The sequence below is a fragment of the Heloderma suspectum genome, chromosome 6 (genome assembly GCF_057233095.1).
Source record: "Heloderma suspectum isolate Gila_16-S chromosome 6, 16-S_ref, whole genome shotgun sequence".
Lineage (NCBI taxonomy): Eukaryota > Metazoa > Chordata > Lepidosauria > Squamata > Helodermatidae > Heloderma > Heloderma suspectum.
This window is the reverse complement of record NC_139463.1, coordinates 116,907,629-117,484,344: the sequence shown is the minus strand read 5'-3', so window position 1 is coordinate 117,484,344 and position 576,716 is coordinate 116,907,629. Positions and strand designations below refer to the sequence as shown.

The following is a 576,716-nucleotide window of genomic DNA, read 5'->3' as shown; positions in this document are numbered from 1 at the left end:
TGTTAAATTGAGCTTGGAAACACACTGTTAACCTGTGCAGCTGGCATGGTATAGGCATTAGGTGCTCGAATTGTCTCGCCCTTGCCAATACTCGGGTGGCCGCATCCTGCACCAGTTGAAGCTTCAGAACCACCTTCAATAAATAATACTGCATTGGCTTAAAGCTGTTTCCCCACCACCACCTACAGTGTATTCAATGCATACGAACATTTGGCTGGAAAGAGCTAATATAGAGTATTATCTTGAGCCCTGAACTCCCCTCCAGCCTATGCCTTGCAAAATGGGAATTCAGGAGGCTGGAGTTTATGGTTTGCAGACAAACAGCTTGTGTGCATCACAGAGTCACAGAAAAAGATGAGTTTGTGAACACATTTGTAGGATGGATGCCCCATGAGAGAGGTGGCATCTGAAGTGTCACTTGAGTTCCAAACATATTGGGTTGGAACATGGCTTAGGGAGCAATCCTATGGCCACTGGATGGCAGCTAGACGGTCCTATGATTATTCAGTTTCTGGGAACCAACCTGGGTGCTTCTGCTGCGAGGTCAGTTCCTGGAAAACTGCCATGTCACCTCCTCCCCCACTGCCTCATAGGCAGCGAGGATTGTTCCTGGGCTCCGTGTGAGGGTGAACAGCATGGAGCAGGCCAAGAGGGGGTGTTCCTGGGGGCAGGGAGGGGCAGGGAGTTCAGAAGCACCAGTATGATGCTTTCAATGCAGCTTCCGGCCACCCCACCCCCATTCCCAAGTCCTGTGGCTAGACAGCCAAAATCAGTCATCTAGACATGAATGCAGGGACAGTCAGCTTCCTATATCTTATCATGCCTCTAGTTTTGTGGTTTCGTTTACCCCTCTGTGTGGTCCAAATGTCATCCATCACTTTTTCTGTGACAATATGCCATTGGTAAAGCTCATACCAACTTTTGTAATAATTAATCATCTCTTTCAAAATGTTTCTTTTACCTTCTTCCCTTTCATATCTGTTTGTTATCTCAGCAGTTTTTCAAATTTTCTTCATAGGCGGATGAAGAGGAGGAGGAAAGTCCACTTCCAGCAACAACAATGGTGTTTGATTTGGTTGTTGTTGTTGTTGTTGTTCAGTCGTGTCCAACTCTTCGTGACCCCATGGACCATAGCACGCCAGGCCTTCCTGTCCTGTGCTCTCTCCCAGAGCGTGCTCAAGTTCATACTCATTGCATCAGTGATGCTATCTAGCCATCCCATCCTCTGCTGTCCCCTTCTCCTTTTGCCTTCAGTCTTTCCCAGCATCAGGGTCTTTTCCAGGGAGTTTTCTCTTCACATTAGGTGGCCAAAATATTTGAGTTTCAGCTTCAGTATCTGTCCTTCCAATGAGCACTCAGGGTTGATTTCCTTTAGGATGGACTGATTGGACCTCCTTGCAGTCCAGGGGACTCGTAAGAGTCTTCTCCAGCACCACAGTTCAAAAGCATCCATTCTTCGGTGCTCAGCCTTCCTTATAGTCCAGCTCTCACAGCAATACGTTTCTACTGGGAAAACCATCGCTTTGATTAGACAGACCTTTGTCGGCAAGGTGATGTCTCTGCTTCTTACTATGCTGTCTAGGTTTGCCATAGCTTTCCTCCCAAGAAGCAAGTGTCTTTTAATTTCATGGCTACAGTCACCGTTTGCAGTGATCTTGGAGCCCCCGCCCCCCAAAAAATCTGTCACTGCTTCCATTTCTTCCCTTCTATATGCCAGGAAGTGATGGGGCCAGATGCCATGATCTTCATTTTTTTAATGTTGAGTTTCAAACGAGCTTTTGCACTCTCTCCTCTTTCACCCTCAACAAGAGGCTCTTTAGATCCTCGTTGCTTTCTGCCATTAGGGTGGTATCACTTCCAAATTTGGAGGAATGTCCAAATTGTTGGCAGAATGTCCAGCACCATTGTTGTTGCTGGAAGTGGACCATCCTCCTCCTCTTCATCCGCCTATGAAGAATGCAATATCATAAAAATTCTTCATTATAAGGTATAAAAAATTAAGCAAAAGTAAAGAACATGGAGTCGTCTTTTTTAAAACTTGTTAAGAATGGCAAAATCTCTGTTTTCCACCAGAAGACGCTCAATAAAAAGGCTGACTATCAGAGAACTGTTAGCAAAAATGTGGAAAATTGCTGAGATAACAAACAAATATGAAAGGGAAGAACAAAAAAGAAATGTTTTGAAAAAAGATGGTTAATAATTTCAAAGAGTGGTATGATGTTGAAATTAACAGATACAAGTTTTAAGTTGTAATAATAATGTCTCATTTGATACTTGTCACTGTAACAGATTTTGCAAATGGCTTTGCAAAAAAAGGTGAAGACAAACGTAAAGACAAATGAGCACAAGGAAGATATGAAAAACGAATCCTAAAATGAACTCAGCATAAATTGTCTGGGGGGGGGGGTACACTCAGTAAATGCTGAGCATTATATCATTTTATCGGTTTGCATCAAGAAGAAGTATATGAAATACTAAATGGGACTTAATGCTAAAAAATAAAATAAAAGGGGTCAAAGCAAAATAAACAAGTACATCCACAAGATAAACATGAACAAGGCGAAACCTTCATGAAGGATTCAATAATAAAAACAGGTTTGCTCTCGGATTTGGTTAAATCATGTATGGCCTGAGCTGTGTGATCATGGCTAATATCTATGTAAGAACTGACAGACAGCTGACAGCTGACAGCTGACAGGCAGAAGGCAGAAGAATAGCCCCCCATTACGTGAACATAGGACTTCTCCACATGAGCGGTTAATTTCATGCTTGTGATTGGCCACTGATGGAGGTTTGCAGGTCCTTTACATGACGTTGTCATCCTCCAGGACATCTCCTTCGCTTTCCCCCAGTAATCTCGCTTTTAAAAAGTTCAGAGGTAATACACTATTTAAAATTATCGCGGGATATCATGGGATCTCTCCAGTGTGAAAAGTCAGCATTGCACTATAATGCAGCCACTAGATGGTGCTGTTTCCTTGAACCTTCAAGAGCATTGCCGAGAGGGGAAGTTTTCAATTAGAAATCATGTGGTCCTCGTTGGTCACCATCTAAAGGAACCTGTAGTGAATGCGGAGAGACTCCAGAGGATGTCTGGTGAGGATGCGGGTTTTTCCCTTAAGGTAGAGATGTCCATGTTATCCAATGGTGGGTTTCTGCTCCTGGAGTGAGGGGATGCGGATCCATTGTGGAGGAATACGGAACCATTTGTCAAGACGTAGACACTTCTGAAACATTTGAAGTCTAATAATCTCTCTCTGTCTCTCTGTCTCTCTCTCCCTCCCTCCCTCCCTCTCTCCCTCCCTCTCTCTCTCCCTCTCTCTCTCTCTCTTTCACCCTATCCTCATTTTGTCATTCTCCCTTCCCCATTCCATACTTTTGTGTGTATTCAAGACACAATCTACGCCACCAGTTTGAAATTTCTGAACTGAAATGTGAATCCAATCGCATGGCCACAGAAGTGTCTCCACTTCACTTTGGACCAATTCAGACCCCATCCCCTTTAAATTGGATCCGAATTCAAAGTGAGATTTGGATAGCCGAATCACTCATTTTTGATGTTTTCCCATTGACTTGCATGGGAAAACACAAACAGCCATAGCTTTTACAGGTTTCATGATATATACATGACATTTATCCTCAGCCACCCTGGAGAGGATCCCACCTGCCAAATTTCAGACTGTTTGGCCGAGTAGGGTTCCCCCACCCCCGCTAGGCACAGTTAAAATGTGCTGTTCTCAGAAACTCAAACCAAATTTGGAAGGGAAATAATCAGAAAAGTTAGGTTTTGAAGTGGAGGAGGTCACTATCCTTAATCTCTACTGTAGGTTTCTTTGAAGTGCAAACAAAACCTTTCCCCTAGTACTTTTCTATTCAGAATCACAGTCATGTCCTCCAGCTCTCAGTGGTCTTGTCTGACAGAGGCAGCAAGACACAGCAAGCAACCCTGCCAGGAGGACACAATCAAGTCGAACTATGGAAACCTCCACCTAGTGGACCCAAACTTTCCAACCCCATCTCCTCCATGGTGGCCTGTCTAAGCCTGTGGGAGTGAGAGATGGAGAGCTTGCAAGCATTCTGGCACTACCAGCTTCCTTCTTGGCCCTGCAGCCTGGCTGCTGGGATGTGGGGGCGTCTTCCCTGAGCAAGACCAATTGGTGCTGCCTCCATAAGTGCAGAAGCAGGCTACTGGTGCTGTCATGCCCTGGCTGTGTCCCCTGTTCAGAGTCGCAGGGCTGGGGTCCACTCCCCCCTCAAAGGGGTCCCACACGGTGCTGCCCTGACGTTTCTGTGAAGACCAAGACTGCCTGCCTTGAGTCTCAGGGGTCACCGCACGAGCAGGGGGAACCGTGGAAGAGGGACTGGGTGCAGGAGCCTCTGCCTGCTGCTCATCCTCCCCAACACCTGGGAGGATCTCACCCTCTTGACCTTCCACCAGGGTGAGGACATCAGACACCTCGGACGTCACATCCCTCAGCGAGCTCCTCGCAAGCACCACAGAAGGAGCTGGTGCTCCTTTGGCAACGGTGGTGCTGCTTCTGCCTCACACACTCCCCTCCAGGCTGCAACCGGCCTCTGCATTCTGCTGCCGTGCTCCACCAGGATGCCCTATCTGGACTGGGGGAGAGCCAGCTTGCCTACAATTGCTGGCACTCTCAGCAGCACCCCTCCCACCTCTGCCCCTGCCAACCACACCCCAAAGATGCCTCCTGTTGGGCTTACTTGCTTTGCCACACAGCACAGTATTACATAATTTAAAGAATAGCTGTTGATGCGTAGCTTTGCCCACTGTTTTTGGAAACGTGGACTGTGTCATGCTTTAAAACACACTGCTTGCTTGTCCACACAGCACAAGCACACACACACACACACACACACACACACACGAGCAAAAGAAAAGCAAACCCTACACTACAAGCAAGGGGGGGCCTAATTATAATCCTAACAGAAGAGAAAAGGGTTTTTAATTTGAATGGGATTTATTGGGGGGTTTTAGGGAAAAGAGATCAAACATGGGAAGGGAAGGAATAGAGGAGTTGAGAATGGGGTGGTGGTGGAGGGGAGTCAAGAACAAGTACAGGGTAGAGAGAGAGAGATAAGAGAGAGAGAGAGAGAGATTCTAAACAGAATCAAGGTAAGGGCAAAATCATGGTTGAGAGAGAATTGAAAAGGAGTGGGTGGGGGAGCTAAGGAACTGAAGTGAAATGTTCTGATTTGTAAAATGAACAAACAAGAATGAAAGGTAAAACCTACTATGGAATGGTAGGGTGGGGGGAGAGACACAGGGAGGACACTCAAAGTAAATACTAAATGTTTGGGTTTTAAAGAAACGGAATAGTTCAATTAAGACAAACACACACACGCATGCACACGCACACGCACACACACGCATACATCCCTCTAGCCAAATAACTTCAGACAGAGCCCTCTAACACCATCAGAATGATCTCTCTCAGACTTCCGATTGGAACCGATGTCGCTCTGGCAGCTTCCCACGGGTTCTCTGTGGGAGCTTTCTCAAACAGCTTTTTAAAAGGTTGAAAAACTTTTTCATCTCCCCCATGGAATTAAAAGGGGGGGCAAGGCAGCTCTGGATAACATCTTGGAGAAATGTATCCCCCAGGAGATAGTGGGGGGGTTGGATTCCAGGATTATCTCCCCAGAGATTTACCAACTCAAAAAGCTGTACTGAGACTCCTATTTCATAGGAGAAAACAGGGCTGACATGTTCCATAATAATATATGCTTTAAGAAATATCAACAACTTCTGAGGGATGATTTAAGAAATGTTAAAAATATCTGAGAACATCTGAGGACCTGCAAGATCTGTTTGAGAGAAACATGACTGTGCTGAGGAGAAGAAAAGAGCTGGCATCAAGTCCCCCTGCACACCTTGTGTAGGGATGGTGGAGAATTTCTCCCCGAAACTTCGGGGGGCCGAGCGCCAACATGTTCGCCCCCCCAAACAAGTTTCAGGGAGAAATTCTCTGCCCCCCCCCGCACCCCGCACCCCCCCCCCCAGGACGGGACTTACCTTTGCCGAATGTCCCTCCCGGCGGCGGGTCCGGCCGGCGGTTCGGCGGGTATTCATCCGGGGTGGGAGCGGCAGCCGGTCTTTCGACCGGCTGCCGCCGCCGCCATTCCAATCAAAGAAAAAAAAACAAAAACGCCCCCGTGATAGGCTACGTGACGATTAACGTAGCCTATCATGGCTAGATTTGCAAAGTCAGCTGTGATAGGCTACGTTAATCGTCACGTAGCCTATCACGGGTGACTTTAAAAAAAAAAGCGCGTACGGATAATGGCAGCCCCCATAGGGAGCCGCCATTCGCATTCCTTATTTGGTCGCTGTAGTCTACGTAAATCTTTACGTAGACTACAGCGACCAAATAAGGAACGCGAATGGCGGCTCCCTATGGGGGCCGCCATTTGCGTACGCGCTTTTTTTTTTAAAGTCACCCGTGATAGGCTACGTGATGATTAACGTAGCCTATCACGGCTGACTTTGCAGATTTAGCCGTGATAGGCTACATGAATCGTCACGTAGCCTATCACGGGGGCGTTTATTTTTTTAAAAAAAAACTTCTGAGTTTGCGGCCAGGCGAGGTGAGGTGCCTCCTCCCCGGCCTGAATTTCAGCCGGGTGAGGCGGGAAGCCTCCCCCCCGGCCTGAATTTCAGCCGGGCGAGGCGGGAAGCCTCCCCCCCGGCCTGAATTTCGCAGGGGGAGTAGCGAAGCGCCTCCCCCCACCGCAAAAAACTTCGAGGACAGGTAAGTGAGTTTCGTCCACCCCTACCCTTGTGTCAAAAGTTTCAAGAATAGAAGATATAGGGGAATTATTTACTCTGATAAAGACTTTATCTTCGCAATTTACAGAGCAAGCCAAAAGGTTGGATTTAATCCAAAATTCCATCACTGCCTTTCAAGGAGCTGTAGATTTAATTAATGTGTCATGGCAAAAAATGGAGATGAAAATTAATGAGCTAGAAGACTGAGTGGCAGGAAATGAAACTATGACATAATTTTTTTTAAAAAATGCCTCTGATAGAATTTCTCAACTGGACGCTTTCACGAGGAGATCCAATGTACGTATTATTGGGATTAAAAATCTGTCTAACGATGTCAAATTGTCTATTTTTGTGGATAAACTTTTGCATGAGATACTCCCTATCCCATCTGATTATTTACTTGATTTTGAGCAGGCATTTCATGTGCTAAATACTGAAGGGACTGACTACACGATCATAGTCCAATTTGCAAAAATCTCCACAAAGAATTATATCCTGCGTTTGGCAAGAGAGGGTGGAAGCCTTTCCTGGAAACAAGATAAAGTTATGTTATTTCCAGACTACATCAAAGTGGTGGTGAATAAAAGAAGGCAATTTATGAAAACAAAAAATATGGCAAAACAAATGAGCTGACAATATTGCTTAAAATATCCTTCTACACTTTGTATTGTGTCTGAAGGTCAGATGAAGAAGTTTTTAAATCATGAAATGGTGGAGGCATGGCTGAATGTAAAAATGCATGAGAATTGTTACAACCCCATGAACTGGAATCTTTAAACAAGCTTTGTTAACTGTTTGTGTTGAGTCTATATGATCCATGCTAGCTCAGAAGATAAATGATTATACATATATTCATTTACTCTCTTTCATCTTTTGTTGTTTCTTGATTTTCTTTATATTTTTATTTCAGAATAGATAATATATCTAGTATAAAATATATTACTGACTGTTGAAGGTTTATATTAAGTTTTATTAATATATAACACTATATATGATGATGATGATGATGATGATGATGATGAATATAGGCTTCTGGGAATGAATCGTAGACCTGCTTCTTTGATATAAGATTGATGATATGATATTGAAATGTAAGGTTGTTTATTAAACTGTAAGATTGTTAAGGTTATAGATACAGTTTTTAAAATAGAGTGGCATCGGAGGCTGGGGGGTATTGGAGTTTAAACTTAATTCTTTAAAGGGGAGGGAGAGGGGGAGGGAAGGGAAGGGAAGGGAAAAGAATCTTCTTTTTTTCTTCACTTCCTTTCCTCCTCCCTTTTCCTTTTTTCCTTTTTTTTTCTTTTTCCTTCTCTCTTTGTTATTGTGGTGTCCACATCAGAATATTGTATTGATGGGAAATTGTAGTATTGATCAGGTTGTTGGTAATTTTGGTATTGTTTATTTCATTTATAAAGATAAAATAAATAAAAATATATTCAAAAGAAAAGAAAAGAATGATCTCTCTCTCAATGAGTGAATGCAGCCGTACAGACTGGGGGGGGGGGGAGCTAAGCAACTAAAGTGAAAATTTGTTTTTCAAAACGAACAAAGAAGAAGAATGAAAGTTGGACTTCTGGTTGGAACCAACGTCACCCTCGCAGCATCCCACAGAGCCTCCGTGGGATGCTATCTCAAACAGCTTTTTAAAAGGTTAAAAACCTTTTCATCTCCCCCCTGGAATTAAAAGTGGGGGGCAAAGCAGCAACTGGATAACATATTGGAGAAAAGTACTCCCCATGAGGCAGTGGTGGGGGGAGGCTGGATTCCAAGATTATCTTCCCAGAGCTTAACCATCACAAAAAGCTGTTCAAAATCTCCTTTTTAATAGGAGAAAACAGGGCTGACATGTTACATTGTAATATACAGATTAAGAAATATCAACAACACATGAGGGATGGTTTAAGAAATATCAACAATATTTGAGGGCCTGCAAGATCTGTTTGAAGACAAACATGGCCACAGCGAGGAGAAGGAAGGGAATTGCATCACCGCCCACTTCTCCCATACCTCCTTTGCCAAAAGTTCCAAGAACAGAAGATATAGGGGAATTATTTACTTTGATAAAAACTTTATCTTCACAATTTGGGGAGCAAGCCAAGAGGTTGAATTTAATAGGGATGTCAGAGAATTCCGCAACGGATCTCGGTGAGGCCAAATGCCAGTGCATTCGGCCCCCCCAAATCCATCATGGAATGAAGCCCCCGCCCCCCCAACCCATGAAAGGTGCATGGGATGAAGTCCCCACTGCCCCCACCCCACGAAAGGCATGCGAAACGGAGCATTACCTGCTCCCGTCTGCGCTGCTTTGCGAATGGCGGCCGTCCTGCAGCCACCATTCACTTCCTCCTCTTCATAGCCATGATCAGAAACATTTTTCATTGTTTCTGAAGATCAGATGAAGAAGTCTCTAAATCATCAAATAGCGGAGGCATGGCTGAATGTAAAAATGTGTGAGATTTCTGTTCCAGACCCATGAATGGGACTCTTTAAACAAGCTTTGTTAACTGTTTATGTTTAGTCTTCATGATTCAGGCTAGGTCAGAAGATATCTGATTATACATATATTCGTTTACTTTCTTTCATTTTTCTTCTCTTTTTTAGTTTTTTTTTAAATTCTCATCTTACAAAATAGATATGATACGCTGTATTTAAATATATTGTTTGAGGGTGTATTGTGCACACTCATTTATATATCTACTACAAAATATATCACTGATTGTTGTAAGGTTGCTTTTAAGCTTTATTATATAACATTATAATTTCATCCTTTTTTAATCACTATTATTATTATTATCATCATCATCATCATCATTACTATAAGACTATTTAGTAAGATTTTTGGTTGGTTGAATTGTTAAGCTTTATTATTACTATTACATTTTAACTTAAGGGCAATATATGGTTACTGGGAATGAACTGTAGGCCTGCTTTCTTGAGACTTATGACATGATATTGAAATGTAAAGTTGATTATTAAATTATAATATTCTTAATGTTATAGGTATAGTTTTTTAAAATAGAATGGGATCTGAAACCCATGGGTATTGGAGTTTAAATTTAACTCTTTATAAATATTTTATTTTCTCTTTCTTTTTTCTTTTCTTTTCTTTTCCTTTCTTTTTCTTTTCGTTATTATTGCATCCTCATAATAATATTGCATTGTTGGGAAATTGTAGTTATTGATCAGTTTGTTGGTACTGATTATTTCATTTATAAAGACAAAATAAATAAAAAGTATTTTCAAAAAAAGAAGAAGAATGAAAGGTAAAAACCTGTTACAGAAGGGTGGGGCTGGGTGAAACAAAGAACAGGGAGGAAACTTAAACTCAGTACTAAATGTCTGGTTTCTGAAATAAGGAATCTACAGAGAGAGAGAGAGAGAGAGAGAGAATAATTGAATTTGGATTGGGAATAAAGAAAGATTTTATTTCAATCAATTTTAATTGTGCCTCTAATTTAAGCTGCCTTGAGCGCAATTTTTTTCACAGGAAGTCAGGGTACAAATCAAATAAATAAATCATACAAAATATCAAACATTTGGGAAATATAGAAATATTGAAATATTATGAGAATAGGAAACATTCAAGATCAAACTTGTGGGCAGGGAACCAAAATGGTTCCAGCTATGTTTGGATTACAAAACATCAGCCTCATGGAATGCAGATATAATCAGATAAACTCTGATGTTTGTAGATTTTTTCTCATGGTAGCATGAGCCTCTTCCGTCAGATGCACAAGAAGTTGTCTGTTCCTCAGGGAAGCAGAGCTGTTGTCCTTTGTGTCCTGAGCAAAGAGCTCATATACCCTGTGCTGGGTGCTTAGGTGCATCAGCACACCCCATTGCCTGTGAATGGTTGTTTCCATGTTCACTCCTGGTTCAAAGGGATGGAGAAAGATGTGCAATAACATTGCAAAGATTCTCAGTTGGTGAGCCAAGAAAGGAACGAATATTCAGAAAAGCATTCAGGATGTAGAATATGCTGGATTCTGGAAATAGACTAAGACTGCAACCCTGTGACACTTACTTGGGAGTAAGCCTCATTGCATATAATGGGACTTACTTCAGAGTAAACAGGCTTTTTACAGGCTTTCTGATTGGGCAGCACAAAACCTGCTTCAGGACAGATGATGCATTCAAGGGAATGTTCTTCAACGGCTATATACTCGGGAGGTTCTTAGGAGTTTGCTCCTCATCTGCAAAAATAAGACAATATACAAAGGACTGCAGGGGAGAACAAACAAACAAACATATGCATCTCCTCCCATCGGTGTTCATAAGTGGCAAGTATTTTCCTGAGACCTCACATTTGGGTGGTGAATAGAGGTGGTCTGTTACTGAAGCGGGGTGGGGGTGGGGGTTGGTCCTATTTCTTTCTTTTATTATTGTGTTATTTATTTTAAAAAAACAAAATGTTCTTAATTTATTTTTATTTTTAAATTTATTTGTTTTCATGCTGTGTTTTAGTTAAGCTTGTGTTTTTAATGTGTATTTTATTGTTAGCTGCCTTGAGCTCTATTTTTTGGCAGAAAGGTGGGATATAAATAACATAAGGGTGCAATCCTATGCATCTTTAGGCGGAGAAGAGTCATACAACTCCCTGCATCCCTCTCCCAGCATGGCTAGCTGAGGGATGCTGGGAGTTGTAGGGCTTGTTTTCCTATCTGAACATGCATAGGATTGCGCCCTAAATAAATAAGTGTTCAGTGGGACTTTGTATCCAATAAGTGTGTTTAGGATTGCAACCTGAATGTGTTGCATGTTATGCTTGGTAACAGATTGTGGAGTACAAAACAGCTGCATATTCACAGCATCATTCAGATTAGGTTAGCTGTGATGTGTTACATTTTGGACTATCTTTCAAGAGTTTTGGAAACTTCACTTGGTTACTGACGAAGGCCCTTCCAATAATGACCTTATTGCGCTGGTAGTAAAATATCTGTACCAGCTTCCCATTTGTACCAGCTTCCCGTTCTCTTTTACTATACCAGGCACTAGAGAGAATGGCATTCAATTCCCTGTGCATTTTGTCAGTGACACTGCAATGTTTGTTATTGTTGCTAATGTCAGTTCTGTAAGTTCTGTTGCTCTTATATTGGCTTTTTTCTTATATCGGTTATTTCTGAATTACGGAAAGAAATGGAAGCAATTCAGAAGCATAGGAAGCATCTTGAAGGAAACCAAAATAATGCCCATTGGAGATACCAATGGATGGAGAGATGGGCACACAGGTTTATGATCACGAAACGAAACCTCCATGTTTGAAGGCAGTGCACAGAATTTGGGGACAAACAATTGGCATCTGGTAGATCACCACTGCAGACAGAGTGCTGGTCTAGGTAGACCTTGGTCTGATTCAGCAAGTCAGTTATTAAATTTATTTGCAACCACCATATTCATTTAGCTGCAGGGAATCAATGTTGAATAACTCACACCCATCAAAACGCAGCCCTAATTGTCCATTTCTCTTCACTTTACATTTAGGAGCGCTCCAAAATGACAAATACCACCTTTGTGAGAGAATTCACACTCTTGGGCTTCACTGACAACCGTCGGCTTGAAATCTTCCTTTTTCTCTTACTGTTCAGTACATACCTTTTCACCATATTGGGAAACGTTGTGATTATTGTGATCACGCTAGTGAATCACCACCTCTCCACCCCAATGTATTTTTTCCTCCGACACATTGCACTTGTGGAAATTGGGTTTACCACTGTTGTCATTCCCAAAGCTTTAGCCAACATAGCAAGTGGCCATAAGACTATCTCTTTATCTGGTTGCTTCACACAGTCCTTTCTCTACTTTGTCCTGGGGACCACAGAATTCCTTCTGCTGGCAGTCATGTCTGTTGACAGATACATGGCCATCTGCAACCCTCTACACTACTCAACCATAATGAAAGTTCAAATCTGCTCCCTGCTGGTGCTTTGCTCTTGGATTGGGGGATTATTACTAATTACAGGTCCAGCAGTTGTGTTCTTCCAGCTACCGTTTTGTGGCCCAAACACCATCAATCATTTTTTCTGTGACAACAGACCACTGATCAAACTTGCGTGTGTTGACACAAGTCTGCTGGAACTCATCAATTTCCTCATTGCTACGCTCTCTCTCCTTGGGACCTTGGCCGTAAACATAGTGTCCTACGTCAACATTATTTCCACCATTTTGCACATCCCATCAACCACAGGGAGGAAGAAAACCTACTCCACCTGTACTTCTCATGGCCTTGTGGTCTCAATTGGTTATGGCAGTTGCATTTTCATGTACATAAGACCAAAAGGCACCAGCGAAGTAGACTTCAGCAAGGGGGTAGCTCTTCTTAATACCATGGTGGGTCCTCTTCTCATCCCATTCATATACTGTCTAAGAAACAAACAGGTCCAGGATGCTTTGAGACACACATTTGGACAATGTTTTGGTGGGTTTTGTAAGAACTCAAGATGATTGGGAAGAGGACTGAGATCCTTATAAGATGCTAGACCCCGTATGTGACCATGATCAAATTGCCATAAACCTCTGTCCAAGGGGTGGGTCAGAGAGGGTAGAATGTTCAGACAGAAGTGGCAGTTGGAGTTGACCATTTATGGTCCCTCTGTTCCCTCCACCAAGAACTGAGGGATAAGCCTGTTTTGTGAGTTGCTACATGAGGATCTCTATACAGATAGATACTTTCAGTTTATCTGGTGAGGATACTGATTTTTTGGTGTAATTATTTTGAGAGCTGAACCCTTTACAAACTCATGTTATCAAGGGGCAGCTGAAGTCCCACTAAGACCTTTCTGCTGCTTGCATTCAAATTGCACTTGTCTGAAACCCACAGTTATATTGTTAGCAACTCAGACCAAGCCATGGATTAAATCAGAGGTGTTGAACCTCAGCTCCACCAGCCAATCCAGTCTTCCTGGGGTTCAAATCTGGCCCTCTGGGGCTCTCCAGAAGGCCATGTCCCATTCCCCTAGCCCCACAGCCTTTTCTCCATCCACCAATCCTGTGGATGTCAAATTGGCTCCTGCTTGTTCAGTGTTGAGGGATTCTTTTCAATTTGTGCAGCCCGAGGATGTGGACAGGATTTGATACCATCGACCATGGCATTCTTCTGGGATGCTTCACTGGGATGGGACTGGGAGGTACCATTTTACAATAGCTCCATTCCTTCCTAGGGGGGCAAACTCAGAAGGTGGTGTTGGGGGATGCCTGTTGGACTCCGTGGCCATCAGCTTGTGGGATCCCTCAGGGTTCTGTTCTGTCCCCCATGCTATTTAATAACTACATGAAACCACTGGGAGAGGTTGTCCAGAGTTTTGGAGTTCGGTGCCATCAATATGCTGATGATGCCCAGCTCTACTTCTCCTTTCCACCAGATTCCAAGGAAGCGGTTTCTGTCCTTAACCAGTGTTTGGCATCAGTCATGGACTGGATGAGGGAGAACAAATTGAAACTTAATCCAGACAAGGCAGTAGGGATGAATGAAACTCACTGGAATCTGTGGCGGAATTCTCTGCCATCCCTACAAGGCAGAGGTGCTCCCGGTCAGTCGAAAGGCAGATCAGAGAACAGGGATTCAGCCTGTGTTGGATGGGGTTGCACTCCCCCTGAGGACTCAGGTTTGCAGTTTGGGGGTGCTCCTGGATTCAGCCCTAAGCCTGGATGCTCAGGTTTCAGTGGTGGCCAGGAGTGCTTTTGCACAGTTAAAACGAGTGCGTCAACTGCAACAATCTGAACCTGTTATTAAATACAAGAGGTGAAGTGGATATATATTGTATGCTGCCTTGGAAATGGCAATTAACTTTGAAGCTGAGAGATATACATTAGAAACAAGTGGGTTTGGAAACAAAATGTTGTGGTATGGAGTGGCCCTTTTTATGGCTGCCTGACTCCTAAGGATGTCAGAGGAATCTGTCCAGGGGTGAAGCTCGCTGAACTGTCATCAGCTCAGCCGCCTAGACTTTGAGTCATTTCCCTGTGAGCTGGCCCAACTCAATCTGTATTGAGTCAGGCCAGGTCACAGATTTCCCGTTGTTGTTGTTGTTGTTGTTGTTGTTGTTGTTGTTATTTGCATTAATAGTATGTGCACAAATTTTGTCTCAATTTGCACATCTCTATGTGATTTTTTTTAAAAAATGGAAGAAGTTCCCAAATTTTGGGAGAACACCCATGGCTTGGCCTGCAAATGTGATCCAAGTCAGGTGATCAGTGGGAGTCCATCAAGGTCTTATCTTGAGTACTGTGTCCAATTCTGGACACCACACTTTAAGAAGGATGGAGACAAACTGGAGACTGTTCAGAGGAGGCAACAAAGATGATCAGGGGACTGGAAACAAAGCCCTATGAGGAGAGACTGAGAGAACTAGGCATGTTTAGCCTTGAGAAGAGAAGGCTGAGGGGAGATATGATATCGCTCCTCAAGTACTTGAAAGGCTGTCACAGAGATGAAGGCCAGGATCTCTTCTCGATCATCCCAAAGTGCAGGACACAGAATAATGGGTCCAAGTTACAGGAAGCCAGATTCAGGCTGAACATCAAGAAAAACTTTCTGACTGTTAGAACAATACAACAATGGAACCAATTACCTTGGGAGATAGTGGGCTCTCCCACACTGGAGGTATTCAAGATGAAGCTGGACAGCCACTTGTCAGGGATGCTTTGACTTGGAATCCTGTATTGAGCAGGAGGTTGGACTCAGTGGTCTTAGGGGCTCCTTCCAACCCTACTATTCTATGATGCTATGATTTCTAAGTTCCAAAAGGGCCAGATTTCAAAGTGACGGACATCCTCCAGCATACTCCCTTCCATTACCGTTCCCCCACTTTTCCATCCCCCTCCCTCCAGCAGTCACCCAGCATATCATTGGCACATTGCATTCTCAGTCCTCATTTGGCTGTTTCAGTACATGCACAAACACACACACAGAGAAGTGTGTCAAAGATCTTTTTTAAGAGCATAAGAAGAGCCATGCTGGATCAGAGCAAGGGTCCATCTAGTCCAGCATTCTGTTTGCACACTGGCTAACCAGCTGTCAACCAGACAACTGCAAGCAGGGCATGAGCGCAACAGCACCCTCCAACCCATGTTCCCCAGCAACTGGTGTACATAAGCATACTGCCTCTGATACTGGGGGTAGCATATAGCCATCAGGACTATCAGCAATTCATAGCCTTCTCCTCCATGAATTGATCCAATCCCTTTTTAAAGCCATCCAAATTGGTGGCCATCAGTGTACTTCTGCAAAGCTTGGGGCTCCACAATGCTTACTGATAACTCCTTCTTGTGCATGCATAGTCCTGTTTTGGCCATGTAAGGACTGGCACTCAGATAACTGAGGCTGTGATTAGTAGATAGGATACATAAAAAAAAAAAAATGCATGAAAATCAATGGGATTTCTGTTACTGTGCAGTCAAAGTGGACTCAGTGAGGGGAGCAAGGCACTGGATCCAGCAACTCATCTAATGGTTTGACAGCTCATGCCAGCCAGAGCAGAACATGGAGAGGTGTTTGTGTGTGTGTCTGTTTTCCCAGCAGTGTGTGTTTTCTTTCAAAAATCCCTATACCTCAAAGAGACTACATTCTCCCTAACTTCTAATTTCTGTAGATCTTTTTCTTTCCACACCCTCTGTGGGCTCCATCAGGGATGGGCGAACAAGTGATGTTCAAGATTGCTAGGATTCTCCAGACATGATCCCGCGCCCGATTCCCATTCACTCCCACAAACTGAGCACCTATCGAATGGGCAATTTTTGCAAATCTCTCTGAATTTGTGCAAATATCCCAAAATTTGTGGAAATTTCCTCTATAGATTAAAGTGGAGATGATTCGCTCTAATGAGTAAATTTGCACAAATGAGGAAATTCGTGCAACTCAAACTGGGAATAGGGAATGAGATGAACATGAGCATGTGTTCATCAATATGCATATATTTTCAGCAGAGACATGCTTGCGCTCATGTTTGGGGTTTCGAAAGGGGCATGCTAGCATGTTTTGTAAGTAAGCCAAAATTCTCATACATCCTGGCTGGCAACTGTGTGAACAGAATCTGGAGGGACACCCCTATGAGGGAAGGTTACAACAGCTGGGATTGTTTAGCTTTGAGAACAGGCAAATAAGGGGAGACATGATATCATAGAGGTATACAACATTATGTGGAGAAAGTGGATAGGGAGACATTTTTCTCCCTCTCTTACCATACTAGCACCCAAGGGCCATCCCATGAAGTTAGTCGGTGGGAGATTTAGGACAGATAAAAGGAAGTCCTTCTTCACACAGCACATAATTAAACTACGGAATTTGCTACCACAAAATGTAATGATGGCCACCAATTTGGGTGGCTTTAAAAGGGGATTCGATAAATTCCTGGAGGAGAAGTCTATCCTTGTCTACTAGTCCTGATGGCTATGTGGTACCTCCAGTATCGGAGGCAGCGTGCCTATGTTCACAAATTGCTGGGGAACATGGGTGGAAGGGTGCTGTTGCACTCATGTCCTGTTCGTGGGTTTTCAGTGGGCAGCTGGTTGTCCACTCTGTGAACAGAACACTGGACTAGATCGACTGTTTGTCTTATCCAGCATGGCTCTTCTTATATTCTCACATTCTGATCTTATCCCTAGGCTCAGTTGCCATCAACATTCTGTAAGCTCACAAATTTTCTGTGTGGCAGTTTGTGTGTGTGTGTGTATTCACAAATCTCTCAGCTTTTCTTTTATTATTTACAAGGGGTTTGTTCTGATTCAAGTGTTTCTTTAATCTGATTCTTTATGTATTTAATTACCCCATGGAATTCAAGAAGGCATACATGGTTCATCCTCACATGCCCCCCACTTTTCCTCACAAAAGTCCTGTGAAGGAGGTTACACTGAGAGTGTGTGTGCAGTACAAGCTCATCTGCTGACGTGATGGCTGAGTGAACATTTTAAACCCCAAGTGTCTGGCTTCCACTAAATACCATTGCCATCCATTGTCACTAGGGATGTATGGACTATGTAAAATCTGCTCTGTCTGTGTTTCATGGATTGTCAGGTGCCTTTTGTTCTGTCATCTACTCACAGACGGATGCAAACATTTTTCCATCATGCGGAAAAATACACAAATAATTACATGAGACGTTTTGAAAGAATTTACATAATTTACCTTGGTATGTAACATCTAGCATATTCTCCCCCCCCCTCCATTCAACTTTTCCTCACTGGTATATTTTCCTATGAATACATATGCATATATTTTGGGATTTAAAAAAAAAAACCCTATCCTAAAGTCCATGGACTCCTCATGGCCTAAGGAAGTTGCTCTGCAGCAGATTCCACAGGTTGGATTTTTAGAAATATATGAGCTCATTTTAGTCTGTCTCAAATTTATCTAGCAACCTTAACTCTCCCACATCCAGATTATACCAAAGCCTGAAACACAGGGTGACATTACATAGCAAGAAGACAGGAGAGGGTAACATTAATATGCAAGGTATATGGATGAAGACATGGAAAAAAGGATGCCATCTAACTAATTCATTTGTTCAATCATCTCTCTGTGTGTATTCTGAGTACAGCTGATTAGAACGATCACTAAATGGTGGGGATGTGTGAAAAAGCAATGTCCATGTTCATCCAGATTCTTTGAATAATGGCTTTCTGCTCCTATCCCCATGATTTGCACTCACGGTTGTGATGTCCATTTGCACAAACAGGAAAGTTGTACAAAAGGAAAGTGATCGAACTTGAAACTTGCACAAAAACATCTCACATTTGCGCAAATTTCCAGAGTTAGATGAATTGCCCCCATAAAGAGAAGTGTGAAATTGTGCATTTTAAACTTGCACAATTGCAATTTTTTCTCATCAAAATTTGAACATTTTCCAGACCTGAGTGCTTGTTCAAGAATTTGAGGATATTTTTTGGAGAGTGCATTCTGCTCATGCTCGGGGTTTTGAACAGAGTATGCCTGCACGTTTTACGAGCAAAAATGAATTTTTCATACATCCCTAAGAAATGGGTAATGATAGCAAGACAGAACATACATTAAAGGGAGTAGGTGAGTGGAAGGATGACTATAAATGAGCAAAAGCATTGATCGAGACTTCCAGCTTGATAATAACATCAAAATTTTATCTCAAAAATTTAAGCACGATTCTGCAGCTGTTGAGCAAGTATTGCTTTACCTTGACCAAAAATCTCTTGCAAGATTCTTTTGACCAAATCATTTCTCAGGGTGTATACAAAGGGGCTCAAAAATGGGTTGATTATGCTATTAAGTAGTGCTGGGACTTTCCGGGCTCCCAAAGTGGATTTCTTTGATGGAATCACATACAGCAAGATGGAGACACTTGTGGCCATGAGGAACAAAGTGAGATGAGATGCACATGTGTTGAAGGCCTTCTTCCGCCCAGTGTCAGTGGGTATAGCCAATATGGCAGCAACTATGTAAGCATAGGAGATGAGAGTAAGGACCAAGGAGCAGAGAATAACCACTGATGACAGCACAAAAGTGATGATCTGGATCAAGCCTGTGTCTGTGCAGGATATCTTCAGCAGAGGCTCACTATCACAGAAGAAGTGGTTGATGACATTGGACTTGCAATAAGAGAACCTGGTGATGGTAATGGTTGGATAGAGGACAGAGGCAAACCCACCCAGCCAGCAAACCAACACCACTTGGACACAGAAACGGCCGTTCATGATGATGGGATAGTGTAATGGGTTGCATATAGCCACATATCGGTCATAGGACATGGATGTCAAGAGGAAGTACTCCACGGTACCCAAGAAGAAGTAGAAGTAGGCCTGGGCCATGCAACCAGCAAAGGAGATAGTCTTGACTCCAGAGAGGAGGCTCCTTAGAAAACTGGGAACAGTCACTGTGGAAAAAGCAAGGTCCAGTATGGAGAGGTTGCCAAGGAAGAAGTACATGGGTGTATGGAGGTGGCTGTCGGTGGAAGTGATGAACAGAATGGTCATGTTACCAAATAATGTCAAGGTGTACACCGCTGTGAGACCTGTTGCCAACAAAACCTCTGCTTCACGTCCAATCAGAAATCCCAAGAGGATGAAGTCTTCATATCTGGTGTGGTTTCCCATCTCTAATCTCACCAAAAACAAACAGAGAATTTATTCTCCAGAAAACTGGCATGCTTCAACACTATGATCCATGTCTCCCATTGTTTTGGAAACACACATTCTGACAATTGGAAACGAATATACTACCAATATTTTGATTTATTTTTGGAAACACACCTACGTATCTCAATCACCACAGTGTCATAAGGAAAGGGGGGGCGGAATTAAGGATGCAGGAAGCCATTCTGGAATTGCCAAAATGACACTCTAGAAAAGGATGGCCTGGCATTCTACCGTGTTCCTTTGGACTTTTGCGCAAAAGCATCTCCTGTGGTGTGTATTAAAACAAACCCTTACTTTAGTGCCACAGTGCTGAAAACAGTCATATGCAATGTCTTTCTTGTGTATCCTCCTCTACAACAACCTTGTATATTGGGATACATATTTAAAAGCAATGAGCTCTGAAGGGTCATTGTTGACTTCATGTGTTCTTGTCCAAAGTTGCTCTACCACCTGCCCAATGTGGTCAGGGGCAGTTTTGTCCCTGGTTCACTGGAGGGATTATTTTATTTTATTTATTTACTTGTTTCTTTATATTTATGAATCACTTCGATTAAAACAAATGTTGAAGTGATGTACAGAATAATACAGTGTATTATCATAACTAAATACTGTATATTATTACTGTGAACAGAATACAAGATTACTTACCTGGGAATGCTTGTTGGCAAACATCCCTAATTGTCAATTGTCTCATTCATAGTAGTAGGGAGTTCCACGGAGTGGGCACTATACTCAAGGCCCTATTCTGAGTCATCATGGACCAGACCTCTGAAATCTTGGGGCCAGGCAGCCTCTTAAGTATCCTGGTCCTGTGTTGTTTAGGGATGTGTAAGCAAGTACCAAAACTTTAAACCTGGCTCCAAAGTGAAGTTGTCTCAACATAGGTGCAATATACTGGTGATATATTGCATAGGTGCAATATACTGGTGCCACTCCTGTCACCAACCTGGCTGTGGTATGCTGCACTAACTGCAGCTTCCAGACCAGTTTCAAGGGCAGCCCCGTGTAGAGTGCACTGCAGTAATCCAACTTTGAGTGATGAAGCACAAAGTTCCAGGGCTGTGTGCTGGCTGGAAAGCAGCCACAGTTCACTCAACCAAAAGTGAGCCAGCATGGGCATGCCTTCTTACAGTGGCTACACTTCAACCTCAACCTCAGTTCAAGCTTCAAGGTAGCTTATCCACCTACCCATTTGTCAGGGAATGCAGGTCACCATTCGGGACAAGGAGGAATTTTAGGCACACCTCCATGAACAACTATGGGGTGGGTCTTTTTTCACCTACTCTACAATGCTGGAGAGCCACGAGGTACTTGCATGCAAAGCTAAAGCACTTCACTAATTACTTTGGTCAACACTGGAGGGTTTGTTGTAGGACAGCGGGCAGAAGATTAGCTTACATTAGCAAATACCCCAAAGCATCATGTTGTGAAGGGTTGCCTCTCGGACCAATGTCTCAGAGTTTAATGGATTGGGGAAAGTCTGGTGGTTCTTCCAAGGCCTGCTCAGAACATTGTTCAGGTATAGGATCAGTCAAGGGTGAAGACAAATTGATATCATTGATCTAATGCTGCAGGAGATAAGGTGTTGGATGTTCTGGTCATTCTATGATCCAGTGATTTGGTTTTCTCTATTCTGTTGAATCACTGATTGCACATGTAAATGATCCTGTATTGAATCCAGGCAAAGTAAGCAGCATTTAGATCCCATGGAAATCAGTGCAAGCAATTATGATTTAATTATGATTAAGTTAGTTCCCATTGAAATCAAAGGCTTCCAACCAATTATGTATTGATGTAAAACTGAAATTTAAAACACACACACTAATTGACATATTCAAGTTTGGGTTACCCCTCTAAATCTCAATGCTAGGTTCAATTATCAAAGTGTATCATGGATCAATGCCTTGTTGTGGCGAAGGTGCTTGTGTAACTCAGTGAAGCCATAAGCTATGCCATGGCGGACAAACCCAAGACAGACAGGTCATGGTGGAGAGTTCTGACAAAATGTGGTCCACTGGAGAAGAAAATGGCAACCCACTCCAGTATTCTTGCCAAGAAAACCCCATGGAACATATCACAAGGCTAAAAGAGATGACACTGGAAGATGAGCCCCTCAGGTCGGAAGGTGTCCAATATACTACTGGGGAAGAGCAGAGGGAATTTCCAAGTAGCGCCAGAAAGAGTGAAGCGGCTGGGCCAAAGCCGAAAGGACACTCGGCTGTGGATGTGTCTGGTGGTGAAAAGAAAATCCGATGCTGTAAAGAACAATATTGTTTAGGAACCTGGAATATCAGATCAATGAATCAAGGTAAGCTGGAGGTGGTCAAACATGAGATGGCAAGATTGAACATCGACATCTTGGGAATCAGCGACCTCAAATGGACAAGCATGGGCGAATGTAATTCAGGTGACCATCATATCTACTACTGTGGGCAAGAATCTGTTAGAAGAAATGGAGGAGCACTCATAGTCAATAAAAGGGTGGGGAAAGCAGTACTGGGGTACAATCTTAAAAACGATAGAATGAACTCAGTACAAATCCAAGGCAAACCATTCAACATCACAGTAATTCAAGTCTATGCCCCAACCACTGAGGCCAAAGAAGCTGAGGATGATCAGTTCTATGAAGACCTACAACACCTTCCAGAACTAACACCAAAAAAAGATGTCCTCTTCATCATAGGGGATTGGAAGGCTAAAGTAGGAAGTCAAGAAATCACCGGGATAACAGGCAGGCATGGCCTTGGTGTACAAAATGAAGCAGGACAAAGGCTAAGAGAGTTTTGCCAAGAGAACACGCTGATCATAGCAAACACTCTTTTCCAACAGCACAAGAGGCAACTCTACACATGGACATCACCAGATGGTCAATATCGAAATCAGATTGATTATGTCCTTTGCAGCCAAAGATGGAGAAGCTCTATACAGTCAGTCAAAACAAGACCTGGAGCTGACTGTGGCTCAGATCATGAGCTTCTTGTTGCAAAATTTCAGCTTAAATTGAAGAACGTAGGGAAAACCACTAAACCATTCAGGTATGACCTAAATCATATCCCTTATGAATATACAGTGGAGGTGAGGAATAGATTTAAGTGATTAGACTTGATAGACAGAATGCCTGAGGAACTATGGACGGAGGTCCGTAACATTGTTCAGGTCAGGAGGCAGCAACTCAATCCATCCCCAAGAAAAAGAAATGCAAGAAAGCAAAGTGGCTGTCTGATGAGGCTTTACAAGTAGCTGAGGAAAGAAGGGAAGCGAAAAGCAAAGGAGAAAGGGGAAGATATATTATTATTATTGTTATTATTATTAAATTTATTAATCGCCCATCTGGCTGGTCACCCAGCCACTCTGGGCGATGCACAACATACAATAAAACAGTTTAAAACAATAAAATTCTACAATAAAAACATTTCCTAAAATACCCTAACCCACCCCAAATGCCTGCCTGAACAACCACATTTTTAATGCACGATGGAAGCTCATTAAAGAGGGGGCATGGCGGAGTTCCCTAGGGAGGGAGTTCCACAGAGTGGGGGCCACCACAGAAAAGGCCCTCTCCCTCGTCCCCACCAGTCTAGCTGTCCTGGCTGATGGGACAGACAGAAGGCCATCCGAGGCTGATCTTGTTAAGCGGCCTGTCTGGTGCTGCTGGAGGTGCTCCTTAAGATAGGCTGGGCTGGGACCATATAGGGTTTTAAAGGTCAAAACCAACACCTTGAATTTGGCCCGGAAAACAACTGGTAACCAGTGCAACTCCTTCAGCACTGGAGTGATGTGATCTCGCCGGCGGCTGCCTTTAATCAGGCGAGCCGCCGCATTCTGTAACAGCTGCAGTTTCCGAACCGTCTTCAAGGGTAACCCCACGTAGAGCTCATTACAGTAGTCTAAACGAGAGGAGACCAGGGCATGTACTACCAATGGGAGCAGATGGTCAGGAAGGAAGGGGCGCAGCCGCCGTATCAGATGGAGTTGATACAGCGCTGTCCGGCTCACAGCTGACACCTGAGCCTCCATGGACAGCTGGGAGTCCAAAATGACCCCCAGGCTGCGGACCTGGTCTTTCAAGGGTAGCCGTACCCCATTCCACACCAGGTCAACATCCCCCAGCCTCCTCTTGTCTCCCACCAAAAGTACCTCGGTCTTGTCAGGGTTCAGCTTCAGCTTATTCCTCCCCATCCAGCCACTCACCGTCTCCAGACATTTGGACAGGGATTCTACGGCCAACCTTGGTGAAGATTTGAATGAGAGGTAGAGCTGCGTGTCATCCGCATATTGATGACACTGCACCCCAAACCTCCTGATGATAGCCCCCAGTGGCTTCACATAGATGTTAAATAGCATTGGGGAGAGGATGGAACCCTGTGGCACCCCACAAGCAAGTGGCCACGGGTCGGAAACCTCCTCTCCCAGTGCTACCCTCTGGTACCTGCTGGAGAGGAACGACCGGAACCACCGCAATATGGTGTCCCCAATGCCCAACCCCTCCAGGAGGTCCAGGAGGATACCGTGGTCAACGGTATCAAAAGCCGCTGAGAGGTCGAGGAGAACAAGGAAGGAGCATTCACTCCTATCCAGAGCCCTCCTCATATCATCTACCAAGGCGACCAAGGCCGTTTCTGTCCCATGCCCAGGCCTGAAGCCCGACTGAAATGGGTCTAGATAATCAGTTTCTTCCAAGTGTGCCTTCAACTGCACCGCCACCACCCGCTCAATCACCTTGCCCAAAAATGGCAGATTTGAGATTGGGCGAAAGTTGTTCAGAACTTGAGGATCCAAGGAGAGCTTCTTTAAGAGCAGTCTTATCACTGCCTCCTTGATGGCTGATGGCATCACTCCCTCCTCAAGGGAGGCGTTCACCACCGCCTTGATCCCCTCACCCAGTCTCTCTCTGCAGCCCATAACGAGCCAAGATGGGCAAGGATCAAGTAAGCAGGTGGTCGGCCGTACAGATGAAAGCACCTTGTCCACTTCATCAGGAGGAAGAAGCTGGAACCGATCCCACAAAACCGGTTTGCCACAGGCCGCCTCTTGCTCACTAACTGTATCCACAGCATGCAGAGTAACACACCTAATCTGATCAATTTTATCTGCAAAGTGCCTTGCCAAGGCCTCACAGGAGGCCTTAGAATGCTCCAGTGGTTCCAGAGCCACAGGACCGACCAGGCTCCGGACCACTTGGAACAGCCTCCTGGGACAGCACTCTGCAGACGCGATGGAGGCAGCATAATATTCCTTTTTTGCTGCCTTCACCGCCACGTGATAGGCTGAAGATACAGCTCTAGCCCGTGTCTGATCGTCTTTGGAGCGAGACTTCCGCCACCGGCGCTCTAGCCGTCTCACCTCCTGTTTCAGAGCTCGTAACCGTGGATTGAACCATGGTGCAGTCCAAGCCCCGTTCAGGGGGAGAGGGCGTTACGGAGCCACCGATCTAATGCCCCAGTGATTGCGGCATTCCAGCCACCCACCAGGGTCTCCACCGAGTGGCCGTTGGCGTGCCCCAGAGAATCCCTAAGCGCGTTCAGGAATCCATTTGGATCCGTAAGATGCCTGGGGCTGACCATTTTAATGGGTCCTCCACCCCTGCGGAGGGGTTGTGGAACCGAGAAGTCCAACATCACCTGATAGTGATCTGACCATGACAAGGGGGTGGTGGATATACCCCCGACTTCCAGATCACTCCTCACTTCTCCAGAAACAAACACAAGGTCTAGTGCATGACCGGCTACATGGGTGGGCCCAGTTAGAATATGGTGCAGCTCCCAGGAGGCCATGGTCTCCATGAAGTCCCGAGGTGCTCCTGTGAGGATGGCCTCCGAATGTACGTTGAAGTCCCCCAACACCAATAAGTTAGGGGACTGTACACGCACATCATAGACCACCTCAAGCACCTCGGCCAGGGAGTCAGTTGTGCAGCAGGGTGGACGGTACACGAGCAGAATCCCCAGACTGCCCTTCGGGCCCAACCTCCAGTACATGCACTCAGCAACCTTGGTCTCCCGGAGAGGGGGTCTGGTGAAGACCAAGGACTCTTGGTAGAGAACAGCCACTCCCCCTCCCCAATCCCCAGCCCTCGGCTGCTGTGCACACGAAAATCCGGCTGGACACATGGCTACAAGGGTTGGAGCAGCAGCCTTGGCCAGCCAGGTCTCCGTAATGCATGCCAGGTCTGCACCCTCATCCAGGATCATGTCATGGATGAGGGAGGTTTTCTGGGTAACAGACCTGGCATTGCAGAGCAGCAAACGAAGGCCAGAAGATGGGGTCACACCTGCCCCAGCCATCCTTTGGCTCTGGACAGGCCCAGAGCAGGGGACAGATACTACACATCTCTCCCTCATTCCCCTTACCTGGCATGGCCTGCCCCTAGCGCTCCGCCAGCACCTGCCGCCCAGCCTCGGTATCTTCTGGCCCCCAACACTCCCCCCACTGCCTCCACCAGGTGGACACATGCCCCCTCACTCCCGCCTATCAGGCAGGCTACTCACCCCTAAAAACACAACAAAATCCCCCAGAAAAACACACACACACACACAAACCAAAAAAACAATTAAAATCCCCTTAAAAATAATGCCAGGCTGGAGTCCACAGGGAAGGCCTGGTGGTGGTGGTGGCGGTGGTGGTGGCGGCGGCAGCAGCAGTGGCGGCGGCAGCAGCAGCGGCAGTGGCAGCAGCAGCAGCAGCAGCAGATGCGCCTCTTCCCCGGTGGTGGTGGTGGCTTCTTTTGCAGGCCCTGGCTCTCCAGGCCACCTCAGCCAGCCAGCTTATGTAGCCCCTCCAGGGAGGGGCAGGTGGAGCAGCACAGCTGGCTTGGTACCTGGGGGCCTGGTACTGCAGGGACTGGCAGTCTGCCAGGCAGAAGTCCACAGGGAAGGCCTGGTGGTGGTGGTGGTGGTGGTGGCGGCGACAGCAGCAGCAGGCACGCCTCTTCCCCGGTGGTGGTGGTGGCTTCTCCTGCAGGCCCTGGCTCTCCAACTGAACTGAATATATCCAACTGAATGCAGAGTTCCAGAGAATAGCAAGGAGAGACAAGAAGGCCTTCTTAAATGAACAATGCAAAGAAATCAAGGAAAACAATAGAATGGGAAAGACTAGAGATCTCTTCAAGAAAAACGGAGATATCAAAGGAACATTTTGTGCAAAGACGGGCATGATAAAGGACAAAGAAGGCAGGGACCTAAGAGAAGCAGATGAGATTAAGAAGAGATGGAAAGAATACACAGAAGAACTATACAGGAAAGATCTGTACCCTGATAGCCATGAGAGAGCGGTCACTGAACTTGAGCTGGACATCCAAGAGAGTGAAGTCACGTGGGCCTTAGGAAGCATTAGTAACAACAAAGCTAGTGGAGATGACAGTATTCCAGCTGAGCTATTTAAAATCCTAAAAGATGATGCTGTTAAAGTGCTGCACTCAATATGCCAACAAATTTGGAACACTCAACGGTGGCCACAAGACTGGAAAAGGTCAGTTTACATTCCAATTCCAAAGAAGGGCAATGCCAAAGAGTGTTCAAACTACCACACAATTGTGCTCATTTCACATGCCAGCAAGGTTATGCTCAAAATCCTACAAGCTAGGCTTCAGCAGTATGTGAACCAAGAACTACTGGAAGTACAAGCTGGGTTCCAAAGAGGCAGAGGAACTAGAGATCAAATCGCCAACATTCGCTGGATCATGGAGAAAGCAAGAGAATTCCAGAAAAAAAAAATCTATTTCTGCTTCATTGACTATGCTAAAGCCTTTGATTGTGTGGATCACAACAAACTCTGGCAAATTTTTAAAGAGATGGGAGTACCAGACCACCTTACCTGTCTCCTGAGAAACCTCTACGAGGATCAAGAAGCAACAGTAAGAACCAGACATGGAACAACCGATTGGTTCCAAATTGGGAAAGGAGTATGACAAGGCTGCATATTGTCGCCCTGCTTATTTAACTTATATGCAGAGTACATCATGAGAAATGCCGGGTTGGATGAATCACAGGTCGGAATTAAGATTGCTGGGAGAATTATCAACAACCTCAGATACACAGACGATACCACCCTAATGGCAGAAAGCGAAGAGGATCTCAAGAGCCTCTTGTTGAGGGTGAAAGCGGAGAGTGCAAAAGCTGGTCTGAAACTCAACATTAAAAAAACGAAGATCATGGCATCTGGCCCCATCACTTCCTGGCATATAGAAGGGGAAGAAATGGAAGCAGTGACAGATTTTACTTTCTTGGGCTCCAAGATCACCACAGACGGTGACTGTAGCCATGAAATTAAAAGATGCTTGCTCCTTGGGAGGAAAGCTATGGCAAACCTAGACAGCATAGTCAGAAGCAGAGACATCACCTTGCCGACAAAGGTCTGTCTAATCAAAGCGATGGTTTTCCCAGTAGCAATGTATGGCTGTGAGAGCTGGACTATAAGGAAGGCTGAGCGCCGAAGAATTGATGCTTTCGAACTGTGGTGCTGGAGAAGACTCTTACGAGTGCCCTGGACTGCAAGGAGGTCAAATCAGTCCATCCTAAAGGAAATCAACCCTGAGTGCTCATTGGAAGGACAGATACTGAAGATGAAGCTCAAATATTTTGGCCAACTCATGCGAAGAGAAAAGTCACTGGAAAAGACCCTGATGCTGGGAAGGATTGAAGGCAAAAGGAGAAGGGGACGGCAGAGGATGAGATGGCTAGATAGTATCACCGATGCAATGAATATGAACTTGAGCACACTCCGGGAGAGAGCGCAGGACAGGAAGGCCTGGCGTGCTATGATCCTTGGGGTCACGAAGAGTCGGACACGACTTAACAAGTGAACAACAAATCTTTAATAATCTTACCCCCATACACACTTTCTCTCACAGGTGAATTCTGAGAATAAATACCTGTATGCCACTGAAAATACGCATTTTTTCCCCACCTTTCAGACCAGTGAACATTGGTTATCATGTTTGGATGACTATCAGCATTTGCCTCTGTGTGTGTGTGTGTGTGTGTGTGTGTGTGAGAGAGAGAGAGAGAGAGAGAGAGAGAGAGTTTTATACATATGGCATTCACAGTGACGTCTTGTTCAGCTCCCTTCTGCAATTTAGGATCCACCATGAAGAACTCCAAACTGATGCAGCATAACAGGTTAAAACACCTTTTATGGATTTTATTGCATTAGCCCGAAGTGGATGAAAGGGAAACCTGCATGATCCAAGAAACAGTTTAGAAGCACCGTACAAATATTTCATGCAAGAAAGACTAAAATAAATATCCTGAATAAGAACATAAGAAGAGCCATACTGGATCAGACCAAGGGTCCATCTAGTCCAGCATTCTGTTCATACAGTGGCCAGCCAGCTGCCCATGGGAAACCCATAAGCAGAACATCAGTGCAAAAGCACCCTCCCACCCATGTTCCCCAGCAAGTGGTGTACATAGGCATACTGCCTCTGGTACTGGAGGTAGCATATAGACATCAGAACTAGTAGCCATCAATAGCCTTCTCCTCCATGTATTTGTCCAATCCTGTTTTAAAGCCATCCATATGGGTTGCCATCACTACATCTTCCGAAAGTGAATTTCATAGTTCAATGATGCCTTGTGTGAAGAAGTTCTTCCTTTTTATCTGTCCTAGATCTCCAACCAATCAGTTTCATGGGGTGACCCCGTGTTCTAGAATTATGAGAGTAGGAGAAAAATGTCTCCCTATCCACATTCTCCACACCATGCATAATTTTGTACACCTCAGTCATCTCTCCCCTACTTGCCTTTTTTCTTAGCTAAACCATCCCAGATTTTGTAACCTTTCCTCACCACAGTGGAGTTGCTCCAGTCCCTTGATCATTTTAGTTGTCCTTTTCTGCACTTTTACCAACTCTACAATATCCTTTTTTAGGTGTGGTGCCCAGAACTATTCTAAGTGTGGTCGCACTATAGATTTGTATAAGGTGCATATGAACCTGGCAGTTTTATTTTCAGTTTCTTTCCTGATTATGCCTAACATGGAGTTTGCATTTTTCACAGCAGCAACACACGGGGATGACATCTTCATTAAGCTGTCATCCACAACCACAAGATATCTTTTCTTGATCAGCCACCGTTAGCTCAGATCCCATCAGCAATCAGCTTATACTTGAAGTTGGAATTTTTGTCCCAACATGCATCACTTTGCACTTGCTCACACTGAATTAGGGATGTGAGAACCCACCCCAGTTCAGGTTCTCCAGGCGCCCACTGAAATGTCCTGCCCACATGCCCCTCCACACACACACACATGCACTCAGGCTGCCCACTCACTTAGCAAGTTGTCTGGACTCACCATGATCCTGTCCAGTGAGCGCCCGCCATTTTCCCACCTTTGTTTTCTGCATTAAAAAAAGGACGTTTAAAAATGTGCATATTTAAATAGATGCAGTTTGGGGCCAGGAAAGCTTAATATGTGCAATATTAGAGGCATTATACTTCTAATATTGCACATATTAAGCATTCCTGCCCCCAAACTGCGCATATTTAAATATGCACATTTTTTAAACTTCCTTTTTTCCACAGAAAATAAAGGCGGGAAAATGGCAGGTGCTCACAGGACAGGATCATCATGAGTCTCAGAGTCTGGGATCTCACAAGTGTGGGGGGGAAGTGAGGACTGTGTCTCGGTGAGTGCAGTCCAGGGGTTGCAGGCGGAGGGGGCCCGACAGACTCCCGGGCCCAGTCGGGTACCAGCAACATCCCTACATTGAACCACATTTTCCATACAAAATAGAAGTGTTGGGGTGGGGAGCTCTGCAAACTCGCTTGAACCAGCAAGACCAGATGCTTAGAGATACTTACTTCAGCATCTAACAGAGATCAAACCATGTTTCTTTTGGTCCTCTCTCCGAGCGCGTCCAGAATTGCTGTTCTTCTGTGCTGTGTTCTTCTAGTGATGAGTGAACATCCATCTGCTTTTTGTTGTTATTGTTTCTCTGCAGAGTCCTAAGTCTGCTTACTCAGAAGCAAGTGCTACTTAGCTCAAAAAGACTTGTTCCCTAGTAAGCGTGTCTGGGAATTCAATTTACATTTCACACTTCCCACTGAAAATGTCAAGTGACAGGGACTGTACATTCTGGGTATTGTCCACAAGCCTGAGGAAGGACAAGGCCAACCTGCAGCTCATTATAGTACGTCAAGTACAAAAATGGTGTCCTGGTGTGATCATGAGAGTGTCAGTGTCCTCTGTTCCCCTGCTTGTCGATGTTTTAAAAATGAATTTTAGAATGCACAAAAATGAGCATTCTCTTCAATCAGAGCTCCTAGTGTGTTCTTTCCACTGGAAGAGATGTGTACAAAGGCTGGCTGTGTGGAGCTGATGGATGGAAAATGTGGAGGAGAAAGGGAGAGAGAAGGGAACATGAGAGAGAAGGACCAAGTTACTGAAAGACAGCAAAGAATGAAAGGGGTGGGACAGAACAGAGATGTGTTTTCCAAAGGTCTTTAAAAGAAAAAAAAATGGGGGATGGTCCATCACAGATTGAACAGCATCCAATAATCAGTCTGTTCAGCTCTATGAAAGAAAGAAAGAAAGAAAGAAAGAAAGAAAGAAAGAAAGATCAAGCTCCTGAAGATAATTGCTAATAATTGTGTTAAAATGAAACAGTGCTTGTTTGGGTTTTTTAATCCATTGAGTTCACTTCCAGAAGATGGCTCCATACATCTTCTCCAGGGATCGAATTAGAGGAATCATCCAGCAGGGTGAGATTTATTTATTTATTTACTAGTCAGAAAACTAGGGAATTGCCTTTTCATATTATCCTACAATACGATTGTTGCACTCACCACCCTCGATATGCAGCCCAGCTGAGCTTTTTAGGGTCATCCAGGGGTCTATTATATGCTGGCCCTAAGGACACTGTGGACCTGCCTGAGGTCCACTGTAATATACTGGCTAGGCACTTCCAGGATAAAATTTCTTGCATCCACCAGAACTTATATCCCAGAGTTACAGCAGGTGATACCTTATACCAGTGAGCTGGATATCCGTCTCACTGGTATAAGGTAGCTTCCTATGTTTGTTTGTTTTTTTAGTGAATATGCTTTTTAGCAAATATGCATGTATTACGATCTTCATGTCAAGGCTCGTGTGTACACTATTCCTGCACTATGTCTCTCTGCCTATATATGTCGAAAATTCTGAACGCACACTATTGCCTACATCAGGGATGAACACGTTTGATCCCTGCCATCTTTAAGTAAAGCAGGAAAGTCCTGCCTGAATCCTGGAGAGCTGCTGCCAGTCATTGTCAACAATACTGGGCTGGATGTGCCTGATCTTGTCTGATCTCGGAAGGTAAGCAGGGTCAGCCCTGGGTAGGGATGTCAGAGAATTCTGCCTAGGGATGGCGAAGAATTCTGCCACAGATTCCAGTGAGGCTGGATTCTGTAGAATCCGCCCCCCCTGGAATCCGTGGCAGAACAGCCTCCTGCCCCCCGTCCCCCCGCAGAATCCCCTGGGACGGCACTTACCTGCGGCGGATGTGGCGGATTCGGCGGTGGCAGCGGTGGCAGCGGTGGCGGCAGCGGTTCCAGCAGCGGATGCGGCGGCAGCGGCTGGCCAGCTGTGGCTGGGCTGCTGCGGCTGCCATTGCCATCCCTCCAGGCTGCCGTGATAGGCTACGTAAGAATTTATGTAGCCTATCACGGCTACCCCGCCCAAAAAAACCCAGTGTACACAAATGGCAGCAGATACGGCGGCCGCCATTTGCGTTCCCTATTTTTCGCCATTCTAGACTACGTAAATATTTACGTAGGCAATTATGGCGAAAAAAGGGAACCGCAAATAGTGCCCACTATGCTATTTGCGGTTCCCTTTTTTTTTCGCCATAATTGCATACGTAAATATTTACATAGGCTAGAACAGCAAAACACTGGGAATGCAAATGGCAGCAGCCATAGTCGCCACCATTTGCGTACGCCATTTTTTTTTGGGGGGTAGCCATGATAGGCTACGTAAATTCTTACGTAGCCTATCACGGCAGCCTGGAAGGATGCAAATGGCGGCCGCTACAGCAGCCGCCATTTGTGTCCACAGCAGCCCATCCGCGGCTAGAAGTCCGGCTGCGGACGGACCTAGCCGGCTGCTCTGCGGAGCTGCCGCAGAGCAGAGCCGGCTGGGCAGGATTCCGGGGTGGGAGGACCAGATCGCCTCCCCCCCAGTCAAGGATTCTGGGGGGAGGGACAGAGCGCCTCCCCACCCCAGCAGATGCCCCGACCGGAACAGGTAAGTGATTCGTACATCCCTAATTCTGCCACGGATCTCAGTGAGGCCGAATGCCAAGGCATTCGGCCCCCCGAAATCCATGGCGGAATGAAGCCCCCCCACCCCACGAAAGATGCTTGAAATGGGACACCTACCTGCTGCCGTTCACGCTGCTTTGCGAATGGTGGCCGCCGGCCTCCATTCGTTTCTTCATTATAGCCGTGATAGGCTACGTAAATACTTATGTAGCCTATCACGGCTAATGCAGGGACACCATTTGTGGCCCTGCGGAAGCCGTGACAGGCTGCGTAAGTATTTACGTAGCCTATCACGGCAAAAGAGAGGGGCGCAAATGGTGTAGTGGATGCCATTTGCACCCATCTCTTTTGCCGTAACAGGCTATGTAAATATTTACGTAGCCTATCACAGCCAAAAGAAAAGGGAACACAAATGGTGGCTGCCATAGCCGCCGCCATTTGTGTTTGCTGGTTTGTTTGTTTTTTGCTGTGATAGGCTACGTAAATATTTATGTAGCCTATTACGGCAAAATACAGGGACACAAATGGTGGTGGCTACGGCAGCTGCCATTTACATCCCTGTTGAGGCTGCAGAGCGGCCGGATGTCTGGCTGTGGGTGGCCCCGGCCAGCTGCTCCACGGAATCGCCGTGGAGTGGAGCCAGGCGGAAAGAATTTCTGGGGGAGGGAGAGAGTGCCTCCCCCCCACTGGGAATGTCACCCTTCAAACAGGTAGGTGACTTCTGTACATCCCTACTTAGTACTTGGATGGGAGACCGCCTGAGAATTAGGCATCCTGCACTGAGCAGGGGGTTGGACTCAATGGTCTTGTAGGCCCCTTCCAACCCTATGGTTCTATGTCTATAACACATGGTCTGACAAAACGTTGCAGTATGGAGTGATCCTTTCCATGGCTTCCTGACTCCCAGCCATCCTTCAGTATACTCCCTTCCATTACCCTTCCCCCCAGTTTCCCATTACCCTCTCTCCACCAGTCAGCCAGCATTAGGGATGTACAAAAGTGACTTACCTTTCGCAGATTATGTTGATGGTGTGGGGGGAGGCACTCCGTCCCTCCCCACGGAATCCTGGCCGTCCGGCTGTGCTCCGCAGGGATTCTGCGGAGCCGCCAGCCGGCTCCGCCAGCAGCCGGACATCCGGCTGCTGGCTAGCAGGGACACAAATGGCAACGGCCGTAGTCACCGCCATTTGTATCCCTGTAGTCAGCCATGATAGGCTATGTAAATCTTTACATAGCCTATCACGTCTGACTTAAAAAAAACAAACAAACGTGCGTACGCAAATGGCGGCGGCTACGGAGCGGACGCTATTTGCGTTCCCCTTATTTTTGCCGTCTTAGTCTATGTAAATATTTATGTAGACTAAGACGGGCCAAAATAAAGAACGCAAATGGCGGTGGCCGTAGCCGCCGCCATTTGCGTATGCGCGTGTGTTTTTTTTAAAGTCAGATGTGATAGGCTACGTAAAGATTTATGTAGCCTATCATGTTTTTTTTTAATCTAGCCGTGATAGGCTACATAAATCTTTACGTAGCCTATCACGTCTTTTTTTTTTTTACACAGGAAATGGCGGCAGCGGCAGCCAGTCGGAAGACCGGCCGCCGCAGCTGCCGCCGCCAAAACAACACTGGAGCCACCACCGGAGCCGCTGCCACCCGGAATATCCGCCCCAGGTAAGTCTCATCCTGGGGGGATCCGCGGGGGGGCGAGGGGGCAGGCCATTCCGCCACAGATTTCGGGGGGCCGAATGCGCTGGCATTCAGCCTCCCCGAGATCCGTGGCGGAATTCTCTGCCATCCCTAGCCAGCATACCATTGCCACTGAGCATGCTCTGTCATCATTGGCGTGTTTCAGTTCTCTCTCTCTCATATACACACACGGGGGGGGGGGGATTTTCTCAAAGACATTTTTTGTACTTATGCAAAGTTTGGGCTTCCATCATACCTACTGGAACCTCCCTCTTGTGCATGGATGGTCCTGTTTTGGCCCTCAGATAACTTGTGACTGCTATTACTACATATGACAAATAGATAAATGTATCAAAATGAATGGGACTTCCATTACCATGCAATCAAAGTAGACTCACTGCAGAGAGCAAGGCAGTGAGTGAATCCAGCCACCCATCTAAAGGCTTGCCAACTCATGCCAGCCAGGGCAGGCCATGGGGAGGTGTGTGTGTGTGTGTGTGTATGTGTGTGTGTGTCCCCAGCTATGCAGGCTTGCTTGCTTGCTTTCATAAATCCCTGTGCCTGAAAGGGGCTACATTCTTCCTGACTTCTAGTTTCTGTAGACCTTCTTTCTTTCTTTATACGCTCTCTGTAGGCCAATTGCCATCAACATTCTGTACACTCAAAAATGCTCTGCAAGTCAAGGCTTATGTATGTATGTATGTATGTGTATACATACACACACACACACACACACACAGAAATCTCTGTACTTTTTATTTCTGATTTATTTATTTATATTTCTACTCTGCCTTTTTATTGATTGATTCATTTGATGTGATTTGTTCTCCAGCTTTCCACCAAGAAAATGGCACTCAGGAAGGCACCCTTCGTTGAAAAAATCACAGGGTGGTGTACACAACCCATTCAAACAACAATCAAAACAAAATGCAACGATAAAAACAGGAAACAATCTAATTAACTAACTATTAAAATTCAGCAAATGCCCAAGTTAAAAAAAAAATGTTTAGAAAGGCACTGAAACACCATCAAGGATGGCACCTGTTGCAGTGGGCAGAGAATTCCAAAGCGGGGATGACCATAACAGAAAAGATGCCCCCCATTTGCTGTCAGATGTATATGTGGGGGGGCACAACCAAGAAGCCCCGCTCTGTAGATCTCAGTGAATGGGCAGGCTGATATGCGAGAAGGTGCTAGGTACTTTCATGTGGAAGCTACTCTAATTTGGGGGTGACCCTGTTTCACTTCCAAATTGATAGACACTCAGCTCCCTGAGTTTGCTGTTAGGGGGAATTCCTCACCATTAGCCATGCTAGCAGGTGCTTATGGGAGCTGAAGTAGAAAAAATATCTGGAGATTTACCTTCTGCCCAACCTTGGTGAAGACAATACTGAGCTAGTTAGACCAGTGGTCAAACTTTGCATAAGGCAGCTTCCTAAGACATCATCTTTCACATCAGGGCATGTTCATCACTCACAAATCACTGTTTTGCATTGGCAGGTCAGAAGATTCAAAGACATACCACCAGGTCCTCTTCTTCTTTATGGGGTCATTTCTTATACAGACAGCTTGGGTCTTCTAGTCTTGTTCATAGAAGCATACCTTGTTTCTTCTGTGCTGTATTTGTATCTCAAAGTATCTGGATTGGCCAGTATGTGATCTGCTGAAATTCTACCACAGCAATGCTGTATGACTGGAGAGCTTTAGATGATGGGTCACTGTTTCAACAAATAAAGCTGACAACTATAAATGTCAAGGTAGATTAGGGATTATGGCAGTGGAGAGACTTACCTTGGGAAGTGCTAGACCCAAGGTAATACTGTCTTTGGGGAATTCAAAGTCAACAGTTCAAGGAAGAAAGAAAGAAAGAAAGAAAGAAAGAAAGAAAGAAAGAAAGAAGAATCCAACCATGTTACAAGCATGAGCACTAACTACATTGTGTTAACGTATAGCAGCACAGAAAGGAGTATGGCAGAGTTGTATACTCTCACCCTACCTATTCAACCTGTATGCAGAACACATCATGCAACATGCTGGGCTTGATGAAGCCAAGGCTGGAGTTAAAATCGCTGGAAGAAACACTAACAATCTCAGATATGCAGATGATACCACTTCAATGGCTGAAAGCGAGGAGGAGCTGAGGAACCTCATGACAAAGGTGAAAGAATAAAGTGCAGAAGCTGAGTTGCAGTTAAACCTCAAAAAAACCAAGATTATGGCAACCTGCTTGATTGATAACTGGCAAATAGAGGGAGAAAACGTGGAGGCAGTGACAGACTTTGTATTTCTAGGTGCAAAGATTACTGCATATGCTGACTGCAGCCAGGAAATCAGAAGACGTTTACTTCTTGGGAGGAGAGCAATGACAAATCTTAATAAAATAATTAAGAGCAGAGACATCATGCTGACAACAAAGGTCCGCATAGGGATGTACGAAACGACTTACCTGTTTTGTTTTGTACATCCGCGGTGGGGGGGAGGCGCTCCATCCCTTCCCCCGAAATCCTCGATGGCCAGCTCCACTCCACGGCGACTCTGTGGACCCACCGGCCAGGGCAGCCCACAGCAACATCTGGCTGCTGCTGGGCTGCGCAGTGACACAAATGGCAGCCACCGTAGCTGCCGCCATTTGTGTCCCTTTTTTTTTTTTGCCATGATAGGCTATGTAAATATTTAGGTAGCCTATCATGGCAAAAAAAAAAGGGGGGGAATGCAAATGGCAGTTATGGCGGCCGCCATTTGTGTTCCCTTTTTTAGCTGTGATGGGCTATGTAAATTGGCACAAATGGCATCCCTACGTTAGCTATGATAGGCTACGTAAGTATTTATGTAGCCTATCATGGCTAAAATGATGAAGCGAATGGCGGCCGCAGATGTGGCTGCCATTCGCAGAGCAGCACGAATGGCAGCAGGTGAGTGCTCCGTTTCGAGCGCCTTTCGCGGGGGGGGCAGGGGGCTTTGTTCTGCCATGGGTTTTGGTGGGCCGAATTCACTGGCATTCGGCCTCACTGAGATCCGTGGCAGAATTCTCCCCCATCCCTAGGTCTGCATAGTTAAAGCAATGGTATTTAGAGATGCACGAAAGTCACTTACCTGGTCTCACAGCTTGCTTCGCGGTGGGGGGGAGGTGCTTCGCTGCTCCCCCCGAAGTTCAGGCCGGGGGGGGAGGCTTCCCTCCTCGCCCGGCCGAAATTCAGGCCGGGGAGAAGCTCTCCGTCTCCCCGGCCGCGAACTTCAAAAGAAAAAAAAAACGCCCCTGTGATAGGCTACATAACGATTAACTTAGCCTATCACGGCTAGATCTGCAAAGTCAGCCATGATAGGCTGCGTTAATCGTCACGTAGCCTATCACGGGTGACTTTGAAAAAAAAAAGCGCGTACGCAAATGGCGGCCCCCATAGGGAGCCGCCATTCGCGTTCCTTATTTAGTCCCTGTAGTCTACGTAAAGATTTACGTAGATTACGGTGAAAATAAGGGCAACGCTATTTGCGTTGTCCTTATTTTCGCCGTAGTCTACGTAAATCTTTACGTAGACTACAGCGACCAAATAAGGAACACGAATGGCGGCTCCCTATGGGGGCTGCCATTAGCCGTACGTGCTTTTTTTTTTTTTTTAAAGTCACCCGTGATAGGCTACGTGACGATTAACGTAGCCTATCACGGCTGACTTTGCAAATCTAGCCGTGATAGGCTACGTTAATCATTACGTAGCCTATCACAGGGGCGTTGTTTTTTTTTTACTTTTCTTGTAATGGCGACGGCGGCAGCCGGTCAAAAGACCGGCTGCTGCCCCCGCCCCTGACGAAGACCTGCCAAACCGCTGCCGGGACCCGCCACCAGGAGGGACATTCGTGAAAGGTAAGTCCCATCCCAGGGGGGGCGGGGGGCGGTGGGGTGGAGAATTTCTCCCCGAACAACCTTCGGAGGACCGAATGCGTTGGCACTCGGCCCAACGAAGTTTCGGGGAGAAATTCTCCCCCATCCCTAAATTGGTATTCCCCGTAGTAACCTATGGCTGCAAGAGCTGGACCATAAGGAAGGCTGAGCGAAGGAAGATAGATGCTTTTGAACTGTGGTGCTGGAGGAAAATTCTGAGAGTGCCTTGGACTGCAAGAAGATCAAACCAGTCCATACTCCAGGAAATAAAGCCAGACTGCTCACCTGAGGGAAGGATATTAAAGGCAAAACTGAAGTACTTTGGCCAAATCATGAGAAGACAGGACACCCTGGAGAAGATGCTGATGCTAGGGAAAGTGGAAGGCAAAAGGAAGAGGGGCTGACCAAGGGCAAGATAGATGGATAATATCCTGTAGGTGGCGGACTTGACCTTGGGGGAGCTGGGGGTGTTGATGGCTGACAGGAAGCTCTGGCGTGGGCTGGTCCATGAAGTCATGAAGAGGCGGAAGCAACTGAACGAATAAACAACAAACATAGCAGCATAAGTAATACAATGGGGAAAAGCAGTGTCTTGCTGCCAAAAATTCAGCAACATGGCAGAAAAAATGGGTGTGTGTTTTTCTTTTAAAAAATTGGGCCTTTTTCCCATCACCGCTGAATTTCAGTGGCAAACACTGGCTTTTCCTGTAGTGCTAATTATGCTGAATGAGCAATGGTTTCCACTAGCACCACAATGTCATTCTGGGACCAAGTTAGTTACTACCAAAAGGAAGGAAGGAAGGACGGAAGGAAGGAAGGAAGGAAGGAAGGAAGGAAGGAAGGAAGGAAGGAAGGAGGAGCAGGTGGAGGAGGACAACAAATTTCTGGAGCAATTGTTGCTGGTGGAGGTGACTCAAAGTACATTCTATACCCTTGGGGGAACAGGTGGTTGTCCTGATTCAAGTGTATTTCTTTATGTATTTCATTCCTCCAAGGAAATCAAGAAGGCATAAATGGTTCTTCCCTAATCCCCACTTTTCCTCACAAAAGTCTTGTGAAGTAGGTTAGGCCAAGAGTGTGTGAGTAGCACAAGCTCACCTGTAGGGATGTACGAAACCCACTTACCTTTTCACGGAATCTTTCTCGGTGGGGGGGGATGGAGGGGGAGGTGATCTGGGCCTCCCCCCAGAATCTTCGATGGCCGGCTCCGCTCCGCAGCCAGGCCACGGAGCAGCCAGCCAGGGCCGTCCGCAGCCAGATTTCCAGCCACGGACGGGCTGCTGCAGATGCAAATGGCAGCCACCGTAGCAGCCGCCCTTTGTGTCCAGCAAGGCAGCCGTGATAGGCTACATAAGAATTTATGTAGCCTATCATGTCTCGGTAAAAAAAAAGCGTACGCAAATGGCGGTGGCTACAGCGGCCGCCATTTGCGTTCCCTATTTTTCGCCAATTTTTCTTACGTAAATATTTATGTAAGATAAAACGGCGAAAAAAGGGGGAACACAAATAACGTAGTGGGCGCTATTTGCATTCCTTTTTTATTCGCCATTTTAGCCTACAGAAATATTTACATAGGCTAGAATGGCGAAAAATAGTCTACGTAATAGTCTAAGTAATAGTCTACGTAAATATTTACGTAGACTAAAACAACGAAAAATAAGGAACACAAATGGCGGCTGCCATAGCCGCCGCCATTTGCGTATGCCATTGTTTTTTTTTACCCAGACGTGATAGGCTACATAAGTCTTTACGTAGCCTATCACGTCTGGGTAAAAAAAAAAAAGACCAGATTGCAAATGGCGGCCGTGGCAGCCGGTCGAAAGACCAGTCGCAGCCGCCGCCGCCTCTGAAGCCGCCGCTGGAGCCACCGTCATCCGGAACATCTGCCCCAGGTAAGTCTCATCCCAGGGGGGATCCGCAGGGGGGTGGGGGGGCAGGCTGTTACACCACGGATTTCGGGGGGCCGAATGCCAGTGCATTCGGCCTCACTAAAATCCGTGGCGGAATTCCCCGCCATCCCTACTCACCTGGTCAGGTGATGGCTGAGGCTGAGTGAAGATTTAGATCCCCAAATGTCTTCCTATGCCTACTTGGACTCTCTGTCCACTCCACAACACTGTCTCCCAATAAATAACATTATTATTAGGGATGGCAGAGAATTCCGCCATGGATCTCAGGGAGGCCGAATGCCAGTGCATTCGGTCCCCCGAAATCGGTGGTGGAATGGCCTGCCACCCCCAGCCCCCCAGGATGAGACTTACCTGGAGTGGATCTTCTGGGCGGCGGCAGCTCTGGCAGCGGCTCCGGTGGCAGCTCCGGCAGTGGTTCGGCGGCGGCAGCAGTGGCCGGTCTTCCAACCGGCTGCCGCCTCCACCATTTCCAGTTTCAAAAAAAAAAGATGTGATAGGCTACGTAAAGATTTACATAGCCTATCACAGCTAGGTTTTTTTTAAAAAAAAAACGTGATAGGCAACGTAAATGTTTATGTAGCCTATCACGTCTGTCTTTAAAAAAAAAACACCATGCATACGCAAATGGCGGCGGCTATGGCCGCCGCCATTTGCGTTCCTTATTTTGGCACATCTTAGTCTACGTCAACATTTACATAGACTAAGACGGCGAAAATAAGGGGGAATGCAAATAGCGTCTGCTACGCTATTTGCCTTCCCCTTATTTTCGCTGTCTTAGTCTACGTAAATCTTGACGTAGACTATGACGTGCCAGAATAAGGAATGCAAATGGCGGCGGCCGTGGCCGCCACCATTTGCGTACGCGCGTTGTTGTTTTTGTTTTTAAAGTCAGACATGATGTGATAGGCTACATAAACATTTATGTAGCCTATCACGGCTGACTGCAGGGACGCAAACGGCGGCAGCTATGGCAGCTGCCATTTGAGTTCCTGCTAGCCAGTGGCCGGATGTCCAGCTGCTGGCGGAGCCGGCCAGGGGCTCCACAGAATCCCTGTGGAGTGGAGCCGGCCGGCCAGGATTCCGGGGGGAGGGACGGAACGCCTCCCCCCCCCCACCATCAACATAATCCGTGAACAGGTAAGTGACTTTCGTACATCCCTAATTATACATTTTCCCTCTCCCACACTATACTGAAGGCTGAAGCATGGTATCTTTTACATACCAAGATGATAACAGAGAGTAACAATAGTATGCAAGGTAAATTGATCAAGACATGGAAAAAGGCATGTTGTGTTATTCATTTGTTCAGTCATTTCTCAGTGTGTATTCTGATCATGGCTGATTAGATATATCAATAAATGTTAGGGATATGTGAACAACCAATATTCATGTTAATCCAGATTCTCTGAACATCGGATTGCTACTCTTCTCTCCTGGATTTCCACTCACAGTTGCCATCTCCATTTTGTGCAAATGGGGAAAATTCACAAAATGAAGGAGATGGAATGTGAAAGTTGTACAAACCCCCTTCAAATTTTCACAAATTTTCCCCATAGACAAAACGTGAAATAGAGCATTTTTAGCCTTCTGTAATTGAAAACTTGTTTTTCATCAACATTTGCAAGGTTTTCAAATGTGAGTGCATGTTCAACAATTCGTGAATATTTTTGGAGAGTGTGCTCTCCACCTCTCATGCTCATGTTTGGGGTTTTGAACAAGGCATGCTCCCATGTTTTGCAAGCAGAAATGAATTTCTCGTACAACCCTCATAACTGGCTAATGAATGCAGGAGAGAACTTACATCAAAGGGAGAAAGTGAAAAGGAGGGATGACTGTATAACTGAGCATAAGGGTTGACAGAGACTCCCAGCTATGTATTAAAGTCTAACTCCCCCCCCAAAAAAAAAAATTAAGTACGATTCCGCAGCTGTTGAGCCATTATTGCTTTGCCTTGACCAAAAACCTCTTGCAAGATTCTTTTGACCAAATCATTTCTCAGGGTGTATACAAAGGGGCTCAAAAATGGGTTGACAATGCTACTGAGCAGTGCTGGGACTTTCCGGGCTCCCAAAGTGGATTTCTTCGATGGAATCACATACAGCAAGATGGAGACACTTGTGGCCATGAGGAACAAAGTGAGATGAGATGCACACGTGTTGAAGGCCTTCTTCCGCCCAGTGTCGGTGGGTATAGCCAATATGGCAGCGACTATGTAAGCATAGGAGATGAGAGTAAGGACCAAGGAGCACAGAATAACCACCGACGACAGCACAAAAGTGATGATCTGGATCAAGCCTGTGTCTGTGCAGGATATCTTCAGCAGAGGCTCACTATCACAGAAGAAGTGGTTGATGACATTGGACTTGCAATAAGAGAACCTGGTGATGGTAATGGTTGGATAGAGGACAGAGGCAAACCCACCCAGCCAGCAAACCAACACCACTTGGACACAGAAACGGCCGTTCATGATGATGGGATAGTGTAATGGGTTGCATATAGCCACATATCGGTCATAGGACATGGATGTCAAGAGGAAGTACTCCACGGTACCCAAGAAGAAGTAGAAGTAGGCCTGGGCCATGCAACCAGCAAAGGAGATAGTCTTGACTCCAGAGAGGAGGCTCCTTAGAAAACTGGGAACAGTCACTGTGGAAAAAGCAAGGTCCAGTATGGAGAGGTTGCCAAGGAAGAAGTACATGGGTGTATGGAGGCGGCTGTCAGTGGAAGTGATGAACAGAATGGTCATATTACCAAATAATGTCAAGGTGTACACAGCTGTGAGACCTGTTGCCAACAAAACCTCTGCTTCACGTCCAATCAGAAATCCCAAGAGGATGAAGTCTTCATATCTGGTGTGGTTTCCCATCTCTAATCTTGCCAGAAACAAACAGAGAATTTATCCTCTAGAAAATTTACATGCCTCAACATTAGGATCCATGTCTCCCATTGTTTTGGAAACACACATTTTGACACTTGGAACGTATTCTTTCCTCATACTCCAAAAACACAATACTACAGTGCAGAAATATACTTTCAGCTGTCAAAAACATGAATTGAAATAGATGCTGTCCCCGATGGCTTAAATCAGGGGTGGGCAACTTCTGGGGTCTGCGGGCACCATCCCCACCCCCAAGTCCCTTTCCTTTGTGCTGCACTTCACAGAGCACCAGATAAAAAACTGAAAGAGTCGGCATCAGCGGAGGAAAGCTGAATAAAATCAGTGGGGCTGTACTGGTAAAAATCTGTCAAGCTTCACCCCCCAAATGGAATCTTCAAACATCCCTAGTGGAGGCATGACATTCTCTGATCCAGATATTTGGATTTATTCTGTTGAATCACTCATTGCCCATGTAAAATGATGCTGTGTTGGGTCCAGACTAAGTAAAGTGCACTAAGATCTCATTGAAATCAGCGTGAGGAATTTCTCATGCTTAAATTAGTGCCCACTGAAATCAATGGGTTTCCAATGCAACCAGCTTGCTCTAGATTTCCCAAACCATTATGTATTTATGTAAAACTGAAATTTAAGAACACACTCACTAATTGACATACACAAGCTTTGGGTTTCCCCTCTAAACTTCAATGCTAGGCTCAATTATCATATTTTATCCTTGAAAATCATAATTGTCTCCCCCTCTCTCCCCTTCTCTGACACAGACACACACACAGACACACACACCACAAATTGATGTATGACTTTCAACTTTTGTTGATGTTAAAACAGCCCAAGGGGTTTGAAGAAGATTTGAAGAGTACAACTGGAAAGGGTGGGGGGGGGGTGACACATTTTCCAGACTTGATAAATATACTTTTGCTTTGTCCTGAAAACTATAGATCAGTGTTTTAGCCCAGTTCTGATGTTTGTGACTCCTCTACACAGAGCAGCCCTATACACACAACCACATGAAAGAAGGTATGTCCTACCCAGTACATCTACAGTTGCAGTGTGAGGAATTAGTCAAGCTTAAGTTATTTCCTTTGAAATCAATGGGTTTCCAGTGCAATCAGCTTACTCTAGATCTTCCAAAACATTATGTATTTACGTAAAACTGAAATTTAAGAACACACACACTAATTAACATATACAAGCTTTGGGTTGCCCCTCTAAACTTCAATGCTAGGCTCAATTATCATATGTTATCCTTGAAAATCATAATTCTCTCCCCATCTCACTCACCTCTCTCTCTCTCTCTCTCTCTCTCTCTCTCTCTCTGATATACACACAAACACACACAGCCACACACCACAAACTGATGTATGAGCTACAACTTCTGTTGATGTTAGAACAACCCAAGAGGTTTGAAGAGTACAAATAGGAAAGGGGGGCGGGGGACTGACACATTTTTCCAAACTTCATAAATATATTTTTGCTTAGCCCTGAAAACAATAGACCAATGCTTTAGCCCAGTTCTGATGTTTGTGACTCCTCTACACAGAGCAGCCCTATGCACACAACTGCATGAAAGAAGGCATGTCCTACCCAGTACATCTACAGTTGCAGGTAATGATGCCAGAGGTGGATTTGCAGTAACAAGGCAGCTGCAAATGAGCCATCTTCCTGACCCAAAGGTCCCCCACATTTGTGGACATGTATCAGAGCAGGTGATGCTTCCTAGATCCAGCTGCTTCATGGGAAGCTGTTACCCAGAATGCCTGAAATGGGGTGAATATTGACATTCACATGATGTGACTTCTGATAAGCCCACATGAAATACCCGAATGCCCCTCAAAAGACACATTTTCCCCTCCTTTCAGTCCAGTGAATGTTGACTTTTGTGTTTGGATGACAAACACCATTTGCCAGTGGTACATATTCGAGTTTTCAGATATTCACAATGACCTGCTGACCAGATCCCTTCTGTAATGTAGAATCCACCATGAAGAAGCCCAAACTAATGGTGCATAACAGGTTAAAGTGTCTTGTATGGATTTTATTGTGTTAGCACAAAGTGGACGATGGGGAACACCTGCTTGATTCAAGAGATGATTTCTTACAAATAGTTCAAGCAAGGAAGACCAACCATGTGCTACAAAACAGAAGTGTTGGGCAGGGAACTCTGCAAGCTTGCTTGAGCCAGCAAAACCAAATGTTTAGGGATACTTACTTTAGCATCTAACAGAGATCAAATCATGTTTCTTTTGGTCCTCTCTCCTTTAATGAGACCCTCCAGATGCTGTTCTTCTGTGCTGTGTTCTTTTAGTGCTGTGTTCTTTCCATCCACTGTTTTGTTTGTTTGAACTCCATGCCCCACTGAGTTCAAAAAGATTTATTCCCCAGTAAGTGTGTCCAGAACTTCAGTTTATGTTTCACACTTTTCAGTGACAATTTCAGGTGATAAGATACATGCTGGATATTGTCCACAATATCAGTCTCAGAAGCTTGAGGAAGGAGCAAGGCCAACCTGCAGTTCATTATAGTACCAGCCTTATCGGTCTCAGAAGCATACATCAAGTACAAAGATGGTGTCCTAGTAAAATCATGACAGTGTCAGTGTCCTCCATTTCCCTGCTTGCCAATGTGTTAAAAATGAATTTTAGGGAGCTTCAATCAGAGCTCCCAATGTGCTCTTTCTGTTGGAAGAGGTGTAAATGAAAAGTGGTTATATAGAGTCGACTGATGGAAAATGTGGAGGAGAAAGAGAAAGAAAAAAGGGAATGTGAGAGAGAAGGACCCAGTTATTGAAAGATAGCAAAGGGGGGGCAGAACAGAGATGTGTTTTCCAATGTTTTTAAAGGAAAGATGGGGTGGGGGTCCATCACAGATTGAACAGTATCCAATCATCAATCTGTTCAACTCTGTAGAAAAAAGTTCAAGCTTCTGTAGATTATTGTTAATACCTATGCTAAAAATAAGCTTTGCTTGTTTTGGTTTTTTTAATCAATTGAGTTGCCTTCCAGAAGATGACTCCATGCATCTTCTCCAGGGATCCAATTAGAAGAATCATCCAGCAGGCTGAGGTTACACCAGTTGCTGGGGAACATGGGTGGGAGGGTGCTGTTGCACTCATGCCTTGCTTGTGAGTTTCTGGTTGACAGCTGCTTGGCCACTGTGCGAACAGAACGCTGGACTAGATGGACCCTTGATCTGACCCAGCATGGCTCTTCTTATGTTCTTATGCTTACTAGTTAGAAAACCAGGGAATTGCATTTTATATTATCCTACAAGGTGATGGTTGCACTGTTCAGGAAAAAAGAAGGAGAAAAGAAAATGGAGAAATCCCAGGTGCCTATAGAAAAAAGTTTATTATGATTCTTTTATCTTGGCTCACTGCGTTTCGGACATATTGATTTCCTTCTCTGGGGGCTACAATAAAAATATATACATACATCATTTTAGACATGTTATAATACTCCAGAACATATAAAAACATCTCAAACACACCTAAAATAAATGATTACTATAAATTATATAAATTTTGCAACAAGAAGCTCATGATCTGAGCCACAGTCAGCTCCAGGCCTTGTTTTGACTGACTGTATAGAGCTTCTCCATCTTTGGCTGCAAAGAACATAATCAATCTGATTTCGATATTGACCATCTGGTGATGTCCATGTGTAGAGTCATCTCTTGTGCTGTTGGAAAAGAGTGTTTGCTATGATCAGCGTGTTCTCTTGCAAAACTCTATTAGCTTTTGTCCTGCTTCATTTTGTACACCAAGGCCATGCCTGCCTGTTATCCCGGTGATTTCTTGACTTCCTACTTTAGCATTCCAATCCCCTATGATGAAGAGGACATCTTTTTTTGGTGTTAGTTCTAGAAGGTGTTGTAGGTCTTCATAGAACCGATCAATCTCAGCTTCTTCGGCATCAGTGGTTGGGGCATAGACTTGAATTACTGTGATGTTGAATGGTTTGCCTTGGATTCGTACTGAGATCATTCTATCATTTTTAAGATTGTACCCCAGTACTGCTTTTCCCACCCTTTTGTTGACTATGAGTGCTACTCCATTTCTTCTAAGGGATTCTTGCCCACAATAGTAGATATGATGGTCACCTGAATTAAATTCGCCCATGCCTGTCCATTTTAGTTCGCTGATTCCCAAGATGTCGATGTTCAGTCTTGCCATCTCATGTTTGACCACCTCCAGCTTACCTTGATTCATTGATCTGACATTCCAGGTTCCTAAACAATATTGTTCTTTACAGCATCGGATTTTCTTTTCACCACCAGACACATCCACAGCTGAGTGTCCTTCCGGCTTTGGCCCAGCCGCTTCACTCTTTCTGGCGCTACTTGGAAATACCCTCTGCTCTTCCCCAGTAGTATATTGGACACCTTCCAACCTGAGGGTCTCATCTTCCAGCGTCATATCTTTTAGCCTTGTGATACATTCCATGGGGTTTTCTTGGCAAGAATACTGGAGTGGGTTGCCATTTCCTTCTCCAGTGGACCACATTTTGTCAGAACTCTCCGCCATGACCTGTCCATCTTGGGTGGCCCTGCACGGCATAGCTTATGGCTTCACTGAGTTATGCAAGCCCCTTCGCCACAACAAGGCAGTGATCCATGAAGGGGGGGAGAAACACTACCAAGCTTTAAAATCCGAAACATTTCTCTTCCGAGGAGCAGTTTATTATTAGATCCAAGCAGTTTTTCTATTACCCCAAAGGTGAGCCCCTCTGTGGACTGATGGACTTGTGAGAAACATTTGAATAGGGGCACACGCACACCTAATCTCCTGTTCCATATATTGCTGAGAGGTTTTTATATGTTCTGGAGTACCATAAAATGGCTAAGATGATGTATGTATAATTTTTTTTTTTATTGTAGCCCCCGAAGAAGGAAATCAATATTTCTGAAATGCATCAGGCTAATATAAAAGAACAATAATAAGCTTTTTTTCTATAGGCACCTGGGATTTCTCCATTTTCTTTTCTCCTTGTTCGTTTGTTTTTTCCCCTGCATATGTGCCTCCCCTCCAATTTTTATGCCTGGTTGCACTGATCACCCAACTCCCAGCACATTCACTCAAAATGACGTTCACTAAATTCAGCGGATCTGAAGGGCCATGGTAGAGCACATGCTTTGACCAGAGAAGTTCCCGGGTTCAGTCTCCTCTCCATCATCTCCTGCATGAGAGCTGCTGTCAATTGGTGTCAACAATACTGAGCTGGACGGACCAACAGTTTCACTCATATAAGGCGGCTTCCTATGTGAATTTACTTTTTAGCACATATGCATGTCTAACTGTCTTCCTGTCAGGAGTCACATCTACATTATTGCTGCACTGTGTTTCTCTGCACTGTGTTTCTCTGCCTTTGTCATCTGATAACAGATGACAAAGAGAAGGCAGAGGTGCTCAATTCCTACTTTGGCTCAGTCTTCTCCCAAAAGTGGGTCTATGACCCCCCTGGCAAAGGAAAAGTACAGGCTGAAGGGGCAGGATTGCAGCTTGAGATCGATAGGCATATGGTCAAGGAACACCGAATTACTTTGAATGAGTTCAAATCTCCAGGGCCAGATGAACTGCATCCTAGAGTAATAACAGAACTGACAGAAGAACTCTCAGAACCGCTGTCTATTCTCTTTGAGAAATCATGGAGGACGGGTGAAGTGCCAGATGACTGGAGGAAGACTAATGTTGTCCCTATCTTCAAAAAGGGTAAAAAGGAGGAACCTGGGAACTACAGACCAGTCAGTCTAACATCAACCCCTGGGAAAATTCTGGAGCAGATGATAAAGCAATCCATCTGGAAGCACCTTGAAAACAATGCAGTGATTACTCAAAGCCAACATGGCTTTGTCAAGAAGAAATCCTGCCAGATGACTCTGATCTCATTTTTTTATCAGGTCACCTCCCTTGTGCACTGTGGGAATGCTGTGGACATAAATATACCTCTGCTTCTGCAAAGCTCTTGACAAAGTGCCCCAGGATATCCTGATGAGCAAACCAGCTAAACATGGGCTAGATGAAACAGCTCTCAGGTGGATCCACAGGTGGCTACAGGATCGGACTCAAAGAGTGCTTATCAGTGGGATCTTCTCAAACTGGGGAGAGGTAATGAGTGGAGTACCGCAGGGCTCAGTCCTGGGCCCAGAGCTCTTCAACATTGTATTAATGACTTGGAGGAGGAGGTGCAGGGAATGCTGATCAAATTTGCAGATGACACAAAATTGGGCAGGAGAGCTAATACTTTGGAAGACAGAAACAAAATTCAAAGTGATCTGGATAGACTGGAGCGCTGGGCAGAAAACAACAGAATTACATTTAATAGGGATAAATGCCAAGTTCTGCACCTAGGAAAAAGAAACCAAATGCACAGTTACAAGATGGGGGATACGTGGCTCAACAACACTACAAGCGAGAAGGATCTTGGAATTGTTGTTGATCACAAGCTGAATATGAGTAGGGATGGCGGAGAATTTCTCCCCGAAACTTCGGGGGGCCAAGCGCCAACGTGTTCGGCCCCCTGAACAAGTTTCGGGGAGAAATTCTCCGCACCCCCCCGCCCCCTGCACCCCCCTGGGACGGGACTTACCTTTGCCGAATGTCCCTCCCGGCGGCGGGTCCGGCCGGCGGTTCGTCGGGTCTTCGTCAGGGGCGGGGGCGGCAGCCGATCTTTCGACCGGCTGCCGCTGCCGCCATTGCAATAAAAGAAAAAAAAACAAAACCGCCCCCGTGATAGGCTACGTGACGATTAACGTAGCCTATCATGCCTAGATTTGCAAAGTCAGCCATGATAGGCTACGTAAATTGTCACTTAGCCTATCACAGGTGACTTAAAAAAAAAAAAAGCGCGTACGGATAATGGCGGCCCCCATAGGGAGCTGCCATTCCCGTTCCTTATTTGGTCGCTGTAGTCTATGTAAATGTTTACGTAGACTACGGCGAAAATAAGGGCAACGCTATTTGCATTGTCCTTATTTTCGCCGTAGTCTACGTAAACATTTACGTAGACTACAGGGACCAAATAAGGAACGCGAATGGCGGCTCCCTATGGGGGCCGCCATTTGCGTACGCGCTTTTTTTTTTTAAGTCACCCGTGATAGGCTACGTGGCGATTTACGTAGCCTATCATGGCTGACTTTGCAGATCTAGCCGTGATAGGCTACGTTAATCGTCACGTAGCCTATCACGGGGGCGTTTTTTTTTTTTTAACTGTTTAGTTCGCAGCCGGGTGAGGCGAGGTGCCTCCTCCCCGGCCTGAATTTCGGCCGGGCGAGGCGGGAAGCCTCCCCCCCGGGCCTGAACTTCGCGGGGGGAGCAGCGAAGCACCTCCCCCCCACCATGGGAAATCTTCGAGGACAGGTAAGTGACTTTCGTCCACCCCTAAATATGAGCCAACAATGTGATGTGGCTACAAAAAAGGCAAATGCTATTTTGGGCTACATTAATAGAAGCATAGCTTCCAAATCCCCGGAAGTACTAGTTCCCCTCTACTCAGCACTGGTTAGGCCTCATCTGGAGTACAGTTCTGGGCACCACACTTTAAGAAGGATGCAGACAAACTGGAGAAGGTTCAGAGGAAGGCAATGAAGATGTTCAGGGGACTGGAAACAAAGCCCTATGAAGAGAGACTGAAAGAACTGGGCATGTTTAGCCTTGAGAAGAGAAGACTGAGGGGAGATATGATAGCACTCTTCAAGTACTTGAAAGGTTGTCACAGAGAAGAAGGCCAGGATCTCTTCTCGATCATCCCAGAGTGCAGGACACGGAATCATGGGCTCAAGTTACAGGAAGCCAGATTCCAGCTGAACAGCAGGAAAAACTTCCTGACTGTTAGAGCAATACGACAGTGGAACCCATTACCTAGGGAGGTAGCGGGCTCTCCCACATTGGAGGCATTCAAGACAAGGCTGGACAGCCATCTGTCAGAGATGCTCTGACTTGGATTCCTGCATTGAGCAGGGGGTTGGACTTGATGGCCTTGTAGGCCCCTTCCAACCCTACTATTCTATGATTCTATGATACAGATCTGAACTTCCGAACTTACCTTACTGTTGGATAGTAGGTACACCTCTGCATGCTTCCAGGCACTAGGGGGAGATAGAGAATGTGTTGTATCAACAGCTGCTTGTCTTGTTCTTCCCCCTTGTTGTCCTGTGACTTGATAGGTTCCTTTCTCCTACTCCCTCCCCTTCCTCTTCCTCCAACATGTGTTCTCTCCCAGAGGGAAGCAAATAACTCATACTCATGCACCCAGCTTTAGGGGCTGCCCATAGTTAAACAGTTTTAGATAGCCTGCTTTGATGATGTGTATAAAAGCGCTAATAAAGTGAGTTGATTCGAACTTATTTATTTTTTTATTTCTATACCACCCGATAGCTGAAGGTCTCTGGACGGTTCACAAAAATTAAAACCAAAAAGCACGCAGTAAAACATTCTAAAATATTAAAGCATTAAAACCACAATACAACAATACAACCAGAATAAAACCAGAACAATACCTAGCAGCGATGCAGAGATTTAAAATACAGATTTCAAACAGCAAAGCTAAAAGACTAGAATGCTAAAATGCTAAAATACCTGAGATAATAAAAAAGGTCTTCACCTGACACCGGAAGGAATACAATGTAGGTGCCAGGGAGCCCATTCCACGGCTGGGATGCCACAGCAGAAAAGGCCCTCCTCCTAGTAGCCACCCACCTCATTTCCTTTGGCAGGGGCTTATGGAGAAGGGCAGCTGAGGATGATCTTAAGGTCCAGGCAGGCACATATGGGAGGAAGCGGTCCTTCAGATAACCTGGCCCCAAGCCGTGAAGGGCTTTGAATGTTAATAACAGCACTTTGAATCGTGCCCGGAAATGGACTGGCAGCCAGTGCAACTGAAAAAGTATTGGCGTAATATGAGCTTGCTGGCCTGTTAACAATCTTGCTGCCCTATTTTGAACCAGCTGAATTTTCCGGACCATTTTCAAAGGCAGCCCCACATGAAATGCATTGCAGTAATCCAGACGAGAGGTTATCAGAGCATGGATAACTGTAGCTAGGCTATCTCTGTCCAGATAAGAGTGTAGTTGGTATACCAGCCGAAGCTGATAAAAAGTACTCCATGCCACTGAGTCCACCTGTGCCTCAAGTGACAGTTCTGGGTCCAAGAACACCCCCAAACTATGAACCTGATCCTTTAGGGGGAGTGCAACCCCCTCCAGAACAAGTTGAATATCACCTAGCCAGGCAGATGAACCACCCACTAACAATACCTCTGTCTTGCCTGGATTGAGTTTCAGTTTATTGCCCCTCGTCCAGTCCATTACTGTGCCCAGGCACTGATTCAGAACAGCCACTGCCTCACCTGGGTTTGATGAAGAAGAGAGGTAGAGCCGGGTGTTATCCGCATATTACTGGCACCTCAGCCCACACCTCCAGGTAACCTCCCCCAGCGGTTTCATGTAGATGTCAAACAGCATGGGGGATAAAATAGAGCCCTGTGGAACCCCATGGCACAATTGCCATGGCACAGAGCAATAATCCCCCAGCACCACCTTCTGGAATCGGCCATCCAAGTAGTAGCAGAACCACTGCAGTGCAGTGCCTCCGACTCCCAACCCAGACAACCTATCCAGAAGGATACCATGGTCGAAGGTATTGAAAGCCACTGAGAGGTCCAGGAGAATCAACAGGGTTGCACTCCCCCTGTCCCTCTCCCAGCAGAGGTCATCCCACAGGGCAACCAAGGCAGTTTCCTTTCCAAAACTAGGCCTGAAGCCCAACTGAAATGGATCTAGATAATCTGTTTCAGTGCCTGGAGCTGTCCTGAAACCACCTGCTCAAGCACCTTGTCCAGAACTTCTTCTATACTGGGTCTAGCCTGTGTTTTTTCAATCTAATACTAAATGCTGTGTTACCACATGTTCTTTATATAAAGCAACTCTGTTGTAAGTAGGAATGGGCAGACTTACCTCCATCTGCGCTCACCGAACCCTCACCGCCACCCACCCCCACTCACTGTCTGGTCCATTCATGCCTCTAATCTTGCGTAGAAGGCGGCTTTACAGTCGTCATGTCCGTAAAAGGCCTTTTACACAGATTAACGAGCCACCATTTTTATGCAAAATGGTGGCTTGCTAAGGGACCAGGCAGATGTGCAGTAGTCACCAGGTACTCATTGGTCCATCCAGGGGCTAATGTGGTGAGTGGGAGCAGCCAGCCAGAGGGGTCCATGGATCCCAGTCCGGCAGGCCAAGTGGGGTGGAGTCCATCAGACTCCACCCCTGTATCAGATGCCCACAACATCCCTTGTTGTAAATCACACCAGACTTTCCAACATCTACATTGGGGTGGACAGACTCCAAGTGTGCAGGCTCTACTTTGCTATTTACATGAACCCCAAGATCCACCAACTGGAGTCAGGTGAAAAATGTGGTGGAAGGGAGGGGAGATAATGTACTTAGAATTAAGGAGCTGGGTGCCCTTTTGTTTCCAGTACCAGAAATGTGAGGTAGGGGAGGGGGAGAGGGAGAGGAGTGTGTATAAGATCCTTCAGTGAGCTTGGCAAAGGTGGGGATTTCAACCTAGCCTTCCTCTATCTATGTCCACAAGACTATACTGGCACTCACCAAAAGAGAGAGCAATAACGACATTTGATGTCAAAATTCACAAAAACTTTAGACTTTGGAAAAATATTGCCATTCCAACACCAACATAATTCAAACATTATGTTGAAACCCAGTACAACGTCAGTAAATCTGCTGCCTGTTATCCCTGGGCAAGGGAGATATTTGCTCATGTCATCTTTATATCAATGAACGTTTTCATTATCTACATTCTGTCTCAAAACCCTCCCCTTCAATCTTAGAAAATCCCACAATGTCAATTGCAGCTGATCTCAAAACTGGACCTCTGCAAGAGCATGTAACCATTACATTGCAATGCTTAGGCAGCCTTAAGACAATAAAACCCATAATGAAGTGTGGCTGTGAGTGATGAAAATGTCCAGCACCCTTTTCATTCTTCTTATGTTGCAGAAAGCTCTACTGAAGGAGCCATAGCTCAGACGTAGCTCAGTGGCAGAGCACACGTTTTGTATGATGAAGGTCCCAGGTTCGATCCCCAGTATCTTGTGAACCGCCCAGAGAGCTTTGGCTGTTGGACAGTATAGAAATGTAATAAAAAAGAACATAAGAAGAGCCATGACGGATCGGACCAAGGGTCGATTTAGTCCAGCATTCTGTTCATACAGTGGCCAACCAGCTGTCCATCAGGAACTCACAAACAGGGCATGAGCACAACAGCACCCTCCCACCCATGTTCCCCAGCAACTGGTGTACATAGACTCACTCTTCTGGTACTGGAGGTAGCACATAGCCATCAGGACTAGTAGCCATTGATAGCCTTTTCCCCCAGGAAATTGTCCAACCCCCTCTTAAAGCCTTCCAAATTGGTGGCCATCACTACATCCTGTGGTAGCAAATTCCATCGTTTAACTGTGCGCTGCATGAAGCAGTCCGTCCTTTTATCTGTCCTGAATCTCCCACCAATCAGCTTCAGGGGGTGACCCCACTGGGTTCTACTATTATGAGAGAGGGAGAAAAACATCTCCCTATCCACATTCTCCACACCATGCATACTTATGCCCTCACCCGGCGCCACCTTGTCTGGCTAAAAGGGGGGGGGGCATTGCGGGCGGGTGGGGTGACATGACGCAGGGGCCTTTGATTGGTGCACCCCAGTGGCACCACCATGCAAGGAGGGGCAGGCTGAGTTGCCTTAAACTCAGCCCCCTTCTCAAACTCAGCTCTCTGGCTCAACGCAGCTAGAGAGAACTACAGCTCCGCCAGAAACGACGAAGGACACTGGCCTGCTGGAGACCGGTGTCGTCGTGCACGCTGAGGGCCCTGGCTCTTGAGGCTGCAGTGCGCCCGCCCCCCCTTTCTCCTCGGTTCACGACGAGGGACTCTGGCCTGCTGGAGAACGGCTTCGTCCTCGTTCCAGCCACCTGGACCCACGTGCTTCTGCGCGCCAAAATCTTTGCTTGGTGATATTGTTCGCCTCCCTCCCTCCTTCGCCGGCTCCTTTCCTCTCGCCCTCCCATCCGCTCGGTCTCCTCGTGTACTTGCTCTCCTGCCTGCTCGCCCGCCCGCCCGCTCGCTCAACCCGCCCGCTTGCCTGACGGGCCCGCTGGCCGCCGGGCCGGCTCACGGCCGTCTTCCGGCCTGTCTACCCAGCCACCAGCCTTGCCGGCCTCTTCCTCCTCGCCTTGTCAGCCTCCCTGAGGTGTGGCTCCCGGCGGGAGGCGTCGGCGGGCGGGTGAGCGCGGCGCCGGTGTTTGCCAGCGGCAGCGCTCCAAGCGGCGGTCTGCCTGCCCACCCCCACTGGTCAGCCGAGCCTGCCTGTTGGAGGGGCGCCTGGCTGCTGAGCCGAGTCGGGGCGTGTATATCACAGCCCGATTGGTCGCCTCCCATGGGCTTGGGACGTCTCCCCCTCCCACCCAAAAAATAAATAAATAAAATAAATAATAATAATAATAATAATAAAAAAAATAGGAAGAGCTGCGGCTCAGTGGTAGAGCACATGCTTGGCATGCGGAAGGCCCCAGGTTTAATCCCCATGGTCTCCAGGTAGGGCTAAGAAATAATCCTGCCTGAAACTTTGGAGATCTGCTGCTGCCAGTCAGTGTCAACAATTCTGTGCTAGATGGGCCCAGGGTCTGGCTCAGTATAAGGCAGCTTCCTATGTTGGTATGAAAAGAAAGCTTTCATTAAATAAATAATAATATTAATAATAATAATAATGAAAATTAATTAAATTACGATTATTAAATATTTAATTAATAAAATTGCGTAACAGCGGCGACTGCCTGTTTGGCGCCTCCCGTGACAGGGTGCCCTCGGCTGTGGGCGCCCACGCTCAAACGCAGCTCCATCACCTTTGGCCCCTGGCTGCGCCTCTTGAAAATCTGATTTTCTGTCTAAACGGTAGTGCAGCGCTCCCATCTTCATCCCCAGGCCTCTCTGTCTCGGTCTGGAAGTCATACCCGCAGATCTTAAGACTGTGGGGTGGCTGCCTATTGTCTGGGGTGCCCAGCGGCTTTATTAACTCTTTGATAGTGTCAAGGGCTCCTTAGAGGGCTCTTTCAGTCTAATCCAGTAGCCAAGTCCAGACACAGACAAAGGGATTCTTTTCAAAGCTTTATTCTTCCTTTGCAACTTAACTCTACAGGTAGCAACTAGATCTGAGCAGCAGCATCCCTATGCCCTAAGTTGGAACAGTTGGTCCCCATTTGAAAAGCACTTACTGGCAGACCCCTGAATATAAGGACTAGGGAGAATCCCTCCCCTTTTCCCTTGGATCCTCGGGGCGCAGCCGTTGCGTGCGCGCCTTCACTAAGTCTGCTATCTGTGCTCGGTCACTCCCTTGACTGCTAACTAAAACTAGGAATGTCGGGGGGAGGACACTCCGTCAGCTGTTGGTCCTGGGAAAGAGGAGCGCGCTCCTCTCCCAGGAGCGACTGCTCTTCCTCAGCATTAGAACTACTCTGGGATTCTATGGGCTCAGTGTCCACCCTGACAGATAGCTTGCTTAATTCACCTCCTGCATCATGCCTCCTAAGAAGGGCCAGGGTGGTAAGAAAGGGAATGGCAGGGCCCCGCCCCCCCCTCCCCAAAGTCCGCTGCCAAGGCCCGATTCTGACTCTGATGTGGACGCAGACCCGGTACTGGCATCAATTTTTTCTCGTTTGGAAGCTGCTGAGCGTTCCTCGGGGATCCCTCCTCCTCCCCTGGCCAGGCACAAAAAATCCTCAGTGGTCCAGCACAAGCGAACGTGACAGCAGACCCAACGCTCGTTGCTCCTTTCTATTTCAGATCGCCTGGACGCTATTGAGGCATCCACCTCCTCTTCATCGGCTCTTCCAGAAGGCTCACCACCTTCAGCGGAGCTCCTCCCTTCTGCTGCCTCATCTTCCCTGGGCGCACAAGCAACAACCTCGGTTTTTTCCAGCTGGGGATCAGAGTGTGCCCACGATTGGTACAGCTCGTCTCTGGGTTCAGGGCACCCGGACGCCATTGAGGCCTCCATCTCGACTTTGCAGGTTCACCATGGCAGCACCCCACCACTGTAGGCAGTCCACCTTCCTGTGGCATCTCCGTCAGCAGTGATCCAAGCAACATCCTCCTCCTTGGGGTTTCGCCCAGGCGACACAGCACACCTGAAGGCGGTCCGCCCTCATGAGGCATCTCCATCAGGAGCAATGCAAGTGGTATCGCCTCCCTTGCTCCCGGGGACCCAGACACGGCTGCCCTGGATATGGGTGAGATGACTGCACCTCACCCCAGTTGTTCAGACGGGTGACCCTTAGGGCTGTGGGGTTGCTGCCTTAGCTTACCTACCTGGGGGCGGCTGTCCCTCCCAATGTCATCTCCCTATATGACACTCGGGCTGCCTGCAGCTCCATCAGTCACACCCCAGTAACCCCAGCCACTTAATGCATCATCTTACAGGGTTTTTTTTTACTGGATTAATTAGGATCCCTCGCCTGCCCCCGCCCGTTTTGGACATCCATGTAAGGGGTATATCAGATTTCTATGCTAATCTGGCGAGTTGTATTGTCACCAGGGCTACTCCTTCTCGTAATGTCTTTCGCCCGAGGAGGTGTGCGAATGGCTTGTTTAGGCCTCTCGCAGGAGGGCTGCCATTGCCCTTCTCTGCATAAGGACCTGTTTGACCAGGACCTTTCACTCCAATTTTGACTCCTTCCCAGCTGGGGTCGGCAACAGATCTGGCAGTGGCCACATTCACCAGGTGGTCTCCCGCACTGGCCCTCAGCCTATGGCGGGTCCACTGCTTCAGCACTGCTATCTGTGCTGGGAGTAAAGCCCCAGTGGGCACATGCTCCCAGGACATGTGCAGTTTTCATCGTGAATGCTCCCTTGTAGCAGTCAGCACTCTTGCACCTCTTGTCCAATGCTCGGGGAGGGGAGGGTCCCCTTGGAAAAGCCGAGGCAGTAGGAAGCTCTGGATGGCCAATGCCTAGTAAGGTTGGCGCTGATACTCCGGCTTTAAGACACTACCCAACTGGGGTAACGCGTCTTAACTTGGAACACGGTTTATGCTAGGTTCTAGGGCCCCCTAACATTTTTTCTTTAGGTCAACATAGACCATCCCTACCTCGTAAGCAACATTTCTCCTCGCTAGGCGTCGACAGGTTCAGGAGAGGTTAACAATGCAGTACGGGCAGAAGGGTTTTAGCCCCCCCCTTTTTTCCACACCCCGTTAGCTATTCTAGGGATCTCCCTTCTCGAAATGGTGCCCAGGAAATCCTCTAGGGAGTTTATCCTGATTCGTAACCTCTCTGTCCTGAGGGCCAGTCAATTATCACGAGATCCCTGATCATCTCTGCTCAGTGTGTCACACCTCTTCGATGAGGCAGCTGTCTTTGTCTGGGATCCCAGCCACGGGTCCCTGATGGGCATGTGCTACATGGAGTCCAAAGATGGTGGTCATTGTTCTGACCTAACGCAAGTATTGCTTCCCCTTTTCTGTTACTTCGGTGCCTCTTAGCTCACAAAGGCTGAGGGCCTGTCTCCCACAGCAACATTCGGTGAAGCCAATCCGATACCCTTAGGTGTAGGGGTGCACGAAAGTCCCTTACCTGTCCTCGAAGCTTTTTGAGGTGGGGGGGAGGCGCTTCGCTGCTCCCCCCGCGAAGTTCAGGCCGGGGGGGGAGGCTTCCTGCCTCGCCCGGCCGAAATTCAGGCTGGGGGGGAGGCTTCCCACCTCGCCCGGCCGAAATTCAGGCCGGGGAGGAGGCACCTCGCCTCGCCTGGCCGTGAACTAAAAAGTTAAAAAAAAAAACGCCCCCGTGATAGGCTACGTGATGATTAACGTAGCCTATCACGGCTAGATATGCAAAGTCAGCTGTGATAGGCTACGTAAATCGTCACATAGCCTATCACGGGTGACTTTAAAAAAAAAGCGTGTACGCAAATGGCGGCCCCCATAGGGAGCCGCCATTTGCGTTCCTTATTTGGTCACTGTAGTCTACGTCAATCTTTACGTAGACTACGGCGAAAATAAGGGCAACGCTATTTGCGTTGCCCTTATTTTCGCCGTAGTCTACGTAAAGATTTACGTAGACTACAGCGACCAAATAAGGAACGTGAATGGCGGCTCCCTATGGGGGCCGCCATTATCCGTATGCGCTTTTTTGTTTGTTTGTTTAAAGTCACCCGTGATAGGCTACGTGACGATTTACGTAGCCTATCACGGCTGACTTTGCAAATCTAGCCATGATAGGCTACGTTAATCGTCACGTAGCCTATCACGGGGGCATTTTTTTTTTCTTTTATTGGAATGGCGGCGGCGGCAGCCGGTCGAAAGACCAGCTGCCGCTCCCGCCCCGGACGAAGACCCGCCGAACCGCCGGCCGGACCTGCTGCCGGGAGGGACATTCGTGAAAGGTAAGTCCCGTCCCGCGGGGGGTGGGGGGGTGCGGAGAATTTCTCCCCGAAACTTGTTCGGGGGCCCGAAAACATTGGCGCTCGGCCCCCCAAAGTTTCAGGGAGAAATTCTCCGCCAACCCTACTTAGGTGTTATTCTCACCTCCCTCAGGACAATTTTCAGGTCCGTTAGGCACAGCTCCAATTAGTGATACATCAGGCATGGCTTCAACTTAGTAGGACTTTAATGGCACCTCCTTTCGGAAGTGTGAGCCTCTCCTCAAAGCCGGACTGCGGACTCACATGGTTCCGCCCCTACCCCAAGGGGTTTCAGATTCTTAGGGCAGGTCCAATCGTGCAGTGGGTAAAGGCCTATAGCGTGGAGGCTGCTGCCCCCGCCAAGCACATTGAGGGATAACCTTATAGCCAAGTCAGTAACCCCCCCCCCTTCGCTATGACAACATGACCACGTTATTCATTCTCCGTCCTCCCAAAATTGGAGGGTCATGTCATGTGTCAGTGTGTTTGCGCTCCAGAGTCAGTATTACAACATCTGGTTCTGGGTCCACCATGTGCTGGGTTAGGCAAACCCAATTGTCGATGCCTTGTCATGAAATTAGGTCAACATCTTCCGGGCCTTAGCCCCGTGGGTGCTCCATTCCCAGATCCCATCCTTGCAGTACTATGGGAGATCGGGATACTGAAGCCAGGCATGCCAGCCTGCATTCCATGGCTCTCCGTACAGGAGCCGCCTGCGACAGAGCAGGGTGTGTGTGCCGCGCATTAGGCAAAACCTCAGCGATAGGATTCATGGCCCTTATTTATAGATCATTGGCCACAATTTCATGCCTCCGTAAGGAACAACAGACTATTTGGGACCATAAGTCGCAAGCTGGCCATTTAGCCTTCCAGCCCACAAAGGTGGGTTTCACTGACTCCATGTCTGAATTTAGGTTTCGGCGTGCAAGATAGTGTTGGGCACAGATGTTTGCCTGCATTAGTAAATTAACCACCCTCTCTCTCTGGATACCCCTTTCGGGCTCTGGGGGTAATGGCCCTCCATTTGAGCTTTCCAATAAGACGTTTCCCTGTTCCACGTAGCAGCCCTAACAGAATGCAGGGTTGGTCTGGGCTCACAAGGCCGACTTGTCCCGGAGGGCCTTGATTTGCTGCAAGGTACAGGTCTGGCCCAAAGTAATCCATTTACATATTTGGTGATCAAATTGATTGGCATGGCAAGGGCACGGCAGTGGCCCACAGCCAAACGCAAGTCAACGGATTATGCTCTGGCGGCACCTTATGGGTTTTATGGCATGCCACGGGTCTGAGGAGGGGCCTCCGTTTTTTATCACTTCAACGGTTTGCTGTTGACTTAAGGGCAATTGTGTAGTTTCCCTTAATGTGCTTATTCCTTAGACCAGCATACTCAATGTACGCCGGTACGGGTGCTCTTACATGGGCATGTTTTGATGTCTGGAGCTGCATAAAGAGCTTGTATGTCTTCTTCAGAATTCAGCTTCTGTCACCCTGTCACATTAAGATCCAGTGGCTCCATAGACATGGCATACGGTGGGAGTCCCCTCCTCACTCTGTCCCACCAAGTTTGTCAGTCTTCCTCCGCAGGTCCAGGTGCTGCACATTGGAGGGAATGACTTTGGCTGTAAGCCAGGCGAGGACCTGATGGAACAGGCCTTGGTTGAGATACAGGTGGTCCGGCATACCTGGCCGGAAGTAGCCTATTGCATCCCTCACTGCTCCCATGGATCAATGGGAAGGAATGGAACGACATTGCCAGTGGCAGGGCACATTGGAAAGTGCACAGAGAAATGGCTTATGGCCAGGTGAATGAGGTGATGCACCATCTGCCAGGGAATTCTGTGGACATGGAGGGAGCATTACAGGTAGGACGGTGTCCGCCTGTCTCATTTAGTGAATAACATATGTCTGTCTGATCTGCAAAGGGGCCTGCAGGAAGTTCTTCTGTGCAGGTGGGGGGAGTTTCACAAGCTCTAGGCTTGTGACTCCTGTGGTGGCTAGGACGGGCAAAACAGGAAAGTAGGGATGGTGTGCATGCAGAGGCACCTTATGGTGACAGGTGACGCCTGAGGGCCCCCCGAACGGGTTGTGCGGCTTGGCGGGGGGATAAGGGTTGCCTGGGAGACCAACCCTACTCACTCACCCAGGTGTTTTGCGGCACCAGGTTGGGGGTGACACTGGAAGGTCTACCTCCCCCAGAAGGGGCAGTCCGGAGGGATGGCGAGATCACCACCACCCCTCAGGCTGGGTATGTTTTCGCCCAAGAAGTGCCAGCTAGCTGCTGACACAGTTAGATGCCCGTCCTAGTTACCCCTTTGCAGCGATTTCAATCAATGTGGCCCAATTTTCAACCCAAGCTTGTTGTCTGCGTCTTCTTTAACCCATCTCCGCTCGCAAATGTACACCTCTATCATGTCTCCCTTTATCCTCCTTTTTCCCAAGCTCCAACTTGGAAACTCCAACCCTGGAGTTCACTCCAACCCTGAAAACCTGGAGTGCTGCTTCTAGTGAGTGTCAATAGTACTCTGGGCTAAATGGATCAATGTTCCTGTGTCCCTAAGTCATGATTAACTCAACGGGGGTTGGACGTGATGGTCTTATAGGCCCTTTCCAACCCTACTACTCTATGATTCTACGATTCCTTGATTCAGGTCCCATTGGTTTCAGTGAGTCTGCTTTAAGCATAGCTAAGTCTGGACACAACCAGAGTAGTCGAATGGATGGAATAAACATCACAGCATTTTACCACAATTGATATTGGAGTCTGCTTTGTTCTTCAAAACAGATCATCCTTTCCTTCATCAAGAACCAGTGAAAGGAATTTTCTGTGTGGATAAGCTATCTTAATTTAACATGCTGGTCCATATCCAAAGAGCCATGCAACACTTCCATGCTGATCAAGGGGGTGGGTGCCTGTTGAGCATCTATTTCAACAACAGCCCCTCCTTATATTGTATGCCAAAACCCTTTTGGTACTGAAGGGAGTTTCAAAAATCATTTTAGATATGGCATGTGGTCTGCTATTGATAGGGGAAAACCCAAAAACATCCAAAGTACCTCTTTAGATCCCAGCCTCTGGCTGAATCAAAGGGTGCCTTCCTGTTCACATAACTGTGTCTTTGAAACCCAAACAAGTGTGCATTTGCATTGATCTAAAAAGTTACATATTTGTACATTGGTGCTAATCTTTGCCCAGAACCAACACATTTCGTTTCCAGGTAGCCCTAACATTTATAATAATAGTACCCAGATCTGATGAACCACCTTCCTTGGAGCCTCTTTGACATTGTCGTTCTTCAGGGTGAAGAGGAATGGGTTTATGAAAGGGCAAACAATGGTGGTCAGTACAGCAGGCACCTTGTGAATGTCCAAAGTCTCTTTCTGGGATGAAGTTACATAGGTGAAGATGGAGACCCAGCAGGAGAGAGATATCAAGGTGAGATGTGTGGCACAGGTGTTGAAAGCTTTCATCTGACCAGTGGTAGTGGGAATGTGCAGGATCGTTGAGATGATGCATGCATACGAAATCAAAGTCATGATGGCTGAGCCAAGAATGACAAGAGAAGACAGCATGAAGTCCTTCAGCTCAATGAAATGGGTGCTACTGCACGAAAGCTCCAGCAAGGGTCCAGTGTCGCAGAAGAAATAGTTAATGATGTTGGAGTTGCCGTAGGTCAACTTGCTAATTTTGATGTGTGGACAGAGGACAGAGAGGAACCCACACAACCAAGAAGCCAACAATATTTTGATACACACCTGACCATTCATGATGGTGTGGTAATACAGAGGTTTACATATGGCAGCATAGTGGTCATAGGACATACATGTCAGAGAGAAAAACTCCACCGTGCCAAGTAAGAAATAGAAGTAGGATTGGGTCATGCAGGCTGAGAAGGAGATGGACTTGTCACCAGAAAGGAGATTCCACAGCAGCTGTGGACTGACAACTGTGGTGAACAGGATGTCTAATATGGAGATATTACCCTGAAAAAAGTACATAGGAGTGTGGAGCTGACCATCTAGTAACACAATGCAGAAGATGACCATGTTGCCAGCAAGTGTTGTGATATACATAGCCAGAAAGACCATGGTGAGAAGGATCCCTTCTTTGTACCCAATGGAGAAATCCAGCAGGATGAATTCAGTCACAGGTTGGTTGAGATTCTCCATGTTCTGCAACTTTTCTCCTACCACTTAGCAAGATTACCCAGGGAGAGTTGGATAGAGAGTGGTTTTAAGAATACCAAGCTGCATGGATTTTTTTATTTATTCATTCATTCATTCATTCATTCATTTATAATACTTACATATTGCTTAATATTTAAAAAAATCTCCCAAAACCCAAACCCAAACCAGGCACTGCTTTCTCTGGCCTGTAAAGAATTGCAACAGATCATACCATGCTCCATGTTACTGCTTTTTGTATTGTTATCATAAAATCTCCAAGCAGTTCACATATAAATATTAAAAATCAGACTTAAATCCAATATTAAAACACTATTTAAAACGACTTCAGTGGCAACAAAACCAATATGTTTATAATACACAATTAAAATGATTTTTAATGTTTGTATGTGAACTGCTTGGAGATTTTTTAATATTAAGCAGTATGTCAGTATTAGAAATAAATGAATCAATGAATGAATAAATAAATAAATACGCACTCACGCACAAATCATCTAGCACTACTCATTTCTGCAACTTCTGATTCCCACTGCCTTCTCGTCCTCTGAAACTCTTGCCACACAATTATCTCATTTAAAGTGCCATGAACGGAGTTGGCATCAAAGGTTGGCATGGTCAGGCACCTGCCATTTTGCCCAAACCAACCGGGGCGGGGGGGGGGGGCTGACAAGAGCTCCCTGAACCTGCTCCTTTTCTTTGCCACTGCAGCCACCTTGTTCACTCACCTCTTGCTCTGGCCCCAGCAACCGGGGCAGCGTGATGGAGAAGCAATAGATGCCACTACGTGCTAACTTCTGGGCTACCTGCCTGGCATGCAAGCAGGTAATAGCAATGATGGGGGAGAAGATCGGCAATAGCTGGTAACAATGCTGGTGAGGAATCTGACTCAATGAGGGGAGAGGGGCTCATGGAGGGCGTCTCACCCAACAGCCCTCGGCATCCTGTAGCTGGCACAGCCTGGGAGAAGTGAAGCATCTGTCTGGAAGGCAACCCAACCCCTTTTCTAACAGAAACCTGGAATGCCAAATCCTATTAGTTGCATCTACACACCACACACACCCCTCACACACACCCCATACACGCATGCACACACACACATCGCACACACATATCACACACACACATGGGTGTAAAATGGCACAACAGCAAAGTAGCAAGGAGTCTCTGGATCCACTGTGGATGCAGCCAGTCTTAAGGTATAATGTATAAGAAAGAAAGACTGACAATAGAATGTTCTAAATATATATTTTAAGCTAAATATATATTTTAAATGTTTCGACTCCCCCCCCCATCCGTAACTGTGTTATTTAGTCTAACAGCACAGCTACAGATGAGGGCGGAAGCTGAAATGTTTAGCTAAAAATATATTGTTAATACTCTGTTGTTCGTCTTTCTGCCTTACATATACATATACACACAGAGAGAGATAATTATTCTTATTTGCAAAAATGGATCTTTATACTCGCCCATCATGCACATATGGACCACATTTCCATTTCTCTCCTTATGGACTGGAGGGAAAATAAGGACCTGGATGACATGGGACATCATAGTTGAGGAATTTGAGACAGTGGACAGGAATGACATGTAGTTATTCATTTCGAATAGCAGTAAATATGTGGGCCAGAGTGATCACCAACATTCAGTGAGCATACGGCACAGAAAGAAGAAGATGGATTTGCAGCTCCCTGTCTTTTGCCAGCCCACAAGCACTGAGCATTGTGTGATTGCCATAAGTGGTATTATAACCTCCACATCATCATTTATAGGTCTGGACCTTGCATCGGCTTGGCGAACAGGGAGATGAACCCATGAACAAGCGTTATAGGCATGATCATTCAGATCATCGCTTCCTGCATCTGATAGGGATTGAACCAGAAATAATTACCATCTGGAGAGATGGCAGTATTAAGCAAAGTCTATTCATAACCATCTGGTATTCACACCTCTGAGAATTCCCCCCCCCAAAAAAAAAAACCTGAGGGACACAGAAATGAGCTGCACTTAACATCATTACTCAGGCTCCAGAGCAGGGGTGTTGAACCTCTTTCAGCCCAAGGGCAAAATTCAGTTTTAGAGAAGCTCTTGTCAGCTGCATGCTGTCAAGGGCTCCTTGGAGGCCTCTCTCAGTCTAATCCAGTAGCCAAGTCCAGACACAGACAAAGGGATTCCTTTCAAAGCTTTATTCTTTTACAACTTAACAACTCTACAGGTAGCAACTAGATCTGAGCAGCAGCATCCCTATGCCCTAAGTTGGAACAGTTGGTCCCCGTTTGAAAGGGAATTACTGGCAGACCCCTGAACTTAAGGACTAGGGAGAGTCCCTCCCCTTTTCCCTTGGATCCTCAGGGCGCAGCCGTTGTTTGCGCGCCAACCGGGCACTGCGCCTCCTTTCCGCGCCCTCCATCTGGCGCCGCTCTCTGCGTCTGCGTCGCGCATCCACCAAGTCTGCTATCTCTGCTCGGTCACTCCCTGGACTGCTTTCTAATCTAGGAATGCTGGTGGGAGGAATCTCCGTCAGCTGTTGGTCCTGGGAAAGAGGAGCGCGCTCCTCTCCCAGGAGCGACTGCTCTTCCTCAGAATCAGAACTACTCTGGGATTCTATGGGCTCAGTGTCCACCCTGACACATGCCAGAGGATCCAAGTCTCAACAACTCTAAACCCCACCACATATTGATGTCTGTAACAACAGAATGATAGGAAGTTCCTCCAACCCCCATCACTATCATCCCACCCTATGCAGAAAACACATTTGGCCACATTGAAGAAGTGGGGCCAGAGTCTAATTAGAACAGACTCATGGCTGCCATGGAGGCCATGAAGTCCTGACCCACTACTGACAAAATGGTCTCAGCATGTATGTCGAAGGCCCCCAGCAGAACAAGCCAAGGAGACTCCAGTCACTCCACCACCAACCCTGAGACCACCCCGGCTTGTGCAGGATGGGAGGCTGTTGTGCAGTGGGGGGAGTAGTTCACCAACGAAATCCCTATTCTGTCCCAAACACCTACCTTCAGATACCCACACACTCAAAACTGGAAGGCTGAAGGATGAGGCAGCTGAACAGGGAAATATAATCAGGTAGACCACTGTGACTCTGCCTCGTTTCTGCTGGAGATGCCATGGACTGAACAGGGAAACCTTCTGCTTGCCAAACATGCGCTCCTCAACTGAGTTATAGTGCATATGGCCAATGTTAGTTGTTGCAACAGAAACCATGAGTCTTGTGTTGTCTTAAAGACTAAGACATTTATTGTGGCCTAAATATTTCTGGTCTGCTGCCCACTTCATCAGATGAACATCTCAAGGAAGGCCTCCACTCCTACCAAGCTGCCTGTGCATTAAGGTCATCAGAAGAGGCTCTTCTCCATGTTCCATCTTGAGGGAAAATGTATTTTGTATGTATAAGGCCTTGCCTGTGGTGGCACCTTGACTTTGGAATGCCCTCCTGAGAGAAGTACACCTGGCATTGACACTGTATTCCTTTCAGTACCAGATTAAACCCTTCTTAATTGCTCTGGCATTTTAAATTATTGAATTTTCAGCTGGTTGAATAGTTTCATTCCTCTCAATTGTATTGTATTGATGTTTAATGTTATACATTGTTTTAACGTTGTATTGAAAGTTGTTTTTTTTTTAATTCTGTATACTGCCCTGAAATCCATTTTTGGATGATGGTGTTATTTTACACGTTCATTAAATAGTAAACCCATTAAATTCATTTTTGGATGATGGTGTTATTTAATGGTAAATCCATTAAATAAGTACATTAAATAAATTAATTAAATCCATTAAATAAATAAGGAAATAAGTAAATCCATTTGCAAATAAGTACATCCATAAGTAAATAAGCAAATCCATTAAAGAAATCCATTTACCAATGGTAAATCCATTTTTGGATGATGGTGTTATTTAATGGTAAATCCATTAAATAAGTACATTAAATAAATGAATTAAATCCATTAAATAAATAAGGAAATAAGTAAATCCATTTGCAAATAAGTACATCCATAAGTAAATAAGCAAATCCATTAAAAAAATCCATTTACCAATGGTAAATCCATTTTTGGATGATGGTGTTATTTAATGGTAAATACATTAAATCCATTTTTGGATGATGGTGTTATGTACACATTCTTAAAAGAAACAACCAAAGTGTATCTTCAGTTGGCAGAGAACAAGTAGTAGTGTGAAAAAATCCCTTTTTGAATTTGAATCCTTCCACTGTCGGGAAGATTGAGGCTGCAATCCTATCCCCACTTACCTGGGAGTAAGTTCCACAGAACTCGATGGGGTTTACTTTGGAGAAGACCTGAGCAGGATAGCACTCCAAGTGATCAACCAAAATTTCTTCCTTACCCACAATACATTAATCCACAGCTATATCCCATGGAAATAGCCAGCAGTGTTCATCATGACAGAAGGTTTCTCCAAGTACGGTGTCTTACAGCCAATGTTCACAACCACTTTGGGCAATGTAAAACTTAATGGTGATCCCTCCCAATAGTTTAAGGCATGGCAAAACGTTTCTACATGTGCTGGGTGTGTCAATGTTTGTGAACCTTTGAAAAGAACTTTGCATGAAAGACCTGGGACCTCTGATTCGTAATTACAGGCTCGGGAGGAAAATGGACATCAGGAATATGGTTTGGGTTGGTTTTATTTGTGCACCCAACTAGGGATGCTGGAGAAATTTGAGATGGCCTAAAACTTGTTTAGATTTCTAAGAATCTGACCTGTGGAATTTGCAGTGGACTGCCCCCTTGGGCCACACAGAGTCGGGTGGACCTTCTGACTTTTTGTTTGTTTGTTTTTACTCCCCCAAAATTTACACCAATTTATTCATAGGAAAATACACAACTTTCTGCTGAGACATGTGCTAACCTAGAAAATATATGCGGGGAAAAGTTGAACGGAGTGGAGGGGGGGCAATACATTAAATGTTACGTATAACATAAATTACTTTGGGCCAGGCACAGACGCTCTGCCCAACCTACCTCGCAGGGCTGTTGTTGTGAGGATAAAATGGAGGAGGAGGAATATGCAGGCTGCCTTGGGTTCCTTACGGAGGAAAAAAGGTGGGATATAAATGTAATAAAATTAAATAAATACATAACGTACATGGTTGTGGACCCTCTTATGGATTTTTTTTTTTTCTGCATAACAGAAAAAAATAGCATTTGTTCCAGCATCCTTTCACAGAGGGATTCAGGGTTTTTTTCCTGCATAACAGGAAAAAAACCTGAATCCATCTGTAAATGGATGCTGGAACAAATGACATTACACAAAACACACGTGGGACAGATTTCACAAAATCCGGACATCCCTCATCTGAACCCCACCACTAGGGATGTACGAACCCCCCACTGTCCAGTCCAGGGGGAGATCCATGGAGGGGCAATTCAGGCCACTCAGGGCCCTGTGGAATCCTTGAGTGCCCAGCCATGTCTGCCTGGGGTGATGGAGTGACTCTCCAGCTCCCTATAAGATGTGATACACTAATAGCAGCTGCTATTAGCCTATCGCATGGAAAATACAGCCCTAAATGGCGTATTGTGCACCATTTGCGGCCATAAAACACTGCCATTGACCTAAATTGCAGTGGTTTACAGCTATATTTAAGTCAAAGTCAGTGCTTTATTTATTTATTATTGTATTTATTTATTGCATTTATATCCCACCTTTTTTCCTCTCGCAAGGAACCCAAGGCAGCTTACATTATCCTCCTCCTCACTGTTTTATCCTCACAACAACAACCCTGTGAGGTAGGTTGGGCTGAGAGTCCAAAGTCACCCAGTGAGCTTTTATGGCCAAGTGGGGACTACAACCTGGATCTCCCTGCTCCCAGCCCAACACTCTCACCACTACACCATGCTGGCTCTTTACAGCCGCAAATGGCGTACAGGGCACCATTTACAACCGTAATTTTGCTGTGATAAGCAAATGGCACCCGCCAGTAGCATATCACATCTTAGAGGGAGCCGGAGAGCTTCCTCATGGGAACTTATCCAGTGCTGGAGGTAAATGCAGCTGCTCATTTGAGTCCACGGTGGAATTCTCCAGCATCCTTACTCACCACAAAGTGGGTAGCATCAAAGAAAGAGGGGTGGGGGGAAGACATATAAAGCCATCTAGAGAGATGGCACTGCTGGCTGGACACTGTCATGATTCATTTCTTTCTTTATTATTTACTTCTTCATTACTTTTTAATATTTATTTATTTATTTATTTATTTATTTATTTATTTATTTAAAACATTTGTGTCCTGCCCTATATCATTAAGATCTCAGGGCAGCATACAGATAAAAGCAATCTGAACAGTATAAAAAAATAAATACTTTAAACACCTAAAAACGTATCAAACTATTAAACAAGTTAATACCAATTAAAATCTAAAACAATAAAATAGCTAAAACAGTGTGCTACTTTGGGGAATGCATTTAGCCCTCAAAGGCTTTGGTTACAAGCCATGTTTTTACTTGGTGCCAAAATGAAACCATGTTTTTACTTGGCGGCGAAATGTCTGCACCACTCGGGCCTCCAAGGGGAGGGCATTTCACAACCGGGATGCCACACCAGAGAAGGCCCTCTCCCACGTCCCACCGTAGTGTATGTCTCTCACTGGTGGGATGCAGAGGAGGGCCCATCCAACAGATCAGAGTCCTCAGGCAGGCATATATAGGGAGATGCACTCCCTCAAATATTATACCACCCAATAATCAAAACTCTCTGGGCAGTTTCATGAGAGCAGTTAGATCAAGGCATGGTTTTAGCATGGATCACAACAGATTTCTTTTCTTGGATTTATACTTGCCATATACTATACCCACCATACTTGCACATCAGCAACTTGGTCAATAGTCCCAGTCTAGAGATTTGTAAACAGAGTATCAGTTCCTGGGACACATCCCCAGTTCTGCAGTGCTTTATTGAAAAGGAAAAACATTTTCCCATTGTTGTACCAGCTGATGCCTTTGCCGATCAGCAGGAGAGAAAGGGCATCGTATTGATTTGCTTGTTTGTTGGCTTGTTTGCTGGTTTGTTTAAATGTTGTATCTCACACTTCAGTATGGGGCTGATATCATAAATTGGACTGGTCCAGCCTTGCATTTAAGCACTCACCCGGTTGCCATAGGCGACAAGACATTGTACGCAGGCGAGTTCATGGAATGCCAGGCAAATGAGTGAGTACCTGCCTCGACCAAATTTCAAGGAACCCATTTCTTGTCACCCAAATCCTTTTCAGAGTAGCAGCCATAGGAAGCACCCTTGTACTGAATCTTGGTGGAAGACAATGCTGTGTTGCATCTGACCTCTGTGTCCAGTAAAGAAAACAAGTGGACTGTCAGAGGAGGAGAGCCTAGCATAGAAATCACCAGGCTGATGGTGGAAGGACAGAGCTCAATATCCATCCCCTGTCAGCCTGCAGTGGGGAAGTTCATACATTTTTGCAGTTCTACTGTGAAACTATCTTTTGTTTTTCTGATGAGGCATGAAGCACAAACTCTGGAAAACTGTTTAGGGATGGCACTTCAGCATCAAGTAGGGATGCTGGAGAATTCCGCCACAGACTCAGATGAGGCCGGATTCCAAAGAATCTGACCTTCAGAGTCTGCAGTGGAGCGACTGCGTTTATCTCTGGGTCTGGAGGAGTTCACATGGGGTGGCTCTCCAGCTCCCTATAAGATTTGTTGCACTAATGATGGCTGCTGTTAGCTTATTGCAGGAAAGTTGCGGCCGTAAATGGCATATTGTACACCACTTGCAGCCATAAAGCACTGACTTTGACCTAAATACAGCTGTAAACAGCTGCGATTTAGGTCAAAGTCAGTGCGTTATGGCTGCAAACGGCATACAATACGCCATTTATGGCTGTATCTTCCCTGCAATAGGCTAATGGCAGCCGCCATTAGCATATCGCTTATTGTAGGGAGCCGGAGAGCCGCTCCGCCAACTCCAGCAGATGCAGCTGAGCTCCAGAGGATTACGCAGGGCCCTGGGTGGCCCAGATTGCCCCTCCACAGACCTGACCAGACACTGGGGGGTTCGTGCGCCCTTAGCATCAAACTTCCTGAACACTCCCTTCATTTTCAGGAAGTCCAGACACAAAGAGCTGACGTACATAAGAATCCTCTTCTCTACAGCTATCTTCTTGACTTGCTGCTATACATGCGAACTGCCTCCATGGAAGACGTATTGTGTTCGAGTTGACGTCAGATAACAGATAAGGATGTACGAAAGTCACTTACCTTTTTGCGGAATTGATTCACGGTGGGGGGGAGGCGCTCCGTCCCTCCCCCCGGAATCCTCGACGGGGGGGAGGCCATCCGGTCCTCCCCCCCCGGAATACTGCCCGGCCAGCTCTGCTCCGCAGCAGCTCCACGGAGCAGCCGGCCAGGGCCGTCCGCAGCCGGACTTCCCACTTGGCATAGTCAATGGTCTGGAATGCTAGGAATGTTCCAAATTTCCAGGGGAGGGGGGACCAGGTTTGGAAGGCTGCTACAGAGGATTAGGATTGCCAGGTGACCAGGCAAAAAACAGATTCATCTCCTCTGTGCCTTTAATAGCAGTTCGTGGTGATCATTTTTTACCTATTGGAAAAGAGAGGAAACCATAGAGAAATTTTGGACAGGAGCTCCAAAATATTGTATGAAGCTATAGTAATATAATTGCTTTTTTGATCAGAAGTTTCATTTTATGACAATTGTGTGTTTTAAGGATTAGATGCTCGCTCTCTCTCTCTCTCTCTCTCAGTCTCTGCCCCCCGCCCCCGTGATCTTGGATGGTGGTTACATTTTTGTATATGAACATGTTGAACATGCTATTATTTCATGATATAGTATTTTTCAATTGCAAATGATCTAATTCAAAAATCTCTCTAGTTTGGTCGACAAATTGTTGGCCAACACCCACTTCTTTCCCCTTGTGTATATAGCTTAGCTGTATTTGATCAGGGGTGGTTATCTGTGTCTAATACAGGAAACATTCTATAAAAGAATAAATAAATTACAGCTGGGACCTGCAACACAGGAACACCATGTTCTGTTCAGAGTACCAGCCAGCCATGTCCTTTGTCAGTGCACACCATTCCAACACCGTCCCATTTTCCCTCCTCACCCTCTCAAACATACTCAGGACATCTCTACATTAAAGGAAAATCCGGGAGCCCTCATGGGCATTTTCTTCCATCTCTGTGGCGCAATGAGAATTGGCTCATTAAACCAAGAGAACCCGACCAAATGTCCTTTCTCACCAGCTCATATATCTTTCAATGAAACTAGCACCATCTAGTGGCTGAAAATGGCAGTGCACCCCATAGTATTGAAATGTTGTTGTTGTTCAGTCGCTCAGTCGTGTCCGACTCTCCGTGACCCCATGGACCAAAGCACGCCAGGCCTTCCTGTCCTGCGCTCTCTCCCGGAGTGTGCTCAAGTTCATATTCATTGCATCGGTGATGCTATCTAGCCATCTCATCCTCTGCCGTCCCCTTCTCCTTTTGCCTTCAGTCTTTCCCAGCATCAGGGTCTTTTCCAGGGAGTTTTCTCTTTGCATTTATGCTTTTTTGCTGGGGATAGTGCAGGAGGGGCCCTGGATGAAGACGGCATCATGTCTTTACACTGAGGCTGTCTTTCTTTACAGAAGGCATTATAGTGCACTCGTGACTGACCCGCAAAGTTCAGTGGGTGACCAGTCACAAGTTCACTATAATGCCTCCTGTAAAGACAGCCTCAGTGCTCTGTGGCCACTGGCCATGCTCACTGAGCTCTTTTGGGGTCCCTCCCTTAGCACCCCCCCTAAAGTTTTATATGTGTGTGTGTGTGTGTATACTTCTGACAACTTGGAGTTCCAACAAACCTCTTTTTTTGTGCACGGATGCTGCTGTTTTGGCTACATCTGGCACTCTGAGAATGAGTTCACTATTAGTATATAGAAGGAAAAGTGCAACGGAAACTCAATCCGCAGAGACCTGTGGGGAGGGGTGGGGCGAGGGGGTGGAGCTTCTCATGTCTTGGAAATGGACCTTGTCTCTCACTTCATCTGCAGATCAAGTTGAAGGCATAGTCACAAGGGTCTGTTTGAAACGTGGCAAACCATCTTCTCATGCTAAGCCCTGATGTTTGAAACAGGTTTGGGGGCTGAGCCAGGGCTCTCTAAGTCCTTCCCTGTTCTGAGCAGTCTCTGGATACTCTGTTCAGTTTGTGTGCCAACTAGCAGTGTTAAAAGAGCCTTACCATTTGTGTGTGTGTGTGTGTGTGTGTGTGTGTGTGTGTAGGAAGATAGACACACACCCACATCTCTTAAAAACACCACCTTGATGTCCTGACCCTATGTACAAATCTTTATCCCATTGAAAACAGCAGGTCCTTTAAATTCAACTGATGAGGTGACAGATTTCCAGCAGAGGGCACCATTAGTACACTACAGTGCAATCTACTCACATGTTGCTTACCATCTCAAACAAAATTTCTACTCACCTCTGTTAGATGCAAAAAGTAAGTGTGTGTGTGTGTGTGTGTGTGTGTGTGAGGGGGGGAGGAGACAGAGGGAGAGAGCAGATGACTATTTTCTGCACTATCAATGGATTTGGCCATTGTATCAGTGAGCACTTAAGGGCACAGTCCTATGGCCACTAAACAGCATCTAGGTGGCCATAGGATTTTTCAGTTTCTGGGAACCAAGCCCGGAGCCAGTGCTCCAAGCTCGGTTCCCAGAAATCCCACTCTCCGCCCTGTCCCCTGCCACTTCGTAGAAGGCGCAGGTCATCTCCTGCTCCATGTTCGGAAGAGCAGAGCAGAGCATCATTCGAGCGAAAAGGGGGCATTCCTGGGGGCTGGGAGGGGAAGGGACCATGGAAGCACTGTTACGATGCTTCCTATGTGCCATCCATCCTCCCCCACAATCGCTCCGAGGATCCCGGTTAGCCAGCCGTAAATGCAGGGCAGCCAGAGTGTGGAGGAGAAGATCCCCTCTGCGCTCCCCCCGCCCTGCATTGGATAGTCAGCCACCCCCAGACTCAGAGAGGTGGCAAACTATCCCCATGGGATTGCACCCTCCATGTATTAGATGTATGATATTTGTATGAATTTTTGTCTGGATAGGTGTGTGCAGTTTTTCTTTTTACTCATTCAGGTGTGCTATCTATGTCTGCACAGAGTCTATGTCTGTATGTTTCTGAGTATGTTATGTGAATACAATGAGTGGTTGTTTCCAGGTTTGATTTTCAGAGGAAGCAGATTGACCTGAATATTTATATTTTATTTTTAGGGGGTGGAGAGAGAGAGACAGAGACAGAGACAGAGAGATTGGTAATTCAAGTTGCAATGTTAAACACACATACCTGGCAGTAAATCCCATTAAACTCAGTGGGACGTATGTACATCTGAGTAGAAATGTATACACTGTTCATATTTGCACTGTTTTGTGAATTGAGTATTTGTACATGTTTTTTCTGTATATTGTCCTGTTGACAATACATGGTATTCATGGGTGAGACTGAATTATCTGTGTGTGTGTAAGTACTTACGTGTTGGACTTGGATTACACACCTCACAATACAACCAATCAATCATTGGAGAGCTCTATCACCATATTATAGCAAAAGGTTGGATTTTGTTGTTATGAAAATCAACATTTTACTCACCTTTGTCAGATACAAAGGGGCACATTTTGATCATCAGGCACACTGGGTCATTCTAGCCAGACCAAAATATTTCCAATCCTACTCAAGCCTTATCCTTCCACTCAAGGCTGTGATTACGACGCAAGGACTGTATTCTCCATCATAGATGATGAGCAAAGGTGCAAGGTGACGATGGGCCCAAAGAGAGGGCTGACAAACTCTGTGTGTGTGCGCACGCACGCTCATGTGTGAGTCAGAGAAAGAAAAGAGCAATGCACCTGCTTCTAAATACGTGGCTTCTGAGTGTTCCTTTGATTTCCGAAGAGTTTTTAATCAATAATCCCCCCGAGGGTAGAAATCTCAATAGACTTTCTATGGAGAAGTTGGTTGCTGAAGGCACATGAATGATGAAAAGCCAGTCTGCAAATCATGGCCATGAGCTATGGGCGAGAAGATTCTTAGCCTGAGAGGTTAACGTGATCCTCCATTGATTGGATCTGCAAGAGGTTCCTAAATTTAAGTATCGATGCTGCGTTACATAAAAATGTGTGTATCTGCCCCTTTCTCCAAGGAGCTCAGGGCAAGATACATGCTTCCAGGGCTGGTATCAAAGGCAGGCATGGTGGGGCACCTGCTAAAGACCCACATCCTAGCAGGGGCCCAGTGACAAGAATCCCCTGGACTTCCTCCTCCTCTTCAGCCTTGCAACCTGCTTGTTTGCCTGCCTCTCGCTCCAGCCCAGACACCCAGTGGTGGTGAGGAGGAGGAGCAGGAGATGCCATGCCCACGGCCTACTTGCGCCCTGGCTCTCTGCCTGTCAAGCAAGCAAGCAAGCGGGAGCCATGATGACAAAGAGGAGCAGCAAGAGCAACTGGTGAAAACGGTGATGAGAAGGTAGACTGACCGAGGGAGGGGGCCCATGGAGGGTGTCTTGCCCAAGGGCCCTCATAAACCTGAAACCTGGTTCTTTTCTTCTTAGCCCCCCGCCCACCATTAAATCCTCACAACGTCCCTGTGAGGTAGGCTGGGTTGAGAGATAGTGACTTATCAGCCAGTGAAGCTCTGGAGATTCTAACCCAGGTCTCTCCCAGACCTAAACCATCTACTGCATCAGCCTGGCTCTGAGTAAAAGCATAAAAGGCGGCCCTCCTTCTATAGTATGTCATAATTGGAAGACTCTGTCCTCTAAAACCCCATAGAACATACCAGATTCTCCCCCATTAAGGCAGCCTCCTAGAACAACGATGGAAGATTCCCATTCCAGAACATCATAGTTCCACTTCCAACCAAACAGAACTTTCAACCAAAATTTTCAACCAAACCTTTCAAACCAAACCAGACCTTTCAAGCAAACAGAAGTTTCAACCCTATTGGTCCATCTTATAGGATATTGTCTTGTGGTACATTGTGATTATATTATTATTATTATTATTATTATTATTATTATTATTATTATTATTTATAACTCACCTGTTTCCCAGTCCTGGGACACAGGACAGCTTACAAAAATTAAAATATATGCAATTAAAACATATGAAAATATACAAAAGTTAAATATAAACAACAATACGATTAAAATTATATTAAAACATTACAACAGCATTTTAGAACTTACCCCCAGGTTCTTGCTGGAACAAGAATGTTTTTAGCCTTCCTCCGGAAAGACATCAAGGAAGGAGCCTTCCTAGCCTTCCTGGGAAGGGTTTCCACAGCCATGGGGCAGCCACCGAGAAGGCCTTCTCCCAAGTTCCCTCAAAATGTGCCAGTGACAGTGGTGGGACTGAGAGAAGGGCCTCCCCAGAAGATCTCAGGACACGGGCAGGTTCATAAGGGAGGATATGGTCTTTCAGATCACCTGGACCAGAGCCGTATAGGGATTTATAGGTCATAGCCAGCACTTTGAATTGGGCCCGGAAAGAGACTAGAAACCAGTGAAGCTGTTTTAACAAGGGAGTTGTATGATCCCTGTAACCAGCCCCAGTCAACAGTCTGGCAGCAGCTCTTTGGACCAACTGCAATTTCCGAACACTCTTCATAGGCAGCCCCACGTAGAGCGTGTTGCAGTAATCCAAACAGGATGTAACTAAGGCATGCATCGCCGTGGCCAGATCAGACATCTTCAGGAACGGGCGCAGTTGGCATGCTCATTTTAACTGCAAAAGCACTCCTGGCCACCACTGAAACCTGAGCATCCAGGCTTAGGGCTGAATCCAGGATCACCCCCAAACTGCGAGCCTGAGTCCTCAGTGGGCGTGCAACCCCATCTAACACAGGCAGAATCCCTATTCCCTGCTCTGCCTTTCGACTGACCAGGAGCACCTCTGTCTTGTCTGGATTAAGTTTCAGTTTGTTCTTCCTCATCCAGTCCATGGACCATGACTGATGCCAAACACTGGTTAAGGACAGAAACCGCTTCCTTGGAATCTGGTGGAAAGGAGAAGTAGAGCTGGGTGTCATCAGCATATTGGTGACACCGAACTCCAAAACTCTGGACAGCCTCTCCCAGCGGTTTCATGTAGATATTAAATAGCATGGGGGGCAGAACGGAACCCTGAGGGTCCCCACAAGCTAACGGCCACGGATTCCAACAGGCATCCCCTAACACCACCTTCTGCATTCGACCCCCTAGGAAGGAATGGAGCCACTGTAAAACAGTACCCCCAAGTCCCATCCCAGGAAGGCATCCCAGAAGTATACCATGGTAGATGGTATCGAATGCCGCCAAGTGGTCCATCAAAACTAACAGGGACACACTCCCCCTATCCAGTTCCCGGCATAGGTCATCCACCAAGGCGACCAAAGCTGTCTCCATCCCATACCCAGGCCTGAAACCAGCTTGAAATGGATCACAATAATCCCTTTCGCCCAGGAACCCCTGGAGCTGGGAGGCCACCACACGCTCTAATACCTTGCCCAAAAATGGTACGTTAGAGACTAGATGATAGTTATCTAGTATGGTGGGATTCAGGGAAGGCTTCTTCAAAGAGGTCTCACAACCACCTCTTTTAAGCATAATGGAACAATACCTTGTTCCAACGAGGCATTAACCACTCCCATTGTCCACTCAGCCAGTCCTCCTCTGGCTTCTTGAATAAGCCAGGAGGGGCAAGGATCCAGCATACATGTGGTGGCTCTCACCACTCCAAGGATCCTGTCCAGATCCTCAGGCTGCACAAATTGATTAGTAGCCAGTAGATTTACACCGTGGGCTTGATCATTGTATCAGTCAGATAAATGGATCTGGGTTTTACTCCAGTTCATGAACATGAAGGTGCCCAAATCACTTTCAATTTAGCTCGGGGTTTCTTGTTGACCACATGGCTGTATCTATGGCTGGAATCCATCACCATAAGCCTCAATCTTAAACATACTCCCACCAGAAAGTGAGTTCCATCAAACACAGCTGGATTTGAGTACATAATTAGTCAGGATTTCACTAAATAATTGGACATGAGTAAATAGTTAGTAATGAGCTATAAGACATAGCCCTAATGTTCCCCAGGAAACTGCAAAACTGTACAATTAACCTTTGTGATGAACTTTTAAAAAAAAAGTTACAGAAACTGTCAGCCCAGAAGCCCAATGAAAAGCAAATGATACCCCCGTGTCAGAAAAATCCCTGGATAGTTGTTCTTCTCCTTAATTAGAAAGTAGACTTTCAATAACTCTTAATTCACCTTGGAAAAACAAGTGTTCATTAGAGGGTTTTTTTTTAAATCCCTCATGTCTGTATGATGCCCAGTTTTTTTCCCCTTTACTGATAAGTGAGTCCCATTTCTATTTTGTTTTCATCCCCTTATTGCTAACAAACTACTACCAAAGTAATATTAACTATTGTTGTTATTATACCATATTTGCTAAAAAGTCATCAAGGTACTGTTCAGCAATATAAAATGATAAAACATTAGAACAATAAAAACAAAAGCATCAAAACAGTAAAACTTTAAAGCATTAAAAGAACTGCACAATTTAAAAGCCTAAATTAAAAAGTTGTGTCTTCACAGCTTTTCTAAAGGCTAAGAGAATGGTGGAAGCTGGTGGCTCTGATTTCGGTGGAGCTATAAATCCATTCTTAGTTTCAGTCAGAACCAGCCAGAACTCTAAAGGAGCTAGACAAGGTGCTGAACCCTACTCCCAAAATAGGTTCAGCATCTTGGATAGATCATATAGGGTTCTGACAGGCTCTGGCTGAAACCTGGAGCAGATTCACTGCTCCACTGACATTGGAGTCACCACCGATTGCCCCCAAACTATGAGATGTGCTTCCTCAAGAATTACAACAGGCCTTTAGAAAGGGTGTGAAGTTGAATCTCTTCAATTTAGCCTTTTAACATGTGTAGTTGTAATGTTTTCACTGTTAATGATTTCACAGTTCTAAGGTTTCATGGTTTTAAATGGTTGTACATTGCTGTGATGGCTATTTAGCAGATAAAGCAGCATATACACGTTAACAGTAAATAAAGAATATTAACACATTTCTTCTTTTTGGCTCATGTGTATGTGACCACTCTACTGGCATCCAAATTGACAATCCTGATCTAGACGGACAATTGGATTGACTCAGTACAAGGCATTTTTTTCCTGCTCCTACACTCCAAAAGTAAGTTCTCCCTAAGCCTCATTTAATGGAGTTTGTGCCAAAGAACATCCTGGCTATACCTTGTGGGTCAGACCTGCCACTCAAAATCCACCAGCTGAAGAGTCCACCTCTGGGGGAGGAAAAACACCAAAGCCGAGTTTCACGGTGGCCCTAACCACGGCGTTAATAAGCAGACACCAGGACAAACCCCTTGAGATGCATCAGCCAGATGTTTCATTTTATTCTCCCCTTTGGAAGCCATGGTTGAGGCTGAGATGGGGCAAGGAGTGTCCCTCTGCCATGATCATGCCATCTGTCAGATATCGGAGTGGGGGAGGGGGTGGGGGCCCCATGGCCTGGTCCCTGGGAACCTCATACCATGTAGGGGGAGGCAGATCTTCTTCCGGCACCATGGAAGAGACAAGGCTTCCCATCAGGCGGTGGTACCGGTAGTTCTCTTCACGATTCCCTCCATCTCCAGCCACCCAGAGAGTCAAAGAGGTCAGAGGAGGGCAGGATTTCTGGGCAGCCCGGCGAAGCCTTGCGCCTCTCCGTCCCCAGGAGGAGAGCATCTCCTTTGGAATGGGCTCCAAGTCTTGGTAGAAGGTCCCTCTGGGGGCAAGTGCTAGTTCCCTGGGCTGGAAGAGAAAGTCAAGAGGTGTGTGTGTGTGGGGGGAGGGAATGCAATCCGGAATTCCATTTGCAAAGAGCAAACTGCACAGCGTTTGACTTTCCAGTTCCAATTTGGAATTGAGATTGGGGTGAGGAAAACAGGGAGGATTTGGACCAGTGCTCCAAGGGAGGTGGGATGGTATGGGATGCAATCCCATCTAAAGACATCCCATTGCCTCAGTTGCATCCCATTGCAACCAGTATGTTTTGCAGTGGCAGCTGGTGGCTCTAATCTTGGTGGAGCAGCAGGATCCATTCTGGGTTTCAGACAGAACCAGACAGAACTCTACAGGAGCAATCCAAGGTGCTGAACCCTAACCCCCAAAAGGGTTCAGCAACTTGGATCGCTCTTTTAGAGTTCTGGCTGGTTCTGACTGAAACCCAGAATGGAATCACAGCCCACCAAAATCACAGACACCAGCATCCACTGATGCCTTTGTATGCCAGTTGTTTGAGGAGTGCAAGTGTGTGTGGGAGGGTGTTGTTGCAATCACGTTCTGCTTCTGGGCTTCCCACAGGCATCTGGTTGGCCACTTTGGGAACAGAATGTTGGATTAGATGAGTCTTTGGTCTGATCCAGCAGGGCCCTTCTTTGGTCCTTATGTTCTTCCCAGTTTTTTTAATGGGTGTAAAACCATCCCAGGGTACTACGTAGAGCAGGGTTATACCAGTATTGCAAAAAGTCACTTGACCCAGTCCAGAGCTGTTTACAGAGGGAGAAGAAACAGGCATTGTGAGATAGGGCACTTGCAATGACAGCTCCCTCTTCCTCCAACAACCAAACCCTAAATGCAGAAGAACCTCGTTGGCCTTAGGCCTTGGAGGAAGAAGAAGCTGTCTATCCAAGTTTCTGCCTGCCTGCCTCTGCCACGCCTGCCTGTTGGTGCTGCCTCTCCCAGCTCTTCAAACAGCATTGGTTTGGGCAAGGCTAGAAGATGGAAGCAGGCCAAACAATTGGATGGCAGTTGTGGAAGGCTTAGAAGATACACCAGTAGGGGAGCTAAATAAGCACTTCATTGTCTCTGAAACAAGAACAGAAAACTCGTGACTCCCGCTGGATAAACTAAGTCCAGTGCCACCTAGTGATCAAACTGTATAATGACACTATCCACGCATTCATAAGGAGAATGTGTGGATATTTATTTATTTATTTTGAAGGTTATGTCACTCCTAATATTAGGACACATTCAGGAACAGTTTGGACTTCATTGAGAGTAACGCTCTTTCTTTCATGTTAATGACTGATAAGTGTGAATGTCAAAATGCATGCTTGTTACCAAATAGTTGGCATGGGTATAAAGTAGTGCTGTGCTGAAAATTTCTCCCACATTTTTTTCAACCATTCTCATCCAAATTGATAGAAGAGAAATTGCTTTTGAAAAGAAATTCAATGGTGAAGAAATTTCAGAGAAATTTTCCTGGATTGGGTTTGGGTTTCTTGGGTTTACCCTACTTAGAAGATGGCCGAGGAGTGAGCACCAATGTCCTGTTTTTCATTGTACAATCACCTCTCTGGCAGCCTGAAGCCTCCTCAGCTCCCTACACATGAGTTAAAGCCCAGTTTAAGGCCCCATGAGGTAATTCCTCCCATGGGGCTTTGTCAGATCAGGATGTGCAGGCAGCCCAGCTAACTGTGATTATGTACTCCACAAAGCACCACAAAAAATACATTGTAAAACATCCTGAATGAGGTAGAACAATGGAAGACTCTTCCATGGGGGAAGAAAACTTTCTCCCCCCATGAAGAATGTGGAAACTGGAGGACAGATTTAGGCACAGTACTACCCTCAACTCTTCCCTGGAACTAGGCACAACACTGCGTCCCCCTGCACTGCAGTGGATGCAAATTGGGGGGTGGCCTGCCAGGGCAGTTGATGCTGTTGCCAGCATGAAAACCCCCAAAACTCTTACAAAAAAGAAAGACGCTGTGCTACAAGTCCCGCCTGTGGGGAACCCTACCTGGGAGAAACTGTGGAGAATTTCTCCTCCCCCTGGAGAAATTTGGTGAAATTCTCTCCCAAATTTCACTGCCCACAAGTCAGGTGGAGAGTTCCAAGAGGCCATTTGCGCACAGCTCTAGTATAAAGATGGAGAATGGGCCACAGGCTAAACTAAGCCTAGCCTAATCTGAAATGAAACCATCCCACTTTCTCCCCGCCACCCACTTCGAGCACTGAAAATGTGGGCAGCGAGGATGGGGAATTTGCTGTTTTGACATGGAAAAAAAAAAAGGGAACGCAAATGGTGATAGGCTACATAAATCACAGCAAAAAAAGGGGGGGGAACGCAAATGGTGATAGGCTACATAAATATTTACCTAGCCTATCACAGCAAAAAAAAAAAAAGGAACGCAGATGGTGGCCGCTGTAGCCGCCATTTGCGTTCCTTTTTTTTTTTTTTGCCATGATAGGCTACATAAATATTTACGTAGCCTATCACCACCTCCGCAGGGATGCAAACGGCGTCCCTGCATTAGCCATGATAGGCTATGTACGTATTTACATAAGTTTTTGCGTAGCTTATCACGGCTAAAATGGTGAAGCGAATGGCGGCCGCAGATGTGGCCGCCATTTGCAGAGCAGCGCGAACGGCAGCAGGTGAGTGCTCCATTTTGCGCACCTTTTGCAGGGTGGGGGGGTGCGGGGCTTCATTCTGCCATGAGTTTTGGGGGGCTGAATGCAAGATCCGTGGCGGAATTCTCTGCCATCCCTAAGTAATCCTTTCAACAATCCTGTAAGGTAGTTCAGCATTATCAATGCCCATATTGCAGATGGAGGAACTGAGGCTTGTCCACATATACACACAACAGTTAGGGTTTCTAGGTCTCCTGTGGCTCAGACCCTGAAATACAGGGATTGGAGATTGGACGCTAAGAGCAAATTCCCATGGACACCTCTCAGGGTACCCACAAGGCTACTTACCCCCCTCCTGATTTTTATTTCATTAAAACAATGACCTTTTTAAAAAAAGTTGCTGCAAAGCAAAGTGCTACCCTTCAGAAACATCTTCATTTGGGTTCAAAAGAGTGGTTTCACATTTTGGAGCTTAGCTTCCCCCTCTGCCTTGCACTTAGGTTCTTGAGCAAGTTAGTAGTCACCAGTTTGCCTTCTGGGAAGTGAGTGTTTTGTGGCTGGCCATGCCCACTGTGGCAGCCATTTTGTGAGAGCACCCACTACACTCTCTCAAAATTCCAAATGTGCCCACTGCTGCAAAAACGTTGGGGCCCTCTAGTGCCTCACGCATGAAAGAAGGTGGAGATGGGGTGAAGCTCTGGGGCAAGAGGAAAATAGCTGGCAGCCTTGAATATGGATGCTTCGTTTTGAGAATTATACTTGTTTTCCTAGAGAAGAGGACTAAACCATGCAACCCGAGACACTGGCAACCCTAAAAAACATTGCCACACTTTGATACTCACTGCCCATTGGCCTCTCCGAAAGAACTTCATCAGACCTTGACCATGACTACCTTTGGCCGGCTCTTCTGACGTAAGCTCTTCATCCCCATCAGTTTCCAGCTTCCTTCCGGAGGCCCAGTTCCCCATTCCAGGGGGCTCACCCCCTCTTGTTGGGAGATGTCTTTCTCCCCCGTCCTGCTTCCTCTGTGCGGCTGTCTCCACTGGAGCTGAAGGGGTGGGTGGGATGGTGCTATTGTGACCTCAGGAGGTTGCTGCCAAGGAGACGTTGAGACCTGGAGCCTTCACCTCAACCAACTCAAGAGTCGTTCTCATAATTACGTAGCCTTACGGCTATTTATTTTACACCAAATGTTCACCCGCTTTGCCCCCATGATGTTCAGCGACATCATGAGAGGATCTCCCTGAATTCTCCTCTCCTCTGTTTCTTTGAAAGGAAACATGATGGACAGAGACATCATGGGAAGGAGTAGGCGGAACCCTACTCCAGCAATGTTTTGGTCACTCTTCACTTTAATTCTTCTCTGACTAAGAACAGGTAATAAAGATGGTTAAAGGGTTCAGTGACGCCTAATTTTCACTGGGGAAGTAAACCTGAGTCTGCGCTATACCCCACTTCAGAAAAGGGGTTCATATAACAAAATGTTCCTCCTTTCAAAATTTTTCCCACACAGAAAAGAGCCAGTGTGGTGTAGTGGCTAGAGTGTTGAACGGGGAGTTGGGAGATCTGGTCTCTAGTCCCCACTCAGCCATGGAAGCTCACTGGGTGACTTTGGGCCAGTCGCAGACTCTCAGTCTCAGCCCAGCCTACCTCACAGGGTTGTTGTGAGGATAAAATGGAGAGGAGGATTGTGTACACTGCCTTGGGTTCCTTATGGAGGAAAAAAGGCAGGTTATAAATGTAATAAATAAATAAATAAATAAATAAATAGGAAAGAGCCTTATCAGGAGAAGGCTTCTCCTGGCATTCCGTTTACTACAGGGGTGTTGAAACTCAGGCCCATAGTACAAATCTGGCCTGCCTGGAGCCTCAGTTTGGCCCTCTAGGGTGACCCAGAAGGCCATGTCCTCTTCCCCTAGCCCCATCTAGGGATGGCGGAGAATTCCGCACGGACTCCAGTGAGGCTGGATTCTAAAGAATCTGGCCCCCAGAGTCCGTGGCAGAACGGAGCACTCCCTTCCACGAAACTGTCCCCGGATGGACCCTACCTGCCATCGGCCAGTCCGGTCCGTCTGCTGCCGTCCGCTGCCCCGGTGTGCGGCCACAAATGGCGTCCGGCATAGCAGACGCCATTTGCGTCCCTGCTTTAGCCGTGATAGGCTACGTAAATCTTTACGTAGCCTATCACGGCAAAGAGCAGGGACGCAAATGGCGTCCGCTACGCCAGAGCTGTCTGAGGCTCCTGCTTACCAGCAAGTGTAGAGCCTGCTAACAAGCCTAGAGCCTTCAGTAGTGGGGGCCCGCTAACAGGACCGGAGCTTTCAGCAATGCGCAAAGGGGGATGAGGATGACGTTGCTGAGGCAGTGATCTTTGATATGAAAGCAGGTATATGGTGGGCAGTATGTCATGAGGAAAGTGTGCAGGTAGCCTTCTGCTCAATGGCTTACTGAGAAGCAAAAGAATTATTTTATTTATTATTTATTATTAAATTTGTTAATCGCCCATCTGGCTGGTCACCCAGCCATTCTGGGTGATGTACAGAATATAATAAAACAGTTTAAAACAATAAAATTGTACAATAAAAACATTTTATAAAATACCCTAACCCACCCCAAATGCCTGCCTGAACAACCACGTTTTTAATGCATGATGGAAGCTCATTAAAGAGGGGGCATGGCGGAGGTTCCTAGGGAGGGAGTTCCACAGAGTGGGGGCCACCACAGAAAAAGCCCTCTCCCTCATCCCCACCAGTCTAGCTGTCCTGGCTGATGGGACAGAGAGAAGGCCATCCGAGGCTGATCTTGTTAAGCGGCCTGTCTGGTGTTGCTGGAGGTGCTCCTTGAGATAGGCTGGGCTGGAACATATAGGGTTTTAAAGGTCAAAACCAACATCTTGAATATGGCCCGGAAAACAACTGGTAGTCAGTGCAGCTCCTTCAGGACTGGAGTGATGTGATCTCACCGGCAGCTGCCTTTAATCAGGCGAGCCGCTGCGTTCTGTACCAGCTGCAGCTTCCGAACCGTCTTCAGGGGTAACCCCATGTACAGCGCATTACAGTAGTCTAAACGAGAGGAGACCAGGGCATGTACTACCGATGCGAGCAGATGGTCGGGCTGTTAAATACGCTTTAAACAAATTAGGCTGGCTGTATTTATGTACTGGCTGTTCTGCAAGGATCTCCTGCTCCATTAAGGCCTCCTCAGTACAAAATGCCTGGCAAGGGGGGGGGGGGTTGCCTTTTTATTAAAACAAACCAGCGCTGCAGCGGAGTCTGGTGACTCTGATTTCGGTGGGGCCGTGATCCCATTCTGGGTTTCAGTCTGAACGAGCCAGAACTCTAAAGGAGCTGTCCAAGGTGCCGAACCATATCCCCCTAATAGCGTCAGCACATGGGATAGCTGTGGTTCTGACTGAAACCCACAATGGATTCACGACCCCACCAAAATCAGAGCCACCAGACTCCACTGCTGGCAATTAACTCATATTCTCCTGACACAACTCTTTAGCACTCAGATCTTTATTGTCCTCCAAAATGCACAATTTACTGCACCTCCCCTCAAACTCTCCCCAACCAGAGACCCCTCAGCACATCGTCAGGCTTTTCCAGCGGCGCTTGATGTCACGGGCCACTTGATCCAGCCACCACTCGGCATACATGACTTCCTGGAGCCAAAGCTGGAACTTCTCCCATTCGTACAAATTCTGAAAATCCTGGGATGTCAGCTCCAAAAGAGCGGTCTCCAGCCTATGGAGCGTTGCACCAGAAAGACGTAGGTTCCGATAGCGGAAATTCTCTTTCCAGCCCCTGACTTGCCCCTGCAGAGTTCATCACATGGAAGGGTCAGTTCTTCATTTCTGGCTACCTTCCCGATGGAGAGGAGCAGAAGCACCAGCAATGTCTACCAACTCAGGAGATGGCAACCCCACCATCAGGAGCTGGCTAAATTAAAGGCCTGTATACCTTTAAGCCAAGGGTGGGCAACTTGTGGCTCTCCACATGTTTTGGCCCCAAACCCCCATCAGTCGCAGCCTGCATAGTCAATGGAGAGGGATGATGGGAGTTGCAGGCCAAAACATCTGGAGAGCCACAACTGGCCCACCCCTGTTCTAAAGACTGTATGGTTAGGCTTCCTAATTGTTCTCAAAGTTAAGCAAAGTGTTCATTCATGATTAGTCTCATCTTTTCAGGAGGCAATGAAGCAGCTTCCCCCAACATGGTGCCCTCCACATATTTGGGGCATCAGTTGCCATCAGCCTCATCCAGCATGACCAATGGTTCGGGCCGATTGAAGATGTAGGCCAAAAACTCTGGAAGTTGCCACATCGATTGGGGAAAATGGCAATGGAGTCTCAGTCTTCAGCTTGGAAGTGGCACTTCAGGGCTGGCCCCAGCATTGAGGGGGCCGTCAGCAAAGTGCTATCTGGCGAATATGAGTGCCACAAGCTGAATATAAGCCAACAATGTGATGTGGCTGCAAAAAAGGCAAATGCTATTTTGGGCTGCAGTAATAGGAGTATGGCTTCCAAATCACGTGAAGTACTAGTTCCTCTCTACTCAGCACTGGTTAGGTCTCATCTTGAGTATTGTGTCCAGTTCTGAGCACCACACTTTAAGAAGGATGCGGACAAACTGGAGAGGGTTCAGAGGAGGGCAACAAAGATGATCAGGGGACTGGAAACAAAGCCCTGTGAGGAGAGACTAAAAGAACTGGGCATGTTTAACCTTGAGAAGAGAAGTCTAAGGGGAGATATGACAGTGCTCTCCAAGTACTTGAAAGGTTGTCACAGAGAGGAAGGCCAGGATCTCCTCTCGATCAACCCAGAGTGCAGGACACAGAATAATGGGCTCAAGTGACAGGAAGCCAGATTCCCGCTGAACATCAGGAAAAAACTTCCTGACTGTTAAAGCAATGTGACAATGAAACCGATTACCTAGGGAGGTGGTGGGCTCTCCCACACTGGAGACATTCAAGATGAGGCCATCTGTCAGGGATGCTCTGACTTGGATTCCTGCACTGAGCAGGGGGTTGGACTCGATGGTCTTGTAGGCCCCTCCCAACCCTACTACTCTACAATTCTATGGTGGGCTGCCCCTCTAGTAACTGTGGGCCTCCCTAGGGTATGTGGGAAGCCCTGGGGCGCTACCTTGGTGACACCAGCAGTTCCAGGTGGTGGCCATTTCCCTCGCCCAACAATATCCTGGAAGCTCAGTCTGGGGCATTGTCAAAAACAAAGATGGCAGCTGCTGGGAATTGGTAACATCATTTTTTTTAAAAAAAGGTCCAGGGAAGGCATCAGCGGTGGGCCTTGCTGGGCCCCTGACAGCAGCCTAGCGATTCCCAGTGTTGACACCAGCCCTGGGTGGCAGGTACATCTTGAACCTGACTACATTCAGGTCGTTGTGACAAGGGAATATCTCCAACCTTCTGGGGAGGATGTTTCATATGACTCAGTCGGCGGTCAGGAAGGCTGGGACTTGTAGTCCGAAGCCTCAGAGGGAGCCAGGTTGGGGAAAGGCAAATATAACTCATGCTTCAGTCCTGTAAAGGGGGGCAAATACGACTCTAGTTGGCTGATTTTGGTTTGGGTGCAAAATAACTCTTCAAAAAAAGAATTATCTCCAAAGCTCCAAGCTATGCAACTTCAACTGCATCTCCAGATTTGGCAACACTTCACTTAAGTTGTGCACATTTATGAAAACGGCTGGCAGGCACAGTTGGTTTTCTAGCCTCACCTTCCCTCCTTTTAGTCCCACCCATTGAGCACATGCACACACCTTTATCATCAGTTGGCACCTTTTAGTGTAGGGCTGGGTAACCTCTTTCAGCCTCAGGGGCAAATTTTGGAGACACCGTTTTGGGTCCACATTCCAGTGGTGGGCAGGGCTGAAGCCAAAGGGGGGGAAGGGGGGCAAATATACACAAAATGCCAGTACATAGAATCATAGAATAGTAGGGTTGGAAGGGGCCTACAAGGCCAATCGAGTCCAACCTCCAGTGATAGCTCAAAGCTTTTACTGCCAATAACTAAGCCTTAGGAGAGGCATTCCAACCTTTCAAAATGGCAGACACTAAACAACAGCTGGGAAACCATCGAATGATTGGTGGTTGGGGGAAAAGGGGTGGAGCCAGAGGAAGGGGCGTGGTCTGCAGGAGGGCCACATTTCGCCACCCGGGCCTGGGGTTCCCCACCCGTTTAAGTGTGTGTAAGCAGGGATGCACCAGACTGTTTTGATTTTGGTCTGGGAACCAAAAGAACTCTGTCTCTTGGGGTGAGGGGCATTTATCGTACTACTCTTCACCATGCCCTGTGCCAGTGAATCCCACAGATTATTCAACTTGGGAAGATATCATGGAGGATGGGTTTAAATCATGGAGGACGGGTGAAGTGCCAGATGATTGGAGGAGGGCTAATGTCCCTATCTTCAAAACGGGCAAAAAGGAGGAACCTGGGAACTACAGATCAGTCAGTCCGACATCAACCCCTGGGAAAATCCTGGAGCAGATGATAAAGCAATCCATCTGGAAGCACCTTGAAAACAATGCAGTGATTACTCGAAGCCAACATGGATTTGTCAAGAACAAATCCTGCAAGATGAATCTGATCTCGTTTTTTGATCAGGTCACCTCCCTTGTGGACTGTGGGAATGCTGTGGACATAATATACCTTGACTTCAGCAAAGCTTTTGAGAAAGTGCCCCATGATATCCTGCAAACTAGCTAAAAGTGGGCTAGATGAAACAACTCTCAGATGGTCTTGTAGGCTCCTTTGAACCCTACTATTCTATGGTTCTATGTCCCCTCAATACACATGAAATGTCACGCATCCCAGAATCCAGGCAGCTTCTCTCTCTCGCCTCGTCCCTCCCTCCATCCCTCTCTCCCTTCCTTCCCTCCTCTCTTTCTCCCCCCGCCCCCCCACACACTTACAACGCCACAGATTTTGGGCCAACAGCAGTCAAATAGCTCCAGCTGTTTCTCTTGTCTTCTTGGGTTGCAGGATGCGGCCTGGCTGAACCCGACTTGGGAAGGAACACTCCCCATCAGCCCCCGAAGGTGCTACTTGGGGCTGAGGCTCTGCAATGCCCTGCCTTGAGGAATGAAACTAACCAGCCCTGGGCTTGAAACAACATCAAGCAGGCCCTGGCCTGACCTCACAATGCAAAGATGAAATCATAGACCTGGAAGGAAAAAACACACACCACCCAATACTATCTAGCCACCCAATATCTATCCATCCTACAGGCTAAGGCCTACAAAAAGAGCTTTACAAAGAAAGCACAGCCATATCGATGCCCCACTTTTCAGCCCAGATAGTTCCCAAAAGTGGATCATACTTAAAATCATAAGAACATAAGAGCAGCCATGCTGGATCAGACCCAGGGTCTCTAGTCCAACCTTCTGTTCACACAATGGCCAACTAGCTGCCTACAGGAAACCCACTAGCAAGACATGAGGGCAACAGCACCCGCCCGCCCATATACCCTAGCAACTTTTACTGAAGGTAGCATAGAGCCATGAGGACTAGTAGCCATTGGCAGCCTTCTCCTCCATGAATTTGTCCAACCCCCTTTTAAAGCCATCCAAATGGTTGGCCATCATGACATTTTGTGGTAGCAAATTCCATAGTTAAACTCCACACTGTGAAGTAGTATTTCCTTTTATCTGTCCTGAAAATCCGCCAAAAGGTAGTTTATCATCTGGGAGAGCTGATTTGGGCAGCAAATCCTTTGCTATTCAATCATTATTGTATTTTTACTGCTGGGAGAGAGAGAGAGAGAGAGAGAGAGAGAGAGAGAGAGAGAGAGAGAGAGAGAGAGAAGCTTGTCGAATTTTTTTTTTTTGGCCTCAGATTCCACATTGACTTGGCCGACGCGTTGGTCGAACCTCGTCCATTTGTGCTGCTCACCTTTGTGACAAGGCCGGATTGATGTATTACGAATTCACTATTAATTTCAGAATCGATTGCGAGCTTCCAAGCATGCACAGTATAGTACACATTCCCCCACCTAGATTTCCAGTTGCCATACCACCTAGACTCCCCCCCCCCATTTATTTAGCTCCAATAGCTAAATAAATGCTATTACTGACGATAATACTGACGATTGGCGAGGGCAAGTAAACATCACATGACGCCATCATGCAGGCAGGCCGCATGAAAACAACCAGTCAGAAAGGGGCTTCATCATGTGGCGACGCATGAAGTCATGAGGAGATTCTGGACTACCACTCCCAAGGTGTATCTTGATATTGCGCATGCGCGGTAATTCATATATACAGAATGAGAGTATGCATTAAAGGAGATCTCACATGGATAGTTTTGCTACTTTTTCAGTAAATAATGAATTCACTCTGCGGAAGCTCGCCCTTCACCAGCTAAAGGCTGTGCTTCCACAGGATGGCCACTGGATGGCAGCATATGATCAAGAATGGGAAGGAATGTAGCAGGGCAAATAAGATAATCCAATAAAAGGGGGAACAGCAAGCAGAATACAGCTGCGGAAATGGGGAGGCCATTTCGGGTCACTCCAGAACATTCATCTTCCTCTAGAGATGGGCAAAATCATGGACTTGTAGGTCACACCCTGACACCTGATACGATTCTGTGTCTTAGCCTAGAAGAAAACATGGTTCTGGAGCCTACTGGGCCATCAAAAGCCACCAGAAGAAAAAAAAAAAAGAGGTCCAAAGCAATTGTGATTTATGGTGATTTCGTTGTTCTGAGGCATTTGAAATATTTCAATTTTCTGAGGCATATTGCAGGGTGTGTTGTTGTTCCTAACCCATTTTATTGTATGAGCCACCCTAATAACTTTAATTACAAAACAAAACAAACCTCAATCACAGAAAATGGCCCCATTTTGGAACATTAACTTTGTTTTCTTTATTAAACATACAAAATTTAGTACAAATTAAAGTAAATCCTATACAAAGCACCACAAGGGAATTAAGACAAGGCCCAAGCAGCCTCTCGCGTCCCATGTTAGAGAGGATGTTAACATGGCACCGCGGGGCAGATACACACATGTGCATCTGAAAGAAGGCCGCAGCACCCAACGCACCTGAGGACACGAGCAGAGTAGATCTTTTTATGCCTCCGTTAATCTCCCCACCACCGCCGCCTGCCCCCCCACCTCAGCCAAGGCCTCATGTAGAAGGGGAATAGCGGCTTCAAGGTGCCCAACAGACAATGAACATCTTAAATTAACCAAAAAACAAAAATGGTGGGGGGATGATAGTTAGTAAGGACTGTATGGTGTGTGTGTAGGGGGGGGGGAGAGAGAGATGTGGGAACATTCTACATGGGATAAATACTTTGACGCCATCAAAGCCTTCATCAACCGGGGCCTTCGTTGTCTATTTTGCCTCCACTAGATGGGGCCAGTGACAGCGCAGAGATTCCCAACTCTTTGCTCCGAAACAGCCCTCTGTCTCTAGGACGGTTCAGATTCTACTGAAATGTAACCGCCACCTACATTTTCCAAAGCTAAATAACAGGGCATTAACAAAATGGGCAGCAGTTAATTACAGCAGAATTAAGAGTGCGGGGCGTCTCTCTTTCCTTCTTTTTTTCAAAACACGCCATGCAATTCCCACCCCAGTGGCCAGTTCAGATATTGTGGGGGTCCGCTTTTATCATTGCAAGAGTGCAGAAATGGTTGTGGCCCAGGGCTGCAAGCACCTCTAATGCTGGCAGCCCTGTGTCTGACAGAGAACGTTGGGCTATCATCCTGGCCCACTTGGGGTCTAGGGTGGGGATGCTCATCTTTTAGAAGGGCACCTGATAATTGTAGGAATCCCCGATCCTCCATTGAGCCACTGCTGGCCTTCCTGTTTTCTTGACCTCAGGTGAAGCTGAAGGACATAATTCCCTTTTTGCTCCATCCCTGCTTCCCAAGCCCAGGGTCCAGTTACTGACTTGGGGTACCTGTCCCTGGCCTACAGAGAAAGACATCAGCAGCCATCTCGTATGACCTCCCATAGCATCACATGGCCATGCACGACGGCCAAGACGCTGTTGCTACATCCATACCATCTTCTGGCAATGCTCAGCTGTTGGTGAACGAATATGGCACATCCCACATCTCCTCAGTCAATGAATGTTAAGAGGGCACCGTTATATACTGGTGCCCTCTGAAGGAGCAGACCCCCCCCCCCCCGCAACCATATACCATTCCCCCTCAATCCATGACCTCTCCTTGACCGAGGTGAGCTTAAAGATGGCGTCCGCCAGAAGGAAAAGCCATTGCATCCCTTCCAGATTCACAAGCCAGGTGGCCTTGGCCAATTGGAGCAAACGCATCTCCTACAAGGAAGAGAACAACCTCTTCAACCAATTGTCCCAAGAGATAGGGATAGAGCAACATTATCTCAGTGTTATTATCATGAGGTCAGGGTAGCAATGGAGATCAAAAGTAGCTTTCCTGGCACAAAATACTTTGGATGGTGTTGCAGGAACACCATGGATGGAATAAAAAGGGGGTGTGAGTAGTAACAGTCAAGGAGACAAGGGGAAGACAGTCAAAGAGAGTAGTGCTGCTAGGGCAGGAGAGGCACTTCACTGAAGGAGGAACCAACTGTAGGAGGTAGCATGAAGCCAACCAGGAGCCACAGGAAATTCGGAGAAAATAACATGGTTAGAACGTAGATTAACCCAACGCAGGAGGGCCTGCAACCTTTAAGTAAAATGAAGATTTCAGGGGAAGTCAAGCGGGGGAGAGGGGGGATAAGACATCCTCCAAGACCAACTGGCATCCAACTCAAGAGGAGTTGAAGTTTCCGCTCCTTGGGGTGCAGGAAGGATGTGCGTGTCTTGTGCATGTCCCGACAACCAGGTCGGGGGGGCTGCAGGAAAGGAAGCTTCTTTCTTCATCCGGCTCATGCCCAGTCAGTCAACAGAGTCACAGATCCGTTCCACAGCGGCGTTAAAGGCATGGGGCTGGTCGGCGTAGACGTGGTGGGAGGCACCCGAAATAGCCTGCGAGGGGGGCAGGAAAAGAGACAAAGTCAGAAGCAAGCGTCAGGTTCAGCTATGAATGAAACTGGATCCGCTTAGTTCCAGACCAGATGGTGATTTAAGGAAGGAGCGCAGCTCAGAGGTAGAGCACGTGGCCTGCATGCATAGAGCCTCGGGACCAATCTTTGGAACCTCCAGGCAAGGATGTGGGAGAAATCCGAGGTGGACTAAAATGAGCTCAGATTTCTTCCTTACCAACCTGCCTGGTCACCGGAGGGCAAGTTCCTGGCGGTTCCACATGGACCTATGGCTCAGTTGGAACTCACCAGGAAGAGAGCCTTCAGTGTTGTGGCCCCCTTCCTGTGGAACTCCCTGCCTTTGGAGGTCAGGCAGGCGCCAACGGTGTGTTGGTTTTGGCACCTCCTGAAGACATTGTTATTTTGAGAGGCTTTCCCTGACTGAAGCCTCAGTTTTCCAGCTGCAGTTTATTATGTTCCGAATCTGTTCTTTTAAATTGTTTAAATTATGGAGTTTTATTCTTTTATCTCGTTGTTCACCGCTCCGAAATCTTTGATGTGGAGCGGTACATACTGTAAACAAACAAACAAACAAACATGCTGGTGCTTTTTGTATTTTTGGCCCTGTCCCTTTGCCTTTGGCCATGTCCAACACTGGGACGCGGCCCCCAAGAGCTTCTCCAAAATGGCATTTGGCCCTTGAAAGCAGTTCCCCACCCTGTTACAGAGCAGTGTTCTACATTCCTGTTACGAGCTCATCAGCAGGGCTGCTTCCGTGGACTGGCAATTTTCCCACCAGGAGATCCTTCTTGTCCCTTCCCCTCTAGAGCATCCTTCCCCAACCCTGGATCCTCAGATGTTGCGGGACTACCCCCCCATCATCCCTGACCCTGAGCCATGTTGCCTGGGGATAATGGGAGTTGCAGTCAAACACCATCTATGGACCCAAGTTCTAGCAAAAAATCCTCAGGGAGAACGTTAGCGCCATCTATCAGAACGTTCTCAACACAATCAGTATTTCTGGGAATTCCTGATATTGGAATAATTTGGGATGATTGATGATACAGAATAGAAGGAGAATCATCAGTCATACTTAATTCAGTCAGTGGCCTACAACTCCCATCAGCCTGAGCTAGCCTAGCCAATGGTGAGGAATTATGGGAGTTGTAGGCCAAAACATCTGGAGGGCCACAAGTTGCCATCCTGTGCTGTAGATGGAAGAGCCTGAAACCTTCCCTGTATCACCAGCATCGCGGATCCAGAAAAAAAAAATGCTGGTTTCCTCTCACTGCTACAGCTGTGATTATATTGAACTTTTGCAGGGGGGATTTTATTTGTAAATTGCTTTGGGAACCAAGGTTGGCTGAAAAGCACGGCACATATTTAATTAACAAAGAGACTCATCTTTAACCAGTTGATCAAGTCAGGTTTGGACTCTCTTTCCGGAAGAAGGGCAGCGCAGGTAAAGTAGGGGTTGCACCAGCCACTGGGACTAGCTCTGGCATCTGCCTCTGATCCAAATTCCTAGAGATGCTTTCCCCCAAAATGCTCTATGGAGATGTATCAAGATGTACCACATGTTAATTGCTCAATCTGCATTTATTGATTAGAAGTATCTTTATTTGGCCTTTCGACTGTAAGGTCTCCAAAAGGCGGCTTACCGATCAAGACGTTAAAACAGATTAATAAAAGCCCACAAAAGCCCACCATCGGCATATGTGTAGAGGAATTAACTAGATGCCTCTAAATGCTGAAGGAGTTGCACTGGTTACCAGTTGTTTTCCAGGCCAAATTCAAGGTGTTGGTTTTGACCTTTAAAACCCTATATGGTTCCGGCCCAGCCTATCTCAAGGAGTGCCTCCAGCAACACCAGACAGGCCACTCAACTAGATCAGCCTCAGATGGCCTTCTCTCTTCCCTATCAGCCAGGACAGCTAGGCTGGTGAGGACGAGGGAGAGGCCCTTCTCTGTGGTGGCCCCCACTCTGTGGAACTCCCTCCCTAGGGAACTCTGCCATGCCCCCTCTTTAATGAGCTTCCGCCACACACTGAAAACGTGGTTGTTCATGCAGGCATTTGGGGTGGGTTAGGGTAATTTTAGAAATACGATGTTTTAATGTGTAATGTTATTGTTTTAAACTGTTTGTACATTGCCCAGAGTGGCCGGCCAGATGAGCAATTAATACATTTAATAAATGAATGAAAAAATAATTTAAAAAAATGAGCGGAATGGGGGTGGAATGAAGTTTTAACTTGGTGCTTAAGTGTTAATATATTTTGCACCTGATAAATGATCTGGGGAGGCAGAGCTAAGGTGCCAGTGCAGATAAGGCCCTATATCCCTACGTAGACACTCACCTCACCTCTGAAAGTGCAGAAACACACGATTCATTCTGAAAGGCATGGAGAAGGACAAGGAGGTATGCAGAAAACCGAAGCTCTAACCCAGGGCTGCAGAACCTCTTGCAGCCTGAGGGCCAAATTCCATTTCAGAGAAGCTCTTGAGGGCTGCATTCCAGGGGTGGGCAGGGCCAAACACAAACAAGGCGTGGCCACCCCCCCCCCCCAATATTTTAGCTTAAAGCTCATACTGCCATTAACAAAGACTCAGGAGAGACATTCCAACCTTTTAGAAGGGGTGAGGGGGCGTGGTCATCGGGGGGAAACCTGGAGGGCTGGACTGGGATGGCCAGATGTTCTGCACCCTTGCTCTAACCCTTCCTTCTCCACCCCCACCACAGCCCTCCTTAGATCTTAACATTCACCAGCATTTTCCAAGCTGACCTCCAAAGCCATAAAAACTAGGAACTTGTTTTTTAAAAAAATGCTGAGAATTGTAGAGGGTTCAGTTCTGTACCAGATACTGAATTCCACACCTGAACATGCAAGGAAATGCTACAGGTACAAGCACACTCTGCTCTCTCTCTCTCTCTCTCTCTGTGTGCCAAAGCTCCTACCATGTCACAGACGTAGCACCCCGGTCGTAGGTGCTTGACCTTCTCCCCGGTGCTGGTATCAATCCAGGAATTGGTACCGTAGATGAGGGTGATGGGCAAGTCCCGCCGCACCAGGTGGATGCGTTCCAACATGGGACGCCGGGCCCAACCGAATGCCTCCGTCATGGCCTTGAACCCTGACTCGCCACTGGGGTCGAGTAGAGGAGAAGCAAACATGGTTAGCGGTTATGGGAAAAGGATAACCCCACTTTAACAAGCACCGCTTCTTAGGGATGGGAGCCTGTACGACTTCACCGAACATATCCAGCCCACATAAGATGTGTAGGACTAACGTGGGGAGGCGGAACATAGGTGTGCACAGAAACCCCACCTCCAATGTCTCCATGCACCCGTCTTCTGGTTCTGCTGTAACCTTCCCTTATAGGGGAGATGCTCCAGCCCCTTGATCGTTTTAGTTGCTCTTTTCTGAATTTATTTCCCCCCCCCCCCCCACGCTACAAGGAAGTGTTGTAATAAAGGGCGACTTCAATTACCCCCACATTGAATGGATCAATGCACGTTCCAGCCACGACAAAGAGGTTAAATTTCTCGATGCCCTAAACGATTGTGCCCTAGAACAGTTGGTCATGGAACCAACCAGAGGGGAGGCGACCTTGGATTTAATCCTAAGTGTGCCAACATTGTCATATTTTCAGCGCTAGGTTAAGGCTGACCTCTACTCCCAGGCATTTAATGGCATAAGATGCCAGCTGTCTGAACAGATGCTACTGACATTATTTTAGCTGTTGACGTTGTTCTTACATTTTGTATATTTAAAATTTCACACCGCATTTTATCCTGTGAATTGTTGCAAACTGCCCAATAGATTCAGCTATTGGGCAGTACAGAAATGAAAATGGATAGGATAGGATAGGATAGGATAGGATAGATAAACAAGCTTCTGACAGTGCTCACGGGTTCCCTGGCAGTCTCCCATCCAGCCCCAGAGCAGCTTAACTGCCATAAGGTTGCTGCATCATGCGCCTCCGGACTAGGCCCAGGGACCATTGCCAGGTCCGTTGGGCCCCACTGTAGCCTTCACACTAACTTGAGGGTGCTCTCGGGAAAAAGCTCTGTCTGCGCCACCTACGCCCCGCTGGGGAAGGATTTCATTGGTGGGCCAGCTGTGTCTGGGAGATCTTCCCCCCCACTGGCCGCACTAAGCTTCCAAGCAACCACAGGGTTCCATGGAAGAGTGTTGGGAAGCCACTGATCTGGAGCCTCTCTGGAGCCTCTCAGGGGTCTCTTCAGTGCCTCTTCAGTGTTTGGAAAGAGCCTCTTCAGTGATCGGAAGCCACTGATCTGGAGCCTCTCAGGGGTCAAGGGTTAGAAGCATCCTCACCTGGGAGTCTGGGCGTTGCAGTGGTAGATGTATTCAGAGATGGTATCGTCGTCGAAGAAATCGGCAAACTTCTGCTTAAAGTCTGGCCGGAAGCGCTGCACCAGCCCAGGACCTGGAGGAGAAGGAGGGAGACAGCCAGCAGGTTCACACCAAGCCTTTCCGTCGGCTTCCACACCACTTAGAAGAACTTTCCCAGTTCAAAGGGAAGAATAGCGTTAATTTTAAACAGCAATTATTTTTAAAAGTTACTGATCATCTTTTCCAGCTCCACCTTCCCCCCAAAACAACCCTTCACCCAAAGGGACTTCCAATGAGAACGGGTTCTTCTCCGCATTAGTCTTCAAATACAGCTCCGTCCATTTTACAGATGGAAAAATGGAGGCAGACTGCCGGCGTCTCATTGAATGACATTCCCACAAGTTTGGAAAACCCTCCCACGTGCAGTTCAGGAGGCAGAAAACGTGGTATCTTTCAAACGCCTCCTGAAAACGCACTTGTTCACCCAGGCTTTCCCTGGGCTTGTCATTAAAATAATCGTTCTGCTCCATCTTGGAGGCTAGACTCGATAGTCTTATAGTCCCCTTCCAACCCTACTATTCTATGATCTTACTGCTCCTTGTATTTTTATTTATTATTAAATTTATTAATCGCCCATCTGGCTGGTCACCCAGACACTCTGGGCGATGTACAACATACAATAAAACAGTTTAAAACAATAAAATTCTACAATAAAAACATTTTCTAAAATACCCTAACCCACCCCAAATGCCTGCCTGAACAACCACATTTTTAATGCACGACGGAAGCTCATTAAAGAGGGAGCATGACGGAGTTCCCTAAGGAGGGAGTTGCTTTTATCGTAACTGGAATCATTTCTAATGTTGTGTTTTTAATACTGTACTTTAAATGTGATTTTAATATTTATGTGATTTTAGTATTTATATGTGAACAGCTTAGGGATTTTATTATATTTAAATATAAAATAATTATCAAATATTAATAAATATAAATATTAATATTAATTTTTATTTGTGTATATAAATATCACAAATACATAAATAAGATAAGTACACCAACCGTGTGAGGTTTGGGACTAGGTCTCTTGGATTCACATCCGCTCTCTCATCCACGTACGTGAATCCTATCTATATTTACTCAGAATTAGAAAAAGCAAAGGTAGCCAAGCTGGCCTTAAGAAAAATTCCAAAATGCCTATTACAGTGATGCCTTTATGCAGACAACTTAAAGGTCACAAAAACTGTGCATGACCAAAAACGTTATGATCCATCCCATCTGGAGGGCATCACATGGGGGTGACTGGCACAATGGAGGTACTACCTTCAATGTGCATGGCCAAAAATGTGCATGACCAAAACTGTGCATGACAAAAAGGTGCATAACCAAAAATGTTATGATCCAATCCATCTGGAGTCATCACATGGGGATGACTGGCATGATGGAAGTACAACCTTCATATGAATTTTGGCATCTTGGAATTAGGTCTCTCTGATTTCCAACGGGCCTTCCACCCAAGCAAAGCAAAGACTCATCAGTGGTCAGCCAGCTGCTTGTGAGCTTGCTGGAAGCAGCTGGCTGACCGCTGTCGGAAGCAGAATGCTGGACTATACAGACTTTTGTTCTGAACCAGTAGGGCTCCATCTAAGAACATGGGAAGCTGCCTTACACTAGGTGAGACCTATTTGTCCATCCCATGTTGTGTCTGCCTACTCCAGCCTTCTCCAGCCAGGTGCCTTCCAGATGTTTTGGACTATGTGATGTCACATGTATATATGCTATGAATCTGTGTGTGTCTGTGCATTAATGTTATGACTCTGTATTTTTCTGGTAAACAGATCTAGAGTGTGAGTGACAAGAGGTCTGTGCATTTGCATATGTGAGATGATTGGCTGAGTGAGTGAGTGAGTGAATGTGTGTGTGTGTGTGTGAAATGGTGTGCGATATATAAACAGGGAGCAGTGCCTGTGGAGTTTAGACAGGGAACAGACAGAGAAGAGATAGGGAGGAGATAGATAGGGTTTTTGAGGAGATTGATAGTGGCTAGGACCTGTGTTTGGTGGGCTGGAGTGGTGATCGTATGTGTGTGTGTGTGTGTGTGTGTGTGTGTGTGTGTAACAGAGGATATAGAGAAGGTTTTAAAGTGACTTATTACTGTAACTCGATTATTTATGTGTACGAGGAGAGAAATGTAGTTATTTATTGTTTAATACTTTAATTCTGTAAATAATAAGTATGTTTCTGCTTTTCAAACTCCCACACGTACAGCTTGTGACTACCAAAGGGTATAAGTGATAAAGAGAATAATGTATGTCAGAATAACAAGCCAATGTATCCTCACTTCTTAAGAGGTAAAGGGGTCGGACAAAGGTCCTGGTGGCAGGGTTGCAGTGAGCGTGGTGGAAGGTGTTGCTGTTAGAAAGGTCTAATAGAAAAAGTGTTCACATGGGTAAATAGGCAGCGACACCACAGATTACAACTCCCAGCATTCCTGACCATTTGCCAGACTGTCTGGGCAGATGGGAGTTACAGTCTCAAACATCTGGAGGGCACCAGTTTGGAGAAGGCTGCTCTACTCCCGACTACAGTGGCTCTCCTAGGTCTCAGATAGAACTCCTTCTGCTGCTTGACCCTTTTAACAGGCTAAGAGACCGAGCCATGAATCTGGAAGTGCCTGGGTTGAATCGTGCCTCTGCCATGAACTCGACAGGTGGCCTTAGGCAAGCCACTCTCTCTCAGCCTCAGTCCGTGTCCTGCCCCCTACCCACCCCCGTCCATTTGAAATATGGTGGATCATACTGACCTACCTTTATGGACTGTTGCAAGAATTACAACTAGACAACACAACTCTCTGCAGCTGATGGAGGTGAAAACGTGCTATAGGGTTCATCATGGACACTGCCCAACTGGCTGTTCCAAGATGGAGGACATGCTACACTTTCTAATGGAATATCCTCTGTATGCAGAGCTGTGGAAGCCATACCTTGAGCTCTTAATAGCTGGGTTCAGTCACAAATCATCTCTAAGTACAACCTTATTACTACTGGTAACGTCCTATAGGACTGCCAAGTTTGCCAATGGGCTTGGAAGAAACAGAAATGATTGCCTGGCATAGAAGATTAAGCTTGCTAACATATTTTAATAAGTCAGTAAATACTGTCTGTAACTCAGTGAAGCCATAAGCTATGCCGTGCAGGGCCATCCAAGACGGACAGGTGATGGTGGAGAGTTCTGACAAAATGTGGTCCACTGGAGAAGGAAATGGCAACCCACTCCAGTATTCTTGCCAAGAAAACCCCATGGAACGTATCACAAGGCTAAAAGATATGACGCCGGAAGATGAGCCCCTCAGCTCGGAAGGTGTCCAATATACTACTGGGGAAGAGCAGAGGGTATTTCCAAGTAGTGCCAGAAAGAGTGAAGAGGCTGGGCCAAAGCCGAAAGGACACTCAGCTGTGGATGTGTCTGGTGGTGAAAAGAAAATCCGATGCTGTAAAGAACAATATTGTTTAGGAACCTGGGATGTCAGATCAATGAATCAAGGTAAGCTAGAGGTGGTCAAACATGAGATGGCAAGATTGAACATCGACATCTTGGGAATCAGCGAACTCAAATGGACAGGCATGGGCGAATTTAATTCAGGTGACCATCATATCTACTACTGTGGGCAAGAATCCCTTAGAAGAAATGGAGTAGCACTCATAGTCAACAAAAGAGTGGGAAAAGCAGTACTGGGGTACAATCTCAAAAACAGTAGAATGATCTCAGTACGAATCCAAGGCAAACCATTCAACATCACAGTAATTCAAGTCTATGCCCCAACCACTGAGGCCGAATAAGCTGAGGTTGATCGGTTCTATGAAGACCTACAACACCTTCTAGAACTAACACCAAAAAAAGATGTCCTCTTCATCATAGGGGATTGGAATGCTAAAGCAGGAAGTCAAGAAATCACCGGGATAACAGGCAATCATGGCCTTGGTGTACAAAATGAAGCAAGGACAAAGGCTAATAGAGTTTTGCCAAGAGAACACGCTGATCATAGCAAACATGCTTTTCCAACAGCACAAGAGGCGACTCTACACATGGACATCACCAGATGGTCAATATCGAAATCAGATTGATTATGTCCTTTGCAGCCAAAGATGGAGAAACTCTATACAGTCAGTAAAAACAAGACCTGGAGCTGACTGTGGCTCAGATCATGAGCTGCTTCTTGCAAAATTTTGGCTTTAATTGAAGAACGTAGGGAAAACCACTAAACCATTCAGGGTATGACCTAAATCATATCCCTTATCAATATACAGTGGAGGTGACAAATAGATTTAAGGGATTAGACCTGATAGACAGAGTGCCTGAGGAACTATGGACGGAGGTCCGTAACATTGTTCAAGAGGCAGCAACTCAAGCCATCCCAAAGAAAAAGAAATGCAAGAAAGCAAAGTGGCTGTCTGATGAGGCTTTATAAGTAGCTGAGGAAAGAAGGGAAGCGAAAAGCAAAGGAGAAAGGGAAGATATATCTAACTGAATGCAGAGTTCTAGAGAATAGCAAGGAGAGACAAGAAGGCCTTCTTAAATGAACAATGCAAAGAAATCGAGGAAAACAATAGAATGGGAAAGACTAGAGATCTTTACAAGAAAATCGGAGATATCAAGGGAACGTTTTGTGCAAAGATGGGCATGATAAAGGACAAAGAAGGCAGGGACCTAACAGAAGCAGATGAGATTAAGAAGAGGTGGAAAGTATACACAGAAGAACTATACAGGAAAGATCTGAATGTCCCTGATAGCCATGATAGTACAGTCACTGAACTTGAGCCAGACATCCTAGAGAGTGAAGTCAAGTGGGCCTTAGGAAGCATTAGTAACAACAAAGCTAGTGGAGATGACAGTATTCCAGCTGAGCTATTTAAAATCCTAAAAGATGATGCTGTTCAAGTGCTGCACTCAATATGCCAACAAATTTGGAACACTCAACAATGGCCGCAAGACTGGAAAAGGTCAGTTTACATTCCAATTCCAAAGAAGGGCAACGCCAAAGAGTGTTCAAACTACCACACAATTGCACTAATTTCACATGCCAGCAAGGCGATGCTCAAAATCCTACAAGCTAGGCTTCAGCAGCATGTGAACCGAGAACTACCGGAAGTACAAGCTGGGTTTCGAAGAGGCAGAGGAACTAGAGATCAAATCGCCAACATTCGCTGCATCATGGAGAAAGCAAGAGAATTCCAGAAAAACGTCTCTTTCTGCTTCATTGACTACGCTATAGCCTTTGACTGCGTGGATCACAACAAACTCTGGCAAATTCTTCAAGAGATGGGAGTACCAGACCACCTTACCTGGCTCCTGAGAAACCTGTACGAGGGTCAATGGAACAACCGACTGGTTCAAAATTGGGAAAGGATTACGACAAGGCTGCATATTGTCGCCCTGCTTATTTAATTTATATGCAGAGTACATCATGAGAAACGCCGGGTTGGATGAATCACGGGTCGGAATTAAGATTGCCGGGAGAATTATCAACAACCTCAGATATGCAGACGATACCACCCTAATGGCAGAAAGCGAAGAGGATCTAAAGAGCCTCTTGTTGAGGGTGAAAGAGGAGAGTGCAAAAGCTGGTTTGAAACTCAACATTAAAAAAACGAAGATCATGGCATCTGGCCCCATCACTTTCCAGCATACAGAAGGGGAAGAAATGGAAGCAGTGACAGATTTTACCTTCTTGGGCTCCAAGATCACCACAGACGGTGACTGTAGCCATGAAATTAAAAGACGCTTGCTCCTTGGGAGGAAAGCTATGGCACACCTAAACAGCATAGTAAGAAGCAGACACATCACCTTGCCGACAAAGGTTTGTATAATCAAAGCTATGGTTTTCCCAGTAGTAATGTATGGCTGTGAGAGCTGGACTATAAGGAAGGCTGAGCGCCGAAGAATTGATGCCTTCAAACTGTGGTGCTGGAGAAGACTCTTACAAGTCCCCTGGACTGCAAGGAGGTCCAATCAGTCCATCCTAAAGGAAATCAACCCTAAGTGCTCATTGGAAGGACAGATACTGAAGCTGAAGCTCAAATATTTTGGCCACCTAATGCAAAGAGAAAACTCACTGGAAAAGACCCTGATGCTGGGAAAGATGGAAGGCAAAAGGAGAAGGGGACAGCAGAGGATGAGATGGCTAGATAGCATCACCGATGCAATGAATATGAACTTGAGCATGTTCTGGGAGAGAGCGGAGGACAGGAAGGCCTGGCGTGCTATGGTCCATGGGGTCATGAAGAGTCGGACACGACTTAACGACTGAACAACAACAACAACAACAATACTGTCCGGACTTTGCAAAATGTTTCAATCGCCCCTAGGAAGTGTTTTAATTAGTTTTTCTATAATTACCATCCTTAATATTTCTTGTTATGGTGTTATTTTCTGTATAAGAGGGGTATTTTATTATGTATTTGTATACATATGACCTGATCGGTTAATAAGCAATAAACTGAGTGATGAACTATGAACTAGACAATGCATGTGAACTGCTTTGAACACTTTGACTCCAACTCCCATCACCTCGAGCCAGCATGGCAATGGTCAGAAATCCTGGGGGTTGTAGTACAAAATATTCAGAGGGCACCTGGTTGGGGAAGGCTGCACGACGCAAACGTTGCTGCTTGCGGGAAGCTGAATGAAACCCAGATGTTGATCGTCACTTGCCACCCATCCCCGGGCGATATCGCAACAGTTTGCAACAGCGCAGACAATAAGGATAACCAGTTCTACTGCTAACAATTGCCCGTCCCTGCATCTCCTTCTGCTTAGTCCCCAATACTCCCTGCTCTGTTTGAGCTTCTTGCCAACTTCACTTACCCCAGGGTCCGGCTGCTCGGAGCACAGCCAGAGGGTTGGACCGTCCCAGCACCGTCGCCACAGCCTTGACCCAGGTCGGAGGGGTACGGATCTGAGTCGGGTCGGACGGCCGTGTGGGGAAGCCCCAGGGGTCCACGAGGATCAGATGTTTCACCCTGGGTTAGGAGATGCATAACATGCAGACTAAGACAACAGCAGACCAGTCACAAATCCAGCTGCTAACCTAGCATTTTCCCTGATGTGCTAGTTTTCTAAATACGGGGATGCATTTGTTGGGGTGCATTCATAAACGAGATTTCCCCCATCTGTGTTCTCAAGTGGTACAAACCAGGAAAAGCGGTACCATGCAATCCTTATCTTGTAGAATCCCTCAGCCCATCCTCCCCATTGAGATCCAGTGAGGCTGGCCTCTCAGCGATACCATCTGTGTGTCGAGTTGAGGCCTAGTTGTTCGACTTGACCATTGTGGCTTATGGTTACGGGGGGGGGGGACGTTGCGGGGGGCGGGAAGGGCAGAGGTAACTCTCAAGAGACTCTGATCTCGTTTTAGCCTGCTCTCTCTCTCTTTTTCTGGTTTTTGTTTCATTACCACCCCAAGATTTCAGGGGAGCTTGCTATCTGTCTAAAGAAGAGATGCAGAACTTCAGGCTGGGAGGTCAAATTTGGCCCCCCTGGGGTCAAATCTGGCCCCCCTGGGGTCAAATCTGGCCCCCCTGGGGTCCCCAGATGACCATGGCTCCTTCTGCTGGCCCCACTCTCTTTCCCCCAACCACCAGCCATTGCTTGGTCCCCTGCCTTATGTGCTCCCCTCCCCTTTTAAAAGCTTGAAATGTCTCTCCTAAGGCCTAGTTATTGGCTGCAAGAGGTTTAAGCTACAATTACCTGGGTGGTTGTTTTTTTAAAGTGTTTTAGCTCCGCCCCTTTGGCCCCACCAACCACAGGAATGCGGCCCCCGAGAGCTTCTCTGAAACTGAATCCGGCCCTCGGGCGGAAACAGGTTCTGTACCCCTGGTCTAAATAAATAAATAAATCCTGCCAATCATGTAGCTCATTTCCAAAAGGGAACCCTTCAGGTCCCAGGCAGAGAGCTGAAGGCGGGAAGGCGTATAACAAGGCCATCTTTCACACAGAGAAGGGGCCACAGCTGCACTACCCTTCCTAGGTTTAGCGACACCGATGAATCCCTATGCAGTATCACATGCCTTCGTCCTCTCCCGTCGCAATCAACACGCGCTCCAGGAACCAAGGCTTCAGGCTAACGCTACTTCATTAGTTAACGACTAGCTACTTTACAAATGCAGATTCTAGGAAACTCTCGGACTGCACAGAACCAGCTAATACACACAACTACGAATATCAATAGAGGAGACCAATCAGAAGTTAAAGTTGCCAGCAGTCTGGGCAAGAACTTCTCGGCCAGACTCACTTCGCAGGGATGCCCCTCCCTTAGGGTGGCTCCCTCCTATGCTGGCTTCCACGAGTGGCCAACCTGGTGGATGGTCTGAGCGCTGCCCCTAACTTTTCCTGCTTTGCTCTGCGACGGACCCTAGCGTCCCTCAAGTCATGCCCCTTGCTCTCCTCCTCCTCCTCCGAATCGTGAGTTCTCATGGTGGAGGAAGGGGGGAGCCCTTCAGGCTGGACCACCTCCGTGTCCAGGTCTTGGGAAGAAAGTCTTGCAATATCTTGGCTCACTAGGGAGGGTGCCTCCCTCTCTTCTAGCTGTACCCATTCTAATTCTGAACCTGAGCTTCCAGACATCTTCACACACTTAGATTCATTGCTGACATGCAGAGACTCACCTCTCTGGGTACTGCAAGCTGTAGGAGGCTGCCAGGAAGCCCCCGAGGCTGTGGCCCAGCAAGATCATGCTGGGGATGCCCATCTCCCGGCGCCAGGCCTCAATGGAGCTCACAAACTCCTCCTCCGCCCCTTGGGCGTCGCGAGGGAAGGGGGGCCGGGAGCTGCGTCCAAAGCCGAGGAGGTCAAAGGCGTGGAGGGGGCGGCGGTTGCTCAGCGGATCCAGGTTGAGGATCCAGAGCCCAACACCCCCACCAAAGCCATGCACCATCACCAGGGGGGTACGTCCCTTGGCCCGCTCCGGAGACAGCGATACAGTCCAGATCTTGGCCTGGCTCGGGAGGGATATGTAGCGGGCCACAAATCGGTTCTGGAGGCCTGGGGGATGGAAAGAAAGGGGACATAAAGGAGAGGCCAATGGTCAGTACCCAGGATCAAAGCACCAGCAAGCCCAGGAAAATGCAATCAGGGTTGTATCACAGGCTGCAGGGTGTGGTGATGCACACTGGTGGGACTGGTTTTCCCAAGGGATTTGATGGAGGATAGATCGACCCAATGGGTTGATGGAGGATAGATCAACCCAATGGGTTGATGGAGGGCGCCAACATTTAATCAATAAACCCATTAGATCAAGGCTGTAGAACCTCTTTCAGCATGAGGGCCGAATACCATTTTGGAGAATCTCTCGGGGGCCGCATCCCAGTGGTGGGCGGGGCCAGAGGCAAAAGGGGCCAGGTCAAAAAGTCCCTGCATATTTTAGCTGAAAGCTCTTGCTGCCCAGTAACTGAGTTTCAGGAGGGGCATATCAGCCTTTTAGAATGGGGAAAAACATACAAAAGCTGGGACACCAGCGAACGATTGGTGGTTGGGGGAAAGGCATGGGGGGAAGAAGAAGGGGAAGTGGTCCAGATTTGGCCTGCGGGCCTGAGCTTCAACTCCATGCATTAAATGAATCATTTTTAAAAATATATTTGATTAGAAAGGAGCCCTCAGTTACTTGGGTAGGAACTATACTTATATAAGGGTGCAATTCTATAATCTGGGAGTAACTTCCATTGATCCCAATGGACCTTACCTCTAAGTAGACATGTACAGGACTGCTCTGTAAGTAATTATTATATATAGATATGATTATAAAAAATCATCTGTCTCACACACATGAAGGGAACGGCTTCCCTAAGAATGCTTTCATTCCCTCTCCAAAAAGTGTGTTTCGGTCGTGTGCAAATGTACGCAGACCGAAAATTGACCAATTGATTAAAATTCCTACGATCAATCAATTAAGATTCATAGGCCAGGTGACCGAGCGCACTGCGGCAAGCCAGATCCAGGCATCTTTGGTTGAAACAGATTTTCCGGATCCGTTTCCAGGAGTGGTTTTGGCACTGAAACTGCCTTTGCTGCCTTGTGGGGGTGACCTATGCTGGGAGAGAGACGTGCGTGTGTGCGTGTGAGAGACAGACAGAGTCAATTCCCCTGGGCTTCTCAGTGGCTGTCAGTGCCAAAGTTGTCTGTGTTGCAAGCGGGCAAGACGGCCTTATAGTGGTTCTGCTCATAGTGGTTCTTCCCAGTTTCAGAAGGTGGTGCTGGGAGATTTCTATTAAAGGTCCCGCAAGGTTCCATCTTGTCTGCTTGGAGTTCTCTCTCTCTCTCTCTCTTTATCTCTTTTTTTCAGTTTTTAAGGCTGTATCTGGCCATCGTTTCTGAACTAAAAGTGCTGGTTTTGACCCATAAAGCCCTACATGACTCAGGACCACAGTATCTGACAGAACGCCTCTCCCACCGAGAGGCATTCTGTGTGTGTGTGTGAACTGACCCGCACAGTACGCTCTGCATCTAAGGCCCTCCTCCGGAAGCCTCCTCCGAGGGAGGCTCGGAGGGTGGCAACAAGGGAGAGGGCCTTCTCAGTGGTGGCTCCCCATTTGCGGAATAATCTCCCTGACGAGGCACGCCAGGCGCCAATATTGTCATCTTTTCGGTGCCAGGTTAAAACTGCCCTCTTCTCTCAGGCATATAATGAGTCTCTTGATTGTCTGTCTGATTTTGTTTTAGATAGATGTTGTTTTTGTGTGTGTTATTTGTTCTATGTTATTATGTGAATGGTCTGATATTTTATATCATGTATTTTAATGTGGTTTTTTTATTTTATTTTTGTGAATTGCCCAGAGAGCCTTGGCTATGGGTTGTTCGTTATAGAAATATAATAAATGAAATGAAATTAACCCGGAGGAGGCAGTGCAAGTGTTTAACCAGTACAGGACTGGGTAAACAAACTGGAGCTCAACCCAGGTATTGTTGCTGGACAGCTCATCTATCAGGGATGGGGAAAGGATTACACTTCCCCTAAAGTACAGGTGTAAAATATCAGACCCATGGGCCAAATCTCTCCAGGGTTTCCTACATGGTCATGTCCCTTTCTGCAAGCTCCAGCTCCCCCCACCCCCACCCCACCCACATTTGGTGGTTTCCCAGGTTTTGTGCTGTTTTTAACCCATTCTAAAAAAAAACCTGACATGCCTCTGCTAAGACTTGGTTACTGGCAGTGACAGTTTTAAGCTAAAGCCTGCTGGTATTCTAGGGCCTGCCCCTTTTGTCTTTGGCATCTAAGGCCCTCCTCTGGAAGCCTCCTCCGAGGGAGGCTCGGAGGGTGGCAACAAGGGAGAGGGCCTTCTCGGTGGTGGCTCCCCATTTGCGGAATAATCTCCCTGACGAAGCCTGCCGGGCGCCAATATTGTCATCTTTTTGGCGCCAGGTTAAAACCCACCCACCACTAGACTACGGCCCCCAAGAGTTCCTCCCAGTCCCAAATGGAATTTGACCCTCAGATTTTGTAACACTGCCCTTGGGCAACTCACAAGCAAAGCAAACATGTAAACAAGTAAATATTACACATTTTCTTTGAGGGGACCACGATCCAGGTAGTTATTAGCAATGAGATCTGGGGAGGGAGGGAGGCTTCAAGTTCAGGGTCAGGGTGCCTCCAAAAATTATATCCTGAGCAAAGAACAGAACAGCTGTCTCCTTGATGTATTGGTGGTGAGCCTTCCTGGAGCGCCTGCCTGGACACTTTCAGAGAATGCTGGGCATAGGTGGTCATTTTCAGCCAGGATGGTCATTCTTTTTTATTCGAATGACTCAAGCAAGTAAGCCGAGGCACATGTTACAAAGCACATATGGAGTTGGGGGTAAAGAGAGAGGGTCACCAGACACTCTAATCTGGAAAAATTGCCTCTGATCACTAAAACAGCCTTCCCCAACTTGTTGCCCTCCAGAAGTTTTGGACTTCAACTCCCATCAGTCCTTGCCAGCATGGCCAATGATCAGGAATTCTGGGGGTTGTAGTTCAAAACATCAAAAGGGCACTTGGTTGGGGTAGACTCCCCTAAAACCAAAGGAAAACCTGCCCAAGAATTAAGGTCTCCATCTGAGGCAATGAGGCAGGTGGCAAGCAGGAAGAGGGCCTTTTCGGTGGTGGCACCCTGTTTGGGAAACACCTTCACCAAGGGGAAAAAAGACCCCTCCTCACAACAAAGTTTGGGATGTCAGATTAAGACTTTTTGGTTTGCCTGGGCATTTTAGTCACGTTACTGACCTGTGACTTGAAAGGTTTTAATCCTCCAATCCATCTATTTGTAATGTTGTCCCTGTGTCTTTTACTATTTAATCTGCTGTTTTTTGCTAGTCTTTAAAGGAGGGTTGTTAAAAGTGCTGTTTTTATTGTTCATTCAGTGTACTGGAAATTTTATACCGATTGAAAAGTGGATTATAAATACCTTAAATAAATAACAAAGACATAAATTAAAATGAAGGGAAAGAGCGCTCCCTGCTAACATTATGTCACAAACAATGCAGGGACGATGCTAGTTCTTTTATTCGGGGAGGGGATGAGGTTTGGCAAAATGACCTCTGGTGGGCCCTCTTCACTGTTGCTGGGCCCTAGCAAGCTTACCTGCCAGCTGAATGTGAAGCAGCACAGGTCGCCTGCGGCCCACACCTCTTCCATTCCCCAGAGTGCTCTGGAGCTCTGCTATAGCAGGAGCATTGTGGGAAATTAAAATGGCAGCTTGATCCAACGGCCTGACGCTGCTCAGTCTGCTGGGCCAGAAAATAATTAAATAAAGGGGGCCCAAAGCAGCCATCAGCAGTGGGCCCAGGGGCCCTGGCAGTTGCCCAAAGATGCCTGATGTTGACACCGGCCCTGAAACAGCAGTATTCCCTGATACCCAAAGGGAGGAGACCAAACTCTTCCAGTCTTCACCAGAGCTTACCTGAAGCATAAGCAAAACCTACATTATCATGGAAACATGGCAATTTCTTCCCTCAGCTTTTCTGGGGAGATTAGTTAGTGTCTCTTTCTCAGGAAAGGGGAAAGGGGCTGACCAACTCCTGCCTCCCCCACCCAAAAAACACCACCACCACTTACACTGCAGGATCCGAGCTTCCACATTCTTGAGGTGGGACATGGAAGTGGGTCGCCACGCAGGCAGCCAGCCACCTAGCCAGCCTTGGGACCTGGGGGAGGGAGGGGAGATTGTTGAGATGAGGGCAGGCCGAGGGGGAAATGAACAGAAGCGAGGGATGGAGAAGTGCAAAAAGGAACAGACAGAAGACATGGCGGCGATCGAGGATAGAAAGCTGCGTGCTGCGGCAACCTTTTGCAGTTCCAAAGTGTCCAGACATGGCAGAGCAGGAAAGAGGCCTCGAATAATGAGGGCCTCTGTTTCAAACGGGGGGAAGAGGCACCAGGTGGAGTTTAGCAGGAGAACCCCCAAGCAGTGCCGCCAGGCGGGCCGCCAGAAATGCCTTGGTGGGCTGCACATTTTGCACCCTTGAGGTAAACCCTTGAGACCCAGCGTGGTGCAGTGGCGAGAGTGTTGGACTGGGAGCCGGGAGATCCAGGTTCTGGTCCCCACTCGGCCACGGGAGCTGACTGGGTGACTTTGGGCCAGTCACAGACTCTCAGCCCAACCCACCTCACAGGGTTGTTGTTGTGAGGATGAAATGAAGAGGAGAAGGAGGATTATGTATGCTGCCTTGGGTTCCTTGCAAGAGGAAAAACGGTGGGATATAAATGCAATAAATAAATAAATAAATAAAATAAACAGTAGCATGTTCCTTATAGCTACAGTCAGAGCAGGGATTACCACGTTCTAAGGCCTCATGTCATATAAGTTTTCATAGAACCATAGAGTAGTAGGGTTGGAAGGGGCCTACAAGACCATCGATTCCTGTTTTGCAGCCAGGTAGAAGGCAACTTGCCCATGGAGACCTGCTGAGTGATGGACACCGATTATTATTACATTTACCTTTATATCCCACCTTTTTTCATACTGGAAGGAACCCAAGACTGCTTACATTATGCTCTTCCTCTCCACTTGATCCTCACAACACCCCTGCGAGGTAGGTTAGGCTGAGAGTCAGTGACTGGCCCAAAGTCACCCAATGATCTTCATGGCCAAGTGGGGCCTCGAACCTGGATTTCCAGAGTCCCAGTCCAACACTACCACCGATGACACTTCCACATTGTTCAGCAAAATGCAGAGACCTGTTCCTTGAAAGTGAGAGCTGCTGCAGAACGAGCAACTGTGGCTGAAAATCCTAAGCGGTCTTACCAAGGAAGGCTTTCTTCTGGGTAAACATGCTTAGGATTCCACCGCAAGGTTGCAATCCTAGGCACACATCCTTGGGAGTAAGTCCCATAAAGTTCTGGAGAAGTTACTTCCAAGAAAATATGCTCAGCAGTGGAATGGGAAATCACCAAGGAAAACCTTAGATCAGCCCTGAACTCACTGAGTGGCCTTTGGGCAATCACACTCTCACAGACCTCCCATTGCAGTCTAGGGCTAGTATACTATTTGCCTGTCCGGACCTTAAGATCATCCTCAGCGGCCCTTCTCCGTGAGCCCCTGCCGAAGGAAGTGAGCCAGGTGGCTACTAGGAGGCAGCCTTTTCTGCTGTGGCACCCCAGCTGTGGAATGAGCTCCCTAGTGAAGTTCACATGGCACCTACATTGTATTCCTTCCAGCACCAGGTGAAGATTTTTCTTTATTATTTTCCCAGGCATTTTAGCATGTTAGCTTTCCAGTCTTTTAGCTTTGCTGTTTGAAATCTGTATTTTAAATCTCTGCATTGCTGCTAGGTTTTATTCTGTTTGTATTATTGTGGTTTTAATGCTTTTATATTTTATATTGTTTTACTCTGTGCTTTTTGGTTTTAATTTTTGTGAACCACCCAGACAGCTTTGGCTTTTGGGCAGTATAGAAATAAATAAATACTGTTTTTGTTATTATTGTATTTCTAGCCCAGTCTTCCTCTAAGGAGCTCTGCATGGTGTGCACAGTTCTTCTGCTCCACATTCTACCCTCACAACAACCCTATGAGGTAGTTTCCAGCTGAGAGACATTGACTCTCCTGGGATCACCCAGTGAGATTTGAGGCCAAGCTGGGATTTGAACCAGGTCTGCCCAGTTCTAGTCCAACACTCTGTCTGTTACACCACAACAGCTTCGTCGGGTACTGAAGCCCCCATCCTTGGAAGCACTGGAAACTTGTCATCACCATCCCACCACCCTGCTCCTGAGTTTTCATCACATACAGCCAAGTACCCTTTTCAAGCCCATTTCTACAGCATGAGGTCTAGGAACTTGCTTCGTTTTTGTTAAGGAAAGGCAAGCCAGTGAACTTAATGGCTGAGTGGGAATCTGAACGCAGATTTACACAGTCTTAGCCTGACACTGTAAACTACTTTAGGGTTCCATCCTAACCCTAAAAATAATTTTAAATGAAATAGAATAAATACTACACAATACTGACTAAGCTCACAGGGGGGTTGTAAGGATAACTGAGATAAAGTATGACCTATACTTTGAACCCCTTGGACTTTGAAGTACTATATGAATGCTTAGCTGGCATCAAAATCCATTAAATGATCCCATTAGTGAAAGAATCCTCTGTAGTCAGGGGCATGCAACCAACCTGTAAATTCAGCCCTTATTCTTGGTGCCCTGCTGCCTTCCTCTCTTCCCAACAATTTGCAGTGGCACAGGGACAAAGTAAATACATGACCTGCACTGAGTGTTTTGCTGTTTCACACAATATGCGACAAGCTGCTCCCCGCCCGGAGGTACCCACCGTCAAAACCCTTACGGGAGCTCAGTTTGGAAAGAAACCGGGAGACCGAGGGCTCCCTCATTCCCAAAACGAAGCCATGGAAGTTGATCATTTTGTAACTTGCTCATCGCACATGCTAGCTCATCAGATGTGCCAGGGCAGATCATCAAAATAGCATTTCCCCCTTATGGGCATCGACAGTTGTTACATTGGAAAGATACCAAGCAAGGACAATGGCCTCCTTCCTCTGCCCTGTGAAAAGCAGTTCTTGGAAAACAAGGCTGTACTGTTACAAAACTGTGGCAGGGGCAGTCGGGCAAAGTGCTGAGTCACTCTTCTTCCTCTATTCTCTGCTGAATCACTCCTGACTCCCAATTCACCAGCTGCCTCAAATGTGGGACTACACACCTTTCAGGGGTTTGATTGTAGGACCACCTACAAGTTGGTGGTAAGGTGATAAGTTAACACCCATTCCAAAAGCCTTCCCTAATCTTCCTCCGACACACACTTCAAAAAAAGTCCTTTGACCCGGCTTCCTCCCTTCTAATAACATACAACTGCTAATATACCTGTGAATAAGGGCTACTTCTTTAGCGGCTAAATTCTGCTTCTCTTAGCCCAGGGACAGCTGCTCTCTTTTCAAACCAGTTCAAGAACCATCTGACCAAATACTATGACCACGAGACGTGTAAAATCATACCAACAGTGCCAGAACTTCTGAGCATATGCAGAGCATTTTCTCTTCACCGCTGAGTATTCCCAACCCACCAACACACAGGCGAGATGAGAAAAGCTGGATCTGTCATCAGTGTGGGCTTGAATCCCAGCACCTCTCGCTCTCGCTTCTAAATAAAACATTGCCTCTGGCATTACAAATCACGGCTTGTGTCTTTTTTCTTTTCTTTTTTTTACAGGAGGTGCAAAGAGGCCTGGCAACACCATCTCATGAGCTGCGGGCCTTGTTCTTTCGTCCCAGGCATGTGGGAAGAATGTTGTGGCTACTTGGTGGTGAAGAAAAGTCACTCTGTTTGTGCTCAGATACACTGTGGACTTCACACATTCTAGCCCATCAGCCCTAGCAGAGAAGACAGCTTGTAGGACACAGATCAGATGACAAATGTGTGAACTCCTCAGCCTTAATTTCCCCCACCCTCTTCCCTTCACATCCTCCTTGTCACTTTTCCCCAGTTTTACATAAGCTCTGTTAACCCAGCAGCCTGATTTTTTTCCAGCATCCCTCCCTTCAACATAAGATGTTCCTCTCTCTTGTCTTGCTCTCCCCCCCCCCCCCCGGCCCTCTCCTTTGTCTCCTTTTATAGGATCTGGGATTTTCCTACCCACTAGCCCCGACCTCTCCTCAGCATTTCCAGCAGGTTTAACCATAGCCATGCATGGATTCTGGGCTGCCTCTTGCTTCCCTCCCTCTTCCCAAACAGGCCTGTTTTTCTGCAACCTCCCCGCTTCTTCTCTTCTTAGCATCTCGCAAACACATCCTAACACCGGCCTCAGCAGAACCCAGAGGAAGATCCCCAATGGTTCTCCTTAGCTTGCCACGTCCAGTTATAGGGGAAAAGAAAATTATAAGAGCCCACACCAAAGCCCGGATGCATGTAGACCTTAAACATCCCAGCCCACCTGTAGGAGCAAGTTAAGTATCTAACTCCCTACAGCCACTCCATTTTTTTATATCTGTATCTCCCTCCCTCCCTTCCTTCCTTTCTCTGTTCACAGAAGAATCCCTATTCTGAATTTCATCACAATGACATCCAGAGTCACAACGCAGCTTCCCAAACACGGAAAATCGGCTCGGACTCACGACTGCTCGAGGTCTTCCTCCATTACTCGCCGAGAAAGACTACATCACAACAGCTGGTGAGGGAGGCGTGTGTAAGTTGCAGGGGGCGGAGCTTAGAACGCGGGGGCGGGGCGAGGCGGGCAAAAGGGGGCGTGGTTCACATTTTATGAATGGCGCAGGGGAGGAGCGTGGGGCTGGGAAAGCTCGGTTGGGCGACCTTCCTGCTGGGTTATATAAGGGGCCGGGCGGGAGGGAGGCTCCAAAAGAGAGCGCGATAGCCCCCCCTGGGCGTCCCTCCGCTTGCCGGGCTTGGTTAGGAGAGAGGGTGGCTGGGGGGGAAGAGGTGGCGGGGCGCCCTTGTCTCTGATGTGGGGGAAGCGTCATAAAGGTGGGGTGGGAGCCTGGCTGGGGGGGGGGGGTTAAGGGATTGAAGGCTATAAGGAGGGCTGGGGGACGGGGGAGGGAAAGTGGGTGCTCCAGAGTAGTAGCAGCAGGGGGACGAGGCAAAAGTGATGGGGCAGAAGGGGGCTTTAAAACGGGCGGGGGGTGGACGCGAATGCTTTCTGCTTGCGTGTCTCTTTATTGAATTAGGGTGCAATCCTACGCACGTTTAGACAGAAAACAAAAATCCTACAACTCCCAGCATTCCCCAGCCAGCAGCGCAATCCTGCGCACGTTTAGACAGAAAACAAAAATCCTACAACTCCCAGCATTCCCCAGCCAGCAGCGCAATCCTGCGCACGTTTAGACAGAAAACAAAAATCCTACAACTCCCAGCATTCCCCAGCCAGCAGCGCAATCCTGCGCACGTTTAGACGGAAAACAAAAATCCCACAACTCCCAGCATTCCCCAGCCAGCAGCGCAATCCTGCGCACGTTTAGACGGAAAACAAAAATCCCACAACTCCCAGCATTCCCCAGCCAGCAGCGCAATCCTGCGCACGTTTAGACGGAAAACAAAAATCCCACAACTCCCAGCATTCCCCAGCCACCAGCGCAATCCTGCGCACGTTTAGACGGAAAACAAAAATCCCACAACTCCCAGCATTCCCCAGCCACCAGCGCAATCCTGCGCACGTTTAGACGGAAAACAAAAATCCCACAACTCCCAGCATTCCCCAGCCACCAGCGCAATCCTGCGCACGTTTAGACGGAAAACAAAAATCCCACAACTCCCAGCATTCCCCAGCCACCAGCGCAATCCTGCGCACGTTTAGACGGAAAACAAAAATCCCACAACTCCCAGCATTCCCCAGCCACCAGCGCAATCCTGCGCACGTTTAGACGGAAAACAAAAATCCTACAACTCCCAGCATTCCCCAGCCAGCAGCGCAATCCTGCGCACGTTTAGACGGAAAACAAAAATCCTACAACTCCCAGCATTCCCCAGCCAGCAGCGCAATCCTGCGCACGTTTAGACAGAAAACAAAATCCTACAACTCCCAGCATTCCCCAGCCAGCAACGCTGGCTGGGGAATGCTGGGAGTTGTAGGATTTTGTTTTCTGTCTAAACACGCGTAGGATTGCGCCCCTAGATGTCTTTCTGCCCCAGCGCGAAGCACTCGAGGGGTCTTGCAACAGGCGAGCCGCGCATTGACAGTTCCTGCGCCGTGCATTAGTAAGTCCCCCCCACCCACCCACCCACCCCGCTCCGCTCCGCTCCCATGACACACGCTTTCAGGATAGTTGGCAGGGAGTGCTTCTGAGCATGTGCAGAGCACTTCGTTTTGCTTCACCAATGAGCGGCTACTCCCGCTTGCCGCGGATCTGGGGGGGATCCCAAGCCAAAGGAAGGGCCATCTCACGCGTCACCGATCACTGCCCAGAGCACCGTACCCCGGTCTTGGGTCAGGGCAGCTCAGGTTATGGGGCGGCAAGCGGGTGGCAGGAGCGGGGCTGAATGAAGGGACGGGAGGTTGTAGCGCCGTGCAGAGCGTCTTGCCCTCCATTTCCTCTTTTAAGCCAAAGCTCCGGCGATTGACTGGTTACCTGAAGGCTGGAAATAGGTCGCTCACATTGCGCATGCGCACGTATCCTTGTTGTTGTTGTTCAGTCGTTCAGTCGTGTCCGACTCTTCATGACCCCATGGACCAAGCGTCTTTTAAAATCTTAGTTTTTTTTAATGTTGAGTTTCAAACCGGCTTTTGCACTCTCCATTTTCACCCTGAACAAGAGGCTCTTTAGGTCGTCTTCGCTTTCTGCCATTAGGGTGGTATCGTCTGCGTATCTGAGGTTGTTGATAATTCTCCTGGCAATCTTATTTCCGAGCTGTGATTCATCCAACCCAGCGTATCTCATGATGTACTCTGCATATAAGTTAAATAAGCAGGGCAACAATATGCAGCCTTGTCATACTCCTTTCCCAATATTGAACCAATCGGTTGTTCCATGTCCGGTTCTAGCTGTTGCTTCTTGTCCCTCGTACAGGTTTCTCAGGAGCCAGGTAAGGTGGTCTGGTACTCCCATCTCTTGAAGAATTTGCCACAGTTTGTTGTGATCCACACAATCAAAGGCTTTAGCGTAGTCAATGAAGCAGAAATAGACGTTTTTCTGGAATTCTCTTGCTTTCTCCATGATGCAGCGAACGTTGGCAATTTGATCTCTAGTTCCTCTGCCTCTTCGAAACCCAACTTGTACTTCCTGTAGTTCTCGGTTCGCATACTGCTGAAGCCTAGCTTGTAGGATTTTGAGCATCACCTTGCTGGCATGTGAAATGAGCGCAATTGTGCGGTAGTTTGAACACTCTTTGGCGTTGCCCTTCTTTGGAATTGGAATGTAAACTGAACTTTTCCAGTCTTGCAGCCACTGTTGAGTGTTCCAAATTTGTTGACATATTGAATGCAGCACTTTAACAGCATCATCTTTTAGGATTTTAAATAGCTCGGCTGGAATACTGTCATCTCCGCTAGCTTTGTTATTACTAATGCTTCCTAAGGCCCGCTTGACTTCACGTATCCTTAGGTTATCATTATTCGGCAGCCCCCTTTAACTCCGGGTGGAAGGCTAGTTCAGCAGGCGCATGCACACTGATTCTTCGCCCCCTTTAAGTAGGCGGGTGCCGGGGCGCCAAGTAGTTATTCAAGTTCTTCCCTGTTTTTTTTTTTTTCTGCAATGTTTCTAGGTCCTTTATAATTATTTGTATCTATAAACTTTTCCCAGTAGTAATGTATGGCTGTGAGAGCTGGACTATAGGGAAGGCTGAGCGCCGAAGCATTGATGCTTTCGAACTGTGGTGCTGGACAAGACTCTTACAAGTCCCCTGGACTGCAAGGAGGTCAAATCAGTCAATCTTAAAGGAAACCAACCCTGAGTGCTCGTTGGAAGGACAGATACTGAAGCTGAAACTCAAATATTTTGGCCACCTCATGCAAAGAGAAAACTCCCTGGAAAAGTCCCTGATGCTGGGAAAGACTGAAGGCAAAAGGAGAAGGGGACGGCAGAGGATGAGATGGCTGGATAGCATCACCGATGCAATGAATATGGACTTGAGCACGCTCCGGGAGAGAGCGCAGGACAGGAAGGCCTGGTGTACTATGGTCCATGGGGTCACGAAGAGTCGGACACGACTGAACAACAACAATCTATAAACTGATGTAAAATGGAAAACTTTTTAAAAATAAACGTTTAGGAAATAAATAAATAAATAAATAATAGGGAATAAAACAACCCACCCCCTAAGGGCACAAGCCTACGCACGCTGGCGAAGGGAAGAAGCCCTACCACTCCCAGCATGCCCAAGCTTGCCCTGCCGCTGGCAGCATGCTGGGAGTCGTGGGACTCCTTTCCTGTCTTAACCATGCACGGGAATTGCGCGCCAACGGCGTGCGCCCACTGCGCATGCGGGTTCTAAAGACCATTTTTGCGATCCTCCTTTCAGAAGCGAAAAGAAACGCGCCGGCGCAAGGATGAGTGTACTACACATGCGCAGGATCTAGCCCGTACTAACCATGGGCCCCGCCTGGGGGCAAATCCGAGCGTACGCAGACGCGTCCCGCGCAGGCGCCGACGCGTCCCGCGCAGGCGCCAACGCGCCGCGCAGGCGCAGTCGGCGGCCCGCACTAAGCATGGCTCCGCGCGGCCCGGGCAGCCCCGAGCGCGCACGCGCCTGCCAGGAACACGGCTCTCTCCGCGCGTGCGCCGCCCCCTCAGGGGCGCGACCCGGGAAGCCCGCCGCCCGCTTCCGGCCACTCAGGCAGGCCGTCCGGAGCGCGATGTCGGGCGCCGCGTCTGGGTCGTCGTCCGGCTCCGGGGCGAGCTCGGTGGGCGCCGTGGTGCGGCGCTTCCTGGCCGAGTACAGCAGCGGGACGCCGAGCCGCCTGAAGGTGCTGGACGCCTACCTGCTCTACGTCATGCTGACGGGCGCGCTGCAGTTCGGCTACTGCCTCGGCGTCGGCACCTTCCCCTTCAACTCGTTCCTCTCGGGCTTCATCTCCGCCGTGGGCAGCTTCATCCTGGGCGGTGAGGGGCTCCTTGGCGCCGAGGGGAGCCGGGCGGGCGGGCGGGCGGCTGTGCGCACGCGCGCCGCGGCCCTGCCTTGGCGGAGGCCCTGCGTCGCCATGGCAACCGCGCCGCCAACGGCCGCTGGCGCCCCCTGTCAACGCCCGGGCCGGGTGCGCGCGGGCTGGGGCTCTGCGTCGCCGTGGCAACAGCGAGCCCGCTGGTTGGCGAGGAGGAGCAGGAGGAGGAGTCGGCAGCGGGCGCCGTGGCAACCTGGGGGCGTGGATAGAAGCCAGCCGTCGCCACAGCGACCGCGGGCTGCTCCCCGCCCACCCGCAGTGAGCCCCGCTCGGGTTTAGGCCTGGAGCATCCTCCCCCGTGACCTGGTGCCCTCCGGGGTGGCGGGGTGGACTACAGCGCCCAGCGTTCCTGGCTGTGGGGCATGCTGGGTCAGACTGATGGGACTGATTGATTTAACTATTCCATTTATATCCCGCCATATTCCCTCTTGAAGAAAACCGAGGCGGCGTACGTAATCCTCCTCCTCCTCACAATTTTATCCTCACAACAACAACAACCCTGTGAGGTAGGCTGGGCTGAGAGGCCGTGACTGGACCAAAGTCACCCAAGGAGCTTCCATGGCCGAGTGGGGACTAGAACCCGGATCTCCCGGCTCGCAGTCCAACGCTCTCGCCGCTACGCCATTTGAAGGCTAGCGCAACCAGAGGGTGCCAGGGGTGAGGCCGTGGTGGAAGGCTGGCCTGGAGCCTGTTCCCAGTGGCCCCTGGTAGGGGTGATAAAAGGAGAATGGAAGCAGATGCCTGTGCATATATGCTCTGGGATGTCTGTAGAGTGCCTTCTTCGTCTGGATTAAGCACGCTCAGCTGGGCTCCTGAAAGTAGGGACATACGAAAATCGCTTACGTGTTCGTGGATTATGCTGATGGTGGTGGGGGGGGGGAGGTGCTCCGTCCCTCCCCCCGGAATCCTGGACGGGGGGGAGGCGCTCTGTTCCTCCCCCCCCCCCCCGGAATCCTCCTTGGCTGGCTGTGCTCCGCGGTGGCTCTGCAGAGCAGCCGGCCAGGCCCAGCCAGGCCAGAGCCGTCCGCAGCTGGATTTCTGGCTGCGGAGGGGGGGGGGGGGACCGCTTACACAAATGGCGGCTACGGCTGCCACCATTGGTGTTCCTTATTTTGGGCCGTCTTAGTCTACGTAAATAATTACGTAGACTAAGATGGCGAAAATAAGGGGAACACAAATAGCGTAGTGGACGCTATTTGCGTTCCCCTTATTTTCGCCATCTTAGTCTACGTAATTATTTATGTAGACTAAGACGGCCCAAAATAAGGAACACAAATGGCAGCGGCCATAGCCGCCATTTGCATACATCTTTTTTTTTTTTTACCCAGTTGTTTTAGGCTACGTGAGTTTTACGTAGCCTAAAACGTCTGGGTTAAAAAACAAACAAACCTGCAAATGGCGGCGGCCGCTCAGGAGACCAGCCGGAGCCGCCGCCGCCTGGAAGATCCGCCCCAGGTAAGTCTCATCCCAGGGGGATCCGCGGGGGGGGGGGGGGGCGGCAGGCCTTTCCGCCACAGATTTCGGGGGTCCGAATGCACTGGCATTCGACCTCCCCGAGATCCGTGGCGGAATTCTCTGCCATCCCTACCTGAAAGTGACTTAAGGGCACCATCTTATGCATGTTTCGACAGAAAAAAGGCCCACAATTCCCAGCATGCCCCAGCCAGCTTTGTGAAGAGGGATTGGGGCAGTAGTGGGGGTGGGGGAGCAACTCAGGCACCAACTGATAATGCAAAATGCAGTTCTTACAAAGCCTGGCTGGAATGGAGCGAGTGCAGTGAGAGGAGCAGCCCAGTTACATTTGTCTTAAAGTACAGCTGATGGAATGGCCCTGTGCCCCATCTCCTTCCACTGCAGCTTGGTGGGCAGTGATGCCTGAGTTCTGAAGCTTCTTTTTTTACTGGTCAGTCACGTTCTTAAATAGCAGAGAGGTGCGCAAGAGCCAGAGCATCCTCTGGTGTTCCCCTGTGCCCTGGTGGTGCTTTATCCTTGTCTTTCTGTCCAGATGTTTCCTTTTTTTCTTTAAACAAATTATATCCTGTTTCTTAAGTTTCTCAGTAAATAAATTGGAAGACATGAGTGATTAATAAAAAACAACGCATCATAAACAAAAAGCAATCAAACAGTTAAAATGACAAACCCCTCAAACACTAGGTGAAATCAATTAAACATTAAAAACCTTGGCAAACCAAAGTATCTTAGTCCTGGTATTGAAGACGAGCAAATTGGGCACCTAGCAAGCAAGTCGGCTTAGGTGACTGTCTTTGCAGTCAGCGGGCAAAAGCTGTCACTTGCCTTGGTAGCCAGCCAGAATTGGTCCTTGCCACCAATTGTCTATTCTCCTTGATGGGAAGTGTATGTTGGGGGTAGGGGGTGTCTGTACTATATCCTATTGAGCTTTGGAGGTATACCAAGCTCTTCCTAGGCATGGTGGGCTGTGGCCTGTCCTGCTGAACCTTGGAGAAGTGCAGCACAATGTTGGAGAGATCACCCAACCCATCCTGTCTTGCTGCCTCCTTCTTTTGGATGCCAGTGCAAAGTTTGGAAGATTTCCTGCCCTTGTTCCACCTCAGGATAAGGGCAGGGGTTCTTGCCAGGATAGAGAATTCATTTGTTAGTAGCAAACTGGTAAATATATCTGTGGATCTCTGCCTGTAGCTTTTAAAATCGGAATATGGAGGTTATGGCCAGGCTTCAAAAACATGACTCCACTGTTCAGTGTGATGTGGTTTAACTGATACTGTGCCATAATACAAACCCTATAATGTATCTGTCCACTTTCCCTGCAATATGTATATGCAAAGCTGGTCTAAGATAATTGTTTTTAATTATACTTCTTCTCATTATACTCTGCTGGGAGGTTTTCCTTCAACAATCCATTACAGTGTGTGTATTTTCTCCCTCTCTAGTTTGCTTGAGGATCCAAATCAACCCACAGAACAAGGGTGAATTTCAGGGGATCTCACCAGAACGGGCCTTTGCCGACTTCCTCTTTGCCAGCACCATCCTGCATCTTGTTGTCATCAACTTTGTGGGCTGATAAAGAAGACTTGGAGGTATGTCTGCCTGGTCGGGATGGGGGGAATACAGTTTTTTGGGAAGAGGAGGCTTGTTAGAAGAAACCCTATTTGTTGCCACTCAAATGTTCCTTTCTTACTGAGGTGGTAGATTTCTCATGTAAAGCCGGGTTAGGACATCTAATCCTAGCACAGCATGAAAACTATTCATGTAGATAGATAGATGTTTCTTGAGAATGCTCTACTTCTTGGTTAGAATCATAGGATAGTAGGGTTGGAAGGGGCCTATAAGACCATTGAGTCCAACCCCCTGCTCAGTGCAGGAATCTAAGGTCTCTGTGGTTTGTTTCCTGTTTGGTCCCTGTTGCCATCATATGTTCACTGTGCCTTGGCTTCTCCCTGCTGACCTTCCTCATACAAATAAGGCCAGAGGGCGACTTTGTCTTCATGCAGCATTTGGAAGGGGAAGAGTCTAAGGTCACAATATGATTAGCATTCTCAAAGTAAAGCTCTGCATACTGAGTTGATGTTGGCAATCACTACTTGTTTGTGCAGTGTGGAATGCTAGACTTTTGATATATTTCAGGTTTATAGCAGGGGTGGGAAACTGTTGCTGTCCGTATCTTGTTAGACCCAAACTCTCTTTGGCCCCAGTCAGCGTGGCTAGTGGCCAAGGATGATATCAGGAGGGCCACAGATTGTCTGACCCTGGTTTATAGCATTAATTGGGAAGCCTCATAGTTTTCTGTTTTCTGTCCAAGGAGAAGATGTATAGCTGAGTTAGTAGCCTTGCTGTTTTGTCAACTACACAAATCTCCAACTGGACTTTTGGGAAGGCTGATCTTTGGCTTACGTTTGAGTTTAATGTCCAGTGTAACGTTGGTACAGCAAATGAACCTTCCATCTTTGGCCATCCACACACTGAAAAACAAACTTCATTTCTCTTCTTGTAGGTCCTGGACTTGGCTTGTTTGCTGAAGGCTCCCACCCCTCTGAACGGGTGCCGCACCACACATCATGGACTCTGATTTGTTCTCTGGGTGGGAAGAGTGATGGGGATTTAAAAGTTTCCTTAAAATGGCCATTGCCTTCCATTTATCTGACTCTCAATAAACCTCTTTTGTTACATTCTTTGGTATCTCATCTCTCAGTGGTAGGTGGAGAGGAGGGCCTGAGTTGGTGGGGTTTGGGCTGAGATCATCCTGTGTCTTTCAACCGATAAAGGAGATTCTGGAAAATCTGGGTGTTCTGTCTGGCAAAATAACTGTTTGGCATATGTCCTTGGAAGGACAGAATTGAATGGGCATGGGACTGACTTAACAGTCAGCAGTTACTTCATCAAACACGTGCATTTTGCCCTACAACTTCCATCTGCCTAATGCTATTGGGCAGGCTAAATGTTGGTCTCCATCCAGGACCCAGTTTCCTGACTTTTGAACCCGGCTGATTTAAATAAAGCTGAAGCGTCTGTAACCATGCACTTCTTTGAGGCATCCACAGCTTGGCATGCTTGTCCTCCTAATCTGCCACAACAGGATAATGATGCCTTTTAACCAGGATTATCAGAATAACAAGGTTTATCTGCCTATGGTCTGACAGGAAAGAGAGTGGTGATATGGCTGTGCATAGTTGCCTGGAGTCAGGTTCTTCTCGCCATAGCCAACCAAGCAAGTCCTTATTTATGTCAGACTAAACATGCGGTTCCAGTTGATTGGCTATTCATGTCATCAGGGACTCTTTATTCTTCAACAGCCTTATTCCCCTTTCTTTTCCAATGTTACTTGACAATTCTAGAGTTGATTGTCATTTGCTTTATTTTGCTGCCATCTCGTGCCTGCCCTTGTGAATTACATCATCAGACCTGTTTCTTTTTAACTACATTAACTGTGGGAGTAGAATTGCCGGAAGCCCTTACTTAAAGTGTATCAAGAGCTCCAGGAAACCAAATGGATGTTTCTTAATGCAAGACAGCACGGTTCCACTGTTCATAGCTTTTCACTTTTTCTTGGTATTGAAATCTGAATCCAGCAATCTTAAAATCCATGTTATAAGGCTAGGTACAGTGGCAAAGGAGGACATGTACAACCGCATTCAAATGCCAATTCCGCTATGAATTCTGAGCTACTTCAAACATTCAGCAGCCCATATAGAACGTTTTTTGCAGGAATGTACCACGTCACCTATGCACACAGGGGATTGCATATTAGAATGACCCCCACACCCATACACACCTTAACCCTCTGGCTCACCCCCCCCCCCCATGCTAGGTTTGCAGAACCAGGGAGATAATAACATATGAGGGACATCAAATACTTGATTCTGCCATCTGAAGATTTGAGATGGTGTAGCATTATGCCAGGTGTCTCCTATTGATAGGTTTGGCCAGCTACAATGAGGAGTGGGGTGCTTGATCATCTGTGTTCATCTAAAGGCAAGGACATTTAAAGATGGATTTTTTATACACACGTTGCCCTCCGGTGTGTGTAAGGGGAAAGATCAAAGGTGTACAGGAGTGATGGAGAACCTATGGCCCTTCTAATTATGTACTCCAGCTTGCATCAGTCCCAGGTAGCATGACCAATAGTTACAGCATTGAAGTCCAACATCTGGAGGGCCATACTGCTGCTGTACAGCCCTGTTATTCCAGAAAGGCCAACCAACCGTCTTAAGAATCATAACTTTCACTTAAAAAGCAAAGTTGGTTGCTGCCAAGATAAGCTTGAAAGTGTGTGGATTCTTGACTAGTGAAATCTCTGCAGGCCCAGACTACTCAATAGGATTTTTCAGCAGCCACCGGATATGGCTTCATGGACTTGTATAGCCCCCTGTCATTCCCCAGGGCTAGCAGATTTTTAGTGCGCAAAATATACTGAAGGAGTGATGATACTGTACAAACTTGCAAACGTGATGTGACAATGGCCAGTGGTATAGATGGCTCTAAAGGAAACTAGACAAACTGATGGGTGACAGATCTGTTGGTAGCCATGGTAGTTAAATGGTATCTATGACATTCAGAGGCAGTATAACTGGATATACCAGATGCTGGGGGCAAATATGGAAGAGCTGTTGCGTTCATGTTTGGGACCTTCCTGAGGGCATTGGGCTGGCCCCTGGGGAAACAGGATCCTGGACTAGATAGAGCTTCAGTTTGTCCCAGCAGAACTTTTCAAGTGTTAATTTGCAGAATGGTGCAGAGTTTGGGATATTGGTCCGAATGCAATCTTATCACTAAGGAAATGAGGAGCTTGCATTGCTAATGCTTGGTGCCTTCGAAAGGGCAAGAAGATCCCATGATGGCCCATAAAGCTTTCCACATTTTTCCCATGGGTGTGTGGACTCAGCCTAACAACCCCCCTTCCCCCAACAGTCTGCCATACACTATTAGGACATCTGCAACAAATATCTTTTGGTCCCCGGTGACCTGAGTGGACAAAACTAGCATATTTCAGACATGGGGGGGGGGATTAAAATGCGATTGCCCGACTATTCAAAGGGTGTGTGCAAGGTCTCTGTTTGCCCCTGTTCTCATTTCCAGCTTGCCCACAACTGAAGCAGTCACAAAGTTATTCTTGGTTCTTGCAGACCCTTTGATGGTGATATACTTAGCTGCCCCATCTCCCCCCCCCCCAATTGTTGCAGCTGCTGGTGGCTTTGCGGTCTCCATCTCAACTCGAGGCAGCACCTTGTACCTTTCCTTGTGGTGTAACGTTCTCTCCACCTCCCCGTTCTGCCACCTGAGCTCTGACACGTGCCGTCTCTTTGTAAACGCCCCACCTCTTTGAAAAACAACTCTGTTTTCTAGAGGAAGCGGTTTCTGCGGAAAGAGCTTCAAAAGTTGACCCAGATAAGATTGTGCGCTTGTGACGTCATGGAAGTGAGGTGGTTGGCTTTGACCTGCTTAGGGCTGACATATTTTCCACTTCCTGCCTTGTTTATTTTTCTTCCTGCCTTACCTAGTTTGGGGGTGTTCATGGGGGGAATGAGAAGATATTTTTGAGAATAAAATGTAAATAGCTTCCCGGTGGTGGTTGCAAACACCTGTTTGAAGGAGGTTAAAAATAATCTCTACACATTGAGGTTCTAAGAGATGGCGGGTAAAGTCTTCGTTTTTGATCTACAGTGGCTGGACTTCAAAGCCTTGCCCCAAAATTAGCTTTGCTCCTGTTACTCTCTGTCTTGCACCCTGATCCTAGCTACAGTTACTCCAAGCAAAGGCCTTTTCGCTTTAGAGAAGGCTCGTTTCCATGTAAGGGTCTTAGGCTGCAGTCCTGTACACACTTACATTGGAACAAGTCCTACTGAGGACCATGGGGTTTACTTCTGAGTAGGCATGCATAAGATTAAGGGTGACCATGTGTCCTGCTTTACAGATAACAGTCCTGTATTTGCAGTGGGGTCAGAGGGTAGTCTTCTATTTTGGGGATAGACAACATGTTCCCCTCCAGATGTTTTGGCCCACAACCCCCATCAGCCTTAGCCCCCATAGTCAATGGTGAGGGAACACAGGAGTTGTTGGCCAAAACATCTGGATAACTACAAGTTGCCCATCCCCGTGGTACTTGAAGCATCCTCTATTTGAAAGGCTGCCCTATCCAAGTCTTGTTTAAAGACAAAGAGAGGTAAGAAGGTCAGAGGCGTTGGAGTTGCCCCATCCATAGTTAGCACTTGGAGGTAGACACACAGGTCACCTGATCTCAGTCTTCCGTACTATGGTGAGATATACTGTATATCTGTTCACATGTTGATCATTATTTCTAAATTTGCATCTATACGTAAAAATCAGCAGACTTCATGGCCCTCTTTTGTCCTTTTTTTTTTGGCAATAAGCAAGTGACCTAATAGGACTGCACTATAAGGATAGTTGTGCAAGCCTTAAGACAGCCAATGCAAGAAAAGATGGTTACTGTGCTTTTAGCAGCAGGGTAGAAGAGAGTTTTTGACAGGATCATCTTCTCTCTCTCTCTCTGTCTTGCAACTGCCATGCCAAGCTGTTCCTACCACAATTCCCTCTATGAAAAGCATAGACTCCCTGACTCCTGTTGCATTTGGTCATTTTCCATCTATAAAATCGGTGAGTGGGGAGAGATCATAGCAGCCCACAGGGGTGCTTCTTGCTTAGAAATTGGTGAGATTTTTTATGAACCAACAACCAAAGAGGAGAGGAAAAATTATTTGACCTACGTGGACTCCAGACCCTACATTTTTAGGTGCCAGTGTCTAATAGGATAAAATGGAGAGAAGGAGGGCTATTTAAGCTGCTTTGGATTCCCTGCAAGATGAAGCAAGTGGGATATTGTCATTGTTGTTGCAATTACAATAATTATAATAATTTTAATATAATTATAATTAATAAGCATCCGGAGTTTTGCATCTCTGCCAATCTCCATTGCAGAGTTAGGACAGTACATGACCATAGAGTTGGGGAGGGGGCGACACAGCTTGTAGCCCCTCTTGTCTACCCCACTGCTCAGTTAAGAATGCCCAGAGCTTGAGCATTCCCAAAAGACAGCTACCAGCATCTGCCTGAAGACCTCCAGTGAAGGAGAACCCACCACAGGTTCCATTGTTGAACTGCTCTTCCCATCGAGAATTTTCTCCTAACTGTTTAACCAAAATCTACTCTTCTGTCATTTCAGCCCATTAGGCCTGCCCTCTGGGGAAGCAGAGAATAAGCCTTAGCTCTCTTGGATGTGACAGCCCTTCCGAGTGCTATCTTGTGCTCCCTCAGTCTTCTCTTCTACAGGGTGAACAAACCCAGTTTCTTCAGCCTTTCCTTGCAAGACTTTTTTTCTATACTGCTGGGCATGTCCGTTGCCCTCCTCTGACCCCGTCCCAATTTGTCAATATCCTTCTCCAAGTGTGGTGCCCAGAACTAGACACAGTACCCTGGATGAGTTCTTCTGACTAGTGCAGAATAAAGTAGAACTAATACTTCCTGTGGCTTGGAATGTCCTGTGATATCCATATTGACCAACAAGATCCTTTTATGAATTACATTTTCATACAGATATTGTTAATTAAATACCTGACTTGAAGACCACAATGACTGTTCAGTTTAAACTGGGTGATGGCAGAATATAGATCTACTGATTGATCTCTGGATGATTTTCAGTAGAACAGCAGGAGTTTCTCACTTCCAGTGTTTCAGCAGGTACAAACTGCAGGCATGGCTGCATCTCTCAGTGTTTGTCACCCGTAAAATTCAAGTGTGTATTGGCTGCCTTTGACCAGGTCTTTAGTCAGTGCTGTTGGCGTATGATAGGATCCCTGATGTGTAATAACTCAGTCGTAGATGCATACTGGGATATGCAGGTCATCCCATTGTATGGTTTGTGGGGTTCGCCTAGGAGGAGTCCCTGAGTGCTTTGGGTCAGTGGGCGCACTTGGAATTTTGATAGTGTTGTGGGTGCTCTCACAAAATGACTGCCATGGGGGAGGGTGCTTGCCCATTCATAAAATGGCTGTCATGGTGGGTGTGGCTAGACAAAACAGTCCTTTCCCTGTAGGCAACTGGTAAGACTAAAAGGAAAGTGACCTGCTCAAGCAAGGCAGAAGTGGGGTCTGAGCTCCAAAACACAAAACCACTCCTTTGAACCCAAATAAAGCTGGTACTGGAGGGCAGCACTTTGCTTTCCAGCATGCCATCCCCTCAGTTAAAAATAATAATAATTTAAAGCATTGTAAGAAATGAAATTAAAAGCAGGAGGGGCAGGGCACCAAGGGGGGTGACTGCAGGCATGTTGGGGTACATGGCACATTGGAGATGCCAGCATGGGGAATTGCCTTGGCTCCCCTCGCCCACCCCACCATTTTGTGTCTGGCTTAATCGCCCAGCCACTATTCTGCACCTGGTTCCAGTGGGTGGACCTTCTCCAGGTTCTAGCTCTTTTAAAAATAAAGTTTCTGGCATGCAGAGGTCTGACCACCTCTGTGCTAATCAATGTAATGTTCATGTAAGCATGTTGGGGCTCTCTGTAGAGCATTGAAGGTACATTTGTGAGGCCACTGGCTCTAATTTGTCACAAAGCAATATTCACCCACACATTTCTTCAACAGCATGGCGGGTGGGTGGGTTGAGTGGGGAATATTTTGAGGAAAGTATCCTTAGGATTGCAGTCTTGGTCTCCAATTGTATGTGCATTTACTTAGAATGGGGGCAGGCAACTCATAGGTGAAAACATCCCAGACATAGAACTAAGACCCACTGAATGCGGCGGGACGTAGGTCGGAGTAGGTGTGGAGACGATGGTCTCATTAGATGGCTCACCCGTCTTGAGGGAGGGCACATCACAAACTGAAGTTCTTAGTCATTTCATGTTGTGCTCAGCAAAGTTTCATTAGATCGTTTCTGGGAAGTGAAACCGTGAAGGCTTTTTTTTCCTCCCACTCAAGTCTCTTGGGGGATGGAAGGAGGGTGTGTGGGTTTGTCGGGTGGGTGGGGGTGGAATCAACAGTCTTGTTTGACTGTTTGACCCAACAGTCTTTCTGGAACCCATTTTTGCCCCCAGTGCCTAGGTCTCAAGGTTTGGAATGTGTGAAGTCCAAACAACAACAGTGCCTTGGGGCAAGCGCAAAGTGTCAATTTGAGAGAGCAGGTGTGGCAGCAAATGTTGCTGCTGGTGCAATTCTACCATTCACTCAACTGTTAAAGGCACCAGAGCCATCTCAAAACCCAGACTTGGCAATTTATCTGTGTTGCTGAGTGACTGCATTTGGCGATTAAGGAAAACAAAAAGAGTTTCTGGCTCAGAAATGTGTGGGAAATCCTGAGTGCCTTTTGTTAGAAATGATGTGCAGCTTTGCAGAGGCCTTTCCCCCTGCTTTTCCAGTCAGACTGGAATGCATTGGGTGCTGATGGAACAAAATAAGGGGTTTCCCCTTTCTGAATTGTCATTGCTGCATATCTTACTGGTCTCTTGCAGAACTGCTGCTCCTACCAGGGTTGTGATTTTACGTGCAAAAAATGGTTTATGTTGCAATCCTGTACACACATACCTGGGAGCAGGTCCCATTGAACTCAGTGGGGCTTAGTTCTGAGTAGACATGTGTAGGATGGTAAGTCTGATAATGCTACATTAAGAACATCAGAAGAGCCCTGCTGTATCAGACCAAGGATCCATTTAGTCCAGCATTCTGTTCGCACAGTGGCTGACCAGCTGCCCATGGGAAACCTGCAAGCAGGACATGAGTACAATAGCACCCACCAACCCATTCCCCAGGAAGTGGTGTACATAGGCGTACTGCCTCTGGTACTGGAGGGAGCACATAGCCATGAGGACTAGCAGCCACCAATAGCCTTCTCCTCCAGGAATTTGTCCAACCCCCTTTTAAAGCCTTCCAAATGGATGGCCATCACAACATCCTGTGGAAACGAATTCCATAGTTTAATTATGTACTGTGCCTGTGTAGGGATGTCAGAGAATTCCGCCACGGACTCCAGTGAGGCCGGATTCTAAAGAATCTAAAGATTCTTTAGAATCCGGCCCCCTGGAGTCCGTGGCAGAACGGAGCAATCCCCCCCGCCACCCTGCGGAATTCCCCCAGGACGGAGCCTACCTGGCGGCAGATGCGGTGGCGGATCCGGCTCGTCTTCCGGCCGCTGCCGGGCTGCTGCGGCCACAAATGGCGGCTGTCGTAGCGGCCGCCATTTGCGTGGCTGCCTTTTGCCATGCTGCTGCTATGCCATTTGCGCCCCTGCTCTTTGCTGTAATAGGCTAGGTAAGTATTTACGTAGCCTATCACGGCAAAAGGCAGCCACGCAAACGTAGCCTATCATGACTGCCTTTTGTCGTGATAGGCTACATAAATACTTACGTAGCCTATCACGTGGAGCGGAGCCGGCCGGGGAGAATTCCGGGGGGAGGGATGGAGCGCCTCCCCCCCACCGTGGATGCCCCAGAACGGAGCCAGGTAAGGGATTCGTACATCATTAATTGTGTGAAGAAGCCCTTCCTTTTCTCTCTCCTGAATCTCCCACCAATCATCTTCATGGGATGACCCCAGGGTCTAGTATTTTGAGAGAGGGAGAAAAATGTCTCCCTATCCACGTTCTCCACACCATGCATAATTCTGTACACCTCTAGTGTACAAAACCTGATAGACACAACTTCCCAGTTTTGAGTGGATTATCAGTCAATGGTCACTCTAGAACCTGGGGTCTTGACTAATTTGGCACTTCCAGCTTAAAACTTAATTCAGTTTAATATGGTTAGGGCACCATCCTATGCATGTTTAGACAGAAAAAAAGTCCTACAGCTCTCAACATTCCCCAGCCTGCCATCCTGGCTGGGCCGGGGGAATGCTGGGAGTTGTAGGACTTTTTTTCTGGCTAAACATGCCACCCTTAAACATTTAAACATATCAGACTTATACTGAGGTGTGTGTTTTGCTGTTTCACGTTTATATCCACTGAATGCCCCTCACTGTGTGCTCTTTTTACACAATGTAAGGGGTTTTTTTGTTTTGGCTACGAGACTTCATTCTCGCTTCTAGTCTAAACCCCGTCCCCTTCCTTTTTGTTGATTTTTCAAGAGAAAGCTACAGAATTCCTTGCTGCTTCCCACAAAGAACACCATCTTATCCATCAGCCAGATGGGGAGCAGGGGCAGGGAACTTCCTTTGTCCCCCCCTGCCAGAAAGAACAGGTATAAGAACTTGGTAACTCAGGACCGGTGCCCAAGTTTGCTTCTTTTTTTCTCTCCTCCCTCCCACTTCCTTTCCCCTTTATGACATATTTTTTTAGCTTGTAAGCATGAGGGCAGAGGCTGTTCTGTTGCTGAGTTTTGTAAGCCACTTTGCAAGCCTTTTTCAAGATAAAAAAATGCTTTGAATGCTGATAAAACACCAAATAACAGAGAAGGATTCAAACATATATATATATATTTAATATTCAGTATATAGTACAGGACGTTTTGGTAGATTATTTTCAGAAGATAGCATAGTACAATAGCATAACACAGGAAGCCGTTTTGTCAGCTTTTCCTGTCGGGGTTCCTGTGCAACAAAGCAGAAATTCAGAAGGCGAAGCTTTTCCCTGCCATAAAAGAAAAAGCTGGTAACCCTGGCTTGGACGGAATGCAGAAAGGATGTTGCAGAGTTCTCTCCAACCGAGTGCAGGTGTCCTCCTCCATATTTGCTTCCAGGTGAAGGGGGGGGCAGGTGTCTGTTTGGGGGTTTCTCACACACCAGAGATGCTCCCTGTTTTTCTCTCGTTTCTAAACTGGAAGAAGAGAGTGAGAGCTCTTGGTTATTATCTGTGTGGGAGAAATATGAACCATTTGCACACACACAAAAGCACAAATCAGTGCAGAAAGTTGCAAGCGCCCAAAGACCTGAACATACTGTAGTGAGCTTTGGAGTTAGTCTTAACAACCTTTCAGATAGGGATGTACAAATCCCTTACCTGGTTCCGGTCGAGGCATCTGCTAGCGGGGGGAGGCAATCCGGTCCTCCCCCCCGGAATCCTGCCCAGCCGGCTCCGCTCCGCAGCCAGTCTGCGGAGCCGCTGGCCAGGCTGATCTGCAGCGGGGCCTCCAGCTGCTGCTGGGCTGATGCGGATGCAAATGGCGTCCTGCGTAGGGGACGCCATTTGCATCCCTACAGTAGCCCGTGATAGGCTAGAGTTCAGGGATGGGGGTCTCTTTTTCTGTCAAGGGCTGCAGAAGTGAGGTGTGGGGGTAATCCTTTGGAGGCTGCATGCCAGCAATGGGTGGGGTTAGAGCTAAAAGTGGATGGGACCACCCCTTCTCTCTCCCCCCCCTTTCTGCCACCCCTTTTATTTCTCTCTCTCTGGCACCCCTTCTCTCTCTCTCTCTCTGGCACCCCTTTTCTTTCTCTCTCTCTCTGCCACCCTCCTGTCCCTTTCTGCCACCCTTTCTCTCCCCCCTTTACCCCCTCTGTCTCTTTCTACTGCTCCTTCTTTCTCTTGTCTTGTCTGACAACCCTTCAATCTCCTTTCTCCTCACCCAGCAGGCTGCTGCTGGGTGAAGGACAGCTCACTTCTGCCAGGGGTCCTAGCCATCTGCATGCAGAGGACTTTTGAAATTAGGCCAAGGACCACAGGTTGGCCACCCCTGCAGTCTTTGCTAATACTCTGGTATCAGTCCTCAGAGTGTGACGACCGGGAGAAATGGTTGTTCCACATGGGGAAATATTTCCAAAATACTTGGAAAGCACTGGGTTGGGGAAAGCTGTTCATGAATTTTCTAGAATGGATGGGACATTTTATGATACCTGAAGGTATTTCATTGTACAGTGGGCATTACACAAGAGAATGAGGAGGCACAGCTTCTGGGTTGTATCCAGTGTTAGTTCTGCTTAAAGTAGACCCACTGAAATGAATTGGACTGAGTTATTAAACTAACATTGGACACAACCTTCTGAAACCTACCTTCAAAGCAGGAATATCTTTGACAACTGGAGGCACTCATTGCCTCTGCAATGCAGTAAGCTTGTTGTAAATTCTGTTGAGCACCCGTGGTAGGAAAGCGATTCATGAACATTAAAAAATGCACAAAAGATAAGTCATAGACAATTTGTTTGTAAACCACATTTTCCACAACACATTGTGCTCAAAGAAGTTCACAGAACAACGCAAATACAACAACCGCAACATTAACTCGATTAGTTCATTTAAAATCTATCGACAGTTTTAAATTAAGAGGCCAGTGCAGGACAATTAGAAATTCAAAGGACAGCCCAGGACAATTTTTACTCGTATGTAGAGTACATCTATTTTTTAATTCCGTTTTCACCAAGACTCGGCATGGATCATCGCCACAAACCCGCTCTTAGTTCCAGCCTGCGTGCATCCACAGTGGAAAGACCTGGGCTGTGCCTAAATTGTCCAGACCATCACACACGTCACTACGCAAGTTGGTCCCCATCTAAAGAGCTCTGTGCTTACCTCAGCTTGACCACAGGCGGTAGGTGAACAGCAGGTTGAAGGCAACACTCTTGAAGAAAATAACTCTCAGTCCCAACACGGTGAGAGAGAGGAGATTCAGCTGTTCATCTGATAATAAAAAAAAAGAACAAGAAGAGGAGAGAGATAAATGTCACGGGATAATAGATTTCCATATACGCGCTACTGCCTTGGCTTTCTTATGGGCCTCATGGCTGACTTGAATAACCGGTGCTTTGTTGTTCACAAGCAGTGAGTTCTGCAGCCCCAGAATGGGGGGATGGTGAAACCCCGCTGCCTGAGGGTAGTGTCAGCTCCAGGTTTTTGAGTAAGACACCCTTGGTAGGCCCCCTCCCTCAGCGAATCTACCTTCTCGCCACCACTAGTTGTCATTGTCCCTCATCCTCTTTCTCATCACGGCTACCATTTGCTCCTCCATTGTCTGGGCCTGAGTGAGAGGCAAGTAAACAAATATCTTGCAGTAGTGAAGAGGAGGAGCAAATCCCAAGGGCTCTTGGTTGGGCACCTGCCAAGTTGTGGGCCCTTAGCGGGGTCCCGACCATGCCAACCCTTGACTCCGGCCCTGCCTGAAAGCACGGGAGCATGCCAATGCTTTCAGTTCAGGTTTCTGCACATGAGGGATGCTCAAGCACCACTTCCACAGAGCAGCATGCCCGCATCTCTCCTGGGTGGAGACTGGCCTAGTTGTACCGGTCGGGCCTAAGGCCCCATGGATCGGCTGCCCCGGTTGGGGAGGTTGCTGAGTTTCCCTGTGCGGCGGCGTCCCAGGACAGCGTGTGCCTCTGAAGTGCAGATCCGCTCCCCTTTTCCGCTTTACAAAACAGTGTCTACAGCAGATGTGGAACAGGGCTTCCTAGCACACCAGGCCCATGTGTTGCTTGAGGCTTGCCGACTTTTGAGTTCCAAAACCCTTGGAAGCTGAGTAGGGGTGGAGGGTGGTGGAGCCCAGCAAGCGCTGGCAAGGGTGGGTGGAGGACAGGGCTGGCCAAAGACCTTTTGCTGCCCGGGTTGAAGAACAAAATGCCCCCCCGCATCCATTCCATGTACAAAAGCCACTGGGCTGGCCGTTGAATCTTGCTTCAATAATGAAGGGAGGGCAGCATCCTGTACTGCACCTGAAGGCAGCAGACCAGCTTAGGAGGCACAGGGCAGGCCATGTGGCCCACAACTCTCCCCTCCAACATTCTGCTGCTGCCTCCCAGCATCTGCCGCCTGACTGAGGCAACTGCCTCACTCTGCCTAATGGTAGGGCTGGCCCGGAGGGGTTCAACAGAGAACTGGATGAGAGAGCAATCCCTGTTCTCTCCCACACCCATCACCTCCACCTTCTCTCGGTCTTTTCCTACTCTTCTTCCCTCTGCTCATCATTGGAACCTGTGTGGGCCGCTACTGAGGAATGCGCCCAAGTTCAATGATGTGGCGTATAATACTGCAGGGGTGAGAAGACCTCAGGCTTGTGGGATCTACTTAGTTGTGTTTTTTTTGTTTTGTTTTTACTAGAACTCCAAGATCCACTAACCAGAGCCAGGAGCCAAAGCCATACACTTCAATTAATAATAAAATAAAATAAAATACAAAGTTAGCAGATTTTGGAACTTGGAATTCAAGAGTTCTGAGCCTAGGAATGTGTCCTGAATGTCAGAACAGAACTGAGCTCATAGTCCTTCGGCACAAAATTTCACTCCTGCTCATCCCCCTTCCCCTGCCAAGCTTTCTTCATTTCAGCAGTATAATTTGCAGGGCCAGGGGTGGGGTGGGGGAGGAAGGAGTCATATTGCTATTGCTTTATGGTTAAACAACCAGGAGTCGGAAACCCCTGGTGATCTGCAAATCACCCAGAAATCTATCAGTAGATCCTGATTTACCTTTTGCCCACCCCTGCCTTAATGTGAAAGCCTGGGCGGCTACAGAGTTCAAGCATGCTCACTTAGGCCTGGTTTGCACATCGTAACAACCCATGATTTGTTAAGCCATGGGTTGTGAATGAAGTGGGCGTGAGCATGCGTATAGGATCCTGTCGAACTAAATGTCCCTGGGTTGTTGTGCGTGATGTCTGAATCTGGAATTGTGGTTACAGGCTTGTAACCCAAAGACAATTCCAGGGTCATTCATTATGGACACGAAGACAGGGATAGCATGTCCCTGGTAGGGATGTGCAAACTCACCTCTGCCCGGGTTCTCCAAACACCTGCTCAGCAGCACCTGCCCCTGCTTGCCAGTTCCCTGGACCATGCTCGAGCCCCTCCCATGCTCGGCGAGCAGCCCACACTCACCCCAGCGGCCTCATTGAGCTCTGCAGTCGCCATTAAAAAAAAAAAAAGGCAATCACAGAAATGTGCATGTTTTTGTATGCGCAAAAATGCGCATTTTGTGAATGTGCCTATTCTTATGTGCAAAATGCTCATTTTTGTGAAGGAACACATTTGTGTATGTACAAAAATGCTCTTTTTTGGAAAATGCACATTGTCGCGTACCGGCGAATACACGCATTTGCCAAAATGTACATTTTCACGTGTGCACAAATATGCACATTTTTGCAATTGCCATTTCATTTCTCAAAAATGGTGACCACAAAGCTCGACGGGAACACCAGGGTGAGTGCAGGCCATTTGCCGAGCACAGGCAGGGGGCGAGAAGGGCAGGGGCTCGGCGAGCGGGGCTTGGGGGTGCGGGCAGGGGCGGTTCCGCCAGATTCATGGACTGAATCGGGCACCTGTGAAAATCTTGCTGTCAGCTTTAGTCAAATTTTAGTCAAATTCTAACAACTAACCCAAAGGTTAAAAGAAGAAGAAACAAATCAGAGCAGAATGATTGGATGGGTGAGCCTACTCGCTCAGGGACAATGTTTAAGGCAACGTTAAGATTCATTTCTTTTTGTTCTCGCACATGTTGCTTCTTTTCTCCCTTTTGCACGTACCTGTCTCAAAAGCCGGAGCTGGACCTGTAGTCAGACCCGTAGTTGGACCCATAGTTGGAGCTGGATCCACACCCGGAGTTGTCTGCTGGTTTTTTGCGCAGTTGTCTGCACCAACTGTAAGGATAACGATAATGGTAAGAATTTGTGACACAGGAATTGTTACGTTAACTATTGGTTTTCTTTCCTTCCCCTCTTCTTTCCATGGACCAAAGAATAAAATAGATGCCAGAAGATGAGAATATGTATCTTGTCTCATTCTGGCATCTGTGTTATTTCCAGGACTCTGCATGCAGGGAGGAAAGCAACACTAGACTCAACACATAATCCACTTTATCCCTTTAAAGCAAAATCCAAACTTTAATAAATGAATTCTATTTATTCATTTATTCATGTATTCATGTGTATGTAATTTTCACATACACATCCTTGTTCCAGCAAACTTTGGGCATGTTCCAGCCAAAGCATCTAAGGTCCTTTTAAGCGCCATTAATTTCAATGGAAGAGAGAAGCATGGGCTTAAATCTCTCTCCAGTTGAAATGAATGGGACCTTAAGGCTTCAATCCTATACGTACTTATCTGGGAGTAAGTACAATTGAACTCAACGAGACTTACTTCTGGGTAGACATGAATAGGCCTGTGCTGTGTGAGCACTTAACTTTGACTGGATCATGCCTGTTGTAATTGGGAGACCTTCAAATTCTGTGTAGTTTCTAGAGCTTTCATCTAGAAAGCTGGAAAGTCTAGAGCTGGAAGCAAGTCTCTAAAGCTTGGTTATCATCACCACACTGTCTTATAAATGTCCTTCGGAAAATGTCATCTTGAAGGGTGATACTGAAATGTTTCAATGAAAAAATAAAGAATACAATGAGAAATAATAAACTAATATATTCATGCAAAAAGAAGTGTACTTTGCCCAGTCTTGAGGGCTTGAGACTAACTGTAGAGGAAAACCACCAGAAGACTATTGTATAGCGAGAAGATAGGGATGGTGTGCCACAGTTGTTCCTTCTATTCCCATGTCTCCTGGAAGACCTTAAAACTTAGGCCTCCTTAAGGCCTTTAGTGTGAAATTCGGTTTTCAAAGTTGGTTGCAGGTGGGGATGGCAGGCCTTGGAATGCGGGAGGATGACATAAACAGTGGGGCTAGATGGTACAGCCTTGGAATGTGAGAGGGTACCATCTGGCTACTGTCCATTCGTTTCAGCTAATCTTTTGAGTGGTACACCTGTGACATATATCATCATGTGGCATAACCACAACAGGTGTGATTAATTGAGGTGCTGTCCTAAGTGGCACGTAGCACTCAAGAGATTAAGGTATAAAAAAGCCCCACAGTTTTGCCCAGAGGAGCTTCGATGCCGACCTGACCGGGAAGGTGCTGCATATCGGCTATAGACTGGGGTCTCCTCGTTGTTGTCCCTGGGGCTCCCGACAACTGATTGAGGACAGCTTGCTTGGTATTGTATATTCTTCCTGATATCCTTTTGCCTGCTTTAAATAAAAGCCTTTGACTTCAACTCACTTGTGTGCTTATTGCTCCTGAATCGAAAAAAGAACCCTTGCCTATGGCAAGACATTACCCCATTCGGTGTAGGGGTGAACGAAAGTCACTTACCTTTTCTCGCAGCTTTTTCGCGGTGGGGGGGAGCGCTTCGCTGCTCCCCCCGCGAAGTTCAGGCTGGGGGGGGAGGCTTCCCGCCTCGCCCGGCCGAAATTCAGGCCGGGGGGGGAGGCTTCCCACCTCGCCCGGCCGAAATTCAGGCCGGGGAGGAGGCTTCCCGCCTCGCCCGGCCGCGAACACGAAAGTTAAAAAAAAAAAAAAAACTCCCCTGATAGGCTACGTGACGATTCACGTAGCCTATCACGGCTAAATCTGGAAAGTCAGCCGTGATAGGCTACGTGAATCGTCACGTAGCCTATCACGGGTGACTTAAAAAAAAAAAAAAAGCGCATACACGAATGGCGGCCCCCATAGGGAGCCGCCATTCGCGTTCCTTATTTAGTTGCTGTAGTCTACCTCAATGTTTACGTAGACTACGGCGAAAATAAGGGCAACGCAAATAGCGTTGCCCTTATTTTCGCCGTAGTCTATGTAAACATTGACGTAGACTACAGCGACCAAATAAGGAAGGGGAATGGCGGCTCCCTATGGGGGCCGCCATTATCCGTACACACTTTTTTTTTTTTTTTTTTAAAGTCACCCGTGATAGGCTACGTGACGATTCACGTAGCCTATCACGGCTGACTTTGCAAATCTTGCCGTGATAGGCTACGTGAATCGTCACGTAGCCTATCAGGGGACGTTTTGTTTTTTTTTCTTTCATTGCAATGGCGGGGGCGGCAGCCGGTCGAAAGACCGGCTGCCGCTCCTGCCCCGCTCGAACACCGGACGAACCGCCAGCCGGACCCGCCGCCGGGAGGGACATTCAGGGAAGGTAAGTCCCGTCCCGGGGGGGGGGCGGGGGGGACGGAGGATTTCTCCCCGAAACTTGTTCGGGGGGCCGAACACGTTGGCGCTCAGCCCCCCGAAGTTTCGGGGAGAAATTCTCCGCCATCCCTAATTCGGTGCCTCAGAATTTTCAATTCCCAGTGTGCCTCCTGCATTTTGAATAAGGCAATGCACTTCAGACAGTTGCATTGAACCAGTGCTCCCAACGATGTTGTCTGAACTTTCTTCCTCCAGGGAAGAAGAAGACTCTTCCCGTCAGGGTATTTAACCTAAAACCCATGGGCCAGATCTGGCCTGCCTATAATCCCACTTGGATCCTCTAGGGTTTCTCAGATGATCAAGCCCCCTTCCCCTGGCTCCACCCCCTTTCCTCCAACTGCCGATGATTTTTATAGTTTCCCAGTAGTTGCCCAGGTTTTTTTTACGTCTGTTTTGAAAGGTTGAAATGTCGCTCCTAAGGCTTGGTTCCTGGGAGTACAAGCTTTCAGCTAAACTATGCTGTTGCTTTAGCTTTTATCTTTGGCCCCATCCCCTTTTGACCTGTCCTCTGCTGGAATGTGGCCAAAATGCAGCCAAAAGCTTCTCCAAAATGGAATTTGGCCCTTGAGATGAAAGAGGTTCGACAGACTGTCGGCAATTTTTACATCGTCTGCTAAGGAAGATGCTTCCGTGCAACCCCTTGAGTATCATGGAGGATTCTGGGGCACGTTCTACAATACACACTCAGCAGTACTGGCCAGGCCTGTTGGTCCTCACTCCTCACTGCTCCCCACTGGAACTGAGACAATGACCTGAGGACACTCCTGAGAATCCCTGTGGCTACATATTGCTAGGGAAGATGCACAGTGACTGTCATGCCACAACTGGAGGAGTCATCCTCAGAGGAGGAGCTAAAGGCCCCAGAAGCCCTGGGGGGCCCAGACCAGGAACTACCACCAGGCCCACAGGACCCTGACCCCTCAGGGGAAGTGGCTGCAGGGCCATGCCTGTCAGGAGAAAGGGACTCTGCTTCTGAGGCAGAGGCTGAGCAACCCCCTGATCCCCGGAAGTGTTGTCGCCTCACGGGACAGGCTAGTAGGGCTCCTGCGTGAAGGAGTGCTTGCCTCCAGAAAAGGTCTCCTCAGGAGAAAAGGACTCCTCAGGAGGAGTAGGCTCTGGAAAGGGAGCTCTGATTGCTGCAGCTGAACTCTGGGTGGGGTTTGTCTGGCTTTGGCCTTAAAAGCCTTCCCTGGAAACCCAGCCAGTGGTGGAACAACTTGGTCCATCCAGCCTCTGCTGTGTACCTTGCCTCCTGAATCATGCCCTGTGACTGATGCTCTGTTTCCTGACCTTTTGGACTGCTCGTGATCCTGCTTCTGGACTGTGTAACGGACCTGACAGATTTACTGGGTTTGACCTCTTGCTTGTTATCTTTACTCCTGCTGCTGCCTGATTCTCGTTGCCTGCCTCCTGACGGCCTGTATTCTGACCTCTGCCTGGATTTTGCCCACTCCTGCCTTAGCTTAAACCTCCTTGGACTGAAACCTGTGTGCTTGACCATTTGCTTGCAGAGAGCCAAGACTGGATCTGGAGTGGGACAGCGACTGACAAGCTGTCTGGTACATAAAGTTCCCTGCCATTTCCAGTCTTCTTATTGAGGACCCCCGGTAGACTTCTGAGAAAACCCTGGTGCTTTTCCCCAAAACACACAGTTTGAAAACCACTGGGTTATGACAACATGTCATTGTTACATACTGCCTTTCCCCTAAGGGAAACATGAAGGGTAACCAGGTGTCCTATTTTACACAGGACAGTCCTTCATTTGGAAAAGAGAAAGCCCTCTTCGAAGTTGCCCATCAAGAGTTAGCACCCAGATGGGTCACCTAGTCTCAGTCTTCCACATGATGGTGAGATGTACTGCATTTCTATTTCAGTTATAGTTATTACCACTAAATTTGCATGTATACATATACATTAGCATATGCAAATGCAATGCAAATTGGTGCCCTCTTTTCTTCTTCTTCTGGCAATGCATTTCCTCTCTTTTTGGTGTTGCGTAAGTGGCCACCCCAGAAACATGCCTCCTATATACTCTGAAAAAAACCTTGTCATTGTCTCCAGCCCAGGGAGGAAGGATGGAGCTGGATTTCAGCTAATATTCCAGCTAGAGCGCAAATATATTCATCATCTATTTACCCTTTGTGTCCGCTGAAATGTTTTTCCCGTTATGTGAAGCAAAACAATGAACACTCTCGGTCGTGGAGGTCCATAGGACTGTCCCGTAGCTGGGTTGGTCATCCCCATTTTCTCTCACGATGACAATGGAGCTGTTGCTTTCTTCAAAAGTCCCTTCTTTGATGCTCACTGCGATGTTATCAGGAGAATAGTCAGTAAAGAGGCAGGCCGCTGTGACTTCTGTTTCCTCAGTGGCTGGCTTTAGTGGATAGACGGAAGGTTCAGCTGGAGGAAGATCTAAATGGGGAAGCAAAAGATCATCAGAAGTTATCAGCTGTGACCTGTAGCACCTGAAATTTACAGCTCCTGCCTAGAAGGTCAACATTACACCAATAACGGGCATGCATTTTTGTTTATATGTGTGTATGTGTTAATGTTGTTTCCCAGTGTCTCCTGCCAAGGTGGCCTGCATTTAGCACTATGCTCTAAATATCTGTAATGTTGGGTGTCTAAAGCACCTTTTATTCTTGTTGCAAAGGCGGCCAACCACTACCACGAGCAGGGATGGGTCTGTAGCAGTGCAGGCTGGTGGCTCTGATGTCAGTGGGGTGGTAAATCCACTCCGGCTTTCAATCAGAACCCAGTCAGAACTCAAAAGGAGTTCTACAGAGCACCTTGGATAGGTCTCCACTGGTCTGTAGTCATCCAGGAACATTATGCTGGTACCTGTGACTGTGATGTTCACCTATTTGGGAGGGAGAGACACAGACCAGTTTCAGTCTAGTTGAGAGATGAGACAGACTCTTCTCCCTGCCTGAAAGATGTGCAGCTCTTAGGCTGCCAATATACACAGCTGTAGTTGCAGGCACAAAGGCCTGGATCCAAATAACTATGCAATGAGTTCAACATGCCCAAGGGAGGCTTGGACTTGTATTGTTCAAAGAGCAGCTCTGCCATGCCGCAAACCTCTTTTGAAATGGAGGGGCGTTTCTTAAACAGTATGTAATGTGACATAAGGGCCTGGTGCTGAAACGGAAAAAAAGAGAAGTAACATGCACTGGGTATATCTTTGGACCCCATATCTAGCCTTCTTCTGAACATATGATTCCCCATTGACCTCTTTCAGCTCACAGTGAAAGCTCACACAGAACTATATAAAAATGCACTGCACCACCAAGGGATAGCATGGGCGCCTGATTCCATCCGGGAATCTGGTGGAACCCCCTGCCCATGCCCACACCCCCAAGCCCCACTCATCAACCCCTGCCCCCATGCGCCCCCGGCTCACACTCGGCAAGCAGCCCGCACTCACCCCGGTGGCCTCATTGAGCTCCACGGACACCGTTTTTTGAAAAACAAAATGGCAATTGGAGAAATGCGCATATTTGCATTCACGTGAAAATGTGCGTTTTGCCCCAATATGCATTTTCACACATACGCAAAATGCGCATTTGCAAAATGTGCATTTTCGCACGTATGCAAATATGCGCTTTTCACGGTTGACATTTTGTTTCTCAAAAAATGGCAACCGCGGAGCTTGATGATGTCACCAGGTGAGTGCAGGCTGCTCCCCGAGTGCTGGAGGGGCTCGAGCACGGTCCGGGAACCAGCGAGCAGGGGCTGGGCGGGCCAGATGGGGGTGGGCTGTCACATCCCTAACTGTGCCAGCTGCCATATAAAATTCAAAGAGAAAAATAAATTAACAAACTAAAACCAAGGCAATGTCAGCTTTCTTGCAGGAATGGGCAATGTGTGGTAGGCCAAAGCATCTGGACTGCAACTCCCAGCAGCCCTAGCCAGTGTAGCCAATGGTGAGGGATTGTGGGGGATGTAGGCTAAAACATGTGGAGGGCCACAAGTTGTCCTCCCCTATTTTATTAGTTCTGCAGCACTCATCTGGAGATACGTTTGCAACAAAAGTCTCTGTTGCTCCCTCACGTCCTTGCTCAGTGTAACCAGGAGTTTCACTCCAGCTCTGAAAAAACAGTTTCTCAGAAATGCCCGCAACATTCACACCTCGCTATGGGCCGTCACATGCCCCCGCTTTGCTATGAGTAAACAGCTCACAATATGAGCAGTCGCACTGCTACCTGCATTTCCTGCTCTTCGATATGGTTTAGTGAGTGGGCGAAGGGTTGTCAAAAACGTGATCAGGGAGAAAGCTGCAACAATTTTGTTCTCATATCATAAAGACTTAAAAGCTGGACCACATGTCTACCATCAGAACATAAGAAGAGCCCTGCTGGATCAGACCCAGGGTCCATCTAGTCGAACAAGTCTGTTCACACAGTGGCCAACCAGCTGTCAACCAGGCACTCACAAACAGGGCATGAGCTCAACAGCACCCTCCCACCCATGTTCCCCAGCGACTCATGTACATAGGCTCGCTGTCTCTGGTACCATGCAGAGGAAGAATCAAACTTTTGCACCAAAGCGATCCAAATTCACTGCCAAATGCTGAATTCTGTAACTTGTACATATTATGCAGTGTGTTCCAGACAGGGTCTTCCAACCTGACAGTACTAAAGTCTAGCAGATAGTATATACTGCTTGGTACTAGTTTGGCTAAGATGCAACATTGCGATCTCTGGGTAATGACCCTACATTAATAATAGACAAGTCAAATGACTGGATTCCCAACCTTTCCCCAGTGCTCCATGTTCTACTCCCAAATATCTAGGTCTCTCCTGAAGTGTGTGACCTCTCTAGACTTTGGATTGTCATTGCACGCAACCCAAGGCCTCATCAACAAGCTAGGCTCAAGATAAGAAAGGATAGGCTTCCTGAGTTTGCATTGAAATCAGTGGGACTAAGCAGTGTTTCCCAACACTGAGTCCTCAGAGGTTGTTAGTCTCCAACTCCTATCATCATCCCTGACCACTAGCCATGCTGGCTGGGGCTGGTGGGAGTTGTAGTCCAACAACATCTTGGGACCCAAGATCCCTAACCACTGGACTAAAGTGTGCTTAATTTACACAGGATTGTGCCCACTATTAGGCAATGCAAAGCGCATTATTTGGGGGAGGGGAAACCATGGTTGTGTTTGCATGACATTTCAAAGCAGTTAGATTTGTATTGGAATTCAGGAGCCATGACACAATTTCTTTACCATCCTGATCCCTGGATGTAGAAGGCATAGGACATAGTCATCACTGCCACAATCGTATCCTTCTGCCCCCACCCCTCCTAATCTATGTCACCCTGGATTCCTTGAAAGGTTATCCCATTTTATCTTCCCAACGATCATCTGAGGTAAGTTTAGGTCTTCTAGGTCAGAAAAGAGATTTCCAAATGTTCTAGACTTCAACTCCTAGCATTCCTGACTATTGGCCATGCTGGCAGGGGCTTCTGGGAGTTGAAGTCCCAAACATCTGGGGATCTTCCTTCTGCCCACCCATGATCTAGGAAACATCACAGCTGTGCATGGATGCAAATCCAAGTCTCCCCGTTCCATGGTTGTCCCTCTCTCCCCACTACTCCACGCTAGTTAAATCTCAAGTGGAGGGGAGGTGCATGAGATGGAAAGAAGATTAATTAAAAAAATACTAGGAAATAACAAACTTACTTGCAAACACAAAGAGCTTTGTTCCCCTTCCAAAGATCAAGTTCCTAGCCCCTTGTATTTCCACACACCAATATGCCCCATTGCCTCCTGGGTTTAACTTTTTAGAACTGTTACAGGGAATGGTGGACTTGAAAAGTATACCAAACCATAGGACTGGGACCCGAAGATCCCCATGTGTATGTCCAAGGACTTGTGGATTGCGCATGCGCATACAAAATGCCCTGTTTTTTGTTTTGTTTTTCCTTTTCAATTGCAGCCACCTGTGATGAATCATAGGCTGCTGTTGAGGGTCCTCCAACTTTCAAAAGTAATTTTGGGGTGGGGAAAGGGGGTTCAAGCCCTGGCAGCTGTGTGGTAGACCTATAGCACAGGCCCAGGCCCCTGCCCTTGTCTTTCTTAGATCCCAAGGATAATCCACATGTCACAGTCCTCCTTCCGCAAAGTTGTAATAAGTTGGGTTTAGGGATGTCCGTCGCTGGGAAAGCCGTTCCTTTTCTGGCTTGACGGAGTTCCACACTGTGTACGATTTGCTTTGCATCTGTGAGCCGAGCTGCTCCCTGAATCCAGGATTTTTTTGTACATTGGGGGGGGGGGTGCTGCGGCTTGTGCAAGTCGCTGAGCAATTTGTGCAAATTAAGCAAATTCAGCCTCCTTTGTGCAAATTCAGCTGTAATTTGCACAAATTGCTCAGAAAGGTGTGCACATTGCAGAACCTTCCAAAGCAAAATTGCAAAAAATTCCCAGAAAATCCACAAACTGGCCTGACTCTCTGCAAATTGAGTCAGGCCCTGCAGGGGGAGCTGAAACCAAGTCCGGGCGGGTAGGGGGTGAGCCTAGGAAAAACTCATCAAACTCCACCCCCCAGACAGATTTCTCCGACATTCCTAGTTGGATCTTTGATCTGCCTTCCACAAGAGGAAAGGCTGTACTAGTAGAAGATTCCTCTGCTAGTATGGAGGAGGGAGGGAAGGGGGACCCTCAAGCCACAGCTCACCCCATTCAGCAGGGTCTCTTGACTCCGTGTAGCATTTTCAGGGGGCTGGAGGGGCTGCCATGGGAAGGAGGAGGCAGGGAAGCCCACTTCCATCAGCATGGTTGATCCAGTGGAAATCTGGATCCAACCCTCTGAAACCTACTCACCTTGTCTCACAAGCAGCTCCGTCCCCTTACCAATTGTGAATCTGTTACCCATATCTCCATCCTTAACACTGCAGGAAAAGACTTTGCAAGAACTGGCTGAAACATACTGACACATCCCATAGGCAAAAGCCAAGGCCAGCATGCCATTAGCCACACCTAATCCCACTGATAATTAAAGGAGAATTTAGAATGCAATCCTATGCATGTTTAGACAGAAAAAAAGTCCTACAACTCCCAGTATTCCCCAGCCAGCATGGGCACAGTCCTATTGCATGTATAGGGTGCAGGCCTATTGCATGTTTAGACAGAAAAAAGTCCTACAACTCCCAGCATTCCCCAGCCAGCATGGGTGCAATCCTATTGTATGTTTAGGGTGCAGTCCTATTGCATGTTTAGACAGAAAAAAAGTCCCACAACTCCCAGCATTTCCAGCCAGCCATGCTGGATGGGGAATGCTGGGAGTTGTAGGACTTTGTTTCTGTCTAAACACGCATAGGATTGTGCCTTCAAGCTTGCACGATGACGCACTGCATGGCACTCCATGGCCATGATCCAGAACTGCATGTGCATGCTTGGAGCTCTTACACGAGCCAACTTTGGCTCACTCCGAAGAGCGCTTCAACCATTGGGAGGAATAGAAATGTAAGGAAGGAAGGAAGGAAAGAAGGAAGGAAGGATGGACGGACAAACCAAAACATCCCCATTCTCCTTCCCACACACCTGATTTTGCACACTGTGCTGCCTCTTCCACTGCAGCTCATGCGCACTGAAAAATAACTCGGGGGCACATGATTCCCGCGCATGCCATTTACTTCTTTTTATTTACCCGCTCTATATTATGGAACTATAACAGATAATGGGGCTGGATCTAGTCATGCTTCGAGTCGACCTATTGAAATCCATGGGAATCACTTAAATCCCATTGATTGCAATGGGTCTGCTCTAAGTATGCCCGAGCACCTGGCCATTTTCTGAAATTAACCTGCAGCACTTTAGAGCAGGGATGGGGAACGTGTGGACCTCCAGTGTTGGACTGCAATCCCATCATCCCTCACCATTTGCTATGCTGGTTCTGTCTGATGGGAGTTGCAGTCTAACAACATCTGGAATGCCACATGTTCCCCATCCTTGTTATATGGGATAATATCATCCACATAATGGGTTGGGTGGATGTAGATGTAGTCATACTTAGTGTACAGACACTGAAATCGATGAGACTTAGGTTAGCCATGACTAACTTAGGTCCCATTGACTTGAATGTGTCTAGTCCAAATGTGACTAAATCTGGATCTAACCCATTATCTCCATTTGTTTGGGGGCAGAGGGGGTGAGGAGGCTGAGAAAAGATTGGTTTGCAAAACTCTATCAATGGTTTGTAACAGAGGAGAGACCTGAACTAGAGACCACTGGCTCTCAGCATAATCTTTTAACTAGCACTTTTTTTTACTAGCTGTTTGAAGAAGTGTGTGTGTTGTGGGTGGGTGGGTGGGTGGATTTTGGAATATTCAGCATGATCTGATTACCAAACTGCCTGTTTTATTATTGTGTTTTCTGCACACTGCTAACAAGTATGGGAAAGAAGTCTGATTCCCCGCCCCCACCTCCAAATACACACATAGATCCATCTACATACAGCATCATGTCAGGTTTACTGTGAGAATATATTTCATGTGCACAGAATAGCCCATCCTGTGCATGTAGAGATGCCCTGATCTATACACTCACACTAAAATAAACACTGGGGCTCTACATCAAGCACGATGGAGTACACACTTCTTTTTTTCTCCCTACGCCAAGAAAAAACCTTTTTTTACCATGTACTAAAAAAAAGGACACGTCTGAAGAATGCCATGGATGACCTAATCAACAACTTAGGTTGATGGCACATATTGGGTTGGACTCAGATGCACTCATATTTAGAGCAGACCCATAGAAATCAATGGGTCTTACAATAGTCGTGACTAACTTCAGTCCCATTCATTTCAGTGGCTCCACTCTACATATGAGGAAATCTAGATCCAACCCATTACCCAGTGAATTATTCCTTATCCTGAAAACAGTGCGGTTGGCCTGATGTTTAACCATTTCAACAACAGTTAACCAAAACAGAACAGCAACAAAAGGCTGACATAGTAGTAAGAATATGTTCTATATTTGCCTTACCTGGTTTAATACTCAGTTGCATCCAACTGCCAAACAACAATTTGGTACCAACTCCTCCAAAACCCACACGGTGGCTTAGGTCATGACAAAAAACCCCAGGTGCATCCATTCTGATGTATTAGAGAAGCTACTCCATTGATCAATAGATATGCTTCCTTGAGTCAAATCTTTCTGACCATCTGATGTTTGCATTGCCTTATGCTGTTTTTATATGCCTTCTTGAGGAAAGTGATCTACAAGCAAGAATAAATAGCCCAGGATCCAAACAGCAAGGGGGGAATTGGGAATGAGATTTGTGAACAGCAGCCTCCCTAGCTATAAAGAAAACATTTATTTTTATGCAGTGAGGGCTATATGCAAAGGGAAACAAAACTGCTGTCCATGCCCTGAATGTGGCAAAATTAGCACTTTGGATCTCAGCTATTAGGTCAGATTCAAATTTAGTCATACTGAGAGTAGACCTATTGAAATCAATGGGACTTAAGCTAAGCCTGACTAGTCCCATTATTTTCAGTGGCCCTGCTCTAAGTATGACTAAATCTGGATCCAACCTGTTGTTGTTGTTGGGTTGTATCCGGATTAAGTCATACTTAGTGAAGACCCGTTGAAATCAATGAAACCTAAGTTAGCCAAGACTTTCCTAACTCTGCTCCCTAACTCATATGTATGGGGGAAAGTAAGTAGTCAAGAGGAAATAGTCCAAGATCCAAAGAAATGTAAAATCAGGCTCTAGACCTGTGATTTGATTGTTTCTTTATTTTCATTAGAGCTGTGCGCAAAGGACCTCTCAAAATTCTCCAGCCTATTAATGGGCAGAGAAATGGGGGGGGGGATTTCACTGAATTTCTCCTAGGGGAGGAGACATTCTCCAACAGTTGCTCACACACTAATAGGGCTCACCGTCGGCAGGGGATGTAGCACAGCTTCTTTCTTTTTTTCTGAGGTTTTTTTTTGGGGGGGGGCGTATTGCACTGCTTCTGTCAGTGGCAACAGCATCAACGGTGTTGAGGCTTCACCTCTTCTGAGGCAGAATTTTGAATTTCTTTTGGTGGTATTTTTGAGCCTGCCTAATCTCTGCGAGGTGGCCGAGGGTGCTGCGTTTGTTTCCTCTCTGTGTTACACATCTTTCCATTGCTCTGCAGCCTCCTCGGCCACCTGAACTGAAGAAAAACTAGCCCCATGGGAGGAATTGCCCCCCATGAGAGCCAGCATGGTGTAGTGGCGAGAGTGTTGGACTGGGAGCCAGGAGACCCAAGTTCTAGTCCCCGCTCGGCCATGGAAGCTCACTGGGTGACTTTGGGCCAGTCACAGACTCTCAGCCCAACCTACCTCACAGCGCTGTGGTTGTGACGATAAAAGGGAGAGCGTACTCTGTACGCCGCCTTGGGTTCCTTGCAAGAGGAAAAAGGCAGGATGTAAATAAATAAATGAATAAAATTATGGCTTTAACTGAAGCGCGGGAAGCCGAGGAGGCTACAGGCTGCCACAGAGATTATTGAACAATGACACTCACGCACACTCCTCAGCCACCTCACAAGCAAGGTCAGCCCAAGAACCCCAAACCCAACCCATGAGAATTTTCCCAAACATTTCTCCTCCTCTGAATTTCTTTTCAAAAGCAATTTCTTTTCCATCAAATAGAATGAGAACGGTCGAAAAACCTGTGGGAGAAATTTTTGGCATGGCACTCATTTTCATACAACAGACTGGTGGAGGCTGGTGGCTCTGATTTCAGTGCAGCTGTGAATCCCTTCTGGGTTTGAGCCAAACCAGAACTCTAAAGTTGCTATCCAAGGTGCTGAAGCTGTTTTGGGGACAGGGTTCAGAACAGTGGACAGCTTCTTTAGAAGTCACAGCCCACCGAAATCAGACCCACCAGCCTCCACTGCAATAGACCCCTACCTCCACCCATTTCAGGCTGACAGCCCACTTCTTCAGGAGAGGTTCAAAAGCAATTTGTGATAAGACAGTGGTGAGCAACTTTGGGGGGGATATGGGGGCCACGTTGGCCCCCTAGGATCCCACCATGGGCTGCAGTCCTGCTGCTGCCACCACACCACCAAATTCGGCAGGGGCGGAAAGAAATCGACAAATTTTGGCAACAAACCACTAAGGAGCAGAATGTATGTACAGCATAGTGTGTGAAGTCTGTTGTGAGAATGTGTTCCAGTACGTAGAATAGGCCATCCTGTTCATGTAGAGATGGCCTGATCTATATGCTCACAAAGCTTTGGTGTTGTACATCAAGCTTGGTGGTGTTACCTACACCAAAGTTTCCCCATGTGGCAAAAAAAAGACACATCTGAAGAACAGCACAGATGACCTGATAAACAACTTAGGCTGACTGGACATATTGAGTTGGATCCAGATTTACTTATAGGTAGAGCAGACCCATCAAAATCAGTGGGTCTTAAAATAATCAGGATAACTTAAGTCCCATTAATTTCAGTGGCTCTACTCTAAATACGAGTAAATCTAGATCCAACCCTTTACCCAGTGAGTTAGCCATTATCCTAAAAGCAATCAGGTTAGCCTGATATTTAACCATTTCAATAACTAAAACAAAACCAACAAGAAGAAAAGACTTAAATCGTAGCATTAAGAATATTTTCTATATTTGTCTTACTTGGTTTAACACTCAGTTGGGTCCCACCGCCAAACAACAATTTGGTTCTAACTCCTCCATAACCTACACAGTGTCTTAGGGCATGACAAAAAACCTAGTTTCATCCATAGGGATGTAATAGGGAAGCTTTGTGTTTAAAGATGAAGACACAAGATTGCATTCTCCACACACACACACACACACACACACCACTTACTTTGAGCCAATTGGGGTATGGAATGGACTAAATATGAGAGTGGTTGAATTTATAATCAGTTGGAATGTGCACAAGCCAAAAGCAGTTTGTGATAGTCAGTGATGGGCAACTTCAGTGGGTCCAGGGGCCACTTTCACTCTCCAGGACCCCCCACCTGCCTGACACCAGGCTACACCCTTCCTGCCACCAGCACAACACCAATCACAGTGGCAAAATAATAATAATAACAACAACAACAACAATGGTGATGATGGCAGTTTCCTGCCAATTTTCAACAGAAGATCACTACAGAGAGGTACAAAGGTCAAATTCAATGGCAAAGCACCAGATTTTTTGCCACTGTGAATTGCAGTGGTGGGACATGGGGGACATGCCATTCAACTAAAAAAAGGGGGGAAGATGAAAATCCAACTGGGTGAGCCAAAGTCTCTTAGGATGCCCAAAGGAGCTCTTTAGATCCTGGCCACCACTCCTTCTAATAGTGAACTCAGGGGTTGAGTGCTGATAGAAATTCAGCCAAAATAGGGCCACTGACAAACAAGAGGGAGGTTATCAGCAGGTTCTGGGGAATCCCAAGGTTTGCAGAAGTAGCTAAAGGAATGTTGAGTGTCAGCTGGAAAATAGAAATGGAATGGAATGGAGAAGGGCATGGCTGGCTGGAACCTTGAAAGGAGGTGAAGATGCATTGAGACATTTTGTTGTCGGTACTGTTTGTAAGTAAATAACATTGTTGTTTACTCAGGGTTCCACTGACAACCTTGTTCCTCTCCCAAGTATGAGCTTTCCACCTGCATAGTTCACGCTGTGCTACGGTCCCTCCTTACACAAAAAAAGAGACCTGATCTTCCACTGGATCCTACTCTTTGATAACTATATTAACTGATATCCAATATAAAAGGGAAGCGGGGTGGGGGAGATAAAGTCAACATCAGAATATGCTACATCAGAACAATAGTCCATCTGCCCCAGTGTTCTGTTTTCCATCGGTGGTCAACAAATAGGTCATGATGACATCCTCTGCCCCCTCTGGTTAAAGTCAGAGAGAGAGAGATCATATTCTTTGAAACTTTAGGTTGTATTTCTGGTTGTGGTGGTCAGAGGCAATCAGTAGAGGCCATTTATGCTAGTGTGGCTAGAGTTTTTGCTTATTGTTGTTGTTATCTAAGATCCAAAGAACTATGCGAGTAGGTGCAAATGCCCAAGAAGAATTAGGGCAGACATTTCTGAAATAGCAGCCTCTGGTGCCACAAAGAAAAACATTTTTGAAACTGAAGAGTTTCAAACTCTATGCTGTGATCAGGGACAACATGAGGGCTTCTATGCACACTGTGTGTCTAAATTTGCTGCAGATGATTACCACTACAGCATCAATGTTGCATCCATTAAGTACTGGAAAAGATGTGTTCCCTTTACTTGTTTTTGACATGCCAGTCATCTTCAGTGGAGTGACCAGAGTGTTTGTATGGTTGAAAATACATTTTTAGGGTGTTCTATGGTGGAAGAGAATGGGTTGGATCTAGGAATTTTATTTAGAGCAGACCCATTGAAATAATTGACTTCAGTAGGACTACTGTGACTAAGTATAGATCCAACCCACTGGTTGTAGAGCTGATTGGAAAGTAGGTGGGATGCCCTCTCCTTGGGGTGGGGGGTTTTAAGCAATGGACGTTTCAAAATCCAGTAGGACAACTATAGGTTGCCTCTGAGTAATCCATTTCTCTAGGTTGCTCTGAGAAAAAACAACAACATATTATTAAGTAAGAAAATGGATGCCTGAATAAATGGATGGATGGACCAGACATAGGCACAGAAATTTAAAAATGCTGTTGATTTCAAGCTAATGGGATAATCCTTCCACCTGATGCAATTGTCTAAACAACTCCATCTAGGTTTTAAGGGTCCCAAATGAAAAGTCATATGGAGCTCAATATAACCACCACATTAGAGACTTCTACCTAGCAGAGAACCATGGTATGGAATAAATATTTTAAATTATAACCAAGTTTTCTTAAACGTTGACAGAAACAGAAATGCTAACTTACCAGGGAGAACTATGTGTTTGGTCCCGCTTCCAATCATCAATTTACCCCATGAATCAAAGTCAGCACTGTGAGACACACCTCTACAAAATGGTGGCTCTGTGAGAATTGGTTGCATTCTACTGTCTCCTCTGTTGGTGTTACATGGGGGTATTATGTGTCCCACCTTACACAGGCCCATCTGAAGGCCCACCGGAGGACAGTCCTGTATTTTAAGGGGTTCTCTATTTGATGGGGCTGTCCAGTCAAAGTCCAATTTAAAGACAAAGAACCATAAGAAAGGAGAGCAGGGAAGGTCCTTGAAGTTGCCTATCCACAGTTAGCATTTGGACAGCAGACTGAGCAGGCAGTCAGGTCACCTGGTCGTAGTTTCTCCCACATGGTGAGATGATCCATTTAAATTATAGTAATTATTTGTAAATTTGCATCTATGCCTAACATTTAGCATATACGTATTCTGTGCTCTTTTGTGTCACTGTCCTCTTTTGGACAATGCATTTCCTCTTTCTTGACAATTTATTTATTTAGTTATTTATTTTATTGCATTTCTATCCCGCCTTTTTCCCTCTTGCAAGGAACCCAAGGTGGCTTACATTATCCTCCTCCTCCTCCATTTTATCCTCACAACAACAGCCCTGTGAGGTGAGTTGTGCTGAGAATCTGTGACTGGCCCAAAGCCACCCAGTGAGTTTCCATAGCCAAGTGGGGACTAGAACCTGGTTCTCCCAGCTCCCAGGCCAACACTCTCGCCACTACATCACACTGGCTCTCAATGCACAAGTCAAGCCACCATACGAGCATGTGCTTATGTTTTAGAATGAAGGATTTACCTTTGGGCTCTGTAAAAAGTATTTGTTCCAAAACAGAAGATTCTGAGTCTCTTGGGATAGACAAAATGTAACAAAACGATGGATAGGGATGGATCAATGGGAAATGCAGACAGAAAGAACCAGATAGGAAAAGGCATGCTAGCATATTCCATTCTACCCAGTTCTGTTCCTTTCTCTCATTCTTTGTCTGCCTGTCTTTATCTCTCATACAGTCACAAATATGCAGAGCTAAATGGAAATCACTTTCAAAATAATCACCTTGCCAATGCGATTGCAAGAACAGCCATATTGGATCAGATTTGGAACATATTGGAACAGACTCAGGTTTCCGAACACAGACAATGACCAGCCAAGTCCCTCATGGTAGTTTGTAAACAGGACGTGGTGTTGGTGAAGATAGCCATTTCCTGTTGCTAGTCTCCAGAGCCTACTAGCCAAAAGGTGTGATATAAAGGGCATATATACTACAGCTAGCCAGCCCAAAGTTCACCTCTCACAGGTCCTAAAGAATACACTCAGAGAGAGTTATCTGGAAGCAAATGAAATCATATACTGAAACTAGAGGCTCTCTCCCTACAGGTAAAGCAGGGTGGGCACATTGCCTACTGGGAGGCTAGCAGGAACATGATACTGTTTCAAAACAGGGTGTGTGCTTGCCACCTGCCTTGTTTTAAAGAGAAAAAATGGCACTGTTTTGGCCACCGCCATGGTAAATTCAGTGACAGTGGTGGTGGGTGGGTGGCAGGGCACAAAAACAGCTGGGGTCAGCCTGTGGGCTGCATTTCGTGTTGCCTACCCCTGAGGTAAAGCATGGATTGGATCATATAAGACTTCACAAATGGTGACTATACTATCAACCTACCAAAACCTTCTTAAACATGGGCACAGAGAACTATGACAATGTATAAGGGAGATCTACCAGTTTGGTCCCACTTCCAAATACGTCTTTGATCCATCCAGTGTTACCACTTAGAGACACACCTTTACAAAATGGTGGCCAGCTGGTAGTTCCCCAGCATACTTCTGCCTGCTCTGTGGTTCTTCTATGAAAAGTCCTCCTTTTCACATTGAACATCCTACTGCAGCTTATCTGCTTTTAAATTGTTTTTTGCTAGAATATCAGAGCACAACCCTAACAACACCCAAATGTTGATGGCTGGAGAGCATGTTGGTGTCCCTCCACTGTCCTCTGCTGTGGTGGAAGCTTTTGCTATGCCATTTCTTCCACTGGTAGTAGCAGGTGGAACAGCTTGAAATGGGGCATTTCATGGGCAGGGTAGGGGCCGGGAGGGGGGATTTAAAGTACATGGATTTGCCAGGCTGAAAAGCCTAATGAATACCCCTACCCCCCCGCCTGAGCACATGGATGGGCAAACAAGCAATGTTCAAGATCTCTAGGATTCTCCAAACATCGTCTCTGTCCTGGTCTTGTGCCCAGTTCCCATTCACATTAGTAATCCCTGCTCGCTTTGCATGAATGGGAAACTTGCACAAACGGAGCAGTAATCGAATGGGAGATTTGGGCAAATCTCCTAAGTGACACAAATTTCCTCCATGGGCTGGTTCAGTCTACTGAGGAACGTTGCACAAATGAGGGGATGTGCACAGATCTAACTGGGAATTGGAAATGAGATGGACGCGAGCACATGTTCGACAATTTGTGAATGTTTTCAGTGGACGCATCCTTGTGCTCACAGTTGGAGCTCTGAATGGGGCATGCTCACATGTTTTGTGAGCCAAAATGAACCTACCATAATACCTCTCTCTCTCTCTCTCTCACACACACACACACACACACACACACACACGTGCATGCGTGTCTTCTGTCCTAGCCAGCAAAAGTCAGCAGGGCTCAGACTGAGAGTGTATACACTGCTCCGCTCCACCCTGACCCCACTCAGGATTGCTCTAGCTTCCTTACCTTACACGTTTTGTAAAAAAGAAAAGAAAACATCTACCCTTTTAACCTGCTGATAGTGAGAGGTTGCAAAACATGAACTAATCTTCGTTCAGTGACGTTGCATTTTCAACCTAGAACATTTAAACATCCTCATTTCCCCAAATCAACGTCCTGTTCCTCTTGATCAGCCTTCTTTTCATCTGGTGTGCTCTGGATGTTTGGGACTACATCTCACACCGAGCCCAGCCAATGGTCAGGGATGATGTGAGTTGTAGTCCAAAACACCCAGAGGGCACCCAGTTGAGGAACATTGCCCTTAATGTATTAGCATTTTCCATCTATTTACTGGGGTTCACCAAGAGCCTTGTCCCTTTTCCAAAAAGGAGTTTGTCTCTTTGAGCAAGGTCCACACTATACTACACATCCTTCCAAAAAACAGGTGCAAAAATGCCTTTCCCAAATTTCTAGGCTTTGGGGCCCATCTTTGTTGCAGGTGAGGTAGGGATTGTCATCCACATTCATGATTTCAGGTAATGGACCAGCCAGAGGCACAGGTGTTCCATAGCATCTAACACTTAGAGGTATGATACAATAAACATATGTACAAACATCTAATTGTCCATCTCAAAGCACAGCCCTCTCAAGGCTCAGAAAATACACCTAAAAAAATGCATACGTGGAAGGAAATGGGGATGGAAATGAGAGGCTTCCACCCAACAGGTGAAGAATGTTCTTAACAGTGGGTTGGATCCAGACTTAGACATACTTAAAGTAGACATGTTGAAATCAATGGGACTTAAGTTAGTCATGATTGACATATGTCTGATTGATTTCAATGGTTGTACTCTTAAGTCTAGATCCAACTAAGTCTGGATCCAACTAAGACTAGATCCAACCCTACGTTATGGACTGAATGCAGGCATATAATGTTCAACCACAGTTAACTTAAACATGACAGCAGCTTACCAGGGAAAACTACCAGTTTGGGCCCACTTCCAAATGTAATTTTATCCCACCGTAAAACTGTGAGACGCACCTTTAGAGAATGGTGGCCTTCTGATGGTTCCAAAGTGTTATGCTGCCTACTCTATTGACCTTCTGTGAAAAATATATTCAATATAGCTTTTATTTAGGGATGGCAGAACCAGCAAGGCTCAAATTCCACCACAAAGCTCAGTTTCCCTCATTCCTATTCTTGAATGCGAGCTTTTGTTGTTATTTAAACAGGAATAGTACACATTTGGGTCACATTTTTTTTAAAATGTGCACCCAAATGCATACTTTCCCCTCCCCCCTTGACCAATGGATGAAAATGTGCATTTTCCACAAAATACATCTTTTTAACTTCATGAAACCTCCTTGCTCAGTTCAATTTTCTGTGCTTCCTGATGGATTATATACTCACTGGGTTTCACAAAGAGCTTTGTTCCTTTTCCAAACTGGAGGTTGTATCCTGCACCAGAAAGCACACCATGCTACACATCCTTTCAAAAACAGATGAATGCAACAAAAAAGGCCTTTCCCAAATTGCAGGACTTTGGGATAAAGCAGAGATTCTAATTCACAATAGTGTTTGTGAGTAGAGAACCTGGAGATGTCAGTTTTCTGGATGGGTCCAAACAGCCACAAAATGAGTTCTGCAGGACCTGGACTTCTATTTCTGGAACATAATCCCCCATGGGAGGGAGTTTGCAAACCTGTCTGTGATAAGGCATATGGGAATCTGCATATATATATATATATATATATATATATACATACACACACACACACACACACACACACACACTCTTGATAAAATAGTTAAGAGCAGAGACATCACACTGACAACAAAGGTCCACATAGTTCAAGCAATGGTATTCCCCGTAGTAACCTATGGCTGCTAGAGCTGGACCATAAGGAAGGCTGAGTGAAGGAAGACAGATGCATTTGAACTGTGGTGCTGGAGAAAAATTCTGAGAGTGCCTTGGACTGCAAGAAGATCAAACCAGTCCACACTCCGGGAAATAAAGCCAGACTGCTCACTTGAGGGAATGATATTAAAGGCAAAACTGAGGTACTTTGGCCACATAATGAGAAGACAGGATACCCTGGAGAAGATGCTGATGCTAGGGAAAGTGGAAGGCAAAAGGAAGAGGGGCCAACCAAGGGCAAGGTGGATGGATGATATTCTGGAGGTGACGGGCTCGACCTTGGGGGAGCTGGGGGTGGCGACGGTCGACAGGAAGCTCTGGCGTGGGCTGGTCCATGAAGTCACGAAGAGTTGGAAGCGACTGACCGAATAAACAACAACAACAACAGCAACACACACACACACACAAATCCATTGGTTATGTACAAGCCCTGGGTCTACCAAAGACAGCTCATTGAATATGGAGAAAAAACTACAAGGATGTGTTCCTGTGTATGTAGTGTCAGAAAATGTCTTAAGCAAAACCTCTTAAAATATTGATACTTCTACCATCACACTCTTAACATCACCATAACATGTTCTACCTCTTTATTAAATTCCATGCAAAACTCAACAGGTTTGCACCAGACTTAGTCATATTTACAGTAGACCCACTGAAATCAGTGGGCCTTAACTTAGTCATGACAAATTTAAATCCAATTGGTTTCAATGGCTCTACTCTAATTATTCCTAAGTCTGGATCCAACCCAAGGTTTATGGGAATTAGAAGTATCACCAGTGATGGAGAGTAGACAGATGTTTAATTCACCAGGGATAACTACCAGTTGGGCATCTGTTCCAATATAATTTGCCATGCTTGCCTAGTATCTACACCATTCCTGACCACCCTGTCCCACTGAAAACAAATGTATTCCCCAAATCCTTTGCAAATGCATTCCACACATCTCACCTGGCTTAATGTGGAGCCTGGTCCCACTCCCAAAGATGACTCTGAAGCCATCCACATTCACACTGTGTTTGCCATTGTGACAAAAATCACCAGGCAGGATGCTCAATTCACAGTGAGACCGATTCTGTCCCAATGTGGATAGCCCCATCACATTTTATCACTTACATTCTTAAATTTATGGGATTCCTTAGCCATATATTAAGATATTAGCCTAACTGTTTTCTGTCTCAGATCTCCTATCTCATCCTGGCTTTGTCTTCACTTCCATGCTTCAGTTACGTCTACCCCTTTCCTTGGTCTCTTCTGCAGTTTCCATCTCTGCATCTATCTTCCCATCCATCCCCCATGGAGTTTGGTTCCCCCCCAAAAAAAGTTTGGTCTTGTTCCAACTTTCAAGAACCTAAGTCCATTATCTGACACTCTGATTCTAGACATACTCATTAGGGAGATTGACATCAACAGTTTAACGATCAATGTTCAGAAATTAAGTGAAAGTGCATGTCAATTGGATGAGTTTCCAGACTTTCACCAAATCCATTCCTCACTTTCTAAACACAGAGGGTTGGATCCAGACTTAGTCATTCTTAGAGTGAACCCACTGAAATCAATGGAACTTAAATTCCATTGATTCCAGTGGGCCCACTCAAAGTATAACTGGATCCAATTCAGACATTCCAATGTGCACATGGTACTTTTCCTGTCCACAGGACACTCTTCTAATCATTCCAAGCACAGGGTCAATTTAGCACATTCCTTGAAAGAAAGAGGTCCTTATCTGAAAGAACTCCATCTTTGTATCACAGAGACATCTAGACTGATTTTAGATTGATTGGATGAGTGGAAGGTTTCCACAACTACACAGAAGAAATGGAAAATTATGCTTTCAGGCTATCGGGGTTTCTGGTATGATTCATCCATGCTAACATAAATTCCATCTAAAGAATTCATGTAACTTTTGTGCTATTTTAAAGCCAGTATAGTCAGAAAATTGCATTACAGACTCCCCAAACCAACAGAGGACTGTGTTATTGTGGAATAAACCAAGAAAAACAGTCCCCCCCCCCAAGTCAATTACATTATACTCTGGGTCATTTACATTTGTATACAGAAATATCAGCTTACCAGGGATAACTACAACTTTGGTGCCACTTCCAAAAGCTAGTTTCCATCCATCTCTGTTAGCACTGTGAAGCACACCTTTATAAAATGGTGGGTCTATGAGCATTTGGATCCATCATGCTGTCTACAGTAGTGGTATTTTGTGGGTGGACATATAAACATATAGTCCTGCAGGGCTTTTCCATAGGGCTTAATAAAAGGGAAGCAGGGCTTTGCCATAGGACTGAATAATAGATCATATTTAACCCCCCAAAATGCATTGATGGGAGAAGATAATACAGAATATTCCAAACAACTCAGTTCTTTCTTTCTCCCTCTGCCACTCTCTCTTTCACACACACACACACACAAACATGCAGATTCTTTTTCAAAATAATCAGCTTGCCAATGGGATTATAAAAACAGTCCTGTCGGATAAGACTAATGTCCCATCTAGCTCAGCATTCTGATTACAGGCAGAGACTGGCTAAGTCACTTGGTTCTGAAACAGGGCATGTTGCTAGTCCTCTGCATCTGACACCAAGAGACATGATAGACTGTCTGGGATACACACAGACATTTCACCCTCAAAAGTGGGGACGCTGTTGCATATTTCTAACTCCCTCATTCTCACAGCAGAGATCACTCCCACATTCCACATAGCCTTCTCTGCCTGCAGTATTTTAAACCAACCACATCAGTTTGAGTTTAAAAACAACAACAACAACAACAACAACAACAAACAAGTTGGCATGAAAATCTGTATTTAGTTTGGGTGCATTTCTTTTAAGACATATGTTTTTGCCTGAAGTTTTGTCTAATATAAGCATCTTTGCAAAGCAATTTCCCATAACAAAGTGCTTTTTTTTTTTTTTTTTACAAATATGCACATTTTTGCGTGCAATTTCCTGCAAATACATGCATTTTGGTACACTTTTTTTTTTTTTTTACTGGAGATCTCCAGTGCAAAATTCAGAGAAGTGAATGTTTTGAAAGGTAACTGAGTTTCATTTCATTTATAGGTTCAAATGTGTAAAATGAGTTTGCATTAAAACGTGACCTAAACTACTTTCTCATACATCTGTGCTCAGTTGGTGTTTGGACTGGAGGATGGAAAGGAAAGTGGTACTGGCATTTCCCTTTGATGTGCACATTAGAGCCAACATATCTGTTTTCCCCAGAAATTTAACGTCTAGAGAGCCAGATAAAGGTGTATGTGGGGGGGGGGATGGGACGGACGGTGAAAACTGAAGAACAGTTGTGCAAATATGTGCACACTTAGCAAAAATGTTAGAAGGCACTCCAAACAACTTTTTAAAAGGGAATTAGAGACCATGATTTACCAGAGGGACTAGGGAGAGCTGGAGTGTATGAAATGGAGCTATATACATCCACAGTACCAATCAATCATCCGAAACCACAGTTCTCTCAAGGCTAAAGGATGTATTTAGAGAGCACAATCTTATGCATGTTTAGGCAGAAAAAAGTCTGACAACTCCCAGCATGGCTGACTGCGGCATGCTGGAGTTGTAAGACTTTTTTTTCTGCCTAAACATGCATAGGATTGCACCTCTAGTGAGTTACCTGGAAAAGCATGTGGCCATAAACTGGAACTAAGGGCTCCCACACAATAGGTAAAAATCCTCTTAATTAGGTTATGGAGTGAATGAAGGCAACACAAAGATTTCTATCAAAATCTCTTTAAACATGGGCACATATACAAATGTTCACTTACCAAGGAGAACTACAAGCTTGGTCCCACTTCCAAATGTGATTTTACCCCATCCACTACCAGAGTTAACACTGTGTGGCACACCTTTACAAAATGGTGGCTGCTTCTAATAGTTCCCAGGCATGGCTTTGCCTCAACTATGGGTTCTTTGTGGAAAATACACCCGACATCGCTCACATTTGAACAACAAAACAGTACACTTCATTTAAAAATTATTCTCTCCAAATATCCCTTCCCATTTTGTTTACAACAACATTATTGATGACTAAGTAATGTGGTTAGAGAACAGGTGTGAGTGCACATAAGTGGGTGAAAGTGTTCCATCTTGCACCCAATCTCTTGTTGAAGTAGTTCTGTTGCACATATGGTTCTTTCTCTGCCTGCAACTCTTTCCCCCAATTCATTTCAACAGAGGGGTTAGTATGTTTGCACACCTTTGGAGCTCCCCCTTCTATTGAAATGGAAGAGTGATCTCCATACTCTAATGTATTTCATATTTATAGCACAGGGGCATATGGATGGTGTGTGTGTGTGTGTGTGTGTGTGTGTGTGAAATGGATGGGTGGACAGGAAGGAAAGTACTGAGAATGGGATTTGGACCTTATTTGCTACACCAAAGGCTTAGGGGCATTCCATTTCGTATTTGTCTTCCTTTCTTTCGACATCATACTCTCATGTTATATCGCAAACTGTTTCTGTAACTCTCCATCCACTCCAAAGATGGCTTCGGATTTGGCATGTGGGGTTCCTATTTGACAAATACACATCCAAAGCCATCTTAGACAAAGTGCTCCTAATTTGTTCCAATTGATCAAAATCCAGCTGAGTCCAACTGAAGACTCTCATAAGAACGTAAGAAGAGTCATGATGGATCAGACCAAGGTCCATCTAGTCCAGCCTCCTCTTCATGCAGTGGCCAACCAACTCCCTACAGGAAACCCACAAGCAGGACATGAGTGCAAAAGGACCCTCCCACCCATGTTCCCCAGCAACTGGTGTACATAGGCTCAGTGCCCCTGATACTGGAAGTAGCCTCTGATAACCTGCTCCTCCATGATTTGTCCTATCCCTTTTTCATGTCATCCAAATTGGTGGACATTACTACATCTTGTGGAAGCGAATTCCATATTTGCAGGAGTGTACTAGGAAAGAGCAGCCTCCTAGGTCATTTCAACCTTTTCACTCAGTTGTACTTTCAAATAAGACAAAATAAAATATCTTAATAAAAGATTAAGCTAGTAAGATAATGTGGAGGGACAGGAAGGATTCCCTTTCCCAAACAAGATTTGTTGCTAGTAACCATGGGGTCATCTACAGCTACCTTTAACTATTAGTCATGCTACTTTTTTTTTGCCCCATTTGACATTATCAGCAAGGAAAAGGCACTATGAAACTTATCAGGATTCACTTTCAGAATGGTTCCTTTACCAAAGACCAGCTGATACAGACTTGTAGACAAACAGTGATCAATAGTCCCACAAAAACCTTTAGAACTCTGTCACCCCCCACTACCTGATGTCTTGCAAAATTTGCCCTGGCTGCCAGAAAATTAAGAGCCAGGCATCATACTGCACCCTCTTAGAAACCTAGGAGGAAGGAATTGTACAAGGGGTACAAATGCTCTTAATTATGGAATGAATCAAGACAAAACAAAGACAGAGTTCAATCAAAATCTCCTTACACATGGCCATATATAGAAATGTCCACTTACCAGGGAGAACTACAAGTTTGGTCCCGCTTCCAAATGTGAGTTTACCATACCCAGAACCAGTATTAGCACTGTGAGACACCCCTTTACAAAATGGCGGCCTTCTGATAGTTCCCACGTATGCCATTGCCCCTTCCAGGGGTTCTCCATGCAACATACATCTGATGTAGCTTGTGTTTTCACAACAAAACTGTACACTTCCTTTTAAAACTATTCTCTCCAAATATCCCCAGCCATTTTTGTTTATCCCAATGATTGCTGACTGAGTAGTGTGTTTACAGTATAGGTACAAGTACACCTAAGTGTTCAATCTTCCACCAATCCGCTAACTTCTTGTGAAAGTAAATGTTCTATTGTGCACATGGTCCTTTCTCTGCCCACAACTCCATCTCTGATTCATTTCAATAGTGAATCCCCAAAACCTCTAGAACTCTTTCACCCTCACTACCTGACCCCTTGCAAATATCAGTTAATAATGACAAGCTGAAAATGAAATTCCACATACTCTCAGAATTTGGTGAATCTTTGTACCATACCTAGCACCCTGTTAGTGTTTATCTAAAAGTATACTAGTAGGAGCAGGAGTAGTTATAGCATCCTATACCATCTCTATGTTGTTATAGCTACATGCACAGTTATAGTAAATGGTATTTCTTTAATGGCCGTTAAATGCTCCAGGAAGATGCTTGCTTAAATGCTGGCTGGTGGCTGCTAGCTACCAAACACACATCTGTTAGTCAGGTCCAAGGAAATACTTGGAAGGAGAGAAGCCAGTTGTGTCCCAAGGTGATACTTTCTGGACTAGCACTGACTTGGTTGCTCCCCTAAACTCAGCAGGAATAGGATGAAGATGAGGTTTTGGGGGTTGCAAATGAGTGAGGAAGGTGGCCGGTGACCAGAACTATAACAGTTGCAGAATGGGAGGAATTAATGGTTGAAACTTACTTGGTGTCACAACCAGTCTAGTCCCACTTCCAAATGGTATCTTCCAGTTGCCAGTGGTAAACCCGCAGTGTTTCTTGCTTTGACAAAAATTGCCCAGGCAGGCACAAGGCGAACACAGAGTAAAAAGATGAACTTAGGAATACTGTAGGGCAGAGGTGGGGAACCTGCCACCCCAACGTTGGTGAACTACAAGTCCCATCATCCCTGATCTTTGGCCAAGCTGGCCCTGGCAGTGGGAGTTGAAGTCCGGCAACCTGTGGTAGGCAACACACTCCCCACAGTTAGTAAAGGGGTGAGTCAACTCTCAGATTTTTAAATATCCGTGCTAACAAATCCCTCCCAAACCTACACTCTGGGGAGAAAGCTTGCTTCGCTTCTTTTCACAAGCAGCCCACAGAATTTATTTATTTTTTTAGTATCAGAGTACATGTGTTCATTGGCTTACCTAGTGCCAGGATGTCGGTGTTATCAGTGACCACTGTGATTAACAATCACTGCTAATAATGTGATTGTCATTCTTCCATTTAATGCCCTTCTGACCACACAGCTTGCAATTCTCTGGGAGTAGTGGGGCATTTTTCTGTCTAAACATGCATAGGATTGCACCCTTAGTGAGTTATCGGGAAGATCATGTGCTCATAAACTGAAACTAGGGGCTCCTACCCAAGGGCTACAAATGCTCTTAATTATGGAATGAATGAAGACAAAACAAAGACAGAGTTCAACCAAAATCTCCATACACATGGCGATATATAGAAATGTCCACTTACCAGGGAGAACTACAAGTTTGGTCCCACTTCCAAATGTGAGTTTACCATACCCAGAACCAGTATTAGCACTGTGAGACACCCCTTTACAAAATGGCGGCCTTCTGATAGTTCCCACGTATGCCATTGCCCCTTCCAGGGGTTCTCCATGCAACATACATCTGATGTAGCTTGTGTTTTCACAACAAAACTGTACACTTCCTTTTAAAACTATTCTCTCCAAATATCCCCAGCCATTTTTGTTTACCCCAATAAGATTGCTGACTGAGTAGTGTGTTTAAAGTATAGGTACAAGTACACCTAAGTGGGTGAAAAAGAGTTCCATCTTCCACCAATCCACTAACTTCTTGTGAAAGTAAATGTTCTAATGTGCACATGGTCCTTTCTCTGCCCACAACTCTGTCCCCGATTCATTTCAATAGTGAATCACCAAAACCTCTAGAACTCTGTCACCCCTCACTACCTGACATGCATAGGATTGCACCCTTAGTGAGTTATCTGGAAAATCATGTGATCATAAACTGAAACTAGGGGCTCCCACCCAAGAGGTACAAATGTTCTTAATTAGGTTATAGAATGAATTAAGACAAAACGAAGACAGAGTTCAACCAAAATCTCCTTACACATGGCCATATATAGAATTGTCCACTTACCAGGGAGAACTACGAGTTTGGTCCCACTTCCAAATGTGAGTTTATCGAGCCCAGAACCAATATTAACACTATGAGACACCCCTTTACAAAATGGTGGCCCGCTGATAGTTCCCAGGTATGCCACTGCCCCATCTGTGGGTTCTCCATGCAAAATACATCTGATGTAGCTTGTGTTTTCACAACAAAACTGCACACTTCCTTTTAAAACTATTCTCTCCAAATATCCCCTTCCATTTTTGTTTACCCCAACATGATTGCTGACTGAGTAGTGTATTTACAGTATAGGCAGAAGTACAGTTAAGTGGGCAAAAGAGTTCCATCTTCCACCAATCCACCATGTTTGTGAAAGTGGAAGTTCTATTATGCACATGGTCCTTTCTCTGCCCACAACTCCATCTCCGATCCATTTCAATAGTGACTCACCAAAACCTCTTGAACTCTGTCACCCCTGACACCTGACATCTTGGAAAGATCAACTAATAAAGACGAGCTGAAAAGGATATCCCACATACTCTCAGAATTTGGTGAATCTTTGTACCACACCTAGCATGCGGTCAGTGTTCATCTAAAAGTACACCAGTAGGAGCAGGAGTAGTAATAGCATCCTATACCATCTCTATGTTGTTATAGCTTTGTGCACAGTTATAGTAAAAGGTATTTCTTTAATGGCCATTAATTGCTCCAGGAAAATGCTTGCTTAAATGCTGGCTGGTGGCTGCTAGCTACCAAACACACATCTATTAGTTGGGTCCAAGGAAATACTTGGAAGGAGAGAAGCCAGTGGTGTCCCAAGGTGACACTTTCTGGACTAGCACTGTCTTCCTGGTTGCTCCCCAAAACTCAGCAGGAATAGGATGAGGACGAGGTTTTGGGGGTTGCAAATGAGTGAGGAAGGTGGAGGGTAACCAGAACTATAACAGTTGAAGAATGGGAGGAATTTTGCTTGAAACTTACTTGGTGTCACAACAAGTCTTGTCCCACTTCCAAACGGTATCTTCCTGGCACCAGTAACAGCCCCACAGTGCTTCCTGCATTGACAAAAATCGCCCAGGCAGGAGAACACGGAGTAAAAAGTTCAACTTAGGGATAGTATAGGGAAGAGGTGGGGAACTTGTGCCCCTTCTGATGTTGCTGGACTAGGACTCCCATCATGCCAGATCGTTGGCCAAGCTTCCCCACCCCCCTCTCCAGGAGGAATTAACTTCTCCCCCTTTTCGTTTCACACACACCATCTTGAGCTTGTGGAACTGGTTCCACACTTTTATGGCTCTTGACCAGAGACAGATTCCTGAGAAGTGACTTATCTGGGGAAATTGAAAATGTTTCAAAAATAACTCAAGAAAAAGAACGTAAGAAGAGCCATCCTGGATCAGTCCAGCATTCTGTTTACATGGTGGCCAACCAGCTGCCCTTGAGAAATCCACAAGTAGGATATGAGTGCAACAGCACCCTCCCACCCATGTTCCCCAGCAACTGGTATACAGAGGCATGCTGCCTCTGATACTAGAGGCAATATAGTGCCATCATGACTAGTAGCCATGGAGAGCCTCATCCTCCATGAATGTGTCCCTTTAAGGCTATCAAAATCGGTGGCCATCACTACATCTTGTGGTAGGGAGTTCCATAGTTTAACTATGCACCGGGTGAAGAAGGACTCCTTTTATCTCTCCTGAGTCTCCTAGCAATCAGCTTCATGGGAAGATCCCAGGTCATAATATGATGACAAGAGTCACACAAATGGTACAAGAGGAAACCAGTCCTGCTTTCCTATCTTTTGAAACTAGCAAGGTTTCATTCCCCCACCCCCCAAGTAAAAATACTCACAACTTGTTATAATTGGAATGCTCCCTAGGATTTAGCACACGGCCTTCCCCAACCTGGAGCCTTGGATTGGCCATGCTGGCTGAGGAGGATGGGACTTGTAGTCAGACACATCTGGAGGCACCATTCTGGGGAACTGCTGTTCTAATACATAACTTCAGTCTAAGCTTCCCCAATCTTTTTCATGCAATGATGCTTTCAGATTAGGCAAATTCACAGGCAACAGACCTAACAACAGCTATTAGCCATATCTAAATTGAACCTCCATGTTCAGATACAGTATTTCCTTGACTGCAATTTGCTGTGTGTATATGGGGCGGGGGGGGGGATAGCAGGGTGTGGCAATGAGTTTTATGTCTTCCTTACGACATTCCAAAGGGCATCTGGCAGACTAGACAGACCCTTGCCTTAACCAGCAGAAGCAAGTCTCATGCTCTGGTTGTCAAGGTAAATAGGAGGAGGGGTGCAACATAGCCCCTTTCCTGAATTCAGTTGTTGCTAGGAAACCCACAGCTGTCATTGGGACATTGGCAGCTGACTTTAACTATTAATCACAATACACTTTTTGTTGCCCTATTTGACATTATTAGCAAGGAAAAGGAGCTGTGAAACATACTGGGATTCACCTTCAGAATGGTTCCTTTACCAAAGATCAGCTGAGATGCACCTGCAGACACACACTGATCCGAAGTCCCACAAAAACCCTTAGAACTCTGTCACCCCACACTACCTGACCTCTTGCCAATATCAGTTAATAAAAATGCTCTTAATGAGGTTATGGAATGAATCAAGGCAACACAAAGACAGAGTTCAACCAAAGTCTCCTTAAACATGGCCATATACAGAAACATCCACTTACCAGGGAGAACTACAAGTTTGGTCCCACTTCCAAATGTGAGTTTATTGAACGCAGAACCAGTATTAACACTTTGAGACAGCCCTTTACAAAATGGCGGCCTTCTGATAGTTCCCAGGTATGCCATTGCCCCATCTGTGGGTTCTCCATGCAACATACATCTGACGTAGCTCGTGTTTTCACAACAAAACTGTGAACTTCCTTTTAAAACTATTCCCTCCAAATATCCCCTTCCATTCCCAACATGATTGCTGACTGAGTAGTGTGTTTACAGTATAGGTACAAGTACACCTAAGTGGGTGAAAGAGTTCCCTCTTCCACCAATCCACTAACTTCTTGTGAAAGTGGAAGTTCTATTGTGCACAGGGTCCTTTCTCGGCCCACAACTCCATCTCCACTCCGATTCATTTCAATAGTGAATCACCAAAACCTCTAGAACTCTGTCACCCCTGACTACCTGACATCCTGGAAAGATCCGTTACTAAAGATGAGCTGAAAAAGAAATCCCACGTACTCTCAGAATTTGGCGAAGCTTTGTACGAAACATAGCAGCCTGTAAGTTTTTATTTAAAGGTATACCAGTAGGAGCAGGAGTAGTTATAGCATCCTATACCATAGTAAAAGGTGTTTAATGGCCATTAATTGCCATTAAGATGCTTGTTTAAATGCTGGACACTAGCTACATATTTGTATACGTAGCTACATATTTGTATATGTAGCTATAGTCTCCCACCTTTAGTAAAGAAGGTGATTCAACTCTCAGATTGTTATGTATCTGTACTATGAAATCCCTCCCGAATCTAAACTCTGGGGAGAAAGCTTACTTTGCTTCTTTTCACAAGCAGCCTACAGGATTTATTTTTAACACAATACATGTGAACTGGCTTACCTTGTGCCAGGGTGTTGGTGTTATCAGCGACCACTGTGGTCTAACTGACCACTGTTGCTAATGTGATTGTCACTTTCTGCATTTAATTTCCTTCTGACCACACTGCTTACAATCCTCTCCCCACCACCACCACATGCAGTGTTTAAATGCCTGAACACCTTCATAATATTATATTCCATGCATCTGATGAACTGGGCTACAGTCCACAAAAGCTTATGCCACGACAAATGTGTCACAACACTGTTTGCTGCTTTTCATCGGCATGTGTCCCCACAGAGATTTGAAGCCCCTTCAAACCTTTGGCATCTCTGCCTACATTATATCTCTAAAAACGCCTAGAGATATTTTAAATATGGACAGTGGTATATAAATATTTGAAAGAAATGAAATATTGGTTCTGAAGCAAGAGCTGAAATGCAATCCCAAAGATATTCTAGACTTTGCATAGTTCATTGCAACATACATTGGTTTGTTTTTAATTGGCATTGATGGCTACAAGAGGCTTGCTGAAATTCTGGCTGGTGGCTACTATTTATTGGCCACCACCTCATTTACTGAAGGAAATGCTTTGACTTGATTTCAATGTAGCTAATGGAGGAGAGAGGTCTGAGTGGGGCTCCAAAGGCATGCTGATGCTTTCGGGGAGCTGATGCTATTTTACAGATTTGCTGTGTTGCTCCCCTATGCCGAATTGGGATAGGATGAAGTAAGACCAATTCTTTGGGGGTGCAGGTATGGGGAGAAGGGAGGGTGCCCTGAATCATTACACTCATATAGTGGGAAGAATAAAGGGCTGAAACTTACTTGGCATCACAATCAGTCTAGTCCCACTTCCAAAGATAAAGTTGCCACTATACCCACAATGTTTATTGCCTTGGCAAAAATGGCCCAGTGCAGGCAGAGAACACTGGAAGTACGGAACTAAGGGCCAGGGGATGGTTATGGTTTTAGACTTCTAATATATCTGTGTTTTGAAATCCTTCCAAAACTCAGAAGAAGAAGAAAAAAAACCTCCCTTCACCTTTGTTGCTGAAAATATTTACACCCCGTCTTTCAGGGCAGCCCACCTTCCCAAGTACCTTACAAACTTGGGAGGGGGGTAAGCAACCTCCATAAGAGGATATTTTCCCCATACTGTTCTGTAGGAATTAACTTCTCCCTGTTTTTGTTCTCCCTCTCTCTCTCTACACACACACACGCACACACACTTGGGCCTGTGGAACTGGTTCCACACTTCTGTGGCTCTTGACCACAGGCAGATTCATGAGAAGTGAAGTGATTCATTTGAGGGAATCGAAAATGTTACAAAAATAACTTAAGAAGAACGCGAGCAATGCTGGATCACACCCAAGGTCTTTCCGGTCCAGCATTCTGTCCGTACAGCTTTCTGTGGGAAACCCACAAGTAGGATACAAGTGCAATAGCACCATCTTGCTCATGTTCCCCAGCAATTGGTATAAACAGTCATACTGCCCCTGAGAACCATCATGGCGAATATCCAGTGACATCCTTGTCCTCTACGGATTTGTCTAATCCGCTTTTAAAGCCATCCAAACTGGTAGCTATCACTATATCTTGTGGCAGGGAGTTCTATCGTTTACCGATGAGCTGTGTGACTTTCTTTATCTGTCCCGAATCCCCCACCGATCAGCTTCATGGGTCATAATTGGATGAGAAAAGTCATAGAAATGGTCTGAGGGGAAATCAGTGTGGCTTTCCTATCATTTGAAATGATCAAGCTTTCATTCTGCTCCGCCCTCCAATAAAAATGCTCACAATGTATTATAACTGGAATGCTCCCTAGGATTTCGTGCACCGCCTTCCCCACTCCCGAGCCCTGGATTGGCCATGCAGGCTGAGGATGATGGGACTTGTAGCCTGACACATCTGGAGGCCAAGGCACCATGTTGGGGAATTGCTGGTGTAATACATAAGGTCAGTCTGTTATACGAAGTTTCCCCAATCGTTTTCATGCAATGGTACTTTCAGACTGGGCGCATTAACAGGTGACAGTCCTGGCAACAGCCTTAACTAACCAAAGCAATTCTTATGTTCTTATTGTTGAGGTGAATAGAGGAGGGGTGAGAAATAGCCCCTTCCCTGAATTACATTTGTTGCTCAAGACCCCACAGAAGTCTTTGGGTCATCTACAGCTGCCTTCAACTATTAGTCACAATACTTTTTTTGGTGCCCTGTTTGACATTAGCAAGGGAAAAAAGGAACCTTGATCCTTACCTGGATTCACCTTCAGAACAGTTCCTTTACCAAAGATCAGTGTATCTGAACTTGTAAGCACACAGTGATCCAAAGTCCCACAAAAACCTCTAGGACTCTGTCATCCCTCACTACCCGACATCTTGCACAGCTCATTTAATAAGGAAGAGCTGAAATGAAATCCAGCAGAACCCAGTGAATCCTTGTACACTACCCAGCATGTTGCCAGGGTTTATTTAAAAGTATACTTGTAGGAGCAGGAGTGGTATTAGTAATAGGATGAGGAGGGGTAATAGCCTTCTCTACTAGAGCTATGTTGTTACAGCCTCATGAGTTCAGAAACCCACTGAAAGTTAGTGATGTTAATACAGAACTGGAGTTATATGCTCCAGATCGGTGCTGCTGCTAGGGGTGGTTCTTGGGGGCAAAATCTGGTGACCCACTCCCCCCCTATGAGCACCCAGAGAGCAGCAAGTTGAGAGGTGGTGTGGTGTGGTGTAGTGGCTAGAGTGTTGGACTAGGAGTCGGGAGACCTGGGTTCTAGTCTCCACTCAGCCATGAAGCTCACTGGGTGACTTTGGGCCAGTCACAGACTCTTAGCCCAACCTACCTCACAGGCTTGTTGTTGTGAGGATAAAATGGAGTGGAGGAGGATTATGTATGCCGCCTTGGGTTCCTTAAGGAGGAAAAAAGGTGGGATATAAATGTAATAGAAAGAAAGAAAGAAAGAAAGAAAGAAAGAAAGAAAGAAAGAAAGAAAGAGATGAGGGCATAAAGAAGGCAGCAAAAGCAAAGGCCATTTTATTCCTGAAGTCATGCTCGTGCTATGATTTCAGTGACTTTAAAATGTAAAACTGCACATGCTCAGAGTTTTACATTCAAAACTGCACATGCTCAGTAACTCCCTCCCCCCCTTTTCAGGGTAAGGTTGGCAAACAATGTTGTTGTTCTAACATATAAGGAATATAGAAGCAGTTGTGAAGCATGGAATGGTGTTGAGTAGGGTGGTGGTGGGGAGATGTTGGTTGTGTGCTGATGGTCATCTGAAGGTGGGGGGGGGAGGGTCCATGAGACTGTTATGTCCAGGGTCTAAAGTTTCCATAGTGCACAGTTATCACTAAAGATATTTCTTTAATGGCCATTAATGACCAGTTATCTCTAAAGGTGTTTCTTTAATGGCTAGCTACAGAACACACATATTTTGGGGTCCCACATACTGTTCAGATTCATTGAATGCTGCAGCTCCAAATGCCACCTCATATTCTGGAAAAAGGTTCTCCACACATTGTTGGGGAGAAGAATCCAGGGGTGGATCCAGACAAAATTAGTTGAACTTAGGTCCAACCAAGGGAATACATTCGTCATTAATTAAATTAAGCCTCATTGGTTTCAATGAGACCTAAGTTCAACTAACTTCAGTCTGGATCCAACTTTATGCATCTATTTATTTATTTTTAATTTAGATGTTAAGATCTTTTCAAATACATGCATACAAGTTCAGAACCTGAGAAGCTGAGTGAGATCCCACACACACACATACCAACACAGACAAAACAAGGTTATATCTGTTTGGCTAGAAACATACAATAGACAAAGGCAAAGGACTTTAAAAGACCCATTCATTTCTAATAAGCCCCTTTTTAAAAAATGAATGTTATTTTGAACTGAAAAGTTGAAGTTTCTAAGGCTACAATCTTAAGCGTGTTTACTCAGAAGTAAGTCTGATCGTGTTCAGTGGGGGCACACTCCCTGGTAAGTATGTCTCAGAGTTTACTCTAACAGCCCAATCCTATACAATCTTTCCTGAGAATAAGGACCATTGAAAATAGTGGCATTTATTTCTGAGTAGACATGCGTTCCATCTCAGACATAACAAAATAGGCAAGACTTACTGGGTGTGACAAGCAGTCTGGAAACCCCACCAAAGTTTAATTCACCTCCACCAACATTCACACCGTGATTTAGACTAGGTCAAAAAGTCAGACAGGGGTGCCAGGGTCCAGGTAAAATGGCGCCTGACAGTAAGGGCTGGATTCTGTGAATCCAGAACCAAATCCAGTAGACATGAGGAACTTTTGTAAATGTGGCCTCCCCCATTCACTACAATGGAGGGAGCAGATCCACAATGGGGTAGTGGCTTACTTGAAATGAATGGGGCAATGCAGAGTTCCTGTGCCCATTAAAAAATACTGGATGCCTGGGTAAGCAGAGAGAGAAATAGGGTGCTTCCAGAAGTGGTTTTTAGGGTACAATTGCCATGCCTCAAAATACATTTTTTCAGGGGGAACATATGATGTTGTCTTCCAGTGTACCCCTCCCATATTTTCCCACCATTTCTTTAATCTTTTTGCTTACCAGAAAAAAAAAAATGTTAAGGAGGAAAAAACACAATAGCTACACAATGGCTTTTGATTGGGAGTATGAGCTATCCATCTGAAAGCACTCATAGGTTAGCAGAAAAATATCAGAAAGAATTAATAAGGCAGGGGGAGTTTTGGTGATGGTGGTGAAACACTGTTTTCAGTCAAATAAAACGGACTTACAGGATTGGACTAGTAATCTTGTCCCAGCTCCAAATGTCAGCTTAATGTTTCCAGTGATCACACAGTGAACTTTACTTTAACATAAACCTATCTGATGCTCTGTGCATGAATCCCATTGCAAGCTCGGAAATATCTGGACTTCAGCTGCAGATTGTGTTCAGGTCCTCATTCAGTTCCCGGAGGTGCAAATTGGTTAAATTCTGGTCATATATGAACTAAACCAAATTTGCTCATACGTCCCTAGATGAAAGAGTCCCACCACACACAACAGTGGATGAGAGACCTGGAAACCATGATAGCTGCAATCTCTATTGAGCCTATCTAACACCCTGAGTGTCAATCTCTTTTTCCACACCTACAGAGAGTCTGAAATCTAGTGGCTGGTCATTTCGGGACTAGTGCCTGATGGGGAGAACTGGATAGCATCATGGGTTAGCTCAATGGGATAAAGATTATGTCAGCCCTGGTCATCTGTGAAGCTCTCTGGAAGGTCTTGGGTCCATCATGCTTTCTCAAGCTAATCTTATTCCAGTGTAGGAGTGTTATAAGGATAGCATGAGATATTAAAACACAATCTGTGACCAGAGACAGGCATTATGCCAGAGTCAGATTGAAGTGGGCAAGTTACCTACATCATTCTATCTGAACACCAGATTCTGAGGACATTGGGAAAACATACTTGTGAGCTCCAGGGGCATCCAGATGACGATTTCTGGAGACAAAATGGTTAGATGGACTTTTGGCCAGTTCCAGCATGGGGTTTTTTCTGGTTATACTTCTAATGGTAGGAAAGCTTACAGCCCCATAGGACAGGGATGAGAAATGTGGCCCTATAGAGTTTGTTGGACTGCAATGTCCATCGTCCCTCACCATTGGCTATGCCGGCTAGGGCTGATGAGAGTTGTAGTTCAATGACATCTGGAGGGCCACACATCTATGTATTTATAGCCAACCTTTCCCCACCCCTGACATAGAATGTATCTAGAAATATGCATGCTCTTTCTTTCTTTCTTTCTTTCTTTCTTTCTTTCTTTCTTTCTTTCATATTTACCGGGCTGTACGAATACTTGTGTTCCTTCCGCAAAAGTCACTTTGCTCATCCCAGTATTCACACAGTAAGATTGGCCATAGCAACAACCCAGTGGGTGCATCAAGCCTAAAGTTGGCAAGAATGTTCCCACTCAGCAAGAGTAACAGGTAGGTTGACTACGTGAAAAGGACACGCCAGCACAGGCCCTGTTGTTCCTGCCCACCAGCACATGGCATTCAGCAGCAAAGGGCCCCTGAACCTTGATGTTCCATATAGTGATCGTGAATAATAATGCTTGGGTTTGATCCATCCCTAGCCATCCTTAGAACAGACCCATGGAAATCAATGGGACTTCAGTTAGGCATCACTGACAAATCCCATTGATTTCAGTGGGTCTACTGCACAGGTGGGGAACCTCTTTCAGCCCAAGGGCCTAACTCAATGTTGGAGAAACTCTGGGGCCAAAATTACAAAAAACATGCCAGCATATTGCAGTTGGAAGGAGCAATCCTATGGGGATGGTTGGCCTATCCAATACAGGCTGAGCGGAGTGTGGAGGGGATCTTCTCCTCTGCGCTCCAGCCGCCCTGCACTCATGGCTAGATGGGCGATTTCAGCTGCCTAGCCACAGGACCTTGGAGCGGGGGGTGGGGGAGGCCGGACACCACACAGGAAACATTGTACCGGCACTTCCGCACTCCCTGCCCCTGGGAATGCCCCCTTTTGCCCTTCTCTGTGCTGCTCATACAAGTGTGGAGCCCGGGGACAATCCACGCCACCTACGAGGCAGCGGAGGAGGGGGGCCTGGAGGCAGTTTCCCAGGAACCAACCTCAGAATGAGGGCTCCAAGGTCAGTTCCCAGAAACTGAACAATCCTATGGCCTGTCTAGCAGCCATAGGATTGCGCCCTAACTAAGCCTTGGGAGAGCATTTCAACTTTTTAGAACAGGGGAAAAACTGTACAGAAGCCAGGAAAACACCCAACAATTAATGGTTGGGGGGAAAGAATGAGGCCAGAGGAAGAGGGCACGACCTTTGGGGAAATTCCAGAGGGCCATACTGGGACCTCAGGAGAGCCAGATTTCGCCCCTGATCCTGTAACTCCATTGTAAGTGTGACTAAGTCTGGAACTAATCCATTACGTCTAATAGCAACCGGCCCTTTTCTGTTAGAAAGTGTCAAGCTCTTATTTTCATCTTTCTCTGCCCAGACATTTTGGTACCTGATAGAAAGGGAAATTGAAATGGAGCCACCTCCAACCCTCCTCACAAATGGCTAAACCAATGAACTGGCAATTACACAAATTTGGGGAATAAACTACAATTAAACAAAAATTAAGCGAAATAGAAAACAGATGTTAAATGTGTACCATTAAGCAAATGGAACAAACTTACTGGGAAGGACAATCAATCTTTCTTGTCCCAGATCCAAATGTCACCTTGTTATCATAGTTAAGTTCACACACAATGTTTTTCACCTCAACGTAAACTCATGCAATGCTACATCCCTCCAGTAGGATGAGAGGAAAGGTTCTGGGATTGTCAGTCAAAAAGCTACATCAGTAGATATGTTTTATGGTAAAAACAAACATTCTTTGGTACACCGACCCACTTCTGTGCCCAGAAAAAATGAATTCTGCATTATCCACCAAGTTAAGCACATCTTTGCAAATTTGAGGACTAGGAACTCTCCTTTCTACACAGTTTCTACAAGCTGTGGTTCAAGAAACTCAACTCTATGGCCCAAATCCATTTCTGTGCTTCTGTAGAATCACAACACACACACACACATACACAGATTGAGGGAGGGAGGGAGGGAGGGAGGGAGGGAGAGAAATGAACATGAAGCTTTCTTTGCCTTACTAAAGGTAAATCACGATCCAGCCAATATCAAGGAGGTGTAAGGCTGCAATCCTATATACATTGACTTTTGAGTAAGTCTCATTGAACTTACACATCAGTGGGACATGCAGCACAATCAGTTGCAGGTTTACTCAGGGGTAAGTCTCCCTGACCGACACTTCGGTAAATCTGCAAAGAATTAAAACAAACATCCCATTGATTTTGGTGGAAGAAATGGAACCATGTTGTTCAGCTGACATCAGCTGGGCTTAAAAAAGTGCAAGATTCCAGACACAGCACACCACTCCTGTTTTGTTTTTTGTTTTTTTTGCAGGACCCAGTCTATATTTAAAAGTATAAGTGTAGCAGAAGCAGATTCCTAAGCCATTGTTGTGTTTATTGTTGCAACTGTGCAAAAAAAGTTTTCTCTAGGCTTTTCTATAGATGATAAATATATTACTTTAACATGCATTGATGGCTATACGATGCTTGCTTAAATGCTTGGTAGGGATGTTAGAGAAATCCACAACAGAAACTGACCCACAGATTCCACAGTGGACCAGCTTTTCCCAAGTAATATGTATTCCGCAGACTTGTGGACTGGTGTTTTCTTTAACTGGAATTTAGTCATAGAAAAATACATAAAATAATAATAAAAAAACACCAGCCCAAACTGCACTTTCCCCCCATAAGCTAAAGCATGAAAATGCATGGGGGGGGGGGATTTGTGCAAATGTGAATGTGTGCAAATTCAGGAAACTGGAAAAAATCTGATTCCACCAGTGAGTGGACAACTGAATGAAAGGCACCTGACAGTCTGTGAAATGGAGACAGAACAGGCTTTACAAAATTCATACATCCCTAAGGCTTGGATGTCACTACTAGCTACTGACCCAGCTCTTTATGGGGTGTGAAGAAAATAGTTTAAGGTTGCAATCCTATGCATGTTGAGAGAGAGAGAGAGAAATCCTACCATTCCCAGCAGCCCCCAGCCAGCCAGGAAGAAATAAGGATTGAAACTTACATGGTGTCACAACCAATCTAGTCCCACTTCCAAAGATTTGCTTCCTGCTGCCATCAGGCCCACAGCATTTCTTGCCTTAGCAAAAATTGTCCAGGGCACAAAGTGTGACTGAGTGAAGAGCAGAAGGCAAAACTAAGAGGAAAGTGGATGGTCATCCTTTTTTTTTTTTCATTTTGAATTAACCATGCAGTGAAACACCTTAAAGAGATGGCAAGGAGAAAAATCCTCTCACTTTGACCCTTAAGAGAACATTTCTCAGTTGGGAACTAAACTTCCCTTATAATGTCCCACCCTGCAGCCTGGTCCTAGCAGAGCAAAATCAAGCACAGAACATTTTGTATCGATTAACTCCATATATGCGCATGCACACACATACACGCACCCCATTTTTATCATCACCAATATCACCCCAGTTTTATCTTCACCACCCTAAGCTCTTGCTTGTTCAACACAAGTGTCTAGTCCTCATGCCTGAAAGTGTATGGGCTGTTCCTCTTGAAAAACTCCTATCTCTTGCACATGCTGCTCTGTACTTCTTGCACATGTGACACCTATTTCAAGTTCTGTTTTTGTTTAGAATCGATACAGTATTGTGACTGGTAAAACATGTTATGGCCTCCTTAAGACATAATTTGTGGAGGAAAGGAAGAACTCTAGGAAAGGAAGGGGAAAAGCAGACTTCATTTTAGTTAGTGTTGATGGCTGTGATATTAATTGAATGCACTCCAAACATTCAAATAGGGCTTAACATTCACTCTAATCCTAATCTGACCAAGGATGTGGTGAGGGGATGATTAACTACAACCTGTCTGTGGTTGAATTAAGCACAGGTAGATATATGATTGTAGCTGTTGGGCGGGCCGGAGGGGTGTTAAAGAGAAAAGTGCATTAAATTATTTGATTTCTGGAGAATGGATCTATCACCAGCTATTAGCCCCAGAGACATTTGGATGGTCACAGACGGAAACCAAATATTTGGCTAAATGGACCTTGGGTACATAAAAAGCTGTTTTGAAGTTCTAGAGGTATGAAAGCAAACAGCACTTGCATCACAAAATGCTTATGCTCTTTTTCAGATATTTACAATTACTTACTTGGCCTCACCACTAAGCGTGTTCCTTTCCCAAAAACCACTCTGTAGTCCCCAAGTGTTCACACAGTGCGATTGTCCAAAGCAAAAATCCAGCATTGGCAGCCCTCGCATGAAACTCAACAGATTCACCAGGAAGCTTGACAACGCTGTTAATAAAAAAGATGCAGAGCTGCCACAGCTGAAGATGTAGGCAGCAAGGTATGATAGGTGGAATGGATCATGAACCAAAGAGACTTGCTATTCATATTCACAAAGAGACTGGCGTCTACACTCTTACGTCTTCCCAGAAGGAGCATTTAGCACTAGGAGGAAAGAGCACACCTTTATTCAAGGGCCAAGGCAGACGGCATAGTTGGGGGGTGGGGGGTCCAAAGGTTTTAGGCCACAACCTCAATTTACCTGGGCTTCCCTCCTCCTGTATGCCCCATTTCTCCCCAATTTGGAATGCCTTATCCTTCTGTCTTTTTAATGTCCTGTATTGATGACTATGACACACACACACCTTGCAGAAATCCTTACACAGTTTCAAGTCCATCTATATCTATATCTATATCTATATCTATATCTATATCTACATCTACATCTATATCATCTCTCCACCCAGAAACATTCTAATGCCTGAGGCAGAAGATCCAAAAGGATTTCCCCATATCGGCAATAATATAATAATAAATTAAGGGTGCAGTCCTATTCATGTTTAGACAGAAAAAAAAGTCCTACAATTCCCAATGTGCTAGGAATTGTAGGACTTGTTCCTGTCTAAACATGCATAGCATTGCACTCTAAATGACTGAAAATCTGCTACCTTTGATGGTACCCTAGGTTAAGGATAAGAAAGACAAGGAATAGAAAATAAATTCCAGTTGTGGACAGATTTGAAGAACTGGGCAAAAGAAGAAGTAGACTTACTGGGTAGCACAAGCAATCTTGTTCCCAATCCAAATGTCAGCTTATCCCCATAGCTCACACAATGGTTTCCACCACAACATAAATCCAAGCGATGCTACATCCATTTGTTTTACAGACAAAGCTGTAATGAAACAGGGGCCCAGTTTTCAGAAAACATTTTGGTCTTTGCAAAAACGGATCCCCTTTCAGCACTCTTTGCTGCAGGGCCATGAACAGAGATGAAAAGGCCCACCTCCTTAAAATGGGAACTGACACTTAATTCCAAGTTTGCTGAGAGGAAAGGTTCTAGGGTCGTCAACCAAAGAAGTCACATCACCACGATACATCTCCCATGTTTAATTTGTATAGGATATAAAAAAGACAAAGTATTGGTGGGGGCACAGATCATGGGTGGGGGCAAGGAGATGGTATCTTGCACCTAGCACAATGTCAGGAATGAAGGGTTGAAACTTACTTGGCTTCACAACCAGCCTAGTCCCACTTCCAAAGGTGAACTTATTGTAGCCGGTGTTAGATCCACAGTGTTTTCTGCCTTGACAAGAATGTCCTCCCAGTTTCAGTGGTACCCATCTTTCTTTTTTCTTTCTTTTAAAAAGTCTCTAGTCCTCATGATTGAAATTAAGAGGGAAGTTCTGACTGGAAATCTCAAGTCACCTTTGTCCTTTTGCACCTATATAACACCTATTTGTTCTGTCTTTGAGTGTGCAATCCTGTGCAGGTCTTCTCAGAAATAAGTGCTACTGAGCTTGGTGTGGCTCGCTCCTGGATAAGTGGGCATAGGTTTGAAGTCTGATCAGATCTGAAGTGGCATTATGACTGTTAGGCTGAAATCTCATGCCCACCTATCTAGGAGTACGTCCCATTGAACTTGATTGGACTTACCTCTGGTTAGACACGCATAGGATTGCACTGTTAATTATTGGGAGAGTATTTGCATCTATATATAAATTGACTCCTGCAACTAGCCAAAGTCACAGTCAAAACATCTGTCTTTTATAAAATATGACAAGATTTTTTAAATATACTGATTACGGACATACACAGCAGGATTTGTCAAAGCCTTTCCTCAGACAATGGAAAGAAGACTAAATATAATTTGATATCGTGAAGAATTATAAGGAAAACCTCCAAGAAGATTATGGATTAAACCTATATCTTGGTTTGTAAAGTGAGGGGGGAAATATACATATATGTTAAATATCTTACACTCTGTCAATGATTAGATTTAAATTCAATGGATTTCTTTTAATCTTTTAATTTATTTTCATTTTATTTTTGTTGGTTTGTTTACTCTTATTTTGGGAAACTAATAAAATATATTTATAGTAATAATAATAATAATAATAATAATAATAATAATTTGTCTCCTGCAAAGTTCCTCCAAAACTTATTCCAGCTCTGCTGTGAATGGACCTAGTCTTCGGAATGTCAGAGTGAAACTGAATGCATTTCTGTTTTACAGACAAAGCTGTAATGAAACAGGGGCCCAGTTTTCAGAAAACATTTTGGTCTTTGCAAAAACGGATCCCCTTTCAGCACTCTTTGCTGCAGGGCCATGAACAGAGATGAAAAGGCCCACCTCCTTAAAATGGGAACTGACACTTAATTCCAAGCACCATAACCCCCCTCTCTTAGCAAGCACACTGCAATTTTGCACAGAGGGGATTCCCTCCTCCTGCCGCTTCCGAATACTGTTCCTTTGTGGGAGATTTCACACTCCCCGAATTGTCATCATTTGCTTAAAAACACAACAATGGAACCCTACAAAAATGTGGCACAGCTGTAACTAGAAAGGTGCAAAAGGGATGGCTCTGCTACTGAAAATGTGATTGCCTTGGGAACCACACCATTCCAAAGCCATATTTTCAGAATGAATGGATTTTGGAAAATGTGGTTGTTCGCAAGCCAACAAAACAGACTTACTGGGAATTGTATGCTGGGAATTGTAGGACTGTTTTTCTGTCTAAACATGCATAGCTTGTACCCTTAATCCCTTAATCCTTAGACTGAAACCAGTTTGGAGTTGGCCATTAATGCAAATTGAATGCCTGGCTAAATGGAGTATGTCTCTCTGAACCCAGAAAACTATGGTGGTGGTGGTGGTGGTTGTTACGTTCCAGAGATCAGGGGTTACTCTTAATAAAAGACCACAATTTTCTAGCCAATAAGGTAATAGGTTTGTATGGAACCTATTCCCATCTTCAGCTTGGATTTTTGGCTAGAAGCCCCATAACGGCTGTTGGGACATCTGCAGTGTCCTTGTCCTTAACTATTAGGGTGGAATTAGCAACTTCATGGATGACTTTTTAAGAGTAAATTGCAGGCATGGGTGGGTGTGATCCATATCCCTGTGGTCCTGATTAGGAATGGAGGCTCTGTGTCTGCTATTTGACTGGAAAGAAGCTCCCTTTAGAGCAAATGAGAGCTTTCCCCTCTAATGCGAATAGCAAACATCATGGCGGAGTCCTGATCCAGATTGGGATCAGGGGTGGGGTGGGGTACGTGGGACAGGGAGAGTTCACCTTTCCCTCCCCAGCTGTAATTCCCCTTGACAATTCCCCCCTGCCTGGCTATCAAGCTGAGTGAGAGTAGGGTGGGGACCTTCCATTGGCATCAATCGACACTCCTGACTCTTGTGGAATAGATCTGCAAGAATAGATTGTGGAATAGATCCATAATAGCCCTGAGAAATAGATCCAGGGTTGGGGATCCATGAACCTGCCTAGCAACCTCCCTGCCCACAGGAGAAATGTTTCTGTCCCCTGCTCTCCATTGGCCCCTGGGTATCATGTACTGGACAAGTTGTAGGTGCCCTTCTGGGATTTTCAACAGATTGAAAGACTCCCCAGCCATGCCAAATAATTGTGGAAACCAAAACAGATTTTTTGAGATTTGTTTTAGCCCTGCCTATCTAAAATTTGGGATTTTTCCGAATGACTTAAATTAAAAACAAAAACAGAATATGTCATCACCTACTAGGAATCACCATCAGTGTTGTCCCAGCTCCTAAGATAACTCTCCAGCTTAACCCAGAATTTGCACAGCGATCCACCCAATGACACAAACCAGAATGTCATTGACTTCCTTTCTGCTTGTAATATGCCTTTAGGGGAAAAGACATTTCTTCCCCTCCACTGAATGTTGATGGCAGTAAAAGCTGAACACACAGGCAAGACACTGTAACAGTCCTGTCATATGAGTTATTGCATGCCATAATAACGTGCAGTGTCTCTTCTGCGTACTTACGTGGCAGGACCGTCAGCCTTGTACCAGACCCAATGGTGAATTTGAAGTTGTTATTGCTCACAGCAATACAGCCCCTTACAAAAACCCATCAGCTCTAGGCATGACCTTTGCTTTGCCATAGTTTCTAGAGCAGCCCAACCTGGTGCTTTCCAGTTGTGCTGGAGCACAGCTACCATCATTCCCAGCCCTCAGGGCCATGCGGGGTGGCAAGAGTTGTAGCCCAACATATGCTGGGTGGGGATGATTGGAACTGTCTAACACACTGGGTGGGCATTAGGTCAGGGGAAGGCTGTCCTGGGGACCCAATTCGACTTCCATCCATTCAGTGTACATTCAGCACCAAAAATATCCATCCCAGTGATTCATAAGATGAGCCACTTGTCTTCTAGATAGTCATCTGGCCTACTCTTCCTCATCATCCTTGCACAATGCATAGTTGACAAGATGTGGTGCTAGCTAGTAGCTTAGGCTGCTCTATAAACATGATTAGAGGTGTTAATAGAAGAAAGATCTCTCTATCTTAGGTGATTCATCACACTCGCTTTCTGGAACCTCCATGGGCCAAGTCAGTATACTTCTAGGAACACACACACTGATAGGGATGAAGAATAGGGGAAAACAATATGTTCATGCTGTGCTTGTGAGATTCCATAAGAACATAAGAAGAGCCATGCTGAATCAGACCAAAGGTCCATCTAGTCCAGTGTTCTGTTCACACAGAAGACAACCAGCTGCCCACAGGAAACCAACAAGGAGGTCATGAGTGCAGCAGCACCCTCCCACTTCTGTTCCCAGCCTCTTATACTAGAAGTAGCATATAGCCATCAGGTCTATTAGCCATTGATAGCCTTCCCTTTCATGAATGTATTTAACCCTCTTTTTAAGACACCCAAGTTGGTGGCCATCACTGTATCTCATGGTAGTGAAGACATCTACCTGGCCATTGCTGCAGGAATGCTGGACTAGATGAACCTTAGGCTGCAATCTTATACACATTTCCCTGGAAGTAAGTCCCATTGAACACAATGGGGGTTACTTCTGAGTAGACCTTCAAAGGATGTCACTGTTATACTGTTCACTTAATTCCCATGAACAATGGTCTTATTGATTCTTATTGTTATTATATTGTCAACACAACAGGATAACAAGGTGAAAGAGAACTATTTCATTCTCAGGCTAGAAACTACACAGGGATCATTGGATCATCTGTGGTTGTCATTAAATATTTTTTCACATAACATTTTAAATCCCACTGGGATAGACTTAGTCCTACTTAGAGTAGGCCCATTGAAAACAACTGGACCTAAGTTAGCCATGACTAATTCAAGTCCTGTTGATTTCAGTGGGTCTAGTCAAAGTATGGCTAAGTCAGGATTCAACCCTATTTATATAATACACAAAGAAATAAGAGACTTACTAGGATTCACCTTCAGAATGGTTTCTTTACCAAAGAGAAATGTTCTTATATTTGTATACCCACGGTGATTTTTTTAAGCCCTTCAAAAACATTTGGAGGTCATTCCTGACTACCTGATATCTCTCAGTGATAAGATCTGAAATAAAATTCTAGATGTCTTCAGAATTCAGTGAGTATTGTAATTTAAACTCCAATCCCAGGCCTGGAAAATATGTTAAACATTCGTGTATCTAATTCTGAAATTTTGATTTTGGATTATTATTTCCCAGATATCCACATGAACATTCCGAATTTGAGAACCTGAATAAAAATGCCCAGTGTTGAACATTCTGCATTGGATCCAGACTAAGTTTATTGCACTTTCCCCCACTGAAATCAATGGCGAAAGTTATTCATGAGTCTTAAGTCCCATCGATGAGAACAAAATGCAACTAACTTAGTTTGGATCCAGCCAAATAAGTATGAGCTATATATTTTCCCCTCCCCAACCAATATTTTTTTCAGTTCTGCCCAAAACATTAGATGGACATTATCTAACAAGTTAAACACCATGTAGCACTAAGTGTCACTTCAGTACTTCGGTCTGAAAAGAGAAGAGGTTGGATCCACTTAGCCATACTTTAAGTAAACCCACTGAAATCAATGGAAATGAAAGTAGTCATGAGTAACTTATGACTGATTCATTTCAGTGGGTCTATTCAAAGTATGCCTAGAATCTAGATCCAACCCAAGGTAGGTTAGTGGCAAATTCATCCCAATCTCTCCAACCCCATAGCTTCTTTTCATGTCTAGGTCCTTCCATCTAAGAAAAATAATCAACATTTTCATCTCAGCCACAAACACAATACCTAACACTTACTGGGTGTGATGAAAAGTCTTGTGCCCCCACCCAAGATGGGCTTGTAAATGCCACCCACATTTCACACAGTGATTTAAACTAAGACAAAAACTCAGTCAGGCCTGCTAGAAACTGATAAATGAAACCTCTCCATAGAAGAATAACTTAGGCTTGACGATGTGAGAACCCATAATTCAGAACACAATCCAGTACTCATCTATACTTTTGCATACTTGCCCTATTCCATGTTGTCTTCTCCAACATGGTGCCCTCCGACTGAGCTGGAATACAGTGTCCATCATGCCAGCCAGAGGGTGCTGGGTTGGGGAAACCTGCCCTACTCATTTCAATGGAGGGAGCAGATCCACAAGGAAAGTATGAAGTCAGGCTGTACAGGCAGAAGTGGGAAGCTCTGTTTGGTCCTTGGAGTTACTAGACAGGTAACCCCCACCCCGCTCCCCAATTTATGGTTATTTCCCAAGGAGATGGGAAGATGAGCAGAGAAATATTTTCAACACAGCAGAAAAATATTGGGGGGGGGGATGAAAAGGAAGCCAACTTCAAGCCAACTTACAGGGTTGGATAAGCAACCTTGTCCCAGATCCAAATATGAGCTTGTCATTTCCATAGTTCACACAGTGGTTTTCACTTAAACTCATACACAGTGCAACCCCTCCCCTGTGACAAGTAATATCTGGAGTTATAACTTGTGCCGTCCTGGCACAAGAACAGCCTTTGTGGTTAAGGGCAATGGTTTCTCCTGCCCTAAGGGTGTCCAATTTTGTTTCAAAATTGGGAAAGGAGTACGACAAGGCTGCATATTGTCACCCTGCTTATTTAACTTATATGCAGAGTACATCATGAGAAACGCCGGGCTGGATGAATCACAGGTCGGAATTAAGATTGCTGGGAGAATTATCAACAACCTCCGATATGCAGATGATACCACCCTAATGGCAGAAAGCGAAGAGGATCTAAAGAGCCTCTTGTTGAGGGTGAAAGAGGGGAGTGCAAAAGCTGGTTTGAAACTCAACGTTAAAAAAACGAAGATCATGGCATCTGGCCCTATCACTTCCTGGCATATAGAAGGGGAAGAAATGGAAGCAGTGACAGATTTTACTTTCTTGGGCTCCAAGATCACCGCAGACGGTGACTGTAGCCATGCAATTAAAAGACGCTTGCTCCTTGGGAGGAAAGCTATGGCAAACCTAGACAGCATAGTCAGAAGCAGAGACATCACCTTGCCAACAAAGGTCCGTCTAATCAAAGCTATGGTTTTCCCAGTAGTAATGTATGGCTGTGAGAGCTGGACTATAAGGAAGGCTGAGCGCCGAAGAATTGATGCTTTCGAACTGTGGTGCTGGAGAAGACTCTTACGAGTCCCCTGGACTGCAAGGAGGTCCAATCAGTCCATCCTAAAGGAAATCAACCCTGACTGCTCGTTGGAAGGACAGATACTGAAGCTGAAGCTCCAATATTTTGGCCACCTAATGCGAAGAGAAAACTCCCTGGAAAAGACCCTGATGCTGGGAAAGATTGAAGGCAAAAGGAGAAGGGGACGGCAGAGGATGAGATGGCTAGATAGCATCACTGATGCAATGAATATGAACTTGAGCACGCTCCGGGAGAGAGCGCAGGACAGGAAGGCCTGGCGTGCTATGGTCCATGGGGTCACGAAGAGTCGGACACGACTGAACGACTGAACAACAACAACAACAAAGGGTGTCCTTTCCTCTCTTTTCTAGGATCCCACTTTAACAAAATACTGGAAAGGGAATCAAACATTATGGCAGAGTAGAAAGGTTGGTCATCTCCTGCTAGCATTTCCAAGAGGTTACTAATAATTAAACCTCCCAAATTATAGCTCAATTAATCTCTTATCCAGAGTAGTTTAGTTGAACTTCGTTCCCATTGAAATCAAAGAGGACTTACTTTGTCATGAATAACTTAAGTCTGATTTATTTCAATGGGACTTTGAGTCACAGACACTGCAATGCTGTACATGTCTCCTCAGAAGAAAGCCCTGCTGAGTTCGATCAGACTTACTGCTTGGCATGTGCGTGCAGCCTGAGTCAGGAAGGATCTGACCCTTAATCCTTGGACTGAAATGGAATCGGGACTATCTACAGGTTTAGTTTGGAAACCATGAAGGTTTACAGCAGCCTTCACCAACATGGTACCCTCCAGATATGCTGGACTTCAATTCCCATCATAGCCACACTGGCTAGGAATTATGGGAGCTGCAGTCCAAGACATCTGAAGGGCTCCAGGATGGGAAAGACTGGTTTATAGCATGGTCAGCAGGACTTTCTGGGTGAGGAGGAAGAGTTCAGAAAATGATTTAAGGCAGCCTTCCCTAATCTGACAACCCACCTGGCCTTCAACTCCCTGGGTTTCCAACCATTGGCCATGATGGCTAGGGCAGATGGGTGTTGAAATCCAAAACATCTGGAGGGAACCATGCTTGGGAGGGTGCTCTAAGTAGTTGGAAAGCCTTGGAACCCATCTGGTGGTAAACTTTCTTGGGATCAATGAAAAGTTTGGACATCTGTAAGTATTTGCACATCTAGGGAGATTTTGGTATCTAGAGGTTGCTCATATTCCTACCAGTGTCTGGGCTGATGGGACACAGTGGAGAGAACATCAGGCTGTGTGTATGAGGTCCAGGTTGCCACAGTCCTGTTCAGTTGTAAAGCTCTCTGCAGGATCTCAGTTGCATCTCTCTCTTCCCCCCTCTCTTTCTTGCCCCCCCCATCCTTATTTCATCCAGACTTCTTGTAAGGTGAAATCAAGAAGAAATATTTCAACCTGTTTCTGATATAATTAAGTGTTAGGATTGAGTGTGGCATTTGGGGGCAGGAAAGGAGCTCACATTACATATTTCCTGGGGAACGGTTCTTATCATTAGCTATTAGTTATGACAGGAAGGAATGAAAGCTCCATGTCCAGAGGCAGCTATGGAAGTTCCCCTGCTTGCTTTCATGCTGTTCTTGAGAATCCCAGAGACATCTGTCAAGTCACAGACAGAAACAGAAGGTTCAAACAGATCAGTGTTCCTCAATGTAGTCCTCTCCAGATGGTTTGGATCACATCTCCCAACATTCCTGGCCACTGATCATGATGGCTGGGGCTGATAGGAGATGACGTCCAAAACATTTGGATGGCAACAGTTTGGAGATGGATGGAAGAGATGGACCTTCACAGTCTGCTCAAGAAGGGTTATTCTTAAATTTCCCTTGACTGGAGACCATACCAAGCGCAAGGAATTTACAAATAAATGGTCACATTTCCCCATAGATTTTTAAATTACTCACTTGGCTTCACAACTAATCTTGTTCCTTTGCCAAAGGTGACTTTGTAGCTTCCACCTCCAGTATTCACACAGTAATACTGGCCATAACAAATACCCAACAGGTGAATCTAACCTGTACATGACATGTCTTCAACACTTCCTTTTCAGCAAGATTCACAAGATGGCTGACTATGCTGTAGGGCAGGGGTGGGCAATTTGCACCCCTCCAGATGTTTTCGCTTACAACTCCCATCGGCCCTAGCTAGCATAGCCAATGGTGAGGGCGATGGGAGTTGCAGGCCAAAACATCTGGCAGGTGACAAGTTGCCCACCCCTGCCCCAGAGAAATGACATAGCCAGAGCTTGAGCTAGCAGGATGTAACAGGGAACAAAACAAGAGAGAAACAGAGAATTAAACCACAGGCATCAGTTTGCAGACATTGTAGAGATCAAAAACAAAATCTCTAGCACATTCCTCCAGTATTTTAGGCAATCAAACACACTATTAACTAGCTTCCGAATAATTACATGTTTGAAATATGGGGAAAGCAGCAGCCCTGTATTCAAAGGGGCAAAAGAAGGTTTTATATTTTGAGGGAGAAACACTGAGAGTTGATTGACTTCTTGTCTTGGCTGGGATTTGTTCAATGAGAAGCAGTATGTAAGTACTGTCAATAATAACAGCAACAACATAAACTTGTGCAATGCCACCTAGGCTGAATTTAATGAGATGGAAGGTTTGGGGATTGTCAATCCAAAAGATACGTGGATGTGAGATATATATCAGCAAAGTAACTAGTTATTTGACAAAATAATGACAATTATGTGCCCAGAAAAAAAAGGACATCTGTGATAACTGCACTCTAAGGCTAGCGTTGCAAATTTGAAGACTAGAGGCAGTATGCCTATGTATACCAGCTGATGGGGAACATGGGTGGGAGGGTGCTGTTGCACTCATGTCCTGCTTTTGGGGTTCCTGTCAACAGCTGGTTGGCCACTGTGTGAACAGAATGCTGGACTAGATGGACCCTTGGTCTGATCCAGCAGGGCTCTTCCTATGTTATTATGTTCTTGAATCTTTAATGCAAATTTCTACAGGAAAGATTTTAGGATTGTTAACCAATAGGATGGGTTAGCGGCGCAACATAGTTTGAAGTACAAATGCATAAAACTCAAAGGTTTGAATCTAGACTTAGTCACAGGGAGCAGATGCTTTGGGATAAATAGGATGCATGTTAGTAATGACTATTCTAACTATGAATAAGTCTGGATCCAACCCAAAAGTCTTTGGCAAGTTAACACATAGGGTTGCATCCAGTCATATTTAGAGTAGACCCATTGGGATGAACAGGATGTAAGTTAGACATGACTAACTGAACCCACTGCGTTCAAGGGGACAGGTCAGTCATATTGTTACCAGTGTCTGAGCTGTTGGGAGACAGTGGAGAGAACATCAGGTTGTCTATCTGAGGTCCAGGTTGCCACAGCCTTGTTCATTAGTAAAACCCTCTGAAGGGTGTCAGGTACATCTCTCTTGCTCTCTCCCTCCCCTCTCCCTCATCCTAATTTAATCCAAGCTTGTTAAGGGTGCAATCCTATGCATGTTTAGAAAGAAAACAAATCCTATATCTCCCAGCATCCATCTAGCCAGTCATACTGGCTGGGGCATACTGGGAATTGTAGGATTTTTTTCCCTCTCTCCTTAAACATGCATAGGATTGCAACTGGAAACTGGGAGAAATACTGCACCCTGCATGTGGTCGAATTATGTGTTAAAATGTCACTGAGGGTTACATTTGGCGATGCAGGGAGGCTGCTTACATTATATAATTCCTGAAGAATGGTTTTAATAATTAGATATCAGTTTTAACAAGGAACGCAATGTCCATGTTCAGAGGCTGTTTTACTACCGGATGCTGTGGGCAAGCAGCAACCTTGGCTTCACGCTGTTCTTGTGAATGCCAAAAACATCTGGCAAGTCACAGACAGAAAGAGAAGGTTCAAAGAGATCAGTGTTCTCCAACCTGGTCCCAAACATATGGTTTGGATTACAACTCCCAGCACTCCTGGCCATTACCCATGATGGCTGGGGCTGATAAGAGTGGAAGTCCAAAACATCTAGAGGGCAGCAGTCTGGAGATGGATGGACCAGATGGACTCTCACAGTATGCTTGAGAAGGGTGATTCTTAAATTTCCCTTGACTGGAGAGCATACCAAGCACAGGGAACATATAAATAAATAGGAACGTTTCCCCAGAGATTTTTACATTACTTACTTGGTTTCACGATTAATCTTGTTCCCTTGCCAAAGATGACTTTGTCAGCTGCACTTCCAGTATTCACACAGTAATACTGGCCATAACAAAAACCCAGCAGGTGCATCTAAACCTTACATGACACAACTTGCACACTTCCCCTCTCAGCAAAATTCACCTGATGGCTGACCATGCTGGAGGGCAGGGCTGGGCAACTTGTGGCCCTCCAGATCTTTTGGACTAGAACTCCCATGAGCCTTAGCCAGCATACCAAAGGTGAGGAGTTGTCGGCCAAAGCTTCTGGATGGCAAGAAGTTGCCCATCCCTGCCGTAGTGAAAGGATGCAACCAGGGATTGAAGTTGCAGGATGTGACAGGGAACCAAACAAGAAGGACGCAGAGAATTCAACCACAGACATCAATTAGCAAACACCAGGGAGATCAAAACCCAAGTTTCTAACACATTGCTCCAAAATTTTAGGAATCAAAGACATTAGTAATTCTCTTCCTTATTATTATATTTGTTATTTGGGGAAGCAGCACCCCTCTATTCAAAGGAACAAAAGGAAGGGCAAAGATTGTATTAACTTCTTGTGTTAGCTGTTCTTCAGGATTTGTTCAATGAGACGCAGTATAGAAATATTGCTCATAATGACAACATAAACTCATGCAATGAGATGAAACACACTGTTAACTTGCTTCCTAATAATTACATGTTTGAAATGGGGGGAGAACAGTGCCCCTGTATTCAAAGGGACAAAATAAGGGTATACATTTTGCAGGAGAAGGATTGAGATTTTATTGACCTCTTCCCTTGCCTGGGAATTCATTGAGAAGTGGCATATATTACTAACAACAAGAACAACATAAACTCATGCAATACCACAAGAGGCTGAATGGAATGAGAGGAAAGGTTTTGGGATCGTCTGTCCAAAAGATACATGGATGTGGGATATATAACTGCTAGTTACTTGAGAAGGTAATGCCAATTATATGCTCAGAAAAAAAGGGCATCTATGTTACCTGCACTCTAGGGCTATCTTTGACAAATTAAAGACTAGAATCTTTTTCTACAAATTTCTATAGGAAAGTTTTTGGGATTGTCAATAATTGGATGCGTTAGCTCAGCATAGTTCAAAGTATAAACATATAAAACAAAAGTGTTGGATCTAGTCATATTTAGAGGAGACCCACTGGGATGACTAGGATATAAGTTAGACATGATCATCTTATCCCATTGATTTCAATGGTTCTGTACTAAGTATGAGTAAATCTGGATCCAACCAAAAATTCTTTGGCAGGGGAACAGGACCCCCGTGTCAGGAAGGGGGGAAATGAATTCTGCATCATTCAAACTTAGTAAAGACTACCCTTGAGAGCTAAAAAAAAAATCTTTTCTACAGTCTCTCTCTCTCTCTCTCTCTCTCCCTTGTAGACACACAGAATATACACTGAAGTGAATATGGGACTTTTTAAGACAGGACCCAATCCAGGCAATTTGAGCTAAATTGACTTTTAGTGGGAGAGGTTAAGCCTTAATTCAAGCATTTTTTAATGTAACCACTGGAGGAGATTGATCTGAGTAGGGTTTCAAGGGCATACTGATGTGTCTGGGAAACTGATAATACAGGAAGAACAAAAATTGGGGTGCAGGTTTCTGGTGCAGGGAAAAAGTATCTTGAACTGACCCACCTAGCGCAATAGAAGGAATGAAGGATTTTAAAAACTTACTTGGTATCACAATCAGTCTAGTCCCACTGCCAAAGGATGGCTTATTGTAGCCCTGGTTTGCCACAGTGTTTCCTGCCTTCACAAAAATTACCCAGTTCACAAAGAAGAACCCTGAGCGAGGGGTGGAACTAATTGGATATGATCCTCTCAGATTTTCAAGTACCCAAGCTGTGAAATCCCTTCCACAGAAGACAAAGATCCCTCAATTCTCTGCACATGCAACCTGGTCAGAGGCACCCCTTCAAAAGAGAACGGACTATTATCTCTACTTCTGTTTGGAATTAACCCCATTGATTTTTACACACATCCCTGGTCTCAGCAGGGCCATAAGAACAATTAAAAAGCCCTGTTGGATCAGATCAGTCCATCATCCTTTTTCCCACATGTGGAAAGCCCAGAAGCAGAACATTAAGCCAATGAACTGCTGGGCAACTAAACACAAATGCACACGTATGTCAAAATCAGCCATAAAACTTACTGGGATTCACTTGGATGATGGTTCCTTTACCAAAGATCACCCTTTGCATATTCAAATTCTCACACTGATTTGAAGCCCAACAAAAGCCTCAGGTTTTTTTGCCATCCCTGACTACCTTACATCCCAGACTTTTCTTAGTTTGCCATCCCTGACTACATTACGCCGAGTTCAGAAGGAAACGGAGAAATGAAATCCCATGTACATTTCATCTTGTTGATGCCAATGGTGTTGTATATTTTCAGCTGTAGTTGACTGTATGTTGTATTATTTTGCTTTGATGTATCATTTTTGCCTTGTTATTTTTATTTTGAACAACAATGTATTTGTTTTAAAATGATTGAAAATTTCATCTCAGCCACAAACAAAATAGAAGATGCTTTCTGGGTGTGAAGAGAAGCCTTAAGCTGCCACCAAAGATAACTTTGTAACCACCTCCAGCATTCACACATTGATTTAAACCAAGACAAAAACTCAATCGTGGTGCCAGAAAGCGATCAACGGAAACACTCATGGAGAAGAACAACTCAGGACTGGGTGAGAACCCATAATTCAGAACAATATCAAGTATTTGCCTCTCCTTTTGCATACTTGCTTTTTCCAGCTTTCTCCAACATGGTGCCCTCTGATTGAGATGGACTACCATGTCCATCATCCTAGCCAGAGGGTTCTGGGTTGGGAAAGCTTGCCCTATTCATTTCAACAAAGGGAGAAGATCCACAAGAGAAGTATGGGGGAAGGCAGGTTGTACATTTGGAAGTAGGGAGCTCTGTTTGGTCCTTGGAGTTACTAGACAGGTAAAACAAACAAACAAACAAACAAACCCACGCACAATTGATGATGGATTGCTCCGAAAGATGCAGAAGGGTGAGAAAAGAAGTATTTTCAACAGAGCAGAAAAATACCAGGGAACAATGAGAAAGGAAGCCAATTTCAAACCAACTCACAGGGTTGGATAAGCAATCTTGTCCCAGATCCAAATATGGGCTTGTTGTTTCCATAGTCCACACAGTGGTTTTCACTTTAGCATAAACCCATACACAGCACTACCCCTTTGACCATGCAGGTTTGTAGCAGCCTCCCCCAACCAGGTGCCTTCCAGATGTGGTGGACTGCAACTCCCATAATTCCCAGCCAGTCCAGCACATCTGGAGGGCACCAAGTTGGGGGAGGCTGGTTTATAGGATAGTCAGCATGCATTCTCTGGGTTCTGTTCTGAATGAGGAAGAGTTCGAAATACTTCAAGGCAGGCTTCCCCAACCTGGTGCCTGACCTCACCTGGAGCTCAGCTCCCAGGATGCCTGACCATTGGCCATGCTGGCTTGGGTTAATGGGTGCTGAAATCCAAAACATCTGCAGGGCACCATGCTTGGGGGGTGGGTGTTCTAAGTAGCTAGCAGGCCTTGGAACCCATCTGGTGACAGACTTAATGGGGAGTCAACTAATGGTTTGGACATCTGTAAGTATTTGCACATTTAGGCAGATTCTGATGTCTAGAGGTTGCTCATATTCCCGCCAGTTTCTGGGCTGATGGAAGACAGTGGATAGAATATCAGGTTGTCTATCTGAGGTCCAGGTTGCCACAGCCCTGTTCATCTCTCTGCAGAGTCTCAGGTGTATCTCTCTCCTTCCCTTCCCCCCAACACTCTTTCCCCTCCTCATCCTAATTTAATCCCAGTTCATTAATGGATGCACTCCTATGCACATTTGTCAGATTCTTTTTTCTCTTTAAACATGCATACAGTTGCAGCCCCCAAATTGGGAGAAATGTTGCAACCTTCCTGTAGGTGGAATTAAGTGTTAGAATATCTCTGAGTGTTACATTTGGGGGCAGCGGGGAGGGTGCTTACATTACATAATTCCTGAAGAACAGTTTTTCTAATAATTAGATATCATTTATGACAACAAGGAATGAAACCTCCTTGTTCAGAAGCCATTTATGCTTCAGGCAAGCAGCAACCTTGCCTTCATGCTGTTCTTGTGAATCCCAAAGACATCTGGCAAGTCACAGACAGAAAGATCAAATAGATCAGCGTTCTCCAACTTGGTCCTCAACCAAGGGATCAGTGTTCTCCTCCAACCTGGTCCCAAACATATGGTTTGGATTACAACTCCCAGCACTCCTAGCCATTACCCATGATGGCTAGGGCTCATAGGAACTGAAGTCCAAAACACCTGGAGGCAGCTGGTTGGAGATGGATGGAAGAAATGGACCTTCACAGTCTGCTCGAGAAGGGTTATTCCTAAATATCACTTGATTGGATAGCATACCAAGCACAGGGAACATATAAATAAATGGTCACGTTTCCTCATAGATTTTTAAATTACTTACTTGGCTTCACAACTAATCTTGTTCCTTTGCCAAAAGTGAGTTTGTAATCTCCACTTCCAGTATTCACACAGTAATACCGACCATAACAAAAACCAAGCAGGTGCATCCAACCTGTACATGACACATCTTGCCCACTTTCTTTCTCAGCAAGATTCACAAGATGTCTGACTATGCTGTAGTGTGTGGGGGGGGATGACTTGTGGCCCTCTAGATGTTTTGGCCTACAATTTCCATCAGCCCTAGCCAGAAATTGCCCATCCCTGCCATAGTGAAAGGATACCATCAGAGATTGAAGTGGCAGGATGTCACAGGGAACCAAACAGGAAAGAGGGAGAGAAGTAAACCACAGGGATCATTTAGCAAACATCAGGGCGATCAAAACTGAAGTCTCAAGCACACAGCTCCAACATTTTAGTACACATTGCTAACTCTCTTCCTAATAATCACATGTTTGTTACCTGGGGGAAACAGCACCCCTTTAGCATAAACTCATACACAGTGCTACTGTTTTGACCACCAAAGTGTGTAGCAGCATTCCCCAACCTCCAGATGTGGTGGACGGCAACCCCCATAATTCCCAACCAATCTGACACATCTGGAAGACACCCGATTGGGGAAAGGTGGTTTATAACGTGGCCAGCATGCACTCCCTGGGTTCTGTTCTGGATGAGGAAGAGTTCAAAATGCTTCAAGGCAGCCTTCCCCAACCTGGTGCCCAACCTGGAGCTCAGCTCCCAGGGTGCCCGACCATTGGCCATGCTGGCTTGGGTTGATGGGTGTCGAAATCCAAAACATCTGGAGGGCACCATGCTTGGGGGGGAGGCTGCTCTGAGTAGTTGGCAAGCCTTGGAACCCATCTGGTGGCAGACTTTATCGGGATCAACAAATAGTTTGGACTTGTGTAAGTATTTACAGATACATTGAGGGAGATTCTGATATCTAGAGGGTGCACATATTGTTACCAGTGTCTGGGCTGCTGGAGTGGAGAGAACATCAGGCTCTGCTTATGAGGTTCAGGTTGCCACGCAACCCTGTTCATTTGTAATGCTCTCAGGTCTCAGGTGCATCTCTCTCTCTTCCCCCTTTCCCCTCCTCAACTTAATTTAATACTGGCTTGGTGTAAGGTTAAGAATGCAATCTATGCATCTTTAGACGGGGGGGGGGAATCCTACAACTCCCATAATTCTGTCAGCCAGCCATACTGACTGGGACGTGGTTGGAACTGTTGGGCTTTTTTCTGTCTAACCATGCACAGAATTACACTCCAAACGTGGAAGGAATATTGCAACCTGTCTATGGTATGAAGCGTTAGAATATCCCTGGGTGTTGCATTTGGGTGGCAAAGGGGATGAGGGTGCTTCCATTACATAATTCCTGGATTATTCCTGGCAAAACTAATAGGATATGATCCTCTCAGACTTTCAAGTACCCAAGCTTGAAATCTCTTCCACATAGGACAAAAATCCCCTCAGCTCTCTTCACAGGCAACCTGGACAGAGGCACCCCTTCAAATGCAAAAGTATTATTATCTCTACTTTCTCTTGGAATTAAGACCCTTTGATTTTTACACACATGTTGAGACAGGGAAAAAAAACCCCGACAACTGCCAGCATCCTTCTAGCCAGCAATGCTGGCTGTGGCACGCTGGGAATTGTAGGACTTTTTTTCTGTTTAAACACACATAGGATTGCATCCCAAAACTGGGAGAAATGTTGCAACATGCCTGTGGTGGGATTTAGTGTTAGAATATCTCTGAGTGTTACATTTGGGGGCAGGTGCTTTCACTACATAATTCCTGGAGAACAGTTAGCCATGATGGCTGGGGCTGACAGGAGTTGAAGTCCAAAACACCTGGAGGGCCAAAGGTTGGAGAAGGCTGGATTAAATGAACCAGTTCATAGTCTGTTTGAGAAGGGTGATTCTTAAATTTCCCTTCACCAGAGAGCATACCAAGCACAGGGAACATATAAACAAATTGGCAGGTTTCTCCAAAGATTTTAAAATTACTTACTAGGCTTCACAACTAATCTTGTTCCTTTGCCTAAGGTGACTTTGCCAACTCCACTTCCAGTTTTCACACAGTAATACTGGCTATAACAAAAACCCAGCAGGTGCATCTAAACTTTACATGACATGCCTCACACACTTCCTTTCTCATCAAGATTCACAGGATGGAGGGCAGGGGTGGGCAACTTGTGGCCCTTTAGATGTTTTGGACTAGAACTCCCATCAGCCTTAGCCAGCACACCAAAGGTGAGGGCTGATGGGAGCTGTCGGCCAAAGCTTCTGGATGGCATGAAGTTGCCCACCCCTGCCATAGTGAAAGGATGCAACCAGGGATTGAAGTTGCAGGATGTGATGGGGAACCAAACAAGAAGGACACAGAGAATTCAACCTCACACATTGATTAGCAAACATTGTGGGGCTCAAAACCAAAGTCTCCAGCATTTTAGGCAATCAAACACATACAGTAGTTAATTTGCTTCCTAACAATTTCGTATTTGAAATGTGTGGAAAACAGGTCCCCTGCATTCGAAGGGGCAAAAGAACAGCATGATTTTTGAAGGGAAAGGATTGCGAGTTTACTGACTTCTTGCCTTAGCTGGGATTTCTTCAATGAGAAGCGGTATATAAGTCTTGCCAACAACAAACTCAAGCCACACCACAGAGGCCAAATTTAATGAGAGGTAAGGTTTGGGGATTGTCGGTCTGAAAGATCCATGGAAGTGAGATATATAACTGTGAAATAATTAGTTATTTGACAAATCAAAAACAACTATGTGCTCAGAAAAAAAGGGCATCTGTGTTACCTGCATTCTAAGGGTATCTTTGAAAATTTGAAGCCTGGAATCTTTTCTACAGGAAAGAATTTGGGATTTTCAACCAACAGGATGTGTTAGCTCAGCACAGTTCAAAGTACAAATGCATAAAACACAAAGGATTGGCTCCAGTCATATTAAGAGTAGACCCATTAGGATGAATAGGATTTAAGTTAGACATGACTAACTTATCGTATTGATTTCAATGGTACTGCTCTAAGTATGAGTAATTCTGGATCCAAATCAGAATTCTTTGGCAAGGGAGCAGATTTCCCATGTCCAGAAGGGGGGGGGGGAATGAATTCTGCATTGATTATCCAGACTTCTCTCTCCCTCTCCCTCTCTCTCTCAGATTTCAACAATATACACATATGTGAATATGAGACTGTCTTTGTAAAACAGGACTCAGTCCAGGCAATGTTAAGCACTTTTAAACTAAATTGGTTTTTAGTGGCAGAGGATTACACTTAATCAACCATTAAACCAATAGGATGTCAAAGTGTATAAGACCTCTAGACAGGGATCAACACATGCTCGTGGTTGTGTGTGGCACCTGTCAGTGTTCATCTATCTATCTATCTATCTATCTATCTATCTATCTATCTATCTATCTATCTATCTTCATCATCATCATCATCATCTATCTTTATTCTGCAGGGTTGTTTGCTTGAATGTTGACTGGTAGTTGCTACCTATTGGGCATCGCCCAGTGCTTGGAGGTCTGAAAGCAAGACTTCAACCTTTTTTTTTTTTTTAATAATGTAGCCAGATAAGGAGAATGGTCTGAGTGGGGCTTCAAGGACATACTGATGTGTCTGAGAAACTGATGATAATAAAGGAACATCAAAAATTAGGGTGCAGGTTTCTGGCACTGGGAAAGGTATCTTGAACTGATCCACTTCACACAATAGAAGGAATGAAGGATTAAAAGACTTACTTGGTGTCACCTTCAGTCTAGTCCCATTGTCAAAGGTTTTCTTATTGTAGCCCTGGGCTACCCACAGTGTTTCCTGGCTTGATGAAAATTCCCCAGGGTGCAAAGAGGAACCCTGAGTGAGAGATGGAACTAATACGATATGCTGCTCTCAAATTTTCAAGTACCCAGGCTTGAAATCCCTTCCACATAAGACAGTTCTCTTCAAAGGCAACCTGGACAGAGGCACCCCTTCAAAGGAGAAAATATTACTTTATCTTCTTTCTATTGGAATTAACCCCCTTTCAGTTTTTACACACATCCCTGATCTCAGCAGGGCCATAAGAACACTAAAAAAACAAAAAACCTGTTGGATCAGATCAGTCCATCGTCCTGTTTCCCATAGCGGCCAACCTGTGGGAAGCCCACAAACAGAACATGATTTCAATAAACTCTGGGACAACTAAAAACAAATTTATGTGTGTGTAAAAATCAGCATGAAACTTACTGGGATTCACCTGCAGGATGGTTCCTTTACCAAAGGTCAACTTTTCTGTGTACCTATTCCCACACTGATCTGAAGCCCTACAAAAATCCCTACTTTTGCCATCCCTCACTACCTTACATCCCAAACTACCTTAGTTTAGAATCATAGAATCATAGAATAGTAGGGTTGGAAGGGGCCTACAGGGCCATCGAGTCCAACCCCCTGCTCAATGCAGGAATCCAAGTCAAAGCATCCCTGACAGATGGCTGTCCAGTTTTCCATCCCTGACTACCTTACTCTTGAGTTCTGAAGCAAAAGGTGAAATGAAATCCCACATATATTGAATTTTGCTGATTTTGATTGTGTTGCATTTTTTATCTTTGAGGCTGTACTTGACTGTATGTTGTATGATTTTGCTCTTATGTATGATTTTTGCTTTGCTATTTATATTTTAAACATTTCAGCACCAAGGACAATGCATTTCCATTGTAATGGATTTTAGTACAGAGCCTAGTGTATTGTCATGCGAACCGAGAACTACAGGAAGTACAAGCTGGGTTTCGAAGAGGCAGAGGAACTAGAGATCAAATCGCCAACATTCGCTGCATCATGGAGAAAGCAAGAGAATTCCAGAAAAACGTCTATTTCTGCTTCATTGACTACGCTAAAGCCTTTGATTGTGTGGATCACAACAAACTGTGGCAAATTCTTAAAGTGATGGGAGTACCAGACCACCTTACCTGTCTCCTCAGAAACCTGTACGAGGGTCAAGAAGCAACAGTAAGAACCAGACATGGAACAACCGATTGGTTCAAAATTGGGAAAGGAGTACGACAAGGCTGCATATTGTCACCCTGCTTATTTAACTTATATGCAGAGTACATCATGAGAAATGCCGGGTTGGATGAATCAGAGGTCGGAATTAAGATTGCTGGGAGAATTATCAACAACCTCCGATATGCAGACGATACCACCCTAATGGCAGAAAGCGAAGAGGATCTCAAGAGCCTCTTGTTGAGGGTGAAAGAGGAGAGTGCAAAAGCTGGTTTGAAACTCAACATTAAAAAAACGAAGATCATGGCATCTGGCCCCATCACTTCCTGGCATATAGAAGGGGAAGAAATGGAAGCAGTGACAGATTTTACTTTCTTGGGCTCCAAGATCACTGCAGACGGTGACTGTAGCCATGAAATTAAAAGACGCTTGCTCCTTGGGAGGAAAGCTATGGCCAACCTAGACAGCATAGTAAGAAGCAGAGACAAATTAGACGGACCTTGGCGACAAAGGTCCGTCTAATCAAAGCTATGGTTTTCCCAGTAGTAATGTATGGCTGTGAGAGCTGGACTATAAGGAAGGCTGAGCGCCGAAGAATTGATGCTTTCGAACTGTGGTGCTGGAGAAGACTCTTACGAGTCCCCTGGACTGCAAGGAGGTCCAATCAGTCCATCCTAAAGGAAATCAACCCTGAGTGCTCATTGGAAGGACAGATAATGAAGCTGAAGCTCCAATATTTTGGCCACCTAATGTGAAGAGAAAACTCCCTGGAAAAGACCCTGATGCTGGGAAAGACTGAAGGCAAAAGGAGAAGGGGACGGCAGAGGATGAGATGGCTAGATAGCATCACGGATGCAATGAATATGAACTTGAGCACGCTCCGGGAGAGAGCGCAGGACAGGAAGGCCTGGCATGCTATGGTCCATGGGGTCACGAAGAGTCGGACACGACTGAACGACTGAACAACAACAACAACAACTAGTGTATTGTCAGCCTTTATCTTGAAGTACATGAGTAACAGCCAGAGTGTTAGCAGTTTTCTAAACTATCATTATGCGTATTGTTCTGGCCATGCATCTTTGGTATCGCTAAGTGCTAAATATTTTTCTTTTAAGTGCTTGCTGGTGGCTATTTGGTCCTGGGCACTATTTCACCTACTTGCAGAGTTTGAAGGGTATACCTTGACAATTTTGAATGAAACCAGCAAGGGAAAAATCTGAGTGGGGTGCTAAAGGCATGCTGAGGCTTTGGGGAAACTGATACTGCTTTACAAACTGGCACTATCTGCTTGGTTGCACCCCTGTGCTCAAACTGAATAAGATGAAGAGTGTGGAGGTTATCCTGATCTGCTATACTTAGCAGAATGAAAGGAATAAAAGACTGAAACTTACTTGGTGTCACAACCAGTGTAGTCCCTCTTCCAAAGGTTAGCTTGGTATAGCTACTCTGAGAACCACAGTGTTTCCTGCCTTGACAAAAATTGCCCATCGCTCAAGGAGAACACTGTGTGAAGCATCGATCTAAGGGGACAGGGGGAGGGTGATGCACTCAGGTTCTGAAGTTCTACTCAAGAGAAAGCTCTGTTTAGTTTTGTCCTCAAACAGCTCTCTCCATTGAGAAACCAACTCCCCTAATTGTTCTTCCCACACAGCCTCAGGAGGGCCAAATAAACCATGCGTCAAGGCAGTATACTTCTAGGAACAAATGTAACGATGGAGACAAATAATAGGGAGAACCAATCCCTTAATGCTGTGCTTGTGAGATTCCATAACAATATAAGAGCCATGCCGGATCAGACCAAGGGTCCCTCTAGTCCAGTGTTTGGTTCACACAGTGAACAACCAGCTGCCCACGAGAAACCCACAAAGAGGCTATGAGTAAAATAGCACCCTCTGGCTTGTGTTCCCCAGCAGTTGGTGTATGTATGTAGGCAATAGGCATACAGAATCTGGTACTGGAGCTAGCCTATAGCCATCAGGTCTAATAGCCATTGATAGCCTTCTCCTTCATGGATTTGTCTACCCATCTTTTAAAAGCCATCCAAGTTGGTGATCACCACTGTATTGTGTGGTAGCAAAGACATCTACCTGGCTGCTGCTACAAGACTGCTGGACTAGATGAGTCTTAGGCTGCAATCCTATGCAGAAGTCGGGCTAACTTCTGAGTAGACCCTTAAAGGCTGTTACTGCTACACTGTTCAAGTAAGCAGTTCCCATGAACAATGTTGTTATTATTGGTGTTATTATATTGTCAGCCTGACAGGATAATAAGGTGATAGGAACTATTTCATTCTCATGACAGAAACCACACAATGTTCATCTGCGGTTGCCATTAAATATTTGTCACATGACATTTTCAGTCCCATTGGGCTGGATCCAGACTTAGACCTAATTAGAGTAGCCCCCCTGAAAACAATGAGACCTAAGTTTTTTTGTTGTTTATTCGTTCAGTCGCTTCTGACTCTTCGTGACTTCATGGACCAGCCCATGCCAGAGCTTCCTGTCAGCCGTCGCCACCCCCAGCTCCCCCAAGGTCGATTCCGTCACCTCCAGAATATCATCCATCCATCTTGCCCTTGGTCGGCCCTCTTCCTTTTGCCTTCCGCTTGGTGCTTTCCCTAGCATCAGCATCTTCTCCAGGGTGTCCTGTCTTCTCATTATGTGGCCAAAGTACTTCAGTTTTGCCTTTAATATCCTTCCCTCAAGTGAGCAGTCTGGCTTTATTTCCTGGAGGATGGACTGGTTTGATCTTCTTGCAGTCCAAGGCACTCTCAGAATTTTCCTCCAGCAACAGTTCAAAAGCATCTATCTTCCTTCACTCAGCCTTCCTTATGGTCCAGCTCTCGCAGCCATAGGTTACTATTTATTTATTTATTTATTTATTTATTTATTTATTTATTTATTTCTATACCGCCAAACTATGCAGACCTTTGTTGTCAGTGTGATGTCTCTGCTCCTAAGTTAGCCATGACTAATTCAAGTCCAACTGATTGCAATGTGTCTAGATGAGGTATGGCTAAGTGTGGATTCATCCCTTTTACATAATACTCAAAGAAATAAGATACTTACTGGGATTCACCTTCAGAACAGTTCCTTTACCAAAGGGAAAGGTTCTTCTGTCTGTATACCCACAGTGATTTTAAGCCCTTCAAAAACATTTGGAAGTCATCCCTAACCACCTGATAACTCTCATGGATAAGATCAGAAACAAAATTCTAGATCCCTTCAGAATTCCACCGGAGTGTATCTTCAAACTCCAGCCCCAGGCCTGGAAAACATCCTTCCAAATGTTAAGCACTGATATACCTAATTCTGAAACTTAGATTTTGGATTATGTTTTCCCAGATAGCCTCATGAACATTCAGAATTTGAGAACCTTAATAAAAATGCCAAGTTGAGCATTGTGCATTGCATCCAGACTAAGTTTATTCGTATTGCACTTTTCCTCACTGAAGTCAATGGGGAAATTTATTCATGAGTTTTGTCTTAAGTCCCATTGATTTCAATGGGAACAAAATGCAACTAATTTAGTTTAGATCCAACCCAATATGTATGAGTGATATATTTCCCTTCCCAACCAAGAGTTCTTCAGTTCTGACCAAAATATTAGATGGACATCATCTAACAAAGTTAAACACCATGTAATGCTATGCCTCACTTCAGTAGTTCTGTCGGAAAAGCGAAGTGGTTGGATCCACTTACTCTTATTTATTTATTTATTTATTTAATTTATTAATCGCCCATCTGACTGGTCACCGAGCCACTCTGGGCAATGTACAACAATAAAAACAGTTCATACAATAAAATTCAACATTAAAAACATCACATTTCTAAAATTACCCTAGCCCACCCCAAATGCCTGCCTGAACAACCACGTTTTTAATGTGTGGCAGAAGCTCATTAAAGAGGGGGCATGGTGGAGTTCCCTAGGGAGGGAGTTCCACAGAGTGGGGGCCACCACAGAAAAGGCCCTCTCCCTTGTCCTCACCAGCCTAGCTGTCCTGGGACAGAGAGAAGGCCATCCGACGCTGATCTGGTTGAGCAGCCTATCTGGTGTTGCTGGAGGCAGTCCTTGAGATAGGCTGGGCCGGAACCATATAGGGTGTTAAAGGTCAAAACCAACACCTTGAATTTGGCCTGGAAAACAACTGGTAATCAGTGCAGCTCCTTCAGCACTGGAGTGATGTGATCTCACTGGTGGCTGCCTTTAATCAGGCAAGCCTCTGCATTCTGTACCAGCTGCAGCTTCTGAACCATCTTCAAGGGTAACCCCACGTAGAGCGCATTACAGTAGTCTAAACAAGAGGAGACCAAGGCATGTACTACCGATGGGAGCAGATGGTCGGGAAGGTAGGGGCACAGCCGCCGTATCAGATGGAGTTGGTACAGCGCTGTCCGGCTCACAGCTGACACCTGGGCCTCCATGGACAGCTGGGAGTCTAAGATGACCCCCAAGCTGCAGACCTTGTCTTTCAAGGGTAGCCGTATCTCATTCAACACCAGGTTAACATCCCCCAACCTCCTCTTGTCTCCCACCAAAAGTACCTCAGTCTTGTCAGGATTCAGCTTCAGCTTGTTTCTCCCCATCCAGCCACTCACCGTCTCCAGACATTTGGACAGGGATTCATACTTCAAGTAAACCCACTGAAATCAATGGATCTGAAATTAGTCATGATGATGCAATTAGTTCCATTGATCTCAGTGAGTCTACTCAATGCATGATCAGAATCTAGATCCAACCCAAGTTCAGTCAGCAGCAAATTCATCCCAATCTCTCCAACCCCGTAGATTCTTTTAATGTCTAGGTCCTTCCATGTAGGAAAGATGATTGAAAATTTCATCTCAGCCACAAACAAAATACCTGACACTTACCGGGTGTGATGAGAAGCCTTGAGCCACCACCGAAGATGAGTTTGTAACCACCACTACCATCATACACACAGTAATTTAGAGTAATGCAAAAACTCAGTCAGGGGTGCCAGAAAGTGATAAATGAAACCTCTCATGTAGAAGAACAACTCAGGACTGGGGATGAGAGAACCCATAATTCAGAACAAAATCCAGTACTTATCTATACTTCTGTATACATGCCCTCTTTCATCGTTCTTCAACATGGTGCTCTTCAATTGACCTGGACTACAATGTCTATCATCCTAGCCAGAGAGTGCTGTGTTGGGGAAGCTTTCCCTATTTATTTCAATGGAGGGAGCACATCCACAAGGAAGGTTTGGGGGAAGGCAGGCTGTACAGGTGGAAGTGGGGAGATCTGTATGGTCCTTGGAGTTACTAGACAGGCTAAAAAAAAATAAAATGCATAGCTCCAAATGAGATGGGAGGATGAGCAGGGAAATATTTTCAGCTGAGCAGAAAAAAATATGGGGGTGGTGGTGGGTGGGAATGAGAAATGAAGCAATCTTGAAGCCAACTTACAGGGCTGGATGAGCGATCTTGTCCCAGATCCAAATATCAGCTTGTCGTTTCCATAGTCCACACAGTGGTTTTCACTTTAGCATAAACCCATACACAGTGCTACCCCTGTGACAAGTCATATCTGGAGATATAGTTTGCACAAAAACAGCCTTTGTGGGTCACAACAATGGTCGCTTCTGCCCTGAGGGCAGGAGGGATCTCTCATTTCTAGGGTCCCACTCTCAACACTATGATGGAAAGGAAATTAAGCATGATGGCAGATAAGAAAGGTTGGTCATCTCCTTCTAGCATTTCCAAGGGACTACTGTTAATTTATCCTCCCAAATTACAGCTCAGTTAATCTCTTATCCAGAGTAGATAAGTTGAACTTAGTTCCCACTGAAATCAATGGGACGTAAATTGCCATGACTAACTTAAGTCACATCGATTTCAATGGGCCTAAGTTTGAGTCACACACATTGGTAGATGTCTACACAGAAGAAAGCACCACTGAGTTCAATGGGACTTTCTCCATGATGTGTGTGTATATATAATCACAGCCTTAGTCTGGAAGGATCGAACCTTTAACCCTTGGACTGAAGCACAAACTAGATAATCTCCAGGTTTACACAACCAAGACCATCTCCAGGTTTAGTCTGGAGGCCATCAAGCTTTTTAGCTGGCTGGGAATCATAGAAGTTGTTGTCCAGTCCAACACATCTGGAGGCCATCAGGTAGGTTGGAGAAGAAGACTGGTTTATAGCATGGTCAGCATGCACTCTCTGAGTCCTGCTCTGGATGAGGAAGAGTTCAAAATGCTCCAAGTCAGTCTTTCCCAGTCTGATGCCCTCCAGATATTTCGGACTTCAACTCCCAGGATTCCTGACCATTGGCCATGCTGGCTGGGGATGATAGGAGTTGATGTCCTGGAGGGGACCAGCTTGGGGGAGGCTGCTCTATGTAGTAGACAAGCCTTGGAACCCATCTGGTGGGAGACCTTATTGGTGATCAACTAATGGTCTGGGCATCTGTAAGTATCTGTACATCTAGGGAGATTCTGAAATCCAGAGGTTGCTCATATTGCTACAAGTTATGGCAGCAAGGAATGAAACCTCCATGTTCAGAGGCAGTTGGGGCAGTTTGACTGCCAGATCCTGGGGAAAAGCAATGACCTAACCTTCACGGTGTTCTTGCGAACCCCAAAGATAGGTGGGAAGTCACAGACAGAAGCAGAATGTTTGAACAGATCAGCTTTCCTCAACCTGGTGGCCTCCATATGTTTTGAGTTGCAACTCCTATAGTTCCTGACCAATGGTCATGCTGGCTGGGGCTTATGGGAGTTGAAGCCCAGAACATGTGGAGGGGACCAAGTTGTGGATGGCTGGAAAATGTGGACCTTCAATGTAGGGATGTTTGGATTTTGTTAGATCTGTTCTGTCCATGTTCTGCAGATTGTCAGATGTCTGTCATCCTGTCATCTGCTGATTGATGGAACCAGATTGGTTGATTGATTTGTACAAAATTTCATTCTACTTGTGCGAATTTGCATTAGCACTAATGCTTGCTTGCACCAACATACAAATCCCATCACCACTACTCCCCCCCCCATGAAAAACCAGTCCCCAAGTCCATGGAATCCACATGGCTCATAAAAAGATAGAGCGCTGCAGAACCTGCAGATCAGATTCATAGAAAACCGAACTCGTTTGAATCCATTGCAGATTTCTCTGACATCCCTATTTCACCATCTGCTTCAAAATGGCTATTCTTCAATTTCCCTTCCTTGGAGAGCATACCAAGCGCATATAAATACATACTCATGTGTTTTTCTGTATTTTAAATTACTTACTTGGCTTCACAACTAATCTTGTTCCTTTGCCAAAGGTGGGTTTGTCAAATCCACCTCCAGTATTCACACAGTAATACTGGCCATAACAAAAACCCAGCAGGTACATCTCTGAACATTGCAAGACATGTCTTGCACACTTCCTTTGCAGCAAAATTCACAAGGGGGCTGAGTATGCTGTAGCGCAGAGGTGGGCAACTTGTGGCCTTCCAGATGTTTTGGCCTCCAGCTCCCACCAGCCCTACCATGCATAGCCAATGGTGAGGGTGATGGGAGTCGTAGGCCAAAGGTTCTGGAGGGCCACAAGTTGCTCATCCCGGCTATAATGAAAAGATACAGCCAGGGATTGAGCTAGCAGGATGTAATGGAGAACCGGACAAGAAAAAGGCAGAAAATTAAACCACAGGCATCAATTAGCAAACATCGGGGAGATCCAAACCAAAGTATCTAGCACATAGCTCCAGCATTTTAGGAATCAAATACATTTGTAATTCTCTTCATAGTAATTACATATTTGTTATCTGGGGAAACAACACCCTTTTAATCAAAGGAGCAAAAGAGAGGGCATAGATTTTATTGACCTCTTGCCTTGGCTGTTCTTCAGGATTTAGAAGCAGAATATCATAAGAATAAGAAGCAGTATATAAATATTGCTAATAATGACAACATAAACATAAACTAATGCAATGCCATATAGGACAAGTTTAACGAGAGGAAAGATTTTGGGATTCTCAGTCCAAATGATACATTGATGTGAGATACACACACACACACACACACACACAAACACACCACATCACATCACATCTCTGTACAAACTCACTAGTTATTTATTTGGCAAAGTAATTACAATACTGTGCTGAGGAAAAGAAAATGGACAGGAAAGATTTTGGGATTGTCAACCAACAGGATGACTTAGTTGACTTAGTTCACCATAGTTCGAAGTACAAATGTATAAAACCCAAAGTGTTGGATCCAGACTTGGTCACACTTAGAGTAGACTCATTGGGATCAATAGAATGTAACATAGTAATGAATACTCTAATCTGGATGGAAGCCAAAATTCTTTCGCAAATTAACAGAACCCCTGTGCCTGGAAGGGGTAAAATGAATTCAGCATTATCAAAACTTTGTCTATCTTTCTAAGTTTGAAAGCTAGAAACACTCTCCCTCTCTCTCAGTATGAGAACAATGAAAATGAGACTCTCTTTGTAAGAAAGCAATCCAATGTCAAGCGCTTTTTAACTACATTGATTTTTAGTGGGAGAGGTTTATGTATGTACTTAATTCTTCCATTGACCAATGGGACATAAAAGTGCAAAAGACCTCTAGACCCAGACCCAAATATGTTGGTGTTTTTGTAGGGCACCTACAGGACTCTCAGCGTTAATTAAAAATAAATTAATAACAGCAAGATGCTTGTTTATGTTGGTGGATGGATCCTAGCTATTGGGCATACCCCAGTGCCTGGAGGTCTGACAGAAGATTTGGCTACCATTAATGTAGCCAGCTGAGGAGAATGGTCTGAATGGGGCTTCAAAGACATGCTGATGTGTTTGGGAAACTGATGCTGCTTTATAGAGTAGTCCTTCCTTCCCTCCTTGCCCCTTTATGCAGCTTGTATTTGATAAAGGAAAAGCCAAAATTTGGGGTGCAGGTTTGTGGTGCAGGGAAGGGTATCTTGAATGGTTCCTCCTAGTGCAATGGAAGGAATAAAGGATGGAAATAACTTACTTGGGGTCATGATCAGTCTAGTCTCACTGTCAAACATTGGCTTACTGTAGTCCTGGTTTGCCACAGTGTTTCCTGCCTTGACAATTGCCCTGAGCACAAAGGGGAACTCTGAATGAGGAGTGGACCTAGGGGGATGGGATGGTGAAGTACCCAAGCTGTGAAATTCCTTCCAGACAAGAAAAAAAATCCCATCACTTCTCTTCACATGCAACCTGGACAGGGGAACCTCTTCAAAACAGAATCATTTTCTCCACATTCTTCTGGAATTAAGCCCCTTCATTTTTTTTACACACACAGCTGCTCTCAGCAGGGCCATGAGAACACAAAAAGAACCTTGCTGGATGAGACCATGGTCCTATTTAATCCAACAGCCTATTTCCCAGAGTGGCCAACCAGATGCCAAGGTGAAGCCCCCAAGCAGGACACGAGGCTAATAAACTATGAGGACAATTTTGAATATCAAAGTGGGGTGCAAAGGGCATGCTGATCCTTTGGGGGAACTGATGTTGCTATACACCTGTGCTAAATGTGAATAACATGAAATGTGTGCCATGTGGAAGATTATTCTGAGCTGCTACACTTACCCAAAGAAGGGAATTAAAGGCTGAAACTTACTTGGTGTCACCATCAGTCTAGTCCCACTTCCAAAGGTTGGCTTGGTATAGCTATTCTGAGAACCACAGTGTTTCCTGCCTTGACAAAAATTTCCTATCGCTCAAGGAGAACACTGAGTGTGAAGCATCGATCTAAGGGGACAGGGGGAGGGTGATGCACTCAGGTTCTGAAGTTCTGCTCAAGAAAAAACTCTTTGCTTTTGTCCTCAAGCAGCTCTCTGTCCACTGACAATCCCACTTCCCTAATTGTTCTTTCCACCTGGCCTCAGAAGGGCCAAATAAACCATAGAATATGCAACTACTCTCTCTCTCTCTCTCTCTCTCTCTCTCACACACACACACACACACTTGAGTCCAATGTGCCCCCAGTTTTACTTGCGCCTGCCTCATCTTTCACTACTTTTAAGGTAAATTGCTCCCTCTAATAGCAAACTCAGGGGGTGAGTGCTGACAGAAACTGAGCCAAAATAGGGCCACTGAGTACCAAGACAGAGACATTTGCACGCTCAGAGGAACCCCAAGGTTTGCAGAAGTATAAATTGTTTAAAAAACAACAACACAACCCTAAGAGGACAAAGAAAACTCAAAACAGGCCAATGAGGATTGAGCATGCTAATTAGCTATGGAATGGAATACTGAGTGTTGGTTGGAAAACAAAAATCAAAAACAGGAGTGGAGGTGGGTCAAATGCCCTCTTTGGGCTTCTTACATGCTATAGTATCTTGGAGAAGGGCATGGCTGGCCAGCAGGAATCATGAACAGGAGTTCTCCTCCTAAGAGTTGAGGATACACTGCAACATTTTGTTGCAGGTTCCACTTGTCTTTTGTTAGTGTTAAGCAGTTGGCATAATATATATGTACTGGAATTTTTGTTCAAGCCAGTCTATTTCATCTCAGCTGAACAATGGAAATTGTCTCTAGAATTTGAGCTTGTTTTACCTTTCCTTAGGTAAAAAGAGGCAGTAGTAATCGTCATATATTTTTAATTTAGATATCTGTGACAGCTGGCTGTGGACCAGAGGAAGAGAAACTTCATCTTAAGCAGTCCTCTGGAGGGTTTCCAACAGGTTTCGATAAGGTCAGAGGTTAAACAGAGCAGCCAACCTTCCCCAGTTGTGTGGTTCTCTTTCTGCTGACAGCAGAAACTGCATATATATTTGAGATTTAGCCTTGGCAATCTAAATATTAAATCCCTATGTTTTTCCATAGCTCAGAGTTGAAAACAGATGCCATCACATACCAGAAGTCACCATCACTGTTGTCCCAGCCCCAAAGATGACTTTCCAGTTCATCCCAGCATTCACACAGTGATCTGCCCCATGTCGAAAACTTGAAAGCCAGTCACATCCTTTCTGCTTATCATATGGACGGCAAAAATGTCCCTTTTCCCACCCACATACAAAAACACCATTGGAACGAAAGCCAGAAAACACAGGCAAGGCAGTGTATTCGATCGCGTACCTTATTACAGGAAATTAAGTGTGGTGATGCGATTTCTGCACGCTTGCCTGGCATTGCAGTCGGACTTGTACCAGCCCCAAGGGTATATTTTGAGACTGTGACTGCTCATGACAATACAATCCCTTTCAAAACCCCATCAGCTCAAGATATTTAGTCCTACTGAAGGGAGACCTACTGAAATTAATTGGATTCTAGTTAGCCACGACTAACCAAAATTGCATTAATTTCAATGGGTACACTCGAAATATCACTACATCTGGATCCAGCCCATTTGCTAGTAAGCTCAAAGGGAATCCATTCAAAAATCCATGTATTCACCATCCCATCAACTCCACCATCACCTGTCCTCTGACCCATAGAATGAAAGGAAGGGGTGGTAGCTCAGTGGCAAGGCACAAACTTTGCATGCTGAGGGTCTCATTTTCAGTCCCTGGCATCTCTAGATAAGAATCGGAGAGACCCCTCTCTAAGACCTCACTATTGGATCAGGCCAGAGGCCTATCTCCTGCAGGATATTGTTCCGTAGTGGCCAACCTGATGCTCCAATGGGAACTCCACAAGCAAGATATGAGCATAAGAGCACCCCGCCGATCATGTGCCTCAGCAACAGGTGCACATACCGCCTCTTCTACTGGAGGTAATATCTACTCAGACCCTCAGGTCATCCTCAGAGGCTCTCGTCTGGATGCCCCACCAAAGGAAGTTTGGGTGGCTAAAAGAGAGAGGACCTTCTCAGTGGTGGCACCCCGCTTATGGAATAATCTCCCCAAAGAGGTTCACCTGGCACTTACGTTATTATCTTTCCAACGCCAAGCAAAGACCTTGCTTTTCGCTCAGGCATTTTATTTATTTTATTTATTTATTGCATTTGTATCCCGCCTTTTTTCCTCTTGCAAGGAACCCAAGGTGGCATTCATAATCCCCCTCCTCTCTGTTTGATCCTCACAACAACAACCCTGTGAGGTGGGTTGGGCTGAGAGTGTGTGACTGGCCCGGAGCCACCCAGTGAGCTTCTCTGGCTGAGTGGGGACTAGAACCTGGATCTCCCAGCTCCCAGTCCGTCACTCTCACCACTACACCACACTGGTCTTACACGGTCTTTTAGAGACCTAGTTCTAAGTTATTATGGCTGTTTTACCAATCCCTGTGCTGTTTGTCGTTTGGCATTCTATTCCATTTTATTCTTTTCAATATCTGCATTGCCTCTTATATTTTTAACTGCATTTTAAAATGGCATTTTAGTTTTTTAAACTGGTTGTAATTCTCCCAGAGAACACCAGTTATTGGGCGGATTAGAAACGTACTATATAAAATAAATAAATAAATAGCCAGCCATCATGTCTAGTAGCCATTCATAGCCTTATCCTCTACGAGTGGGAAGGAAGGAGGCGCATGCAAGGTAGTATGGCACAAGAAATGAAGGGCTGAAACTTACTTGGAGTAACAAGCAGCTTAGTGCCACTCCCAAAGGTTGGTTTACTGAAACTTGTGCCAGACCCATAGTGTTTCCTGCCCTCACAAAAACGTTCAAAGGCACAAGGGAAAGGGTGGCATGTTCAGATGTTTGAGCCCTTCGGCAAGCCTGATCAAGAGGAACAAAAGAGCTCATCCATACATGAGACTCACAGTTCCTCACATCTCCTCAGTGGGGATGAATCCCGCCTTATATGTGTCCTTCTCACCTGATGTTAATAGGACAATCAAGTATTCTGGGGCAATCACACACACACACACACACACACACACACACACAGCATTATCTTTCTCCAGTTCTAGTGGCTTCCATCTCACCACTAGTTAGAAGTAAGTTCTCATGGTTTTAAATGGGTGGGCTACTATAAATTTCTGGTATTGCTTGGACATCTGCACCTACTGAACCCCTCTCCCTGAAAGCCATAGGTTTTGCCCTGCTTCCTCTTCAGCTGAGGGAATACTAACAGACCACCAGGAAACACCTAGAGTGAGCATCTAGGTCCTTCCAGTCATCACCACCTCTATTCATAACACCCAAAACCACTGGCACCTACAATGTGTTTCAGGTTGGCCAATATAAAATGTAAATGTTTCAAGTTCTTGAGTGCCTCAGATTCAAGACAGATTTCATCACATACTGGGAATCACAGTCAAGGGGGAAGACAGGAACATGGCTTCCAAAGTGAAATCGCAGCTACACACGTAGTCCCAAAAAGTATCCTACTCCTTGGCTGATTCTCTGTAGTAGAGAAGCATTTACTTACTTACTTACTTACTTACTTACTTACTTACTTATTTATTGCATTTATATCCTGCCTTTTTTTCTCTTGCAAGGAACCCAAGGCGGCTTATATTATCCTCCTCCTCTCCGTTTGATCCTCACAACAACAACCCTGTAAAGTAGGTTGGGCTGAGAGTCTGTGACTGGCCCAAAGTCACCCAGTGAGCTTCCATGGCTTAGTGGGGACTAGAACCCGGATCTCCTGGCTCCCAGTCCTTCACTCTCACCACTACACTACACTGGATTCCATATACTTAATTGGCAAGACAACCAGTCTCTTACCAGACCCAAAGGTTAACAGCAGGGCATTGTAATTGCTCACAGCAGTGTAGTCCCTTGCAAAAAACAAAACCCACTTGCTCAAGGTGTTGCTAGAAACTTGGGGACAGCTAGTGGACCATCCATGCATCTAATATGCAGTCAACACCCAAAGCACTCATCTACCAATCCTTCCAGGAACCCACAGATCGAGCCATTTGTCCTCCCACCCACCCAACTAGCTATCTTCTCACCCTCAGTCCTTTTCTGGAATTTTGTTAGAATCACATCATGGAAGGACCAAGAGCTAGGATTTCATTTGTACTTGGGCTCAACCTATATTAAGCAGTGCCTCTGAGCATGCAAGTAGCATTCCTCACCATGGAGTCCCTACAAAGAGGCCATAGGCCTCTGATATTAGGGGTGGGAGAAGCTACCAAATCACCACTGTGTTCACCACCATGCATAATCACCACCACGCATAATTGTGTACACCTCTGTCACATCTCCCCTCTATCATGTCTCCTGCATGCAAAGCATGTGTTCTACCACTGAGCTATGTCCCTTCCCCTCCACAGAGCCTTTAGGCTGCAGCAATACCCTGCGCAAAATTGAGCGGTGCTTCTGCGGCGGGCATGAAAACTGCTGCATAGAACTGAGCAAATGCATGACTATGAAGAGAGAAAAGTCTGATAGCTGCTGTGGAAGGACTGGGCTCAGTCCTTATCATTTGTAAATGTGCTATATGTTATCCATCTATTTAAAAGGCTTGTCAAACAGGGAATTCCTGCACTTACACCAATTATCTGATTTGCAAGCACAAAAGAAAGGGACAGACACAGAGAGAGGTCTGAGAACTGTGGTAGAAGAACTGGACTTTCCACACACATAATGGTGGGTGTTTCCCTCCCGCCCAGTCTGTAATTTTAAATCTTATCCACAACTAGCATGAAGACAAGCATTATTTTCCCTCCTCTTTCCTCCCTCCGCTCCCACCCTCTTTTTGTAACATCTCGCCTGATGAAGAGATCTGGAGATCCTGAAAGCTTGCACATTTTGGTGATCTTTTTGTTGGCCTAATAAAAGTATTATACTATATCGAATTTGGAATTATTCCAGCGAGACTTACTTGGTATAACTTGCAGTTGTGTCCCACTTCCAAAGACCAGGTTAGCATTGTACCCAGTGTTAGCACAGTGAAATGGACTTTTACATAAACTGCCACTTTTACCTTCTGCTTGGCAGAATCAGTTGTGATCCTTTGCACTGAAGGATGGAGGGGGTTAGGATGACATTTTGTTGCCTGAAATAGGAAATCCCTATCTTCCCTCTGATTCACATGGGGACACAATCCAGTGGGATGTTCTCCTGAGCAAGCCAGGCCCATTGAAATGAATTACTCTGATCATGTGTAGCTCCCACTCATTTCAGGGAGACTTCTGCAGCAAAATCTCTTTGCACCAAGAGGCTCAGATCCAGCAGGGTAATGGAACCACTGCTAGGGATGTCAGAAAAATCCACAACGGAAGCAAATGAGTTCAGATTTTTGTGAAACTGACCTGAGGATTCCACAGTGGACCAGCTTTCCCCCTGTTGGGCAGATTCCATGGACTTGCGGACTGGTTTTCTTTATAACGTTCCCAAGTTTAGAAAAATATGCAAAACAAAACAAAACAAAAAAACCTTGCCACAAATGTGCATTTCCCCCATAGGCTAAAGCGTGAAAATGTGCATTTGGAGGGTATTTTTGAATTTTTACATGTGCAAATTTGCACAAATTCGGAAACAAACAAAAATCCAATTCGGTCAATGGGCAGACGACAGAACAAAAGGCGCTTGATGATCTGTGAAACATAGACAGGACAGATTTCACACAATCTGTACATCCCTATGGCTCACAGGGATGCAGCTCTGGCACTTTTTTAATTAGCAGGGATGCTGACATCACCTGCCCCCCCTCCTCAGAATTCCCTGTTCCCTCTGAGCTTAGCTGCAACATTCACAGTAGCTGGCAGGGTGTGTGTGAATTTTTCCAGCAAGAATATATTGTTCCTTGTTGTAATGTGAATTACTTCGATGTGGCTTGGTCTTGAATGGCCGATGAAGACCCAATCACTTTACAAAAGACCTGCTCCCAGCAGGTGCAAACTCCTAGAACGGAGTTGTTGATACGGATCAACACAGCTACCTGAGATTTTGGAGTCTTTGTGAGAGTGTGACTATGGGGACTGTCGTGATGCGCACCTGCACTTCAAAATTTATCACTAAACGACCCGCCGGATTTGTCCATCTCCCCTTCTGTGCCCAACATCTGCCACCTTAGTGCCATTGACTCCCCCTGCCCAAGGGTAGGGACAGCTCCAGGAAGCAAAGCAACAGTGCCAATAGGGACCAGAAAAAACAAACAAACAAAAACTAACAAACAAACAGCTGTAAGGCTGGAAACCAAAGTCAAACAAGAAACAGCTGCACCAATTGAATTCCCAATGCGTTTCGACATTTGGTCTTTATCAAGGGGAAAAAGTCTTGGAGATTCTTTTGGAGGATTCCCTCTCCCTTGCTTCTTTCACAGAAGACTCTTCCAAAGAAGAATCTTCTTTGGAAGAAGCAAGGGAGAGGGAATCCTCCAAAAGAATCTCTAAGAGTTTTTCCTTTGATACAGCTTCAGGAACCAGTGAATCTTCCTGAGTGATGGTATCCTGACCCATCAGGGCAGTCCAGTTTTTTCAGCCTTTTCCTCATGTCTTTACCAGGAAGAGCAGGATCAAGGCAGGGAGAATGGGAAAGGAAGTAAGACAATTCAACAGTCATCCTATCCCTATGGCAAAAACAGATGAACCTACCATCCAGGGCCGGTCCTACCATGAGGCAGAGCAAGGTGCCCACCTCAGGCAGCTGATTTGGGGTAACATGAAAGGGCAACAAATGGGTAATTATTTAATTTATTCCTGTTGTATTTTTTCTCCCAGGGAGAGGCGCTTGTGGGACTCTCTGCCACAGATGCCAGAATAAATTGAGCAGCCTTGGTTACTATGCAGCTTCATTTCTGCTGCATTCTGCCTCAGGTAGCAAAATGTCAGAAAATTCTGAGAAGTAAGATAGGATTTGGTGAACCTGGCTTTCACTCTCACTTCAAAACAGCCCCCCATTTAGTTCCCAACAGGAACTTTAGCTTATCAGTTATATGGCTAGGGGTAATGTCAGTTTTTCACTTCTTCAAAAGAACCAGGTTTTGTATTCTACTCCAACTTACTTAGATAAACTTGCAGTCTTGTCCCACCTCCAAAAATTATTTTGATGCTAGCTTGATGATTACACAGTGAAACAGATCTTTGCATAAACTGTCATTCTTGATTCACTCTCTTGGTATGAATGTCTGTGAGGGGGAGGAGTCTCAAGCCAACTGTCTCAATTTCTTTGCAGAAATTATAATCAATATTCTCCCTATGCAATTTTTAACAGCACTGCCAATTGGGGATGCTGTTGAGTTTGGAAGTGTGCCCAATTTTGAATCTGTACAAAAACATGGTTCCCAGTTTACTGTCCACACCTTTGTATTCTGTGGCCTTAGATCAAGTGAGAAGTTCATGCTCCATTCTATAACTACCATAGTCTCCAAGATCAACTGAAAAAAAACCCACTGGGCCTGTGCACAGAAGAAGCATTTATATAATACTGGGGTAAAATCATTCCCTCCATTTCTGATGTTCAGATGTAAGTGCTGTTGCTTACGTAGCCAAAACAGCACACACAGAGACACACACACATGGTATCAGCTGGCTTGGGGGAATTCCCACCCCTGGTTTGAGAAGTACAAAAATATTTTTTCAGGGGAAAGCTTGGTGGGGGGAACCTAAAAACAGCCCATGAGAGCTAAGAGTGACCATGAAATGCTGACTGGCTGTTGGAGAGGCGTTGTTATGGAAAACTGGGTGGAACGGGAAATATTTTCAAACATAACAGTCAGATACCAAGCGTTCTTGATCATAGTCCACATTTATAGGATTTCCTTTATTTTCTCCCATAGTGGAGTTCACAAGAGCTCTAACCTGAGCTTACTCAAGACTTTTCTGTCCGATGCATTTAATGGCTGGGATTAAATTAATTGAGTTGTGATTTTAATTCACCATGCTTTAGTTTACATTATTTTGAAAAATGTACCATCATCCACTCTGAGTCTCTGAGACCACGTAAGCACTTACAAGAAACAAGCCTTCTCCCCAAGACTGGGAGAGAGCTAAAACCTTTCCCAAGAAAAACCAATGGGGATCTATAGAGTTGGTGAAGTCTTAACTTCTATTTAGGACTCACACAAGTCATGATGAGCCACCTGCTAGAAAGAACTCAGTTGCTTCTGTTCTGACATACCTGGCTGGATGGTTAACCTGGTCTCTGTGACAAAGATCACCTTTTTGCCTATGTACACAGTAAGAAGATGCTTTACAAAAATGGCAGGGCAATGGTGGCTGGTCTTCATTCAACTCTTACTCTTCTCAAACGCACATCAATGAATTCCCCAACATGACATCATCAAGATGAACAGAACTACAGCTCCCATCATCGCCAGTTATCATGCTGGCTGGGGGTGGTGGGCGTTATAGTCCAACACATCCAGAGGGTGCCCCGGTTGGGGAAGGTTAGTGTAGGTGCATCTGCTTGCATTTATCCCATCTTAACTGCAGCATTCCCAGCCTTCTCAGTTCTTTCTGCTGTCTCACTTGCTGTCAAAAATTAGATTGTAAGCTCAGTGGGTACAGGGAACTTTCTTTTTCACTTATGCAGTTCTTCAACATACCATGTACACCACTGACAATCCCCTGGAAATAATTCTAAGGATGCTGACTAGAAAAAACTGGTTCTGTATTTACACAAACACTTGCCCAGCTGTGTCATAAATGTAGTAACGGATCCTTAAAAAAACAAGTTGTTCTCTATATTAGAAGTATGGAAAGTCTATATTCTGAAGAACTTCTCTTTAGAGACTTACTTGGATGGACTCTCAGTTCTGTTCCACTTCCAAATATGACTTTGTAATTGCCACCAGAGCTATCACAGTGAAACAGGCCTTGACATAAACTCACTTGAGATGCCCTTGACTTAACAAGAGGTGGAATTCAGTTTTGAGGGGGAAACGCTCAAGCAATCACTCCACCTTTGAATTTGCTTCCCCACCCCCTGATCTCTATTTCTCTCATTTCATTTCCCCCAGTAATTATCTCAGTTATGGATGCTGTGGATTGGATTGACAGTGTAATCCTAAATAGGGGGCAGTGGGTAGAGGGGAGAGAGAATTTTGATGGTGAAGGAATCTCCAGTTCCTATGTTCTGCCTTGGAGGTGTATGTGTGTGTGTGTATAGGGCTTCTCTTTTATTTCACAGTGGTTTTAAACACACACACACACCACACACATTCTTCCCCCTTCCATAGACACTAACAGAAGGAAAGATAACACCACACCAGCTCCACACTGCTGTAATTTGGTGCCTCAATCCATGGTCTTGTCATGGAAATGAGGAGCTTTTTGTCCTGTGGGTGCAAGTCTGCCACCAACATGCCCCTGGAACACCCCATTTTTTGTTTCTGCCACCGGTGGGAACACTGCCAGCACTCGTATAGTGGAGCCAGGGTTGAAGCACCAGGATTTTTTGATTAGCAGGGATGATGATGTCATCTGACAGCTCCCTCAGACTTCCCTGTTCCCTCTGAGCTTAGCTGAAATCCTCACAGAAGCTGGGGGGGGGGGAATGAATTTCCCCAGGAACAGTATTTTGCTCCCCATTGTAATGCAAAGTATTTTGGAGTGGCCTAGTCTTGAATGGGCAGTGAAGACCCATTAGCTTTACAAATGGCCTGCTCCTGGTGGAGATGAAAACTGCTAGAATGGGTTGGTTGGTATGGATCAACACACCTGCCTGCATTTTGGACTCCTCTTGAGGCAGTCTCATTTGGCAGTGATACGTCTACATCCACAGGGCCTGACTAAACGAAACGTTGAACATTTAAGGCTGGTGGAAATAGGTCTAGACCGCTGTGTTGAGGATCAATGTGCAACATTTCAGGGCTTTATACCATGGGTTGGGTCCAGTTTTAGTCATAGAATAGACCCATTGAAATCACATTAGACCAACATAAGACCTTCAATAGGTCAGCTTTAACTAAATCTTGACCTAACCCCCTTTCACAGAAGTTCCTACACACCAAGTACGCAAAACAAAATTTGTCTCAGCCCCTATACCGCTAAAAGCGGAATTCCCAAGTTTTTCCATAGCTCAGATTAACACACACACACATTATAACATGCCAGGAATCACCATCAGTGTTGTCCCAGTTCCAAAGGTAACTTTCCAGCCTGTTCCATGATTCACACAGCGATCCACCCCATGTCAAAAACCACAAAACCATTGGCAGCCTTTCTGTTTGTACTGTCTGAAAACATTTCAAAAAGCCCATTACCACCCTATGGACACATAGGAATTTAAATACACAGACATGGGGGAGGAGGGAGAGAGAGAGAGAGAGAGAGAGAGAGAGAGAGAAAGAGAGAGAGAGAGGGAGTTCATTGCAATGAATGTCAAAGCACACAGCCAACACACTGTATCTAATCTATCCCATCACATGAGTTATCAAATGTAATAATGTGCAATGTCTATTCTGCTGCATACTTACTAGGTAGCACTGTCAGCCTTGTACCAGACCCAAAGGTGAATGAGAAGCTGTTGCCGCTCACAGCAATACAGCCCCTTACAAAAACTCATCAGCTTTAAGCATTGCCATGGCCCTACAGCAGGGATGGGGAACCCATGGCTCACAGACCTAACACTGCCTGCAAGAGGACCCCATCCGGACTGCCAGCTTCCCCGCCTTACCTATGATCACTTATTGGGGATGAGATGGTTTCCCTGCTCCCCCACCTCTACCCTAGCAGCATAAAGACTTTTTAAAAGCCTCACTTGGTGCCAATGGGTGCTTCCAAAAGGCCTAGTTTCAGAGAAGGGGGGGCATTTGGGGAGGTGCTGGGGAGAGGGGGGGCTAACCCTTCCCCTACAGTACACCCCCTCCCAAAACTTGCCCCATCCCACTGCAATCAGGCTTTTCACACACACCCCCGCCATTAGTGCCAATAGAGGCTTTTAAAAAGCTTAAGTGTAGTATGGGGGGCTCCTGGGGAGGAGAGACTGACCCTCCCCTAACAACACTGTGACCCTCACTCTGATGCTGGGGAGAAACAAAGAGAAAATCAACCATTTCCTTCATGCTGTACTTCTGAGCTTGAAGAGGCATCTAGCTGGGTACTGTTGAAAGAAAACCAAACTAAATGGATCTTGGCCTCATCTAACAGGACAATTCTTGCACGTTCTTTTCTTCCATGCTCCTTCACCACCACATAACTCTCCCCTTCTCCACCCCACAGTAGATTGTTAATGCCTGAGCACTTTTAAAAAACCTGTGTCTTCATTTACTGAAGATAATTTAAAACAAACACCTTTGAAGAAAGCACACAACCCTCCCCAAAGACAACCCCCCTCCCATCCAAAACAGAGGATTAGGCAGATGTATTAGGACTGGGACCCTAAGTGGGCCAATTTTGGCACGAGGGCCTGAGATTCAATACCCTTGGTAGATGGATGATAATTAACTAGGAGTCTCAAGTCATACCTAGGCAGAGAGAAAGACAGAGTTTCCAAGAGGATAACATGAAGGTAGTTATCATAACATGATATGTTATCATGTTATGATATGTTATCATAACATGATAACATATTAGGGAGAAGGTAGGATAAAGGAAGACCAAGGATTTTTGGGTTGCGGATGCGGGAAGTATCCTACATTATTGTAACAGTGGGCTTGAAACTTACTTGGCTTGACAAGGAGGCGAGTGCCACTTCCAAAGATCACTTTATAGCTGCTGCCAGACCCACAGTGCTTCCTGCCTTTACAAAATGGATGAGACACTCGGAGAGCGTTGAACAAAGAATGGAACCAGGAAACAACAGGTGTAGTGGCAGGAGACTTGGAGAAGATAATGTGGGTGTCTTCGAACTCTGAAATCCTAGAAATGGCATGCGAATCAAGTGGCCATCAAAAACTTTAATGTACTGGGGATATAGCTAGTGATAAGAGTAGGATCAGCTCTAAAATGAGCAGGCATGAGCAGGCTCAACCACTCAGTGCTCTCCACTATGGTGAGATGTCTTGTTACTTGCATTTCTCTTTAAACAATAGTTATTATTTCTAAATTTGCAGCTATGTATATATATTTGCAGGGACCGCGGTGGCTTAGTGGTTAAGACGCTGAACTGCAGACTGGAAGGTCGGCAGGTCAGCAGTTCAAGACCCGAGTGCTGCGTGACGGAGTGAGCTCCCATCTTCAGTCCCAGCTCCTGCCAACCTAGCAGTTCAAAAGCAAGAAATTGCAAGTAGGTAAATAGGCACCGCCTCGGCGGGAAAGGTAACAGCGTTCCGTGCACCTCGGTGTTCAGTCATGCCGGCCACATGACCACGGAAGTGTCTTTGGACAGCGCTGGCTCTTCGGCTTAGAAACGGGGATGAGCACCGCACCCTAGAGTCGGACACGACTGGTTGGGGACACCTTTACCTTTACCTTTTTATATATATTTGCATATACATCCTCTCTCTTTTTGGGGTGATGTGTAAGCCCCCCTGCCCCCCAGAGCTTACTTGGATAAACTCTTAGTCTTGTTCCTCTTCCAACAATAAATTTGCCTGCATTTGCAACGTCACACAGCAAAACAGGCCTTTGCTCACACTGCCACTTGATACACTTTTAATACTGTAGGGGTGGAGCGTGTGGAATTTCAGCAAACTTCTTTAATTTATTTGCAAAACTGTCAGACAGTTAATATTCTCCTAGCCTGACTTTTTTTTAACAATACCCCAATTATGATTACTCCTCACCAGTTACTCTTTTAGCTACAGTCGATAATCCCCTGGTGAAGTGTTTTTTTTAAATATATATATATATATATATATATATATATATAAAATATGTGTGTGTGTGTGTGTGTGTGTGTGTGTATATATATATATACACACACACACACACACACACATATTATATATATATGTATATATATAAAATATGTGTGTGTGTGTGTGTGTGTGTGTGTGTATATATATATATATATATATATATATATTCTTACATTCTACGTATTTAAATAACACAAGAACCTCTTTCCCCACTTTTGGGGCCCTGTTTTCTTTGTTCTTGATGCTGTTGTGCAATTGTGGCCTCTAACATCAGCCAAAATGCTTGGTTAACACTTCTACCTTGTTATAGCAATAGTTGGAATTTATACAGCAAATGTTGAGTGTTCAGACAACAAGGTCACACAACAAATCATTTGGGAATCTGTTCCACCTTCTTCCACAGGTAAAAGTTCACCGCAGCTCTAGCCTGAGCAGACTTAAGGCCTTTTGGCCTAAGTCAAGGCCAGCCCAAAACATTTTGCTGCCTGGGGAAATTGTGCCCCTCCACTATTCTGCATACAGAAGCTGGTAGATGAATCTAACTTATACATTGGCAATGGGACAAGTTAATCCACTGCACCTGAGGACAACAAGGTAGGGGATGCAGTGCAGGCTGCAGAGTCCCCATAGCTCTGTTCTCCTACACCTCACTACTGCCCCCACCCCCAGGATCCGCCACCTGTGGTAGCTGCCTCACTTTGCCTAATGGCAGGGCCAGCCTTGGGCTCGGCATTTCACAACCGGGATCAAACAAACATTAAGGATATTATAAGTTACAGGTCATGAGCCAATGAGCTACTTCATGAGCAGCCATTAGCTGGGAGAATATTTTTCACTGGTTTTGAGAGTCCCGACTTCTCTGAGATTCAAAAGAGATTTGTTTTGTGACATAGGTCAGGGGCAATGTTTGAGAACACAGACCCATGCCCTCCTTGGTCATGGAGAATTGGTTGTGTGTTTTGCTGGAATTCAGTCAAGACGTTTTAGTTTACGCTGATATGAAAAAGAAAAGAAAATGTGTCCTTGACTTAACCACACAGCTAAGACAGTGGGGGATGTAAGGTCATATGTAGAAATAAGTGTCCTCATCTCTTTCCCTTTCTCCCCCCAACACAAATTAAATTGCTGAAGGCTATCTGGGGAAATTTAAACCCTTTCTGGGTCCCACATTGGCTAGGACAAGTCATAGAATCATAGAATAGTAGGGCTGGAAGGGGCCTACAAGGCCATCGAGTCCAACCCCCTGCTCAATGCAGGAATCCAAGTCAGAGCAACCCTGACAAATGGCTGTCCAGCCTCGTCTTGACGGCCTCCAGTGTGGGAGAGCCCACCACCTCCCCAGGTAATTGGTTCCACTGTCGTATTGCTCTTACAGTCAGGAAGTTTTTCCTGATGTTCAGCCGGAATCTGGCTTCCTGTAACTTGAGCCCATTATTCCGTGTCCTGCACTCTGGGATGATCAAGAAGAGATCCTGGCCTTCATATTGCCTAGATTCTGCTCCCCCCCCCAACATACCTGGTTGGATTGTTACCCTCGTCCCCTGTCCAAATATCAGCTTCCCATAATTGCTTGAGTCTCCACAGTGAAAAGATGCTTTACAGAAAACTGTATGAGGAGAACAACTGAATTCTAATGATCACTCCTAAGGTGCACATTGAGAACTGGAAAGGCTTTGGTTTAATAATGGGGATCAGACCTGTTGCTCAAGAACAGCCCTGTTCAAAGAGTGGGGAGGGAGACACTTTGGATATTGAAGGACAAATTGGTCCATTTTAGTTTCTCTTTTTTTCCAATCTTAAGTTTGGTTCACCTGGAAATGAGAAGAACTTAAAAAAGTAGCACCAGATCCAATTTAAAAAATTCTAGTATCCTTCCCTTAGAACCATGGAAAACCTGTCAACTTTTTAAAAGACTTACTTGGATTAATTCTCAGTCTTGTTCCACTTCCAAATATAAGCTTTTGATTTCCTCCATAACTTATCACAGTGAAACAGACCTTTACATAAAGCCATTACTTGAGATGAAATGGAAGTGTGTGTGTGCATGTGTGTGTGAGAGGGGGGATTAAAGCGGTCTGTCCTTTGTTGGCAGAAGTTGAATCTATATTGTTTTATCGTTGAATTATTATGTTTTACCTGACCTTCCCAGTTACGATGTGGATTTAGGGCCGTCTCTTTTGCATCCCTCATAACAACCTGAAATATCCTTAGAATCTGAATGCTTGTAAAAAAACCTTTCAAGACCACAGGACTACATTACAGAATTAAGGCCTTTTCTAGCATGCCCTTTACCAAAGTCTCTGGGCCCAAAAAGTTTGAAACAAAGTCAAAGAATTGGGGAACTATACAGATGTAACAGGAAATGTCATAAACCAATTCATTTCTGCTGAAAATTACACCTGGTTTTAGAAATGGGATCAATGCAGGTCTCGATTAGAAAAAACAGAAAAGAGCCATTTTTGCCCTTATCAGGGTTGAAACTATTATTGCTCAAGAATCCACCATTCTTAATTTGGATGGTCAGCGTGGCTGAGCCATGGCCCATGGTACTGGACTGTGGCTGTGGATCACAGCCATTTTCCTCTCTTAGGAACTCTTCTAGGGCTTCTCAACAGACTGAGATACGGCAGTCAAAGGATGAAGCAGCCGAGTCGCTAAGACAATCCATTTAATGGGTTTAAATTCCATAAAACAATAACACTGAATAAGGACACACACTTGCCCCCCCCTTATACCAAACCACACATTTGGTCCAACTGGTTCAGTAGCATCTGAGTCTACACCAGTTTTCTTCAGCCTGATGACCTCCAAATGTTTTGGACATCACACTATTGGACCCAGCAAGCAGGGCCAATGGTCAGGAATGCTGGGAGTTGTAGTCTGAAACATATGGAAGGCACCAGCTCTCCAGGGTTTCAGACAACAATTATATACTTATTCACATCTTTTTTCTTCTTGTAACATGTCTTTGGGAAGCTAGGAATCTCTCTCTCTCTCTCTCTCTCTCACACGCACGCACGCACGCACACACACACACACACACACACTTCATGGCCACAGGCAAGGGAAACATATCGATCTCACCAACTATCAAATATAGCCAGGTGTGACATTTATGCAGCCTACTTACTTGGCTTCACTATCAGCTTTGTACCAGACCCATAGATGAAGGTGTAGTTATAGCTCACAGCAATATACCCCCTTACAAAAACCCATCTTGCCATCTACACAGCCATTCAGCTATCCATCCCTTCAGCATCCAGTCATCACCAAAATCATCCAAGCCAGCTCTGATTTCTGCCTAGGGATGGGCAATTGAGTGATGTCTGCGATGGCCAGGATTCTCCGAACATCATCTTTCTGGTCATTTCATGCCCGGTTCCCCTTCATATTTGTGATCACTGGTCGCTCTGCATGAAAGAGAAACTTGCACAAATTGAGCAGTGGCTGAACGGGGCATTTGTGCACATTTCCACAAATTTGTAGAAATTTCTTCCATAGACTTAAGTGGGGCTGATTCAGTCTATGGAGGAAATTTGTGCAAATAAGGAAATTTGCCCAAATCAAACTAGGAATCTGGAATAAAATGAATGCAAGCATGCGTTCAACAATTTATGAATATTTTTGGCGGACCTGTTCTTGTGCTCATGTTTGGAGCTTCGAACAGGGCATGCTCAAATGCTTGCGAGCAAAAATGAAATTCTCATACATCCTTACTTCTGCCTATAATATCCTGAATTTGCAAAATCATTTTTTTTCCCCTGCCCTCTTACCAGGCCTCACTTCCAGTGCTGTTCCACCTCCAAATATCAACTTCCAGCTACCATCATTCACACAGCAGAAAACTCCTCTACAAAAACCTAATGCCACTTACAGCATAGGGGTGGGGATGGGGGTATTTGTGATTCCTTACAGGAAGCTCTGAAACTCCTAGTTTGTTATGCAGTTCATTCGTTTCTGCATTTGCAGCTATTTTCTGATTTACTTTAGGAAGGCTGCAGTCCCATATACTTACCACTGGGAATAGGTCATTGAACTCAATGGGATATAGTTACAAGTTGGCAGGGATGTATGGATTGTGTAAAATCCATTCTATCTCTGTTTTGCAGATTGTCAGATGCCTTTCGTTTCATCACTCCCATTCACAGGCGCCAAATTTTTAAAAATTTCCAAATTTGCGCAGATGCGAATTTCTGCAAATGCGTGATTTCGTGATTTCATATGTGAAAAAATGGCCAAATTCCCCCCCAAATGCACATTTTCATGCCTTAGCCTATGGTGGAAATGCATGTTTGGGGCCGGGGTTGTGGGGGGGTTTTTGCACATTTTTCTATGACGAAATTTGCCCCATATTTGGGAAAGTTGGAGAATCGGTCCACAAGTCCATGGAAACCATCAGACAGGGGAAAGCCAGTCCACTGTAGAATCCATGGCTTGGATTCATGAAATTCCAAACTCACTTGGTTCTGTTGCGGATTCCTCTGACATCCCAAGGCAGGCATAAGATTGCACTGAAAGCTTCCCATTGAACTGATGCTTACTTCTGAATAGTCACATATAGGATTACACTGTACAATTTTTGGGGAGGCACACAGGGGTTAGGGAGAGTGCAGAGACCACTTTGAGAAACTGGGGGCTCACCTTGGGATTGAGAAACCCATCTTGAGACTGGGAAAAACAGAAGAAACTGCACACTGCAGCTAAGCTCAGAGGGAACAAGGAAGTCTGGGGAAGGCAGGGGTGGTGGGTGGGGGGAGATGACACCATAATCCCCGCTAGTCAAAAATCTCTGGGGCTAATACCCTACAAGCTGTGACTCCACTCCCCTGGATTGCAGCCTCCCTCCCTCTCCCTTGCGTCTATAGACTTCCTAACTGTCAAAATGTTAGACTGTAAACTGTGCATGGGCAGAGGTCTTTCTCTCTCTCTTTTTATTGACTTACGCAGCTCAGCAAAGCATAAATACTAAACAATTATCATCATATTGTGGGATGAGGATATGGTGTAGTTTCCAGGGAGACTCGGGTCACAACATGTCTGAAACAGGGGTGAGCAAATTCAGGAGCTCTGGGGGCATTTTGCCCCCTGGACCTCCCCCCCACCAACATACCCCCTCCCCCCACCCAAACAAGCCAAATTTAACACTTTGGGTATTCCATAGCAGCTCTGAACACCATTTTGTTTGAAAAAAAGTAAAATATTTTTGGGTCCTCCTCAATTTCAGGGAGCTGTGGCAGCTACATGCTCCCACCCCTGTTCTAGACATGACCATTCCCCCGCCCCCTATATTAGAACCACAGAAAGTACGTATTCTGGAGAACTTTCATTTGTAAGACTTACTTGGGTGAACTCTCAGCTGGGTCCCACTTCCAAATACAGCTTTGTAATTGCCAATGTTACACCATGCAACAGATCTTTAAATAAACTCCTCACCCAAGATTCCCTTGGCTACATTGGAACTGAATATATTTTTGGAGGGAGTGGGGAAATTTTCAAGCAAACTCTCCTCATTCCAAGTTGCCTTGCACAATATTTGCATTAACATTCTTCTAATTTTAATACGTTAATGTATCACCAGTTATGGATGCTGTGGGTTTGGAACTTTAATTGTGTGTGTGTGGGGGGGGGATTGTCATCCACAAGGTACATCTCTAAAACAGGGGTGGAGAGAAAACAGATCTCCAGATGTTTTGGACATCAATTCTAAGCATTCCTGACCATTGTCTTGCCACTCATCACTCATCACATGCCCTGTTCCCCTTCGCCTTTGCGATCACTGGTCACTCTGCGCAAATGGGAACCTTGCACAAATCAAGCAACAGCTGAACAGGGGATTGGCGCACATTTCCCCAAATTTGCAGGATGTTCTTCCTTAGACTAAAATGGGCTGATTTGGTCTATGGAGGAGATTTGTGCTAATTAGGAAATTTGCCCAAATCAATCTAGGATTCGGGAATGAAATGAACATAAGCACGTGTTAGAGAATTCACAAATATTTTTGGCAGACATGTGTTCGCACTCATGTTTGGAGCTTCAAACAGGGCATGCTCAAATGCTTGCGAGCAAAAATGAAATTCTCATACATCCTTACTTCTGCCCATAATATCCTGAATTTGCAAAATCATTTTTTCCCCTGCCCTCTTACCAGGCCTCACTTCCAGCGCTGTTCCGCCTCCAAATATCAACTTCCTGCTTCCATCGTTCACACAGCAGAAAACTCGTCTACAAAAACCTAACGCCACTTACAGCATGGGGGTGGGGGTGGGGTGGGGGTGTTCTTGATTCCTTACAGAAAGCTCTGAAACTCCTAGTTTGTTATGCAGTTCATTCATTTCTGCAGTTCCAACTATTACCTGATTTACTTTAGGAAGGCTGGAGTCCTATACGCTTACCACTGGGAATAGGTCAGTGAACTCAATGGGATATCATTATAAGTAGCCAGGGATGTACAGATTGTGTGAAAACATTTCAGGTCTGTATTTTGCAGATTGTCAGGTGCCTTTCATTCTGTTTTCTGCCCATCCACGGATTCGATATTCTAATTTCTGAATTTGCGCAAATGCATGATCTTGTAATTTTGCACATGCAAAAATGCACGAACTCCCCCCAAATGTGTCTATTCACACCTTAGCCTATGGGGGAAATGCACATTTTTGGCTGGTTTTTTTTATTTGCATATTTGTCTACAATGAAATCTGTGTGAAATTTGGGGAAGTTAGAAAATCGGTCCACAAGTCCATGGAATCTGTCAGACAGGGAAAGCCAGTACACTGCAGAATCCATGGGTTGGATTCATGAAAATCCAAACTCACTTGTTTCGGTGGTGGATTTCTCCGACATCCCTTGTCAGGGATAAATTGCACTGAAAGCTTGCAATCCTATGGATACTTAAGTGGGTTTAAGAGCATTGAACTCAGTGGTGCTTACTTCTGAGTAGTCACATATAGGATTACACTGCAGACTTTCTTGGGGGGGCATAGAGGGGCTAAGGAGGTGCAGAGACCACTTTGAGAAACTGGGGGCTCACCTTCTGAAACTGTGGAATTAACAAATCCCATTGCCAATAAAAACTATTGCTTATCGAGGATGGTGTTAGGGATAAGGTTGAGGCTTGATTAATTCCAGAGACCGGGGTGGGTGGGTGTTAAGAGCAACTCACTTGGATAAACTTCCAGTCTTGTCCCATGTCCAAATATAACTTTCTCGATGTTTCTACACAGTGAAAAAGACCTATGCATAAACTGTTCTTTCAGACACTCTTGAAATGCATTGCTGAGCAGGGAGGAACTGTCTACGCAAGCTCTCTAAGATTGCAATCCTACTACAACAAGTCCCATTGAACTGAGAGGGACTTACCTCCAAGTATACATGAGTACAATTTTGCTACTAATCTCCAAGAATGCTCACCAATATTCTCCTCCTGTGATTTTCTGAAACAACAACCCCAGTAATGGATGCTCTTACATTTAGAGGGTAGTTGGACATTGAATTTGTTCAAAATTTGGTTCTCCACTACCAATTAACTACAACAGACAGCTCCCTCCCATTGTTTCTTCCTTCTCCATCTCTCATTGGGTCTCTTAGATCAAGCAAAAGTGCCAGGTAAACTCTACCCCCCTTTACATCCAAGCTGAAACATAACAAACTTTCATTTATATTGCATTTTTGGAGCATCCAAACCTCAAGGGCAGACAATAAAGCATTCTTGGCAGTTAATCCACAATCATGAAACTCCCTTCTTCTTCCCCAGAAGGAGGTTCGCCATAGCCCTAGCCTGAGATTTCATAAGTCACCTGTCAGGTCAGGCATTTAATGGATAGTGCTAAATTAGGGAGGTGGAACCTTGAGTCATTGGGCCTAGTGCACCTCATGGAGGTTCAGGATCTGGCTCCTGGAGCCTCCTTGGGTTTCCCCAGAGGATGGGGCCAACACATGAACCAAAACTCAGTTATCTTTTGAAATTCACACTCCAAATTTTGCGACCGAGTTCTCCAATAACAATAATAAAAATGCCCACAGAAATGTGGGGGGAGGGGAGAGATGTGCACATTCATGAAAAATAACATCAAAATGCATTATACTGGGGAAACCACTTCCCCAAAATGTGCATATTAGGAAAAAGTTTATGTATGCATTTTCATGCCAACTTAAAACAAATTATGAAACCCATCTTGAGACTGGGGGAAAACAGAAGAAATTGCACACTGCAGCTAAGCTCAAAGGGAACAGGGAAGTCTAGGGAAGGCAGGGGTGGTGGGTGGTGGGAGATCAGATGACACCATCATCCCTGCTAAACAAAAATATCTGGGGCTATGACCCTGCAAGCTGTGACTCCACTCCACTGGATTGCAGCCTACCTCGCTCTCCCTTGCGTCTATAGAGTTCCTCACTGTCAAAGTGTTAGACTGTAAACTGTGCATGGGCAGAAGTCTTTCTCTCTCTCTTTTTCTTGACTTACACAGCTCAGCAAAGCATAAATACTAAACAGTTATCATCATATTGTGGGATGAAGACATGGTGTAGTTTCCAGGGAGATTCGGATCACAACATGTCTGAAACAGGGGTGAGCAAATTCAGGAGCTCTGGGGGCATTTTGCCCCCTGGACCTTCCCCCCACCAACATACCCCGCTCCCCCCACCCAAACAAGCCAAATTTAACACTTTGGGTATTCCATAGCAGCTCTGAACACCATTTTGTTTGTGAAAAAAGTAAAATATTTTTGGATCCCCCTCAGTTTCAGGAAGCTGTGGCAGCTACATGTGCCCACCCCTGTTCTAGATGTGACCATCCTCCCCCCCCCCCCGTATATTAGAACCACAGAAAGAACATATTCTGGAGAACTTTGATTTGTGAGACTTACTTGGGCGAACTCTCAGCAGGGTCCCACTTCCAAATACAGCTTTGTAATTGCCAGTGTTACACCATGCAACAGATCTTTACATAAACTCCTCACCTGAGATTCCCTTGGCTACATTGGAACTGAGTATTTTTGGAGGGAGTGGGGAAATTCTCAAGCAAACTCTCCTCATTCCAAATTGCCTTGGGCAATATTTGGATGAATATTCTTCTAACTTTAATCTGATAATGGATGATCAGTTATAGATGCTGGAAGGTTGGAACTTTGATTGTATGTCTGTGTGCGTGTGTGTGTGTGTGGGGGGGATTGTCATCCACAAGGTACATCTCTAAAACTGGGGTGGTGGACAGAAAAGAGATCTCCAGATGTTTTGGACATCAATTCTCAGCATTCCTGACTATTGGTCATGCAGGCAGCAGCTTCTCAGAGTCAAAGTCCAAAACATCTGGAGATCTGCCTTCTGCCCACCCCTGCTCTAATATACAGGGCATGATCCAGCCAAAGTTGAAAACTCTTACGTCTCCTTTGTTTAAATGGCAGAGAGGTGTGCTGTCACTGTATACGTGTCTACTCCTTCAAATATGCATGTCTTTGGGGGGGGGGAATGTGGCAACATATCCCCAATAGTTCCATTATGATGTCCACTAAATACAGAGCCCCCAAAGTGTATCTTACACCTCTATGCAAATGTGATAAGGAGCAATAATGGATAATACTCTGCACCTGATATACTTACTCGGCAGTACAACCAGCTTTGTACCAGAGCCAAATGTTATCTTGGTGTTGCTATTGCTCACAGTGATATGGGCCCTTACAAAAATGCGTGCACATAAAACATGTCCAGTAACTTTGGGTCTAACTAGATGAGGACCTATTCATGCAGTTCGCAGTTGTATGAGTGGCTTTAAAAAGCAAATAGCAGTGACTACCTCACTGTCAAAATGTTAAACTGTAAACTCCATGTGGACAGAGGTCTTTCTCTCTTTTATTTTCTTTAGTTATGAAGCCCCATAAAGCATAAATACTAAACAGTTATCATATTGGGGGTGAACGCATAGTGTGATTTCCAGAGAGATTCAGGTCACAACATGTCTTTGTGGGCAACTTCAGCTGCCGGGGCGGGGGGCATTTCTGACCCCTGGAAACACAACACACACACACCATAGGCCCCACACCCCTCTCTGACAAAAAGCTAATTTTGACACTTTTGATGCTCCATAGCACATTTGGTCACCATTTTGTTTGCAAAAGAATAAAGTAAAATGTTTTGGGGTCCTCCTGAATTTCAGGGAGCTATGGAAGCTGCATGCAGCCCACCCCTGTTCTAGAAGTTACCAGATAAATTGTTCCCTATATTAGATCCACAGAAAATACATATTCTGGAGAACTTCTATTCATAAGACTTACTTGGGCGAACTATCAGCCAGGTCCCACTTCCAAATACAGCTTTGTAATCGCCGGTGTTACACCATGCAACAGATCTTTATATAAACTCCTCAGCCGAGATTCCCTTGGCTACATTGGAACTGAAAATTTTTGGAGGGAGTGGGGAAATTCTCAAGCAAACTCTCCTCATTTCAAATTGCCTGGCACATTATTTGGACTGATATTCTTCTAATTTTAATCTGTTAATAGATGACCAGTTATGGATGCTGTGGGTTTGGAGCTTTAATTGTGTGTGTGTGGGGGGGGGGGGATTGTCATCCACAAGGTACATCTCTAAAACAGGGGTGGACAGAAAACAGATCTCCAGACATTTGGGGCATCAACTTTCAGCATTCCTGGCCATTGGTCATGCTGGCAGAGGCTTCTCAGAGTTGAAGTCCAAAACATCTAGAGATCTGCCTTCTGCCCACCCCTGCTCTAATATATGGGGCATGACACTTAAGTCAACAGTACATCCCAAGTTAAGAAATTTTAAATTCAATAGCAGATAATAATGCACATGCTTAGGGATATACGGGAATTTTGTTTCTTCTTGCAAAACAGGCAAGCATGCCCTGTTCACAAGCCTGAATGTGAGCACGGGCAGGTGAACACATCTCCCCCAACTGTTCGAGAATTTACGAACATGTGCTTACATTCAATTTTGAACAATTTTCCCAATTCGATTTTCCATGAATGTCAAAAATGCACAATTCTTGTCAGTCACCCACGCTTTGGTCTGTGGGGCAAATTACACAAATTTGGGATTTTTTTGTGCAACATTCACTTTCAAGAGCTGTTCATTTTGTGCAATTTGCCCATTTGCACAAAACGAATATTGATTCCACACATAAACGCAAATCATGGATTGGTGAGCAGCCAGCTGATGTTTGGAGAAGCTTGGACAGCTCAAGCATCACTCATTCACCCATCCCTACACATGCTCAACACTTCTCTTAAAATGAACGTGGCCTAACTGTGCTTAACGCTTGGCTGGACTGTGCCCAGAAATAGTCTCTCTTATGTTTCATTTTAATGATTGTAACTGCTCTGGTCAGGGACCCTGCCCACCCTGTGTTCTGTACTTCTCATGGCACATTATTAGTGCTATTCACTATCAATTAGGAGCAGAACAGGGGTCTCTCCCACCCCCCAATAACTATGTGCAGGATCTTTGTGTCTTTTAATACATGAAATATTTGCCAAGAGGGAGAAAAATTAAACACATTATGAGGAAGAGGGTAGGATAAAGCTAGGACAAGAGTTTGGAGGAAGAGGGGTCATGAGGAGGTCCCCAATTTGTATGGATCACACAATACACAATTCAAGGACTGAAACGTACGTGGTGTGACAAGCAATCTGGTACCACTTCCAAAGGTTGGCTTATTGTAGCTACCAGGAGACCTGCAGTGTTTCCTGACCTAACAAAAACACATGAGGGTGCGGAGCACAGAGAAGCAGGGACATCAAGGCTCTGAGATGTTCAAGCCACAGTGACAACATCAAATTCACTTCAGCTTAAGGATGTTAAATTAAATCCATTATGGATTCAAATGTGTTTGGATTTCTGTGAACCCAACCTATGGTCCATTGCTTTCCAAATCATGTAGATTTCACAACCTGCAGACTGGTTTTACACTTGGGGGGGGGCGGGATTTGTGCTAATTCACATTCACATTAGAGCAAGTTGAACAAAACTCTGGCCAAAAACATTCTGATTCCATCAATCAGTGGATGACAGAACCTGACAATCTGCAAAACAGATGGAACAGATTTATCAAAATCCATACATCCCTACTTCATTTTTACTTAGATTAACACAGATCTGGCCTTTAGAACCAGGGCAGATACGTTTCTGTACTGCAAAGCTGTAGAGGGGGTCAATCGTAACACAGGGAGGACCCTAAAAGTATGATCACCGTGAGACCCCAACTACCTTAATTCAGCCTCTATCAAATCGATGGTGGCTCTGCATGGCTTTGAGAGACTGGAAAGCTCCACATTCATTTTGCCTAAGGCACAAGGCAGCCTCCCTAGAGATGGATGAGAATTTCAGTTTCACTTACAAAACATGCACGTATGCCCTGCTCAAAGCCCCGAGTGTGATTGCAAGCACACGTCCACCAAAACTGTTCACAAATGGCTGGAGATGTGGTCATGCTCAATTTGCACAACTTTCCCCAATTCAATTTTGCACACATTTACAAATGTGCGCAATTTTCCCTTGTAGACTGAATGGCCCCTGCTTTAGTCTATAGAGGAAAGTTGGGCAAATTTGGGCAAATTTCACATTTGATCATTGCTTGCCTTGTGCAATCAAAGTGCGCAAACTGAGTGAGCAGCCGTCACAAATGCAAACAGGCATTGGGCACATGGCAAGCAGCGAGACAATGTTGGGAGGTTCCTAGCAATCTCAAATATCATTCGCCCATCCCTATGCCTCTCCCAACCTGGTGTCCTCCTCATGGTTTGGACGTCACCTTCCATCCATCTCAGCCAGCATGGCTAATGGTCAGGAATTCTGGAAATTAGACAAAGAAATATCTGGAGAGTAGAAGGTTGGGAAACACTGACATAAGGGAATGTCTGAGAGGAGCTACCAGGACTTCTCCTTCATAAATCCCCTTCTTGGAGATACCAGAAAGCACTGGCACTTGCAACTTATTTCAGCTCTAAGGTTTAATGCTGCAAGTTCTCAGCTCAGATTCAAAACAGAAGCCCTCACCTACCAGGAGTGACTGTCAGTGTGGTCCCAGACCCAAAGGTGACTTTCCAGCCAGACGTAGAGTCACACAGTGACCCACCCAGTGACAAAAACTAGGCAAGGGTGTACATCTTCCTTTGAATATGCATGTCTTTGGGGGGAAATTCAGCCACACATCCCCAAAGAGTTCCATTACAATCACCACTAAACACAGAGCCCACAAAATGTATCTTACACCTCTACACAACTGTGATAAGGAGCAGTAATGGATCCTCTGCTCCTGATATACTTACTTGGCAGTACAACCAGCCTTGTACCAAAGCCAAACGTGAACTTGTAGTTGTTGCTATTGCTCACAGTGATACGGGCCCTTACAAAAATGCACCCACATAAAACATTTCCAGTAACTTTGGGTCTAGCTAGAAGCTATTCAATGCAGTTTACAATGGTGTGAATGGCTTCTAAAAAGTCAATAGCAGGAGGGGGTGTGAATGATTGAGATCAAGACTACAGCTGGTGGCAAAGGTTTAAAGCCCCCCTCCCCACAAAGCTTCTGATCCAGATTGGTTCTTCACAGCTGCTTTTTTTTACTTTTTAAAAGCCGTTCACGTGTGAATGGTGACTCGTCTTATCTAATTCGGGCCTTAGGGCATCCTTTTAAAGGCCCGTCAATTCATTAACTAGCCAACAACACCATAAGCATCCATCAACTCAGCCTTACAGTATCTCACAGCTTGAACGATTTGTCCTGCCACCCATTCACCCATCTGTCCAGTTCACAAACTTTGTAAGACGCACTTCCTGAAAACACTAACAGCTAGGGTTTCACATATCAACACTTTTTAGCATATGATGCAAGGGCAGATTAAAGTGTCCCTGAGCAGGTGCAGAGTGTTCTTCCTCATCAGTGAACAACTACAGAGAGTCCCCAGACATTAGGAAGAAAGGAGATTCCAAATCATTTGGAAAGGGGGGGAGGTGTTTCCAACGTCTTTCCCCCTACAGTAGGGGTGGAAGGGAACAGTTGGGCCTCCAAATGATGTTGGATTGCAGATCCCATCATCCATCACCATTGGCTCTGCTTAGGGGACAGATTGGAGTGGTAGTCCAACAACATGTGGAAGCCTGCAAAATACCCCCCCCCCGCAATTATGCAATGCTGATAACTAAGTCCACAGTTGCATATGGTGTGGTCATGGAATGAATCTTAAACTGATCTCTCTGAGTGCATAATTAGGGTGGCCACTGAGCCATTGCCAAAAACAGGACAAGAGCACACCAATTTGCATATCCTAATTTTCATAGGGATGTACAGATCGTGAAAAATCTGTCCGTCTGTGTTTCGTGGATTGTCAGGCGCCTTTGGCCCATCATTTGTCTATCGTCATTGGCTTTGAATTTGTGCTAATGCACATTTGTGCAAATTCACACTTGCAAAAATGTGAAAATTACCCCCAAATGCACATTTTCACACCTTAGCCTAGAGTGGAAATGCACATTTTTGGCTGTTTTTTAAAAATATTTTGCTTATTTTTCTATGATGAAATTTGCACAAAATTTGGCAAAGTTAGGAGAGTGGTCTGCAAGTCCATGGAATCTCCCTGAAAGGGGGAAAGCTAGTCCACTGTGGAATCCATGGGTCATCTTCATGAAAATCCAAGCTCATTTGGTTCCATTGAGGATTTCTCCAGCAACATCTTTAAATGTACATGTATAAATGCAAATGTAGAAACAATGGCTGTAATTTAAATAGAAATACAATTTCACAGTGGGGAAGACTGTGACCAGGTGATATGTGTGCCTGCCTGTTGAATCTGTTATCCAGGTGCTAGCACTGATGGACAACTCCAGGGCCCCTATTCTCCCTTCTTTGGGTTATTTATCTTTAAACTGGACATGGACAGGTGAGTCCTTCAAATGAGGATGGTCCTCTGACAGCCCTTTGAACAGAAGACTCTCATCTGTCTTCCATTTAATCAATAACCTTGACATTGGAATCAAGATCATTGGTTGGTTGGTTGCGATAGTACTCCCTGCATCAGTAAAACAACAATAGTACATGCCTCTACTTTCTTCCATCTATCCCTTGATCTCCTCCCAAAGGCATCCTACAGTCACCTAGGAAATGACCACTTGGCAACAAAATCCAACCTGAACCCATCCTAATAAATGCATCAGTAGAAAATCACTCACTGGGTTTAATGGAGAGTTTGGTTCCTTTTCCAAAAACAACTTTCCTGTCCCCTCCTGCATAATGCCCACAGTGGCTCAAGCCTTTGCAATATTTCTACACCAGAAGACACCCAAACCCACAGTCCTCCCTGCTGTGTAACTATTTTATTATTATTTTATTTTAATTTTAATTTTAATTTTTATTTTTATTATCATTTTATTTTATTTTATTTTATTTTATTTTATTATTTTATTATTTATTATTTATTATTTTATTATTTTATTATTATTTAATTTTATTATTGATGTACTTATTTATTTTCTACATTTCTGTACTGCCCAGTAACCAAAGCTCTCTGGACAGTTCACCAGTATTTAAAACCAAAATACACCATGATAAAACATGCATGTATTTTGAATGAATGAAACCTCTCTCCCCGAGCCCCATACAAGCTCCAATGGGTACAGGATACAGGAAGCTCCTGCTTCCCTATCCCTTTCAATGGAGGGGGTAGGGAGCAGGGGGTGGGGATACACAGTTCCAACACACATATCCATTGAATGCAGAAGCTCTTCTGACTGGAGTCTCCAGCCCAGAAGGAATCACCGAATCAGGCCGATTCCCTAGGTTAAACAATGCTAGGAATATCATGCTATTACAGCAGTCTTTCCCAACCTGGTGCCCTCCAAATGTTTTGGACTACAAGTCCCCTCATCCCCAGCCAGCGTGGACAGGCTGAGGAAGGATGTGTCATTTGTGTGTGCACGCATGCAAGCACACGCACGCACGCAAGGGGAAACTTTGTACAGGCTCCTACCTGCTTTTACAATGAGCTTTGTTCCAGGTCCAAAGATAACTTTGTCATTGTTAATGTTCATATTGCTCAACTGCATTACAAAAACCTCTAATGTAACCACCCTCCGCCGCCATCCCCCCCACACACATTATAAGGCAGGGGTGTTGGATCTTTTTCAGCCCAAGGGCCAATTGCCATTTCAGAGACGCTCTTAGGGGCCACATTCCAGTGGTGGGTGGAGCCTAAGGCAAAAGGGGGTGGAACCAAAGACAAACGGGGTGGGATCAAAGTACCAAAACTACCACCGTCTTTTATTTTTGAAGCTCTGACTGCCAATATCTAAGTCTTAACAGAGGGCTTTTAACCTTTGACAATAGGGGGAAATGTGCAAAAGATGTGCAAAACAAACAACAACCTATGACTGGTGGTTAGGGGAAAGGGGGAGGGTCCAGGGATGGGGCATGGCTTCTGGGGAATCCCGGGGGCTGGATTAAGACCACGGGACTGATCTGGCTCATGGGCCTGCAGTTCAACACCTCTGGCTTCATCTCCAAGCACGACGTCCAGCCTTAGTCCTATACCCCGACCAACATTTCCAAGGTCAAAATAGGGATGCACATTTGCCCCCCAGCTAGGGATGCTGGAGAAATTCTATTTAGTGCCCAGGATTTAGAGATGGTGAACAATTGCTTCCAAGATGTAGGTGGAAGAACAGGACAGAATGCGGCAGGAAGGCAGATTTAGGTTGACAAGTAAAAAATTAAAAACAAGGGGCTCAGCAATGGAAGAGATTCCTTGTGGAATCTCTGGTTGATGGTTTCCAGTGAAAGGAGATATGGTTACCCACTGGAAACAGGTTGAGATGAAATGTCCCAATTCGGGAGTATGTGTTGGGATAGACCTAGGGATGCTGGAGTAATTCAAGATAGACTAAAATAAGCTTGAAATTCTAAAAATCCAACCAGTGGGATCTGCTGCAGAGTGACCCCTGAGGCCATGTGGAGACCATGGACTTTCAGATGATCTCTTTCTTTTTTTTTTACTTTTCTGAAATTTATGGATAGTTATTCGTAGAAAAATACTCAAGTTTCTGCTGAGGAAAAGTTGAATGGCATGGGAGATAATACACTAAATGTTATGTACTAAGGTAAATTATGTAACTTCTTACAAAACCTCTTACGTAATTATTTACGTATGTTTTCACTAGGGATGGGGCAGAATTACGCCACGGACCCCAATGAGGCCAGATTCCAAGAATCTGGCCCCATTGGGGCCCGTGGCAGAACAGAGCACTCACTTCCGCCTCCCCCCAGAATCCATCTGGGTCAGAGATCTGTCTTGGCGTCGATCCTGCGGAGCTGGCCTCCTGCTCTGCATCGCTGGCAATACGGCCGGCAGCCATTGCCGTGCCGTATCGCTGTGCTAAGTCTCCAGACACAAATGGTGTAGTGGGCGCCATTTGTGGCCATAAAGCTGGTAGATTAGCCTAAATGCAGCCATTTATGGCTGCATTTAGGTTAATCCACCAGCTTTACAGCTGCAAATGGCGTCCACTACGCCATTTGTGTCCCTGTTTTATGATGTGATAGGCTACACAAATATTTGCATAGCCTATCAGATGAAAAAACAGGGATGCAAATGGTGTAGTGGACACCATTTGCATCCCTGTTCACTCCTCCCCCTGTGGGTGGATTCCCCCCTGGAACGACAGGTAGGGAATCCGCCCATCTCTAGTCTTCACATGATGAAAAAATATTAGCATCCATCTGTGAGCGGACAATGGACCAAAGGTGCCTGACAATCCATGAAACACAGACGGAGTGGATCTTCCATGGTCTGTACATCCCTACCCCCCATCTCATACTCATCCCATGGTTTCCTGCCTGACCACCACCGCCGCCACTCTTACAAGTTGTGGGAAATCTGTTGCGTCCATTTACTTAGAAAGTAATTCTACTAATAATTCAAGCAAAGGGTGGAAATGGGATCCATGTTTCCACAAATGCCAAACACCTGCCCAGAAGTCTTGTCAATGTAGTGCTTGAGCCACATTGATTGATTGATTTAATCAATCAATCAATCAATCAATGTCATTCCCTATTTAGAACCAGAGAAATGGTGCGTTCCAAGGAATTTCTTTTTATAAGACTTACTTGGATGAACAGTCAGTCGTGTTCCACTTCCAAAAGTAAATTTATCTCCTCCATAATTACACAGTGACATAGAGCTTTACACAAACACAAGACACCCTTGAGAAAAGTTCAAATGGATTATGGGTTTGTGTGTGCATGTGTGTGTGGGGAACTAACATCAATTCGTTTCCCCACAGTTGATTTTAAGCAGAACCATTTCATTCTCTGGTCTTCTAATTGTATTAACATATATAACATTCCCTAGATGTAGATGCTGTACATTTAGGGCTCTGGATTTGTGCTTTTTTTGTTTGTTTGTTTCAGATGTACCCATCACATCTGTAGCTACAAGGTGGAGATAGGTTAAAGCAAAATGTTGGCAAAAGGGTAGACTGAACTTCTCCAACTTGGTGCTCTCTAGAAGTATTTGATTGCAATTCCTATCATTCCCAGCTAGCCATGACAATGGGAGTCACAGTCCAACACATCTGGAGGCACAAAGTTTGGGGAGGCTGAGTTAAACATGGACTGAACATAGGCCAGGAGTTTGGAAGAGGGGTACAGATGAAGCCCAAACACTTTTTATGTCTCCTGCAGTGGAAGAAATAAAGGATTGGAACTTACTTGGTGTGACAAGGAGTTTAGTGCCACTTCCAAATTTCAATGCACCAGTAGTAGTAAACACACAGTGTTTTGTGCCTCAACAAAAATATACGAGGACACAAAGATAGGATGGTGGTGTTTTGAGATTTTCAAAGCACTTCTGCCACCTCCACATGCATTTTGCCAGAAGCAATAACTAGGTTAAAACCTCAATGCTGTGAAATGTATCACAGGGACTCAAGCTTTTGCTTGCAGGTAACTGTACCAGCTGAGCAACTTTATAAGAATGAACAACCATTCCCACCACCCCATTAGACTGAAGTTACACTTATTGTTCTCCTCACCTAAATTCAGTCTTTGACTAGTATGTTGACAGGCAGGCAGGCAGGCAGGCAGGCAGGCAGGCAGGCAGGCAGGCAGACAACCAGTTGTTTCAACCAAACAAAGCAAACTTACAAGGTAGGACAATCAATTTTGTTCCAGATGCAAATGTTAGCTTGGTTCCAGAGTTCACCCAGTGGTATTCACTTTAGCATAAACTTACACATCTAAGATCGGTTACATACAGCAACGAAGGAAGGAAGGAAGGAAGGAAGGAAGGAAGGAAGGAAGGAAAAAAGAAATTGTGGCAGTAATAGATATCTGGTCTAGTGGTAACCTCCAGATGTTTTAGACCACATATCCCATCCCATCTAACCACTGGGCATGCTAGCTAGTGCTGATGGGAGTTGTAGTCCAAAACATCTGGAGTGCACTGGGTTAGGGGAGGCTGTTTTAGTGGAACCCATCTCGACTTTTTTTTCTTTTTTCTTGTTTTCTTATTGCAATGAAAGCTACACATGCCAGCAAATGTAAAAATAGGAGCAATTGTGTATTATCTCTGTCCTATTTACTTACTTGGCAAGATTGCCAGTCTTGTACCAGACCCAAAGGTGATTGGGGTATTATAGTTCCTCACAGCAATGAGGCTCTTTACAAAAAAAAAACCCTGCTCAAGGCGTTTCCACCAGTAATTTGGACATCCATTCAAATTTTGTCCATCCAGTTAACACTCAATGCACCCATCTACTTACTCTTCCACTAATTCACAGACCAAGAAATTTGTCCTCCAATCTATCCAGATATCTGCTCATCCTTGGCTCTTTCCATGAACTTTGTAAGAATTAACTCACTGAGGGCACAATCCTATGCATGTTTAGATAGAAAGAAGACCTACAACCCCCAGCATTCCCCAACCAGACATACAGGCTGGGGAATGCTGGGAGTTGTAGGACTTCTCTCTCTCTCTCTCTCTCTAAACATGCATAGGACTGCACCTTGAACGACTTAGCCAGGATTTCAGTGGTGCCAGGACTCTAACCCTGAGCATGCAAGAATGGAAGACAGTGTCCTTGAGCACGTGTAGAGTGCATTTCTGTACAACCTAGCAACTAAAGGGACTAGGGAACAAGGAGCTTCTGAATACAGAGGCATGTTTTCAAATGTCTCTTTTGTTAGAAATTAATAAATGTTCACAGCTGCATCCAAACTCAGATATGCTGGTCAAGCATACCTTCCTGAATTAATCCCTCTGAGCATGAAACAGGTGGAAAAGTTTCTTCACAGCCAATTATATGACAATGGAACCAATTACCTAGGGAGGTAGTGGACTCTCCACACTGGAGGCATTCAGGATGAAGCTGGACAGGGATGCTTTGACTTAGATTCCTGCACTGAGCAGGGGGTTGGACTCAATGGTCTTATAGGCCCCTTCCAACCTTACTATTCTATGATTCTGTGATTCACTTCAAAGAAAAATAACAATAATGTTACCCCAAACTACCCATATCCACCAGTTCCTTAACCTCCTCCTGTAATGATATCTCAAACCCTCTACAGAAAATACCGCATTATGAATCTGACCAAATCCATCCTAATTAATACATCTCAGTTAAAACAATGACAACAACAATAATCATTGGGTTTTACAGAGAGTGTGGTTCCTTTTCCCAGAATGAGTTTTCAAGTCTTTCAGCCCCACAGCCCCTTTATGAGCTGAAAGACAGCCAAACTCAGAGTCTTTGCAGCTGTGGCCACTGAAGGATTCTGACGTTCTAAGCACTAAGGAGGGATGAAAATGACTACTTCTATGGCAATCAGCTGATAATACTGTCATTTAGATGGTTTCTCTCATAAATTGTCACAGCCAGATTCCTTCTTGGTACTGCTTGATAGATGGGAGAGATTTGCTGTGTTAAAAAATTAATAGACCTGATTGTGCTGGGATTGGGGGCTGGATTGGATAACCTCCTGGTATACCTTCCAACTCAGTGGTTCTTAGGTGTAAGGTTCGGGTCTGCTGAACCAGTAGGACAACAGAAAATTATCTTAATGGCCCTGCAAGTATCTCTAATGTTAGGCAAATTATAGACTGATTTGCCAATGGTGTGATGGTAACATTTTGAAATGCGGAAGCGTACCAGGACACGGACACACACACACACACACACACACACTTAAAAAATGTGTGTCGCATTCTAGGCTCTTACCTGCCCTTACAATGAGCTTTGTTCCAGATCCAAAAATGAATGTGTCTATGCTACGACGACCCACAGCAGTACATCTCATTACAAAAAACAACGACACCAAAAATGCCCTATAATGATTTGGATTCATGCTCAAAATCCAGCCTAGTCCTACCTTGTCTGGAAGAACGGTTTGAGCATTATACCTTTTGTGCAGGTGTGTGCATGTTTGGGTGTGCATTTCAGCACACATGTGTTCCATTCACATATACCTGGATTCACTTTCAGGCTTGTCCCTCCTCCAAATGCAAATGTGTAGCCCTCAGTAAATGGCACAGTGAAATGTTGCTTTACAAGAACCCCAGATGGTTTTGTACCTTGAGAAATTTGTATAAATTTGAAATACCTCACTTTGGTATTTGTATGAGCAGCACGATCAACAGAATTATTTCAATTAAGCGTAATTAAAATAATCATTCTAAGAATGATTATAACCTGATTAAATCCAAGCCTTTTGCCTTTAAAAAGGCCCATCAACTGGGCTGAAAGTAGGTCTAACAGCATGGGGGGGCAGGGGGCAATAAAAATAAAATATAGTTTAATTTTTTATGAATATATGAATTTTTATGCATTTTTTATTGGAGAACATTGTAAAAGTGTAAGAACTGAATATATATATATATATATATATATATATATATATATATAGTATATAGTAAGCAGTATATAAATTTCTAGACCAATTATCTAGACCCATTTCAGTTGGGCTTCAGGCTCTGGCATGGGACAGAATCGGCCTTGGTCGCCTTGCTGGATGATATGAGGAGGGCTCTGGATAGGGGTGAATGCTCCTTCCTTGTTCTCCTCAACCTTTCAGCGGCTTTTGATACTGTTGACCACGGTATCCTCCTGGACCACCTGGGAGGTTGGGCATTGGGGACACTGTATTGTGGTGGTTCCAGTCCTTCCTCTCTGTACCAGAGGGTAGCACTGGGAGAGGAGGTTTCGGACAAGTGGCCACTCACTTGTGGGGAGCCACAGGGTTCCATCCTCTCCCCAATGCTATTTAACATCTATGTGAAGCTGCTGGGGGCTATCATCAGGAGGTTGGGGGTGTGGTGTCATCAATATGCAGATGACACGCAGCTCTACCTCTCATTCAAATCTTCACCAAGGTTGGCTGTAGAATCCCTGTCCAAATGTCTGGAGATGGTGAGTGTCTGGATGGGGAGGAATAAGCTGAAGCTGAACCCTGACGAGACTGAGGTACTTTTGGTGGGAGACAAGAGGAGGCTGGGGGATGTCAACCTGGTGTTGAATGGGGTATGGCTACCCTTGAAAGACCAGGTTCACAGCCTGGGAGTCATTTGGGACTTCCAGCTGTCCATGGAGGCTCAGGTGTCAGCTGTGAGCCAGACAGCACTGTATCAACTCCATCTGATACGGCGGCTGCGCCCCTTCCTTCCCGACCATCTGCTCCCATCGGTAGTACATGCCCTGGTCTCCTCTCGTTTAGACTACTGTAATGCGCTTTATGTGGAGTTACCCTTGAAGATGGTTCGGAAGCTGCAGCTGGTACAGAACGCGGTGGCTCGCCTGATTAAAGGCAGCCGCCGGCGAGATCACATCACTCCAGTGCTGAAGGAGTTGCACTGGTTACCAGTTCTTTTCCGGGCCAAATTCAAGGTGCTGGTTTTGACCTTTAAAACCCTATATGGTTCCAGCCCAGCCTATCTCAAGGAGCGCCTCCAGCAACACCAGACAGGCTGCTTAACAAGATCAGCCTCAGGTGGCCTTCTGTCTGTCCCATCAGCCAGGACAGCTAGACTGGTGGGGACGAGGGAGAGGGCCTTTTCTGTGGTGGCCCCCACTCTGTGGAACTCCCTCCCTAGGGAACTCCGCCATGTCCCCTTTTTAATGAGCTTCCACCATGCATTAAAAAGGTGGTTGTTCAGGCAGGCATTTGGGGTGGGTTAGGGTATTTTAGAAAATGTTTTATTGTAGAATTGTATTGTTTAAAACGGTTTTATTATATGCTTGCTTGTACATCGCCCGGAGTGGCTGGGTGACCAGCCAGATGGCCAGTTAATAAATTAAATAAATTAATTAATTAAATAAAGTGTATTATTATTATTATTATTATTATTATTATTATTATTATTAAATATAACACTAATAATGAAAGTAATTTGCTCCTGGAGCATTACCAGTGCTATATAATGATAACTAGGCACAGAACAGCACCATCACAAAACACTGTGCTGGGTGGGTCTTCCTATAATTTATCACATGTGATAATTGACAAGATAAGAATTATAAAGTGAATGGTGGTGGTGTGGGGAGGGGATGTAAAGTAGGGTCAGGTCTTGGGGGAAAGGGAGGGTATCCAACATGGTTCCACTACACCCAGTGGGAAGAACTGAAGGATGGAAACTTACTTGGCCTAATGAGCAGTCTTGTCCCACTTCCAAAGACTGGGTTACTGTAGGCTTTGGAAGACCCACAGTGTTTCCTGCCCTGACAAAAACATTCATGAGAGCACCAGCAGGGTGACAAGAGAGGAGCCATAAGAACATCAGAAGAGCCCTGCTGGATTGTACCAAGTGTCCATCCAGTCCAGCATTCTGTTCACGCAGTGGCCAACCAGCTGTCCACCAGGAACCCACAAGCAGGACACGAGTGCAACAGCACCCTCCCACCCATGTTCCCCAGCAACTGGTGTACATAGGCTCACTGCCTCTGGTAATGGAGGTAGCACATAGACATCATGACTAGTAGCCATGGATAGCCTTCTCCTCCAGGAATTTGTCCAACCCCCTTTTAAAGCCATCCGAATTGGTGACCTTCACTACATTCTGTGGTAGCTAATTCCGTAGTCTAGCTCTGTGTTGTGTGAATAAATCCTTCCTTTCATCTGTCCTGATTCTCCCACCCATCAGCTTCATAGGATGACCCTGGGTTCTAGTAGTTTGAGAGAGGGATAAAAAAATGTCTCCATCTCCACATTCTCCACAACATGCAAAATTTTGTACACCTATATCATGTGTCCCCTTACCCTCCTTTTTTTACCCAAGCTAAACTGAACAACAGCAACAACAAACAATCCCAGCTGTTGTAACCTTCTCTCATAGGGGAGATGCTCCAGCCCCTTGACCATTTTAGTTGCCCCTTTCTGCACTTTTCCCAGCTCTACCATTTCTTTTTTGAGGTGTGGTGACCAGAACTGTACACAGTGTTCCAAATGTGGTCACACCATAGGTTTGTATAGGGGCAGTATGATGTTGGCAGTTTTATTCTCAGTTCCTTTTCTAATTATACTGAAATTTGCCTCCAAATGAAGCAAGGAAGGGAAATAAACTGGTTTGAGAGATCTTCCTTCCACCTTGGCAATGCCCCATGCATTCAAATAGAAGTTCTAGCAGAATCCTAATAGAAGCCTGTAATTAGAAGCTCTAAGAGCCAAGCTACACATTACGCTAATCGCATCATGCGTAGCTGAGGCTGGACTTTCTTCTTTTTTCTTTTACTCTCATAAAAGCATGAGTGGCCCTGAGTTGGGACCATGGTACTCTGGGAGGGGAGGGTTAAACCTTCCCCTCCCATCATTTTTTAAATGAAATATCCACTGACAACTCCAATGGAGGCTTTCTTTTTTTACCGCCCCCTGCACAGGAGGGATTTCAAGGGGAAAACAGTGGGTGAATGTTTAACTCTCCCCACCCAGAGTGTCATGGCCCAGATCCAAATCAGGGCTTCACACACTTACATGAGAGTAAAACATAAGACCAACCTCAGCTACATCCTACAAGATTAGTGGAAAGGGTAATTTGACCCCAATAAAACCTTCGAGAGGGTTTCAGCCTTTGAGGTGGCCTCCATGTATGTTTTCATTTGCATTATCAAGCATAACCCTCAAAAGACAACCATTGTTCATTAGGACCCTCAAAGACATGGGTAGGCAACTTGGGCTAAATGTAGACCCCCTGGCCTTTCTCGCACCCTTCACTCACCCCCACCACTGCACCGCCAAATGTCTTGGCAAAATGTGGCAGTACAGTGGCAAAAAAAGCAGTAAGATTGCCGTAAAACAAAGTGCATGGGAGCTCATACCTTATTTTCAAGGAAGTAACACTCCCAAAATCTTCCCAGTGCCTTCACACACCTAGTTTTTTAAGAAAAACAAGGCTCTACCTCCACACACTGAATTTTGGTGGCAAATTTAGCAGCATGGCTGTGGGGAGGCAGGATACAGCCCCTCATGGGGTCTGGGGAGGCAATACAGACCCTCAGCTCCCACCCCTGTTGTAAGAAGATGGAGGTCTGGAACCCTATATGACAAAATAAGCATTGTCTGCCATGGATAATTGTTAGTTTGCTTGAGAATACAATGTAAGTCTATGGATGAGCTGAAATTTGAACCCCTCATTTACCTGGGATTATAAAATGTACCAGGTCACCCTGGCAAGAACCCATTTGCTTCTCACATACCTGGTTGGATTGTTAGCCTGGTGCCCTGGCCAAATATCACCTTTCTAAAATTCCCCGTATTTGCACAGTGAGAAAGCACTTTACAAAAACTAAACTACAGGAGGGAAAAACAAGCAATGGTTGCATTTCCCTCCACCTTCTACCCTAAGCTGCATGTTAAGAAAGGCACTAAATCAGAAGAGGACTACTTTGGGGAGTGGGGGGGGGGGTTCTTGACTGTTTTTTCTTTTTTTCTTTCTTTTTCTTCCTTTTTCTTTTTACCAAAGAACCCTATTCAGAGGAAATTGATGTCTGATTGTCAATGAGAGGGAGATAGTTGAAGCTGGGTTTCAGTCAGTGCCAGTCAGTCAGAACTCTGAAAGAGCTCTCCAAAGTGTGGAACCCTACAGCAAATGAGGTTCAGCACTTTGGAGAGCTCCTTTAGAGTTCTGACCCATTCTGACTGAAACCCAGAGGGCATCCACTGCCTCACTGAAATAAGGAACTCCCCCCACACACACACACATTTAGTGCTCAGCTCTCCTCTAAGTGCAAGAACATCCAGACTGGGAATATTGGTGTTTAAAAAAATCACGGTAGGAATGGAATGGCTGACCTTCTTGCAGCTTAACAGTGCACACAGTTGTGTGTAGTGTTGTGGACTAAGTAGGTGTAGCTATATTGTCTCCCAAAATCATCCTTTGTTGCCATTTCTGTCCCCTTCTCCCTTCGGTACCATTTTTTTTCTCACGCCCACTGTCAAAAATTTAGATGGTAACCTCTACAGGGACAGGGACCCTGGTTTTTTGCAAAGTGTGGGTCGGCCCCAGTGGGGCTGAATCCCAATTCATGGGGCTCAATCCAGTTTTAAGCATTTACAACTGGGATGGCCCAAGTGGATTTTCCCATGCCTTCCTCCAAATGGCAGCCCCTCCAGATCCCCACCACCCATGCTACCAAGGGCATCAGGGGACTCTGCTCAGTGGGGTATGTGTTGGTGTGGAGAGAACGGGGAGGGTCCCCAGAAATCAGGCAGAGGCACTTTTAGTAAGCAGGGCTTCTAAGGATCCTCTGATCCCCCGAGCTGCCCCACACCACAACCTACTCCATATAGCAGGGGAGGCCATCCTCTCCATAGAATTTCTGGGGGCTTTGGGGGCTTACCATGAGGAGGAGGCAGGGAAGTCCACCTCCACCAGCCTGCCACCAGGATCTAAACCTTAGCAAAGAATACAAAACCAGAATAATATGAAAGAGGAAAATGCCAACCATCTTTAAACAAACACCAACACCTAACCGCCTGTATCATAAATGTAGTACTTGAGCCAATTTCAAAAGTTTCTGGTTCCCTGTTTTAGTATGGCAAAAGAATGTATCATGGAAGAGAACATTCTGTTGTTGTTTCTAAGACTTACTTGGAAGAACTGTCATTCGTGTTCCACTCCCAATTAGAACTTTGTTCTCTCCAGAAGTATCACAGTGAAACATATCTTTACACAAACTCATCTTCTCTGAGACACCTTTCACTGGAGTGCAAAGGAATTTTAGTGGAGAAATGTCTCAAGAAACCTCATCAAATGTGGAAGCAAAAACAAGTGTGTATTCTCTATTCTGTCTGCCATGATTTCTTCAGCCTTGCATTCAGCCTTGCATTCTGTTGACTTAAATATTACAATAAAAGCTCATTCTCCAGTGATGGATTCTCCATTCTTTACACGTTGTTTTGGTTTCTAATATCAAATGAGAGTACCCAATGCAAACTCCCAGCTCTTGAGGAGGACACAGGGCCGGCAGACACAGCCTCCTCAATGGCACCTCCCCAATTATGTAACTCCGGCTCAAGGGACATCAAATTGTTAAACTGGTCTCTTCCCCATTGTCCTTTAGTGTGGTGCTTAAAACATTTTTTCCTCCACCAGGCTTTTACTGTGTTTTAATTTACGTAGTTATGGCTTTGTTTCTCTCTCTCTGTTCCTGCCTTTCTTTTCTTTTTCTTTGTTCTGTATAGGGATGGTGGAGAATTCCGCCATGGATCTCAGTGAGGCCGAATGCCAGTGCATTCGCCCCCCCCCCGAAATCAGTGGCGGAATGAAGCCCCCCCACCCCACCACCCCATGAAAGGTGCACGAAATGGAGCACCTACCTGGTGCTGTTCACACTGTTTTGCGAATGGTGGCCACATCTGCGGCCACCATTCGCTTCACGATTTTTCCCGTGATAGGCTAAGTAGATACTTACGTAGCCTATCAGGGCTAGTGCAGGGATGCACACAGAAACAAAAACAAGTCTTCAATCCCTATTCTTCTGTTGGGTGCTGTACATTTAGACCTTTGAATTTGTGCATAATTTTTTCCCCCATCTCTCCACCCTTCACTCCTGTATAGACAAACACTAGCATATCCATGTGAAGAAGCCTCCTCTCTCTCTCTCTCTCTCTCTCTCTGCTTTCTATTAGCTTCCCAGTCCAGTCCCATCCATCTTTTCTCAGAAGCAAGTCAACCAAACTCAGGAGGGCTAACCCTGAAGTAAATCTGCACAGGATTGCAGCCATGCAGTGCAATTCCATGCAAGTCGACTCATAAATGAGTCCCACTGCGATCAATGGAGCTGACTCCTTTGGAAGGATGTTTAGGATGGCCTGGATCTCCTGCTCCACTGACCAAATGTCCTTTCTTTGTCCCATTGTTTCTAATTTAGGAGGTTCCCCTCCCCATTCCTCAGGCCTCTATAAAGCAATGCTGAGGTATAAGGATAGGATAAAGCTGCTATGAGTAGTTCTTGAAAAGGGGATGTGGGGTAGACTTTATTGAAATAAATAACAATAAATAAAATTAAGAGTTTCCCTTTCTCCAGGGTTGCAGAACCCCTGAGGTGTGGACATAATCTGCCCCACTGGAATCCTAAAATAAGCCTGCAGAGCCCCCTGGGAGAATCCCCCTAGGGACACACACACCCTGAGGGAATCCCAAATGTTATCTCCATCTGAGATTGGATATGGTTGGGGACTTGGCTGGGACTGGGAAGAACAGCTGCTCTTCCCAATGTTGACCAAGGATTCCTTCCCATACCTCTCACCACCCCTGATGGTGAGAGACTTCCTTTAATCTTGTGCCTAACACAATGGAAGAAATTACAGACTGAATCTTACTTGGCATGACAAGTAACCGAGTCCCACTTCTAGAGGTTATGAAGCTACTGCTGGACCCACAGTGTTTTCTGCCCTGACAAAAAGATGCGAGGGCACAAGGAGGATATGAATAAAGGATGGAAGAAATGGACAAGGTGATGATGGTGGCACGTTTCAACAGAATCATGATGTCCCAGGTGTAAAATTCAATTATGGGAATGACTGAGGCTCCAACTCAAATGAGAGGATTAATCCTTTACTTCCACCACCACCATTTCCCTCCAAATCCCCTCTCCACACATGTGGGATAAACAACAAGAACAACAATCCTACAACAGTTGGCGGCCTTTAGAGAAATAAAGTTTTGTCTAAGTAGGCTAATTGCTGGAGGTGTAACACAGCTAATGCTTCTTTTAAGCATTTCTTTTTGCAGTGCCCTATTTTTGGGAGGAGGTTATTATATGGATAAATCTTGTATTGAAACGCTCCTTAATATTTACTGATGTTCATGCTCATTTAAATTATCTACCAGCTTCCTGGAAGTTAACACAAGATGGACAAGCAGGCATATCTGATGGAGGCTTCATGAAATCTGGTACTCCCTAAAATGTTCTTTTTTAAACAACAACAACCCCAAACTACTGCTATTTTCCTTTCTTCTTTCTGTCTCTGTCTACATGATCCCCCACCAGTTATTTTAATAGTATTATCCATTCCACCCTTATTAAGATTATTTAGAGAACTATCTGCAGCACTCTTCCCCAACCTGGTGCCATCCTGAGTTTTTGGACTACAACTCCCAGCATTCCTGGGCATTGGTCATGCTGGCTGGGGCTGATGGGAGTTGAAGTCCAAAACATCCTGGCAACCCAAGGTTAGGGAAAGCTGGTCTATGCTGACCCACAAACCACTTTCTAGGGCAGAATCCTTTCCTATTCTCTTAAGCTCCCCCTCACTTCTAGGCAAAATGTCCACATTTGCCGTGGAGCTGTACAATAATCGAAAGATAAAGAAAGGGGATTGAAATCATCCTACGAACCTGGATTTACCATCAAGCGTGTCCCCTGCCCAAAATAAAGTCTGTTGCTGGAAGTTGTTAGGAGCACAGTCATCAAAGGCTTTACAAAATCATCTGCTCCCGCGCTTTGCAGCTTAGGGCCAAAATAGGCATTACTTCACATGTGTTTAGCAGCTACATCTTCTTTTCATTTTTACTCTAGAGTGGGTGCAGGGACACCAGTCCAGAACCTAAAAAAACCCAACAAACACCCATTCCCCCAGGCTAGGATCCTGATCCAGATCTGGGCTACATGCAGGAAGGAAGCAGGAGGTTCTTCTCAGTCCTACAAATGCACGGAACAATCCACCCAAAGTTAGTCTTATTTGTCCCATTCATTTGAAAAGATGAGCTAACCATATGGTCAACAGCTTCCCACTAACACCCATGGGAATTTGGCTGCAACCATGTGTACGCTTGAGAGTAAGCCACTGTCAACTCAGCAAGACTTATTTCTGAATAACTATGCACAGGATCCCGTGGCATAAGGTATGCAGCTCTGGATATTGTCAGCACCAAAAAAGGATTGAGAAAGCACCAGCCATCGTCTGCCCACAATGATCTGAAATTTGCACAGTTTTGCTTCTAGCTTACCAGGTCTCACTTCCAGCCTGACTCCAGCTCCAAACACCAACTTCCAGTTTTGATCGTTCACACACTAGAAAACTCTTCTACACAAACACAGAACTGCGGCTACAGCATAGAAACTCTGAGACCAGGGGTGCTGAACCTTAAGGCCAACCCTGCTTGGCCTCCCAATCCAGCCCTCTGGGATGCTCAGATAGTCACGCCCCTGCCCCAGGCCATTCCCTCTCCCCTGACCACCAATCATTGTGCAGTTTCCAGGCATTTGTGCCCATGTCTTCCCATTCTGTGACGTTCAAATGCCTCTCCCAAGGCTTAGTGACTGGCAGTAAGACCTTTGAGGTATAATATGCTGCTATGTTTTTGTTTTGCAATTTGGCCCCACCTCTTTGCCTTTGGCTCCACCCACCACTGGAATGCAGCCCCCAAGAGCTTCTCCGAAATGGAATTCAGACCTTGGGCTGAAAGAGTTTCAAGGCCCCTGTCTCAGATCACCAATTCAGCCTTCCCCAACCTGGTGCTTTTCCGATGTTTTGGACTACAATTCCTATCATCCCCTGCCAGTGTAGCCCCACCTGTGGGGTTAATATTCTCTAATTAAAACACGATGTCTGGTATTCTTATAATTCATATAAGAATATTATATTTATATTCTTAAAATCAATTATTATTATTCACACAATTAATACTATATTAATAATGAAACTGTGATGTGTGCTCGCAGCCTCCCTAGGGCAGCTTGGACAACAGACCTGCAGTCTTTGAACCCCTAAGTACTGGCCAGTTCACCACCTGTAATAAGTTTCCATCTTTGACTGTTTAGACAACTAGTGCCAGACAGTGTGGTGTAGTGGTGAGAGTGTTGGACTGGGACTCGGGAGATCCAGGTTCTAGTCCCCACTCAGCCATGGAGCTCACTGGGTCACTTTGGGCCAGTCACTGACTCCCTGCCTAGCCTGCCTCACAGGGTTGTGAGGTACTGCAATGCGTTATACGTGGGGCTGCCTTTGAAAACAGTCCGGAAACTTCAGCTGGTCCAAAATAGGGCAGCAAGATTGTTAACAGGGACTGGCCTGCGAGCTCATATTATGCCAGTACTTTTCCAGCTGCACTGGCTGCCAGTCCGTTTCCGGGCCCGATTCAAAGTGCTGGTGTTAACATTCAAAGCCCTTAACGGCTTGGGGCCAGGTTACCTGAAGGATCGCCTCCTCCCATATGTGTCTGCCCGGACCTTAAGATCATCCTCAGCGGCCCTTCTCCGTGAGCCCCTGCCAAAGGAAGTGAGGCGGGTGGCTACTAGGAGGAGGGCTTTTTCTGCTGTGGCACCCCGGCTCTGGAATGAGCTCCCTAGTGAGGGTTGCCTGGCACCTACATTGTATTCCTTTCGGCACCAGGTGAAGACCCTTTTTATTTTCCCAGGCATTTTAGCATCTTAGCTTTCTAAATTTTTAGCTTTGCTGTTTTAAGTCTGCATTTTAAACTCCTGCACTGCTGCTAGGTTTTATTGTGGTCGTATCGTTATATTGTGGTTTTAATGTTCTATATATTTTAAATTGTTTTATTGTGTGTTGTTTGCTTTTAACTTTTGTGAACCGCCCAGAGAGCTTCGGCTATTGGGCGGTATAGAAATGAAATGAATGAATAAATAAATAAATAAATCGTGAGGATCAACATGGCGAGGAGATGACCATCTCGGGTTCCTTGCAAGACAGAAATTTAGAATAGCATGAAGAACCATCCAAACTTCCCAGATGCTTTAAAATATGTTGGCTACCTGTTTTCTACCAGGACTAGCAAGAAGGCTAACACGATGGGTGAGGGCTGTTTGTTCTCTCAGACTTACTCGGTATGACTTTCAGTCGTGTCCCACTTCCAGAGAGAATTTTCTCCCTGCCAGAGCTAGCACACCGAAACCGACCTTTACAGAAACTGCCAGTCAAAAAGCCATGATGCAGTTCTCTCATTTGCGAAGGGAAGATTCTTCTCATGATGCCTCTAGTTTAAGGGCAGAGGGGGTCAGGAAGGCATTTGGGTGCCTGAAGCAGAAAACCCAAATTGACCAGTGTGTGTGTGTGTGTGTCTGTGTGTGTCTGTGTGTGTGAGCACACACAATCCAGCAGGGTGTTCTTCGAATTAAGCCGCATTGAGAAATGAGCTACAGTGGCCGGACACAAGTCCTGTTCATTTTGATGATGGTTGTGTAGCAGAACACTTCGGTGGTCAGATCTGACTGTCTCCCATCCTACCATCCTTAATGCTTCCCAGAACCTGTGACCAGGGAGCTGCTGAGAGCCCCGGCCAATCTGGCTTCCTGAATGATGGTGCATAACCCACCAGCTGATCATCTGAGCCTCTCAGCCTCTTCTTTTTGCCCTTCACAAGGGATTGGGGTGGGGGGTTGGAAGGAAGGAGACAGGAACAGCAGGAAAAGGAAGGAGGTGGGGATTGCACCAGTTGTTGCATTAGGGAACTAGAGGGTCTTGATATGAGAGACCCCTATGGGAAGGTGGGGTAGCCTTGCTTTTCCCAAAATTGCCCCTCAGCAGATCTTGTTCCATTAGCTCAGGGAACATATGGTTCGCAAGCCGCATGTGGTCCCCACCACCCCATGGTGTGGGCCCCACTACCCCACAGGAAAATAAAATAAAAACCAAACATTTTTTAGAAAGGGGGGGGCCCTCCGGAGCACTACGGGATTCCAAAAGGGCCAAATAGTTTGCTAAAACAAGCTACATCCCTTTTATGAATCCCTTTGAAGGATTTGTGTCCCTTTAAACATTCATTTTCAGGTTGCTCAATAGTCTGCAAATTGTGGATCTGGGCAGTCCAGTCAGTGAAAATAAAAGGGCCCCCAGACCTCCCTCGGTTGCTCACCCTTGCTTTAGGTCATTAAATGTAGAGTTATAGTAGGGATAAAATTAGGTTTTAATTTATCCTAGAGGACCGCAGTGGAGGGCGGGGGTGGGATTATACAAACTAAGACTTACTTGGATGGACTCTCAGTGTGGTTCCACTTCCAAACGTAACTTTGCTTCCAGTTCCAGTTCCAAGATTACACAGTGAAACAGGCCTTTGCATAAACTATCACCTGATACACACTTGAAGAGAAGGGGGCAGGGGAACCTCAAGGGGACTCCATTAAGTTGTGTTTTGGTTTGGGTTTTTTGCAACAACAATAAAAAAAAAGATATATTAATCGTTCTAACGTGATTTTTTAAACCATATTGCAGGCAATGGATGCTTATGTTGCATTTCAGGTTTCCCAAACACTGAACTGGTGCTCGTCTCTGGTGGCTGGGTTTACATTTACATTTCCAGCCACAAGCTTGCAGCTGTCTCCCATGATTTCTTCAGCCTTGCATTCTTTTCACTTACATCTTGTAATCAAATCTCATTCTCCACTGATGGGTTCCCCATTCTTTATGTGCTGTTTTGGTCTCTAATACCACATGAGAGTTCCCATTACAAACTCCCAGCTCTTGATGAGGACAGGGGACAGACAAAGCCTTCTCAATGGCACCTCCCCAACTGTGTAACTCCCTCCCAATGGAGATTAAAAAGTTAAACTGGCCTCTTCCCTGTTGTCCATTAGTAAGGTGGTGAAGGGCACAATCCTATGGCTGCTAGACAGCAGCTAGATGGCCATAGGATTTTTCATTTTTTAGGAACCAACCTTGGAGCCAGTGCTCCAAAGTCGGTTCCCAAAAAGCCACCTCTACGTCACCTCCCCTCCACCTCCCCTGCCACCTCGTAGGAGCTGCGCCTCATCCCTGGCTCCATGCTGAGAAGAGCAGCATGGAACGGAGAGAAAGGGGGGCATTCCTAGGGGCAGGGGGGGAGAAGACAGTGGAAGCACCGGTACAATGCTTCCTATGTGCATCCGGCCTCCCCTCCCCCCCGTTGCTCTGAGCTGCTCCAGCTAGAAAGCCAAAATCGGCCATCTAACCACAAATGCAGGGCGGCCAGAGCTCAAAGGAGAAGATCCCCTCCATGCTCTGCCCTCCCTTCACTGGATAATCAGTCGCTTCTGAATTTGGTGGTACCCGACTATCCCCATAGGATTGAGCCCTAAGACAATTTTATTCCACCAGGCTTTTACTGTGTTTTAATTTTATGCAGTTAGGGCTTTTGTTTATCTCTTTATTTATTTTATTTCTTTTCTTTTTCTTTGCTTATCCAGCTCTGTACTTCGCCAGCACCATACACATTGATGCTGCTCCATAACTGCTGTAATTATAATAATATAGGGTTGGATCCAGACTTAGTCATGCTTGGAGTTATGAAGTTTAGTCACACATATGTCACACTGATTTCAATGGGACTGCTCTAGGCATGAGTAAGTCTGGATCCAACCGACTGACTAGATCAGCATTTCCCAATTTAATGCATTCACAACTCCCATCAGTCCTAGCCAGCATAATTGTCTGGGGTGATGGGAGTTGTAGTTCAAAGATTTGGTGGGCACCAGCAATTACAAGGCTGCATCATAAATAGAGTACCTCATCCAGGTCCTCTGTATTGGAAGCACAGAAAGTAATGTACTCTGTCCTGAGGAGGAATTGTCAAAGACTTACTTGGATAAACTCTCAGGCTTGTTCCACTTCCAAATATCACTTTGTAATTGTCTCCAGAAGTACACAGTGAAACAGACCTTTATGTAAACTGATCACTTCAAAATATTTGTCTAGAGCTGAGATGATATTTCAGGGTGGGGGAGGAGGAGGACGACGTCGACGACAACAGTTGGAATGAAAATGTGCTGTGGAGTGCTGTATAATGATCGCTACTCATAGAATGGCACAACCACAAAACACTGATCTGTGTTGGGTGGGTCTGCATATAATTTAACACGTTATAATTGCCAAGAGGAGAGCTGTAAAGCAAATGGTGGTGGTGGTGGGGATGGGGATGGGATGTAAAGTAAGGTCAGGTGTGTGGGGACAGAGAGGGTTTCCAACATGTTTACACTACATACAGTGGGAAGAACTGAAGGACTAAAACTTACTTGGCATAATGAGCAGCCTTGTCCCACTTCCAAAGACTGGCTTACTGTACATATTGCTAGTCCCACAGTGATTGCTGCCCTGACAAAAACATTCATGAGAGGGCACAAGCAGGGTGTCAAGAGAGGAACTGAGCCGGATGAAAAAAGGATGAGGGACAAACTGCTCTGAGAGATTTTCATTCCACTTTGGCAATGCCCCATGCATTCAAATAGAACCTCTAGCAGACACCTCATAGAAGCCTGTAATTAGAAGCCCCAAGAGCTTCTTAGGAAGACACCACATCATGCACCTGATCAAAATGTAATAAGATATGAAACCTGTTTGCTTACTTACTCAGTACAACTGTCACCCTTGTACCAGACCCAAAGATGAGTGGCTTGTAGTCACTCCCCACATCAATACAGCCTCTTACAAAAACCCATCTGCTGCAGGCATCACCAGCTTAGGGGAACCCTCCAAACCTCCATACATTCCATAACTAGGCAACAACCATCCCAGCAGCAAGCATCTTTAGCCCACATTTAATGACCTGTGTGCTGTCAATCCCCCCCCCCTTACTAGGTCTCACTTTCAGCCTCATTCCACCTCCAAATACTATCTTTCTGCCTGCATCATTCACAAAGCAGAAAAATCAGCTAACATCCAGAATATAGGAGGTGGGTTGGGGGGCAGCTAGAGTAGGCGATGGCCAATTCCTTGTTACAACCCCCGTACTCAGTTTTTTCCAGCTGACAATTTGATGGGTAGGGAAAGCCAATACAAGAGTTATTGTCACTTTCTATATTTTAATGTAGGGCCGCGGTGGCTTAGTGGTTAAGATGCTGAACTGCAGACTGCAAGGTCGGCAGGTCAGCAGTTCGAGACCCGACTGCTGCGTGACGGAGTGAGCTCCCGTCTTCAGTCCCAGCTTCTGCCAACCTAGCAGTTTGAAAGCAAGAAATTTGTTGTTGTTCAGTCGTTCAGTCGTGTCCGACTCTTCGTGACCCCATGGACCATAGCACGCCAGGCCTTCCTGTCCTGCGCTCTCTCCCGGAGCGTGCTCAAGTTCATATTCATTGCATCCGTGATGATATCTAGCCATCTCATCCTCTGCCGTCCCCTTCTCCTTTTGCCTTCAGTCTTTCCCAGCATCAGGGTCTTTTCCAGGGAGTTTTCTCTTCGCATTAGGTGGCCAAAATATTGGAGCTTCAGCTTCAGTATCTGTCCTTCCAATGAGCAGTCAGGGTTGATTTCCTTTAGGATGGACTGATTTGACCTCCTTGCAGTCCAGGGGACTCGTAAGAGTCTTCTCCAGCACCACAGTTCGAAAGCATCAATTCTTCGGCGCTCAGCCTTCCTATAAGTCCAGCTCTCACAGCCATACATTACTACTGGGAAAACCATAGCTTTGATTAGGCGGACCTTTGTCGGCAAGGTGATGTCTCTGCTTCTTACTATGCTGTCTAAGCTTGCCATAGCTTTCCTCCCAAGGAGCAAGCGTCTTTTAATTTCATGGCTACAGTCACCGTCTGCGGTGATCTTGGAGCCCAAGAAAGTAAAATCTGTCACTGCTTCCATTTCTTCCCCTTCTATATGCCAGGAAGTGATAGGGCCAGATGACATGATCTTCGTTTTTTTAATGTTGAGTTTCAAACCAGCTTTTGCACTCTCCTCTTTCACCCTCAACAAGAGGCTCTTGAGATCCTCTTCGCTTTCTGCCATTAGGGTGGTATCATCTGCATATCGGAGGTTGTTGATAATTCTCCCGGCAATCTTAATTCCGACCTCTGATTCATCCAACCCGGCATTTCTCATGATGTACTCTGCATATAAGTTAAATAAGCAGGGTGACAATATGCAGCCTTGTCGTACTCCTTTCCCAATTTTGAACCAATCGGTTGTTCCATCTCTGGTTCTTACTGTTGCTTCTTGACCCTCGTACAGGTTTCTCAGGAGACAGGTAAGGTGGTCTGGTTCTCCCATCACTTTAAGAATTTGCCACAGTTTGTTGTGATCCACACAATCAAAGGCTTTAGCGTAGTCAATGAAGCAGAAACAGATGTTTTTCTGGAATTCTCTTGCTTTCTCCATGATGCAGCGAATGTTGGCGATTTGATCTCTAGTTCCTCTGCCTCTTCGAAACCCAGCTTGTACTTCCGGTAGTTCTCGGTTCGCATACTGCTGAAGCCTAGCTTGTAGAGCTAGGCTTTGAGCATCACCTTGCTGGCATGTGAAATGAGTGCAATTGTGCGGTAGTTTGAACACTCTTTGGCGTTGCCCTTCTTTGGAATTGGAATGTAAACTGACCTTTTCCAGTCTTGTGGCCACTGTTGAGTGTTCCAGATTTGTTGGCATATTGAATGCAGCACTTTAACAGCATCATCTTTTAGGATTTTAAATAGCTCAGCTGGAATACTGTCATCTCCACTAGCTTTGTTGTTACTAATGCTTCCTAAGGCCCACTTGACTTTACTCTCTAGGATGTCCGGCTCCAGTTCAGTGACCGCACTATCATGGCTATCAGGGACATTCAGATCTTTCCTGTATAGTTCTTCTGTGTATTCTTTCCACCTCTTCTTAATCTCATCTGCTTCTGTTAGGTCCCTGCCTTCTTTGTCCTTTATCATGCCCGTCTTTGCACAAAACGTTCCCTTGAGATCTCCAATTTTCTTGAAGAGATCTCTAGTCTTTCCCATTCTGTTGTTTTCCTCGATTTCTTTGCATTGTTCATTTAAGAAGGCCTTCTTGTCTCTCCTTGCTATTCTCTGGAACTCTGCATTCAATTGGGTATATCTTCCCCTTTCTCCTTTGCTTTTTGCTTCCCTTCTTTCGTGAGCTACTTGTAAAGCCTCATCAGACAGCCACTTGGCTTTCTTGCATTTCTTTTTCTTTGGGATGGATTTCGTTGCTGCCTCCTGAACAATGTTACGGACCTCCGTCCATAGTTCCTCAGGCGCTCTGTCTATCAGGTCTAATCCCTGAAATCTATTCCTCACCTCCACTGTATATTCATACCTCCTCAGCGGGAAAGGTAACAGCGTTCCGTGCACCTCGGTGTTCAGTCATGCCGGCCACATGACCACGGAAGCGTCTTCGGACAGCGCTGGCTCTTCGGCTTAGAAATGGGGATGAGCACCGCACCCTAGAGTCGGACACAACTGGTTGGGGACACCTTTACCTTTTATATTTTAATGTATATTTGTTTGATCAATCTACTATTACACTCATTGTGTTGGAGCCCGCTTTAGACATATTTTGAGTCAACCATTGAAATCAGTGTTCAGTGGGAGTCAGTCCCAATCCCATAACCTATGTCCCATTAACTTCAATGGGTCCACTCTAATTATGACTAAAGCTGGGTCCAGCCCCTTGAATCTCTGAGACAGTGAGTGGTGTAAGTTATTATAAAAAGATATTAAACAGAAAAACAAAAACAGATAGCTATGCTGGTCCTTGAGAAAACAAAAAAAAAATAATAATCCGGAAATCACAACTGAGCCAACTATCCTGATGAAGAGTTCTGGGGAGTTTAAAACTAATTGCACATTTTTTGTGGAATTTGGTTGGTCCTAATGAGGGATGTCAGAGAAATCCACAACGGAACCAAATGAATTTGGATTTTTATGAATCCAACCCATGGATTCTGCAACAGACCGGCCTCTCCCCTATCAGGCAAATTCCACAGTTTTGCGGAATGTTTTTCTAACCATCAGGAATTTTGCACAAAATTCAAAATAGAAAAATACACCATTCTAAAAAACACACACACAGCCAAAGTGAGTGTTTCCCCCATAGTGTAAAGCATAAGAAGTGCATTTGGGGTGGGGGATTTTTGCATTTGGGGGGAATTTGCACATTTTTGCACATGCAAATTTCTGCAAATTCAGAAATGAAATAAAAATGTTTCCATCGATGGGAAGGAAAGGTGCCTGACAAACCGTGAAAAACAGATGGAACGGATTTCACACAATCCGGACAGTCCTAGTAAACGTATTGCCCAAGTATATATAAAAAGTTATTGTCTTTTGTCTGGCAATGCTAGATAGATAGATAGATAGATAGATAGATAGATAGATAGACAGACAGACAGACAGACAGACAGACACATATAGATCTTGATGATTAATTTAGGGTGCAATCCTATACATGTTTAGACAGAAGAAAGTCCTACAACTCCCAGCATTCCCAGCCAACCATGCTGGCTGGGGAATACTGGGAGTTGTAGGAGATTTTTCTGTCTAAATCTGCATAGGATAGCACCCTTGCAGAGACATTTTATACATGTACTTAGCAGTAAGCCTCAGTGAACCTCTTACAGAAACCCATCATTGCCTGGAATAGATTTCACACCATAGATTTCACAGCTTATCATTCCCAGGTAGGTGTGTTTAGGATTGCAGCTGTAGATGAATATTGATGAGGTGAGATATGAACCTCTAGCATTGCTAGCTCCCACACTGGACATGATAAGCTACTGTGCCTTACATCTGATTGCTTCTGACATACCTGGTTGGATTGTTAACCTGGTCCCATGGCCAAATACCAGCTTCCATTGAGAGCCTGTATTTACACAGTGAGAACATGCTTTACAAAAATTGCAGGAGGAAAGCCTTTGACAGCTGCTATTCATTCACTCCATGTTTTCTTCCAAGGTGCAAATTGAAAAAGAGCTGAGGCTGCAAACCTAGACACAATTACCTGGGAGTAAGTCCCATTGAACTCAACAGGGCTTACTTTCAACTAGACATGCATAAGAATCCACTGTTAACAAGAGCACTGGATAACTGCTGGGCACCAGGGAGGTGACTTAAAAAAACCCCACCCATATCCAAAGAGGAAACAAACAAAAAGGTAGATAGACACTGAATGTTCTTCAACCCCAATTCAAATGAAGACTAAAGGGGGAATTCCTCCTTTCAGTTCTCCCACGATGTCAAATTTTAGCTTGGATGGGCCATGGGGTCAGAGACAGACCTTTTTTTTTACTTCCACAACTCTGTAATCTGCCATGTTCATTGATAGGTCCAAATCAACTAACCCCAACAGGGGACTACCAGCCCCATCATTCGCAGCCACCATCCTGTGCCCACAATTAGTGCAATGAATTCTTCCTTTCTTACCAAGTTTCACTTCGAGTCTGGTTCCATTTCCAAATATCTTCCTGCCAATGCCTGCATCATTAGCACAGCAGGAAAGTCTTCTACAAAAACCTGAGAGCAGGGTCGGGTTTGGGGGTTCATATTTAATTCCTTACTCTCTGTGCAAAACTCCAAAACTGCTGGTTTTTCATGCAGTTCACTTCCGCATTTGCATCTTTTATTTGATTTTACTGAATTACAGGTGATAACAAGCGCACACATGCACTCAGACACTCACTGCGGATGGACAAAGGTTTCACTTTTGGTTTCTACCCATTTCTCATTTTCCAGTCTTAAATTCAGCTCATCCCAAACTTGGAGAATTTTTCCAATCTTAAATTTGGTTCATTCTGAACATTGAGATTTTTAAAAAATGCGTGTGCATGAAAATTCGTACACATTTTTGTGTGCATTTTCCCCAATATATGCATTTTTGTATGCAATTTGGCAAAATCCACACCTTTTTGTGCAAGCCATTTTCCCAAGATGACACTTTTCTAATGTCATTTTCACTCATATATGCATTTACATGCACTTTCCCATAACATATGGATTTTTGTATGCATTTTTAATTGGAGACCTCCACTGAAAAATTTTGAGAAGTGTGAATTTTGAAGGATCACTGAATTTCAGTTCATGTATTGATTTGAAAGTGTGAAATTTAGTAAGTTTGCATTCCCATGTGAACCAAATGAATTTCTCCCATCCCTAAAACACAGAGAGAGAGAGAGAGAGAGAGAGAGAAAGAGAGAGAGGACTGATAGCTATAGTAGATGTGTGGTGCTTCCTATAACGTTTAGAGAGTGCATTTTGCAGTTGCTGTGTTATTTAAATATTCTTACAAGAAGGAATTACCCAACTGAAAGCCTCCCTTGGAGGAAATCTTTGCTGGTGAAACTCAGACCTTGAAACACTTATCTCCCTGCCATACGACAGTTACATCACCTTCCCATGCAAACGGGTATTCACTCATAGCTTTGCATGCCCTGTACTCATCTTTGACGTTTTAGACCAGGGGTCTTGAACTTCAGGACTGCAGGTCAAATCCAGTCATCCTGTGGTCCCAATCTAGCCCTCTCGGTTTCCCCAGAAGACCACACCACCTTCTTTTGGCCCCACTCCCTGACCCCTGACTGTTGATCTTTTGGTGTTCCTTGGCCTTTGCACAGTTTTTCCCCCAACCTAAAAGGTTGAAATGCCTTCCCTAAGGCTTAGTTTCTTATCAATAAGAGCTTTAGTCTAAAATATGCTGGTATTTTTGGTGTCATTGGCCCCACCATTTTGCCTTTCATCCCACTCAAGATTGGAATTCCCCCTGCCGCCACCACCCATGAGCTTCTCTGAAATTGAATTTGGGCTTCAGGCTGAAAGAGGTTCAACATCCTGGCTTTAGGCAAACATGCTGAAAGGCAACTAAGGCTCAAATCCTGCTCCCACTTACCTGGAAATAAGCCCCAATGAACCCCATGGGATCCTCCTAATGAGTAGACATGCATAGGATTATACTGTAGGACTTGCACATTCAGACTAGCCAAATATTCTAAATGTTTCTGAAATATTTCAGGGGTGCCCTCCCCCCAGTAATTGCTAGCAACAAAATTAAGTTCTGTTTACTTTCAAACTTACTTGGTAGGACTCTCAGTTGTGTCCCACTTCCAAAGAAAAGTTTACCACTGTTTCCAGCATTAACACAATGGAATCGACCCTTACATAAACGGCCACATCTAAAAAGTTGTTTTTTTTCTAATCTGAAAAGGGATTCTAATCTGAAAAGGGATTGAAAAATCCTCTAGTGATTCCTGTGGTTCAAGGGTGGGGTGGGGGACAGCAAGAATAAGGGGAAATAGAGGAGGAGGAGGAGGCAACAGTTGAAACTGTGAGGGTCTTTCCATGAGACCACATTATAATGCTGGAGGTGGCCAAGATCTCCCCTTTATAATAGGGTGCCCATGGCTCTGCCTTTTGAACCTCTTTCAGCCCAAGGGCCAAATTCCATTCCAGAGGAACTCTTGGGGGTGGGGGCATTCTACTGGTGGGTGGGGCCAAAAGCAAAAGCAGGTGGGGCCTAAGTCAAATTGGGTGGGGCCCAAAATAACAAGGAATACTCGTATATTGTAGCTTAGAGCTCTGAATGTCAGTACCTCAGCCTTAGAAGAGACATTTTAGAACGGGTAAAATAAAAATGGCACAAAGCCAAGAAACAACCCAATGATTTGTGGCCCAGGGGAAAGGGGGCAAGGACAGGGGTAGGGGGTGTAGGAATCCAAAGTGGACAGGTTGGGGCCCAAGGAAACCTGGATTTGTCCCCTGGGTTGGAAGTTCAGCCCCCCTTCTCTAACTGAAGGGTTGTTCAATCCAATTTCAGTTTAAAGATAAAGAACGGCAAGAAGATTCTTTCACACTATGGTGCAATGCACGACATTACTATTTCAATTGTAATAATTATTTCTAAATTTGCAGTTACACATATAAATTAGCAAATGCAAATGTAATGCAAATCAATATTGTCTTCACCCCCCTTTTTTTGGTTGATGCATTCCCTCTTCTTCGGCAATTCATACTCTACTCCATAATGCCACCACTACCCCCAGCAAATATAATTGGGGGGGGGGGAGTTTTACAGCCCAATCCTGGGTCTATAGACTCAAAACGCTACTCCTGGGATATTCAAATCGGGCTACTCTCAGGTCAGCATGTATAGGGTTGCAGCAATTGTCTATTAAAGACAGGGTTAGCGATGAGGTTAAGGTTGTTGTTGTTTTTCATTTCAGATAACAGTTTCTCTGTTTTTAAATATTAAAACTTACTTGGATAAACCCTCAGCCTTGTCCCACGTCCAAACAGAACTTTCTCAGTAACTCCAGCATTACACAGTGCAACAGACCTTTGCATAAACTATAATTTAAAACCCCCTTGGAATGATTTTTTTTTGGGGGGGGGATCCAAGGTGACCAGATAGGGGCCAAGGAATCCTGAATATCTCCCCTGCATGAGAAGTCCTTCCCCCTGCTCTAATGGCACAGTTGTTCAACACAATTCCAGTTTAAAAATAAAGAACCACATGAAGAGACACCCATCATCTTCCACGCTATGGTGAGATGCATGGCATTTTTATTTAAGTTGTAATAGTTATTTCTAGATTTGCAGCTATGCATATATGCAAATGTAATGCAAATCAGTATCCTCTTCTGCTTTTTTTTTTTGATGTTGCATTCTGTCTTTTTTACAGCAATACATACTCTTGTCCATAATGCCCCCCCCCCAGCAAATATAATTCAAAATGAATGTTTTACAACCCATTCCTAGGCCTAAATGCTGAAAATGTAACTCCTAGTCCTACAAAATTCAAATGGGGCTACTTTCAAGTCAGCATGCACAGGATAGCCGCCATTGTTTATTAAAGATAGGGTTAGGGATGAGGTTAGGGTTTTCTTTATTTCAGAGAAAAGTTTCTTTGTTTTTAAAGATAAAAACTTACTTGGATATACCATCAGCCTTGTCCACGTCCAAACAGAACTTTCCCAGTAGCTCTAGCGTTACACAGTGCAACAGCCCTTTGCATAAACTATAGCTTGAAATACCCTTGGAATGAATTGGGGGGCAGGGAAGGTAGAATCTTCAGAATATATCTGAATTTATTTGCAAAAAAGTCCATCCATTATTATTCATTTCATGTGTTTTGAAAACCCTCTCCTAATTATGGATGGATACTTTGCGGCTTACAGTTTTACCAGATTTGGATTCCTGCAAACCTTTCTTTCTGTTTTACTTTTTTAGCTTCAACCCCGGGCATGGTTTCTTCACTCTTGCATCCCATGAGCTTAAATCACACAAGGCCTCTTGCCTCAGAGATACTCTCACCCTTCTTTATATCCCAAAACAATCCTTTCTCTAACTATACATACCCAGTTAACACTACCAGCTGTGCACCAAGCCAAAAACATGTCTGAGATAGCACCTTTTGAGCGCCCAACCACCGCAACCAGTAGACAGAGCATTCTTGGTAGCTTAGCTGTTCCACATTTATGCAGTATCTGATGGCTCTTGCTTCACAAAATAAAAACACTATTTCATCTTAGTATGTTTTCATTTAGGTTAATGGGAGTGGGGTGCCGTTATCAGCCATAGGCCTGAAAGACAAGGGTAGCCAACATGGAGAGCAAACCCTGACCTTTCTTGCACCCATCACTCACCCCTGCCACCACCACTGCACCCCCCAAAATTATTGCCAAAATGCAACTGTGCAGAGGGGAAAAAATCCAGCAAGTCCATGGGAGCACAAACCTTATTTTCAAGATATAAGGCTCCCAGGATCCTCCCATGGGTGCGATTTTCCTTGAAAACAAGGTCCTCACAAAACTTGCTTTCAAGCAAAAAAGTGTTGTACCGTCACACCGCAACACCAAATTTGGGTGGCAAATTTGGCAGCATTGCTCTGGGAAGGCAGGGGTACAGCCCTCCATGGGTTTGGGGGAGGCAATATAGCCCCCCAAACTCCCACCCCTGTTCTAAGACAATGAGAGGCCAGAACCTTATATGACGAAATAAGCATTGTACGCAATGAATAGTTGTTAGTTTGCTTGAGAATACAACACAAGTCTATGGATGAGCTGAAATTTGAACCCCTTGTTTGCCTAGGGTTATAAGATGTACCAGGTCACCCTGGCTAGAACTGGCTTGCTTCTCACATACCTGGTTGGATTGTTAGCCTGGTTCCCTGGCCAAATATCACCTTTCCAACATTTCCCGTATTTGCACAATGAGAAAGCACTTTACAAAAACTACAAGAGAAAAACAACTAATGGCTGCATTTCACTTCACCCTCTACCCTAAGCTGCATGCTAAGAAAGATGCTAAATTAGAAGAGGACTAGTGTTTTTTTTTGGGGGGGGGGTATTATTTTGTTTTTGCTTTTGCGTTTTTTCCAGAACAGCCCTATTTAGAGGAATTTTTTTTTACACACGTTCAGTGTTCCGTTCTAAATGCAAGAACATCCACATTGGGAATGTTGTTTTTTTAAACAGTAGGAAAAGATTGGCTGGCATTCCTGTAACTTAACATTGCAATTCTATGCATGTTTACATGGAAGCATGCCCCAATGTCTTTAATAGAGCTTACTCTCTAGTAGGTTGTGTTTAGGGTTGTAGCCAAAGTAGGCATAGCTATATTTTCCCAAAGCCATCCTCTGTTGCCATTTCCTTCCCCTCCCTTTTCCATGCTTTTTTTTTTCTCCTCACCCCCACTGTCAAAAATTTAGATTCTAATATCTATATGGACAGGGACCCTGGTTTGGCAAAGTGTGGTTTGGACTAATGGGGCTGGATCCCAATTCATGGGGCTCGATCCAGTTTTAGGCACATGCAACTGGGTTGGCCAAAGTGGACTTCCCCATGCTTTCCTCCAAATGGTAGCCCCTTCAGCTCCCCACCCCCGCCAATGCTACCAAGAAGGTCAGGGGACCCTGCTGAATGGGATACATGTTGGTGTGGGAAGAAGGGGAAGGGTCCCCAGAAATCAGGCAGAGGCACTTTTAGCAAGCAGAGCTTCTAAGGATCCTCTGATCCCCCGAGCTGCCCCACACCACAACCTACTCCATATAGCAGGGGAGGCCATCCTCTCCATAGAATTTCTGGGGGCTTTGGGGGGTTACCATGAGGAGGAGGCAGGGAAGTCCACCTCCACCAGCCTGCCACCAGGATCTAAACCTTAGCAAAGAATACAAAACCAGAATAATATGAAAGAGGAAAATGCCAACCATCTTTAAACAAACACCAACACCTAGCCGCCTGTATCATAAATGTAGTACTTGAGCCAATTTCAAAAGTTTCTGGTTCCCTGTTTTAGTATGGCAAAAGAATGTATCATGGAAGAGAACATTCTGTTGTTGTTTCTAAGACTTACTTGGAAGAACTGTCATTCGTGTTCCACTCCCAATTAGAACTTTGTTCTCTCCAGAAGTATCACAGTGAAACACATCTTTACACAAACTCATCTTCTCTGAGACACCTTTCACTGGAGTGCAAAGGAATTTTAGTGGAGAAATGTCTCAAGAAACCTCATCAAATGTGGAAGCAAAAACAAGTGTGTATTCTCTATTCTGTCTGCCATGATTTCTTCAGCCTTGCATTCAGCCTTGCATTCTGTTGACTTAAATATTACAATAAAAGCTCATTCTCCAGTGATGGATTCTCCATTCTTTACACGTTGTTTTGGTTTCTAATATCAAATGAGAGTACCCAATGCAAACTCCCAGCTCTTGAGGAGGACACAGGGCCGGCAGACACAGCCTCCTCAATGGCACCTCCCCAATTATGTAACTCCGGCTCAAGGGACATCAAATTGTTAAACTGGTCTCTTCCCTATTGTCCTTTAGTGTGGTGCTTAAAACATTTTTTCCTCCACCAGGCTTTTACTGTGTTTTAATTTACGTAGTTATGGCTTTGTTTCTCTCTCTCTGTTTCTGCCTTTCTTTTCTTTTTCTTTGTTCTGTGTAGGGATGGCGGAGAATTCTGCCATGGATCTCAGTGAGGCCGAATGCCAGTGCATTCGCCCCCCCCCGAAATCAGTGGCGGAATGAAGCCCCCCCCCCCCATGAAAGGTGCACGAAATGGAGCACCTACCTGGTGCTGTTCACACTGTTTTGCGAATGGTGGCCACATCTGCGGCCACCATTCGCTTCATGATTTTTCCCGTGATAGGCTAAGTAGATACTTACGTAGCCTATCAGGGCTAGTGCAGGGATGCCATTTGCGTCCCTGCAGAGGCTGTGATAGGCTACGTAAATATTTACATAGCCTATCATGGGGGGAAAAAAGGAACGCAAATGGCGGCCGCCGTAGCCACCGCCATTTGCGTTCCCTTTCTTTCGCCGTGATAGGCTACATAAATATTTATGTAGCCTATCACGGCGAAAGAAAGGGAACGCAAATGGCGGTGGCTACAGTGGCCGCCATTTGCGTCTCTGTGCAGCCCAGCAGCAGCCGGATGTCGCTGCAGGAGGCCCCAGCCGGCAGCTCCACAGAGTTGCCACGGAGCGGAGCCGGCCGGCCAGGATTTCGGGGGGAGGGACGGAGTGCCTCCCCCCCACCGCGGATGACACAAAATGAAACAGGGAAGTCATTTCGTACATCCCTAGTGTACTTCTCCAGCACCATGCACACTGATGCTGCTCAATAAGTAATTATAATAATATAGGGTTGGATCCAGACTTAGTCATGCTTGAAGTTACGAAGTTTAGTCATGACTAAGATATGTCACCTTAATTTCAATGGGTCTACTCTAAGCATGAATAAGTCTGGATCCAACCCATTGACTCAATCAGCCTTCCCCAACCTGGAGTTTTGGATCACAACTCCCATCAGCCCTAGCCAGCATAATGGTCAGGGATGATGGGAGTTGTACTTCAAATATTTGGTGGGCACCAGCAATTTCCAGGCTGCATCTTAAATAGAGTACCTCATCCAGTTCCTTTTGTTCTTGTTTTTAACGTTGTTGTTGTTGTTGTTGTTTTATTGGAAGCACAGTCAGAAAGTAATGTACCCTGAAGAACAATTTTCAAAGACTTACTTGGATAAACTCTTAGTTTTGTTCCACCTCCAAATACCACTTTGTAATTGTCTCCAGAGGTACACAGTGAAACAGACCTTTACGTAAACTGATCATTTCAAAACATTTGTCTAGAGCTGAGATGATATTTCTTGGGGGGACAGGATGTCAACTATTCTCTCCTAATTCAGATTTGCTTATGAAACCATCTGAATCCATCATTCCTCTATTTCTAGTGTCAAAGCTGTGAGTGTTGTTATTTATTTATTTCTACTTATGCTGAAGGAGAGTCTTGAACTGCCCTGCCCAGGAAGCTGCCTGGCCTGCCTGCATGGTTGGGCCATCCCTGCTTAAGGATCCATCTTCCTTCTGCAAGTCTGTATAAGCCCAATCCATTGGATCCATATATTATTGTAGAGGCTGACAAACAATAGTGTTGCCATTTTGTGTTTTCCCTGTTCCACAGTTCCATAGTTCCACAATCCCCAGAAGTGAATTGAAGTTGCAAATAAGTTTGATGCTGGAATGATTTTTTGGCATTCCTAGCTCAAATGGTGCATTGGGATATGTCAAGTTTGGTTGTGAGGAACACCTTGAGCAATGACAAAAATGACAAATCTTGCTGGTGAATTTGCATAACATGGGAAATATGCCACGTTCAGTCGTTTGCATCCTGCTTTTCTTTTAAAAAACAAAACAAAACTGGAGGAGGAGGAGGAGGAGGAGGAGGAGGAGGAAGAAGAAGAAGAAGAAGAAGAAGAAGAAGAAGAAGAAGAAGAAGAAGAAGAAGAAGAAGAAGAGGGGGAGGAGGAGGAGGAAGAAGAAGAAGAAGAGCAACAACAACAGCAACAACAACAAGAACAACAGTTGGGACCTCCAACAGCATGTTGTGGTGTGGAGAGCTCCTGTCAGCCAGCCAGCCACATCCTCCTATGAGAATCCCCATTCTATCAACCCACCCACTTTTGTTCATTTTTCCACCACCCCAGGTCAGTATCCCATGGCCACGGAGCATCCTCAGGCTGTTGTTGTTGTTTTCCCCTCTGTTAGAGGGTTTGTTTGTTTTTGTTTTTAATTTTTTGTGTACTTTGCAACCCTTGGTGTTCCCCCAAGCCTGCTGATACTTCTCAGTTGTTAATGGATAGTCACATTCTGGCTACGTAGGGATCCACACTCGCCCAGAACACTGGAAAGAGAGGGAATAGTTGTAACAACAACAACTTTATTTTTGTATGGCACTCTCAGATGTTACAGGTGCTTCATGTGAATTTTCTAGTAGTGGTCCTTGCAACAACCCTGTTAAATCAGTATTATTACGTTCATATTGCAGGTGGGTGACTGAGGCAGAGAGAGAGAGAGAGAGAGAGAGAGAGAGAGGCTTGCATGATGGCACCAAGTGAATTCATGGCAGAGATAAAATTCTGGTATACCATTACAAAAGAAAAAGGAAAAGAGAGAAATATCTACATTTGATTTTTTGCAAACAAGCCACTGGAAGAATTTGCTTAGACACCCACCCACCCACCACACACACACACACACACACACACACAGTCACACACACACACTCACACACACTAGCATCCCTTCACCACTTTTTGTATGAATACAAAGGCAAGATTGCCTTGTTATAAGCCTCAGAGCAAAGTTCCACAACCCAGTCTTGGAGAGAGACACCTTCGATCTTCAGTGGAACAGTATGGTTTTCAGCAAACAAAATGGCAGAAAACGTTCCCAGATGGAATGTCCTCTTTTGATCCCAGGTTTTGTAAGCACATAAGATCAGCTGGGGTTCTCTGTCTGCATATTCATGGTACCAGAGCAGGGACAGGCTTGAGAGTAGTGAAACAATGCAAAATGACAGTCTGTCCCTCTTTAACTTCTATCTGGCTTGGTCAGTGGGACACTGAATTGCTTTGAGGAATTCCTACAAAAAAAATTGAAACAATATTATGAGAACCAAATTCCCATCCTTCTTTCCTTCCTTTATATTCATCCCACCACCATCACCCCTTTTTGTGCCTGAGACAATGCATGCTGGCACCACTGTGGGTCTCAGAGCACAGTAATACACTCCTTCGTCCCAAAGATAAACTTTCCCAATCTTCAAGTTGGCTTCCTTGTTGTCGAGGTTCAAAGTTCCAGAGTATTTTGCCATTTGATCCAGAGAAACAAACTTAATCATTGTCAGTATATGCTCTGGAGGTTGTCTGGGAAATTGCCGATACCAAGTTAGATATGGATTGGAGTCAATAGTGGAAAAATTACAGTGTAATTCTGCATCTTTTTCCTCTGTCACAGATGACTTGGGAAATGGCTGGAACACAGAGTCACTTTGACAATAATCTGCAAAAGGGAAAAGTTAGGTGAATTCAATTTGGCCTACCCTACCCTACCCTACCCTACCCTACCCTATCCCTCCCTTTAATTCCAATGTTCTGGCATGAGTGACATCACTTATGTAACCAAAACAGCACCATCCAGGCACAACAGGGAGGTATCAAAAGGCTTGGGTAAACCCTAGAACCATAGAATCATAGAATAGTAGGGTTGGAAGGGGCCTATAAGACCATCGAGTCCAACCCCCTGCTCCATGCAGGAGTCCAAGTCAAAGCATCACCCCAAACAAACTATTTTTTTTTAAGCCTAAGAAGCAAAATAAAAACAAACAAACAAAAACCATTGAGGACTGATCATGCTCAGTTAGGCACAGAAAGCTGGCTGTTGGGGTATCTGCATGTGTGGTGAAGGAGAGAGAATGGAATAGGGTATCCAGAAAGAAGATATGGCTGACTGACTTGTACATTGACTGTCTGCAGGACTCCATGGTGTAACATTTTGTTGCAGCGTTTACTTGGCCTAACAGGCCATGTTTTGTTTTTGTCTGTGTCCAGTTATCTGTCTGTATGGGCATACATCTTTTACAGTTTTTGAGAATTACCTAAGTATTCCTCTAATTTTTAAGAAAATTATAAATCCCCATCTTATGACACAAGAAGTCTCTATTCAGTTACTACTAGTAGGTAACTAGTAGTACTAGTAGGTACTAGTAGTAGTTACCTACTAGTACCACATAAATTCAAATACGATAGCCAGGATCCCAAGGGCCCTGGGAAGGAGTGCACCTAGAAAACTCTTCTTTGTGTCTATGAGGCTTTGCCAGTTTTAGTTTGCAGCTAAAATCTTTTTCGGACACAAAATATCGTGTCCGATTCTGCACTAGTGTGTGTCTATAAGTGTCTATAAGCGTCTCTCTGGGGCATAAGGTGGATTGTTTCAGGTGGGGAGCAGGGCAAGCAAGTCACAAACTCCCACTGCAAATGCAAAAGCCAGCTGGCAGTTCTTTGGCTCTTGCCCAACAGTATATTTCCGTCTTTGTTTCTACTGTCAAGAAATATGCTTCCTTAAATAGAGAGTGGCTACTAACTGTGAGAGCATTCCTGCTCATAAATTTCAGCACTTCATTTTTAAGAAGAGCCCTGCTTGAGAAGAGCCCAAGGCATATCTAGTCCACTATTTTGTTCCCACAATGGCCAATCAGATGCCACGAGTAGGACATGAGTACAATAGCATCCTCCTGCTTATGTTCCCCAGGAACTGGTAGTTAGAGCTTTTGTTATTGTTGTTCAGTCATTCAGTCATGTCCGACTCTTCGTGACCCCATGGACCATAGCACGCCAGGCCTTCCTGTCCTGCACTCAGGTAGTTAGAGCATACTGCCTCTAATACTGGAGGTAATATGTAGCCATCATGACTGGTAGCCTTTGGTGGCCTTACCCTCCCCGAATTTGTCTAATCCTTTTTTAAAGCTATCGAGGTTAGTGGCCATTTCTCAATGCCAAGAAGGCAACCAAATGGAGATATTACCTGATTCCTGGAGCAGAAGGAGAGTTCCCCAAGCCATCAGGTAGTGGGGTGTTTTAGAAGGGAAAAGCATCCTTGGGATTGTCAAAGAAACTGAAAAGTGAGGCTGTTTCTCCCTCGCTGGCTGTGTTTGAAAACACTGCAGGTGAGGCCACCTCTTCCTGTGGCCTGCCTCATCTGCTTCCTTCCTGTTTAGGATGATCATTTATCATGTTGAAATTTATTTTTTTTTTTTGAGTGAAGTGTCTTTCAAAAAGTGGATGGGAAATCTGGGGGGAACGTGTGACGGTCTAGGCTGACTTCTAGTGGCTAAAAATATCCCCCTTCCCCTCAAAAATACCCTAAGAAAACCCTTTTGAGAGAAGCCAGAGTTTATAAAACATTAGAAACTGTAGCTGCCTGATAAGGAACACTGTAACTTTATGAATGTGTACATTTGCTGAGACTCAGTGCATTGAAGCATCAAGCCAGCTTTTACGTAGCAGCAGTTCTGCACCCTGCTAGCAGATTGGTTTTTGTCCTTCTCTCCTTGCGTCATCATCTTCACTGTGTCATTGAAAGCACAGAAGTAGACTGCTGCATCTCTTAGCTCGATTGAAGGACTTCTTTTCAACAAAGTCTATGAAAACCCTCTCTGACGTTCTCGCGACTCCTTGCTTCTTGGACCATCAATGTTTGATAGCAAGAAGTTCCAAGGGGGTTCATGGGGATATTGCTCAAAGTGTTGTTGTTGTTGTTGTTGTTGTTGTTGTTGTTATCTTCTTTCTATATAGAAATGGAAATGCTTCTTTGTATGTCCTCAATGGACTCGAAAACTGTATATCCAATTGTTATGAAACTTTTGGGATTTGTTCTACCTCTGTCTGGGATGGTTTTAGGAATAGTAAAGTTTCATCTGCCATCTTGAAACAAAATGGCAGCCAGTCAAAGTTTTTAAACATCTCCTGCTTCAATACCATTTGATGCATTTCAACCAGACTTCGCGTTGTGGTTCAGCACTGCAGCGAGCAAAATGTAACCATACAAAAAATGGTGTCCTCCATTTTGAAACAAAATGGCGGCCAATCAAAACTTCCTAAATCTCACTGTTTCTATACTTTTTGATAAAAATAATTTGCATCAAATAGTCATCTATTCATGTTTTTCATGCTTTTTAGACATTAAACAAATAATTGAGTCCTGAATATTGAGGGGGGAAAGTTGTCCAAGTATTTAAAAAAAGAACAACAATGACAACAACAACAACAACAACAACAACAAAACAGTTTTGTGGTCTTCCGTTAACATTCTTCCATCTGTCAACAACTATGTGGTGCATCTAAGGGGCAACCTTAATCCATCATGGACAAGTTCAACGCTGACAAAAGAATGAATTATTCTATAGATGCAGTAGTGAATGTGGGAAAAACCATCCGCTACCCTGCAGAGTTCCTAAACTGCCAGAATCCACCTGGGTTGCCTCTGCACAACTACATTTGTAGTTGGGAATGCCAATAATGCTTTTGTATAATTTAAGTCCCCCAAGGTTGTGCAGTGGGATGCAGCTTCAGGTAAAGAGCCTAAGGTCCCTTGTGACTGAAGCCACTATCTTAATTGGGTGTGCTGAAGGTGAAACTGCATTCATCCCTAGAATTCCGATAATTCCTTCAGTTTATCCATCGGATTTCAAATGAATACAGTTTCCAGTTAAACCTTGCCTTGCTATGAATATTAACAAATCACAGGGACAGTCACTGAAATTTGCCAGTTTGGACTTGGCAGACTGAGTGCTTTTCTCATGGACAGTTTTACATTGTATGTTCCCATGTAAGTTCACCTCACAATTTGTTTATTGTAGCACCCAATGTAACAACAGCCAACACAGTGTACAAAGAAGCTTTCTAAATTTTAATTTGTTTGTAGGGATCCCAAAAAGGGAATAGACAGTTAAATTTAATAGATAACAATAGATTCTCCCTCCCTGGAACTCCCTCCGTAGGGAACTCCACCATGCCCACTCTTTAATGAGCTTCCACTACACATTAAAAACGTGGTTGTTCAGGCAGACATTTGGGGTAGGCTAGGGTATTTTTAGAAATATGATGATTTAAGGTAGAATTTTATTCTTTTAAAACTGTTTGTATTGCTGTACATTGCCCAGAGTGGCCGGGTGACCGGCCAGATGGGCAATTAAGAAATTTAATTAATTAATTAAGTCAATATGCAGCATTTCCTGGTTACACACAAAAGCACTATAAAATTAATAGCAATTCGTAAAGATGGGTGATACTTTGGTCAACAATACTACAAGCAAGAAGGATCTTGGAATTGTTGTAGATCACTAGCTGAATATGAGCCAACCATGTGATGTGGCTGCAAAAAAGGCAAATACTTTTTTGGGCTGCATTAATAGAAGTATAGCTTCCAAATCCCTGGAAGTACTCGTTCCCCTCTACTCAGCACTGGTTAGGCCTCATTGTGAGTACTGTGTGCAGTTCTCGGTGCCACACTTTACAACAAAGATGATCAGAGGACTGGAAATAAAGCCCTATGAGGAGAGACTGAAAGAACTGGGCATGTTTAGCCTTGAGAAGAGAAGACTGAGGGGAGATAGGATAGCGCTCTTCAAGTACTTGAAAGGTTGTCACAGAGAGGAAGGACACGGAATAATGGGCTCAAGTTATAGGAAGCCAGATTCCAGCTGAACATCAGGAAAAAAAACTTCCTGAGTGTTAGAGCAATATGACAATGGAACCAATGACCTAGGAAGGTGGTGGGCTCTCCCACACTGGAGGCATTCAATCAAGATGAGGCTGCACAGCCATCTGTTGGGGATGCTCTGGCTTGGATTCTTGCACTGAGCAGGGGGTTGGACTCGATGGTCTTATAGGCCCCTTCCAACCCTACTATTCTATGATTCTATGACTCTAAACAAAAAGTGGAATTGGCTGAAAAGTAATATAAATACAATACACAGGTAACACTTTTGAAGTTATAATCCTTTTTTATATTGTGCACTCATCTTAAAACCAAATTCACCATTTAGCACACAATACAGGAAAGAATGGGAGCATTTCAATCGCCTGTTCCACACCCCCTCCTTGCCATGTGGATGCCTCAGTTGCGTCCACTGTAAATTGGATGTTCTAATTAAATTAATCCAGGCAATGCCGGACACTTCAACTAGTATCCTGTGTTCAGAGGTAACATAGCTGCATGAGAGCAAAACAGCTTGACCATCTTGGACAGCAACAGAAGCTGGCATTTGGGAGACAGAGGCACCGTGAAGTGTTTCTGCAAAAGAAATGTGGAAGTTAGTTGATGCCTTTGACTGGGAATCAAAGATGCAAAAAGAGGTGTAAAGAGGAGAGTGAAATAAAGGCAGAGAGCTATTCTAAGGTTCTTAGATTTCAGCTTTGAAAGTGTCAGTGGGAAAGGAGAGGGGAAGGAACTGGGATTTTGAAATTGATATGTGACCAACCTAGGGATGTCAGAGAATTCCACCACGGATGTTGGTGAGGCCGAATGCCAGTGCATTCGGCCCCCCAAAATCCATGGTGGAATGAAGCCCCCCGCCCCCCCACCCCGTGAAAGGCGCGCGAAAAGGAGCACTTACCTGCTGCTGTTCGTGCTGCTTTGCAAATGGCGGCCGCATCTGCGGCCGCCATTTGCTTCTTCATTATTGCCGTGATAGGCTACATAAATACTTATGCAGTCTATCACGGCTAACATAGGGACACCATTTGTGTCCCTGCTGAGGCCGTGATAGACTACATAAATATTTACGTAGCCTATCACGGTAAAATACAAGGATGCAAATGGCGGCAGCTACAGTGACCGCCATTTGCGTCCCTCTACAGCCCAGCGGCCAGATGTCTGGCTGCGGGCGGCCCCGGCCAGCGGCTCTGCGAAGTTGCTGTGGAGTGGAGCCGGCTGGGGAGAATTTCTGGGGGAGGAACGCATCACCTCCCCCCCACCGCAAATGTCACCCTTCGAAAAGTTAAGTGACTTTCGTACATCCCTAGCAACCTGACCCTCAATATTGACACCACATCGTGGCTGGCCCAAGACATTTTACTATCTGAGATAAAGTACAAAATGGCACATACCCCCAATTCTGTGTACAGAAGATGACGGACCAACACTGGCAACGGGACAGCATCCTCCACCACACCTGAAGACAGCAGGGTAGCTTAGGGGACACACAACTGTGTCCTGCGACACCTTGCTGTCGCTGCCAACCCCCAGCATCTGCCACCTGGGCCAGTTGTCTCACTTTGCCCAATGGTAGGGCTGGCCATGCACTCCATAATTAATTGCATAAGTTCAATGAGTAAGCTCATAAACAATGTCTACAGTTGTCCTTGACACACTTGTTTCTGGAGATGCAGGATTAAGGGAACAATCCTATGTGGATAGGCAGCTGCCTCTATCCAATGCAGGGCAGGAGGTGCATGGAGGGGATCCTCTCCTCTGTGCTCCAGCTGTCCTGCATTAATGGCTAGATGGCCCATTTCAGCTGACAAGCTTCAGGACATTGGAGCGCTGAGTGGGGAGGATGTCAATGCATAGGAAGTGTCATACCGGCACTTCTGCACTCCCCGCCCCACCCCAGGGAACACCCCCATTTACCCTCCTCTGGGATGCCCTTATGAGCTCAGAGCCTGGGTGATGCCCCCTTCTAAGATTATACAACCTTGTAAGATACACAGGCTTCAACTGGGATCCAAAACAGTGTAGGTGAAAATAAGGCACTGGCATTGCAATTGGACATCTGAGAAAAAAATGCTGGGGTGTTAAAATCTTCTTCACTCACTCACCAACATTTCAGGTTTTTCTAAATACAATACTCTATGGAAGTTTCACTCTCTCAACTCAGCCTTCATGGACAGATCCCTTCTCATTTTAACAGCCCCCTTGCATGCTCCCTTAGTGCCGCAACATTACCCATTAGCCTTTCCTAAGCTCCTTCATTATATCTCCCCCTCCCCTCCAATAGAAGCGTCCACACACCCAGCTGGATTGAACTGCGCGCACACACACACACACACACACACACACACAGTTTGTAGTGGTAAATTTGGAAATGCAGGAGCTCATTGTGACAGTCTCCAAGGGCAGTCCAAAAATTTCAGGCAGCTGTGTCGATCTGTGTCCACAAAGCAGTTCTAGGAGTTTTCATCTCCACCAGGAGCACGTCTTTGGTAAAACGAATAGGTCTCAATTGCCCATTCCAGACCAAGGCATCCCAAATACGTTGCATTCCAACATGGAACAATATATTATTGCTTGGAAAATGCATTCCCCCCACAGCTACAGTGAGGATCGCAGCTAAGCTCCAAGGGAACAGGAGATTTTGAGGGGGGCGGCAGATGACATCAGAGTCCCTGCCTGCTCATGAAAAAGTGCCAGGGCTGCGTCCTTGCGAGCCCTGCCTCCACAATACCACTGGCCTCATGTATCAGAGCTGGTTAGCTGAGGTGGAAGTGTATATTTCATTTGACAACAACTGACTTTTTCATCTTTTATTGGATTTTATGATGTACTTTATTGTATTTAATAATGGTAATTTATTGTATATTGTGACCACCCGGGGGTCATTCCATGATGAAGGGCAGGGTATTGGGTGTTCAAAAAAGAAGAAGAAGTTATCAATCAGTCAATCAATCAATCGAAATCCTTGCAACTCAGTTTTCATCTGTGAAAGCAACACTTAATTTGTGGGTTTGTGAGGCAGTATCCAATTTGGCACTCATGCTAACATATAGTACGCTGCACTAGCATAGCATTTGATGGTGCGGCAGGTTTTCCTGGAGACGATTTGGGTTCTGGTACTTTACTGCAAGGCATCCGTCCCCAACCTGGTGCTGTTCAACTTGACCTGGAGGACAGTGAGAAAAAGGACTGCTTAAACTGCCACATCAGCTTTTTGCTGCTGGTAGTTTTCATTCAGCTCCCCTTGTGGTTCTCACCACTGTGTCCTCAAAAACACAGTTGTAGACCGCTGAGTCTTTCATGCTGGCAACTTCTTCTTGCAAATGGAAGGATCTTTCTGCTTTGAGGTGCATAGCAAAGAAGTTCCCAACTCTTTTGTTTTCAGCATTTGCTTGGGGGTCTTCTGTCAGCAAAAGCTGGGGAGCCCCACCATCGTGGTGCTGGATGTACCAATAGAGATACAGGTATCTGGAAAAAGAATAATCATAGTTACAGGTGATGAACAGTTGCAGTCCTTCCTTTATGACAAGAGGGCTTTAGGTCTGTGTTACTAAGTCTCCCATAGTCCCTTAGGGTGAGAAGAGAGAGGGGGCTGTTATGGTTGTCAGGAGGCAGAACATTCTGAGGGGGGGGGGGTTGTTGTTGTTGTTCAGTCATTCAGTCATGTCTGACTCTTCGTGACCCCATGGACCATAGCACACCAGGCCTTCCTGTCCTGAGCTCTCTCCCGGAGCGTGCTCAAGTTCATATTCATGGAACAATGTTTAAATAAAAGGTATCCCCGTGTAGAAGAAGACATGAAGTATAGGTAGAACCGTCCAGTTGGGTCACCATCAGGATCAGAGGTCACCTCTGTTCCCTTTCCTGTTTCCTTTTGCAAAAGAAGACAGAATGGGAGGAGGACAATGCCTGACTTCCTGCAAGATCTTAAGTTGTCCATCTCCTTGGGAGTTTTGGGTGATGGGCCTTGACATGCATGAACATCAAAGGGAGAACTGTATCTGGGTGCGACATTTGGCTTACACTTCTCATGTACATATTCCATTTCACCTTCATGCCGATACAATTGCACTTCATTTTGACTTATGAGAACACATTGGTTCTGCCCTCAGAATTAAAGTTCTCAAGAACATGTCCACCTATCAAGAGGAGGGAGACAGACCAGTGAAGAAAACTGAACAAGACAGAGAGACAGAAAGAAAACCATTATGTCTCTGGGGAGTTTTAAAGGAGGTGTGGAGGGTAAGAGCAGACCACAAAAGATGTGGTGTTGGGAGGGATATAAAATGCAAGTCTGTACCAAGGAACAATCCAGAATCACAGGTCGGCATTAAGATTGCCGGGAGAATTATCAACAACCTCAGATATGCAGACGATACCACTCTAATGGCAGAAAGCGAATTGGATCTAAAGAGCCTCTTGTTGAGGGTGAAAGTGGAGAGTGCAAAAGCTGGTTTGAAACTCAACATTAAAAAAACGAAGATCATGGCATCTGGCCCCATCACTTCCTGGCATATAGAAGGGGAAGAAATGGAAGCAGTGACAGATTTTACTTTCTTGGGCTCCAATATCACCGCAGACAGTGACTGTAGCCATGAAATTAAAAGACGCTTGCTCCTTGGGAGGAAAGCTATGGCAAACCTAGACAGCATAGTAAGAAGCAGAGACATCACATGCCGACAGAGGTCTGCATAATCAAAGCTATGGTTTTCCCAGTAGTAATGTATGGCTGTGAGAGCTGGACTACAAAGAAGGCTGAGCACAGGAGAATTGATGCTTTTGAACTGTGGTGCTGGAGAAGACTCTCACGAGTCCCCTGGACTGCAAGGAGGTCCAATCAGTCAATCCTAAAGGAAATCAACCCTAATTGCTCATTGGAAGGACAGATACTGAAGCTGAAGCTCAAATATTTTGGCCACCTATTGCGAAGAGAAAACTCCATAGAAAAGACCCTGATGCTGGGAAAGATTGAAGGCAAAAGGCAAAGGGGATGGCAGAGGATGAGATAGCTAGATAGCATCACGGATGCAATGAATATGAACTTGAGCACACTCCAGGAGAGAGCGGAGGAGAGGAAGGCCTGGCGTGCTATGGTCCATGGGGTCATGAAGAGTCAGACATGACTTAATGACTGAACAACAACAACAAGATGCTACTCACTTGAAGCGAAAGCCAGTAACGTAATCAACACTGATGCGAAGATCATGATAAGAGATCTGTACATCTAGATGGACCGTGTTTGAATGCGGATTGGATTTAAAATGATCTCCCTCAATGTTTCTGCTTCTCAAGTCTCTCCAGCAGCTGGCTACAAAGACCCAGCATTCTGCAGTGTAAAGCACAGGCCCGACTTGTAGTAAATGTTTCCTTCCTTCCGATTTTGGCTTAACCAGTTTGTGGTTTCCTGTTCTTTTCGGCACAGTGACTTCAGAAGAGTCAGCTGTGTGTGCGACCTGAGTCAGCTAACCTTCATGAGTAGGCCTTCAACTTCTGAAGGCAAGCCAGATTTCTATGAAATACCAGTGGAGGGGGCGGGGGCGGGGGCAAATCCCAGGGACCACGCTTAAAGTACATCACTCTGTGGTAGGGATGTCAGAGAATTCCGCCACGGATCTCAGTGAGGCCGAATGCCAGTGCATTTGGCCCCCCGAACTCCGTGGCGGAACGGCCTGCCATCCCCCGCCCCCCACGGATCCCCCCCAGGACGAGACTTACCTGGGGGGGATGTTCTGGACGGCGGTGGCTCCAGCGGCGGCTTCGGCAGAGGTGGCGGCGGCGGCTGGACTTCTGACCGGCTGCTTCCATTTGCAGTCTTTTTTTTTTCCCTTCCCCCATTTGTGATAGGCTGCGTAAAGACTTACAGAGAGCTTCGGCTATTGGGCGGTATAGAAATGAAATAAATAAATAAATAAATATCACGTCTGGGTTAAAAAGAAAAAGCGTATGCAAATGGCGGCGGCTATGGCCGCCACCATTTGCGTTCCCTATTTTTGGTTGTCTTAGTCTACGTAAATATTTAAGTAGACTAAGACAGCAAAAATAAGGGGGAACGCAAATAGCGTCTACTACGCTATTTGCGTTCCCCCTTAGTTTCACTGTCTTAGTCTACGTAAATATTTACGTAGTCTAAGACAACCAAAAATTGGGAATGCAAATGGCAGCGGCCGTAGCCGCCGCCATTTGCGTACGTGGTTTTGTTTTTGTTTTTTTTTAACCCAGACATAATAGGCTACATAAATCTTTATGTAGCCTATCACGGCTGAATACAGGGATGCAAATGGCAGCGGCCACAGCCACCGCCATTTGCGTCCCTGCTAGCCAGCGGCCAGATGTCTGTCTACTGGCAGAGCCAGCTGGCGGCTCTGCAGAATCCCCGTGGAGTGGAGCCGGCCGGCCAGGATTCCAGGGGGAGGGACGGAGCGCCTCCCCCCCCCAGCGGAACCTGGAGGAGCCAGGTAAGGGGGGTTTCATATATCCCTACTCTGTGGAGAGTGGGTAGCAAAATGTAATTAAAAAGGGGGAGGAGTTAGGGATATTTATGGATGTTCCCTTACCTGAAAGAAAAGAGGGGAGAGAGCAAGAGCCAGAGCGAGCGAGAGAGGGAGAGAGAGAGAGAGAAATGTGGCAATTCAAAATCTCTTGGAATTGCACTACCCCCTAGTGGGGGTCAGTATGAACTGATCATGCCCCTGTCTCAGAGAGGAGGGTCAAGTTGACATGTAGGAGGTACAAGTGGGACCCGCAACAAAATATCGCAGTGCCTCCTTCCTCTGCTTCTCTTCAGGGCTTCAGCCAGTCCTTCCCCCCCAGCTGACCCACGACATTCCATCGTACTGAGCATGTTCATTCCTCCCTGGGCTGCTATTTTAGGGCCCTACACTTTAGGTATCTTTTTTAAAAGATGTTTGTTTTGAGCTTCGGCAAACCTTGAGGTTCCCCGAGCATGCTAACTAGGGATGGACGGACTCGGCCCAGTCCCGCTCGCACGCCGCTCGCTGGACTCCTGCTGGCCGCTCACCCCGTTGGCGGTGCTGCGCAAGCCACTGGGCTGTTCACAAGTGCCCAACGGGCAGCGAGGGGCCGCCCATTCCCTCAGCGAGCTGCCATTTGCATAAAGGTGGCCGCTCGTTCTTTTATGGAAAGGGCCTTTTACGCACATGGCGGAGCTAAAGTGCCCATTCACGCAAGATTACGGGAGTGAACGGTCCATTTATGCCTGTAACCTTGCAAAAACGGCTGCTTTACGACCTCCATTGGCATAAAAGACCTCTTACATTAAACAACAAGCTGCCATTTTGACACAAAACGGTGGCTTGGCAGACCAGCAGGGACCACTGTGCTTGCTTGCCTACCATGGTGCTCGCTGGGCCCAGCAAGTGCAGCTGAGCATGGGGGAGGGGATCCCTGGACTCCTGCCTCCTCTCGGACTCCTGCAACATCCTTAACCACCCTCTTATTTCTCAGTGGGCCTCTTTGGTTCTATTTCTATCCGCACTCACCCACCTGTGTTTGCTATTGGAAGGAATGATGGTTGCACCCGCACACAGCAAATTATCTTCAGATGCTTAGGTATGAATTGATCATGGTTTCCATACTAAATCCTGAATCCTGAATACAATAGAGGAAGGAAACACCACCTCTGGACAACTTTGGGGGCAAGTCTCTCTTGGCTTCAGTCCCAGGCAGGGCTTAGCATGGCTTATGTCTGGACCTCACCTTCAATATAAGGGCAATGTCCTGGAGTCTCTGAAGTGGTTGTAAGAAAGATATCTCTTCTGAGCATGAGTTGGATGCCTTTTCCTCACCACTGAGTACTAGCCACAAACAAACTGGTCAACATTTTCCGCACTATGATGAGATGAATTGCATTGTATTTCTATCTAAATCATAATAACTATTTCTACATTAGCACCTATACATAAAAACTAACATATGCAAATATTATGCAAATCATTGTCTCCCTTTATCCTCTCTTTTGCTGATGCATTTTCTCTTTTTTTTCACGATGCATTAGTGGCAACCCCTGGGGAGGGACAAGCCTCGTGATCCACTATTAAAGCCAATGATGCATTAGCAGCAACCCTTTTGGAGGGACAAGCCTCGTGAACTGCTATCAAAGCCCAAACCCTATGGCGATCCATAGCTAGACACTCCCAAAGCCACCAGTCAACCTGTGGTCTACAAAATGAGGGACAAAATGGTCTGAAATGAAGGGCACCAAACTTGCTGACAAGAATGAGAATGAAGGGGCGGGCCTAGAATTGTCCTTGGCACAGAGACATGGCTTCTTCATACACCATTTGATTAATTTGTGGAATTCACTGCAATGAGAGATCCTGAGGGGCAATGACTTTTGTATTGTGAAATGTCAACAAAGCAAAACAAAATGAGAAAAAGAAACAAATGTAGCTATACAGATTTGAATATATCAATTTCAGTGCATGCATTGAAACTGATATGGATGAGGGCAGAAGCCAAATCATTTAGCTTAAAATATTTTTTGAATATTCTGTTGCAAGTCTTTCTATCATATATATATATTTGTGTGTGTGTGTGTGTGTATCTATATCTATATCTATATCTATATATTTCATATATATATGGAAATAAGGTTTCTAAGAATTATACATAAACTTCAACAAAAGCAGACTGAATATCCATAAGTATCCATTTGCAAGTGGTGCCTATAAAACACCCATTCAAATGTTGAAGGCACTGTTGGGTCCTCAATCCATCACATTATAGGTTTGTTGTTCAGTCGTTCAGTCGTGTCCGACTCTTCGTGACCCCATGGACCATAGCACGCCAGGCCTTCCTGTCCTGCGCTCTCTCCCGGAGCATGCTCAAGTTCATATTCATTGCATCGGTGATGCTATCTAGCTATCTCATCCTCATCTCATCATTATAGGAGTTGCGTGTTTATCCTTCTAATGTTTTAATATCAGTCTTTTAGCTGCCAAAGGGCTGTGGAAAATCCATTTACATTGACCACACACTAACTTCCAGGAAGCAGGTAGATAATTTAAGAGGATGTGTACATTAGTAAATATTAAAGAATGTTCCAACACAAGGATTATCCATATAATAACCTCCTCCCACTCAAAGGCAACTATTGGGTATTGACAACACATACAGGTAAAAGAATCATTAGCAGTGTTACCCCTCCAGCAATTAGCCAGCTTAGACAAACCCTTATTAAAGAGTTGTTGTGGCTTCCAAGAGACACGGAACATGAGTTTTTTGCTGAATAAGGTGTAATCTGAAATCAATGGACAATCGATGACTTCACATGGGGGCTGGACAGATAAAGGGGCTCATTATTATAAATAGTTATTGTTAGCCATGGCAGTTAATCGGACAAAAGGAAAGGAGAGGTTCCTCCTGTGCAAGCACCAGGCCATTACTGACCCCTAGAGGGATGCCGCTTGGGCTGGCGTTTTCATGGCAGACTATAGCGGGGTGGTTTGCCATTGCCTTCCCCAGTCGTGTGACTACCTTTCCCCCAGCATAATTAGGGGCACTCATCGCAGGGATTGTGGGACCCAGTACTGCTGGCAGGATTCAGCTATTGGTCAGTAGGAACATGTAAGAAAATAAATAAATGAATGAATGAATGAATGAATGAATGATTGCAGGCCCAAGATGTATGTCAGTAAATGCCCCCCTCCTCTCTCTCTCTCTCTCTCTCTCTCTCTCTTTCTCTCTCTCTCTCTCTCTCTCTCTCACACACACACACACACACACACACACACAACATATTGTCATGTCTGGCTACCAGGAGTCACATTTATTTTGCTATGTAAAATACCAGAAAAATAAAGCTTGTAAGTGAATTGGTCAATGTTTACAATGTTTGCTGCCATGTTGGTCCATTGGAATAATAATAATTTTTAAAAATCAAACCATCAGTGGTATCATGCCTTTCTTTGTATCCACCCAAATCTTACAAAATACTAGTCAGGAAGGATTATGGGACTCGTACGCAGGCTGGATGTCATTTTAAAACAAATAATAGCAAAAAGGTGTGTGCGTTTGGGGGGCATAGTAGAAATGCCTTAGTGTAGTTGAAATGCTCTTCATTAAGCTAGTCTATCCATGTTTGCTCTGATTTCAGGAAATCTCATGCAATTCAATTTGAAGAGTCTTATTGCCAGGGAACTATGCTTAGGATTGCAGTCTAGAGACAAATATATTGTAAATGCTCCTTTTCCACCGGTGTCTTCCCTTTTGGCAAGTTTTTCATTGGCTTGTCATCTGGCAAACCTCACTGTGTCACTCACAGCGCAGAAATAGACAGCAGAGTCTTTCAGCTGGCTGGCTGATTTCTTCATGTGGAAGCTCTTTTGGTGCTTATCATGCTTGGCTTTGAAGCCTCTATGGAGTTCGTCACGTGAATCGGCTTTTCCAGGATCCCTCAGAAAGAGCTCCAGGGGTTACCTGCCTGGCATGAATGTACAAGGATGGACTGGCTTGGTACCCTGAAAGCACTTCAGAGGTACACTTGAGAATGATATGGTCCCCTTGGGTGACAGTCACAGTGCCTGTACTTTGTGTGACCGACCGAGACTCCCTTCTGCAGAGAAAATACAATACTAAGTTCCATGAGTAAGCTAGCTCATAAACAATGTCTACAGTTGTTCTTGACACACTTGTTTCTAGAGATGCAAGCTTAAGGGAGCAATCCTATGTGGATAGGCGGCTGCCTCTATCCAATGCAGGGCAGGAGGTGCATGGAGGGAATCCTCTCCTCTGTGCTCCAGCCATCCTGCATTCATGGCTAGACAGTTGATTTTGGCTGACAGGCTGTAGGACATTGGTGATCTGAGTGGGGAGGATGGACGACGCATAGGAAGTGTCATACCGGCACTTCTGCTCTCCCAACCCTGCACCCGGGATCACCCCCTTTTGCCCTGCTCTGGGCTGTTCTTATGAGCTCGGAGCCCGGGGACGATCTGTGCTGCCTACGGGGGGGAGGGGGGCAGTTCTCCAAGAACTGACCTCGGAGCCTGGGTGAAGCCCCCTGCTAAGACTACACAACCTTGTAAGATACACAGCCTTCAACTGGGATCCAAAAACAGTGTAGGTGAGAGTACGGCAGTGGCATTTCAATGGGACATCTGAGAAAAAAATGCTGGGGTGTTAAAATCTTCTTCACTCACTCACAAACATTTCAGGTTTTCTAAATACAATACTCTATGGAAGCTTCACCCTCTCAACTCAGCCCTCATAGACAGATCCCTTCTCATTTAAACAGCCTCCTTGCACACTCCCATAGGGCCCCAACATTACCCATTAGCCTTCCCTAAGCTCCTTCATTATATCTCCCACTCCCCTCCAACAGAAGCGTCCACACACCCAGCTGGATTGAACTACACAAACACACAGTTGTGTAGTGGAAAATTGGAAATGCAGGAGCTCATTGTGACAGTCTCCAAGGGCAGTCCAAAAATTTCAGGCAGCTGTGGCGATCTGTGTCCACAAAGCAGTTCTAGGAGTTTTCCTCTCCACCAGGAGCGCATCCTTGGTAAAACAAATAGGTCTCAATTGCCCATTCCAGACCAAGGCATCCCAAATATGTTGCATTCCAACATGGAACAATATATTATTGGTTGGAAAATGCATTCCCCCCACAGCTACAGTGAGGATCGCAGCTAAGCTCCAAGGGAACAGGGGATTTTGAGGGGGGCGACAGATGACATCAGAGTCCCTGATCATGAAAAAGTGCCGGGGCTGCGTCCTTGCGAGCCCTGCCTCCACAATACCACTGGCCTCATGTATCAGAGGCTCAGAGCTGGTTAGCTGAGGTGGAAGTATATATTTCATTTGACAACAACTGACTTTTTCATCTTTTATTGGATTTTATGATGTACTTCATTGTATTTTAGAATGGCAATTTATTGTATATTGTGACCACCCGGGGGTCATTCCATGATGAAGGGCAGGGTATTGGCTGTTAAAAAAAAAGTTATCTATCAATCAATCAAAATCCTTGCAGCTCAGTTTTCATCTGTGAAAGCAATGTTTAATTTGTGGGTTTATGGGGCAGTATCCAATTTGGCACTCGTGCTAAAATATAGTATGCTGCACTAGCATAGCATTTGATGGTGCAGCAGGTTTTCCTGGAGATGATTTGGGTTCTGGTACTTTACTGCAAGGCATCCGTCCCCAACCTGGCGCTGTTCAACTTGACCTGGAGGACAGTGAGAAAAAGAACTGCTTAAACTGCCACATCAGCTTTTTGCTGCTGGTAGTTTTCATTCAGCGCCCCTTGTGGTTCTCACCACTGTGTCTTCGAAAGCACAGTAGTAGACTGCTGAGTCTTTCATGCTGGCGACTTCTTTTTGCAAATGGAAGGATCTTTCTGCCTTGAGGTGCGTAGCAAAGAAGTTCCCAACTCTTTTGTTTTCAGCATTTGCTTGGGGGTCTTCTGTCAGCAAAAGCTGGGGAGCCCCACCATCGTGGTGCTGGATGTACCAATAGAGATACAGGTATCCAGAACCAGAATAGTCATAGTTACAGGTGATTAACAGTTGCAGTTCTTCCTTTATGACAAGAGAGCTTTGGGTCTGTGTTACTGAGTCTCCCGTAGTCCCTTAGGGTGAGAAGAGAGAGGGGGCTGTTATCTTTGTCAGGAGGCAGAACATTCGGGGGGGGGGGGAAGCAATGTCTAAATAACAGTTATCCCTGTGTAGAAGAAGACAGGAGGTATATGTAGAACTGTCCAGTTGGGTCACCATCAGGATCAGAGTTCACCTCTGTTCCTTTCCTGTTTCCTTTTGCAAAAGAAGACAGAATGGGAGGAGGACAATGCCTGACTCCCTGCAAGATCTCAAGTTGTCCCTCTCCTTCGGAGTTTTGGGTGATGGGCCTTGAAATGCATGAACGTCAAAGGGAGACCTGTATCTGGGTGCCACATTTGGCTCACACTTTGCATGTACATCTTTCATGTACATCTTCCATTTGGCTCACACTTTTCATGTACATCTTCCATTTCACCTTCATGCCAATACAATTGTACTTCATTTTGAAGTATGAGAACTAACTAACTAACTAACTGCCCTCAGAATCAAAGTTCTCAAGAACATGTCCACCTATCAAGAGGAGAGAGACAGACCAGTGGAAAAAACTGAGCAAGACAGAGAGACAGAAAGAAAACCATTATGCCTCTGGGGAGTTTTACAGGAGGCGTGGAGGGTAAGAGCAGAGCACAGAAGATATGATGTTGGAAGGGATATAAAACACAAGTCTATACCAAGGAACAGTGCAGAATTATTATGTTTTAAGATGCTACTCACTTGAAGCGAAAGCCAGTAACGTAATCAACCCTGATGCGAAGATCATGATAAGAGAACTGTACATCTAGATGGACCGTGTTTGAATGTGGATTAGATTTAAAATGATCTCCCTCAATGTTTCTGCTTCTCAAGTCTCTCCAGCAGCTGGCTACAAAGACCCAGCATTCTGCAGTGTAAAGCACAGGCCCGAATTGTAGTGTTTTCTTCCTTCGGATTTTGGTTTAACCAATTGTGGTTTCCTGTTCTTTTCGGCACAGTGACTTCAAAAGAGTCAGCTGTGCGCGCGATCTGATTCAGCTCACCTTCATGAGCGGCCTTAAACGTCTGAAGGCAAGCCAGAGTTCTATGAAATACCAGGGGAGGGGGCGGGGGGAAATCCCAGGGACCACACTTAAAGTACATCATGCTGTGGAGGGTGGGTAGCAAAGTGTAATTAAAAAGGGGGAGAAGTTAGGGATATTAAGGATGTTCCCTTACCTGAAAGAAAAGAGGGGAGAGAGCGAGAGCGAGCAAGAGAGAGAGAGAGAGAGAGAAATGTGGCAATTCAAAATCTCTTGGAATTGCACTACCCCCTAGTGGGGGTCAGTATGAACTGATCATGCCCCTGTCCCAGAGAGGAGGGTCAAGTTGACATGTAGGAGGTACAAGTGGGACCCGCAACAAAATATCGCAGTGCCTCCTTCCTCTGCTTCTCTTCAGGGCTTCAGCCAGTCCTTCCCTCCCAGCTGACCCACGACATTCCATCGTACTGAGCATGTTCATTCCTCCCTGGGCTGCTATTTTAGGGTCTTACACTTCAGGTGTCTTTTTTTAAAGATGTTTGTTTTGAGCTTTGGCAAACCTTGGGGTTCCGCGAGCATGCTAACTAGGGATAGACGGACTCGGCCCAGTCCCGCTCGCACGCCGCTCGCTGGACTCCTGCTGGCCGCTCACCCCGTTGGCGGTGCTGCGCAAGCCACTGGGCTGTTCACAAGTGCCCAACGGGCAGCGAGGGGCCGCCCATTCCCTCAGCGAGCCGCCATTTGCATAAAGGTGGCCACTCGTTCTTTTATGGAAAGGGCCTTTTACGCACATGGCGGAGCTAAAGTGCCCATTCACGCAAGATTACGGGAGTAAACAGTCCATTTATGCCTGTAACCTTGCGAAAACGGCTGCTTTACGACCTCCATTGGCAAAAAAGACCTCTTACATTAAACAACAAGCTGCCATTTTGACACAAAACGGTGGCTTGGCAGACCAGCAGGGACCACTGCGCTTGCTTGGCCACCATGGTGCTCGCTGGGCCCAGCAAGTGCAGCTGAGCATGGGGGAGGGGATCCCTGGACTCCAGCCCCCTCTCGAACTCCTGCAACATCCTTAACCACCCTCTTATTTCTCAGTGAGCCTCTTTGGTTCTATTTCTATCCGCACTTACCCACCTGTGTTTGCTATTGGAAGGAATGATGGTTGCACCCGCACACAGCAAATTATCTTCAGATGCTTAGGTATGAATTGATCATGGTTTCCATACTAAATCCTGAATCCTGAATACAATAGAGGAAGAAAACACCACCTCTGGACAACTTTGGGGGCAAGTCTCTCTTGGCTTCAGTCCCAGGCAGGGCTTAGCATGGCTTATGTCTGGACCCCACCTTCAATATAAGGGCAATGTCCTGGAGTCTCTGAAGTGGTTGTAAGAAAGATATCTCTTCTGAGCATGAGTTGGATCCCTTTTCCTCACCACTGAGTACTAGCCACAAACATTGCTCAAACAGCTGGGATTAGGGGCTACCCCATCAGAATCTGAATGCCAAGTAGATTGGAAGGAAGCCTCAGTATATAGTAATGATGCACTGGCTATAAGCAACTCCAGTGGTGTGAGGTGCAATGGTTAGAGCTTTGGGATGGGATGCAGGAATTCTGGATTCATATCACTTCCAGGGGAATGCACTCACTGGCTGGCTTTTTGGATGCATCATGATGTTATATGTCAACCTCCTTTGCAGGGTTGTTCTGACAGGAGAAAACTGACTCTGGAGAAAAAGCAGGGTGCAAAAGTAGCACATAAGAAGACTGGCCATGTTCCTCTTTTAGAGAGGAGAGTCCACTGTCTGAAGAGGTCACCTGGTCAACGTTTTCCACACAATGATGAGATGAACTGCATTGTATTTCTATCTAAATCATAACAACTATTTCTACATTAGCACCTGTACATAAAAATTAACATATGCAAATATTATGCAAATCATTGTCTCCCTTTATCCTCTCTTTTGCTGATGCATTTTCTCTTTTTTGGCAATGCATTAGTGGCAACCCCTGGGGAGGGACAAGCCTCGTGATCCACTATTAAAGCCAATGATGCATTAGCAGCAACCCTTTTGGAGGGACAAGCCTCGTGAGCTGCTATCAAAGCCCAAACCCTATGGCGATCCATAGCTAGACACTCCCAAAGCCACCAGTCAACCTGTGGTCTACAAAATGAGGGACAAAATGGTCTGAAATGAAGGGCACCAAACTTGCTGACAAGAATGAGAATGAAGGGGCGGGCCTAGAATTGTCCTTGGCACAGAGACATGGCTTCTTCATACACCATTTGATTAATTTGTGGAATTCACTGCAATGAGAGATCCTGAGGGGCAATGACTTTTGTATTGTGAAATGTCAACAAAGCAAAAAAAAAATGAGAAAAAGAAACAAATGTAGCTACACAGATTTGAATATATCAATTTCAGTGCATGCATTGAAACTGATATTGATGATGGCAGAAGCCAAATCATTTAGCTTAAAATATTTTTTGAATACTCTTTCGCAAGTCTTTGTATCATTCATATATATATATATATATATATATTCGTGTGTGTGTTTGTGTGTGTGTGTGTAAATGTATGTATATATATATATATATATATATATATATATATATATAAATAAGGCTTTCTAAGAATTATACATAAACTTCAACAAAAGCAGACCGAATATCCATATAAGTATCCATTTGCGAGTGGTGTCTATAAAATACTCATTCAAATGTTGAAGGCACTGTTGGGTCCTCAACCCATCACATTATAGGAGCTGAGTGTTTATCCTTCTAATGTTTTAATATCTGCCAAAAGGTTTATTTTAGCTGCCAAAGGGCTGTGGAATATCCATTTCCACTGACCACACACTAACTTCCAGGAAGCAGGTAGATAATTTAAGAGGATGTGTACATTAGTAAATATTAAAGAATGTTCCAACACAAGGATTATCCATATAATAACCTCCTCCTGCGCAAAAGCAACTATTGGGCATTGACAACACATACAGGTAAAAGAAGCATTAGCAGTGTTACCCCTCCAGCAATTAGCCAGCTTAGACAAACCCTTATTAAAGAGTTGTTGTGGCTTCCAAGAGACACGGAACATGAGTTTTTTGCTGAATAAGGTGTAACCTGAAATCAATGGACAATCGATGACTTCACATGGGGGCTGGACAGATAAAGGGGCTCATTATTATAAATAGTTATTGTTAGCCATGGCAGTTAATCGGACAAAAGGAAAGGAGAGGTTCCTCCTGTGCAAGCACCAGGTCATTACTGACCCTTAGAGGGATGCCACTTGCGCTGGCGTTTTCATGGCAGACTATAGCAGGGTGGTTTGCCATTGCCTTCCCCAGTTGTGTGACTACCTTTCCCCTACACATAAATATTAATGTATGCAAATATCGTGCAAATCATTTTCTTCCTTTATCCTCTCTTTTGCTGATGCATTTTCTCTTTTTTGGTGATTCATTAGTGGCAACCCTTTTGGAGGGATGAGCCTCATGAACTACTATCAAAGCCCAAACCCTATGGCAATCAATAGCTAGACACTCCCAAAGCCACCAGTCAACCTGTGGTCTATAAAATGAGGGACAAAATGGTCTGAAATGAAGGGCACCAAACTTGCTGACAAGAATGAGAATGAAGGGGCAGGCCTAGAATTGTCCTTGGCACAGGGGGGAAAAGAAATGGCTTCTTCATACACCATTTGATTAATTTGTAGAATTCACTGCAGTGACGGATCCTGAGGGGCAATGACTTTTTTATTGTAAAATGTCAACAAAGCAAAACAAAACGAGAAAAAGAAACAAATGCATGCATTGAAACTGATATGGATGAAGGCAGAAGCCAAAACATATATATGATACTCTATTGCAAGTCTCTCTATCATATATATATATATATATATATATATATATATACACACACACACACACACACATATACATATATATGAAAATAAGGCTTTCTAAGAATTAGACATAAACTTCAACAAAAGCAGGCCAAATATCCATATAAGTATCCATTTATAAGTGGTGTCTATATACCACTCTTTCAAATGTTGAAGGCAGTGTTAGGTCCTCAACCCATTACATTATAGGAGCTGAGTGTTTATCCTTCCAACATTATGATATCAATCTTTTAGTTGTCAAAAGGCTGTGGAGAATCCATTTGCACTGACCACACATTAACTTCCAGGAAGCAGGTCGATAATTTAAGAGGACATGTACATTAGTAAATATTAAAGAATGTTCCAATACAAGGTTTATCCATATAATAACCTCCTCCCTCGCAAAAGCAACTATTGGGCATTGACACAACATACAGTTAAAAGAAGCATTAGCAGTGTTACACCTCCAGCAATTAGCCAGCTTAGACAAACCCTTATTAAAGAGTTGTTGTGGCATCCAACAAACACAGAACATGAGTTTTTTACTGAATAAGGTGCAACCTGAAATCAATGGACGATTGATGACTTCACATGGGGACTGGACAGATAAAGGAGGCTCGTTATTATAACTAGGTATTATTAGCCATGGCAGTTAATTGGACAAAACACCATAATAATCCTGGACATTCATCCCAGGGATTGTGGGACCCAGTGGTGCTGGTAGGATTCAGCTATTGGTCGGTATAAAATGTAAGAGAATAAATTAATAAATTAATAATTGCAGGCCAAAATATATGTGAGTAAATGCCCTCTCCTCTCTCTCTCTCCCTCTCTCTCTCTCTCACACACACACACACACACACAACATGTCTGGCTACCAGGAGCCACATTTATTTTGCTATGAAAAATATCAGAAAAATAAAGCTTTTATGTGAATTGGTCAATGTTTAAAATGTTTGCTGCCACGTTGGCCCATTGGAATAACAATAATAATAATAATAAAATATCAAAACATCAGCAGTATCATACCTTTCTTTGTACCAACCCAAATGTTACAAAATAGTCAGGAAGGATTATTGGACTCGTATGCAGGCTGGATGTCATTTTAAAACAAATAATAGCAAAAAGGTGTGTGTGTTTGGGGGGCATAGTAGAAATGCCTTAGTGTAGTTGAAATGTTCTTCATTAAGCTAGTCTATCCATGTTTGCTCTGATTTCAGGAAATCTCATGCAATTCAATTTGAAGAGTCTTATTGCCAGGGAACTATGCTTAGGATTGCAGTCTAGAGACAAATATATTGTAAATGCTCCTTTTCCACCGGTGTCTTCCCTTTTGACAAGTTTTTCATTGGCTTGTCATCTGGCAAACCTCACTGTGTCACTCACAGCGCAGAAATAGACAGCAGAGTCATTCAGCTGGCTAGCATGTTTCTTCATGTGAAAGCTCCTTTGGTGCTTATCATGCTTGGCTTTGAAGCCTCTATGGAGTTCATCATCTGAATCAGCTTTTCCAGAATCCCTCAGAAAGAGCTCAGGGGGTTGCCTGGCATGTTGAATGTACCAGAATGGACTGGCTTGGTACCCTGAAGGCACTTCATAGGTACAGTTGAGAATGATATGGTCTCCTTGGGTGACAGTCACAGTGCCTGTACTTTGCGTGACCGACATTCCGAGACTCTCTTCTGCAGAGAAAATAATGTCAAAAAAGACCATGTTAGAGGGGCAAATGGAGAGGGAACGTGAATCCTTATTAGGTTTATATCTGCTTTGCTGCACCTCTGGTGCAAATGCAAAACCTATTGATTGTATACATTAAATTATCCCTCTTTCACTTTCTATCCAGCATTAATGGCACTCACAAGTGTGCAGAAATACTGAGGGGAGATATGATAGCGCTCTTCAAGTACTTGAAAAGTTGTCACAGAGAGGAAGGCCAGGATCAATTCTCAATCATCCCAGAGTGCAGGACATGGAATAATGGGCTCAAGTTACAGGAAGCCATATTCAGGCCAAACATCAGGAAAAATGTCCTGTTAGAGCAATATGACAATGGAACCAATCATCTAGGGAGGTGGTGGCCTCTCCCACACTGGAGGCATTCAAGAGGAGGCTGGACAGCCATCTGTCAGGGATTCTGTGGCTTGGATTCCTGCACTGAGCAGGGGGTTGGACTCGATGGTCTTATAGGCCCCTTCCAACCCTACTATTCTATAATTCTATGATTCTGTGATTCTATGATTCTAACACCCATAGATTGAAGTGGTCGCACATACTTTATCTATGTATTTATGTATGTATGTATGTATTTATTTATTTATTACATTTCTATACTGCCCAATATCTGAACATTAAAAAGGGATGTATGAGAAATTCATTTCAGTTCATTTTTTATCAGGATTTACCCAGTTCCCATCTCCTGAACACAGACTCGAACACAGCCTGCAGTTCAAGTCCATACATTTCTGAGCTTCCAATGTGATTTGCAGACCCCCCAAAAGTGTGTTCAACAGCATCGCTACATTTGAAAAATTGTGTAATTTGAAAAATGCGCACAACACAGTTAAATCAATGTGGGACGAATGCATACGTTTCAAAGATGCACACAACTGATGCATACATTAGGTAAAATATGTACGAATTTTCATGCAAAACAAAACACAAAAAAACAAAGTTCACAATCTGGTATGGACATAAGATGGAACAAGCTCCAAGATGAAATTTGGAGAACTTCAACAAGCTCAAGTTCATGCTTGTACGCACATCCCCAAATTTAAACATGCAGTTTAGGGCATCTTAAGCACACAGAGTAATCAGGAAGCAGAAAAGATATCAAGGCATGGATAAAAGAATCACTCAACCATCACTTACCTAAAACAAAGAGGATTAACAAAGCCATTGCCCAAGGGAGAGACATCTTCTTGGATCAAGGAGTGTTAGAAACAGGAAGGAATTCAGAAGTGAATGGAAATAATTTGGTGCTGAACAGCTTTGAAACTGTGCACAATCCCCTGTACGGGAAGACTTGACAAAATGTGGCTGACCCCTTCTCCTTAGTAAGTAATACAAAAACTGACTTAAAGCAGAGGGGTGGTGTTGCCCAAAGGATGTGGTTGGCAGCCAGGATGTCAGTGTGTTCTACAGCGGCAACTAGGTCACCAGAGGAATAGAACTGGCTGAACATCTCCACCTTCTGTCTGAAATACACTTGACAGCCACTTGATACAAAGAAGAGCTGATTGGGCTAAAAGATATGACCCCCCACACACCATTTTCCATTTTTGATACCCTAATGGGAAGCACATACGATGTCACTTGAAAGGATATTAGTGGGCTATATTTCTATATCAAGGTGGGGTATCTTTAGAGGGGTTTGACACAGGTATAGGGGTCATGGTTGATGCTAATGTGCAATGGGGCAAGTAGGGTGGGTGGGTGTTTTAGATGCTAGCTAGACCTTAAAAGGGGGTAATAAGGGAATCGGGGAGTTGATTGATATCATGTTTGCTTTTAGGTGGGGCTTCATATATCTCTAATGATGAGGTGGCTTTAAGTAAAGGTCACAGGACACTTAGAGGTTGAGGAACACAACTGGTTCGAAATGGTTTGAGGTAAAGGAGAAATAAAGGAGGAGTCATCTGACCACAGAAAAGGGGAGCTGAGACACTTTTTGAGATAAACAAAATATGTCAGAGATAGGAGGGGATTTTTGGAAATGTGTCATGAAATGGTATGTATAGGATGATGCAGACCAATAGGATACATAATTTTGGAATATGCATTACAGGGGAGGACACCAAGATAGAGGGGTATTTAAGTCTGACCATGGGAGGGATCTGGGTCTTTCCATTTTCCCATTAGGCGAGACCAGGCTTCTCTGAAGCCTACATGTAGGGATAGTGGAGAATTTCTCCCCGAAACTTTGGGGGGCCGAGCGCCAACGTGTTCGGCCCCCTGAACAAGTTTCGGGGAGAAATCCTCTGAATCCCCCCCCGCACCCCGCACCCCCCCCCCAGGACGGGACTTACCTTCACCGAATGTCCCTCCCGGTGGCTGGTCCGGCCGGCGGTTCGGCGGGTGTTCGAGCAGGGCGGGAGCGGCAGCCGGTCTTTCGACCGGCTGCTGCCGCCGCCATTGCAATGAAAGAAAGAAAAAAACGCCCACTGATAGGCTACGTGACGATTCACGTAGCCTATCACGGCTAGATCTGCAAAGTCAGCCGTGATAGGCTACGTCAATCGTCACGTAGCCTATCAGGGGGCGTTTTTTTTTTTCTTTCATTGCAATGGCGGCGGCGGCAGCGCCCTAAATAAATAAATAGCGTTGCCCTTATTTTCACCGTAGTCTACGTAATCTTTACGTAGACTACAGCGACCAAATAAGGAATGTGAATGGCGGCTCCCTATGGGGGCCGCCATTAGCCGTATGCGCTTTTTTTTTTTTTAAGTCACCCGTGATAGGCTACGTGACGATTTACATAGCCTGTCACGGCTGACTTTGCAAATCTAGCCGTGATAGGCTACGTTAATCGTCACGTAGCCTATCACGGGGGCATTTTTTTTTTTAACTTTTATTGGAATGGCGGTGGTGGCAGCCGGTCAAAAGATCGGCTGCCGCCTCTGCCCCTGTCAAAGACCCGCCGAACCGCCGCCGGGACCCGCCGCCGGGAGGGACATTCGGGAAAGGTAAGTCCCATCCTGGGGGGGGGGGGCGGGGGGCGGGGGGGCGGAGAATTTCTCCCCAAAACTTCTTCGGGGGGCCGAACACGTTGGCGCTTGGCCCCCCGAAGTTTCGGGGAGAAATTCTCCGCCAGCCCTAAGAGAGAGACTCCTGAATGAATGAAAAAGTGTGGAGTGGGCTTATCTAGCTAATTGGCTAACTCTTATTAACCATAGAGGGAGCAATCCTATGGCCGGTAGTCAGCAGCTAGATGGCCATAGGATATATTATAGGATAACTGAGGTCAGTTCCTGGAGAGTTGATCTCCCCGCACTTCCACACTGCCTCGGAGGCATTGCAGGACAGCCCGGGCCTCTGTGCTCTGTGAGCAGACAAAATGGGGCATTCCGGGGGGCATTCCAGGGCGGGGAGGGCGGAAACGCTGGTACAACACATCCTATGTCTAGCCAAAAATGCAGGGTAGGAGAAGCGTGGAGGGAACTCCCTCCGAGCTTCTCCTGCACTGCATTGGATAGGTGGTTTTAGGGATGGCAGAGAATTCCGCCACGGACTCCAGTGAGGCTGGATTCTTTAGAATCTGGCCCTCCGGAGTCCATGGCGGAATGGACTGCTCCCCCCAACACCCTGCAAGTCCCTGCGGACTGGATCCTACCTGCCTCCAGTGGGTCCGGATCAGGCTGCTGCAGTCTCCTGCGAATAGTGACTCAGCACGGTGACTCAGCACGGAGCTCCACGGTGACTCAGCAGAGCCGCCGGCTGGGCCCATCCGCAGCTGGACTTGCTGCGGCCGCAAATGGCGTCCTGTGTAGGGGACGCCATTTGCGTCCCCCATGTAGCCGTGATAGGCTACGTAAATACTTACATAGCCTATCATGGCAAAGAGCAGGGATGCAAATGGTGTCCGCTACGCCATTTGCATCCCTGCTTTAGCCATGATAGGCTAAAAAGAACAGGGACGCAAATGGCATAGTGGATGCCATTTGAGTCCTTGCTCTTTGCCGTGATAGGCTACATAAGTATTTACGTAGCCTATCACGGCTACAGGGGGGACACAAATGGAGTCCCCTACACAGGACGCCATTTGGGGCCGCAGCAGGTCCAGCTGCAGATGGGCCCAGCCGGCGGCTCTGCTGAGTCACCGTGGAGTGGTGCTGGCTGGGGAGGATTCCGGGGGGGGGACAGATCACCTCCCCCCCCTGGCAGACCCCCTGTGGATGCAGGTGAGTGGGGTTTCGTACACCCCTAGTGGTCACCTCCGCGTTCGGAGGCAGACACCTAACTGCATAGGATTGTTCCCCATGATGTTATAAGAGGAAAAGTATCCCCAAGAGAGGCCCCTACTGAACTAGCCAGGCTTTTGACACCATCCTGAAGGACATGGATGCTCCATCTAGTGGGGATTCCTCTTGGTATGACTTTGAAATGCTGAAGCCCTTCCCCAAAGGACAAAGCCCTTCCCCAAATCAACAAATTATCTACAGTTGCCCCCTTCTATTTGCTGTACCCCAATCTGGTGCCCTCCAGGTGTGTTGGACTACAGCTCTCATCATCCCCAGAAAGAATGGCCAGTGGCTGGGGATAATGGGAGTTGTAGTCAAACACACCTGGAGGGTGCCAGGTTGGAGTAGGCTGATCCAAAACAGCCTTCTTTCTCTGAGAAAGAAATGCTCTCCAACACCATCTAATGGAGGAAAGCTGGCATGGCTTGGGGGTATGGATCATCTATGAGAATTTCAGTGTTGGTCTCAAAATATGCAAGCATGCCCCATTTGAAGCCCCAAATGCAATCATGATTGTTCACAAACCACTACATTGTTCACAAATTGCCAGATATGTGCTTGTGTTTGATTTGCACAACTTTGCACTTGTGGAACTTCCCAGATTTACCCTCGAGATGGAATCAGTCCTGCTTTAGTCTCTGGAGGAAAGCTGTGCAAATTCAGAAATCTGTGCAAATTTGTGCAAATGTCACATTTGACAACTGCTCAATTTGCACAATGCTCCCATTCACTCAGAGTGAGCAGCGAACAGGAATCAGGCACGAGATGAGCAGCAAAATAATGTTTGGAGAATCCTAGCGATCTCGAACGTTGCTCATTGACTTATCCCTACTTGATGACCTTCAGTAGCATTTTTTCAGTTTCTCAGGGTCTCCTCCACCAGCAGTTACAAAGAACCTGTGCTCTGCAGCATAGAGAGCAAGAACCCTTACTGGATTTTAACTTGCTCCTCCTTCAGGCTTTGCTTCCACCCCTTGTGGTTTTCCATTCTTCTTAATAGAGGGTCTTCAGTGGCATCTGTGAACTTGAGTTTTATATTTAGCCCCAGTGAATTAACCATCTTGTGTCTCCTTAAGAACCGAGTTCTTCCCCTACAAAGATGTAGGGGTGTACGAACCCCACTCACCGTTCCGGGGGGGGGCATCCACTGGGGGGGGAGGTGATCCGTCCCTTCCCCTGGAACCCTGCCAGGCTGGGTCTGCTCCACAGAGTCCACAGAGCCACCAGCTGGGCCTGTCCGCAGCTGGACTTCCGTCCGCTGCCAGGCTGCGCCTGCAAATGGCAGCTGGCGTAGAGGCCGCCATTTGTGTCCCTACATTAGCCATGATAGGCTACATATATATTTAGTAGCCTATCACGGCAAAGAGCGGGGACGCAATGGCGTAGCGGATGCCATTTGCATCCTTGCTCTTTGCCATGATAGGCTACGTCAATACTTACATAGCCTATCATGGCTAAAATAGGGAGGCAAATGGCGGCTGCAGACAGGGGCAGCCATTCCCGGCCCCAGACCGGGGCAGTGGACAGACTGGAGGTAGGGTCCGTCCTGGGGAAATTTTGCGGGGTGGCGGGGGGGGAGTGTTCCATTCCACCACGGACACCCGGGGGGGATGGATTCTAAAGAGTCTGGCCTCACTGGAGTCTGTGGTGGAATTCTCTAACATCCCTACAAAGATGCTGTCTTTTATTAAGCATTGCAGTTGGGTTATCTACTCATTAGTTGTGCTCAGTAGCACTGTGGTCTCTTTTGTAGAAAAGAGAAGAGACTTTGTGTGGAGAGTGTGAAATGGTAAATGGATGGACAGTTCCTCTGAGCACATGCTAGATGCCTCTCTATCACAACTGAGTAACCTCACCTGGGATTTGTTTGTTTGTTTGTTTATATACAAGGTTTCTATGCTGCTCTACATCCAATAAAATTCCTGATTGGTGAACAACAAAAGGGAAAGAAGAAAAAAGAAAGGATCAAAAGACAGAGTTAGAATCTTTAAAATCAAATTATGCTCCTCAAACCATGGCTGGTTGAGCAGGGAAGGCTTGTGGAAATCAAACTGTCTTTAGCAGGTGCTGAAAATGGAACAACGTTGATGCCTGATTGACATCAACAGCCAGGGAATTCAGTAGAGGCGGAGGCAGTACAATGAAGGCTCTACTCCAAGTGGACTCTGAGCAGACCACAGGTCTGTGCAGAATCTCCAGGAGGATTGTGGGTAAAAGCCCTCCAGATAAGAAGGTACTGTATGTATTCCTGGGAACTCTGTGCCTGCCTCAGCAATTCTCTTTGTAGACATCAAGTACTGGCTATCTAGGTGAGGGGACGGTGTGTGCTCCATACCACTTCTTGTGTTGAGGAGTTTCTTGGTAAGAAATGAAGGAAGGAAGGATGGATGGATAAAAGGAAGGAAGCAACTGTGTGTCTGTGACTTTCTGGGATCCCAGATAATTCGTACATTGAGATTAAATGTGGGGAGTTATTTGGCACATAACTTCAGGCATGGGGTTCAAATCTGGCCCTTTGGGGTTCTCCAGAAAGCCCTTCCCTCTTCCCCAGGCCCCCTTTCCCTCAACCATCAATCATGTGGTGGTTTCGCAGCTTCTGTGGAGTTGTTCTCCCATTCTTAATGGTTGACATTAGGGCTGTGCACTGCTTCGACCTGAGGCCCGAACCCCGAGTTGAAGCAGGCTGCTTCGGGTCACTTTGAGCCGCTTTCGAGGTGAAGAGGAGGGGGCACAAAGTGACCCAGAGCAGGTCGGGGGCTCCCTGAAGCGTTCAGTGTGCTTCGGAGCCTCGGCACCCCCAGCCCAACTGCGCCAGCTCCTTACCCGAGCCACCGCCGCCGCCTCCTCTGCCACCTCCACTGCTGCCTCCCCCATCACCACTGCTGCCGCCGCCTCCACCATCTTCGCCGCCACCACCCTTGCCGCCACCATCCTCGCTGCCACTGTCCTCACCACTTTTACACTTCCACTGTAAAAAGGAACTTCCTGGAAGCTGCCATTTTAAAAATGGCGACTCCCTGCAGGAAGAGTTGGCGCACGCATCCGGGCCTCAGGAGTTGACGGCGGCGAGGATGACGATGGTGGCAGCCTAGAAGGCAGAGGAGGCGGATACGGATGTAAGGTAAGGGGGTTTGCTCGGGGGCATCGGGGGGGGGGGACCTGAAGCAGGCTTCGACATCTGAATCCTGCTTTGGGTTTGGGGCTGAGTCAGATCGCCCCACCCCAAATCTGCCCGAGCTGAATTGGGCTCATCTCTGAAGCCACGAGGTGGCTTCCAAGTCAGATTAGGGGGTCTTTGCTAGGGATGATGGAGAATTCCTCCACGGACCCCAGTGAGGCTGGATTCAAAATAAATACCTACCTCCACCTCCCTGAGGAATCCTCCCTGGCCAGATCCTTCTCGCCGCTGGCTAGCCTATTGTGTGAAAAACCGCAGACCCCAATGGCGTAGCAGACACCATTTGCAGCTGTACACCCCTTAGTTTAAGCTAAATGCAGCCACTTATGGGTGGATTTAGCTTAATCTAAAAGTAGGGATGTACGAAAGTCACTTACCTTTCACAGATTTTGTTTATGGTGTGGGGGGGAGGCGTTCCGTCCCTCCCCCGGAATCCTCAACGGGGGGGAGGCGCTCTGTTCCTCCCCTCCGGAATCCTCCGTGGCCGACTGTGCTCTGTGGCAGCTCTGCGGAGCAGCCGGCCAGGCCCAGCCAGGCCAGAGCCCTCCGCAGCCGGATTTCTGGCCGCGGAGGGCTCTGGGGGGGAAAAAAAAAAACACCCGCGTAGCTGATGCTATTTGCATTCCCCTTATTTTCGCTGTCTTAGTCTACGTAAATATTTACATAGACTAAGATGGCCCAAACTAAGGAACGCAAATGGCCCAAACTAAGGAACGCATTTGCGTACGCTTTTTTTTTTTTTTTACCCAGACGTTTTAGGCTACGTAAAAACTTACATAGCCTATCACGTCTCTGTAAAAAAAAAAACACCTGCAAATGGCGGCAGTGGCAGCCGGTCGGAAGACCAGCCGCCATTGCCAAAGCCACCACCAGAACCGCCGCCAGAGCTGCCACCGCCCGGAAGATCCCCCCCAGGTAAGTCTCATCCCGGGGGGGATCCGCAGGGGGGCGGGGGGTGGCAGGCCATTCCACCACAGGTTTCAGGGGGCCAATTGCACTGGCATTCGGCCTCACCATGATCTGTGGCGGAATTCTCTGCCATCCCTATCTAAAAGATGTACGGCCGCAAATGGCATAGTGGATGCCATTTGCATCTGGAGTCAGTCAGCCTCAGCCAGTGATATGGCAATGGCAGCAATCACTAGTGCTCCAGAGGCGACTGGCAGCTCCATGGAACTGTTGCAGAGTGGAGTCAGCCAGGAGGATTCCGGTGGGAGGGACGGATCACCTCCCCCCAAAGGCAGATTCCCCGGAGGAGCAGCAGGTAGGGAATCCGCCCATCCCTAGTCCCTGCACAGCCCTAGTTGAAATGCTTCTCCTAAAGCTTAGTTACTGGAAGTACGAGCTTTATGCTAAAATACACTGGTATTTGGTCCCACGCCTTTTGCCTCCAACTTTGCCCATCACTGGAATGCGGCCCCCTGAGAGCTACTCCTTGATGGAATTTGGCCCTTGGTCTGAAAGAGGTTCTGCACCTAGGGATGTTGGAGAATTCCGCCATGGACTCCAGTGAGGAGTCACCATGGATTCTAAAGAATCCAGCCCCCTGGAGTCCATAGCAGAATGGACTACCCCTCCACCACCACCCAAAATCCCCCCCAGAACGGACCTACCTGGCGGCGGCAGTGACTCCAGCGGCGGTGGCTCCGGATCATCTTCTGGCTGCTGCTGGGCTGCGGCCACAAATGGCGGCCGTTACACGTGCTGCCATTTGCGTCCCTGCCAAGCCATGATAGGCTACATAAGTATCTACGTAGCCTATCACGGCAAAAGACAGGGATGCAAATGGCAGCCGGCGTAGCGGCCGCCATTTGCGGCCGCAGCCCGGCAGTGGCCGGAAATCTGGCTGTGGCTGGCCCTGGCTAGCTGCTCCTCAGCCTTGCTGCAGAACGGAGCCAGCCAGGGAGGATTTCAGGGGGGAGGGACGGATTGCCTCCCCCCACCACCACGGACTGCCAGCTGGTACAGGGTAAGTGTTTCGCATACCCCTATCTGTACCCCCAATTTAACTTACATATGCAATGAACTCAGTAATGCAGCTTTAATCCACAGCTTCCAAAAAACCACAGAAGTCTTGGGGGGCTTTCTTTTAAGCTTTCATTGCAAAGTAGTAAACACTGAGGTGGAGACTTGTTTTGTTTGAACATGTTTTGCTTTGTTTTCAAGGAGATGTTTTAAACTGGAAATGAAACAAATTTGGCCAGCTCCTACTTGACTTTATTGATGTCCACATTCAACTAAACTTCAGGTCTCTCCTGGTTTCAAAAAAGAACCATTTGTAGAAATACATATAGTTCAGCCATCTGATCCTTAACTTCCTTGACAACATTCATGAACTAAACTTCTGATCTTTCCCTCCATGAAAGAAGAAGGAGAAGGAGAAGGAGAAGGAGAAGAAGAAAGAGCAACATGTTATCACATACTTCTGTTCTTCCTATCAGAGGTACCACCTTTCTCCAGGACCAGAATGACAGGTTTATTGCACAGCAGAGATACCAGGATGTAGCACTGTGTCAACCAGAACACAGAAGTACACTGCAGAATCCGCCAAGGTCACCCTGGCCAAGGACAAGACGTTGTCCTTTCGATGGTTGGAGATAAGCAAAACCCCCTGATTATCATTGCTCTTCTCTCCTGAAAAATATCCACTGACTATGGCATGAGGCGCCTGGTGGGGGAACTGTCGGTACCAAAAGATGGTTTCAGTAGAGGCAGAAGGGTGTTCGCAAGAGAGATTCATTGCTTTTCCATCTGATGTCACCATGAAGGGCTCTTGGACGATTTGAGCTTTGCACAAAAATCCTGGGAAAGCAAACAGAAATGGGGTGGGGGGAGGAATCAGTTGTGCATTCATGGAACTAATGGGCAACTGTGATTGCCACTAGCATACCTTCATGTATTTCACATTCAAGTCTGTCTCATCCTGAGGGACCTTCAAAATGGCCCTTCTCCCCTCTGCTCCTTCCCTTTCCCAGGCTTTCAGGGAGAATGCTTTCAGGCATTCTGACAAATGGAACTGGGACATCCCTAGGAGTTCTAGTGTTATCTTTTTCTAGGAAGCCATGTTTGTGTTGTTGTTTGGCCAGCAAAAATCAAGAGGTCAAATTTTTTCTTCTTCTTTTTTGATGATGATGATGATGATTTCATCAAAAGGCAAGAGGGGTGGGGAGACTAATTGATCTGCTAATTTCTACCTCTCGTTGTCCAGACATTAAGGTCACATTGACTCTACTCATAAAGGAATGGAACCCTTACAGCAGTGGTTGGGAACACATGGGCCACATGAGGCCACCACCACCTCCTGGTACTGCCCAACAGCCCTCTGCCACCACCATCATGCCACGGAAATTCATGGTGGTGGCAAAAAATGCTGATTTTCCACTTTCCATTTGTGTCAACAAACCACTACAGAATCAGCAGCAAATTGGCTTCTTCTTTGTTTTGCCTCCACTGCCAGTGCCCAGCAGAATGCAGCTGGAGGGGTGGGGTCTGGCTTCCCAGAGATCCCCAAATGGCCCCAGACTCCCCAGTGTTTCTGAGCCCTGGCTTACAGGATTCAGGATGGGGGGTTCTTCAGCATCTGGGATGCTACAAAGCAGGTTGGTGATCCACAAAGCACAAACCATCAATCCAGCTGCAGAGCTCTGTCCACCAACAGTTCATCATCATTGTTACAAAATTGTAAAATAATAGGCCACTAGAATACACACACACTGAAGATTTTCACTGATGCTAGCTATAGCACCCATGGGAACCACTTTTGGAATAAATTCCATGACAAGGCATGCACACGGATGGAGGTCCGAATCAGGTCTCCAGGTAGGTTTCTTTGGGTATATCCATAAGTAGGGTCTACTATGCTTGTCAAATCCAGCTGATGGGTACCAACAATGGCACCAAAGGTCATCACCTGCCTATGGGAGCATTAAACCTGAGCATGGGTTGGATCCAGATTTAGGCACATGCGACTGGGTTGTTGGAGAAGCAGATATCCCCACTGGGCCTCATCTCAGGAACCCCTGCTACACAGAGGGATGGAGGGTCTGCTAAATGGGGTGAGCTGTGATGCAGGGAGGAGTGGTGGATCCCCCAAATCAGGCAGGGTTACCTTCCCTGAATGAAGCCTTTCTGTCAACAGAAGGCAGATCTTGGATCCAACGCTATGAAGAATGCAACACCCAAATTAAATCATCATCATCATAGTGGGCAAATGCTGAAAGCAAAGCATTTAAATAATTATTTTTTGTGTGTGGGGGGACTACTTACCTAATGAGGAAAGCATAATAATTAACAACACCAAAGTGATAGGCATCTTTGGAGTTCTGATGAGGAATCTCCGTTATAAATCTTTCTTTCTTTCTTTCTTTCTTTCTTTCTTTCTTTCTCTTTCTCTCTCTCTCTCTTTCTTTCTCACTGTAAAGTTTGCCGTGTGAGGAAGACAGGAATCCAGAGTTCACTGTAGCTGAAGGCCCAGGCACTGAGAGGGCGGGTGATTGAGCATGAACTAGTGTCATCTTAGATATCACATGCAACAGGTGTCAGAATGTGATTGACAAACCTCTGCTCTGTTGTGGGCAGAGCCACAGAAAGAAAGTCAAATTTCCAAAGGGGGTTAGTTGTTCAGTTTCCACATCCTCATGCAGGGGTGGGGAAATGGTGGCCTTCCAGATGTTGCTGGACTCCAACTCCCATCAGCTAGCTTGGCCAATGGTCAGGGATGATGGGAGCTGAAGTCCAGAAACATCCGGAGAGCTACAGTTCCTCCACCCCTGCCCTAGTGTACAAGATTATGCATGGTGCAGAGAAAATTGATAGGAAGACATGTTTCTCCCTCTGTCATGATACTAGAACCTGGGGTCATCCCATGAAGCTAATGGGTAGGAGATTCAGGACAGATAAAAGGAAGGGCTTCTTCATGCAGCACATAGTTAAACTATGGAATTCATTTCCACAAGATGTAGTGATGGCCACCAATTTGGATGGTTTTAGAATGGGATTGGGCAAATTTATGGAGGATAAAGCTATCAATGGCTATTAGTCCTGATGGCTATATGCTACTCCAGTATCAGAGGCAGTATGCCTAGGTACACCAGTTGCCGGGGTACGTGGGTGGTAGGATGCTGTTGCACTCACATCCTGCTTGGGGGTTTCCTGTGAGCAATTGTTTGGCCACCATGAGAACAGAGTGCTGGACTAGATGCTCTTAGCTTTTCCTGCAATATTGCTAAGAGCCATCACTTGGCTATTGTATTTGTGTATGATATAGGAAATCTGGGTTGAAATTGCCATTCAGCCATGAAACTGAATGACCCTGTTCAGATTAGGGATGTATGAATCCCTTACTTTGCTCCGCTCAGGGGCATCCGCAGTGGGGGGGAGGCGATCCATCCCTCCCCTCAGAATCCTGCCTGGCCAGTTCCGCTCTGTGACAAAGCTGCGGAGCCACAGGCCGGGGCCAGCCGCAGCCGGACTTCTGGCCATGGCCGGGCTGCGGCCGTAAATGGCAGCCGCTATGCTGGCCGCCATTTGCGTCCCTGCCAAGCCGTGATAGGCTACGTAAGTATCTATGTAAGTATCTATGTAGCCTATCATGGCAAAAGGCAGGGTGGCCGCTACACCATTTGCATCCCTGCCTTTTGCTGTGATAGGCTACGTAGATACTTACGTAGCCTATCACAGCTTGGCAGGGACGCAAATGGCAGCCGGCATAGTGGCCGCCATTTGTTACCGCAGCCTGGCAGGGGCTGGAAGATCACCTGGAGCCGCCGCCACCACTGCCAGAGCTGCCTCCAGGTAGGCTCCATCCTGGGGGGATTCTGCGCGGTGGCAGGGGGGGGGATTGCCCCGTTCCGCCATGGACTCTGGGGGGGGGCGGATTCTAAAGAATCTGGCCTCACTGGAGTCTGTGGCGGAATTCTCCAACATCCCTAGTTCAGATGCACACTGGGGCAGGGTGGTTAGGCTAACCATCTTGCAGGGTGGTTAGTGCTAACTACTGTGAGTGCCCCTGCCACACATGCAGCTAACCATGGCCCGCAGCATGGTTAGCCTAACCAGTCTCTAACCACCCTCCCTCCTGCATGACCATTACAGGAGCAGGCCTACTGGTGGCTGTTGGTGGCCATTTTCTTCTTTCTTTCTGATTGCTTTACAGAAATAAGCAAAAAATAAATAAAAACAGTGGAAAGTTGTGCTAAAATCACCATATCGCTAAAATGCACCTTGGCGCTCGGCCCCCCAAGTTTCGGGGAGAAATTCTCCGCCAACCCTACATCAGTGGGCGTGGCCTCATCGACTGAGGTCATCAGCCACAATGTCGTTCTGCACCCCTGGTTTAGAGGCGGCATGTAACCGAATACCAATGGTTAGGGGACGGGGTCAAAGCACCATTCCTAGAGGTCCGTTGCCTTCATGTGCTTGGTATGAGATTCCCCAAAGCTCCTAATTGGCTGCTATATGAACCAGGACACTGGACCTTCGAGCCGATCCAAGCTGGGCTCCTCAAATGTCCGTCAGCTGATCAAAAGCACCAGCTTTTGGTCTAACAAGAACAGGAAGGAAAACCTAGCAACTGGACGGATGCCACCACCTTGTGGGGAAAGCAATATACTGCATGCATATACTTGGAGTCAAATGGTTTCGTAGCCACTACAGATGCCATTATATGAATTTCAATTTTATTTTATTTGGCACCTGCAGGGTGTATGTGTTGCATTGGGGAGGGTGGGGTCCCGGAGGCAAAGATACCCCCTTTCCCCGGACCTTTCAGAGTTGCCCAACACTGGTATATAGGATTGCAGCCTAAGGGTACAATCCTATGCATGCTTAGACAGGAGTTGTAGGACCTTTGTCGGTCTAAACATGCATAGCATTGTGCCCTAAGGGAATCATCTTCCCCGTACTTAGGGTGCAATACTACACACCGTAAGCCCCACTGAACTTATTTCGGAGTAGACATGTATTGCTTGATACGCTTGTTTTTGATTGCACAATGAAGAGTTCACCGCACTTGACATTCAATTACGTCAGTCATCCTAGTTTTGCAAGGTCATTCATCATCATCATCATCATCATCATGGCAATCACTCGTGACCGAGTAAGATTGTCTTCCAGGGGTAGAGTCTTAGCAGTGGGTCTGCAGGTGGCTGTGAAGGCCAATTCTGGATCCACACAGCCTCCCACAGTGAGGACGTAGGTTAGGGTTGGCGGAGAATTTCTCCCCGAAACTTCGGGGGGCCGAGCGCCAACATGTTCGGCCCCCCGAACAAGTTTCGGGGAGAAATCCTCCGAACCCCCCGCCCCCCCCCGGGACGGGACTTACCTTCACCGAATGTCCCTCCCGGTGGCAGGTCCGGCCGGCGGTTCGGCGGGTGTTCGAGTGGGGCGGGAGCGGCAGCCGGTCTTTCAACTGGCTGCCGCCGCTGCCATTGCAATGAAAGAAAGAAAAAAAACAACGCCCCCTGATAGCCTACGTGACGATTCACGTAGCCTATCACGGCTAGATTTGCAAAGTCAGCCGTGATAGGCTACGTCAATCGTCACGTAGCCTATCACGGGTGACTTTAAAAAAAAAGTGTGTACGGATAATGGCGGCCCCCATAGGGAGCCGCCATTCCCATTCCTTATTTGGTCGCTGTAGTCTACATAAATGTTTACGTAGACTACAGCGAAAATAAGGGCAACGCTTTTGTTTTTTTTTAAAGTCACCCGTGATAGGCTACGTGACGATTGACGTAGCCTATCACGGCTGACTTTGCAGATCTAGCCATGATAGGCTACGTGAATCATCACGTAGCCTATCAGGGGGCGTTTTTGTTTTTTTTTAAACTTTCGCGTTCGCGGCAGGGCGAGGCGGGAAGCCTCCCCCCTGGCCTGAATTTCGGCCGGGCCGAGGCGGGAAGCCTCCCCCCCCGGCCTGAACTTCGTGGGGGGACCAGCGAAGCGCCTCCCCCCCACCACGAACGTCCTTCGAGGACAGGTAAGTGACTTTCGTCCACTCCTAACGTAGGTTTCCAGGTGGAAGGCGATCACGATGAGGGTTTGCTTGGCGTGTCTTCCGCTGAGCTCATTTCTCCCTTTCGCCCTGTACTCATGCTTCTTCAAAGTCCATAGAGCCTTTAGTTTTGCAAGGTCATTCAGCATCACCATCGCCATCTTTTGCAGATTTGCTGGAAGCAAAGTGAATAGTAAGCCTCTAAGGGCTGCTACGTGATGAGTTTGTGGCTTCAGGAAGAGAAACACACACAAAAACGAGTTCACATCTGTCACTCTTAGCCCCTCTGTTGCATAACTAGGGATGTACGAAACACCTACCTGGCTCCGCGCCGGGCAATCCGCGGTGAGGGGGAGGCGCTCTGTCCCTCCCCCCGCAATCCTCGACGGGGGGGGGAGATCCAGTCCTCCCCCCAGAATCCTGCCCAGCTGGCTCCGCTCCGTGGCCAAGCCGCGGAGCCACCGGCCAGCTGGGCCACCCGCAGCCGGACATCCGGCCGCTGGGCAGCCCTGCAGGGACGCAAATGGCGGCTGTCGTAGCTGCCGCCACTTGCGTCCCTGTATTGAGCCATGATAGGCTACGTAAATATTTACATAGTCTATCACGGCAGGGGGGAAAACCCCAGCGTACGCAAATGGCAGCAGCCGCCGCCATTTGCGTACGCTGGGTTTCCCCCTCCCCGCTGTGATAGGCTACATAAATACTTACATAGCCTATCATGGCCTCTGCAGGGATGAAAATGGCATCCCTGCGTTAGCCGTGATAGGCTACATAAGTATTTACATAGCCTATCACGGCTATGAAGAGGAGGAAGCGAATGGCGGCCACAGGACAGCCGCCATTTGCAAAGCAGCGCGGACAGGAGCAGGTAAGTGTTCCATTTCGCGCACCTTTCGTGGGATGGGGGTGGCGAGGACTTCATCCCGTGCACTGTTCGTGGGGTGGGGGGTGCGGGCTTCATTCCATGATGGATTTTTGGGTGCCGAATGCACTGGCATTCGGCCTCACCGAGATCCGTGGCGGAATTCTCTGACATCCCTATACATAACCCTAGATGACGTCGTGAACCTCCAGGGTGTCTCCTGCATTAAATGACCTTTATTGTTAAAAAGATCAGAGATACTGTCAAATTACCCTGCTGGAGTTCAGCTTGAGTTCCCTCCATGAAAAAGGAGAAACTGCAGGAAGAGGAGCGAGATCAAAGGAACATATGGAAGACTCAGATACGGGGGAGAAGGAGGGGGAAAGGGGAGGGTGGGAAGGAAGCACGTGTAAAGGGAGTCTATTGTGATCCTGTATTTAAAACAGAAGCAGAAAGCCCTGTTTCAAATGTGGGATTTCAGGATGGTATAGAGATGCTGTGGGGCCATGGGCCATGTCAGAGGGGTGATTACCTTGCGTCACTTATGCACAGATCTGCTTTGAGCGCCAGGCATGGCTTTTAAGATGGCAAACGTCTCCTGTGCTTTTTCGCCCTGTGCTGGAATGAAGCCTCCTTTTCCAGGTACAGACGACCATGTCAAACATCCTGGAACATTGAGATGTTTCACCACAATTCTGGTATCGACCTCCTGTCTTCCTCTGGCAGGAATCAACATCATAAGGCAGTGCAGTGTAGTGCTTAGAGCGTTGGACAGGGAGTTGAGAGATCCAGGTTCCAGTCCCCCCTGGGTGACTTTGGGCCAGTCGCTGATGCTCAGCCTGACCCACCTCACAGGGTTGTTGTGAGGATAAAAGGGGGATGAGGAGGATCATGTACACCAGGGGAGGGTAGAAGGTAAGTCTCCAGTTGGCCAATAGTGAGGAATGCTGGGAGTTGCAGTCAAAAACATTCAGAGATCTACTTTCTGCCCACCCTTCATGTACATCACCTTGGGCTTCTTGGGGGAAAGGTGGGATATAAATGTAACAAACAAATAGATACACTGGCATTTTTAAAAAATGCCCCTTGAATGCACATGCTTCTTGGTAAGAAGCATCACATTGCACCTAGTCATACCTTGCACAGCAGGTGTTCTGGAAAACCTGACTCTGGGTGGTTTTTTGTCCTGCTCTCCTCATCATCCTAATCACTGTGTCTCTTTTCTTTTCCTTCCTTCCTCTTCTGTCCTTCCTGCCAAACACTGAGGTGAACAAAATTCTGCTCTTTTGGCAAAGCCACTGGAAAGATATTTCCCAGGAGGGTGGTGGTTTGGTTTTCTTCCCCCCATGTTTTTTAACTATGATCTGACACTGCAAAGGAAATCCTGTGAAGGCAGAGACTGCCTCAGATATGAATTCCCATTTTGCATTCACCCACATAACTGGTAAGAGGCAAAGTGCAGTGTAGTGGTTAGGTTGTAGTAGTGAGATGTGTTGCCCATGCTGGCTGGGGGTTGATGGGAGTTGAGTTCCAGCACATCTTGAGAGCACCATGTTGGGGAAGGCTGTCATAGGCCAAACTATAGTGCTCAGCTGGCATTACACACTGGCAGTTGAACAAATGGCATTACCTCGTGGAGAAAGATGCATGCTGCCTGCATCTACTGAAGCTGCAGTTGAGAATTGTTTTCACACAGTTACCAGAGGGCTAGTCTGTTACCAGCCAAAATAGAAAGGGTCTTGTGGCACCATAAAGACTGGCAAATTTATTTTGGCATAACCTTTTGTGGACTAGAATCCCCTTCATCAGACACATGAAGTTTTATCCTCAGTTGGCAGGTGTGTGTGTGTGTGTGTGTGTGTGTGTGTGTGTGTGTGTCTGTGTCTGTGTGTATGTATGTGTTGTTATGGGTCTGGGCTTGGTCTGAATGAATTTCCAAGGATCCCTCACAGCCTGGTATTGGATCTCTTGGAACACCATACTCAAGACACTAGGGCCGCATCTATATGGCACCACTTTGACCCCCACCCCATCGCAACTGCGCAGCAATGCGGCTTCGAGTCAGCATGCCCTGCGATACACCCCTGATGTACTGCATGCTTCCCTCACAGACTCGCCGTGCCCTTTTTTTTTGCCATTTTACTGAAATGCACAGCTGTGCAGTCCTGTGAGTATGGGAGGGTGACACTTCAGCGGCTGTTGTATATATGAGGGGTTTTGCTGTGTCGTTCTGTCCCCTTTAAGGTAGGGATGTCAGAGAATTCCACCACGGATCTCAGTGAGGCCGAATGCCAGTACATTTGGCCCCCCAAAATCCATGGCGGAACAGCCTGCCACCCCCCCGGCCCCCCCGGATCCCCCCCAGGACGAGACTTACCTGGGGCGGATGTTCCGGACGGCAGCGGCTTCAGCGGCGGCTTTGGCAGCGGCGGCGGCTGGTCTTCTGACCGGCTGACACCACCGCCATTTGCAGTCTGGTCGCTTCTGGGTTTGTTTGTTTTTTACATAGATGTGATAGGCTACGTAAAGACTTATGTAGCCTATCACATCTGGGTTTAAAAAAAAGAAAAAGCATACGCAAATGGCGGCGCCTACGGCCACCGCCATTTGCGTTCCTTATTTTTGGCCTTCTTAGTCTACGTAAATATTTACGTAGACTAAGACGGTGAAAATAAAGGGGATCACAAATAGCTCCCGCTATGCTATTTGCATTCCCCCTTATTTTTGCCGTCTTAGTCTACGTAAATATTTACGTAGACTAAGACGGTCAAAAATAAGGAACACAAATGGCGGCGGCCATAGCCGCCATTTGCGTACGTGTTGTTGTTTTTAAAAACCCAGACGTGATAGGCTACGTAAGTCTTTACATAGCCTATCATGGCTGAATACAGGGACGTAAATGGTGGAGGCTACGGCAGCCGCCATTTGTGTCTCTGCTAGCCAGCAGCCGGATGTCCGGCTACTGGCGGAGCCAGCTGGCAGCTCTGCGGAATCCCTGCGGAGCGGAGCCAGCCATCAAGGATTCCTGGGGGGAAGGACGGAGGACCTCCCCCCGTCGAGGATTCCGGGGGGAGGGACAGAGCGCCTCCCCCCCTTCGCAAAAGATTCCGCGAAATGGTTAGTGACTTTCGTACATCCCTACTTTTAGGTGAAATGTGTGTTTTGTGCTCCTTCATTTCTGCACCATCAGTTTGTCAGTTCCCCAGCCCGAGATTCTCGTGATGGTTCGCACTCATGAGCATGAGTGCTACGTGCCTAGCCATCACCCCAAAATGGCGGCCAGAGCAAGGATGGTCCTTCCCCAAGACCCCCAGCCCCAGCCCTTGGGTACTGAGTCCATAACTATTGTGAAGATACAAAGCTGCAAAACTGTGTGAAAGTGTGATTAAATAGATGAAAACGCCCCTCTGTGCCTCTGTAGCTGCACAGCTGCGAAAGGATGGGGGAGTAAAGGGGTGTCACAGAGTGATGCAGGCACTACGCACACCTACAATGCACCCACTGTAAAATGTGAAGTCAGTATGGGGAAGAAACAGATGGCCCACAGCTATGGGGCAACCCACAGCAAACCCACCCCCCAAATTGCAGAAAAAACGACTCCTTGGAACTCCACATTTTCTGGGCGAAAACCACAGATGGCTACAAAGTCACGACTGTGTCATCTATCATGAGGGACCTCGACTCGCCCCCGCCCCAGAGTAAAAGCCTGGTGTAGATGGGGCCTAAGACTTCTGTAAGCAAAGCTATACTTCTGGAGACCCTGATTGGAATACTGACTGGGAACTCTTCCTGCTACTAGTCTCTGCCCACCTTCTGCCCTAAAGGGTTGCTATACACGTGTTCAGTAGTTTGCCAGAGAAACCCAGACCAATAATGTGTGGTGAGATATAGTGGTTCAGAATCTACCCAGATCAGAACACACCTTATTACATTAACCAGAGAAATTGTTTTATTAATAGGAACGCACAACGTATCACTGTCCTTCTGTGTGGCTGGGTTATCCCTGTTCAGGAATCCCCCGTTCTCTCTTCTCAGAGACCTGCATAAGCAAGCTCAAACTTTCCACTCTCTAGCACATAGCAAAACCTTTACTAGAAGCCTGTGTTGCAATAAGTCTTTAGGTTTATGGTTTCCTCTTCATCTAAGTCCATGAACACTGGAACAGAGATGAAATGGTAAGCGAGTGTGACACTGGCTTCTATCTTTGTTTAATACACAGCTAAAATTTTGCATTCAAGAATCAAAAGTGGATTTTGAAAAAAAGAGACCAACCCATCCTACATTTTTAGTACATTCTGAAGGTGATAATTATCACTTTCCATAGTCAACACTTTACACCCCCTACTAACAACACCCAAGTGTGCAGTCTTGGGGGGGAAAACCTAACAGAAAGAGGAAAAAAAAACAGGAAAGAAGAAAAGAGGAAAGAAAGTCAGTACATGCTTTTGCAAGGGGGGAAAAAAACTGTGATTATGGGGTTGTTGTTGTTGTTTTACCATGTGGGTGTTTAAATCACATTAGGATAATATACTTCATATTTTGGCAAGCAAGCAAAACTATAAATTAGTAGGGATGTCAGAGAATTCCGCCACGGAATCCAGTGAGGCCAGATTCTTCAGAATCCAGCCCCCCGGAATCCATGGCGGAATGGGCTCCCCCCCGCGGAATCCCCCCAGGACAGAGCATACCTGGAGGCAGTGGCTCCAGCGGCTCCGGTAGCTCTCGCAGCGGTGGCGGCGCATGCGGTGGCAGATGCGGCGGCGGCAGATGCAGCTGTGGGTGCTGTGGCGGCGGCAGCTCCGGCTGGTCTCCTGGCCACTGCCGGGCTGCTGTGGCTGTCATAGCGGCCACCATTTGCGTGGCCACGTTTCTTCGTGATAGGCTACGTAAATACTTACGTAGCCTATCACGGCAAAGAGCAGGGGCGGAACTGGCAGCCGCTATGCCATTTGCACCCCTGCGCTTTGCCGTGATAGGCTACGTAAGTATTTATGTAGCCTATCACGAAGAAAGGCAGCCACGCAAATGGCGTAGCGGCCGCCATTTACGTGGCTGCCTTTTGTTGTGATAGGCTACGTAAATACTTACGTAGCCTATCACGGCTTGGCAGCCATGCAAATGGCGGCCGGCATAGCGGCCGCCATTTGCGGCCGCAGCAGCCTGGTAGCAGCCGGAATTCTGGCTGTGGCCAGCCCTGGCCAGCGGCTCCACAAACTTGCCGCAGAGCAGAGCTGGCTGGGCAGAATTCCAGGGGGAGGGACAGATCGCCTCCCCCCAGCAGATGCCCCAACCCAGAACGGTGAGTGGGGTTCGTACACCCCTATGGCCAGCTGCTCTTTCTTATCATTGTGACCACTTGCTTGCTTGACAAGCAGGGAGCCAGTCAGCAAAGAGGTGGGGGCCTCTGCTGCTCCTCCTTCTCACCACCACCACCACCACCGTCAGGGCCAGAGCAAGAGGGAGGTGAACAGGCAGGTTGCTATGGTGTAGAGGAGAAGCAAGTCCAGTCGGCTTTTCTCAGTGGGCCCCTACTGAGGTGTGGACCTTTGGCAGATGCCTAGTAATGCCTACCCCACCTTTCAAATGCTCTCTCTATAGAGACCCACATGATGTCCATTGTTCTGCCGTTTTGCCTATATCATCTGCCAAAGACCCTTTTGAAATGAAATAATATTAATAATAATAATAATAATAATAATATCAGGAGGGGGGATATTGGTTTTAATGCTGCAGTGATTTCTGTTCTTTTTAAATACATTTTACAAATTATTCTGGTATGGTATTTACTTGTCGCTACGCACAGCATTTATTTCTTGGAAGTCCATTAATTAGTTGCCCTGGAAATAGCAGCATTGAAGGACAGAATCATTATTTTTTTTACACCATATATATGGACAAGTAGTCTGATTTTTTATCTGAGTCTAGCCTATCAGGACGTACTTACATTACCTGGATCAATTTAAATCAGCTTAAATCGTGTATATTGTTCCTAGCTTCCAACCAAAGAATCCTAGGATGACCTTCTCCAAGAAGGGCTTAGGCATATCTAAAAAATAGTTCTCAGTACCCTCACAAAACTACAATTCCCAGGGTTCTTTGGATGAGTTCTGATTGTGTTGGGTCAAACCTAGGGGTGTACAAACCCCACTTGCCCGTCCAATCCTGGGCATCCGCTGGGGGTGGAAGGCGATCTGTCCCTCCCCCTGGAATCCTCCCCAGCCGGCTCCTCTCTGCGGGGAGTCCACAGAGCCACCAGCCAGGCCCGTCCACAGCCAGACTTCCATCCGCTGCCAGGCTGCTGCCACAAATGGCATCCAGCATAGCAGACGCCATTTGCGTCTCTGCGTTAGCTGTGATAGGCTATGTAAATATTTACGTAGCCTATCACGGCAAAGCGCAGGGACACAAATGGCACCCACTATGCCATTTGCATCCCTGCTGTTTTTGTGATAGGCTATGTAAATACTTACGTAGCCTATCACGGCTAAATTAGTGAGGCAAATGGCGGCCGCAGACCATGGCAGCCATTCGCGGCCGCAGACCAGGGGAGTGAATGGACCAGACTGGCTGATGCCAGGTAGGGTCTGTCCCAGGAAAATTTCATGGGGTGGCGGGGAGAGTGCTCCATTCCACCACAGACTCCGGGGGGCTGGATTTAGGGATGTACGAAAGTCACTTACCTTTTGCAGATTATGTTGATGGTGGGGGGGAGAGGCAGAGCGTTCCTTATTTTGCGTTCCTTATTTTGGCACGTCTTAGTCTACTTAAATCTTGATGTAGACTAAGACGTGCCAAAATAAGGAACACAAATGGCGGCGCCCATGGGCACTGCCATTTGCGTACGTGCGTTGTAGTTTTTTTTTTTAAGTCAGACGTGATAGGCTACGTAAACATTTACGTAGCCTATCATGGCTGACTGCAGGGACGCAGTCAGAATCCTGGAAGGGGGGGAGGCGCTCCGTTCCTCCACCCCCCCCGGAATCCTGGCCGGCCGGCTGTGCTCTGCAGGGATTCTGTGGAGCCACCGGCCAGCTCCTCCAGCAGCCGGACTTCCAGCCACTGGCTAGCAGGGACGCAAATGGAGGTGGCCATAGCTGCTGCCGTTTGCGTCCCTGCAGTCAGCTGTGATAGGCTACGTAAATGTTTACCTAGCCTATCACGTCTGACTTAAAAAAAAAAAAACAACGCACGTACGCAAATGGAACATTTGCGTTCCTTATTTTGGCACGTCTTAGTCTACATCAAGATTTACGTAGACTAAGATGTGCCAAAATAAGGAATGCAAATGGCGGCGGCCATGTGTATGCACATTTTTGTTTTTGTTTTAAAGTCAGACGTGATAGGCTACGTAAACATTTACCTCCTCAGAATCAGAACTGCTCTGGGGCTCTGTTGGCTCAGTTTTCACCCTGACAGTAATGTTGCAACCATGGTTGACCTCTCTTTCAGTCTTGCATAATATCTAGGGATGTACGAAACCTTGCTTACCTGGCTAAGACTAAGATGAAGACAAGAAAGGGGAACGCAAATAGCATAGCGGATGCTATTTGCATTCCCCTTTATTTTCGCCATCTTAGACTACATAAATATTTACGTAGAGTAAGACGGCCAAAAATAAGGAACGCAAATGGCTGCGGCCGTAGCCGCCGCCATTTGCATACGCGTTTTTTTGGTTTTTTAACCCAGATGTGATAGGCTACGTAAGTCTTTATGTAGCTTATCACGAATGGGGGGGGGGGAAACAGACTGCAAATGGCGGCGGCAGCTGGTCGGAAGACCAGCCGCCTCCGCCGCTGCCGCAGCCGCTGCTGGAGCTGCCGCCATCCGGAACATCCACCCCAGGTAAGTCTCGTCCCGGGGGGGGGGATCTGCAGTGGGGCGGGGTGGTGGCAGGCCATTCCGCCGCGGAGTTCGGGGGGCCGAATGCACTGGCATTCGGCCTCACTGAGATCCGTGGCAGAATTCTCTGACATCCCTAATAATATCCTGGAGTGCAGGCTGCCAATCTGTAAATTTCATGAGGTTCAATCCTATGTATAACTACAACCGAATGGTAAGCCATGCTCTCAGATGTCCATGCATGCTGTTGGTCTAACAGGAGGGTAGAGTGAGAGCTATACAAACAATTGGTGGTTCTCTGGAAGGGAGGGGGGAGGGAGAAAGACAGACAGACAGACAGACTGTATGTTTGCCTGCCTGCGTGTATTTAATTCTCTACAGGAGAAGATACGTTTGCATTTTCTCAGGCAAGTTCATGTTAGTAGAATTGGCTTGAGAATTTCTCCCCAGAATTGTTTCAACACTTGTCTTATATCACAGCTCTGGTTTTTGTACAAGTGCAGAGTCAAGAGTGACTCACTGTGTGAGTCCCACAGAGCACAGTAGTACACAGCTTCATCCTGGAGAGAGGCACCTTCAATGGTCAGAGGAACTGTTTTATTTCCAGGAAACAGAACAGTAGAAAATTTTCCCTTAGAAAACCGATTCTTCCGGGCCTGATCTATCCTAGCACGAAAGATCAACTGGGGCTCTCGGTCCACGTAGTGGTGAAACCAATAGAGATATGGATTTGCGTTTGTAGTAGTGAAACTGCAGTGCAAATTCACATTCTGTCCCTCTTGGATTTCTGACTGGCTTGGTGACTGCAACACGGAATCACCTTGTGAGTTTCCTGCAAAACAGAAATTTGAAAAGACCATGAAGCCTTTTCTGGCTTGGTCAGTGCTATTATTCTGGCCCCCTTTTGCACATGAAAAAATGGACTCTAGAATCACTGTGGGACTCAGAGGACAGTTATACACAGCATTGTCCTAAGGAGAAAACTCCTGAATTTTCAAATTCACTGTCTTCTTTTCAAAAATCAATGTTCCAGAGTATTTTCCTGTTTTATCCAGAGAAGCACATCTAGTTCTTGTCAGACAAACTATGGTCTGGAGGTCGACTGGGAAATTGACAATACCAAAATAAAGTAGGGTTGCTGGTTGTTGTGTTGAAATGACAGAGTAAATTTGCATCTTGTCCTTCTGTGATGGGTGTCTCAGAACACAGCTGGAACACAGAGTCACTTTGAGCAACCTCTGCGAAAGGGGGAAATGAGATGAATTCTGTCAGATCAATCCATCTATCTTCTCTTCTCCTCTGCTCTTGTCAACTTATAATCATCAATCCCATTTTAAATACATTCATCAAGATCCAAATGCTCTGCACCAGCAGCTCTTACAATTAAGTCAAATGACATTGGGTTGGACAATGAAATAGTCATACTAGGACCCATTGTAATCAATTGGACTTAATTATGACTAAGTAAACCCTCATTCATTCTGATACATCTACTCTAGATCTAGATCCAACCAAATATGTACAACTTTATGAAAGTGCTGGTGGGGGACTGCTGTGCATGTTTGGGGAGGGGATGACTCTGAAATTCCCAGTGGAGTTGCTGAAGACACCCTGTGGTTCCCTAGATCTGATGATTTCAACAGGTTGGATCCAGACTAAGGCAGTACTCATGGGTGGTGGCACTGCAGGCTGCATGGGGGAAGATTGAATCAATTAAAATTGCCTCTCCCCCTACCTTCAGAAAGGTCCTCCAATGGATCACTGTCTCTTCCACAAATGGAAGAAGGCATTCTATTATGGAAGGGGAAGTCTGGTTCAAACTTAATACATTTTTTTTCATTTGGCTTCTATTTCCAGGACACATCCCCAATCAGTGGATGGGAAGAAACCAACAACCATAAGCACACATGGACTCTTCCTGGTGATAACTTTCATTCAGTTAAATTATGAATGCCATGATGTCCACCAATGGAAACATTACCTGATCCCAGGAGCAGAAGGAGCATTCCAATGATAGTCCAGTAGTGGTGTGTTTTAGAAGGGAAGAGCATCCTTCAGATCGTTGAGGCTCTGAAGTAGCGACTCCAAATGAAGCTCTTTCTCCTTTGTTTCTGCTGTTTGAGAAGATCACAGCTGGGGCAAACTCTTTCATTCTGTGGTCTGCCTCATCTGCTTCCTGTACCTTTATAATGCCCCTTCATTGCCATGAGTCACCAAGTCATGGTTTTCAAAGGAAGCCTTGTTGTTGTTTCTTTTAAAGGCAGAAGTAAAAGGTGTGAAGGTCAAGGTTCCCCTCTGGTGGCTAGAAATTTAAAGGCAACAAGAGACTGTGGATGGATGGGAAACATTTTTGGCACGTCTATGTTAGAGATTTAACATGGTTTAACCCCACACAAACACTGTAAAACTCATCCAAAGAACCATGGGAATTGTAGTTATGTGCGGGTACTGAGAACTATTTTTTTTAAGATTTGCCTAAGCCCTTCTCGGAGAAGGTCATCCTATGATTCCTTGGTTGGAAACCAGAAACAATATACAGAATTTAAACTGGCTAGCATTGAACCAGGAAATGCAAATATGTCCTCATAGGCTGGATTGGGATGCAAAATCAGGGTATTGGTGTGTGTGTGTGTGTATGGTGTGTGTATGTGTGTGCGTGTGTGTGTATGGTGTGTGTATATGTTTGTGTGCATGTGTGAGTGTGTGATAGATGGGATTTGTTTTGTTTCTTAGTTTAGAAAACATCCTGTCATCATCTGCTGCTATTTCCAGTTCCAGAGCACCTAACTATTACAGATCCAAGAAATGAACACAATTTTATAGCAACAAATATATATGACACCAGAAGAATAGAATGTATATATTATAGAACAGCAGAGAAGGCTGCAGCATTAAAACCCCACCAGCCCAATTTCACACCATTCCAGGAAACTGTCATGGAGTTATAGCTTCCAACCCTCCTGTCTCCTTCTCTGACCACTTCTCCCTGCTCACAATGACAGGCGTCTTGCTCCTGGGATGCCAAAACCATGGTAGATTGCAACTGCAATAAAGCCCTTGTACACATTTGTTTAATCCTTCCAACACGCTTTTACTGCAAGTATCACAGAGAACTGAAGTTACACAGAAGCAACCTAACACAACATCAGAAAAGTGACTTGGCACAACATCAGAGAAGCTAAGTAATGCATACATCAGAGAAGTGTATAATCACAGAGGCTAGTTACTCCCACTGGCAAAAAGGAAATGCTGCACAATTCTGAAGCCACAGAAGAGCACTCTAGTGCTCTGATGTGTTGGAAAGGCAAGCTAGTTACTTGAGTTACCTAGCTTAGAGGGGGCACAGCCAGATGAAAGACACCCCCCTAGGAATGCCCCAGTCATACTAAATTTAAAGTGGAGGGATAGGCACACAGCAGGTGAACCACAGGGGAGCCCAATTAAAGAGGAAAAAAGGACTAAAATACTCAACAAAACTGCAACTTCCCCTCAGGTAAACTCTGGGGTGGCTGTGGACTGGACATCACATCATGTCCCACAAAGGAACTCCAATGGTCCCAAATCACCCATGAAGACAAGCCCCAGGGCACCTAACATTTCCAGATCTAACAAATGAATACAAATGTACAGCAACAAAAAAACTACCAGAATAAGAATATATTTATTAAAACACAGCAGAAATAGCTGCAGCATTAAACAGAAGGCCTGGATTGTTTTACTTTTTTTAAAGGGCACCTCCTCTCAGAAGGTGCACAGGAGAGTTAAATCTCATGGATGCATGTGAATCAACACAAATGGGGTATGAGGGGACCTTTACCAGAGGTGTGGCATGCACTTGGTATTCCCATCAATCATTGGAAAACAGAACGGAGACTAAGCTGTAATTAGCGACCCTGCTTCAGAACCACAGTTAAGGATCCTTTATCCACTCAAGCTCCACGAAGACAGGAACTTGAAAACTAAGGCTGATGCCTTCACAAAATGTTGCAATCATGGTTGACATTCGTTTCAGTCCTGCATAATGCTCTGGAGTGGAGCTTGCTATTCTGTCAATTTCATGAGGTTTGATCCTGTCAGACCAGGACTTAATTGTTTGAATATTAGTTGTTACTCTTCAGCTGGAGCTAGGAAGCCATACTCCAGGAAGTCCATGGTGTTCATCAACCAAGAAGATAGAGCAAAATATATCCAGAGAACTGGAAGGAAGGAAGGAAGGAAGGAAGGAAGGAAGGAAGGAAGGAAGGATCATTTGTATTTTTGCATGAGTGTTTAAAGGTGCAAAATTAAGGAGATAGGTGGCTGCCATCGAACTCAGAGGTGACCGCCTATCCAATGCAGATCAGGAGAAGCTTAGAGGGATTTGCCCCCTCTGTGCTTCTCCTGCCCTGCATTTGCAGCTAGACAGCTGATTTCGTGTAGCCACAGTAAGACGGAGTGGGGGAGGAGGCTGCCAGATGACACATATGATGTGATGTACCGGCATTTCCGCCTTCCCTGCCCGGGAACGCCCCCCCAGAATGCCCCATTTTGGCCACTCCATTCTCCTCTTGTGAGCATGTGGTGCGAGGCTTTTCCACACTTCCTGCAAGGCAATGCAGAAGGGGGGGAAGTTCAGTTCCCTGGGAACTGACCTCAGAGAGCAGGCTCCAAGGTGGGTTCCTGGAAAACCTTCTGTTCCTGGAAAACCTTCTGTCTAGCCACTGACTAGCAGCCATATTCCCCTTCATGGATCACTGCCTTGTTGTGGCGAAGGGGCTTGCGTATCTCAGTGAAGCCATAAGCTATGCCATGCAGGGCCACCCAAGACAGACAGGTCATGGCGGACAGTTCTGACAAAATGTGGTCCACTGGAGAAGGAAATGGCAACCCACTCCAGTATTCTTGCCAAGAAAACTCCATGGAACGTATCACAAGGCTAAAAGAGATGACGCTGGAAGATGAGCCCCTCAGGTTGGAAGGTGTCCAATATCCTACTGGGGAAGAGCAGAGGGTATTTCCAAGTAGCGCCAGAAAGAGTGAAGTGACTGGGCCAAAACCGAAAGGACACTCAGCTGTCGATGTGTCTGGTGGTGAAAAGAAAATCCGATGCTGTAAAGAACAATATTGTTTAGGAACCTGGAATGTAAGATCAATTAATCATGGTAAGCTGGAGGTGGTCAAACATGAGATGGCGAGATTGAACATCGACATCTTGGGAATCAGCGAACTAAAATGGACAAGCATGGGCGAATTTAATTCAGGTGACCCTTATATCTACTACTGTGGGCAAGAATCCCTTAGAAGAAATGGAGTAGCACTCATAGTCAATAAAAGGGTGGGAAAAGCAGTACTGGGGTACAATCTTAAAAATGATAGAGTGATCTCAGTACGAATCCAAGGCAAACCATTCAACATCACAGTAATTTAAGCCTATGCCCCAACCACTGAGGCCGAAGAAGCTGAGGTTGATCAGTTCTATGAGGACCTACAACACCTTCTAGAACTAACACCAAAAAAAGATGTCCTCTTCATCATAGGGGATTGGAAGGCTAAAGTAGGAAGTCAAGAAATCACCGGGATAACAGGCAAGCATGGCCTTGGTGTACAAAATGAAGCAGGACAAAGGCTAATAGAGTTTTGCCAAGAGAACACACTGATCATAGCAAACTAGGGATGGACAAACGTCCCTTACCTGGTCCCGCAGCTGTTTTTGGTGGGGGTGGAGGTGCTCCGTTTCTCCCCCCGAAATTCTTGGTGGGTGGAGAGGTGCCCTGCCCCTCCCCACCGAAATTCTGGCTGGGGGGGAGCGTCCCACCTCTCCAGCCGTGAAAGAAAAAAGTTATGTAAAAAAAACAAACAAAAACTGATAGTTACGTAAAGATTTACGTAGCCTATCATGGCTGACTTTGAAAATCTAGCCGTGATAGGCTACGTAAATCGTTACGTAGCCTATCACATTTTTTTTTTACTTTACTGAGAAATTAGAGATAAACTAAAATGAGCTCAGATTTCTAAGAATCTGAGCTGCGGAATCTGCTGCAAAGTGACACCCTCAGGCCGTGGGGAGTCTCTGGACTTTGGGATGTTAATTTTCTACTTTTCTAAAATTTATGGATATTTATTCATAGGAATATATGGACGCTTCGGCTGAGGAAAAGTGGAATGGAATGGGGGACAAGGTGCCAAATGTTATGTAAATTATGTAAATTCGAATGAAACCTCTTACATAATTATTTGTGTATTTTTCCACGTGAGAAAAAAATTGTATCTGTCTGTGAGCGCGCAATGGAACAGAAGGTGCCCCACCATCCACGAAACACAGAGTGGATTTCACACAGTCTGTGCATCCCTATTGCAGCACTACTTTCTGCATGAGTGCAGAGTCAAGAGTGACTCACTGTGGGCCTCAGAGCACAGAAGTACACAGCCTCATCCTGGAGAGTGATGCCTTTAATTGTCAGAGGAATAGTTTTGTTACCAAGGAACAGAACCGTAGAAAATCTTCCTGTAGAAAAACGATTCCCCTGGTCCTTATTTTTGTAAGCACGCAAGACGAGCTGGGGATCTCTGCCCATGTATTGGTGATACCAAAAAAGGTATGGCTGTGTGTCTAGTGTAGTGAAGTTGCAGTGCAAAGTAACATTCTGCCCCTCCTGGATTTCTGTTTGGCTTGGTGACTGGAACACTGAATCGCTTTGTGAGATTCCTGCAAAACAGAAATGTGAAAATATTGTGAACACTTTTCCTACTTGCTTTCTTGCATTCTCACATTAGTCCCACTACCGTACCCCTTTTTGTGCATGAATCAAGGCACTCTAGCTTGACTCTGGGAGTCAGACCACAATAATACACAGTGCTGTCCAAAAGAGAAACCATCATAATCTTCAAATTCACTGTCTTCTCTTTGAAAATGAATGTTCCAGAGTGTTTTCCAGTTTCATCTCAAGAAGAATACATAGTTTTTGTCAGAATATCCTCTGGATGTTGACTGGGAAATTGACAATACTAAAGTAAATCAGGGTTGCTGAATGTTGTGTTGAAATGACAGAGTGAACTTGCATCGTGCCCTTCTGTGATGGGCATGAAGGAAGGTGGCTGGAACACAGAGTCACTTCAAGCAACATTGCAAAAGGGGGGAAATGAGATTAATTCTTTTGGATCAATCCATCAATCTTGCCTTCCTCTTTGCAATTTCTAAACATCAGCTCCATTTCAAATACAATCATCAAGACACAAGGAGTGCACACCAAATGCTTTTCACGTTAGATCAGATGAGATTAAGTTGGGCCAAGAATTAGAAATATTTACAGTAGACTGATTCTAAGCAATTGAACTCACGTCTATCATGACTAAATTAAGCCCCATTGATTCCACTGTATCTACTCTAAATCTTAATCCAGCCAAGTATATGCAACTTAATGGAAGTGCTGGCAGGGGAGAGCTGTGGATATGTGGTGAGGGGATAACTCTGAAATGTCCCAGGGGAGTTGTTGAAGCCACCCTGTGGTTCTCTGGATCAGACTTAATGTCAACAGGTTGGATCCTGACTAGGTGTGCCCACAGGACCGTCCCACTGGAGAAAGATGAGAAGGTGAAATTCACTCCCCATCCCCCTGCAGTCCCACATTCCTAACCCAAATGCTCCTCCTTAGAATCAGAGGACTCTCCAGAACAGCATGGGAGATGGAGAACAACAAGGGAGGTGGCAATTCAGGCTGAAGGAGGAAGACTGAATCAGTAAGAATGGTCTGTCCCCCTTCCACCAGAAAGAGCCTCAAATTGATTTCTCTGTGTCTGTTTCACTAACGGAAGGAGCCCCTCTGTTCATGGAAGTGAAAATCTGGATCCAACTGAATACATGTTGTGCCTTTGGCTTCTACTTCAGGACAAGTCTCACTTCCTTGGATGGGGAGAAACCACCAACCATGAGGTCATATATCGGTATCATATATTGTCGACAATTCCTGGTGATAAGCTTCATTCAATTAATTTACAAACACCATGATGCCCATCCATGGAAATATTACCTGATCCCAGGAGCAGAAGAAGCATTCCAAGAATGGCCAAAAAGCAGCGTGTTTTAGAAGGGAACTTCATCTTGGGATTTTTGAGACTCTGAAGAGACTGTAAATGAAGCTTCTTCTCAGTCGTTTCTGCTGTTTGAGATCACAGCAGACTCAAACTCCTTCATTCTGTGGTCTGCCTCATCTACTTCCTGCTGCTTTATGATGCTCCTTCATTTCCCTGACTCATCAAATCATAGTTTTTGAAGGAAGCCATGTTCTTTTTTAAGAAGTGGAAAGCGTGAAGGTGTAGGTTCCCCTCTAGAGGCAAGAAATATTAACATGAGACGAGCCCATGAATGGAAAGGGGTAATTTGGGGCATCTCTGCCTTAGAGATTTAAAAAGGTTTGACCTAACACAATCAGAGCTCATACACAGAACCCTGGAAATTGTATTTTTGTGAGGGTACTGAGAACTGATCTTTAGATTTGCCTAAGCCCTTCCTGGAAATGGCCATCCCAGGATTCAGGGCGTTGAACCCACGATCTACCTTCCCAAAGAAGGAGGGCTCTGTTCATCAAAGGTCACTCTGCCTGATTTTTGGTGATCACACCCTTCTCTCTCTCTCTCTCTCCCCCCCCCACCGCCTGCCTGCCTGCCTGCCTCCCCCCCTCCCTCAGATACACACACACACATCACAGCTCATCAGTAAGGTCTCCTGATACTCTGTGTAGCATTTTTAGGGGGCTCAATTGGCTTCTGTTTGAAGGAAGGAGTGGGGAATTCCACTTCCACCAGCACAGTTGAGACTGCATAAATCTGGATCCACCCTTTAGGATACAGAAAAGGTCTGAAACTGGTTTAAGTTTGTTTGTTTGTTTGTTTGTTTGTTTATTAGATTCATTAGATTTACTAATCGCCCATCTGGCTGGTCACCCAGCCACTCTGGGCGAGGTACAAGTATGTAATAAAACAGTTTAAAACAATAAAATTGTGCAATAAAACACCATTTTCTAAAAATAGCCTAACTTACCCCAAATGCCTGCCTGAACAACCACGTTTTTAATGCGTGGTGGAAGCTCATTAAAGAGGGGGCATGATGGAGTTCACTAGGGAGGGGGTTCCACAGAGTGGGGGCCACCTAGGGATGAACGAAAGTGACTTACCTTTCGCGGATTATGTTGATGGTGGGGGGGAGGTGTTCCGTCCCTCCCCCCAGAATCCTGGCTGGGGGGGAGGCGCTCTGTTCCTCCCACCGGAATCCTCGAACGGCCGGCTGTGCTCCGCGGCAGCTCCGCAGAGCAGCTGGCCAGGCCCGGCCAGGCCAGAGCCGTCTGCAGCTGGATTTCCGGCCGCAGAGGGCTCTGCGTAAAACAACAACAACAACAACCAACCGTGTACGCAAATGGCGGCGGCTACGGCCGCCGCCATTTGCGTTCCTTCTTTTTGGCCGTCTTAATCTACGTAAATATTTATGTAGACTATGATGGCGAAAATAAAGGGGAACGCAAGTAGCGTAGTGGGCACTATTTGCGTCCCTTTTTCATTCACCATTTTAGCCTACGTAAATCTTTACGTAGGCTAAAACAGCGAATCAAAGGGGATGCAAATAGCGCCTGCTATGCTATTTGCGTTCCCCTTTATTTTCGCCGTCATAGTCTACGTAAATATTTACATAGATTAAGACGGTAAAAAGAAGGAATGCAAATGGCGGCGGCCATAGCCGCCGCCATTTGCGTACACAGTTTTTGTTTTTTTTAAACCCACCCAACCATGATAGGCTACGTAAAGATTTACGTCGCCTATCACGTCTTTTTCTCTTTTTTTTACACAAGCCTGCCTGGAAATGGCGGCGATAGCAGCCGGTCGGAAGACCAGCTGCCGCCGCCGAATCCGCCACCGGAGCCACTGCCGGAGCTGCCGCCGCCCGGAAGATCCGCTCCAGGTGAGTCTCGTCCCGGGGGGGGGGAATCTGTGTGGGGGCCTGGGGGTGGCAGGCCATTCCACCACGGAGTTCGGGGGGGCGAATGCACTGGCATTCAGCCTCACCGAGATCCACGGCGGAATTCTCTGACATCCCTAGGGCCACCACAGAGAAGGCCCTCTCCCTCGTCCCCACCAGCCTAGCTGTCCTGGCTGAGGGGACAGAGAGAAGGCCATCCAAGGATGCTCTGTCTTGATGTTGCTGGAGGCCTGTCTGGTGTTGCTGGAGGCGCTCCTTAAAATAGGTTGGGCCGGAACCATATAGGGTTTTAAAGGCCAAAAACAACACCTTGGATTTGGCCCGGAAAACAACTGGTAACCAGTGCAACTCCTTCAGGACTGGAGTGACGTGATCTTGCCGGTGGCTGCCTTTAATCAGGCGAGCCGCCGTGTTCTGTATCAGCTGCAGCTTCTTAACCATCTTCAAGGGTAACCCCACATAGAGCACATTACAGTAGTCTAGACGAGAGGAGACCAGGGCATGTACTACCGATGGGAGCAGATGTTTGGGAAGGTAGGGGCGCAGCCACCATATCAGATAGAGTTGGTACAACGCTGTCCAGCTCACGGCTGACACCTGAGCCTCCATGCACAGCTGGGAGTCCAAAATGACCCACAGGCTGCAGACCTGGTCTTTCAAAGGTAGCCGTACCCCATTCAACACCAGGTCAACATCCCCCAACCTCCTCTTGTCTCCCACCAAAAGTACCTTGGTCTTGTCAGGGTTCAGCTTCAGCTTGTTCCTCCCCATCCAGCCACTCACCGTCTCCAGACATTTGGACAGGGATTCTACGGCCAACCTTGGTGAAGATTTGAACGAGAGGTAGAGCTGCGTGTTATACGCATATTGATAACACTGGACCCCAAACCTCCTGATGATAGCCCCCAGCGGCTTCACATAGATGTTAAATAGCATCGGGGAGAGGATGGAACCCTGTGGCACCCCACAAGTGAGCGGCCACGGGTCCAAAACCTCCTCTGCCAGTGCTACCCTCTGGAACCTGCTGGAGAGGAAGGACCAGAACCATCAGAATATGGTGTCTCCAATGCCCAACCCCTCCAGGCGGTCCAGGAGGATACCGTGGTCAACAGTATCAAAAGCTGCTGAGAGGTTGAGGAGAACAAAGAAGGAGCATTCGCCCCTATCCAGAGCCCTCCTCATATCATCCAGCAAGGCGACCAAGGCTGTTTCTGTCCCATGCCCAGGCCTGAGGCCCAATATTTAAAATACTGTTTCCTGTCCCCATGTAAAAATGCTTCCACATAAGCTCACATATATTCCAAAAAAACATGACAGTCCCTTTCAGTGGGCTTACAATCTTAAAAGACACAGCACACAAGGAAAAAGGAATAAGGGGGGAAGAGGGAGAAAATAAGTATTTCAGCAGGGTTAGAGGAAGGGCCCTGCTTTCTCCTCTCATTTCCCTCAGTACAGCGTGATGGAATGGCTGCTGGTGATGACACCTGAAGGAAGATGAACCTTGACTGAGGTGGTCTTACAGCAGTGCTAGGACAATGCACATTCAGATAGGCTAGTCTGAGATATGAAATCTAGTGGTCCTTTCCTATGTGTTGGTTTTCTTAAAATAAAAATTAAAATCCTATCCTTCAGTGGTGCTATTTTCAGAGAAGATCCAAGGAAAGAATATAATGGTATGACAACAAGAGATAGAAACTATACCCATTAAAAAACAAACCAACCCCAAAGACCCCAAGCATTAATGGTGTCGTATGCAAACAAGAAGCACCAAAGAGAGACCTCCGAGCATTTTAAAAAGGGCCTTTGCCTGGCAGACAGGCAGAAGAGTGGATATCATGTGAGTCTCCCTGGGGAGAGCATTTGAAAGGCGGGGTGCCACAACAGAGAAGGCCCTGTCCTCCATTTGCCACCTGCCCGAGCTCCGGAGGTGCACAGGAGAACTAACTCTCATGCGTATGTGGGTATCAACACAGACGTTGTATAAGGGGACCATTACCAGAAGTGTGCTGTACTCTTGTTAATCACATTGATGATGGCAAAACAGAATGGAGACTAAGCCATTATGAGGGACCCTGGTTCAAGACCATGGTTAAGGCTCCCTCATATTGGCTCAAGCTCCACAAAGCCAGGAAATTGGAACATATGGCAGATTTGTTAACAAATGTGCCACATGATCAGTAATGTTGCCATCTTGGGTGACACGTGTTTCAGTCCTGCCTAATATGGAGTGGAATGTGCCATTCTGTCAATTTCATGTTGTTTGATCCTAAGTAAGACCAGAACCTAATGGTTTGAATCTTTCTCAGCCTTTGGCTGGAGCTAGGAAGCCATAGCCCCAGAAATCTGTATCTTTCATGTACCAGGAGGATATATAGTAGCAAGATTTATCTAGAGAACTGGTGGTTCTCTGGAGGGAAGGAAGGAAGGAAGGAAGGAAGGAAGGAAGGAAGGAAGGAAGGAAGGAAGGTTTGTATTTTTGCATGAATGTGTCTTTCTGGCACATATCTTTAGGAGAAGATGTGTTCCTGTATTTGGAAGCCAGCACAAGTTAGTAGAACTGGCATGATAATTTCTCCACAGATCTGTTTCAATGTGCATCTCAGCATCCCAGCACCACTCTTTGTATGAGAGAACATGCAAGAGTGACTGACTGTGGGCCCACAGAGCACAGTAGTACACTGCTTCATCCTCGAGAGAGGTGCCTTTGATCACCAGAGGAACTGTTTTACTTCCAAGAAACAGAACAGTAGAAAATTTTCCCTTCGAAAACCAATTTTTCGGGGCCAGATCTTTCCTAGCATGGAAGATCAACTGGGGCTTTCTGTCCACGTCTTGGCGATACCAATAAAGGTATGGATCTCTGTCTGTAGTGTTGAAACTGCAGTCCAAAGTTACATGCTGTCCCTCTTGGATTTCTGTCTGGCTTGCTGACTGGGACACCATATCACTTCGCGAGTTTCCTGGAAAACAGAGATTTGAAAGGATTGTGAAGCCTTTTCTTGCTTGCTTTCTTGCACTCTCACATTAGTTCCCCACCCTTGCCCCTTCTGTGCATGAAACAATGCACTCTAGCATCTCTGTGGGACTCAGGGCGCAGAAATACACAGCCCTGTCCCAAGGAGAAACCTTCAAAATCTTTAAATTCACTGTCTTCTCTTCGAAATTTAACGTTCCAGAGTATTTTCCTGTTTTATCCAGAGGAAAATATTTGTTTTTTGTCAGAATATGCTCTGGAGGTTGATCGGGAAATTGACGATACCAAAATAAGTCAGGATTGTTGTATGATGTGCTGAAATTGCAGGGTAAATTTGCATTGTCTCCGTCTGTGATGGACATCTCGGGAAGTGGCTGGAATATGGAGTCACTTTGAGCAACCTCTGGAAAATGAGGAAATGCGGTGAATTCACTCAGATCGATCAATCTGTTTTCCCCCTCTCCTTTTGTCCATTTTTAATCATCCTCCCATTTCAAACACAATTGGCAAGTTCCAAAGCATGTGAAGTTAAAGCTCAAAACATTCCCTCACATGACAATGGGTTGGATCCAGTATTAGTTAGAGTACACCCATTTGACTCAATGGGACATGTCCATTGAGACAAACTTAAGCCCCTTTGTTTTACTGGGTCTACTGTAACTATGACTAAATCTGGATCCAACCCATTCTGCGCAACCTTATAGAAGATGTTGTAGGGGGATGCTGTGTGAGTGCTGGGAGGAAGGGAGACTCTGAAATGTCAGAAGAGAGCTACTGAAGCCACCCTGGGGTTCCCTGGATCCCACTTGATGTCAGCTGTCTGGATCCAGACTAAGCTGCTGGTACTTGGTGGTATTCACTGTGGGTAGTACTCTCCCCACAGTACTCTCCTAATGGGAGAGGCACCATTTGCTGATTCCAGCAGACCCTCCAGAAAAGTATGGTAAGTAACACTTGAGGCTCCAGGGGGAAGGAGGAATGAGAAGTGCTTGTCTGTCTTCATCCAGCAGAAGTGTCCCCTGGATCACTGTCACTTCCATATACAGAAGGAGCCCCTGCATTAATGGAAAGTCTGGATCCAACCCAATACACCTTTTGCCATTGGCATCTACTTGCAAGAAATGTCCCCCTTCAGTGGATGTAGGAGATAACTACTAGGAGGACATAGCTGCGTATCATATATTGTCAAGCATTCCTGCTGATAACCTTGATTCAATTACTGTTTCAATGCCATGATGCCCACCCAATGGAAACATTACCTGATTCCAGGAGCAGAAGGAACGTTCCGAGAATGGTCAAGTAGTGGTTTGCTTTAGAAGAAAAGAACATCCTTGGGATTATTGATGCCCTGAAGCAACTCCAAATGAAGCTGCTTCTCCTTCACTTTTTGGGTTCAAAAAGATCACAGCTGGAGCAAACGCCCTTGTTCGGTGGTCTGCCTCATCAGCTTCCTGCCCCTTTATGATGCTCCTTCATTGCTCTGAGTCACCAAGTGGTGGTTTTCGAATGAAGCCTTGTTGCTGTTTCTTTGAAAAAGCAAAACTAACAGGTGTGAAGGTCTAGGTTCCCCTCTGGTGGCTCAAAATTTAAAAGCAAGAAGAGACTGTGGGTGGATGGGAAACATCTTTGGCACATCGCTGCTAGAGAATTAACATGGTTTAACCATCCACAAACAGAATTCATCCCAATAACCCTGGGAATTGTAGTTTTGTGAGGGTACCAACAATTATATGTTATATATGCTTAATCCCTTCTTGGAAAGGATTCCTTCGTTGGGAGGCCAGAATAAATATACAGGAGTTAAACTGGTTAGAATTGAATCAGGAAATGTAAATACATCCTGATAGGCTGGACTGAGATATAAAATCAGCCTATTGGTCCCTATCTATCTACCTACCTACCTACCTACCTACCTATGGTATGTGTGTGTGTGTGCCTGTATGCGTGCGTACGTGTGTGTGTGTGTATGTATATATATACACATACATACATACATACATAGGATGTGTGTATATGTGTGTATGAGAGTGGGTGCATCTGTGTATGTGTGATAGATGGGATTTGTTTTATTTCTTAGTTTAAAAAACATGCTGTCCTCATCTGCTGCTATTTCCAGAGCACCTAACTACTACAGATCCAAGAAATGAATACTATTGTATAGCAACAAATATATATGACACCAGAAGAATAGAATTTACATATTTAAAAAAGCAGACATGGCTGCAGCCTTAAAACCCCAGCAGCCCAATTTTGCCTCATTCCAGCAAACTGTCGCAGAGTTATAGCTTCCAAAACTCCTTTCTCCTTCTCAGGCCACTTCTCCTTTCTCACAACAACAGGCTTCTTGTTCTTGTGATGCCAAAACTATGGCAGATTGTGACTGCTATAAAGCCCCTGTACACTTTTGTTTAATCGTTCCAACTGACTTTTACTGCAAGCATCACAGAGAAGCGAAGTTACGCTACATCAGAGAAGAAACCTAACACAGCATTAGAGATTCAACTTAACACAACATTAGAGAAGCTACATAATGCATACATCAGAGAAGTGCATAATCATAGAGGCTAGTTACTCCTAATGGTGAAAAGGAATTGCAGCATTATTCTGAAGGCTCAAAAGAGCAGTCTAGTGCTTTGATGTGTTGGAAAGGCAGGCTAGTTACTCGAGTAACCTAGGTTACAGGGAGCACAGCCAGGTGAAAGACACACCCCTAGAAATCCCCAGTCATACTGAATTCAAAATGGAGGGATGGGCACACACCAGCTGAACCACAGGGGAGCCCAAATAATAATAAAAAAAAGAGTAAAAGGACTCTGCAAAAATGCAGCTTCCCCACAGGTAAACTCTGGGGTGACTGTAGACTGGACATGACATCACATGTCACAAAGGGCCTCTGACTGGTCCCAATCTGCAGCAAATCACCCATGAAGACAGGTCCCACAGCACCTAACATTTCCAGATCCAAGAAATGAACACAAAAGTACAGCAACAAATAGCAACTGTACCAGAATATGATATATATATATATATATATATATATATATATATATATATATATGCAGCAGAAACAGTTGCAGCATTAACAAGAATATCCCCCCACCACCACTACCCAAGGCCTGAGTTATTTTACTTTTTTTAAATGGCACCTCATCTCAAAAGGTGCACAGGAGAGCTAAATCCCACAGATGCATGTGAATCAACACAGATGGTATATGAGGAAACAGAAAGGAAACTAAGTCATAATTAGGAACCCTTGTTCAGAACCACGGTTAAGGCTCTCTCATGTTGACTCAAGCTCCACAAAGTAGGGATGTACGAAAGTCACTTACCTTTTCGCAGATTCTGTTCATGGTAGGGATGTACGAAAATCACTTACCTTTTGCGGATTATGCTGATGGTGGGGGGGAGGTGCTCCGTCCCTCCCCCCAGAATCCTGGACGGGGGGGAGGCGCTCTGTTCCTCCCCCCCCCCGGAATCCTGGCCGGCCGGCTGTGCTCCGCAGCAATTCTGCGAAGACGTCAGCTGGCTCTGCCAGCAGCCGGACATCCGGACTCTGGCTAGCAGGGACGCAAATGGTGGCAGCCATAGCCGCCGCCGTTTGCATCCCTGCAGTCAGCCGTGATAGGCTAGGTAAATGTTTACGTAGCCTATCATGGCTGACTTTAAAAAACAACAACAACGCATGTACGCAAATGGCGGTGGCCATGGCCGCCGCCATTTGCGTACCTTATTTTGGCACATCTTAGTCTACGGCGAAAATAAGGGGAATGCAAATAGCGTAGCGTCTACACTATTTGCATTCCCCTTATTTTCGCCGTCTTAGTCTACATAAATGTTTACATAGACTAAGACGTGCCAAAATAAGGAACGCAAATGGTGGTGGCCATGGCCGCTGCCATTTGTGTATGCGCGTTTTTGTTTTTGTTTTAAAGTCAGCCATGATAGGCTACGTAAACATTTACGTAGCCTATCATGGTTTTTTTTTTTTAAACCTAGCCATGATAGGCTACGTAAATCTTTACATAGCCTATCACATTTTTTTGTTTTTTGTTTTTTTTGTTTTTTTTTTAACTGGAAATGGCGGCAGCGGCAGCCAGTCGGAAGACTGGCCACCACAGCCGCCGCCGCCGAACCACCGCCACAGCCGCCGCCACAGCTGCTGCTGCCAGGAAGATCCGCCCAAAGTAACTCTCGTCCTGGGAGGACGGGGGGGCGGGCCGTTCCACCACCAATTTCAGGGGGCCGAATGCGCTGGCATTCGGCCTTCCCGAGATCCGTGGCGGAACTTTCGTACATCCCTAGTTCATGGTAGGGGGGAGGCACTCTGTCCCTCCCCCTGGAATCCTTGACAGGGGTGGAGGCGATCCTGTCCTCCCCCCCCCCCGGAATCCTCGATGGCCAGCTCTGCTCCACGGCAGCTCTGTGGAGCAGCCAGCCAGGCCAGGGCCGTCCGCAGCCGGATTTCCGGCCGTGGACTGGCTGGTGCAGATGCAAATGGCATTTGCATCCAGCCAGGGAGCCATGATAGGCTACGTAAGTCTTTACGTAGCCTATCACGTCTGGGTAAAAAAAAAAAAAAACTGCCTACGCAAATGGTGGCGGCTACGGCGGCTGCCATTTGCGTTCCATATTTTTCGCCATTTTAGTCTATGTAAATTTTATTTATTTATTTATTTATTTATTTCATTTCTATACCGCCCAATAGCCGAAGCTCTCTGGGCGGCTCACAAAAACTAAAACCAAACAACACACAATATTTACATAGACTATTATGGTGAAAAATAAGGAATGCAAATGGCGGCCGTAGCCGCCGCCATTTGCGTACGCCGGGTTTTTTTTTTTTAACCCAGACGTGATAGGCTACGTAAAGACTTACATAGCCTATCACAGCAAAGACCAGACTGCAAATGGCAGCTGCGGCAGCCAGTAGAAAGACCAGCTGCCGCCGCTGCCGCCAAACCCATCGCTGGAGCTGCCGCCATCCGGAACATATGCCCCAGGTAAGTCTCATCCCGGGGGGGATCCGTGGGGGGGCAGGGGGTGGTAGGCTGGTCCACCATGGATTTCGGGGGGCTGAATGCCAGTGCATTCAGCCTCACTGAAATCCGTGGCGGAATTCTCCACCATCCCTACCACAAAGACAGGAAACTGGAAACCAAGACTGATGCTTTCACAAAATCTTGCAACCATGGTTGACATTTGTCTGCATAATGTCCTGGAGTGGAGCTTGCTCTTCTGTCAATTTCATGATGTTTGATCCTATGTAAGACCAGAACTTATCATTTGAATATTTGTCATCAGTCTTCAGTTGGAGCTAGGAAGCCATACTCCAAGAAGTCCATGTTGTTGTCTACGAAGAAAATAAAGCAATATATATTCAGAGAACTGGAAGTTAGGAAGAAAGGAAGGGAGCAAGGAAGGGGAGAAAAATGGAAGGAAGGAAGGAAGGAAGGAAGGAAGGAAGGAAGGAAGGAAGGAAGGAAGGAAGGCAGGCAGGCAGGCAGGCAGGCAGGCAGGCAGGCGGGAAGATCATTTGTATTTTTGCATGTGTGTGTTTAAATCTCGTTAGGAGAACATACTTTTGTGCTTTTGCAAGCAAGCACAAGAAAGTAGAATTGGCTTGAGAATTTCTCTCCAGATTTGTTTCAACACTTGTCTCTGCATCACAGCTAGGGTATGCTAGAGAAATTAGAGACAAACTAAAATGAGATCAGATTTCTAAGAATCCGACCTGCAGAACCCACTGAAGAGTGATCCCCTCAGTCCTGCGGACTTTTGGATTTATTTATTCATTTATTTTTACTTTCCAAAATTTACTTATATTTAAGGAAAATACACACGTTTCTGCTGAGGAAAAGTTGAAAGGAATGGGGGACAATGCAGTAAATGTTACATATTAAAGTGAATATGTAAATTCTTACCAAACTCTTACATAATTATTTGCATATTTTTCCGCATGATGGAAAAAAAAATCTCATCCATCTGTGAGCAGATGATGGAATGGAAGGTGCCTGACAATCCACACAACACAGACATAACAGATTTTACCCAGTCCGTACATCCTTAATTGCAGCACTACTTTCTGCATGAGTGCAGAGTCAAGAGTGACTCACTGTGGGCCTCAGAGCACAGAAGTACACAGCCTCATCCTGGAGAGTGACGCCTTTAATCGTCAGAGGAACAGTTTTGTTACCAAGGAACAGAACTGTAGAAAATCTTCCTGTAGAAAAACGATTCTCCTGGTCCTTATTTTTGTAAGCATGCAAGACCAGCTGGGGCCCTCTGCCAACAGATTGGTGATACCAAGAAAGGTATGGCTGTGTGTCTAGTGTAGTGAAGTTGCAGTGCAATGTGACATTCTGCCCCTCCTGGATTTCTGTTTGGCTTGGTGACTGGAACACTGAATCGCTTTGTGAGATTCCTGCAAAACAGAATACAGAAAATGTGAAAACATTGTGAATGCTTTTCCTACTTGCTTTCTTTCATTCTCACATTAGTCCCATCACGCTTCCCCCATTCTGTGCATGAAACAAGGCACTCTAGCCAGATTGTGGGACTTAGAGCACAGTCTTAATACACAGCACTGTCTGAAAGAGAAATCATCAGAATCTTCAAATTCTCTGTCTTCTCTTTGAAATGGGATATTCCAGAGTATTTTCCAGTTTGATCTCAAGACAAATACTGAGTTTTTGTCAGAATATGCTCTGCATGTTGACTGGGAAATTGACAATACTAAAGTAAATCAGGGTTGCTGGATGTTGTGTAGAAATGACAGAGTAAATTTAGATTGTGCCCTTCTGTGACGGACATGTGGGAATGTGGCTGGAACACAGAGTCACTTCAAGCAACCTCTGCAAAAGGGGGGAATGAGTTGGATCTGTTGGATCAATCCATCAATCTTGTCTTCTCCTTTCCTCTTGTCCAGTTTTAAACATCAGCCCCATTTAAAACACAATCATCAAGACCCAAAGAGTGAGCACTGAAAGGTCTTCACGTTAGATCAGATAGCATTGGGTTGGGCCAAGAATTAGAAATACTTACAGTAGACAGTAAGCAATGGGACTTAAGTTTATCATGACTAAGTTAAGCCAGTGTGTCTACTCAAAGTCTGGATCCAGCCAAATATGTGCAACTTTATAGAAATGCTGGCAGGGGACTGTTGTGCATGTGTGGGGAGGGGGGGGACTCTGAAATTCCCATTGGGGTTGCTGTGGACACCCTGTGATTCTTTGGATCCAACTTGATGTCAACAGACTGGATCCTGACTAAGTGTGCCCACAGGACCGTCCCATTGGAGAAAGATAGATGAGAATGTGAAATTCACTCCCCATCCCCCTGCAGTCCCACATTCCTAACCCCAAAGCTTCTCTGTAGAATCAGAGGACTTCCAGAACAGCATGGGATGGGAGATGGAGAACAGCATGGGAGGTGGCAATTCAGGCTGAAGGAGGAAGACTGAATTAATAATAATGGTCTGTCCCCCTTCCTCCAGAAGGAACCTCACATGCATCTCTGTCTGTTTCACTAAAAGAAGGAGCCTCTCTGTTCATAGAAGGGAAAATCTGGATCCAACTGAATACACATTTTGCTTTTGGCTTCTGCTTCTGGACATGTCCCCCTTCATGGATGGGGAGAAACCACCAACCATGATGTCATCTGTGGGTATCATATATTGTCAACTATTCCTGATGATAAGCTTCATTCAGTTAATTTACAAACACCATGATGCCCATCCATGGAAATATTACCTGATCCCAGGAGCAGAAGAAGCATTCCAAGAATGGCCAAAAAGCGGCGTGTTTTAGAAGGGAACTTCATCTTGGGATTTTTGAGACTCTGAAGAGAAGCCAAATGAAGCTGCTTCTCCTTCGTTTCTGGTGTTTGAGAAGATCACAGCTGGGGCAAACTCCTTCTTTTTGTGGTCTGCCTCATCTACTTCCTGCCGCTTCATGATGCTCCTTCATTTCCCTGAGTCACCAAGTCATGGTTTTCGAATGAAGTCTTGTTCTTTCTTTAAAAAGTGGAAGGGGAAGGTGTGAAGGTGTAGGTTCCCCTCTAGTGGCAAGAACTGTAGTGTAGTGGCAAATTCAGAAGTGCAGGGTCCCTTCATGATAGTCACAGCCACGCCCACAGCCACATCCCCTTCTAAGATTATAAAACTTTGGTGTTATGGTGTTTTAGTTGGATCTCTTATGGTGTTTTAGTTGGATCCAGACCTAGTCATGCTTAGAGTAGACTCACTGAAATCAGAGGACCTTAAGATAGTCATAAGTCATGATTAACTTTTCACACTGATTTCAGTGAATCTACTGTAAGCAAGACTAAGTCAGGATGCAACCCTTTATGTGGCCTTCTGAGCAATGTCCTTGAGGAAATCACGGTACACAAGAGCACTCCTCTGGACCCACATTCTCTTGTTCAAGAAACAATGCTTACTGCTACTGCTAAGGATGATATCCTCAAAGCCACACAGCAAGGGCCAGCTCAAAGCCATGATGGGCCCCATAGTAGCTGTCCCTAGTGAGCCTCCCACTCTGCCCTCAGTACTGAACTCACACACAACATACACAGATAAGTACAGAGAGAGGGAGAGTCAACAACATACAATAATAAGGTAAAAATATTTTTCACTACATATTCTAGTGGAAATCATCTTCCGCTTTCCTGGAAGAAAAAGACGTATCTCCTCCATGGTAGAAAACTCACATACAAACACAAGCTTCCCCTTTTACAAAATACAGTGCACAGACAGAGAAAACATAAACACACATTGATGCTCTCTCTCTCTCTCTCTCTCATGCACACACACACACACACACAGGACCTTTACCAGAAGTGTGCTGTACGCCTGTTAATCACACTGATGATGGTGAAACAGAATGGAGACTAAGCCATTATGAGGGACCCTGGTTCAAGACCATCGTTATGTTATGAAGTACCCCAAAATTCTGCTGATCTGGGAAAATGTGGCCTATATCTGGATGGGGTCTAGGGGGAGGGTTGGTCTTGGAGAAGGGCAGAAAAGCAGGTCTCATAGGATGTGAAGGCCTTGCACAACCCAAGAGGAGATGCAGACTTCTTGCATAAACTTTCTGGCCAGCCACTGTGCTGTGACTGCTTTAATTCCTCAGTTAACACTTTCAAATTTCAGATCTTGCCTACAACTACAGAAGCCCCCGCCATGAAAATATTTTATGCTGATTTCTAACCTTCCTGTTGAAGCCAAATAGAAGGCAAAAAAATTAAAGAATTCAATGCCTTTTAAAGCTGTAAGACCCTGAAAACCCAATAATGTGTAAGCAATGGCTCTTTTGTCACTTTTGCTTATGACCATCAGCAAAATTTCCCTGGCAATCTTGCTCACCTGGACCTGTGAAAGCCAGAAATATGCACCCATCAACTCCCATCTTTTCCACATATCAGGAAAGAAAGAGAATCCCATTGTCTTCTTTCTTCTCTTAATGTTTGGACATCTAAAAATCTATTTTCTGACATCCTCAAGTAATCTTGGGGAAAAAAGACTTGTTTTGTTTTATTCTGACTACTACATGCTGGGAGAAAAAATGGATAAAAACAGCAACCCAAATTCATAGAACACTCAGCGAGGGAGAGAAGGAAAGAGGATTCCTTCCATCCTTTCTGCTCAGAAGAGCAATCCCCCCTCCCTCCCTTCTTTCTCCCTTTCTTTCCCCCCTTCTTTCCCAGAGAAGGAACTCAACTTCACAAACCAGCAGATAAGGAGAGGTAAATCTTTGCATCAACTTCTATTCGACTCTCTTTTCCTCCCCTTTCCTAATATTCCACCCAATACCAAACTCCAAAAGTCCCTGGCTTTAGCTTTTTTCCATCCACTTTCTCCCATAAACCCTGCCTTTGCTCTCACCCCTCTTCCACACTCTCTCACAACTCCCCAAAAGAGTTGGTTTCTCCCCCATTCAGATCATCCCAAGCTGAAAGTTCCTTCTCTCTCCCCACACACACTTTCTCCCCCTTCCTACACACACACACACACACACACACACACAATTTTCTATGCATCCCAGTGTACTTCACTATTGACTTTAAATGGTTATCTTTAACCTTCTGAGCGTTAATGTATGATTCGAATTCCCCAGATGTATGTCTAGTTCTAATTGCGCTGATGTGTGATTTTAATTCATTTTAAATTCCTCTTTAATACATCAAAAAAATTCTTTCAAAGAACTTGTTGTGGTCTCTGACTCTCTCAGCTTTTAGGGGTATCAGGTTTTCCTAAGCACCCAGAGTTCAACACCAAAAGATCCCTCCGGTATGCATTTGGTTTATGTGCATGTGATACGCATGTCCATGTTAATTGAAGCATACGTTGTAACAGTTAAGGCTCCCTCATCTTGGCTCAAGCTCCATGAAGCCAGGAAATCGCAAGATATCGTGGATGTGTTAAGAAACGTGCCACATGATTAGGGATGGTGGAGAAATCCACCGCAGCGCAGACCCCAATGAGGCCAGATTCAAAGGAACGGGGGTTGGACTCGATGGCCTTGTAGGCCCCTTCCAACCCTACTATTCTATTCTATGAATCCAGCCTCTGGAGTCCGCGGTGTAGCGGCACCACTCACCTCCGCCTCCCTCCAGAATCCTATGGAGCCGGCCTCTCTCTGCGGCGATTCCATGGAGCCACAGGCCAGCTCCATATCTCTTGCCTGGTGAATGGATACAGCCACAAGTGGCGTAGTGGACACCACTTTCGGATGTAAAACTCCTTAGTTTAACCTAAATGCAGCCATAAATGGAGAGGAGCCGGCGGAGAGGAGCCAGCTCATGAGGATTCTGGGGGGAGGAACGGATTCCCTCCCCCTGCGAGTGGATTCCCCATGGACCAGCAGGTAGGGAATCTGCCCATCCCTACTGATGATCAGTAATGTTGCCATCACGGGTGACATTTCTTTCAGTCCTGCCTCACATGGAGTGGAGCTTGCTGTTCTGTCAATTTGAGAGAAACCTGATCCTAAGTAAGACCAGAACCTAGTGGTTTGAATCATTCTCAGTCTTCGGCTGGAGCTAGGAAGCCATAGTCCCAGAAATCTGTGTCTTTCATCTACCAGGAGGATATAAAATAACAAGATCTATCTAGACTGGTGGTTCTCTGGAGGGAAGGAAGGAAGCATGATTTCTATTTTTGCATGATTTTTTGTCTTTAGGAGAAGATACGTTTGTAGTTTTGGAAGCAGGCACAACTCAGTAGAATTGGCTTGAGAATTTCTCAAGAACAAACCCTGACAGACAAATCTGATCACATTTTTTGATCAAGTAACCTCCCTTGTGGACTGTGGGAATGCTGTGGACATCATTCGACTTCAGCAAAGCTTTCGACGAAGTGCCCCATGATCTCCTGATGGGCAAACTAGCTCAAAGTGGGCTAGATGAAACAACGATCCGGTGGATCCACAGTTGGCTACAGAATCGGACTCAAAGAGTGCTTATCAATGGGACCTTCTCAAACTGAGGAGAGGTAACGAGTGGGGTACCACAGGGCTCAGTCCTGGGCCCGGTGCTCTTCAACATTTTTATTAATGACTTGGAGGAGGAGGTGCAGGGAATACTGATCAAATTTGCAGATGACACAAAATTGGATGGGATAGGTAATCCCAGAAACAAAATTCAAAGTGATCTTGATAGACTGGAGCACTGGGCAGAAAACAACAGAATGACATTGAATAGGGATACAGTAAATGCCAAGTTCTGCACCTAGGGAAAAAGAAACCAAATGCACAGTTACAAGATGGGGGATACGTGGCTCAACAACACTACAAGCGAGAAGGATCTTGGAATTGTTGTCTATCACAAGCTGAATATGAGCCAACAATGTGATGTGGCTGCAAAAAAGGCCAATGCTATTTGGGGCTGCATGAATAGAAGCATAGCTTCCAATTCCCAGGAAGTACTAGTTCCTCTCTACTCAGCACTGGTTAGGCCTCACCTGGAGTATTGTGTCCAGTTCTGGGCACCACACTTTAAGAAGGATGCAGACAAGCTGGAGAGGGTTCAGAGGAGGGCAACAAAGATGATCAGGGGACTGGAAACAAAGCCCTATAAAGAGAGACTGAAAGAACTGGGCATGTTTAGCCTTGAGAAGAGAAGACTGAGGGGAGATATGATAGCACTCTTCAAGTACTTGAAAGGTTGGCCCAGAGACGAAGGCCAGGATCTCTTCTTGATCATCCCAGAGTGCAGGACACGGAATCATGGGCTCAAGTGACAGGAAGCCAGATTCCGGCTGAAGTGAACATCTGGAAAAACTTCCTGACTGTTAGAGCAATACGATAATGGAACCAATGACCTAGGGAGGTGGTGGGCTCTCCCACACTGGAGGCATTCAAGACGAGGCTGGACAGCCATGGGATGTTTGGAAATCATTGAATAGACTGGTCATGGGTGTTACAAGATCTAGAGATACTCTGAATAAATGGGGCTATCCGGTGATCTCTGCCCCATGCGACTGCGGAGACTTGCAGACAACAACACATATGTATACTTGTCCTTTGTGCCCTGACCAATGCACACATGAGGACCTTATGATAGCACGACAGAACACAATTAATGTAGGGATGGTGGAGAAATCCTCCACGGACTCCAGTGAGTCCGTAGCGGAACAGACTACCCCCCCGAAATCCCCCCCCCCCGGGACAAACCCCACCTGGTAGCAGCGGCGACTGCTCCGGATCGCCTTCTTCATTCCACAGCCATCCCCTGCCTTTTCCACACCATTTGCATCCCCTGCCTTTTCCAGGATAGGCTACATAAATATTTATGTAGCCAATCACTGCAAAAGGCAGCAGGGACACAAATGGCATCCGCTACGCCATTTGCGTCCCTGCCTTTTTCCGTGATTGGCTATGTAGATATTTGCGTAGCCTATCCCAGAAAAAGGAGGGGACGCAAATGGTGTCCCCTAAGCCGGATGCCATTTGCGTCCGAAAACTGGCCACAGCCGGATGTCCAGACGCGGCTGACTCCAGCCAGCAGCTCCGTGGACTTGGCATGGAGCGGAGCTGGCTGGGGAGGATTCTGGGGGGAGAGACGGATCGCCTCCCCCCCCCCATAGACTCCCTCAGTAGACTGGTGAGTATGTTTCATACATCCCTAAATTAATATTGCTAGTTTTGGGGCAAGATTTGTCTAACTTTGTATATATATTAGCATCTATATTTTATATCTTAAATATTATGTGTTATAGTATGTTTTTAATTGTGATGCTTCTGACACGAATAAATAAAGGGATGCTCTGACTTGGATTCCTGCATTGAGCAGGGGGTTGGACTCAATGGCCTTGTAGGCCCGTTCCAACCCTACTATTCTATGATTCTATGATTCTCCACAGATTTGTCTCAATGCACATCTCAGCATCCCAACACCACTTTTTGTATGAGAGCACTGGCCAGCATGACTCACTGTGGGCCTCAGAGCACAGAAGTACACAGTGTCATCCTGGAGAGATGCGCCTTCAATCGTCAGAGGAACTGTTTTATTTCCAAGAAACAGGACAGTGTAAAATCTTCCTCTAGAAAAATGATTCTTCTGGACTTCATCTTTATAAGCAAGCAAAACCAGCTGGGGCTCTCTGTCTATGTATTGGCGATACCAATAAAGGTATGGATTTCTGTCTGTAGTACTGAAACTACAGTGCAAAGTTACATGCTGTCCCACTTGGATTTCTGTCTGGCTTGCTGACTGAGACACTGAATCACTTTGTGACTTTCCTGCAAAACATAAATTTGAAATGATGGTGAACAAGACTTTTCTTGCACTCTCACATTAGTTCCACCACCCTTCCCCCTTTCTTTGCATGAAACAATGAACTCCAGTATCACTGTGGGACTCAGAACACAGAAATACACAGCTCTGTCCCAAGGAGAAACCTTCCAAAAGTTCACTGTCTTCTCTTTGAAATTCAACATTCCAGAGTATTTTCCTGTTTTATCCAGAGGAATACTTTTTTTTTTTTTGTCAGAATATGCTCTGGAGGTTGATTGGGAAACTGACAATACCAAAATAAGTGGGGATTGTTGTATGATGTGCTGAAGTTGCAGGGTAAATTTGCATTGTGTCCTTCTGTGATGGACATCTCAGAAAGTTGCTGGAACACAGAGTCACTTTGAGCAACCTCTGCAAAATGAGGAAGTGAGATGAATTCTGTTAGATCGATTGATCTGTTTTCACCTGTCCTTTTGTCCATTTTTAATCATCCTCCCATTTCAAACACAATCGGCAAGTTCCAAAGCATATGGTATGTGAAGTTAAAGCTCTAAAGATGATCTCACATGACATTGGGCTTGGTCCAGTATTAGTCATCCTTACATTAGACCCATTTAAATCAATGGGACATAAGTGAATTGTGACGAACTTAAGCCCCTTTGTTTTAATGGGTCTACTGTAACAATATGAAAGCTGGATCCAACCCATTCTGTGCAACTTCTATAAAGTAGGGGGATACTGTGTGGGTGCTGGGAGGAAGAGTGACTCTGAAATTTGGGAAGGGAGCTACTGAAGCCACCCTGGGGTTCTCTGGATCCCACCTGAAGTCAGCTGTCTGGATCCAGACTAACTTGCTGGGACTTGGTGTCATTAACTGTGGGTAGTACTTCCCCCACAGGACTCTCCTAAGGGAGAATGTTGAGAAGGCACCATGTGCTGATTCCAGCAGACCCTCCAGAAAAGTATGGTAAGTAGCACCTGGGGCTACAGGGGAAAGGAGGAATGAAAATGCCTGTCTGCCTTCCTCCATCGGAAGCATCCACTGGATCGCTGTCACTTCCATAAACAGAAGGATTCCTTGCATTAATGGAAAAGAAAGCTTGGATCCAACCCAATACACTTTTTGCCATTGGCGTCTCCTTCCAAGAAACATCCAATTTCAGTGGATGTAGAGAGACCACCACACTATGAGGACATACATGGGTATGATATATTGTCGACTATTCCTGCTGAGAACCTTGTTTCAATTAATGTATGAACACCGTGATGTCCACCCAATGGAAATATTACCTGATCCCAGGAGCAGAACGAAGGTTCCAGGAATGATCAAGTAGTGGTGTGTTTTAGAAGGGAAGAACATCCTTGGGATTGTTGACGCTCTGAAGCGACTCCAAATGAAGCTGTTTCTCCTTCGTTTCTGGTGTTTGAAAAAGATCACAGCTGGAGCAAATTCCTTTGTTCTGTGGTCTGCTTCATCTGCTTCCTGACCCTTTATGATGCTCACTTATTGCTCTAAGTCACCAAGTGGTGGTTTTCGAATGAGGCCTCACTGTTGTTATTCCTTCTTGAAGTGGAAGTAGAAGGTGTGGTGGTCTAGGTTCCCCTCTGCTGGCTAGAAATATAAAAGCAAGAACAGCCTGTGAGTGGATGGGAGAAATTTTGAACACAGCTCCCTTAGAGATTTAAAATAGTTTGACCGAATACACTCAAACAAGGCAAACTGATCTCTCTGGGAAAACATGACTTCCAAAATAGACATCCAAAATAGTTATAATTGTCCATAGAACTTGGGTAGCAACTTCTATAATGCTCTAGATCAGGGGTGGACAGCTTCAGGCAGTTGCGGGACCATTTTCCTTGGCGTCCACTGGCCCACAAAAGTCAGGGAAAAATAATAAAAGAGGGTTCCCATCCCCAAACTTTTTGGACCCACAGGCACATTTGAGAATTTGAGAAACTGCCATGGGCACCACCACAAAATGCCTGATCAGTGGATCATTGTGTTGGCATCTCCCTGTCACCATCCATCTCCCTATGGATCTTAAGCTGCATCTTATTCACCCAAAACTTTTGTTTCATGTCTATTGGCAACTGCAATGTCTCTTTAATAAGGGATTGTCAAATTCGGCTAATTGCTGGCAGTGTAATACAGCCAATGCTTCTTTAAACTTACATTTCAGCAATGTCCAGTCATTGCTTCTTTGGGGGAGGGGGTCTTTACACAGATACATTTTGTATGGGAACAGTATGTCTATGTGCACCAGTTGCTGGGGAACATGGGCGGGAGGATGCTGATGCACTTGTGTCCTTCTTGTGTGTTCCCAGTCAACAGACGGTTGGCCACTGTGTGAACAGGATGCTGGACTAGATGGACCTTTGGTCTGATCCAGCAGGGCTCTCCTTACATCCTTCAATTTTAACTGGAGTACACATTCCTTTAAATTATTTACCTGCTTCATGGAAACTAACAAATGGTCAGTGTAAATGGACTCCCCACACCCTTTTGACAGATAAAAGACTGATATTACAACAATCCAAAGGTATCGGAAGGTGGCCATTTGTCCTCTTTTACAAAGGTCGGCCTTCTGTTTGAACGGCTGCCAGCAAACTGTCCTCTCTTTTGAAGTTGTCTTCTTTTTGAAGAGCTGTCCAGTCCAAGTTTGGTTTAAAAACAAAGAACTATCAGAAGGAAAAGCTGGGCTTTGAGCACCCAGAGAGCAGACTAGGCAGACAGTTACACACAGGACACTTGGATATGGTATTCCACACTATGGTGAGACGCACTGTATTTCCATGTAAATTATAAGAATAATTGCTCAAATCGCATCTATGCATATACCAGTTTTATGCAAATTGGTGTCCTCTTACATCCTCTTTTTGGGTGATTCATAAGGGGCCACTCTAGTTGGTGGGAGGGTGGCGGTTTCTGTGACATATGGACCACGACTTCCTAAGCCTAGCCAGGTCACTGCAGCCACAGTGGGAGGTGGGGAGGATGGCATTTACCTTTCTCCCTCCTCTGCAGCACCCCTTCCCCATCTTCCAATCCCATTGACACCAACAGGAGGGAAAATAACTACTCCAGTTCCCAGCTGATGTAGTTCATAGGCCCAATCTGTGGGCATATCTGGGAAACAAGCATGAAAATAAAGGGATGGTGATGTGTAGGAGGGGGGGGGAATTGAATGTGTGGTAGTTTGGGGAGGAAAGAAGCAGCCCAGTGAGACAGCGTTTGTCAGTGAAATGTCCGAGGGCCACTGGCAGCTTCCAGTCACCCCAAGCACCACCTTATGCCTGTTTTTTTTCACTCCCTCTCCTTCGCTTTCTCTTTTTGCCATAGCTGCTCACTCTCACCAAGAGTTCTCTAGCTTTGCCTGCTTTGCCTTAGCAGTGGGTTGGCCGTTGTGATCTGGGCTACCAGCAGAGGCTCCGGGGCATGGGGAGTCAGGAGACCTGTAGGATGGGGGGGGGAGAATGGAGAAGCAGTCAGCCAATTAACTGTGTTGGGGGAGGAGCCCAAGAGGGAAAGAGGGTGATTGGGTAGCTGCAATAATGAACTGGACAGTGACTGGAGGCAAAGGGGAAATGGAATGTATGGAAGAGCGTGTGAGAGAGGTGTGGACCTGTGCTGGGAGTGGCCTCAATAGCAATGCAAGAAGCTGAAGTGGCTCCTGATAAAAAAAAAAAGTCATTATTCCTGGTGTAGGGCTTTAGCAATTGAACAGATGGCTCCGCCTTGTTGGGGACCATGTACACTGCATGCATTTTCTTGGCAATGCCATATTTCCACTTTCCCTGTGGGTTCCAAGTAGGGATGGCGGAGAATTTCTCCACGAATCTCCAGGAGGCCGAATGCCAACACATTTGGCCCCCCGAAATTGGTGGTGAAATTCTCCGCCACCCCCCGCCCCGGGATGGGACTTACCTCCTTCGAATGTCCCTCTCGGCGGCGGGTCCCGGCGGCGTTTCGGCGGCGTTTCGGCAGGGGCAGGGGCGGTGGCTGGTCTTCCGACCGGCTGCCGCCACCGCCATTACAAAGTAAATGTAACAAAAAAAAAACACGTGATAGGCTACGTAACGATTTATGTAGCCTATCACGGCTAGATTTCCAAAGTCAGCCGTGATAGGCTACGTAAATCATTACGTAGCCTATCAGGGGTGACTTTGAGAAAAAAAAAAGCACATACGCAAATGGTGGCGCCCATGGGCATCGCCATTTGCATTCCTTATTTGAGCCAGGGTAGTCTACGTAAAGATTTATGCAATTTGCTTTGCCCGTATTTTCGCCATAGTCTACGTAAAACTTTACGTAGACTACCCCTGCCCAAACAAGGAATGCAAATGGCGGCGCCCATGGGCGCCGCCATTTGCGTACGCGCTTTTTTTTTTTTCCAAGTCACCCATGATCGGCTACGTAACGATTTACGTAGCCTATCATGGCTGACTTTGAAAATCTAGCCGTGATAGGCTACGTAAATCGTTACTTACATATCACACGTGTGTGTGTCGGTTTTTTTAAATTTACTTTTTTATTTCGTGGCCAGGTAGACGGGGCGCCTCCCCCCTGGCCTGAATTTCGGGGGGAGAACCGAAGCACCTCCCCCCCACTGCGAAGCAAGCTGCGGGACCAGGTAAGGGACTTTCGTCCATCCTTAGTTCCAAGGGTAGAATTCTGGATCCTGTGCCCCAGTAGGTTTTGCTCTAAGTTTACCCACTCAGCAGATACAGGTAGGGTGGCTAGCGATTTATGAACCCCACAACTTCTGGTCCGGAGTGGGGTGGGTGGGTCTGCAACAGGGAAATCCGGTCCACTTGGGGCCCCATGGATTTCACCAGAGTCTTATTGCATCCAGCAGATTTCAATGGGCAGCTCTCCTCCATTCTAAATGGCACAATCACCTAGAGATGTACGGACTATGTAAAATCCACTCCATCTGTGTTTCGCAGATTGTCAGGTGCCTTTTGTTCCATCATCCACCCACAGACAGATGCCATTTTTTTCCCATCATTCAGAGAGGGAGAACTTCTGGATATACACTCTTGACATGTTGGCACCACATGGCCTGAGCCTGGAGGACAGCACAACCATTGCTTAACATCTGCAATTGAACTGGACATGCCATCCTCACAGCTCCTGAATTGCCACCTTGGAAATAGCATTTGTATCTTAGCAGCTGATGAAGGAGGAGGCCGAAATGCTTTTGTGGGTTAAATTGAAATCTATGTTTGTTAATCACAATTACCTGTCCCTCTATCTATCTATCTATCTATCTATCTATCTATCTATCTATCTATCATCTATTTATTTATTTCTATACCACTCAATACCCGAAGCTATCTGGGCAGTTCACAAAAATTAAAACCAAAGAGCACACCATAAAACAATATAAAATATATAAAACCACAGTATAACAATACAACCAGAATAAAACCAGAATACAACCTACCAGCAATGGCGGAGAATTCTGCCACGGACTCCCATGAGGACGGATTCTTAGAATCCCCCCCCTGGAGTCTATGGTGGAATGGACCACTTCCCTCTGCCACCCCGTGAAGTCTACCTGGGCCAGATCCTACCTGGCAGCGCCGGGTCCAGGTCCAGCCAGGTCCAGCGGTTTCCGGTCTTCGGACACAAATGGCATCTGGTGTAGCGGACGCCATTTGTGTCCCTGTCCCTTCCCACAATAGGCTACATAAATCTTTACATAGCCTATCACAGTAAAGAGCAGGAACACAAATGGCGTCTGCTACACCAGACCGGCCGCGGCTGAAAGTCTGGCAGCGGCCGGCCCTGGCCAGCAGCTCCGTGGACTCACCTCAGAGCAAAGTCAGCCGGGGAGGATTCTGGTGGGAGGAATGGATTGCCTCCCCACCCCATGGACCCCCCAGCGGACCAGGGTAAGTGGAGTTTGTACACCCCTAGCAGCAATGCAGGGATTTAAAATACAGATTTAAAACAGCAAAGCTAAAAGTCTAGAAAGCTAAACTGCTAAAATGCCTGGGAAAATAAAAAAGGTTTTCACCTGCTGCCAGAAAGAATACAATGTAGGTGCCAGGCGAACCTCACTAGGCAGCTCATTCCACAGCCGGGGTGCCACAGCAGAAAAGTCCCTCCTCCTAGTAGCCACCCACCTCACTTCCTTTGGCAGGGGCTCATGGAGAAGGGCGGCTGAGGATGATCTTAAGGTCCAGGCAGGCACATATGGGAGGAGGCGGTCCTTCAGATAACCTGGCCCCAAGCCATTAAGGGCTTTAAATGTTAATACCAGCACTTTGAATCGGGCCTGGAAATGGACTGGCAGCCAGTGCAACTGAAAAAGTATTGGCGTAATATGAGCTTGCTGGCCTGTTAACATTCTTGCTGCCCTATATTGAACCAGCTGAAGTTTCCGGACCATTTTCAAAGGCAGCCCCACATGTAATGCATTGCAGTAATCAAGACGAGAGGTTATCAGAGCATGGATAACTGTAGCTAGGCTATCTCTGTCCAGATAAGAGTGTAGTTGGTATACCAGCATAAGCTGATAAAAGTGGTTTGTGCCACTGAGTTCACCTGTGCCTCAAGTGACAGTTCTGGACCCAAGAGCACCCCCAAACTATGAACGTGATCCTTTAGGGGGAGTGCAACCCCCTCCAGAACAGGATGAATATCACCTAGCCAGGCAGACGAACCACCCACTAACAGTACCTCCGTCTTGTCTGGATTGAGTTTCAGTTTATTGGCCCTCATCCAGTCCATTACTGTGCCCAGGCACTGATTCAGAACAGCCACTGCCTCACCTGGGTTTGATGAGAAAGAGAGGTAGAGCTGGGTGTCATCCGCATATTAATAGCACCTCAGCCCATACCTCCGGATAACCTCCCACAGTAGTTTCATGTAGTTGTTAAACAGCATAGGGGATAAAATAGAGCCCTGTGGAACCTCATGGCACAATTGCCATGGCACAGAGCAATAATCCCCCAGCACCACCTTTTGGAATCAGCCATCTAAGAAGGAGCGGAACAACTGCAGTGCTGTGCCTCCAACTCCCAACCCAGACAACCTATCCAGAAGGATACCATGGGTGATGATATTGAAAGCTGCTAAGAGGTCCAGGAGAATCAACAGGGTCACACTCCCCCTGTCTCTCTCCCTGCAGAGGTCATCCCACAGGGCAACCAAGGCAGTTTCCGTTCCAAAACCAGGCCTGAAGCCCGATTGAAATGGATCTAGATAATCCGTTTCATTCAAGAGTGCCTGGAGCTGTCCTACAACCACCCGCTCAAGCACCTTGCCCAGGAAGGGGATGTTGGCCACTGGCCTATAATTGTTAACATCCTCTGGGTCCAGGTTAGGCTTTTTCAGGAGTGGTCTAATTACTGCCTCTTTTAAAGCAGCAGGCACCACTCCCTCTCTCAAGGAGGAATTTACAACCTCATGGACCCAGCCGGACAACCCCTCCTTGTTTGATTTAATAAGCCATGAAGGGCAAAGGTCAAGCACACAAGTGGTCGATCGGACTTGGCCAAGCACCTTGTCCGCATCCTCAGGCCTCAGTAACTGAAACTCATCCAATAAAACTGGACCAGACGGTGCTCTGAACGCCTCTACCAATGGAACTGCATTAATCGTGGTGTCCAATTCATGACGAATCTAAGTGACTTTGTCTTCAAAGTGCAGTGCAAACTCGTCACAGCATGAACCACTCAGAAAAGCTCCACTGGATGACACTGAGAAGATGCAATGCTGGTGGAAAAGAACTGTCTCTTTGCCACCCTCACCACCACAGAGTAGGCTTGATAATGAGCTCTTATATGTGTTCGGTCAGACTCAGCATGACTTTTCCTCCACCTGCGTTCCAGCTGTCTCCCCTTTCATTGCCCTCAGCTCAGGTGTATACCAAGGAGCTGGCCAGGCTCTGCTCAGAGGGAGAGGGTGCTTGGGTGTGATATTGTCAACCGCCCAAGTAATCTCTGCATTCCACAGAGAGACCTGGGCTTCGACAGGAGCACCAGCCATACCAGCAGGAAAATGTGTGTGTGTGTGTCTCTGTGTGTGTGTGTGTTTGTGTGAATGGAGAGAGAGGGGGGTGGGGAGATACTTTTTATACATTTGTGGTAGGGGTGTTGTACCTCCAGCCCAAGGGTCAAATTCCATTTCACAGAAGCTCTTGGGGGGGGGGCACATTCCAGTGGTGGGCGGGACCAAAGGCAAAAGATGCAGGGCCCCAAATTCCAGCATACTTAGAACATAAGAACATAAGAAGAGCCCTGCTGGATCAGACCAAGGGTCCATCTAGTCCAGTATTCTGTTCACACAGTAATCATCCAGCCAGCTGTCGACCAGGAACCCACAAGCAGAACACGACTGCAACAGCACCCTCCCACCCATGTTCCCCAGCAACTGGTGTACACAGGCTCACTGCCTCTAGTACTGGAGGTAGCACAGAGCCATAAAGACTAGAAGCCATTGATAGGCTTCTCCTCCAGGAATTTGTCCAACACCCCTTTAAAGCCATCCAAATTGGTGGTCATCACTATGTCTTGTGGAAGCAAATTCCACGGTTTAATAATGTGCTGTGTGAAGAAGTCCTTCCTTTTATCTGTCCTGAATCTCCCAGGATGACCCCAGGTTCTATTATTTTGAGAGAGGGAGAATAATGTCTCCCTATCCACATTCTCCACACCATGTATAATTTTATACAGACAGATTCAGCTATTGGGAGGTATAGAAATATAATAAATGAATAAAATTTTTCAGAGGTGTGGTGTGTAGGGATGTACGATAGTCACTTAGGTTTCCGTGGATTATGTTCATGGGGGGGGAGGCGTTCCGTCCCTCCCCCTGGAATCCTTGATGGGGGGGAGGCGATCCATTCCTCCCCTCTGGAATCCTCGACATCCGGCTGTGCTCCGCGGCGGCTCCCCGGAGCAGCCAGCCAGGCCCAGGCCAGAGTCGTCCGCAGCTGGATTTCCGGCCGCAGAGGGCCCTGGGTAAAAAAAAAAAAAAAGCATATGCAAATGGCGGCGGCTACAGCCGCCGCCATTTGCGTTCCTTATTTTTCGCCATCTTAGTCTACGTAAAAATTTACGTAGACTATAATGGCGAAAATAAAGGGGAACGCAAATAGTGTAGCGGGAGCTATTTGCGTCCCTTTTTGATTCGCCGTTTTAGCCTACGTAAATATTTACGTAGGCTAAAATGGTGAATCAAAAAGGGATGCAAATAGCACCCGCTACGCTATTTGCCTTCCCCTTGATTTTCGCCGTCATAGTCTACGTAAATATTTACGTAGATTAAGACGGCTAAAAATAAGGAACGCAAATGGCGGCGGCCATAGCCGCCGCCATTTGCATATGCGTTTTTTTTTAACCCAGCCGTGATAGCCTACGTAAATCTTTAAGTAGCCTATCATGTCTCTGTAAAAAAAAAAAATTAATAAATAAATCTCCAGACTGCAAATGATGGTGGCGGCGGCGGCAGCCGGTTGGAAGACCAGCCGCCGCTGAAGCCACCGCCGGAGCCGCCACCATCCGGAACATCCACCCCAGGTAAGTCTCATCCCAGGGGGGATCCGCGGGGGATCCGAGGGGTGGCAGGCCGTTCCACCTAGGGATGGGGGAGAATTTCTCCCCGAAACTTCAGGGGGCCGAGTGCCGACGTATTCGGCCCCCCGAAGTAGTTTCGGGGAGAAATTCTCTGCCCCCCCCCGCCCCCCCCCAGGATGGGACTTACCTTTCCCGAATGTCCCTCCCGGCGGCGGGTCCCGGCAGCGGTTCAGCAGGTCTTCGACAGGGGCAGAGGTGGCAGCCGGTCTTTCGACCGGCTGCCACCGCCGCCATTCCAATAAAAGTAAAAAAAAAAAAAACCCCATGATAGGCTACATGATGATTAATGTTGCCTATCACGGCTGACTTTGCAGATCTAGCCATGATAGGCTACGTTAATCGTCATGTAGCCTATCACGGGGGCGTTTTTTTTTTTTTACTTTTTTTTTCGTGGCCGGGCGAGGCGAGGCGCCTCCTCCCCGGCCTGAATTTCGGCTGGGCGAGGCAGGAAGCCTCCCCCCTGGCCTGAATTTTGGCAGGGCGAGGAGGGAAGCCTCCCCCCCAGCCTGAACTTCGGGGGGAGCAGCGAAGCGCCTCCCCCCCACCACGAAGCAAGCTGCAAGACCAGGTAAGTGGCTTTCGTGCACCCCTAGTTCTACCACAGATTTCGGGGAGCCGAATGCACTGGCATTCGGCCTCACCGAGATCCGTGGCGGAATTTAAGGATGTACGAAAGTCACTTACCTTTCGCGGATTATGTTATGTCATGGGGGGGAGGCGCTCTGTCCCTCCCCCCGGAATCCTGGATGGGGGGGAGGCGCTCCGTTCCTCCCCCCTGGAATCCTGGCTGGCTGGCTGTGCTCCGCAGGGATTCTGTGGAGCCACCGGCCAGCTCCGCCAGCAGCTGGACATCCAGCCACTGGCTAACAGGGACGCAAATGGCGGTGGCTGTAGCCACCGCCATTTGTGTCCCTGCAGTCAGCCATGATAGGCTACGTAAATGTTTACGTAGCCTATCACGTCTGACTTAAAAAACAACAACAATGCGCATATGCAAATGGCGGCGGCCATGGCCGCCGCCATTTGCATTCCTTATTTTGGCACGTCTTAGTCTATGTCAAGATTTACATAGACTAAGACGGCGAAAATAAGGGGAACACAAATAGCATAGTGGATGTGCCAAAATAAGGAACACAAACAGTTGCAAAAACTGAGAAGACAATGATGGTTAAAAAAGTAAAGAAGGAGAAATGGTGGTTTAGAGAGCAATCCAGAGTGTCATAAGTTGGCCATGGGAGGTGGAGGGTTGGCATTTACCTTTCTCCCCTCCTCTGTGGGTCCCAACCCCATATTTCCATCTCATCGACATCAACGGGTAGGAAAATCATGTCTTCAGCTCCAGGCTAGCGTAGTCCACAGGCCTGGTCTTGCATCTTGTGGATCCAAGACTGCCCCCGACATGCCTGGTTTGTTTGCCTGGTTTGCTTCAGTGCTTTGCTTTAGTGGGCCAGCTGGTGTCTGGGCTACCACTCGAGGCTCCGGGAGTAGGGAGTCAGAAGACCTCCCACTCGTCGGCTGTAAGGTGGGGGAAAGAAGGGAGTGCAGGAGCCATCAGCCAATTTAGTGTGTTCAGGGAGGAGTCCAAGAGGGAAAGTTCATGGCTGGCTGGCTGCAGTGATTAACTGCACAGCCGCTGAAGGCAAAGGGGAAACTGACAGCACAGGCGACAAGAGAGAGCAGTGTGGACGCGTGGCAGGAATGGCCTCAGCAGCAGCTCCTGAAGCCAAGGTGGTCCCTCTTCAAAAAATAATGAATATTCCTGGTGTAGGGTGTTAGCAATCGAATAGATAGCTCTACCTTGTGGAGGACCATGCACAGTGCATGCAGCTACTTGGTAATATCATATCTCCACTTTGCCTTCAGGTTCCAGGGGTGGAGAACTTCAGGCTTCTATGCCCCAGCAACTTCTCCTCTCAGTTCACCCACTAGGCAGAGACCAGCAGGATGACACATACCTTCCTTTACACTAAGAACAACACATGAATTGGAGACAGAACCTCATGCAAGCAAAGCAAATCAGTTCATGCAGATTCCCACCTGCCCTAACATGCAACTGAACCACAACAGTCCAGAATCACAGGGGAACCTGTACTGTTCCGCTACAGGGCCCTGGCGTTGCATTCAATGTACAGTAGATAAGTTGTCATCCAGAATTGTATCATAAAAATAGCCTGTTTGTTTTTCGTTTTTTTAAAAGACCCAGTGGACATCAAAGTGTGTTAAAGCATCTTGCAAAGAGCTAAAGAGCAGCTGTACATCTCTGGCGTAGAGTCCATAGAGTCTGTGCTGAATGTTACTTTCAAAACGATTGCCCCAAGTAAAAAACATAAGGGGATGGGCACATCCTTTTTGGGAAACCCCGGAGTCGTGAAAGCTGCTCTTGAACAACCTCCCTGCACCTATTAATCTGAAAATTGATCCAAGAAATATCGATTAGCAGTATATACATATGTGTCTATGTGTGAGTGTGTAGATGGATGGATGGGGGGTGGTGAAAAGTGGCAAAACAGCAAAGCAATAAGGAGTCTCTGGATCCACTGTGTATCAGTCTGTCTTAAGGTAAAATGTATAAGAAAGATAGAAGGACTGACCACAAGAGTATTAAAATATATATTTTAAGCTAAACAGTTTGGCGTCCACCCTCAACAGCACAGCTCCTGAGGAGGGCAGAAGCCAAAACATTTAGCTCAAAATACATATTTTAATACGCTGTTGTTAGTCTTTCTATCTTTCATACACACACACATACGCACACGCGCACACGCGCATACACACAAACACACAGACAATATATATAATTCACCAAGGTTGGCCGTAGAATCCCTGTTCAAATGTCTGGAGACGGTGAGTGGCTGGATGGGGAGGAATAAGCTGAAGCTGAACCCTGACAAGACCGAGGTACTTTTGGTGGCAGACAAGAGGAGGCTGGGGGATGTTGACCTGGTGTTGAATGGGGTACGGCTACCCTTGAAAGACCAGGTCCGCAGCCTGGGGGTCATTTTGGACTCCCAGCTGTCCATGGAGGCTCAGGTGTCAGCTGTGAGCCGGACAGCGCTGTATCAACTCCATCTGATACGGCGGCTGCGCCCCTTCCTTCCCGACCATCTGCTCCCATCGGTAGTACATGCCCTGGTCTCCTCTCGTTTAGACTACTGTAATGCGCTCTACGTGGGGTTACCCTTGAAGACGGTTTGGAAGCTGCAGCTGGTACAGAACGCGGCAGCTCGCCTGATTAAAGGCAGCCGCCGGCGAGATCACATCACTCCGGTGCTGAAGGAGCTGCACTGGTTACCAGTTGTTTTCCGGGCCAAATTCAAGGTGTTGGTTTTGACCTTTAAAACCCTATATGGTTCCGGCCCAGCCTATCTTAAGGAGCACCTCCAGCAACACCAGACAGGCCACTTAACAAGATCAGCCTCGGATGGCCTTCTCTCTGTCCCATCAGCCAGGACAGCTAGACTGGTGGGGACGAGGGAGAGGGCCTTTTCTGTGGTGGCCCCCACTCTGTGGAACTCCCTCCCTAGGGAACTCCGTCATGCCCCCTCTTTAATGAGCTTCTGTCATGCATTAAAAACGTGATTGTTCAGGCAGGCATTTGGGGTGGGTTAGGGTATTTTAGAAAAAAAATTATGGTAGAATTTTATTGTTTTAAATTGTTTTATGGTATGTTGTACATCGCTCAGAGTGGCTGGATGACCAGCCAGATGGGCGATTAATAAATTTAATAATAAAAAATAAAATAAAATATATAGATAGGTGGGTGGGTGGGTAGATAGATAGATAGATAGATAGATAGATAGATAGATAGATAGACAGACAGACAGACAGACAGACAGATCGATCACAGGGGTGTTGAAATTCAGTCAGCCCAAGAAATTCTATTTCAGAGAAACTCTTGGAGGCCACATTCCCGTGGTGGGTGAGGCCAAAGGCTAAAGATGCAGGGCCAGATTACAAGTATATTTTATCTTAAAGCTCTTACTCCCATTAACGAAGCTTTAAGAGAGGCAGTTCAAACTTATGGAAAGGGTAGGTGGGGGGAAGAATAGAAAAAAAACAGGAAAACACCAAATGATCACTCGTTGAGGGAAAGGGGTGGAGCCAGGGGTGGGGGCATGGACTTCTGGGGAAACCAGAATTTGGCCCCTGGACCTCAGGTTCTGCAGCCCTCACCAAGGCAATTATTGTGTTAAGAATATTGTGCATGATGTGTTGGAGGCCTGCTTGGAACTAAGTCCCCCTGACTCACATAGGTCTTCCTTTCAGGTAAATGTGCACAGGACCGTAGGGGATCCCTGAATATATCATGAGCGTTGTTGCTCCACTCTGTGTCCTTCCCCATGCATGTTTGTGCTTGACGTCCCTTTTGCAGTTTGGATCCCTTCATATATTGTGAGTAAGGATGGATGAGAATTGCAATAGCGAAATTGCATGATAGAGCACTTGTGTGATAGAGCAAAGGCGTAATACTGGCATAGAGACATGAATGAAATCACCCGTCCAGAAAGGAAGAAGTTAAACACACATGTGCACAGATGCACACACACCTACAAAGGTGTGTTTTTTTCCCCATGTAAATAGGTAACTATCACACATTTGTCCAGCAATAGCTATGCCCTGGAATAGTGGCATAGTGACATGGCGAGATAGGGGATATAGGTATTGCTGGACAAATGTGACATAGTGACATTCTGAGATAGCGAGATGGAGTGAGATGTAGCCATTGTGGACAAAAGTGCTATTTTGGTTTAACACTTTAATGTTTTAAAAGAAGTTAGAGGTTGCCCGGAGCACACCTACACTTTGCAGGGATGGCCACCACAGTAAACACCAGGAGGTAGCGCAGAACTCTGATGGCCAGCCCTGAAATGGCAGAAACAGCGGGGAAACACAGGAAGGGAAAACACTGGGGAAACACCCAGGGCTATCATGCCGCAGTAAATGCAGAGGGTGGTGCACACCACAGCAGAAGCACAGACAAGCCAAATGAAGGCAAACAATCAGACTAAGAGTAGTCTCAGAAGCACAGGTTTTTCGGTGCAAAACTCCGGAGTGGATGCAAGATGGCCGCAACATCAGGTGTCCCTAACAACGTCCAAACTCAGCCAGCATGGAGTATGTCGCTTATGGAGACACACACACACACAATGTTATTTCTTAATTAGGGGTGCTAACTCTGTTTTCTGACAGGCTTCTCCTCTTTACCAGCTGGGTGACAACTGGCAAGCAGATGCTGGTCCTCCCCATGCTGGGAATATTATTATTTATTTATTATTTAAAATGTTAATAAATACTACTTTACATTATCAAATAACAGGGCAGTGTAAAACATGAATTAAAACAACTATTAAATAAAATAGAAAGGTAAAAACAACAGAAACAAAGATCTACAAAGCTAGATATAGAAAACAGCAAATCCCTGGGTGATCAGGTACATTTCCAGCAACTGCCTAGACAGACACTATCAAGGATGTGGCCTGCCATCATGGAGGGGGGAGATAAATCCAAAGGTAGCATGCCACCACAGGAAAGGCCCTCCCCTTGGTTGCCATTAGAGCCTACTTATTTATTTAGATCCATAGATCTTAGTGAACAAGCAGCTGGATATGGGAGAAGGTGCAACCTCAGAAAGCTGAACTTGTTGAACATGGCTGGTGCAGATGGTGAAGAATTTCATTTCAGCTCATTTTCTGATAACAATTTTCCAACATTCACAAAGTTCTCTATCTCTGGGAAAGAATGAACATGAGTTCTTAAAAAAAATTTAAAAATTCTGATGCAGGAGAAAGTGAAACTTACAGACTCACCCTTCCCTACAAATGCCCAAGTAGACTTGAGTATTTGTTGGTTTTCAAGGTGGATGAGTCGAGAACAACATTAGATCTATGTAGCCAGATCCTTTCCATTTTTGATTTGAATGAGGTCCCCCTGGTTTACATGGGTCTTACTTCCAGGTAAACATGCCAGACTGCAGCTTGGACACCTGAAGATATGATGAGCGCCGTTGCTTCACTCTGTGTCCTTCCCCTTGCATGTTTTTGCTTGGCTTCCCTTCTAGCCCGCCTCACAGTGTCACTCCCGGCGCAGAAATAGACCGCAGCATCATCCAGCTCGCTGCTGGGTTTCTTCATGTTGAATGTCTTGTGTTTTTTATCATTATTGGCATTGAAGCCTCGTGTATGCCCCTCATCTGAGCCATCCAAATCCCTCAGAAAAAGCCTGGGTTGCTGGCCAGGTGACTGAATGTACCAGAATGGATAGAGGATAGAGGAGTCATAGGTACAGTTGACAGAGATGGGGTCTCCTTGGGTGACAGTCACAGTGCCTTCCGTCTGTGTAACCGGTAACCCGTCACTAACTCCTGGAGAGAAAACAATTTCAAAACACAATGTAACTTGCAGGGATGAAAACCTGCACAAGCCTGACCCTTCCTTGGGGAAATCAAATTGACTGTAAATGTGTTGTCTGTTGTGGTCCAGTCATGGTAAGCACACACACTACATAAGAATAAAAAACTGCCTCAAAATGGGTTTATCTCTTTTGTGACTACAATCCTAAACACACATCTTAGGGACACAGGTGGGATTGTCCTGTTGGGTTTATTTATTTCTAAATTTTATGGGGTGTTTGCTTCTCAAATGCAAATATGAACCCTGACCTGGATGAATTTTAAATTCTCAGTCTTTTAAATTCAATTTTAAATTGCCAGTTTCTATCCTGCATTAACACTATGCACAAAAATAAGATGAGAGGCGCTCAAAAAGGACATTCCATCTATTGATCGATTAATTCCCAGTTTATCGATCCAGCTGAAAGAGGTAGGAACAGTCCAGAGGTGGTGAAAGGAATATCAGGTGGAAGAACATATTTCTAAATGCTCCCCTGTGAAAAGATGAACTTCCCACCAGCAGAAGGCTAGACTAGTCTTCCAGCAAAAGACTAGTGAAGCAGGGATGTGTTTGGTTTTCACTTCCAGGAGATGGGGGAGGGGGTGTCATGGAACTGCATATCTCATCTTCAGCCAGAAGTGGTATAGTCCATTCTAACACCTCTGGACTATACCACTGCCCAGTTTAGACCAGGTGTCTCCAGGGAAGCACTGAGATCGTTAAACATGCAGAATAACTGATCATGAGCATCAGAGTGTCTATGAAGCAAAAAATCCTCAAGATGGTTGAGGTGGGAAGGAATCAACCATCACCCATATTTTAGAATGAAGTGTGGGCAATACATTTCATTCATAAATAAATAAATAAATAAATACTTACTTACTTACTTAAGGCTGACATGATTAATATATTCAAGGTCCAAAGGAGAGACATTTTTTTCCTGGATGAAACAGGACAGGATCAAGAAGGAATGTGGTTTTGATCCAATTCTAGGCTTCGTGCTGCAGTGTCTGAAAAGTTTTGATCGAATGCACAATTTCTCTTGGTAAGCAGGGTTTCTCTTTGTTTTTTTAAGAAACTTAAAGCTGGGGATGGTAGACCACAGGAAGTGGTTAACATCTGACTGGGTTTCCTGTGTTTTAGAGAAAACAATTATCTATTTTACAACTACTTGGGCATTGTTTCAGAGAAATTGGCTCAACCTCGCCGCCGTGTGTCTGAAATCCACACAGCATCTTCAAAAAACAAGGGCCAAAAAAAGGAGGGGTGGCCAACGATTCTGGACTGTTGGCACAAATGGCAAATTGAGAAAATGTCCTGGCACCACCACAGAATGGCTGCCATAGGGGTGTTGCAAAGAACAAGTAACTGGTCCAAAAGGCTGAGTACAAGTCAGACATGGAGTCTTGGCCCCATCACACCAAACAACCACATTCAACCCATAGTTTTCAGCACCAACAGAAACCTATTTCACAGTAATCCCAGCTACTGGAAACAAATGTGTTAATTTCAAAATATGTATACATGGGACAGATAGGACACCTTGGTGGTTGCCTACCCCTGGGCTAAAAGGTACAAACAGATTTCTTAAAATAGCTCTACCCAAACAGCAAGTAGTAGAAGAAGTCAACAAAGCTGAACTGTTTTATATTATGTATCTAACTACTGCTAGTATTTATATCCCCTCTTGTGCAAAACAAAAACATAATCAACATGGTGGTTTCCAATACGTGACAGTAATTTCCAAGATTCTGTGGAGTCTTGTGATGGGTGAATCCATCAGTTTCACTTTTGACTGCATTCTTAAAAAAACACAAAAAAAACACAAGCTCTTTCCCAAACAGGAAGAACTTCGTGAATTTTGGCAAATTCTTATTTAAAAATATGAACTGAAAGGAAATTCTCACCCACCTGTACAAGCCACATTCAATAGGAACAGTTGTTCCCAGCAAGGAGAGGATGAAGTTGTCCAATGAAGGTGTTAAAGGTGAGGAGCCTGTCAGAATAAAGAGATGGCAACACTAATTCAGCACTAACATAGTGGACTACATAAGACTCTGAAACAGAAATGCAGTTACAACCAAACATGATTCTGATGGATGAAAGAAAGCCTAAATCCGAAATATTTCTGGTGAGGCTTTAAAGCAGTAATATGCAATATTAACTTCCCATATTGTGTGGTTTTCCTACAACCTCCTTCAATCCACAATTGTGGTGTGTGTGTGTGTGTGTGTGTGCGTGTGTGTGTCTTTTAACATGCTTGTTTTTCAATCACATTAGGAAAATATATGTTTGGATTATTGCCAGCAAAAAAAGAGAGAGAAATTGGTTGGAGAATTTCTCCCCAGATTTGGTTTGATGCTCATCAGCCTCTCAGCATCAATTTTTGTTGGACTACACAACCAACAGTGACTCAGTGATGCCTTCAGAGTCCAGTAATATACAGCCTCAGTGTGAGAGGAATTGTATTATTGTTATTCTTTTCAAAAAACAAAACAGAAGAAAGCCTGCCACATCTAACTGATTCTTGCATGGAGCAAAGGTATGGCTTTCTGTCTATAACACTGAAATTGCAATCACAATCACAATCCAAAGTTACAGTGGCCTGGTTCACACAACACAAGAAGACAGAGTATGGGTTAAATGTGTGTTGTCCCTGAACCATGGGTTACTGTTGAATTGTGGGTTGCCGTGTTGTGAGAACTCAGCTGTGCTAACAAACCATGGTCTTTTAAGCATGAACAACACATAGTTCACAACCCAACAACAAACCACCCTGGATTCTTTTCATGGGCTATTTAAAAACAAGGCTTGAGAGGGTTTGGTTTTGTTTTTAATGGCCTTTGTCTGGCAGAAGGGCAGAACAGGGGGCATCATGCAAGTCTTCCTGGGGAGAGCATTTGAAAGTTGGGGTGTCACTAGGCTGGCATTAAGGCTAGGCATAGTTAGGCACCTACCAAGGACCCATGCCCCAGAAGGGGCCTACTGCCAAGGGTCCCCTGGACTTGCTCCTTCTCTTCATCAACCAGCTGGTTTATCAGCATCTTTTAGGGATGTACAAAAGTCACTTACCGTTTCGCAGATCTGCTTCACGGTGGGGGGGAGGCACTCTGTCCCTCCCCCCAGAATCCTCGACAGGGGGGGAGGCGCTCCGTTCCTCCCCCCCAGAATCCTCGACTGGCCGGCTGTGCTCTGTGGCGGCTCCGTGGAGCAGCCGGCCAGGCCCAGGCCAGAGCCATCTGCAGCCGGATTTCCAGCCACGGAGGGCTCTGGGTAAAAAGAAAAACAACAACACACATACGCACATAGCGGTGGCTACGGCTGCCGCCATTTGCATTCCTTATTTTTGGCCGTCTTAGTCTACGTAAATATTTACGTAGACTATTACGGCAAAAATAAAGGGGAATGCAAATAGCGCCCGCTACGCTATTTGCGTTCCAATTTATTTTATGCATTTTATTTTTTTTTTTAGCCTGCCATGATAAGCTACGTAAATACCTACGTAGCCTATCACGGCCTACACAGGGACGCAAAAGGCATCCCTGCATTAGCCGTGATAGGCTATGTATGTATTTACGTAGCCTATCACGGCATGAAAGAGGAAGCGAATGGCGGCCATTCGCAAGTCGGTGCCGACGGGAGCAGGTAAGTGCTCCATTTCGCGCTATTTTCGTGGGGTGGGGGCTTCATGCCACCCAACTTTCGTGGGTTGGGGGAGGCGGGGGCTTCGTTCCACGATGGATTTCAGGGGGCCAAATGCAAGTCTCACTGAGATCCATCGCGGAATTCTCTGACATCCCTAAACTTGCTCTGGCTCAGACAACGGTGGTGGTGGTGAGAAGGAGGAGCAGCAGAGGCCCCCACCTCTTTGCTCACTGGCTTCCTGCCTGTCAAGAAAGCAAGTGTTGGCAATGATGCGAAGGAGGCTGAGGAGCAATAGCAGCTGGTCACAATATCAGTGAGAAGGTAGACCCACTGAGGAAGGCGGCATTGAGGGTGCCTAGTCCAAGGGCCCTCCAAAAGCTGGAGCCGGCATTCGGTGCCACAACATGGAAAGTCTTCTCTGCCAATTGCCACCCACCTCACCTCAGAAGGTGCACAGGAGAGCTAACCCACATTTATTCATAGGTATGAACGCAGACAGGGAATAAGGGGACTGTTACCTGAAGGATCATCTCTGCCCATATGTACCTCCCTGGACCCTAAGATCATCTTCACTGGTTTTCTCCAGCAGTATCTTCTAAAGGAAGTTAGGCAGGTGGCTACCAAGAAGACCACCTGTTCTGCCTTGGGCGCCCCAGTTATGGAAGGAGCTTCCCAAGGAGGCTTGCCCAGGGACTACATCGTGCTCTTTCCCCACCAGGTGAAGTACTTTTTATTTCCCCAGGCATTTTAGTCTTTTAGTTCTGTTGTTTTAAATCTGTGATTATATTTTACATCTCTGCACCACTGCAACCTTGTCCACTAGTTTTGCTTTTATGCTGTAGAAAAATTATTTAAAATTTTCTACTTAATCTTACGCTGCAGTTTGAAGTTTGAATACCTGTGAACTGCACAGGGAACATAAGAAGAGCCATGCTGGATCAGACCAAGGCTCCATCTAGTCCAGCATTCTGTTCACACATTGGCCAACCAGCTGTTGACTGGGAACCCACAAGCAGGGCATGAGCGCAACAGCACCCTCCCACCCATGTTTCCCAGCAACTGGTGTACACAGGCTCACTGCCTCTGGTACTGGAGGTAGCACAGAGCCATCCAGACTAGTAGCCATTGACAGCCTTCTCCTCCAAGAATGTGTCCAACCCCCCTTTAAAGCCATCCAAATTGGTGGCCAGAGGTTTCTCATTTTCCAGAGGTTTGGTGTGTCCTTGTTAATCCCATTGATGATGGCAAAACAGATCAGACATTAACCCTTTATTAGGGACCCTGGTTCAGGACCATCATTAAGCCTCTCTTTTGTTGTCCACTCCCCAAAGCCAGGAAACGCAAAGCTAAGGCAAATGCTCTCATGAAGGTGCCCCATGATACATAATTTTGCAAGCACGGGTGACATTTGTTTCAATCCTACAAATGTCCTGGAGGAGACCTCGCCATTCTGTCAGTTTCATGGTTTTTGATCCTGTGTAACACCATAACCTCATTGATCAAATATTTATTGCAGCTGGAGCTACGAAGCAATACTCCCTGAGGTTCATGTTGTTCGTTGTTCATCTACCAGAGTATAGAGTGAGATCTATTGAGGGAACTGGTGGTTGTCTGGAAGGAAGGAAGGAAGGAAGGAAGGAAGGAAGGAAGGAAGAAAGAAAGAAAGAAAGAAAGAAAGAAAGAAAGAAAGATAATTTGTATTTTTGCATATACGGTATGTGTGTGTTTGTCTTTAGGAGAAGATATGTCTGTATTATTGCATACAAGCTCACTCCAGCCCTCCCTGCTAGAAAGAAAACACAGCTTTCAGTCAACCCCAAAAGGCTTATAATGGGTGAATCACTCAAGGGAGCCACAAGGGAGCAGAAGGCCTGGGTTGTAGCTTTTAAAATGCTTGGTGAGTGGTGGGCTCTGGGGTACTGTTTGTGATTTTAGGGGTGGGGTGCCCACCTGATAAGTGGAAGTGAGTGAGGCATGTGTCCACCTGGCAGAGGCAGTGGGGGGAGTTCTGGGGAGCAGAACATACCAAGGTTGGGCAGCAGATGCTTGTGAAGCACTTGGGGCAGGCCATGCCAGGTAACGGGAACAGGGGAGAGATGTGTAATATCTGTCCCCTGTTCCAAGCCTGTCCAGAGTCTGCTGCTGCATAATGCCAGGTCTGTTGCCCATAAAGCATCTCTCATCCATGACATGATCCTGGATGAGGGTGTGGCCCTGGCAAGTATTACAGAGACCTGGCTGGCTGAGGCCACTGTTCCCACTCTTGTGGACATGTGCCCGGCTGAATTTTCACATGTGCAGCAGCCAAGGGCTGGGGGTCAGGCAGGGGGGTGCCTGTTATCTACCAGTAGTCCTTGATCCCCACCAGACTCCCTCTCCAGGAGACCAGGGTTGCTGACTGTATGTACTGGAGGTTAGGCCCAAAGGGCAGTCTGTGGATTCTGCTCACATACCACCCACCCCACTGCATGATATACTTCCTGGCCGAGGAGCTTGAGGTGGTCTCTGATGTACGTGTGTAGTCCCCTAAGTTGTTGGTGTTGGGGGACTTCGATGTACATTCAGAGGTCATCCTCATGGGGGCCCTTGGGACTTCATGGAAGCCATGACTTCCTGGGTACTGCACCCTATTCCAGCTGGGCCCACCCATGTAGCCAGTCATGCGTTAGACCTTGTGTATGTTTCCAGAGTGGTGGGGAGTGATCTGGAAATCAGGGGTATATCCACCACCCCTTGTCATGGCCAGATCACTACCTGGTGGGGTTGGACTTCTTAGTTCCACAGCCCCTCCCCAGGAGTGGAGGACCCATTAATATGGTCTTCCCGAGGTGTCTTATGGATCCACATGGATCCCTGACTGTGCTTGGGGATTCTTTGGAGCACACAAATGGTTGCTTGGTTGAGACCCTGGTGGATGGCTGGAATGCTGCAATCACCAGATCATTAGACCAGGTGGCTCTGAAATGCCCTCTCCCCCTGAACAGAGCTCAGACTGCACCATGGTTCACCCCATGGTTGTGAGCTCTGAAGAGGGAGGTGAGATGGCTAGAGTGCTGGTGGAGGAAATCTTGCTCCAAAGTCATTCAGACATGAGTTAGAGCTGTAGCTTCAGCCTACCACTTGGTATAAGAGCATAAAAAACTTTTTTTTTATGCTGCCTCTATCGCATCTGCAGAATACCGTCCCAAGAGGCCTTTCCAAGTGGTCTGGAACCTGATTGGTCTTGTTGTTCCAGAACCAATGGAGCATTCTAAGGCCTCCTGTGATGAGTTTGCAAAGCACTTTGCAGATAAAATCAACCAGAGCAGGAGCGCTATTCCATGCACTGTGGATACAGTTGGTGAATGAGGGGCAGCCGGTGGCAGACCAGTTGTGTGGGATCGGTTCCAGCTTCTTCCTTCTGAGGAAGTGGACAAGGTGCTTTCATCTTTAAGGCCAACCACCTGCTTACTTGATCCTTGCCCATCTTGGCTCATTATGAACTGCAGGGAGAGACTTAAGTAGGAGATCAAGGCGGTGGTGAATGCCTCCCTCGAGGAGAAAGTGATGCCATCAGTCCTGAAGGAGGTGGCGATAAGACTACTGTTAAAGAAGCCCTCCTTGGATCCCCAAGACTTGGACAACTTTCACCCAGTCTTGAATCTGCCATTTTGGGGCAAGGTGATTGAGCAGGTGGTCGCGATGCAGTTGAAGGCACACTTGAAAGAAGCCGATCATCTCGATCCATTTCAATCTGGGCATGGGTAGGGATGTAAGAATCCCTCTTACCTTAGTCCGCTGGGGGTCTGTGGGGGGGTGTCCGCAGACCAGAAGTGGACGGCATTTGTGTCCGCAGACCAGAAATGGATGGCAGCAGGCGGACCCGGGCCTGGCCAGCGGCAGGTAGGATCCGGCCGGCGCAAACTTCGCAGGGTGGCAGAGGTGAGTGATCCGTTCCATCACGGACTCTGTGGGGGGCCAATTCTTTAGAATCCGGCCTCATTGGAGTCCATGGTGGAATTCTCCGCCATCCCTAGGCATGGGACAGAAATGGCCTTGGTCGCCTTGGTGGATGATATGGGGAGGACTCTGGTTAGGGGCAAATGCTCCTTCCTTGTTCTTCTCAATCTCTCAGCAGCTTTTGATACCATCGACCACAGTATCCTCCTGGGCCTCCTGGAAGGGTTGGGGACACCATATTACAGTGGTTCCCTTCCTTCCTCTCTGGCAGGTACCAGGGGGTAGTTCTGGGGGAGGAGACTTCAGACCCTTGGCTGCTCAGTTGTGAGGTACCACAGGGTTCTATTCTCTCCCCGATGTTATTTAACATCTACGTGAAGCTGCTGGGGGCTATCATCAGGAGGTTTGGGGTGCAGTGTCACCAGTATGTGGATGACACACAACTAGGGATGGACGAAAGTCACTTACCTGATCCCGAAGCTTGCTTCGCGGTGGCGGGGAGGCGCTCCGTCCCTCCCCCTGAAATTCTGGGCAGGGGGGGAGGCGCCCCATCCCTCCCCGCCGAAATTCTGGCCGGGGGGGAGCGCCCCGTCTCTCCAGCCGTGAAACCCCTTCTCCTGCCGGGACGCAAATGGCGGCGGCCATAGCCGCCGCCGTTTGCATCCCTGGCCTGCAGTCAGCCGTGATAGGCTATGTAAATGTTTACGTAGCCTATCACAGCTGAACTGGGGGGGGGGAGCACATACGCACATGGCAGCGCCCATGGGCGCCGCCATTTGCGTATGCGCTTTTCTTTTCTTTTTTTCCAAAGTCAGCCGTGATAGGCTATGTAAACATTTACGTAGCCTATCACGGTGTTTTTTGAAAATCTAGCCATGATAGGCTACGTAAATCTTTACGTAGCCTATCACATTTGTTGTTGTTGTTGTTGTTGTTTCACTTGGAAATGGTGGCGGTGGCAGCCGGTCGGAAGACCGGCCGCCGCCGCTGAACCGCCGCTGGGAGCCGCCACCGCCAGGGACATTCGCTCAAGGTAAGTCCCATCCCGGGGGGGGGGTACTGTTTCTCCACCAATTTTGGGGGGCCGAATGCGTTGGCATTTGGCCTCCTGGAGATTCGTGGAGAAATTCTCTGACATCCCTACACACAACTCTACCTCTCATTTAAATTCTCACCAAGGTTGGCTGTAGAAACCCTGTCCAAGTGTCTAGAGTCGGTGGCTCGATGGAAAGGACTAAGCTGAAACTGAACCCTAACAAAACCAAAGTACCTTTGGTGGGAAACAAGGGATGATTGGGGGATGTTGACCTGGTGTTCAGTTGGGTGCAGAAGGACCAGGGTCACTCTCAGGGCATTTTAGACTCCCAGCTGTCCATGGAGGTTCAGGTGTCAGCCATGAGCCAGGCGACCCTGTACCAACACCATCTGATATGGCAGCTGCGCCCCTACCTCCCTAACCACCTCCTCCCATCAGTAGTTCATGCCATGGCTTCTCTCATCTAGACTACTGTGATGCACTCTATGTGGGATTGCCCTTGAAGATGGTTCAGAAGTTGCAGCTGGTGCACAAGGCGGCGGCCTGCCTCATTAAACAGCAGCCGTTGCCAAGACCACATCACTCCAGTGCTGAAGGTGTTGCACTGGTTACCAGTTGTTTTCTGGGCCCAATTCAAGGTGGTGGCATTGACCTTTGAAACTCTATATGGATTCCGGCCCAATCTATCTTAAGGAGCACCTCCAACGCCACCAGGGACACCACTCAACAAGATTGTCCTCGGAAGGCCTTCTCTCTGTCCCATCAGCCAAGATAGCTAGACTGGTGAAGACGAGGGAGAGGGCCTTTTCTGTGGTGGCCCCCACTCTGTGGAATTCCCTCCCAAGTGACCTCCGCCATGCCCGCTCTTTGATGAGCTTCCACCGGGCTTTGAAATCCTGCCTGTTCAGGAGGGCATTTGGGGTGGGTTAGTGTTTGTTTTGTTTGTTTGTTTTTTAGAGCAATATTGTTTTGTTCAGTTGAATATGTAAATTTGTTGTATTTCGTGTTGCTATTTGTCTTGTATGCCACCTAGAGTGGCCGGGTAGCCAGCCAGATGGGTGGCTAATATATCCAATGAATCTAATTAATAAATAAATGCATAAATAAATAAATTAGTAGAATTGGCTTCAGGACATCTCCAACTATTTGTTTCAGTGCTTGTTGCAGAATCCGAGCACCAAGGCTGTATGAGAGCACAGCAGGAAGAGTGACTCACTGAGGGCCTCAAAGCACTGTAAGACACAGCCTCATCCTGGAGAGTGACACATTCAGTCACCAGAGGAACAGCTTTATTTCCAAGAAACAGAACAGTAGGAAATCTTCCTACAGAAAAAAGATTCTTCCGGTCCTCATCATTATAAGCATGCAAGACCAGCTAGGGCGCTCTGTCCACGTCTTAGTGATTCTAATAAAGATCTGGATCTCTGTCTGTAGTGGCGAAACTGCAGTGCAAAGTGACAGGCTGTCCCTCTTGGATTTCTGTCTGTCTTGGTGACTGGGACACTGAATCATTTTGTGAGTTTCCTGCAAGATGGAAAGTTGAAAAGATCCTGAAGCTTTTTCTTGCTTAATTGCTTGCATTCTCACATTACTCCGATCACCCTCCCCGCTTTTTGTGCATGAAACGAGGCACTCTAGTATCACTGTGGGACCCATTCCAGTACTCACTGTGATACCCAGAGCACAGTAATACACAGCGTTGTCCGAAAGAGAAACAGTTGGAATGTTCAGCTTCAGTGTCTTCTTTTTGAAATCCAGTGTTCCAGAGTATTTTCCATTTCGATCCGAAGGAAAATACTTAGATGTTGTCAGAATACGCCTCGGAGGTTGATTTGGAAAATGTTGAAACCAAAAAAAGTTAGGGTTGCTGAGTTTTGTGTTGAAATGACAAAGGAAATTTGCATCTTGTCCTTCCGTGAGGGGCACCTCGGAATGAAGCTGGACAACAGAGTCACCTTGAGGAACCACTGCAAAAGGAGGAAATGAGATCAACTGGATCACTTCGTCTGTCTGTCTGACTGTCTGTCTGTCTGTCGGATCACTCCATCAATCTTCTCTTCTCCTTCTCCACTTATAATCATCATCCCAATTTCAAACACAATTCTCAACATCCAAAGAGTGGGCACCTAAAGCTCTTAACATTAGCCTGAATTAGAGTTAACCAAGAATTAGTTGTACTTAGAGTAGATTCATTGTAATCATTTTGACTTTAGTTAATAACTACTAAGTTGAACAGCATTGATTCCAGTGGATCTACTCAAAGTCTGGATCAAACCCATTATGCGCCACTTTATGAAAGTACTGTCAAAGGACTGCTATGCACGTGAGGGGAGGGGTGACTCTGAAATATCCAAGTGGAGATGCCAAAGACACCCTTTGGTTCTCTGGATCCCTGATGTCAATGGATGGGATACAGATTAACTGTGGGCTCACAGGACTATGCCATTGGAGAAAGGGGAGAAGGTGAAATTCATTGATTCCCCCATCCTCCGTTCCCAACCCCAAAGCTACTCTCTAGCTCCAGGGGACTCTCCAGAACAACACGGGAGGTGGAGAACAACAGCGGAGGTAGAACTGTGGGATGCAGGGGGAGGACTGAATCCATGAAATTTCACACCCCCCCCTTCTGCCAGAAGAAGCCCCCAATAGATCTCTCTCTCTCTCTTCCATAAGGAGCCTTTCTGCTCATTGAAGGGCAAACCTGTGTCTAATTCAATACGTAGTTTGCCCCTGGCTTCTTCTTCCAAGAAACATCTCCCTTCAATGGATGGGTAGAAACCACCAACCATGAGGTCATTCATATATTGTCAACAATTACAGCTGATGACCTTGATTCAATTAATTTACAGATGCCATGATGTCCACCCCATGCAAACATTACCTGATTCCAGGAACAGAAGGAGAATTCCCAGAACGGACAAGTAGTGGCATGTTTTAGAAGAGAAGAGCATCCTTGGGACTGTTGAAGCTTCTTCCTCTTCATTTCTGGAGTGTGGAAATGTCATAGCTGGGGCAAACACCTTTGTTCTGTGGTCTGCCTCCTCAGCTTCCTGCTTCTTATGATGCTCCTTCATTGCTCCGAGTCACCAAGTTGTGGTTTTAGAATGAGGCCTTCTTGTTGTTGTTTCTTTTATAAGCAGAAGTAGAAGATGTGACAGCCAAGGTTCCCATCTGGTGGCTAGAAATATACAAGCAAGAAGAGCCTATGCGTGGATGGGAGAAACGTTGGTCATGCCTGACTTGGAGATTTAAAATGGTTTTAGAAAATGCAATGCAACAAGGTAAACAGATCTCTCTGGGCAAAGAAGGCTGAGGAGATGTCCAAAATAATATTTTTTGTCCACTTTTACAGAGGACAGTCCTCTATTTGAAGGGCTGCCAAAGCACTGCCATCTGTTTTGAACTTGTCATCTCTTTGGAGAGCTGTCCAGTCCATGTTGGCTTTAAAGATAAAGAACTATCAGAAGGAACCACTGGGCCTTGATGTTGTCCATCAACAGCACCCAGACAGTTGACAGGGTAGTCAGGGAGGCAAACAGGTCACCTGGACACAGTTTTCCACACATGGTGAGATGCTCTGTATTTCCATTTAAATGGTAACAATTTCTGCTAAAACTGCTTCCACGGATATACCAGCTTTATCCAAATGGGGGTCCTCTTTCATCCTCTTTTCTCCTGATGCATTTCCTCTTTGGGGGCCATTTATTAATGGTCACCCTAGTTGGTGGGTGGATTCTGTGACATGGGTACCCCCACTTTGGAGGCTCAGCCAGGTTGCTGTGGCCAGGATGGGAGGTAGTGGGTTTGCATTTACCCTTTCTCCCCTTCTCTGCGGGTCCCAACCCCATATTTCCATTGCATTGACACCAATGGGAGAGAATATCACTACTTCAGCTTCAGGCTAGTGTAGTTCACAGGCCTGATCTGGGGACATGTCAGGGGGAAAATGGGCCTTTCTGTTTTAATGGTGCTTTCTTAGCCCAGGAAAGACAGAGGCCTATGTGTTGCTGTGACAAAAGCTTTATTAAGGATGAAACAAGATCTGTGGTGCTTGCTTAGGCTCCAGCCTCTTGACCTCTGCACTGCAGCATTCCAAGAATGGACAAGTAGTGGCATGTTTTAGAAGAGGAGAGCATCTTTGGGACTGTTGACGCTCTGAGGAGACACCAGATAAAGCAGCAGCAGCAGCAGCATCTTCTTCTTCTTCTTCATTTCTGGAGTGTGAAGAGACCACAGCTGGGGCAAACGCCTCCATTCTCTGAAATGGAATCTCAGAATTCAGCATCTCTTGAGCTGAAGGAGTTTCCACACCCCTGCCATATTCATATATATATATATATATATATATATATATATGTATGAAAGATAGAAAGACTAACAGCAGAGTATTAAAATATATCTTTTAAGCTAAATGTTTTGGCTTCTGCCCTCATCTGTAGCTGTGCTGATGAGGGTGGAAGCCAAACTGTTTAATTAAAATATATATTTTAATCTCTGCTGTCAGTCCTTCTATCTTTCATATACATTTTACCTTGAGACTGACTGATCCACAGTGGATCCAGAGACTCCTTGTTGCTTTGCTGTTGTGCTGTTTTACACCAACAATACATACATACATACATACATACATACATATGGGCTATGCACCACTTCAGCCTGAGGCCTGAACCCCCAGTTGAAGCGGGCTGCTTCAGGTCACTTTGTGCCCCTTCCGAGGTGAAGCAGAGGTGACACAAAGTGACCCAGAGCGAGTTGGGGGCTCTCTGAAGACTCGGTGTGCTTCAGAGCTTTGCCACCCTGCCACAGCCCTCCTGGCCCAGCCCCCCAGCACCTCCAGGTCTTTACCTGAGCCTCCTTCTCCACCACTGCTGTCCTCACCACCTTCTCTGCCGCTGTCCTCGCCGCTGCCAATTGCTGAGGCCTGGATCGTGCGGTGACACTGAATGTAGTGCCAGGGGCCTGTAGTCCAGGCTCCCCCCTGATACTTTTCTATTGTGGTTCAGTCACATGTTGCAGCAGGTGGGAATCTGCATGAACTGGTTTGTTTTGCCCTCGTGAGGTTATGTCTTCAATTCATGTGTTGTTCTTAGTGGAAAGGAAGGGATGTGTCATCCTGCTGGTCTCTGCCTAGTGGGTGAACTGAGAGGAGAACAAACTGGGGCACAGAAGCCTGAACAAGTTCTCCACCCCTGGAACCACCGGCAAAGCAGAAACATGATATTACCAAGTAGGCACATGCTGTGTGTGCATGTGTGTTCATGTGCACTTGTCTCTGTATTTCCACTTAATAATAATAAATTGATCAATTGCCCCCAAAGAGGAAATGCCTCCGCAGAAAAGATGATGAAAGAGGACCCGTATTTATATATAGCTGGCATATGAGTGGGTGCAGTTTTAGCAGAAATTGTTGTTTCAGTGGAAATACAGAGACAACTGGATATCTTCCTTTCCACTAAGAACAACACATGAATTGAAGACATAACCTCACGAGGGCAAAACAAATCAATTCATGCAGATTTCCACCTGCCACAACATGTGACTGAACTGCAACAGGAAAGAATCACAGAGGAAGCTGGACTGTTCTACTACAGGCCCCTGAAGTTACATTCAGTATACAAGAGCTGAGTTGTCCTACAGAACTGTGTCATAAAAAGAGCCTGATATGTTTGTTTAGTGTGTTTTAAAACACACAGTGGACATAAAAGTGTGTTAAAGTGTCTCGCATAGAGTTAAAGAGCAGCTGTACCTCATTGGCATAGAGTCCATAGAGGCTGTGCTGAATGTTACTTTCAAAACAATTGTCCCAAGTAAAACAACAAGAACAACAACATAAGGGACGGGCACATCCTTTTTGGGAAAACCCAGAGTTGTAAAATCTGTTCTTGGTTAACCCCTCTGCACTTATTCATATGAAAATTGATCCAAGAAATAACAATTAGCAGTAGATTATATACGTGTGTGTGTGTGTGTATAAAGGTTGGTATAAAACAGCACAACAGTAAAGCAACAAGGAGTCTCAGATCCACTGTGCATCAGTCCGTCTTAAGGTAAACTGTATATGAAAGATAGAAAGACTAACAGCAGAGTATTAAAATATATATTTTAAGCTAGACGTTTTGGCTTCTGCCCTCATCAGTTGCTGTGCTGATGAAGGTGGAAGACAAAACATTTAGCTTAAAATATATATTTTAATACTCTGCTGTTAGTCTTTCTATCTTTCATACACACGCACATATACACACACACACACACACAAACATATATGTATGTATATATCGATTGATCGATGTCAGGGGTGTTGAAACTCCTTCAGCCCAAGAAATTCCATTTCAAGGAAGCTGAATTCTGAGATTCCATTTCACAGAAGCTCTCAGAGGCCACATTTCAGTGGTGGGTGCAGCCAAAGGGGCGGGACCAAAAATACAGGTATATTTTAGCTTAAAGCTCTGAGTGCCAGTAACAAAGCTTTAGGAGAGGCTGCTCAAGCTTATAGAATGGGGGAGTAGAAAAAGAAAGACACCAAATGATCAGTCATTGAGGGGAAGGGGGTGGAGCCAGGGGAAGGGGCGTGAACTTCTGGGGAATCCAGAATTTGGCCCCTGGACCTCAGGTTCTGCAGCCCTGACCTAAGCAATTGTTGGGTTAAGATAAGAATGCCATGCATGATGTTTTGGATGCTTGTCTTCTGTGATGCAATGGGGTTGGGATCACTTCAAAACTCACGGCCTTTTGGTCCCCTTCCCATAATTTTGGCCATATGTCGCTTTCTTCATTTTTCAGGCAGGGGGAGTGTCCACCTAAGAAGGTGCCTCAGATGAAGTCAGAACACCGGTCCACCTCTCAACCAGAATTGTGCACAGACTAATCCAGCAGCTATCCAGGGGTTAGGACAGGGTTTTCTTTCCCCGCTCTGGACCTTTTGCATACAGAACATGTGCTCTCCTGTTCAGCTACAGCCCTTCTCCTCAACAATGTCCAAATAGTGATCTGACCCTCCATGGCTGTCCTTGATTGAGGCTCCTTCGCCTCCTCCACTCTTCCCAGAAGATCTAAGAATCCTGCTTGATCACTCTCCTACAGAAATTAACATGAAAGTTAAGGATTGTTGTTGTTGTTCAGTCGTTAAGTCGTGCCCGACTCTTCGTGACCCCATGGACCATAGCACGCCAGGCCTTCCTGTCCTCCGCTCTCTCCCGGAGTGTGCTCAAGTTCATATGCATTGCATCGGTGATGCTATCTAGCCATCTCATCCTCTGCCGTCCCCTTCTCCTTTTGCCTTCCATCTTTCCTAGCATCAGGGTCTTTTCCAGGGAGTTTTTTCTTTGCATTAGGTGGCCAGAATATTTGAGCTTCAGCTTCAGTATCTGTCCTTCCAATGAGCACTCAGGGTTGATTTCCTTTAGGATGGACTGATTGGACCTCCTTGCAGTCCAGGGGACTCGTAAGAGTCTTCTCCAGCACCACAGTTCGAAAGCATCAATTCTTCGGCACTCAGCCTTCCTTATAGTCCAGCTCTCACAGCCATACGTTGCTACTGGGAAAACCATAGCTTTGATTAGACGGACCTTTGTCAGCAAGGTGATGTCCTGCTTCTTACTATGCTGTCTAGGTTTGCCATAGCTTTCCTCCCAAGGAGCAAGCGTCTTTTAATTTCATGGCTACAGTCACCGTCTACGGTGATCTTGGAGCCCAAGAAAATAAAATCTGTCACTGCTTCCATTTCTTCCCCTTCCATATGCCGGGAAGTGAGGGGGCCAGATGCCATGATCTAATAGAGCTGTTCATAGACACACACACCAGCTTCACTTTGGATGATGCTCCAGACCTTTTAAAGAGGCCCCACTTCACTTCAGACCAATTTGTACCCCATCCACTTCAATTCGGATCCCTATATGAAATGAAATTTGGACATTCGAATCACTCATCTTTGGCTTTTTCCCATTAACTTGCATGGGAAAAAACAAATGGCCATAACTTTTTTCAGTTCTCTCTCTCTCTCTCTCTGTATGTGTGTGTGTGTGTGTATATGTGTATATATATATATATATATATATATATATATATATATATATATATATAATTTTGAGAACCTTCAGCCCCTATGGAGGGGTGTCCACCTGCCAGATTTCAGGTAATTTGGCCCAACTGGTTTTGCGTGAGGTGCAGGTAAAATTTGCTTTTTTCAACAAAAACACTCAAAGTAGAAAGCTATAACTTTTCACTGCTTGCACAGAGGTACATGAAAGTTGGGCAACACACAGCTCCCCTGACAGGCAACTTACCTGCAAAATGTCAGACAGTTTGGCTGAGGACTTTTGTGCTAGGCACAGGTAACATGTGCTGTTCTCAGAAACTCAAACCAAAGTTCTTAAAGAGATTATCAAGTTAGGTGTTGAAGTGGTGAGGAGGTCACTATCCCTAAACTCTGCTGTAGGTTTTTTGAAGTGCAAATCATAGAATAGTAGGGTTGGAAGGGGCCTATAAGACCATCAAGTCCAACCCCCTGCTCAATGCAGGAATCTAAGTCAAAGCATCCCTGACAGATGGCTGTCCAGCTTCATCTTGAATGCCTCCAGTGTGGGAGAGCCCACCACCTCCTAGCTAATTGGTTCCATTGCCATATTGCTCTAACAGTCAGGAAGTTTTTCCTGATGTTTAGCCGGAATCTGGCTTCTTGTAATTTGAGCCCATGATTCCATGTCCTGCACTCTGGGATGATCAAGAAGAGATTCTGGCCTTCCTCTCTTTGACAACCTCTCAAATACTTGAAGAATGCTATTGTATCTCCCCTCAGTATTCTCTTCTCAAGGCTAAACATGCCCAGTTCTTTCAGTCTGTCCTCTTCGGGCTTTGTTTCCAGTGCCCAGATCATCTTTGTTGCTCTCCTCTGAGCCCTCTCCAGCTTGTCTGCATCCTTCTTAAAGTGTGGTGCCCAGAACTGGACACAGTACTCCAGATGAGACCTAACCAGTGCTGAGTAGAGGGGAACTAATAACCCCTTTCCCCTAGTGCTACATTCCTATTCACAGTCAGTAAGCTCAGGGTCCCTTTGGTTGAATTGCCTGGGAAAACACTGGCTGGTAGGCAGGAATCAAACCAAGACAGCAACCCCAACAGGTGGGCACCTTGGCTTGAACGAAGAGCAATGACTAGGGATGTCAGAGAATTCCACGACGGATCTCAGTGAGGCCGAATGCCAGTGAATTCGGCCCCCGAAAACTGTCGTGGAACGAAGCCCCCGCCCCCCCAACCCACGAAAGGTGCACGGGATGAAGTGCCTGCCACCCCATGAAAGGCGTGCAAAACGGAGCACTTACCTGCTCCCATCCATGCTGCTGTGCAAATTCGCTTCCTCCTCCTTCAGCTGCGATAGGCTACGTAAATACTTACGTAGCCTATCACGGCTAATGCAGGGATGCCATTTGCATCCCTGTGGAGGCTGTGATAGGCTACGTAAGTATTTACATAGCCTATCATGGCAGGGGCGGGGAAACCCCAGCGTACGCAAATGGCGGCGGCTACCACCATTTGCGTAAGCTGGGGTTTTCCCCCTGCCGTGATAGGCTACGTAAAGATTTACGTAGCCTATCATGGCTCACTGCAGGGATGCAAACAATGGCAGCTACGACAGCTGCCATTTGCGTCCCTGCAGGGCTGCCCAGCGGCCGGATATCCGGCTGCGGCAGCTGGAGCTGGCCGGCATCTCTGCGGCTTGGCTGCGGAGCAGAGCCGGCCAGCCAGGATTCCAGGGGGAGGCACGGAGCACTTCCCCCTGGGCGAGGATTCTGGACTGGCAGAGGCAGGAAGCAACACAGCAACTCCACCAGGAGGACACAGCAGCACCATGCCCTTCTCCTCCCCTGCCAAGACCCCGAAGGTGCCTCATATTGGGCTGGCTTGCTTTGCAACACACAGTGTAGTATCATATTATTTAAATAATAGTTTTTAATGTATGTAGTGCTTTGCCCACTGGTTTTGGAAATGGGTTGTGTACTCCTTTGACATGCACTGTTTGCTTGTCCATACAGCACAAGCACACACACACACGAGCAAAAGAAAGGCAAACACTAAACTACAAGTGGGGGGGGGACTATAATCCTACCAGAAGATAAAGGTTTTTTTAATTTTATTATATATTTTGGGGGGAGGAAAGATATCAAACATGGGGAAGGAAGGAATATGGGAATTGAGAAGTGGAGGTGGAGGGAGCCAAGAACAAAGGAAGGATACACACACACACACACAGAGAGAGAGAATCAAAGTAAGGGCAAACTAATAGTTGAGAGAGAGTTGAAAAAGGGGGGGTGATGAGCAACAACAATGGCATTTTCTGGATTTTTAAATGAACAAATAAGAAGAATGAACTGTAAACTAATTAAAGAAGGGTGGGGAGAGACTGGCATAGCTGTCATAGCACACACTTTCTTCTCAGTCTCATTCTGCTAAAGGGGAGTGGGAAGGGTTAATCTCCTTCCCGCTCTCCTTCTGCAGGATGCCAGCTGCTCTCAGTGGCCACAGCAGAGGCAGAGACAGGCTGGAGCTGAGAGAGAAATACCTCGGAGCTTCCCTCTCAGCTCCCATCCCATCCTGCTGCTGCAGCCGTCACCATCACTGCACACACTGGCAGCTCGTTGGAGCGGCAGGAGGCTGCTCCATTATCAGGTGGTTCACACACCCCAGTGGATCATCTTGTGCATCCCACGTTGGAGACCACTGCTCTAGCCAAATAACGTTCAGACGGTCCTCTTCTCTGTAGTAACACCACCTCTCTCACAATGAGCAAATGGAGCCTCACTCACAGCAAAGCTCACTCCCTCCTCCTCTCCACTTCCCACCTCCCTCCTCATCTTCTGCCCCTCCCAGTGGCCAGGTCTCTCTCAAATAAATACATTTGCCACATCTGCCTCCCTCACCCCTTCTGCGTAATCTTTCGCAACTTGATACACTTTGGAGACAGCCTGTCCAGGCCACGCAGAATCTCCAAGGCAGAAACAGCACCACATCGATAAGCTGCTTCACTTTGGAATAACCTCGTCGTTATTCTGATCTCCTTCTGATCACGACGAGGCACCTCCGAATCAGCCCTGCTTTGCCTCGTGATTCGGGCTTTGGACTGAAGTGGTGCACAGCCCTATTAGGTAGTGCTCTAGAGAGCATAGACCTAGGGGAATATGACTCCCCTCTCAACAGGTCTGAAAGGGAACGTGATGTGTCAGTGGTGACCTAGGAGTTAAGATCTGTGAGCAAGGAATTAGGGAGTATAAAAGTAATTGATTAATTAATATTTAAATACCAGGGAGAAACTGAAATGCTGGATATTAAACAAAGATTTAGTTTGACTTATGTAACATTATGTAACCAGAAATAAAAATTAATAAAATAATAATTAATGAATTAGTCAACGATTAATAATTAAATAATAGGAAAAAAAAATAGATGAATCCTGCTTGATTCAGTCGCCATTTTTAGCCATCAGATAATCACAAAGTGCAGATTTCTAGGTCTGAAGAGGCCAAGGGAAATGGAATGAAATCATAAACACCCAAGTGAGGCCCGTTCATTTCCAAAGTGGAAGATAAAAAGATCAGATCTATGTAGCCAGATCCTGTGCATTTTTTGCTTGGAACTAAATCCCCCTGGTTCACATAGGTCTTCCTTTCAGGTAAATGTGCACAGGACCGTAGCTTGGATCCCTGAATATATTGTGAGTGTCATTGCTCTACTCTGTGTCCTTCCCCGTGCATGTTTTTGCTTCTCTATGCTTTTGCAGTTTGGATACCTGAACATATTGTGAGCATGTTCCGGGAGAGAGCGGAGGACAGGAAGGCCTGGCGTGCTATGGTCCATGGGGTCACGAAGACTCGGACACGACTGAACGACTGAACAATGGATGAGAATAGAGATAACGCAATTGCGTGGTAGAGTGATAGAGCACTTGTGTGATAGAGCAAAGGCATAATACTGGCACAGAGACACCCATCCAGGAAGGAAGAAGTAAAAAAAAAATCACACCAAAAATGGCTTTTCAATGTAACTAGGTCACTATCATGCATTTGTCCAGCAACAGCTATGCCCCGGAATAGTGGCATAGTGAGGGAGTGAGATGGAGGATGTAGGTATTGCTGGACAAATGTGAGATAGTGACATTTTGAGACAGTGAGATAGCAGGGAGGTGTAGGTACTGCGGACAAAAGTGCTAGTTTTGTTTAACACTTTGATTTTTTTTAAGGAAGTTAGAGGCTGCCCAGAGCACACCTAGACTTTGCAGGGATGGCCACCAGTGTTCACTGGTATGCAAGGTGAAGTAAATGCCAGGAGGTAGCACAGAACTCTGACAGCCAGCCCTGAAATGGCAGAAACAGCAGGGAAACACAGGCAGGGGGAACATTGGGGAAACACCCCTTGACTGGGATCTGTAAATTGAAGGACACACCCATGGGCAGGGCTATCATGCCAAAGTAAATGCAGAGGGTGGTGCACACCAGAGCAGAAGCACAGACAAGCCAAATTAAGGAAAACAATCAGACTAAAAGTACTCTCAGAAGAACAATTTTTGGCACCATACTCCAGAGCAGCTTCAAGGTGGCCATTACATCAGGTATCCCTAATGATTATTACTATCAACTATTAACTATTATCATTATTATTTATATAAAATATGTGTAAATATTACCTCACATTATCACATTACAGAGCAGTGTAAAACATGAATTAAAACAACAGTGAAAATAAAATTGAAAGGTAAAAACAACAGCAACAAAAATCCACTAAGCTAGATATCAAAATCAGCAAATCCCTGGGTGACCAGATAGGTTTCCAACAACTGCCTAGACAGACACTATGAAGGATGTGGCCTGCCACACTGCAGGGTGGAGAGAATTCCAGAGGCAGTGTGCCACCACAGAAAAGGTCATCCCCCTGCTTGCCATCAGAGCTATTTATTTAGTTAAATTATTTTTTCCCACTCCTCAGCCAAAATGTCCCTCACAATGGTTTAAAATATAACCATAAGAAAAGACAAACCCTGCCCGGAGGTTTACAATCTAGATAGACACAAAACACAAGGAAAATGGGATGGGAAGGTGGGTGGGTGGGGTAGTAAGTCTTTCAGCAGGGCTCGGAGAATGTCCTCGCTTCCACCTCTCATTTCCAGATGCACCTGTGCTGGTGATGGGACAATCAGGGGCCCCTGGTCCATAGATCTTAGTGAACAAGCAGCTGGATATGGGAGAACTTGCAGCCTCAGAGAGCTGAACTTGTTGAACATGGCTGGTGCAGATGGTGAAGAATTTCATTTCAGGTCATTCTTTGATAAGAATTTTCCAACATTCACCAAGTTCTCCATGTCTGGGAAAGAATGGACATGAGTTCTTAAAAATTATTTAAAAATTCTGATGAAGGAGAAAGCAAAACTTATATTCACCTTTCCCTACAAATACCCAAGTAGACTTGGGTATTTGTTGGTTTTCAAGGTGGACAAGAGAATACTATTAGATCCATGTAGCCAGATCCTGTGCATTTTTGCTTGGAACAAGGTCCCCCTGGCTTACACGGTTCTTATTTCCAGGTAAACATGCCAGACTGCAGCTTGGACACCTGAAGATATGATGAGCGCCATTGCTTCACTCTGTGTCCTTCTCCTTGCATGTTTTTTCTTGGCTTCCCTTCTAGCCCGCCTCACCATGTCACTTCCAGCGCAGAAATAGACCGCAGCAGCATCCAGCTGGCTGCTGGGTTTCTTCATGTTGAACATCTTGTGTTCTTTATCATTCTTGGCACTGAAGCTGCTCATATATATATGCTGCTCATCTGAGGCATACAAATCCCTCAGAAAAAGCCTGGCTCGCTGGCCAGGTGCCTGAATGTACCAGCATGGATAGGTGATAGAAGAGTCGTAGGAACAGTTGTCAGAGATGGGGTCTCCTTGGGTGACAGTCACAGTGATTTCCATCTGTATCACTGGTAACCCATCACTAACTCCTGGAGAGAAAATAAGGGCAGGAGAGATGAGATTAGGTAGGTAGATGGACCTGTGAGTGAATTGATAGTCAACCTCAGATCTGTTCTTCTGGGGCTCTTCACTTCTGGGGAATTGTTTCAATTGCAAAACACTATGTAACTTGCAGGGATGAAAACCTGCACAACCCCAGCCCTTCTTTGGTCTATCAAATTGACTGTAAATGTGTTGTCTGTTGTGGTCCAGTCATGGTAAGCAGACACACCACATAAGACCAAAAGAACTGCTTCCAAATGGGTTTACCTCTTTTGTGGCTACAATCGCAAACACAGATATTAGGGACACACGTGGGATTGTCCTGTCAGGTTTATTTATTTCTAATTTTTGTGGGGTGTTTGCTTCTCAAATGCAAATATGAACCCTGACCTGGATGAATTTTAAATTCTCACTCTTTAAAATTCAATTTTAAATTGTCAGTCTTCCGGTTTCTATTTTGCATCAACACTATGCAAAAAAATAGGATGAGGGTGCTCAAAAAGGACTTTTCATCTATTCAAAGAGGTAAGAATAGTCCAGAGGTGGTGAAATGAACGTCAGGTGGAAGTAGGGATGTACGAAACACTTACCTGGTTTCGTCCATCCACGGTGGGTGGGGAGGCGCTCCGTCCCTCCCGCTGAAATCCTACCTTGGCCGGCTCCGCTTCGCAGCATCTCCACATAGCCGCCGGCTGGGTGTATCTGCACGGCAGGTCTGCAGACGCAAATGGCGGCCGGCGTAGTGGCCGCCATTTGCGTCCCTTCGCTGAGCCATGATAGGCTACGTAAATATTTACATAGCCTATCACAGCAAAAGCGGGGACACAAATGGCGGCTGCTACGTCATTTGCGTCCCTGCTCTGAGCCGTGATAGGCTACATAGATACTTGTGTAGACTATCACGGCTTGCCAGGGACACAAATGGCGGCTGGCATAGTGGCCACCATTTGCGGCCGCAGCCTGGCAGTGGCTGGAGCCACCGGAGCCGCTGCCGCCGCCGGAGCCACAACCAGGTAGGCTCCATTTCGGGGGACTTTCGCAGGGTGGTGGGGCGGGTTGCTCCGTTCCGCCACAGATTCTGGGGGGCCAAATTCACTGGAATTCGGCCTCCCTGGGATCCGTGGCGGAATTCTCTAACATCCCTAGGTGGAAGAACATATTTCTAAATGCTCCGCTGTGTAAAGATGAACTTCCCACCAGCAGAAGACTAGTGAAGCAGGGATGTGTTTGGTTTTCACTTCCAGGAAATTTGGGGGGTCAGGGAATTGCATATCTCATCTTCAGCTAGAAGTCGTACAGCCCATTCTACTACCTCTTCATTCTGTGCAAGTTTAGACCACATCCCTCCAGGGAAGCACTGAGACTATTAAACATGCAGAATAAATAATCTTGAGCAGCAGAGTGTCTGTGAAGCAGAGAAGCCTCGAGACCTTTGAGGTGGGAAGGAATCAAGCATCACACTGGGATTATTTTATAATGAAGTGTGGGCAATACATATTATAAGTAAGCAAGGCAGTAAGGCAATGATTAAGTAAATAAATAAATCACTTACTTAAGGCTGTTATGATTAATATAGTCAAGGTCCAAAGAAAAGACTTTTTTTTTTCCTGGATGAAGCAGGACAGGATCAAGAAGTACCGTGGTTTTGATTGAATTCTAGGATTTATGCTGCACTGTATGAGAAGATTTGATCGAATGCACAATTTCTCTTGGTAAGCAGGGTTGTTTTTTTTTTTTTTAAGAAACTTAAAGTTGGGGGATGGTAGACCACAGGAAGTGGTTAGCATCTGACTGGGTTTTCTGTGTTTTAGAGAAAACAATAATCTATTATACAACTACTAGGGCATCGTTTGAGAGAAATTGGCTCAACTTCACCTCCAAGTGTCTGAAATCCACCCAGCAGCTTCAAAACCAAGGGCCAAAAACAGGGGTGGCCAATAATTCTGGACTGTGGGCACAATTGGCAAATTGAGAAACTGTTCTGGTACCACCACAAAATGGCTGCCATGGGGGTGTCAGAAAGAACAAGTAACTGGTCCACAAGGCTGAAAACAAGTCGGACATGGTGTCCAAACACACCAAACGACCACTTTGAACCCATGGTTTTCAGCACCAACTGCAACCTATTTCACAGTAATCCTAGCTACTGGAAACAAATGTGTTACTTTCAAAATATGTATACATGGGACAGATGGGGCACATTGGTGGTTGCCTGCCTTTGGGCGAAAAGGTACAAACAGAATTCTTAATTAATTAATTTATTTACTGCATTTATACCCGCCTTTTTTCCTCTCGCAAGGAACCCAAGGCGGCTTACATTATCCTCCTCCTCTCCATTTTATCCTCACAACAACAACCCTGTGAGGTGGGTTGGGCTGAGAGTCTGTGACTGGCCCAAAGTCACTCAGTGAGCTTCCATGGCCGAGTGGGGACTAGAACCCGGATCTCCCAGCTCCTAGTCCAACACTCTTGCCACTACACCACACTGGCTCTCTGCCCAAACAGCAAGTAGCAGAAGAAGAAGTCGACAAAGCTGAACTGTTATATATTATGTATCTATCCATTTCTAGTATTTATATCCCCTCTTGTGCAAAACAAAACAAAAAAAGATCAACATGGTGGCTTCCAATAAGCAACAGCAATCTCCAAGATCCCGTGGAGTCTTGTGATGGGTGAATCTGACAGTTTCACTTCCGACTGCGTTTTTTAAAAAAACCCATAAAATCTCAAGCTCTTTCGCGAACAGGAAGAACTTTGTGAATATTGGTAAATTCTTATTTAAAAACATGAACTGAAAGGAAATTCTCACCCACCTGTACAAGCCACATTCAATAGGAACAGCTGCTCCCAGCAAGGAGAGGATGAAGTTGTCCAATGTAGGTGTCAAAGGTGAGGAGCCTGTCAGAAAAAAGATATGGCAACACTAATTCAGCACTAACATAGCGGACTACATGGGACTCTGGAGCAGAAATGCAATTACAAACAAATGTGACACTGACTTGAACTTTGGAATTCCCACGTTGCATTCGAAAATCTCTCAAACTGGATTGATGGACTAAAGGAAGTCTCAATCTCAAATCTTTCTGGTGAGGCTTTAAAGCAATAATATGCAATATTAACATCCCATATTATGTGGTTTTTCTACAATCCCCTTCAATCCACAATTGGGGGGGGGGGGTGTCTTTTAACATGCTTGTTTTTCAATCACATTAAGAAAATATATGTTTGGATTATTTCTAGCCAAAATAATAATAATAATAATGAAGAATTGGTTGGAGAATGATGCCTTCAGAGACTCAGTGATGCCTTCAGAGTCCAGCCCCAGTATCAGAGGAATTGCATTATTATTATTTTCCAAAAACGAAACAAGAGAAAACCTGCCATATCATTCAAACCGATTCTTGTATGGAGCAAAGGTGTGGCTTCCTGTGTCTAACACTGAAATTGCAATCAAAATCGCAATCCAAAGTTAAAGTGACCTGGTTCACAGAACACAAAAAGACAAGAGTATGGGTTCAATGTGTGTTGTCCCTGAACCATGGGTTGTTGTTGAATTGTGGATTGCTGTGCTGTGAGAACCAATGTGCTAACAAACCATGGTCTTTTAAGCATGAACAAAACACAGTTCACAACTGAACAACAAACCCTGGATTCTTTTCCTGGGCTATTCAAAAACAAGGCTTGAGAGGGTTTTGTGTTTTTTTAATGGCCTTTGCCTGGCAGAAGGGCAGAACAGAGGGCATCATGCAAGTCTTGGTGGGGAGAGCATTTGAAAGTTGGGGTGCCATCAGAATGTCAGTAAAGGTAGGCATAGTTAGGCACCTACCAAGGACACATGCTTAGGGATGTACAAAATCCCTACCTGGCTCTGTGCCAGTCAATCCGTGTGGGCGGGAGGCGTTCCGGCCACTGCTGGGATGCTGGGATCTTGGGGTTGCTGCAGCTGGGCTGCTGTGGCCGCAAATGGCGGCTGTCGTAGTGGTCGCCTTTTGCGTCCTTGCAGTAAGCCGCAATAGGCTATGTTAAGTATTTACATAGCCTATCATGGCAAAAGGCAGACACACAAATGGTGGCCGCTATGCTATTTGCATGGCTGCATTTTGCCATGATAGGCTACATAAATACTTCCGTAGCCTATCATGGCAAAAGCCAACCATGCAAATGGCGGCCGCTATGATGGCCACCATTTGCAGCCGCTGCAGCCTGGCAGCGGCCAGGAGACCAGCCGAGCTGCCGCCGCATCCGCCACCACATCCGCCGCCAGTGCTGCATCCGCCGCCAGGTAAGCTCTGTCCCAGGTGGATTCCTCTGGGTGGCGGGGGGGGGGAGGCTGTTCCGCCACAGATTCTGGGGGGGCGGATTGTAAAGATCCGGCCTCACTGGAGTCTGTGGCGGAATTCTATGGCATCTCTACCCATTCTTCATAAGCACATAAGACCAACTGGGGCTCTCTGTCTGCATATGGGTGATACCAATAAAAGTATGGATTTCTTTCTGCAAAGAAAGAAAGTGCAAAGTGACAGGCTGTCCCTCTTGGATTTCTGTTTGTCTTGGTGACTGGGACACTGAATCGCTTTGTGAGTTTCCTGCAAGACAGAAAGTTGAAAAGATCCTGAAGCCTTTTCTTGCTTATTTGCATTCTCACTTTACTCCCACCACCCTCCCCGCCTTTTGTGCATGAAACAAAGCACTCTAGTATCACTGTGGGATTCACTGTGCTACCCAGAGCACAGTAATACACAGCGTTGTCCGAAAGAGAAACGGTTGGAATGTTCAGCTTCAATGTCTTCTTTTTGAAATCCAGTGTTCCAGAGAATTTTCCATTTTGATCCGAAGGAAAATACTTAGACATTGTCAGAATACGCTCTGGAGGTTGATTTGGAAAATGTTGAAACCAAAAAAAGTTAGGGTTGCTGAGTTTTGTGTTGAAATGACAGAGGAAATTTGCATCTTGTCCTTCCATGAGGGGCATCTCGGAATGAGGCTGGACCACAGAGTCACCTTGAGGAACCACTGCAAAAGGAGGAAATGAGATCAATTGGATCACTCCATCTGTCTGTCTGATCACTCCATCAATCTTCTCTTTTCCTCCTCCGCTTATAATCATCATCCCAATTTCAAACACGATTGTCAACATCCAAAGAGTGGGCACCTAAAGCTCTTAACATTAGCCCAAATTAGGGTTAACCATGAACTAGTCATACTTGGAGTAGACGCATTGTCATCATTTGGACTTTAGTTAATAACTACTAAGCTGAACAGCATTGATTCCAATGTATCTATTCGAAGTCTGGATCAAACCCATTCTGTGCCATTTTATGAAAGTATGGTCAGAGGATTGCTACGCATGTGTGGGGAGGGGTGACTCTGAAATATCCCAGTGGAGATGCCAAAGACACCCTTTGGTTTTCTGGATTGCACCTGATATCAATAGATTGGATACAGATTAACTGTGGGCAGTACACTGATCACAGGGCTCTGCCATTGGAGAAAGGGGAGAAGGTGAAATTCATTGATTCACCGATCCCCCTGAAGTACTCCATGCCCAACCCAAAAGCTACAGTCTAGGTCTAGGGGACTCTCCAGAACAACATGTGGGCAGAGAAAAACACTGGAGGTAGAACTGTGGGATGCAGGGGAAGACATGAAATTTGACTCTCCCCGTCCGCCAGAATGAGCCCCGAATAGATCGCGGTCTCTTCCACAAACATAAGGAGCCCTTCTGCTCTTCGAAGGGCAAATCTGTGTCTAATTCAATACATAGTTTGCCCTTGGCTTCTTCTTCCAAGACACATCTCCCTTCCATGGGTAGAGAGAAACCACCAACCATGAGGTCATTCATATATTGACAACAATTCCAGCTGATAACCTTGATTCAGTTAATGTACAGATGCCATGATGTCCACCCCATGGAAACATTACCTGATTCCAGGAACAGAAGGAGAATTCCCAGAACGGACAAGTAGTGGCATGTTTTAGAAGGGAAGAGCATCCTTGGGACTGTTGACGCTCTGAGGCGACACCACATGAAGCTTCTTCTTCTTCTTTGTTTCTGGAGTGTGGGAAGAGCACAGCTGGGGCAAACGCCCTTGTTCGGTGGTCTGCCTCATCAGCTTCCTGCCCCTTTATGATGCTCCTTCATTGCTCTGAGACACCAAGTGGTGGTTTTAGAATGAGGCCTTGTGGCTTTTGTTTCTTTTCTAAGTGGTGGAAGTAGAAGGTATGATGGTCTAGGTTCCCCTCTAGTGTCTAGAAATATACAAGCAAGAAGAGCCTATGAGTGGATGGGAGTAATATGTACACGCACATCTATATGCATGTGTATATCGATTGATCGATCGATCGATCGATGCCAGGGGTGTTGAAACTCCTTCAGCCCAAGAAATTCCATTTCAAAGAAGCTCTTAGAGGCCACATCTCAGTGGTGGGTGCAGCCAAAGGGGCGGGACCAGAAAATACCAATGTATTTTAGCTTAAAGCTCTGACTGCCAGTAACGAAGTTTTAGGAGAGGCAGCTCAAACTTATAGAAAGGTGGGGGGAGAATAGAAAAAAATGGAAAACACCAAATGATCAGTCATTGAGGGGAAGGGGCAGAGGCAGAGCCAGGGGAAGGGGTGTGGACTTCTGGAGAGGGCAGAAGCAAAAATGTTTAGCTTAAAATATATATTTTAATACTCTGTTGTCAATCCTTCTATCTTTCATATACATTTTCCCTTAAGACTGCCTGATCCACAGTGGATCCAGAGCCTCGATATTGCTTTGCTGTTTTACACCAAGCTTTTTTTACACACACACACACACACACACACACACACACAATCTACTACTAATTGTTATTTCTTGCATCAATTTTCAGATGTATGGGTGTGTGTGTGTGGGGGGGGGGGTGTCCAAGAGCAGCTTTCATGACTCCAGGGTTTCCCAGAAAGGGTGTGCCCATCCCTTCATGTTTTTTACTTGGGGCAATCGTTTTGAAAGTAACATTCAGCACAGACTCTATGGACTCTATGACAGAGATGTACAGCTGCTCTTTAGCTCTTTGCAAGATGCTTTAACACACTTTGATGTCCACTGGGTGTTTTTAAAACACACATGCACACATCTCAGGCTATTTTTATGACACAATTTTGGAGGACAACTTATCTACTGTATGTTGAATGCAATGCCAAGGGCCTGTAGTCTAGGCTCCCCCATGATACTTTCCTATTGTGGTTCAGTGACATGTTGGGGGAGGTGGGAATCTGCATGAACTGATTTGTTTTGCTCTCATGAGGTTATGACTTCAATTCATGTGTTGTTCTTAGTGGAAAGGGAGGGATGTGTCATCCTGCTGGTCTCTGCCTAGTCAATGAACTGAGAGAAGAAGTTGCTGGGGCACAGAAGCCTGAACAAGTTCTCCATGCCTGGAACCCATTGGCAAAGCAGAAATATATTACCAAGTAGATGTATGCAGTGTGCATGGTCCTCCACAAGGTGGAGCTATCTATTTGATTGCTAACCATTGCTTTGTTGATTTCTAATTGTAGGTCTCTTTGTTTTGCCAATTTTCTTAGTGCACGGCATCCAATTCGTGTTCCTGATTCTTCAAGTGCAATGCCTGCACTTTCTCTTACAAATGTGCGTGCATTGCAGCCTGATTGTTTGTGTGAGCTGCTGCCATTTGCGTTCCTTATTTTTTGCCGTCTTAGTCTACGTAAATGTTTACGTAGACTATTACAGTGAAAATAAAGGGGAAAGCAAATAGCATAGTGGGCGCTATTTGCATCCCTTTTTGATTTGCCATTTTAGCCTACGTAAATATTTACGTAGGCTAAAACAGCGAATCAAAAAGGGACGCAAATAGCGCCCATTACGCTATTTGTGTTCCCCTTTATTTTCGCCGTAATAGTCTACATAAATATTTAGGTAGACTAAGACAGCGAAAAATAAGGAACGCAAATGGCGGCGGCCGTAGCCGCCGCCATTTGCATCAGCGTTTTGTTTGGTTTTTTACCGGGATGTGATAGGCTGCGTAAATCTTTACGTAGCCTATCACGTCTCTGTAAAAAAAAAAAAAACCGACAAGACTGCAAATGGCGGTGGCGGCAGCCGGTCAGAAGACCAGCCGCCACAGCCGCCGCCGCCAAAGCTGCCGCCGCAGCCACCACCGCCTGGAACATCCGCCCCAGGTAAGTCTCATCCTGGGGGGGGATCTGCGGGGGTGCGGGGGGGTGGCAGGCCATTCTGCCACAGATTTCGGGGGGCCGAATGCACTGGCATTCAGCCTCACCAAGATCCATGGCGGAATTCTCTGACATCCCTAATTTTTAATGGGATCGAATTTTGACAAATCCGGTCCGCAGAATCCTCCTCGGAATGGGGCAGCACGTGGACCCATTTTTTTTTTTGTCCGCTGAATGGCGGATTTTACGAAAATAATCACGGAGAAATCCATAAATTGGATATGGAAGAACGAGAATGGCTTTACCCTTTTTATGATAATAAATAGGCATTTCCCCTGTGACCTGAGGCTTTTTTTCGCTGGGGCTGAGTCGTGAAGTCCATGGAAATCCTCCATCTTTTCTGTTTATTGTCTGTGGAAGTGAGGTCAGTTGAGGTGAGGTCAGGATGGTCCGGTGAGGTCAGGTGAGGTGAGGTCAGGGCAATCTGGGGAGGTCACATGAGGTCAGGTGACCGGAAGTTACATGGGGAATCCCCGCGAAGGGCTTTACCCTTTTTATAATAACAAATAAGCATTTTCCCTATGACCCAAGGCTTGTGGAGGCCGACGGCAAGGCACGTGAAAAGGATTTTTCGGTGGTACTTATGGAATTATTTATGTAAGTTCGGGGAGCTGGAAAAAACAGGGGAATCTGGGGCATGCGGATGGTGGAACGGAGTGGCCCTTGGCTCTGCTGAATCCTCGCGGAGCGGAGCCACTCCATAAGGATTCCGGTGGGGAGGGACAGATCACCTCCGCGGATTCCCCACTGGAACGGACGGTTTTCTGGGGCTGTGCAGGGACCCCCCCCCAATCTGAATTGGAAGGCACTTCACGGCTTCCGAGTTGGGCCCATCAGGCTTGGGCAGATCTGGGCGGTCCCCACCCAGCTTGGCCCCAAACCCAGAGTGGGGTCTCCCCCCAATGCCCCCACGCAACTCCCTAGCTCCTTACCTGGGCCACTGCTGCCGCCTCCTCTGCTGCTGCCCACTGCCCGCCACCACCTCCTGAGTGTCAAGGGCTCCTTGGTGGCCTCTCTCAGTCTAATCCAGTAGCCAAGTCAGACACAGACAAAGGGATTCTTTTCAAAGCTTTATTCCTCTTTTACAACTTAACAACTGTACTGTTAGCAACTAGATATGAGCGGCAGAGTACCTATGCTTTAAGTTGGAACAGTTGGTCCCCGTTTGAAGGAGAATCACTGGCAGACCCTGAACTTATGGGCTAGGGAGAGTCCCTCCCCTTTTCCCTTGGATCCTTTGGGCGCAACCGTTGTTTGCGCGCCAACCGGGCACTATGCCTCCTTTCTGTGCCCTCCATTTGGCGCCGCTCCCTGCGTCGGCGTCGTGTGTCCAGCAAGTCTGCTTCCCATGCTTTCTCACTCCCAGGACCGCTACCTATGCCAGGAATGCCGGTGGAAGGAATCCCTGCCAGCTGTTGGCCCTGGGAAGGATGATCGCGCTCCTCTCCCAGGAGCGGCTGCTCTTCCTCAGAATCAGAACTACTCTGGGATTCTATCGGCTCAGTGTCCACCCTGACACTGAGGCCTGGATGTGCGGTGACTGGTCTTCTTCCAGGGGGTCACCATTTTAAAAATGGCGACTCCCCGCAAGAAGAGTCACTGCATGTCCAGGCCTCAGGAGATGGCAGCAGAGTTGGTGGCGTGGCGGCGGCGGACAGCAGCAGCGGGTGGCGGCGGGCTGCTCCCACTTTCGCCACCTCTGCCACTGCGCCACTGCCTCTGCCGCCATCATGGGACAGGGTTCTTTCCCAGCTCTTGACCAATTCCATACAGAACATGTGCTCTTCTGTTCAGCTACAGCCCTTCTCCTCTCCAGTCTTCAAATGGGGATCTGACCATCCGTCGCTGTCCTCGATTGAGGCTCCTTCGCCTTCTCCACAGTTCCCAGAAAACCTCTGAATCCTGCTTGATCACTCACCTACAGAAATGGACATGAAAGTTAAGGATAGTCTCAGGGCAATTAAAGACAGACAAGTCTGAAGGGATATGGATGCAATTTACTGAATTTGTAATCACATGGGCATACGTCCCTGTGGGCGTATATAATAGAGCTGTGCACGGACCCCCCATTTCACTTTGGATGCCGCTTCAGACCTTCCGAATAGGCCCTGCTTCACTTCGGACCAATTCGAACCCCATCCACTTGGACTCGGATCCGAATCCAAAGCAAAATTCGGACATCCGCATCATTAGTTTTTGGCTTTTCCCCATTAACTTGCATGGGAAAACACAAATGGCCATAACGTTTTCAGTTTTCATGTACCTATGTACATATATACATGTAATTTTGAGAATTCCCAGACCTCCTTGAGGGGTGTCCACCTGCCAAATGTCGGGTAATTTGGCCCAGTAGTTTTTGTGTGAGGTGCAGGTAATTTTTGCTTTTTTCAACAAAAACACTCAAAGCAAAAGCTATAACTTTTCAGTGATTGCACAGAGGTGCATGAAGTTTGGGCAACACACAGCTCCCCTGGCGGGCAACTCACATGCAAAATTTCAGACAGTTTGGCTGAGGACTTTTGTGCTAGGCACAAGTAAAATGTGCTGTTCTCAGAAACTCAAACCAAAGTTCATAAAGGGATTATCAAGTTAGGTGTTAAAGCGTTGAGGAGGTCACTATCCCTCAACTCTGCTGTAAGTTTCTTTGAAGTGCTAATAACCCCTTTCCCCTCATGCTACATTCCTATTCACAGCCAGTAACCTCAGGGTCTCTTTGGGTGAACTGCCTGAGAAAACACTGGCTGGTAGGCAGGAAGCAAACCAAGACAGCAACCCTGCCAGGTGGGCATGTTGACTTGAACGAAGAGCAATGACAGCTGTCTGCTGGACTGGCAGATGCGGGAAGCAACCCTGCCAGGATGGCACAGCAGCACCTTGCCCTCCTCTGTCTCTGCCAAGACTCCGAAGATGCCTCATATTGGGCTGGCTGGCTTTGCAACACACAGATTATAAAGCAATCCATCTGTAAGCACCTTGAAAACAATGCAGTGATTATTCGAAGCCAACATGGATTTGACAAAAATAAATCCTGCCAGATGAATCTGATCTCATTTTTTGATCAGGTGACCTCCCTTGTGGACTGTGGGAATGCTGTGGACATAATATTTTTATTTATTTATTATTGCATTTATATCCCGCCTTTTATCCTCTTCAAAGGAACCCAAGGCGGCTTACATTATCCTCCTCCTCTCCGTTGTATCCTCACAACAACAACCCTGTGAGGTAGGTTGGGCTGAGAGTCTGTGACTGGCCCAAAGTCACTCAGTGAGCTTCCATGGCCGAGTGGGGACTAGAACCCGGATCTCCCAGCTCCCAGTCCGTCACTCTCACCACTACACTACACTGGCTCTCTATACCTTGACTTCAGCAAAGCTTTCAACAAAGTGCCCCATGGTATCCTGATGAGCAAACTAGCTCAAAGTGGGCTAGATGAAACAATGATCCGGTGGATCCACAGTTGGCTACAGAATCGGACTCAAAGGGTGCTTCTCAATGGGACCCTCTCAAACTGGGGAGAGGTAACGAGTGGGGTACCACAGGGCTCAGTCCTGGGCCCAGTGCTCTTCAACATCATCACTTGGATGAGGAACGCTGATCAAATTTGCAGATGACACAAAATTGGGCGGGATAGCTAATACCTTGGAAGACAGAAACAAAATTCAAAGTGATCTTGATAGGCTGGAGAGCTGGGCAGAAAACAACAGAATGACATTTAATAGGGATAAATGCCAAATTCTGAACCTAGGAAAAAGAAACCAAATGCATAGATACAAGATGAGGGATACGTGGCTCAACAACACTACAAGCAAGAAGGATCTGGGAATTGTTGGAGATCACAAGCTGAATATGAGCCAACCATGTGATGTGGCTACAAAAAAGACAAATGCTATTTTGGGCTGCATTAATAGAAGTATAGCTTCCAAATCCCGGGAAGTACTAGTTCCCCTCTACTCAGCACTGGTGAGGCCTCATCTGGAGTACTGTGTCCACTTCTGGGCACCACACTTGAAGAAGGATGCAGACTAGCTGGAGAGAGTTCAGAGGAGGGCAACAAAGATGATCCAGGGAATGGAAACAAAGCCCTATGAAGAGAGACTGAAAGAAGTGGGCATGTTTAGCCTTGAGACGACTAAGTGGAGATAGGATAGCGCTCTTCAGGTACTTGAAAGGCTACCACAGAGAGGAAGGCCAGGATCTCTTCTCGACCATCCCAGAGCACAGGACACAGAATAATGGGCTCAAGTTACAGCAAGCCAGATTCTGGCTGAACATCAGGAAAAAATTCCTGACTGTTAGAGCAATACGACGATGGAACCAATGACCTAGGGAGTTAGTGGGCTCTCCCACACTGGAGGCATTCAAGATGAGGCTGGAGCTGGACAGCCACTTGTCAAGGATGCTTTGACTTGGATTCCTGCAGTGAGCAGGAGGTTGGACTCGATGGTCTTATAGGCCCCTTCCAACCCTATTATTCTATGATTCTATGTAGTATCATATTATTTAAATAATAGCTGTTAATGTGTGTAGTGCTTTGCACACTGTTTTCGGAAATGTGGACCGTGTACTCCTTTGACACACACTTTGTCCACACAGTACAAGCACACTCACACACTCACATGAGCAAAAGAAAAGCAAACACTAAACTACAAGCAGTGGGGGGGGGGATAACTATAATCCTAACAGAAGAGAAAGGGGTTTAAATTTTATTATTGTGGGGGGGGGAGATCAAACATGGGAAAGGAAGGAACACAGGAATTGAGAAGGGGAGGTGGAGGGAGCCAGGAACAAGGGAAGGGAAGGGAAGGGAAGGGAAGGGAAGGGAAGGGAAGGGAAGGGAAGGGAAGGAGATAAATAGATGAGAGAGCGAAAGAGAATCAAAGTAAGGGCAAACTAATGGTTGAGAGAGAATTGAAACTGTGGGGATCTGGGGAAAGATAAGCCAGATAATAAGATAATAAGTTATCTTATTAAGATAAGATAAGATAACTGTAGTGAAATTTTCTGGGTTTTTAAATGACCAAACAAGAAGAATGAATCGTAAACTTATTACAGAAGGGTGGGATGGAGTCGGGTGGGGTGAGACTAACATCAAAGCACACACTTTCTTCTCGGCTTCATTCTGCCAAAGCAGAGTGGGAAGGGTTAATCTCTTTCCCGCTCTCCTTTGGCAGGATGCCAGCTGCTCTGGTGCCAGCGCTTCCTCTGCCATGCCTGGCAGAGACTGGCACAGTTGCTCCCAGTGGCCACAGCAGAGGCAGAGACAGGATTGGAGCCGAGAGAGAAATGCCACGGAGCTTCCCTCTCGGCTCCCATCCCATCCTGCTGCTGCCGCCACTGCCATCATTACACACAATGGCAACTCACTAGGTGATGGCAATGTTTTCGCCATCTTAGTCTACGTAAATATTTACGTAGACTAAGACGGCCAAAAATAAGGAACGCAAATGGCAGCGGCCATAGCCGCTGCAATTTGCGTTTGCGGGATTGTTTTTTTTTTCCCCCAGAGCCGTCCGTGGCCAGAAATCTGGCTGCGGATGGCTCTGGCCTGGGCTGGGCCTGGCTGGCTGCTCCGCAGAGCTGCCGCAGAGCACAGCCGGCCGTGGAGGATTCTGGGAGGGAGGAACAGATCGCCTCCCCCTCCGTTGAGGATTCCGGGGGGGAGGGACGGAACACCTCCCCCCCCACCATCAACATAATCCATGGAAAGGTAAGTGACTTTCGTACATCCCTACACTTGTATGATAGAGCAAAGGCGTGATAGAGGCATAGAGACATGAAAGAAATCACCAATCCAGAAAGGAAGAACTTAAAAAAAAAAAATCATGCCTACAAATGGCTTTTCAATGTAACTACATCACTATCATGCATTTGTCCAGCAACAGCTATGTCCCGGCATAGTGACATAGTGAGGGAGTGAGATGGAAGATGCAAATATTGCTGGACAAATGTGAGATAGTGACATTTTGAGACAGTGAGATAGCAGGGAGGTGTAGGTACTGCGGACAAAAGTGCTAGTTTTGTTTAACACTTTGATTTTTTTTAAGGAAGTTAGAGGCTGCCCAGAGCACACCTAGACTTTGCAGGGATGGCCACCAGAGTTCACTGGTACGCAAGGTGAAGTTAATGCCAGGAGGTAGCACAGAACTCTGACAGCCAGCCCTGAAATAGCAGAAACAGCAGAGAAACACAGGCAGGGGAAACATTGGGGAAACTCCCCTCGACTGGGATCTGTAAGGTGAAGGACACACCCATGGGCAGGGCTATCATGCCAAAGTAAATGCAGAGGGTGGTGCACACCAGAGCAGAAGCACAGACAAGTGGAATTAAGGAAAACAATCTGGCTGAAAGTAGTCTCAGAAGAACAGGTTTTTCGGCATGGAACTCTGGTGCGGCTGCAAGATGGCCATGACGTCGTCAGGTATCCCAAATGACGTCCAAAGGCAGCCAGCTAGGAGTAAGTCACTTGTGGAGACACTCACAACTCTTTTTTCTGGCAGGCTCCTCCTTTTTACCAGCTCAGGTCTTTTCCATGCTGGTATGATGATGATGATGACAAAATATTTATAAATACTGCTTTACATTATCAAATTACAGGGCAGTGTAAAAAATGAATTAAAACAACAGTGAAAATATAATAGAAAGGTAAAAACAACAGCGACAAAAATCCACTAGGCTAGATATCAAAATCTGCAAATGCCTGGGTGAGCAGATAGGTTTCCAACAACTGCATAGACAGACACTATCAAGGATGTGGCCTGCCGCACTGCAGGGTGGAGAGAATTCCAGAGGCAGTGTGCCACCACCGAAAAGCCCCCCCCTGCCTCCTGAGCTATATATTTATTTAAAGTATTTCTTCCCACTCCTCAGCCAAAATGTTAATTAAACAATGGTTTAACATATAATCCATAAATGATGACAATCCCTGCCCTCGGGTTTATAATCTAGAAAGACACGACACACAAGGAACAAGGAATGGGAATGCAGCGGGGGTGGAGGGATTAAGTCTTTCAACAGGGCTTGGAGAATGTCCTTGCTTCCACCACTCATCAGCAGATGCACCTGTGCAGGTGATGGGACAATCAGGGGCCCCTGGTCCATACATGTCAGTGAACAAGCAGCTGGATATGGGAGAAGGTGCAACCTCAGCGAGCTGAACTTATTGAGAATGGCTGGTACGGATGGTGGAGAATTTAATTTCAGGTCATGCTTTGATAAGAATTTTCCAACATTCAAAAGGTTGTCCATGTCTGGGAAAGAATGGTCATGAGTTCTTTACAATTCTTTAACAATTCCGATGCAGGAGAAAGCGGAACTTACAGATTCCCTTCCTTCCTTACAAAAACCCAAGCAGACTTGGGTATTTGTTGGTTTTCAAGGTGGACAAGAACACCATTAGATCTATATATCCAGATCCTTTGCATTTTTGCTTGGAACAAGGTCCTCCTGGCTTACATGGGTCTTACTTCCAGGTAAACATGCCAGACTGCAGCCTGGATTCCTGACTATATGATGAGTGCCATTGCTTCACTCTGTGTCCTTCCCCTTGCATGTTTTTGCTTGGCTTCCCTTCTAGCCCGCCTCACAGTGTCACTCCCAGCACAGAAATAGACTGCATCATCGTTCAGCTCGCTGCTGGGTTTCTTCATGTTGAATGTCTTCAGGGTTTTATCATTTCTGGCTCTGAAGCCTCGAATACGCCCCTCATCTAAAGGATCATCTCCAAATTCCCTCAGAAAAAGCTGGGGTGGATGGCTGGGTGATTGAATGTACCAGAATAGATAGTTTATAGAGGAGTCGTAGGTACAGTTGACAGAGATGGGGTCTCCTTGGGTGACAATAACAGTGCCTTCTGTCTGTGTCACTGGTAGCCCAACACTACCACCTGTAGAGAAAATAATGGCAGGAGAGATGACAATAGGTGGGTAGATGGACCTGTGAGTGAATTGATCGTCAACTGCAGACCTGTTCTGTGGGCCTTCACTGGGGAATTGTTTCAATTATAGGGGTGTACGGATTCCCCACCATCCGTTCTGGTGGGGAATCCATGAGGGGGGGAGGTGATCCGTTCCTCCCCTCCAGAATCCTCACGGAGCAGCTCCGCTCCATGAGGATGTCGCAGAACTGAGGGCTGCCCCGTTCCACCATCTGCCTGCCCAGGATGACCCCCCCTTTTTATTTTTTGGCTCCAGAACTTACGTAAATGCCTTCGTAATTCCTGCCAAAAAAATCGTCTCCAAACGCTCTCGGTCTCCATAAGAGTAAAGCCCTTCGCAGGGATTCCCCATGTAACTTCTGTCACCTGACCTCACCGGACCTCACCTCACCTCACCTCAGCTGACCTCACCAGAGCTGTCCTGACCTCACCTCACTTGACCTCACCTCACCTGACCTCCACAGACAATAAACAGGAAAAAATGGAGGATTTCCGAGGACAACTCAGACTCAGCGAAAGAAAGCCCCCAGAAAATGCCTCATAAAAAGGGTAAAGCTGCTCGTGGTCTTTCTTCTTCCATTTCCATTTTATTTCCATAATTATTTTTGAAAAATCTGCCCTTTGGTGGAGAAGAAATAATTGGGTCCGTGTGAGCTCCGGTCCGGGTCGACCTGGCCACCCCATTCCAAGGAGGATTCTGCAGACTGGATTTATCAGAATTCGAGCCCATTTAAAATCCGGGCAGAATTCTCTGACATCCCTAATTTCAAAACACTATGTAACTTGCAGGAATGAAAAACTGCACCAACCCAGCCCTTGTTTGGGGGTATCAAAAGGACTGTGAACTTGTTGTCTGTTGTGGTCCATTCACACTGAGCACACACACAGAAGAAGAATAAAAAGCTGCTTCAGAATGCTGCAGATTTTGCAGCTGCAATCTTAAACATACATATTTGGGACACAAATAGGATTGTGCTGCTCAATTTATTTATTTCTACTGTGTGTGTGTGCATGCGGGGGGTTCTTCTCAAATGTAAATATGGACCTTGACCTGGTTAAAGAGACATTTAATTTTAATGTGTCTGAAAGAACTGCTAAAAGACTAGAAGAACTGCTGCCAAATGGGTTTACCTCTTTTGCGGCTACAATCCCAAACACAGATATTAGGGACACACGTGGGATTGTCCTGTTGGGTTTATTTATTTCTAATTTTTGTGGGGTGTTTGCTTCTCAAATGCAAATATGAACCCCAACCTAGTTAAATTTAAAAATCTCAGTCTTTTTAATTCAGTTTTAAAATGTCAGTCTTCTGCTTTCTATCTTGCATTAGCACTATGCACACAAGTAGAGTGAGAAGTGCTCAAAGGGGACTTTTCACCTCTTGAGTAAGAATATTGATAGATTGGTTCCCAGTTTATCGATCCAGCTGAAAGAGGTAGGAGTAGCCCAGAGGTGCTGAAATGAACGTCAGGTGGAAGAACATATTTCTAAATGCTCCCTTATGTAAAGGTGAGCTTCCCACCAGTAGAAGGCAAATGAAGCAGGGATGTGTTTGGTTTTCACTTCCAGGACGGCTGGGGGGAGGGGGTTATGGAATTGCATATGTCATCTTCCACCAGAAATGGTACAGTCCATTCAACCACTTTGGGGCTATACCACTTCATTCTCCGCAAGTTTAGACCAGGTGCCTCCAGAGACTGAGAGTAGTCAACATGCAGGATAAAGAAACTTGAGCAGCAGGGATGTCTATGAAGTTGGGGTGGGGGGAAAGTTCAAGATATTGAAAGGTGTGCGGGGAATGAATCAGTTATAACTCTGGAATTATTTTATAGAGAAGAGCAGGTAATACAATTAAATAAATAAATGCATACATACATACATAAATGAATAAATAAATCACTTACTTAAGACCACCATAATCAACATAACCAAGGTCCAAATGAGAGACATACTTTTCCTGGGTCAAGCAGGACAGAATCAAGACAGAATCTGGTTTTGATCAGCTTCTGGGCTTTGTACTGCACTTTATGAGAAGATGTGATGAAATGCAGAGTGCCTCTTGGTAAGTAGTTCTGTTTGTTAGGGTTTTTTTTAAGCAACATACAGGTGAGGGATTGTAGACCACAGCATGTGGTTAGCATCTGACTGGGTTTTCTGTGTTCTAGACAAAACACTGTTCTATTTTAGTACTACTAGAGCAGCATCATTTGAGAAAAAATGGCTAAACATCTCCACCGTGTGTCTGAAATCAACATGGCAGCTTCAAAAAAAAAAAAAGTAGTTGCTCATTGATCCAAATGCAGTAAGGACTCTTTTTCTGGACCGTGGGCACAATGAGCAATTTGAGGAACTCTCCTGGACACCACCACAAAATGGCTGCCATGGCAGGCATGGCAATGGACAAAGAACCTGCCCAAAAGGCTAAGCACAAGGCAGAAGTGGAGTCTGGGCCCCAACACACTGAACACCCCTTTGAACCCACAGTTTTCAGCACCAATAGAAACCTATTTCACTGTAATCCCAACTGCCGGTAAGAAAACGTGTTGATTTAAACAACAAAATTGGGAGAGTTGGGGCACCTCAGTGTCTGTCAAGACAGATGTTGGGGGGGGGACATTGGTGCCCACAGGCACAGTGTTGCCTACCCCTGGGCTGAAAAGCGCAAACAGAATTCTTAGAATTTCTCTACCCAAATGGCAAAAAGGGGAAGAAGAAGGGGACAAAGTTGAAGTGCATGAAGTGCTTATTTATCTGTTTCTGGTATTTATGTCCCTCCTTTGCAGAACAAAACCAAAATCAACATGGCGGCTTGCAAAAAGAGACAGAAATCATCAAGATTCAGTGGCATCTAGTGATGGGTGATTCCCTCAGTTCCACTTCCTCTCACTTTCTAGTGTTCCATTAATCTCAAGTTCTTTCTCTCCTAAACAGGAAGAACGTGGTGAATTTGGGTAAATTCGTATTAAAAATCCTGAAGTGAAATGAAATTCTCACCCACCGGTACCAGCCAAATTCAACAGGAACAGCTGTTCCCAGCATGGAGAGGACCACATTTTACCTGCCTCCTGTTCTGTTTTGATGCTGGCAAGGGCAAGGCACAGATAGTCCCACGAGTAGCGGGGAGAGAGCAACCAGTTCAGTCCAGGGTCATGTACAGGACTTCCAAAGGAGGTTTTGCAGGCACAGGTGATGTCAAAGCAGTCCAAAGGTCAGTTCACAAGCATCACTATTATCAAGCATCAAGGCCGGGCAGGGAGTGTCCAAAAGTGTCGTGCAGGTGGGTAACTGAGGGTCTAGGAGCCTGTCAGGTCTGGTAGCTTGGAATGCACTGCTGAAGTTAAGGTGCTGTTGTTCGCAGCAGAGATCTGGAATCAGCTGGGCTGATGTATAGCTGCTGGCCATTAATCAGCACAGCCAGCTAATTAGGTCAGCATGTTCTTCTAAAGGGAGGCCCCACTCTGTGGTGTCCTCTGTGGCATCCTTTTGTTCTTTTGCTGCTCATGTCTGATTCTACAACATTCAGAGGGATGGATTATCTCAGATTCTGCTTCCAGCATTAAGGGGAATTCAGGAACTGTTTGAGAGGGGCCAAGTTGCTCCTGTAATGTTTCCAAGGCAGGACTGTCAGCCGAGGCCTCCTGTTCCTTGTCTAGCTCTGGCTGGGGCCCATTGTGCTGGCTCTCCCCCTCTTCTTCTTCCTCAGATGAATCCTCCTCCAGGTAGGGAATGACACCTCCCATGGACTGTAGCTGTTGAAGACGAGGATCCAATCAGACAAAAGAGAGGGCAACCCTAACTCAGCACTAACATAGCTGACGACGTAGAACTTCAGACCCAGACTGTTAAGAGCTAGGTACTCAGTGCCCTGGGCCTGGAGGGATGAATCTCTCACTTCTGGTTTCCCCCACATTCATTGTATCAATCATCAACATCATTACCATCATCATCATCAAGTTCTATTTGTTCTGAATATGGAGAAGAGAAAGGATCAGCTCCTGTAGTGTCAAAGCAGAGGCTCAGCAGCGCAGGTAGCTAATTTTAGGCTCTGGGCTTATTGGCTTGTATGCGGCATGCTGTATCCATTGTTAGTCGAACTTAAGTCACATTCATTTCTGTGAGTTTACTCTAAGCAGGGCTAAAACTGGAGAAAACTCAATGATTGTGGATGGGAGAGCGGGGAGCTCTTTAGATGGTAAGGTGTTTTACTTTATTGGTTTGGAACTGGGTACGTCAGCCTTCCTGCTGTTGGGGGTCTTCCAGGTCGGCCTGCCGAGTAGAGCCCTAGATTTCTCCCCACAGACCTTTCCTGATGGCACCACCGTTCTGGTGGGAAGTGGGGCAGCCCAGAAGTAGCAAAGGGGAACAGACTTGCATGGCATTTCTGGCGTAGTAGGAGAACCTTGATTTGTGCTGCCCTAGTGTCCCGCCTGGTCTGCCTGTATGGCTGGGCTGGCCCAACACAAGAATCTTCCTTCCTCTCTTCCCTCTGCATAAGCTTAAACTATCTACTCCAGGGTTCTTCCTTTGATCCAAAAGTTGAATTCCAGTTTGGGGGAGCTCTTGGAGGCTGCAGTCCAAAGCTGGGCAGAACTGAAGGAAAGGCAGTGGGGCCAAACTACCAAAAGGGAATGGAAAAGTTCCTCTTGTGCAAGCACCAAGTCATTACTGATCCCTAGAGGGATGCCATTTTCCTCGGCGTTTTCCTGGCAGACTGTATAGTGGGGTGGTTTGCCATTGCCTTCCCCAGTCCTAACTACCTTTCCTCCAGCAAGCTGGGTATTCACTTTACTGACCTCGGAAGGATGGAGGGCTGAGTCGACCTGAGCCGGCTACTTGAAAACCAGCTTCCACTGGGATCCAACTCAGGTCATGGGGACAGTTTCAGTTGCATTAGTGCCGCCTACCACTCTGCGCCACACGAGGCTCACACGAAACTACCAAAAACACCAGCAAATTTTAGCTTTAAGCTTTTACTGCCAGCAGCTAAGCCTTAGGAGAGGCATTTCAACTAAAGCTTTGTGCAAGTGGCCTCTTGCAATTCTCCACCTTGCTTGAGGGCAGACAAATTTGGGAGACAATTTCACCAAATTTCTCCAGGGGGAGGAGAAATTCTCCACAGTTTCTCCCAGCTAGGGCTCCCCATTGGCAGGGCTTGTAGCACAGCTGCTTTCTTTTTCCTAAGCGTTTTGGATGTTTTCATGCTGCAACAGCATCAACCGTCTTGGCAGGCTGGTCCCCAGGTGGGGGCAGCGTTGTGTCCAGCTCCAGTGATAAGGTGGAGTTAGTGCTCTGCCAATGTGTCCTCCAGTTTCCTGAAAGTTTTCTGCCCCCCACAAAAGAGGCTTCCATTGTTCTGCCTCATTCAGGATGCTTTATCATTTATTATTGTGGCATTTTTGAGCTTACCTAATCACAGCTAGCCTCTCAGGCTGCTTGCACATCCTGATCTGACAGAGTCCCATGGAAGAAATTACTTCATGGTGCCTTAACCTGGGCTTTCATTGAAGTGTAGGGAGCTGAGGAGGTCGCAGGCGGCCAGAGAGAAGATTGTACAATGAAATCCAGGACACTTGTGTTCACTCCTCAGCCACCTCCTAAGTATGGTAAGGCCAAGAAGCCCAAAACCAACCCATGAGAATTTCCCCCAAAATTCTTGAACACTGAATTTCTTTTTGGAAGCAATTTCTCTTCTATTTAATTATATATAATAAAATTTATTATATAAATTCAATTATATTTTTAACTTCTGTATATTTCTATTAATATGTTTTAACTGTACAAGTTTTTTAATGTTGTAAAGCCACCTTGAGGCCCAATATGGGGGAAAAGGCAGGATATAAATATAAATATATATAATATATATATATATATATATATATATAAATAAAATATATATATAATATTTTATAATATATATAATATTTTATAATATATAAATTATTATTATTATTATTATTATTATTATTATTATTGAAAGAGAATAGTCAAAATAAGTGTGGGAGAAATTTTCGGTACAGCACTAATTTCAACCTTACAGAATGGCGGGGAGGGGGAACTGCACCAAGGCTGGGAGGCAAACAAATGATAGGTGGTTGGAGAAAGGAGGTTGGGCCAGTGAAAGGCAGCATGGGTATTCAGAGAACCACAGAGGGTCAGGCTGGACCCCATGTAGGCCAGATTCAGACCACAGGGCGAGGTATTCAAACCAGCAAATGTCTATGTGTACAGATAGGTTTCCAACAACCACCTAGACACTATCAAGGATAGAATTTAAAAGGTGAGGGGCCGTTACAGAAAAGGGCCTCTCCTCTGTTGCCATCAGATTAATTTGTTTGTTTGTTTATATTTATTTATTGTATTTTTACCCAGTCCTGAGCCAAACATTCTCTCAGCATGGCTGAACATAGAATCCATAAATTAAAACTGTCCCTGCCCTCAGGCTTACAAACTAAAAAGACACGAAGGAAGAAGGAATGGGAATGGAATGGGGGTGGCAGGAGTAAGGGCTTCTTCGCATGGAGCTTTTATCCTGCTATGAGATTGCTCGCTGACTAAAATTTGCGGGCTCCTTAGATGACGTTGCAAACCTCCAGGGCATCTCCCATGCTAGATGACCTTTATTCCATTTTTAAAGAGATTGGAAAGAACGAGCTATCAAATTACCCTGCTTGTGTTCTGCTTGAATTCCTTCCATGGAATAAGAAAAGCTGCAAAAAGAGGAGCGAGAGCAATGAAACACATGGAAGACTCAGATAAGGGGGAGAAGGAGGGGGAAGAGGCAGGGGGGAAAGGAGGCATGGGTAAAAGGAGTCCATTGTGATCCTGTGTTTAAAACAGAAGCAGAAATCCCCGTTTCAAATGAGGGATTGTAGGCTGGTGTAGAGATGCTCTAAGTCTTTCAACAGGGCTACTGTAATGGCCTCACTTCCACTTCTCTCCTGATCTACCTGTGCATGTGATAGGACAATCAGGGGCCCCAAATCCATAGATCTCAGTGAACATGCAGATTCATATGGGAAAACCTGCAACCTCTGGTATCTGTACTTCTTGAACTTGGCTGGTGCGGATGGCGGCGAATTTCATTTCAGGTCATTTGGATAAGAATTGACCAACATTTACAAAGTTCTCCATCTCTGGGAGAGAATTAACATGATTTTTCAAAAACTCCAACACAGGAGAAAGCGATGCTAACTAGGGATGAGTGGATTCCCTACCTGTTCCTCCCCTTGGGAATCCGTCCGAGGGGGGAGGCGATCCGTCCCTCCCCCCGGAATCCTCCCTGGCCAGCTCCACTCTGTGGCGATTCCGCTAGGCTAGCCTATCGCGTGAAAAACCAGAGATGCAAATGGCGTCCACTATGCCATTTGCATCTGTGAAGCCCTTAGTTTAAGGTAAATGCAGCCATTTACGGCTGCATTTAGCTTAATCTAATTGCTTTCCAGCCGCAAGTGGCATCTGCTATGCCATTTGCGTCAGGAGTCAGTCAGCCCAGCCAGCGATACGGCAATGGTGGCTGTATCGCTGGCACTCCAGAGCCAGATGGCAGGGAGGATCCAGACAGGGAGGATTACTCAGGGAGGCAGATGTAAGCGATCCATTCTTCCACAGACTCCAGAGGCTGGATTCTTTTGAATCCAGCCTCACTGAGGTCCGTGGAGGAATTTTCCGCCATCCCTAGTACTAATAGATTCCCCCATCCCTATGAATACCCAAGAAGAGCCCATTCATCTTCAAAGTGGAAGATAGAAGAACAACAGATTAGATCCACATAGCCAGATCCTGCATGTCTTGAGTTACAACAGAGACCTTCTGGATCAAGAAGGTCTTACTTTCAGTTGAACGAGCCTAGGACTGCAGCTTGGACACCTGAATATATTGTGAGTGCCGTTGCTTCACTCTGTGTCTTTCCCCTTGCATGTTTTTGCTTGGCTTCCCTTCTAGCCTGCCTCACTGTGTCACTCCCAGCACAGAAGTAGACTGCAGTGTCATTCAGCTGGCTGCTGGGTTTCACCATGTTGAAGGTCTTCTGTTGTTTATCCTTCTTGGCTTCAAAGCCCTGAACATCCCCTTCATTTGAGGCATCCAAATCCCTCAGAAAAAGCCTGGGTGGCTGGCCAGGTGGCTGGATGTACCAGAATAGATAGTAGGCAGATGAGTCATAGGTACAGTGGACAGAGATGGGATCTCCTTGGCTGACGGTCACAATGCCTTTGGTCTGGTTAACTAATAGCCCTTGACTACCTCCTGTAGAGAAGATAATGGCAGGAGATACAATATTAGGTGGGTACATGGACCTGTGAGTGAATTTGCAGTCAGCTGTGGATCTGCTCTGGGGCTCTTTGCTTCTGGTGAATCGTTTCAGTTTTGCAACAGGGTGTAACTTGGAGGGATAAAAAACTGCACTAGCCGAACACTTCTGCAGTAGCCCAACTGCACTAGCCCAACTCTGTTGTAGCCTGGCCACCCTAAGCACACACACCGAAGAAGACTAAAAGAGCTGCTTCAAACTGGGATTACCTCTTTCACGGCTGCAAACCCAAACACACACTGTACACATAGGATTGCACTGTTTGGGTCATCTATTTCTTTTCTTTGTTGGGAGGGGGGGTTCCTTCTCAAATGCAAATATAAACCTTGACCTGGCTAAAAAGGACATTAAATTTTAAAGCATCTCTCCTCTGCCTTTGGTCCTGCATTAACACTATGTGGACAAGTAGAATGAAAGGGGCTCAAAGGGGACTTTTTATTTATTCAGTAAGAATGTTGATAGACAGAGTCCCGGTTTACAGATCCAGCTGAAAGAGATGGCAAAATGAATGTCAGGTGCAAGAATATATTTTTGTATGCTCCCCTATGTAAAGATGGACTTCCCGCCAGTAGATGACCCATGCAGCAGGGATATGTTTGGCATTTACTTGCCAGGAGATTGTTTTGCGTGGTGGAATTCCATATCTTATCTTCAACCTGAGGTGGTACAGCCCATTCTACCAACTCTGGCTAAACCATTTCATTCTGTACAAGTTTAGACCAGGCCCCTCCAGGGAAGCCCTAAGACTATTCAACATGCAGGATTGAGAATTTTGAGCATTAGGAGTGTATATTATGAGAAAAAGATGTCAAGGCATTGAAGGGGGGGGATGAATCAACCAACATTTTGGGATTATTTTGTAATGAAAAACAAGTAATACATGTAATAAAATAAATAAATCACTTACTTAAGTCAGCCATGATTAATATAGCCAAGGTCCAAAGGAGAGACATTTTTTCCCCCTCAAGCAAGCAGGATAGAATCAAGAAGGAATCTAGTTTTGATAGGCTTCTACATTTTGTGCAGCACTGCATGAGGAGATTCGATGAAATGCAGACTGCCCCTTGCTAAGTGTGTTTGTTATTTTTTAAAGCAACTTAGATGTGAGGGATGGTAGACCATGGGATGTGGTTAGCATCTGACTGGGTTTTCTGTGTTCTAGAAAAGACGACAATCTATTTTACAACTACTGGGCATTGCTTGAGAGGAACTGTCTCAACATCTCCACCATGTGCCTGAAATCTACACTGCAGCTTCAAAACTAAGCTAGTAGCTCACTAGGCTGAAAAACTGGTAGGCGACATTTTTGGACCATGGGTACAACTGACAAATTCAGAAAATGTCCTGGTCACCACCACAAAATGGCTGCCATGGAAAGTGTGGCAAAGGACAAGTAACCTTCCCCAAAGGCTGTGTACAAGGCATAGGTATAGTCAGAGCCCGACACATTAAACCCCCTTTGAATCTACAGTTTTCAGCACCAATAAAAATCTATTTCGCAATGATCCTACCTGCCAGTACAAAATGTGTGTGTGTGTATATATATGTATATGTGTGTGTGTGTATATATATATATATATATATATATATATGGGTAGGGCATCATGGTGGGTACCACAAAAGTTATCTAGGGGTGCATTGGTGCCCATTAGCACAATGTTGCCTACTCCTGGGCTAAAAGTTACAAAGATTTCTCTGATTTTTTTCTACCCACATTGCAAGAAGGGGAAGAAGAGGAAGGCAAAGTTGTAGTGCATATTTATGTATTTCTGGTATTCATATCCCCTCTTTGGCAAAACAAAAACAAAATCAACATGGCGGCTTGCAATAACAGACAGCAATAACCAAGGTTCTGTGAAGTCTTTTGTTGTTGTTCAGTCGTTAAGTCATGTCCGACTCTTCGTGACCCCATGGACCATAGCACACCAGGCCTTCCTGTCCTCCGCACTCTCCCGGAGCATGCTCAGGTTCATATTCATTGCATCATTGATGCTATCCAGCCATCTCATCCTCTGCCATCCCCTTCTCCTTTTGCCTGCAATCTTTCCCAGCATCAGGGTCTTTTCCAGGGAGTTTTCTCTTCACATTAGGTGGCCAAAATATTAGAGCTTCAGCTTCAGTATCTGTCCTTCCAATGAGCAGTCAGGGTTGATTTCCTTTAGGATTGACTGATTTGACCACTTTGCAGTCCAGGGGACTCGTAAGAGTCTTCTCCAGCACCACAGTTTGAAGGCATCAATTCTTTGGCACTCAGCCTTCCTTATAGTCCAGCTCTCACAGCCATACGTTGCTACTGGGAAAACCATAGCTTTGATTATACGAACCTTTGTCGGCAAGGTGATGTCTCTGCTTCTCACTATGCTGTCTAGGTTTGCCATAGCTTTCTTCCCAAGGAGCAAGCGTCTTTTAATTTCATGGCTACAGTCACCATCTGCGGTGATCTTGGAGCCCAAGAAAATAAAATCTGTCACGGCTTCCATTTCTTCCCCTTCTATATGCCAGGAAGTGATGGGGCCAGATGCCATGATCTTAGTTTTTTTAATGTTGAGTTTCAAACCAGCTTTTGCACTCTCCACTTTCACCCTCAACAAGAGGCTCTTGAGATCCTCTTCGCTTTCTGCCATTAGGGTGGTATCATCTGCATATCTGAGGTTGTTGATAATTCTCCCAGCAATCTTAATTCCGACCTGTGATTCATCCAACCCGGCGTTTCTCATGATGTACTCTGCATATAAATTAAATAAGCAGGGTGACAATAAACAGCCTTGTCGTACTTCTTTCCCAATTTGGAACCAATCAGTTGTTCTATGTACGGTTCTTACTGTTGCTTCTTGACCCTCGTACAGGTTTCTCAGGAGACAGGTAAGGTGGTCTGGTACTCCCATCTCTTTAAGAATTTGCCACAGTTTGTTGTGATCCACACAATCAAAGGCTTTAGCGTAGTCAATGAAGCAGAAATAGACATTTTTCTGGAATTCTCTTGCTTTCTCCATGATCCAGCGAATGTTGGCGATTTGATCTCTAGTTCCTCTGCCTCTTCGAAACCCTGCTTGTACTTCCGGTAGTTCTCGGTTCGCATACTGCTGAAGCCTAGCTTGTAGGATTTTGAGCATCACCTTGCTGGCATGTGAAATGAGTGCAATTGTATGGTAGTTGGAACACTCTTTGGCATTGCCCTTCTTTGGAATTGGAATGTAAATTGACCTTTTCTGTGAAGTCTAGAAATGGGTAAATCTGTCATTTTCAGTTTCTCCCGTATTCTCTCTTTTTAAAAAATCTGAAGTTCTTTCTCTGACAAATGGGAAGAACTTTGTGGATTTGGGTATATTCTTACTAAAAAAACAAAGTAAACCTAAATTCTCGCCCATCTCCACCATCCAAGTTCCATAGGAACAGCTATTCCCAGCATGGAGAAGACCATGTTCTACTTCTACCTGCCTCCCATCTGAGTCTTCAAGATGAGGAGCCAGTCAGACAAAAGGGGTGGCAACCCTAATTCAGCACTACCATTGATGACTACATGGGGATTCAAACCCATACTGATAAGAGATAAGCACTCAAAGCCCAGGGCCTGGATGGATGAATCTGTCAGCTTTGGTTCCCCCCACCTTCATTTGTTTTTGATCAACTTCTTTTTGTTCTGAATATAGAGGGACTGTGAAAGAATGGGCTCCAGTAGTGTCTACAGCAGATGCTCAGTAGTACAGGTAGCTAACGTTAGACTCTGGGCTCATGGGGTAGTAAGCAATAGGTTGTATCCAATATTAGTCTTACGTAAGTCCCATTCATTTCAATGACTGCCATGAAGTAGGGCTAACATTAGGGATGGTGCGGGCACCTGTTTTGGTCTGCAAATCTGTCAGACCGCTGGCGCCCATGCCCCCGGAACTGCGCCCAATGACCCCCCCCCCCCACTCATCAGTCCCTGGATCCCGTCCCGCATTTGGTAAGCAGCCCGCAACTTACCCAGGCCCATCTGCCTCTGTCCATGTTTTAAAAAACATGGCGATTGGCAGCACATGCCCATAGACCTCTATGCAAAATAGCGCCATGAATCTAGACTATATGGGCAATTCACGGCGCTTTTTGCATATAAGTCTATGTGGGCACATAGACTTCTATGCAAAAAGCACTGTGGATAGCCCATATACTTTAGATTCAAGGCGCTATTTTTTGTGTAAGTCTATGGGCATGGGCAGCCAATCACCATGTTTTCTATAAACATGGCTTTCAGGACAGAGGCGGAAGGATTCAGGTAAGTTGGAGGCTGCTTACTGAAGGCAGGGAGGGGCTTTAGTACAGCCAGGGGTGGGGGAGCAAGCAGGGACAGGAGCTGGGCTGGAGAACCCGGACAGGGGTAGGTTCGCATATCCCTATCCTGAAGCGAGACACCTTCAATCATCAGCGGAATTGTATTACTACCCTCCCCCAGGGGGACAAACCCCAAGGTTTGTCACCGCAAACTTATTCTTCTGTGCACCATGTTTTGTAAGCAGTCAAGATCAGCTCGGGGTTTCTGTCCACAGGCTGACAGTACTAGAAAAGGTATGAATTTCTGTTTATAGCAGTGAAATCACAATCCACAGTTAGATTGACTTGGTTCACACCAAAAAGAAGACAGAGTATGGGTTGAGTGTGCGTTGTCATTGACCCATGGGCTGTTGTTGAACTGTTGCTGAATTGTGGGCTGTCATGTTGTGAGAACCCAGCTATGCTAACAAACCATGGTCTTTTAAGCATGAACAACACACAATTCACAACCCAACAACAAACCATGGATTCTGTCATGGGCTATTAAAAGGCTTGGAAGGGTTTTTTAATGGTCTTTTCCCTGGCAGAAGGGCAGAAGAGATGTCAAACACAATTACAGATTTAAAACAACAGAACTACAAGACTAAAATGCCTGGGAAAATAAAAAAAGGGCTTCACGTGGTGTGGGGAACTGCATGATGTAGTCCCCAGGGAAGCCTCCCTGGGAAGCTCATTCCATAACTGGGATTCCACAGGCAGAAAAGGTGGTCTTCTTGGTAGCCACCTGCCTCACTTCCTTTGACAGGTGCTGCTTGCATCATGCATGGGGAGAGCATTTGAAAGTTAGGGTGCCACCAGGCCGGTATTAAGGGAGGCCACAGTTAGGCACCTAACAAGGGCCAATGCCCCAGTAGAGGCCCATTGACAAGATCCTCCTGGACTTGCTCCTTCTCTTCACCATTCCAACCAGCTTGTTTATCTGCATCTTGCTCTGGCCCAGACAACGGTGGTGGTGGTGAGAAGGAGGAGCAGCAGAGGTCCCCGCCTCTTTGCTCACTGGCTTCCTGCGTGTCAAGCAAGCAAGTGTTGGCAATGATGAGAAGGAGGCTGAGGAGCAATAGCAGCTGGTCACAATATCAGTGAGAAGGTAGACCCACTGAGGAAGGCAGCATTGAGGGTGTCTTCTCCAAGGGTCCTCCAAAAGCTGGAGCCGACATTCGGTGCCACAACACAGAAATTTATTCATTCATTCATTCATTCATTTCATTTCATTTCATTTCTATACTGCCCAATGGCCAAAGCACTCTGGGTGGTTCACAAAAGTATTCTCTGCCAATTGCTACCCACCTCACTCAAGAAGGTGCACAGGAGAGCTAACTCACGTGAAACTAATAGGTATCAACGCAGAGAGGGAATAAGGGCACAGTTACCTGAAGGATCGTCTCTGCCCATATGTACCTCCCTGAACCCAAAGATCATCTTCAGTAATTTTCTCCAGCAGCACCTGCCAAAGGAAGTGAGGCAGGTGGCTGCCAAGAAGACACCTTTTCTGCCTTGGGCACCCCAGTTATGGAAGGTGCTCCCCACGGAGGCTCGTCGGTGGACTACATTGTGCTGTTCCCCATGCTAGGTGAAGCCCTTTTTATTGCCCAGGCATTTTAGTCTTTTATTTCTGTTGTTTTAAATCTGTAATCGTGTTTTACATCTCTGCACCGCTGCAACCTTTTCCTCTAGTTTTGCTTTTGTTCTGTAGAGAAATCAATTAAAATCTTCCATTGTATCTTATGCTGCATTTTAATATCTGTGAACTTTCCAGAGAACATAAGAACATAAGAAAATCCACGCTGGATCAGACCAAGTGTCCGTCTAGCCAGTATTCTGTTCACACAGTGGCCAACCAGCTGTCAACCAGGAAGCCACAAGCAGGGCATGAGAGCAACAGCACCCTCCACCCATGTTCCCCAGCAACTGGTGTACACAGGCTCACTGCCTCTGGTACTGGAGGGAGCACATAGCCATCCAGACTAGTAGCCACTGACAGCCTTCCTTTCCAGGAATTTATCCACCACCACCCTTTAAAGCTATCCAAATTGGTGGCCATCACTATGTCTTGTGGAAGCAAATTCCATAGTTTAACTATGTGCTGTGTGAAGAAGTCCATCGTCATGTGTGTCCTGAATCTCCCAACAGTCATCTTCAAAGAATGACCCAGGTTTTAGTATTTTGAGAGAGCGAGAAAAATGTCTCCCTATCCACATTCTCCACACCATGCATAATTGTGTACAGACAGCTTCAGCTATTGGGAGGTATAAAAACGTAATAAATGAATAAAATTTCCAGAGGTATCATCTCTGCCAGATGAACTGCATCCTAGAGTAATAAAGGAACTGGCAGAAGAACTCTCTGAACCACTGTCTATTATCTTTGAGAAATCATGGAGGATGGGTGAAGTGCCAGATGACTGGAGGGCTAATGTCCCTATCTTCAAAAAGGGTAAAAAGGAGGAACTACAGACCAGTCTGTCTGACATCAGTCCCTGGGAACATTCTGGAGCAGATGATAAAGCAATCCATCTGTAAACACCTTGAAAACAATGCAGTGATTACTAGAAGCCAACATGGATTTGTCAAGAACAAATCCTGCCAGATGAATTTGATCTCAGTTTTTGATCAAGTAACCTCCCTTGTGACTGTGGGAATGCTGTAGACATCATATACCTCGACTTCAGCAAAGCTTTCGACAAAGTGCCGCATGATATCCTGATGAGCAAACTAGCTCAAAGTGGGCTAGATGTAGGGATGTACGAAAGGTACTTACCTTTCCACGGATTATGCTGATGCTGGGGGGGAGGCGTTCCGTCCCTCCCCCCGGAATCCTGGCTGGGGGGGAGGTGCTCCATTCCTCCCCTCTGGAATCCTGGCCGGCCACCTCTGCTCCGCAGGGATTCTGCGGAGCCGCCGGCCGGCTCCGCCAGCCACCGGACATCCGGCCGCTGGCTGGCAGGGACGCAAATGGCGGCGGCCGTAGCCGCTGCCATTTGCGTCCCTGCAGTCAGCCGTGATAGGCTATGTAAATGTTTACGTAGCCTATCACGGCTGATTTAAAAAAAACACGTGCGTACTAGGGATGGACGAAAGGGACTTACCTTGTCCCGCAGCTTGCTTCGCGGTGGGGGGGAGGCGCCCCGCCTCGCCTGGCCGAAATTCAGGCCGGGTGGGGAGGTGCCCCACCTCGCCCGGCTGAAATTCAGGCCGGGGAGAAGCGCCCCGTCTCCCCGGCCGTGAAAGAAAAAGTGAAGGAAAAAAAAAACCGTGATAGGCTACGTAACGATTTACGTAGCCTATCACGGCTAGATTTCCAAAGTCAGCCGTGATAGGCTATGTAAATCGTCACATAGCCTATCACGGGTGACTTTGGAAAAAAAAAAAAGCGCGTACGGAAAATCTTTACGTAGACTACGGTGAAAATAAGGGAACGCTATTTGCGTTGCCCTTATTTTCGCCGTAGTCTACGTAAATCTTTACGTAGACTAGACGTGCCAAAATAAGGAACGCAAATGCTTTGCAAATGCCCCATGGGCGCCGCCATTTCCGTACGCGTTTTTTTTTTCCCCCCAAAGTCAGCCATGATAGGCTACGTGACGATTTATGTAGCCTATCACAGCTGACTTTGGAAATCTAGCTGTGATAGGCTATGTATATCGTCACGTAGCCTATCACGGGTGTGTGTGTGTGTTTTTACTTATGTATTTTGTAATGGCGGCAGCGGCAGCCGGTCAGGAGACCGGCCGCCGCCCCCCCTCGCCAAAACACCGCCGAACCGCTGCCGGGACCCGCCGCCAGGAGGGACATTTGCCGAAGGTAAGTCCCATACCGGGGGGGGGCGGGGGGCCGGCGGAGAATTTCCCCAACATTTTCAGGGGGCCGAATGCGTCGGCACTCGGCCTCCTGAAGATTTGGGGAGAAATTCTCCGCCATCCTAGTGCGTACGCAAATGGCGGCACCCAGGCGTAGCCTATCATGGCTGATTTTTTAAAAAAACAAAAACAAACGCGCATACGCAAATGGCGGCACCCATGGGTGCCGCCATTTGCATTCCTTATTTTGGCACATCTTAGTCTACGTAAACATTTACATAGAATAAGACGACAAAAATAAGGGGAACGCAAATAGCGTAGACGCTATGCTATTTGCGTTCCCCTTATTTTCGCCGTCTTAGTATACGTAAATGTTTACATAGACTAAGACGTGCCAAAATAAACAACGCAAATGGCGGTGCCCATGGGTGCCGCCATTTGCGTACACGCGTTTGTTTTTGTTTTTTAAAAAAATCAGCCATGATAGGCTACGTAAACATTTACGTAGCCTATCATGGTGTTTTTTTAAAATCTAGCCATGATAGACTACGTAAATCTTTACGTAGCCTATCACGTTTTTTTGTTTTTTGTTTTTTTTAACCTGAAAATGGCGGTGGTGGCAGCTGGTCGGAAGACCGGCCACTGCCACTGCCGCAGCTGCCGCCACTGCCGCCACTGCCGCCACTGCCGCCACCAGGAAGATCTGCCTAAGGTAAGTCCCGTCCCGGGGGGGCGGGGGGGCCATTCCGCCACCGATTTCGGGGGGCCGAATGTGCTGGCATTCGGCCTCCCCGAGATCCGTGGTGGAATTTTCATACATCCCTAGCTAGATGAAACAACGATCCGGTGGATCCACAGTTGGCTACAGAATTGGACTCAAAGAGTGCTTATCAATGGGACCTTCCCAAACTGGGGAGAGGTAACGAGTGGGGTACTGCAGGACTCAGTCCTGGGCCCAGTGCTCTTCAACATTTGTATTAATGACTTGGAGGAGGAGGTGCAGGGAATGCTGATCACATTTGCAGATGACACAAAATTGGGCGGGAGAGCTACTACTTTGGAAGACAGAAACAAAATTCAAAGTGATCTGGATAGACTGGAGCACTGGGCAGAGTACAACAGAATGAAATTTAATAGGGAGAAATGCCAAGTTCTGCACCTAGGAAAAAGAAACAAAACGCACAGTTACAAGATGGGGGATATGTGGCTCAACAACACTACAAGCGAGAAGGATCTTGGCATTGTTGTCAATCATAAGCTGAATATGAGCCAACAATGTGATGTGGCTGCAAAAAAGGCAAATGCTCTTTTGGGCTGCATTAATAGAAGCATCGCTTCCAAATCCCGGGAAGTACTAGTTCCCCTCTACTCAGCACTGGTTAGGCCTCATCTGGAGTACTGTGTCCAGTTCTGGGCACCACACTTTAAGAAGGATGCAGACAAACTGGAGAGTGTTCAGAGGAGGGCAACAAAGATGATCAGGAGACTGGAAACAAAGCCCTACGAAGAGAGACTGAAAGAACTCGGCCTGTTTAGCCTTGAGAAGAGAAGACTGAGGGGAGATATGATAGCGCTCTTCAAGTACTTGAAAGGTTGTCACAGAGACGAAGGCCAGGATCTCTTCTCGATCATCCCAGAGTGCAGGACACGGAATAATGGGCTCAAGTGACAGGAAGCCAGATTCCGGCTGAACATCAGGAAAAATGTCCTGACTGTTAGAGCAATACGACAATGGAACCAATTCCCTAGGGAGGTGGTGGGCCCTCCCACACTGGAGGAATTCAGGATGAGGCTGGATAGCTAACTGTCAGGGATGCTCTGACTTGGATTCCTGCATTGAGCAGGGGGTTGGACTCGATGGCCTTTTAGGCCCTTTCCAACCCTACTATTCTATGATTCTATGATTCTAGGTGTGGTGTTCCCTTGGCAATCCCATCAATGATGGCAAAACAGATCAGGGGCTAAGCCATTATTAGGGACCCTGGTTCAGGACCATCATTAAGGCTCTTCTGTGTTGGCTCAAACTCCACAGAGCCAGGAAAAATGAAGCTAAGGAGATGCTTTCACAAAGGTACCCCATGATCTGTAATGTTGCAAGCACAGGTGACATTTGTTTCAATCCTGGAAGATATCCTGGATGAGACCTTACCTTTCTGTCAGTTGCATGGTTTCTGATCCTATGTAAGAACATAACCTCCTTGTTTAAATATTCATTTCAGCTGGATTTCTTTCTCTTTCTCTTCTTCCTTCCTTCCTTCCTTCCTTCCTTCCTTTCCTTGCTTGCTTCCAGACAACCAACAGTTCCCTCAAAAGATTTCACTCTATACTCCTGGTAGATGAACAATGAACAACATGGACCTCTAACAAGCAGTATTCCCAGAGGTCCATGTTGTTCATTGTTCATCTACCAGGATTATAGAGTGAGATCTATTGAGGGAACTGGTGGTTGTCTGGAAGCAAGAAAGCAAAGAATCAAGCAAGGAAAGGAGAGGAGAGGAGAGGAGAGGAGAGGAGAGGAGAGGAGAGGAGAGGAGAGGAGAGGAAAGGAAAGGAAAGGAAAGGAAAGGAAAGGAAAGGAAAGGAAAGGAAAGGAAAGGAAAGGAAGGACGGGAGGAAAAAGAGAAAGAGAAAAAGATAATTTGTATCTTTGCATATATATGTGTGTTAAATCTCTTTAGGAGATATATTTGTATTTCTCCATACAAGCACAAGTAAATGGAATTGGCTTCAGGATTTCTCCAAAGATTTGTTTCAGTCTTTGTCCCAGAATCCCAGAATCAAGTTTGTATGAGACCACAGGCAAGAGTGACTCACTGAGGGCCTCAGAGCATGGTAAGACACAGCCTAATCCTGGAGAGTGATGCCTTCAATCATCGGAGGAACAATATTATTTCCAAGAAACAGAACAGTGGAAAATTTTCCAAGAGAAAAATGGTTCTTCCTGTCCTCATATTTATAAGCATGCAAGACCAGCTGGGGCTCTCTGTCCATGAAGTGGTGATACCAATAAAGGCATGGATTTCTGTCAGAAGTAGTGAAACTACAGGGTTTCCCCCCCCGCCCACAATTTTTTTATTGTTAATTTTAACAAAACAAACCGAAAACATAACAAAACCCATAAATAAATAGCAAAACCAACATAAAAATACAACATGTTCTAAAATCCTCTGTTTCAAATATTACAATATTCGAGGAGAAAAAAAGAGAGGAAAAAAATAGGTTACACATAAACTTCAGTAAATGCAGACCAAATATCCACATATAACTCCATTTGCAAGTTACGCCTATATACCACCTTTCAAATCTTGCTAGTGTTGTTAAGTATTCAGTCCATTGTGTTATAAGTGGTGATAGGGATGTACAAAAGTCACTTACCTTTTCGCGGATTCTGTTCATGGGGGGGAAGCGTTCCGTCCCTCCCCCCGGAATCCTCGACGGGGAGGAGGCAATCTGGTCCTCCCCCCTGGAATCTGCGATGGCCGGCTGTGCTCCGCTGCAGCTCTGCGGAGCAGCCAGCCAGGCCCATGCCAGGGCCATCCGCAGCCGGATTTCCGGCTGCGGAGGGCTCTGGGTAAAAAAAAAGCGTACGCAAATGGCAGTGGCTACGGCCGCCGCCATTTGCGTTCCTTATTTTTCGCCGTCTTAGTCTATGTAAATATTTACATAGACTAAGACGAAGGAAAGAAAGGGGAATGCAAATAGCGTACTGGCCGCTATTTGTGTTCCCCTTTCTTGTCTTCGTCTTAGTCTACATAAATATTTACGTAGACTAAGACGGCGAAAAATAAGGAACGCAAATGGCGGCGGCTGTAGCCACCATTTGCGTACGCTTTTTTTTTTTTTTAACCCAGCCGTGATAGGCTACGTAAGTCTTTACATAGCCTATCACTGATGTAAAAAAAAAAAAAAAAAAGACAAGACTGCAAATGGCGGCGGCAGCCAGTCAGAAGACCAGCCGCCTCCACTGCCGAAGCCGCCGCTGGAGCTGCCCCATCCGGAACATCTACCCCAGGTAAGTCTCGTCCCGGGGGGGATCCATGGGGGGCGGTGGGGCAGGCCATTCCGCCATGAATTTTGGGGACCCGAATGCACTGGCATTCAGCCTCACTGAGATCCATGGCAGAATTCTCTGACATCCCTAGATAGGGATGTACAAAAGTCACTTACCTTTTTGACGGGGTGATTCGCGGTGGGGGGGAGGTGCTCTGCACCTCCCCCCAAAATCCTGATCCAGCCAGCTCCGCTCCACGGAGATTCCGTGGAGCCGCCGGCCAGGGCCGCCCGCAGCCACACATCCGGCCGCTGGTCAGCCTTCTGGGAAAAAAAAACAGCATATGCAAATGGTGGCGGTTACGGCGACCACCATTTGCATTCCCTTTTTTTCGTTGTTTTAGCCAACATATTTGCATAAGCTATTACGGCGAAAAAAAGGGGAATGCTTATAGGACCTATGCTATTTTTTTCGTCGTAATAGCTTACGTAAATATTTATGTAGGCTAAAACAGTGAAAAAAAGGGAACGCAAATGGTGGCCACCGTAGCTGCCACCATTTGCGTATGCAAATGGTTTTTTTGGGTTTTTTTTAGCTTGCTGTGATAGGCTACGTAAGTATTTACGTAGCCTATCACAGGAAAGGCAGCTACGCAAATGGCATCGTGGCCGCCATTTGTGTGGCTTCCTTTGCCGTGATAGGCTACATAAATACTTACATAGCCTATCATGGCAGCCTGGCCAGACGCAAATGGCGGCCGCTATGGCGGCCGCCATTTGAGTCCACAGCAGCCGGCCGAGAGACCAGCTGCTGCCGCCGCCGCTGCCACCACCGCTGGAACATCCGCCCCAGGTAAGCTTCGTCCCGGGGGGGATTCTGCGGGGGGTGGGGGGTGGGAGGCCATTCTGCCACGGGTTTCGGGGGGCCGAATCCCAGTGCATTCGGCCTCACTGAAATCTGTGGTGGAATTCTCCGCCATCCCTAATTGGCGATACCAATAAAGGTAAGGATTTCTTTCTGTAATAGTGAAACTAGAGTGCAAAGTTACATGCTATCCCTCTTGGATTTCTGTTTGTCTTGGTGACTGGGACACTGAATTGCTTTGTGAGTTTCCTGCAAGAAAGAAAATGGAAAACATTGTGAAGACTTTTTTGCTTACTTTCTTGCATTCTCACGTTAGTCCCACCACCCGTCCCCCTTTTTGTGCATGGAACAAGGCACTCTAGCATCACTGTGGTACTCAGAGCACCGTAATATACAGCGCTGTCAGAAAGAGAAACCATTGGAATGTTCAAATTCAATGTCTTCTTATCAAATCCAGTGTTCCATAGTAGTATTTTCCATTATGATCTGAAGGAAAATACCTAGACATTGTCAGAATACGCTTTGGAGGTTGATTCGGAAAATGTTGAAACCAAAATAAGTTAGGGTTTCTGACTTTTTTGTTGAAATGACAGGGTACATTTACGTCTTGTCCTTCTGTGACGGGCATCTCAGAATGTGGCTGGACCACAGAGTCACCTTGAGCTTGAGGGACCACTGGAAAAGGAGCAAATGAGATGAATCACATCACCCCATCTATCTAGCAAACTATCAATCAATCTATCTATAGGATCTCTCCATAAATCTTCTCTTCTCCTCATCCACTTATAATCATCATCCCAATTTCAAACACGATTGTCAGCATCCAAAGAGTGGACACCTAAAGCTGTTAACATTAGCCCAAATTAGGGTTAACCAAGAATTAGTCATACTTGGAGTAGACGCATTGTCGTCATTTGAACTTTAGTTAATCACGACTAAGTTAAACACTATTGATTCAAATGGATCTACTCAATGTCTGGATCAAACCCATTCTGTGCCACTTTATGAAAGTGCTGTCAGGGGAATGGTATGCATAGGTGGGGAGTGGTGACTCTGAAATATCCCAGTGGAGATGCCAAGGACCTCCTTTGGTTCTCTGGATCCCTCCTGATGTCAATGGATTGGATACAGATTAACTGTACACTGATCACAGGACTCTGCCATTGGAGAAAGGGGAGAAGGTGAAATTCACTGATTCCCCCATCCCCCTGAGGTCCTCCATGCCCAACCCAAAAGCTGCTCTCTAGGTCCAGAGGACTCTACAGAACAACAGGGGAAGCAGAGAATAACAGTGGAGGTAGAACTGTGGGATGAAGGGGAAGGCTGAATCAATGAAATTTGACTCTCCTCCTTCCGCCAGAAGGAACCCCCAATAGATCTCCATCTCTTCCAAAAACATAAGGAGCCCTTCCGCTCATTGTGGGGCAAATCTGTGTCTAATTCAATATAAAGTTTGCCCTTGGCTTCTATTATCAAGCCAGGCCTCCCTAGATTGGATGGGGAGAGACCACCAACCATGAGATCATGGGTATCACATATTGTCAACAATTTCAACTGATAACCTTGATTCAATTAATGTACAGATGCCATGATGTCCACCCCATGGAAACATTACCTGATTCTAGGAACAGAAGGAGAATTCCCAGAACGGACAAGTAGTGGCATGTTTTAGAAGGGAAAAGCATCCTTGGGACTGTTGACGCTCTGAGGTGACCCCACATGAAGCTTCTTTCCCTTCTTTGTTTCTGGAGTGTGGAAAGAGCACGGCTGGGGCAAATGCCTTTGTTCTGTGGTCTGCCTCATCAGCTTCCTGCCCCTTTATGATGCTCCTTCAATCCTCTGAGTCACCAAGTTGTGGTTTTAAAATAAGGCCTTGTCGCTTTTGTTTCTTTTCTAAGTGGTGGAAGTAGAAGGTGTGATGGTCTAGGTCCCACTCTGGTGGCTAGAAATATACAAGCAAAAAAAGCCTATGAGTGGATAGGAGACATGTTGAGAATGCCTGACTTAGGGATTTAAAATGGTTTTTAAAAATGCAATCCTAGAAGATAAATGGATCTCTCTGGGCAAACAAGGCTGAAGAGGTGTCAACAATATATTTTTTTTCCTCTAGATCTTGGGTAGCTTCTTGCATAATGCTCTAGACCAGGGCTGGACAACTTCAGGTGGTCAATGGGGAGATTTGCTTGATTTTACCTGGCCTGCAGAAATCAAGGGAGTAGTACAGAAGAGGAGGAGGGACAGGAAAATGAGGGTAACATTGACTGGGCACTACTTTTAAGGCATGTGTGCATCAAAGGGAAGCAAAGGGAAGCAAAACTGGGAGGATGATGTTGATTTAAAAAGTGAAGAAGGAGTAACGGTGGTTTAGAGAACAATCCAAAGTGTCATAGAGTGGCCATATGTCCACTTTTACAGAGGACAGTCCGCTATTTGAAGGGTTCCCAGCGGACTGCCCTCTGATTTGAAGTTGTCATCTCTTTGGAGAGCTGTCCAGTCCATGTTGGCTTTAAAGATAAAGAACTATCAGAAGGAACCGCTGGGCCTTGATGTTGGCCATCAACAGCACCCAGAGAGTCAACTGGGTAGTCAGGGAGGCACACAGGTCACCTGGACACAGTCTTCCACACAATGGTGAGATGCTCTGTATTTCCATTTAAATGACAACAATTTCTGCCAAAACTGCATCCATGCCTATGCCAGCTTTATACAAATGCGGGTGCTCTTTCATCCTCTCTTCTCCTGATGCATTTCCTCTTTGGGGGCCATCTATTAATGGCCACCCTAGTTCGTGGGTGGATTCTGTGACATGGGCACCCCCACTTCCTAAGCTCAGCCAGGTTGCTGCAGCAAGGATGGGAGGTGGAGGGTTGGCATTTACCCTTCCCCCCTCCTCTCTGGGTCCCGACCCCATATTTCCATCTCATTGACACCAATGGGAGGGAAAATCACTACTTCAGCTTCAGGCTAGTGTAGTTCACAGGACTGATCTGTGGACATGTCAGGGGGGAAATGGGCCTTTCTGTTTTAATGGTGCTTTCTTAGCCCAAGAAAGACAGAGGCCTACGTGCTGTGACAAAGACTTTATTAAGAATGAAACAAGATCTGTGGTGCTTGCTTAAGTTCCTCCCTCTTGACCTCCCCACTGCAGCATTCCAAGAACGGACAAGTAGTGGCATGTTTTAGAAGGGGAGAGTTTCCTTGGGACCGATAACGCTCTGATTGGACACCAAATGGAGCAGCTGCTGCTTCTCCTTCCTCTTCCCCTCTTCCTCTTCTCCTCCTCTTCATACATTTCTGGAGTGTGAACAGATCCTAGCTTAGGCAAATGCCTTCATTCTGTGGTTTGTCTCTTCAGCTTCCTGCGCCTTTACGATGCTCTTTCATTGCCCTGAATCACCAAGTTACGTTTTTCAAATGAAGCCTTGTTGTTTCTTTCAAAAGCAGAAGTAGAAGGTGTGATGGTCCAGGTTCCCCTCTGGTGGCTAGAAATATACAAGCAAGAAGTAGGGATGTTGGAGAATTCTGCCACGGACTCCAGTGAGGCCGGATTCTTTAGAATCCGGCCTCCCAGAGTCCGTGGCAGAACAGGGCAATCCCCACCACTACCCCACGGAATCCCCCCAGGATGGAGCCTGTCTGGCGGCGGATGAGGTGGCGGTGGATGCGGCAGCGGATGCGGCGGTGGATACGGCGGCGGATGCGGCGGCTCCGGCTCCTCTTCCGGCTGCTGCTGCGCTGCTGCGGCCACAAATGGTGGCTGTCTTAGCGGCTGCTATTTGTGTGGCTGCCTTTTGCCATGATAGGCTACATAAATACTTACATAGCCTATCACGGCAAAGAGCAGGGGTGCAAATGGCGGCCACTACGCCATTTGCGTGGCTGCCTTTTGCCGTGACAAGCTACGTAAATACTTATGTAGCCTATCATGGCTTGGCAGGGATGCAAATGGCAGCCGGTGTAGCGGCCGCCATTTGCAGCCGCAGCAGCCTGGCAGTGGCCGGAATCGCTGCAGAGCGGAGCCGGACGGGGATGATTCCGGGGGGAGGGATGGCGCACCTCTCCCCCACCATGGATGCCCTGGAATGGAGCCAGGTAAGGGATTCGTACATCCCTAGCAAGAAGAGCCTATGAGTGGATGGGAGAAATGTTGGGCATGCCTGACTTAGGGATTTAAAATGGTTTTAAAATATGCAATCATACAAGGTAAACCTATGTTTCTTGGCAAACAAGGCTGAAGAGGTGTCCAAAATAATATTTCTTCCCTCTAGATCTTGGTTAGCTTCTTGCATAATCCTCTAGACCAGGGCTGGGCAACTTTAGGCAGTTCAGAGGCCATCATAGGATGAACAACCCTACCCCTCTCTGCCAGGTGCTTGGTGGCTATGGAAGCAGCAGGATGGGAGCTAAGAGGGAAGTGCCATGGGGCTTCCCTCTTGGCTCCCATCCCATTCTGTTCCCTCCGCTGCCATAACAAGCCTCCATTTTGTGCACAATGGCGGCTTGTCGGGGAAGTGGGCGACTGCTCACTGAGGGCCGGCAAACCACTGGGTGGATCACGCGCCACCACGAGCAGGGGCAGGTGGCCAGCGGAGATTCATAGAGCATGGCGCAGGGCAGACCCAGGTGATTGCCCCCATCCCTACTGACTAGGCACTACCTGTAAGACACGCTGTTCATCAGAGGGAGGCAAGGGGTAGCAAAACTGAGGATGTTGCTTTAAAGTGAAGAAGGAGAAAGAGTGGTTTAGGGTTAGGACCCCATTTTTCTGTCTCAATGACACCAATGGGCAGGAAAATCATGACTTCAGCTCCAGGCTAGCGTAGACCACAGGCCTGGTCTTGCATCTTGTGGATGCAAGACTGCCCCCGACATGCCTGGTTTGCTTGCCTGGTTTGCTTCCGTGCTTTGCTTTAGAGGGCCAGCTGCTGTGAACTGGGCTACCGGTAGAGGCTCCGGGGGTAGGGAGTCAGAAGACCTCCCACTCCTCAGCCGCAAGGTGGGGGGAAGAAGAGAATGCAGGAGCAGTCAGCCATTTCAGTGTATTCGGGGCAGTGTCCAAGAGGGAGAGCTCACAGCTGACTGGCAGCAATGATGAACTCCACAGCCCCTGGACGTAAAGGGGAAACTGACAAGAGAGAGCAGCGTGGACACATGGTGGGGGTGGCCTGCCAGCAGTGCCTGACGCTGCAGGGGCTCCAGTCAAAAATAGTGAATACTCCTGTCCTGGCGGAGGGTGTTAGCAATCCGATAGATCCACCTTGTGGAGGACCATGCACACTGCATGCAGTTCCTTGATAATATCATATTTCCACTTTGCCTTCAGGTTCCAGGGGTGGAGAACCTGTTCAGGCTGCTATGCCCCAGTACGCTCTCCTCTCAGTTCGCCCAATAGGCAGAGACGAGCAGGTTGACAGAGACCTTCCCTCCCACTAAGAACAACACATGGATTAGAGAAAGGACCTCACAACAGCAAAGCAAATCAGTTCAGGCAGATTTCCACCTGCCGTAAGGTTCGACTAAACCACAACTAGGGGTGTACGGATTACTCACCCCGTTCCGGATGGGGCCATCAGCTGGAGGGGAAGATGATCCATCCCTCCCCCCCCCCAGAATCGTCCTTGGCTGGCTCCACTCCACAGCAAGCCTGCAGAGCCGCCGGCCAGGCCCACCCGCAGCCGGACTTCCATCTGATGCTGGGCTGCAGCCGCAAATGGCAGCCACCGTAGCAGCCAACATTTGCGTCCCTGCTCTTTGCCGTGATAGGCTACGTAAATACTTACGCAGCCTATCACGGCTAAAGTAGGGAGTTTGTGGTGGCTGCAGACCTGGGCAGCCATCCATGGCCACAGACCAGGGCAGTGGACAGACCGGATGGCTTACAACAGGTAGGGTCCATCCCGGGGAAATTTTGCTGGGTGGCGGTGGGGATTGCTCCATTCCACCATGGACTTCTTTAGAATCTGGTAGGGATGTACGAAAGTCACTTACCTTTTCGAAGGGTGACATTCACGGTGCGGGGGAGGTGCTCCGTCTCTCCCCCCAAAATTCTCTCCGGCTGGCTCCACTCCGCAGAGATTCCGCAGAGCCACCAGCCGGGGCCGCCCGCAGCCAGACATCCAGCCGCTGCGCAGCCTGCAGGGACACAAATGGTGGCTGCCGTAGACACTGCCACTTGTGTCCCTGTATTTTGCCGTGATAGGCTACGTAAATATTTATGTAGCCTATCACGGCAAAAAAAACACCAGCGAATGCAAATGGCGGCGGCTATGGCGGCCGCCATTTGCATTCCCTTTTTTTTTGTCGTGATAGGTTACGTAAATATTTACGTAGCCTATTATGGCAAAAAAAGTGGCCACTATGCAATTTGCGCCCCTCTCTTTTGCCGTAATAGCCTACATAAATATTTACGTAGGCTATCACGGCCAAAAAAAAAGGGAATGCGAATGGCGGCTACTGTAGCTGCCGCCATTTGCATTCCCTCTTTTTTTGCCATGATAGGCTACGTAAACACTTACGCAGCCTATCACGGCTTCTGCAGGGACGCAAATGGCGTCCCTGCGTTAGCTGTGATAGGCTACGTAAGTATTTATGTAGCCTATCATGGCTATAGTGATGAAGCGAATGGCGGCCGCAGCCACCATTCGCAAGTCAGCGCGAACGGCAGCAGGTAGGTGTCCTGTTTCGCATGCCTTTGACAGGGGGGGCGGGAGGGCTTCGTTCCGCCACGGATTTCGGGGGGCCGAATGCACTGGCATTCGGCCTCACCAAGATCTGTGGCATAATTCTCTGACATCCCTAGAGTCCAGCCTTATTGGAGTCCATGGCGGAATTCTCTAACATCCCTAACCACAACAGGCAAGACTCACAGGGGAACCTGGGCTGTGCCACTACAAGCCCCTGGCATTACATTCAATATACAAGAAGTGGACCTCCAGAACTGTGTCATAAAAATAGCCTGAGATGTTTGTTAGTGTGTTTTGAAACACCCAGTGGACATTAAAGTGTGTTAAAGTGTCTTGCAAAGAGTTAAAGAGCAGCTGTACCTCTCTGGCATAGAGTCCCTAGATTCTGTGCTGAATCATACTTTCAGAATGATTGCCTCAAGTAAAAAACATAAGGGGATAAGCGCATCATTTTTGGGAAACCCCAGAGTCATAAAATGTGCTCTTGGACAACCCTCCCGCACCTATACATATGAAAATTGATCCGAGGAATAACAATTAGCAGTAGATTGTGTGTGTGTGTGTGTGTGTGTGTGTGTGTGCGTGTGTGAAGGTGAAGGTGAAGGATTGGTGGAACCAGTTCCAACCTTCCTGCAAAGTAGGACTGCTCTGGAACATGTACATGTATATGTATATCGATCTATCAATGGCAGAGTTGTTGAAACTTGTTCAGTCCAAGAAATTCCACTTCAGAGAAGCTGAATTCTGAGATTCCATGTCAGAGAAGCTCTCAGGGGCCACATTCTAGTGGTGGGTGAGGCGAAAGGGGTGGGGTCATACTAAAAGTATATTTTAGCTTAAAGCTCTGACTGCAAGTGATGAAGCTTTAGGAGGAGCAGAAAGGAAGGAGGAAGAACTGGAAAAAAAATGGAAAACACCAAATGATCAGTCACTGAGGGAAAGGGGTAGAGTGGAGCCAGGGGAAGAGACATGGACTTCTGGGGAAACCAGAATTTGGCCCCTGGACCTCAGGTTCTGCAACCCTGATCTAGAGAATTATTGTGTTAAGAATATTGTGCATGATGTGTTGGAGGCCTGTCTTGTGGTGGGATGGGGTGGGGTTGGGGTCACTTCAGAGCAGATGGACTTTGAGAGTTCTACCCAAATGTTGAACCTATGTTGCTTTCTTCATTTTTCAGGCATTTTCTGGCTAGAAGCTGCCTCAGATCAACTCAGACCACCGGTCCCCCTCAGCCAGTATTGTGCACGGACTAATCAAGCAGCTATCCAGGGGTTGGGACAGGGTTTTTCCCCCAGCTCTGGACCTTTTGCATACCAAACATATGCTCTCCTATTCAGCTACATTCCTTGTCCTCAACCATCTTGAAATGCTGATCTGACCATCTAGGGTTGTCTTGATTGAGGCTCCTTTGCCTTCTTCACTCTTCCCAGAAGACCTCTGAATCCTGCCTGATGGCTCCCCTACAGAAATTGACACAAAAGTTAAGAATAGCCCGAGGGCAATAAAAGACAGATGAGTTTGAAGGGATATGGGTGAAATTTATTGTATTTCCATAACATGGGTGTACTCCTCCATCAGGATATAAGGTGCTCTGGAGAGCATAGATCTAAGGGGATATGACTCCCCTCTCAACAGGTCTGAAGTGAAACTAGATGTGTCAGTGGTGACCTAGGAGTTAAGATCTGTGAGCAAGGAATTATGGAATATAAAAGTAATTGATTAATTAATATTTCAATACCAGGTAGAAATTGAAATGACATATATTGAACAAAGATTTCATTTGACCTATGTAATGTCATGTAATCAGAGATGTAAATAAATAAATAAATAAATATCCTGTTTGATTCTCTCAGCAATTGAGCCATCAGACAATTACAAAGTACAGATCTCTCGGTTTGAAGAGGCCAAGGGAAACGGAATGAAATCATGGATACCCAAGTGAGGCCCGTTCATTTTCAAGGTGGAAGATAAAAGGATTAGATCTGTGTAGCCAGATGCTGTGCATTTTTGCTTGGAACTAAGTTCCCCTGGCTCACATAGGTCTTTCTTTCAGGTAAATGTGTCCAGGACTGTAGCTTGGATCCCTGAATATATTGTTGAGAGTCGTCGCTCAGCTCTGTGTCCTTCCCCTTGCATGTTTTTGCTTGGTGTCTCTTTTGCAGTTTGGATCCCTGCATATATTGTTGTCAGTAGGGATGGTTGAGAATTTTGTTTGAATTTGCTTTTGATAAGTACTTACCAAAATTTGCAAAGTTCTCCATATTCAGGACAAAAGGAACTTGAGATCTCATCTTTTTAATTTATTTTTTTAAGAGAAACCAAAACTGACAGATCCATCCATCCATCTGTGCCCAGGACTTCACGTGCTTTTCTCTTAAAAGTCTTGGTTTGAATTCCTGTGTATTCAACCATGTTAGTTGTTAATGAGGAGTGCCAATTCTTTTCTTTCTGAAGGGTCCTCCTCTTTACCAGCTGGGCGGCAAGCAGGTACATCTTGGCCTTCTCCATTCTGGGAATATCATCATCATTATCATCAACATCATCATCATCTATTTGAAATATTTATAAATACTGCTTTACATTATCAAATTACAGGGCAGTGTAAAAAAGAATTAAAACAACCATTAAAATAAAATAGAAAGGTAAAAGCAACAGCAACAAAAATCCACTCAGCTAGATATCAAAATCCGCAAATGCCTGGGTGAGCAAATAGGTTTCCAACAACTCCCTAGACAGACACTATCAAGGATGTGGCCTGCCACACTGCAGGGTAGAGAGAATTCCAGAGGCAGTGTGCCACCACCAAAAAGGCCCTCCCCCTGGTTTCCATCACAGCTATTTATAAATTTAAATTATTTTTTCCCACTCCTCATCCAAAATGTTTCTCAGCATGGCTTAACATGTTATCCATAAATGAAGACAATCAATGCCCTCTGGTTTACAATCTAGAAAGACATGACACACAAGGAAAAAGGAATGGGTATGTGGGGCAGGGGGGGGGGAGTCTTTCAACAGGGCTCAGAGAATGGCCTTGCTTCCACCTCTCATCTCCAGATGTACCGGTGCAGGCCATGGGACAATCAGGGGGCCCTGATCCACAGATGTCAGTGAACAAGCAGATAGATATGGGAGAAGGTGCAACCTCAGAGAGGTGAACTTGTTGAATATGACTGGTGCAGATGGTGGAGAATTTAATCTTAGCTCGTTTTTTGATTAGAATTTACCAACGTTCACAAAGTTCTCCATGTCTGGGAAAGAATGGCCATGAGTTATTAAAAATTCTTTAACAATTCTGATGCAAGAGAAAGTGGAACTTATAGGTTCACCCCTCCCTACAAATACCCAAGTAGACTTGGGTATTTGTTGATTTTCAGGGTGGACAAGAATACCATTAGATCTATGTATCCAGAGTTCCTTTGCATTTTGCTTGGAACAAGGTCCCACTGGCTTGCATGGGTCTGACTTCCAGGTAAACATGCCAGACTGCAGCCTGGACACCTGAATACATGATGAGTGCCATTGCTTCACTCTGCGTCTTTCCCCTTGCATGTTTTTGCTTGGCTTCCCTTCTAGCCCACCTCACTGTGTCACCAGCACAGAAATAGACTGCAGCATCATTCAGCTCACTGCTGGGTTTCTTCATGTTGAACGTCTTCAAGGTTTTATCATTTTTGGTGTTGAAGCCTTGATTATGCCCCTCATCTAAAGGATCATCTCCAAATTCCCTCAAAAAAAGCCTGGGTGGCTGGCTGGGTGACTGAATGTACCAGAACAAATAGTCAATAGAGGAGTCGTAAGTACAGTTGACAGAGATGGGGTCTCCTTGGGTGACAGTCACCGTTCCTTCTGTCTGCATCACTGGTAACCCATCGCTAACTCCTGGAGAGAAAATAATGGCAGGAGAGATGATATTAGGTGGATAGATTGACCTGTCAGTGAATTCATGTGTCTGAAAGAACTGCTAAAAGACTAGAAGAACTGCTGCCAAGTGGGTTTACCTCTTTTGTGGCTATAATCCCAAACACAGATATTAGGGACACACGTGGGATTGTCCTGTTGGGTTTATTTATTTCTAATTTTTGTGGGGTGTTTGCTTCTCAAATGCAAATATGAACCCTGAGCTAGTTAAATTTAAAAATCTCAGTCTTCTAAATTCAGTTTTAAAATGTCAGTCTTCTGCTATCTATCCTGTATTAGCACTATGCACACAAGTAGGATGAGAAGTGCTCAAAGGGGACTTTTCACCTCTTGAGTAAGAATATTGATAGATTGGTTCCCAGTTTATCGATCCAGCTGAAAGAGGTAGGAGTAGCCCAGAGGTGTTGAAATGAACATCAGGTGGAAGAACATATTTCTAAATGCTCTATGCTTCCTTATGTAAAGATGAACTTCCTACCAGTAGAAGACTAATGAAGCAGGGATGTGTTTGGTTTTCACTTCCAGGAGGGGTTTTTTTTGGGGGGGGGGTCAAGGAATTGCATATCTCTTTCACCAGAAGTGGTACAGTCTATTCGACCACCTCGGGGCTATACCACTTCATTCTTCGCAAGTTTAGACCAGGTGCCTCCAGAGACTGAGAGTAGTCAACATGCAGGATAAAGAAACTTGAGCAGCAGGGATGTCTATGAAGTGAGGCGGGGCGGGGGGGGAAGGTCAAGACATTGAAAGGCGTGCGGGGAATGAATCAACAATAACTATGGAATTATTTTATAGAGAAAAGCAGGTAATGCAAATAAAGAAATACATAAATACATAAATAAACAATCACTTACTTAAGACTGCCATAATCAACATAACCAAGGTCCAAAGGAGAGACATTTCCCCCCACCCCTCGGTCAAGCAGGATAGAATCAAGAAGGAATCTGGTTTTGATTAGCTTCCAGCGTTCGTACTGCACTTTATGAGAAGGCGAGATGAAATGCAGAGTGCCTTTTTGTAAGTAGTTCTGTTTGTTAGGGTTTTTTTTTTAAGCAACATACAGGTGAGGTATTGTAGACCACAGCATGTGGTTAGCATCTGACTGGGTTTTCTGTGTTCTAGACAAAACAGTGTTCTATTTTAGTACTACTAGAGCAGCATCATTTGAGAAAAAATGGCTCAGCATCTCCACCGTGTGTCTGAAATCAACGTGGCAGCGTCAAAAAAAAAAAGTAGTTGCTCATTGATCCAAATGCAGTAAGGACTCTTTTTCTGGGCCGTGGGCACAATGAGCAATTTGAGGAACTCTCCTGGACACCACCACAAAATGGCTGCCATGGGAAGCATGGCAATGGACTAAGAACCTGCCCAAAAGGCTAAGCACAAGGCAGAAGTGGAGTCTGGGCCCCAACACACTGAACAACCCCTTTGAACCCACAGTTTTCAGCACCAACAGAAACCTATTTCACTGTAATCCCAGCGGCCGGTAAGAAAACGTGTTGATTTAAACAACAAAATTGGGAGAGTTGGGGCACCTCAGTGTCTGTCAAGACAGATGTCGGGGGGGGGACATTGGTGCTGAAAAGGCCCTGGGCTGAAAAGCGCAAACAGAATTCTTAGAATTTCTCTACCCAAATGGCAAAAAGGGGAAGAAGAAGGGGACAAAGTTGAAGTGCATGAAGTGCTTATTTATCTGTTTCTGGTATTTATGTCCCTCCTTTTGCAAAATGAAACCCAAAATCAACTTGGCTGCTTGCAAGAAAAGACAGAAATCATCAAGATTCAGTGGCATCTACCGATGGGTGATTCCCTCAGTTCCACTTTCTCTCACTTTCTAGTGTTCCATTAATCTCAAGTTCTTTCTCTCCCAAATAGGAAGAACGTGGTGAATTTGGGTAAATTCGTATTAAAAATACTGAAGTGAAATGAAATTCTCACCCACCGGTACCAGCCAAATTCAACAGGAACAGCTGTTCCCAGCATGGAGAGGACCACATTTTACCTGCCTCCTGTTCTGTTTTGATGCTGGCAAGGGCTTTGGGCAAGGCACAGATAGTCCCAGGAGTAGCAATGAGAGAGTAACCAGTTCAGTCCAGGGACATGTACAGGACTTCCAAAGGAGGCTTTGCAGGCACAGGTGATGTCAAAGCAGTCCAAAGGTCAGTTCACAAGCATCACTATTATCAAGCATCAAGGCCGGGCAGGGAGTGTCCAAAAGTGTCGTGCAGGTGGGTAACTGAGGGTCTAGGAGCCTGTCAGGTCTGGTAGCTTGGAATGCACTACTGAAGTTAAGGTGCTGTTGTTCGCAGCAGAGATCTGGAATCAGCTGGGCTGATGTATAGCTGCTGGTCATTAATCAGCACAGCCAGCTAATTAGGTCAGCATGTTCTTCTAAAGGGAGGCCCCACTCTGTGGTGTCCTCTGTGGCGTCCTTTTGTTCTTTTGCTGCTCATGTCTGATTCTACAACATTCAGAGGGATGGATTATCTCAGATTCTGCTTCCAGCATTAAGGGGAATTCAGGAACTGTTTGAGAGGGGCCAAGTTGCTCCTGTAATGTTTCCAAGGCAGGACTGTCAGCCGAGGCCTCCTGTTCCTTGTCTAGCTCTGGCTGGGGCCCATTGTGCTGGCTCTCCCCCTCTTCTTCTTCCTCAGATGAATCCTCCTCCAGGTAGGGAATGACACCTCCCATGGACTGTAGCTGTTGAAGACGAGGATCCAATCAGACAAAAGAGAGGGCAACCCTAACTCAGCACTAACATAGCTGACGACGTAGAACTTCAGACCCAGACTGTTAAGAGCCAGGTACTCAGTGCCTTGGGCCTGGGGGGATGAATCTCTCACTTCTGGTTTCCCCCACATTCACTATATTTTTTTTAAAAAAAAATCAAGTTATTTTTGTTCTGAATATGGAGAAGAGAAAGGATTGGCTCCTGTGGTGTCAAAGCAGAGGCTCAGCAGTGCAGGTAACTAATTTTAGGCTCTGGGCTTATTGGTTTGTATGCAGCATGCTGTATCCATTGTTAGTAGAACTTCAGTCACATTCATTTCAGTGAGTTTACTCTAAGCAGGGCTAAAATTGGGGGGGGAAAGCCAATGGTCGTGGATGGGGGGGGCGGGGAGATCTTTAGATGGTAGCATGTATTCCTTTATTAGTTCGGAATTCGGTGCACCAGCCTTGCTGCGATTGGGGGTCTTTCTGCTCAGCCTGCTGAGTAGAGCCCTAGATTTCTCCCCACAGACCCTTCCTGATGGCACCACCGTTCTGGTGGGAAGTGGGGGAGTCCGGAAGCAGCAAAGGGGACAGACTTGCATGGCATTTCTGGCATAGTAGGAGAACCTTGATTTGTGCTGCCCTAGTGTCCCATCTAGTCTGCCCGTATGGCTGGGCTGGCCTTACGCAAGAATCCTCCTTCCTCTCTTCCCTCTGCATACACTTAAACAATCTACATCAGGGTTCTTCTTTTGATCTAAAGCCTGAATTCCAGTTTGGAGGAGCTCTCTGGGGCTGCAGTCCAAAGCTGGGCAGAACTGAAGGAAAGGCAGTGGGGCCAAACTACCAAAACCACCAGCATATTTTAGCTTTAAGCTTCTACTGCCAGCAGCTAAGCCTTAGGAGAGGCATTTCAACTAGAGCTTTATGCAAGTGGCCTCTTGCAATTCTCCACCTTGCTTGTGGGCAGAGAAATTTGGGAGACAATTTCACCAGAGGAAGGAAAAATTCTCCACAGTTTCTCCCAGCGAGGGCTCCCCATTGGCAGGACTTGTAACACCGGCTTCTGTCTTTTGTAGTCAGGGGTCTAGGGGTCTTCATGCTGCAACAGCATCAACCATCTTGGCAGCCCGGCCCCCATTTTGCATCCACCACTATGCAGGTGGGAGCAGTGTTGTGTCTAGGTCCAGGGAGGAGGTGGAGTTAGTGCTCATCCAAAATCTGTTCTCCAATTTCCTGAAAGTCCCCCTGCCCGCCCATGAAAGAGGCTTCCATTGTTCTGCCTCATTCAGGACGCTTTATCATTTATTTTTGTGGCGTTTTTGAGCTTAGCTAATCACAGCTAGCCTCCCAGGCTGCCTGCACATCCTGATCTGACAAAGCCCCATGGGAGGAATTACATCATGGGGCCTTAAACTGGGCTTTCATTGAAGTGTAGGGAGCTGAGGAGGTCGCAGGCAGACAGAGAGAAGATTGTACAATGAACTACGGGACACTTGTGCTCACTCCTCAGCCACCTCCTAAGTAAGGAAAGCCCAAGAAGCCCAGAACCAGCCCATGAGAATTTCCCCCAAATTTCTTGACCATTGAATATCCTTTCAGAAGCAATTTCTCTTCTGTTTAATTACATATAATTAAATTAATTATATAAACTTTTGTATATTTCTGTTAACTTGTTTTAACGGTACAGGTTTTTAATGTTGTAAAGTTGCCTTGAGGCCCAATATTGGGGGAAAGGGGGGATATAAATATGATGATGATGACAGAATGGGAATGGTCGAAAAAAGTGTGGTGACATTTTTGGCACGGCACTAATTCCAACCTTATAGAATGGCGGTGGGGGGAGGGACTGCACCATGGCTGGGAAGCAAACAAACGATTGGTGGTGGTGGGAGAAAGGAGGTTGGCCAGGACAGGCAGTATGGCTATTTGGAGAACCACAGAGGGACGGTCAGGTTGGACCCCAGGTTTGTGAGATGCAGACCATAGGCCGAGGAATTAAAATCCGCAAATGGCTATGTGTACAGATCGGTTTCCAGCAACCACCTAGACACTCTGAAGGATAGAATTCAAAAGGCGGGGTTCCGTTACAGGAAAGGGCCTCCCCTCTGTTGCCATGGGATTGATTGATTGATTGATTGATGCATTGCATTGCATTGCATTGCACTGCATTGCATTTTTATCCCTCTCCTCAGCCAAACATTCTCTCAGTGTGGCTTAAGGTATAATCCATAAATGGAGACAGTCCCAGCCCTCAGGTTTACAAGCTAAAAAGACACGATACACAAGGAAGAAGGGAGGGGGATTGAATGGGGGTAGCGGGAGGGCTTCTTCGTACGGAGCTTTTATCCTGCTATTGAGATTGCTCACTCATGGAAGTTTGTGGGCTCCTTAGATGATGTTGTGAATCTCCAGGGCATCTCCTGCACTAAATGACCTTTATTCCATTTTTAAATAGATTGGCGATAATGAGCTATCAAATTACCCTGCTTGTGTTCTGCTTGAGTTCCCTCCGTGGAAAAGGAAAAGCCACAAGAAGAGGAGTGAGATCAATGAAACAAATGGAAGACTCAGATAAGGGGGAGAAGGAGGGGGAAAGGGGAGGGGGGAAAGGAAGCATGTGTAAAGGGAGTCTGTTCTCATCCTGTATTTAAAATGGAAGCAGAAAGCCCCGTTTCAAATGCAGGATTTTAGGTTGGTGTACAGATGCTCTGATTCAGATTCAACCTGTACACAGAATACATCATACGATGTGCTGGGCTTGATGAATCCAAGGTTGGAGTTAAAATTGCTGGAAGAAACATTAACAATCTCAGATATGCAGATGATACCACTTTGATGGCTGAACGTGAGGAGGAGCTGAGGAACCTTCTGACAAAGGTGAAAGAAGAAAGTGCAAAAGCCGGGTTGCAGTTAAACCTCAAAAAAAACAAGATTATGGCAACCAGCTTGATTGATAACTGGCATATAGAGGGAAAAAACATGGAGGCAGGGATAGATTTTGTATTTCTAGGTGCAAAGATTACTGCGGACACTGACTGCAGCCAGGAAATCAGAAGATGTTTACTTCTTGGGAGGACAGCAATGACAAATCTTGATAAAACAGTGAAGAGCAGAGACATCATACTGACAACAAAGGTCTGCATAGTGAAAGCAGTGGTATTCCCCATAGTAACCTATGGCTGCGAGACCTGGACCATAAGGAAGGCTGAGCGAAGGAAGATCGATGCTTTTGAACTGTGGTGTTGGAGGAAAATTCTGAGAGTGCCTTGGACTGCAAGAAGATCAAACCAGTCCATACTCCAGGAAATAAAGCCAGACTGCTCACTTGAGGGGAGGATATGAAAGGCAAAACTGAAGTCCTTGGGCCACATAATGAGAAGACAGGATACCCTGGAGAAGATGCTGATGCTAGGGAAAGTGGAAGGCAAAAGGAAGAGGGGCTGACCAAGGGCAAGATGGATGGATGATATTCTGAAGGTGATGGACTCAACCTTGGGGGAGCTCAGGGTGGCGATGGCCAACAGGAAGCTCTGGCGTGGGCTGGTCCATGAAGTCACGAAGAGTCGGAAGTGACTGAACAAATAAACAACAGATGCTCTAATATACAGTACGTGGGATCCCTATACTTATACCTGGCAAATATTTCCAAAAACTTAATGCTTTGTTTTGTAAATAATTTTGGTGTTCCTTTCCACCAGGAATATCTTTAAAAAGGATGCAACTTCCAATTAATGAAGGCAGGTTCAGTTTTCCAGATCTAGCTATATACCATCAGGCCTATTCGCTGATCTCTACTATAAGTTGGTCTTTTCCACTCAGATTAGATTTCCCACCTTGGCCAGAGTTGAAATCTTCTTATCTGGAGCCTCTCTCCAAATGGATGGCATTAGGTTCTCGGCATATTAAGGTAGACAGAGCTCCTCCCACAATTTTGGTAGTTAGAGAAGTGTGAAAACATCAATGACAGTTTTTGACCCATTTCCCCATGCTAAATTGACTTTGTGGGGAAATCCAGATTTGAGAATTGGCAAGAAAATGTTCTTATGGTGGACCTGGACAGATAAAATGATCTTTACCCTGGATCAATTAGTGGGGCTTGATGATGAGTTTTTGTTATTTTCGGCTTTGCAAGATCAATTTGATTTACCTGCTACAGTGGAATGGCAGGGCTTCCAATTGAAACAATTGTTGGTATCTAGGTTCGGTCCTGCTGCTTTTACTGCTTTGGAGTCTCCTTCGCTATTGGAAATACTTATTGAAGCTGATCAGACATATCAACCCACGATTCATGTTTATAAACATTTATTATCAATGAATAAATATGATACAAGAGGTTTACAGCAGGACTGGAACAGGGAATTGGAACATCCTATTTTGTTTAATCAATGGACTGTCATCTTGGCCTCTGTATAGGACATTTCAACAGATATTCGATTATGCTTTATTCAGCAAAAACTTTTGATTTGAGTCTATTGGACGCCACAATGTCTCTTTAATAAATGCTTGTCTAATAGGGGTAATTGCTGGAGGAGTAATGCAATCAATGCTTCTTTTATTCATATGTCTTAGAAATGCCCAATGGCTGCCTCCTTTTGGGAGGAAGTTATTATACAGATAAACTTTGTACTGGAAAGCTCTTTAAAATTTACTGATGTAAATGTTCTTTTAAATAACTTACCTGCTTCTTGGAATGTAGCATATGGTCAGCGTAAATTGATCTTTTGCGCCCTTTTGGTTGCTAAAAGACTGATACTACAATATTGGAAGGCTAAAAGCTCACCACCAATAATGCAATGGACTGAAGACTTAATAACACTAGCAACATTTGAAAGAGTAGTATGTAGGTGTAACTTGCAAATGGCTTTATATGTGGATATCTGGTCTGCTTTTACTGAAGTGTATGTGTAACCTATTTTTTTCCTTTGTTTATTCTTTCTCAAATATTGTAATATTTGAAACTGAAGATATTCTTGAAATAATACAAGAATATGTTGTAGTTTTATTTGTTTTTTTCTGTTTGTACTGTTTGTTAAAATTCAGAATAAAAGAAATGGGGAAAAAAGTCTTTCAGCAGGGCTACTGTAATGGCCTCACTTCGACCTCTCTTATCCTGATCTACCTGTGCTAATAGGACAATCAGGGGGCCTGGTCCATAGATCTCAGTGAACATGCAGATTGATATGGGAAAACCTCAGGTATCTGTACTTCTTGAATTTGGCTGGTGACAATGGTGGCGAATTTCATTTCAGGTCATTTTTTTGGATAAGAATTGACCAACATTTACAACATTCTCCATCTCTGGGAGATAATGGACATGAGATTTCAAAAATTCTGACACAGGAGAAAACAGTACTAACAGATTTGAAGATCCCTACCAATAAACAAGAACAGCCCATTCATTTTCAAAGTGGAAGATAGAAGAACAACAGATTAGATCTACATAGACAGATCTTGTAGGTCTTGACTTACAACAGAGACCTTCTGGCTCAAGTAGGTCTTACTTTCAGTTGAACGTGCCTAGGACTGCAGCTTGAATGCCTGAACGTATTGTGAGTGCTGTTGCTTCACTCTGTGTCTTTCCCCTTGGGGATTTTTGGGGATTATTTTGTAATGAAAAACAAGTAATACATGTTTTTGCTTGGCTTCCTTTCTAGCCCGCCTCACTGTGTCACTCCCGGCACAGAAGTAGATTGCAGTGTCATTCAGCTGGCTGCTGTGTTTTTGTAATGAAAAACAAGTAATTGCATGTTTTTGCTTGGCTTCCTTTCTAGCCCGCCTCACTGTGTCACTCCCGGCACAGAAGTAGATTGCAGTGTCATTCAGCTGGCTGCTGTGTTTCACCATGCTAAAGGTCTTCTGTTCTTTATCATTCTTGGCTTTAAATCCCTGAACATCCCCCTTATCTGAGGCACCCAAATCTGTCAGAAGGTGCCTGGGTGGCTGGCCGGATGGCTGGATGTACCAGAATAGATAGTAGATAGATGAGTCATAGGTACAGTTGACAGAGATCGGTTCTCCTTGGCTGACCGTCACAGTGCCTTTGGTCTGGTTAACTAATAGCCCTTGACCACCTCCTGTAGAGAAGATAATGGCAAGAGATACGATATTAGGTGGGTACATGGTCCTGTGAGTGAATTGATAGTCAGCTGTGGATCTGCTCTGGGGCTCTTTGCTTCTGGTGAACCATTTCAGTTTTGAAACAGGGTGTAACTTGGAGGGATGAAGAACTACACTAGATGAACCTTCTGCACTAGTCCAACTGCACTAGTCCAGCCCTGTTGTCTGTTGTGGCCTGGTCACCTTAAGCACACACACAAAAGAAGACTAAAAGACTGCTTCAAAATGGGATTACCTCTTTCACAGCTGCAAGCCAAAACACACTTCTTAGGGAAACATGTAGGATTGCACTGTTTGGGTTATTTATTTCTATTCTTTGTTGGGCCGTGGAATTGAATATCTCATCTTCAGCCTGAAGTGGTACAGCCCATTCTACCAACTCTGGCTATACCATTTAATTCTTCGCAAGTTTAGACCAGGCCCCTCCAGGGAAGCCCTGAGACTATTGAACTTGCAGGTTAGAGAATTTTGAGCAGCGGGAGTATCTATTAAGTGAAAAAGAGGTCAAGGCATTGAAGGGCGGGGGATGAATCAGCCAACATTTGGGGATTATTTTGTAATGAAAAACAAGTAATACATTTAATAAAATAAATAAATCACTTACTTAAGACAGCCATGATTAATATAGCCAAGGTCCAAAGGAGAGACATTTTTTTTCCCCTCAAGCAAGCAGGATAGAATCAAGAAGGAATCTAGTTTTGACCAGCTTCTACATTTTGTGCAGCACTGCATGGGGAGATTCAATGAAATGCAGACTGCCTCTTGCTAAGTGGATTTGTTATTTTTTAAAGCAACTTAGATGTGAGGGATGGTAGACCACAGGATGTGGTTAGTATCTGACTGAGTTTTCTGTGTTCTAGAGAAAACAACAATCTATTTTACAATTCCTAGGGCATCTCTTGAGAGAAACTGGCTCAACGTCTCCACCGTGTGCCTGAAATCTACACCATGGTTTCAAAACTAAGCTAGTAGCTCACTAGGCCGAAAAACTGGTAGGTGACATTTTTGGACCATGGGCACAACTGACAAATTCAGAAACTGTTCTGGGCACCATCACAAAATGGCTGCCATGGAAAGTGTGGCAAAAGACAAGTAACCTGCCCCAAAAGCTAAGTTCAAGGCATAGGTGTAGTCAGAGCCCAACACACTAAACAACCCCTTTGAACCTACAGTTTTCAGCACCAATAGAAACCTATTTCACAGTAATCCTAGCTGCCAGTACAAAATGTGTTAAATATATATGGGGGAGGGGGGGCATCTTGGTGGGTACCACGAGAGTTGTCTGAGGGTGCATTGGTGCCCATTAGCACAATGTTGCCTACCCATGGGCTGGAAGGTACAAAAATATTTCTCTGATTTTTTTCTACCTACATTTCAAGGAGAGGAGGGCAAAGCTGAAGTGCATATTAATGTATTTCTAGTATTTATATCTCTTCTTTTGCAAAACAAAAACAAAATTAACATGGCGGCGTGAAATAACTGACAGCAATAACCAAGATTTTGTGGATTCTAGAGATGGGTAAATCTGTCGGTTTCACTTTCTCCTGCATTCTCTCTGTTTTTCTTTTGTTTTGTTTTGTTTTAAACTCAAGTTCTTTCTCTCACAAATGGGAGGAACTTAGTGAATTTGGGTAAATTCTTATTTAAAAACAAAGTAAACCTAAATTCTCACCCATCTCCACCATCCAAGTTCAATAGGAAAGATATTCCCAGCATCACGTTCTACCTGCTTCCCATCTGAGTCTTCAAGATGAGGAGCCAGTCAGACAAAAATGGTGGCAACCCTAATTCAGCACTACCATTGATGACTACATGGGTCTTCAAACCCATACTGATAAGAGATAAGCACTCAAAGCCCAGGGCTTGGTTGGACGAATCTGTCAGTTTTGGTTTCTCCCACATTCATTTTTTTAATCAAGTTATTTTTGATCAGAGTATAGGGACACTGTGAAAGAATTGGTTCCTGTAGTGTCAAAGCAGAGGCTCAGTAGTGCAGTTAGCTAATTTTAGACTCTGGGCTTATTGAGTTGTAAGTAGGGATGGCGTGGCTGCTGATTCAGTCCTGGAATCCAGCAGATCACACACCCCCGCCCGCATCCCCAAGCCCCACTCACCAAACCGCTGCCCCCACTCACCCCCCTGCCCTTGCTCGGCAAGCAGCCCACACTTACCCCAGCGGCCTCGTCAAGCTCCATGGTCACCATTTTGTGAAAAAAAAATATTTATTTATTATTTATTCATTTCATTTCTATACCACCCAACAGCTGAAGCTCTCTGGGCGGTTCACAAAAATTGAAACTGAAAAGCACACAGTAAAACAGTATAAAATTTAAAAACATTAAAACCACAATATAACAATACAACCAGAATAAAACCAGAATAAAACCTAGCAGCAGTGCAGAGATTTAAAATACAGATTTAAAAATGCAAAGCTAAAAGTTTAGAAAGCTAAAATGCTAAAATGCCTGGGCAACTTTTTTAAAAAGGTCTTCCCCTGGTGCCGGAAGGAATACAATGTAGGTGCCAGGCGAACCTCACTAGGGAGCTCATTCCACAACCAGGATGCCACAGAAGAAAAGGCCCTCCTCCTAGTAGCCACCCGCCTCACTTCCTTTGGCGGGGACTCACGGAGAAGGGTCACTGAGGACACACACATTTATGTACCAATATGCACATTTTTGCTATCGCCATTTTATTTTTCAAAAACGGTGACCAGGGAGCTCAGCGAGGCTACTAGGGTGAGTGTGGGGGGCCGCTTGCCAAGCATGGGAGGGGCTCAAGTGTGGTCCAGGGACTGATGAGTGGGGCCAGGGCAGGGCGGGCACCCATAGAACCTGAACGGGGGTGGGTTCACACATCCTGAGTTGTAAGCAGTGAGTTGTATCCAATATTAGTCTTACATAAGTCCCATTCATTTCAACAACTCTACATGAAGTAGGGCTAAAATCAGATAAAAGTAATAAAACCCAAAGGTCAGAAGTGGAGGAGCTCTTTAGATGCTAATGTGTATTACTTTACTTCAAAACTGGGTAAGCTGGCCTTGCTGAGGTTTGGAGACCTCCTCCTGCTCAGTCTTCTGAGTAGAGCCCTGGTTTTCTCTCTCAGTGGCACCACAGTTCTGGCAGGAAGTGGGGCATTCCGGAAACAGCAAGACAGAACAGACTGGCGTGGTATTTCTGGTGTAATAGGAGAACTAAACAATCTACTCCAGGGGTGTTGAACTTCTTTAAACCTGAAGGGCAAATTCAGGTTCAGGGAAGCACGTGGGGGCCAGATTCCAATGATGGGTTGGGCCGAAGGCAAAAGCGGTGGGGCAAAAACACCAACAGCACCAGCATATTTTAGCTTAAACCGCTTGCTGCCAATAACTAAGCCTCAGGAGAGGCATTTGAAGTAGTGCTGTGCCAAAAATTTCTCCCACATTTTTTTGGACCGTTCTCATTCAATTTGATAGAAGAGAAATTCAAAAAGAAATTCAAAGGAGGAGAAATTTCAGATACATTCTCATGGGTTGGGTTTCGGGTTCTTGCCCTTATCTTACTTATGAGGTGACCTAGGAGCATAATTTACTTACGGAGTGGCCATGAAGTGTACAGAGATTCATTGTATAATCATCTCTGTGGCAGCCTGTAGCCTCCTCAGTTTCCCGCATTTCAGTTAAAGCCATCACGAGGAAGATGTCATGAGGGAATTCCTCCCATGGGGCTTTTTCAGTTCAGGAATGGCAAGTGGCCTGGGAGGCTGCAAAGCAATGGAAAGACCTGTAATAGAGAGGGGAAAAAACACAGCACCCTCAGCCACCTTGCAGTGATTAAAAAAGGTAAAGGTAAAGGTGTCCCCAACCAGTCGTGTCTGACTCTAGGATGCGGTGCTCATCCCCGTTTCTAAGCCGAAGAGCCAGCGCTGTCCAAAGACGCTTCCGTGGTCATGTGGCCGGCATAACTGAACACCAAGGTGCACGGAACGCTGTTACCTTTCCCGCCGAAGCGGTACCTATTTATCTACTTGCAATTTCTTGCTTTCGAACTGCTAGGTTGGCAGGACCTGGGACTGAAGATGGGAGCTCACCTCGTCACGCGGCACTCGGGTCTCGAACTGCTGTCCTGCCGACCTTCCGGTTTGCAGTTCAGCGTCTTAACCACTAAGCCACCGCGGCCCTCTCTTGCAGTGATTAGGTAAACTCAAAAACACCACCAAAAGGAATTCAAAAATCTGCCTCAGAAAAGTGGAAGCCTCAACACGCTTACAGAAGCAGGGCAATAAACCAAAAACCCTTAGGAAAAAAGAAAGGACCTGTGCTACAACTCCTGCCGATAGCAAGCCTTATCTGTGAGAAACTGTGGGAGAATTTCTCCTGCACTAGGAGAAATGCAGTGAAATTGTCCCCCCCCCCAATTTCTCTGCCCACAAATAGGCTGGAGAATTTTGAGAGGCCATCTGTGCACAGCTCTAATTTTAACCTTACAGAATGGGGGGAAAAGTAGAATGGGGGAACTTCAGAAAAGATGGGAAGCCAACCAACAATTGGTGGTCGGGGGAAAGGAGGCAGGGCCAAGAAATGGGGGCATGGCTATCTGGAGACCCTGAGAGGTCCAGATTGGTCCCTAGGTGAGCTAGATGCGGCCCATGGGCCTAAGGTTCAACACCCTGGATCCACTCCTTGATCTACAGCGTAAGGGCTTCAGTTTCAACAGTGGTGCCCATTCCATGTGTTTTTATTTATTTTATTTTATTTTATTGCATTTATACCCCGCCTTTTTTTCCTCTTGCAAGGAACCCAAGGCGGCTTACATTATCCACCTCCTCTCCATTTTATCCTCACAACAACAACCCTGTGAGGTGGGCTGGGCTGAGAGTCTGTGACTGGCCCAAAGTCACCCAGTGAGCTTCCATGGCCGAGTGGGGACTAGAACCTGGGTCTCCCAGCTCCCAGTCCAACACTCTTGCCACTACACCACACACTGGCTCTCCATCCCATTTATTGAACACTGGAACTAAAACGAGATCACAAACAAACGTGACACCGACATGAACACTGAAATTCAAACGTTGCATTCAGAAATCTCAAACTTGATCCTGATGGACTAAAGAAATTCTAAATCCTCCCCCCCCCCCAGTGAGGCTTTAAAGCAAGGATGGACGAAAGTCCCTTACCTGGTCCCACAGCTTGCTTCACGGTGGGGGGGGAGGCGCTTCGGTTCTCCCCCCAAAGTTCTTGGTGGGGGGGAGGCGCCCCATCCCTCGCCGCCGAAATTCAGGCCGGGGGGGAGCGCCCCGTCTCCCCGGCCGCAAAATAAAAAAAGTTAAAAAAAACACGTGATAGGCTACGTAACGATTTACATAGCCTATCACGGCTAGATTTTCAAAGTCAGCCGTGATAGGCTACGTAAATCTTTACGTAGCCTATCATGGCTGACTTTGAAAATCTAGCCTTGATAGGCTACGTAAATCGTTACGTAGCCTATCACGTGGTTGTTGTTTTTTACTTTACTTTGTAATGGCGGCGGCGGCAGCCGGTCAGAAGACCGGCCACCGCCCCCGCCCCCAAAACGCCGCCAGGACCCGCTGCCGAGAGGGACATTCGAAGGAGGTAAGTCCCATCCCGGGGGGGGGCAGGGGGGTGGAGAATTTCACCACCAATTTCGGGGTGGCTGAATGCGTTGGCATTCGGCCTCCCAGAGATTCGTGGAGAAATTCTCCGCCATCCCTACTTTAAAGAATGAAGATGCAATACTAACTTCCCATGTTATGTGTTTTTTTCTATAAATCCCTTCAATCCACACTTGTGGTGTGTTTGTGTCTTTTGACATGTGTGTTTTTAAATCACATTCAGAAAATATGTTTGGATTTTTGCCTGGAAAAAGAAATTTGAAGAATTGGTTTGAGATTGCTCCCCAGATTTGTTTTATGCCCAGCAGCCTAGGGAGGTCAGAGGAATGGGGGGGGGTGACATTCTTCTGAGCCTGCAGGCATATTGGCCCGCAGGAGTCCGGCCTGCTTACATGGGACCTGTCCCAACTTGATCTTTATTGAGCCAGGACAGCTTGCGGATTTTCATGTTGTTGTTGTTTTGTTTTTTCTTAGATTGCCATTTATGCAAAGTGACTCACTGAGAGCCTCAGAGCACAGTAAGACACAGCCTCATCGTGGAGAGTGATGCCTTCAGTCATCAGAGGACCTGTTTTATTTCCAAGAAACAGAACAGTAGAGAACTATCCCAGTGGAGATGCCAAAGACACCATTTGGTTCTCTGGATCCCACCTGATGTCAGTGGGTTGGATGCAGATTAACTGTGGGCAGTACATTGCCCAAAGGACTCTGCAATTGAAGAAAGGTGAGAAGGTGAAGTTCACTGATTTCCCCATCCCCATGATGTCCATGTGCCCAACCTCAAAGCTACACTGTAGGTTCAGGAGACTCTCCAGAACAGCATGGAAGGCAGAGAATAATGATGGAGGTAGAACTGTGGGATGGAGAAGACTGAATCATTGACATTTTACTGCCCCCCATCCTCCAGAAGGAACCCACAATAGCTGTCTTTCTCTTCCACAAACATAACCTTTCCTCTTATGGAAGGGCAAGTCGGGATCCAACTCAATACATATTATGCCCTGTAGCTCTGAATAGTAGGATTGGAAGGGGCCTATAGAAAGGAGTACGACAAGGCTGTATATTGTCGCCCTGCTTATTTAACTTATATGCAGAGTACATCATAAGAAACGCTGGGCTGGATGAATCACAGGTCAAAATTAAGATTGCCAGGAGAATTATCAGCAACCTCAGATATGCAGACGATACCACCCTAATGGCAGAAAGTGAAGAGGATCTATTGAGGGTGACAGTGGAGAGTACAAAAGCTGGTTTGAAACTCAACATTAAAAAAAATTAAGGTCATGGCATCTGGCCCCATCACTTCCTGGCATATAGAAGGGGAAGAAATGGAAGCAGTGACAGATTTTATTTTCCTGGGCTCCAAGATCACCGCAGATGGTGACTGTAGCCATGAAATGAAAAGACGCTCCTTGGGAGGAAAGCTATGGCAAACCTAGACAGCATAGTGAGAAGCAGAGACATCACCTTGCTGACCAAGGTTCATATAATCAAAGCTATGGTTTTCCCAGTAGTAATGTATGGCTGTGAGAGCTGGACTATAAGGAAGGCTGAGTGCCTAAGAATCGATGCTTTCCAACTGTGGTGCTGGAGAAGACTCTTACAAGTCCCCTAGACTGCAAGGAGGTCAAATCAGTCCATCCTAAAGGAAATCAACCCTGAGTGCTCATTGGAAGGACAGATCCTGAAGCTGAAGCTCAAATATTTTGGCCACCTAATGCGAAGAGAAAACTCTCTGGAAAAGACCCTGATGCTGGGAAAGATTGAAGGCAAAAGGAGAAGGGGACGGCAGAGGATAAGATGGCTAGATAGCATCACCGATGCAATGAATATGAACTTGAGCACACTCCGGGAGAGAGCGGAGGACAGGAAGGCCTGGCGTGCTATGGTCCATGGGGTCACGAAGAGTCGGACACAACTTAACGACTGAACAACAACAACAAGGGGCCTATAAGACCATCAAGTCCAACCCCCTGCTTAATGCAGGTATCCAAGTCAAAGCATCCCTGACAGGTGGCTGTCAAGCCTCATCTTGAATGCTTCCATTGTGGGAGAGCCCACTACCTCCCTAGGTCATTGGTTCCATTGTCGCATTGCTCTAACAGTCAGGAAGTGTTTCCTGATGTTCAGCGGGAACCTGGCTTCCTGTAACTTGAGCCCATTATTCCGTGTCCTGCACTCTGGGATGATCAAGAATCGATCCTGGCCTTCCTCTCTTCCTATATGTGTCCTTTTTGTTTGTTTTCAGGTCATCTCTAAGCTTGTTGTGAAGCCACATTGGCTTCTTCTGTTGTCTTCTACCTTTTTTTCTTGGAATTGTTTGTAATTGTGCCTTCAGAATTTCCTTTCTTAAAAACTCCCACCCATCTTGGACTCCTTATGTCATTAGACTCGCTTGCCATAGGACCTTACTTATCCTAGAACTGATAGGATGACAGACAGCTTCTTTTTACTAAGAACAACACATAGTTTGGAGACATAACCTCCCAGCAGGAAAGCAAATCAATTTATGCAGATTTCCACCTGCCCCAGCATAGAACTGAATCACAACAGGCTGGACTGCTCCACTACAACCCCTTAAATTTTGGTCAGTATACAAGAGGTAAGTTGTCATCCAGAATTGTTTCATAAAATTAGCCTGAGTCCTGAGATGTTTGTCAGTACACACCCAGTGCAGAAAACAGTGTGCTGAAGTGTCTTGCAGAAAATTAAAGAGCAGCTGTACCACTATGGCATAAAGTTCATAGCGTTTTTGCCGAATGTTAATATTTTCAAAACACTTGCCCTAAGAAAAAACGTAATGGGATAAGCACATCTTTGGGGGGAACCTCCAGAGTGGTAAAAGCTGCTCTTGCAGAAATCCCATGCACTTTTTCATCTGAAAATTGGTTCATTTTTTTTTCAAGAAAAACAAGTTAGCAGTAGAGATGATGACAGATAGACAGACACACACACACACACACTTTTTTTATATATACAACTCTGCCAGGAGTTTTGAACCATTTTCAGCCTGAAGGCAAAATTCCATTTCACAGAAGCTCTTGGGGGCCAAGAGTGGTGGGTGGAGCCAAAGGCAAATGGGGTGGGCCCCCAAAATACCAGTATATGTTAACTTAAAGCTCTGAGTGCCAGGAACTAAGCCTGAGGAGAGGCATTTCAACGATTTGGAATGGGGGGGAGGGGACTACAGGAAAAACAGGAACCTACCGAGTGAACGACGGTTGAGGAAAAGAGGGTGGGGCCAGGGAAAGTGGCATGGCTTTCTGGGGAAACCACGGTTTGCTCCCTGGGCCTGAGCTTCTTCACCTCTGACCTGTATCATTATCATGTTAAGAGTATGGTGCAAGATGTTTTGAAGGCCTTCCATGTTGTGGGAATGGGGTGGGGTCGCTTCAGACCAGATGGCCTTTGTGTGCTCTACCCAAATTTTGGCCCTATGTTGCTTTCTTCATTTTTCAAGCAAGGGGAGTGTCCAGCTAGGAAGGTGCCTCAGATCAAGACAGACCACTGGTCCCCCTCAGCCAGTATTGTGCAAGGACCAATCCAGCAGCTCTCTAGGGTTCGGGACAGAGTTCCCCCCCCCCAGCTCTGGACCTTTTGCATACAAAGCATGTGCTCTCCTATTGAGATCAGTCATGTTGCATGCATGGGTGACATTTCTTTCAATCCTTTATAATAGGCTAGAGTGGTGCTTGTCATCCACTCAATTGTCAATTTCATGTTTTTTGATCCTATAGAAGACCAGATTTAATAATTTGAAAAGTCATTAGTCTTCAGCTAGAGCTAGCAAGCAATGCTCTCAGAAATCCATATTGTTCGTCTACCAGGACTATAGTTTTAGAACTATCCAGGGAACTGGTGGTTGTCTGGGAGGGAGGGAGGGAGGGAGGGAGGGAGGGAGGGAGGGAGGGAGGGAGGGAGGGAGAAGAAAAGGAAGGAAGGAAGGAAGGAAGGAAGGAAGGAAGGAAGGAAGGAAATTTGAAATCTCTTTCGGAGAAGATACATTTGTATTTTTGCAAGCACGTGCAAGTTCACAGAGTTGGCTTCAGAACTTCTCACCAGATTTGATTCAGCCCTCATCTCAGTATCACATCACTACTTTTTGTATGAGAGCAGTCAAAAGAGACTCATTGTGGATATTCAGGGCACAGTAATACACAGCACTGTCTGAAAGAAAAACTGCAGGAATCTTCAAATCCAATGTCTTCTTTGCAAAATCCAGCATTCCAGAGATTTTCCCTGCTTGATCTAACTCAAAATATTTATTCATTGTCAGAATATGCTCTGGAGGTTTATCAGGAAATTGGTGATACCAAAATAAGTCAGGGTTGCTGGCTGTTGTGCTGAAATGACAGAGTAAATTTGCATCTTGTCCTTCTGTGATGAGCATTTTGGAATGCTGCTGGGAAACAGAATCACTTTGAGTAACCACTGCAAAAGGAGGAAGTAAGATGAATTATATCATATCACTCCATCTATCTTCTCTTCCATTCTGCTCTTGTCCACTTTTAAACATCAGCCCCATTTCAAATACTACCATCAGGATCCAAAGAGTGCATTTTGCCCTTGGCTTCTACTTCCAGGAAATTCCCCCTTCAATGGTTGGGTTGAAACCACCAACTATTATAACCTTGATTCAATTAATTTACAGATGCCATGATGTCCACCCCATGGAAACATCACCTGATCCCAGGAATAGAAAAAGCATTCCAAGAATGGACAAGTAGTGGCATGTTTTAGAAGAGAAGAGCATCTTTGGGATTGTCAGTGCTCCAAGGTGACTCCAAATGAAGCTCTTTCTTTGTTTCTAGAGGTTGAAAAGATCACAGCTGGGGCAAACTCCTTTGTTCTGTGATCTGCCTCATCGGCTTCCTGCCACTTTATGATGCTGTTCATTGCTCTGAGTCACCAACTGGTGGTTTTAGAATGAAACCTTGTCACTGTTCTTTCTTTTATAAGTGGAAGTAGAAGGTGTGATGGTCTAGGTTCCCCTGTGGTGGCTAGAAATATAAAAGTAGGGATGTCAGAGAATTCCACGACGGATCTTGGTGAGGCCGAATGCCAGTGCATTCAGCCCCCCGAAAACTGTCATGGAACAAAGCCCCTGCCCCCGCCCCCCCCAACCCACGAAAGGCGCACAGGACAAAGTGCCAGCCGCCCCCACCCCATGAAAGGTGCGCGAAACAGAGCACTTACCTGCTCCCGTCCATGTGCTGTGTGAATGGCGGCTGTCTTGCGGCCGCCATTCGCTTCCTCCTTCTTCAGCCGTGATAGGCTACGTAAATACTTATGTAGCCTATCACGGCTAACGCAGGGACGCCATTTGTGTCCCTGTAGAGGCCATGATAGGCTACGTAAGTATTTGCGTAGCCTATCATGGCGGGGGAGAACCCCAGCGTACGCAAATGGCGGCGGCTACCGCCATTTGCATATGCTGGGTTTTTTTTCCCCCTGCCGCAATAGGCTACGTAAGTATTTACGTAGCCTATCACGGCAAGGGGGAAAAAAACCCAGCCTACACAAATGGCGGCAGCTACTGCCATTTGCATATGCTAGGGGTTTCCCCCTGCCATGATAGGCTATGTAAATATTTACATAGCCTATCACGGCGAAAGGAAGGGACAGAAATGACGGCGGCTACGGCAGCCGCCATTTGCGTCCCTGCAGGGCTGCCCAGTGGAGGGCTACCCAGCGGAGCCGGCTGGCCAGGATTCTGGGAGGAGGCATGGAGCACCTCCCCCCCAGTGAGGATTCTGGGGGGAGGGATGTAGCGCCTCGCCCCACCTGTGGAGCCTGGCAGAGCCAGGTAAGTGGGGTTTCGTACACCCCTATATAAAAGCATGATGAGTCTGTGAGTGGATGGAAGAAATTTTAGAAGTGTCTACTATTTGAAAGTCTGTCCCATCTAGGGATGTACGAATCCCTTACCTTGCCATTCGTGGGGGATCCATCGGGGGGGGAGGCGATCCATTCCTCCCCCCCAGAATCCTCACCGGCTTCACATTGACTCTGCAGAGCTGCCAGCCAGCTCCGAAGCCCCAGCGATACGGCTGCCATTGCCGTATCGCTGGCTGGACTGACATACTGTGGACTCAAATGGCGTCCGGCATAGCGGACGCCATTTGCGTCCCTGCTCTTTGATGTGATAGGCTATGTAAATCTTTATGCAAACGGCATATTTGCGTCCCTGTTTTTTCACCAATAGGCTACACAAAGATTTACGTAGCCTATCACATCAAAGAGCAGGGATGCAAATGGTGTAGCGGACACCATTTGTGTCCACAGTCCATCAGTCCAGCCAGCGATACGGCAATGGCGGCTGTACTGCTGTACTGCTGGGCTTCGGAGCCGGCAGCAGGCAGGATCCGGCCAGCGAAGGACTTCGCAGGGAAGCGGAGGTAAGAGATCTAATCCTCCACAGACTTCGGGGGGCTGGATTCAATAGAATCCAGCCTCACTGGCGTCCGTGGAGGATTTCTCCAACATCCCTAGTCCCACCCAGGTTCTGTTTAAAGATAAAGAACTATAAGGAAGACCTGGGCTTTGACATTGTCCACCAAGAGCACCCAGACAGCAGTCTAGGCAGGCAGTCACACAAAGGTCACCTTGACACAGTCCACACTATGGTGAGATGCACTGTATTTCTGTTTAAACTACAATAATTATTGGGGAAATTGCATCGATGTGTATGCCAGTTTTATGCAAATTGGTGTCCTCTCCCATCCTCTTTTTTGGTGCATTTCCTCTTTTGCTTGGATTCATAAGTGGCCACACTAGCTGGTGGGTGGATTATGTGACATAGCGACACCACTTCCTAAGCTTAGCCAGCTTGCTGCAGCCAGGATGAGAGGTGAAAGGTTGGCATTTACCCTTCTCCCCTCTGTGGGTCCAAACCCCATATTTCCATCTCAATGACACCAATGGGAAGGAAAGTAACTACTCCAGCTCCATAGCACTGTTGCCACATCTATGCCCAAAGCCAAATACACCCGCAACCAGGTTGAGCTATTGTGTACAGTCTTCCTCTGACGCCAAAGTTCCACCTGTTGTACTTCTGGCTGCTTGGAAAATTTATATGCCTCCTGCTTGTGTAACTAAGGATGGTGTGAGTGCCCAATTCTGTCCAGGAATCTGGCGGAACTGCCCCTGCCTACACCCCCAAGTCCCCTTGCTAAGCCCCTGTCCCTGTTCACCTGCTGCCTGCTCTCAGCAAGCAGCTCACACTCACCCCTGTGGCTTGTCAAGCTCTGTGGTCACCATTTTTTGAAAAATAAAATAGCATTCACAAAAATGTGCATATTTGCATACACGCGAAAATGCACATTTTACAAAAATGTGCATTTCCTCACATTCACAAATATGCCATTCGCATTTTTGAGATTGCCTTTTTATTTTTCAGAAAATGGTGACCACGGAGCTCGACAAGGTTGCCAGGGTAAGTGCGGGCTGCTTGCCGATCACGGGAGGGGCTCGAGTGCGGTCCGGGAACTGGTGAGCGGGGGCAGGGGCTGGGTGGGCACCCAGAGAACCCAGACGTGGGTGGTTTTGCACATCCCTATGTGTAACCTTCTTCTGGCAAGATCTTAGGGCAGCCTCCTGGCATAACACAGTCACCTGCTCCTTGCATCTGAACATCTCCAGCCACAAATGGTTATACCACAGAGAAAGAAAACACCACACACCAACCAGCAAACCTTCTCCTTCACTGTCCAGTCCACACCTCTCTCCTAACTGTCAACTCCTTAATGGTCATTTCCCATCTGCTCTTGTCCACCTAGATAGAATCCCCAGCCAATCAGAATCAAATTTACCTGATCCAGGTCACATCTAACAATATTCAAAGTGATTCTCTCTCTCTCTCTCTCTCTCTCTCTCTCCCCCCCCCCCGCTCCAAAACATCACTAAAGGCTCCTTCACACGGAGCTTTTATCCTGCTATTTTATCCTGCTATTGAGATCACTCACAGAAGTTTGCGGGTCCTTTTCATGACATCATCAACCTCCAGAACACATCCAGAGGTATTTCCTGGTTATTCCATCTCAAAAAGAACTGGAAATACTGAACTATTCCTTTTAAGTCAAATTGTTACAATATTAACAGCCACTAGACAGCACTGTTTCATTGAGTTCTATGAAACCTTGAAAATTAAAAGCTTCCCCGCTCAGCAAACCCAGAGCCACTGTCTGGGAGCCCACTGTAAATGCGGAAAGTCTTCCACAGTGGGAAGACTGGGGTTTTTTACTTTAATATAAAGCCAGCCTAAGAAACTATTACACAGGCTTTTGATCATAAGAAATCAAGGCCTCAGTCCTAATCAGACACATTATGGCCTTTCAGAAGCCATACAAAGTAAACATTACAAAACAACAATAGTTATTTTGGATTGTGCTCTAAGGCTTTTTTCTTTTTAATGAAGGGGGGGGTAACACCTTTCCAATCATTGCCATTGGGCAAAGTGGTTACTCGGAACAGGCACACTCTACATTGCAATATTTTGTGGCAGGTCCTAACTGTGCTTCTTAACCCAGAACCATGAAAATAAGGAACCAGGGGGATAATGCTGTGTGAAATGCAGGGCATCAGAACTTTTATTAAGCATGAAAATAAAGGGTGATGGGGTGAGGGTGTTTTTGAATGTGTGGTAGTGGGGGATGGAAATGGATGTTACAAGAATCAGCCCTCTGAAGGAAGAAAACTGTCAGACCACCGTCGACCCCACCCAACCCCCCCTTTGTTAAAGGCTTCTAAAGACCCTGCAGATTTAGGGGAGGTACTAGCCTTGATACAGACTTTGTCTTTTCGACTAGCAAAACAGGCTAAGAGGCTGGATACAATCCAAGATTCCATGACCATCCTTCAAGGGGCTGTGGATTTAATTAATAGCTCTTGGCAAAAAATGGAACTGAAGGTCAATGTCCTCCAAGAACAGATTTCTGTGCAAGAAACTACAATGCAAGCCGGTCATAATGTCATGTCTGCTAGAATTTCTCAGTTGGAGGCATAGTCACGCAGGGCAAACCTGCGCATCCTGGGTATTAAAGATGTGCCTGATGGGATAGGCCTGCCTAAATTCCTGGATAAATTTCGGCATGAGCTACTTGCTCTGCCAGCTGATTATTTACTGGATATCGAGCATGCATACTGTGTTCCAGGTGCAGCTCGTGGCACCAATGGGACTGCAACTATCATAGTCCAATTTGCAATAGCCTCTACAAAAGATCATATCCTGCATTTGGCTAGAGAAATGAAAGGACGTTTTTCAGGGCCAAATCAAGAAAAAGTTATGCTGAAAAAAGAAGGCAATTGACCAAGGCGAGAATTCACGCAAGACAAATGAATGTACAATATCATATCAAATATCCTGCTATATTTTGTATTCTTTTTGAAGGCCACATGAAAAAAAAAATTGAATCATGAATTAGAGGAGGCTTGGTTAGCTGGCATACAAAGTAAAACACAGGAGACATCTTTGCTAGCTTCGTGAGCTGAGAATTCTTCAATCAACATTGCTCTCTGGATTTGTTTAGGCTACAAGGGCCGGGCAGTATGCCAATGAGGAGGATTGTTTATATATATTCCTGTTTTCGTCTTACTTCTTTTTTATATTAGATATTGTATACTTTATATAAAAATTTATTTGGGTGTGTATAGATATGTACACATTCATATATATATATATATATATATATCCAGAAATGATATTATTTAAAATATAGATAATATAAAATATATTAGTGATTTGTTATTATTTTTTATCCTTTTCCTTTCTTTTTTTACTATTATTATTACTTTCATTACTATGGGACCTTGATTAGTAATATTTTTAGCCGGCTAAATTTTTAAGCTCTATTATTATATATTAACTGAAGGGCAATATATGCTTAGTGGAAATGAATTGCATGCTTCCTTCCATGTTGTAAGACTGATGATATGATATTGAAATTTAAGGTTGATTACCTATGCTGTATTGAAGTGTAATAATAATGGCAATGATATATGTAGGTATAACTTTTTAAATGGAATGATACTTGAAGTCTGTGTGTAATGAAGTTTAAATTTAACCCCTTGAAGTAACTTTTTCATATTTTTTCCTTTTCCCCTTTTGCATTCTTCCCCCTTGTCATCGTCGTCGTCGTCATCATCATCATCATCATTATTTTCCCTTTCTCACTTTTTTTTCTTTTTTCTTTCTCCCCCCCTTCTTTCTCTTGTTATTGCTGTGTCCTCTTAAGAATACTGCATTGTTGGAAACTAGATATAGGTTGGGTTGTTGCTATTGTTTATTTCATTTATAAAGATTAAAAATAGAATAAAAAGTATAAAAAAAAAAAAAGAACCAGCCCTCTGAGACAGAGTAGGGCCGTGTTCTTCCCTGAAGGGTCTGAGGTCCACTGGTGACTCCCAGTCACCTCAGGCGTGACTCCCTTTCTCTCTCTTTCCAGGAGCTCAGTCTCAGCAGGAGCTCTCTAGCTTTGCCTGGTTTGCCTTGGTGGGCGTAATGCTGTGAACTGGGCACCAGGCACAGGCTCAAGGTGGCAGGGGGTCAGAAGACCTGCCATTCATCAGCTGTAAGTTGGGGGAAAGAGGAGAAGGGAGAAGCAACTGACCCCTTAAATGTGTTGGGGGAGGAGCCGAAGAGGGAAAGAGGATGGCTGGCTGGCTGCAACGATGAACTGCACCGCCAGGGGAGATGAAAGGGAAGTGGGATGCATGGGCAAGAGAGAGGGCAAGTGCACAGCTGTGGTGGGAGTGGCCTTGGCAGCTGTGCCTGAAGCCAAAGTGGCTCCTGCGTGACAGATAGTGATGATCCCTGCTGTGGGGCTTTAACAATTGAACAGATGGCTCCACGTGGTGGGCGACAGTGCACACTGCACGCATCTTCTTGGTAATATATTTCTGTTTTGCCTGTGCGTTCCGGGGTTGGAGAATGTGTTCAGGCTTCTAAGGGGATTTCTACACCAGCCCTAAATCCTGCATTTAAAACAGGGCTTTCCACTTCTGTTTTAATGCAGGATCACAACTGATTCCCTTGACACGCGTTTCCTTCTCCGTAGATGGCTGTTCCCGTAGCATTATGTTTCCGTGAAGAGGCATTACATGTGCTCCAGGTTCAGCCACTCTTGCTCCTGGGTTCCTGCCCCTTTCCCTCCTCTTGCAGGCTAGTGGTGGATGGGGAATGACACGCAGACAGCGCCCCCACCCATCGCCCCGGCTCCCTCTTCCATGCTTTTGGCCAGTCCCTGCTGTTCAGCTCCTCTGTTGCTCCTCCGCTCTGCCACCACCCCCCTTGCTGCCGCTCCGCCGCTCTGTTTTGAACGGGCAGGCTGAAAATGGTGAGGAGCCAAAATGGCACAGGAGCGGGAAGGCTGAATGCTCATCACCACCTTCGACATCATGACCACGCCTCTGACAACCACACTCAGCACTTCATTCACGCCAGGGGAGAAATACACGGGGAGGACGTGGCACTCCATTTGCGCATATGTCTGGAAAAATATCCCATTTCTTCCGTTTGAGGAAAACACGGGATAGGTGGGAGGGAATAGTAGAATAATGACTGGACAATGATGGCATCTTATAATGAACCTGCACAATTCAGTGAGTGAGCAACCATGAATGCACAATACACTTGAGGTGTAGAGATCTTAGGGATGTACGAAAGTCACTTACCTTGAACGAAATTTGATTTGCGGTGGGGGGGAGGCGCTCCGTCCCTCCACCCGAAATTCTGGCCGGGGGGGAGGTGCTCCGTCCCTCCCCCCCGAAATTCTGCCCGGGGGGAGGCGCTCCGTCCCTCCCCCCCGAAATTCTGGCCAGGGGGGAGGCACTCCGTCCCTCCACTCCTGAATCCTGGCCGGCCGGGCTGCAAATGGCGGCGGCCGTAGCTGCCGCCGTTTGCGTCCCTGCAGTCAGCCGTGATAGGCTACGTAAATGTTTATGTAGCCTATCACAGCTGAGTAAAAAAACAAAACAAAAAACCGCGCATACGCAAATGGCGGCGCCCATGGGCGCCGCCATTTGCATTCCTTATTTTGGCACGTCTAGTCTACGTAAACATTTACATAGACTAAGACAGCGAAAATAAGGGGAACGCAAATAGCGTAGATGCTATGCTATTTGCATTACCCTTACTTTCGCCGTAGTCTACGTAAATGTTTACGTAGACTAGACGTGCCAAAATAAGGAATGCAAATTACAGCACCCATGGGCACCGCCATTTGCGTACGTGCAGTTTTTTTTTTTACTCAGCCGTGATAGGCTACTTAAACATTTACGTAGCCTATCACGGTATTTTTTTAAAATCTAGCCATGATAGGCTATGTAAATCTTTACGTAGCCTATCACGTTTTTTGGGGTTTTGTTGTTTTTTTTTTACTGGAAATGGCGGCGGAGGCAGCCGGTCGGAAGACCCACCGCCACTGCCGCCACTGCCGCCGCCGCCCAACCACCGCCGAACCACCACTGGAGCCGCCGCCACCAGGAGGATTCGCCCAAGGTAAGTCCCGTCCCGGGGGGGCGGGGGGGCAGACCGTTTTGCCACCAATTTCGGGGGGCCAAATGCGCTGGCATTCGGCCTCCCTGAGATTCATGGTGAAATTCTCTGACATCCCTAGATCCCTATGCCTCAGTAGATGGTCGTCTAAGTTTGCCCACTCAGCAGAGACAAGCTGGATGACTGATAGCTTGCTGTTTACTAAGAACACATGGATTGGAGACACAACCTCATGGCAGCAAAGCTCATCAGTTTCAGCAGATGTCCACCTGCTGCATCATGCAGTAGGTTGTCCACTACGTTCACCCAAAGAGCAAAGACAGGTAGGATGAGAGACAGTTTCCTTTTAACCAAGAGCAACACATGGATTTTCTTTATTATATTTTATTTACTTCATTTATATCCCAACTTTTTCCCACTTGCAAGGAACCCAAGGCAGCTTACGTGATCTTCTTCATCTCAATTTGATTCTCACAACAACCCTGTGAGGTAGGTTAGGCTGAGAGTCAGTGACTGGCCCCAAGTTACCCAGTGAGATTCATGGCCAAATGGGGACTAGAACCCAGATCTCTAACACTCTAGCCACTACACCACACTGTCTCTCACTGAATATTTCACTGGTTATTTCTCCACTCCACATTGGATTGGAGACATAACCTCCCAACAGCAAAGCAAATCAGTTTATGCAGATTTCCACCTGCTTTAGCATACAAAATAGGGATGTACAAAAGTCACTTACCTTTTTGCAGATTGTGTTCGCGGTGGGGGGGGAGGCGCTCCATCCCTCCCCCCGGAATCCTCAACGGGGGGGGGGAGGCAATCCAGTCCTGCCCCCTGGAATCCTGCCTGGCCGGCTCTGCTCCGTGGCAGCTCCGCGGAGCAGCCGGCCAGCCAGGGCCGTCCTCAGCCAGATTTCCAGCCGCGGACTGGCTGGTGTAGACGTAAATGGCAGCCGCCGTAGCCGCCGCCATTTGCGTCCAGCCAGGCAGCCATGATAGGCTACGTAAGTGTTTACGTAGCCTATCACGGCTGGGGAAAAAAAATGCAAAATGCTACGTTGGCCACATTTGTGTTCCCTATTTTTCGCCATTCTAGCCTACGTAAATATTTACGTAGGCAATTACGGTGGAAAAAAAGGGAGCCGCAAATAGCGTAGTGGGCACTATTTGTGTTTCTTTCTTTTTTTGCCGTAAAAGCCTATGTAAATATTTACGTAGGATAAAACGGCGGGGAAAAAAGAACGCAAATAGCATCCACTACACTATTTGCGGTTCCTTTTTTTTTTTTTTTTTTGCTGTTATTGCCTACGTAAATATTTACATTGGCTAGAACGGCGAAAAATAGGGAACGCAAATGGCGGCAGCCATAGCCTCCACCATTTGCATATGCTGGGGGGTTTTTTGGGGGGATAGCCGTGATAGGCTACGTAAATTCTTACGTAGCCTATCACAGCTGCAAAGATGCCAATGGCGGCCGCAGCAGCCCGGCTGCGGCCAGCCAGGAGAACAGCTGCCGCCGCCGCTACCACCACTGTCACCGGAGCCTCTGGAACCGCTGCCGCATCCGCCCCAGGTAAGTGCCGTCCCGGGGGATTCTGCAGGGGGGGGGACGGAGAGCAGGAGGCCGTTCTGCCATGGATTCCTTAGAATCCGGCCTCACTGGAATCCGTGGCAGAATTCTCTGCCATCCCTAATACAAAAACAGATACACACCCAGTGGGACTGAACCACAACAGGCAAGTATCAGAAGGGAACCTGGACGATTCCACTATTGGCCCTTAAGGGCATTTCTACACCATCCTAAAATCCTGCATTTAAAACAGGGCTTTCTGCTTCCATTTTAAATGCAGGATCACCACTGACTCCCTTTACATGTGCTTCCTCCCCCTGCCCCCTTCTCCCCATATCTGAGTCTTCCATTATCTTTCATTGATCTTGCTTCTCTTCTTGCTGCTTTAAGTCTTTTCAAGGAGGAAACTGAAGGGGAACACAATGGGGTAATTTGATGGCTCATTATGTGATCTATTTAAAAACAGAATAAAGGGCATTTAGTGCAGGAGGGTCACAGCAGGGTCATGGTGTCATGTAAAGAGGCCGCAAACTTCCGTGAAGGGGCAATCTCAGTCGCAGGAAAGCTCTGTGTGATGAAGCCCTAAGTTACTTTTGATTTACAACTGATAAGTTGTCATCCAAACTTGTTTCATAAAATGAGCCTGAGATGTTCATTAGTTTGTTTGAAGGAAGGAGAGAATATCCTGCTGCTGCTGGGACTGGCTCCAACCTCCCTGAGAGGTAGGACTGCTCAGGACCCAATTCCAGCTCTCCTTCCAAAAATAGGACTGGCCAAACCCGGCCTTCCAGTCCCCCAAGATACCCAGTAGCCACCCTCTTAAGCCAAGAGGCACTGAGGTTATGCAGAAAGACCACACCAACTAAAGGTTGGATGAAGGTTTATTAACATCAAAATAAAGGGGTAGAGGGAAAGGGAAGAATGGTAGTAGCAAATTGCACAAGAGGGTACAAAGCCAAATCACTTAACTGTATACAGAGAGCTTCATGAACGCACACCCAAGCAAAACAATTAATCTACCTGGCCTATCTTTCCATACCTAAGTATGGATCTTCCTGGATAGCGACCAGCTGTCTGCAGGCCCAGGACCACCAGGATGAAGGGAGACCCCATGCCTGTACCTCAGCCCTCTTTTAAAGCCCAGCCTTAGCAACCCAGGGCAGATTTTCCTTCAGCCAGTCACTGGCTCAGCCCCTGGGTGGACCGCCCTTGCCTGCAAGAGACTGGAACTCCCCACCATTCCAGCTGTTCTCACTTCCCAGTGAGCAGAGACTGCTCCCGGCCTTGAGCAGAAGGCTGAGGAGCCTCTAGATAACCCACAATCCCAGGTGGTTACATCTGATGCGACATCCTGGCCTGATCTTACAGTGGAAAACAGGCCGTCATTCTTGACCGTTTAACACCCAGTGCAGATACCAGTGTGTTAGAATCTGCAAACAATTGAAGAGCAGCTCTACCAGTGCAGTGTGTTATTTTCAAAATAATTGCATTAAAAAACCCAGAAGGGAACAAGCAAATTCTTTGGGGGAAACCCAAAGCCGTAGGAATTGTTCCTGCACAAAATCCCTACACCTATTCATCTGAAACTCGATTCAAGATATAGCAGTTGGTAGTAGAGGATCAGATGCATGCCTTTCCATAAACCTATGGTAATGGTGTAGGATCTTTTTCATCCCCTGCCCCGAATTCCATTTTGGAAAAGCTCTTGGGGGGCACATTCCAGTGGTGTGTGGGGCCAAAGGAAAAAAAGAGGCCCAGCCAAAAATTCCAGCATATTTTAGCTTAATCTGGCTACATAGGTAGAATCTTTTTACCTTCCACCTTGAAAAAGAATGGCCCCCAGTTAGGTATTTGTGCTAGGGGTGTCAGAGAATTTCTCACCGAAACGTCGGGGGGGCAAGTGCCAACGTATTTGGCCCCCCAAAGTAGTTTTGGGGAGAAATAATCAGCACCCCCCCGCCCCCCGCACCAACCCCGGGATGGGACTTACCTTTCCCGAATGTCGCTCCCGGTGGCGGGTCGCAGCGGCGGTTCGGCAGGGCTTCGACAGGGGCGGGGGCGGCAGCCGGTCTTTTGACCGGCTGCCGCCACCGCCATTCCAAGAAAAGTAAAAAAAAAAAAAGCCCCCGTGATAGGCTACGTGACGATTAACATAGCCTATCACAACTAGATTTGCAAAGTCAGCCGTGATAGGCTACGTAAATCGTCACGTAGCCTATCACGGGTGACTTAAAAAAAAAAAAGCCCATACGGCTAATGGTGGCCACCATAGGGAGCCGCCATTCGCGTTCCTTATTTGGTCGCTGTAGTCTACGTAAAGATTACGTAGACTACGGCAAAAATAAGGGCAACGCTATTTGCGTTGCCCTTATTTTCACCGTAGTCTATGTAAATCTTTACGTAGACTACAGCGACCAAATAAGGAACGTGAATGGCGGCTCCCTATGGGGGCCGCCATTTGCGTACGCGCTTTTTTTTTTTTTTAAGTCACCCGTGATAGGCTACGTGACGATTAACGTAGCCTATCACGGCTGACTTTGCAGATCTAGCCGTGATAGGCTACGTAAATCGTCACGTAGCCTATCACGGGGCGTTGTTGTTGTTTTTTTACTTTTCTGTTGAAGTTCACGGCCAGGGAGACGGGGCGCTTCTCCCCGGCCTGAATTTCGGCCGGGCGAGGCGGGAAGCCTCCCCCCCGGCCTGAATTTCAGCCGGGCGAGGCGGGAAGCCTCCCCCCCCTCGGCCTGAACTTCAGGGGGAGAAGCGAAGCGCCTCCCCCCCACCGCGAAGCAAGCTGCGAGACCAGGTAAGTGACTTTCGTACATCCCTAGATATCACTCCAGCAAACATGGTCTTCTCAAAGCTAGAGATAGCTGTTTCTGGGAGATAATGCATGCGAGATTTGAAAAATTCCAAAGCCAGAGAAAGCGAAACTGAGAGATTCACCCTTCCCTACAAATACCCAAGTAGAGCGTGTTGGTTTTCAAGCTGGAAAAGAAAGAGATTTGAACTATGTAGCGAGATCATGCATGTATAGACTTGCAACTAGGGATGTCAGAGAATTCCGCCACGGATCTCGGTGAGGCCAAATGCACTGGCATTCAGCCCCCCGAAATTTGTGGCAGAACAGCCTGCCCCCCCGTCCCCCCGCGGATCCCCCCCAGGGATCTCCCCTGGGACGAGACTTACCTGGGGCGGATCTTAAGGCCGGCGGCGGCTCCGGCAACGGCTCCAGTGGCGGCGGCGGGGGGCGGTCTTCTGACTGGCTGCCGCCGCCGCCATTTCCAGGCTTCTGGGGAAAAAAAAAAGACGTGATAGGCTACGTAAAGATTTATGTAGCCTATCATGGTTGGGGGTGGGGTTAAAAAAAAACGCGTACGCAAATGGTGGCGGCTACGGCCGCCGCCATTTGCGTTCCTTCTTTTTACCGTCTTAATCTATGTAAATATTTACGTAGACTATGACGGCGAAAATAAAGGGGAACACAAATAGCGTAGCGTGCGCTATTTGTGTCCCCTTTTGATTCACCATTTTAGCCTACATAAAGATTTACGTAGGCTAAAATGGTGAATGAAAAAGGGACACAAATAGCGCCCACTACGCTATTTGCGTTCCCCTTGATTTTTGCCATCACATTCTACGTAAATATTTACATAGATTAAGACGGCCAAAAAGAAGGAACGTAAATGGCAGCGGACGTAGCCACCGCCATTTGCGTACGCGGTTGTTTTGTTTTTGTTTTGTTTTTGTTTTTTTACCCAGAGCCCTCTGCGGCCAGAAATCCGGCTGCGGACGGCTCTGGCCTGGCCAGGCCAGGCCTGGCCGGCTGCTCCGCGGAGCTGCCGCAGAGCACAGCCAGCCATTCGAGGATTCCGGGGGGAGGAACGGAGCGCCTCTCCCGCCGGTCAGGATTCCGGGGGGAGGGACAGAACACCTCCCCCCCCCCACCATCAACATAATCCGCGAACAGGTAAGTCACTTTCGTACATCCCTACTTGCAACAAAGTCCCCCAGCTTGCATAGGTCTTACCTTTGGGGTAAATATGCGGAGGACTGCAGCTTGGATCCCTGAATCTATTGTGAGTGCTGTTGCATCACTCTGTGTCTTTCCTCTTGCATGTTTTTGCTTGACTTCCCTTCTAACCCGTCTCACTGTGTCACTCGCAGCACAGAAATAGACCGCAGCATCATTCAGCTGGCTGCTGGGTTTCACCATACTGAAGCTCTTCTGTTTTTCATCCTTCATCATTCTGAAGCCTTGAATACGTCCCTCATCTGAGGGATCATCTCCAAGATCCCTCAGGAAAAGCTTTGGTGGCTGGCCAGGTGACTGAATGTACCAGAATAGATAGTAGGCAGATGAGTCATGACTACAGTTGACAGAGATAGGTTCTCCTTGGGTGATGGTCACAGTGTCTTCGTTCTGGGTCACTGATAACCCATGGCTACCTCCTGGAGAGAAAATAACGGAAGGAGAGATTATATTAGGTGGTTACATGGGCCTGAGTGAATTGACAGCTGCCAATCTGCTCTGGGGCACTTTGCTTCTAGTGAATCATTTCAGTTTTAAAACAGTGGGCCTATTTACACGTGCACAGGGGGACGGTGGTTACAGGATCTATGAAGGGGGGAAAGCAGAACCACTACACATGGGCCTGTCAGACAACAAGAAACCACACAGTACTGTGTGGCTCTGCTATCCCCCCGCCTGCCAGCTACTGGGCGAACTTACCTGAGTGGTTTGCTCGCATCCTGATGTCCTCTGTGGCATGAATGGACTCCTGGCAGCCACTCCATCAACTGGAATGGCCATGTGACCACTGAGGAAGTCTGTGGTGAATAGAGTGCCACCCGCAGTGGTGGCTGGTCTAGCCAGCAGACACTATGGTCACAGTCTGAAGCTTCTCCGGAGTCTGTTTAAGCCACCGGGGAGCCTGCCAAATCTAATGGTAAGCCAACCTGGGGGCCCTTAAACCTTTTGCAGGGGGTGGTTACCCGGGGTGGCTTAGTAATGACATGGAACATGGTTCTCTTCCCCCAAGCAACACACAAAGGCACTGTGGTTATCAGAAATTCCCCAACCACCATGGCTTAGTGTGATGTCAGAACAGGTCCAGTGTGTAACTTGCAGGGATGAAAAACTGCACTAGTCCAACACTTCTTTGGGGCTATCAGATTGACTGTAAACCTGTTGTCTGTTACAGCCTGGTAACCCTAAGCACGCACACCACATAAGAATAAAAGAGCTGCTTCAAAATGGGTTCACCTCTTTTGCGACTTCAATCCTAAACATGCATAGGATTGCCCTGTTTGGGTTATATATTTCATTCTTTGTTGGGGTTTTGCTTCTCAAATCTAAATATAGACACCGACCTGGTTACAGAGGACATTTCATTTTAAAATGTCACTCTTCTGCTTTTGATCCAAGTCAACATTATGCACACAAACAGAATGAGAGGTGCTCAAAGGGAACATCTCATCTATTGAGTAAGAATGTTGACAGATTGATTCCCAGTTTATACATACAGCTGAAGGATGCAGGAATAGTCCAGAAGTGGTAAAATGGACTTCAGGTAGAAGAACAGTTTTTTAAAATGCTTCACTAAATAAAGATGAATGTCACACCAGTAGAAGACTAGCAAAGCAGAGATGTGGCTGGTTTTCGCTTCCAATGAGATTTGGTGGGGCTGTGGAATTGCATACCCCTCCTTCAGCATGCCATACCCAGTCTATCACCTCTGGGCTATACCACTTCATTTTGTGTGAGATTAGACCAGGCCTCTCCAGAGAAGCACTGAGATTATTAAACATGAAGGATAAAGAATCATGAGCAGTAGGAGTGTCTGTGAATTGAAAAAGTGGTCAAGACATTAAAGGGGGGAATGCATCAACTATTACTTTGGGAATATTTTATAATGAAAAGTGGCTAATACATTTAATAGATGATGATGATGATGATGATGATGATGATAGTGATAGATAGATAGATAGATAGATAGATAGACAGACAGATGATAGACAGATAGACGATAGACAGATAGACGATAGATAGATAGATAGATAGATAGATAGATAGATAGATAGATCACTTACTTAAGACTGCCATGATTAACAAAGCCAAGGTCCAAAGGAGAGACATTTCTTTTTTCTGGATCAAGCACGACAGAATCAAAAATGAATCTAGCTTTGATCAGCTTCTAGGCTTTGCACTGAACTCTATGAGAAGATCGCATGAAATGCAGACTGCCTCCTGGTAAGTAGTGTGTCTGTGTATGTTTTAAAGCAACTTAAAGATGACGGATGGTAAACCACAGCATGTGGTTAGCATCTGACTGGGTTTTCTGTGTTCTAGAGAACACAGTAATATGTTCTATAACTACTAAGAGGAATCGGCTCAACTTCTCCACCGTGTGTCTGAAATCCACACAGAAGCTTCAAAAGCAAGCTAGTAGCTAATTGGGCTAAAAAGGGGGCAGGCAATGTTTTTGGACTGTGGGCACAATTGGCAAACGGAGAAACTGTCCTGGGCACCAATGGTTGCCATGGGAGGCAAGGCAAAGCACACGGAACCTGGCCCAAAGGCCGAAGTGGGGGCTGAGCCCCAACACACTAAACAACAGGAAGCCAGATTCCGGCTGCACATCAGGAAAAACGTCCTGCCTGTTAGAGCAATACGACAATGGAACCAATTTCCTAGGGAGGTGGTGGGCTCTCCCACACTGGAGGCGTTCAAGATGAGGCTGGACAGCCATCTGTCAGGGATGCTCTGACTTGGATTCCTGCATTGAGCAGGGGGTTGGACTCGATGGCCTTGTAGGCCCCTTCCAACTCTACTATTCTGTGGTTCTATGATTCTATGAACACCTTTGAACCCACAGTTTTCCAAACCAACAGGAACCTATTTCACAGTAATCCCAGCTGCTGGTAAGAAAATGTGTTCATTTTAAAAATATATATTTTGGAGGAGTAGGGCACCTTGGTGGGTGCCAAGAAAGGTGTCTAGAAGTGCATTGGTGCCCAGCCCACAGACACTATGTTGCCTGTCGCTGGGCTAAAAGGTACAGAGAGATTTCTTCCATTTTCTCTACCCAAATTGTAGGAAGAGAAGAAGATGACAAAGGTGAAGCTCACATTTGCCTATATCTGGTATTTATATCCCCTCTTTTGCAAAGAAAAAAAAATCAGCATGGTGGCATGCAAGAAGAGAGATAAATAATCAAGATTTAGTTGAGTCTAGCTATGGGTGAATCTGTCAATTTTACTTTCTCTCACTTTTGATATTTTTTAGAAAAAACAAATCTCAGTTTCTTTCACTCCCGAATAAAAAGTGCTGTTTAAATTCTGGTAAATTATTATTTAAAACAAATGAACTGAAATGAAGTTCTCGCCCGTCTGCACCAGCCACATTCAAGGCCTATGTTGTACCTGCCTCCCATGTAGCTGTTAAAGATGAGGAACCTGTCAGAAAAAGGTAGCGACCCTAATTTAGCACTAACATGGTTAACTACATAAGACATCAAACCCAGACTCTTCAGTGCCAGTACCTCAAAGCCCGGGGCCTGGATGGACAAATCCGTTTCTTCCACATTTTCTTTTCTTCTTAATATGGACTTAATGGGTTGTATGCAATGGGTTGACACATTCCACAAGGTTATATCCTTTTCTTTACATAGCGCACGTACATCTGTGCGTGCTCAGAGATTAAAACTATAGAGCAAAGGCGTAAGCAAGGGAAGCAGTTCAGCACACACCAGCCATTTCTTGTACACCAGGTTATCAGAAAAACAAAAGCACATATTCTTAAGCAGCTCACTAAACTGGAATTTTCCAGTTTAGGGTACATCTTGACCCAAAGTTCTACACACAGGGCAACTCCTTCTACACACTCTATGCAGCTCTCATTTGGCCTTCATTTAGTTCACCATGCTTTGCAATGTTTTTATCACACTCTAGTCTTGAGGGAGACCTTAGTTCTTGCTTCCTAACACTATACACTTTCTGGTATTTTTCCACACTTCTCCACAAGCCTTTACTCCAACTTTCCCTAACTTGGTGCTTCCCACAGAGGTGGGACCAGGGAAAAGGGGCATGGCTATATGGAGAACCCCAGCAGGCCAGACTGGACCCCCGGTGTGCCAGATGCAGCCCACAGGCCTAAGGTTCAACACCTTGGATCTACTCTTTGATCATGGTGTAATGGTTTATGCTTCAAGAGTGCTGCCCATTGTGGATTTTTTTTTTAATCAGTACTGTTTATGGATAATTGGAACCAAAACATAGTTGCAGACAAACATGACACTGACGTGAAATTTGGTATTCAAACATGTCATTCAAAAATCTCAAACTTGACCCTGATGGACTAAAGGAAGTCTAAACCCAATATCCTTCCCATATTATGAAGTTTTTCTACAAACCCCAGGAATGGATCTTTGTGGGGTGTGTCTTTTTTTACCATGTGTGTTTCAAGCACATTAGGAAAAATATATATTTGGATTTTTGCCAGCAAAAACAACTTGAAATAATTGTTTTTAATAAAGGTTTGTCAAACTCAGTTAATTGTTAAAGGTGTAATGCAGTTAATGCTTCTTTTATTCACATGTTTTGGAAATGACTGATAGTTGCCTCCTTTTGGGAGGAAGTTGTTATAGGGATAAACTTTGTATTGGAAAGCTCTTTAATATTCACTGATGTAAATGTTCTCTTACTTACCTGCTTTTTGGAATGTAATGCATGGTCAATATAAATGGATGTACTCCTCCTCCATATTAAATCAATGGTGCAGCTTGGCTGGCTCTAGGTTTCCCTCTAGTGACTAAAAGTATCACAAGAAGACATCTTTGATGTTCAGAAGGGCAAAAGCTTTGAGATGCATCTGTATTACAGATTTAAAAGGAGCTCAGGATTTCTCTCAAACAATTCTCAACTAGAATCGGTCCGTTTTGCTTTCTCCTGCATTGGATTTTTTTTTTACTCTCAAGAGTCTCAAGTTCTTTCTCGCCTAATAATTCATGCTGGAAATAGCTGCAGCTATTGAATTTGTCTGGTGCAGATGAGTGATAATTTTGTTTCAGCTCAGTTGTGATAAGAATTTGCCAAAATTACTAGTGGATTGTATAATATTAATGTATAGATTGTGAGATGTTTGGCCTACTGGTATGATTATTTAAATTCTGTTATGACTTCTAATTGTTAACTCATTATCTGGAAATATTGATGTACTTTATATCACTTTTGCTGTAAGCCACTTCCAGCATGGTTTTACCATGGAACAGCAGCACACAAATAAACTGTTGTTGCTGAAAATTGGGGGTGGCCTGATATCACACCCACCCCATGCTGAATTCTGTGGAAAGTTTGAATATTCCATTGGACTGCTCTGATATGATGCATATGCATTGGAAATATTTACTTCTTCTGTAATTTGGTGTGCATAATCAATTGTGCCTTATTTGTTTATGCACATTTATAAACCACTAAGGGCACAATCCTATGGGGATAGGGGGCTGCCTCCGAACTCAGAGGCGACCGCGTATCCAATGCAGGGCAGGAGAAGCATGGAGGGGATCATTCCCTCCACGCTTCTCCTGCCCTGCATTTGTGGCTAGACAGCTGAGGGAAGGCAGAGCAGGGGAGGATGCTGCCGGATGACACATAGCATGTGTCGTACCGGCATTTCCACCTTCCTTGCCCTGGAACGCCCACCGGAATGCCCCATTTTGGCCTCTCCACACTCCTCTTCCAAGCATGGGGCCATTCCATGCTGCCTGCAAGGCAGCACGAAAGTGGGGTGGGGGGGGAAGGTCAGTTCTCTGGGAACCGCTCCGAGGTCAGTTCCCGGAAAACCACATATCCTATGGCCATCTAGCCACTGACTAGCAGCCATAGGATTGCTCCCTCCATATATTTCTTTTATGCAATATATTGATTAGTTGCAGTTCTGTATGGGTCCCTTGCATGTTGTATGTTTTTGTTGAGTTGTAATTGGAGGTCATGTCTTTTCTGTTTTGTGTGTTCGAATATTAGACATTTCAGTCTGCCCCTAAATAGGTATCATGAAAAGGGGCATTCTGAGGGCATGGGATGGCAAGTAAGTCCACTGAATTTTAAAATTTATTTTTATTTTTTATTACATTTATATCCCACCTTTTTCCTCTTGCAAGGAACCCAAGGTGGCTGATATTGCCCCCTCCTCTCCATTTTATCTTCACAAAATCCTTGTGAGGCAGGTTTGGGTGAGAGTCAGTGACTGGCCCTAAGTCACCCAGTCAGCTTCAGGGCCAAATAGGGACTAGAACCCAGATCTCCTGAATCTCAGTCCAGCACTCTAGCCACTATACTACACTGTCTCTCAAGGGTTGTTTGGTTTATTTCATGGTGCTGCATGGATGTTGGTTGTACCAGAAAAGTTAACTATACAAAATAATATAAAATATGCATACGCAATCAACATCTCATAGCAATCAATGTAATTTGCCATGTAACTTCAATGTGACATTGGTTATGGAATGCCTTCTCCACTGAGCTCTGCCTGGTGCGAACAATGCCATATTTTCTGGGTCAGGTTAAGATTTCCCTCTGCTCCCAGGCATTTGACAGCATATGATAATGGGTTTTTTTACTGGGCCTGGGGTTTTATTATTGAGTGGTTTGTAAATGGTTTTTATATCATGTTTTATATTGTATTTCTGTCTTTTGTAAACTGCCCAGAGAGCTCTAGCTACTAGACAGCATATAAATGTAAATAAAATACTAGTAATAATTATGATAATGTGTGAACTTGCTGAGAACTGGTGCACTGAAACATCTGGTTATGTTTTCTATAGCAGGAGTTTTACACTCTGCCACTGGGTGGGTTTTTGTCATGCTCTCTTTGTCATTCTCTTCACTGTGGCGCTCAAGGCACAGAAGTAGACAGCAGTGTCTCTCAGCTCAACGGATGCCTTTCTCAAATGGAAGGACTTCTCCTTTTTGTCCAGCTTTGCTGAAAACATCCTCTGCTGCTTTGGGGCCTTCTCATCTTGACTGCCGTAGGTGGATAGCAAAAGCTGAGGGGCATCGCGTGAGCGTTGCTCGTACCAGAAAAGTGTTGGGACGTAAGAGGTGTCATATCTGCAGTGCAGCCAAAGAGGCTGTCCTACTTGGATGGAAACAAGAGCATCTGTTTGGTTGACAGAGTCTCCATGGACCTTTCCTGCAAAAACCAAACAAAAACTTAAAAATGTGGAAATTGGTTATTGAATTTGGCAGAGAATCTCCAGGGAGTCTAAGGGATGTCAGAAACACTGAGAAATAAACACAGAGAGCATATGAAGACTCTTTGCTTGAAACCTTGGAAGTGCCTTTTGTAAGGGGAGGAGAGGAAGGAAAGTGGAATTTCAGAACTGGATAGATTTCTTGCATGACCCTGAGTGCTGACACACCCATCCGGTTGCCCTCCAACCTATTAACTAATAAATTAGTTGGCTATACCAGTACCTGGCAACAGAGCTCTTGATAACAGTGGAGAAATTTCTGTCATCTACCACTCAAAATAAGTTTCTATTACACAAAAGTGAACATGAAGAGGATCTTATATTCTGCTCAGTAATCAGGTTGGATTTGGACTAGCTAGAGCCTCATCCTGATAATCACCTGGACCTGAACACAGAGCTTTTTTGTATGTTGAGTGTTTTCTTGAGGTGCTTCTCACAGCAAAAGGCAGAGAGCCCTGTTGTCAGGACCCTGGATGTACCTAATCCAGGGGTGTTGACCCTCTTCCAGCCCAAGGCCTGAATTCCATTTCTGAGAAGTTCTCGGGGGCTGCATTCCAGTGGCGGGCAGGACTGAAGGCAAAAGGGCCAAAATTACCAGCACATTTTAGCCGATTTATTTATTTATTTTATTACATTTCTATACTGCCAATAGCCAAAGCTCTCTTCAAGCTCTTACTTGGGAGAAGCATTTCAACTTTTTATAAAGGGAAGAAAACTACACAAAAGCTGGGAAGCCAGCAAACCATCCATGGCTGGTGAAAGGAGGTGGGGTCAGGGGAAGGGGGCATGGCCATCTACAGAACCAGGGAGGGACAGATTGGGTCCCCAGGCTTAAGGTTGTGTACCCCTGACCTAAACAGATACAGATAATCTGAGATATTCATTGGCACACCAGCTGAACACTCACACTCTTTCCTTACAAGAGGGCTGCATCACTGATCCACCAACACTATCCACACAAAGATGTCCTAATGTGGGAGAAAGCCGAAACTGTGCAAAGACACCCCACATTGGGACCCCCACCCCAAGGATCGGATCCACCTTCTTTTCTGATCCTGTTTCCCTTTGGTAAGAGAAGACTGATGGACCAGGTGAGAAGAGGACGGAGAGTGATTCTCTAGCAAGATCTTGTCTTGTTCCTTCTTTTTGTTTGGTTCCCTTACACTTCTCATCTTATGTATTTATTTATTTCATGTATATCCTTTTTCCTTCAAGGAACCCAAGGCACCTTACATGGTCCCCCTCTTCTCCATGTTATCCTCACAACCCTGTGAGGAAGGTTAGGCTAAGATTCAGTGTCTGGCCCAAAGTCACCCAGTGAGCTTCATGGAAAATTCTCATGGAATTTTCCAGGGAACGTTCTGGAGCAGATGATAAAGCAATCCATCTGGAAGCACCTTGACAACAATGCCGTGATGACTCGAAGCCAACATGGATTCGTCAAGAACAAGTCCTGCCAGACAAATCTGATCTCATTTTTGGATCAAGTAACCTCCCTTGTAGACCGTGGGAATGCTGCAGACATCATATACCTCAACTTCAGCAAAGCTTTCGACAAAGTGCCCCACGATATCCTGATGAGCAAACTAGCTCAAAGTGGGCTAGATGAAACAACGATCCGGTGGATCCACAGTTGGCTACAGAAACGGACTCAAAGAGTGCTTATCAATGGGACCTTCTCAAACTGGGGAGAGGTAACGAGTGGGGTACCGCAGGGCTCAGTCCTGGGCCCAGTGCTCTTCAACATTTTGATTAATGACTTGGAGGAGGAGGTGCAGGGAATGCTGATCAAATTTGCAGATGACACAAAATTGGGCAGGATAGCTAATACTTTGGAAGACAGAAACAAAATTCAAAGTGATCTGGATAGACTGGAGCGCTGGGCAGAAAACAACAGAATGAAATTGAATAGGGAGAAATGCCAAGTTCTGCACCTAGGAAAAAGAAACCAAATGCACAGTTACAAGATGGGGGATACATGGCTCAACAACACTACAAGCGAGAAGGATCTTGGAATTGTTGTCGATCACAAGCTGAATATGAGCCAACAATGTAATGTGGCTGCAAAAAAGGCAAATGCTCTTTTGGGCTGCATTAATAGAAGCATAGCTTCCAAATCCCGGGAAGTACTAGTTCCCCTCTACTCAGCACTGGTTAGGCCTCATCTGGAGTACTGTGTTCTGGGCACCGCACTTTAAGAAAGATGCAGACAAACTGGAGAGGGTTCAGAGGAGGGCAACAAAGATGATCAGGGGACTGGAAACAAAGCCCTATGAAGAGAGACTGAAAGAACTGGGCCTGTTTAGCCTTGAGAAGAGAAGACTGGGGGGAGATATGATAGCGTTCTTCAAGTACTTGAAAGGTTGTCACAGAGAAGAAGGCCAGGATCTCTTCTTGATCATCCCAGAATGCAGGACACGGAATCATGGGCTCAAGTTACAGGAAGCCAGATTCCGGCTGAACATCAGGAAAAACTTCCTGACTGTTAGAGCAATACGACAATGGAACCAATTCCCTAGGGAGGTGGTGGGCTCTCCCACACTGGAGGCATTCAAGATGAGGCTGGACAGCCACCTGTCAGGGATGCTCTGACTTGGATTCCTGCATTGAGCAGGGGGTTGGACTCGATGGCCTTGTAGGCCCCTTCCAATCCTACTATTCTATGATTCTATGATTCTATGGCTGAGTGGGGACTAGAACCCAGATCTCCTGAGTCCCAGTCCAACACCCTAACCACTATGCCACACTGGCTCTCATCTACCTTCCATTTAAGCTTCATACCAGTGCTACCATGTTCAATTTTGAATGATTACACTGAAGACATTGACTACGCTGGAAAACAAAAAAAAGGGAAACCGGTCAAGGATGAAATGAGAAATTTCCATGACCAGCCAGGTGAAGAGAGAGACAGAGAGAGGAGGAGGAGGAGGAGACAGAGACACATAACCATTAGAATGTCTCTGAGATGTTTTACGCAACACTTGTAGTGTTGTTGAGCCATGTATTTTAAGTAAAGGATAGAAGATGCAATCCTAGAAGAAACACAATGTACTGGGCATTCAGTGGGAACACTGAATGGGGCGGGTAGAAAAAAATGAAAGAGGAGTCTTGGAGACCTGACCAAAGGCAGATCGAGTTTAGCATCCTGTTTTCCCACAATGGCCAACCAGGTGCCTCTGGGAAGTCCATGAGCAAGTCATGAAGGCAATAACCCCCTGTTGGTCCTCAGCAATGGAGATTCTGATGGCTACTGTCTTTGTCATTGTTTCAACAGGTGAGGAAATAGACAAAGACATGTGAATAAAAATGCTACTCACTTGAAGTGAATGTCAATAACATAATAAAAGCTGATGCGAAGATCATGGCGAGGAATCTGCACGCCGAGATCTAATGTCTTTGAAGCTGGGTTGGATTTCAAATGATCATCTCCTCATTTGCCGGCTGCTTCTCAGGGTCTCTCCCCGCCAGCAGGTTCTACCTGCATTCTGCAGCATTAGAAAGCAGAGCTGCCTTGTCAAGGTTATCTTCCTTCCTTCCGGTGCGAGTTTAACCGCTTGTGGTTTTCTGCTTTTTTCTGTAGAGTGACGTCAATGGAGTCAACTTTGCATCAGCTCGCAGTCATGGATGGGGTCCAAACTTTTGAAGGCAAGCTTTATAAAACACAAGAGAAGGGCAGTCACATCTGCTAATGCACAGAGTGGTGGTGCAAACACTGTATGAGGAAGGAGTTTGGGAAGCAAAGTGGAGCAATCAATCCCCCAGCCAAGAATTTAAACATGCTACTCACTCATATCTCTTTGCGCTAGGAAGGAATACGCTCTTGTGCCATCTAGTGGGGATTGGGGAAGTGGAGTATAATGCACATGAAAAACAAGCCTTTGGGGGTCAAACTACACATTGCACAGCATGTAGCTGAGCCTGAACTTTTTCTTTACTTAATGTAACTGTGTGTGACCCCAGTTCAGATCAGGACCAGCATGTAATGGGAGGGGAGGATTAAAATGTCTTCTCCTCACCCCCATTTACTGCCTGAATCCCCACCCCCACCTAAGCTCAGGGATTTTTTAAAGCCTCCATTGATTCCAATAGAGCATTTTCTTCTTTTTTTTAATCCCTATGCAGTTGGGGGTGGGGGATTGGGGGAAGCAAATGGGGTAAGGCTTAATCCTCCCCACCCAGTGTGGACTCACCAGACAGAGACTTGATCTGCAAATGAGTAGCCCTTTCTTGTGCAAAACAGTTGGTCTTCAGGCAGTACAGTTCTAGAGCTTAAACTGCCCCAAACTGCCTGGCCCTAATTAGCTTAAACTGCCCCAAAACTGCCTGACCCAAATGAGCCTAAACTGCCCTAAACTCCCAGGCCCTAATTAGCTTAAACTGCCCTAAACTGCCTGACCCAAATGAGCCTAAACTGTCTGGCTCTAATTAGCCTAAACTGCCCTAAACTGCCTGACCCAAATGAGCTTAAACTGCCCTAAACTGCCTGCTCCTAATGAGCCTAAACTGTCTGGCCCTAATGAGCTTCTCTCAAGTTCTCTGTGAGAAAGGAACTACAGTGGGACAGAGAGCTGCTGCTCATCTAACATTATACATCCTATACAGAAGTAGAAAGGCTTCCTCAGGCCCTCCCTCAGGGTGGGTCTTCCCCCAATTGTCTCCGATGACTGGCTGATCTGGTAGAGCATCTCAATTCCCCCATTTACTCCACCCTCTTGGCGTGACATCGTGCCCGTGCGTCTGTCAAGACTCCCCCTCTGTGACTTACTTCTTTCCCACAGAACAAGCGCTGTGCTGAAAATTTCCCCCACATGTTTTTCGGCCATTCCCATTCAATTTGATAGAAGAGCAATTGCTTCTGAAAAGAAATTCAGTGGTGAAGAAATTTTGGAGACATTATCATGGGTTGGGTTTGGGTTTCTTGGGCTCACCTTGCTTAGGAGGTGATCGAGGAGGGATCATGTCCTGTTTTTCATTGTACAATCATCTCTCTGGAAGCCTGTGGCCTCCTCAGCTTCCCACACTTCAATTAAATCCCAGTGGAAGGGATCATGGGGCAAATCCTCCCATAGGGCTTCTTTTTTTCTTTTTTTTTCTTCCAGATCAGGACATGTAGGCAGCCTGGGAGGCTAGCTGTGATGAGGAAAGCTCAAAAACACCACAAAAATACATTATAAATCATCCTGAATGAGGCAGAACAATGGAAGCCGCTTTCATGGGGGGAGAAAAATTCAGGAAATAGGAAGACAGATTTTGGCAGAGCACCAGCTCCACCTCATCCCTGGAGCTAGATGCAATACTGCCCCACCTGCATTGCAGTGGATGAAAACTGGGGGCCAGCCTGCCAAGATGGTTGACGCTGTCACAGCATGAAAACCCCCAAACACCTTACCAAGAAAGAAAGAAAGAAGGTACAAGCCCTGCCAATGGGGAGCCCTAAGTGTGAGGAATTGTAGAGACTTTCTCCGCCCCCTGGAGAAATTCGGTGAAATTGTCTCCCAAATTTCTCTGCCCACAAGTCAGGTGGAGAATTGCAAGAGGCCATTTGGACACTGCTCTACACAGAAGAGAGAAGCAGTATCTGTGCCTGGCCCACCTGATTATCGGGCCCTTGGGAAGATTCTTCTCTGACTCCTAATGCTTCTTGGAAATTTCCTCCCTGGCATTCTGACCCATGTCTTCTCCTTCACACTTTGCCTCTGGTTCTGATTCTGATTCAGATTCTTCAGTCTCCGCAAGGAGCCCAGGTTCAATCCTGACAGCTATTCAATGAACGTAATGCATCATTTGACCCTTAGGGGAATGGGAGAATCAAACACCCAACTGCACATCTTATTCCAAAGAAATCTTCAGGCCTCCCAAGTCTGCAAAGCTTAAAAACAGCCTTCTGCTAACAGAAGATGCTTTCTGCCTGCAGAAGGACAACCCTCGATGCAACCCACTGTCATATCATATCAGAGATGGATGATAGATGGATGGATTTGAATGGCTTAGATTGGGGGTCTCCAGAGATGGTGCCTGTGGAAGCCTCCCTTGGTGCTTTCTTGCCCCTCCTGAACTTATTTTATTTATATATTTTAATTCATTAGAAAAAATGGGGAGGCTGACATTCTGCAAACCAAAGTGTCGGCCTGCAGGACCCCTTCATTATGATGACTGCCTCGGGGGACCCACATGGCAAGTAGCTCAGTGTGGTAGAGCATCTACTTTGCATGGAGAAGGTCCCAGGTTTGATCCCCGGCTTCTCCAGGTAGGGCGAGGAAAGAATCCTGCCTGAAACCCCGGAGAGCTGCTGCCAATCAGTGTCGACATTACTGGGCTGGATGGTCCAATGGTCTGACTCAGTATAAGGCCACTGCCTATGTTCCTATGACTGCCCAAGTTACTTGTCTCTGAGCCTCATCACTTTGTACAGAAAACCGTGGGTTCCCAAGAGTGGAACTCAAACCCCACCTCTGCCCTGTTCTCCTCCTCCTCTTCCTCTTTCTTGGGTAAGTTACTTTCTCTTTCGATCTCCACAGTTTGCCTTCTAGGGAATGGGTGTTTTGTGACTGTCCACACTCCCATGGCAGCCTTTTGGTGAGAACACCCATGTCATTTTCAAAATCCCAAATGCGCTAACTGACCCCAAATGGTTGGGGACCCCTGGTTTAGATGTATGCTATGTTGTATGTATGGTGTGCTTGTGACACAGTTGGAGCCTGGATTACGGAAAGATGATCTGTGCAGTTCCAGGACCATGTATGGATACAGTGCTTAGTGGTTGCAGACTTGTAAATTCATAAAATACCTCTACAGCTTGGATTGCACATCTGGGATAAGAGCTTGCAGGTTGGAAGGCAGCTTTGAGCCCCAGATCTTCTTACAGTAGATATTTAGCATTAGCGAAATTCTCTTTCAAGGTGTGTGCCCCATTCAAAGCCCCAAGGACGAGTACGGGTCCTCCAAAAATACTTGCAAATTGCTAGATGTGTATTCGCATGTGATTTGCACAAAGTTGCCAGTTTGATTTTGCAAAATCTTCCTAATTTCTTTCCCCTTTGTTCTCATGACTGAAAAGATAGCAGGTGAGGCAGACGTCCTCGTCAACTTCCTGCTAATATGTGATGTAGGGATGGATGGAATCCCTACCTTCTGGTTTTTGGGGGAATCCGCCTGGGGGGGAGGCAATCCATTCCTTGCCCCTGGAATCCTCTGGAGTGGCTCCACGTCGGGAGGATTTCACGGAGCTGCACTCCAGCTCCATAGCACTGGCGAGACGGTAATGGCAGCCACCATTACCGTATTGCTGGGAGGAATACAGCCACAAATAGCATAATGGACGCCACTTGCAGCCGTAAAGCCCTGAGTTTTACCTGAATAGAGCCATAAAAGGCTGCAATCAGGTTAAACTCAGGGCTTTACGGCCGCAAGTGGTGTCCAATATGCCATTTGCGGCTGTATTCCTCCCAGCTATACGGTAATGGTGGCCGCCATTACTGTATCACAAATGCTGCAGAGCTGGACTGCCATTCTGCAGGGAATCCTCCAGACGTGGAGGTAAGGGAGCCGTTCCGCTGTGGATTCCGGAGGCCGGATTCCAAAGAATTCAGCCTCATTTGAATCCATGGCAGAATTCTCCGCCATCCCTAATGTGATGTATGCTCATTGCTTTGAATCATGTTCTTTAAAAAAAAAAAAAAATGAAGTGTATTGTTTGTAAAAAGTGGAAGATCAGTAGGGATGTACAAAAGTCACTTACCGTTTCGCGGATCTGCTTCACGGTGGGGGGGGAGGCGCTCCATCCCTCCTCCCGGAATCCTCGACAGGGGGGAGGCGCTCCGTCCCTTCCCCCGGAATCCTGCCCAGCCGGCTCTGCTCCATGGGGATTCTGCGGAGCCACCGGCCGGCTCCGCCGGCAGCCGGACATCCAGCCGCTGGGCAGCAGGGATGCAAATGGCGGTGGCCATAGCTGCCGCCATTTGCGTCCCTATATTTAACCATGATAGGCTACGTAAATATTTACGTAGCCTATCACAGCAAAGTAAAAAAAATGCATACGCAAATGGCGGCGGCTACGGCAGCTGCCATTTGTGTTCGCTATTTTTCACCGTTCTAGCCTATGTAAATATTTACATAGGCTAGAATGGCTAAAAATAGCGAACGCAAATGGTGGCCGCCATAGCCGCCGCCATTTGCGTATGCTGCACACAGCCGCGGCCAGCCAGGAGACCAGCTGCCCCCACTGCCCCCACCCCCGCTGCCCCCGCCACTGCCACCCCTGCCCCTGCCACTGCCGCACCTTCTGCCACCGCCGCTGCACCTTCTGCCACCGCCACCACACCGTCTGCCGCCGCCGCACCTTCCACCGCCGCTGCACCGCCACAGCCGCACCGCTGCCGAAGCCACCGCTGCATCTGCCCCACTTAAGCTTCATCCCGGGGGGTTCTGTGGGGAAGGCGGGGGGGCAGGAGGCCATTCCGCCACGGATTCCTGGGGGCCGAATGCCTGTGCATTCAGCCTCACTGGAATCCATGGTGGAATTCTCCTCCATCCCTAAAGATCAGCCTGTAAGTAGGGATGTCAGAGAATTCCACCCGAATTTTAAATGGATCAAGTTCTGACAAATCCAGTCTGCGGAATCCTCCTCACAATGGGACGGCCCAGTCGACTCGGACCGGAGCTCACCAGACCCTTTTTTTTTTTTTTGTCCACTGAACAGCGGATTTTACATAAATAATCATGAAAAGAAATCTGTAAATCGGAAAAGGAGGAAGAAGAATGTGCTTTTTACAAGCATTTTCCTGAGGCTTTCTTTCGCTGGGGCTGAATCTTGAAATCCACGGAAATCCTCCATCTTTTCTGTTTATTGTCTGTGGGGGTGAGGTCAGGTGAGGTCAGGTCAGGTGAAGTCAGGACAGCTCTGGTGAGGTCAGGTCAGGTCAGATCTGGTGAGGTCAAGTGACCGGAAGTTACATGGGGAATCCCTGCGAAGGGCTTTACCCTTACAGAGACCGATGGCAGGCGCACGAAAAGGATTTTTCAGTGGTACTTACAGAATTTTTTATGTAAGTTGGGTGAGCCGGAAAAAAATGGGGGAATCCAGGGCATGCAGATGGTGGAACAGGGCAGCCCTTGGCTCTGCGGAATTCTCACGGAGCAGTGCCGCTCCATGAGGATTCCAGGGGGGAGGAACAGATCGCCTCCCCCCCACCCCATGGATTCCCCCTGGAACGGACAGTGGGGAATCCGTACATCCCTACCTGTAAGGAATATGAGAAGGAGGTCTAGATTGCCCTCAAGTGGCTAAAAATATAAAAACAAGAACATTCTGTGTTGAGAAGTGGAAAAATATGCAGGCATCATACAGATTTAAAAGGAGCACAGGATTTCACTCAAACAGTTCTTGACACCCACACAAAATGGACAACTCCTAAATTTCTTTGGGAGAAGCAATGGTTATAGACCGCACCACCATTCCAAGGGTAATCTGGGAGTGGGAGAAAACAACAGCTGGAGAGCACAAAGAAGAGAATTGGATGTTGATGCCACCATAGATGGTAAGAAATACTTTAAAAAATAAAAATAAAAAATGCCCCCATACACTACAATGGAAAGCAGGGGCCCTGAAAATAGTTCAAGAATTTTTGGGTGCTGCTGATATCAGAGAGAGAGAGAGAGAGAGAGCATTTTGAAGGAAGTATATTTTTAATTTATCTATTTACTGATTATTTTTGTATCCCACCTTTCCTCCAAGGACCCCATGGTGGTATGACTGATCCTAATCCCTTCAATTTTATCCTCACAACAACCCTGTGAGGTAGGTCAGGCTGAGAGTCAGTTACTGGCCGAAGTCACCCAGTGAGCTCCATGACAGAGTGGGGACTAGAACCATGTCTCCCTAGTCCAACTCTCTAAGCACTACACCTGTATTTGGAACAAGGATACCTGAAAGGCCACCGTCTCCCATACAAGCCAGCCCAGGTTTTAAAATCTTCAGGGGAGGCAATTCTCTCATTCCCACTGCCATCCAAGGCAGGTTTCGTAGGGATACAACACAAGGCCTTCTCGGTGGCTGCTACCAGGATTTTGAACTCTCTGTCAAGGGAGCCTAGGTTGGCCCTTTCTCTATTCCACCAATAAGCAAAGATGTTTATATTCAGACAGGCAGGAACTTGGCATCTAAGCTGGCCTGTTCCTGAAAGGGGAATACTGGGAGTTTTAGGACTTTCTTCTGACTAAACCTGCATAGGATTGTGCCCTGTGTTGTGTTTTTAATTTATTTGGTTTTGATGTTACATTTCAATTAAGGTTTTGCTTTGAATCTGGATTTTATGAACAGCCAACTCGAGTGCCTGTTCTTGGCAGAAAGGTCAGCTGTAAATTAAATAAATACATATATAAATACTGAAATAAAGTGTGATTATTAGAAGTTTTGCTCTTCCCCCAAAAAGATACCAGGATAGTGGTATCATCCATTGCCTGAGGATGTATCCATTTGCTGAGAATTGTGCACAGTAAAATGTCATGTAGCAGGAATTCTGCACTCTTCCACTGGGTGGGTTTTTGGCCCACGCTTCTTGTCATGCTCTTCACTGTGTCGCTCAAGACCCTTTCTGCAGCAACAACAACAAAATGTAGACGTTGGTTATTGAATTTGTGTTGGGATCTCAATCCACAATTTCCTTAGATTGTGGGAAGCCCACAAGTGGGGCTTGAAGGCAATAATAAGCCACTCCTGCTGCACAGTAGCCCAGCGGCTAAAACTCCGAGGGTTCCAGCCTCTGAACATGGAGATGAGATGACCGGTATGGTTCATTTGGTTGAAAGGAAGCAAATAGCCAAAGGTGTGAGAACTATCCTGCCCAAAAGACTGATTACAAGGTAAAGGTAGAGTTACTACCTGGTAAAGGTCTGAGCCCGAGTACACTAAACAGGCCCTTGGAACCCACAGTTCTGAACACCAACAGAAGCCAATTTCACAATATTGCCCGCGGCTGATAAGTAAAGGTGTTGATTAAAAAAATGAAAAAGTGGTTGGGGCAGGGAACCTCTGTGGCTGTTCCACCAGTAAATATGTTTATGTTCAGGCGGGCCTGGGCATGTGAGCTTGACTGTTGCTGAACAGGGATTTAATTAGTGGGTCCTATTTAATTATTTTATTGTTGTGTTGTTAATTTATTTGTACATTTCAATTAAGATCTTGTTTTCAATCTGGATTTTCTTGTCAATGACCTCAAGTGCCATTTTTTGGGCAGGAAGGTGGGCTGTCAATCAAACACAGAAATGAATAAATACTGAAATGAAGGGTGATTATTGGAAGTGTTGCTCTACCACCCCAAAGCTGTCTGCAAAATGTCATGGAAAAGCCATTGCCTGTGATTCATCCACTTGCTGAGAATTAGTGAAGGGTAACATGTTAGGGAGGAGGAGTTCTGCACTCTGCCACCGGGTGGGTTTTTGTTCTGCTCTCCTTGTCATTCGCTTCACTGTGTCGCTCAAGGCACAGAAGTAGACGCCCGAGTCTCTCAGCTCTGCAGATGCCTTGGTCAAATTGAAGGACTTCTCCTTCTTGTCAAGCTTTGCTGAAAACTTCCTCTGATGCTTTTTGGTTTCCTCATCTTGATGGTCAAGGCTGTATAACAAGAGCTGGGGGGCTTGGTGTAGATGCTGCTCGTACCAGAAAAGGACTGGGGAGATGGAGGTGTCATATCTGCATGGCAGGAAAACCAGCTGACCCTCTTGGAGGGTAACAAGAGCTTCAGTTTGGGTGACCGAGTCTCCGTAGGCCCCATCTGCAACAACAACAGCAACAGCAACAAATGTAGATTTTCATAATTGAATTTGTCTTGGAATCTCCAAGGATTCCTCAAGGGTGTTAAGAACACAGAGAGTACACTTAGATGTAACTTCCTTCGATTGTGGGAAGCCCCCAACTGGGGGGCGAAGTCAGGAGTAGCCCTCTCCTGCTGCACAGTAGCCCAGGAACTAGAACTCTGAGGCATCCACCCACTGAACCTGGAGACGACTGGTATTGTTCATTTGGCTGAAAAGAAGCAAATAGCCAAAGGAGTACAAAGGTTTCTAAGAAACACGGCTGGCCCTCCCCCAAGCTAGAAAAAGGCAATTTCTTCAGCCATCGCTTTGGAATTATTTCATAATGAAAAGCAGCTAATGCCATTAATAAAATAAATAAGTAAACCACTCACCTAAAACTGCCATGATTAACATAGCTAAGATGCAAGGGAGATGCATTTTTTTTCCCTTGGTCAACCAGGACAGAATCAAGAAGGAATCTGGTTTTGATCAGCTTCTAGGCTTTGCGCTGCACTGTATGGGAAGATTTGGTGAAATGCAGGCCGCTTTTGCTAGTAGGTGTTTTGCTTTGTAATGCAACTTACAGGTGGGGGAAGGGAGACCACGGGATGTGGTTAATGTCTGTCTGGGTTTTCTCTCTTCTGGAGAAAACGACAATCTCCTGTATTGTTCTGTATTGAGATGTCCTGTATTGTTCATTTGGCTGAAAAGAAGCAAACAGCCAAAGGAGTGCAAAGGTTTCTGACAAACATGGCTGGCCCTCCCTAGGCAGAAAGAGGCGATTTCTTCAGCCATCGCTTTGGAATTATTTCATAATGAAAATAAGCTAATGCATTTAATAAAATAAATAAATAAACCACTTACTTAAAACTGCCATGATTAACATAGCTAAGATCCAAGGGAGATACATGTTTTATTGCTGGGTCAACCGGGCCAGAATCAAGAAGGAATCTGGTTTTGATCAGCTTCTAGGCTTTGCACTGCACTCTATGGGAAGACTTGATGAAATGCAGGCTGCTTTTTGCTGGTAGGTGTTTTGCTTTTTAAAGCAACTTGCAGGTGGCCTGTGGTAGACCACGGGATGTGGTTAGTATCTGCCTGGGTTTACTGTGTCTAGAGAACACAACCATCTATTTTGGAACTATTAGGGCAGCATTGTTTGCAGTAAACAGGCTCAATATCTCCATCGTGTGCCTGAAATCCACACAGCAGCTTCCAAAAAAAGCTGGTAGCTCATTGGGCCAAAAAGGGTTAGGCAACGTTTTTGGATTGTGAGCACATTAGGCAATTTGATAAACTGTCCTCAGTACCACCACCAAATGGCTGCCATGGGAGGCATGACATACGAGACGTATCCTGCCCAAGAGGCTGATTACAAGGCAACGGTGGGGTCTGAGCCCCAGCACACTAAACAAGCCCTTGGAACCCACTATTTTCAACACCAACAGAAGCCTATTTGACAGTATTCCCTGCTGCTTGTAAGAAAAGTTGTTCATTAAAATTAGAAAGTGGGTGGGATAGGGCACCGCTGTGACCGTTCCACCGATAGGCAAAGATATTTATGTTCAGGCAGGCCTTCGCATGTGAGCTTGACTGTTGCTGAAAAGGGTTTCAATTAGTGGGTCCTATTTATTTCTTTTATTGTTGTGTTGTTAATTTAATTGTACTTTGCAATTAAGATCTTGTTTTCATTATGGATTTTCTTGTCAATGACCTTGAGTGCCATGTTTTGGGCAGGAAGTAGGCTGTCAATAAAACACAGAAATGAATCAATACTGAAATGAAGGGTGATTATTGGAAGTGTTGCTCTTCCCCCCAAAAGCTGACTGCAAAATGTCATGGAAAAGCCATTGCCTGTGATTCATCCACTTGCTGAGAATTAGTGAAGGGTAACATGTTAGGGAGGAGAAGTTCTGCACTCTGCCACCTGGTGGGTTTTTGTCCTGCTCTCCTTGTCATTCTCTTCACAGTGTCGCTCAAGGCACAGAAGTAGACGCCCGAGTCTGTCAGCTCTGCGGACGCCTTGGTCAAATTGAAGGACTTCTCCTTCTTGTCAAGCTTTGCTGAAAACCCCCTCTGACGCATTTTGGTCTCCTCATCTTGACCGTCAAAGCTGTTTAGCAAGAGCTGGGGGGCTTGGTGTAGACGCTGCTCGTACCAGAAAAGGACTGGGGAGCCAGAGGTATCATATCTGCATGGCAGGAAAACCAGCTGCCCCTCCTGGATTTTAACAAGAGCTTCGGTTTGGGTGACTGAGTCTCCATGGACATTTTCTGCAAAACAACAACAAATAATACAGAACATTTTGGACGTCGGCTATTAAATTTGGCTGTGAACCTCCAAGGCCTCCTAAAGGGCATTGAGAATACAGAGAAATAAGCACAGAGACGAAGCTTCCATTTAACTTCTTTAAATTGTTGGAAGCCCACAACTGGGGCGCAAAGGCAGTAGCCCTCTCCTGCTGGATAGTAGCCCAGTGACCAGAACTCTCGGCGTTCCAGCTTCTCAACCTGGGGTTAGCTGGTATTTTTTCATTTCGTTTGAAGGGAGCAAACAGCCAGAGAGGAGCAAAGGCTTTAAATAAACAGGGCTGGCCCTACTGTTCGGGAGACTGAGGCAATTTCTTCAGGTGGCAGATGCTTGGGGAGGGGGCAGCAAAGGCAGGGTCCTGGCTGTTCCTCCTGAACCCCTGGCTGTTAGAGGACAGAGCTGTGTATCCCACACACACACACACACACACACACACACACCATCGCCTAAACTAGCCTGCTGCCTCAGGTGTGGTGGAAGATACCACCACAAAGCCAGTATTGAAGTAAGATTCCACCGTTAGTTCACCTAGCATGGACATGGAATAGGAATGGAGAGCTAACATGTCCTTCAGCTCAGGTCCCCAAGTGGTAATACAGCTGCTACTCACTTGAAGTAAAAGACAGTAATGCAATTAGCACTGCTGCGAAGATCATATTGAGGACTCTTGTGGTCTCGCTCTAACGTGGCTGAAGCTGGGTTGAGTGAAAAATTATCTTCAGCAATGCCAGCTGCTTCTCAGTGTCTCTCCACCGCCTAGGTACAAAGACGCAGTATCCTGTCGCATAGAGACCAGACCTGCCTTGTGTGAGTTCTCCTTCTTCCTTCCAAGGGAAGTCTAACCCGTCGTGCGTCTCTGTTCCTTTTAGAGGGTGACTTCAATGGTGTTGGCTTCGCATGTGATATCATTCACAGTGGCACAGTGGTAAATGTTGCAGTGCAGTGCTCATCTTGACATCCCCTCAGGACAGTCCAAAATCATAGGCTCTTCTGTTGGTCCACACCAACAAACCAGTTTGAGGAATTTTCATTTGCTAGGAGCAGGTCTTTTCTAAAGTTTGTGGGTCTTAATTGCCGGTTCAAGACCTGGCCACCTTGAAATCCTTTGCATTACAACAAGGAACAAGTTTGTTGCTGGATGAATTCATTACCCCCCCCCGCCCCCGCTCATTACTGTGAGAGCTGCAGCTAAGCTCAGAGGCAACAGGGGATTCTGAGGGGGGTGGCAGATGATGTCAGCCTCCCTGCTAATAAAAAAAAGTGCTGTTGCTGTGTCCCTGCAAACCCCAGGTCCACTACGCCACTGATGATTCTGCTTGCCTTCAAGGGTGGGGTCTAAGCTTTGGAAGGCAAGTTGGAGGAAGCCAATATATGGGGTAATGCCAAGCTTTGGGGTGCTTCCAGATGGGGCTGTTATTCCACACTTACCTGCCTCATTTGCAGAATTTAGCAGAGGAGGGCAGGTCCATGCAACCTGCTCTTCAACTTGTAACTCCCCCATCCCATATTTTTCCACTGTTTCTTCTGTCTTTTACCACAAGAAATATGTTAGGAAAGAAAAGATGGAGTAGCTGCACCCTAGTCGCGCTTGGAGCCCTCTGTCTGGAATCATCTCATGATGAGGAAGCTGTCCGTCTAGTTCTGATCTGTTTGAGGCTGGGCTGGGTTAAAACAGTCTTCAATGGAAAGTTTGCTTCTTCTTGGGCTCCCAGGTACCTGCCTACATGTTGTGTTCCATGGCACAAAATCCAAGCTATACACCTCACTAGAATGTTTGTAAGAATTTTTGTTTCCCAAGGAACCTCTCCTCCTATACATAGCAGAGGTGTGGACCCAATTTTAGGTGTGTGTGTGGTGGGAGGTAAGTTCTGCCCCAAGAGGCATTTGGGGAGTACAGATGTTAGTAGGCCCCACCCCAGGCATGCCTACTTTCTCCATGCTGTGGGAGTTCCAAGCCTGTCTCAGCAGGGAGAAAGGGACCTGGCTGAGTCCCTCGTGTCATGAGTGCAAGGCATCCCCATGGGAACACCATGTGATATGTGAACAGACTCAACTCATGCTCAACCCAGCACTGCTTGGGTCCCCTGAATTGTATCCAATCTGAGATTGCAGGTAACAGCGGGGATTCCGGGGGGGGGGGATTTCTCCATAGGGTGGGATTTGGAAGCCAAACCCTGCCCCATGGAGGAATCTATGGTGGCTCTGCCCATCGGATGAAGATCCTGCTTCAGCTGGAATAGACCCATGGGTCAGTCATTCTCCTCCCATGCTCTGTATACCTCCCAAGTGACTGTTCTTGCTGCTACAGGCTATGGATTTCCATTGGGCAGCAACATGGAGATGGCCCTTCTCCACCCTCATGCCTACCTTGTGCAAGGACCTCCCCTCCAGCCTCAATGTGTTTTGGACATTCATTTGAATTTGAAACATATTCTTTTCCCTTGGGTTCCCTTCCCATGCCTTGTCCATGGGGGCCCAGTTGTCCCCCATGCAGCCTGTGGATTTCCACTCCACAGCAACACAGAGATGCGTCTTCTCCACCCTCATTCCCACCCTGTGGCAGGACCTCCCCTCTGCAATACATCAGGCCTCAAAGCTGGCATGGTTTAGGCATTTACTGAAAAAGGCTCTTTTCCCCTTGGCTTTCCCCCAGCCACGAGCTCTCTTAGCAGCAATCTCTATCATGCTACCACTGTGCATTTATTTATTTCATGAACTGGGATTTGTGCAAATGAGATGCGGAATAGAAATCTTGCTGATGAAAAAATGCACAATACATAGGAGTTGTGCTTCCTCTTTCCAAAAGTGGTTTACTCTTGGCGGTTTCGGGTTCCTTGGAGTAGAGGATATGATGCAGGTGTTGTTATGTTGAGGGGCTGGAGGAGGCGGAAGGGACCTACATAACATAAAAGGGTTTCAGGAAACCCAAGGAGTTGTACACCAAGAGAGCGGGCGGGGGGAGTGTGTGGCATAGTTATGGATGTTCAGTTAACTGAAAGACAAGGGAAGGGAAGTGGAATGTGGAAGGTGAACATCTAAAGGAGCAGTACTGCCTCCTGCTGGACAACTGTGGGGACTGATAATTTTTTCTGTAATAAACAGTAAATCAGCATCATATGGGAAGAAGACATCGCCTCTGGCCAGTCTTTCAGGGCAGGCCTCTCTCTACGTGCAGCTTTTAAACCGAGCCAAGGCCGGACATGGCCAAGGCTTAACTCTGTGCTCTCCTTTCCTCAATAGGACTGTGTCCTGGAGTCTGCGATATGGTAACAAAGATGATTGTTCCTTTGAATATGTGGCATCTGCCTTGTCCTCTCTCCACTGAGTAGCCGCAGACATCCTACACTCTTCTGAATTTGGGGTCTAAGAGCTTCCAGATCAGAAGGCCAGAATCCAAGGAAGGTTTGAGACTCTGCGCAGGGCATAAACTTTCAGTTTGGGTGTAAAAGAGTGTGTGTTCCCATGTCTATGCCAAGGGAAGGACGGAATGAAGGAAGGATAGTGTCAGGAGCGCCCTAGCTGCCTCTTGCAGTCCCCTCCAGTAGCCAACTCAGGACTCTGATGACGAGGATTCTTTCCAAGGCTTTATTCCTTTATTACTTTATGACTCTTTCAGATACTAATCACTAGCGGCTAAGCAAGGAACAGCACTGGGGAAAGATAGCAGAGTAGCCTAAGCTCCAGGTAAGGCAGTTGGTCCCCGTTTGAAGGAGAACCATGGGAAGACCCTGAACTTATGGGCTATGGAGAGATCCTCCCTCTTTCCCTTGGGTCCTCAGGACACAACCATAGTTTGAGTGCCAAACGAGCGGTACGCCTCCTTTCTGCACTCTCCATCTGTCGCCGCTCCCTGCATCTGCGTCAAGCATCCAGCAAGCCCCCCTCCAGTGCTCTCTCACTGCCAGGGTCACTATCTCTCCCAGGAATGCTGGCAGGAGGAATCTCTGCCAGCTGCTATGCTTGTGAGAGATGAGCGAGCTCCTCTCCCATGGATTGCTGTTCTTCCTCAGAATCCGAACTGCTCTGGGGCTCTATGGGCTCAGTTTCCACCCTGACAGATAGATGGATTCAGGCTTCTGTGAATTAGATAGATGATAGATAGACAGATAGACAGATAGACAGATAGACAGATAGACAGATAGATAGATAGATAGATAGATAGATAGATAGATAGCAGGCAGGCAGGTAGATGGTTGGTAGGTAGGTAGATAGGTAGGTAGGTAGGTAGGTAGGTAGATCAATCGATAGATCGATAGATCGATTGATACATCAATTTCTTGTTCTATCAAGGGATTGCTGTCTTTCAATTAAATTAGATGCAACCAGTCAGGGAATTGGCAGACAAGGCTTCTGAGCTACCATCAAGCAAAGGACCAGAGCGATGGATAGATGTGCTGTCCCAAACAACCGTCCTATGCATGAATGATAAAATGAGGGACCACCAGGGATTAAATGGTATTGGGGTGGGGCAAAGGGAGCACATTTGCTGGACTTCTGTCTGTGGAGGAAGTGGCTGAAGATTTGAAGCAGGAAGCAGGGGTTTATTTATTCAAATAATCAATAGTGTATCATGATGTAGAGGTGGAAGCTGATCCAGCAAGACCAGCCGGTGGGGAAAGAGATACAGTGCAAGCATCTACTCCCATGGAGGTTTTGCAAGGGGAAGGGTGCTCTTTGTTAAATACTATTCATCGCTCCTAGAGGAGGCATTCAAGCAGGTTGGACATCATTTCACTGTGATGGCTTCCTTCGGCCAAACCCATCGTGGGAAACAGAACTGCAACCAGTTTGAAACCGGCTTTTAAAAAACGGTATGGCAAACAAGATATAGACCAGACTGAATTCTCCCCGTCTTTAGGTATGTGTAAATGTTCAGGTGCTAGTGTGAGAGGTAAAAATGGCAATGGGGCACATTGGTAAGTATTCAAGGTCTTCATTTCGACCACATGGAGAGATTGTCCAATCTCAAAACCCACTCAGCTTCTCTCCTCAGCAGATATTTCTTGTCCTTGATGTCAAGCTTATCCAGTGCCCCAAATTTCAGATCTGTGGGGGATGCTGTTGTTCTGCATAACAGCTCGCAAGTGGGGCACCTGCTCTGTTGTCCTTAATGTTCCTCAGGTGTTCCCCTATCCATCTTTTTAAAGGTCTTGCTGTTTTTGCCACATAAAGCTTAGGGCATTTACACTGGACAGAGTAAACTCCCAAGGCCCTACTGCAGGCAGTGAAATGCTTCAGACTGTATGCCTGTTGGTTGGAGGGATTTACAAATCCTGCAGTTTTGGAGATGTCTTTCTAGTAGCTGCTGTGTCCACATAGAGTCATACAATCATAGCATTGGGAGGGGCCTACAAGACCATCGAGTCCAACCCCCTGTTCAATGCAGGAAGCCTGATTCCCAGGCAGTCCTCCATCCAAGTACTAACCAGGGCTGACCCTCCTTAGCTTCCGAAATCAGACAAGATCAGGCGCATCCAGCCCTCATCCTTGGGTGATGGCCCCTAGGCATGGAAGCACCTGGCAGGACATTGACTAAACTTCTGTTGTGTTCTTTAAATTCACTCCTTATCAGAAAATAAGGTATGGTATTCCTGGTTCTTTTGAAAGAAATCAGCACTTTCTCGTGGCTACCTGACTTGGATTCCTGCATTGAGCAGGTGGTTGGACTCGATGGCCTTGTAGGCCCCTCCCAACCCTACTATTCTATGATTCTATGGTGTATTAGATGCCAATATCTTTGTATCCTCCCTTGCAATAGGTTGGTAATGTGATCAGATATTAAAGCACAGTTAGCTTGTTCTGAGGATGTTCTTATTGTGTCTGCTAACAGCTCAGCGCATAGTCTTTTTCTTGCCTTTTTAAAGCACTCTGTTATGTGTTATTGCAGGCTCAGGATATCCTCTTTCCTTTAGATGCATAGAAAGAATGTGTGATTCTTTCACACATTGTCCCTGTCTGAAATCTGATCTGTTGGAACAGTTTTGCTTTAGTTGTGGAAACTGTTCATATGGGGGGTTATTCTTTAGGGACCTGGGGTGTGAGCCATCATACTTAAATACGTACCAATGTCAGTGGGCTTCCTAGAAACTGTAGTGGCAAGTTGTCCCCCCTTTCTCACTTTCCATGCCCAAAGAAGGGACAGTGCAGAAGAGACGTTTTCCTGGATCCAGGAAGAGAGGGGCACCAAATTATTTGGAAGGACTTTGATATTCTTCTATTCATCTTCTGGGCTTTCCTCTGCAGATACCGCTGAGTGAGAAGATTTGGTGAAATGTGGCAGACTCCTTCCACTTGGGAAGTAATTTCTCAAAAGCAATGACAGTTGAAAGAAGATCAAGCCACAGGATGTGGTTAGCGGTCAGGATGCCAGTGTGCCCTGTAGGAAGCTCAGTGTTTTACATTTTATATAGGTCACAGCATGAGTAGAACCTGCTCAACATTGCCACCTTGTATCGAAAAGGCAAATGACCATTCAAGTACAAGGAAGAGCACATTGGACTGAAAGAAGATAGGACCCCACATTTTAATAGAATCTTTATTTTATTTATGTATTTAAGGAACACCTCATGCCGGCCTTCCGGATCTGGTTTTGGATCCACAGGCCGAAGTGGGTCAGCTGAACTCCAGATCAGGCCAAGGCAGGTCTGATTCAGAAGCTCCGAATTGGCCTCTGAAGTGGGTCAGGGGCTTCCTGCACAGCCTAGTTGCTTCCACAGTAGATGTTAGGGACTTAAACTCCTATGATGTCATTTCTGCCGACCCCCTCCATAATTTTAGTTTAACCATGTGTGTGTCTGTGTGTGTATGTTCAGGTCAAATTAGAAAAAATACAGTTGCCTTTTTTCAGGGACCACCCCCACCACCGCCACCACCACCTCACAAACACATCAGAATTGGTTTGAGAATTTCTCTCCTGATTTGTTTCAACGCTCATCTCACTATCGCAGAGCACTTTCTCCATGAGTGCAGAGTTCAGAGTGACTCAGTGTGGGGCTCAGAGCACAGTAGTACACAGACTCATCCTGGAGAGAGACGCCTTCAATTGTTAGGGGAACAGTCATGTTTTTGACAAACAAAACAGTAGAAAACTTTCCCTCCTCAGGCCAATTCTCCGAGGCAGGGTTTTTGTAAGCACGGATGATCAGCTGAGGTGCTCTGTCCACATATTGATGGTACCAAACAAGGTATGGACTTTTCTGTAGCGTATTGAAATTGCACTGTAAAGTTACAGCCTTTCCCCCTTGGACTTCCATCTGGCTTGGTGATTGGAACACTGAATCACTTTGAGACATGCCTACAAAATATAAAAATTAAAAGATGGTGATGTCATCTTTCTTCCTTCTTTCTTTCCCCAAAGCTCAGTAATACTCAGCAGTATTCCAAAGAAATTTCCCAGTAACAATGTATGGCTGTGAGAGCTGGACTATAAGGAAGGCTGAGCACCGAAGCATTGATACTTTCAAACTGTGGTGCTGGAGAAGACTCTTACGAGTTCCCTGGACTGCAAGGAGGTCAAATCAGTCCATCCTAAAGGAAATCAACCCTGAGTGCTCATTGGAAGGACAGATACTGAAGCTGAAGCTCAAATATTCTGGCCACCTAATGCGAAGAGAAAACTCCCTGGAAAAGACCCTGATGCTGGGAAAGATGGAAGGCAAAAGGAGAAGGGGACGGCAGAGGATGAGATGGCTAGATAGCATCACCGATGAAATGAATATGAACTTGAACGCACTCCGGGAGAGAGCGCAGGACAGGAAGGCCTGGCGTGCTATGGTCCATGGGGTCACGAAGAGTCGGACACGACTTAACGACTGAACAACAACAAAATTACAAAGAAAAATGTTCTCCGTCTTCAAATTCACTGTCTTCATTTTTTAAGTTCAAGGTTTCTGAGAATCTTGTCATCTGACCCCGTAAATAAAACCCCAGTGTTTTTCTTTGTCTGTTTCTTTTTTGTTGCTATTTTCTCTTGAATCATATTTGGAAATGGATGATACCCAAATCAGCAAAGCTCACTGTCTCTACACATGCAATCAACCAATGTAAATTAAATTTGTATCTTGTCCCTCACAGACCACTTAGGAAATTACCACAGTCACTTGGGCCAAAGGGAAAAATGAGTTGCAATCTTTCGGTTTGCCCCTGAATATATTCTTTATTTCTGTCTGTCCAGCTATCCATCTTTCTTACTCTCTAGCAATCCATCCAGTCCAGATTCTAATGATTATCAAGAGATCAATATTCCTTTGAATTGTTTTTAATAAATCCCCAACATCTGAAACAGAATCTGAATATAATGACATTTTCTACAGTGTTACCCACAACACACTTTATTTATTTATTTATTTATTAAATTTATTAATCGCCCATCTGACTGGTCACCCAGCCACTCTGGGCGATGTACAACCCACCATAAACAATTTAAAACAATAAAATTTTACCATAAATTTTTTTTTAAAAAAATACCCTAACCCACCCCAAATGCCTGCCTGAACAACCACGTTTTTAATGCACGACGGAAGCTCATTAAAGAAGGGGCATGACGGAGTTCCCTAGGGAGGGAGTTCCACAGAGTGGGGGCCACCACAGAGAAGGCCCTCTCCCTCGTCCCCACCAGTCTAGCTGTCCTGGCTGATGGGACAGAGAGAAGGCCATCCGAGGCTGATCTTGTTAAGCGGCCTGTCTGGTGTTGCTGGAGGCGCTCCTTAAGATAGGCTGGGCCGGAACCATATAGGGTTTTAAAGGTCAAAACCAACACCTTGAATTTGGCCCGGAAAACAACTGGTAACCAGTGCAACTCCTTCAGCACTGGAGTGATGTGATCTCGCCGGCGGCTGCCTTTAATCAGGCGAGCCGCCGCGTTCTGTACCAGCTGCAGTTTCCGAACCGTCTTCAAGGGTAACCCCACGTAGAGCGCATTACAGTAGTCTAAACGAGAGGAGACCAGGGCATGTACTACTGATGGGAGCAGATGGTCGGGAAGGTAGGGGCGCAGCCGCCGTATCAGATGGAGTTGATACAGCGCTGTCCGGCTCACAGCTGACACCTGAGCCTCCATGGACAGCTGGGAGTCCAAAATGACCCCCAGACTGCGGACCTGGTCTTTCAAGGGTAGCTGTACCCCATTCAACACCAGGTCAACATCCCCCAGCTTCCTCTTGTCTCCCACCAAAAGTACCTCGGTCTTGTCAGGGTTGAGCTTCAGCTTATTCCTCCCCATCCAGCCACTCACCGTCTCCAGACATTTGGATAGGGATTCTACGGCCAACCTTGGTGAAGATTTGAATGAGAGGTAGAGCTGAGTGTCATCCGCATATTGATGACACTGCACCCCAAACCTCCTGATGATAGCCCCCAGTGGCTTCACATAGATGTTAAATAGCATCGGGGAGAGGATGGAACCCTGTGGCACCCCACAAGTAAGTGGCCACGGGTCCGAAACCTCCTCTCCCAGTGCTACCCTCTGGTACCTGCCAGAGAGGAAGGACTGGAACCACCGCAATACAGTGTTTCCAATGCCCAACCCCTCCAGGCGGTCCAGGAGGATACCGTGGTCAACGGTATCAAAAGCCGCTGAGAGGTTGAGGAGAACAAGGAAGGAGCATTCACCCCTATCCAGAGCCCTCCTCATATCATCCACCAAGGCGACCAAGGCCGTTTCTGTCCCATGCCCAGGCCTGAAGCCCGACTGAAATGGGTCTAGATAATCAGTTTCTTCCAAGTGTGCCTTCAACTGCACCGCCACCACCCGCTCAATCACCTTGCCCAAAAATGGCAGATTTGAGACTGGGCGAAAGTTGTTCAGAACTTGAGGATCCAAGGAGGGCTTCTTTAAGAGCGGTCTTATCACTGCCTCCTTGAGGGCTGATGGCATCACTCCCTCCTCAAGGGAGGCATTCACTACCGCCTTGATCCCCTCACCCAGTCTCTCTCTGCAGCTCATAATGAGCCAAGATGGGCAAGGATCAAGTAAGCAGGTGGTTGGCCTTACAGATGAAAGCACCTTGTCCACTTCATCAGGAGGAAGAAGCTGGAACCGATCCCACAAAACCGGTTTGCCACAGGCCGCCTCTTGCTCACTAACTGTATCCACAGTGTGCAGAGTAACACACCTAATCTGATCAATTTTATCTGCAAAGTGCCTTGCCAAAGCCTCACAGGAGGCCTTAGAATGCTCCAGTGGTTCCGGAGCCACAGGACCGACCAGGCTCCGGACCACTTGGAACAGCCTCCTGGGGCAGCACTCTGCAGATGCGATGGAGGCAGCATAATATTCCTTTTTTGCTGCCTTCACCGCCACGTGATAGGCTGAAGATATAGCTCTAGCCCGTGTCTGATCATCTTTGGAGCGAGACTTCCGCCACCGGCGCTCTAGCCGTCTCACCTCCTGTTTCAGAGCTTGTAACCGTGGATTGAACCATGGTGCAGTCCGAGCCCTGTTCAGGGGGAGAGGGCATTTCGGAGCCACCTGATCTAATGCCCCAGTGATTGCGGCATTCCAGCCACCCACCAGGGTCTCGACCGAGTGGCCGTTGGCATGCCCCAGAGAATCCCCAAGCGCGTTCAGGAATCCATTTGGATCCATAAGACGCCTGGGGCGGACCATTTTAATGGGTCCTCCACCCCTGCGGAGGGGTTGTGGAACCGAGAAGTCCAACATCACCAGATAGTGATCTGACCATGACAAGGGGGTGGTGGATATACCCCCGACTTCCAGATCACTCCCCGCTTCTCCAGAAACAAACACAAGGTCTAGTGCATGACCGGCTACATGGGTGGGCCCAGTTAGAATATGGTGCAGCTCCCAGGAGGCCATGGTCTCCATGAAGTCCCGAGGTGCTCCTGTGAGGATGGCCTCCGAATGTACGTTGAAGTCCCCCAACACCAGTAAGTTAGGGGACTGTACACGCACATCAGAGACCACCTCAAGCACCTCGGCCAGGGAGTCAGTCGTGCAGCGAGGTGGACGGTACACAAGCAGAATCCCCAGACTGCCCTTCGGGCCCAACCTCCAGTACATGCACTCAACAACCTTGGTCTCCCGGAGAGGGGGTCTGGTGAAGACCAAGGACTCTCGGTAGATAACAGCCACTCCCCCTCCCCGATCCCCAGCCCTCGGCTGCTGTGCATACGAAAATCCAGCTGGACACATGGCTGCAAGGGTTGGAGCAGCAGCCTCGGCCAGCCAGGTCTCCGTAATACATGCCAGGTCTGCACCCTCATCCAGGATCATGTCATGGATGAGGGAGGTTTTCTGGGTAACAGACCTGGCATTGCAGAGCAGCAAACGAAGGCCAGAAGATGGGGTCACGCCTCCCCCAGCCATCCTTTGGCTCTGGACAGGCCCGGAGCAGGGGACAGATACTACACATCTCTCCCTCGTTCCCCTTAGCTGGCATGGCCTGCCCCTAGCGCTCCGCCAGCGCCTGCCACCCAGCCTCGGTATGTTCTGGCCCCCAACACTCCCCCCACTGCCTCCATCAGGTGGACACATGCCCCCTCGCTCCCGCCTATCAGGCAGGCTACCCACCCCTAAAAACACAACAAAATCCCCCCCAACAAAATAAAACAAACAAACAAAACAATTAAAATCCCCTTAAAAATGCCAGGCAGGAGTCCACAGGGAAGGCCTGGTGGCGGTGGTAGCGGCAACGGGGGCAGCAGGCCCAGCGGCTGCAAGCACGCCTCTTCCCCGGTGGTGGTGGTGGTGGTGGCTTCTCCTGCAGGCCCTGGCTCTCCCAGGCCACCTCAGCCAGCCAGCTTATGTAGCCCCTCCAGGGAGGGGCAGGTGGAGCAGCACAGCTGGCTCGGTACCTGGGGGCCTGGTCCTGCAGGGACTGGCGGTCTGCCAGGCAGAAGTCCACAAGGAAGGCCTGGTGGTGGTGGCAGCGGCGGCGGCAGCAGGCCCAGCGGCGGCAAGCACGCCTCTTCCCCGGTGGTGGTGGTGGTGGTGGTGGTGGCTTCTCCTGCAGGCCCTGGCTCTCTACTTTGGGTTGGATGTGATCCTACTCAGAGTAGACCCATTGAAATCAGTGGGGCTCAGGATTCATTCCACTCTTAGTATGACTAAGGATGGGGAGAGATGGCCAGCCATGAGTGGAGGAGTCTTAATTTATAAAAGCCAGTATGGCACCCAAAAGAGACATTACCTGGTTTCAGGAGAAGAAAGAAGATTGCCAAAACCCACAAGTAGCTTCTTGTTTTAGAACTAGAAGCCATCCTTGAGCTCATCGACATCTGCGGGAACTGGTAAAGAAAGTGTTCCTTCCCCCTTGTTTCTCATAGACTTCCTGCCAATATGTGGAGTTCATTCATTGCTTTGAATCATGTTCTTTAGAAAAAAGGGGGGATTGTTTTTTTTTGAAAAACGTGGAAGTCCAACATGTAGGTAGGGATGGTGGAGAATTCCACCACGGCTTTCAGTGAGGCCAAATGCACTGGCATTTGGCCCCCCAAAACACATGGCGGAATGGCCTCCCCCCGTGGATTCCCCCCCCCCGGGATGAAGCTCACCTGGGGCGGAGGCTCCGGCGGCGGTGGCAGCGGCAGCTGGTCTTTCGACCGGCTGCCGCAGCCGCCATTTGCATTTGCTGTTTGCCATGATAGGCTATGTAAGTATTTACGTAGCCTATCATGGCAAGCAAAAACAACAACAACAGCATATGCAAATGGCAGCAGCTACGGCAGCCACCATTTGCATTCCCTTTTTTTCCCTGTTCTAGCCTACGTAAATATTTATGTAAGCTATTATGGCGGAAAAAAAGGGGAACGCAAATAGCGTAGTGGGCGTTATTTGCGTTCCTTTTTTCCACCGTAATAGCTTACGTAAATATTTACGTAGGCTAAAACAGCGGGGGGGGGGAGGAATGCAAATGGCGGCCACTACGCTATTTGTGTTCCCTTTTTTTTCACAGTAATAGCCTACGTAAATATTTACGTAGGATAAAATGGCGAAAAGTGGCTGTTTTTTGGGGGGGCCTGCTGTGATAGGCTACGTAAATACTTACGTAGCCTATCACGGCAGCCTGGCTGGATGCAAATGGCGGCCGCTACGACAGCCGCCATTTGTGTCCACAGCAGCCCGTCCGCGGCCAGAACTCTGGCTGTGGATGGCCCTGGCCAGCTGCTCTGCGGAGCCACCACGGAGCGGAGCCGTCCAGGCAAGATTCCGAGGGGGAGGACCGGATCACCTTCACCCCCGTAGAGGATTCCGGGGGGAGGGACCAAGTGCCTCCCCCCTCCACCGCGAATCACATCCGCAAAAAGGTAAGTGACTTTCATACATCCCTACATGTAGGGAATGTGAAAAGGAAGTCTTGGTTGCCCTCTCATGGCTAAAAATATAGACCAAGAATTTTGTGTTCAGAAGGGGAACAATGTGGAGGTGCTTCGGTCATACAGATTTCAAAGGAGCTCAGGATTTTACTCAAGTGGCTCACAACACCCTCACAAAATTGGCAACTCCTCAATTTCTTTGGTATAAGTAATGTAAGCAATAGTTGCAGACTGTAGCACCGTGCCAAGGGCATTCTGGGAGTGGGAGTAAACCATGGATGTAACCTGCCTGGTGAGCATGAAGAAGAGGATCTGATGTTGCTGCTACCATAGGCAGTAAAAGCACTTAAAAAATAAAAATAACAACTGCTCCCACTCACTGCCATGGAAATCAGGTTGCCCTGAAAACATTTGAAGAATTTTGTGGTGCTGCTGATGTCAAACACAAACAGAGAGAGACACACACTGTGTGTGGCTGCCCCAAGGCTTTTGGACTCTCTGCCAAGATAGGCTGGGTTGGCCCTTTCGACACTTGTACTCAACTTCCTCTGATGCTTTTTGGTTTCCTCATCTTGATGGTCAAGGCTGTATAGCAAGAGCTGGGGGGGCTTGGTGTAGATGCTGCTCGTACCAGAAAAGGACTGGGGAGATGGAGGTGTCATATCTGCATGGCAGGAAAACCAGCTGACCCTCTTGGAGGGTAACAAGAGCTTCAGTTTGGGTGACCGAGTCGCCATACACCCTTTCTGCAACAACAACAACAGCAACAGCAACAAATGTAGATTTTCATAATTGAATTTGTCTTGGAATCTCCATGGATTCTTCAAGGGTGTCGAGAACACAGAGAGTACACTTAGATGTAACTTCCTTCGACTGTGGGAAGCCCCCAACTGCGGGGCCAAGTCAGGAGTAGCCCACTCCTGCTGCACAGTAGCCCAGGAACTAGAACTCTGAGGCTTCCACCCACTGAACCTGGAGACGACCGGTATTGTTCATTTGGCTGAAAAGAAGCAAATAGCCAAAGGAGTACAAAGGTTTCTAAGAAACACGGCTGGCCCTCCCCCAAGCTAGAAAAAGGCAATTTCTTCAGCCATCGCTTTGGAATTATTTCATAATGAAAAGCAGCTAATGCCATTAATAAAATAAATAAGTAAACCACTCACCTAAAACTGCCATGATTAACATAGCTAAGATGCAAGGGAGATGCATTTTTTTTTCCTTGGTCAACCAGGACAGAATCAAGAAGGAATCTGGTTTTGATCAGCTTCTAGGCTTTGCACTGCACTCTATGGGAAGATTTGGTGAAATGCAGGCCGCTTTTGCTAGTAGGTGTTTTGCTTTGTAAAGCAACTTACAGGTGGGGGAAGGAAGACCACGGCATGTGGTTAATGTCTGTCTGGGTTTTCTCTCTTCTGGAGAAAACGACAATCTGTTTTAGAACTACTACGGGATTGTTCAACAGGAACTGGCTCAACTTCTCCACTGTGTGCCTGAAAGCCACACAGCAACTTCAGAAATAAGCTGGTAGTTCATTGGGCTAAAAGGGGGGCAGGCAACCTTTTTGGATTGTGGGCACATTGGGCAATTTGATAAACTGACTTGGGCACCACTACCAAATGGCTGCCATGGGAGGCATGACATATGAGATGTATCCTGCCCAAAAGGCTGATTACAAGGCAACGGTGGAGTCTGAGCCCCAGCACACTAAACAAGCCCTTCAAACCCACAATTTTCAACACCAACAGAAGCCTATTCCACAGTATCCCCCACTGCTTGTAAGAAAATGTGTTCATTAAAATTAGAAAGTGGGTGGGATAGGGCACCGCTGTGACCGTTCCACCGATAGGCAAAGATATTTATGTTCAGGCAGGCCTTCGCATGTGAGCTTGACTGTTGCTGAAAAGGGTTTCAATTAGTGGGTCCTATTTATTTCTTTTATTGTTGTGTTGTTAATTTAATTGTACTTTGCAATTAAGGTCTTGTTTTCGTTACGGATTTTCTTGTCAATGACCTTGAGTGCCATGTTTTGGGCAGGAAGTGGGCTGTCAATAAAACACAGAAATGAATCAATACTGAAATGAAGGGTGATTATTGGAAGTGTTGCTCTTCCCCCCAAAAGATGTCTGCAAAATGTCATGGAAAAGCCATTGCCTGTGATTCATCCACTTGCTGAGAATTAGTGAAGGGTAACATGTTAGGGAGGAGGAGTTCTGCACTCTGCCACCTGGTGGGTTTTTGTCCTGCTCTCCTTGTCGTTCTCTTCACTGTGTCGCTCAAGGCACAGAAGTAGACGCCCGAGTCTGTCAGCTCTGCGGACGCCTTGGTCAAATTGAAGGACTTCTCCTTCTTGTCAAGCTTTGCTGAAAACCCCCTCTGACGCATTTTGGTCTCCTCATCTTGACCATCGTAGTTGTATAACAAGAGCTGGGGGGCTTGGTGTAGACGCTGCTCGTACCAGAAAAGGACTGGGGAGCCAGAGGCGTCATATCTGCATGGCAGGAAAACCAGCTGCCCCTCCTGGATGTTAACAAGAGCTTCGGTTTGGGTGACTGAGTCTCCATGGACATTTTCTGCAAAACAACAACAAATAATACAGAACATTTTGGACGTCGGCTATTAAATTTGGCTGTGAACCTCCAAGGACTCCTAAAGGGCATTGAGAATACAGAGAAATAAGCACAGAGACGAACCTTCCGTTTAACTTCTTTAAATTGTTGGAAGCCCACAACTGGGGCGCAAAGGCAGTAGCCCTCTCCTGCTGGATAGTAGCACAGTGACCAGAACGCTCAGGGTTCCAGCCTCTCAGCCTGGAGTAGGCTGGTATATTTTCATTTCATTTGAAGGGAGCAAACAGCCAGAGAGGAGCAAAGGCTTTAGATAAACAGGGCTGGCCCTACCGTTAGGGAGGCTGAAGCGATTTCTTCAGGCGGCAGATGCTTGGGAGGGGACAGCAAAGGCAGAATCTTGGCTGTTTCTCCTGAACCCCTGGCCGTTCCTCTCTGCTGGAGAACAGAGCTGTGTATCCCACACTCCCCCCCCCCATCGCCTAAACTAGCCTGCTGCCTCAGGTGTGGTGGAAGATACCACCACAAAGCCAGTATTGAAGTAAGATTCCACCGTTAGTTCACCTGGTGTGGAAATGGGTGGGAATGAGGAGCTAACATGTCCTTCAGCTCAGGTCCCCAAGTGGTAATACAGCTGCTACTCACTTGAAGTAAAAGACAGTAACGCAATTAGCACTGCTGCGAAGATCATATTGAGGACTCTTGAGGTCTCGCTCTAACGTGGCTGAAGCTGGGTTGGGTGAAAAATGATCTTCAGCAATGCCAGCCGCTTCTCATTGTCTCTCCACCTCCTGGTGACAAAGACGCAGTATCCTGTCGCATAGAGACCAGACTTGCCTCGTGTGAGTTCTCCTTCTTCCTTCCAAGGGAAGTCTAACCCGTCGTGCTTCTCTGTTCCTTTTAGAGGGTGACTTCAATGGTGTTGGCTTTGCATGTGATAGTATTCACAGTGGCACAGTGGTAAATGTTGCAGTGCAGTGCTCATCCTGACACCCCTCTGGAGAGTAGGGATGTACGAAAGTCACTTATCGTTTCGCGGATCTGCTTTGCGGTGGTGGGGGAGGCGCTCCGTCCCTCCCCCCGGAGTCCTGCCTGGCCGACTCCGCTCCACAGGGATTCCGCGGAGCCGCCAGCCAGCTCCGCCCGCAGCCGGACATCCGGCCACTGGGCAGCAGGGATGCAAATGGCACCTGCCGTAGCCGCCGCCATTTGCGTGCTTCCCTGTATTTAACTGTGATAGGCTACGTAAATATTTACGTAGCCTATCACAGCAAAGTTTAAAAAAACTGCGTACGCAAATGGCGGCGGCTACGGCGGCTGCCATTGGCGTTCCTTATTTTTCACCATTTTAGCCTACATAAATATTTACGTAGGCTAAAATGGAGAATAAAAAAGAAACACAAATAGCGCCCACTATGCTATTTGCATTCCCCTTTTTTTTCGCCGTAATAGTCTACGTAAATATTTACGTAGACTAAAACGGTGAAAAATAAGGAATGCAAATGTCGGCGGCCATAGCCGCCGCCATTTGCGTACGCAGTTGTTGTTGTTGTTGTTTTTACCCAGACGTGATTGGCTACGTAAGCCTTTACATAGCCTATCATGTCTGGGTAAAAAAAAAAAAGACGAGACTGCAAATGGCGGCCGCAGCAGCCAGTTGGAAGACCAGCCGCCGCCACCACCGCCAAAGCCACCGTTGGAGCTGCCGCCATCTGGAACATCCGCCCCAGGTAAGTCTCGTCCCAGGGAGGATCCGCGGGGGGGCGGGGGGGCAGGCCGCTCCGCCACGGATTTCGGGGGGCCGAATGCCAGTGCATTCGGCCTCACTGAAATCCATGGCGGAATTCTCCACCATCCCTACCAGAGAGTCCAAAACAACCCGGCGTGCTTTTCTGTTCCTTTTAGAGAGTGACGTCAATGGTGTTGTCTTTGCATGTGATGTGATATCATTCACAGTGGCACAGTGGTAAATGTTGCAGTGCAGTGCTCATCTTGACAACCCCTCAGGACAATCCAAAATTGCAGGCTCTTGTGCTGGTCCACACCAACAAACCTGTTTGAGGAGTTTTCATCAACTAGGAGCAGTCTTTTCTAAAGTTAATGGGTCTTATTTGCCTATTCAAGACCTCGCCACCTCGAAATTCTTTGCATTGCAAAAAAGAACAAGTTTGTTGCTGGATAAATTCATTTCCCCCCAGTTACTATGAGAGTTGCAGCTAAGCTCAGAGGCAATGGGGGCGTGGCAGATGACGTCAGCCTCCCTGCTAATAAAAAAAAGTGCTGGTGCTGTGTCCCTGCGAACCCTGGGTCCACTCCACCACTGATGATTCGGCTTGCCTTCAGGGGTGGGGTCTATGGTTTGGAAGGCAATTTTGAGGAAGCCAGTATATGGGGCGATGCCGAGCTTTGGGATGCTTCCAGATGAGGCTCTTATTCCACCCTCACCTGCCTCATTTGCAAAATTTAGCAGAGGAGGGCAGGTCCATGCAACACTCTCTTCACCTTGTAACCGCCACCCACGACCACCCCCATTTTCCCACTGCTACTTCCATCTTTTACCACAAGAAATTTGTTAGGAAAGAAAAGATGGAGCAGCTGCACCCTGGTCACTCTTGGAGTCCCCTGTCTGGAAGTGCCCCATGGTGAGGGAGCCTCTAGTTCCAACCTGCTTGAGGCTGGGCTGAGTTAAAACAGTATTCAGTGGAAAGTTTGCTTCTTCTTATGCTCTCAGGATGCTGACTACAAGCTGCGTTCCGTGGCACAAAAAGCAAGCTATACACCTCCCTAGAATTTTTGTAAGAATTTTTGTTTCTCAAGAAACCTCTCCTCCTATATATAACAGGGGTGAGGACCCAGTTTTAGGCAGGTTGGGGTAAATTCCACCCTGATTGGCAGGGGGTACAAATGTCAATAGGCCCGACCCCACCCATGTCTACTTTCTCCACACTGTGGGAATTCCAAGCCTCTCTCAGCAGGGAGAAAGGGACCTGGCTGAGTCCCTCACTTCATGTGTGCAAGGCATCCCCATGGAAACACCATGTGATATGTGAACGGACTCAACTCATGCTCAACCCAGCACTGGTTGGGTCCCCTGCATTGTATCTAATCTGAGATTGCAGGTAACAGTGGGGATTCCTCCGGGGGGGGGGTTCTCCATAGGGTGGGGTTTGGAGACCAAGCCCTGCCCCCTAGAGGAATCCATGGAGGCTCTGCCTGTCGGATGAAGACCCTGCTTTGGCTGGATGAAGGCCCATGGGTCAGGGATTCTCCTCCCATGCTCTGTATACCTCCCAAGCCACTGTGAACTTCAAGGGAGACCCTGTTCTCCCTGCTGCAGCCTATGGATTTCCATTGGGCAGCAACATGGAGACGGGCCTTCTCCACCCTCATGCCCACCCTGTGGCAGGCCCTCCCCAATACATCTCCCCTCTGCAATACATCAGACCTCAAAGCTGGCGTGGTTTAGGTATGTATTGAAAGAGGCTCTTTTCCCCTTGGCTTTCCCCCAGCCACGTGCTCTCTTAGCAGCAATCTCTATCATGCTACTACTGTGCATTTATTTATTTCATGAACTGGGATTTGTGCAAATGAGATGTGGAATAGAAATCTTGCTAATGAAAAAATGCACAATACATAGGAGTTGTGCTGCTTCCTCTTTCCAAAAGTGGTTTACTCCTGGCGGTTTTGAGTTCCTTGGAGTAGAGGATGTGATGCAGCCAGGTGTTATTACGTTGAGAGGCTGGAGGAGGCGGAAGGTACCTGCATACCATAAAGGGTTTCATGAAACCCAAGGAGTTGTACACCAAGAGAGCGGGGTGGGGGGGGGGTGAGTGTGTGGTATAGTTATGGATGTTCAGTTAGCTGAGAGACAAGGGAAGGGAAGTGGAAGGTGAACATCTACAGGAGCAGCCCCGCCTCCTGCTGGACAACTGCGGGGACTGATCACTCTTTCTGTAATAAACAGTAAATCAGCACCATACGGGAAGAAGACATCTCCTCTGGCCAGTCTTTCAGGGCAGGCCTCTCTCTACATGCAGCTTTTAAACTGAGCCAAGGCCGGACGTGGCCAGGGCTTAACTCTGTGCTGTCTTTTCCACAGTAGGACTGTGTCCTGGAGTCTGTGATATTGTAGTAAAGATGATTGTTCCTCTGAACATGGGGCATCTGCCGTGTCCTCTCACCACTGAGTAGCCGCAGACATCCTACACTCTTCTGAATTTGGGGTCTAAGAGCTTCCACATCAGAAAGCCAGAATCTGAGGAAGGTTTGAGACTCCGCGCAGGGCATAAACTCTTTCACTTTGGGTGTTAAGGAGTGTGTGTTCCCATGTCTATGCCAAGGGAAGGACAGATTGAAGGAAGGATAGATGGATCCAGGCTTCTGTGAATAAGAAAGATAGATGATTGATAGGTGGATGGATGGATGGACGGATGATAGGTAGGTAGGTAGGTAGGTAGGTAGATTGATTTCTTGTTCTCCCATCAAGGGATTGCTGTCTTTCATTTAAATTAGATGCAACCAATCAGGGAATTGGCAGATGAGGCTTCTGAGCTACCATCAAGCAAAGGACCAGAGCGATGGATAGATGTGCTGCCCCAAATAACCCTCCTATGCATAATGCTAGAATGAGGGACCACCAGGGACTAAATGGTATTGGGGTGGGGCGGAGGGAGCACATTTGCTGGACTTCTGTCTGTGGAGGAAGTGGCTGAAGATTTGAAGCAGGAAACGGGGTTATTTATACAAATAATTCATGGTGTATCATACTGTAGAGGTGGAAGTTGATCCAGCAAGACCAGACGGAAAGAGATACAGTGCAAGCATCTACTCCCATGGAAGTTTTGCAAGGGGAAGGGTGCTCTTTGTTAAATAGTATTCATCGCTCCTGGAGGAGGCATTCAAGCAGGTTGGACATCATTTCACTGTGATGGCTTCCTTCAGCCAAACCCATCATGGGAAACAGAACTGCAACCACTTTGAAACCGGCTTTTAAAAAACAGTATGGCAAACAAGATATAGACCAGACTGAATTCTCCCCACCTATAAGTATGTTTATTTTATTTATTTATTATTTATTATTAAATTTATTAATCGTCCATCTGGCTGGTCACCCAGCCACTCTGGGCAATGTACAGCGTACAATAAAACAGTTTAAAACAATAAAATTCTACAATAAAAACATTTTCTAAAATACCCTAACCCACCCCAAATGCCTGCCTGAACAACAGCGTTTTTAATGCACGATGGAAGCTCATTAAAGAGGGGGCATGACGGAGTTCCCTAGGGAGGGAGTTCCACAGAGTGGGGGCCACCACAGAAAAGGCCCTCTCCCTCGTCCCCACCAGTCTAGCTGTCCTGGCTGATGGGACAGACAGAAGGCCATCCGAGGCTGATCTTGTTAAGCGGCCTGTCTGGTGCTGCTGGAGGCGCTCCTTAAGATAGGCTGGGCCGGAATCATATAGGGTTTTAAAGGTCAAAACCAACACCTTGAATTTGGCCCAGAAAACAACTGGTAACCAGTGCAACTCCTTCAGCACTGGAGTGATGTGATCTCGCCGGCGGCTGCCTTTAATCAGGCGAGCCGCCGCGTTCTGAACCAGCTGCAGTTTCTGAACCGTCTTCAAGGGTAACCCCACATAGAGCACATTACAGTAGTCTAAACGAGAGGAGACCAGGGCATGTACTACTGATGGGAGCAGATAGTCGGGAAGGAAGGGGCGCAGCCACCGTATCAGATGGAGTTGATACAGCACTGTCCGGCTCACAGCTGACACCTGAGCCTCTATGGACAGCTGGGAGTCCAAAATGACCCCCAGGCTGCAGACCTGGTCTTTCAAGGGTAGCCATACCCCATTCAACACCAGATCAACATCCCCCAACCTCCTCTTGTCTCCCACCAAAAGTACCTTGGTCTTGTCAGGGTTCAGCTTCAGCTTATTCCTCCCTATTCAGCCACTCACCATCTACAGACATCTGGACAGGGATTCTACAGCCAACCTTGGTGAACATTTGAATGAGAGGTCATCCGCATATTGATGACATCGCACCCCAAACCTCCTGATGATAGCCCCCAGCGGCTTCACATAGATGTTAAACAGCATCGGGGAGAGGATGGAACCCTGTGGCACCCCACAAGTGAGTGGCCACGGGTCCGAAACCTCCTCTCCCAGTGCTACCCTCTGGTACCTGCCGGAGAGGAAGGACCAGAACCACCGCAATACGGTGTCTCCAATGCCCAACCCCTCCAGGCGGTCCAGGAGGATACCGTGTTTAAAAGTTCTGGCACTAGTGTGAGAGGTGAACGTGGAAGTGGGGACATTGGTAAGGATTCAAGGTCTTCATTTCGACCATATGGAGAGAGAGTGTCCACTCCAGTCTCAAAATCCACTCAGCTTCTCTCCTCAACAGATATTTCCCCTCCTTGATGTCAAGCTTATCCAGTGCCCCAAATTTCAGATCTGTTGGGGGATTCTGTTGTTCTGCATAGCGGCTCGCAAGTGGGGCACCTGCTCTGTTGTCCTTAATGTTCCTCAGGTGTTCCCCTATCCATCTTTTTAAAGGTCTTGCTGTTTTTTCCATATAAAGCTTAGGGCATTTACAGTGGACAGAGTAAACTCCCAAGGCCCTACTGCAGGCGGTGAAATGCTTCAGACTGTATGCCTGTCAGTTGGAGGGATTTACAAATCCTGCAGTTTTGGAGGTGTGTTTGCAGTAGCTGCCATGTCCACATAGAGTCATAGAATCATAGGGTTGGGAGGGGCCTACAAGACCATCGAGTCCAACACCCTGTTCAATGCAGGAAGCCTGATTCCCAGGCAGTCCTCCATCCAAGTACTAACCAGGGCTGACCCTGCTTAGCTTCTGAAATCAGATGAGATGGGGTGCATCCATCCCTCATCCTTGGGTGATGGCCCCTAGGCATGGAAACACCTGGCAGGACATTGACTAAACGACGGTTGTGTTCTTTAAATTTATTCTTTATCAGAAAATTTCTGGTATTCCTGGTTCTAAATCAGCGGTTTCTCATGGCAACCTGAAAGATGTTGTATTAGATGATAATATCTTGTTATCCTCCCTTGCAATGTGTTGGTAATGTGAGCAAATGTTAAAGCACAGTTAGTTTGGTCTGAGGATGTTCTTATTGTATCTGCTAACAGCTCAGCCCATGGTCTTTCTTCTGCCTTTTTAAAGCCCTCTGTTATTATAGGTTCAGAGTACCCTCTCTCGCTTAGATACATGGAAAAAATGTGTGATTCTTTCACACATTCTCCCTGTTTGAAATCTGATCTATTGGAACAGTTTCACTTTAGTTGTGGAAACTGTCCATATGGGAGGTTGTTCCTTAGGAGGCTCAGGTGTGAGCCATCATACCTTAAATATGTACAAACGTCAATGGGCTTCCTAGAAATTGTAGTGGCAGGTTCCCCCCCCCCCTCACTTTCCATGCCCAAAGAAGAGACAGTACTGAAAAGAAATTTTCCTGGATCCAAGAGGAGAGGGGCACCAAAGTATTTGGAAGGACTTCGGTATTCTTCTGATCCGCTTCTGGGCTTTGCTCTGCAGATGCTGCTGAATGAGAAGATTTGGTGCAATGCGGCAGACTCCTTCCACTTGGGAAGTAATTTCTCAAAAGCAATTATAGTTGAAAGAAGAGCAAACCACAGGGTGTGGTTAGCGGTCAGGATGCCAATGTGCCCTGTAGGAAACTCAGTGGTTCGCGTTTATATAGGTCATACAGCATGAGTAGAACCTGCTCAACGTTGCCACCATGTGTCTAAAAGGCAAATGACCATTCAAGTACAGGGAAGAGCACATTGGGCTGAATGACGATAGGACCCCAAGTTTTATCAAAATTATTAATTTATTTATAAGGTCCGAGGATCCCTGCACAGCCCTAGTAGCGTCCACAGCAGAAGGAAGTAGGGAATAACTCCTGTGATGTCATTTGTGCCACCCCCCTCCATAAGTTTGGTTTTAACTAGAGCTGTGCACAAATGTCCTCTCAAAATTCTCCACCTTACTTGTTGGCTGAGAAATTTGGGAGACAATTTCACCGAATTTCTCCAGGGGGAGGAGAAATTTTCCACAGTTACTCCTAGTAGGGCTCCCCATTGGCAGGGCTTGTAGCACAACTTCTGTCATTTTTGGTAAGGATTTTGAGGGGTTTTCGTGCTGCAACAGCATCACCCCTCTTGGCAGGCTGGGCCCAAGTTTGCATCCACTGCAATGCAGGTGAGGCAGCATTGTGTCTGGCTCCAGGGATGCAGTGGAGTTAGTGCTCTGCCAAAGTCTGTCCTCCAATTTCCTGAAAGTTTTCTCCCCCCATGAAAGAGGCTTCCATTGTTCTGCCTCCTATACGATGCGTTATAATGTATTTTTCTGGTGCTTTTGAGCTTACCTAATCACAGCCTCCCAGGCTGCCTGCACATCCTGATCTGAGAAAGCTCTATGGGAGGAAGTACCTCATAGGGCCTTAAACTGGGCTTTATCTGAAGTATAGGAAGCTGAGGAGGCCAGAGAAGGCCAGAGAGATGATTGTACGATGAAAAACAGGAAACTTGTGCTCACTCCACAGCCACCTCCCAAGTGAGGTAAGCCCAAGAAACCCAAACCCAAACAATGAGAATTTCTCTAATATTTCTCCTCCTTTGAATTTCTTTTCAAAAGCAATTTCTCTTTTATCAAATTGAATGAGAATGGTCGAAAAATATGTGAGGAAAATGTTCGGCACAGCACTAGTTTTAACCATGTGTGTGTATGTGTGTATGTATTCGGATCACATTAGGAAAAAATACAGTTGTGTTTTTTTCAGGGACCTCCCTCCCACCACACACAGAGACAGACACACAGACACACCCCAGAATTGCTTTGAGAATTTCTCTCCAGATTGGTTTCAATGCTCATCTCACCATCGCAGACCACTTTTTGCAGGAGTGCAATGCTGAGAGTGACTCAGTGTGGGGCTCAGAGCACAGTAATACACAGCCTCATCCTGGAGAGAGACGCCTTCAATAGTCAGAGGAACAGTCATGTTTTTGAGAAACAAAACGGTAGAAAACTTTCCCTCCTGAAACCAATTCTCCGAGGCAGGGTTTTTGTAAGCACGGATGATCAGCTGAGGTGCTCTGTCCACATACTGACGGTACCAAAAAAGGTATGGACTTTTGCTTAGCGCAGTGAAATTGCACTGAAAAGTTACAGCCTTTCCCCCTTGGACATCCATCTGGCTTGGTGACTGGAACACTGAATCCATTTGAGACATACCTACAAAATATAAAAATCAAAAGATAATGAAGTCTTCCTTCCTTCCTTCTTTCCCCAAAGCCCAGTAATATTCAGCAGTGTTCCAAAGAAAAACATCCTCAGAAAAACGTTGCATCTTGTCCCTCAATAACAGACCACTTAGGAAATTACCACAGTCACTTGGGCCAAAGGGAAAAATGAGTTGCATATTCTTTCTGTTTGCCTCTAAATATAGTCTTCATTTCTGTCTGTCCAGCTATCCATCTTTCTTACTCTCTACCAATCCATCCAGTCCAGATTCTAATGTTTATCAAAAGAACAATATTCCTCTGAATTGTTTTTAATAAATCCCCAACATCTGAAACAGAATCTGAATATAATAACATTTTCTACAGTGTTACCCACAACACACTTTGGGTTGGATATGATCCTATTCAGAGTAGACCCATTGAAATCAATGGGACTTAGGATTCATTCCACTCTAAGTATGACTAAGGATGGGGAGAGATTGCCAGCCACGAGTGCACGAGTGGAGGAGTCTTAATTTATAAAAGCCAGGATGGCACCCAAGAGAGACATTACCTGGTTTCAGGAGGAGAAATAAGGTTGCCAAAACACACAAGTAGCTTCTTGTTTTAGAACTGGAAGCCATCCTTGAGCTCATCGACATCTGTGGGAACTGGTAAAGAAAGTGTTCCTTCCCCCTTGTTTCTCATAGACTTCCTGCCAATATGTGCAGTTTGCTCATTGCTTTCAATCACGTTATTAAAAAAAAAAAAATTGTATTTTTTTAAAAAAACGTGGAAGACCAACTTGAAAGGAATGTGAAAAGAAAGTCTTGGTTGCCCTCTCGTGGCTAAAAATAAAGACCAAGAATTCTGTGTTCAGAAGGGGAACAATATGGAGGCGCTTCAGTCATACAGATTTCAAAGGAGCTCGGGATTTCACTCAAGCGGCTCACAACACCCCCACAAAATTGGCAACTCCTCAGTTTCTTTGGGGTAAGAAATGGTTGCAGACTGTAGCACTGTCCCAAGGGCATTCTGGGAGTGGGAGTAAATGGTGGCTGTAACCTGCCTGGTGAGCACGAAGAAGAAGATCTGATGTTGCTGCCACCATAGGTGGTAAAAGCACTTTAAAAATAAAAATAAGAACTGCCCCCACTCACTGCCATGGAAATCAGGCTGCCCTGAAAACATCTGAAGAATTTTGGGGTGCTGCTGATATCACACACACACACACACACACACACACACACACAGACAGAGAGACAGATAGAGCACTGTGAAGGACGTATATTTTTAATTCATTTCTTTATTTGTTACCTTTCCTCAAGGAACCAAATGAAGTGTATATGATCCTCCTCCCTTTAATTTTATTGCCACTACAACCAACCCTGTGAGGAAGGTTAGGCTGAGAGTCAGTGACTGACCCAAAGTCATCTGAAGACTTCATGGCCAAGTGGGGACTTGAGCCCGGGTCTTCTATTACCAGTCCAACACTCTAACCACTACACCACAACTTGGGACCAGTCTTCATGAAAGTCTGCCTTCTCCCTGCCCAGAGTTTAAAATCTTCGGGGGGAGGGGTTCTCTCGTTCTTGCCGCCGTCAGAGTCACATTTGGTAGGGATGTGAGAAAAGGCCTTCTCAGTGGCTGCCCCAAGGCTTCTGAACTCTCTGCCAAGATAGGCTTGGTTGGCCCATTCACTTTTGTCATTCCACTGCCAGGAAAAGATGTTGCTATATCAGGCAGGACCTTGACATATAAGCTGTCCTGTTGCTAAAAGAGGTTTTAATTGGTGGGTGCTGTTTATTTCTTTTATTGTTGTGTTTTTAATTGTGTGTTTATATTTATTTGGTGTTGATGTAGTATTTCAATTAAGGTTTTGTTTCTAACCTGGATTTTATTGTTGGAATGGCGGTTTTGAGAGAAAAACATAAGTAAATAATGATATAAAGTTTGATTATTAGAAATTTTGCTCTGCTCCTAAAACAAATCGGCATAATGTCATGGGGAAGGCATTGCCCGTGAACATATCCCTTTGCTGAGAATTGGTGCATGGGAACTTGAGGTAGCAGGAGTTCTGCACTCTGCCACTGGGTGGGTTTTGGTCCTGCTCTCCTTGTCGTTCTCTTCACTGTGGCGCTCAAGGCACAGAAGTAGACGCTCGAGTCTCTCAGCTCCACGGATGCCTTGGTCAAATTGAAGGACTTCTCCTTCTTGTCAAGCTTTGCTGAAAACCCCCCCTGATTCTTTTTGGTCTCCTCATCTTGACCATCGTAGCTGGATAGCAAGAGCTGGGGGGCTTGAGGTGGATGTTGCTCGTACCAGAAAAGGACTGGGGAGATGGAGGTGTCATATCTGCATGGCAGGAAAACCAGCTGCCCCTCTTGTAAGGTAACAAGAGTTTCAGTTTGGGTGACCGAGTCTCCGTAGGCCCCGTCTGCAACAACAACAGCAACAAATGTAAATGTTGGTTATTGAATTTGTCTTGGAATCTCCAAGGATTCTTTAAGGGTGTCAAGAACACAGACAGTACACTTAGATTTAACTTCCTTAGATTGTGGGAAGCCCACAAGTGGGATGCAAAGGCAGGAGTAGCCCACTTCTGCTGCACAGTAGCCCAGGAAGTAGAACCCTGAGGCTTCCACCCACTGAACCTGGAGACGACCAGTATTGTTCATTTGGCTGAAAAGAAGCAAATAGCCAAAGGAGTGCAAAGGTTTCTAAGAAACATGGCTGGCCCTCCCCCTAGGTAAAAAGAGGCGATTTCTCCAGCCATCACTTTGGAATTATTTCATAATGAAAAGCGGCTAGTGCATTTAATAATATAAATAAATAAATAACTTACTCAAGACTGGCATGATTAATACAGCTAAGATGCAAAGGAGATGAATGTTTTTTTCCTTGGTCAACCGGGACAGAATCAAGAAGGAATCTGGTTTTGATCAACTTCTAGGTTTTGAGCTGCACTGTATGGGAAGATCTGGTGAAATGCAGGCCGCTTCTTACTAGTAGGTGTTTTGCTTTGTAAAGCAACTTACAGGTGGGGGATGGTAGACCGCGGGATGTGGTTAATGTCTGTCTGGGTTTTCTCTCTTCTGGAGAAAACAACAATCTATTTTAGAACTTCTAGGGGAATGTTTGACAGAAACTGGCTCAACATCTCCACCGTGTGCCTGAAAGCCACACAGCAACTTCAAAAATAAGCTGGTAGTTCATTGGGCTAAAAAGGGGGCAGGCAACCTTTTGGACTGTGGGCACATTGGGCAATTTGAGAAACTGTCTTGGGTACCACCACAAAATGGCTGCCATGGGATGCATAGCACATGAGACGTATCCTGCCCAAAAGACTGATTACAAGGCAACGGTGGAGTCTGAGCCCCAGCACACAAAACAAGCCCTTCAAACCCACAATTTTCAACACCAACAGAAGCCTATTCCACAGTATCCCCCACTGCTTGTAAGAAAATGTGTTACTTAAAAAAAAGGTGGGACGGGCACTTCTGTTGTCGTTCCATCAGTAGGCAAAGATGTTCATCTTCAGGCTGGCCTGGGCATATGACCTTTCCTGTTGCTGAAAAGGGTTTTAATTGGTGGGTGCTATATATTTCTGTTATTCTTGTGTTGCTAATTTATTTGTTTTTGACATTACACCTCAATTAAGATTTTGTTTTTAATCTCCATTTTATTGATAGCCACCCTGAGCGCCATTTTTGGGGTGGACAGGTGGGTTTTAAATGAAATACCTCAGTAAGTAAATACTGATATTAAGTTGGATTAATAGAAATTTTGCTGTGCCACTAAAAGATACCAGCATAGTGTCATGGAAAAGCCATTGCCTGTGATTCATCCCTTTGCTGAGAACTGGTGCATGGTAACACTTCTGCACTCTGCCACTAGGTAGGTTTTGGTCCTGCTCTCCTTGTCGTTTTCTTCACTGTGTTGCTCAAGGCACAGAAGTAGACACCTGAGTCTCTCAGCTCTGTGGAAGCCTTGGTCAAATTGAAGGACTTCTCCTTATTGTCAAGCTTTGCCGAAAACCCTCTCCAATGCTCTTTGGTCTCCTCCTCATCTTGACTGTTGTAGCTGTTTAGCAAGAGCTTAGGGGCTTGCTGTAGATGTTGCTCATACCAGAAAAGGACTGGGGTGATGAAGGTGTCATATTTGCATGGCACGAAAACCTGCTGCCCCTCTTGGATGGTAATGAGAGCTTCGGTTTGCGTCACTGAGTCTCCATGGACATTCTCTGCAAAACAGCAACAAATAATACACAAAAGATGTGGACGTCGGCTATTAAACTTGGCTGCGAACCTCCAACGACTCGTAAAGGGCATTGAGGATACAGGCAAATAAGCACAGAGTCTAAGCTTCCATTTAACTTCTTTAAATTGTTGGAGGCCCACAACTGGGGCACAAAGGCAGTAGCCCTCTCCTGCTGGATAATAGCCCAATGACCAGAACTCTCAGCGTTCCAGCCTCTCCACCTGGAGTTAGCTGGTATTTTTTCATTTTGTTTAAATGGAGCAAACAGCCAGAGAGGAGCAAATGCTTTAAATAAACAGGGCTGGCCCTACCATTAGGGAGACTGAAGCAATTTCTTCAGGTGGCAGATGCTGGGGGGGGGGCAGCAAAGGCAGAGTCCTGGCTGTTCCTCCTGAACCCCTGGCTGTTAGAGGACAGAGCTGTGTATCCCCCACACACACACCCCATCACCTAAACTAGCCTGCTGCCTCAGGTGTGGTGGAAGATTCCACCACAAAGCCAGTATTGAAGTAAGATTCCACCGTTAGTTCACCTAGCATGGAAATGGAATAGGAATGGAGAGCTAACATGTCCTTCAGCTCAGGTCCCCAAGTGGTAATACAGCTGCTACTCACTTGAAGTAAAAGACAGTAATGCAATTAGCACTGCTGCGAAGATCATATTGAGGACTCTTGTGGTCTCGCTCTAACGTGGCTGAAGCTGGGTTGAGTGAAAAATGATCTTCAGCAATGCCAGCTGCTTCTAAGCATCTCTCCACCTCCTGGTTACAAAGACTCAGTATGCTGTAGTGCAGAGAGCAAACCTGACTCATGAGAGTTTTCCTGCTTCCTTCAGGGGTGGGTTTAACCAGCTGTGGTTTTCTGTTCCTTTGAGTAGAGTGACTTCGATGGACTCAGCTTAGCACGAGATATCATTCGCTGTGGTGTGGTGGTAAAGGTTGAAGTGCTGGTGGTCATGGTGACTATACCTACAGAGAGTCCAAAATTGCAGGCAGTTGTATTGGTCCACATCAACAAACGAGCGCTCGGGGTTTTCACCTGCTAGGAGCATGGCGTTTGTAAAGCTACTGGGTCTTAATTGCCCATTCAAGACCAAGCTGCCCCATAATACTTTATATTATGACAAGGAACAATATATTGTTGTTGGAAAAATCACACACACACACCCCCGATGCTGTAAGGCTTGCAGCTAGAGGGAATAGGGAAGTCTGACGGGGGGTGGCAGGTGATGTTAGCATCCCTGCTAATAAATAAAAAAAGTGTCAGCACTGCATCCCTGTGAAACCTGGCTCCACTTTACCACTGATTGTTCCACTTGCCTTCATAGATGGGGTCTAAACATTTAAAAGCTATTTGGAGGAAGGCAGGCAGCATTTGGGGTGCTTCCAGGTGAGGGTTTTATTGTCCTCGCAGCTGCCTCATTTGCAGACTTTAACAGGGGAGGGCAGGTCCACACGACATTGTCTTCGACTCATAACCCCCACCCCCCATGTTTTCCGAGTGTTTCTTCTGTCTTTTTTTTTTTTTCCCCTTACCCTGGAAAATCCATTAAGAAAAAGGTGAACCAGCGTCACAATTATTACTACTGGTTAGGATGAGGACCTCTCTGTCTGGAAGCACCCCTGGGATAAGAAAGGAATTTTGAAAGGAAACTGAGGCAATGCCCTCCCCACAAACATTGTAAGCACCCCTTCTTCTGTCTTTTACCACAAAACACAGGTTAGGCAAGAAAAGATGGAGTAGCTGCACCCTGGTCATGCTTGGAGCCCTCTGTCTGGAAGCGTCCCATGGTGAGGAAGCCGTTTGTCTGGTGTGGAAGAAAATTCCAACAGCCGTTAATCAGACTGAAGCTTACACTGTCTCTGCATTGCACTAACCTTGCATGCAGCAAAGTGAAAATCAACAAAGAATGCAGACTGAAAACTTGGGTAAAAAGTAATGTTGGGGTAAAAGGGAAAATTCATGACCCAGCTTCAATGCCACCTGAAAAGACAGATAAAACCAGAACAGTAAGCACTGCTTATCAGAATGGCAACTAATACTTATTGTTTTGCTATGTGGCGGTTACAGACCAATCAGAAGTATTATACAACTTGTCCTGCCTCTGTAATGTTGTGTACCCAATCAGTGTTAGCCAAAGTTGTCCCTTGTGATACACTGTATAAAAGCTTTGTTTGAAATAGGGATGGCGGAGAATTCCGCCACAGATTTCAGTGAGGCCGAATGCACTGGCATTCGGCCCCCCAAAACCTGTGGTGGAACGGCCTCCCCCCCCCCGCGGAATCCCCCCTGGGACGAAGCTTACCTGGGGTGGATGTTCCGGCAGCTCCAGCGGCGGCTCCGGCGGTGGCGGCGGCAGCTGTTCTCTCGGCCGGCTGCTGCGGACTCAAATGGCGGCCGCCATAGCCGCCGCCATTTGCGAATGCTGTTTTTTTTTTCTGGAAGGCTGCCCAATGGCCAGATGTCCAGCTGCGGACAGCCCCAGCTGGCAGCTCTGCAGAATCTCCACAGAGCGGAGCCGGCTGGATTAGGATTTCGGGGGGAGGTGCGGAGCGCCTCCCCCCTCCCCACGAATCACCGCGTCAAAAAGGTAAGTGACTTTCGTACATCCCTAGTTTGAAATGCCTTGCAAGAATTTTGTCAGGATCACCACATATGTATGCTGTCTTTTCTGTCTTTTGTTTTCTTTGAATAAAGATGTGAATGCTCAGAATAAGCTGTGAAGTTTCTTTTGACACTAATAGGGATAGCGGAGAAATCTGCCACGGACTCCAATGAGTGGTGGAACAGACTACTCCCCCCACCCCAAAATTCTCCCCGGATGGACCCTACCTGCTGCTGGCCAGTCCAGATCCGTCTGCTGCTGCCCTCCGTCTGCTGCCCTGTGTCTGCAAATGGTGTCCAGCGTAGGGGACGCCATTTGCGGCCACAGCCTGGCAGCGGACGGAAGTCCGGCTGCGGACAGGCCCAGCCGGCGGCTCTGCAGACTCGCCGTGGAGCAGAGCCAGCTGGGCAGGATTCCAGGGGGTGGGAAGGATTGCCTCCCCACACCCCGCAGACACCCAGACCAGAACGATAAGTGGGTTTCGTATACCCGTAGACACTAGTTCCATTCTGTTTGAGGCTGTGCTATGTTAAAAGCAGTATTCCATGGTAAGTTTGCTTCTTCTCAGGCTCTCAGGGAGAGGCCTACAAAAAGCCTATGTTCTGCAGCTCAGAAAGGAAGATAGACACCTCACAATCCCCCGCTATATACACCAGGGTTGAGGTACCAGTTTTAGGTAGGGCAGGGCAAATTACACCTGAAAACTCGGGGTTAGATGATCTCAGTGGCATCCAGATGATTTACTCCTTGGCTTTCCCCCCATCCCAGCCATCTGTCGGGGATGCTCTGACTTGGATTCCTGCATTGACAGGGGGTTGGACTCAATGGTCTTGTAGGCCCCTTGCAACCCTACTATTCTATGATTCTCTCTTAGCAGCAATCCTTGATATGCCACTATTGTGTCTTTATTATATTCTTCCGTGAACTGCTTTGGGATTTGAGCAAATGAAATGCAGGATAGAAATATTGCTAACAAATGAATGTATCATGCATAGGAATTGTGCTTCCTCCTTCCACAGGCTGCGGGAGATGTGGGGGATTTATATACAATAAAGGGTTTCCTGAAACCCAAAGAGGCAGCAGTCAAGGGGTGGAAGGAACCCTAGGAGCCATCATTAACATATGCTATACACCAAGAGACGAGGACAAGCAGCATGTGACATACTTTATGGATGCTCCATTAGCTGAAAGAAAAAGGAAGTGAAATGGGAGGGTGAATGTCTACAGGAGCAGCACTGCCTCCTGGTGGTCAATGTGGGAACTGAGCATTGTTTCTGGAATAAACTGTAAATCAATGTCATACAGGAAGAAGACATCACCTCTGGCCAATCTCTCTCTATGTGCAGCTTTTAAATGGAGCAAGGTACAGGCAGTCTGTGCTCTCTTTTCCACAATAGGACTGTGTCCTGGAGTCTGTGATATGGTAATAAAGATGATTATTCCTCTGAACATGTGGCGGCTGCCTTATCCTCTCACCACTGGGTGGCCACAGACATCTTACACTCTTCTGAACTTGGGGTCTAAGAGCTCCCAGATCAGAAGACCAGAATTCTAGGAAGGTTTGAGACTCCACACTAAGCATAAGCTCTTTCATTTTGGGTGTAAGAGAGTGTGTGTTTCCCTGTCTATGTCAAGGGAAGGATGGAATGAAGGAAGGATAAATGGATCCAAGCTTCTGTGAATTACAGACACACAAACAAAAAGTTTCCTTGTTCTCCAATCAAGAGATCTCCATCTTTTGATGAAGATGGATGCAACCAATGAGGAGACTAGGGGACAAGGCTTCTGAGCTGCCATCAAACATAGGGCCAGAGTGGTCGATAGATATGCTGTCTCAAACCTACCTCCTGTGCCTAAAAGTTAAAATGAAGGACAGCCAGGGACTAAAAGTAATGTGGGGTGGCAAGTGGGGAAAGGCCGTACATTTGCTGGACTTCTGTTTGCGGAGAACATGTCTGAAGATATGAAGCAGGGAGCAGGAGTTTATCTATTCAAAGAATCTATGATGTATCGGGATAGACGCTGACCTGGTGGCACCATCTTGTGGTTAAAGAGAGACAGTGCAAGCAGAACTCTTTTATCCCACATTTCTCTCTCAATACCGTGTTGTTTTTGTTGTTGTCATCCTCGTCGCCATCTTTGTCATCTGGTATTATCCACTAAGGGGCCGCGGTGGCTTAGTGGTTAAGACGCTGAACTGCAGACCGGAAGGTCGGCAGGACAGCAGTTCGAGACCCGAGTGTCGAGTGATGGAGTGAGCTCCCGTCTTCAGTCCCAGCTCCTGCCAACCTAGCAGTTCGAAAGCAAGAAATTGCAAGTAGATAAATAGGTACCACTTTGGCGGGAAAGGTAACAGCGTTCCATGCACCTCTGTGTTCAGTCATGCCAACCACATGACCACGGAAGCGTCTTCGGACAGTGCTGGCTCTTCAGCTTAGAAATGGAGATGAGCACCACACCCTAGAGTCGGACACGACTGGTTGGGGACACCTTTACCTTTTTTATTATCCACTAATATTTCTTTTCTCTCTTAATGCTGTATTTCTTTATTAAAACTCATTTCTCCCAATTTCAGTCTCAGTATGAGTGCCTCAAAACTCATTAAGAGTTTTAATACATAAATTATGACTTTGAAGAGATAAATGGAGAGTGAGTTCAATCAGGAACAGCCAAGTGGAGTAAATGAGGTGTAGTTGTTGTGGTTTTAATGTGTCAGATGGAACTATTAATTCTGCATAACCAAAACTATGCCAATTGTAATTCAGTTAAGTAAGTCACAGAGCATTCGTTGCCCTTACCCTCAGGTATGTAAGCATAAGATTGCAACAACCTTGATCTCTCCAGATACTGTGAAGACTCCCCCCATTGCTTTTTCCCCTGGCAAGTTTTTGATGGGCTTCTCATCTGCCTAACCTCACTGTGTCACTCACGGCACAGAAATAGACAGCAGAGTCTTCCAGCTGGCTGACAGATTTCTCCATGTGGTAGGTCTTCTCCTTTTTCGCATGGTTGGCCTGGAAACCTCGCTGATTCCCCTCTTCTGTTGCATGCTCCCTCAAAAAGAGCCTGGGAGGTTGACCGGGATGCTGAATGTACCAGAATGGTGTGTCTGTGCTATATGATGATTGATAGGTACATTTCAGGGATATAGGTTTCCCTTGGATAACAGTCACAGTGCCTTCCGTTTGGTTAACTGACTGTGCAATGCTCCCTTCTGTAAAGAGGATAATGGCAGAAGAGAGGACGTTAGATGGGCAGGCAAATGGATGGACAACTCCAAAACAGATCCCTTGGCTCTTAGATTCTTGCAAATCATTTCAGAAATGATCTCTTCTCGCTTTTCCCCTTCCCCCAATATTTACTTCACCACTGTTTTGCTGCCGTGAGTCATTCTAAGGACACCGTGGGCATTTTCACACATGGCACAAAAAGAGCTGTTGTGTGTGTGTGTTTTTAAGCTATATTTAATTAGAATTTTTGTATAGATTTTTCTCCCTGTGTTATTCATTTCTAAAACCCATCTTGGTTATATAGCACTTTGAACTTCACTAGGTTCATTCTCCTGCTTTCTATCCTGAATCTTCACCATTCACTTCAGGCTTGCAGGATCTACTCTGTTTTTTTAGTGTTGTATTCTCGAGATCCACCACTGAGGGCCTGGTGTAAATACACTTAGAATGAATGAATTCTGAGCCCAGGCATGCATTTTGAATTGAAAATAACTCACAGTCCATCCATACAAGAATCCACTTTGGGGTACCTCAAGCTTTGGGGTACCTCAACCAGTGGAATTTAGGAGTGGAAACAGAGTAATTTCATTGCTGCTTCGATTAGACAAGTGAGAGTCAGAAATCCTTGCAGAGCTACTGCAGAATTCTCAGACATCTTCCAGTACATCCCATTCAACCACCTTCTACCCCAGATTTAGGGGCAGCACTCAAGGCTACGTGAAGGGGGGGGAGGACAAAAAAGACTTTCTAGCATGGTGTGGAAATGAATCACTTACTCAGGACTGACATGATGAACACTGCCAAGGCCCAAAGAAGAGACATTTTCCTGGATCGAGGAAGAGAGAACCACCAAAGTATTTTGAAGATCTTTGGTATTATCCTCTTCAGCTTGTGGGTTTTGCCGAGCAGACTCCACTGTATGAGAAGATTTCATGAAATGCAGCAGACCTCTTCCACTTGGTTAATAATTTCTCAAAAGCAGTGAAAGGTAAAACTAGAGTAAGCTGCAGGATGCGGTTAGTGGTCAGGATGCCAATGTGCCCTGGCTGTAGGGAACTTGTGTTCAACGTTTTGTAGGTTGGGTAAAACTTGCTCAATATCACCACCTTGTGTCTGAAAGGTACATAACCATTTCCTTGTGCTGAAAGGTACAGGGAAGAGTGTACATTGGGCTAAGTTTGATTAAAATTATTATGTTATTCATAATTTATACATTTACTTATTTATACATTTTATGTATTTAGACATTTATGCATACATTTTATCTCTGCCTTTTGTCCAAGACAGAGCCCCAGAGCACTTACAGTTAAAAGTGACTCACAGTTAAGTTTAAGCTTTTCTGACTCAGCTGAAAGGCCAAAAGGACCAGTTTGCTGTCTCTATAATCAAGTCTGAATTTCTTTACTGGAGCTCGGGAGTTACAGTTGAACTGGTAGTTCCAGATGTGGAAGAGGTTGCAGCTCCAGACAGATGAAGGAGACTTCCTATCTCTTTTAATCTTTGTGGTGTGTGTGTGTGTGTGTGTGTGTGTGTAGAGAGAGAGAGATTGCATAGCGGCCAGACCTGCCCCATGAAAGTTTTCCTTCTTTCTTCTAAGGCTGGTTTGACCAGTTGTGGTTTTCTGTTACTTTTAGTAGAGCACCTTCAAGGAGTCAGCTTTGCATGAGATGTTATTCACAGTGGCGTAATGGTAAAAATGGTAAGTGCAAGCACTCCTCATGACCGTCCCCATAGCTCGCCCCAAGGAGAGTCCAAAACTGCAAGCAGTTGGGTTGATCCATATCAACAAACCAGTTCTGAGCACTTTTCACCTGTTAGGAGCAGGTCTTTTCTAAAGGGAATGGGTCTTAATTGCCCTTTCAAGACCAGGAAACCTTAAAATACTTTGCAGGACAACAAGGAACAATTTTGCTGCTATGAAAATTCATTTCCCCGCAGCTACTGTGAGCTAAGCTCAGAGGGAACGGGGAATTCTGAGGGGGTTTGCAAATGACGCCAGCATCCCTGCCAATAAAAAAGTGTCAGTGCTGTGTGTCCCTGTGAAGCTTGGCTCCACTGGTACCACTGATGATCCCACTTTCCTTTACGGTTCCTTTATTAAACATGAAGGCAAGTTGGAGGATGGCAGTATTATGCGGCAATGCAGAGATTGGGGGTGCTTCCAGACAAGGTTTTTCTTGCGCCTTCACCTGCCTTGTTTACAGAATTTAACTTGGGAAGGCAGGTCCTCCACCGGCATTGTCTTCCAGTCATAAATGTCCCCTGTTTTCCCACTTCTTCTGGCTTTTTTTTTTTTCTTTCTTACCCTGGATCATCCATTTAGGAGAAGGAGATGGACTAGCTGCTCAATGCTTCCTGCCTGTTAGATCCCTTCGTTTCGAAGCAGCCATGTAATAAAAAAAAAGGATTTTTAAAATGCCCTCCCCACAAACATTTCAAAAAATAAAATGCTACTCGCTTTGAGTTAAAGCCAGTAACACAATAAATGCTGACGTGAAGATCATGGGTGCTTCCAGACAAGGCCTTTATGGCTTTACCCCCCTACCTCATGCACAGGATTTTACAGGGAGGTGCAGATGATGTCATTGTCAACCCATAACCCTCCCATGTTTCCCCACCTCTTCTTCTATCTTTTCTCTTACCGGAAAAAAAATGTTAAGAAAGAAAAGATGGAGTAGCTGCATCCTGGTTCTCCTAGGAGCCCTCTCTCTGGAAGCATCCCAATGTGAGGAAGCTGTTTCTAGTCCCAATCTGTTTGAGGCTGGGCAAGTTAAAAACAATATTCAGTGGTAAGTTTGCTTCTTCTCGGGGGCCTTCTCCACACTGAGGCTTTTTATCCCGCAATTTTACCAGGGCTTCTGCTTCCAGATTCTTTGCGGGATTAAAATTGACCCTTTACATGCACTTCCCTCCACCCCCCGCCTTTATCTGCAAGCTGTATGTGTTTCATTATACAGTCTCTAGATGGCACTGTGGTATAGCTCCATGTAAAAGCCCCACATAGAGAAGCCCAGTGTGAGGACCAGAGGCCTTTTGACCACCTCACAATCCTACTTCTAGTTACCAGGTAAGGTGCTTTGGTCAGTGTCTCTCCTCACACTGCCACTTCTAGGCTCTCACCCACAACCCTCTGTTTGTGTATTGTGATGCTTCACCACTCTCTCAATTGCTGCCACCAATAACCCCTTTAGAGCTGCTTTCTTTCCCCTTGGTAGCACAGACCAAGCACCCAGCACGTGCATGAAACCCATCCTAACAACTAAAAAAGGAAACTGTTGTTTTAAAATTGAAAACAAAGAAGGTTTATTTGGTACAAAAGGACTGGAAATAGGAACTGGGTTGGGATGAGGAAAGGATATCAGGGATGATGATTAAAATAAGTCAACACTATAAAATATATAATATAACTCTTGCTTTTAGCTCTATGTTCAAAAACCTCTCACACTTCCTCACACACTATCTGACACACTCTCTATCCCACAGACTATCGCACTAGATGTTCTCACTCTTATCTCCCAATCTCAGCTCAGAGTTACCTAGCTGTACCCCATCGACCTTAATCCCCAACTGATCTGACTTTCTAGAAGCAATCCCCCCACCGTTTACTTGGCACAAGCTCTCCTCCAATCACACGGCATTCCACTCTCACACAGCCACTCCCCCTTTCTTCCACTTCCCCGTCTGTCATTCTTGCCCACACTCTGCCAAACCCCGCCTCACACTCACCTGTCAATCATTCCAGATCCATACCAGCCACCATACATATATACAAACCTTTACTATTTACATATCGTGCATGTGGAATTGCCACACCCGGACTCTCAGGCAACTGCCCATAAAGCGCCTATGTCCTGCAGCACAGAAAGAAAGATACAGGCCTTACAAGAATTGTTGTAAGGATTTTTGTTCATCAAGGAACATCTCCCCTTATGTATACCCGGGGGGAGGAACCAGTTTTAGGCAAGGGGTGCAAATTGCCCCCCAACAAGTACTCGGGGGTCCAGAGGACATCAGTGGGCCGCTCCCCTGCCCCTTTCACCTTTCTCCATGCTGAGAGGGTCCCGCACCTCTCTCGGCATGGAGAAAGGGGCTTGGCTGGTTCTGGGAGGAGAAGTTGTGTCCCCCAGTGCTGCCTGAGTTCCCAGCTTCACGCAGTGTGCAGTATCCCCATGGGGGTGTCACGCACTGTGTCACTGGACTCAGCCAGGGCTGGGAAGAGCAACCATTTTTCCAAGTGCCTGCTGAGTGCCTGGCTTCATGCAGGGCACGGTGTCCCCGTAGGGACGGCATGTGCTGATTGAACAGACTCACTGGTGCGCCTCCCAGCACCGGCTGAGTCCCCTGCATTGTATCCAATCTGAAATCATGGATAACATTGGGGATGCCGGGGGTGGGGGTATTTCTCCAGAGGACAGGACTTGGGTGCCAAGCCCCACCCCAGAGAGGAACCCAAGGAGGCTCTGCAGGCCGGATGGAGATCCTGCTTGGGCTTGATTAACCCTGCTGGCCAATGGTTCCCCTCCCATGTCCTATAGAAGGGGGAGGCCCTATTGTCCTGGCTGCAGCCTATGGATTTCCATTCCGCAGCAACATGGACATGGCCCTTCTCCACCGTCATGCCCACCCTGGGGAAGGACCTTCCTTTTGTGGTACATCAGGCCTCAATGCTGGCGTGGTTTAGGCATTTACTGCAAACTTATCTTTTCCCCCTTGGCTTTCCCCCAGCCCCGCTCTCTCTTAGCCACAATCCCTGATATGCTCCTATTGTGTGTGTATTATATTCTTTCATGAACCCCTTCGGGATTTGAGCAAATGAGAAGCGGTATAGAAATCTTGTTAATGAATCAATACAGAATACATAGGAATTGCACTTCCCCCTTCCAAATGTGGCTTCACTACTTGCGGTTTTGTGTTCAATGGGAATAGAGGATGTGATGCAGGTGATATGGTTCAACTGCTCTTCACAGCTTGGGGGAGCTCAGGGGGATCTATAAATAATAAAGGGTTTCATGAAACGCAAAGAGGCAGCAGTCAAGGGTTGGAGGGTATCCTAGGAGGCTTCCCTAAAAAAATGTCATACGCCATGAGATGAGGAGGAGGAGGAGCGGGTAAAGTGTGAGATACTTTATGGAGGCTCAGTTAGCGGAAAGGAAAAGGAAGTGAGGGGGAGGGTGAACATCTACAGGAGCAACACTGCCTCCTGCTGGACAACTGTGAGAACTGATCAGGAATAAATCAATGTCATACTGGAAGAAGACATGACCTCTCTGGCCAATCTCTTTCTATGTGCAGCTTTTAAACTGAGCAAGGGACAGACAGAGCTAAATGCTGCACCCTCTTTTCCATGCTAGGACTGTATCCTGGAGTCTGCGATATGGTAATGAAGATGATTGTTCCTCTGAACATGTGGCAGCTGCCTTGTCCTCTTGTCCCTGAGTAGCCACAGACATCTTACACTCTCCTGAATTTTGGGTCTAAGAGCTTCTGTAACCCACTGGTATATTTTTTTCTTTAAGAATTCTGAGTAAGGGTTTTCCTGCACATGCTCAATAAAGGAGTGAGATAGGGAATGGCCACCATTTTATGCAGTTACCAAAATTGCAGTGTGGAAGAAGCTTGTTTTCTCCTCCCTGTAAGACCCTGAACACCTGAGACAGGGCTGCTGTTTACGTTGTTCCTGTGTTGCTAAATCTTCATCCATTTTTGAGAAGATTGCTGTGGAGTTGGAGTGAACTGAGTAGAGACTGTGTTTTCCTTCTTTGGCCAGCAGAAAAATCAAGCTTCAGAGAGAAGTTGTAGTTATTTTTTTGTTGTGGACTCAAGCTAAAACACAGAGCTTTGGGAGGGCTGTGCTCTGTTTTATTGTTTTGGTGATAAGTGTATGGTTATGCATGTAAAATTATTATATATGCAGTATTTTTATTAAAATATTAAAATATGTGTTAACTGTCCCTGTACAATGCCTTTGCTGTGAGTCCCTTTAGAGACCTTGAAGAAAAATGTTACATTTCCAGATCAGAAGGCCAGAGTCCAAGGAAGGGTTGAGACTCAGCTCAGGGCATAAGCTCTTTCACTCTGCATATAAAAGACTGTGCGTTCCCCTTTCTATGCCAAGGGAAGGAAGGAAGGATAAATGGATCCAAGCTTCTGTGAATTACAATATATAGATAGATTGATTGTTCTCCAGTCAAGAGATCTCCATCTTTCCATGAAGATAGATGCGAGCAATCAGTAGATTGGGGACAAAGCTTCAGAGCTACCATCAAACACAGAACCATCAAACACAGCAGGGGAAGGCATCACATTTGCTAGGCTTCTGGGTATGGAGGATGTGTCTGAAGATTTGAAACAGGGAGCGGAGTTTATTTATTCAAACAATCAATTGTGAATTGTTTAGGCAGCACTAGTGTGGACACTAGTCAGCTGCTAGATGGTGATAGGATATGAGGTTTTCTGTTTTCTGGGAACCGACCTTGGAGCCCGCACTCTGAGGTTGGTTCCCGGAGAACCAACATTCCCCCAATTCAGTGCTGCCTTGCAGGCAGCATGGAACAGCCCCGCACTCCACGCTCAAAAGAGGAGTGAGGAGCAGCCAAAACAGGGTGTTCCAGGGGACGTTCCAGGGCAGGGAAGGAGGAAATGCCGGTACAACACATCCAATGTGTCATATAGCAGCCTCCTCCCCCACTCTGCCTTCCCGTGGCTAGACAGCCAAAATTGGCTGTCTAGCAGAAAAAGCAGGGCAGGAGAAGCACAGGGGGAACTATCCCCTCCGTGCTTCTAGGGATGTACGAAAGTCACTTACCTGTTCGCAGATTATGTTGATGGTGGGGGGGAGGCGTTCTGTCCCTCCCCCCGGAATCCTCGATGAGGGGGAGGCACTCCGTCCCTCCCCCCCGGAATCCTCCACAGCCGGCTGTGCTCTGCAGCAGCTCCGCGGAGCAGCCGGCCAGGCCCAGCCAGGCCAGAGCCATCCACAGCCGGATTTCCGGCTGCGGAGGGCTCTGGGTAAAAAAAATTAAAAACCTTGTACGCAAATGGCGGTGGCTACGGCCGCCGCCATTTGTGTTCCTTATTTTTGACCTCTTAATCTACGTAAATATTTATGTAGACTATGATGGCGAAAATAAAGGGGAATGCAAATAGCGTAGCGGGCGCTATTTGCGTCCCTTTTTGATTCACCGTTTTAGCCTATGTAAATCTTTATGTAGGCTAAAACGGGGAATCAAAAAGGGACGCAAATAGCGCCCGCTATGCTATTTGTGTTCCCCTTTATTTTTGCCGTCATAGTCTACGTAAATATTTATGTAGACTAAGACGGGCAAAAATAAGGAACACAAATGGCAGTGGCCGTAGCCGCCGCCATTTGCATATGCGGTTTGTTTTTGTTTTTTAAACCCACCCAGCCATGATAGGCTATGTAAAGATTTACGTAGCCTATCACGTCTTTTTTTTTTTTTTACAAGAGTGGAAATGGCGGCGGCGGCGGCTGCCGCCCGGAAGATCTGCCCCAGGTGAGTCTCGTCCCGGGGGGGATCTGCGAGGGGGGGCAGGGGGGGGCAGGCCGTTCCGCCATGGAGTTCGGGGGGGCGAATGCACTGGCATTCGGCCTCACCATGATCCGTGGCGGAATTCTCTGCCATCCCTACGTGCTTCTCCTGCCCTGCATTGGATAGGCGGGCGCCTCCGAGTTCAGAGGCAGCCACCTATCCCCATAGGATTGCACCCTAAGTAGAGTTGGAAGCTGACCCAGCAGCACCACCTGGTGGGGAAAGAGTGCAGGCATCTATTGTCATTGAGGTTTTGCGAAGGGAAGGGTGTTCTTTGTTCATTAATTAATTGTTCATTATTATTCATAGCTCCTAGATGAGACATTCAGACAGGTTGGAAATCATTTCACTGTGATGGCTTCTGTCATCCAAAGCCCTCCTGGGAAATGGAAATCCAGTTGTGTGGTGGTGCAAACTATCCGTTGCTACGAATCACATCTGCAACCCCATCACAGACCTTTGGTTTCTACTCCGTTTCTTCAACAAATCTGCATCTGGCTTTTAAAAATCTGTAGGGCAAACAAGACAGAGAGCAAACTAAGATATCCCTGCCTTTAAATATATTTTAAATGTTCAGGCACAAGTGTGAGGGCTAAAAGTGAGAATGGGGCGCATAGGTGTGCCTACTAGCCTGTCTTCCAACACCCCGTGTGTGCTGCTCCTGTCTGTTGCACCCCTCCAAAGCAATCCATCACTCTGGATAACACTTCAAGCATCTGATAAAATGGACTGTACTCCATGAGAGCTTATGCCACAATCAATCTGATGAGCTTTAAGGTGTGGTTCTTTCGTATTTATGTCCTTATGGCTAAGTTCTTTCCCACCTTTAATTGCTTAGTGTAACACTTTGCAGATCTGGCTTCAGATCCAAGCCCCTCCCCCTGCAAGGAGCAGTTTGTTCCCCCTCTGACATCCCCTGCCCCCCGGTTGCCAGGCTAACTCATGCAGCAATGTCAGTGCTACAATCCACAGCTGATGTCTGTGAGTGGGCCGCCATATTCCATTCCCCACAAGTTTGGTCGTCCCTCTGATATCACCCCACACCCCATTCCTGGGCTTAACTCATGCATCAGCAACAGTGCCATGATCCGCATAATGCCTGTGAGCGGCCCATAAATTTCCATGCCCCACAGCGTTGCAACCTACCATTACACTGGGGATCTCCGGGATATTTTACATGGCCGAAAGCTCACAGTTGCCTGGCACTAGGTCAAGCCAATCAGAGGGGACAGATGGCTGGTTCCAATCCAGAGGAAGCATTTATGTTATTTTATTTATTTATTACATTTCTATACCACCCCATAAAGAAGGGCAACGCCAAAGAGTGTTCAAACTACCGCACAATTGCGCTCATTTCACATGCCAGCAAGGTGATGCTCAAAATCCTACAAGCTAGGCTTCAGCAGTATGCGAACCGAGAACTACCGGAAGTACAAGCTGGGTTTAGAAGAGGCAGAGGAACTAGAGATCAAATCGCCAACATTCGCTGCATCATGGAGAAAGCAAGAGAATTCCAGAAAAATGTCTATTTCTGCTTCATTGACTACGCTAAAGCCTTTGATTGTGTGGATCACAACAAACTGTGGCAAATTCTGAAAGTGATGGGAGTACCAGACCACCTTACCTGTCTCCTGAGAAACCTGTACGAGGGTCAAGAAGCAACAGTAAGAACCAGACATGGAACAACCGATTGGTTCAAAATTGGGAAAGGAGTACGACAAGGCTGCATATTGTCACCCTGCTTATTTAACTTATATGCAGAGTACATCATGAGAAATGCCGGGTTGGATGAATCAGAGGTCGGAATTAAGATTGCTGGGAGAATTATCAACAACCTCCGATATGCAGACAATACCACCCTAATGGCAGAAAGCGAAGAGGATCTCAAGAGCCTCTTGTTGAGGGTGAAAGAGGAGAGTGCAAAAGCTGGTTTGAAACTCAACATTAAAAAAACTAAGATCATGGCATCTGGCCCCATCACTTCCTGGCATATAGAAGGGGAAGAAATGGAAGCAGTGACAGATTTTACTTTCTTGGGCTCCAAGATCACCGCAGACGGTGACTGTAGCCATGAAATTAAAAGATGCTTGCTCCTTGGGAGGAAAGCTATGGCAAACCTAGACAGCATAGTAAGAAGCAGAGACATCACCTTGCCGACAAAGGTCCGTCTAATCAAAGCTATGGTTTTCCCAGTAGTAATGTATGGCTGTGAGCGCTGGACTATAAGGAAGGCTGAGCGCCGAAGAATTGATGCTTTCGAACTGTGGTGCTGGAGAAGACTCTTACGAGTCCCCTGGACTGCAAGGAGGTCAAATCAGTCCATCCTAAAGGAAATCAACCCTGAGTGCTCATTGGAAGGACAGATACTGAAGCTGAAGCTCCAATATTTTGGCCACCTAATGCAAAGAGAAAACTCTCTGGAAAAGACCCTGATGCTGGGAAAGACTGAAGGCAAAAGGAGAAGGGGACGGCAGAGGATGAGATGGCTAGATAGCATCACCGATGCAATGAATATGAACTTGAGCACGCTCCGGGAGAGAGCGCAGGACAGGAAGGCCTGGCGTGCTATGGTCCATGGGGTCACGAAGAGTCGGACACGACTGAACGACTGAACAACAACAACATACCACCCCATAGCTGAAGCTCTCTGGGCAGTGTACAAAGGTGCTGCTGTTGGGACTGGTTACATTGCCACCTATGGGGCTGGTTGGGGAGCTGTACCCCTGGGTGCTGACGCCAGCTCTGATATATCGAATTTCTGTACATCTATATTGCCCTGGCCGTGGGCTGACAAGATTTACAGGTGCAGAGCTACTGATAAGCCAGATCCAGGTTTGCTTACAAGGAGACTTTACTGAGTACTTACAGCGCACAGGCATACCCAGTGGTTGGATCAGTCAGCTTCTCTGAACCAAGAGCCATGGGGTAAAATGGGTTTTATACCATGCATGTCAGCAGTGAGGCAGCATGACAGCAGCAAGTGTTAATTAGCGTTCAACTGCAACTTTCCCAGCATAGACTAACCATGCTTGTTCAGAAGGAAAACAATCAGAACTTTCCCAGCACAGACACTTGTAGCTTAGCCTAAACAGAGCCTCACTTATCAGGCGCATCCTAGACCCTGATAAGATAAACGGTTCAGAGCTCGTTAGCATGGAATGTGCTGAGGAGGCGATATCGACCTTTGACTCATCTTACCAGCCAAGAGGCCCACTAGCATGAGAATTGCACTAATAATGAACCAAAGCAGAGAGCATTATGGATCTCTAGGCCCCTCTAAACCTACTGGTGACTTGGTTACAGGCCTGGGGCCATTCCAACATCTGTTTCATTCATCTTGAGAGTCAAATTCTATTGCAGAGAACCTTGCAGTGGCCACATTCCAGTGGTGGGTGGGGCAAAGGCAAAAGGGGTGGAGTCAAAATGCCAACATATGGTCACTTAGAGCTCTTACTGTTTGTAACTAGTTGCCTCAGGAGAGGCATTTCAAGCATTCAGAATGGGGGAAAACTGCAAACATGCCAGGAAAACACCAATCAATTGGTGGTTCAGGGAAAGGGGGTTGTGCCAGGGGAAGGAGAGGCAGTCATCTGGTCGTACAAGTTTCCCGCCCCTGTTATAAACAATCCAGTTCCATAGTAGGTCAACATCATCACCCACTTGGAGGAGGGATTTCAGGTTTGGAGAAGAGTCATTTGCCTTGGGGTCCCTACTGAGTTTTGGGTGCAGCGAGATTTGAACGGGCGAGTTTCAAGCCTTCCTCTCACATTCATCATTTTCACCAGCAAAGAAGCCACGAATGACTGCTTGCCCATTTTCTAGTGGGAGACTTCCCCTCTGTGCCCACTCCACTTCAAGCTGTCAGAGCTCCTCCCCCTGCTCAGCCTCTGAGAGGGGTTCATGTATGGCAACGGTCCCTCCTGACACACTGTGCATCGCTAAGAACACAGAAGTACACCGCAGTGTCTGCCAGAGCGATATTGTGAAAGAGAAGTGTAGCAGACCTCTTGTCTTTAGCAAAGTACAATGTGCTGTTGGGAGTGTTCTGTTTCTTAGTGAGTCCCGGGTATGTACCACTAATGTACTGAGGTCTGTGGCCCGGGAACTGACGGTACCACTGGATCATTTCTGTTGAAACTGAAGAGAGGTTGCACACAAGGTTGCAGGATGTTCTCTCAAGAGCTGTAGCTGTTCCTGGCTGCTCAATCTTCTGAGCTCTACCCAGAGAACCTAAACAAAGATATATATATAAAAAGGTAGACATTTCATCAAGCCCTGGTCTATAGCATCTTCAGAGAGATCTATAGCATCTTCCAAGAAGAAAAAAACCACAACAAAATGACAAAGTAGGGTTTATTTGTTTTAGCATATTCGAGCTACTCCGTTCAATATAAAGTCCCCCGCCCCAATAGTAAGAAGAACATAGCTTTGCTAGACTTTGCTAGGCTTTGCTAGGCTGGACAGCTTTTCTAGGCTGGACAGCCATCTGTCAGGGATGCTCTGACTTGGATTCCTGCACAGAGCAGCGGACTGGATTCGATGGTCTTATAGACCCCTTCCAATCCTACTATTCTATGATTCTATGATTCTAGATCAAATGTATGGAATCATTTTTCAACCAATCTCCTAGGGAATTCAAACTAGGCAATTCTAGATCACCTCAGAAGTGGAATTAGTCATAGAGAAATCCATACTTCTGGTTCATCAATGTATTGCGCATGCACAATATTTTGGCTCCTGTCCATAAGGTGTGAGTGATGTGGAAGGGTTGTGTGTGTCTTGATAGTCTCTTAATTTCTTCTGACATTTGCCACTTACTTTCCCTCCCATATTTTAAAGAGGAGCGTGCAGCTAATTCTGTTCAGTGATTCAGTCCAATAATTGTAGTTCATGATCTTGGCTCTGTGGTCTTTCCAGCTCTTTCCTCTGTCTTCTCAGTTAAATATTGGTCCATTATATCCATCAACCTTTCAGAAAGTGCAAACTGGTTAAGTCTTAGCTGTTTGGCTTTTAGCCTGTGGGCTGTATGCTTCTCTTCGTTGATGCTTTGCCCAATCCTGTTGCTGCAGTGATGTTGATGATGTTATCTGTATTATCTAGTCAATTCAGTAATTGTATTGATCTTTTTTATTGATGGTTTTCACTCCAAAGTAGCCATTTATTTATGGAAAAACTACATACACTTGTGGAATGAATGAGTCTTTTTGTATGTTTTAAAAGTCAGGTAGAAATATTAATTCTGTTTAGCCCAATCCTATGCCAGTTGACACAGAGTTAAGCAAGTCCCACAGAATTCAGTGGCCTTACCCACACGTATCTATGCATAATATTGCAACATCTAGATCTCTGCAGAAATCTGGAGCATACCTGCCCCATTGCTTTTTCCCCTTGTCAGTTTTTGATGGGCTTATCTTCTGCTACTCACGGCACAGAAATAGACATCAGAGTCCCTCAACTGGCTGGCAGATTTCTCCAGGTGGAAGGTCTTCTCCTTTTTAACATGGTTGGCCTTGAAACCTTGAAGCTCCCCCTCTTCTGTTTGATGCTCTCCCAAAAAGAGCCTGGAGGAGTTGTCCAGGATGCTGAATGTACCAGAATGCTGCATCTGCAGTATATGATGACTGATAGGTACAGTTGATAGATATATGGTCCCCTTTGGGCACAATCACAGTGCCTTCCATTTGGTCAACTGACGGTCCAGTGCTCCCTTCTGTACAGATGATAATGGCAGAAGAGATGATGTTAGATGGATAGGTGGATCAGCAGGTGAATGGATGGACCACTCCGAAATTGTTCCTTTGGCTCTTAGATTCTTATGAATCATTGCAGAAATATTTGTATTCTACTTTATATTTTTAACAGCTTTAAAATGGCATTTTAGTCTTTTACTGGTTGTAATCTGCCCAGAGAATATAATTTACTAAATAAATAAATAATCTAGTCTTCCTTCTTCCCTTCACCCAATATTTCCTTCATCACTGTCTTCTTGTAGCCAGTTATTCTTAAGCCACCGTGTGTATTTAATCAGACATTTAATCAGACATTTTGTAAAGATTTTTTTTTCTCCATGTGTTATACAAATATAAAACCTGACTTAGTTATGTAGCACTTTAAACTTCTGAAGGTCCACTCTTCTGCTTTCTATCCTGAATTAGCACCACTCACTTCAGGCTTTTGGGATCCACTCTTTTTGCAGTGTTCGAATCTCAAGATCCACCCAACAGGAAATGGTATAAAAGGGATACACTTAGAATGAATGAATTCTGAACCAGGAATGCATTTGGAATTAAACAGAGCTCACACTCCCTTAATATAAGGATCCACTCCTGGGTGCCCCAAGTTTTCTCGATTACACCAATAGAATTTAGGAGTGGAGGCAGAGTAATTTTGTTGCTGCTACAATTAAAGAAGTGAGAGTCAGAAATCCTAGCAGATCTCCCACAAATCACCCAGACATCTTCCAGTGGGTCGTAATCTACCACCTTCTACCCCAGATTTAAAGGATCTTGAGCAGTCAAGGCTACATGAAGCAAAAAAAAAACAAACCTCCAAGCATGGTGTGGAAATGAATCACTTACTCAGGATTGCTGTCACAAACACAGCTAAGGTCCAAAGAAGAGACATTTTCCTGGATCCAGGAAGAGAGGTGCACCAAAGTATTTGGAAGGACATTGGGTATTCTTCTGATCAGCTTCTGCCCTTTGCTCTGCAGACTCCACTGTATGAGAAGATTTCATGAAATGCAGCAGACCTCTTCCACTTGGTAAGTAATTTCTAAAAAGCAATGAAAGGTAAAAGAAGAGTAAGCCACAGGATGCAGTTAGTGGTCAGGATGCCAATGTGAAAACTCAATGTTTTATATTTTATAGGCACACAGTAAGAGTAGAACTTGCTCAACATCGCCACCTTGTGTCTAAAAGCCAAATGACTGCTTCAAGTACAAGGAATAGTGCAGTGGGCTATAAAAATATAGGACCCCAAGTTTAATTAAAGTTATTATTATTTTATTTATACGTTTAAGAAACACTGTATGTCCAAGATAGCACCCCAAAGGTGACTTACAATTAAAACTGACTTACCATTAAATTTAAGCTTTCCTGGCTCCACTGAAAGGGGAAAAAGGACAGTTTGACATCCCTTTAATGAAATCTGAAAGTCTTTCTTAGAACTCGGGTGTTGCAAGCTGGAATAGGTTGCAGCTCCAGAGAGATGAGTGGAGAGTTGCTATCTGATTTCATCTTCGTGGAACTAGAAGGCAGATGCTGTACCTTGGGGATCTTATGGCTGTTTTTATATATTTATAAATTCATTCCTGTGTTGGCTGTTTTGTATTGTATTCTTTTAGGTTTTTTGTATTCTCCCCAAAGAATGTCTATTATAGGGCCAAAAATAGAAGGAAGGAAGGAAGGAAGGAAGGAAGGGGGTTGAATCCAGATTAAAGCTGAAAGTTTGCAGAAGTTGACTTCCCCATGCCCTGAAAACACTAGACAGAGAATCTGGAGACCCTGCTGAATGGGGTGAGCTGCGGAGCGGGTAGAAATCCCCACAAATTGGGCAGAGGGACTTTTCATGAGCAGAGCTCTTCTGCCTGAGGAAGGCAGATCCTGGATCCAAGCCATACGTCATGCCATTTAGTGAGAGCAACAAGGAAGAGAAAATGGATCTTTGGTGGGCTTTGGGGAGCCCTGTTGTATTGGGAAAGAGGGTACATCGGGATGACTCTCCTTGAATGCCCTGTGCGGTGGCGGCGACAGGAGGAGGTCAGACTTGGGGGGCAGGACACCTGTGGTGGGCCATACAGGCAGCTTCTGCAGGCCACATGTGGACCGTGTTTAGCCACCCCTGCATTACATCCATAAATATTTGGCAACTGTTTGGACATATGTTGGACTGGATGGATGGATGGATGGATGGCTGTTGTGCTTGTGATACAGTTGTCATCTGGATTGTATAAAGATTATTTATTTATTTATTTATTTAAACTCCTTGTATGCAGCTTGATATCCTAAGATCTCTAAGCAGCTTATGTAAACTATATATGAAATACAATATAAAAACCAATGTAAAAACAGTACAAAATAATAAATACATTTAAAACATGACGCGCTTTTTAAAACAGTGCAGTGCAATTAAACGTCAGGGAATGCCTGAGTGAATAAATACATCTTCAAGAGACATCTAAAGTTCTCTACAGTTTCCACCTCTTAGACCATATCTGAGAGAGGTTTCCAGAGGTTAGATACCGCTACCAAGAAGGCCTTACAACCCTCTGGACATCTCAGAATTACCGTTACATAGAGTGGGGTTTGGCTTTTAGGCATGAAATGGGAAATCCAACAAGAAAAGAGACCACAAGTTTTAAAAAAAAAAAACCTTTACTTTAAACCTTTACTTTAAACTTTAAACATTTAAACATTTGCTGAAAAAGTATTATTAGGAAAAAGATTTTAACATCTGAATGATTCCAACAGAGAGACACAAAACAAAATCATAAGAGCAAAAGGGTAAGAAAATAAATAGGGGAAATGCATCCCCCACCCCCCACACACCTTCTCCCATAGAGGTAAGAAGGACATTTAAGTCAGTTTGCTGGATCAAACCTATGGAGTTATTTTTCACACAAATGTTTGGAATCATTTGTCACCCAGTCTCCAGTTTCCACCAAGGCAAACCCAGATCATCTCAGAAGTGGGGCTGATAGTAGAGAGATCCATAATTCTGGTTCATTGGTGAACAGCGCAAGCACAATATTTTCTCTCCTGTTCATAAGATGGGAGTGATGCAGGGGGGGGGATGGGGGGTCTTGACTGTTTCTTGGTGTCTTCCAACATTTTGCTCTTATGCCATTTATCATACGTTCCCTCTAGTATTTTAATGGGAGGGACTTCATAGCTACTTTGTACCATGTTTCAATCCACCAAGTCTTGTCCTTGAACTTGGCTCACTGGACTGTTAAGTTCGTTTCATTAGACCTATGCCTAATTCAAAGTTCAATGCTGATCCATTATATCCATCAGAATTTCATAGTGTGCAAAACTCGGAAGTATTTTTTCTTTGGGTTTTGACTGTGGTATGTTTCATTGTACTGGCAGATGTCTTGTCTGATCCTCCTCCTCGCTGTTGTTGTTCTTGTTGTTGTTGCCATAATCATCATCACCTGGCTTTATCCGCTAATATCTCCTTTCTCTCTTAATGCTGTATTTTTTTTATTAGTGTGTTTAATTGCTTGTTTTATAGTCTCAGTTGATATTTATTTATTAAAAGTCATTTACCACACATTTCAGTCTCAATATGAGTGCCTCAATGCTCATTATGAATTTTAATTAATGAATGATGACTTTGAGGAGATAAAGGAAGATCAAGTTCAATCTGGAATACTCAAGTGAAGTAATAGAGGTGTATAGGGGTCTGTGTGTGTGTGTGTGTGTGTGCACTTTTTAAACTGAGCCAAGTCTGGACAGGGCTTAACACTTTGCCATCTTTTCCATATCAAGACAATGTCCTGGTGACTGTGATGTGCCATCTTACACTCTTCTGAATATTGGTCTAAGAGCTTCCAGATCAGAAGGCCAGAATCCTAGATACGTTTGGGACCCATGCGACATATAAGCTCTTTCACTTTGGGTGTAAAAAGTGTGTGTTCCCTGTCTATCGATCTAATGTCTATTTATGGCTAATGTCTGTTTATGTCTTAAGAGTGTTCTTCAAACTTGAAGCCAATCCTGCACAACCTTGCAGCTTGTAGGTTCTGCCCCCCCCCTTTAAGTGGCATGTATGGGCCACTCCCACCACCACTCAGATGGCTGAAGAAAAGGTGGATAAAAGTGCTCAGCCCTGGTGCAGAGAGTATCTCCTTTGGCAGTGGGCATCTGAGTAAGCAGTTGTGGTATGGCACTGTGACGCTGGGTTCCTACTACGTGCATATCTCAGGCACAGAAATACATGGCTGAGTTGGCAGCCATCAGAGTATTCAGCTGAAGGGTCTCATTCTTGGAGGTGTGTGAAGTAATGGTGGTCTGGCCCTGCAGAGAAGGGGCATATGCCCTATCCACACTGTAGGGTATATCCTCGTCATCCATTCTAGAGCTTTCCCCGGAGACTGACGGATCCAGTCCCAAAGGCTATTTGAATTAGAGATGGAGAACCTGTCACATTACCTACTAGACAGAGATTCTCTCTAGGTCTCGCTGTATCTGGGCCATGGGAGATGAGATGAATATTGGAGAACTTCCCTTGAGAAAAGTGAAGAATGGGAGTATCTCTTGACATGATACAATCAGTGGGTGTAGCTGGGCCGTGGGATAGCAGAACACCCCTTGAGAAGAAAGAAGAAGCCAGGTGCAAATTTCCATTAGCGACTGCTGGGCTGTGTCAGAACCAGAAACAAGTATGCAAGTCAGACCTCTGAAGAATACATCCTTGCTGAACTCCATCAACCCAGCTGTGTCCAAACATGGTAGCTCAAGTCTCATGCAGAAGAAAGGAGCTGTCTCCCTGGATATCTTCTTGGCATACTTGTTAAAAGTACTCAAACTGGTGGGGCTTTCTCTCATTTAACTTAAATCAACCTAACAGATTTTGGTTCAGCAGGGTTTCTCATGCGGGGTATTTCACTCCCTTCATCTGATTTCTTCATCCAGTGTATTGTAGCTGAATCAAATGGTAAAGCCGATCTGCGCAAAGGAGGGTTTTTGCTAGGCTTCCGATTGACTTCCTCTCACTGTGTCCGTTGCACAGTAATACACAGCAGTATCCTCTATTTTCAGGTTGTTCATTTGCAGATACAGCATGCTTGCTTGGTTGTTCCTGGAGATGCTGAAGCGCCCTTTCACTGAGTTAGCATAGTTTCTTGCGCTACCAGCCCAGAATGAAATAAGCGCAATCCATTCCGGTCCCTTCCCAGGAGACTGTCGCACCCAGCTCATCCAGTAATCACCAAAGGTGAACCCGGAGGCTTGGCAGGAGAGGCGGAGGGACTCTCCAGTCCTTTTGACATCCCCTCCAGACTCCACCAGCTGGATCTTTGATTGGGCACCACCTAGAAAGGAAGACATTTTAAAGAGACAAACTTCATATTAATCCTGAGATGAGAATGGAACTGTCCTCTCTACTTTGAAAGGAGAAAAATACCTCCGAAGGCTGCCAAAAAGAAAACTAATGAAAGTCAAAGCAACATTTCTCTTCCTGTTTCTTTGAGGGAGATGGACTGGAAAGTTGTTGAGCACACAGGGTAATGGCTTCTGATGTAGCTGGAGCAGGGGAAAGAGTGTGTCTGGTTCAAAGAGGACATTGTCCTTGCATTTGCATACAGCTATATGTAAAAGAACAACAGCCATTTGGCAACCTAGATCTCTTAATGTCTGCATAGTGAGTGTGCTTTGGCCAATTGGTCACCATATCTGGCCTGACTGGAGTCCACCAGGAGAAGAGCCTTCAGCATGGTGGCCCCCTTTCTTTGGAATTCCCTACCCCTGGAGGTCAGGCAGTCACCAATACTGTGTTGTTTCAAGCGCCTCCTGAAAACAGCACTGTTCCAGGAGGCATTCTCTGATTGACCAGTTACAGTTTTTATTGGCATTGTGTTTTTTAAACAAGTATAATTTTAATATGGTGTTTTAAACTTTTGATCCTGTTTACTGTTTTATTTTTTGTGTTCACCACTCCGAAATCTGTTCTAGATATGAAGCAGTGTGTGTGTGTGTGTGTGTGTGTGTGTGTGTATATATAAAATTATATCTATCTATCTATCTATCTCAAAAGAATTATGGGGACAGATAAATGTTTACACATAAATGCAATTAATTAAAATAAAATGCAGCATCTCAACAATGAAAAATAAAAAGCAGTTGTAGATTCTCCTCTAAATGATTTATGGATTCCTATGAAGGATAGTTGAAGTTTTAATATCATCTATCATCTGACTTTGGATCAGAAGGTTGGAGTAGACCTAGATCATCCTGTACTATCTAAGGTCCTTCTCAATGCAGAGTGTCACTTGTCTCCTGTAATGTGTGAAGCCGCAATTATGGAAGGGTGTGATGGGGTCCTTGCAAGGACGGGTAGTGTATAAATATAATAAATAAACAAGCGAACACAATATGTTTAATTATTTGAACCAAGGATTGGATGACCATGACTAGAAACAGAAATACATCACTTACCTTATTACTGTGTGTGTGTGTGTGTGTGTGTGTGTGTGTGTATTCCCTCAATGTAAGCAGGGCTGGCCTTAGGTGTGGGCAGCTGGGCAGTGGCCCAGGGTACCAAGCTGAAGGGGGTGCCAAGCTGAGCTCAAGGGGGCACCAACATCACACCTGCACCTTGCTCCATAAACCCTCTCGGTGGCCCTTCAAAGATGACCAAAGTCGGGAGGGGGGCAACGGTACTCCTCACCTAGAGCACTAGAATCCACTCCTGGGTACCTCTAGCTTTTTTCATTTCACCAATAGAGGAGTGGAGGCAGAGTAAGTTTGCTGTTGCAACTGTTAAACAAGTGAGAGTCACAAATCCCTGCAGATCTACTGCAAAGCACTCCGACATCTTCCAGTACACCCCATTCAACCACCTGCTGCCCCAGATTTGGAGGATTCTGAGCACTCGAGGCGACATGAGCCAAACAAAAACAAACAAACAAAAAACAACCCCACAAAGACCTCCTAGCATGGTGTGGACAAGAATGACTTACTCAAGACTGACATGATGAACACAGCCAAGGCCCAAAGAAGGGACATTTTCCTGGATCAAGGAAGAGAGGTGCACCAACGTATTTGGAAGGACTGTGTTACTCTTCGAATCAGCTTCTGGGCTTTGCTCTGCAGACTCTGCTGTATGAGAAGATTTGATGAAATAGGGCAGACTCCTTCCACTTGGTAATTTCTAAAAATCAGCAAAAGGTAAAGGAAGGGTAAGCCACAGGATGTGGTTAGTGGTCAGGATGCCAACATGCCCTGTGTAGGAGACTCAGTGCTTGACATTTTGTAGGTCACAGTAAGAGTAGAACTTGCTCAACATTGACACCTTGTGTTTGAAAGCCCCATGACCACTTCAACTACAAGGGGCTTCATCACACAAAGCTGCAAATCCTGCAATGTACAGGGGCTTCTGCTGCTGGAATCTTTGTAGGATTTGGTCAGTTCGTTTCCACATGGCTTAAAGAAAAAAAAAAAAAAACTAAACTTCTCAAAGAGATCTATGTGTTTCATTACAAAGCCACTAGGTGGCATTGTTGTTTTATTTGCAGTAAACACAGCTTTAAACTGTACACCCTCATGTATGTTGACTCCATGGTGGAATGAGGGAAAATGCCGGACTTTCCTCATCACGGAAAGTGACGCAATCAAGCTCACAAAGAGCAGGAGGTTCCCAGAGGAGGGCTGTGTCGTGTACAGGACCTGGAAACTTCTGTGAGTAAGCAATCTCCATAGCAGGATAAAAGCCTGGTGTGGAGGAGCCCAAGGAAGGACTTCAGCTATTGGGCTGTATAGAAATATAATAAATAAATAAGAAAGAAAGAAAGAAAGAAAGAAAGAAAGAAAGAAAGAAAGAAAGAAAGCAAGCAAGCAAGCAAGCATTGGGCTAAAAAAAAAAAAGTAGGACCCCAGATGTGATTAAAAATATTATTTTATTTAGACATTTTATTTAGTTATTCATTAATTTAGACATTATATTTATTCCTTTTGTCCAAGATAGAGCCCCCAAAGTCATTTAGAATTAGAAGTGACTTGCAGTTAGGTTTAACCCTTCTGACTCAACTGAAAGGGCAAAAGGAACATTTTCACCTCCCTATAATCAAGTTTGAATTTCTTTCTTAGAACTTGGGAGTTGCAGGTTTAACTGTTAGTTCCAGATGTGGACTAGGTTGCAGCTCCAGACAGAGGAATGGAGACTTGCTATCTGATTTCCTCTCCACAGAACCAGAAGGCAGATGTTATAGTTTTGGATTTTATGGTTGTTCTTATATATTTAAAAATGTATACCTTTGCTGTCCATTTTTATTGTATTTTTTTTCTTCTGGCTTTTTTGTAATCTGCTCAGAAAACGTCTGTTGTCGGGCTGAAATATAATCTATGTATGAATGAATTAGGTTGGGTCCAGATTTTAGCTGGATCAATGGCATTAGCAGAAGTGGACTTTCCTGCCCTACACAGAGGGTCACAAGCAGAAAATGCTACACAGAGAGTCAGAAGAACCAGTTGAATGGGTTTCCTGCCCTGGAAAATGCTACACAGAGAGTCAGAAGAACCAGTTGAATGGGTTGAGCTGTGGTGTGCGCGGTAGGGATGTTGGAGAATTCCGCCACGGACTCCAGTGAGGCCGGATTGGCCCCCCGGAATACTTGGCGGAACAGCCTCACCCCCCCGCCACCCCCCACAATCCCCCCCGGAACGGACCTACCTAGCTGTGGATGCGGCAGCGGTGGCAGCTCCAGCGACGTCTTCAGGGTTCCTGCGGCTGCAAATGGCGGCCGTCATGGTGGCTGCCATTTGCGTCCCTGCTGTAGCCGTGATAGGCTACATAAATATTTACATAGCCTATCACGGCTAAAGCGGGGACACAAATGGCGTAGGGGATGCCATTTGTGTCCCTGCTGTTGCCATGATAGGCTACATAAGTATCTACGTAGCCTATCACAGCAAAAGACAGGGATGCAAATGGCGTAACAGCCACCATTTGCGTCCCTGCTTTAGCTGTGATAGGCTACGTAAATATATACGTGGCCTATCACGGCCTAGCGTACGGATGCAAATGGCGTCCCCTACGCAGGACGCCATTTGCATCCGCAGCAGCCCGGCAGCAGATGGGGGCCCTGCTGCGGATCAGCCCGGCTGGCAGCTCCGCGGACTGGCCGCAGAGCAGAGCCGGCCGGGCAGGATTCCGGGGGGGAGGACCGTATTGCCTCCCCCCCCACGGAACACAGCGGAGCCAGGTAAGTGGGGTTTGATACACCCCTAGTGCATGGGTGGGGCAATCCTCCCAAATTCTAGTGCACAGGTGGGGCAATCCTCCAATCCTCATCAGGATGGTCCCCATAGCCAACACCAAAGGACAGTCCAAAAATCACAGGGAGTTGTGTTGATCCACATCAACAAAACAGTTCTGGCAGTTTTCACCTACTGGGAGCAGGTCTTTTGTAAAGCAAATGGGTTTTAATTGCCCATTCAAAACCATGTAACCTTGAAATACTTTGCAGGACAACAAGGAACCATTCTGTTGCTTTGAAAATTCATTTTCCCCCAGCTACTGGGAGAGTTGCAGCAGCTAAGCTCAGAGGGAACAGGAGATTCTGAAGGGGGTGGCAGGTGATGTCGGCCTCCCTGCTAATAAAAAAAAAGTGCCTGCAAACCCTGGGTCCACTATACCACTGTAGAAAAGGGCACCTAAAATGATCCAGGGGCTGGAGCATCTCCCCTATGAGGGAAGATTCCAACAGCTGGGGTTGTTTGGCTTGGAAAAAAGGAGGGTAACATGATAGAGGTCTACAGAATTATGCATGGTGTGGAGAATGTGGATAGGGAGACATTTTTCCCCTCTCTCATAATACTTAACATCCCATGAAGCTGATTGGTGGGAGATTCAGGACAGATGAAAGGAAGGGCTTCTTCACACAGCACATAGTTAAACTATGGAATTCTCTACCACAGGATGTAGTGAGGGCCACCAATTTGGATGGCTCTAAAAGGGGGTTGGACAAATTCCTGGAGGAAAAGGCTATCCATGGTTACTAGTCCTGATGGCTATGTGCTACCTCCAGTACCAGAGGCAGTGAGCCTATGTATGTACACCAGCTGCTGGGGAATATGGGTATGTGGGTGCTGTTGTGCTCTTGTCCTGCTTGTGGGTCTCCCATAGGGCAGCTGGTTGAGCCAGTGTGTGAACAGAATGCTGGACTAGATGGACTCTTTGTCTGATCCAGCATGGCTCTCCTTATGTTCTTATTATTCCACTTGCGTTTATGGGTGGGGTCTAAACCTCTGAAGGCAAGCTGGAGAATGGCAGTATTGTGAAGCAATGCAGAGCTTTGGGGGTATTCCAGGCAAGGCTTTTATTGCCCCTGCAGGTGCTTCATTTGCCGACTTTAATAGGGGAGGGCAGGTCCACACAACATTGTCATCGACTTGTAAACCTCCCCTGTTTTCCCGCTGCTTCTCCTGTCTTTTTTTTTTTTTTTTTTTCTTACCCTGGAAAATCCATTTAGGAGAAGAAGATGGACTAGCTGCACAATTCTTTCTAATTGTTAGCACTAGGACCCCTTGGCCTGGAAGCACCCCCGGGATGAGAAAAGAATTTAAAAAGGAAATTGAGGCAATGCCCTCCCCACAAACATTTTAAAAAATAAAGTGCTACTCGCTTCCAGTTAAAGCCAATAACATGACACATGCTTTCAGTTAGCGGAAAGAAAAAGGGAAGTGAGGTGGAGTGGAGGGTGAACGTCTATAGGAGCTGCATTGCCTCCTAGTGGACAACTGAGTGAACGGATAATTGTGTCTTTAATAAACGGTAAATCAATGTCATACAGGAAGAAGACATGTCCTCTGGTCAATCTTTAGGGACATGCTTCTCTGTATGTGCAGCTTTTAAACTGAGCAAGAGACAGACAGAGCTAAACTGTGCACCCTCTTTTCCATACTAGTACTCTCTCCTGGAGTCTGTGATATGGTAATAAGGATTATTTATTTATTTATTTATTCATTGCATTTATACCCCGCCTTTTTTCCTCTTGCAAGGAACCCAAGGCGGCTTACATGATCCTCCTCCTCTCCATTTTATCCTCACAACAACAACCCTGTGAGGTGGGTTGGGCTGAGAGTCTGTGACTGGCCCAAAGTCACCCAGTGAGCTTCCATGGCCGAGTGGGGACTAGAACCGGATCTCCCAGCTCCTAGTCCAGCACTCTCGCCACTACACCACGCTGGCTCTCATCTTATTGTTCCTCTGAACATGTGGCGGCTGCCTTATCCTCTCGCCAGCCTCTCGACACCCTGATTTTGGAGTCTCAGAGCTTCCAGATCAGAAGACCAGAATCCTAGGAAGGTTTGAGACTCCACACTAGGCATAAGCTCTTTCATTTTGGGTGTAAGAGAGTGTGTTAAGGGAAAGAAGGAAGGATAAATGGATCCAGGCTTCTGTTAATTTTTTTTTGAAATAATAATTAAAATTAGAAAATGCTTGTTCCCCAGTCAAGAGATCTCCATCTTTTGATGAATATAAATGTGACCAATGAGGAGACTAGGGGACAAGCCTTCTGAGCTCCCATCAAACACAGAGCCAGAACGATCGATAGATATGCTGTCCCAAACAAACCTCCTATGCATGGATATTAAAACGAGGGGCAGCCGGGGACTAAACAGTAAGGGGCGGTGGGCGGGGGTGGGGTGGGGAGGCAGCATATTTGCTAGATCCCTCTCTTTGTGTGTAGTTTTTAAACGGAGCCAGAGCCAGACAGGGTTATCTCTGCGCCCTCTTGTCCATACCAGGACTATGGGTGATTTGGTCCCAAACCATCGAAGGTGTAAAAGATCAAAACCAGCACTTTAAATTGGGCTTGGAAATACATCAATGCAGAGGTCACATTATCTGATTTCCTCAATTTCATCCACGCTCGGGCAGCCGCATTCTGCACCTGCTGAAGCTTCTGAAACGTCTTCAGAGGCAGCCCCACGTACAACGCATGAGATTAGTCCGGCCTGGATGTCAGTGATGCATGGGTCACCGATGACGGTATATGCAACCTGTTAGGAGACCAGAGAACAAGGCTTATGAGCTACCATCAAGCACAGGACCAGAGGGAACCATAGATAAGCTACCAAGACATACCTCCTATGCATTGATGTTAAAAAGTGGGACAGACGGGGACTAAATGGCATGGGGGCGTGGGGAGGCACCACATTCGCTACACTTCTGGAGGACGTGTCTCACGATTTGAAGCAGAGGGCCATAGCTTATGTATTTGAAGGATCCATTGTGTATCATTAAGCAGAGTTGGAAGCTGACCTGGTGGCACCCCCTGGTGGGGAAAGATTATAGTGCAAGCATCTACTTTCCTTGAAGTTTTGTGAGGGGGAGGGTGCTCTTTGTTAAATATTATTCATAGCTCCTAGGGGTTGTCTCCATGAGCGATTTACTCTGAGCTGGCTGCGTTTGGAGGTCGTTTGGGGTATATGATGTCGTGGCCATCCAGCAGCCACCCCAGAGTTTATCAGGGAAAAACCAGATTTCCTGCGACTGCTTAAAGTCTGATTCTTTTCCTTAAATAGGTTCTCTGTGGTGTAGCTGTTGTGTGCCCCAACCCCCGCATTTACCTCGGGTGTGCTAGCCCTGCCCAGGGGTGTGCCTTTCACCATGACCCTGGTCAAGGGGTGTTCCCTGCGCCTGTGTTTCCCAGCACAAACCTATTATATAGGGATGGCAGAGAAATCCGCCACAGGCTCCAGTGAGTCTCTAAAGAATCCGCCCCCCCCAAATCCGTGGCGGAACTGACTACCCCCCCTCCACCCCACGGAATCCCCCGGGATGGACCCTACCTGGTCGTCAGCAGGTCCAGTCCATCTAGCTGCCCTCCCCTGTCCTCTGCTGCTTCTGTTTGGACGCAAATGGCGGCCAGCATAGTGGACGCTATTTGCATCCCTGCCTTTTGTCGTGATAGGCTACATAAAGATTTACGTAGCCTATTATGGCAAAGAGCAGGGGCACAAATGGCGTACCGGATGCCATTTGTGTCCCTGCTTTTTGCCGTGATAGGCTACGTAAAGATTTACATAGCTTATCATAGCAAAAGGCAGGGGACGCAAATGGCGTCTGCTACACCAGACACCATTGGCGTTCGAAGACTGGCTGCGGCCAGAAGTCAGGCAGCGGCCGGCCCCAGCCAGCAGCTCCGCGGACTTGCCGCGGAGCGGAGCTAGACGAGGAGGATTCCAGGGGAAGGGATGGATCACCTCCCCCCCACACTGTGGACACCCCCACCCAGAACAAGGTAAGGGATTCATACATCCCTACTATTATTGTCTACTGTGTAAAATCCACTGTCTGTGTTTCATGCCTTGGCAGGCGCCTTTTGTTCCGTTGTCCACTCGCAGATGGATGCGAATATTTGTTTTCATCATGCAGAAAAATATGCACATAATTATGTATGCAATTAAAATATGCAAGTATTTACGTCAGTATTTACAGAATTTACCTTAGTGTGTAACGTTTAGAGTATTGTCCACCATCCCATTCAATGTTTCCTCAGCAGAAACTTGCATATTTTCCTATGAATGTATATGTGTAAATTTTGGGAAAGTAAAAAAACAAACAAAAAAAATCATCCTAAAGTCCACAGACTCCCTGAGGCCTGAAAGGGTCACTCTGCAGCAGATTCTGCAGGTCGGATTCTTAGAAATCTGAGCTCATTTTAGTCCGTCTCAAATGTCTCCAACATCCCTACCCAGAAGTAACTCCCATTGTGGTCAGGCAGGCTTGTCCCCTGAATGCGCACACCAGAGATCCCCCTCAATTGAAAAAAAAAAACACACATTTTAAAGTTCTAATTCCCTAAAGGCTATAAAGCACTTTCCCCAAGATGCGATTCTCCACTGTTTGGTTTATTGCCTTCAGAAGTAACTAATTGTCACGTTCCTTCGTCCTCTCTCTTTGCAATCAACACACACCAAGATACCAGGCTTCAGGCTCACTACTTTATCAGTGAATGACCAGGTTCTTTATAAATGCAAATTCTAGGAAACGCTCAGGCTACAAAGGAAACAGCTACTCCACACAATTATGAATACCAATGGATGAGCCAAAGTGGAAGTTAGAGAAGTTGCCGGCAGCTTGAACAAGAACTTCCAGCCAGACTAGCTTAAGGGGGATGCCCCTCCCTTACAACTGTGCCCTCCTACTTAGGCTATCACGCATAGCCAACCTGGAGGAGTGTCTGAGCTCTGCCTGTAACTTTTCCCGCTTCGCTCTGCAACGGACCCTAGCATCCCTCAAGTCATGCCCCTCACTCTCCTCCTCCCCCAAGACCTGGCTTCTCATGGAGGAATGGGGTTCAGGTTGAGCCATCTGTGTGCCAAGGTCTTGAGAAGAACTCCTTGCCATATCTGAGCTCACGACGGAAGTAGCCTCCCTGGTTCTGGCTGGTCCCATTCTGAGTCTGAGCTCCTAACTATCTCCACACGCTCAGATTCATTCCTGACACTAATTCAGACCTTTGTTCCTGTGCAGCATCGGGTTAGAATGTGGGCTGGTTTCCCCTCCCTTTGTTTCCCCTCCATTCCCAGCACAAACATATGTGTGTCTCCTCGGAAGTAACTCCTATTGTAGTCAATGGGGCTTGTTCCCAAAATGCACACTCCCTAAATTACTGAGATCCCCCCCCCACCTCATGAATTGAAAGCTCCAAAGCTTTGATTGATCACAGCAGGGCAGCGAGAACAGTTTGTTCCTATAATGATTGTGGCTGTAAGGAAGTAGGGAAGAGATAGAGAAAGAGAGTGATTTCTGTGGAGGGGAGTAAACTTCCCAGGACTTTACCAAAGGAGAAAGGTGGGAGGCCCTGGAAGGGGGGGTGTCTTATTGTTTGAGTAGCCCTGCCTGTCAGATGACATTCACTCCAACCCCGCACCCCACCCAGAAGTATGTTCTGTGAAGCAACTTTTACTCGTGGGATACACTCGTTCGTGGAGCCCTGCATGGAGCAAATCCAGCTCCTTGAAAAATCTAGGTAATCCATGATTGGCTTCTCCTTCTGACTCCTTCCGTTGTTGTGGAGAAACCCCCGTAGACGAGACATTCAAACACGTTAGAAATCTTTCACTGTGATGTCTTCCTTCATCCAAAACTGTCCTGGAAAATAGAAATGTAATTGTGTGGCGGTTACAAAGGATGACATCTCTAGACCTTTGGTTTCTACCAATTTGAAATGGGCTTGAAAAATCTGTAGAGCAAAGAAGACAAAGACCAAGCAGAAATATCCTTGCCTTTAGAGAGAGAGATGTTCAGATTCTAGTGTGAGAGTAGGGATGTCAGAGAATTCCGCCATGGATTCCAGTGAGGCCGGATTCTAAAGAATCCCCTGGAATCCGTGGTGGAACGGCCTCCCGCCCCCCGCCACCCCACGGAGTCCCCCCAGGACAGAACTTACCTGGGGTGGATGCGGCAGCTCCGGCAACAGAGCCGGTAGCGGCAGCGGCGGTGGCTGCTCTCCCAGCCAGCCGCAGCCGGGCTGCTGCGGCCGCGATTTGCATTCTTGCAGCCGTGATAGGCTACATAAGTATTTACGTAGCCTATCACGGTAAAGGCAGCCACGCAAATGGAGTAGCGGCCGCCATTTGCGTGGCTGCCTTTACCGTGATAGGCTACGTAAATACTTACGTAGCCTATCACGGCAAAGAGCAGGGGCGCAAATGGCGTAGCGGCCGCCATTTGCAGCCCCAGCAGCCTGGCCGTGGCCGGAACGCCGGCTGTGGCCGGCCCCAGCCGGCAGCTCCGCAGAGCCACTGCAGAGCGGAGCCGGCCAGGGAGGATTCCAGGGAGAGGGACAGAGCGCCTCCCCCCTACCATGGATGCCCCGACGCGGAGCCAGGTAAGGGATTCGTACATCCCTAGTGAAAGCTAAAAGTGGGAATGGGGCACTAAGGTGTGCTTATTAATCTGGCCTCCAACACCCCATGTGTGCTGCTCCTGTCTCTTCCACCCCTCCAACCCAACCCATAACTCTGGAGATAACTTCAAGAATCTGTCTGATCAAATGGACTGCAGTCCATGAAAGCTTATGTCACAAACAATTTTGTGGTCTCTGAGGTGTGGTTCTTTCTTATTCATATACTTCTGGCTAAGTTCTTTCCCAGTTGTTTAATTGCTTCATATACTTTGCAGGGCTGGCTTCACATTTGAGCCCCTCCCCCTGTGAAAAGCTGTTTGGTCCCCCTCCCCAACTTCACCCCCCCCCCGCCGCCATCACTAGTCTCATTCAGAAGGAGCAGCAGTGCCACAATCCACGGTGGATTTCTTTGAGCAGCCCGCCATTTTACACTCCCCGCAATGCCACAACCTACCATCACACTGAGTATTTGCAGGAAATGTTACATGGTGGAAAGCTCACAGTTGCCCAATGGTGGGTCAAACCAAATCAGAGGGAACAGAAGGGTGGGCCCAATCCAGAGGAAGGAACTTGTTTGTTTGTTTGTTTGTTTGTTTATTACATTTCTATACCACCCAATAGACAACGCCCTCTGGGTGGTTCACAGAAATTAAAACCGCAAAGTACAGCATAAAAACAAAATAAAATATAAAAACATAAGAAAATAGTATAAAAATGCAACCAGGATAAAACCTAGCAGCAATGCAGAGATATAAAATACCGTAATGGATTTAAAACAGCAAAGTTAAAAGACTATGATGCTAAAAGGCTATAATGCTGGGGAAAATAAAGAAAGAAAGAAAGAAAGAAAGAAAGAAAGGAAGGAAGAAAGAAAGAAAGGTTTTCACTTGGTGCTTGAAAGATTATAACATAGGCACCAGGTGAACCTCTCTAGGGAGCTCATCCCACAGCCGGGGTGCAACAGCAGAAAAGGCCCTCTTCCTGATAGCCACCCACCTTGCTTCCTTTGGCAGGGGATCCTAGAGAAGGACCCCTGAAGATGATCTTAGGGTCTGGGCAGGTCCATATGGGAGGAGATGATCCTTCAGAGAACCTGGCCCTCAGCCATTTACAGCTTTAAATGTTAATACCAGCACTTTGAATCGGGCCCAGAAACAAACTGGCAGCCAGTGCAACTGGAAATGTGATCCCGTTGTAATGTGATCCCATTGGCCAGTCCCTGTTAACAAACTTCCTTTCCTATTTTGGACTAGCTGAAGTTTCCAGACCGTTTTCAAAGGCAGCACCATGTATAATGCATTGCAGTAATCCAGACGAGAGGATATCAGAGCATGGATAACTGTAGCTAGGCTATCTCTGTCCAGATAAGGGTATAGTTGGTATATCAGCTTAAGCTGATAAAAGGTGCTCTGTGCCTCCGAGTTCACCTGTGCCTCAAGTGACAGTTCTGGATCCAAGAGCACCCCCAAACTATGAACCTGATCCTTTAAGGGGACTGCAACTCCCTCCAGAACAGGTTGAACATCACCTAGCTGGGCAGATGAACCACTCACTAACAGTACCTCCATCTTGTCTGGATTGAGTTTCAATTTGTTGGGCCTCATCCAGTCCATTACTGTGCCCAGGCCCTGATTCAGAACAGCCACTGCCTCACCTGGATTTGATGAAAAGGAGAGTAGAGCTGGGTGTCATCCGCATATTGATGACACCTCAGCCCACACCTCCGGATAACCTCCCTTTGTGTTTTCATTAGGGATGTACGAAAGTCACTTACCTTTTCGCAGCTTTGATTCGCGGTGGAGGGGGGGATTCACGGTGGGGGGAGGCGTTCCATCCCTCCCCGCAGAATCCTTCCTGGCTGGCTCCGCTCTGCGGCGGCTCCACAGAGCCGCCGGCCAGGGCCATCCACAGTAAATACTTACGTAGCCTATCACGGCAGCCTGGCAGGACGCAAATGGTGGCCGCTATGGCGGCCACCATTTGCGGCCACAGCAGCCGGCTGAAAGACAGGTGAGTTACGTTCCAGGGGGATTCCCCGGGGTGGTGGGGGGTGGGAGTCCATTCCGCCATGGGTTTTGGGGGGGCCGAATGCCAGTGCATTCGGCCTCACTGAAATCCGTGGCGGAATTCTCCGCCATCCCTAGTTTTCATCCAGATGTTGTACAGCATAGGAGATCAAATAGAGCCCTGTAGAACCCCATGGCACAATTGCCGTGGCACAGAGCAATAATCCCCCAGCACCACCTTCTGGAATCAGACATCCAAATATGAGCAGAACTACTGCAGTGCAGTGCCTCCAACTCCCAACCCAGACAACCTATCCAGAAGGATACCATGGTTGATGGTATTGAAAGCTGCCAAGAGGTCCAGGAGAATCAATAGGGTCACACACTCCCCCTGTCCCTCTCCCAGCAAAGGACATCCCACAGGGCAACCAAGGCAGTTTCCATTCCATAAACAGGCCTGAAGCCCGATTGAAATGGATCTAGATAATCTGTTTCATTCAAGAGTGCCTGGAGTTGTCCTGCAACCACCCACTCAAGCATCTTGCCCAGGAAAGGGATGTTGATCACCGGCCTATAGTTGTTAACATGCTCCAGGTCCCGGTTAGGCCTTTTCAGGAGTGGCCTGATTACCACCTCTTTTAAAGAGGCCGGCACCACTCCCTCTCTCAAGGAGGAATTTACAACTTCCTGGACCCAGCCGGATGTCCCCTCCTTATTTGATGTGATAAGCCATGAAGGGCAAGAGTCAACTGGATTTGTCCAAGCACCTTGTCTGCATCCTCGGGCCTCAATAACTGAAACTCATCCAACAAAACTGGACCAGACAGTGCTCTGGACGTGTCATGCCCTACCTGGAGGAGGATTCATCTGAGGAAGAAGAGGAGGGGGAGAGCCAGCACAATGGGCCCCAGCCGGATCTCAGCGAGGAACAGGAGACCTTGGCTGACCGTCCTCCTCTGGAAACATTGCAAGAACAACTGGACCCCTCTCGAGCAGTTCCTGAGCTTCCCCAAGTACTGGAAGCAGACTCTGAGGGATCCATCCCTCTGAACGGTGTAGAATCATATGCATCCAGCAAAAGAACAAATGGAAGTCACAGCATGAGGGCCTCCCTTAAAAGCAACACGCTGACCTAATTAGCCAGCTGTAGGGATGTACGAAAGTCACTTACCTTTTCACGGACTGTGTTCATGGGGGGGGGAGGCGCCCCATCCATCCCCCCGGAATCCTCGATGGGGGGCAGGCGATCTGGTCCTCCCCCCTGGAATCCTGCCTGGCCGGCTCTGCTCCGCGGTGGCTCCACAGAGCAGCCAGCTAGGGCAATCCGCAGCCGGATTTCCGGCCGAGGACTGGCTGCTGCGGACGCAAATGGCGGCTGCCGGAGCTGCTGCCATCTGGAACATCCACCCCAGGTAAGCCTCGTCCCGGGGGGAATCCGTGGGGGGAGCAGGGGGGCAGGCCGTTCCACCACGGATTTCGGGGGACCAAATGCCAGTGCATTTGGCCTCACTGAAATCCGTGGCGGAATTCTCCGCCATCCCTATGTGCTGATTAACAACCAGCTATAAATTCCGCCTCACAGACACCAGGGTTTTGCTGCAAACAACAGTGACTCAACCTTGGCTTTGCTTTCAAGATACCCGATCAGAGAAGCTCCTAGACTTTGGCTATACATCTAGATAATGTTTTCGGACACCCCCTTGACTTTGACACTTGCTGAAACAGGCGCTGGTGAACTGACCTCTGGACTGCCTTGACCTCGCCTCTGCCTGGGCCTGCAAACCCTCCTCCGAACTTCAGTGTATGACTTTGGACTGAATTGGTTGTTCTGTCGCTGCTACTCCTAGGACTATCTATGCGTTGCCCAAGGCCCTGGCCTGTGCTGAAACAGGACAGGACACCTCTACCAATGGTCAATGGAACTTCATTAATCGTGTTGTCCAATTCATGACAAATCTGAAGGACTTTGTCTTCAAAGTGCTGTGAAAATGTGTCACAGCATGCGACTGAGGGTTCCACAGTTTCTCTCCCTGGCCCAGAGTGTAGCAGGCTACAAGCCACCCGGAAAAGTTCTGCTGGATGACACTGAGAAGATGCAATGGTGGTGGAAAAGAAATATCTTTTGGGCACCATCACCACCACAGAGAAGCCTCAATAAGAACCTGTGTTTGGTCAGACTCAGTATGAGTTTTCCTCCACCTGCATTCTAGCTGTCTCCCCTCTTGCTTGATTGCCTTCAGGTCAGGTATGTACCAAGGAGCTGGCCAGGCTCTACTCAGAGAGAGAGGGTACTTGGGCAGGATCATGTTGATCACCCAAGTCATCTCTGCATTCCATAGAGCAACCTGGGCTTTGACAGGAGCACCAGCCATACCAGCAGGAAAATCCCCCAGGACCCTCTGGAATCCATTGGAATCCATTAGCCTCTAGGGGCAGACCATTTTAATAGGTCCCCACCCCTGCATAGGGGAAAGGCTGCCAAGAGTCCAAACCTCAATAGGAAGTGATCTGACCATGACAAGGGGACAGATGTTAATTCCCCGACTATCAGATCTCCATCCTCCTGCCCAGTCGAGAAAACCAGATCAAGCGTGTGTCCTTTTACATGTGTTGGGTCAATGACATGTGGAGCCAGCCCCATGGTTGTCATGGCAGCCATGAAGTCCTGAGCCGCCTCGGATACAGCATCCTCAGCGTGGAAGTTGAGATCCCCCAGAACCATCATCCTAGGGGTTTTCAACACCAAATCCAAGACCACCTTCATCAGCTCAGGCAAGGAATTTGATGACGAGTTGGGTGGGCGGTACACCAGCAGAATCCCTCATCTGTCCTGGGTACCTAACACAAGGTACAGACACTCAAGGTCTGGACTCGAATGAACAGGAAGTCTAGAGAGGGAGATCGCATTCCTATAGACCACAGCAACCCTGCCCCCCCCCAACCCTTGAGCTGGTGTTGGTGCTGCACTGATTACCCAGGAGGGCATAGCTGGGAGAGAGTAACCCCTGCCAGTTCCCCCAGTCTCTGTAATACATACCAGGTTGGCCCCCTCATCCACAATCAAATCATGGATGAGGGTGACTTTGTTTTGGACCAACCTGGCATTCAGCAGCAGAACCACCGGACCTGAGGGCAAGCTGACAAGGCCACCAGGAACCATCTGGTTGGGGGAGAACCAGAAGAGGGGACAGCCGTAAGGTGTCTAGCCCATCTTCTCCTCAGCTGGCCTGTTGATCCCCCATGCCATACATCCCCATACTCATGACCACAGTTATGGGGGCACCCCCTCTGCCCCCCCAAGTTACCCAATGTGTTTCCCAAGATAGATAGATAGATAGATAGATAGATAGATAGACAGACAGACAGACAGACAGACAGACAGACAGACAGATAATGATATAAAGCAGTATAAAAGAGAGATAGCAAGGAGCAAACGAAGACCCGCATTTGCTCCTTTGATCTTGTTCTTCGAAGCTGCTGCCCTCTGCTGCTGTTGACTGGTTGTAGGTATCCCAGGAAGGTGGCAGGGTAGGTCTGGGGTGTGCTTCTCTGTGCGTCCCCAAGCGTGACGCGAAGTGCAAAGTTAGCGTCGCACTTGGCACGATGCGAAGGCCCAGGCAGAGGCACTGCCTCTGGCAGCCCCCGCTCTTATATACCTGTGGGGTAGAAGAGTGGCTGGTCAGCTAATGACAGTAGCCAGTGGGAGAGGGTTTCAGCAAGCTGGCATTGAAAAAAGGCCTCACCTCAAACACACTCCAGATCCATGCCTCTGGCAGCCCCTGCCCTTTAATAGCTGGGGAGGAGAAGAGAGGCTGGTCAGCTGATGATGGTAACAGACAGGAGAAGCCTCAAGAAAGAAACCAGGCCCTGCCAGCAGACGCACTCCAACTCCGTAGGAATGCCACACATGGCACCCATTCGGGGGCTGATGCCAGCTCCGATCCATCCTATTTCTAGGCCACAAATTATTTCCGCTCAAGGGCTGAATTCTACTGCAAAGAACCTTTTGGGGGCCACAGTCCTGTGGTGGGTGGAGCCAAAGGCAAAATGGCTGGGCTCAGAATGCCAGTATGTTGTCACTTAGAGCTCTTACGACATGTGACTAGGAACTTTTGGAGAGGCATTTCAACGTAAGAACATAATAAGAGCCCTGCTGGATCAGAGCAAGGGCCCAACTAGCCCAGAATTCTGTTCACACAGTGGCCAACCAGCTGCCCACAGGAAACCCACAAGCAGGATCTGAGTGCAACAGCACCCTCCTGCCCATGTTCCCCGGCAACTGGTGTAGATACGCTCACTGCCTCTGGTACTGGAGGTAGCACGTAGCCATCAGGACTAGTAGCCATGGACAGCCTTTTCCTCCAGGAATTTGTCCACCCCCCTTTTAAAGCCATCCAAATTGGTGGCCATCATTACATCCTGTGGTAGTGAACTCCATAGTTTAACTATGCGAGGTGTGAAAAAGTCCTTCCTTTCATCTGTCCTGAATCTCCCACCCATCAGCTTCATGATGTACTTTGAGAGAGGGAGAAAAATGTCTCCCTATCCATATTCTCCACACCATGCATAACTCTGCAGACCTCTGCCATCTCTCCACTTACCCTCCTTTTCTCCAAGCTAAACAATCTCAGCTGTTGTAACCTCCTCTCATAGGGGAGATTCTCCAGTCCCTTGATCATTTTAGTTGCCCTTTTCTGCACTTTCTCAAGCTCTACAATATCTTTTTTTAGGTGTGGTGACCAGAACTGTACATAGTATACCAAGTGTGTTCTCACCATAGATTTGTATAGGGGCAGTATGATATTGGCAGTTTCATTCTCAGTTCCTTTTCTAATTATGCCTAACATGGAGTTTGCCTTATTTTACAGCGGCTCCACACTGGGTTGACATCTTCACTGAGTTGTCCACCACAACCCCAAGATCTCTTTCCTGGTTGGTCACCACTAGCTCAGATGAAGTTGGGATTTTTTGCCCCAACATGGGCACCTTTTACAAAGGGGGAAAACTACAAACAGGCCAGGAAACCACCACCTCATCAGTGGTGGGGAAAGGGGGGAGGGCCAGGGGAAAGAGATATGGTCATCTGGTCATACAAGTTTCCCGCCCCTGTTATAAACAGTCCAGTTCCATAGTAGGTCAATATCATCACCCACTTGGAGGAGGGATTTCAGATTTGGGGAACAGTCATTTGCCTTGGGATCCCTACTGAGTTTTGGGTGCAGCGAGATTTGAATGGGCGAGTTTCAAGCCTTCCTCTCACATTCATCATTTTCACCAGCAAAGAAGCCACGAACGACTGCTTGCCCATTTTCTAGTGAGAGACTTCCCCTCTGTGCCCACTCCACTTCAGGCTGCCAGAGCTCCTCCTCCTGCTCAGCCTCTGAGAGGGGTTCATGTATGGCAACGGTCCCTCCTGACACACTGTGCATCACTAAGAACACAGAAGTACACCGCAGTGTCTGCCAGAGCGATATTGTGAAAGAGAAGTGTAGCGGACCTCTTGTCTTTAGCAAAGTACAATGTGCTGTTGGGAGTGTTCTGTTTCTCAGTGAGTCCCGGGTATGTACCACCAACGTACTGAGGTCTGTGGCCCAGGAACTGACGGTACCACTGGATCATTTCTGTTGAAACTGAAGAGAGGTTGCATGCAAGGTTGTAGGATGTTCTCTCAAGAGCTGTAGCTGTTCTTGGCTGCTCTATCGTCTGAGCTCTACCCAGAGAACCTAAAGCGAGATATATAAAAAAGGTAGAAATTTCATCAAGCCCTGATCTATAGCATCTTCAGAGAGATCTATAGCATCTTCTGAAATAACCTACAACAAAGTAACAAGGTAGGATGTATTTGTTTTAGCACATTTGATCCTCTCCGTTCAGTATAAAGAACCTCCTGCCCCCACAGTGGTAAGAAAAAAATGTTGAAGTAGCTTTGCTAGATCAAAGATATGGAATCATTTTTCTCCCAGTCTCCAGTTTCCAACTAGGCAATTCTAGGTAATCTCAGAGGTGGGATTAGTTAGTATGAGAGAGAGCCACAATTCTGGATCATCAGTGCATTGTGCATGCACAATATTTTTTCTTGTGTTCATAAGGTGGGAGAGAAGCAAATGGGTGGTGGTGGTCTTGATTGTTTCTTGGTCTCTTCCAACATTTTGGAAGTTACCACACTTTCTCTTTAATATTTTAATGAAAGGGAGTTCACAGCTAATTCTGTACCATGTTTCAGTCAACCCATTCCTGTCCTTAAACTCAGCTCACTGGGCTGTTAAGTTCTTTCCATTAGACCTCTGTGTTCTTCTAAATCCATTCCTGATGCATTGTATTCATTGGACTTTCAGCATGTGCAAAAGTGTCAAGTCTGTTTGTTTGTTTCTCCCCTTTGGGGTTTGACCTGTAGGACGTTTCATTCGATTTGCAAATATCTTGTCTGCTCTGGTTGCTGTTGCCATCATCCTTATTGTCAGCATCTGGCTTTATCCTCGAATATCTCATTTCTCTCTTAATTTTTATTCAACTGGAGGTTGTTGTTGTTGTTTTGCTTGTTTGATATTCTCAGTAGATATTTCTTTATTAAAACTCCTCTATCCCACGTTTCAGACTCAGTGCAAGTCTCTCCAAATTCATTATGAGTTTTAATAAATAAAAGATGACTTTGAAGAGATAAAGGAAGACCAAGTTCAATCAGGAATTCTCAGGTGGAACAATGAAAGTGTTTTCATTGTTGTTGCTTGTCAGGTGGTACTATTAATTCTGCATAACTGAAACTATGTCAATTGTAATTCAATTAAGTAAGACCCACAGCATTCAGTGCCCTCACCCTCAGGTATGTAGGGATAAGATTACAACAACCTTGATCTCTGCAGATACTGTGAAGGCTCCTCCCCATTGCTTTTTCCCCTGGCACGTTTTTGATGGGCTTCTCATCTGCCTAACCTCACTGTGTCACTCATGGCACAGAAATAGACATCAGAGTCTTCTAGCTGGCTGGCAGATTTCTCCATGTGGTAGGTCTTCTCCTTTTTCACATGGTTGGCCTGGAAACCTTGCCGATTCCCCTCTTCTGTTGCATGCTCCCTCAAAAAGAGCCTGGGAGGTTGACCGGGATGCTGAATGTACCAGAATGGTGTGTCTGTGTTATATGATGATTGATAGGTACATTTCAGGGATATAGGTTTCCCTTGGATAACAGTCACAGTGCCTTCCGTTTGGTTAACTGACTGTGCAATGCTCCCTTCTGTAAAGAGGATAATGGCAGAAGAGATGATGTTAGATAGACAGGTGAATGGATGGACAACTCCCTTTGTTGCTGCTACTGTTAAACAAGTGAGGGTCAGAAATCCTTGCATATCTCCTGGAAATCACCCGAAGATCTTTCACTAGATCCCAATATACCACCATACACACGAGATTTAGAGGATCTTGAAACCTCAAGGCTACATGAAAGGGGGGGGGGGATAGTGAGGAAATGAATCACTTACTCAGGACTGACATGACGAACACAGCCAATACCCAAAGAAGAGACATTTTCCAAAAGAGAGATCCACCAAGGTATTTGGAAGGACCTTGGTATTCTTCTGATCAGGTTCTGAGCTTTGCTCTGCGGACTCTGCTGTATGAGAAGATTTGATGAAATGTGGCAGATATCTCGCACTTGCGAAGTAATTTCTAAAAAGCAGTGTAAGGTAAAAGCAGAGTAAGCCACAGGATGCGGTTAGTGGTCGGGATGCTAATGTAAGCTGTAGGAAACTCACTGACATTTTATAGGTCACAGATGGGTAGAACTTGGTCAACATCGCCACTTTGTGTCTGAAACCAATATGACAGCTTCAAGTATAAGGAAGAGCCTAGTGGAATATAAAAATATAGGAGTAACTTAAAGTTAGGTCTCAGCTTTCCTAACTCCACCCAAGGGGCAAAAAGAACAGTTTGAACTCCCTATATTCAAGTCTGACTTTCTTTCTTAGAAGTTGGAAGTTACAAGTTTTCCTGTTATTTCCAGATTTGGGTGCAGCTCTGGGCAGATGAATGGAGACTTGTTAACTGATTTCATTTTCATAGAACTAGAAGGCAGATTGTAAACTTTTGGATTTTACAGTTGTTTTTATATATTTTATGACATTATCCCTATGTTTTCTTCTTGGTATTGTATTTAATTTGTTTAGGTTTTTATAATCTGCCCGGAGATGTCTATTATTGGACAAAAAAAATAAAATGAATGAATGAATAGGTTTGGGTCCAGATTTAAGCTAGATCAACTGTGCTGACTTCCTACCCTGTGAAAATGGTCCACAGAGAGTCGGAAGGCCTTGATGAATGGAGTGAACTGTGGAGTGGGTGGTAATCCGCAAAATATCATCAGGAGGACTTTCCATGGGCAGAGCTCTTCCTCCTGAGGAAGGCTGTGACGTATCATCCCTCCCCCACCTGTGATTATTATATTATCACCACTCCTCATAAATATTTTTACATCAGCACGTACAAATTCTAGCTCCAGAATGTCAGTTTCTCTATATTCTCTCAACCTCTTCCCTGAGATAATACCTTAGAGCGAATGTGTGTGGAAGGAATGCATCAACTGTAACTTCAGCAACCACTGCTGTTGTGCTTTTCTCCTTTTTAAAAGAAAACCTTTTTATAAACCTTTATTAGCATGCTGCCAACCACCCTCCTTCTCGTGAGGAGAGAGCCTTCCATTTGTGTGTGTGTACGTTCATATGCTATAGTATTTTCCTTTCATAGTTTCATCTAACCCTTTTTCTGGTAATGAACAAGACCGAGAATGGTGTGGTTTGAAAGAACTAATCAAAAATAAAACTTCATTTTAAAAGGTATAAAATGCTTCAGTGCAGTTTGAGTTTTATGTGGTAACATTATTGTTTCAAATTTTTATTAATTCCTTACCTAATCTACCCCTTCTAATAATATGGCTTAAAAAATAAATATACCTCCTTCCACCTCCCAGGAGAATCTAACCCCTTGCCCCACTCAGGCTACAGCCCAGTGCCCTATCCTACCCCTAAGAAAGCCAAACCCTATTTAAACCTCTAAAGAAAACCCAGTGTCACTTATTCCCTCCCTCTCCCAACTGAAAAAGGAACAGCCGATCAGGAGACAACATTTAAAATCTGAACCGTATAACTTCCCCCCACACACACACACACACACACACCATAGCCATTAGGAGAAAGGATATGTTACAATCCATCAAATGTAAACAAACTTTCAAACATACAATTAAACAACACAACACAACAAAATAAGAACATATGAAGAGCTGTGCTGGATCAGGAAGGATCCATCTAGTCCAGCATTCTATTCACACAGTGGCCAACCAGCTGCCCATGGGAGAGCCAGAAGCAGGACATGAGTGCAACAGCCCCCCCCCCCTCCCATGTCCTCAAGCAACTGGTGTACATAGGCTCACTACCTCTGGTACTAGAAGTAGCACATACCTTTTCATCAAAAAGGCAGATCCTGGATCAAAATGTTTCGTTAGAGCAACAAGGAAGAGAAAATGGATCATTGGTGGTCTTTTGGGAGCCCTATTTTCCTGGAAAGAGGGTACATAGAATCATAGAATTATACAATCATAGAATAGTAGGGTTGGAAGGGGTGCATTAAGTCCAACTAGGGATGTACGAAAGTCACTTACCTTTTTGCAGGTGTGATTCACGGTGAGGAGGAGGTACTCCGCATCTTTTTAACATCAAAAAATTATTTTGATGTTAAAAAGGTGTTAACATCAAAATAATTCCAACACAGATACATAGAAAACAAAACCATAAGAGCAAAAGGGTAACTAAATAAATGGGCTAAATGCATTCCAACCCCCCACACCTGCTCCCATAGAGGAAGAAGGACATCCAAGTAGGTGGATAAAACCTATGAAGTTATTTTTCACACAAACATTTGGAATCATTTCTCACTCAGTCTCCATTTTCCAACCAGACAATTCTAGCTCATTTCAGAAGTGGGGCTAGTAGAGAGATCCATAATTCTGGTTCATCAGTGAGCAGTGCATGCACTATATTTTGGCTCCTGTTCATAAGGTTTGAGTGATGCAGGGAAGGGAAGGGAAAGGGCTTGATCGTTTTGTGGTCTCCTCCAACATTTTGCTCTTATTTCACTTACCACACTTTCTCTCTAGTATTTTAATGAGAGGGACTTCACAGCTAATTTTGTACCATGTTTCAACCCACAAATTCTTGTCCTTGAACTTGGCTCACTGGACTGTTAAGCTCTTTCCATTAGATATCTGTCTACTTCAAAGTTCAATCCCAATCCATGATATCCATCAGAATGTCATAGTGTGCAAAACTCTTAAGTATTTGTGTGTGTGGATTTTGACCCATGGGGTGTTTCATTGTATTTGCAGATGTCTTGTCTGTTACCCCTCCTCCTCCTCCTCCTCCTCCTCCTCCTCCTCCTCCTCCTCCTCCTCTTCTTCTTCTTCTTCTTCTTCTTCTTCTTCTTCTTCTTCTTCTTGCTGTTGTTGTTGTTCTTGTTGTTCCTTCTGCTGCTGCTGCTGCTGTTGTCATCATCATCATCATCTGGCTTTATTCTCTAATACCTCCTTTCTCTCTTCATGGTGTAATTTTTATTGATTTTGGTTTTTTGCTTGTTTTATATTCACAGTTGATGGTTATTTATTAAAACTCATTTATCCCATATTTCAGTCTCAACACAAGTCCCTCCAAACACATTATGGGTTTTAATAAATAAATGATGACTTTGAAGCAATAAAGGAAGACCAATCAGGAATACTCAAGTAGAACAATAGAGGTGCTTTTGTTGCTGTCAGGTGGTAATATTAATACCATATAACCAAACTTATTTGACCTGAAATTCATTTAAGTAAGTCCCACAGCATTCAGTGCCATTACCCTCAGGTATGTGCATATGCATAAGATTGCAACAACCTAGATGTCTGCAGATACTGTGAAGGCTCCTCCCCATTGCTTTTTCCCCTGGCAAGTTTTTGATGGGCTTCTTATCTGCCTAACCTCACTGTGTCACTCAAGGCACAGAAATAGACAGCAGAGTCTTCTAGCTGGCTGGCAGATTTCTCCATGTGGTAGGTCTTCTCCTTTTTCACATGGTTGGCCTGGAAACCTTGCCGATTCCCCTCTTCTGTTGCATGCTCCCTCAAAAAGAGCATGGGAGGTTGACCGGGATGCTGAATGTACCAAAATGGATAGTTTGTGGGATATGATGATTGATAGGTACATTTCAGGGATATAGGTTTCCCTTGGATAACAGTCACAGTACCTTCCGTTTGGTTAACTGACTGTCCAATGCTCCCTTCTGTAAAGAGGATAATGGCAGAAGAGATTATGTTAGATAGACAGGTGAATGGATGGACAACTCCAGAATGGATTCCTTAGCTCTTAGCAACTTGAGAATCATTTCAGAAATAATCTATTCTCACATCTCCCCTTCCTCCAACATTTTCTTCATCCCTGCTTTGTTGCACACTGTCATTCTAAGGACACAGTGGCCATTTTCATACACTTCGAATTTTAAAAGATCCACTCTTCTGCTTTCTATCCTGAAACTACATCACTCACTTTTTGCTGGTGGGATCTACTCATTTTTTCAGTGTTCAAATCCTGAGATCCACCAAATGGTGCCTGGTATAATATACCTACACTTGGAATAAATTCTGAGCCTAGGAATGTATTTTGAATTGAACAGAGCTCACAATCTATCCACACAAGAATCCACTTCTGGATACCTCAAGGTTTGTTCATTTCACCAATGGAATTTAGGAGTGAAGGCATAGTAACTTTGCTGCTGCTGCTGTTTTATTTGTTTATTTACGATATTTGTATACTGCTCCATATCTAATACAGATATCAGAGTGGTGAACACAAAAGATAAAAAAAAGAATAAAAAGTTTAAAAACCACCTTTAAAATGCTTTTTTTTAAAAAAAAGAAAAGAATGCCAATAGTAACCATGAGTAGTCAATTGAGGAATGCCTCCTGGAACAGTGCTGTTTTCAGGAGGCACCGGAAGCAACATAGTGTTGGTGCCTGCCTGACTTCCAGGGGCAGGGAGTTCCAAAGAAAGGGGGCCACCACGCTGAAGACTCTTCTCCTGGTGGACTCCAATCGTGCCATAGGTCCATGTGGAACCACCAGGAGCAAGTCCTCCGATGACCTCAGTGACAGGGCAGGTTAGTAAGGGAGAAGGCGCTCTCTCAGGTATCCTGGTCCCAAGTTCTTTAGGGCTTTGTACACTCATACAAAAACCTTAAACCTGGCCCAGTAGTGGATAGTCAGCCAGTGCAGTTTCCTCAGCAAAGGAGTTGCGTGATGAAAAGGGGAAGCTCCTGACAACAGCCGAGCTGCTGCATTCTGCACTAGCTCCAGCTTCTGGAGCAGCCTTTAGGCCAGCCCCACATAGAGTGCATTGCAGTAATGCAGTCTTGAGGTTCCTAGCACCTGTACCACTGTGGTCAAGCTATCCCTGTCCAGGAGAGGCCGTAGTTGGTGAACCAGTCAAAGCTGGCAAAAGGCACTCCGAACCACCATGGCCACTTAGGCCTCCAGCAACAATGATGGATCTAGGAGTACTCCCAAACTATGGACCTTATCTTTCAGAGAGAGTGCAACCGAATCCAGAACAGGCTATGAGCCTATCTCCCACAGGGCTTCTGTCTTGCCAGGATTCAGTTTCAGTTTGTTAAACAAGTGAGAGTCAGGAATCCTTGCAGATCTACTGCAAATCACCCTGATATCTTCCAGTAGATTCCATTCAACCACCTTCTACCCCAGATTTAGAGGATCCTTATCACTCAAGGGTATATGAAGCAAAAACAAAACAAAAACAAAACAGCCACCACCACCACCCCAAAAATCCCTCCTAACATGGTGCAGAAATGAATCACTTACTTAGGACTGACATGACAAACACAGCCAAGACCCAAAGATGAGACATTCCCTGGATCAAGGAAGACAGAAGCATTTGGAAGGACTTTGGTATTATTCTCAGCAGTTTCTGGGCTTTGCTCTGCAGACTCCACTGTATGAGAAGATTTGATGAAATGTGGCAGATGTCTTCCAGTTGGTAAGTAATTTCTAAAAAGTATCAAATGGTAAAAGAAGAGTAAGCCACAGGACGTGGTTAGTGGTCAGGATGCCAATGTGCACGGTAGGAAACTCAACATTTAAGTCACAGTACCAGTAGAATTTGCTCAACATCGCCACCTTGTGTCCAAAAGTCACACAACTGTGTCAAGTGCGAGGAGGATATTAAAACAAAAAAACAAAACAAATAGGAACCCAAGTTTGCAGGTTTAACTATTAGTTCCATATTTGGAATAGGTTGCAGCTCTGGAAATAAGAATGCAGACTTGCTAATTGATCTGACCTTCACAGAACTAGAAGCCAGATAGCATAGTTTTAGATTTTACTGCTCTTTTTATGTATTTATAAAATTATTCCTATGGTGGCTTTTTTGTACTGTACGGCACTCTTTTCACTTTGTGTAATCTGCTCAGAGAATGTTTCTTATTGGGCAAAACTATAATGAATGAAAAGGGTTGGATCCAGATCGACTGTGCTGGTGGAAGTGGATTTCACACCCCCTGAACATGCTACACAGAGAGTTAGAAGACCCTGCTGAATGGAGTGAGCTGTGGTGTTGGGGGCGGGAAGGAGCAATCCCCAAAACTAGGGAGAAGAGATTTTCTATGAGCAGAGCTCTTCCTCCTGAGGAAGGCAGGTCCTGGTTCCAACCCACAAATTGTACGGTTTAGTTAGTGCAACAAGGAAAACTGGTCTTTGGTGGGCTTTTAGGAGCTGAGTTTGTTGGGAAACAGGGTACATGGGGATGACTCTCCTTGAATGTCCTGCATGGTGGTGGCTGCAGTACGAGGTCATAACTGAGGGCAGGACAGCCATGGTGGACTACAGAGGCAGCTTATGCAGGCCACATATGTGGCATAACTGTTCGGCAACTGTTTGGATATATTTTGTGTTGGAGAGATGGATGTTGTGTTTAAGATACAGTTGCCATCTGCATTGTCTACAGACTTATTCTTATTCATTTATTTCAAGCACTTGTATACAGCTTGATATCCTAATATCTCTAAGCATTTTACATAAACAATCCATAAAATATGATATGAAAATGTGGAACAGTATAACATCATTAATACATTAAAAACATTCCATTAATAATACAGCAGTGTAGTGGGATTCAAAGCCAGGGAATGCTTGAGTAAATAGATAAGTCTTTAAGAGACATCTTAAGTTCTCCACACTTTTTGACTCTCAGACCATATGTGAGTGAGAATTCCAGACGCCACTACCAAGAAGGCCTTACAACACTTTTGGTCTCTTGTAAATGCCTTTAAGTAGCGTGGGCTTTGGCTTTTAGACGTGGGGTGGATATTCGAACCAGAAAAGAGACCACAAGAGTCAAACAACAAAATTCTAAAAAAAACCCTGAGAAATATTATTTGGAAAAAAGGTTTTAATATCTGACTGGTTTGAACACAGAGACACACAAAACAAAACCATAAGAGAAAAGAGGTAAGAAAATAACAAAGTTAAATACATCCCCACCATGACCTGCTCCCATGGAGGTAAGAAGGACATTCAAGAGGTTTTGTTGGATCAAACCTATGGAGTTATTTTTCACTCTTTAATAGAACACTTTTATAGGAAAAACTAGAGCTATGAAATGTCTGGAAATAATGAAACCATGGGGAAATGTTTTTCCAGTCCTCTCTGTAAGATTCCCAGCATAGTAATTTCTTCCATTCCTTATTAAAATCATTGATCTAATGTATCTTTTACTGATAGAAACTTAGGAATACTCCAAGTCATGCTCAGTTTCCCAACACGTGAGTAAATTCACCACATCATAATATGGAAGAAAATATGCATCCTTGACAGTCTGGGTTTTGTTCTACAGAATCCTGTGTTTCTGCACTTGTTCTGTTTGGATGTTGGACCAATCAATAAATGTAGTTCTAATCTAAAACCCCCATGGGGGGTGGAGATCCTGCCCAGAAGAATCAAGTTCTCTGGAATTTTCTTTGTTGGAAAGAATACAGTTCCTCTGATGATCAAAGGCATCTTCTCTGGGATGTGGCTGTGCATTACTGTGCTCTGTGGCTCCTAGTGAGTCACCCTTGACTCTGCACTCATGCAGAAATTGTGCTGGGATGCTGACACAAGCACTGGAACAAATCTGTGGAGAAATTCTGAGGCCAGTTCTTGTAAATTGTGTTTGTGAAAATGCAAACATATTCTTTCCTCGTGTGATTCAAACACACACATGCTAAAAACAAACAAACCACAATGATGGATTCCAGGGTTTGCAAAAAGATCTTTGTAAGCACTAAGTTCAGCTGAGGTACTCTGTCTGAGTACTGAAGGTATCAAAGAAGTATGGAATTGCACATCCGAGAATTCTGAAATAGAAAGACAAAGTCACAGTCTGTCTCTCTCGGCGTTCCGGCAACCTTGGTGACTTGGGGCCAGAGGTTTATTGGGAAATTCCTGATACCAAAACAGGAATAGGTTGGAGGCAAAGAGGCAGAAACATCCCTAGATAAACTGTTACGAAGTGGCTCTCTTTTGAGTGAACAGTACTGACTCCATTTTGAGACACAGCCAAGAAGCCAGGCGTCTTCATCCCCAGCCTCAGCAAATGTGGGAGAAAGACACAGGAATGGGGTTAAGAGCAACATGCAAGACTAGATCAAGCAATTCCATTTCTAATGGGCTGCTTAAAATGCATCCCCCAAAGGCAAAGGTGGGGGTCAAAATTCAGCAAAGCATGAATGTGCTGAATCGCAAGAGGGATATCTGGTAAGTTACCTAGTCAACCACCTGTAATATGCTCCTATTGTTGAACTCCAGCCTTGACACCTGTCTTTAAGACAGTCATTAAGATGCAAGGTCATCTTTTGTTAAGTGAATAAGAGACAGTAAGTAGGACATTTGTTTTTGGCAAGTACAGCCATCACCCCCAAGCACCCCCTTTTGTTATACGGGATGGGAGGCCAACTTAGTCTTTCTCCCATAGCAAGTAGCACCATTTCCAGTGCCTCTGAGCAGCAACTGGCTCATCAGCGTTGTCGCTGCCTTTCTCTGAGCTATATAAGAAGCCTCAGGTTGGGGCAGTCCGAGTCCCCCTCTTCCCAGAGGTGGGGGGCCATACTGCTGAAATCACTAGGTGCCTCACCCCTCCAGGCGTATGGTGCCACACTGCTGCTGAAATCACTCCGAGTCTCTCCTCCCAGAGGAAAGGCTCCATGCTGAAATCGCTAAGCTCCTGGCTTGCCAGAGGAACTTGCCAACAGTGGGTGCTTTGCCTCCCCTAGTCAAGGCTCTCTCCTTCCTTCCTCTTCATTTGAGACCAGGAATTGCAACACGCGCTAGTTCCTGTCTGCAGGAAAGGTATATTGCTTGTAGAGGTTCTTCCTAGAACTAGGAATTGTAGCCTCCACCCCCTCTTTCCCTTCTCTCTCTCTCTCTCTCCCTCTCTCCCTCTCTCTCTCTCTGTGGGGGGGGGGGGCTTCAAGCCTCCGGAAGACTCCTTCCCACAGTCTTGAAAACTACTTTTAGGCCTGGAGCTCAGCTCCACCATGAGTGCAGCTAATTTCCCCACCAAAGTATAATTTGGTGAAGGCTGGAGCATCCCCAATGGATCCTAAGTGTTAAATCCATTTGCTCAGCTAATTCCCCCCAAACCAGCTTGTGCATTCGAATCTTTGTAAACCCCAATAAATGTGCCATTGTGGTGTTGTCCTCTCCAACAGTGTCTGAGTGTGAATCTTTTTGGGTGGGAATCACCTTCATAGCCATAGACGTTCTATTGCCAATGTCTAAAGATTCCTTATAAGCAGGTGTGCAAGTCTTGTTAGAATGAGTGCAAGGTTGTACATGGGTCTAAGATGTAACGAAACAGTACTAGAGGACAAGGCAAATTTATTTTTTTCTAATGTTTCCCTTTACAAATTTAGGCCTCAGTGACTCTGTTGCTTAATCACATTCTAAGCTACCCTCCCAGAGAGAGAAAATGTAGTTTTATACAGTAATTTCAGCACAACATACTCCAACCTTTACCTATTTGGGTATTGTTAGTTCCCCAGGAAACCACTGGAGCATATATTGATACTACATAAGTATCGGAAACCCCTCTCAGCGAAATACTCTGGAACCCCAAATCGCAAAAAGATGACAGTCAATTTTAAGATTGGGAAGGATTCTGTGTAAGACAAAAGAGTGTTTTTCTGTGCTCTGAGACACAGAGTGATGTTTAAGTGCAAAGGGGGGAGATGCTGGGACTCGGGTGGGAAAGAAAAAAAGATTTCAGATACTTTTAAAATTTCCGCTCGGTAGGAATGTCTCTAACTGGTTCGATGTTCCAGGCTGCCTTTACATTAAAGAAAACCCCCACAGTCCTGCATTGTGGAGCCTTTCTGCATTTACAGCAGCTCCCAGATGGTGACCACGTGATTGCTGAGAGGGGAAACTTTTAATTTTCAAGGTTCCATAGAACTCAATGAAACAGCACCAGCTAGTGGCTGTTTTAATCATGTAAGATTCTGACTTTAAAAGATAGTTCATTTGTTCCAGATCTTTTTGAGATGGAATGACCAGGAAATACCTCTGGATGTGCCCTGGAGGTTGACAACGTCATGAAAAGTACCCACAAACTTCCGTGAGTGAGCAATCTCAATAGAAGATAAAAGCTCTGTGTGAAAGAGCCCCCAGTCACCAAAGCAAATGGAAAGCCAAGAGAGACAGACTGTAACGTGGCATTGCAATCTGACAACTCTCAGAGGTGTAACTCCATACCTTTTCTTGTACCATCAGTATTTAGGCAGAGACCACCCACTGATCTTGGGATCTTACAAAGTTACTGTCCAGCCACTGTTATGTAGCTTTGATTCCCCATTTTACTAGGGAAATCTAGGAGCTGTCCAGCCCAGTTGTAATGGAGAACACATAAGACTAGGGGCTTCACCACATGAGGCTAAAATCCTGCAACCTTACCAAGGCTTCTGTTTCCGGATTCTTTGCAGAATTAAAATAGGCTCATTTACACAGGCTGACGCATGCTGTTTTTATTTCTTGGCCAGTTTTATGTTTCATTTTATAGCCCCTAGATGGTGCTGCTGTTATAGTGCCATTATGGAAGTACACCCACAAAGTAAAGCGTTTCATAGCACTTCCTAGAGAAAAATCAGAATTTCCCCATGCTTTGCAAAAGTGGGATAAAGGCCATAAACCATGGGAGGAGCCTTGGAGGTTGACGACATTGTATAAAGGACCCACAAACTTCCATGAGAAACCAATCTGGATTGCATGATATAAGCCCCATGTGGAGAAGCCGTAGAAGCTAGACAAGAGGTTATGTTGCACTAGCAACAGCCATGCAGTGAGTGAAATATTTTTTTTTTAGCTTGTCAGGTCACTGTAATGTCAGTGGTGCCCTGATCAGGGCAATGCTTTATTATATCCATATTATTCATAGAAGATGCCTTATAAACAGGTCCTCTAGGTGTCATACAAAACAGATTAAAACATTACCATAGATAAATAAAATCTTTAAAACTCAACAATAAATCTTAAAAATCCCCCCCACACACACACACACACAATATTGATGGAGAAAAAATACAATAACAATTGCAGGAACGAAAATCAGCCAGCCAATGCAGGAGGTAAAATTTCCATCAATGTCACAGGGCTGAACATAACAAATTATAAACGTTCTTGCTAAGCCTGTTAGAACAGAAAGCTGTTATCCTAGTGCTGAAAGGGAAACAATGGCTATCGCCAGGTAGATATCACTCAGACAGGGCCATTCCTCTGGCTACAACTGTCAGGAATGAATCTGAGCATGTGGAGATAGTCAGCAGCTCAGACTCAGAATGGGAACAGCCAGAATCAGAGGAGGTTCCCTCCCTAGCGAGCTCAGATATGGACAGGCGTTCTTCTCAGGACCTTGGCACACAGATGGCTCAACCTAAAGGCCCCCCCCTTTCCTCCTCCATGAGAACTCAGGTCTTGGGGGAGGAGGAGAGTGAGGTGCGTGACTTGAGAGATCCTAGGGTCCAGCACAGAGCGAAGCAGGAAAAGTTAGAAGTGGACCTCAGACAGTCCAATAGGGATGGCGGAGAATTTCTCCCCGAAACTTCGGGGGGCCAAGCGCCAACGTGTTCGGCCGCCCGAACAAGTTTTGGGGAGAAATTCTCCGCACCCCCCCCCGGACGGGACTTACCTTTGGCGAATGTCCCACCCGGCGGCGGGTCCGGCCGGCGGTTCGTCGGGTCTTCGTCAGGGGCGGGGGCAGAAGCCGATCTTTCGAGCTGCTGCCGCCGCTGCCATTCCAATAGAAGAAAAAAAACGCCCCCGTGATAGGCTACGTGACGATTAACGTAGCCTATCACGGATAGATTTGCAAAGTCAGCCGTGATAGGCTACGTAAATCGTCACGTAGCCTATCACGGGTGACTTTAAAAAAAAAAAGCGCGTACGGATAATGGCGGCCCCCATAGGGAGCCACCATTCCCGTTCCTTATTTGGTCGCTGTAGTCTACGTAAATCTTTACGTAGACTATGGCAAAAATAAGGGCAAAGCAAATAGCGGCCCTTATTTTCGCTGTAGTCTACGTAAAGATTTACGTAGACTACAGCGACCAAATAAGGAACGCGAATGGCGGCTCCCTATGGGGGCCGCCATTTGCGTACGCGCTTTTTTTTTTTTTAAAGTCACCCGTGATAGGCTATGTGATGATTTATGTAGCCTATCACAGCTGACTTTGCAGATCTAGCCGTGATAGGCTACGTTAATCGTCACGTAGCCTATCACGGGGGCATTTTGTTTTGTTTGTTAACTTTTTAGTTCGCGGCCGGGCGAGGCGAGGCGCCTCCTCCCCGGCCTGAATTTCGTCCGGGTGAGGCGGGAAGCCTCCCCCACCGGCCTGAATTTCGGCCGGGCGAGGCGGGAAGCCTCCCCCCCGGCCTGAACTTCGCGGGGGGAGCAGTGAAGCGCCTCCCCCCCACCGCGAAAAGCTTCGAGGACAGGTAAGTGACTTTCATGCACCCCTACAGTCCACCCAGTTGGCTATGCGTGATAACCTACATAGGAGGGCACAAGTGTAAGGGAGGGGCATCCCCCCTAAGCTAGTCTGGCAGGGAAGTTCTTGTTCAAACTGCTGGCAACGTCTCTAACAGCCACTAGGCTCCTCTATTGATATTTGTAATTGTGTGGAGTAGCTGTTTTCCTTTGTAGCCTGA

At 46.1% G+C, this 576,716-nt stretch overlaps 7 protein-coding genes and 1 gene segment (V, D, J or C); 2 read left to right on the top strand and 6 right to left on the bottom strand.

The window, feature by feature from the left end:
• The first annotated feature begins 12,280 nt into the window (after positions 1-12,280).
• Positions 12,281-13,228, top strand: LOC146342788 (olfactory receptor 6E1-like). Its single transcript, XM_084807986.1, has one exon. It carries the CDS (start codon positions 12,281-12,283, stop codon positions 13,226-13,228), a length of 948 nt encoding a protein of 315 aa, XP_084664112.1.
• A 5,658-nt stretch (positions 13,229-18,886) lies between these two features.
• On the bottom strand, positions 18,887-19,843 carry LOC146342787 (olfactory receptor 6J1-like). The gene has a single exon (XM_084807985.1). It carries the CDS (start codon positions 19,841-19,843, stop codon positions 18,887-18,889), a length of 957 nt encoding a protein of 318 aa, XP_084664111.1.
• Positions 19,844-42,508: 22,665 nt separating this feature from the next.
• On the bottom strand, positions 42,509-43,465 carry LOC146342786 (olfactory receptor 6J1-like). Its single transcript, XM_084807983.1, has one exon. It carries the CDS (start codon positions 43,463-43,465, stop codon positions 42,509-42,511), a length of 957 nt encoding a protein of 318 aa, XP_084664109.1.
• A 19,722-nt stretch (positions 43,466-63,187) lies between these two features.
• Positions 63,188-64,126, bottom strand: LOC146342785 (olfactory receptor 6J1-like). The gene has a single exon (XM_084807982.1). It carries the CDS (start codon positions 64,124-64,126, stop codon positions 63,188-63,190), a length of 939 nt encoding a protein of 312 aa, XP_084664108.1.
• A 27,243-nt stretch (positions 64,127-91,369) lies between these two features.
• On the bottom strand, positions 91,370-116,541 carry ABHD4 (abhydrolase domain containing 4, N-acyl phospholipase B). Of its 4 annotated transcripts, XM_084806347.1 has the most exons (8): positions 116,499-116,541; positions 111,996-112,084; positions 107,575-107,950; positions 105,776-105,930; positions 98,897-99,008; positions 97,516-97,702; positions 96,922-96,951; positions 94,587-96,109 (listed from the first exon to the last, which is right to left on the bottom strand). In XM_084806347.1, exons 1-8 carry the CDS (start codon positions 116,519-116,521, stop codon positions 95,978-95,980), a joined length of 1,104 nt encoding a protein of 367 aa, XP_084662473.1. In that variant the 5' UTR covers positions 116,522-116,541; the 3' UTR covers positions 94,587-95,977. The 4 variants fall into 4 exon arrangements, with proteins under 4 accessions (XP_084662476.1, XP_084662473.1, XP_084662475.1 ...); XM_084806350.1 differs by lacking the exons at positions 94,587-96,109; positions 96,922-96,951 and adding an exon at positions 91,370-94,563; XM_084806349.1 differs by lacking the exon at positions 96,922-96,951.
• Positions 116,542-120,625: 4,084 nt separating this feature from the next.
• On the top strand, positions 120,626-125,142 carry DAD1 (defender against cell death 1). The gene is made up of 3 exons (XM_084806346.1): positions 120,626-120,935; positions 123,904-124,050; positions 124,965-125,142. The coding sequence occupies exons 1-2, from the start codon at positions 120,689-120,691 to the stop codon at positions 124,032-124,034; spliced, it is 378 nt and encodes a 125-aa protein (XP_084662472.1). The 5' UTR covers positions 120,626-120,688; the 3' UTR covers positions 124,035-124,050; positions 124,965-125,142.
• Positions 125,143-133,868: 8,726 nt separating this feature from the next.
• LOC146342781 (T-cell receptor alpha chain constant-like) lies at positions 133,869-564,062 on the bottom strand. The segment is given in 5 exon segments: positions 133,869-134,230; positions 135,917-136,024; positions 138,852-138,965; positions 143,477-143,752; positions 563,926-564,062. Coding segments are annotated over 4 exon segments (543 nt in total).
• Positions 486,523-488,336, bottom strand: LOC146342782 (uncharacterized). Its single transcript, XM_084807078.1, has 4 exons — positions 488,207-488,336; positions 487,374-487,792; positions 486,704-486,870; positions 486,523-486,613 (listed from the first exon to the last, which is right to left on the bottom strand). The coding sequence occupies exons 1-4, from the start codon at positions 488,250-488,252 to the stop codon at positions 486,523-486,525; spliced, it is 723 nt and encodes a 240-aa protein (XP_084663204.1). The 5' UTR covers positions 488,253-488,336.
• Positions 564,063-576,716: the final 12,654 nt, after the last annotated feature.

Bases quoted from the DNA above. Each gene is read 5' to 3' on its own strand.
- LOC146342786 (XM_084807983.1), bottom strand. From the start codon at position 43,465: ATGGGAAACCACACCAGATATGAAGACTTCATCCTCTTGGGATTTCTG.
- LOC146342785 (XM_084807982.1), bottom strand. From the start codon at position 64,126: ATGGAGAATCTCAACCAACCTGTGACTGAATTCATCCTGCTGGATTTC.
- LOC146342787 (XM_084807985.1), bottom strand. From the start codon at position 19,843: ATGGGAAACCACACCAGATATGAAGACTTCATCCTCTTGGGATTTCTG.
- DAD1 (XM_084806346.1), top strand. From the start codon at position 120,689: ATGTCGGGCGCCGCGTCTGGGTCGTCGTCCGGCTCCGGGGCGAGCTCG. The intron at 120,936-123,903 runs GTGAGGGGCTCC...CTCCCTCTCTAG, and splicing joins GGGCAGCTTCATCCTGGGCG to TTTGCTTGAGGATCCAAATC.
- ABHD4 (XM_084806347.1), bottom strand. From the start codon at position 116,521: ATGGAGGAAGACCTCGAGCAGTC. The intron at 112,085-116,498 runs GTGAGTCCGAGC...TCCCTCCCCCAG, and splicing joins GAGGAAGACCTCGAGCAGTC to GTCCCAAGGCTGGCTAGGTG. The intron at 96,952-97,515 runs GTAGGAGCTTTG...CATGCCTTTCAG, and splicing joins GGTGCTACGTCTGTGACATG to AATGAATCGTGTGTTTCTGC.
- LOC146342782 (XM_084807078.1), bottom strand. From the start codon at position 488,252: ATGCATCTCCCTTGCATCTTAGCTATGTTAATCATGGCAGTTTTAG. The intron at 487,793-488,206 runs GTGAGTGGTTTA...TTGTTGTTGCAG, and splicing joins GTTAATCATGGCAGTTTTAG to ATGGGGCCTACGGAGACTCG. The intron at 486,871-487,373 runs GCAATGGCTTTT...CCTTGTAATCAG, and splicing joins AGCAAGTGGATGAATCACAG to TCTTTTGGGCAGGATAGTTC.
- LOC146342788 (XM_084807986.1), top strand. From the start codon at position 12,281: ATGACAAATACCACCTTTGTGAGAGAATTCACACTCTTGGGCTTCACT.